Below are 532,345 nucleotides of genomic sequence, written 5' to 3' on the forward strand. Positions count from 1 at the left end.
AGTCTGATAATGACTGAGCTGAGGGAGATCCACGAGAGAAAACTACAGCCACACAGTACTACTCTAGTTACTGCTATAGACTGTAATAGATAGACAGCCACTATCTAGAATATTAAAGGATAAGTAGAGGGAATGTAGCTTTTTGAGGAAAATAATGAAAGAAAGGAAGAAAAAAAAAAGCTCTACTGGACCAACAGTATATGGACATAAACGTTATTTTACAGCTGAAAGGACCTCCATGTGCTACATGTACTTTAGAACATAATGGATACGAATGACATTATGCATTAAAAACTTAAATTACATTGTCTATAGTAAAAATGAGTAGGAAAAATCATTACAGAAGCAAAGTAGGTTGGATAATTGATGCAAAAAGCTCACTCTACAAGCTACAAGTCTTCTACTTGTTTTACTTTATTATCAAGTGTGCAAATATAAAGCTTTTCAACTTTTATCTATCATGGCCAGGATTTTTGCAAAAGTACAGGGATTCAACTAACTAATTACAATGAAGCCAACATTTCAACATACCCGTCAGCCTTTGGCAGATCTAGGTCTAGAGATTTTGTACTATAGAAATTAATAATAATAATAATAAATCTATGTTACTACGTTTAAATCTAGAAACTAAACATTGAATGCACCAGGCTGTAAAGATAGAATTTGTGGGCAGATTATCATCATAATACTGATTTCATACATCATTGCACAGACATTTACATTTTACATTTTAAAAAAGCTACTGGGAAAAGCTACTGTCACCATGTTACAAGGGGAAGTCTCAGACATGGTTCTAAATCAAAAATAGTTTTCAGCATCATTACAAGCTTTTTCAATTTACCCTTCATTTTCATTTAGCAAATAAGATGTGTTTGGTTACCTTAAAACATAAAATTTACATGTCTTATAACATAATGCAGTTTACGTTACTGTGTAATTTATGTGTTTGCATTGTATGTGCTTATACGTCTTTTGTTTAATTAAACAGCAGCAATTTCAATATGATTTGAATGCAGAAGTGTCAGTGTGACAGAAGGCTGGTCAGTAGTTAGTCAAATTAATCACAAAATACTTTTACTCACATTCAGAAACTGTGAACTAGTGAGGAGGGAGAATTCTAGATAGACCAAAATTACAGCATGTGCACGTTCTTTCCGACGGGTTATTGTTCCTTCATTCACCTGGATTTAGTGGTGAGAGCGTATGTGCATATCCATCTGTGTGCATAACAAAGCAAGCACCTGTTCCAAACATCGAGTAAGTGCACACTAATACATTTACAGCTCTCCACAGGGCCTGTGCTGAAAAGTTCACATTTATTGGAATTTTAAGCATTACTTAAAACAGATTGTTTTCACCTCTGCTTCAATGCTCTTTCCACCCTGTAGAAGACACATGGGTGAGATCTATTGTTAGCTTTAACATCTTTTTAAAAAAGTGAAAGAGTCAAATCCTGCCTACCCTGACTTAACGAAAGAATCTGAATCACTGCTGCTATAGAGGACAGGATCACACAGCTCCAGCCTTGTTGCATCCTGAATTTTAATTGCTACATTATTACTTAACCTGAAAATGCTAATATTTGGGGGCAGGGTGTTAAACTGCAAACAGCAGGAAGTGCAATGGAAAATTATTCAATGAGAAACATGGTTAATAACTTCTCTGACTTTTGCATGAACATAGTATTAAAATTTCTGTTAACATCAGGAATTTAAGAATGACCCCTCTGAGCAAATATGCTTAATCAGGGTCTGTCAGTATAATTTTATACCAATTGCCACTGTTTGTTGTTCACTCTGGTTTCAGGTACACACACATGTCATAGTCCCATGAAATCCCTTTATGAAAAAATAATTTCTTTCCTTACTCAGTCCTTGCTCTCTGCAGACACCCAGCTGAGAATGGCTCCAGCTTCTCTGGTGTGATCACGCAATCTCTGAGCAAACATGGTACATTAACATCTTTATTAATATTACTTTTCACTATGAGTAACAATTGCAGATGCCTTAAGGAGCATAATGCAGCTGTACAAACACATGTAAGAGGCACTGAAATGAAAAGGTCCGTGTCATGCATCTCCAATGACAAAGATAAGCAATAAAAAGGCAACTACTTTGATCAGCTTCTGGTCATCAAAAAGAACTGTGATTGGCTTAGGATACCCCTCCAAAATTTCAAACTCTCTTCCCACATGCTGGCTCCCATGCACTTTTTCCAATTGAAATGTAGAAAGCGATTAGCCTTTGGGAATGGTGTGAGTTCTGTCACCTTTAGTACCACTGTTGCTATCAAACAATATGTCTATGATTATTATGATTATTATATTATGAGTCTATGATTAACCTTCCATTCATACTAGAATATACCTGTGTGTAAAAAAACACACACATTCAGATTAAAACTATATGTATAATAACAGCTGAACAAAGTTAACTACTGCTATGTGAAAGAAAAATACACTCATTGCAAGATACACGAACGGAGACTTCTGGAAGCAGTCATACTATAAGTTACACTCTAATCAAAAAATTATACTGTTTCCTATTTCAAGTTTCCTGTCATGCGGTATAACTTGGGAGGACATTTTAAATTTGGCAGCCTTCAGTTTTGACATAAATATGCAACTAATAGACACAGAATTTTGTCACTGTCTGCAGCTTTTGAGTCCTTCCAGTTCAGGCAGGTGAAGTGCCCTGAAATACGATTTCCCTCTGCCACACTGATGGATTTTCATCAGATTTCATCTCCAAGAGCATTTACAAATAAATTTCAATTTCATTTCTCATCTTGAGAGACTATGGAAACAACATTTCTGGGTGGGGTTGTTTTCGTATCACAAAGACCAAACTAACAGCGGTTGTTTTGCCAGCTGGTGATTATTCTGCTTTGTTTGTTGTTCTAAATAAACATATAGCACTTCTCAAATATCAGCCTGAAATACAAGTTAAAAGCCTCCTCAAAATATTTATACTAAAGCAAATTCATACAGGCAATGAAGCCATTATGTAATAGGAGAGTCACAAAGACTTAAAATTAACAGAATTCAGATCTTGTTTATTAAAAAGAACCAATGCTGCATACAGAGGAATAGAAAAGAGATAAGTACATATAAAATAAAGAAGCTTTAAAGGAAACAGTGTGATTTACACCCAAAAGGGATCTAGGCAACAGAAGTAAAATCTGAAATACACAAAACCACAATTCGGCCCTCAGGTACCTCCAGGGGTTACCTGAAGTTCATACATAGCTACCTTTTTGATGTGGAATTTCTGCACATGCCACAAGGCAGCAGAATGTTTCCAGGCTGGGCAGAGTGGTGCATACCTTTACATGACTCAATCTTAGCCATTCTCTGGAGTGATGGAATTGTGTCCTTCTTATTGTGTCAACCCACAGGCAATCCAGACGGGCTGGTTATTTCAGGGCTGATAATGGGAAAACGTGCTGAGAAATGTAATGTGCTGGTACCATTGTTAGGACCCTTACCTCTTAAAAAATAAAAAGTAATTCAGTGGGTAGGGCACTTGTACAGTTCAGATCCCTCCTTTGTATGAGGATTTTGAAGCCTTGGACTCCCAGCCCCAAAAGAAGTGCTCTACCAGACTGCCTGGTGGTCTGATGAGAGCGCACTGGCAACTCACCTGGTAGAACTGGCTCCATTACTCTGCATGTTGTCATTTAGTATCAAGCCACGAACTCCCCAGCCTGAAAGGAGGAATTTCTAGTTAATTTGTTTCAATAAATTTGCCATTACTTTCTATGAAGTATAAAGTATGGTTTCAGACCTTCTCCTGCATTCTGTATTGAAAAGTGAACATTAATGTGTATGGATTCACCATCATTGGACACTTTTAATATTCAGCTGGACAGGGTGCTGGGCCATCTTGTCTAGACCGTGCTTTTGCCAAGAAAGTTTGGACCAGATGATCCTTGAGTCCCTTCCAACTTGGTATTCTATGATTCTATGTGTTATTCTGGCTTTCTGAATCTTCTGAAGAACAAGTACCTACTTTGAATGTTGTGGACCTTGTGGATTACTATAAAGCTCAGCGTTACCAAAAATAAGCCTAAATTAATGCAAATGAAACTCTACACTAGGAATGTTCCACTTGTATAGAAACAGTAGGGCTCTGTCATGAAAAATCCCACAGACGTCCTAAGCCTGAAGCAGCAGCAATTGGCACGGACATGATGGCGGTTGTACAATATGCACCTTCCAGTACTGGAATTAGCCTGGAGATTTATCTGTTATCCTTACCTGTAGATGGCAGAGCTATAGGGGGAGAAAGATGAAGAATAATCCTTACTCACAATGGAGAATTTTTTCTTCTTCCTCAGTTGTATAGGCCAGCTGTGGAATTCCTCCCTGATCTTAGGGATCAGCCACTCTTTCTTGTACCCTGACAAACATTCCGAGATCCCCCGGCCTCCCTCTGCTCCCACTGCCATCATGACACACACAAGGTTGCTGACAGGTTGCTTTCACTTCTATTCAGCTACAAATAATCTCTCTTCCATTTTCAAACCTGAACCCTAGCCCGCTGTAGCTTGTGGTGGCTGTGGTCAGCTTCATTCCCTTTCCGAAGCACACATGGTTTGCATTAAATAACAATGATGCTTAATACTGATTTCAGAAAAGTGCTACTTTTTTAGCTGATGGTGTCTGTTCCAAGGGCTTTAAGGTAATTCTTCTCTATAATTAGTGTAGTCCCTGAAATTATAGGTTACACACTGTAAACTACTCAGAAAATATGTTCTCCCACTATTAAGTTTAATCCTCAGAAAACAAATGTGTTCATGTAGCTGGTAAATCACTAACATGTTTAAGCCCCTCTTTGTAATGGGACAAATAAATAAAGGGCTAGTTATTGTTCTGCTGTTCTTCAATACACCTGACAAGCATTCTCTGTATCCCATAGAGAAAATCAAAAGAGATTTGACTTCGGAGATTCAGAGAGAGAGGTATGAAATATATAGAACGGGCAGTGTTATCCGTCAGTGACAATCATAAAGCTTCATGAATATGTAAGCCATTCAGTTTTAAGACTATTGAGGTTCATATTTGGTTTTGCATATTCACAGCCTGCAAGTTCCTAGCTGGGTACATTTTCATTCAAAAATTATTTTTCCAAATAAAAACCAAACACAATAAGTACTAAAAGGTTTCAGTTATTACCGATTAATTGAGTCTGACTCTCCTAAGGTCTCAGTGGAGTGCCTGGATTATTTGCATAATTAACTTTTGATATCCATATTGTTTAAGGATTTGCTGTGTAACTTGAACTCTATTAGAAAGTAAAACTGTTTTGTTAGGAGTGTGTATGAAATAAAATAACAAACAATAAAACGAAAGAATAAAATAATCCTATGGAATTTCATCAGCTGAGGAGTTATGAGTCTCGCACAAAGCAAGGTTAAGTATAATCTCTAATTTGTGGATACAGAAGCTGAACCAGAAGACAAGGAAACTTCCCCTCTCCAATTCCAGAGCAGGGGCAACTTGCATCTTTTGCAATTATGCAAAAACCTATAAATCTTCTCAGTTTCACTGACAGATGATACATCACATTAAGATACCACCATCCCAATTCAGAGAGCAAAAAAGCAAGCGTGCACAGCACCGACACCTTGAAACACAACTGCCAGCATGCTAATGAATGTTGCTTATTGAGTCAGTGGCAGAACTGCATGGAGAGACCTTATGCCACGACACCCATGGGAAGCCAGCTAATATGGAGTAGGTAATTCTGTGCTAGGTAGTTCTTATACAATCTGTTCTTTATAGTTCATGACTTAGAAAAGAAACAAACCAGCTGTACATGAAGCTAGCCTATAGACACTGTAGTTGTCATTTTCTTTTGCTCCTTCCCAAAATGTGTTTTAACCTGCAGGTCTTTCTTACAGACACAAACACACACACACATACACACAACCTCATATTGAGAACAAACTGTTACCAAGAACTATTCGAGCAGCACTTGTAGCCCTGAAACTTTAGGCAAGGACTTACATGTGTTCAGTTAATACATGGCAAACATTACTTCTAATATGACAGGAATTGTATATGCTGCATAAAATGAGCCACGTAAGTGCATATTCACAAGACCAAGTACCAGATGGTAAAACCAGATTGTCCTCTTCCTTCACATTTCCATAGCATCTAATATAGCAGAGCTTTGTCTCCAAGCAAGGTATTTAAGAGTGAATGGAATACAAATTAAGTAAATGATTAAACAAACACAAGGTAAATGCTAAATTTCAAGAAGGACTTTACAGAAGACTATATAAAAATAAATCCAAAAAAATCCAAATAAAATATTAAGCTCAATGTATTTTTCAATTGTTTTTCATGTTAATAAAAGCTAGTAAACGTCTTGAGCCAAAACAAAATAACAGAACAAGTAAAACCTCTCCTAGCTGTACACATAAATTTTACTAGAGAAGATTTTACAGCAGAATAAGTAGATATACCCCTGATGTACAATTAGTCCAACAGGCTTTAAAAACCTGCTGCTGAAATCCCAAGAGTTTGTAGTAAAATAGGTGATTTATGACTTCTGCTTTCCGACAGATGCTAAAAATTGATTTGTTCAGCACAAGTCTCATGGTGGAAAAAAAAATCAATTATCGATTTCAGTGAATGAAGCAGTTTGGTAAAGATTCATGAGCTTTATATATAATGATCTAAAAATCAAAGTTGTGTGAATGAGGATCCACTGCCTTAACTATCCTTCATACACTGAATGATGCCATTTGATACTTATTTAGTGGTTTTAATATTCTGGGAAAGAGTAGTTACTTCAAAGATTGCACTGCTGGGAACAATGCCATATAAATCAGCACAGCCCACTGCATTGTCATCCTGGGATGGACTGCACCAAGTTTAAGGGTGGAATTTTAGATCCCAGTGCCTCTATGCCGCTTCAGAGTGAAAAACGCATGTGGGTTGGCCAGTCACTTGGTCTGCCTTCCTTACACCACTGCCAGGTACTTTTGCTTTAGTAATATGGAAAACATGCGATTTCCCAATAGCAATGTGTGCAATACCACAGGCAATGCAATTTTGAATTATCCCCGTTTGTAAGTACCATGGTGCTCCAGGGTTGAAATAACCCATGAGAGTTCCCTTGAGTTGTCATTAACAGGGAAACCTCTGCCTCCACAGTGGTTTGCAGGCATGCAAGACAGTACCCTGCTCTGAAGGATCTTCTTATGTAAACTGTTCTCATTTGGAAATGTGAAATTTTTTGTGTCCAATAGCATCATATGAAAAAATATTTAAAAGAAAAATGTGGAATATAAGAATATAAATTCAGTGTAATTGCTTTTAGATATTCAGTGATCTCCAGGGTACTGATGAAGATAAGAGTGGCTCAAATGATGTTGTTAGTTTTTATTCTCACTGGCTCACAGACGTAGTGCCACACAGAGTGAAAGCCCGTTTCTACCCTGCTTATCACGTACAATCAGTAACCAGGTTTGGTCTCCAGCACCTTTTAGTTACAACTGCCAGGCAAAATCTCAAGGCATTGAGGCTGCACAGATGAAGTGCAAACTTTGCATCAAGACAGTGGAGTCAAGGGCCATAACTTGGACTTAATCACAATTCAGAGTAATTTAAGCCAGAAACTAAAACAGATTTTGAACAATCTGACTGACTTATCTGTTTCTAAAATGAATGCATTTGCCTGAAATACATTAAAACACACAGCAGGTCTCCAGATCTATATAAATTATTCATACAATAACGGATACACCACAGTCAACACACTATTTACACAGAAAAATCTTTGAGTCTTTCCAGATCTGAATCTTCCAGGCAAACAACTTCAGTTAATTTTGTCTGTAAAAGAGAAACAAGGTTTATCTTACTACTACTGCAAAGGAATCTCTCTGTAAAGACATTTCAGACCATCTTTCCTCTAACAGCTAAATATTTATATGCAATGTATCTTTCATGTAACTATTTAGAGGTTCTTCACAGGCAGAAATGAAGAAAACCATCTAAAAACTGTTCTTTGTGACTAAGGTTTGGGATGAGAAAGATGTGGAAGGGAAGAAAAACAAAAGACATCTCTAAAGTATCAAAATAGCCTGCAAGCATTCACTCTTTGTGGGTCTTTATCCACCTACAGTACCTGTTTCATACAAGATAACTGACTACTGCAATCCCTCGTTAAAGCCATCCCTTTAATTCAGGCTTTCTTTCTCCCATTTTTAGAACCCTTAGACAGGCTTGAGTGGCAGTCTAAGCAGATCATGTTCAATAGGTTCCGTCATTTGTAATATTTCCTCAATAAGTACTTGAGTTGCAACTGGTGTCATCCTTTCACGACCTTGCTTGGCAACAGAGAGATCTCCCCAGAACAGATTTCTTGTATTTCTTGTTTTGTTTTCTTCTACTTATAAAATGCAAAGCTCCATGCAGATTTCAATGGGTACAAAATTTCCTGCCTAAACTCAGAATGACCTTTCTACATGCTGATAATCACAGTCGGAATAAACTGGACACTGCCCATCATAACTTTTTTTTTTAAATTAGTCGTTACCTTTGAACTACAGTCCTATAATTAAAAAAAAAAAAATTCTCAATTTCTCATCCAAACCAGAAGTAATCCTTAAAAAATGTTGGTGTTTTTGTTTCATCCATTCACATCTTCTCTGGGGGAAGAACGGCTCAACAAGCAAATCAGAACAGAGTCTTGCTGTTTCTGTGTTACGAAAATGCTCTATGAATATATCATTATACATTGCCCTAGAAATACACTTGCAGAACAATCATGCTACTGTCGTAGCTTTTCAGAAGCCCACAGGTTATTAAAAAAGAGAATCTTATGAGTGAAGCTGTTTGGGTGCATATTTAACTGCCTATAAAATGCAATATTAAAAATCTGTCTGTTTTTTCTAACTGGTACCACCATTATGACCTTGGGCCACTTAGACTGTCTCTGTTTCCACATTATATTGTCCCTGAAATAATTCTAATATCATGGAAACATAAAAATTGAGTAACTGCTTTAATATCAGTAGATTTGGTGCTGCTTCTCTGGGTATGCACCTAAGTTTTAAGATGGAAATAGAGGGTGCTAGATTTTGATCCAAATACATACCTGAAATTCAGCATTGTTTTCCTCAGAATGGGAGTTCTAACTTTCTATTCTATGATGGACAAATAGCTTTTGTTGGTTTTATGAAATCAGATGTTATAAAAATACAGTCCTCTTTCATCAAGCACAGTTTCCTTACTGAGAGGCCAAAGGCACAACAACTTGTGTCCCCCTGCTGGGGGGCGGGTGTGTGTGTCACATGCATAATTATCATGCCTCTAATTATCTGGTTTGTATCTCCAATTACAGTCAGACTTGGCAGGTACAGCTCCACCACCCCACTGGAGCTCATTTACCCCAACATGCATAAGCAGGAACAAGCACACAGTCTTTCCATTTGTATCCCAGTTGCAGCACATCTGTTCTCAACAGTGCTAGATTCATGAAATTTAGTAGGAAATTTTATGAACAGCCTCATTGATAATGACTAAGCAAGGAATTTTGCAAGGAAGAACTATCACAGTCACCTGCAAGTGTATGTGTGGGGAGGAGATGATCTTGTATAAGTCCAAGGAATAGATATACCAAACATAAATGTATTTGATACTGTACATAATAGGATAAACTTGTGTAAAACTGCCCTTGATATTGCTCTGTTATTGCTATGATTTTCCAGGCAATAACACAAAGTGAAACAGATAATATTTCTTTTATATTATTACTTTTAGTGTTAAATTCAGTTTTTTTCTTCTATTTATCAAAGTAGTATACTCTTCTTTCAAATAGAATGAGTAAGATAAATAATTTAGTCAGAACCTTACTTAGAAAAAAAAAGTATCACATTGGGTTAGGTTCGTTTTACCTTTTCTATCTTAATCCTATCTTTTCCCCATGCGGTTTCCTACCATAACTTGTAAAGTTCAGAAATTTGAAATTCAGGCTGTTTTAGCCACCAAAAATTCAAACCTGTCAATCAGAAATTACTAATGATAGAAAACTCTATAAATATTATTGGAAGACTTTGAGCAGATACATTACCCAAAAGGTAATACTTATGGGAGATCTGACACTGCTCAATCAAGGGTTTGAAAACCTAATCTTTCATAAATGAAGTTTCATATAAATTAAAATAACTCCATATAAAAGTTGGCAAAGAATGGGTCAGTGCTACCTGCAGCAGCAGTGCACTGAAGGAGGTGTTGGAAGCTGTCCAGATTGCACAACAATCTGTCTCAGTCTGCAGTTTCCAACAAATGATTGTGAGCTGCTCTGGTGTGCAGACAAGGTGCCTTTCATACCTATCATCAAAATCTCCACAAAGTTTTAACTGGTGAGCAAAGAGAAAGTTTTATTCAAAAACAGGCTTGCTCAGGCTGGTCAGCTAAACAATTTTACCTTTTGTGCAGGCTCACTGCTTTATCAAAGCTCAGGAAGAAAATAATATAAAATTCAATGCCTACTTGATGCTCAAATTATTTAAATTTCAACATACAAAAGATAAGTTTTAAAATGAGAACTCCCTACATTTAACAAAGAATTAAGGATTGGTTCAAAGCTCCTAGAAACCTGAGGCTTGAATGACCAATCTCACAGGGAGTTAATTAGACACTGCAAAGGTAAATATAGACCCAGGATCTTACTATTCAAGGCAAGCATTCCAATTAGAAGAGTTTAATGTATTTAACTGCCAGCCCAGCAAGTTCAGAGTGGGGCTTTTTTTGTATCTACAGTAGATATTACGTAGGCAACATCAAAACCATTTGTAGGGGACAGATATGGGTCTACAAAAGCTCCCCACAGAGGTACCCCATTATGTGTATTTGAGCAGAGGCCACTCTACTAAAACATATTCCTCACTTTCTGCAGACATGCTGATGGATGGGCGTAAAAGGATGGAGAAATGCAGTGGTAGTAGATATTCATTGTTTCCACTGGATCCTTTAGTGGACAATACAGATCCCTTAAGGTTGTGCTGACAAAACCTACACAGCCAACGGTGGCACATAACATCTGTGGAGATTCAGAGTTTCTGCATAGGGCCCAATATCTGTGAGGTTTAGAGGCAAGTCCATTGAAGGGCAGCAGAAATTCAGTCTTCCCCCTGAGAGAGAAGCAAGGAAAAAGCTCCATGGGGGAGAGGGAATTACCATGGACTTTTCCTCTCCTGAGTTTGTATATTGCAATCTGAGAACAGTATTAATGACTTCCTTCCAGCTTATTGCTAAACTGAAAGCCTCAACATCCAGCTGGGATGGCCATTGTACAGATGGGGACACTGAAGTGCAGGAAATTAAAAGTCATGTTTCAAAAATGTCTCAAATTTCATTACTTGATTTTCAGAGGGTGTTTTTTTCTACAAATCTAGAGTGTACTTTAAGTAGTAATTAATAGAAGAAGCAGGTGTTCAATACTCTTGAACTCAGAAAAAGCAAATGGCTATTATTTTACATACCTGTAAAGTGTGGAGGACCTAAAAATGATGGTCACGTTTGAAACCAGGAACTTCACTCATTTGCCCAGAGACCAGTATTAAATTAATAAGTGAGAACGGTTTTGTTTGTTTCTCATATTTTCTGTATCTACAGCTGAAATGACTTTGTCAGTGGTGTAAATGGCAGAGAAGAATACAATAATGCAATTTCCTGGCTGCAAATGCATCATCCAGGTAGGACTGACAGAAATAATTGGTATCTTTTTTAGTTAAAGTTCATCGCCTGTTTCTGAAAGAGGCAGACAGACATTCACCAGGCTAAGTTAAAAGCTGACAGCCTTGCACTGTAAAATGATAACCATTTTCTAATCACTTCCAAACCATCCAGGCATTCCTTGTTCACATCAGAGCACAAAAGCTTTCCCACAGCTGGAAATGATCAGTATGGTTATCAGGCTCTACAGGTGACGTGACACAAATTCATTTTGTACAGCTTGTGATATATGCATTGCTGTCACAGTCAATATTTTGATATCTCCACAGACGAATACAGGGTTCTTTAAGTGCCAAGAGAAACACCAGCTATCTAAGGAACAGAACACCGAAAATCTGTAGGAGGTTTTACATTTGCAGCTGCAGACACACATTTCCGTCACAAGGGAAGCTGAAATGGTAATTCAGCAGCAGCTTTGCCTTGCTAACAGCCTTGCATCATCTGATTTATCTAAATTGGTGACCAGGGGCCTTAAATGACATAGAAGAATTTTGTTCCTCTCAAATGGAGAATTTTCTCGCCCTAACATATCCTCAGTTTTGCCATCCTATTTAAAATTATAGCAATGACATTCATTACACTGTTAAATGTTCGTAGACTGTCTTCTTCAATACCATAATCATTTCAATGGCATATTTTCATGGGCCAGATGGCATTCCGTATGCTTTTATTTCTCAGAGATAATATCTAGTCCAAACAAACAGCCCAAGATCTCCTTATTTCAGCTATCTCATACTAGCTTTCCAAAAAAAAAAAACAACTTATTTTCCTGAGCCCATTGCAAACATGCCACTCTATTACTGAATTGCATGAAGTTATTACGAATATTACATTTCCAAAGTTTCTAGCAAATGGAATTATTTTCCTTTGAATCTTTGTAAGCAAATTTTGAAACAGCAACTCAGCACTGAAACACAGAAACTGCTACTCGCAGTAGCAGAATGAGCAGTGTTTCTGTCACACTGTAAACCTTTATACTATCTAGTAATTGGAGATTGTTTGCGTGGGATTTGTTTCCCAAGTCAGCTAAAAAAAAAAAAAGAAAAAAGAAAAAAATATCCTGAGCATGATGCAGATGGGACAGAACACCCTGTTGGTCAGTTTTGTGTCACTGGTCCTGTCTGCTCCTCCCTGCAGGTGCAACTCCTCTATGCTTTGCCCCTTCTGACCCTCCAACGGGGCAAATAACTAAGTTATCTGACCTTGGTTGTTATAGCAATAAGTGTAAGCAAGAACCTCTCTGCATACCATTCCTTGGCATAAACTATAAACACAGGTCCTATCACTCTGAGAGTGAACAGTTTCTGCACAATATGCGATTAATTTCAGAGAACTTAGTTAGTAAGAAGGGGCTTAGATAAAAAGGTAAAATTACTGAACAGAAAATTGATTCTGTTTTACCTCAAACCAGGACAGAGAGTGAAGTTAGAAGGTAATTTAGTCACAAACATTTCCATTTTTCTATTCCCAGGACTATTCATATTTTCTCCTAGAGAATAATTCATGATCAGAATACTGCTGCAATCATGTATTTTACAATTAGATATTTCAATTGCATTGTATTAATTTAGACTGAGACTTTTTAAACTGTTTAGATGTAGCTCTAATATGCAAGGCTTAAGTGACTTGAGAAGCCTACATTTTCAGAAACATTCAGACCTTTTGTATTTATGGTTCGTACTGTGTCTGCCCTGAACCATGTAGACACTTCTTTGCTTATGCTCCAAGTCAAGTGGATGGAAAGCAGTGTTAGTCCACTCAGGATGAAATGCAGCTAATGCAGTTGCATTAGCAGGACATTGAGATAATCAACAGTGCCTTACATTAGCTTAGGAAGAACGTTACTCTAACGAGGCCAGCTGGCTTCTAGACCAGACTTGATTCACATCTGGCCAGTCCAGAGAAGGGCAGGAGTGAGCCACAAGTCTACACTCCTTTCCACAGGAAGTTTCAGAGTTCTGAATCGTGTAAGCCACATAATACCAAATGGAGTGCTTCTTTTTTACTCTGAACATGTACGTGAGAACAAGTGTTGGCCCCGCTGAGTTTCAGAAGACACATGACACTATTTCTGCTTCTAGATTGGAGCACTGCTGTAACTCTGTATATTCAAGTATATAAAGCTCTCAAATTGCGGTTGCATAATTTCATGTCAACTTATGGGTCCTGTCTTTTCAGTGGCAAGATATCGCTGTCAGTTTCAAGATCCCTGTGATATTGCAGCAGTGATTTGCAGCTGTGTGTAAAGTGGGATGCACAGTCTTATCCCTTCTTACAAGGACAAGGTAGTGGCTGATCAGAAACAAAACCAGCAAGTTAGACGGACTCTCAGTTAGCAGAGAAACTAAATGAATTATCTGTGTTGCTCTTCACTGCAGCGAACATCTGGAGGGTTCCTGTAACAGTTCAGTTCTTTGAAAAGGAAGAACATGAGAAATTGCGTCAGAATTAACGCACTGAAGAGGAAAAAAATGATAAAAAGGAAGGGGGGGAAAAATCACTAGGACCAGAAAATTTTCCTCTAAAAGAATAAAAAATTTGTTGAGCAACTTACCGTAAGGATTTCAATCTCTCTTCCTGTCAGAACAGCAGAGATAAGAAAGACCAGTGTTAAAGTACACAGAACACAATTTAAATTCTAGAAAGAGATGACAGGAGAGAGGTGTGTGGTAAAACATAAGGACAGCCATTCTGGTGCAGAGAAAGCTACAAACATAGTACTGAGAAGGTTTACAGGGAATGACTTGCCAATGCAAGCCAAAAGGCAAGTACCTTTCTTCGCACAGCACACAGTTAAACTACAGGCCAGTTTAAACAGGGCCAGGAACATTCTAGAGACATAACACCAAAAGGAATAATTACATACATTTATAGGAAATGGGTTGGTTAATTGCTGTTACAGATACTAGTCCATATACAACTGTTAGCTCAGGAAGACCAAATTGTTTTCCAGAAGCCTAACTAACCACAGGGAGCTTACAGTCTGAATAATACATTACTTGTGTTCCTGCCTCATATCGATAAGTTCCTTGTGTTGCCATCTGGGCCACACATATGCAATGAAAGCTTGCTGATAGCACATAATTACTTATGAATCAAACTAAATCTGCTTTTTGTAAAACTTCAGCTGCTATTTCTGGCAAAGGTATTACCAATATTTCTTTTCAATCTAAGTCTAGATATATAATTAGCAAGTCCTGCCCTCCACAGATCTTGAAACACAGCATTCCATGTAATGAAATCACTCTGGTCATCTCTCAATCAGTTGACATTGCCTTTACTGTCTCTAAGCTGAACTACAATGTCATAAATAGAACAAATGGTTTTAACATCAGCTAGAACTTTTTCCAGTGCAAGTTCAGAAATTGAGAAATCCTATTTAATAAACTTGAAAGAGAGTCTATATTAAATAGTTCATTGAATTCCCTCCTGAGTCTAAGATGAGACACACTGTTTCACTTTTAAAGGACTCAATTGCTTCACCTTTCCCTCATTTGCATGACTTCTGTGCTTAGCTAGGAACTTGAAACTTCAAATAAAAAAAATTTTTTAAATCTTGACTTTACACTTTTCCTCCTGAATAAAACCTCTCTTGTATAATCAGCCCAATTTTCAGAGGTTTATATATATATATATATATATCAGTTGTTTCTTTTTGGCTTTGTATCTCTGCATTATTTTCATTTAATGCTGTATCCAATGTACCTTGTAACTTCTTTCTTTAGAAAAAAAGTCTAAAAAAAAAAAAAAGATAATAAGAATTATAAAGTATCCGTCTCCTAAAACCTTTTTTATTCTTCCACATCCTATGCATATGTAATAGCAAAAACGTCTCCGCTAAGACTACTGCATTTAATCCTGCATTTCAAACTGAAAACACTGGCAAAAATCCTACTGGATGCCAGCAACCCACACATTCACAAACCTGAAAAAATGCATCAGATTTAAAAACAAGGGAAGCCAAACAGAATTGCAGTTTAATCATCAATAAAGCATACTAACATAAAAAGAAAGGTACAGAACAAAAGTTTAATACCTATGTTACAAGATTTATAATGCAAATGGCTGACAATAGACACTGAAGGAATCAATCAAATAGACGGGGGGTCACAGACATCAAGAACATGCTTTTAAAAGCGAATTCTGAAGAAAAGGAACTTGTAAGCAAGGCATATACTCAGTGCTTTATACAGCTCGTACAACCAAATATCAATTCATAAAAGGAAGACATGCTTCTAAATTCTTTGTGCTATGTTTAAAACAGACCACTAAATGATCTATTCATTCTACCTTACTGTGAACAAAAGAGATGTAATAAAAGATGTAAGGCAGCACTTGGAAAAATGTAACAGTTTCAAATCAACAGGCCCAGATGATTAGCTGAGAAGCTCTCTGAACTACTGACAATTTTTTAACAAACATAAAAATCTAAAGAAATTATCAAGTACAAACTGTTTCAAATGTTATTGCACTGTTGCAAGCGATAAAAGTGGTGGCTGGGGACCTGAACACTGGTCAGCCTTATGCAAAGCCTGGAAGAGTTAACTTGTAACTGGCAACACAGATTCAAATATCATCAATGCCAGTTAACAGTCAAAACATAATAATTGATGTTTTCCTAGCAAGTTGGTCCTGTGAAAACAATCTGTTCTCTTTTCAGAAAGGTGCACAGCAGCTTGATAAAGACAGCTGTGTCAGTGCAGTCCACTTGGGCTTCTCCAAGCTATTTGACTTGAAATGAAAAGCTTGCATTTGGAGGATTGAAAAGAATTTATTTCACATTTTTAAAACTTGCTTAAGAGATCTCCCACTGTATAGGTAAGAACAGACCACTAGAGTAGCTCACTTCATGACTTGCTAGCATAAAACCCAAGTGTAAATCCTATAGTGATTAAGGTGGCCAGCCTCCTTTCTTCGGACAGCCTCCATGCAGGGACATGTTTCCAGTCACTGCCCAAAATTCTATGGTGTTTTTAACAGAGATATGAGAAATAACCCAAAGTTTCCTATAGGACAGTGTGAAATGAAAATAATGCTTCTTCAATTGCTATACTGATTTCCATGGCAAAAATGCTTTCTGTGTCAACTCATCACTTCTTTTAATGCAGCAAAAACAACAGTCCCCTGACTGAGAAGTTTTTTTCCTGTTCTTTTTTTTTCTTCTGTGGGTATAAATCACACTTAACAACAAATACAACAGCACGGAATCTACTGTAATCCAATCTCTAATTTCAGCAGCCTGAGGCAAGGTCCTCAAATGCTCATCAGAAGATCTAAGGGAGTTGGGAATAATATTATCACAGCTGTTTTCATTTATCTCATTCCTGGAGAAATCCAGGTTGGCTTGTTCCTGCTCTAAGTGTAAATTAGAGCAATTGCAAAGCTGTTTCAGATCTGCACTAGCTTCACATCACTCTTTGAATGTCTTTTGCCAGCAAAACATAAAATGAATAAACTTCACAACATCTCCTCTTCCCATACCATGGAAGGCACTCAAAACCAAAACAAAATGCAATATATCAAGAAAATAAAAGAAGGTGGTATTGATCTGGCTGACCTAGCTCTGTACCTGCCACAGATTCCTCCCAAAGGGAAGAGACTCCTTCTGCCTATTTCCAGCAGTTATCCTGCTCTTTAGCACCACACAAGGGCTGGATCAAGAGCTGAGAGTTTGTCCAAAATACTGGAAGTGATCTATATGTAGACAGCAGATAAACATCCAGAGGTCCGTGCTCAGGTCAACATGTTGACCGTCTTTAAAATCAAAGAATGTGTTTTTTTCTGACTATATGGGAAATGTTATTTTTTAAAAAATACTAAAGAAGTGATTCTCATTCCTCAAAGGCCTTTGTCAGAAGATGGTACCACTACATCAAACACTAATGTCAAGTCCCATACATTAATAGACAATCATTCCAAGAGAAATCATCTTATAAAAAATGCTTGGAAATACACTACACAAAAATGTAGTAATGATAAAACACTAAAGGAAATTGCAGAAGCTACTTACACACCCAGGAAAATGACTCATTTTGCAGGAAAGGTGTGTTGTTTTGCTATTTAATTTGATATCCTCTCTCATTAACAAAGGCATCGCTGAATATCCATATTCATAGTAACACTCTGCCTGCTGTTGAATATGAAACACAGATCATTTTGCCTTTCTAGATAGACCTGTCTTTATAAACATCAACTTTCATCTATTTTATTGACCTACTTGTGTTATTCAAACACTGAGAGTAGAGAGTTTAATATTGCCATGCAATCTTCAGTGTCAGACTGCAAAAACTACGTTACTGTTATAGAACAGTCCAGGAACTCAGCTATAACGGAAAAATAACAACCCACCAGACTCAAGAAACAGACACATTCAGCATCAGCAGATGTTTAGGAATATTAACAACTTCTAAAAGCCAGCATCTGAACATAAGCAGCAAAAGATCCATCTACTCTTTTCAGGTACTTTAAATGTTATTTTAGATGCCTGTGATTTTTCTCCCCCCATATTTTCTTAGAGTCTTTTTGCATTATCACATTATACGTTAACATTTCAATAAAAATATGATAAAAACCCAGAAGGTCTGAACTTGATGGATGAGGATTCAAAGAAGGGTGAAAAAGAGAATGTAAATGAGCCTTTTTCTGCTAATCTGCTGCTGAACTACCAATTTAAAGAGGTATAGTTCAAATTCATGGAAAGAACTGAATTTTAATAAAACCAAGTATATGTCTCTGATACTTTAGAAAATATATTCTTTAATGGAAATGGGAAAAATAGGTATTTCCTGTGTAATGTACCTGTCCTAAATATACCATTCATTAATCCTTTCAACATGATAAGGACAAGTTGATGAGGTATTTATTCAAATGAGATTCAGACCACTTGTCTTTTTAAAAGTCAGTCTGTGTTTTGGTCCTCTTAGGAGCAAAATTTGTTCCCAGGCCACAAGTATGTTGGAAAAGATATTTCCTTCCAAAAATCTCTATCATTATTTTAACAGCTTTCAAATACACTGAATCCATCTCAGGCTTGCAGCCCAAGTTCTACAGCCTATTAATTTGAATACATTGAAATTGCAATGCTATAAATTTTAATGCTAAATGAAAAAAGTATGATCACCTGAGGAAGAAATTTTTAACACTGAGTGTGGTGAGACACTGGCCCAGGTTGCCCAGAGATGTGGTAGATGCCCCATCCCTGGAAACATTCAAGGCCAGGTTGGACAGGAATCTGAGCAACCTGATCTAGTTGAAGGTGTCCCTGCTTATGGCCGGGGGGTTGGACTAGCTGGCCTTTAAGGGTCACTTCCAGTGCAAACTATTCTATGATTCTGTGATTACATTAACGTTACCTGCTTTAGTATTCAGACTTTCTGCACTGTTTTGCTTTTTTTATAACACACTTTCAGTATGTAATTCAATGCTTTTCATTTTCTATTTATACCCAAGTAATTTCTATCAAATCATTCCCTCACACAAAAATCGTTGTAGTATAAAATCTGATACACGTATATTTAGTTTGAATAGGAAGTTATTTCCTGACATCAATAAAACTGATATCCTCAGATTATTGAAGATTATTGTAACATATTTACACAAAGAATAACAGTAATTTAAACATAGCATTGTTATTTTCTTCCGATCTCTCAAGATGTAAATGCGCAATTAACCTGCACTTTATTTTTTAATGAATATATATAGAATACTTCTGGGATGCAATCTGTTGGATAAGAGGGCATTTGGGGTCAAGCTGGAAGCTGTGCATTCGAAGCACCCTGCACAGAACTGCCAGGCACCAGAAAGTGCAATGGGAGGCCTGTATTTCTGCTGCAGCTGCCGTGGGCACAGAAGTGATGCACAGGAAACTGTCGATAAATCTGAGAGTTGACCATGCATGTCCAGCTTAATATTCACTGTATACATACTGTTAAAAGGAACATAAATATCTATTGACTCCTAATAAATTTTGCTATCCCTCAAATTTGGGTCTTCATACATACCCACAATTAAAATCCTTCAAATGCTTTAAATGGGACTCATATTGATTAAAATCTACCAAACTGAACAAAGCAGACCATGCAGAATATTACAAAAAAACAATACAAAGAGTTTTCATAAAGCTTGAGAAACTGAAGAAATCCAAGAACAATAAAATTAAGAGACAATGGTTGAACATGGATAGAATGAGATCTGAAACAGCATTACTAAAATTATATCAGTTTACAATTCATTTTGTTAAATGCAAATAATTTTAGAACTAAAACGGTATTTTTCTTCAAATTTTACGTTGCAGATTTCTTCAGGAGTCGGTACAAGTCTAAGCCTGAGGAAAATCAGTTAGCTAATTTTAAGTTAAAAACATTTAAAGCAGCAAATCCTGGGTCTAATTCATGTCAGAGTGGATAAATTCAAAGCTAGAGGCTCCAAATATCCCAGCATGGCTTTAGCTTTGACTGATTCTAAAAATGTTACACGTACATTAATATGAAAGGGATGTAGTCTGAAAACAGTGGGTCATTTTTACTGTTTGGACAGCTAAGATTCAAAGTACAATATGTGCCAAAAAAGCTCATCTTTAAGATAGATAGTTATTACTTTTAAAAAATGTTTAAGTCTTTAAAACTGGCAAGCAAGTTAAGTAAAAGGACAGACACACAACAGTACAACTAGGTGGTCAAAAACAAATCCGTGCCTCATACACCCATGGTATTATTTTACTTTCATTAAAACTAAATTAAAACCAAACTTTTTTCTCAGCCCAAACAATACTAGTACTCCTCAGCCTGTCTATTTTTGCAATAGTTTTTCCCAGAAGAAAATGGGAGGTATTTTTTTTCTAATAAGAAATAATATATTCTTTCACCACAAATTAATTCAGAATTGATTGATGGGAAAATTAAACCTTGGACAGAAAGCAATTGTGGATTTTTTTAAGCCAATAGGGAAATGCTCTACAAAATTATGGTGTGCAGAGACAGCTGTTGCTATGGAAACTGTTTTGCAACCTTAAATGTGATGGCAAGTACCAGGTGTCTGCTGTAATGAGACTTTAAGGTAATTATGACATGTAAATAAAGTTTGCTGCCAAAGTGATTTAGCAATAAGAATGGATTGAAACCAGGTATCATCTCCAGGCCTGAAGGACAAACCCGTCCCTGGATAACGTGCTGGGGAGAAGGTGCAGAGCGGCGGTAGCCAACGCACAGCTCATAAGCCACACAGGCCTTCAAAGAGGCCAAGTGCTGCTGAACAGCCCCTGCTCCCAGCCCCAGTGCCCAAGAGAAGGATCCAAGCTGGGTAGGAGTTAGAGCATGAGTCAGCAGAGAAGGACGCATCACTGGGAGGAACAAGATGCCGAACAGCCACCAGACTTCACCTTCGGTCACTTGCATTCTGCAGCACCCAGAAAAATTTATTTCGTTCTCTTCACCCACTGCAGTTTGGGGATCCTGCGTACATTGCTGGCTTGGGATCAGAGATTATGCCCTTTGGCACAAAGGTTCCCAGGGAAGTGGGGGAGAGGCTGAGGACCTGCGATCTGTTAAGATGCAGTTCTTGATACGCTGGTTTCTGCAGTATTGCATGGCTTCAAGCTGGGTGTGGTTGACACCAATTCTGGGAAGCCCGTACAGAGAATCCAAAAGCACTAGGTCCTTTGACAGCACTATGAGTTAGGGGATTTTCCTACAAGGGTTTATCCTAAAAAGAGCACATCTCATATGTCAGGACATAGGAATGCAGAAGTTTTGGTAACGAGCATGGTGATATTGGGGAAGTGGAAGAACGGAGACAGCGCTACGGCCTGGCTTTATAAGGCATGGAAAGTAAGACAACTTACATAGGGATAGTGGGTTCTTGGTTAAGGGAGGCATTCAAAGTGTAGTGGGGACATAAACGAATGAGTAGATTTTGGATACACGAAGACTGAGCAATCGAAGTCTACAGAGCCCTCTGTTTGGCTATGTTGAAGAAAGTGGTTCTCTGTCCCTGAGCTCAGACACTTAGGCAGAGAACTCACATGCCCTCTAGAAAGGGCATCTGTTCTCGCAGCAGATGTAGTGTGATGCTCACACAGCTAACTTACTTCTACCTTTTCCCACAGATACCCACAGGGCACCAGCCTTTCCAGTCTTGTGTGGTAGGTCTGCAAGCAGCTATCTGGCACATCAGGCATATGGGATCCACGAGCTGGGAAAGCCACAGATCTACACTGCAGCTAAAGCGGAGGGGAAGGACCAGTAAATAGGGCCCCACATTCAAAGGAGCCCAGCTGCAAGGACCATTTCCCAGACACAAGTATGCCTTTCCTTTCAGTACTGGCTCAACTTCTTTAGGATGCCAAGAAATAGTAACAGATAGTTTCCCTGTGTGCCCTGCCAGTATTATATATCAAAATTAACCTGCTGCTTTTCCAAGTTATTTTAGACTTCAATGCATTTATTTTTGCATGTAAATGATGGACTTCAATTTGCAAGGCTCCAGTTCTTAAAGCACATTTCAGTAACTGGCACTGTGGAAGTTACCCACATGAGCCTTGCTGAGTCAGAGCCCAAATGTGGTATTGTTGAGAAGCTAGTTGAATTTTCTCTAAATCAGGTAATTTTGGTAAATAAATCTTTACCTTTTCTTTGAAGAAGAGTCTAAAAAGTTCCTTTTCTGAAATTTAGCGGTGTTTCTATCAGACACTTTTGGGTTTCTTAGCTATTCAAACCAGTGCTCAGAAATTCTGAACAGGTACACGTTCACAGAGCCATCTCAGAGCCAGTTCTCTCACTTCAGGGGAAGAAAAGCGTTGCCTGTAACACAGACTTCATCTCTATCAAGGCATCCCACTTTGGGAAATCAGCACAATGGGAAGCTCAGTTCCATCTGCCTCCATACCCCTATGGCACAAACTGACCACTGTAACCAGCCTGGAGCCTACTTTTAGAGATGACTCCTCAGATACCAGCAGTTACAATCTCCTGGCTTTGCTCAGACATTTCTAAGCCAAGTCTCATAACATTAATGAACTGACATTGAAAGAGATCCTTTATAAAAAACAAACCCTTTTAAAACTTTAAAAAAAAAATATTATATTCTTCAATACAAAGTTTTCCAGCATTCCCACTTGCTACAGAGTCTCAAGTTGCTGCCTGCAGAAATTTGTTTCTCATTACAATCACATGAACTCCAAACCACACAAATGATTGCATTTACTGAAATGCATGTGACTGCTTCCAATCCGTTAGTGCATGTTTCGAAGAGAAGCCCTAGAAGTCATACCTTGTATTCCAGACACGACATCAAAGGAATTTGACTACGGCTTTACAACACAGTATCAGAAAGTCAAGTAAAGGTAACCTTGACAAAGAGCCAAAACTAAAAAAAGCAAAAGCACATTTGTATGTCCCTGTAGTGCTGGGAGGGAAGGAGAGGGAGAAAGAAGTGCAATGGAGCGTAGTAATTTATCTCAATTATTGTCTGCTTTTCCTAAATCAGTTTTGACAAGAATTACATTTCATAATATCAATTATTCTCTCAGCCTTGTTGGGTTTGGTTCTCTCTCCCCATATTAACAAGTTCATCGATGTCTCCCTAAACCACATTTCCTGCTACCACTGACAAAGAACAAACCCTGGTGGACCATCAACACCCACACATCATGTTCTCACAAAAGAGCAACAAGTGGTGTTTTTCCCATCGAGCACAGGAGTGCCCCACAGGGAAGGTGTTTTTTGCCTCGGGAAGTTCACAGGTGTGGGGAGCACCGGGTCCCATGCACAGCCAGGAGACCTTATCTGATTCACATGATTTTAACACTGCATAAACATACAGCAATAGAAAAAACAGGAATGGAGCAGAGATCATTTCTACCTAGGCAGTTTTCCTTAACGAGAAAAAAAAATGTTTTCAAATTGCTATTGTAAATTGTTAAAAATTTTATCTTACCTCAAATACATAGTGACCTTTCTTGAGATCTTTGCCCTTAGCAGGGTTACGGGACTCATAAGCTATTGCATATTTGATTGCTTCCATATACAAAGAAATAAAACATTTTATGTTTTCAATAAGTGACAGAATTCTAACCCAAAGAGAATTAGTCATGAATCAGGGAACACACCTTTTTAGTGTGATGCTGTCAGGAACGCAGCAATAAAGAAACTTTTGACTTCACACTGGGAGAAAAAAGAAAAGCTCTAAAATTCTATTGCAAAAAGAGAAATATATCCCAGCACACTGTATATTACAGCATCACCTTGAAGATACCTTTTGGTTTAACGCAGCTGTTAGGTTTGTTCTCCTCATTCTCTGTCTTTCGATTTCTCACCTTGTGAAGGTCCATCCTGAAGTAAAAATACCAACAGCAATGATCATTCCTCAAATTGCTTTACCTTTAATGTGACATTTTTCAAAAGAGAAAAGCTACAGCTTTGTCTTAGCCTTTCTATGCCTCAAATATTCAAGAATTGCCATGATCAGAACATCTTCAATGACAATTTCTTTTGTTTATTTGAATTTAGCCCCTACAGGGAAGAGACCTTTTCCTGCCAGTGGGTTTTTGATTTGTAGAGGCTACAACAGGAGAACAAAATACATAGCTTTATATCCAGCTACTGGTAGGAACGTTGATTTCTCCTTTTAACCCCATCAGTTATTGTGTTCCAATGAATGAGAGTGAAAATACCTTTCACTTATTTGACAGTTTTCCATTTGTTTTGTTATCTAGATCTTGATAATTCAATAGATCTCCAATGTTTGAGAAGAACAAAATATTGACACTGAAGAAAAATGAATTATGGCCATTCCTGCCTTTGTTTCAGTGCTTTTCAGAACCTGCTTAATATTTGATTTTCATAACCAGTGTCACACAATCTCAAAATATACTCTACTTTAAAGGAATTTAGTTATCCAATTAACTCACTTTGGGCGTTAAATGGCAGAGAAAGACAAGAGTTTTATTCAACGACAGAGACTGAGAAATTATTTTATAATGTTATTCAGTGCACCAGGAGTTTTATGACAGAATTATATTGATCAAAATTATTTATATGGTATAATTAAGTTCAGCAAGTCATCAAGAAGGCAGGTCATTATTGGTGCATGAGCCAATCCTGAAAGGGAAAGCAGAAAATTGGATAATACAGAACGACCATAATAAACTATGAGAGGGACAACTGAGTGAGCAAACCTGATAGCAAGTAGCATGTTAGAAGCACTAAAGTAAAAAAAGATCACAAAGCTGAAATGCATGAGGAAGATTAAAACTGTATCTACAGAAGGAATTTTATGACCCAATTTTTTTTCTCTTCACTACTGAAGTGGTAAGCATAAGACTACGACGGAAAGGTACCAGAATCTCTGGAAAGCATCCGGTGCTGTTCTACCCAACAAATTTATTTATAAGGGCAGACGTCATCAGCCAGAAGAAGAAATTTGGAGGCACACAAAGTATAATGTAAGGACAGAAATTTTCACACAGCAAAAAATAAACAAAGCAATGAATTGGATCTGTGTTGGACATAGCTAACGTGACACCAAAAACATTTTCCTTTATAAGTGGATAAAGAATGATACCATACAGTTCAGCAAAAGAAACAGCTTTGTTATTTAGAAGGCGTGTTTTGTATAGTTCATAGGCCATATTTCAACATTTTCTTAGTGTGAATTAGACACTCAAAGTTATCACAACACTATTAAATGGCGATGACAAATTTCTCAGTTGTTTGCAGTCATGCTTTCCTGCATCATTAGCTCTTATAAGCCCCTGAAAGATACTTTTGGAAAGATCACATTGTTCAATATCTCATCTTTCCCTTGCAACATTTCTGACACTTGGCTTTGAGACAATTCTCATATTTAACTAAATTCAGTGGAAGACATTTAGATTTGTACATCTCAACCCATATAAATTAAAAATATAAGTAGGAAAACATTGCAGCATTCTGTGTGTCCTCCAGCCTCTTATCCCTCTCCATTGCCTTTCTGCAATTCAGTGTTCTCTGCTATTGTTAAAAGTTCCCACATAGACTGCAGTTTTCCTCCTAAATATTCCAGCGTCACCTAACGTCCTAGACTTTCAATGGTTCATCAGATAGTGCTTGAATTAAATTTCATTTTAGTGCAGTTTATGTTTCTTAAAATGACTTGCTCCATGGAAACATATTTTTTTTTACCATTTCTGACACAGAAAGAAAAGCCAGTTGCAAGGAAAAACTTGCAAAGTACAAAAATCAAAATCCATTTGAAATCCATTTGGAAAGACAAAACTGCTTTTTGTACACAACCTGACACTGAAAATCTAATATCCAAATATGAAACATAGATAGCATCTATTTCAGTAGTACTGCACCCTTGACAACTTTGTAGAAAGTAAAATTACTGAAAAGAAAATTGGTTCTGTTTTACCTCAAACCAGGACAGCAGCACATTTCACAGCCTGCCCTTGTCATACTTCCTACAACACTATGTCACACTACTTGGACTTTCTGAGTTTTGTTATAGAAGAAAATGGTCCAAAAAACATATGCATATGCATCATGAATTTCTCTCACGTGGATTATGGTTCTCATTATTGTTATTCATGATTCCCAGACAGGAACTATTACAGCATTCGGCTATCAAGATGCGTGTAAAAATCCATGTCCATATTTGCCAATCACAGCAAAACAAACAGAAATTATACAGAATTGGTTTTGATGAATCAACAAATTGATAACATTTCATGCAGCAGAAAATTCTGGTTCAATGGTTATTGGCACAAAATTCCTGAACTAGGAAGCGGTAAAGCCAACTAAAGGTAATCTGGAAACTCCAGATAATACTTTCAATTATGTCTTTGAATTCTAGTTTGCTTATTGTAAGTTAATGCCAGTGGCATACATGAAATAAAAAGTGCCTTATATTAGCTGCTAATCTAACTCCATTGAAGCCAATTAGTTAAACTAGTCTGAATTTGCTCCAAGGCTTTACCACTTCAGCCTTGTCTTTTTAATAAATCAAACATTATTAAAGAGAGAATGCAATAAAGTTACAGTGGGGTTATTTGGGATATATTAAAAAGAAATTCATGTGATACTAACAGATGACAGCTCACAAGTTTGTTCTTTCACTTAAAAAATGCATAACAACCTCCAACCAATGAAAAAGAGTGAAAGAAAATTCAAGGAAGATCATCTGAATTTATAGATTTGCTAAGTTTATAAAATAGATTTTATGCACATAGTACTACAGAGACTGAAAATTCTTGGACTACTTTAATTAATTCACACAGAAAAAAAACACACGAGATTATGATTCTGAAAAATTTTAACGTATAACTGAAAATATATTACAGAATTTATTTTTTTTTTGTTCAGTCAGTTATATATGAAGATATAAACTAATCTATTCTTCTTCCATAAATTAAAGGGGGGGGGGGAAATCACCTGAAAAAAAACCACCACGAAAAAGCCACAAACATTCAAATAGGTAGAATCTGGTACAAGTATAGTTATCCCATACTGCTGGGTGCTGGGCAGAAAGAGCCCCCCCCTGCAACTATTTCATAAGCTTACCTTTAGCAAATTTGTAGGAATGGGGGAGTGTTCAAAGATTATTTTGCAGATTCTATGTATCAATAAAAAAACTCCTTATGTATGTGCCATATCACCAATGACACAAACTGGTATTTCAGTTCAATAGTTTGGTTTACTGACCCTTCAAACCTCTCACCCACAAAATGGGTAACTAACGAACAAATGTTTGTCTCTTCTCTGCTTCTTTTTCATCTCTCTGCTAGTAGTGTGATCACAGTCAGACAGCGAGGACACAAATGGAAACCCTAACTAATGGTCATGAAAAGATTATATGCCTTCAACTGTTATTTCTAAGTTTTAGTGAGATTTTCCAGTTAAGCTCTTATTACTGTTCTTAAACTCTAGGAGATCAATTGAAAAGCGAAAATTCAAACACGAGGTCTTTGACACAAATTGCTTGCAGGTAATTAGGATATCAAAAGTCCACAATAATGGCTACAGTACTATTCCTTTCAAAGAGTACCTGACAATGAATGTTTGATGGTACTCACAGCTCTAACAGAAAAGTTCAGTGTGAGGACTCTAATTCTTCTTTGAAGACTGCCATAGTTAGCACTATCATGGGGGCAGGCAAGGAGGGGAGAGCTTAAATAAGCATTTTGTTGCTATGAAAAGCAATGAGTTTGGTACCTCCCAAAGACAGACAAGCTCATTAGTCATAAGAGCTCAACAAAGCAATGCTATTTTAAATTCAGTGACTCTGAGCAATGGTCAAAACAATGTGGAATCACCACAATAACAAAGATGACCTGACTCAAGCACGCCTAGCCAACCTCTCGAGGTTCAGAACCTCTTCTAGCTCAACCACCTGGACTAGGTAATTGCTCTGCCAAGTGGCCCAGAGTTAGCCAAGGGCAGCAGCCTTTCCCGCAGAAGGGCTGTATTAGATTTCTGCAAGTCTGAGCATCTTCACCCAAGCTTTACTGATATTTGTAAATCAACTTTCTTTTCTTCTGAGAACAACTGGAAGTTGGATTTGCTTTGCTCATTAATGTATAACTTCTAGTAATGCCTTCAATGAAGATCTTTCATTTATAATCATTATAAGTTTCATGAGCCTAACCAAGAGCATAAAACTGAGATTTCTTCAGAGTCATTTTAACCTCCATATTTACATTAACAACTTTCATAGGGAGCATCGAGTTTTCAGTAGTTCTGCTCTGCAAGCAGGGTATGGACCTACAACATTTTCCTTTTACATCTCCAAAACATTTTCATGCATGAGCCAAAACTAATATTATTAAAAGTATAATAATGTCTTTATCTGAATACTTTCTATGCTTCCTGCAGCTATTTGCTCCACATACAGAAATGGTTTTCCCACCCCAACAATTCCACAAAGATCCACTTAATGCCATTCAGCAATGACTATCTCCCTGACCTTTCTTACCTGCATTAACTTCTGGTTTAATCTGAATTTTCATATGCTGAAACACCTAGGAGGTATGCGGTAGTGGCTATAAATAGCCATTTCCAATTATTCTTTCTCTGACCTTTCTGTCTCTCATTCTTGCCAGCGTTCCCTCTCAGGGCAGCCAAATGACAATTTTGTCAGTAGTTTTTTGGATGTACTCTCTTCTCTCATTTATACTCTCCTTTTTTTTCCTATGCAAAAAATCTCAGTAAACATTTCCAATTAAATTATACATCATCTTTTTGTTAATCAAGAACTCGTGCTCCACGTGCAGCTTCCAAATTGTATAGAACCTGAAGTTCATAGAGAAATTAGTGAAAATCACTATCCCTCCAGCTCTTGCAAGAGGATCTTGAGTGAGAAAAAGACTTGGAAGCCATAGCTTGCAATTAGAAGTGTACTACTTTAAAAAATCCAATACATATAAAACCTTGAAATAAACCAGAGTTTTCCGCTGCAAGCACTGCCTGATCTGTTTTCTGACCAGCATAATAAAAAGTAACAATGCAATATTCTTGAATAAGAGTTTAAAAACAGAGGAGTAAAGTTATTTGCAAATGTTTATACACAGAGCTATAAAGCATAACTCTTGCAAACTTAGCCATCAAAACACATTCCTACTATAAAAATAGTGACACACCGTCATCTTTTTTAGTGGAAAGCTTATTCAACATTTGAAGCACGAAAGAGACATCAATTTCAAACCACTTAACATGTTTGGAAAACTCTATGGAAGTAGAACTCAGAAATATGCACTGTAGATGATACTGGGTGGAGAGAACTGATGTGAGGATGAGGAAGCTTACAGATTTAGCTTGAAATAGTTGAGTGAAGATTTACTTCCTGATTCCCTCCTCCTTTTATGAATCCATTAATGCTGCACACACTAACAGCTGTTTAACATTCCTGTCCATCCAACCAAGGATGGCATCCACCCAACAGAGGTTTGTGTAAACCTGAGGTTTTAATCTTGTGGTCTGTGGACTCCTGGCAGGAGCTCTGCAGTATTTATAAAAGGCCTCCAATAGGTAACTAAGAACAGAAAGCCCATTAAACTTTTAGTACAAGAAACCAAACTTTCACTTTAAAACCTAAGTGGTCCACAAGCGGAAAAAGATTGGAGTTCACTGATACATCAGGCAAGACTCACAACGTGAGTCACAATTCATCAAATATAACATTACACTTTTTCCATTAATATCATGACAGTAGTCTGTGAGGAGATGACAGATCAGAATTGGCCTATAAAATTGTCCTGATTCTTTGTCAATATGTACTGAGCAGTTCAAATGACATCAACCACATCCTAACCTCTATTACCTTTATTTTAATTTGTATGTGCTCTGCAGGGTGAATACATGATGTAGTTACCATACTTGCCATGCTTCTTGGGGTGAAAAAAAGTTACAGAAATCAAGTAAGATCTATAATATTTTCTCTTAAAGCTCTGGACAAAACTGTAGCTGACAGCTTAATCTTGACAAAAGTTACTGCAAATGTTTGAGATGTTCTGTAGTTTAATTTTACATCTCCAAATCCCTGACCTAAGTAAAAATCTATACACTCCAAACTTCTTTAAAGATTGCTTCTAGCATTCTTCAAAGAGCAAGATTTTCCCCCTAGGACCATGCAAGCTGATAGATGATGACCTTTATTACGGTAAGAATGCACATCAAGTCTATTGGTAGAAGATACAACAGGAAACTCACATTTGGCTTCTCTTCTCAGCTGATCAACAAATACAGCAGGATGACAGTTTACAGACTCACAGTTACTCTAGAGAACGCCACAAGGATTGAAGCTTTCTGCAAAACTGTCTTAAGGCTACTGTATAATGAAGGCAACTCCTACATTTCTTCAGTTTTGCAAGACTTTTAAATTCACATGTTTATTGTACAGTTCTTTGAAATCTCTGATTTCAAGTCCTATAGTAGTGAAATAATCTGAATGGGACACATTCCACAAAACCAGAGGTGTTACAAGGGTTTATGCTAGTGATTCACAGAAAAGGTTCCTTTTATTGGGAGAGCAAACCCCCAATAAGACCTTGATGGGCAAAAAAAGCCCAACAAGACCTCAGGGAATACATACAAGAGATGACTGAGGAATAAAGCCTGAGGCCTTGACATTTTCTCATCATTAAGATTTCATAGAGCCATTTGTAAAAGTCAGGGACACCAGTCCTTGCATGCTGGCCCAGCTCCAATTTTTGTAATTACACCCCAACAGCTTAAATTCCCCTTTGACTTTGAAATATCTTCCTGTTCTTTGTAAAATTCCCTAACACTTTTTCTTTGCTTAGTATCTCTGCTTTTTGTGGAGGTTCAAACTTGTATACCTTGACTTCAAGATCGAAAAATCAAAGATTTATTGCTTTGTACCCCTCTCACTATTGCAAAGCCCACAAGTTCTGTTGATGTATAACCTGCTCTGGCTTCTTACTAAAGGATGGCCCATGGCGTGCTAGTGAAACCAAAGGTGCTCTCAGTCACGCTTAAATGATTTCCATTAAAGCAATGGGTTAAATTAATCCTGATAGTTCAGTCTGGGGAAGCAGGGCTCTAAATTGCTGATGAAAGAAGCCATAAGGAAAATAAAGGCTCTGAAATCTTTGAAGCTTTATTCCCTGAGCAGGAAGGCACAGGAAGGACTTGAGGAGTTGGGCTCCAAAGCAGAGGGACAAAGCTTCAATTCAGCCCCTGTCCGTGATGCTTCCAATGGACTTGTAGGGAAGAAAATGATCTATTAATAAATGTTAATAGATGAACTCAATTTACAAATAGGCTGTGAACTGCAAATACAGTAGTTACAGAGCAACTTTGTTCTTGTTTTTTTTCTTCAAACCTTATGTCTTCCTAACACTGTTTCGAGATTTGTACTTCCTCTGTCCATCCTTCCAGCCTCCTTACTGTTGCTTTAAAAATCCATGTACAGAGAACTTCGGAATCAAAATTCCAAACTCTTACAGACATAACGACAACAAAAATACATGCAAGTTTGGACATAATTATATTTATTGGACTTGTGGGTTTGTTTGGTTTTTAATACTAAATGTAACGAAGATAATATTTGCCATGCAAATTCCTCCAAGCAGAAGGAGAACTCCAGGAATTACTATGAAGTTCTGCTTTGCCCTTTGGCCCCACCACAGACAGGGCCTGGATAATCCCCGTATGCTGCTGGATTTCACTGTAAGATTTTGATTTGCAGATAGTGAATTTGGATTTGCTTAGATTTGATGCAAAACACTCTACTCCTGAAACGCTTCTGCTGAGATCTGGAAGTCACCTTGTCCACACAGCAATAACCCACTTTGCTATAACAACAGCCCTTACACTTATGAATATGAGATTTTCAGTTAATCTATAGCACCTCATTGAAGGAAATAAATGTTTTACAGACAAAAGTATGGTAAAAATATTAAACATCACACTCTACCGCTTTGCACAGTATTTCGCAGTATGTAGAGTCTCCTCTGCAGTCATCAGAACTACTCCCAGCACAAGAAAGAGTCTGAGCTTAAGGCGGTCCTACATGGCTGGCCAAGGTCATACAGCACATCTGTCACCCAAACAGGCAGAGAGCCCAAACCTCTTCCAATTCCTGCTTCCTATGCCTTAATTGTCAAACCATGCCTCCTCTGACTGACATTCAAAGTCTTCAGAGCTCTTTAGAATAGTGATACAGTAGATTAATTTCTAAAATATTTGGGATAATGTATACTCTAAAAGGATATGCATACAAAATATGAGTCATACCAAGAAGACAGAAAGGCCATTCATAGAGGGCACTGGAGTTAGAAGCAATAACATTGCTTAACACCAAGTACAGTTATTTCAATATGAGAGTGCCCTGTCAAGGCCATTTGACCAAAGAAAGCGAGCTCCAGCAGAACTGTACAGTATACGGCAGGGTTCTGTGCCACTCTACCCAAAAAGCCTGGGAAACACACACACACATTCACAGAAACAGTGTTCGCCAAACACAAGTCAGGAGTCTCTGCACAGTCGCACATTATTGTTAGCGTGTCCTTGCTGACTTACTATTTCCTCAGATGTATACAGTTACAAAAAGTTATAAAGAAAAATCCTTAAATAATTATTTTTTAGGCTCCTTAAATACAGACTTTGGGGCTATCTAATGCTAGAGACATACTGACTTGTTCCACTTGAAATGCCGGTCTGTATCTATTGCAGTCTGATGCTTTGGCTGGTGAGTAGAATGCTTCTGCCAGCTGCATCCACTGTTTGCATCTTAGCTTTTCACCTTTTAACTTCACTTCTTCCCCTGCACCAATAACCTCAAAGTTTTTCTATGACATTCAGTGCTGAAACAATCTTGGGATTTCTTGCAACTTCCTACCTGGGATAAATACATCTCACAGCCCCGCACCTTTGATGCTCTTAGACAGCAACATCACGTGAAGAACACTGTAGGAAGAATCATAACAGCCCAGACATCTGCTTCTGCTAACTGCAGGCAAGAGGGAAAGAGCTCATAAACAATGTGTGGCTGCTAAGCCAGAATTACTGTGTGAAGTTTTTTATTCCCATTGTTGAAAGATGGATTCTGGACATTCTCTCTGTGATTATTAACAGCTAAAGAGCAACGCCAAGAAACCTGTCAAAATAGCTGACTTAAACCCTTTTTGCAGAGCAAGTCATACTCCCCGTGTTGGTAGTGAGCACAAAGAAGGTTTCACATTTTTGACACCTAAAGTTGTTACACAGTAGAACACAAGGAACATTACTCAACATTTCTCTGTGGGCTGCCATATGGAAAGGGGTACAGCTGTTATCTTTCATTGCATTTCTAGTATCCACCTTCTTTAATAAGAGATTTGGGGGAGGGGGACGTCACAAAAAAGGAGCACCAGAGAGAATTAATTATCTGCCAGTATCCTCAGCTGTTCTGGGTCTGCTGCTCCTGTGAATTCCTGTCCTGTTCTCCCTGCTGACTCCACATGCTGAAGACAGTATCATCTGCCCCTTTCCCACACATCAGCACATAAAACTTTTTGCATATTTTAAGACAGTCTCACTCAAGGACTTTGTCACCAGAAGCTATTTTCTTCTGCAGCTTTACACAGGTGACAGGTTTCTTTCAATTAAAAGGTACAGTCTGCCTCAGTCATCAGTTTGTTTCTGCCTCTGACATGGCATTCTGCCACGCAAACCAGAATAAAAGACAATATTTCCATGGCATTCACCAGCAGTACTGACAGAGTGATGGGTAACTAAAAGAATATTGGTGTACTCTTGTTAATTTGACTTATAAACATAATTGCAACTAATCAATTACATAGTAAATTAGATACCTCTACAACCGAGCTCAGTGAAGGCCCCTTAATTATCTTTGGCATCTGCAGCAAACAGCTCTTGCCCTATGTGTTCCTCATTCCCGTCAGTGTAACTTTACATCCTTTTGGCTTTCATAAAACAAAAGTCATCATGTCAGCACCTCTGCGAACCTGTAAACAACAAAGCGAGCTGGCTCGCAGCACCAGGAGTTAAGAGCAAATCCTCCTGGAGACACGGTTAGCAGAGCTCACATCAGCCACGCAGCCAGCTCACCCTTGATTATAGCTGGTTTATTTCAGAAAATTGTCAATGGAGATAACTCTACCACACTTGTCAAAAGAAAGGGTATCTAAAAAAAAAAAAAGCAACATTCTTACGTAAGTATTGAAACTAAAATAAATGTACCTGTTTCAGCATTATTCAGAACACAAAAAGAATCCAAGGTTCATTAAATTAAAATTTAATTTTACTTCATTCTTTATACAGAATAGTATGGTTGATGGCTATGTTAAACATCATAATTCAATACATTAATTATTAATTAAATAAATTTGGAATAACAGTCTCAGACGGATAAAGGTCAGTAATTTAACAACTAAATTTGAGTGAAAATTAAGCAAAGCAATAAAATGCCATAGTTCAGACAAAAAGTATGACACTCTTGCACTGACGTGAGCTGTGCTCCCAGGGCTGCGCCAGACACTCTGCATTCTGAAAGCGTCATTACATAGTGATGCAGCTCGCTCACCTGCCGGGCAAAAATCCACCAGAAGGAATCTTGGGGGAAAATTCAGTCATGATGAATATACGTAGTTGCTAATTAATTTTTTTTTCTGTTGCATTCTTCTAGACCTTTGGAACATGGCCACTGGTTTCGAACAGTCTGCAGTATGCCACAGCATATAAAAGTATTAGAAGTTGAAGTAATTGTCCTTGGAAAATAGGGCTGTTTATATTACTTTAATTTTCTTTTTGAATATTTATAACTATGCCACTAGTGCACTGTAGTGTGGATGAACAATCTGTATTTCATATTGATCTTAGGGAACTCGGCAAAGGCTTTCTTTAATCTATAATTAAAAATTAAAACCTTTAGGGGAGCTATTCATCTGACATTCAGTTTTCTTCCTGCTGCCCTCTGCCAGTAATTAAGTTCTGCTAGTACTTTCAAATTTTATAAGGACTTGGTTTATGATAATTTTCTTCAAATTTATTGCCACAAAACAACAGAGGCTTATGTGACAACAACAACTTCCATTTCAAAAAACCCTGCACAGTAATACTGATAATGTATTAAAGTGTTTGTTATTACTAAGCTGTATACTATGAAAATCTGTACTGCATATCCATCTGTCTTTACACCACACCTGTTACAGGTAAAAGCTACAGTTTGCAGAAAGAACGTAGATTTCACCATTCTGAATTCCATTTTCTTATTTTAAAACTGCCTGGTTTTACTAAGTAAATTCAATCCACCTGGTGATAATAAGAAAGGTCTGATACCACAAAACAACACCTAGTTATCTCTTTGCAGTCAGAGACGTGCTGATCAAGTCTCAATATGTTTTGTGAAAAAGGACCCCTCCTGTGCTGCCCTAACGGCACTAATGCTGATCTTTGTATTAACCACAACACTTTTCACCCAAAGAGCTCAGAGCACTTCTCTAGGGCAAAGCATAATTATCCCAGTTTCCCAGGTGGGCCCAGCACTCCCACAACTAGCCCAAGATCCAGTTCTAAAGAACCAAATGTTTCTCTAGATTTTCACCAAACCTTTTCACATTAGCCTAGTTAACTGCAGAAACGCGACCGGCAAAACACCTCAGTAATGTCAAACAAGCTGCATATCGAACTCTCTTGCTGCCTAAAAAATACTTGACTTACATCTCTGCTGGTCAAATCAGAAATCATTAGTTTACAATAGAGAAATCGGGCACTTGGCACATTCCTTATTAGAATGGGAGCTCGGGAGGAAAACACGATAAGAACAGCTCTGCAGCAGTGCACCCCTGTGATTAGAATAGTGGCATGCAGTGCTTGACACTGCAGGTCTTGCTAGAAGGAAAAACTACAAAGCAGCTACCAGCCTTCCCCAAAGCTGCCATTACTTGTAACCATAGGACTTAAAAAATTAATAGTAAGATAGGATCTGAATAACCTCCTGCTGTGTTACACAGTTTCTCCAAAAGGTTCTCAATCACTAGCCTGCAAAATGCTCTAGGAGAGACAAAAACGATTTTAGTTAAACAGCCAGGGAAACACAAAGGATCATAGCAAAAGCAAGCAAATCACTGCGCTGCTGCATTTCAGTGAGCATTTAGAATTTCAGCCCACACTACTTTTTTTTTTTTGTCAGTACAGATAAAGAAACATTAAAGAGTTTAGATTTTAGCCAGATTTAGAGTGTCAAACCCTGGAGCTAAAATGTTCAATGTCATCCAGATTCTTCCCACTTTTGTAACACTTATTTGAATGCAAAACAAAGCTAAAGGCTCTAACAAGCACTCAAGCAAAATAAAGTAGGTATTTAGAAAAAGTCATCGGCATGCCTTTTCATGCCATACTAAGAGGTTAAACATGTGTCCATGGGTACCATAATTAGTCAAAACAAATTCTGACATTAAGGACATAAATTTATCTGTGGTCTTAACCAGAAGAACATGGAAGTTAATGTGTATTATCCAGGAGATAAGGCTGTAAGTGTAAAATGCGGGTGCATGGAGGTAAAATTGAAGTACCTGGTGAATCTGATGACAGCGTTACCCCCAACAGTTACTTTGCTTATCAGTTCCAATTTAAAAACACACAGCTGTGAAAATAACTATTTTGAAAGACATTTGAATTTCTTATGAAATGAAATGAGAACATGAAAACAAAACAGCCAAGTAATCTCAGCTCAAACCCAAATCCTGTAACATTGACAATGCCCTGAGGATCATAGCCATAGCTTGGAAAAAATCATGTATTTTCTGCAGAGACAGTGCTGCTCCGTTTCTATTCATACCCTTGCATATTTATGAAGACCAAGAAGTGAGGAATCTACTTTGTAGAAGAGGAACATCTAAACTGGGTGCTGGGCCTGTTTATTTTACCTGGGATAGGAGGGTTACAGGAAAACATTCCTGTAATCTGACAGTGTGTTCACTGACTATCCCAATTATAGTATTTAGACATATTTAACTTTCAAAAAAGAAAATGACATATGACAAAGCTCTGTTTCTATCGTTTTTCCCCATTGAGATCTCTTGCACTGTGCTACTTCTTATTTTTCTGAACTGAAGCAATAACACTGCCTTAGATCCTCCCACCCGTATATGCCAGAAGAACAAAATTAGAAAGGTGTTAGACATTTTGTCTGTTTGGAGTTCTTTACTGGAGGCTGCTTTTCTTCTGTATCATTCATTTTTCAAGAGTGAATTTCTAAATTGCTGGACATATTAAGAAATATCTTCTTCTCCTCTGATTGCCATATATAACAAGACCTAAACTGGCCAGTACTTCGGTATGGAAATGCTTCACCACTTCAAAGCCAAGAGGCACCAAAGGCTTCCAATCTGCAACACCAAGTTTCATTAAAAGGAAACATATGGAAAACTAGACCAAGGTAACCTTTTAAATCAAGAAAACACAGACCTGATGGGATGGATAGATTAAAATTAAATGACCTGAGAACAAACCTCTTTGTGCCTTCCTACCACGGCCTTGCACAGTGCTTCTTTCCACTGCTCTTCACTTTCTAATACAGCAATTTTCAGTTCTTCCTGATTTACAACAAACTCCTCAGGCCCATAAACAGCCCCTGTGGAGGTGTCCTCTCTCAGCCATAGGACTGGTTTTGGGCTGGTGTCCTGCTCCAGGTTTCCAGTGGGCCGTGCAAAACAGTCTCCCCTCCCTGCCAGCCCTGCTCACCCTAGCACAGGGTCACGACGGGGCTGACAGGTTGCCTTTCCCCTACCACCCAGATGAAGTGGTCTGAGTAGAACAAAGTACCACACCATAAATGCAGTTCTAACATCCCTTGCAGCTACAGAAAGATTATTTCTGGTTCTTTGGCCCTTTGTGAACTAGCACATTCCCATGTCATCCAGTGAAGGAGCCCTCTCCCTGCTAAGATGCCAGTAGAAATGCTAAACTAGCCCAGGGAAAAGACCAGACCTGCATGGCCATATGAAAACATGCCACAGTGAAAAAGAAAGAATGCAACACCCATTTCTGTACAGGCAGCACGTTCACAGAGGAATTAACACAAGCTGTATAAAAGGCATTATTGCATGGAAAGCAATAGAGCCCCCAGTCTCAATTACAACAAGCATCATTCTACCATGCCAATTTACAGTACATTTACTCATGAGAAATACATGTTTCCATAAGCAAAAATACTTTCATAGCACTGTATCTAATGCTGCTTTGTTTCACTGCACCTGACCAAGCAGCTCACATGGAGAAATTACACTGAAGCAGCAGATGAGAGTGTGTGTTCACCTTGTGAATGGGAGGGAAGTAAATCTCTGCAGGTTGTTTTTTTGTTTCTTCTAGAGAATTTCTACATTCTACTGCTTCAATGTCTCTTTGCATGACTCAATATCCTTGATCCCAAAGGGACATAAAGTTTGGCAACTTTATTTTCTGTTTCTTCCTTGTTTTCTATTAGCTGTTAGTGTGAAGATATTGGATTTTTTCTTTGATCCCTCAGAAGAAAATCAATCTTTCTGAAGAAAAACAAGCAGAGAATTGTCTACTGACAATCACTGTTCATTTGACTTTTTCCTATTATTTAGAAGGCAGTAAATGCCTCTTTCTACTGTAACACTACTTGTATTAACACCAAGTATTCTCCAAGGTTTTCCATTTTACTACTTAAGAAGATTCCCTTTTCTGTTAGTTCAGGCTCTGCAGCGGTCACACCATACATGAAAGCAAATATTGCAGGTTTTCTATCCAGTGATTAAGACATGACTAACTTATAAATCAAACCTCAGACAGACTAGAGCAGAAAATCTTTATCACAGAAAAGGCTTAAAAAACTTGAGAGCTGCACCTCATGTCCAAACTCAGCCATTTGCATATCCGCCGGAATGGAATCTGACCCAGGAACCTGCTGTGAGTAAGTGGCACAGGTGGTCTGTGCATGGGCAGTAAGTCCAACGTTTCTCATACATACTGTGTTTGCTAGCTGAGCCCATATGGATGAGCAGCCCACTTTGGCATGGCAGTGGGTTGTACAGCCTGTTGCAGTCTTTGGAGCACAAATTGTTGAGAAGTGAGCAGAGGAGACTCTCCCAACATCCTAGCCTTCTCCTGCTTTGTCCAAGCAAAGTTTTCAAATCTTATTTTTCTACCTGTTAGTTTTCTAGTAACAGTTAGTAAACATTGCCAAGTAAGTTAGAAAACAAAAAACTATTTTCATCTGGTTAATAACCCAAATTCCAGTTAGAAAACTTGGAAAATGGTCTGAAGTAAAGTAAACCATGACACAAAAAATAATTTGCACTGCAAAATTTGCAGAAACCAATATATTGGCAGTAAGTTTCCTCACATGAATATGCAAAGCTCTTATAAGGAGGGAGAGACAAAATCAACGACAAAGTCTATGAAGATTAGTTATATTCAATCATCATGGTATATATTGTTCTTTTTTTCCCCTGGGGTGAAACAGTAAAGGAGATTTAAAAATTCTGTTCATCTGCCTATATTAAAAGTGAACACCAAAAAAACCTTATCCCCCTCAAATACAATCCCCATTGGTAACCTCTCTGAAGAGCAGAAGGGAAGGCATTATAACTGACATGTCGACAATACTGTAAATGGCTTTTCATACTTCAGAGGTGACAAGGATGTAATCAAAATTCCATGCTTAAAAGGCAAGGCAAAGGGAGCAAGATAGCTGCTATAACTAGATCTGCTAAAAATAAATAAATAGATGAATAAATAGAAGCAACTTTTCTGAGAAATGAGATACAAGTCCCCACAGGGCAAGAGCGGCTTCATTAATGGTGGCAACAGTGTCACAGAGAGTAAGAGTAGATACCATTCCTCTTGGGTACTTGCAAAACAAAAATAAGATGGGCATTTTTAGGGACCTTTCAATGTGCACACTGCAGAAATTTCACAAGGTACTACTAGATTGCAGTTAAAAAAAAAAAAAAAATTAATTCCTTAAAATCTGCTCACTTAATTCAGGCATTTGCAGAGTGAAATCAGAAAATATGAGCTCAACAAAATGGACCAACAGACTAGTCTGTCTCCAGTCTAGTCTAGCTAAGAACTGAGTGAGAGTAGTTCTAGATTTTATAGTCAGGAAATGCTATGACTACCTCCGTTTCCTGGAGTGGATTCCCAGGGTCTCAGTGGAGGGGACCAGGTGCCCTTTGCTGAGGAGTCCATATCAGAGATCACGGTGCTGCCCCCTGAAGCGGCCTGCCCTGGCTCTCCACCAAGTGAGGTGACAAATCCAGTATGGCAGGGAAGGTGCTCTTTTTTTCAAAAGAAGTACTGTTCCTCAACACAGACAAAAATTTTCCATCAGAAAAATGCCAATCCAGAAAAATTCTGCAAGGACAAATCAGTTTAGTCAACTCTAATGACTGAAGCTTTCTGGCTTCCTGCCCACTAGCATGCAACCTTGCCATCCCATCTGTCCCAGCTCTTCATAGCATTTCCCATTTTCCTGCAATAAAACTGGCAGCCTGGAAGTGCCACCCAGAGCTGAGATTCCCAGGGCGTCATCCCTGCAAGGCTGCAAGGAGGGCAGGCATCAGGGGTCTCCGTCTATTATTATTATTGTTGTTGTTGTTGCTGTTGTTTTAATAGGAACATACATTCGGAAGTGCCAATGAAGACCATGCTGAGTATCCAGGTGTCTTCAGTAATGCTTCTATCTCCCATTAAATTAAAGCCCAGACTTCCAATATAAGCCATCAAGAGAAGGGGTCCTCTCAAGAATATCATTCATTTCCTCACTAGCACATGTTTACAACTAGAAGACATGTTTACAGCCTAATTAGCTACTGTCAGGACTTCATTAACCACAGTCAAAAGCAACCAGAGAAAATTAGAAGTGCTGATGTTTTGTATAGGGATTTCAAAGTATTTTCTTTCATGAAAAAGAGACTCTTTGCAGTAAGATGAGAAGGAGAAATACAACTGAGAGATGAGGAAGGGAGAGGAGAGGATTTAATTCAGAGAAAGAAATGAGAGCTTTTTTCCCATAAATAAAGATGTTTTATTATTGTCAACAAACTTAGGGCATGGTTTATTGCACATACAACGCACATGTTAACTTCAGTCTACTTTGAGTAAGATTTTGACTAGGAATAGGAAATTAAGAATCTCACTGTGCTTCCTGTAAGGGCAGGCAATCAGGATGCAATGCAACAGAAGAGAGTATTTAGGATGGCTGTGGCGGCTTATAGAACTCCTAAATCATTTCAAGGGGTGACTGTCTGATTAAAAGAAGAGTACTTTAAATGTGTAGCGAAAAAGATTTACAAATTAATTTACTATTACATAAGGTGCTGGCTTGACAGTGAGCCCCTGTTTCACTGGCTTTGTTGTTACTCAGTTCATCACAGGCACAGATATTTGCTTCCAGCCAGTTCTTCAGGCTCAGTAAATGCCTTTTTACACTGATGAGATACACTGACAGCTGATATTCTGGCTTCCTGTATATCCTGCAAAAAATCAAAACTGAGGAATATTTGAATACCTCCCTGCAAAATGTAAGCCCTAATAATATTCAGTTCCTGTTAAATTCCAGCAGGAAAAGCCTTTGAGAATCTATGATCTTTTGTTATAGAAAAGTGTACTTTGGAAGGAAGCTCTATAGGTCTAATTCACTTTCTTGCTTTAAGCAGGGTAAACATTAATGCTTCCTCCCCCCCCCCCCCCCCCCCCGATACTCTTTAAATCACATTGGCACATATAACTAGGATAAAGTCCCCAAAAATGTCAGAAACAGGGCAGGGGGAGAAGTCAAACAAAACATACTTAAAGATCAGCTATTCCAGCATGAACAACCATGCTTTCATGCAAATGAAATGATCCCAGTTTGCATAACTTGCCCTTTGAACACTAAATTTGTTCCCCACCCACAGAGCTTGTTTTCCCAAGAAGGATTTTTCCAGGAAAGGGGGGTCTTGCATTGGTATTCCTCCAGAAAAAAAATCTCACACCATTTTATCAACTGTTCTTCCTCCAGTAGGTAGGTAGGGAGGAAGATTAAAGCATGCTTTTATACCCAACATAATTAAATAACTATACTAACTGAGCAAGTTATATCTCGTTTATTTCTGAAGCTGCTAATGCTTATAGCACTTCAGTGATTGCACAAAAGGTATAAAGAGGACCTAAGGATATTCTAATGCAACTATTTATTTGCCTTGCTACAGACTTTCCACGACTTTGGGATATTGATTTATGTTGAAAGGGCTATTTTCATTGTAAGAACTGCAAACCCTTTGAGAGTAGCCAGGTTGTTTGTTCTGTGAATGAGATGCTGACAGGCTCACTGACATCAGCACCAAGATTTCTCCAGGAGCGAGAGCAGAGCCCAGATAATTTAATAAAGAGCAGCGCTATTATAATAGTGCAAGACAAACATTAATTTTAGTGATTTATAGAGCACCTATGCTGTCATCTTACCTCTCATGAAAAAGCCATCAATTAGCCGATAACAATTTCACGAAAATAACTCCTAGCTTAATTGCAAATACATGTTAAACATTCTCTGAATCCAGACACTTGAAGCTTTATGGCATAAATTTTCACATAGCTAGTTTTTCACCTGATGATGAGAAATCAGTTTACAAATCTTAGTATTTTCCCAATGCTTCTATAAGTTGAGTCTGATTATCATCTCAGAAACACGTGCTATGAATTCATCAAAAACATCAGAAGTAACAACAGAAAAGACTGAGGCCTAACACAGATCACTCAATTAAACACCAGTTTAGTGCAAGCGTTATTGCTTCAGCATAAAAGAAGGCTTTTCTCCTATTTTAGTATTAGGCTTCTCTCACTTGTAGTAGTTAAATATAATTTAAATTCTGCTTTTTAATAGCTATTAAATTATAACAAATAAGGAAAATAAAAATTACTGTGTTTCTCTGTACTTTATATCTGAATTTGAACTTAAGCCCTTCATCTTCATGTTATCCAGGTTGCAGAGCTTTATTTTTCATCTTCTCTCAGACAAGAAACAACCATGAATTTATAGTAATATAGGCTAAATATAAAATATTCGGTGCAAATACTTAATTCAATCCTAGCAGAAATGGAGGAAATCTCCATAAGCATTCCAACACTTTTTAAACTTTGTTTAGTCACAGTTCTTTGCAGTTGCATAATTGCAGAAGTACAAGAAGTGTCAGTAGAAGATGAAAAGCCAGTGTATGCTGTACAGACAGGGTACAACTTACAGCTTAGTTCAGCAGATATGTATATACATATGTAAAACTCCAAAAAGACTCAAACCAGTAAGTTCTGCAAAGAGATAGAGCTTTGCAGTCCTCTCTGTATTTTACCATCTGGGTTTTAGCTGTATCCTCTTAAAAAGTAAAAGGTTTTTTCCTTCCCCATCTGGAATCGCACAAGACCATTCCATAACAGGCATTTTAGACAAATGTCTCTCTCCTTACCCCAGTAAATTTAAAAAATAGAAATAAAAAATATTTAAAATGAGGCAAGTTATTTGTTGTATTTGTGTAGCCCGAATGAGATGCACAGTTGCCTGGGAAGAAGCAGGGTCCAGTGAAGCGCTCTGGAGGAAAGGCCAGGCAGGACCCAGGGAGAAGCAGAGTGATGTGTGGGGCAGGGGAAGGGGTCAGAGGCCCAAGCAAAAATACAGGAAGAAACAGGGAAGCAAGAGCTGCTCAGCGTAGAACTTCCCAGGGACTAACAGGAACTGAGCAGTTTGCTGGTACCGAAATTTGAGCTAGACAATACAAAGCTTTAGTACATAGACTCACCTGCAAGGACAGTGGGCTGGAGAACCATGTATAAGCTCTAACCCCTGCTCCACCTTCTCTAAGCTTTTTGGATATTTTTTTTTAAATATTAAATCTTTGAGTTTAATTCTAATAAAACATTTTAGAAGGGCATTGTTTAAAGCTTTCTGGGCACGTCACTTAGCAAACTGTCTAGGCAGGTCCACTTTAAAGCTCCGTCTGCCTTGGAGCCCCATCACACCAAAAAATAAATGAAGAAATTATCTCTTTTTATCATTTGAATTTATATCTGTTAGTAGATGTAAGCAAGGAACAAAAATTCCATCAATATGTCAATTTTTAATTGCTATTTGTTCCTCACAAAGTCCTTTCTTCTTGACCCTCACGCTCCCAAAATATAGCCCTTCTAGTGGAGCAGTTACAAACTGATGATAATAGTTTGCAGCCAGAAAAAGAGTTAGATGGAAGATGACAGTCAGACCAACAGGGTACACATAAAGGAATTGGCCTTGCTGCTGTAAGGTGGTATTGATGGAACTCAGAAAGCAAGGAAAATTACTGAAGGAGAACTCAGTGCTGCAGTAGGTCACAGAAAAGTATTGGATTTGTTTAAGTTAGCCTGGCCCAGAGCCACTCTGCTAATTGTTACTTGCTGTGAGCACCAACCCTTTCCCCTGTTACTGCTGTTTGGGAGTAAACGACCAGGGCTGTGTGAATTGCAGTGACAGCAGTTGCTCTGAGCATTCAGAAAATGACACTAAAATATTGACCGGGGATGTGTCACAAACACTGACTTTTCCCTGAACAAGTTTTTATATCAGCTTACAATTGTCAGCTCTGAATCTTTATGTTTAGACAAGAATAATGTCATACATTTAATATTAAAGAAATTATGGCTTGCTGGAACCTTTCATGCAAAATCACACCCCTGCCAAAACTGAGTTTCGTCTTCCTTAAAGCACAAATCATACCACAGTACATGGCATCAATGCAGTCTGCATTATTTATAACTGTCACTAGCTACATTTTAGCGCTACTAGAGACAGCCATAAACTTGAAAAATACTGTAGAGCATTGTTTCAAAATTTAAATTTGAAGTGTTTGGGGTGGGGAAAAAAGCTCTCTCTTGTCTGTCATTCAATTAATCCAAAACCAAAACATATATCATCATCTTTGATTCCATTTACTTGTATCTTCTGCTTCACCAGAAAAATAATTTTAAATTCCTAACTGGTTTTACTTGTTTGTGTTATTGAGCCCCACAAGATTGCTTAAAATCAGATTATTTGTAACTGAAGTAATTTGGCAAAATTGCAAACTAATAGGTGCAATTTGTATTGTGACTATGCATTAGGAACTCCCCGGAGTGCAGACTAAGTAAAGAGCATTTGTGATACGATACCTTTTCTGGAGTAGAAAAATTTTTTTCATTGAAGCTCAGAACAGCTGAGCTTCAGAATAAAGGACACCTCACCCAAAAAAAATTGCTATTTTTGAGCGAAAATATAAAAGTTCCTTGCCTTTGTAGCATAAAGTTTCCTTTTTTTCGCAAAGGGAGGAAGGATGAAGAAGGAGAGTTCTAGAAAGAGCTCAAGGTTTAAGACTTCAGCATCTAAAAAAATGTGAACAAACCTGTCACAACACATTGAAACTCTGGAACGACCAACAGAAACATTTTATAAACTAGTTTGTGTCTCTGTCTCCCCTCCTTAGCCAGACTGCTGGACTGCCATAAGCCATTTACATAGGAGCAGACTATAATACACTAACATAAAGTAAGTGCAAAGTACTTCAACATTGAGGATGTTTATCCAACCAGACTGATCTCACTTTTATGCATACACTGCCCAGCTGGAGAAAAAGCACCTAAGAAAAAATGAAGCATTAGTCAATATTTAGTTTCAATGCTCCATCACAAAAGACTGATTCACCGATTGCCTGCCTTCTAGGCAGTATAAAACATATCTGTCCACAGCTATTCAAAAGCTCGAGGAGACGTTATAATTACTGCACCATTGGCCAAATCCCCAGTTTTCACAAGCCAAATGAATTCCAGCACCAATTTGGGCTCTCTTCTGCCATTACTCATTACTTCAATGCATTTCAGTATAAGTGTAATGAAGTCACTATTTAGAGGTAACCAAAGGTTATAAGTAGGAATATGGCATAAAATTGAGAGAAAACTTCAGCTGAGCTGAAAATTGTCCCTAAAAATTGTTACACAGAGAGCAATTGCAGTTTACTGGGAAGTGAACAAAAAAGACTTATTTAGGTGTTCGGCATGCTGAATTTCTAAGCTTACAAGTACATAAATCAGACTTTGAACAAAGTGAAAAAGTGAAAAATCTGGTCTAGAGAGAAATGCCAGACTGTAGAAAACTAGTTGGTGTCTACTGAGAAATTAGAGATTATATGGTGTTAGCTTCTCTATTCTGATTATAAACTGAACTAAAAAAGCAGGTGCTGGAAAAAGTATTTAATGACTTTTCTTTGCTTAGAATTGAAAAAATAGAAGTACACCTGAGAAAATGTAAGGAACTTCTAAGAAGGTGCAGCACAGCCTCTGAAGTTGCTTTTAACGTCATAACAGAAACTCTGAAAAAAAAAAAATCTCAGGAGGTTATTTAGGCAGATCTCACTGTCCATAAAAGTCTGGTGTGTAATATTTGCCCTAGTCATTCCCCATGATTTTTTTTTTTATAAAATAATGATACAAGCTTCATTCTCTTCAGATCAGACCTATATGGTTTCAGCAAAGCTTTCCTCCTGGACCTGAAGCTCTATTGTATTCTTTAATATTTCCTGGAGATGGAAAGATTACCAAAGATGCATATAAGCAGTGTCAGTCTTCAATAATTTGGGGTTTAGTGTGGAAACCCAAGTGATTAATACATAGGCCTCAAACACCTTGAATCTTTTAAAATGCAGCCACAGAACGGAAGGGGAGAAAGAAGGTAAGCAAACAGCCTAATATTTTGTGTGTTTTGAAATGTTTTGATACAAGCAAGTAGAAGTCTTTTCCTACACCTTACCAAGTCACACTCAGTCTACAGTGAAAAGATTTCTTCTTAATAATATGAGCCGGCCTGCACCACAAAGTAACCAAAAAAACTTCAGTTAATTTTCGTTTGTTTAATGCAGAAGTGTAAAAGCAAACTGCAACCTTGAATGTATTCCTTTATATTATAGTATAGAGAAAATTACTAATTAGCTAACTATTAATATAGCTGTAATGAATAAAGTGCCAGCCATTTTGTCTTCTCCAAAAAGCTGGCATATCCCTAGCATAGGATTTGAGACAGCAGATATCAGTGAAGAAGCCCACTCTCGGTAGATGATTTCTTACTGTTTTTTCCATCCTCAAGGACCTCTTTATAAGGCTACTCGATGCAGCTCCCAAGATCACCATTGTAAATTCTTTTTTCAACGTGAATTTCAACATAAATTCTTTTCTTTCCAGTGAAAAGACTTACAAACATCCAGAAATGTAATCATATTCATGATAAACTACACACAGATTCTGTTTATCCTTATAGAAAATGTTTTGCCCAAGGGACAGTAAAAGCTAAGAGTTACATACGCCACCATAGATTAAATGATGTTAGACAACTGAGTCTTTCACAGACTCTGACACTGTCCAGCTGATTGGCCTTACAATTCACTATCCTTCAGAATAAAAGACATTGTACACTACGGAACACAGAAGGAAACTTCAGGATAATAGCATTAAGATTAGTACAAGAAAAAATTTGGAACTTGTGTTGAGAGGAAATAGAAAATTATTTGCAAAACTATCTGCTGCTTTTCATCTCCTATGTGTTTAAAAAAAGGAAAATTAAACAAGCCACCAAAGCCACAAGACTCCAAGACAGAGGTTTTTCTTTTCTACATTTTATGGATATGAAATCTCAAGGATGTCATATGCTAGAAAACAGAATGTAGAAACTTCTCCACAGTAAGTAAGAGGTGTCAGATGCACTAGCTGCTAGTCCTGCCTAGATTGTCACTGCTTTGTAAATGCAGCAGTAACAATCTGTGCTAGGCATTTGGAATAGAAGTCTGAGGAGAGATCAAGTTGGTCAGACATTTCTGCTGGATCTGGTTAGACCTTCAAAAAAGGAAAAAAGAAAAATTAAAAACCCAGAAGACCCTTATACTAACAGATGGAACTCAACTCGGAAGAGAAGACAAAGACAAGATTTGCAGAAAAGACTGCTCCTGCCCTGGGCAAGTGGTCTTTGTTTCCAGGCTTGCCATTTTAGCAGTTTCTGAGCTGCAGCAAACTCTGCCAAGTTCCCTTTGGTCCCCAGGCATTTCTGTCTGTCCTTGTCCTAGACCTGGCAGGCTGCTCCCTGCTCCTCCTTGAAGGTTCTTTGCACAAGGTGCAGATACCCAGCTCCCTTCTGTGCCTACTTCACCTGTTCTGCAGTCTCTAAAGCCACCTCTTCCCCAAGAGAAGGACCAACAAGCCTCCACAGCCTCAAAGGTTATCTTATGGCAGCTTCCAAAGAAATAAACAGAGGTGAGCAAAAAACAGATCAAAGACACAGGCCATTATAACAGAACTTTTTAAATAGTCATTTTCTGGTATTCTTTGTTGACACACACAGAAATGACTTAAAACTAGAATATTTTCTTCCTTTAATCCCCATTTACAACACATTGGTAATGTTTAAGTACTACTCCTTGAGGGTTTCATTTATGTATCTAGTCCAAGATATTCATGCATCATTGATCAGACTGTGTTTCAGTTTAGTCCCTAGAAGCAAGGCAGCCACAATGTAAATGGCTTAAAATAGTTTTATTTAACATTATTTGCGATCTTCAAACTGAAACACTTTCCTCAAAAAAATGAAAAGGAGTAAATGAAATGTCAGTTAGTGCAGTTATAACGAAATTTATTCAAGTGGCTTGGTTTCAAGACACATGACTAGAACAAAAATCCTTAATAAAATGCTTGTTTTAAAACAGTGACTGAAACTTCTGGAAAATTAAGGTCTTCTTGGTTCTGCTTTCCTCGTTGAAAAAGAAGTTCCAGTTCCTCTTAGTTTTGTCTCAATGATCGTACAAGACCCGACCCTGCCAGCATCAGCCTACACACAGTGTTTTATAAAGCACATTCCAAACCACAGAATCCATGGAAGGACTGAAAGGGAAACTGTCATTGTATCAACTTGAAATTATTCAGTAAAATAAATTGTGAATATTTTTGTTGAAACACTTTTAACTGAACTATATGAAAATATTGGATAAATAAAGTTTCTTTCCGTACTCTGCAGATACAATTATCAGTCAAAGCGTTTGGAGTTGACAGAACAAGCAAACTCATGATGAGCGAGTCAGAATTGTGCATTTAAAGATAAAGTTTTCTAATTTGTAATTATGGCCTCAGACAAGTCAAAAGGAGACAAACCTCAGGGAGATAAAACAATATTTAAAGCAACGTTGTAGCAAGCTCAGTATTTTTTCTGTTCCTAGAAGAAAATGTGATTCCTGGTTAGACACTCAGCTGGTTTAAGGGCAACCTGAGGAAAAGGCAAATAGAACACAGAAAATTAGTCTTAAAGAATTTGGTTGCTCTGCATTTCTTTATATGTCAGTTAGCAGAAAAGTAGTTGACAGACTACTGCATACACCTCTAATGTGGTGCTATGCTCTCAATATTCCCAGCAGGTTTTTATATAGTTTGCTATTTCAGAGAGTCATATTATATTGTCACTAGGTGAAATTTACTATATTAAAAGCCTTTTCAGTGAAATAATAATCACTGTTTGCTGAGACAGTCTCCCACATGAATCAGCATAGAAGAGACAAACATGTTCACCTTCCACTAATCTGCTTTAAATTGTCACATAGTCACTACATTAATCAATACACCCAAACAGACAATAACTGGTTTTTACTTTAACATATACATAACGATGGATGCACAGTAGCCCTGTTACTACTTATTAGGAGCACTATTTGCAGTACTACAGTTACAAATGTCAGCTGGTTCAGTAGAGAAGCCTATTTACAGAGTTTTATAACTACATGACAGAAATTGTCTTCAGGCTGCAACATAGCATAAAAAGTTTCAGATGTGGTTTTTAGGGCGTAATATAAAAAAATAAGAAATTTAAAGAAAAAAAAAGAGGAAGGAGAAATAATCTTGCTTCAGAATTCCCATATTGGATCCCATATCAGAAAGTGCATAGGAACAGCTCAGAATATTCAGACTTTATAGACTTCGATGTCTCAGACAAGATCAGCAATCCAGAGTATTTGTGATCATTACAGATCCTGTGGCATGTTTTATTATGGTTAAGAGGTGTTCATGACAGTGACATGCCCTAGTTCTGATCAAAGAGATTATATCCTGCTCATACAATCTTTCTGGACAGTTTCATTTGGACAGAGAGCTCATCTTTGCTGTAATCCAATCTCCAGTATTGTGGACTTTATTAATAAGCCACTGTGGTGCACTCCAGAGACAGCTGCTCTTTAGCAAGTTAGATTATTTTTATATGTGATTATTTTTAGAAAGACCTATGGCAAATGGCTCTGTCCTTTCCTGTTTCTACATTCAGATAAGAACACTGGGCACAGAGGCTAACCATACCACAGGGCAGCTGACTGCCATTCACCTGGGGTATGACCTCTGGGAAGAGGTGGGCAGGCAGAGACTTGTGCCGAGGTTTACAGCAGTCCTCAAGTGCTGCTAGAGCTGGGGCACTGGCATAGGCTATCTATATCCCTGTTAATTTGGTATAGGAAAGTTTAATTAGAAAATTTGCAAGAGCAGTTTTAGAAGAAATGCAAGTACTTTCTTTTCAAGTGAGTCTGATACTCTTAAAACTTTCCTATGTGTCTCCACTTCAACCACAGTGTGTATCCAGAATTCCCAGTTCAAGGTAAAGAATGTTCAAAAATAGAAGCACACCTGAACCTTGACTTGAGAGGGCCAAGACAAGCACAGAGCATCCAGTTAATTTAATCTTTAATATCTGTGCTGTCTTTGTCAGCCAGGATAGCAAACCACAGCAACTATCTGATAGATTAATTTTTTTCAACTCCCCACTCACCCTGCTACCAGGGTGACATGCTCTCCAGACTTTGCACAAGGCAAAACCAAATACGCATTATTGCCATTCAGCTCTCAGAGAATAATTACTTTCAGGCAGTAGTCAGTAGGGGCTTTCAAGAAAGGGCTATTGAAAGCTCTGGGTCGTCTTCCAAGTGATCTGAACAAATCTATCTTCTCCAAGTGCTTTAATATTGCCTTGCCTTCTACAGGAAGTGAATTAAATGTGCTCTTTTGAAGGGAAATATAAAGCTGTGCAGAGTTCTTAGTAACCATTCTGCAGAGCTGCTAATACCTTTCTCTCTCACAATACCTAGCAGAAACCTGGAAACGTAAGGCAGGCATCAAGGAGACAGGCTCCACAGGCAGGAACAAACAAATACAGGATTTTCTGCTTTTTCTTTGCTGTCATACCTGCTACTACTACAATGCCAAAAGGACATTTGGGTACTGCTAGGACTTCTAGCGTTCTCCATGATTTTACAGCTCAACCTGCTCTAACTTAATTCTACAGGTCAAGACAAACAGATAGATAAAAACATTTTGCATCACAGGCAAAAACTGATTTTTCAGTTTTTCAAGTTTGATTTTTGTAACAATTACAAAATTGTCTGAGAGGTCTAGCCATGCACTACTACGGAAACTACTAAAGTCACAATACAGGTCCCAGCAGGCATAGGAGAAGCGAACCGAACTACAGACTTGGTATCCAGTCTCGTTTAGTAAAAGCATTCAGATACAGGTGGCTCCTATACCTCTGCCACTCAATGATTACTATGTTTTCTAATACACCTTTCAGGTGCCAACTTGCAGGTCCAGTCAGAAAAGCAAACTCCCCTTCACCATAAGTGCCAGCCCAATGAACCTTAGAACACTCAAACAGGAGCTGTCCTTTGCCTAATAAATTTCCTTAACAGATGAATAATTCTACTTTATCAAGGAACAGGAATCCGTTCACCTGTTTAGAGTCCCCTTGACGGAAATGCATAAGGACAGTGGCATTTTTTAAATGCTGAGTTGCAGCAAGGTCTGATCACATGGCAAATATCAGCTTTTCTCCTGCATACAAGGAGGGGTTGTCAGATTGAGGCTAAGAAGCGAAGGATGAAAGTTTGGCCACAAGCCTAAAAGGTGAAGGTGAAGCTCTTCTCAGTCTGCTTTTTTTTTTTTTCTGTAGGGCGCTGCCTTTGGCAGATTTTACAGGTAGAAAAAAATGCTAAACTGCAGTGGAAATACTAGGTGGCCAGATATAAAGCCCCTGGAATACCTATCTTGCATTATCATACAATATCCCCCAATTACAGAACTAGAAAATAGAATGTTCAAAATATGAAAAACTAGAAGACCCAAAATAAAAATCAAGGTAGATTATCATCTGTATTTTTTAGCTGAGCACTTCACAAGCTGTAGAAGTCTTTGTCTTTGTTCACCGTTCTCTATAAAGCATCACTTTGTAACGAGGGCCAATGATCTGTTTTGTAGTTCAGCTCTCAAACCAAGAGAGAAATAATTTTAAAGAAACAAGGCCTTTTGTAAATAGTGCATGTGTAGGGACTAAAACCAGTTTGAGCATGCAATAATACCTAAACACATTGTGTATTTCAGACACAAATCTAAGCACTAGTGAAAATTAAACTAGAAAGCAAACTCTATTATAATTATCTGCAGAATAAAAACAAGGCAGACTGTTGCAATGCTGGGGCACCAGCTGGCTCAGAGAAACCCATGTTCTAAACAAAGATGTCAAGAAGGTTTGAAAAGATATGCAATAACATATAACAATGTGGTCTGCATTTAAAAATCACTAAAACTTAACTTAAATCCACTTTGCAAGCACAGAGTGGGACACCACATTTTGATCACTTTTTTATAACCATCAAAAATGCTTTGTCTGTATAAACAGACTTAAGCAGTTTTTAATCTCTGGAAGACCATGATCAACAGAAATTTCCATTTCCAATAACTTTCTACAGAAGAGTTGTATTGTAGTAGCCTCCTGATGGGGAAGGAGAGCTCATCTCTGAAAACTGAGCCCTACTTTCGATGAATGGAAGTGAATTTTGGGCACTTTGTATTAATGTTTTTCAGATCTCCTGTTCTGACACACAGCGGTTTCTGGATTTACCCTACTAAGTTACAACATTAATTTCCCAAGCACTTGCACTGAAATGTTCCCACAATCACTGGTGAAGAAAGGAAAGTGAGGGCGAGAATTGCATTGAAAACATGGCATGATATTTCTGGTTTATACCCTTTTGTCTCAAAGATATAAGAAAGAGAGATTGTCATCTTTATGTCCGATGTGTAACTCCATTTATCGCCACACGTACAAAAAAATATTTTCTGATTGTAATTTTACCAAAATGCAGAAACCTAGAAAATCCGACATCAGTCTTTCAAATTCATCTTAGACAATACAGTGCCCTCTGCAGGTTTTCTTCTTATATTACAACTGCAGGAAGTAGATGTCTTTGAGTATCTTCACAATAGGAAAATAAACTGAATTTTTATCCTAAAATTCTGTCTGCTAGTCTTTGAAATAACACTGTAAGTACTGTAAGCTGAAAGGAAGACATAAACTATATAGAACTAGTCTCTTTTAAAAGTAATAATAATGCTGTTAATTTATCTTAAAAACTTGGAATTAAATAGACAATAACATACAGTTTTAAATTATTTCCTACTTAGGTGATGGAATTAAATGAAAGCATACAAAATATGCCATTGCTACCTAAGCATGTATTCTCAAGAAGATTCTGCTAATAGTTTTTACAGGAATTCCGCTTGGTTTAATTGTTATTACTTTTAGCAAGAGCAAGTACCATTACAAACTCGATTAGCCCTTAGAAAGTCAGAAAGGAGATTAAATCCCATCATACCTATTTGTACAAAGCTTCTCCTTCCCTAGCACCTACATGCACACAAGCTAAACAGTTCAAGCCATAACCACTTTGTCCAGCAGTTAACGCTTAAATACACAGCCATAAACTCAGAGGTGGTAATCCATGAAGCAGTTCAGATACAGCATGAAAAAACTTGTTCCTTGGCCTACTTTTTCATATAATAGAAAAGACAGAGATATTAATTATTTTTCATTAGCTGCATTACAACAAAAAAAAAAGTATTCATGAGAAATTAATTCAGCATCTTCAAGGGATTTACAAAAGTGCATCAAATTCTACTCTGTGCAAAGGTAAAACTTACTGAATTTCAGTACTTACATTGAATTGAGCCATGTTGCGCTAATATATATCACAGTAAATTTTGCCAGCAGATTGATGACAGTGACGGGAGTGAGTTTCTTTCTGAATGTATAAAACCCAGACAGAAAAACAGAGGTTTTTATCTGAGGAAGCAAGGAAAAAGATTAATAATGTTGCCATTTTCTTTCCTTTGTACATATAATATGATTCAGTGTCATGAAAACCCCTTTTAAATATATTGCTGAGCAAGGGGAAATGTCATCACAATAAAAGTTAGTCTCCAGACTGCAGAAAGTATTTTTTTGGAGATAGCTATGCACTGCACCAGAAGCATGGCAAATAGATACATGGATTTTATACACGTGTGCATGTGTACGAAACAAACGTGTGATGGTCAGTTTGCTTTATGTAGCAATTCTTTTTAAGCTACCGAAAAGGAAATTTCTAGATATATACCCAAACCATTTCACTAAAATTTCACAACTCGGGCAGAGCACAGCAAACATCTGCTAGCTCATCAGATGTAACAACAAACAAAACAAAGACACCCTGACAAGCCACAGAGCAAAATGGCGTTAATAACCCAAGTGGCAGTGCTCCAATAGCAAACCTCATGAATCTGTTTATAACCTCCCAAGAACACCAGCAGATTCTGGCTTTGCAGACAAGATTAAAGGAAATATTGTCCTTATTAATATACAGCCTTTTGACAGTTTCAACATGAATAGGAGCAACATTCCATTAATATTTTATCCACCTAGATTTTTTTCCGAAGAGAAAACTTCTGATTTTTCTACCTTTTCACAAAATGCTTAATGCCCCCAGCAATCCTGGGTCTCTAGCAATCCATGGTTTCTCTCCCTTGCCTTTATTAATGCGATGGGAAGAACAAGCAAGAAATCTTAAAGGCAAGAGTCTGGCTAAGTAGTGTTATCCCAGCAGATCTCATCACCAGCTGGGTGCTGCAAAGTGCTCTGAGCGTAAGTCTAAAAGATGTCAGTGCCCCAAGACTCTGAGGCACACCAGAAGGTTATCACTGATCACTAGTAGGGAAGCTGCAATCTGACTATTCATTGTCTTTTAGGAGGACAGACAACCATGCAAGAGTGGGTTAAGAGAACTGTAACGCTTTTCTGACGGCTGTCCTCATACAGCCAGTGTCAGCATGAGAAGGATAAGTCATGTTCATGACTGCCATCTCCCCTAAGATTAAAGCAGAGGGGCAATAGCACTCTGCTGCAGAAATCCAGGAAAAAAAAAAAAAAAAGATTTGTGGAGAAAAAGCAGAATCAGCCTCATTGTCCCACTGGATAAAATTATGTCAGGAAGCGAGGAATGAGAAGCAAATCGCTAGCTCATGTGAGAGGATTCACCGGTCATGTGGTGTGTCCCCTTGAGAGGGGGCTGCAGCACAGACTGGCTCCTGGACTGCAGCGCTGAGAGGATTCAGCTCCAACAGCAAAGTAAACACAGGTTGCACGGAGTGACATGCCTGCAATGCTGCTGATGAGGAGCAGGCTTACGCGCTGCATTACAGTAGAAAAGTGAGTGATGTTTCACCCAAAACCTACTGGTAGAAAATGGCATGTTTTGATTTCAAATATTCATTAAACAGGAGGTTATCTGTTACATAAACGAAACGCTGACACAGTTCAGCCTTCCCCCTCTGTCGCCATTGCTGCTTCCTGGCAATGGGAGCCTTCACCAGGTTATTTCAGGGTAGTAGCCGTCGTCTGTGATTACAGTTTACTGTAGGGGTGATATCCTCCAGGGACTCTTGCCTTGTGACACGGAGTAAAATTAAAGAATTAAATGACTGCTCTGATGCTCAGGTTGATGTTTATAGGGAAGGCAGATTTTCCGGCTGCACTTCAAAGCAGGCTTTCATTATTTTGTTAGCACAGCATGTATTGAGCCATGTGGCCTCAGGTCCCTGGCTTTCACTTCATAATTTAATGTTAAAGAAAACCCAGTATCTTGCCCTCTAGCTTTCAAAATCTGGACACAGCGATCCAGATATACCTCAGGGAATTGTATGATTATGTTCCCACAAGTGTGTGTCTATAATTAGGAGCACAGCCTGTAATTTACCAAGTGAACCGCTCAAAGTCGATTTCTCCATTGCAGCCGACTAATATTCCCAGCCAAGTCCCTGGACACAGGAGGAAATCCAAAACGAGTGATCAGGCAGCAGCCAAAATATTACAACTAGTTAGGTTCCAAGTAGAGAAGTTCATCAGGAATTAGCCATGTGTTAGAAAACAGACCCAAATCCATTTGGAAGTGAAATGCATGCTTTCATTCCTGATAATCAGTGAAATACCCAGTATTCTGTTGGAACTGCAGATTTAGATATGTTTTTATACACATCCTTGATGATCTCTGCATTGTTACTCCAGCACGGATACGCCCAACCCCAGTGCAGCTGCTACACCTATGACGGAGATGTTAGTCTCCTGTGGCCCATACTCTGCAGCCAGGCCCTGGGTGAAGGCAGGTGAGCTGCAGAGAACCTCGGGCTGTTTGTCGCTGACTTTGAGGGCCTCTCCCAGCATTGCTCTTCTCCTCCTTTTTCCTCCTCACAACAGACAAGAGCTGAAGACTTTCTCAAAACAAGCAGGACCTGACAGAGGAACACAACAGCCAGCAATCACGCACCAATGTCACGCATTGAACAGAAACTCTTTTATCAGAGTAAGGCCAGTTTTCACAGGGGCGTCCTGACATACAAAAACCCCCACTTTTGTCTCCTTGAGAGCAAGATGAGCATTACCATTCCCATTTTACCAACAGGGAAAGAAAAGATGAGTTTCCACCAGCACAGAGCACCCAGCATGCCAGGAAAAGATCCCAAGACTGCTCTACAGTTGCTGAAATCCTCATGGGCAAGGTAACAAATGCTCCTGTCAATAATTCAATCTGGGCATCACACACACACACCCCCAATTCTGTTCAAAGCCTCCCAAGGGCTCTGCCTCTTTTGTTTTGTTTTGTTGTTTTGGTTTTTTTAAATTTATTTATAAGTTTTCTCCATTCTGCTTATCTTTTCCCCCCTCTCCCCTCCCTCAATGACTCTCAGCCAAATTCACACCAAATTTAAGCACACAGATTACATGGTTTTCCTCCAGAATTTTGGATGGGAAAAGTGCTCATTAGAAAAGCATTATGGCCTGTTGATAATGAGACACACATTTCTAACTCACATATCCAAGGTTTTTTTACTCTAGCGTTGCTGTGACTCAAGAAGCATCTGAAAGATTGAAAAGAAAAAATATTTCTCCTGGTTTTCACCTTGAAGTTTTGTGCAATCACAAGTATTTTCTATAAAGCCTATTTTACCTTTTACGTGACATACTTAGTTATTTTCAGAGATCCTTTCCCCCATCACAACAAACAACTTTTTAGGTTAAAAAAAAGAATATTTTGATTATGAAACAGCCACAAAGCCAGAAAATATGCAAAGTGCCTGGAAATAAAAGTCAATACTACACAGAATTTCGTAACTGATTTAAAACTATCTATTTCCTGATCCATTAGCTGTCCTCTGAATACACGCGAGTTCTCAGTGAAGTCATCAGGATACCACTAGAGCTCAGATGTTTGCCCAAATGGCCCCCACAAGAATGAAGCCACCAGGCTTTAATCCTCACCTAGTCATAACAACAAGGCTTCTTCAATGGATAGTCTGCAGTCTCACAGCTACAAGCATATTTTCACTTGGGTAAAAAGCTAATTTCAAAGTTTTTATACATATATACATGGTAAAGAGATACAGAAAATGCAACTGGCATAATTACAAATCAGAGTTTATCCAAGAGATGATTCTTGTCTAAGCAATACTCGTATTACAACAATCCCACCTACTTCAATGCCCTCATCTTCCTCTGTCATCCCCAGCCCACTCCAAATTATCCAACTAAATATGCCAGCATAGTTTACACTAAAAAGAGAGGAGAGAAGAGGACTCTTGTAGTAAGCCAGCTAATAAGTGAAACTGGTATCATGCTGGAAGGGAGCAAATATGGCAAGGTTGACTGAATAGAGTGAGGGAGATACCTAGAATGGGAAAGGCAGAGGTAGCCCTTCCCTTAAATTAGGAAGAGCAAAGGAAATTACGGTATAAGAGGAAAGGAGAGTATGAAGACTTTGATCTGGAAAGTGAAGAAATGCAGGTAGGGAGAGGGAGAAGCTTATTGCAATACGCTTGAGCACAGTGAGTTTTGGTGAGCAGCCTCTCCAAGGAGTAGGGATGCACAAACACCACGGTTATTAAAATCCAGCAAACTAATGACCACAAAGCAATACAGCAGCAAAGGATGTCAGTTGTGTCTTATTCACTAGTGAATATGGACATTATGGAACATTAGTTAAGCTCAATATTTACAGGAATAATGATGCTAAAATCTGCATTACTTTAAGGCAAAGCTGGATCTCACTTCTACAATCTCCCAAGTGAAGGAAAATCCAGGCTGAAGTCTGGAACTTATGAAATTTTTTGTGTGTATACGGAGATTTGCTGCCTCACATGTGCCCACTGAATCTGGATGTGGATAGGGACAGCCATAAAAAGCTGATCTCTGAAATTACAATTTTGGTAAGTTGAATCACAGTTTCTTCTCTGTGTCAAATGCAACAGGCAGTCAGACAGCAGCTGACATGCAAATACAAAAAGCAAATCACAACAACTCAGAAAAGCGAAACAAAATAAAAGACAGCTTGCTTGCATCTAAAGCTCTAAGGAGACATAAAATAGATAACTCACTCCCAGAATCCTGTCCTGCCATTCTGGGCTCTCATATGCCACAATTATTCATAACACTTCTGTGTCTCAAGGAGCCAAGAACTGAATGTCTCCAGGCACTCGGTACTTGAAATACAGGAATCCTACAAATGCCAGCATAAGCAACTGCTGCACTTTCCAACCAAAACCAGTGGACTCTTTTTCAGAGTCAATGTTTATGCTTTCCCTTGGGTACACTAAACACCAGATTTTGGAGCCTGACTTTGCAGTTGGATGCTGACGGCATCCACTGATAGGAAAGCAAAACCAAGTGCCCTCTTGAGAAGCACCGTTTTTGCAGTTATTGATGAAAATCTGTTTTGCCTTGGCACAAACTAATTTTTTGCATGTACTGTTCACCAGTAACCTTCTCTGAGCATAAATATGAGTGATTATTCACGCTAATGGCTTGTCCACAAAATGAGTCACACAATTCTAAAGTAAGTGTAACTATTTTTTTAACCAAGTTAATTATTTCAGTATAGAAGGTTAAAAAGAGTTGAGTTAAATTCCGATGCAATTTGATTTTAGAAGTCAGTTAGGAATATGCTAATACTAAACTGAAAATGAGAGTGTTGAACAAAGGAATTTCAACCAAATGAAATAAATCAAAGCAAGTTTATATACAGGTAGGCCTATAAAGGCCATACTTAGGGTAATAATTTACTCCAATTATTTTAACAAATGTAGTAATTTCACACTAACTATAGTTTTAGAGATGCTCTAGAGGGTCATGAAGCGTTTATATCCAAGTGTTATTTATCCTAACTGAAGCATGAAGGTCAGTAGAGTGACTCATGAGAAACTTATTTAAATATCTTTTTTCAGAAACTCATGATATTTTCACACATACAAAACTTTGTTTAATCTAAAAAAAATTATTTCCTTCTGTAGCTTTAATTACAAATTAAACCCAAGTTGTAAGCAAAGGCAAATCTATTTTTAAGGCTAAGATCACTTGCACACAGAAGAGTCACTAGCCTGTCTTCCCCAGGCAGCTGAACACAATTTATACTGTTTGTGAAAAGTTGTTTCATAAACCCTCAACTTTCAGTGTAATGTGTACCAATTAACATAGTCTCCTGACTTAATGAGAACAGCATTTAGAATTTAAACAAATCACTCTTTAGGGTGTTATCAGGGACAAAACTCTGCTGCAACACCAAAGAGAAAAAAGCAACAAAAACAGCTCAGCCAGTATGCAGGCTCCTAGCTCTTTGAATGAGAAGACAGCAACAAAATCCAGATTTGAATACATCTCAGATGAAAATACCTAGGTCTACATCAAGTCTTTACATGTAACTGAAAATTTTTTTTTTTCATTTAATTTTAAATGCCACAGATAATCTTCAAGGTTTTTCAACAGATTAAAAAGTAGGTACGTATCTCACCAGTCAGTGAAAAAGGGATAATAAAAATTGCACGTTCCCCTACCAAAATTAAAAACAGGCAAATAATTCCCTCTGCAGATTTCTGGTGTACTAACTAGCACGAAGGGATAGACATATATTAACTGCTAATGGCTTTGATACAACAATAACAACTTCAAAATTTACGTTTCACAAAATAGGAGAGCTTAAATCTTGAAGGGCCTAAGTCTTGCACCATAATGTTGTCTCTTGTGGTGACAACAGTCAGAATCTGATGTGACTCACATGTTTTATTCAGCTTCCAGTAGAAAATGGCTTTCATTCCTGTGTTATGCCTGTCACTTTAGCAGTTACATATACAGTCATTTTCACAAGATATTAGAAGTTATCAGAAATTCAAGGCAGCTTGAATTCCTGAATACCAGGTTAAAGGCAGGTAGCTTGCACTCTGGTATCCACTGAGCATGTAATAAACATCAGCAAGAAATTTGTGAGAGGAGAATAAACTCTTGATTTGACAAGGAAACAAGTGAGAAAATTAAAATCTGCAAGATAGATAGAGACTTCATTGAATGACTAAAACCAGGAGTGACACAAGTGAGGAGAGTTAGGTATTGGTACCATGGTGACAGTCTGCAGTAGCCTCGCATGCTGGATTCTATTGTTTGATCATGAGAAAACATAAGACTTTCCCATAGACAACTTACAGGGTATCTGTTTTTCTACCACTAATTCCAATAATGTCACCAGCAGGCTGCTTTATAGCAATCACAGCCAAACATCTCTCCTAGTCCAAACAGTTTTAGCTGCTGTGGCAATAGCATCTTAATGTTGCCTCTCTGTTAAGAATGGTCATAACAGTGACACATCCCCAGAGTTCAAAGGAGTACAAGTGCCTCTTGGCTTTAGCGAGTCATGGTTTGCAGTGTAACCAAACACCATCTGAAGATGAACTTTTACTCAGCTCTCTGTGTTATGTTATTGCTCAGCTGTTCAGCTAGATCACCTGTATTTTCAAATACATTCTGCACAATCATCAGATAATTCACATGATTTAAATAACTGACCTTCACACAGGCTCACAAAGCACCACAAATTCAGAAAATTGGAAGTGTTTCTATATTTTTTAATGATATGCTAATTTTGCAGTTCATCTTTAAGAAGGTGTTTAATTATTCTCCCTAGATTTCTTTATCACAAAGAAAAATCATTACACTAACAGTGTATCATCACTGATCATTACAACAATTAAAATTGTTGTTTCATGGTTACTTGTTGCTTCCTCTCTCTCTAGTATTACATTTATCCAGCCTGAGCTTAATGATGCTGAATAGTTTGCAAATGAAGTGCACAGGACTAAGGTGCTTCCTGATATCAACTCCAACAATTTGCTACCCTACCCACTTCAGATAAACACGTCTTAAACTAAGAGAGTTTCTCTTGAATTCCCCTTTTATTCCTACTGTAGATACATTGTCCAAGAGTTTTATTCTTCTGACACAGTTAGGAATTTTACCTCCAATCCAAATTTATTCACTGCCAGTTTATGCCTATTACTTTTGCCAACATTCATCTTGCAACTTTCCCTGGACTTTGTTTTTTAGGCATATTTATATAGTAACACATCCATCCTCAGGCTTTGCTTTCCTGAGCCAACCAAAGCTTCCTCACAGTATATATTCTGTGTTCTCTGATGAGCCTCACAACTCCTTCTGCACCTGCTCCAGCCTGCACCAAAAGGGCTGTACATATTTGCACTGTTAAGGGCTTACCAAGGTCTTGAGCAATGGCCCTCAGAGTCGCTTGCCCCCGGGGTGAGAGGAGAAGCAGCAGCAGTGCAATGCCAGCCTGCAGGATGCTTGGGCAGCACAAGAAAACCAGGCGAGTATCCCACAGCTGGGGCCTCACTAGCCCTGCAGTTCTACCACGGCACAGCCCCGCATTGACATTAGCAGGGCCCTGCTGGCACATGTGCTGTTAGAGCATCCCACCCGTACTAATGCATCCATCCAGTACCAGCTGGGCACCGAGCCAGCCTGCATCCAGCAGGGCTGACACCAGGCATAAAACTAAATCGCTCACATCTGACCAGTTCACTTATCTCAAACCTGCCACAGGAGCTGTGCAGCCAAATCCCAGAAACACAGGGCCACATCTGACAGACCCCGCCAGAGCCAAGCTACAGCCATGCAGTGCTAAGCCAGGTGTGACAGCGTGACCCCTGCAGTTGAGTTTATTCACCCACAAATAACAGAGGATCAGCTGTATGCCCCTCCAGAAACATCTCTGTATACATTTATGACTCCATCACACTGATGTCTTATACTCACCCTGGGCTGCTGCAGAAATCAAAACCACTCATGCTTTGTATTTCCTGTAGGACTTGGGTTCATTTCTTCATTGTCTTATCAACAGAAAAAAAAAATGGTGTGGGTTACAATAACAAATTCCTTTCTAATCAACTATTGTTTTTTCAAGGTGGTTGTTTCTGGACAGGAGTCAGCCCCACAGGGCAGTAGCCAGAAAGGGTTGAGGTGGGTGCCAGCAGACACATTTTCCACGTCCCTGCAACACTGGAAATGCAAGAGCAACACAGCTCAGCTGGAAGGAGACTTTCTCACTGCAATCCAATTCTGCTAGACCCTGAAAGTCTAATACAGTAATTTCAGTTATGTTCTTAAGCTGCATGCATCATCGTCTGCCATTTGCACTTTCACAAATATAGACAATACATTATACAAGCTGCAGTCTGCATGCCAGATTTTGAAATCCTTTAGCAGCTGTTTGAAGTGACAATAATGCCATAATGCATCAGGGTGTTGAAACAGTGGTGTGTACCTATATGTCCCTCTGGCAACACCCATCTGGTGTGACATTTGCCTGCTGCATCTTTCAGTCTAGGAGAAAAGCCATCCTCTCAGTCACATTGTGTTCAGTAAAAAGCTACGCTGCAGGAACTAAACCATCAGAGACAAAAGGAGAGACAGAAAGGAAGAAGCTGAGACTAGCTACATGCCTCACGTAGTTTCTGGCCTTAACAAAAGTCACAGTTAGAGTCTGCCACTCTGTAGGTACAGATCAGTAGAAGGTACCCTGGATAAAGGAAGGAGATAGCACTCCAGTGATGGAGGAGAGAAGACAATAAATAGAGGAAGAATGCAGAAAGGAAACAGGAGAACTGAGACTAGTACAAATAACAATGGGGGAAACAATGAGAGGGAAGAAAGCAACAGAAGAGCAGCAAAGAGAAGAACATAGAAGACAAGGATGGGGACTTGAAAGAAAAGCGACTTTATACACAAAGAGGGTGAGTCAGAAAAGATTCCTGATTTCATTTGCAGCCAGTTCATTTGCAGAATAATTGCTTACAAAGCAATTGAACTGGTTTTGGCAGCTGCGTAGCTTGAGATTGCAGGCCTCCCAGGTGGCAAAGGGAACAGGAAACTTTGCATGCTATTGAAACAAGCTGAGGGAGAACTGCAATAGGAGAACTGAGACTCCTTCATTCCACAGAGCTACATGTACTCTCCCTCATTCCTATGTGTAATGGGGAAGAGATCTTTTGCAGTAGTTGGAGAACCAGGCGACTTCTTTGTAGGAAGAAAGTTGTATTTTAAGAGGTCTCAAAACTCAGAAAACAAAGTTTGTTCTGCAAAGACTTTAAAAGATTGGTTATCATTTTAAAAGGAACAAAAGAGTAAGTCCTGTTACTGCATAGGTGCTGATCATGATTACATTTCTTTCAGTGGGTGCTCCAGCATAAGCAGCTCCTGCCACCATTTCCATTCTGGCTGCTGCTCATCCCTGTCCCAGGCTCCCTCTCCTGGTGTTTTGGGACAACGGTCAGTGGGAGTCCTGTTGAGAAACAGCCCCACAGAACAAACCTGCCCTAAAATCATCACTGCTATGAAAAGAAACAGACACATAACTCTGAATTCCGTTCAAACCCCAAAATCATTCAAGAACATTTTAAAAAACCTTACTATGAAAATTAAGAAGTTATTCCTTGATGTAGTGAGCAAAATGGCCTCATGGCTAAAACACAATTTTGTTCCTAGTTCTCCCAGTGAATCCTCTGTGCCCTTGTCACTCTCTTCTGTGCCTCAGTTCATCAGCAGCACATGACACGCTCTGCAAGAACCCAGTCAAGATTGTTTGAGACGTTCACACTCTAAATCATGACAGCCAGAGACAAGCACACCAAGCTTTCAAACAGAAGGAAAAATTCCATGAAGGAAAAAAATCCAACTGCCAAGCCGACAGACCAGAGAGGTTTTTCATTTTATTGGAGCAGGAAACCGAAAGTGTGATGAGGAAAGGGAGGGAAGAGAAAAAAAAGACGATTGAACACATTAGAAGTGCTGAGCATTCAGCCATGGCAGGGGCCACCCAACAGAGGAATAAGAGCTGCATGCCCTGCAAAAGCAGTGCACGTGTTTGGGAACGAGTTTGTCCAGATCAGGACCCCCAGTGCTCCCGTTGCAGTGCTGGCTGAGAAGAATTTGCTGGTGTCAGCTTAGATAACAGACATGCAGGTGAGACAGCAAGTTGGATTAAGATATAACAACAAGATGCAATAACTGAATGGTTGCCAATGTGGTAGATAACATGGGAAACGCTAAAAGTAATTTTCAAAACAGAGGCTGCTATTTTCCCTCAGAAGAATAACAAGCAATTTTTTCTCCAAATCACCAGCTGCTAATAGCATATATTATGAGCCAATTAACAGAAATAAAGCATTCTCTAAAATTCAGTTTACATCAGCTCGGGAACTACAACAAAATCATTACACGTCTAGAGATAATAGGACCTATCCTTTCTGGTGTCAATTAGTACAGTTCCCTTTGTTTCAAATCCAGTTTACACCAGTTCACTCTTGCGAGTGATACCACCAAACATGTTGTGCAACAATAACATTAGGCATGTGGTCCATCAAAGGACTGATGACAGGCACACTAATTAATGAAGGAGAGCCACTTGCTCTAATAACTGCTGAGAACCTGAACAACAACAGGGAGACACAGGGAACATTCATCTTGTAGAAGCCTACATGAGAAACGTGGAATGGTACGAGTCTATAGGCATAGACTGGAGACGGTGGAATTAAGTCTAGTGCATTTTTTCACTTCTGATGCTGTGTCTGTGCAGGGCTAGAGTGCAAAACCTCGGGGGGATATCCAGGAACTGATTTGTGAAGCGAGATGTAGGTGCCTCACTAGAGATTTCACCTGTCTGACTTTTTCTGTCACAAACAAGTTGAGTGCAGACGAGAGGCTGTCTCTTGGCATCAAGGCCAATCTTTCCATTTTTCCTACTGCTGGCATTTATCCTCTTGCTCTAATGAGATTTGCAAATGAGTAAAGGAATTCTAGTATAAAGTATCTTACCTTTAACCCAGGGAAAATCAAAACAAAAGCATATGACAGCATATGCATTTGCTTCAAGAGAGGTGCATCAATGCACAAAAGATGCAAACATCTTCCTAAATATATCACAATACCATGTTCTGCTCTGAAAACTCACTTTAAAACTGTATTTCAGCTATACATGAGAATAAGGCAATTTGTACATGAAACTGCCCGCAGAACTGCAGCTTTCAAACCCCTCTCCATGAAAATGTTCATTCCTCTCCCTTTATATTCTTCTGGTTGTGCTTTTAATTTTACTCTTCCTTCAACAAGATTATTGTCATCTTTTTCTAAGGCAAGATAAATGAGAAGGATTGAGCTGTCCTAGAGAAGGTCCACCAGCAATCACACTATCTTTTAAATCAAAATCACCAGTCAACCAATGTGTGTTTCTAATGAAATTGCACTTTTCTTTGATAAACCTCTTTCTATTATTTTTATCAAGTTTTTCCTCGCAGCTGATTTTGGCTGATATGCTTGTAATTGACAACTTGACACAAGTCAGTACCTTTTCTGAATATTAATCACATGGTCTACTCCCTAGTCCTTAGAAATGTAATGCTAAAAGCTAAAAATATTAATTTCCCCCCTCTCAAAACTCAGAGAGATGGTGCCAAAATTTTTAGGCCTGATTTGCAGCTGCAGCAATATTAAAACTAAAGGAGCTTTGCTAAGCCTTACCTTTAGGCAGGCAAATCACCCACCAATGTAGTCATGAGGAGGTAACACTGGATAGTTTTTGGCCAGCAGGATCAAGCTCCCAAAGATTAGTCACATTTTCCATGTTTACCATCAAGTTACATCAATATTTTCTCTCAAGACACAGGAGAAATTGCTTTCTTCTCTAGCTACTTGCATCCTTGGCAGGCGAGATCACTCCTTATGTGGGCAGAATTCCCAGGGTCAATGGAAGATTTTACAGAGCATATGAAACTAGGCATCACTAAAGACAAAATATCAATATGGGTATGAGTGGTATTTCTTTATTGCAGATTCCCACTTCCCATTTATCAGAGGAGTGGTTATCTCTTCTCATGCCCTGGCTGCAATATACTTTCAGCAGTGTATTGTAAACAACCAGCCAGGGCTTTTTTTAGCTGTGTAATTAGAAGCCATTGCTTCTCTGTTTAATTTCTCCTTCTGTAAGTATAGCTCCCAGTCATTACCAGATGGCTATTGTTACTCTTATTACTGACCCTGCTGTCTAGATACCTACTTTCACTTATTATCCACTCTTATTTTTCCAAATAAGGACCTTAATGAGAACAAGCATAGTCATTATCTCTACAATTGTGTATTAAATATTTCAACTTTAAAATTCAGATTGTAAGCAGTGAGAGAGCATATGTTCAGAAAATTTTTTTAAAAGACCTCCTTTATTACACTGTCAAATGATTCAATACTAATGATATTTTTGCAGTCACTAGAATGCTGATGTTTTATAACTTCTACCTTATTTACTGTATAAGGTTTATTTCCTTGGATTTACTCCAAAATAGCCTTTGGCTGTTCAACAAATTAAAAAGATGTTGTTAAAAAAAAGAAATGAATCCTGGCTTAGCTCTAGAAATGCGTTCACATCTTAAGCTTTTTTCTTAAAGGTTGTTATTCCCCTTGACTAATTATAATTAAAATTCTATACAAACCGTATTTTTCTTCTCCTACAAGCTCCTCTTAATTATAAAGATTTCCTGATCTTCTTTCTGTCACGGGGATGTATCAGATCCCAAACAAAAAAAAAAAAATGACCTCATTACTTTCAGTGTCCATGACTTCCATCCAAGCTGTCCCTGCTGTGTCAGCCAAAAGAAACGCATCATTTCTCCCCATCCACCAGCACCATTCATCAATGCCCTTTTTGCCACGCTTGCTTTGTTTGCCTATCCCTTTGGTAAACTTTGCACTTCAGCATTTTAACATCCAAAGGCAGCTCTGAAGAGCTTGGTACTGAGCAAAACTACCAGGGACCGTGGCAGGAGGGCAGGTAAAAGCAGCCCCCCAGGGCACCCTGGTGGTGCTGGCCCCTGCATTGGGATGGCCCTGAGAGGCCAGCCCAGTAGCTATACTTACCTGATGAACAGAGGCATCTGATCTTCCAGGGAAAAACCACTTTATGTAAGCAGATCATCTGCTTTTGTAGCAACTCACTACCAGTTGCGATTTAACCATGTGCCAGTATGAGCTGAAAGCTGTAATTCTGTGTGCATTCTCGAAGTTTGGGATACAAAGCTCAAGGATACATAGCAAGAATTAGTGAGGTTCATAGTGAGTGTACTCACAAACATAGGCAGGTTTTAGTGATATATAAAAGCATATCATTAATATGTTCGTAGACTAGATGAGTATACTGTGCCAGTAATATTAATATTGGATAGGGTGGGTATTGAATATTTTTCTTCAATTTTTAAATCAGATATTCCTGGTAAAAAGCATTTACCATATGCTGACCTTTCATATACAAGGGAACATAACTGTAACACATTAAAATAACCAAGTTACATTCCTTACAGGTTTTAGTCAGCAAACACTAACAAGCACCATTTTCTGCTTTGCACACAGCCTTTCCTCAGTATTGGCCTGGGGAACTTAAGAGATAATTGAATTTATTGTCCACCAGAGCCCACACTGAGAAGGTTCTGATTAGTTGTGCAAATGTCTACGCCCTTCTATCATCTTGTACAGGCCACTGTACAAGACAACGACATCTCTTGAAGACAGCTCATTTGAAACTTACTCACATTAGCAACACAGATGAAAGCGCAGACAAGACTATCAATGATACCTGGCATATTATCCCATGAAATTTATACTTCCCCACTTCTAGAAGTGCACTACTTATTTTGGCTATGATTCACAATTCATCAGAATTGCAAATTATTTCAAGACGCCCTTAAATTTTCTTCCCCCCCTCATTTAACCCAAATTGTTTATACTGTGCATCACCAGCTATAGAAATTCTCCTCTGTTTTCTCTCAACAGCAAAGGTATTTGCTAGCGTCACAGCAGAAGATGGCATGAATACTTATGAAAAGATTTATTAGCTTAAACGGGTACATTTATAGATTCATTTGTTTTTGTCAAAACAATTTGTACCATTCATTCTCATTCCTAACCTGGATGGCTCTTTGCTGACTCAGAAGCTTGCATTTGCAATGCCTTTCCAACTGGTACCATGCTGAAAATATCTCTGTCCTGCTGAGAATTAGCAAGTAAATTCCTATCTTTGTAACATTGCAAAGATACGCTCAGCTACACACTAAACAATTCAGTAATGATCTGGGAATTCAAAGCACATGAAGCCTGGCTCTGACAAGAGGGATGTAATCAATCAAGATTAGAGATCTGATGACTCAGCAAATTAAATTTCCATAAGGTTTTGATTTCATTGATTATGTTTACATCAACAGAAGAGAAAAATCTCAGAAGTCATACCGCAGATTAGTGTAGTCTAATGAAGAGCACAGCAGAGGGGAAATCAACTCAATAGCGTACCTTCTATTTCCCTTATTTCAACCAGTCATTCGATTAATCAGCAAGTCAACAGCAGTCTCAGTAAAAACCTCCAGGATGAAGTATTTTGCATTGACTGCACACACAGGAACTTCCATTGGGCAGGAAGCCCCACAGTGCAGAAGGCAACATGCGGGCAGCACACAGGCCCTTTACAGGTTGCTCTGACAAATGCAGGGCAACGATCATGGTTTGGGACCAGGCCCTATCCCCACACCATCAGCAGCTGTCTCAGCATGTGACAAACTAGGCTTCTCCCTCCTCCCTGGGGGCGGCCCGGGGCACGCAGCACCCCCCAGGCATGTAGAGAACACCTCCAGCCATCCCACAGCTCAGGCAGCAGAGAAAGTTAATTTACAGCTTCATTCAGTACCAGAGGTGGCAGAAAGGCAGAACTGAGATGAAAGGGAAACACAAACTCAGATTTTCTTGCCATTTTTTAAATTTCTGCCATCATGTCAGGGTATAAATGCAAGTTCTTCAGGAGAAGAAACCCCTGATTAAAAACAGTCCAGTTAGGGGAGCCAGGACTGAAATGAAAAACACTAGGACAGTTTAGGATTTGTGAAAGGCTCCAGCCCATAAAACTAATCTCTTGCTGTAATGTCAGCCCCAACCGAGGGCTGACAAAGCCATGCTTCAAAAGCCAGAAGCAGAGCAATTCGTCTTCTCCAGCCTTAGTGGATGGTGGTGGGGACGTACCACGTTCCTGCAATTTAAGACCCCCCTGCCCTGTCCCAGTCCTAGGCTCCTAACAACGGGCAGCATTAGCAGCGCTCTCAGAGGACACAGGCCCAGCATGACTGCTTGTAGGCAGCCTTGTTTCTTTGGGATGGCATCCCCTCCATCTCATATCCTAAATAAACTCTTTCTGTGCCCAGTGTGCCCACAGTAATTCAAAAGGAGCAATAAATCCCCCACAGCCCACCTCCAGACTAGTCTTTAATTATGCAGCCACAACCCCCGCAAACAGGCTCTGCTCTTTGATCTTCAGTTTAGTGCTGCCATAGATGTTCTTAATCCCTTTTTGTTTCCAAGTGCACTCGTAAAGGCACGGAAAAGAGAATAAAGCAGCACAAATTCCTGCTAAAGCTTGGGGGATTTTTGTCCCAACCAAATAGCAGACCTGCTTTGAGCTGCTGAGGTCTCTTCCTTTCTTCTCTGATGAAACAGAGATCACAGAATCACACAATGGTAGGGACTGGAAGGGACTGGTAGGGACCTCTGGAGATCATCTAGTCCAACCCCCCTGCCAGAGCAGGGTCAGATCCTCATGTGGAGACTGGCTGTGTGAGCACCCAGCAACGTGTTGGTGCAAAATGGTCTGAAGGTTGCGTGCATCCAACAGGCAGAGGTTACATACACCTAATCTCTTCATTTTCAGTTCCAAAGTGGCCTATCCTGAATACTAATCAATGGGAAATAGAAGAAGCAATTATTTATATGGACCTTCTCATTTATCAAAGCAAGCAGCTACAGGTTCAACACACTTTAGGTCAGAAGACAGATTACAGGGAGCTTTCAGCTTCTTCCAGCTACCAAACTTGTGATTAAACTAATTTTGTGCCCACTTCTCTCACACAGCTGAACACCCATCAATCACAGCCCTCCCCACCCGCCCCCCGCCCCAGGGAAATCCGCCTTCCTCAGCTTATCTCCAAAGAGCAGTTACGCATGCACAACATTAGCCACTTCTGGTAGACTACATGCTGTTAGCAGGCTGTTCGTGAGACACCACCACTATCCGAGCAATAATCACTCACTGTTCAGTCCCCCACCACTCCCATCCTGTCTGTATAATTAAAAATCTGTTACCTTCTCTCACTTGGCAAGCAATTGGTGGCTCTTTCACAATAGTGCTCAGCAGACATAGGGCTTTAACAGATGGCAAGACAATGACGCAGTTCAAAATCTAAATGTGATGCCACAAGATCAGACTTGTGCAGATTTGGTAACAAACAAAATTAAAAGCATGATAACTGTAGGATCAATAAGACATAGATGAAAAGTAAATTAAACGCATCTCTCATACAGTAGGGAGCGGGTATAATTTGTTGAAGGATAAAAATAACAAGCTTGCTTCTCTGGTATGTTGCAGTATCTGTAGAACCCCTTTATATGTTTGCCATTTCCCTAGTAATGACGCTGCAAAGCAATATTAACTAATAAAATAGCTCTTCATACTAAACACCCAGGCACTGAGAATTAAAAGATGTAGTACATATATTTCATTCAAGTAGTTATGCTGTCCATACCATCAGCTGTTTCTAGCAGAGGTAATGTACCATAACTAAAAATGAGGACTGAAACTGTTTTAAACATGCTCTGATTTTGCACCTTGCTGCTTTGCTGAAAGTGCAAGCATGTGTAAAAAGATTAAGTAATTGGATCTTCTGTTTTCATCTATCACTATCAATATTCAGAGAAGACAGGCTGAAACAAAGAGACTAGGGAACATCTGAGATCGAATCAGGATAACTCAAAAGAAATGCTCAAAAATGGATGTGAAAAACAATGTCAAGAATTTCTTCCCTTATTTATGAGTTTGTTAACTTTTAGTCAAAAGTGTTTAAAATACCAGTATCTCACAAACACTGTGCTCCTTCATATAAACATGCAGGAAATTATGCCTTTGGTTCTTGAATTTTTTGATAAACAACCAGTATACCACATGATGGATGAGCACCTAAACACGATATGAAAGATTCCCATAAAAACACTAAAAACACATTACATATTTCAGCACTTAAACCATGTATCGGTCTCCCTTCTGTCTGGAATTAGAAGCAAAGAGCACCACAGCAATTATTTCAGATCTAGCTTTTGGGGCCTAGTGTTTTATGCTGCTGTCTGTCACCATCTGAGAGTGGCATTAAATCACCCAGATCATGCAACAACAGTAAGAAAGTTATCATGTAGGATTTATTACCTATGCCTCCATAAAGACTGCTGGGCTGCCGATACGTGAGGTAACTGATTGAGACAGCAAATGTAGAGATAAAGACAAGTAGAGCACTGTGTCCTTGCCCCAGGGGAAAGCCACATCATGCCATTTTGGGTCATTTTAATTCATTCAGGAAGTTAATATGCTTCCTTGGAGCAAAAAATTCAGGTCAGAAATTGCGGGCTTGGGTTTTGCTTGAAAACTTTCTCTATGTAACTTTCAAAATGCACCTGAAGTATTGATTGTATGTTACTATTTCCCTAACATTATCAGAACAGCACCTATGGCCTAAGAAAGGATCAGACACTGCCATGCAAGGAGACAGAGGACAGGTATGGAGGGAACTGCTGGGGGAAGCTGTGAAGGACGATAGTGATGGCTGGAGCAAACAGCTGCAGGGCAGCAAGAAAGTACAAGATAAACTTCTTATTTATTGAAAGCTGTTGCTCTAGCTGTTACACAGCCTGCACAACAGCTGCTGTAGGGCCAGGGTCCCTCGAATAAGGGATGCCCTCAGATCCAGTTGTCTTCTTTCTAGCCTAAGACACAACACATCCAAGACAGACTGGATGTTATCATTGCGAAATATTTAGCTTTAATTTTACAGATAGAACAATAACAGCAGCAAGGAGCCCCTGGTGCACGGAAACCCTGAGGCTGTAGTGCTCAAGGTATCAAACCGTGCTTCCTCCTCTCTCCATGGCTCAGCCTCCACACAAGCCCAATGATTCCACACAAGATTACAACTGATCTTCAGGATCTTGAAATTAGTTTCTGAAAACTGGTAGTGCCCCTGAGGTACTTGGATTAACCAGGCTACTCTGGCTCTCACCTTGGGTCCATGCTCTCCAAAGGATTTCGCTGAGTTACATTACGTCTTCCCTGATCTCCCTGCCCACATGTGCTCTGTGCTTCCATTCCCTCCCCAGGAAAGCTAACCTTCTCCAAAGGATCCTTCTAGATTACTGTAAACTCAGTTAAACTGCAGGAGAACAAGTAATTGAAACAGATTCCGCACAGCATTCAAAAATCAATCTTTAATTACAAACTGGCAACCTCAAAAAGGTGAGAGACTGAGGTAGGTAAAATAGCTTCACCGAAAAGCCATAAAAATGGATTACAAAAGATTAGAGGAGTAAAAAATTGTTTAGGTCTGTTTTGACATAACTTCTTCCACTCTCCCATCACATAAAATCTAGGACAGTTGATGCTATAACTGTCTCAAGTTCATCAGGTATTGACTTACTTTTTGCAGCTCTTCATCCCTACATCCACCCACACTACCCAGTATTAAAATTTGTTCTGCAAACTCTGAATCCAAAGGACAAAAGCTTTTTCAGGGCATTATCCCCAATGTATCATAACAGTGTTTCACACCCCCTCTCCAGCAGAAGCTTCAGAATATTACAGAGGAAAAACTACAGCAAAAAAAAAAAAAAAATATGTATCAGACGAAAAAACGGAGTAGAGTCTTTTGTTAACTCCCAAATTCAACAAAGCACCTACATCATGTGCCTAACCAGGCAGGAAGAGGGACTTGAGCAGTTATTTCAAGTCTCTGCTGAAACAGATTTCTTCCTTTTCCCTTTCAGAACTTTAATTGATTTTTCTGAAGTTACATGAGCATCTTTAAATAAGTATTCAGCAGTAAAGATTCAGATCACAAGACAAGCTGAAATAGCATCAGTAAGCTCAAGCTTTTGATAATGTTTACCTCTATTTCATTTTCAAAGTACATAGAATGCCAAATTCTGCTTGCTTTTTATATGCAATTAATCCCACCAAAATCCTTTGGGACTACTTCTGAAAGTAAAACGAGCAGGATTTAGTTTATAATCCAACACCGACAGGAAGGGAAAATATGATACAGTGTTTTATCCCTAGCAAAGAACCCTGGCACTAAATCCTCATGAGTGAGTAGAGCTTTAGTGCATATTCTGCAGCTAATCTGGCAACGGGGCAATTTCCTGTTTGTAATTTATATTTTTGCCCAAATGACTGTGTAGAGACAGATGGTCACACCAAAAGAGTCCTTCCCTCAGGAATGCTTCACAAGATCGGTTTGGGGACTGCCAAAGCAAGATGTTTTGCCAGGCAGCCGAATCACCATACACTGAACACTTCCTTCAGGTGCTGGCTTCTGTATCAAATTCTTACCATCTTATAATGCTGAGAAGAAAAGAGCAAAAAGACTTTTCTGTGACTGGATAGGGCTTTGAATGCTAATGACTGGATGTTATGACTCATTTCAAGTTTTTATCATCCAAGAAAGGAAAGCTTTTCTGACTGTATTTTGCAGTCATCCTTAGGAGTATGCCCTAGGTCACTGATTATCTGGGATCCCATCATCAAGTTTTCAAGAAAGATACTTGTTTCCTTCGGGCTGCAATGGCTCAAACAGATCAAGTTTCTAAAACACAGGCCATATGAATTTGATTTCAGCCAAGGGCTTTATTCTCCCTCATAATTTTCCACTGTTTTCTGACATCAATTAACTGGGCCTTCTTTGTTTTGTTTTAAAGAAAAAATGTGGAATTTTAAGAATGATATATGAAAATACATGATATAGTTAGTATAGCTATTTGAATGCTGAATTTGCCTATCTCTGAATTTTCAATACGCCAGAAAGTTTTTGAACATCCACAACTTCAGCTTAAAAAAAACCTTCAGGGTTGTCAGGTAGCAAGAGTGATTTTTGGCTAGTGAGATGAAATCAAATGCTGCTGTGATCAAGAAGCTGAAGAGTTGCTTGTTTTGATTTTGGTTAACCCAAGTTTCAGAATTAAAACTGGATTTAGAATAGTGGAAATCTGTCTTTTATCTATCTGTTTTTCTTGTCTGCAGACTGAATAAGACATCACTTCTTTAAGGCATTCATACTTGGCTGAGATACATTCTTCATAAGCTTGAAAGCCAAGGGAAAAAAGCTTTAAATTACATTTCAAAGTACTGGATTACATTTCAGGCTATAAATCATAAAATCTGCAACCTCGGAATCACAAAATAGATGTGACTATATCTTCAGTGAATAGTTTAGGAATGTTTCAGCTCTTTTGTCCTGTCTCCCTAGTGGTAATAGAGATTTCAGTGCTCGATTTTGTTGTTTACTAGACGTACGCTGGTCTATTAGGATTTACAAATTACATAAGCAGAGACAGTTTCTGAAACAGGGCTTAAGGGAAAAATCATACAGAACACAAAGTGTTACTAGATATAAGAACTACTAGAATTTCCAATTATCTAACTTCAGCAGAAGAAGCGGAAACCAATAAGATGTCCCATGCCCTAGGCATTCACCTAGTAAAACAACAGTCAGCTTCTTGTTTGCATGGGAGCTTCTTTATCCCAGTCAGGTGTTTGGGTTCAGACCAACAGAGTCATTGCAGAATGGCACCAGGTCTGATTTCTGTTACACTGATTTGTATCAGGCACACACATTAGCAGTCCCATCTGACTTCCACAGCAACCAGTAGAGCTGTCTCATTATTGAACCTGGCCCTAGAGGCCCCAGTCAGTGACACAAACCTATTAAAAAAAAAGATGGAAAGGATGAATGAAAGGAAATGTGTTTTTTCCAGAGCTGGGAAAGTAAGATTGAAATGGCATAAAAAACATCCTGTAGGCTTTTAAGATAAAATTAAGATTAATTGCTGGGGTAAGTCCCACTTCAGTCCCTTTCTATGCATGGAAAAGTTGAAAGAGGGGGAATGTACTCCTTGGTATCAGGTAGATCATTTTAGACAGGACTCAGAAAAGCTGAGCAATTTAAAATTACTAAGGAAAGCAGAGCCAGGAATAAAATTCAGGTCGGATGACTTGTAGCTGTCTACTCACTGCTCAGCTATTCCATGTAATGTGTGGGAAGGGAAATGGCATACTGTGTTTAGGATGTCAGAATTTACTTCTAAGAAGGTAAATAATTCATAAAACTCCATAGCAGTGAATGCATCCCTGCATCTATGATCAGCTATGCTCAAGCATTTAAGAGAACAGCACCACTCACTTTCAAGTCACAGTTCTCATGAATGAAGAGCATTCAAGGTGATATTCTTGGCTTGTTAAGAGCAGCAGATGCCCATCTGCGGAGATCTGTTTTGACAGAATTTAATCCCTTTGCAGTTCTTTTTTGTGTGTCTGTTTATTTTTTCATAATGTTGTCTATCTCACTTCTCTTAAAAGCAAAATTCTAGCCATGATGTCTGATGCATGCAGGTAGCCATGGACCTGTCTGTTCACTAAAGAGTTAGAAAGAGAAAACATAGTGAATGACCTGGCAAAATCTTAATTATGAACAGTGAAAGTTATTTTCTTTCTGCAAAACATGCATGAAAAAGCTAGGAGTATCAGCTGAAAAAAGAAACAGAGAACAAAGGGGGAACAGCATAGACATCCAGGGCACACCCATATCTTGAATATTTCAAGAATTTCTCATCATTCCATCCCACAAACCAGGCAAGAAGAGTAAATGAAAAAAAGACCAGCAAAGATGCTCAGAGGAGTATGCCTTCTGACAGAACAGGATAACAGATTAGGGCCCTTTGTTTTAGAAAAAAAAGGTAACTGGAGGTTACCTATGGGGGGGGCTCAAAATTAGGTTTGATACAGTCACAGAAGACTGGTGCACCAGCAATTTCCAAAGAAATCCCTAAATTACTGTTTGAATTCGGGAAGATGAACTATGGAAAAGGTCACTCAGATACATGCTTTGTTATACTTCTCTGAAAGAATCTGTCACACTGGCCACCACTGGCCATACTAGGTTAAATGGACTTTAGATATGAACCAGCATGGGAGTTCCTCTATTTTCAGTCTTAAGGCTTTAAAGGTTTCCAAAATTGGGCTCAATATGACTGTCATGAAAAGTCAAAAATTATTAACAAATCTTGGACAAAGAGATGAAACCCATGCTATTAAGGCAGATTTAAATGACTGCCAAAAAAATCTACACAGTCTGGGAGGTATAGTTCAGCAAGAGTTGGCATATCCTTAGAAAATAGGAAGAGTATGGGTTAGATGTCCCTCATATGACCAGGTTCATGTAGATCATTACATATGATACAATAAGAAAATAAATTGAACTGAGTGAAGTGCAGACCATGATAATCACTGGAAAAGCTTGCAGTATTGCTGCCTGCAGACAGTATTTTTCTATCAACAGGGGAAGTGGATAAATTTGTTATTAGAGGCCTATAGGTTTTCACCCTGCTCAAGCACCTTTAGTTTGGTCTAAGATTACCTCCCATGTTCACAGCTGCATTTTTAAGCAGAATCTGAAGTCTATATATCTGTGTAGAAAGCCTTCAACAGCCAGCAAAAGCTATTTTTTGGAGAGCCATCTCCTTCCATTTTGAAACAAATGAATCTACATCAGCTGTGAAAAGTGAAGAACGCTTTCCATCACCTTTGTATCACAGCTTTCTGACACCACCAGTGACAAAATCTGGCACACAATCTCCTCCCAAGTCAACACCAGACATGGAGGTAAACATCTATGGAGAAAAAGCACAAGTTCTTTCAAAACAGCATCACAGAATTCCCCAGATAATCCTGGGGATCCTCTATATGAGGCATCCCAAGCAGTAGCAAGGCCACACCCTAAAGAAATCTGGATTAGAGCTTGCTTTGTGCATAGATAATTCTAAATTCAGTCCTAACTCAAGGATAAATACTATGTATTTCTAAATATCACACATGAATTAGGATCACATTATGATATTTGTATCTTCTATTTCAAAAGAAAGATCTTCCCCAGAGATTATTCACAAACTGTGTAGATCTAATCAAATTAACCTTGAATGACTTTCCATCTGTACCCAGGCACAACAAACCAAACAGAGAAGGTGGGAGCTGCCCAGGGGGCCAGCCTGGCTGGTTCCTTCTGACTTCCAAACCCACCATTAGAAGAAAAAGCGGTCTTCACAGCTGCGTCTGAAGACTGCTGGGTTCAGGTCTGCCACCCTTATGAATCAAGCTAAACCTGCATGGCCTGTACTCCTCTCTCCCTGAGTTTTGTGTCAGGGAGCACGTAAAGCACAAATACATGGGGATTTGAAGTACAATCTGAACTTGCTCAATGCTGGGAATGGCAGGCAATGGTCATTGTACGAGAGAAAAGCGTTTGGTCTTTCCACCGCTCACGTAACCCAGCACTGCTTTTTAGAGTCAGTTTCTGCAATGAGTCTAGAAGAATGAAAACGTTACCATTGGCAACATCTTGCCTAAACAGAGATACTGCAACCAGTGCTAGCTTTAACACCAGAGAGAATTCCTGACAGCTGTTTTTTTTTTTGCCAAGTACTAAGAAATCTCTCAAATTCTCCACTCAGGAATCACTTCAGACAAAGTGGATTACCAAAGCAATTCTCTCAATCAGCAAGTTTAGTGCACAGTGGCGTTTTACAGAAAACAGCTTACATACATAACTGCAAACAAGAATTTATTTTCAATTATGCAGACACCCCTGCCTTGATTCCAGGTGATAACCTGTGGATGCACAAAATTATTCCCTTATAACACAACACATTTATTTCCATTCAGGAATCAGTTCCCTGTACTGAAACAATGTCAGTAATAAATCACACTGCTTGTAGAGCTAGAGCTGATATCCCTTTACTCAGTACATACCGTTACTGCCATATATATATATGTGTGTGTGTGTGTATAAGATAAAATGTCCCCTGAGCACTTTGAAGATGAAGCAACAGCAGTTTAAGAAACAAGAGTGACTTTACCAAACTAAACATAATATGAAAAACGTAAGGGGGAAGGCAGGGGGCGAGAACACCAAACAACCAAAACCAGCAAAGAATGTCTTCTAGCTCAGCTACCTCCACAAATCTTTATTTCTCTCTGTTCCTACCCGGTCTCAAGTAATATTGCTTGTTCAAAACACTACAGCCACAATCAGGTCAATTAGGTCACAATTAGGAAAAAAAATTCCTTGTATTTAGCAAACAACACCAAAGACTAATTATTACTGATAAAATAAAAAAGAAACCCTAGGCATTTCTCTGCATAGGGCCTTTTGAAATTGAGACCTAAAAATAGACAGACAGACAACAAGCAGACTTAAACAATTTTATCAGCAGTTGATTTATTTCAGTTTTCTGCTCTCCCTGGTCGCAGTTCAGTGCAGCCCATAAATAAGTTAGGCTGGCGAAGGAGATTGAATTTTTGAGGCCAGAACAGTAATTGAGGAATTGAACAGCCTGGAGGTTGAAATACTGTCTCCTGGGACATAGGCCTTTGGACCTATTAGCAGCTGTCTATATTGCTTTTCCAGCCATTGACACATATGGCCATGTCAACATATTGAATTGATTTATGTTTCTTTGTGTCACAAAAGGACCGATCTCATACATGTACTGGGCTCTGTTGTGCTGTTACTCTTAAGAGTAAGCACATCTCAAGTCAGTTAGCTGCATAAACTACAACACAGCCAAAATGTTCCTGCAAACTATAAGTTTCCAGGCACCATCAAGTTTATCTCAGGAACTGTTTTTCAGTATTTAAAAGGCATCCAACCAAATGAGGTTAGGAAAAAAGGTTGAACAAAGTTTTAAGCTGTAAGCTTTTACAGTATAGTTAGAGGGAAAAAATGGTATTTCAAAAACGTGTTTACTATATCTAACACCTTTTGTTTCTCAGCTAGTTTGCAAAATTACCATTATCCGCTGAATCTCAAAGATTTTTCCCTTGCCAAGTACTAAAAAGTCATATCTTTCAAAAATATGGGAAGGCCTGATTTCCTGTGAAGAAAATCTGCACCAGTTCAGCACAACTCGATTACAGAGAAAGCAGTAATTTTCACTTTTTCCACACCCTATTTGTCAGCACTTGCAAAGGAAAGACTGAAAGGGAAGCCTGAGATGTTTTTGCTTTTTTTCTTAAAAACAAACAAACAAGCACAACAATCACCCATCACTTCATTTTTTTCCAGTCGTTCTCTCAGGATCAAAATTCCACAAGAAAAACGAGAGACTCCACAGACAACCGAAGCAACAAGCAATGGATTGCAAAACCAACCCATAACCAAAGGCAAAAAAGGAAGTTATCTCCAGGTCTTACTTCATATGAAAATGCGGAAACAGCCTCAGCAAAAGCGCCTGAGCTCTCCAGGGCCTTTTTTTACCTCAGAAAGGCGCCCTTGTTTCCAAGATGGCGCCACCATGGGTGGGCCGCAGGCTTCCCCGGCCTGCCAGGAACAGATCTCCACACAGCACCCCAAGCAGTGGTGTTTCAGATAGTTACGATGACAATCGCATACTGAAAAAGGATGAAACTTGATAAAAGATCTAGCAGGTGTCTCTGGGGGCTCAGGGCAGTGCTGTAACCTTCACCGGGCCGCAGGCCTGCTCCAGGCTGCGCAGCACAGGAGGTGAGGCAGCAGCCACAACGTGTTAGCAGCAGGTTAGCCTTCTGAAAACAAAGCCAGCGCTTAACTGGAAATCATTAAAGTGATGGATTAAAAAGGAAAAGGGGAAATATAAGAAAAAGTCACCTCATAAATTACTATTAAAAATCCACATTTCCACCTTTTGCAGTCAGTCTGTAAAAAAAATAAAAACATACATCTGGTTTTGTTTTGTAAGAAAAGATGATGGCAACTGAAACCAAATGTCATTTCTTAAAAAAACAGTATCACATTTGTTCTGATCAAGCCCCTCATACTTTGTTTTGAAGAAAAGCTCCCAATCGTGAAGTACAAACACAAAATGTCAAGAGTTTGTTGGATCTAGTAAATGCCAAGCAAGACAGACTGTATACTGGAATTAAGCACTACCAGTTATTCATAAGTATTTTTCTGATTAAATATTGAATCTAATGGACACATCATCATCAGTCTTGTAACAGTCTGTACTCACAGCACCTTGAGCTCTGCTCCTACTAGATCTCACCACAGACAGGATCAGTGATTTGTCCGTACAACATGAGATCTCTAATGAATAACGATGTGCTGCTCATTAAATACGGTCTCTCCAACTTGCTATTGAAGGGGGAACTGATGGCAGGTCCTGCCTCTCCAGACGGCTGGCTGCTGCTCAGCCCCATAGGCAGGAGGAGGACGAGGGCTCCCCATCTGCTCAGTTGGACATTTTCTCTCCCAGTCTTGTAAACAAAACCCAAAATCTAAAGGAATTTTCAGTCAGATTAGTCTTAGTTGCAAATTTTCATCCTAAGCAAGCAAAGAAATTAACCGCTTTTCACCAAAATATCTTTGAATAAGAACAATTCCTATTAGAAATGTGGTTGGACAGCCAGCACCCAAAAAAAAAAAAAAAAAAGAAAAAGAAAAACCCCACTCCTCCGCAGCTCCTCAGGAAGGTCTCTGCACACAGAGACAGGAAGGATGGAGGATCACCAGCCTTGTGGTGCTCTTCAGCTGCAGTTGTTCCCTCCTCGCCATGTGCTGTCTCAGCAGCATCCTTCTCCAGCTGACACAGACAAGAGAATAGGACACCATGGCAATTAAATTAAAAAATAAAAATTAAAAAAAACCATCACTAGGGCACCTTCAGAACGGGTGTTGTAAGCATGTTACTTATGCAAATTTTTAAACTTAACTGCCTCCTACATACTCACAAGGTATACACAGCAGGGCAGGCAACAAGTCTCTGCTTCTCAGGGAAATAACGTGCCTGCACAATGATGGACAACTTCAGTATTAACTTCAAATTGCCCTTGCTTGCAATTATACTATTACACAGGCTGTAACGAGGTACACAGGTTAAGCAACTCATACAACTGGCAGGATGTTCAGCATTTATGGTTGTAGTGTACTCCCCAAATGGCTCTTCTCAGCTGCTCCAAAATGAGTGCTTCACTTACAGACCTTCATAGGAAAGTGTTAAAAATCCCATAGAGATGCTTTTATAGAGAACGCAACCAAGTTAAGGACTGCAGTTCATTTAAAGATGTGGACAGAAAAACTACAGATACTATGCAATATAAATTATTTAATACTAAAAAGCCTCATATGAACTAAAAGATTGTATATAAATACTGCACAGCATCCAGTGGGATTCATCGCCTTTCTCTGCTTTGCACAGATTTCCTTTACTATTTTTGGAGAAAATTAGAACTTGGCACTCACTGAACATCGTATCTTTAAAACTCAGTAAAAAAAAAAAAAATAATCTGTAATAAGATTTTTAAATAAAGCATCCCACTTCAAGGATTAAGGACATCAAATACTATGGTAAAATGGGACATGCAAGAAACGTATTTCTTGAGCTGAAATAACTGAGTTAACTTGTACAGTCACATGAACATAGAATTAACAGTCTGTGAAGGTCTCCCTTCACTATGTCCAAGGACTATACTGCAGCATCTTAGTGATTTCACCCCACTGACATGTTTTCTGACATGGCCAACTTACCGTAGGCTTTTGAGATGTTATTTATATTACAGCTTACAGGGGAGATACTAATACTGTACATCTAAAATACTTATCAGCTATCACCTTATCAGCAAATTTGAAATTATAGCAAAATTTTAATTTCATGAAAATATGAAGGAATTACATATTTGTATTACTAGAATTCAGTTATTTTTATCTCACTACATTGAAGTTTTCTAAACATCTAAACATAATTCATAAATCAAGAGATGAAAAACTGAGTACAATGCCTGTTTATTTCACACACTCCCCAGTGCCCCCTTTCGTATGTTCAAATATGACTCTTTTCTGAACTACACAATACACATGTAGGTGGTAGGCAGAAGGAAGGTCTCCAATGCTTGATACAGCATATATTCAAGTTTGGAACAGAACTACAAATTACAATTTTTTCAGGATAACTAGCACTGACGAGAAAGTAAATACTATTTTAAATGCCTTCGAAAGGCTTCTCTGATCGCACTGTTGTAGGTAAACTGCTGTCAGTTTAAGGAAGCAGAGTATTCATCTCAGTGCTGATGACACACTGAATAAAGATAAATCCCACCAGAGTATGCAAAATGTCTACGTTTTAACTGGACCTTCTTTTCTGTCAAAATAATCCTAAGTGTTAGGTAGAAACAGTGAAAAGTGATTTATTGAGAATCTCAATCAGCAAGATTACATGTCAGATTTGAATTTCGGTAGGTCAGGACGATGGCAGGTCCATCTTCAGACTAGATATTATCACCACTACTATTTTCCAAACAGCAGAAATTCCAATGTTAGCTTTGCCAGGCTTAGGTGTCATCCGCAATGTAATCCTGGGGAAGTCGACTTAAAAAGGAGATAAACACTATATGTATTCATAACAAACAAAAAAATTTTGCCAATGACAAGAGTGAAAAAGAGTCTGGACTACACTGGACTGACAAAAAATAATACATCCTGCTCCACCTTATAACCATTAAGATAGAATTTTATCTGCTTTTACTACTATGTAAGAACAACAGACAAAACAGGAAAAGCTCAGGGCCAACATCTTTTATTCCTTGAATTATCAGGGAAAAGTTATCCAGAAAGAAAGTGTAACTTTCCAAGGAGTACACAGTACCTCAAACAATATGCCTTACCCTCAATCCTGCCGACAAGGTTTTGTCAAATTACATAATTGTAAATACCGCCCAAACCAGTATCCATCTTATTATTTTTTATAAAACCAAAAATTATTCAAACTGTAAATGACCACTATTCATTAAAATATATTTTTCTTCAACTGTAAGCACAGTTCTGAATGATGTCAGGTGAGGCAGTAAGGAACTGTTAACTGCTGAAGAGATATAAATAGAAAATAAAAGCATTTTAAGAGTCTTCTTCCATAGCCACATCCTCTTGTAACTTCTGCACCATTTTGTCCTCCAGCTGTTTCGGTGTGCCTTCAGAGTAAAGAAAGAATTAATTTAAAGATGTCTCTCTAAACCCAAATAACTGTTTCTCTTTGAACAATACACATGTCTATTCTAGGTGAAACAGCCTAAACATATTGCTTAAAGAGTTTTTTAGGGTAAACCCGTCAAGTTTACAAGTATTTATTGCTAACCTCCACCACCACCTAAAACTACTTAAGAATTGTTTTAACAGAAAAAACGATGCTGTTTTCGTACAAAATCTAAAATGTAGTCAACATATGCTTTCATCTAGTATGATGCACTTTGATGTATCTGGCAATACCTAGCAGAACCTTGCAAAGGACTATAAAAATCCATTACTTTTAACAGATCAGTGGCCCTCTCACATTAGTTTTTATGTAAAGATTTAAGCCCTCCTGAATGCTGAGCTGGATGGCAATAGCGTTAACTCCCAATAATGCTCCCAAAAACCAAACAAAACAAAACAAAAAAATCCAGGATTGACATTTGATTCTGCTCTCTTTAAGGCCAGGCAGGAACTGCAAAACATTGGAGAAGCTGTTGTTTGACTAACAACAGATGTAGTATGTTCCTATTGTGCATCATTCATTTAATGTAAGCAAAGCCAAACAAAAGAAATGAACACTCAGGTTTAATCTTTTGAATTCAGATCCTTTTTCATTTTCTTCCCTCAACAAACAAGGAGGAGATTAAACCAAAGTTTAAATATATATTGACAAAACCTTGTTTCACATATAAACAATCTTAGACTACAGTTAAGGCAAACTGGAAGAAAAAACATAGAACAGAATTCTAGTTAACATCTAATAATATGTCACATCTACATCCCCAGAGACAAAATCACTGGTAATTTTTAAGAAACAATAACTAATGGAAACGTTTTTAACTTCTTGACATTACTCTACTCCATTACCTGTATTTTAAAAAATAAATCATCTTTACAATCCATTTTTATCTACATCATCTAACACAGAGTTTAGAAACTGGAAAATTATTTAGCAGAAACAGGTTTCTCCAACTGAAAAACTAAGTTCACTAACAAACCATATACATTATATCTGAACTAGGCACAGATTTTAGTGAAAATTTGTTAAATTATCATATTTTTAAAATTGTTAGGCTTACACTGAAGAAGTAGTATTTTCATAGAAATTTCATTATACACAGTGAACTACAAAAAAAAACCCTCTACTCCCACAATTACCTAAAAAATTCAAAAAGTAGAGTTTGACTACTATATTTTACATCAATCAGTGGTAGAGTCTGTTGAGTTCAAATAATCAGTTCAAAGGGAAGACTTAGATAAACGTATTGGTTAACAAACGTGCAGTTCAGAGAGTAGTTACTGAGTGCAGTTTAAAATACTCAGGGAAAAGGAAGGATGAATGCAGGACTAGATAAATAAAAGGTGTGTTTGATTCAGAACAAAGACACCGATTACGTTCAGTGGCAAGAGCTATTCTCCAAATTCAACAAATTAATTGTAAGAAAAATGCACAGGATTATTGACCTGTAGAATTAGCCATAGCAAAATCATCAATATTAATCATAAAGTTGTATACACAAGTTAACCTAAACAAACCAGGTAAAGCAAGTTCTTACCTGCTGCATGTGGGGCACGAAGAAGGTGGATATTCTGTTTGACTTCTTTGATGTCTTCTGCCTTCTGCAACTCTTTGCTCTTCTTTAATCTGGGGGGGAATTAAATTTAATTACCTTCAAAGAGGACATGTATGTTTTCATTTTAATGCATGAAACACATCTTTAGCTATAGGTATGTAAACTGTAAGTAACTATAAGGAAATAAAGATAAAAGTATTTGAAAACCAAAAAGGAAAAAAAACATATACTGGATGCAAAACCAGGAAAAAAAGCCAGCACTACCATCAACTCTTACCAGAAATTTGTTTAAATCTAAGACTCGATATTACAAACAAGGAAATATAACTATTATCATCATGCGTCCCAAAGCTACATTTCACTGGACAGCCAATAAAGCACAATAGTTTGGTAGCGCAGCAGAGCCCACTGAAAGCATTTCATTCATCCCATTGTTTGGATGACTGCGTATGTACAAAGGAAATAACCATTTAAAACTTTTCATCATCATTTCTCTGGAAAGACTGACTAATACAGATTTGTGAGAGCTCCCATAACACAAATACTTCTCCTCACCTGTTCATAATAAACCTGGCTTGGCGTTTTTGCTTTATTTCCTCCACTCTCTTCATTGCATCAACTGAAATAAAGCAGAAGTTGTTTTAGATGTGCTTACATACCTATGGTTGAAAATACATGCCATTTTGCAGAGCAACTCCACCAGTATCCCATAATAGCTCTGTATCACAGGCCACTCTCATACTATATACTATATAGAGGAAGTTATTCCTTCTTCAAAGAGAAGAGTAGAGGAATATTCCGTGTACCAACTATGATGAACTGTAATTTAAAACTTGTTTATGCTTCTACTTTCATGCCTACACATATTTTCTACAATTAAACATCACAACTAAAGACCCTTACTCGAAATCAGATGCAAGTTATCACCTTCTCCTTTGTGGTGTTCATTTACAAGTAACTCTTCCATTTTATAGCAATTGATTTATTAAACTGAAATGGAATGAGCATGAACAAAGAAGCAACTGCATCACTATAAAAGGCTTACACGGGGAGCCTCTTATAAAGCTGGATAACACTAAGGTTTTTTGGACATAATAATAAAAATTTCTAACCAGTTTCTGAAAAGAAATAAAATCAAGTGAAACTCCACACCTGTTCACAACTCAAAGCCCCTCCACACGTAAGAATCTGGTCATGATTCCAGTAATTTCAAACACAATCACTACAAAGTATCAGAATTACAAGAAATCTTCTGAAAACGTTTGTGTAGAATAAAAGGTCACACCCCATAGTTCATCTTTTGTTTTTTCCAAAATGACTCACCAGTCTTGTTCCACAACTCTCTCTGGTATTTCACTGGTTCATTTCTACGTTTTTCAAACTCAAATGAATTATCCTATATTCAGAAAAAGTAAATATAGATTACATACAAAAGATTATTTAGATCAATGCATTCTTTCTATAGCACTCACTCATATAACTTTATATTTTACATGACCTTTTTCCCCTTTCAGAAGCTCAGTTCCTATACTTTAACAACCTTCAGAGGTTACTAAACTAGAAGGAAATAACAGTAGAGTGTTTGACCTCAAAGTGTCAGAAGCCACAGTGATTTGTCTGAAGAGAACTATTTACCGAAACATCTCCCTCGGCTATTTTCTTTTTAGCAAGACAAAAGGAACAGAGAAGACCAACGTGGAGTACAAAATACAGAGTAGACTAGACAGGTGGAAGGCAAAACTGAAAACATGTAGTCTCAAAAGCATTTAATGCAGGTCAAATAAGCTCTGCTCAACAGCCTGTAATTTTGAAGAGGTTCTAAAAATAAACACCGTTTCACTTTAAGAATACTGAAATAATATAAAACCATTTGAAATTGTGAAATATTTCAAATTATGACATTGTGGCGTTTGGGGCAGCTGGAGGTTTTTCTTTTTGTTGGTTCCCCCTCCTTCCCCCAAAAGTTTAAGATAGAAAAACAGTTTCCTGATTTATTTTTTGCTAGGCATACTTAGCTTTATACCAACTTTTATCTGAGGACTTCTCCCTGCCCACAGGTTCTTTCTTGTAGTGGTAAAGCAGAGTTATTAGACCAGCTGAGCTAAAGACAACTGCAATGACAGCAACTGCACAGAATAGCAAGAAATGGCACAACAGCAACTGCACAGAATAGCAAGAAATGGCACATACACACCCACAAGCCACGCTCCATCGTCAAACAGTAGTTAGTTTTCACCATGGGATAGCAACACGCAAAATATCCAAAATACAAGCTGTAGAGCACACCATATGCTATCATCTACATGTGATTCTTATTCTTAAAAACAAAAAATTACCTAAAATTCATTTTTAGACAAGTGTGACACAGCATCACATCAATTCACTACAGTTTATCCTAAACTGAGTCAGCTTTTACCTATTTATAATATACAGCATTGTTTTGTATCATGAGAACACACCACAAACAGCAAAAAGAAGTCTCATAAGAGTACAGATGTTCAAAGTGCCGCACTCTTCTAACCTACACGCACACAGATAAACTAGAGCTGCCCCATACTGGCCAACAGAACTTTTCAGTTCCAAACGTGAGGGGACAGAGTGACTGACTCCTCAGTCATTCTGAGTAACAGAATAAGACAGTCCTTCAGAAACACCTTGTGAACAACACCCTGGAAAGATTCTGTCCTTCTTAATTTTTTTGTTAATTAAAAAAAAAAAATTGAAACGCATGAAAACAAGTAAATGTATTTAACCTCTATCCAATGTACATGTTTAAAGCAGCAAGAACTATCACCTTCTTACAAACTACAGTATTTCTCATTGTTACAAGCCTACTTACACACTCTCTCCAAAGCTGGCTTATGACGGAATGGATACCAACCAAGCTATAACAAACCACTATGCTTATATATTGTTTTAATTCTTGGCACATATAGACATATCTCAAAATTGGAGCATATTGTCACCTATTTAGAAATGTATAAACGAATTTTAAATTAAGAACTTAGCTTCTTTTCAAAAAGGTAATTCAACTTAGCCAGAAACAACTCAGAATCATAGAATCACAGAACGTGTTGGGCTGGAAGGGACCTTTAAAGGTCATCTAGTTCAACCCCCCTGCAGGAAGAGGGACATCTTCAACTCGATCAGGTTGCTCAGAGCCTCATCAAGCCTGGCCTTGAATGTCTCCAGGGATGGGGCCTCCACCACCTCTCTGGGCAACCTGTGCCAGTGTCTCACCACCCTCAGTGTAAAGAACTTCTTCCTAATGTCTAATCTAAACCTACCCTGCTTCAGTTTAAAACCATGGCCCCTCGTCCTATTGCCCTTGCAAACTTGAAAGCAAGAGAAGATGGTAATTAATCATGGCTTCTCAAAATCACATTAAAAAATAAAATAAAACCACATTATTCTCCTTGGAAGATCCACCGAAAGCAGCAAATCACCATGTCAAGATACTTAACTAAATTGTTAGTATTTTGTCAAAAAACAGGCAGTTAAGTCACAGTAATTCTTGAATTATTTAAGGACTGTCCCACCAAACATGAGTATTTAGTATTTTTACTACTGAAGTAACTTTGTCTTTAAATCGTTTCTAACTATTTTAAGATCTCATATGATGTTTCTGAAACATTCCTATGTACGCAAGGACTTTTCCTACACATTGTATGGTTTAAGGAGATTTCAAAGGATAACTATCTTATGTGTCTACATAGAGACTTCTTGGGGTACCCGGTAACCCTGATTATCTGATAGTGCAGAAATACAATTACCAAATGTACAGAGAGTAAGAGATTCAGAGATGGGAAAAAAAATAATGCCTTGGACTTGGGAACAGCCAACCTGACACACTGGCTTCCACACTAGAGCTGAAACGGAAGTTCCAAGTTACAGCCAAGCTAAATGAATAGCCCACTCTCAAGAAACCTCTCACACCCTCTTCCACAGTCCCTCTTTTCTCCACTTACTCCATCCCTCATGCTCATCTAATTAAATGGTAACGCATTGAGCTAGCTAACCTAACCTGTTTGCAACTACAAGAGGGTAGATTTCTGCCATTTTAGCGAGCTAATGTAAAGTGTGAACCAGTTCAGCTTCTTACCACTGTCAATTCTTTGCCAGCTGCTTTCCGGAATGCTTTGGTCCATCTCATCTTTCTGGGATTTCGCTTCTTTTTGAAGTTTCTGTGGCATTTTGATTTGCAGAATCTAAATATCTTAAAGGAGAAGGAGGGAGGAGAATAAGCTTACAGTCAAAGCATATTATTCCTGCCCCATTGCAAGCATGATATCAAACACTGAAGTTTCTCTAACAACACTGCTCATTGAAAAAAACATTACTCTTTCAAATTTCAATATTTTTAGCTCAAATACAGCTATTATCAAACAGACTTCCAAGTACTGCTCTTGTTTTTTCATTCTAAAAATCATTTTCACAGCTGTCAGGGACATGCCCAAATGCTTATAATCAAGATGATTATAAATAAAATATACCAAAGTTGTGAGAATTATGATCTGCAAAAATAACTATAAAACCAAACCTGTACCGTGAATAAACAATTCTCTATACCTGTCAGCACTTTTCAGATAGAGTGCCATCCTGACAACAACAATAGCCCCACACCTCTCACATAACATTTTTCAATACACACATGAAGTCTCCCTTCTGGAATGTAGCTTTAAGCATTAAAGATTACCCTGCAACAGCAGTCCTAAGCACATTAGTTAAGTCCTGGACTGAATTTACTGAAAGCTGTTAAAGCGTATGCCAAAGACATTCCAACTGACATTTCCCACCTCCCTTCCATTCTCCTACACACTCTACAGATCACTAGACTCATTTTAGGCACCTGCCATCGCTAGCCATGGAAGCACCTTATGTTCATCCAGGTGATGCTTTCAGGCCCATTAAAGATGCATAAAAGAAACGTCACTATCCATACTTAAATTTCCCTTTTATTAGTACTGAAATTATTTAACTAACAGACAAGCTAAAGAACAACCCCCTATCCCAAACTGTCCCAAATCCAATACACATTTTCCAGTCAAAAAGAATATGCTGCAAGATGGCAGTACGATGGGGGGCACAGACAACACCACATAATCATATCCCTATTTACAGTTCTTAATCCTCTCTAAATTTCTGCATCACTTTGAGCTACCCTTCTGTCTAGTATCCATAGCAGAGATGAAACTTTACTTAAGAAAACTCAAAATTACATTTGTTATCCATGAGTTTTTCAAAACCCTATTTTTCTTCAACCATATTCTCCTTCCCATCTAACAGTCACTTCTAAAGAAAATGAACAGAAAAGATAAAACTTCTAATAAAAGTAATCATCTTCAAACAGTATTTTTTTTTAATGTTGTTCTATCACGTGTTTTCACCCTAACTCAGCCAAATAACCTGCCATTGTGTTTTTTTTAAAAAAAAAAAAAAACAGACACCTTGTGGCCATTTTCTAGTAAACGGAACCATGTCAATCTACATCTACCTCCAAATTCCGAAAAGCTGTGACTCAGATAAGCAATACAGATGACCCAGTATTTATTTTGATGTCTGAGCACAGGAAGGAAGCTGTTTGCGTAAGCTTCATTTCACACAGGGGTCTCCAATGCCCCATGGGAGCGATAAGGAGTACAGCAGGGGCTGGGAAACTATACACAACATTTTATGTACAAAACCGTCACCACAATGTAAAGCCCAAAGTGCTATGCATGTCCTGTTATGACAGCCTCAATTGGGTAAGTCACATCAGATATCTGCATGACTTACAACTTCTAGTAGACTACCATGAGACAGACATAAAGCATTAACTTTAGTACGCAGCTTCTAGTGTCTGTGATCTACATTGTTCAAAGCTTCAGTATCACCTACTATTATTCTGAAGCCTCTATTTCCCCCAAATCAGAAAATTAAAGGATGAAAGTTTTGTATTGCTCTGCGAAGCATATAATCTCCTACTAAAAACTGTAAACAAATAATTCAGCCCACACTCTTCCCGACACCCACAAGAGTTGCCAAATTACAGTACGGCCCCACCAAACTGCTCCCACACAGCGAATAAATCGTGACGGTGGATGTCGCCCCCCAGCACCACCTCACAGCGCGACTGCGGGCCCCGGCGGGGCGGGGCAAACGCTGCCTGCCGCCCCCCTGCTGCCCCAATTCAAAGTACACCCCCCTCAAGAACCCCACACGCCGGTATGGGGTTGGCAGAGCCGTAGGGAGCCGCACCCCGGCCCGGGACAGCGGCACCAGACCGCGGGGGTGGGGAAACTGGGGCCTTGGCAGCGTCTGTCAGCCGACACAACCGGTGGGGGGTGAGCGCAGGGCGGGTACCTTGTGCCCCCCCCCTCCCGGCGCAGGCCCGGCGAGGCCGAGCGCTCCCCGCCGTACAGCCAGGCCGCGAGGGGGAGCGGGCCCTGGCGCGGGCGCCGAGAGTCGCCCAGCCGGGCCGTCCCGGCGGCGGGCAGTACCTTGCAGTCGTTGCGCACGAACATGACGCCGTGGCCCGGGTAGATGGGCCCCGAGCAGAAGTAGCACTTCTCGATCCGCATGGCCCCGCCGCGCCGCGGGCCCCGTCGGAAGGACGCGCTCAGCTGACCGGAAGCGGCGCGGCGCCGCCCGCCGGAGGGGGAGCAGCGCCTCCTGCCGGCCGGGGTGGGGTGGGTGCAACGCGCCGCAGGCACATGCGCAGACGCTGGCCGTCCGCCCCCGCCCCCCAGCGGCCCGGTGGGGGCGGACGGGGCTTGGTTTGTGGTGTCGACGCGGCCGTTACGGACGGCGGCGGCTGCAGGGCTGTCTGACAAGCTGCAACTGCCCCGACCCAGGCACCGGGCTGGAAACAACCAAGTGCCGGCTCCAGGTTCCCGGCCCAGCCAGCCTGACAGGAGTTACCGGGGGTGACGGAGCCACAGCCGTAAGGCGGGCCAGAACAACCGGCGGCTGCTTCCTCAGCAGGCACCGGCACAACCCCCAGAGTCGCCAGGACCTTCCCCTCACAGCCCTGTCGAGCCAGCAGCATACCGGTGTTGGGAAACCCGGGCTGCATCCCCAGCGGTGTGGCCAGCAGGGCGAGGGAGGGGATTCTCCCCCCTGCTCCGCTCTGGTGAGACCCCCCTGCGGTGCTGCCTCCAGCTCTGGGGCCACCAACATGAGAAGGACATGGACCTGTTGGAGCAAGTTGGGTCCAGAGGAGGCCACAAAGATGATCAGAGGCTGGAGCCCCTCTGCTGTGAGGACAGGCTGAGAGAGTTGGGGGTGTTCAGCCTGGAGAAGAGAAGGCTCCGGGGAGACCTTAGAGCCCCTTCCAGTACCAAAAGGGGCTACAGGAAAGATGGGGAGGGACTTATTAGCAGGGCCTCTTGCAGTAGAACAAGGGGTAATGGTTTTAAACTGAAAGAGGGGAGATTTATATTAGACAGAAGGAAAAAAATCTCTTTACAATGAGGGTGGTGAGACATTGGCCAGGTTGCCCAGAGAGGTGGCCGATGCCCCATTCCTGGAAACATTCAAGGCCAGGTTGGACAGGGCACCGAGCAACCTGATCTAGTTGAAGATGTCCCTGCTCATGGCCGGGGGGTTGGACTAGATGGCCTTTAAATGTCCCTTCCAACCCCAATATTCTACGATTCTAAAACTCACTCTGGCAATGGGTGTTTGGCAATGTGGCAGGAGAGCCCAGCCCCTGGGCCCCGAACAAGAGGGCACCAAGAGGTGCAACATGCCAGTGCGATAGCTCTTCACGAGCTACTCGCTGGAAAATGGCACTTCCAATTCTATCAGGGGTTGTGGAAGCCTCTCCTCACACCCAGAATGAAGAGCTTTGCAACATGAGACCAGTAATGCTCCTCTGTCACACACTGTAGGCATCTGAGCAACCTACCCTGCAAAGAAACCAACAGCCCAAAATAAAGCAATACCCCCAGGAGTCCTGTAAATAGGATCACATAAAACCTACCTAAAAAACAAAGAGCTTTTCCTGAGCGTGGCTGAGGAGACCAAACACAACTGCTGTTTCTGATGCGGTCTCTGCCAGACCAAATGGGAAATAGGAAAGACAGGTCCTGTTGGACATAAACCCCTTTACAGCACAATACAGGATTTGATGCTTCACCTCACCAAAAGGAGCATGCTTCAGACCACATTCCCTCCTTCCCTCCCAAGGAAAGCAATTCTGGAAGAATGTGTAATTTTTTTAATTCAGGGATTTTGGTTTGGTTTTAACTCTGAGTAGTAGCGTAGCATAAGCTTTTCAAATTGGTCTCCATTTCTTTGGCAGGCTTTAACGATTGTGAAATACAAGGAGGACCATGAGACTTATTATACGTCTTAGCAAGACCTCTTAATAAAAAGAAAACAGATCAGTTCTATATAAAATGTGGAAGAGATTACTGCTCCAAAAATAAGAAACTGGGCCACAAGACCACTACATGAACAATGCTGAGACTATAGTTTGTATGGAATTTCTCATGGCTGTGCTTTCTTTGAAGCTATAAGAAAGCTCCATTTATTGGCTGATTCGAGCCACAATTTCTAAATCATTACACAAACAGGTTACTGGTGGGAAAAAGGGAGAGAAGAGTATCTACAAAAGCAGTAATATGCCAAAACCCACAAACATTCACTCACCAGATATACACATCAGCCACACACATGCTACCTGTAATCCGTTATATTAAGAGTGTGGTCCATCCTTTGATTTCACCAGAGAGAATCCTGTTGAAAGCCGAGAGATACTCATGCTCACAAAAGTACTTTTTAAAAAGACAACCCATACACAGAAACGAACTATTAGACAAAACTGCATCTTCAAAAGCAAGCAGACTTTTTCCCAAATGACTCTACATCCCTGAAACATACATTCGTATCTTAGTATAGAAATTAAATACAAATTAAAAGATTTTGTGATCAGCTTGTGTTTGATCCCCTCTGGCTTCACACTATAAATGCAAAATTCTGTTCTAAGTGTGAAAAATGAATGCAGCTGAAATGGTTCAGTATTAACGTAAGGATAGAGACAGTAACCCAAAGAAAGGAAAAGGAGTAATAGGTTTTTAAAACAACAGTTGATTTACTCTAGCATTCAGGCAAATCACTTTCTGCGCCATTTCCATGTTTGTAGCATCCAGATCGTCTACAGGGGAATTAATTTTTAAAGCAAAATTTGAAGTACTGTCTAAAACCGATGTCTCAGCACACATTACCCTAAGGAACCTATTACTCCTGCTGTTCCCCCTCCTACAGAGATACCTGTTTATGGTGAAAGGACATAAACACCAGGCCCTGTACCTTCCTAAATTGTTTGGAATTGGAGAGGGTCTTCTTTCATCAATCTTAGGATGCCATCCCAGAGTCTGAAATCTTCCTCACCACGTAAGGCTTTACCACCACAATTCCTCCTTCTCCATTTAAAAGAAGTTAACTATCTGAATATTTGGTGAAAAATCTGTGTGTTGAATTGCATGTGCCTTTAGGGCAGTTTTTGCTTTCAGGTTTCTAGAAGAACAAAAAAGGCAGTCAGCTTGGGGCTATATTAAGAAAGACGGAAGATAAAAATTGCTTTAGCACAGTAGAGTCAATAACCTTATCAGCACAGAACTTGCCTCCAATCTTCGAAAATCAGACCTCAGCCACATCCTATTGCAGGAGACACAGGCTAGAGCATATGACTGGTGACTATACTCACCCCCAGCCCCAAGGAAGAAGAGCCCCCAAGCGGCTCAGAGACAGAGAGCAAGACAGGACCGTACGGGATATTGGTTAGCCTCATGCTGCACGCCGGAGGGAAGGCTCTGTGGCTGTGACAGAAGACGGCAACCCAGCTGATAGGAGGAAACAGCAGACACACACACAAAGCAATTTTATGAGGGAAGCTATGAAGACACCAAGTTTACAGCTAGAGGCAAAACCAAATAGTAAACTGTCGGAGGATGTCGGAGTGGGAGACGGACCCGGAGTAACGATGGAATCTCAATATGAGTATGATCGTTCTCCCTTTATTTAAATTTCACAGAGAATATATAGACAGACAATAAGAACAAGCGATAGCAACAGATACGTGATTGGTTACAACTTGTGTTTAGGTGATTAAGGCAATTATTCCATTGGTACACGTCCTGTGTCCACCCCTGGCTATGAAGCACAACTTTCTTTCTCTGTTCACAGATGTGGTTCCTCTTATCTTGTTTACCGACTTGTTACTTCTGCTCCTTGAGGAATCTCAAGGATAGTTCATGGTCACATTCCTGCTTGTAGTTAAACAGGCTTCTCCTCAAGGCTCATGTGAAAGGCTGGATTGTTCATCGCAATCAGATCATGTCCCTTCGAACTCAGCCATTCCTCCACAAATCCCCCTTCTTGTTTTTGAACAATCCAGGCTTGGTTTACTACCTTTACTATAGCTCTCTTAACACACGAAAAGATTATACAGAAACACAAACCTATGACTACAAGAAATAGTACAATACGCAAACCTTCGACAAGCAATCCTAACAGCCATGGCGGCATCCTTCCAAACAAATTAGTTAGCCATTCATCTAGAAAGTTATGACTTTGATGAATCTTGTTTGCATGTTCTTTTAGCCACTGCAACTGTTTGTGAATTGATTCGCTATGATCAGACAGATTCATACAGCACATACCTTCAAAATCTTCGCAACCATGCCCTTGGGCTAATAACAAAAAATCAATCGCTGCTCTATTTTGCAAAATTGCATGGCGCATGCTATTTTGATCTTCCAGCAACTTTTCGATAATCTCCGTGGTGACATTCGCCTGTTTTACAGCCCAACAAGCCAATCGTCCTACGGCCCTTAAAGCCCTGCCTGCCGCTGCTCCAGGCACGAACAATGATAAAAACACTCTTTCAGTGGCGCTAAGTAAAGTTATTTCATCATTGCAATTTGGTGTGAGACCCATAACATTGCTCTTTAGGCGTCTGGAATGGGAATTCTTGGTGACGTTCTTCCACCAAATCATATTTGGGGCTAATAATGTTAGTTTACCAAAATAACATGGACCACCCACCACGTTTTTCGGAATTCCCTGCCATGCTCGGTCACCACATATTAAGAACACATCTGGTGGCAGAGCTTTTGGGGTGCCATTGTTCCAGAGAGGCATTGGTCGTTTCATTTCAGCCCCATAGGCTCCCAAGCCATCGTTGCTTGTATCATTTGTACCGCAGAAGGAATTTCGATTTTGATAGTCATAATAAGGTGCCTTAGACGTAACATTTGTCCATCCTGTCCAATCTAATGTTCGAAAGGCATTCAAACCCTTGACGCCAGGTCCTCCAAAAAATATACAAGTTTGAGTCCAATTTTTTGAGGTGTTGCCAATTCTCATAGACCCTAACAAATCCAACTCTTGGGGGTCCCAAGGCAACGTAACATTCAGGCCGTCAATGAGCTTGGCGCTACACTGACTAACGCTTGAGGAGGTACTACAATTATTGATACTATAGGAGCAAAATTCCTCTACCTTAAAGCCGGGTATTCCTACCAAGCATGTTCTAAAAGGCTCTGTAGCAGAAGCAAGTGATAAGCAAAAGGCTTGCTGCCCTGTTCTGTTTGCCCAGGTAACCCACATGTTTTTTCTGGGTTCAATCCCATAGAGCGCTAATACCGTCGGGGTCATCATTCCTAGGATCAGGATCTTGAGCATCTTGGTTGTCAGGTGGATCCTGTTGAGTCAGAGCAGGTTTTACGGACCGACTGGGCACCCACACTGGACCGTGATCTGTGGAAACACACATATAACCTCGACCATTAAAGATAACTGGGACAGGTCCCAACCAGACTCCAGAAACTGGATCTCTATACACTACTTTAAGTTGCGGGATTATTGTTGCACTGTTAAATTTTAGATTCTGGTGATGGACTACCACTGGTGGCTCTTCCCTATCACCCATGAGACAGAGAAAGTTCAATGTAAAGAGCACGCGATGTAACCTTTGTTGGGCATCCGTTTCCATTCCCTTTTGTCTATCTAGATAGTCTTTCAATACCTGGTGCGTACGTTCCACTAACCCTTGTCCTGTAGGTGAGTGCGGGATTCCCGTTGTATCCTCGACCCCCCATCTCTGCAAGAACGCCCTAACCTTTTGGCTAACATAAGCAGGTCCGTTGTCGGTTTTAATGCGCTCAGGTACACCCAGTACTGCAAAGCAGGCAAGCAAATGTTTACATATGTGATGCGCCTTTTCCCCAGGTAATGCAGTTGCCCAAACCATCTTTGAAAAAGTATCAATGGTTACGTGCACATACCTCAAACGACCAAATTCTGATATATGCGTAACATCCATCTGCCATAACTCTAAGGCTTTCAACCCTTTTGGGTTCACTCCTACCCCTATCCCTGAACCATGGTTCCCACATTTTGGACAAGCTTGAATGATGCCTCGAGCCTCATTGTTGGTTAAATTAAACTGTCTTTTTAACCCTTTGGCATTCTGATGAAAATTCTCATGACTCTGCCTAGCCTGCTGGAATTTATCCATTGGGGGCACATGGCAAGCGGAACTAACCAGGCTATCAGCAAGTTGGTTGCCCTGGCCTAATCCTAAATTCAATTGATGGCTACGAATGTGTACAACACAACAGGCAGCTGTTCGTTGGTCAAGAACAGATCTCATCTGGATAAATAAACTCCCCAGTCGATGATTGGCGGTTTCTCTGAGTAGAGCGTCTTCCAAGCGTGGCACTACTCCAGCCACGTATAAAGAGTCTGTTACCACATTCAAGGGAACGTTCAACCAGTTATTTAAGGCCCAAACTACCGCAGCTAGTTCCAATGTTTGAAGGGAATCTTGGGTGTCTCCGTTAATGATATGCTGACACCACTGACCCTTTTCCTGCCAAACACAGGCTGCACGCCGTAAACGTCTACCTGCATCAGTATATACAGTGATACCATCGGACAGTGGACCTCCCTGTACTTTAGGTTTTTCTATCCACTGATTTCTTTTTAAAATTTGCCATAGCTTTCCCTGGGGCTGTTGTGAATGAACTCTCCCGCTATATCCTAGCAAGGCCTCTTGTATGGCAATGTCATTGCGCAGCCACCATTCTAAGTGTCCGGCGTTGACAGGTATGCTAATGTCCTCTGGTTCTTTACCACTGATTTCTATAATTCGGGATCGACCCTTCCGTATCAGTTCCCCTATTGCTTCAGTTCTCGTTTGAATACTCGTCTTTGGTTGTACCCCTAAAAATACCCATTCCAAAATATGGAACATATCCTCTTTTGATCTCTTTCCCTCACATTTGTCAGTGGCATCACCTTCAGGGGTGGCGGGAGAATTCATATCCTCCTTTCTGTTTTGCCACTGACAAATGACGGCATATGGTGACTCTTTGGTATTACATATGAGTAAGGATATAGCCAACAGTAAAAGGCGCCGAGATGACCATGTCGATTGCAGCTTTTGCGCGATACGTTGTAGTGCTGCTTGTTGCACCGATGTTAAAATGACGTTATCCGCTGGATGATTGCCTCTCAGCAGCTCTGTCAAGGGGGCAATATCGGTGTTTGAGATGCCTACGCAGCTCCGCACCCATTGAACGTCTCCTAGCAGTGTTTGGACATCAGTTAAGGTGCGCAACTGGGTAGCTATTTCCGTCTTCTGAGGTCGAATTTTAGAGTCTATGATAGACCAGCCAAGATACTTCCAAGGAGCCGTACGCTGCACCTTTTCAGGAGCAATAACAAGTCCTTTCTTCGATAATATGTCGGTGAGCTGCCATAAGGACTCATCAGTAAAGGGCTCTTTTTGGCAACAGAGAATGTCATCCATATAATGATAAATGATTGTTTCTGGCCACTGGCTCCGCAGTGGCTGCAACGCCCATGCCACATAAAGTTGACATAGGGTAGGTGAATTCTTCATCCCTTGTGGCAACACAACCCATTCATAACGATCTACAGGTGACGCTTTGTTAACTGTTGGTACTGAGAAGGCAAATCGCTGTGTGTCTTGAGGATGCAGAGGAATGGTGAAGAAACAGTCTTTTAAATCTACTATCAAAATGTGCCAGCCACTTGGTAGCATGCTTGGGGATGGCATCCCAGGCTGTAATGCACCCATAGTCTGCATTTGCGCATTAACTTTGCGCAGGTCATGTAGAAGTCTCCATTTTCCACTCTTCTTTGGGATTACAAAAATGGGTGTATTCCAAGGACTAACCGAGGGTTTAATATGACCAGCTGCAAGCTGCTCAGCAATTAGTTGTCTGGCTATTTGCAGTCGCTCTTCTGTCATGGGCCACTGGTCAACCCACACGGGTGTATCGGAAATCCAAGTCAGCGGTGGGTTGGGCGACTGCTCACCAGTGCCCGTGATGGAAAATGGTTCGTTGTCAACACTGCTCCAATCTGACTTAATACATCACGACCGATCAAGGCATTCAGCGTTCCTGGCAACGGTAGTACATAAACTTTCAGGCTTACTTGTTGGCCTTCTGGGAATTTCAACTTTATTGGCTGTTTGCTGATCCAGGGTGTGGAATGCCCTCCAATGCCATTAATAGATGATGTTGGCAGTTCTACAGACCAACCTACTGGCCATATCTCTCGGCTTATGATTGTAACATCGGCTCCGGTATCTAACATGGCAAGAATCTTCTTAGCTTGTCCATTTTGTGAGATGGTTATCTCTATCTCGGGACGTTGGCTCATCTGTGTGGTAAAGCAAACAGCAGGTCCCGTAGATCCAAAACCTCGATCACCACGATACGGTTCTGATTCTGAAGTATAGCCTAATGGATTATCAATGGCAATTATTTGAGCAATTCGGCTACCTTTAGGAATGAACAAGGGAGGACAAACAGTATAAACCATAACATAAATGCGACCTGTATAGTCAGCGTCGATTACGCCAGGCAATACAATCAGTCCTTTTATTCCTGCTGATGATCGACCCAGTAACAGCCCCCCAATAGCACTGGTCTGGTGAAATAAGGGCCCCACTGCGTTACTGGGAACTTTTTGAACTTTAGAGTCGATAAGAGTAATATCTACTGTAGTTTCCACGTCGATCCCCATACTCCCTCGGGTTGCTGGTTGGTGTTGTTGAAGAAAACCTTTTTTTCGCTCTGAGGGTTTATTTGTGTCTGCACGCGGCCACTCTCCGCGCTCGTTTTCCAGTTTCCCGTACAAGCTCTTGTGGCATGAGTGGTCTTTTGACACTTATCGCACCATACGACTTTGCGGCAATGACGTTTAACGTGACCGGACTCCCCACAACGGTAACAGTTCTCGCGGAAGGGCCCACCAGATGACTTCAATGATTTCTTTTGTACAACTGCGGCCAAAGGCTGCACAATTTCTCGGACAGCTCCTTGCACAACAGCGGCGACTGTAGAACTCTGCCGCTGAGCTTCAGCTCTTTCTACTCTCATCAACATTTCTTCAACACCTGCTCCTTTAGGCAGACTAGCTAAAATCTGCCTGGTCGTCTTATTGGCATTGTCAAAGGCCAATATTTTAAACATTTGTTGTTTATTATTATCATCTAAATCGGGATGATTCATTACAGCGTCCCACAGCCGGTCGACAAAATGGCTATATTTTTCAGTAGCTCCTTGCATCATCATACTGAATGATGGACTGGCAGATCCGGGTAGGCCAAGAAAGGCTTCCAGAGCTAGTTGCGCAGATCGCTGCAACAGGTTTGCCGGGAACGTCAATTGTACATCCAAATTACCATATGGTCCAGCTCCTGTAAACATATCGGCTGTTACTCCTCTCAGAGGGTCACCTTCTCCCTGCTGACGAGCAGCTTCATTCATAGCTCGCTGTTGCCAGGATGACTCCCACAGCAGGAATTGTGTTGGAGTAAGTAACAGTCTCATTAGATTACGACAATCACATGGACACATCAGGTCAGCTGAAAAAATCCAGCTAACGATCTGTCGGGTAGCTTCAGATTTTACTCCATAGGTTGAAATGGTGGTACGTGCTTGCTGCAGGATTTTCCAATCATGTGGTTCCCACTTTCCTGTGCCATTAGCATGCACAACAGGACAGGCAAGCGGTGGAGCACCGCCCAAGCTAGCAGCTGCTCCCCATTGTCCCTCTAGTATAGCGTCTCTAATGATACCACTCCATCGCGTGGTTCTTGGAGGTACCGTAGGGTTCATTAACCAGGAAGGTCTATTATCTGTTGGTTTAATAGTTGTTTCTAACTTCTCAAGCCGCTGTAGCACGGAATGTAACAGTCCATCTGTGGCATCGGGTGCTGATGTCTTACTCCTGCCGGCAGGTGGAGTTGGCGGCCTAGACGATTCAGTGGACGAGGGTAACGGTGGATACAAGGGGGCCGGAGTTGCCGGGGGGGGCGACCGGAGAGGCGGCGCCGCAGGCGGAGTTGTTGAAATTGACAGGGGCGGTGCTGCAGGCGGAGGTCTGCTCGTCGCTCCTCCCAGATCGATGAGGTCAGACGTAGCTTTTACCTCCTCCCCTACTGGAATTTTTGTTGGCGGCACTTCCGCATGATGGTTATTGTCTGACTCTGGCTGCGCCGCAGCCACTTCCTCTTTCCCCGTACTTTGCAAAGGTTCAGGCAACAAGTCCCTCCCTCTCTCAGTCGAACCTGGAATTTCTCTCGCTCGAATCTCCGCCACAGATTGACAGACTGTCCCAGTCATTCCTTTAACAGCGGGCAGACTGAGAAGCCGCGCAATAGGTCCAGGCTTACTTGTAGGTGATGTAACAGCAGCTCCGGTACTTAACATTTGAGCCGCTGCACAAGCTACTTCTCGCTCCGCTTTCATGGCTTTCAAAGTCTCTAACACTGTATTCCACAGTCCACGGACGGCTTTTATTTCTTTTTCATCTTTTTCATCTCCCTCAATTATCTTATACCACATTGTCCCTCCAAATTCCTGCCATTCCAAGACCGAAAACAACATATGTGTGTCAGAAAAGTGACCCCATCTTTGTCCCAATTTAATCAGTTTGAGCAACAGTTTCGCTGGTGTTTCAATCCCTCTCTTAGAGAGGATCCCAGCGAGTAGCGTGGCCGCAGCTTCTGTTTCCATAGCTGCGCCTGGGAGGTGAGGAGCGACCTCACGCCGTTGTCTGCTCCCGCTGATGCGCCCAAGCAGCACGTCTCCCAGCCGAAGTTTCCCACTCCCCTCCTCTAGCTGCTTACCGCAGTCTCGGAGAACTCAGTCGCGCTGAACCATCCTCTGCTACCAGATGTCGGAGGATGTCGGAGTGGGAGACGGACCCGGAGTAACGATGGAATCTCAATATGAGTATGATCGTTCTCCCTTTATTTAAATTTCACAGAGAATATATAGACAGACAATAAGAACAAGCGATAGCAACAGATACGTGATTGGTTACAACTTGTGTTTAGGTGATTAAGGCAATTATTCCATTGGTACACGTCCTGTGTCCACCCCTGGCTATGAAGCACAACTTTCTTTCTCTGTTCACAGATGTGGTTCCTCTTATCTTGTTTACCGACTTGTTACTTCTGCTCCTTGAGGAATCTCAAGGATAGTTCATGGTCACATTCCTGCTTGTAGTTAAACAGGCTTCTCCTCAAGGCTCATGTGAAAGGCTGGATTGTTCATCGCAATCAGATCATGTCCCTTCGAACTCAGCCATTCCTCCACAGTAAACAAGTTCGCTTAGGTCTAGGGCTGCTGTGGTTTGGCATATGCAATTGCAGTCCTTTTTCAGTTTGATTACTTTGAGTTTCCTGCCCATGTGACTTTTTTTCCCCCCATGGGCTGTATTTATTTCACTGAAGACAGCTTTTTCCTGGCAGAGTACTGTATTGTGAAGTCTTTGGTGGCTTCTACAATTTAAACACTGTGGATTACAGACTGTCACCGACGCCTCCAGCAGACAGATGGGATGTGAGAGTGATGCAGTGATAATACAAGCATTTACAACTGGATTTCCCGCCCCCCCTCCTTTTTTCATATCAAGACGCTAATCTCCTCTTCAAGTACAAGCCATTATGTTGTGGATTTGAAATGCTTATTCCTGATCTATAAGGCAATATAGATTGAAGGTTGTGGGATCCAGAATCCAGATTAATAATCAAAAAAGAATATGTACTTCTACTCTATTAACAGTTATTCACAGACAGAATTAGGTATCCAACTGAAAAACAGCCTCACTGGAAGGAGATTTTGCAGCAAACTGAGCGGCTCGTTTGATTTTTGACACAGATTACCACAGCAAGAATTGCTTCATCAAACATCTATCTCAACTCAATACCTTAAACTCATAACAAATCTCTCGTCTGCAAATATTTATGTACTTGGACAAGATTCCTAACAGAAGAACTGTCATATACAGTTCATATAAACTGTCATATACAGTCATATAAAAGAACTGACAACTGTCAGGCATGTGCAATTGTAGGATCAGGTTCATAGAGTGTCTAATCATGTCGTTTGGAAGACACTTCTGGAGGTCATCTAGGCCAAAGTCTTGCTCAAAGCAGGACAAATTACACCAGGTGGCTCAGGGCCACATCCAGTTTTTAGTGTCTTCAAGGATGGAGATTCCCTAACCTCCCTCAGCTGGTGTTACGATTTCTGACTACTTGTATGGTGACAATTTTTTCGTAATGTCTAGTCAGACTTTTCTATAGACCAGATTTTCTCTGTTGCCTCTTCCCTATCCCTGAGCGCTCTGAGAAGGGTCTGGCTCCATCTTCTGTATACTCACTCTCCCATTAAATAGTTCAAGACAGCAGAAAAGTCTCCCTTAGCTTTCTCTTCTTAAAGCTAAGCAAACCCACTTCTCTCTCCTCCTACCCCTTGTGCTTCAGCCCCCTGATCTTGGTGGCATCTGCTGGACTCAGTCCAGTGTGTCAATGTCTTTCTTCTACCGGGGTGTCCAAAACAGGACACAGAACTCCAGATGCGGTCTTATAATTACTGAACATAAGGGAAGACTGACTTTCTCAACCTGCTGGCTTCATTTTGCTAATGCAGCCTCAAACGCAGTTGGCCGCCTTTGCCACAAGAGCACACCTTGGCTCCTGGTCAACCTGCAGAATGCCCATCCCCGTTTCTGCGAAATGTTTTTTCAGCCAGTACTAGTGCATGGGGTTATTCCAACCCAGATGGAATATCCAGTCACTTGCCCCTGTTAAACTTAATGAGGTTTAGTTCGGCTCATTTATCTTGCCTGTCAAGGAACCTCTGAGTAGCAGCTGTGCCTTCCAGCATATCATAACCTACCTGGTAATCTACACTGCTCTTGATGGAAGCAGCTACTCTGAAAAATCAGGCTCCTTACCTTTGTAGAAGCAGTAGATTTTACAAAATGTATTGCTTTATTCCCTTTGCTCTGGACATGCTACGTGCTCACATTGGCAGTTTTCTGAATGTCTTATAAATGCAGAAGTGTTGCCTCTATTTTCTTCTTTGGGTTTGAGCTCCTTCTGGCATCACCGAGGACGCATCAGCCCCCCATCTGACTGGTTTGGTCAGTGCCAGAGGGGAACATAAAGAAGTACCTAGGCCACAGAAGAGAACTTAGGTGCATTTGAACTAAAAAACCTGTAACACATAGGGACAGCACAGAAGGACACAGACTGATACTGAAATGAGACAACAGGAAATGTTACAATCCAGTTCAACAAAAGCTGACAAGGTTCAGATCAGGAATGTTTAACTATTTTATATTAATAAGAACTCCTGGAACAAAGCATCATAATGGAAATCCTTTCCAAAACTTTGTTCCATTACAGATGAACACCTTCATCTGATACCGGATGAAAACAATTTTTTGTGAAATAACAGTTTCTCATCACAAGATAATTCTTCTTTGTTTGTTTGTTTTTTAAAACCAGTGCTAGACTAGTAAGAATAGTGTAATTCACTGTCAAGAAGCATTTACCATGTTTTCTCATGAGAGCTAAAAAGGGACCAAAGTTTTGTCACAGAATAATTCAAACAAATAAATCTTATGGCACGTTTCAAAGGCTGACATCAAAGCAATTTTATGTAGACTCTCTTTATACAGTAAATAGTCACATATAATATGCATGACAAAAAATATGACAGTTTCAGTATTTAACATTTAATATCCAATCTAAACATAAGTATTCATAAAGAAACATTTTTACACCATTTCAGTAGTCACTTAGCTCAGTAGTTGGTTGCAATAATCCTTACTGTTTTCAGCAACTGGATGGAGCTACAAGCACAAAAACTCCCATTAAAGTTAATGCATGACAGAGTTCCACCGTAACCCTCTGAAAAGCAAAGAGCTACATTAAAAGAAATTGAGACACTGAAGTACACTGAAATGCATTGTGTCCTACAGTAGAGTTTCATACTCTACTGGTCAGAAACCTGATGGTAACTTCAAAAGGCACTCTGAGTTAAACTACAGTAACGCTGGTCCACAAGCATTTTAGAACCTTGGTATTGTATAGTAGAAAAAACCCCTCTATTCAATATAAATTGCTTTAATTTCTGTCCTAGCCCCAAAGCAGTCAAATTATATTGCACTTGTAAAAAAAATCTGTGTAGGCTGTGATAAGAATCTAATATTTACATGTTGTGTTTGTTAAAGAACTATGCATTACTTTGTAAAATATTTTAAGAACCAAGTTTTAACACTTATTCTTGTATTATAAATATAACCAGAGGCTACATCGTTATTTTTTTATTAGCTCCTATTCTAGAAACATTTTTGGTCCTTCAAAAATTTGTTATGCTGCAATTCACGTTCACAACTGATATCAATGTTTGCCTGAAACTTCAGTAGATAGAATATTTAAATAAATAAATACATTCCTAAAGAAGTAATAGCTTTGGAGTTTTGTAAACAAACTGCTGTGGAAAAAGTCTGTAACAAGACTCAATTTGGCATGTTATGACTTTAATTGGCAATACTTTACAGTTATACAACCTCTGCCAGGCTAGAAAACAGTTTGGTAGGCACATCTCATAAATCAGTCTGGAAAAAAGGCCCCAAAAATACTGATTGTTCCTTAGGTTGTATGAATAAATAAAAATGATCAAAGAGTAACATGATCCACTAAAATATTTATGTGATCTGCAGGGGGACAAAAAGAAAAGCAACTCAATATTCTTTTTAAAATACAACCTAAAGGAAATGAACAAGCCATAAATGAATATATGACAACCAAGATGTACAGGACACAAAGGCTGGCAGAATAAAATGAGCATTAGAAATTTATAGAAATACTGATCTAAATAGAATTGGTATCTTAGCTGCATCTCACCAGAAAACAATCATCATTCATTATTCAGTCCAAATGTGAAGAAACATTCTAAATCTGTGTTTGGTAAAACAAAATTCAGTGCAAAGCACTAGCTCTGATGAAATTTTTGCTGACATCTAGGTTGCCCTACATTCCTGTTAAAACATGAGTGGTAACATAAAAGAAACATAACAACAGATGTACAGTTATGCCATTTTCATATAAATATATGCAGATGCATGTTCTAGAAATTCCAATGATGTCAGGTCTCATAGGCTGTGATAGATATATTTTATATAGTACAGTTGTAGTTTACATGTTCAATTTCATGACATACCCAAAGTGCTCTACATATGCTCTAGACCCCCGTGCTTCTCTGTAGTTTATTCTCTATAGAATAGCTTTCTTTTGGTTTTCATCACTAAAATCTTGTGGTTTGCGAGCAAGGAAAAGCTACTCACAGGTTTTTGTGGAAAACACAGGATTTGCTCTTTAAGTTTGTTATTGATTGATGAAATGATTAAATGTTTCTGTTCAAGAACTATGTTGGTAAGCTTGCTGTTAGTAGAAACTAAGAGCTGTCACAACATATAATCTAAATGCCTAGTCTGTGTAGTTAACAGCCTTCAAAGGGCATTTGAAAGTCCTATGCTTTCTCATTGCCCATACAGAGAGATGTTTCTAAATTTGGTAATGAAAATTCCTCTCCCTCCATTCCCTCCAAAGTAGAGAATTAGAGGAATATCCAGATCTACACCAAATTAAACCTCCATCCTATCACTAAGAAACTGCACACCTTGCAAGTAAAGGTCAAAGTTGTTTGAGAGGAAAAAATCAAAAATGAATATCAAGAATTAATATATCTTATTAAATAACTACACAATGTGATCTGTCCATAAGTTAAACAGTTAAGCTGCAACTGTACCATAGCATATACATTCACCTAAATTGTAACTGAGTTAACATCCGCATTTGCCTTTTTCTTGCTCCTCATTTAGTTGTTCTGTAGAGCTGTGCCCATTGGAGCGCACTACTCCTTCTGGGATCCAGGATTTATCCACACACCGTTCCATGCGCTTCATAATGAGGTCAAGCAGGGTTTCAATGGCTTTGCTTACATTATTCCCATTAGCTGCACTGGTTTCAAAATACGGTATTCTGTAGAGGACAAAAACCACAAACTCACATCACACAGTTTATATTTGGAGGAGAAAAAACAATACATGACTACTGCCACATACTTAGAAATTCCACAAATGCTGTTACTGCCACTCCATAGCAGTGGTCTGACTAAGTGGTCAGTGGTCTGAAACGCAAAAGAAATTAATGAAATGGCTGACTCTGTAGGTAGGGCAGAAGGATAAGGTTTAATTTACATCATGGAGTCCACAATTTACAGAGGCACTGGCCAGTATGAGTTCCCAAAGTTATACTCCTGAGGTCTGTTTTTTTCAGCTCTGTTCCCCAAAAAAGACACAATTGTTTTATACAGCCTTGTATGTGTAGAGTTTCTCCTTGCTGATTTCTATGTACATTAGCTAGGGAGCCACTGCAAGAGAGAGAATGCTAGTATGGACCTTCCCCTGCAGGCAAGGCGGTAAAGACTCCTAATATAGTACTCTTATCATTACAAAAGATGACTGTTTCTTCTGTGGACACCTCAACTATAAACTCTCTTACATATTTACATGTAAATATTACATATTTTAAAAATAATAATAATAATAATAAAAAAAAATCAATGCTCAGACCACCTATGTCTTTGTCAACAAAAGGTTCTGGGCACCTTGGTATTGAGAATACAAAGCTAGTTTTCATTATGGTTGTGGGTCAGGATGTTTCAGTGGCATGTCTGTAGGCTTTGACCTTCTGCGCTGAGTGCTTCCCCACAGGGTGGTGCTGGAGCAGCTACATTAATGTTACTCTCCAAGAAACTGATATAGTCACTTCATAATTTTAAGTATTTCTCACTTAACTTGCAAGATTCAATGAGTGGTCAAAAATATCTTACTGTCTCAGTGTGTAGGTCTCCTGCAATCATTTTCAAAATACATCACTTACCAGTGTAAGCCCTTTCCACAGAAGGAGCATATCCACTGTCTCACATTTTTGTTACCAGAAGACTGTTCGCTGCAGGATTTATCTTGCTCCCCTCACGAGTAAGTGACTGCTAGCAGCTATCCGTTCTCATCTCTACAGGGCAGAGAACTCTGTAACCGCCTACAGATCAGATGTGATCTACCACTTTGACTTTTAGCTCCCTATTCCTAAATTAAGTTGGCATTTTCAGCCACAAAGATAAACATTTCATAAATTATTTCCAGAATTCACATGCAAAGAGATCTCTTTCAAATCTTTAAGAAATGGCCACATGCCATCTGCTGCTGTTTAAAAGTTTTTACTTCTTCACAGGGAGCTGGTTAAAGTACCATAAACACTTGCTGTTGTCTGTGTGACATGGATTTCAAACAAGCATTTTCACAGGAGAAGGAAAAAGTAAGAAGGTAATATTGCACTAAACCCATTTGTCTCTAATAGACAGATTGCTTCTGATTTGCCTCCAGTGATTCTTTAAGGTCAAGCAAAGCTAATTTGTGACTACGTGATAGGAAATAGCATGGCATAACAGACTAGACCTGCAGAACAAGGCACTTAGCACTGAGAACCCGGCGTTCACACTATGCATGTTTTGTGGGCTTTACTTTGGACCAGCTCTAATCTATTTCTTCCTACTGAATGCAGATTACTGGTTGGAGCACATCATCTAGTTTAGCTTTCAACTGAGAAGGAATCCAGTTCACATGCTAGAAAGCTGCTCCACTGTAAGAATCAAACCACAATAAATGGATCAGAAGTTTTACTCAAACGTGCACATCTGATCCACGCTGAAATGCAAGTGTAATCCAGAGATGAGGTCCACGGAAGAGTTACGGGGGAATATGAGTACTATGGGATTAATTAGTATCCGATAGGAACAAAGATTTCACGCAGTTCCTTTAGGGACACATGACCTGTGCCTGTAGGGAAGGAGAAGGGCAAGGCTATCCTGTCTTCCTGCTGGTCTGACTCGGTGTTCAGACTCCCCAGGAGTCTGCGAGTGCAGATGCCTGCAGGAAAACGTGGCTGACCCCTTTGAGGCTAAGTCACTAAGAATTCACCTAGGGTGAAGCACCAAAAAAAGTGCTTAAGCAGTTGAGGGAATATTGAATGGGGAGGGGGCAGAGAACTGGGGAACTATGGTGTAGAGCAGAACTGCTCTTTTGTGGGAACCCAGCACTCTGTAAGCAGATTCTCCCCATGCTGGTGAATGGGTGCTGAGGCTCTCAAAGAAACTGAGGCTGCATGTTTCCACAGCCATGCCAGAGACAACGGCTACCCTACAACAAACTTTGGTAAAACAACTTAGCTTGTAAATTAGGATATCATTGCTTTGTATTATTTTTGTTTTCCCTAAAATCTGATGTGACATCACGTCACCAAATGCTCTTTTGGATTTCACTTGGTAAGAGACCTGGCTTTTCTGTGCCCCATAGAAAGCCTCAGCACAGGCAAGAGCAAAGAATTAGACCCCCATCATTCACCTGCCTCTCCAGCTAAATTCTATCTCTTTTCCAGAAGGTTTACTTTGTTTACTGCCAAGGAAAGAAGATTAAACACTCTCCAGTGCAAGATTATTGAAATACTAAGTATGAATTTTTAGGCAATGCAGAAAACATTAATCTCTGACAGAAAAAAAAAAAGATATCATACCGGCCAGTTAAGCGTTCTAAAATGCTTATTCTCACAGTAACCTTTCAGTATACAGAAAAGGCATTACAGAAAACATTTCATTTGGCTTTAAACACAGCAATAACTGGAAGGAAGTTACTTACCCATATTTTTCTGCAAGTTCCTTAGCCTCTTCTTCTTTCACCACTCTTTGGTCTTCCAGATCACTCTTGTTTCCACATAACACAATGTCAGGGTTTTCACAATATGCGTGCATTTGTAGCTGACCTAACAGCAACAACATGAATAGGGGTCACAACTCACTGTCACGCATAAAGCTCACTAAGAACACTACCACATTTCAGGGGATACAAAGTCCTTCAGGAAGACGACTCTTTGAAAGAGAAAACAACTGTGTTCTCTGCTCTCTCACAGGACTTCTGCTATTGCACTGAGGACCCAGAGAACAGGCGGACATCCACTATCATGTACCCAGTGAAAAAGGCAGGGAACAAGCCAGGGGAGCAGAAGCCTGACATAGTTAGCAGAGAAGCTGTGTTTTTGTAGTGTGAGGAGTCACGCTCACCAAGCACCTTCAGTGAGCTCCCAGGAAAGGATATACTTCCCTCTCCTGACTGATGATGCAGTTTGGGAACTCCTTCGCCCAGATACACCAGCCTAGTAATATTTGCCTTCCATTAAGTTTTGCTGACAAAGCTTCAGGTGAGTTTTGCATACACCCTCCACACACTTAAATTACTGACTATCACCAGAGCCAGGGTTATGATGTTCTCTCAGCTTTCTTTTATAAAAGTTAAGATTCAAGTTCAGTAAGCAAAGCTGAATTTCAGGTAGGCACTAGAAGCCACTACTAGCAGCTATTACAATTATGAATAAAACATTAACTCTCATTTACTGAGAAAGCTATAAAAAACAGTATTTTCAGTTCTATTTCTCAGTGAGACTCCATACTTACACACATAGCCCCCTCCCCGCCCATGCAAAGAAAGAAAGAAAAAAGAAAAAAAATAAATGCATGCCATACTTATCCAGTTCCTGACATTCAGAAAGCTTTGCTCATTTGTCAGATCAAAGAGCAGAAGAAATCCCATGGCATCTCTGAAGAAAGCCGTTGTCAAGCTACGGAACCTAGACCAGCAAAGTGAAATTAGTTGGCTCATCTGACAAGTTACTTTGAAAATATAATTGCATAGTCATAAACGGAGGTTAACTTAAGACTGAATTAACTAGGATGAAATGCTCTTCATAATTGTTTTGCTGATGTAGGGACTGCATAACATTACTATGGTCTAATCAAGGCCTAAGGAAGTCAAGGAAACATTTCACTAAAGCGTGAGAGCTTTAAACAAAGTCTTCTACTATAAAGCACGACTTGATCCAAGATTCAGAAATTAAAATAAGAATGAAATTCAGACTTTAAACCCTATACATATCAGCTCTTGATTTTAAGACTATCAACCACTATTTTTTGATAGACAAACAGAAAAGGATCCTTTGAGGTGATTTCGCCTGTCTGACTTTCCCAAGACCTCAACATAGTTACATAAATTTAAGGAAAACTGGAAAAATAAAAGCTTTAAAAGCATCTATATGCATTGGCCATGAAAAAGTAAACTGAAAGTTTCCAAAAGACAAAAAGCAACAATTACAGTTTTAATGTTCTACAGTCATAAATTACCGTTGCAATTTAATGGGGATTCATAGGAAACTTTCCATCACTGTTAAAATTAAAGTAAGTATGCTTTCCTACCTTGAGTCAAACAATCAAAATGTAATAATTAATAAAGAGAATTCACATACTCAGTTCCACTGGCATCTAGTTTGATGACAACTGCCTTACTTGCTAGGTGGGGGGTGGAACATACCTTTCCTGCCCTGCAGTATCCCAGAGCTGAAGATGTATCCTCTGTCCTCTGCCACCAACGCCATCTGGCCCATTGGGTCTGTACACCTGTAAAATGTAAATTTGCAAGACTGAGTGTTAGCAGCCCAGCCTCTATAGAACACAAAATAACTAACATTTAAAGTCATTAAATGCAGTAAAGCTGCAAAGATTCCAACTACAACTCAATCCCTCTGCTTTATAAAACAAAAGTAATTTGGGTTGCATTTTAAGTTTGCATCCAATTGAATACTTAAAAATAAGGGTAAAAGTTAAATTGGAAAAACCACACCCAATAGACTATGGACTCCAAACAGATACTTAGAGCGGCCATTAAGTTTCATTAGATAAGCTTAATATTTTGATTTTCTATTTTTTGCTATTATCTTGTATCACGTTCAAATTAAAATATAAGAAAGCAACAATGGATCATGCAATCTGGCAATATATTTGTACCACTAACAGAACCTCATTAGTAAACAGAATATACTCATAAAGATAATGACATCTCTTCTTAGCTGCCAAAAGATTGCTGAAAAAAGCTTATCATATCATAGCTTAAAATGCAGAAATGAGATGACAGTAACAGAAGCTGAAGAGTTTACTCAGCACGAAAACAGAAATAAGGGCATCTGTTAGCTTTGGAAGGATCAGATAAAAAGATCCTTGTTTAGAACACTTCATTTTAGGTCATCTTCTTTACTTTCAACTGTTGTTGTACCTAAGATTACCAAAGTTACAAACATACCTTTAGAGACACATAAACTTGCTGCATTTGTGGATTATATGATTCAGGTTATGAAATTTAAATCTTATCCTGAATTATCAAATGTGCTGATCAAGTAAACCCACCATGTCTGCTGTCCCACAAAAGGAATACTAACTCATTCAAGAGACCAGTTTCGCGTTTCACTAAGGGATTTACTCCTTGCACTACTGTGGTGCATGTCATCCATCAAAACCCAGTCTGCACAATGCCCATGACACCATCCAGATACACTCGTCAGCGCTTGCTGAGCAGTAAGAAGTGGTGGCTTAGAATCAGCTCTTACTTTAACTTTGGGGCAACGCATGACAACAACAACAACAAAAACAATCAAGTAAAATGAGACCATTTCCTTGTCACGAGATTAAGTACACAGTAGCTATTGATTGCATGCCTACACATAAGGATCAGCAGGTCAGATTTTTAAAAAATAGATTCTAGCCATCACCAAGACAGATACCATTTTAAAGCAGGACACTGTTTGTGAAAACTCACCACTCTCTTTTCCCGAAAATCAATGCCCACCGTTGTGATAAATTTGGAATTAAATTTGCCATCCGTATATTGGTAAAGAAGACTGGTCTTTCCTACTCCAGAATCACCGAGTGCTAGAAATTTTATGAGGTAATCATAGTCCCCATCAGACATAGTGAGAATTCAGGTGACACCTTAAAAAGCAAAGCAAAAAGGATTAGTCAGTCAACAACTGTGCCAAGGCTTCTTTTGACAAATGTTTAAAATACAAATCACTGTTTGAACTACAACGCATACAGCAGTGGGACCAGTTCTGTACTCTTTTACACTGGTTTCACCTTAAACTCTCAATTATGCCAATTATCAATATCAAATTCAGCCGTGACTGAAAAAGCATGTAGTTAATTTTATTACATTCCTCTGACTAGAAAGAGAAGGCAACACAATTTTAGCTTCTTCAGGAAAGACTGAAAATCAAGGTCAAAGTATTCAAGACATCTGGAACATGAACTGCAAAACTGTTTTTAATCTGCATGGAAGCTGGCAAAAGCTATTTAAACGTACCGGCAATGCAATTCTGACCTCTCATTCACTGTGACACTATAAACATATGCAAAAAAAAAATTTTTCCAGACTGTCCACTGTATTTAAATAAAAGCGACCATCATTTTCTATTTATAGCTATTTCCCAGTCTTGAAAAAGTTTTTTCATACAAGGAGGAAAAATAACCAAGCAAGATGTTATTGTTGCATTTGTTGGGGTTTTTTTTGCTTTATTTAGAGGACCAATTTTCAAAGTTTTTCAAGTTTCCATCATGCTGCTAGTGAATCATTTGAACTAAATCCTGATCTTGAATTGCCATTAAACAACACACACGTACACACGGCCTGTACACATTTAAGAAATTTCTATCCTTTTCGTGCCTTTGTGTGATCACATCCTATAGTGTGATCAAAGTGCAGCAACAGCTAGAATGTAAAACAAAAATCACTGGCAAATTTCACGTATACTAGAAAAGACTGATGTAAGCACACTAGTACTTTCCTGTTGAGCAGCTACTGAGCCTCTCTTCCCCCAAAACAAACAGTAGAGAGCTGCCTTTTGTTGTGTGCAAAAACATGAACATGAAAAGATAAGCCTATAATAACCATTCTAAAAGCAACACAAAACTGGCATTGAATTGCCTCTTATGAAGGAGGGAAATAGATACCAAAATACAAAACATAAAATAGATGATGAAATAAAATACAAAAAAGAGTAAAATCTGCTGTTTCAACTGTAAATAAGCATTTTTGGAACTATCTGTACCTTGAATTAAATAAAATCATTCATTTCAAGTCAAACACTGCAGTAGTTTGCACCAATGGCAAAACACCAATTCATTTCTCGAACATCAACTCACAGCTTGAGGTTTGGAACAAACTCTGTATCTCAAGTATGTGGGTGTCCATCATCACCATTAAGCTAAAACCATAACTATCTTTAAAACTTCAACTTCATGTTAGTACTGCTCTTGGTTACAAGGCAGAGCTGTGATTAGTCAACTTAGTTATGACTGAACCTACCATGATCAAACGCAGACAACAGTCAGATTTACACCCAGATACTCCACAACTGAAGAGTCAGGAAAGCATCTGACACTTTTTTGCCATTTCCAGTTTTGAAGTGCCCCTTTTCCCCAGCCAAGGCATATTTTACGTTATGCCCTCAATGACAGTAAAACCTTGCAGGAAAGGGGGTTTAGGTGACTCACACACACTACCATGCCACAGCCAGCTAATTCACTTTCCACTGTTGTGTTTTAATACAAAGTTTTGCAACAGAGTAAAAGATTGAAATAAAAAAAAAAAACCCTAAGTAATAGTTATCAGTGAGCTTTTTACATAAATACACCACAATTGCAGGCCTGCATCCACCAGACAGGTCGGAAAGTGTGGCATATTCAAGTGAGCAGGTTGAACAGGCCATCACACACTGATGTAAGAACATTTTTAGAAGAAATTAAGAGCCCTGATCCATTAGACACATGCATACCAGCAAAAGGGGTTTTTACATTTTTGTTTCATTTTTTTAAATCATTCCCCTTGTCGGGGAAGAAAAAAAAAAAGTAAAATCAGATTGCCTACCTTGTAGCTCTACAAAGTCTTTTCATTGAAATGCACTAGAAGAAAGGGAAAAATATTTTAAAAAGCAAACAAGGAGGTTTTTACTAAAGACTGGATTTGATTTAGACTTCCATCTCGTACATGGTGTTTCTTCGCCTTCAGATGTTCTCCAAGGGCAAAGGGCTGTGTAAGCTCCCCCTCTACTCAAGTACATGTTCTTTCAGCTTCAATACCCCTAAATTAATTGTTGCTTAAAAAGGCTTACATGCAAATCATAGAGCCAGTATATTAGACAAGACAAGCTAGCTTCATGTCTTTCACTATGCTATCCCACCTGTATTTGCCTTGTCTTGTTGCTATTTTGTTAGCTAGCTATAGATATACAGAACGTACTTTTAATAACAGATACAAATGATAGTGCCACATAATCACTGCTAATTTATATTGTAAGAAAGCTAATTTATATTGTAAGAAAGCTAATTTATCGTGCGTCCTTGTGCAAGACCTTACTGAGGAAGAAAGGGCACTACAGCTCTTACTTGGAGCTGTAAGAAACGTTAGGGTTCAGCTGCACCCTTCCACTGGACAGAGCTGGGTGAAAGCTCTGGTTAAAACAGAAAGGTCAAGGTTAGACCTTGGGGAAGTAAAACCTAAAGGTATTCCTGTTGTCATATCTGATTCGTAGAGTGTCTGTTTGGACAAACACACCACGTTACTTGGGACCACTTAAACCTCAGTTCTCCATATGGCTGGTAGAAGCCCTTCACAGGAAGGGCGTAAAAATGCCTTATAAAGGGTTTCCTTGAGAAGGAAATTTTCTCCTTAAGCTTTTGAAATGCACACACCTTTCACTGCACCCCATAATGTCAATCTATTATTCAGATATCTCCAGGGAGTGGTTCTTGTGAAACCCTGCACAGTTAACCTATCCTTGGAGACATGCAAAGAGCTATTTCCATAGCAGTTTCATGCCTTGTCCTCCTCCCTGTACAAATATTTAAGAAGAGATCTCCACCCTCTACTTCCGAGACCTGCAGTCCTGGTGCCCAGACACATCCAGCTCCACACAACAGAAATAAGAATATATTGACAGCAAAGTACATTCATAGCAAAAACTGCTGTGGAGTTTTTAAAAGTCATGGCCCTGTTACTGAAAACCCATCCAATTTTTTCCTTACAGTTTTACTTTTTTTAATATTAGGCTTTATAGCTTCACACCTTCCAGTCTTTCCTTCCACATTTCTATACCTCGTATATCAGGAGAGTGGAAGGCGGAAAGGGAACAAGCAGAGAAAACTGATGATACAATTAGGATGCATCAGGTCACCAAAAGAAAGAAAAAATTAATTCATTTTAGCATGATTGTTCTCAAATCTTGCTTCTACGAGTCCTTAGCTGAAAATATTCACTGATGGACGCAGCTTTAGGCTCCACATCAAGCCCCCCAGGGTTTTGTCTTTCGTAAACCCTTCCCTAAATCCCCTTCAGCTCTGTCTTCAAACTTTGCCTAGCATGCAGATGGACAGGGACTACCAACAAGTGCTGGGAAAACTACAGTGGCCTTTTCCATTGCTGACGGGACCCCCACAGCCATCACTTAAGCTGTGCCTGTACGGCTGCCGCTCTGGAGCCTCCACATACTCACACGTCCAGATGGTGGCTCGCCAAGAAGGGATGCTCTGCAAAGCAAGTGCTGCTCTTGTTCAGTGGATTTCCTAGTCCAAGTTACTTTCACATTAACAGGTATCAACATTAGCAGGCTTGTATTTTTTCCTCCAGGACACAAATATCACAACCCTATTGTGTGATAAAACATTCAAGACTATGGCAGTGTTGCTCCTGTATAAATTAAGGAAATTGGCTTGGCATGCAGGATTTCCCCTGTGCAGGATGGGGACAGGGAATATGCTTTCTGAACTGGCATTCCACAAAACATGCAACTCCTGTGCCGCTACAGAGCTGATGGAGGGGAGAAGGAAAAAGGAAGAAGGCACAAAGAGATGAATAAATGAAAACACAAGCTGAAAAAAAAAAAAAGATAAACCACCGATTTGCAAATAAACCTGCACACACACACACACATGCACAGTGTAAAATTCAGGAAATCTGAACATGCTCTTAATCAGACAGTCCTCAAGCACATCAATTGAAAGTAAAGTATACCACTTACCCCAACCTCTGCTAAAGGAATAGTTAGGGCACACTGGAGATAGTACTTCCAGTAGGAGTATTTTCTAGCACCACCTCCTTAGCACACAGCCAAGAGGCTTACGTGTCACCTGTTTGCATTCATGTTGATGGGTGCTCAGAGATAAAGAGGTGTGCCTCGTGTCTCCATGTCTACAGAGGGTGCTGCCTGACAGCATGGCTGGGAAGCAATTACACAGTTCAAATGTCCCACTTATTCCTAGAGGCAAACAGCATTTCAGAAGAGATTTGTGCACGAACCACCTAGGAGCAGATCTAAAGTACCTGCTACATCACCCGCATACCTAAATACAATGACACTGTTCCTAACAAGTGTTTTCATATAAAAATGTATTAAATGATGAAGTACATGGATCACAGCTGTTCAGTTCTGTTCATAGCTGTACATCCTTCTCTCTTCGGTGCGAGGAAGATACAGCAAACTGCTGTTTTCTTTCTTTCTCTCTTGTACAGACTCAAGGACACTGCACTGCCCCACGGGTACTATGGTAAAAGCCATCTTTACCATAGATTCTAAAGAAGACAAAAAATATTCTTTGGCAAAGACTGGAACAGAAGGTATTACATCTGACATGGCTTCAGACCACACCTGCAACACCACCTCATTTCACAGAGAAGTAATAAATATTTAACAGAGGAAGCTTTTTGGGGGTGGGGGAGTCCTCCCCATACTACACCACCTAGACAGCCCTCCCAAGGGCAAAAAAGCCACTATTCTGTATGAAACTACTCAAATAAATCCATTTGTTTGACTCAGCCCACTCTTCCTTCCCCCTCATACCAAGTGAAATGACTCTCTCTACAACTCAGACATCACCCCAGCATCCCGGAACTGCAGTGTAGCCAGACTTAACACCAGTGACTAACATGGTAGAATATATCACACAACTATAAAGAGACGCACAAATTCGAATTTGCCAAAACACAGGTATTAGACTAATAATTAATTCCTATTTTAAGATACCACAGGATTTCATCACATATTGTCCTTTTGGGGATGGAGAGCAGACACTCAAGGGTTACAGTTAACTTTTAGCAATGTCCACCTTTTGCAAACATCACTGAGCTTTCAGGTAGATCTTACAGACAAAAAAAGAGAGGACTTGTGTCTTGGCCTTGCCTTCTTTGCTCGGGAAAACCAGACCCCACTGGAACAGTGGGACATTCACTAGGTTGTGTCCTAGAAGTAGGAGCCAAACTGCAGTGAAGTCTGCATATTCCCCCTGCAATGGAGATCCAGCCCCCAATGGACAGGAGGAGCGCAGGGAAGGGGTTGCATGCCTTGGCAACATCACAGCAAGAGCAGTGTGTGATAGGCGAAAGAGCTGGAGTCTGCTTAACAAGGTTCCACTGTATTCACATATAGTCGAGCCATATTTGTAAATACACTATGAAAAAGTCAATGCTATTAGCGTTCAAAAATGCTTTGCAAATGAAGGTTTCCCCAAATACGGCTTTATTCTTAAAAAGCAGTTGAGGCTGCATGCTTATTATTAAAGAGTTGATGTGGCCACTGGGAAAAGAGGAGTCCAAATCCCACACAGACAGGAAAGGAAGATACTGCAGGTCTCTCTAGGAACGATGTGTAAATACATGTACATGGTGATAATGCATTTGTACATGTTTGGTCATTCTGCAAGTGCAAGTAAATTCATGCTACAAAAGCTTCTCACCTGGGCGCTACGCAGACTTGAACAACTTCAATAGCTGTTTTATACATTACCTGATCTGTTAACAGCAGAAGCACTGAGAAAGTGATCTGGACCTCAAAGGAATAAATTCACTAATCCTGCTATACCAGCACTCCCATCACACTACAGCAAAGCAATAACCACATTCTTGCCTAGCGTGGGTGAAGCGTAGCGAACGGCCTCACCCTGCTCTAAGGCTTCAGTAGCACCTTAATGCTTGCAGAACTAGTCACCATCAGACATTAGCAGCTCTGTCGAAACAAGGGACAGAGAGTTAAACAATGCTCCTGCTTAGTCAACACTTTATTAGAAGTGCCTTTGGCTAAAAGCTGCCAGATACGTACAAATTTAATATAAACAAATTATGGCAACAATTTTTCATACCTCAAGTAACTGCTATGCTGGGGGAAGACAGTTAATAAATATGCACTTTACTGAAACATTCTGAGCTGCACTATTTTTTTCTTAGGAAAATATATGACCTGGCTTGCTTTAATTTGGGCCAAAATGACACTTTCTGTGACTTCTGGGACTTTTCTGTAACATAAATAACAAGAAGGAAAACACCCCCTCCTCTCACAAATGAGAGGAAGAGATTCAGTTGATCCAAGCATTTATCTTTTGATTACTCTCAATTGCTTTACTTGACGTTTTACGGTTATGACCTTTTTAGTTTCAACTATAGAGGAATCCTAAGGAATTGTAGGATCAATGTCTAAGGATTGTCTCTTTCTTGGAAGGATGTAAGTCATTTTAAGGGTGCTCAGGATACATACAGGAGTCTGCAAAAATACATGCAAAAAATATTCTGAGGCTTTAGCTTCCAAATGCTGATGTCACTTCTATCTCAGCTGAAGGTGCTGTAGGACACTTTGTCAGCTGTCAGAATTGTTAGAACCGCAGACTTTTGCGAAGCAACAAAAATTGACAGGCACACAAGCACTCTGAGAATGAGTTATCATGGAAGATGCCAGGCATAAAATCGTGATCCTAACCAGAAAGGGAGCACAAAAGGTCTGCAGATGCGGTGAGAACCTTGCACAACAGGCTGGGCAAGGGAACAGCAGATTCTGGGTTTTGTTTCCAGAAAGCCAGGGGAAACTGGGAACAGAGAAGCCAGGAAAGGAAACAACAGTTAGTTTTGCAACTACATCTGCATTTCAGCATAACCAAACCAACAAAAAGGAGACTGAATTTCAAAGAATAGCTCAGTTACATAAAGGAATGAAAGGCAGCATGGACCTGGGAAAAAAAGCAAAAATAAAACCAGGAATGTTACAAGTGATAATCCAACATCGCCCATACAAAAGGATCTCTGAGCAGTTTCAACGTTTCTCCAAAAAGAACAGCACCATCTCTGTTCCCTCATCAGTTTCTAACACTTCCATGCTTCATGGTAGGAAAATACTGTAGATAAATAAATATTTGCAACGTTATCTGATGAAAACAGTTCAACTCTCTCAGAGGGCCTGTCTTCCTCCTGGGAACAAGAGCTTTTGCCTCCCAAGTTACCTCTTGAACTCTCATCAGAAGTTGCTTTCAAGTTGTAGCAGTGAAGCAAAAATCTGTACTATGTGAATAGACTCCAGAGTAGACTGGGAAAAATAAAGCAAAGAAACTTTTACTTATTTTTTTTTTAAACACAGTTCCATGCTACTTACTCCTTAACCATTCAACTGTTCCTCTAACAAATACATTAAAGCCACAGTGCCTTACAAGTTAATGCGCCGTGCTTCTTCACTAACTTATAAACAGGAAATTCAGAGCTGTGCCCAGCATCCTTCCTTGATGTGACAATTCTGACCGCTTTGGGACCCAGCTCACAGCTTACCCACAGCCGAACTTCAACATTTGTAACGCATTGTAACACTGTACTTGTTCTTGACAATATCAAGGAGTTGTGAATGACAATCTTACACAGATTGACACAGTTTCCACCTCTTTCAGTCAACACAGGAGGTACCAGGATTTCACCCACAAAGCTGGTCGTATTCACAGGAAGGAAATATGCAGCAGCTTGCCCACCCACTCGTTCAGCAACACTTCCAACTCCAGAAGGGCAAGTACACTTCTATTTCTACCCTCACAAATAGCCACTGAAAGATAAAGGAGGAGATAGTAAGAATCACACAGGATCGTTAAGAACTGAGCATTTCTTTAAGGATTGGTTTGGTTTTCCTGGAGATAACAAAAATCTTCAGCAGTGAGAATACGCAGACACGAAGAAAAAGAATAAAAGGAATAAGGTAAAAAAAAAAATCTAAAAACTGACAAAGGAAGCAATTTCATATGTGCAGTTAGAGTATAAATGAAGAAACATCTCAGGGAAAACATGTGCATGTACTCATGCTGAAGAAAGTGTTCTATTTTATGCTCTGCCTATGTGGGCGATTCAGTAGGCTGGATTACACATTAGTCTGGCCAGGGTCTTTGTTTAAGCCCATTAAAGCATGCACTGTAAACAGCCAGAGGAAAATATTTGCAGCTTCTTTAAAAATATGTTTTGGGTTTTTTTCTTCTCCAGGGCAGGAAAGTTCTCAACTGCCTTCCACCTTGTTTTGTAGGACAGATACCTGGAATATCAATGATGATTCTCCAAAAGGTCACACTGCCAAGCTTATGAAGGATACAAGACACATGCTGCGTTGGAGGGAAATAATCTGGCAAAAAATAAATTACCATGATTAGGTCAATTAAAAGTCTACAGAGAAGGTCAGGCAACAGACAACCTGATTATGATACAAATGGGACTATAAAACTACATCATTCATCTATTGATGTGGGCAAGCGTACAAAGGCGGTGAGGCAGGAGAGAATTTCAGTGCAGAATTTAATACACCTTTTCATCCTTTGGATTGGGAAATACCTGCTTCTCTCGTTTTTCAATGGAGGTAAACTCTGTTCCTTGCTAACTCTAGTCCTTGATTGGAAGATGCAACAAAAGTTACTCTTTTTTTTTTCCAGCTGCATCCATTCTTTAGCATTACTTTTTTTCTATAATATTCTGATCTGTCATTTTTGGTGCAAGTTACTTGATTTAGTTCAACAATAAATATCAGGGGGACACAGTATATATAGCATTTCCTACATTTTGTTCTGGCTATTTATTCCTTAGGAAGTTAAAAGTTTTCTCGTTACTTAGTTGACATTGAAGTATCCAAAGATTTTTATGTCCATCAGAAGCTAGTCTGTCTAGACCTGCCAAATGGAAAGAGCTAACCACAAGGCATCGTGGCCTTTTGCAGCAGGACTGATGTGTCAGATCACACTTCCATCCACCAGCGAAAATGTACTGTTCCTCAGAAAATTTAGTCATTATCGAAGTTATTGACTGAACAACTAATCAACATCCATTTCTAATGAGCTAGAAAACCTCTATGAATATCAGGCATGACATTAGGATTAATATGTTATTTGTGGAAATATTTCATCAGAAGGGTTTCTTAAATGGATCTAACACAAAGGGCAAAATAAATTTATAGCTATCTATGGGAAAGCAAGGGAAACTGTCAGATGAGAAAAACCTTGTCCAGTAAAGAGAAAAGGTTATTCCTTCTATTCCTTAATCTCAAATCCAATGTGCTTAGACTTCAAATACAAGGGACAGTCCGAGATGCGAAGCAGGGAAGTGGTGCACATGGACAGAGATGGAAGGACATATCTAGATTGATAAAACTGAGGCTCCCAGCTAGCATTCACTTCTAAACTTTTAAAAATAAAGTCTTGACAGAAGCATCCTTGCAGGTGTTGAGCTCACTGGGCCTACTCCAGATCATGCTGGCAACCACTGCAAAGTGGAGACAGGCAGAGCACTGCAGGCTGGCAGCATGATGCTTCAAAGAAATTGAGAGATGGGTCAGTCATGAATAATCTACTCTTAAGAGGTCTCAAAAAGGATCTGAGCCTTTGATTTCAGAGTCTGTAATAGCTACAGTCTGAGAGAGAGATTTTCATCCAGTACTGGGCAGGATTTTCTAGTAAACGTGTCTGGAAATAGTAAGCATAGGTGATGCTTCCGTATCTCATAAATGCTATGAAAAGGTTAGAAATAACTTGCTGAGACTACTCTGGGCACAATTTAACTTGTCTGTTATATAATAAAACACCACTTCTGCCTGAAATAGGCCACAACCTGTTCTCTTCTGGAAGTTACTAACGTGCAACAGCAAAGCAGAAATCTTGATCCGTGACAGCGAGATACAGATGTTTTGGAGCAACCTTGCAGCTCAAAAGTATTACTCAAACTCCTCTAACAAAGCAAAGCTAAAACTATAGGTTGGTGTTTTTTTCCCCACAAGAATTGAGAAATATGCCCATACTTTCAACAAGTCACCAAATCTTCCACTTGAACAGCTCTAGAACTGCAGCATGTATTAACATTGTCCAAACTTTCTATTGAGGCTCTGCAGTCTGACAAAATAGTCAGACAGTGCTTTGGCAAAACGTTTGCTTCAATTTGTATCCTAGCACAGCTTCTTTTCTAGAGTCTCAGGGCAGGGATAATTCAAAAGAAGCACCGATTAAGCGGGCTGAACTGCACAACACAAAGCTCCCATTCAAGAAAGCCTGGTGTTTTTCAACCTGAGTTGCCAACACTGTTTCTCTTACTGCTCTGATCAGAACCCCATATTACAGCATGAATTATATTTAAATTTTAATATACAGCAAAGACTGCTCCGATAAACAGCACAGAAAACTAGAGTTCCTCATACTAATTCTTGCCATGAAGGTATGCATGAGCCCTGCAAGGAAAGCAAGAAGAATCACACAAGTCTAACGCCACAGTTTGCCCATGCTATTCATTTGAGTTGTTCCCAGATTGAGGGAGGGCCCCAAGGTGGCTGTAGAGTAACATCCCTGGCTGAAACCTGGCAGCTGTTGCCAGCTTTTCATGCTGTAGATGCCTTCCTGCGGAATTCTTTCTTAACATTTCGTGCACACATACAGTGTCCTCAATTTTCACTTTAACTGACCTACAGTAATAGGAAATTTCCTACCTCTCTCCCCAGAAGTCTTCAGTTAAAATTATTATTTTAAAAGTTTCTGCTACAGCTAATAAGTGGCACAGCAGCAGTGAGCTTACAGAACCACCACCTCTATAACCCAAGAAGAAATATACAAAGTTATTCTAAGAAAATAAATTGCCAGTCAGACTGCTCTAATTGATCCAAGCAGTGCTAGTTCCCTGTAGAAAACTTCATTAAGGAAACCCATACGTATTTTTCATACCACAGTGGATTCAGACTGTGCTTTCTTGACTTAACACTAGGCATAAAACTTTGCATACTTATGAAGAATCCGAAAATCTCAGGCAAACTGACAAATGAACTTCATGTAACAATTTGCAATTTTTTACATTCTACATTATGATTGAGAAAGGCATCAAACCTCTGAAATGAAAAATGGGATATAAAGGGTAAGTAGATATGAAAGAATCTATTCAGATGCGCACTTTTGTGCACAAGTCACAACAAACTGGGAGTATGCAATGGTGCCATCCAACAAGAGTTTCTATTTGAAAAGACTCATTAAAAGTAGGTGCTGCTATATCATTCTTTATTAAAAGGCTGACTTTGGCTTGCAGTGTTTTGTTTGATTTTAAACCAGTGCATGTGATTTCCCATAGGAGGAAATGAAAATTGAGTAATGAGATTCCAGTAAAAACAAATTCAATATGTGAAAAAAGGAAATCTCGGTTAGCGCTGATCCCTACAGCTGCAGTGCCTATAGTGGAGCTACACGAACATACATCAGCCCCTTCACTCCCAGAGAATTCCCACCGCACCAAGATCCCAGTTCTGCTTCTGTTTATAGCCACAGTTGCACCATAATGCATCAAACTGTATTTTTGTAAAGAAACTTTATCCCTATGACACAGCGTTTAAACAAAATTCAGAAGCAGGAGCTATATTATTTCCTAGTTATGAAGTCAAACCTTTTAGACCAAAGAAAAGTTACTCTCCATTTTTTTCCTTAAAAAGTTATTTCAACTTCCCTTTGACTAGAGCTTATTTCCCTCATTCCACTGGGAAATGGTCCAGGTCTTTTTCCATTAACTGCTTTTAAGATTATTCTTTTTTAGTTCATTCTTTAAATTTTGTATAGTTTCAGAATTTTTCTTGGTCTTCTTTTTTCAATTTTTTTTTTAAAGCAAAAAAAAATTGCAATTTCTCTTTGATGCCATTCTTAGTGACATGTTTAAAGAATTTCAGCTGAATTAGATTTTTAGTTTGTCTTTACCAGGCTTAATTACTAGGGGTGTTTTGTTCAAGATAGCGTTGTAAACAAAAGACATGCTGGAAAAAAGCAAATATATTGAAACCCACTGGGAGTACGGTGAGGGAACAGGGGGCAGCACCACATGCTAGAATATTTTTTTTTATGTTTTGGCTTATACAGCAATTTAACTCTCAAATAACTTAGGCTATTAGAAATCACTACCCTAAGACGTGCTAGGAATTGTTTCTGTAACACACATCCCAAATGCACATGTAATGCAGCAGTTGAAAAGCATTATATAATAGTAAACTACAATGAAGCTACTATGACAATCAATCCATCCAGCACAGGAAAAAAAATCACTAAGTCAGCCAACAGTGTTTACAACATTTACAACAACAACGTTATTTTATATAAGCTTTTTCATACACTGAGGATGTCTATAAGGAAACTGCAAGACACCATATTTATTTAAATACATTTATGAATTTGTAACTTCTTTCTCATAAATGTAAGTCAAAGGATGATGATCAGGACTAGAAAAATCATCTTAAGATGCTCTATGCTAGAAATCAATTAAAACCCTGGGAAAGTCTTGTGACCTTCCCACAGAAGTGGAGGAGAATACTGTTTTCTGTTCTCTGAACTTCTCCTCGGTTATTTACAGTCTACAAAAACTGGAGTTTTGGTCCATGATTAGAAAAATGCTGGCAAACACATGGGCTAGAAAGGATGCCTGATTACGAATTCATGCTTGGGATGGCAAGGAATGACCTAGTCAGATGGGCACATACATTTTGAGTTTCTTCCAGAGAAGATACAAAACACGGTAATAACATCCCACCCCCCAGATTGCCTTTACCATAATTAATTTTAAGACTGAAACCATTACTATATGATTGAACAAGGAATGAGAACTAGATGAGCTCTCGTGGTTCCTTGCAGTCCAATTGCTTTTGCTAATTAAAAATAACAGACTGTGCAACACACCACTTTTATTCCTTTTATCATCAATACATTTAGTATACATGAGAACAAACACGTGGGTGCGCAACTCAGTTAAAAAAACCACCATTCTAAAGGACTGTTTTATTAAGTATAATTTATCTTTATATGTTAATGAGAACACGGGAATAAATAGATGGGGAAAAAGTTCAAGCAGTACCACATTTAAAAATACTGAGTTACTTTGTTCTGTATTATGAAACGTTATTTGTGCGGTACACTTTACTATCAAAGGTCTAATTCCACCTAACTGTAGAACAAGTTTGACTTAACACTGAAAGAAATATAGTCTGATGACTTGGAAAGGGCATATATGGTTACTGAATCCAGGCACTGGGCACTGCAATCATTTGTTTTAATCTTATTGATAAACTTACCCAGGCTTGTCTTTAAATCTGACCAATGTCTTTGTGAAAAGCAATGACCAAAGACATACCAAAAAGCTGCAGTTTTGTCATTTCAACCCAAAGCCTGTTTTATGTAAGCCAGTATACTTCCCAGTTTTAAGTTTACTTTCTCCTCTAGAACATGAGGGTGCAGCAATGCTGAACTGTCTCTCAAAATCAAAATATTTCAGGCAGTTTGTCAACAGTACAGCAACATTATTTCAAAGCTCTTAACAGAGGAACAGTTGGCACGCAACAACTGTCAGCTCAAGGAAAACAATGTAATAAATCTTATAAAAATAAATAAAACAAGAGAAAGTGTTTACATACCTATGCTTAACAGCTGCAAATGGATCTGTAGTTTTCCAAGGGTCCTTCAGTGACGATTTTCCTGACAGAGTTCAGATCTCTTGAATACCATAGTCATACAAAAAGAGCCGTTTCTCATCTGTAGGTAGTGTCAGCAGAGAAAGAAAATAAAAACAAATATAGCGTAGTTCAGAATAGCAGCTCTAAAATTCACACTGACGTGCCAAGCTGCCAGCCCCACACAACCACCCTACCCACCTAATTACATTCAGCTGCTTGTCATGTGGCTTCGCTCACCGATCAAGTGATCTCTTTTCCTTCTTTTAAAACTAAGCAATGCAGTTAACCAGATCTCCCTAAACCAGGTAACAAACATTGAGCCTTTGCGTAAACTACTGACCCTCCTCCTTCTTGTCACAGGGAGAGGAAGTTGCAGTATGTTTCATCACAAAAAAATAAAATAAAATACAGCAAACGCAGTAGCCTGCTATAATGAAACACGCTGAGCATCAAAAGCTCCCAAAACCTAATGGAGAATTTCAGTTGTGAGCCTAGTTTTATTTTATGCCTTTACAGACGGCAGAAAAAGTTACCGATAACAAAATTGGCACAGACACGAGTGAGACCACGTGAGGAAGAGCTGGAAGGATTTGGGAGGGGAGCGGCAGTAGTACCACGGGGCTTTGTGGGCATCCATGTCCAGCCCCTTCTGCTGAACTGCTTCTCATGGCAACAAGCTCCAACAGAAGACCAGCATTAAGATGTTGCCAGAAACTTTCTGAACCACTGCAGCTAAATCTGCAAGCCCCCGCCCAGTCCTAAGAGATGCATACAGACATTTTAAACATTTAAATAATTTCAAGGAAATAAAGTTACTGATTTAACGTGTAAACCAACTCTTCCTCAACGATGAGTCCGTTCATCAGAACCTGTTAACACAGGCACGCAAGAGGCAAGATTCACGTGCCCAGCCAGGTTACGGCACTGGTGTCTGCACCAAGGCACTTGCTGGATGGAGGTCCCTGCGCTGGGTCCAAGGGATGACAGAGGAACCACACAGCCGCCTGCAGTCACCACGAGGCCTCGTCCCCTCTCACAAACACCCCTGACATTACAAATGCTAACAGTAGAGGACTGAAAGGTGTGGACAATGCGAGGTTTGCACTCGCCGTGTAAGATTTAAGAGATGTGAGCTTTTACAGAAGATGGCTTGCCTTGCACAACCCTTTCTTGTCTCGGTTTCTTTCCTCACAGTGTTTCAAGAGCAGAGAAGTAAGAAAGGAAATTGGGAAGGTTTCTACGACTACTCTACAGCCTTATCATTTAAGAAGTGCTGCAGACAGCCTGCTACCACATTTAACGTATCCTTAATGCATTCGTCTACCAGTAACAACAACTCTGCAAGCTCCTTAATTCACTTGTTTCAGTGCTCAACTATCTCGCCTTCTTTCCTGTGAATAAAAGCAATTTTTATTGCCCTTTCCCCAGTAAACGTCCAAGTTCTATTATACAGAGCTGGCAAAGAACTATCTGTGGTGGAACAATTTTTCATGCCCTGCCTTAGCATTTTTCCAGATTTAACTATAACCCATTTCTTTGACATTTTGTTACAGGTTATAATTTTTAAAACTCTACCCATTCTTGGCTCATTCCAATCTTCTATAAATTCCACCACAGTTTCCAAAGAATAAAGAAGTCCCTTTTTTGCTCCCACATGCAATAAAAAAGTTTTGGTTCAATTTTCAGCAACGTGAACATTTTTAATCTTTAACCGTTTCCCTGATCGATACCGGCCCATTTGCTTGCTGTGAAGAAACATTCAGACCACAAATACCCAAGAATTTCTGGTAACTGCTCCTGAGTGCAGAAGGAGGAACAGGATAAGAAGTGTTGACAGACAAAGCAACAACCCTTCTGCCGTGTTGCAAACAGCCCTGCATGATGGCTACACACACTAAACACAAACTGCCTGTCTGGATGTCTCAACCCGCAATGTAAATGGAGTTCAAACTCTCCCACGCAGTAAGATTTTTGCCATCTTTAAGGGGAAAAACAATTCATAAATAATTCCCAGACTTCAGCTTTTGATTTCAGGATGAAATGAGGCTGCTTAACTTTCCTCTTACCAAGTTGGTGTGAGGAATACCAACTAGCTTTCCCTTCCCCCTTCCAGGAAAGGGTTTTATCCAAAACAGTAAGACCTTGCTAGGAAGGTACAGCTGAAATAAAGCTTATTTCCTGAGGGTGAAGTTATGTTGATTTCAAACTGCAGAGTTAGTACCAAAACAGAGGGGCCTCAGTTTACAAACTGGGAGGAATCAATGTTTGGTTACTTAAAGTCTCTGTTTTTAAACAAACACATTTGCGGCATCTCAGCAAAGGCTGCACAAACAGCTGAGCCAACCCTACTGCGGTGGCAGGAAGCGCACGCAAACAGTACGGCAGCAGCTGGAACAGGAACCACTGCAGCCAGCCCAAGGTACACCTTCCTCTCACTGCTACCCGAATCTTAGGGGGTTATAAGAGCTTGGACATTTTCTAAGCTTATGTAGGGGATCAAAATTACACCAGTAAAGTTCTGAAACTGTGAAACGTAGTTTTTGAAGCTACAGCTCTACAAAGGAATGGCCACCTATTTAGTTACTAAATCTTCCCTCTGTTTTTATGAGCAAGTTTTATGAACAGGTTGTATGGGCATGACCCGAATGCATGGAATTTATGGCCTTCTTGTAAAACTGATCTAGGAGGAATTTTGAGGAGAGTCCAACACAGTGTACAGTGTGTAACATTATTTATCACAAGCATCAGCATATTTGCCTTCATACATTCCATGCTCTTGAGAAAAGCTGCAAGTGTCCACACTGCCCTGTAGCAGGTGTTTCCCCTAGAGGAAAATGCTGGATTGTTACCTGTCTGACCATGGTTCTTGCGGGAATTAAGACATCTGGCACTGGAGACAGAAATAGGGGAAGAGGAGGATCTTGCAACAGTCCATTTCAGATAATGCTACAGAACAGCTCATCTCTCTTTTCAAAGCCAAAAGCTGTGCCTAACATCAGTGTCAACTGCCTCCACTCTCCCCATGCCCTACCTACCCAATTCTGTTGGAGGTTGCTTCTTCAGCACTCTGACCAGTTAATGGCTTTTTCCAACACACCCTTAAAGCTCACCATGCCCTTACAAACAGCCATAGTATTTACATGTGCATTCGACAGATGGCCTGCAAGGCTATGGAATGAAAACCAGCCAGCAGGCAGACAAGGGTAATGTTATTTCTTAGCATCCACAAATCTTACCTGTGCCACAAAATTTCTACTGGCAATCAAAGAGGAAACTTAAAAAATGCAAGAGGGGGAAAAGCAGCCACTGGGACACACTGCCTATGAACTGATTCACTTATATGCTGGCAAACTTCAAGAAAAGCCAGAAAATGTGCTATACAGCAATTATTTCACAGTGAGAGAAATACCCTACAAAATACAAAAAGAAGAGGTGAGAAAAAAGTAAATAGGCAAAATATGAACATATTAATTGGTAGAGGCAGATTCCTACAACTGTAAGACTGAATTAATAGTTGTTTCCTTGAAAGAGATTCATCTTCTCATGAAAAGACACTCTGGAAAAAATTAGAGGGGCTGATGAGATGTGCTGCAAAGGAAAATTGACCAGCTGTCATATGAATGAGCTTGCTACTTACTGCCGCAGCAGTCCATAAATGCAGTAACATGCCAATACTTCAAGACAAAACTAAAAAGACCTAGAAGGAGGAGACGAAATCCTTTATATTGATTTTTTTCTTCTTTCCTCTCACTAATATCCTTCCAAGAAAAACAGAAAGAAAAGGCAACCCACGCTCAGAAGATCAGCTTTCACACCACAAATGTGATAGCTGAACTTTGCCAGCATCAAATCATGGAATACCCCTTCAGTGATTAAAATGAAAGTAGGTCAGGCAGGCTTTCCTGCTACCCAAAAGGCACATCTGCTAAGTATTTAGTAATACTCTAGATTAAAGTAAAACTTTCATGTTTTGTTCTTTCAACTATAAGCTCAACTAGAAACCAGGCAGTTTCTAGTAATGGTGACAGAGCTTTCTTTTAGCATTGGAAGAGATAAAGTATTGGTATGTTTAAGGTCAGTAGCATTTTACACAGAAAAGAGCTTCTTAAAAATAGTCCCCTCCAAGACAGGCTCCAGACAAAGAACTTCCAAGAGTTACCAGGGTCTCTTCAAGAATAAGAAAAAGTTAACATCAAAATAATCAACAAATTAAAAGCATCAATTTTGTCTTCATGGAACATCATACTGCCAAATACAGGAATCCTTCCCAGTAATTGGGCCCTCAACATCAGCATTTTGACAAACTTTAGACCAAACTCTGTCATCTTTTTCACAGTAAAAACATCAAAAGATTGCTTCCTGAAAAAAAAAAATTGCTTATATTTGAAGAACCTGTTAGTATCTCAGAGAAGACTAGTAAAATTATCCCAAACAAGTGGATCTAATTGATTTGTCAATTCTGTTGAACTACAAGTTTACTGCCACCACAACACTATATTAATGTCAGTGTAGGCACAGTTTACACTAAAGCAAAGCCAAAAGCGTAGGTGCTTGCTCCAGACCTGAAGAAAAGGGAGAAAAAAAAAAAAAAAAATTCCTAAATCAGATTCTCTCTCTCTTATTACGGTTGTGAAATATTAGAAAGAAAATAAAAAAAAATACATTGTCCATGTACAAGGTGTTAAGCATCAAGAAATGCTAAATAAAAATTTCTGTATTTAAAATGGTAATAAAATGTGTTAGTGTAAGAATAAACATGATTATTCATTTTGACTGAAAGGAACAAATTTGATCCTTTTGCGTGTAGGAAAAGATATTTTGGCAACATTCACACTATTCAAAATACATCATCTGTACTCAAAAGAGGAATATCTAACCTAAAGATGCATGAATTACTCAACATGCTACGGCTCTTCTGTGAGATGTATGTTGGTTCCACGTTTTGTAAAACTGATGAAGTGGGTGCCTGAGTGCATGAAAAGAGTAACCTAGGACAGTAATGCATAGGGATACAGGTGTCCCTGCGTTTTGGCAAGAAGCTGTAAAAACACACTAATAATCTGATGTCACTGTCTGAAGAGTCACAAATCTCATTTTAGATCAATGATCTTTATCTACATATTAAAAGGGTTGATAACTAAGTGTATTTTTTTAATTAAAAAAATGTAGTAGCTTTACAGGAAGCTGTTGTACTGATGTAAAGGAAACGTGTGCTACAGCTTCCTTAGAAAGCGTTTTCAGTGTTTTACAATCTTGCAAAATTAATACATTTTTGAAAGTTGCTTTCATATTTTTATACATGCTTAAGCTTAATTGATATGCATTTCTTCTTTGCATGACCTGATACACAATGTCATTGCCAAGTAAAACACACTGCTTTTTGTAACTGATCTCAGCAGAGTTACAATTTGGACGCAGCTGGGCTTTCTTTCCAGCACAAGACGACCCTGTTCACATCTTTTGTAAATCTACTTAATAGGACAAGTGGTCCTTCATTCTCCCCATAAGCTGACAACAGTGTCTTTTCCATTTGAGATTTGCTCTCAGGAGGAAAAACTGAAAGGGTAGTTATTTGCACTATTTGACAGATAGAGAATTGTGCCTCTTCTCAGCTACAGCAAAGTATTCCTTTTGTCCTATATTACTGTTTGATCTTCCACGCAATGAAGCATATGAAACCTAACTAAACACCTGTGATGCCTATTATTCTCCTCTACCATTTCTTAAACCATGAACATCATTAACATTAGAGCTCCTTCATTTCCACAATTATTCTGTGACTCCCTTTGTATGACTAAACTGACTGGCTGATCTTATTGCCTGCAGAACGTGCAAGAGGAATGAGTGGGCTTGTAGAGGTAGTGGTTCTGGAGGACATTACCAAAATCGGTCTTTCAGTTCCATTGGCCCTATTCCACTCCCTGTGCAACTCCCAGTTACAAAAAATGTTACTGCTCCCACTCCTCATGATCCCTCAGGATGCTAGGCTGAAGAAAAATTTCCTAAGGCTCAACACACCACACTGGCGATTGCAAATGCTATAAGGGCTTCTTGGAGCAAAGCTCCAAATTTGCAATGCAAAAAACAAAGCTGAAATGAGGACTTGCCTCTTAGCCTGGCTTCCTAAGGAACCAAAGAGAGAGGGGCAGAGACACAGAATTTCTCTCATTTCTGCCTTCTCCCCCAACATTTGAATCTGTTGATCAGTTTTAGCACTCCTTCACAGAGGGGAAGACCCCACAAAGATGTGAAGTTTCCTATACACTTTGTGAAAAATCGGCAGTGGGATAAAGGAAAGGGTCAGATGCACACCTACACTGAAAGCCAGCAGTTACAGGTTTTCAGGTCTAAATAGGACACCCACTAGCTGGCCAAATTGCTCCAGACTAGCCGCAGCACGTACTGTCACAATCATTCAATTTTACATTTACTTTCAATTTGGACTTAAAGACATTTTCTGTTTAAAAGCAAATTAAATTTAAACACATCTGTTATTAAAAAGTTAATAGAATAAAACCTAGTTGAATTTCACTGTATTAGCAGCTCGATTTTGGGGGGGGGGAGGTTGTGTTTTGTTTTGTTTTTAAACCTACTAGAAATCATGATTCTACTGTTGCAACATGTTCTTTTCATAGGTCTTCCAAAGCCTACTCTTCAGCTTCTACTGACACACAGCAGGATCTCAGCCCCTGTCCTGTGCATTGGGTACTATATCCAAAATGACAATTCTAGAAAACTATCAAATAAATATTTATAGTCACCTCTTTTACTTCACAGATAAAGAACATTTATAAAAATACCACTTTAACAGTTCCAACTTAGAGCTACTTTTGTCTGAACTAAAATTATGAGTTTTGCTATCAAATTCAGAAGAAATACAATCAAATTCAGACAGTACTGTCTTCAAACTTGGATGACACCATCTCTGTACAGATATGTTTATCCTGACACCATTCTAATGCAAGAAAGAATATGGAAAAATTAAGTATAGCCAGACAGTTCATGCCCCAGCAGAAAAGACCTGCCAAGTTGAATCATTGTTAGAGGAGAAAGTCAGCAGAGCATGTGCTGTTACGTGCACAGGATCTTAAAACTGCTGGATGAGAAACACTCTGTTGCAAATGGATGATACTAGCAGGGCTAGAACCTAACCCGATACCTGTATTTTGGGTTACATTCAGTCACGCATAAAGTTTGGTTTGGAACCAAACAAGGAAGGGGAGGGGAATTATGATTAACATTTGCAATTAAAAAAACAAAACACCACCAAAAAAATCCTTTTTTGCTATAATCCACATTCTGAATGTTAGCTAGGCTTCAAAGTAGACTGGGAAAGCACCACCCATTGGCAATAACTATAACAGCGATTCATCTCTCATGCAAACCTCACATAAAACAGTTTCACGGCACCAGCAACTCCCACGACTGCTAGCTTTGAGTGATATCCTGAAGTTTTCAAAATGCATCATGGTCCATGCTAGTCACGCAATTATCAGCAGGGATTTCCAGGAGGAATGTAATCTCCCTCAGCAACTACTAGTATAAAATATTATACTTGCAAGACTGGCAGGGACATACAAGAAAACCAGAAAACGTCCATTTTTTAATCATAGAAATGAATCAACTTTTCTTTTCCTCCTACCTAACATACATGCTTTATTAGTCCTTATCACTAATAAATGCCTTCAGTCTAGTACTGATAGTTCCCTGAAATATTCCCGTTCCCCAGGGATGTTAGTGGAAAGAATTGTTTTCTTCCTTTTCAGTTCACAGAGCAACAAGAACCAAATGAAATATCCAACAGTTACGAAAATAATGAGATGGGCCCTCAGAGTGAAACTTGGTCGACTTTAGCCAGCACGTGCTGTTGACTCTTATGGTTGTATAGCAGCTACCATGGCAGCACTGTCATTTTGAAGTGTTTAATTAGAAATGGGAGGACACCTTTAAAACAGTAGTACTTCTGCAAGAGAACCTTCATCACCTTCTAATGACATATAGAATCATAGAATGGTTTGGGTTGGAAGGGATCTTAAAGATCATCTAGTTCCAATCCCCTGCCATGCGCAGGGACACCTCCCACTAGACCAGGCTGCTCAAAGCCTGCATATGCTGCCTTATGGGTTAATATGCTTAACAGAAGTACTGTAAAGATCGTGTATCAATTGTTTTCAGGGTTTTTTTTTTTATTCTGCTGTTTCTAATTCAAACCTGAAAGAGGCTTATATATCTGAAAGCTCACATACCCTTTTCAACAACATAAGTTGGTCTAATAAAAGGCATTACTTCTGCCATGGAGCTCTCACCTTACCCGAACGGAAAAAAAAAAAAGGAATCCTGAGTAATACCGAACTATTTTGCTATCTATTTCTTTATCCTTTTATCACCTTTTCAACTGAAATGGCCAGCTGCAAAACTGCAATCATAAACTCCAAAGTTAATCTGGAATCTGCTACTTGATTTTTGTAGCAGTTGTCCTTTACCCATCCAGTGTTTTATTTGCATACAAAATATTTCAGCTAGGTATATTCCTTACAGTCCTTTCATTCACGTAACTCTTTTTGCACAAAGAATCACTGCAGAAGCGTAGAGTGATTTTCAAAATACTATTTGCAAGTGCCCATAAATTTAACTTTTAATTTCAAAACACTGCTCATATATCTACCAACTTCGTTTTTCCACTGCAAACCATAAATTTCTAGAAAAGCTGTACTCCTCCTACTAAGCTTGTATCTTCATTGCTGCTTCCTGCCCCTTTCCTATCTTACTACCAGTCTTCACACTGTGTTCCAGAAGTGCTGCCTTCTAATATGGTTTAGTCTTACACATTTCTCATCAGTAAAAGAATCAGACAGAAAGAAAGAGAACAGCTATGGGAAATGGATTTGCAAACTCAGGAAAATAGCACTGCATTGGTTTACGCTTTGATACTATCTTCAGAGTGGTAAAAGCAAGGACATTTGCTTTTTTTCCCCCTGCGGTATTTTAAAATACAGAAGAACTTGTCAGGTCAGCTCCAAAGTGCTGGCCAGTATGTGAAAAGGATTCCAACACCTGGTATTATGCAAAACTGCTATACACATATCAGAGTATTTTCAACCCCTTGAAGCCACAGCAACATCAGAGGAAAAAGCTGTGCTGGTTATATGTCATATTTTAATCTATATGCCATAACTTAATCTTCAAAGCTTATTAGCTTGGAAAATAAATGACAGACATTGAGACTACGCACTACAATAATCAAAAGTAAATTCTGTTGTATTATGTATGAAAACAAAACAATACAAGGATGTTCCAGGAAAGAAATTAGGGGCTAGGACTTCTCATTCACTATGGTTTTACCGTCACTAGAGATAAAAGGGTATGATCTCAGCTGATTTAATGTGGTTCAAGTTAGTCCTGCCTCCCAACAGTGATGCTGTTTTCAGACGAAGACCAAAAAAAGAAATGGGGAAAAGAAATCTCATAACCAGATGCTATTCCCAGAGGAAGATTGGTTGGGAATATATTTGTATAAATGGGGGGGGGGAGTGTAGCTGCTATAAAAAGCTGCCTTTTAGATAAGTTCTCTTAAACTATGCTGCACTTAAACAACTTTTCAGCCATTATTTGAAGTCAGTTCTGTAAACACGATTGTGTCTCCAGCATAAGTGGTATCTGCAAGAGAAGAGGAGCAAAAGCAAGTCCTTGTGCACTTGACATGCCCAGCCCAGCAAATGCTTAGCTATAAATATGTAAGTAACCCTTTGAAATTACTGAAGAACAAACTTAACTATCTGCAGGATCAGATCACATGTGCAGTGGAATACAATAACACAGCTTTAATACAGAAGAGAGCACTTTGTTATAATTATCTGCTGAGACATTAATGGCAAAAAGGAGTTGTCATTCCTTATATTCCATCTCTAGTGCCAATTTTGCCTGTTTCTAAATTAAATTCTTGCTAGCCCTCTGCTAACCATGACAGACTGTTATTAGTAATGGTGTTGACCTGCAAGTCCAGGGTTATGCTGAAAACCAGCAAGACTAATCAATGGTCATTATGCCCGCACAGCAGATACCTGGTGGTAACAGAACAACCAAGAATCCAAAGAAGACACACAAGGATTATTGCTCATAATACTTGTTTCTGTAAATGCTAAAAGCTAGTTAAAAATTCTTTTATCTCACCAATCTTCTCTTTGAAAGAAAAGGAAATGTGTAGTCAAGTGATAAAATAATGTGTTCCCATGTTTAATGATAGTGATAAAAACAAAATTACAATCTGGCTATAGATATCTGGTTGCAGATGAGAAATTTTATTAACTGGAAAAATAAAATACATTAAGTTGTAGCACATTCCCCCCACCCAGCACTCCTTTGTGCAAGAGATTAAGTAGACGTAAAATTAGAACCCTGAACTAGAAACACAGGAACATGCTGTTCTTTTTCCATCTTTTTAATCATGCTTTTCAGACATCCATTTAACATCAAAGTACTATTCCTACAGTTACGTATCAACATTTGAAATGCATATTGTATTATATGCTTTTCCCTGGCTGGAAAATAACTGGGACAGTCACAGAAGTAGTGTAAGTCTATGAAAAGAAAAAAGGGCTGAGCAGACAAGTCTATGTAAGAATAAGTTTCCAAGAAAAGGCAGGCAGAATAGACTTTAGAAACTGATTCGTGCTGCTAATGCATTTTATGTGTGGAAATCAATAAAGGTTTTGTAGAGTTTCAATAAAAATGGTAAGCATAGAGAAACATCACTTTGCAGAACTCCAAACATGCATATGTGTTATCCTGATGAAAAACTCATACGCAGTAATCATTAAGGAAAGTGTTTCAGGAGTCATAGGATCAGAAAGCTCAAAATACACCTGATGCATCTCTAAGGAGAGATAAAAAATAAAGTTGGGTGGTTTTCACTGTTCTAGGCATGTCCTTTGAACTTTGCTAGCACTGTAAAAAAATACCACTTATATATGAATATAATCTAGTTACTTACAGAGCTAGAAAAACCAAGACGTTTTTCTGATGGATTTAGCTTTCTTTAGATCCAAGATCATCAAAGCGTTAGTTTAGCCCAAGCATTACAAATCAGGCTGAAGAGACCTCCTGAACCCTCTCAGCAAGCAGACTGTCAGACAAACCTGCAGTGTTCAGAAAGGAGCAACAGATCTGTTCATACTCAAATACATGATTTAAGTACTGGCTAAACAGATAAAACACACTTACAGTGCTCCCTCAACAATTTACCATTTTAAAGGCTTTTTTTAAAATCGAAAAAAAAAAAACAAAAAACACCCAGACATGCAATCCACTTTTCAGTTTTGCAAAAGAAACGCATGCGCGGAGCGGTGGGAAACTTGCAGGTCCGACAGCTGCTACATGTCAAGGCCCGAGAGGGACTATTTGTGTGCTCGTGTTCAGGGCAGCAGCGCCGGGAGAGAGGTGCCAGCAGCCCGGGACGCTGCCCCGCTCTGCAGCACAGGGAAATCACCTCTGCCCTCCCCACCCCCCAGTATTCCCAGTTCCCTGCCCAAACCACTCGCCCCGAGATGATTTAACTCCTTCCGCAGCGGAGGCGTTGCTCTGAAGCCCCCCCGTGCATCCAACCGCCCCCCACCCCGGCTCGCCGCCCCCCTACCTGCTCGCCTCCCCCCGCCACCGGGGCTCCCGCAGCGCCGCGTCCCTCCGCGCCTGCCTTTTTTTGGGCTGCAAACGTGCCTTTTCCGTCAAGGCAACATCACTTCCCGTAAGGGCCGAGGTAGGGGCGGGAGCGGCGCTGCCTCCTGCCGCTCGCTGTGCTCATTTGGAAGGGCGGTTTTAATTAAAGAGGCCGGCTCTTCGGTCGTCCTCCTCCTCGCTCCCCTGGAAGCTCATACATCGTTTTAATAAAAATTCGCGAGAGGCAAAACAGGTTTTGAAGGGACAATACGTCGTGCCAGGTAATGCGGGTTCAGCGAGGCATCTCTGCCGCCTGCTGGCTGCCCCCCTCCCGGGAGGGAAGCACATGGTGCTCTCTCAAAAATAAACCCGCTTTAAAATGTCTCCAGAATTCAGCAAGCTTAGCGGCATCAATAACCCCTTCCCTCTGCATCAGTTCAGGCATCCTCTTTCCTGAGACTTTTCAAAATTAACTGCCACCTTTGTGGACAAACTTCCAGTAATTACGCTTAGAAAAGTGCCTACTAGACTTCAGTTATACCTTTTCAAAATAGCCTTTTAATGGTCTTGTAAACAGAGGAAGCTGCTGGAGTCCCCCACAGCAGTTGCGGTTGCTCTCATTTCACCCTTGTGGCATTTCCTCGTGCCCAAACCAGATTTATCACGCTCAGCTGCAGCTCCCCATCCAGCTTCTGCTGCTGTCCTCTCCTCTCAGCTCCTCTGGGGTCTGTCCACTGCCTCCAGCCAGCGCATCGTTCCTGGCTTTAAATAAAAGCACATCCGGGGAAAGGCTTTCTTCCCTCATGCTGTCCAAACAAGATCTTGTGTTAAAACTAAAACCTGAAAGAAGTTCCTCCCCAGATCTGCAGGTTTTGGCTTCTTTCTAGAATTACTAAAGTCGTGAAGTATCTACTGCTGTAGTTTCCCTGAAGCTCGGATTCTGTTCTCTTTTGTCAGATATTGCAAGATTAATACAGCTACACGCTGAAGCACTTCTCCAAGTACAACCTGACTTTCAGGCAACCTTATCTCTTAAATTGTCACTCCAGGCTCATTCTGTGGTCCGCGTGTGTATGCACGTACAGGTATGAGTGTAAGCCAAGGACACCAAAGCTGGGTGCAGTTCCCTCCTCAGCCATCAGTACAACTGCATTCCCCAACAGAACTGAAGTATTAAGAACTGAAACCGTGACAAGTAGATAAAAACAATATTTATCGCTTGGAGGATCAGATCAGAGGCAAGCAAAAAAAAAAAAAAAAAACAAAACAGAAAACACCATGAAGTGTAACCGTGCAACAGCGCCTTTCTTTTTCCAGTTCCCCACTGGTTATTTAAACTCAGACGCGAAGACAACCCTTTAAACATTCAGGATTTTATACGAATGTCAACGTTCACGCCGGGACAGGCCGGTACCGGTCACACCAGGTCCGCAGGTACACCTCCAGCCGGCGGGGTGCTGCGAGGCCGGGCTGGGCTGCCGAGGCGGCTGCTGGGGATGGCCACGGCTGGCGCCCGCCGCCGGAGGGACGTTCCCCGGCAGGCGACGAACGCTGAGATGCTTGGGCGCCATTTTCTCTGCCGGGGGGGGCGCACAGGTCCGGGCTGCCAGGCGGTACCGGGGAACGGCGCGGCTCACACGACTCCCTCACGGCCTCTTCGCCGGCACGGCGTCCGCCGGCGGCCCCGCCGCGCCGTCGGGGGGCTGCGGGGGCGGCTGGAAGACGGGCCGGTAGATGTAGAGGCCGCTGGCCACGCCGAGCGCCACAGCCAGGGCCACCTGAGGCAGAGGCAGCCGCCCCCACATGGCGGCAGGCGGCGCTACCGCACCCGCGAACACGAGCGTGAGGCGCCGCGGCCGCTCCGCGCTCTTCGGACGCGCCTTCACTCCCCGACGGGGAGAGGGGAGAAGGGGAACGGAAATCCCGGCGCTCCCCGCACCGGCAGCGCTTCGCCCCACGGCCCCGGCGCCCCTCACCTGAAGGACGGGAGACCACCGAGCGGAGATTTCCCCCGTTTGCTAGAGTGACCGGAAGGAAGTGGCGGCGGTGTCCCCGCCCCTGCGGATGGAGGCGGCCGGCGGGCTGCTGGCGCGGGTCCGGGCGCGGAGGCCGGCGGCGGTGCGGCTCCGCAAGCGGCGGTCGGTGCTGTACAGCGACCCTGGGCAGCGGGGCGACGGTAAGCGGGGCGGGACGGGGCGGGGGGACGGCGGCCCTCGGAGGGGTCCTCGATGGACAGCCTTCCCTTCCGCAGGGGCGGCCGGCGGGCCGGCGGCGCTGCTGGCGCTGACGGTGGGGCTGCGGACGCTCAACTGCTTCCTCGTCCAGACCAGCTTCGTCCCGGACGAGTACTGGCAGTCGCTAGAGGTGGCGCATCGCATGGTCTTCAAATATCCTCTCGGCCGTGGCTTGCGGCGGGCCCGGGGGGGGTGGGAACACGGCCCCGCTTCGTACCGCGGCCACCGAGGGGTCGCGGGCGGGGGTCGCGATCCGCGGCAGCAGGGCGCTGGCTTGGCCAGTCACAGAAATACCCCCCACCCCACCCTCGGCTTTTGGACACAAGGGTAAAGGTCTGAGAATGACACGGCTTAAATGAAACTTCCTGTTTCGGTTGCTCATGATCGATCCTTAATATTAATAATTATGGCTACCTGACTTGGGAATGGGCAAGCGGCTTAAGGGGCTACTCGTACCCACTGATCTTTGCAAGCATCTACAAAGCTTTACAGCTGCTGGCTAAGGATGATGTCCAGCTGCTGGTGAGTATGATCAAAAGAACGCATCTGCTTCTTAAATTCAATTTCAAAGCATTGTATTTAAAATCAGTATATTTTTATCACTGTCCAGGTAAAATACAAAGCCTTGAATCTGGCAATTAGGGATATACGAGCACGGAGACCTCTCTGAAGTGTATCGCACGGGTGCGGAACTTATTCATGGATCTCCTGTCACAGTACTGATGCCTGTGACTGCAGCCATTCTTGGCCTCTGTCAGTCTCCTTGAGTTTCATACTGATATTGTTTGACACTACATCATAATTGCTCAGTGGTTCAGTTTTCCAAAGTGTTTAATAATATATATTTGTATTAAACTCAGTAACAGCAGCCCCTTTTGACTTCTGTTAGGGGTGAATGGCAATAAATTCTGTTTTCAATTTCTGAACATCTTCAGCTGAACTTTCGAGTTTGTTTTGGCAGAAATATTAGTCCTACCAAAGGACCTTACTCTTTTTATTAGAAAAATCATAAAAAGCTATAGAAAATACTCAGTAATTCACTCACTATTTTCATGTCTGAACAGGCACTCATTAATGCAGTAGTCCTCTCGTCCAACTTGGAATTTAGCAGGTTTGTTGCAAGTAAAATTTTCTCTCTGCTTACCTAGATATGGGTCCCTAGACTTGCACAGGCAGTGCTGGCAGCTTTTGCCGATGTGAAGCTTTACTCATTAGTGCAACACCTTGAAAATGCAGAAACAGCAAAGTATGTGGTGAGTGTCAGCCTTTTAAAAAAATTTTGTGTGTGTTAATAAACACTGTTGCAGTGTAAACAACAGCAAAATGATAGTAAGTCATACCTTGAAGAATATCACCATTTAAAACTAGAGAATTCGTTCTAATGTTTCTCCCTGTGCATCCTGTTGTTCATAATTATTTTCAGTACTTCTGCCAGCTGTGTTCCTGGTTCACATGGTATTCCTGTACCAGAACTCTAACAAACACCATGGAAACTCTTCTTACCATTTTTGCTCTCTCCTACTATCCGATAAAAGGTTCCAAGAAGGGGAGCAGGTGAGAAACTTTCTACTAACAGTACTGATAATTTTTGGCTTGGGATAACACCAACCTACCGATAGCGTTTAAAATCCTAACTTTTACCGTAAAATAGCAGGCAACCAAAAATACCTCATTCACATAGCAAGAGCTCCAGATGCTGAAAGGAACAGCATTGTAGTATTTCCTCTAATATTTATCTGAAGCCGTGATATAACTGATACATAAAATTACTTATCTTCAGTTCCCTTGCACAAACTATCACTTTATGGGAAACTTTAATTTAAATTTTAAAGGACTGGAATCTGTGGTAACTTGGGAAAAGATAACAAAAGCTTGTTTGGGTTCGGACATAGGTCAACTTGTGGTTACAACTTTCTTTGCCAGCTATCTATTTTAAATATGCACTTCTAGTTAGCAACTCCATTGCTAAAAAAAAGCAATCATATAGTTGGCAACCGTCCAAGCAAAACAGAGTATCTGCACTGAGAGGATGAAAGTTAACCACACTATGAAAAACTTTTGGTCAGAGACATGACAGTATTTAAATAGTTGAAATGTCACTGTCTGCAAAAGAATTGACCAAACTTTTAGATAAACTTCTGTTTTTCTTATGTTCCCCTCATTCTAGTTGCAAATATTTAGCTTTGATAGCATTTGCAATTGTTATCCGTCCTACCGCTGTTATCCCATGGATACCTTTGGTCTTCAGTCATTTTTTGCAAGAACAGAGGAAAGCAGACCTTATCCTACACAACTGCATTCCAGTTGGGTAAGTTCTTACTGAATTTAAACTATGACTGTGCGTAGCTATATTTTAAGATTGATTTTACCACAGCAAAGGCAGACAACCCAGAAAAGCTGATTTGATGTGAAAAACAAGGAAAAAATAAAGTCTTTTTGCAAAAGTTTAAAGAAGGGGCATGCTTCCGTTAAATTTATGTATATACTGCAGAAAAACACCAGGAGAGGTTTCATGAGGATGAGAACATGAACAGCATTCCCACTTCATCTGGGATTGTGCCAAGGATACCAGGTGATGGTAACTGGCCACTTTAAAATGGCCATGAGTGTGGATAATGTCAAAAAAAGATCAAGAATAATTATTCAAGGAGTTTTGACAGCTATTTGGAGAAACATATAATCTGATACAAAAGTAATTCAGGCAATATCAGTGCAACCAACTTTCCATTTTTGCAGATTGGTCACAGTAGGAACCTCTTTAATAATTGACCGTGTGTTTTTTGGTAAGGTAAGTTGCTTTAAACTTCACTTAAAGAAAAAGGTTAATTTTTAGCATTTTAACATGGACAGATGTTTCTAACTTCTGTTAGTTCTGTGACTGTGTCTGGCCTATGATCTCTAATTATATCCTCATCCATAAACCCTTAAACACTGACTTCTCGGTTATTTTCAATGGCAGACTGTTACTTAAAATCAGTATGCTCAACTCTCAATAAATCAATAGTTATCAACTAGCCACAAAAGTTACAAACTTCTGTTTAATTGCTAAATATAGGAAATCTGCGACAAGTCTTAGTAGAAAAAAAAAAATAAGTACGAATGAAGATGCTGTATCATTTAAGGCCAGTGATGACTCTGTAATTCAACTTAGCTGTTGGTTTTCACTTTGGATTTGTATTTAACTTTTTCTCTTCCCCTCCCCTAAATTTCCCAGTGGGTACTGGTTCAGCTGAACTTCTTGAAATTCAACGTGCTGCAGAATTTGGGAACATTTTACGGATCTCATCCTTGGCACTGGTACTTCACTCAGGGACTACCAGTCATCTTGGGTACCCATCTGCCTTTCTTTATTTATGGCTGTGTGCTGGCACCGAAAAGGTATCGCATCTTTCTAATGACAGTGATTTGGACAGTGTTGGTATACAGGTAATTTCTCTTAAGTGTACCTACTATATTTCTCTGGTTGTGTTCTTTTCAGAATTCACGTCCTCTCTAGAACAAAAAAGTATAGTATTCAGGTTAAGTGAGAGAAAAACTTTAAGCTATTCAAATACTCCCAAGAAATGCAGTCAATTATACAATAGTTTCTAGAATTTTATGTAATACTACTTCTTTTATCATTACCACACATGTATTTTTAGAATTGATTAGATACTTAAAGAATAAAAATTCAGCATGAAATTCAATGGGAAATGAAAAAAACCCCAAACACTCAACCACCTAAGAGGTGTTTAAGGAACAACAGAACTAGTTAGAAAAATGTGTTTACTGGATGCCTGTTAATGACAATACCATTTCATTTGGTTCTTTAATACATCCCCAGTAAGATGAGAGAGGTTCTTCAGCTTCTAAAACTTAATCCATTCACAGGTCTACACAGAGCTCTTAACTTTTATCATAGAACTGTATGTCTGATTTTAAGTTGAGAAGTAGAAGACACGGTAAGCTGTTTCTAAGGCATCAGAATTAACTGTAGATTAAACGAGACACGCTGTCAGGCAAGAAAAGGTACAGCAAATTAATAAATACTAAGTAATAAATGATAATGCACTACAGTAGTGATAAAATGCATCAGAACAGCAGTGAGGCCACAAATGTCATCTCTTCTTTCAGTCCAACTCAAAACTGGATGTAGCTCTGCTGGTTTTAGGCCTTAGTCTTGTATGAATCTGTTTGATTCCCATGACACAAGTCTTACAATAATCCCCAAGAAAGACCCAAAAATTAGGATGGGAAATTGTGTAAAGTTGAATTAGCACAGGCGAATGTTACTTTGTTAGATACAAATGTGTATTTGAATCTTAGCTTACCGTACAGACTTTTTCTTGCGTATTATTACAGAAAGCAAATTGTTGAAGTACAACCTAAGCGATATTTAGTAGTCATAGAATCAGACCACTTAATTACTATAGCAGCCAGGTACTTTTATTAGTGCTTGGGTTAACTGACCAAATAATCTTAATTTGAGTGTACTCGTTACATTTATAAAGTGACAATTTGCATTTTTACTCTAAACTGCTTAAATGCCAAAAGCTTTTTAGTACATGCATGTGCTTTTCTTCCAGTCCTCCATGCTCTAAAACATACTTTGTCAACAGAACTGAAGCATTTAACTTTCTCGCTCTAGCATTCTATGTGTTTTATTACAGCACACTGAGCCATAAAGAATTCAGGTTCATCTATCCAGTACTACCATTTTGCATGTTTTTTTGTGGTAAGCATTGGTTTCAAATGTCTTGCAACCTTCCCTGTGTATGATTTTTACCTAAAGAGAGACTGTTAATAGTCAACGTAGGTATTTGACAAAGGATTCTTAGAACTAACCTAACCTTTTCTTACAGCTAGGGAAAAAAAAAAAAAAAAGATGAGGAACAGCAAATGACTGAAGCAAATATGGAGAATCCTTAGCATAGGTAAAAGTACTTCCTGCAAAAAAAAAAAAAAAAAAAACCAAACACACAAAAACCTGCCTCAGTGACTCCTAACTTTTTTGCAATGCCACCCTTACAGTGCATTTTGTTCCTTGGCTCCTTTGTAGTATTTTTCCACCTGCTTCTCTCAAACACGCCTGACAAATGCCCTTGAGTATGCGACAAAAAAAATTAAAGTATTCAAAACCTAAAATGATCCTTTTCTAGGTTGACGTGTGTTAGCAGATGATGCTAGTTTTCTGTCTGCTCTTGACCAATCACCGGCTCGAGGCTACTTCCCACAGAAGTTCTAGAGCAGTTAATATGATAACTTTTTCCTTCAGGCATACTAAGGTGAATTTCTTAAAACAGGAATAAGGTCCCTAAAGTAATGTGGTTAACTTATAATTAAAGAAAATCTGTCCACAATTTAAACTGTAAAGCGTATTACTTTTGCTAAAAAGATTTTTCCGATACTTGAACAGAAACTTCTAAAGTATTAATTTATCTTTTTTCCCCTGTTTTGTTTTGTATTTTTTTCTTTTAAGCAAAGAAGAGAGCCTAATAAGGAAGCACTTTATATTTTACAAAACTAGGTATTAACTACACTAGTGTATCTATAGGAAAAGTAAAATGACGTAAAGTCTAGTACACCAAAAAGTTACAAAGGAAAAATAAAACTTCTGGATCATGAAGCTGTATAGCTTTACTTTCAAAACAGATGAATCAATGAAAAATGTAATTTTCTTTAACCTGTTTTGCGAGTCTAAACAAAAGGAGATGTTATCTCAATAATTTTGCTCTCTACTGAGATCAAATATGTCGTATGCCTTGGCTTAGTTCAATGTTCAGTTCAATAGCAGATTTAAGATGAACCAGTTCTACCTTGCATGGAGAAAAATTCCAATCAGACCGTTATTTTCTGTTAATATCCCTCTTAACTGTCACGTCTGTAAGGGAATGAGGTCATCTTAATTTATCAAGAGCTAATTATCATTGTTCGGATACTTAAGTAAAAAAACAATGACAAAAGTTATTTCTGAGAACTCAGTGTTTACAAAGAGGTCTTTAAATTGCTCAAAACATTATACATAAAAGCAGAAAAAAACCCACATCAATTTCAAAGTAATTTCCAAGCACTCTTAAAGATAAGAGCATCTCACAAAAGCAGTAAAAAAAAGGCCTATAATAGAATGTTTCTGCTCATGTTTAAACCACAGACTAATTAGTGGACTTCGTTTTCATCCACAATAAAGATCTGCAATTTGTCAGAACAAACCAACTGAAGACTACTTTAACTTACTCGTTACTCACTTCTGAAACAGGCCTATTTAACTTGTTTCTTGGGAGTCAGCAGAGGCAGTCACAGAGCTAGGCTGCATAGAATATGTATCTCCTAATACTGACGAGCACACGACTTAAGGGTTTCCAGACTGGTTGCAACGTGAAGCTGTCTTCTGTGCCAGGTTCATTTTAAGTTGTGGTTGTGAGAAACAGATTTACACAGCTATCTCCCACCAGGAGAAACGCCTCTTCCTATTATTAGCTCCTTCAGGAAAAGCAAGGATGGGAGATGGGAAAAGATGGAGGAGTAAACTTTTCCAGGGACAGCAGCTCAAAAATGATTAACAATAAGGGAATACTGTAGCTTTCAGCATGTTGGAGAAAAAGAATACCAAAGCCATATCGCAGCACATGTAGTTACCATTTATTCTGGCTCTACTTGGACATGCGTGAATCAGAACACATCCGTAAGTCACCACATATCATTCATCCAAACTACTGAATAGAGACTATTTTTTCTCCCACAAGAGATTAAAATCAAGCTCTAAAGAGGCAAAACATTGGCTTTGAAATTGAACTTCCGTACTTCAAAAGACAGGTATGGGCTTAACATTTACACTGTTAAATCCAAGAATTACTAAGGGCAAAGTCTAACCTTTGAACTTCCATTTAAAGAGTAAAGACTGAAAGAAAGCTGTATTAAAATACCTCAAAGCAAGGTATTGTTATCAATCAAGTAATGGTTTCCTAGTAAGCTACAGTACTTTCAGAAATACTGTGTAGAACTGTTAGTATTTGTTTATCTCCAAAACTTACTCAAATATTTCTCTAGGATATTCTTTGAAACACCTGAAATCATGGAGGAAATCTGCAGCAAGTTTCCTGCTTTTATCAAACTTAGTCCCAGCCCTGTATACAGGCTTGATTCACCAGCGAGGCTCTCTTGATGTTATGAGTCACGTACAGCAACTCTGTAGTAACTCTTACCAGTCACAAGCTTTTGTCTTCTTCATGATGCCATGCCACTCTACTCCGTTTTACAGGTATTAAAATAGTTAACTACATTAAGTACATAGTGTACCACATTAAAATCTGTACACTTAAGCAGAAATTAAGATTTTTTTTCCCTAAGCTTAATAAATTGAGATGGATAGATGTATACAGAAGGAGTTTTGATTTTTTTCAGACAGCTAATACAGAATGAATAGGGGAAATATGCCAAATGCTTATACCACAGAATAAAATTCAGCATCTGAGCTTTATTCAGTTTTTGTAAGATAGCTTTGTATGAGGGTACGCGCCAAGTCTTATGACCTCTGAAAGTAATTCATACTGCCTCATGGTAACTTCTGTAGCAAAACTAGAACTAATTGTTACAGTAAAAATGTCTCAATTTTACCTTTACTTCTGCTGCTAGAGAGTAAAGAAATGTAATTACAACATACAATGACTGAAGTCACTGTTCCAAAAAGTTTGCAATAGATCCTGGTAAGTAAACAAAACATTAAAGCAGATATAAACAGTGAAGATGATACGGAAAAGTTCCTTTTTAAGAAACTGATGTTATACAGATGGTATTAAGATAAATCTGCTTTCTGTGAACTGCTAACAACATAGTCACAGCAGTTTGTAGCGGAATCCGCTTTTTCTACTTTTGCTTTCTTATGAAGTACACAGGGGAAGAAAATATGACTCGGGGGGGGGGGGGCGGAAATAAAGTAATTATTCAATCTTGGTTTTGACTGAGGTATCTTTAAGGGATGAGTCATTTCAAATCTTAGATATTGGTCAGTTTATCCTGAAGTGTTTGTTTTGTTTTTCTCCCTAGTCATGTTCACTGTCCTCTAAAAATGAGATTCCTTCAGTGTCCCCCAGACCTAACTGGAAATGAGAGCTATATTGATGAAGCAGATGTGTTTTACTCTAACCCACTCAGCTGGCTTAATAAGGAGTTTCACAATGATACGTTATTACCCAGTCACTTGATCTTCTTCAGTGTGCTAGAACAGGTATGGTAACTGAAAGATGAAACAAACTAGTTTTGAGGTCAAGTTCCAAAATAAATGAAGGGAGAGTTATAGTTAAGATTTTTTCAAATTGTTGTCCACAACTTTTTAAAACACAGCTTACATGAAAATTGAATCTTCTAGTCCATAATATAGTATAGATACCATTCCAGTGATATATACTTAACTTTCACGTGTGCCCTCTCTTCTGTGTGAATTCTGTATGCCATAAAGTAATGTTTTATGGAATTCTCCTCACACCATATTGAAACAAAGTGCATTCTGTTCCCAGAACCATACACTTAAGTTAGCAACAACAACAAGCAAAAATGCCTGCAGCCAGAGTACCTTTTCCCCTCAATTCTTCTATGAAGTCTCCATGTACTCAAACAACAGTCTCTGGGGAATATCCACTCCAGACAGGATCAAACAGGATAGGTACCTCTTTTTCTAGCAGTCTTTCCTAAAATAAATGATAAAACTTCCAGGGAAAAGTTGAATTGATGGTTTTCAGAAGACTTTGGAACACTGTTCTGATGCTCCCAACTACACTTTCTGACTGTGGAAACTAATGTATGTTCATTTACAGGAAATATCATCATTTCTAGCTTTAAGGGGCTATGAGAAAACAGCCACTGTCTTTCACACTCATGTACCTCAAGGGCGAGTTGGAAGCCACATCTACGTCTACAGGAAAAAAACCTGAAATGAATCATACCTGAAGATCAGTTTCTAGACTTAAGACCTAATGAGATCAGTTTTGCATAGCAGTACTATGCTTAGAAGGTCTTGTACTGCAGACAGGAGAGAGTAGCGAGTCTGAAACCGGGTAAGTCAAATGGGGAAGTCTGATCAGGCAGCCACTGGCTGTCTGGAAACACCTAAACCTCTTCCTGAAGGCAACTTCAGTAGCAATGTGACAGGGTGGGGGTGTTGACCTACCTTACAAACACTAGAAAATATCAGGAAGACCAAAGTTACCACATGACTACGTAAACAATAACAAATTACAACAAGACTGGACCATTTTTATAGAAGTGTACAGCTATGCTAGGTTTGTGTTATAAAATAAAGACTTTTACCCACAACGTCTCTTTATTTTTCTTCTACAATATGCAGATATGCAAGACATTTCAAGTGCTTAAATCAGCAAGCTGATTAGAATGCAGCACAGCAAATTGTTCACAATTCAACAGGCTCTTGAACGCCCCGCCCCCCCAAGACAAGAAGCAAGTGTAAGATTACAAAACACTAGCAAATACATTACCATAATGTAGACCTATTTTTTGAAGGATGAGATGAAGTTAGTATATCAAACATTGGAGTTAATTATTGGTACATTATGCATGACTCAAGCTTGAACTACACTAATGGAATGCAATTAAGCATATTTTTCATACGCGAGTCATTGCATGCCTAGCTTCTGCAACAATACTGCTGGCACCCAAACTACCATCACTTCCAAAGAACAGTTAAAGCAACAGTACAGAATATGCAAATTAGAAAGCTTGACTTCTGCCTTTTAACAAAAATGTAAAAATCAAATTAGAGAAAAAACTTGCATCTTGCTGCTTTGTTGAAAAACAATTAGTTTCCGGAGATGTGAACTATTAATTCTAATCTTATTTTTACCATAAATTACTCAATATTTTGGATCAAAGGGTAACTGCCCCAACTCTATTTCAAGATTTGCCATGTGTCTTCCATTAGTGCGACCATGTTTATGCCATTTACCTTCTCTTTTATTACGGTGGTGGTACTTCTGAGCTTGTTTTTCGTGTCTGGAATTTTCAGTTTGTGTAAAAGAAGGCCTTTTAGGTCGACTGCAAGGAGCAAACAAAAGCTTATTACTACTCTTATGACAGCATCTCTAAAAGCGTTTTGAAACACAATTACATTGTCAAGAACAATTTTTAACATGCTGAGGTTGACTGAAAAGAAATAATTAGTATTAAGAAGTAGTCCTTTCTCTTGCAAGCAAAATGGGGCTGGGGTTTATTTGTATCTTTAAATCATCAGTAAGCTGGTATATTTGAAATCCTTTCTAAAAATAAAAACACTCTGCAGCTGGTTGCCCAAAGTTCTTTTCAGAATAAAGCTAGGTAAACAGCTGTTTGATTATCCCTGCTGTTATGCTTGAGGGAGGTCTTAATCTCTTTTTCAGTTATTCTATTAAATTCTGTCCTATAAAAATAGTGAAAACTTTACAGATCCTTAGGAAAGCATCCTTTGGGTATAAACATAGGCACTTCAGCAGTTTTCATGTACAGTACGTACATTTATACAGAGAGAGGGGCACTGACAAATCACTGTTGCTCACCTGTGGCAGTTTTTGATGCAAACAGTCCCATTATACTACATGCTGTTATCATATGACTAGCATCTCTAGCCTTCTGCTAGGCTAAGTTAAGGCTATTTCCATCCTCAATATCATACAAACTTCTGTATAATACTAAGTGAATTTGAAATTCTGTTTTTCTGCAAACTGAATTAAAGTATACAAAAAAGAAGTTATTTAAATTAATTAAAAATTAAAGTTAATTTAAATAATTAGTAAGAAATACTTAGACTATAAATAAAAACATAAACACTTATGTGTTTGCCAAAACTACACATTAAAAAGGCTACTTGGTAGCTGATAATAGGAGTGTCATCCTCATGGTTCAACTTTTAATAAAGTACTACCTCATATAATGTTTAGTAACCCCAAAGTAGTTCTCAGACTTCCTGCTGCAATAAAACGCATGAAATAATAAACAACACAAGTCCAAAAGAGAAACCTGACTGAAGAACTGCACCTTGATCTAAATAATATGCTTTGCACTGAACACCAGCACGGGGAAATGCTCTGTTATGTCTACAAGGACAACTTCTTGTGTATTATAAACTAGCTAATATATCACATTTATTCTCACCTGATCAGAATAAATACTAGTACAAGAGACTACATAGTCAATTTTGTAATAGCAATGATATTAAAAGCCACAAAAAATATATACAGAAGTGTTCCAGAAAGAGCAAGTTCCACCACAGTATACTAAGGCTCCTTGCTTAATTTTCTTTCACCAAAGTCTAGACAGTAGAAACAGTCCACCATATCCAGCTCCCTTGGGCCAGCCAGGCAGCATACCTCAACCGCTCTGTAGAAGCCCTGAGAATACCAGTAGATACAGGAAAGTAACGTAGGAAAACAAATCACGCCAAGGACCTTTGTAAGGAAGTCTGAACAAAACATAGTCAGGGTCAGGATCTGAACTAAAGCCTGCCATTTGAGTACCTCTGCTGTGGGGCACACAGACTAGCTCATACTAAGCTACAAGAGAGTACTGAAGTTCCTGAAAAGCCAGCAGGGAACATACCTGCCAGAACAGGACGTTTGAGACTGTTCAAATATATCCAAAAACATCCCTTCTCATTCAGGGAAGGACAACAAGGAAGTCCTATGAAGTGCTTCTGAGCTAGTTATTCATTCCATCAGATAGGCAATCACAGCTGTTCAGTCTAAAGTAATCCTACTTGCAGCTACACAGATTTCTAAAGAGCTCAGTAGAAATATTAGATTGTGCTATGTACAGTGGATCTGCAGTGCCTGCCAAACTAACATCACACACAAACAACATTTATATATAAGGTACTACAGATCCACTTCATATAACACAATTTAGTATTTCCATTGAGTCCTTCAGAAAGTCTTGTAGCATGGATATACATATATACACACATGCTAGAAGACCACCTATTAGAACAAGGACACTATTGTCTTTACAAAGACTACTTCATTGTGTTAACAAGTTCAGGAAACATGGAAACAAACCTGGGTCCATACTGGGGTAAATTATCATAATGAAAGTAGTATCTGTAGATGTATTGGTCCAAATCCTCAAAAACCTTTTCATTATTGTTTTGGTATTCCTTCATATCTTCCAGGTAATCCTTGACATCATTAACAAAATCAGTGAACAGCATCTGGTCATGTATAAATACCCCGTTATGAAAAAACTTATTGATGAAACTTTCTAGTTCTCTCCAGTGATGAAAGTTATGTACAACTTGTTGCAAATACTTTTTCATTAGCCGATTAAATTCATCCACCCTGATAGGATCCGATACTCTGTTAAAGAGACTAATGAATTCTTGATGAGCACATTCAAAAATACCAGAGCAGCCCTTTAGGACAAACTGATGTTTTCTATTACACAAAGGATCATTGAGGCATTTCTGTGAATCTGTATCTTTTTCAAATGTTGTAAATTGCTGCTTTCTTCCATCTCTGAATTCTTTTGGCATGTTGGGTCCCCTGTAATGCGTGTGCTTCAGATTCTCATAAGAGTTAGGTTCTCGGTAAAAAGTTCGAGCTTTCTTGTTTGCCTCGTGTCTTTTATCACTCAACTTCTTCTTTTCATCAAAGATGTTCTTTGTGGTATCTTTGAAGTGTCTGAATGTAGACTTTACAGAATCAGAGAATTTTTTCAGATTTTCTTTCACTGCTTCTTTAGCCTGCTTTATCTTTTCTTTATGGTGTCTTACAAACTCCTTTGTGGAATTTTTCATAGCATCAAATGTTTCTTTAACTGAACCAAAAAATGATTCCTTTGATTTCTTTTTAGTCTTATTTTGCCCTTTACCACTTTTCTTCTGTCCCTTTTCATTCATTTCTTGTTTTTTAGTTTGGTCTTTCGCTTCAACATACAGCTTCTCCCATAAGTCAGAGCGCTGTTGCTCAAAGTTTAGCTTTTTTTCTAGTTCTACTAGTCTTCCTCGCAGGATTTCTATTTCTTGATTTTCTCTTAATGTATCATCATCAGCACTGTCAGGTGTTTGACGAGAGCTTAACTGTTCCAGTTCCTTTTTTAGAGCTTCTGTAACATGACGTTCTTTGTCTAGTTCTCTCCTTAACATCTGTGCCTCTGCAAAGAGTGTTTCCTTTTGCCTAAGAAAGTTGTGGTTTCTTTGCTTTTCCTCTTCCAAATGTTCCCTTAGTTTCTGATTTTCCATTACAATAGACTCAGTGCTAGTACCTTTGTCTTCTAAGTTTCTGATTTGTTGTCTTAGCTTTCTTAATTCCTCCTGAAGTGAGGCCAAAGCTTTTTCTTCCTTCTCTAGAGATTCTCTTAAGTGCTGATTTTCTGCAGCGAGACTTTTTTTTTGAGATTCAAAGGATTTCTTCTCCACCTCAGTAGAGGTCAAACATGTGGCAAGATCTCCCTTCAGTGACTGATGTAAACAAAAAGAAAACAAGCAAAAATACTTCCATGAGAATTGTAACAATTTCAGCTAGAAAGATAAAAGACGACACTAGCCCAGACAGAGTTTACTTATCATTTTGGATGCAGTGAAACATGTTGCAGCAAGATGCAAAAATAGAGCTAGTTTGTTTATCTCGGATGTACACACAAACACTTTCTTGGCAACAAAGACCACGTGAGAGGCCCCCCCCCGTTTTCAACCAGACGTCATCACCCCTCACTTATATTGGTTTCACTAGTTGAAGGACAGCAAACTGGGTACGTGAATTGATCTATCTTAAAAGAAAATGAAAACGTGTGTGTTTGCTGCTGATTTATGTTCAGCAAACTGGGTTTAGACATTGCAAACCCAAGTACATTGGCAGAAGCAAGGGCATTCAACAATCGGGGCAGAAATTCAGGAACTTATTCTGAACCAAATTTGCTGCTGAAAATACATGTTCATGTAACTATATCCTAACACAAAAGGACTGCCGCAGTCTCTTGGCATCCTTGACAAACTCTAGAACCAAACATGTTGAATAATGTATAAATGCTGCTATCAGCAACATAAAAGAAAACTTTAAAAAAAAAAAAAAGGACGTGCACACACAAAGCACTCCCTAGTCTTCTCTCTGAATGATCCAACAGTAAAAAACTAAAAGCACAGGTGAAGTATTTAAAAAAATTTATAAACACTGACAATTTAGAAAGCAAATTCACAAAACCTGTAGGTTCAACCTGCAATAGTTTTTTTCCAGCATGTCATTAATGACAACCTGGCATTATGTCATAGGGAAATAAACAGTCTCTGTGTCCAGATAACTCCTAGACTATATACATTAAAAACAGTATGTTTAAAAACATTCTAATAACGAATTTGATCAAAATACGAAATCTTTGTCAAGAGTTCAGGAGAAGAAAAATTACATTCTCAGAAAGAACTTCCTAAAGAAAAAAATGTAATGGATTTGTGTGATAGATCAATTTCACTTTGTGTAAATTGCACACATAATGACAGAATAACCCAACGACTTCCAGCTAAACTCATGCCTACCCCCACTTTATGATGCATGTTTTCTCCTTGCTCTTGTTGGCACTGGTAAAGGTCATCTTTCATATCCTTTAATTCACGTGTCTTTGTCACCAGCTGCTGACGTTTCTGGACCTGTATTGTACCTAGAAAGATAAAAACTTTCTTTTGATAGGCTGACTTACATTAAGTAGTTAGAGAAGCAGACAAACTAAACATCTCTATTTTCTCTGCAAATTCAAAAGCATTCTTAGTATGCAATTTCTGCCCGGTACTTACTAGTAACTGTTTAGCTGCAACAAAATAAAGATTATAAAACCAGACTGTTACATACTGATTTTGTTTCTTCCAATGATAAACTATTTCTCAAGAAGACCCCAAAATTCGCTGTCTTTTATTTGATGATAACAAATGAAGGAATTTTGGAACACTACGTAGAAGTAAATTAGATACAAAACAATGGAAGTTATGCAGGAAAGGGTATGTGTGATTTTTTTTTTTTTTTTTTTTTTTTAGTAACATGCAAACCAGTCAGGATAAAAGGGAAACCATTAGTCCATGCATTATCAATTTCAGAACTACAACTTCTACTGTTAAGTCAGGTTATGTGAATAAGAGGATCTTAACACAGTATTTAAATTTCCATGCAGAAATACAATTATTACACACTGCTCACAAAGCAGCAGGCGTTTGCAGGCCCTATCTTGTCATTCTTATCCATGAGTAAAGACTGAAGAGTACGCAAATATCCTTTCAATTGTCAGAGAAAGGCACTAGTTTTCTAGTTTTCTGAAAAAGTATCTTCATAATACTGGCCACCAATTTTTCCGCTTTACTGGTACTATACACGTTCTGTAAATCCTAACACTAATGTAATTTTTAGAGCTTTGCTTTTAAAATTATCTTGAATTGACTCTGCAGCAAGTGTCAACAGCAAGTATTAAGTATTTCTTTCCAAACCAATGCAGCATAGGCAGATTTCTATTCCTGTATCTAAAGGGGGGGGTATATTATTAAACAGAAGAAATTCTAGAAATACTATTATACTGAAGAATTTTTTGCGCTCTCTTGATTTCTATTTAACACGTTGTCAAGTATGAACTTCAAAACAGACAACACTATTAAACCAAGCTGAACCTCAATAGTTGAATTCAGCTAAGGGAAAGCAACGTTTTTACAGCAATGATTTTAAGTTTGAAGGGTCCTAATAAACACTCATTGGAAGCACAGATCCTTGCGTAAGTGAATTTAAGTATACTGACTGTAAGTTTCTTTTTCATATTTATGTTTTATAGATACTTTTAAAGAAGTCCATTGACACTAAAAATCTGAAGACTGCCTCTGAAAAATCATCGGTTAGTGTAAAGGGTTCATGTTAAGAGGAACCCGAATTACAGAAAAACACTCAAACTCTATTTCTCTGTTTATCAAGAATTATAATTTAGATACGGTAAGGAAAAATGACATTTAGCAACACAGAAAGGGTAGCAAAGACACTGAAAATGCACGTAATGAGGTACCATTCCTCCGTAATTGGTTTGGATTTCCAACTGGTACTCTAAGTCACAGTATACTTCAAATTCTTTAAGCAATCTATCCAAATCTCTAGCATTACAGCAATATCCCCTTTTGTACATTCTGGTTAAAGAAAAAAATTAAATATCTGAATGTCCATAAGGAGACACTCTTCTGGCATGAGTTTCCTAACTTTAGCTTTTCCAGTTACCTATTTTCCTGGAAAGCTTCCCTCTTTCAGATCTCCCTCCTAGAACATCACAAAGCCAACTAACTCAGTTTAATACTGATTAGGATACAGTTCTTGATTAAAACCTAATCCTAGTTGCCTTCTACATCTTCAAACGTCTTAAAGGGATCCTGGAGCTCTAGCTAAAGGGAAACACTATCCTGATACTAACACACACACACCAACCCCCACCCCCAAAAAATTAATTTCATAAAAAGTAACCCTTTCCAATCCTCTTATACAGCAATTAGCCTAGCATTAAAAGACTGCTGTGGAAAACGTTTATTCCAGGCTGAATCACAAAGATGCAAAGCAGTCTTCTAGGGAGCTGGATTTTTCTTTGCAAGTTTGTGTTTTTTAAAAAAAAAAAAAAACAAACCAAACAAAAACCGGGAAGATGGAAAGCAGGGTTTGATTTCCTTTCTAGTGGTAGAAAGATTAGTTATCACATGACCATGAAGAACTTTCACTCGAAGAAGAACTTTCACTCGAAGAAGCAAAAACTAAAGCCAGGCAGAATTTCCTTCTTTCTGCTGAGGATGCTGTCAGCACTGTCATCAGTGATGACAATTTTTATTTAGAAGTACAAATTCAATGAATGAACAAGGCAAAGCGAATTCCTAAATAAAGATATGACCTTGAGTACATTTCCAAGATCTATTTCTCACCCATAGATCTCAAAGTTCTTTAAAAGGATAGTATTTATCCTTAACCCCAATTTAAACATAGCAAAATGATTAACAGAAGTGAAACCTCAAGTAACCACCACAAAGCACTATCAAAGATTGGTCTAGCCATTGTGCTCCTCTCTGCTTCTAGCATATCAATATACATCAATCAGTTTTTACACCAGCTACTACTAGCTGCAACTGCTAAATAAGAAGTATTTTACATGACTGGATTAGTCATACCTATAATACCACTTACACTAGTAATTCTTCAGACTTCATTTTATTAATTTTTTTTCATGTAAGTATGCATACATACACAGATGTGTGTGTATACATGAACACGCACAATTTTAAAAGGAAATCTGAATGCAAGCACAGCATCCACAATACATCACTCATGACTCTTACCTTCAGGTTTACCTAAGGACAAAAGAAATCAGGGTCGAGTGAAAATTAGTATAAATCTCAAAATTTAGACCCGAACAATTACTCAAAATCAAATCCAATTAGTATCATATTCCCAGTCTCAAATTGCATCACTTCATAAGAAGGCACATTTTCATATAAAACTAAAACTACTCAGGAAAAACTACTATTAAAAATAAATGCCCTCTATCATTTTCATCGTAACACATGTATCTTAGAGGATCAGAACTGCACCATGTAGATTTAGATCTGTAATTAGTTCTGCTCTTTTGTTAAATGTAGTAACAATCTGTGTAACGCTTAACTTAAGGCGTCGCACTGAACACAGAAAAATTGCTGCTATCCTCAGTTCCCTAAACCACTCTCGAATTGCAAGGACAAGTACAACATTTTTTTCTCCAAAGAAGAGAGAAAAATATTGATACTATGAACTCCTGTAAAAAACATATGCCTTGCTCTTACATTTACCAGGTAAGTACATACGGGACAAAAGCCTGCAATAGCTCTGTGAATGCTGTTAGGAACAATAAGCACTACCACAAATTTATTTCAAAAGAATAGATGTGAAAAATGAAGGGTACGCACTGCATTATGAGAACAACAAGAAAGTTCTATCTGGAAAGGAACCAAACATTGATTTCTTTTTATTTACCTTAATCTTAAAGTAGTTAAGTACAATTGCACCGCTGAAGGGCCTCCCTATATTATCCATACATTAGCAGTTGCTTTTTCTCATTTTTAGGTTTAGATTGTTAGCAGAGAATACAAAAGAAAAACAAATCAGAGTCACAATAAAAGAGTATTTGTTATGCAAGATGGTGATTCTATGTATTTTGTTTTCTATAAACTCACCATAGAAGTGTCCAAAGCCCATGCTGATTGCAATCACCAAAGCCAGTATGATGCATCTGTTAAGGCCGCTACCGAACTGGCGTTTGTGCTGCTCTTCTCTGGGAGGTTCAGGCTGCGGTTCAGCAGGTGACGCACCCTCAGCCTCGGAGCTGGAGATCAGCCTCTTCTTAGCTCGACGTTTTCGTACTGCGGGACTGGACTGATTGCTAGTTTCATCGCTACTTGATTCATCATTGCTAGCCTGAGACGAAAAAACTGAAAACCAACACAGAACAGTCTTTAAAATGCACTAATTGTTGCTTTAAAATTTGACTTGAGTACCAAAATCTATCATGTTTATGCAAAATGTATTTGTCATTTATCTTAGAGAACATTAATAAGACAAAATAAAATTTTTTAGTGTGATAGTTTATGCTGGATATTATGCAAGGATCGCTTGATCTCCAAAGTCAAAAATTCATTTTTTAAAAGGAAAAGATAATCAAGAAATGAGCAAAAAAAGGTCTATGGCACTTCCCCATACCTTATCATTCACTGATTAGAAAGTATTTCTTTCAGACAATCCCGCCTCAAAGCACCTACATGTACCACCTCTGCAAATTATTGTGGAGTAGAAAGGTTAAAATTCAGTTTTCCTTCTCTTACAGATATTGAGATTGAACTATTTAATAACAAAAGAGCAACAGAAAGACTTGCTAAAATAAAGCCTCCTGAAAGACAGACACGATTTTATTATATCTTCTCCAAAAACTTCATTCTGTGATCTACATGCAGCTGCAGACAATATTCCATTAGGGTTCCATTAATGTAGTTATTATAAATACCCCAAAAAAGCTTTGTATTGCAAAATTATTTAAATACGTAATTTTGTTTACTTTTAATATCTACCGCATACCACCTATTAACACCTTTACCCACCTTTCTAAAAAGCCATTTTCAACCACTACCGCACTGGAAAAGAACCACTCGGGTGCTTCTGTGTTTGTCCTGCCCTAACACTCTGAATCCAAAATGCTTCTGTTACCTGAATGATGTTTTAGAAGATTGAATCGGCCAGGATTTGAGATAAGAACAAATTCTAACCATAAAAAGTATCCTTTATAACATTTTTGTAAAATGGTATTTATGATACCATTTGTATGTTCATGTTCCTATGGCCCAAAAGCCATATATTCTACTTGGGACAATAACAAGAGAGCTGTAATTGCTTGTTGCTATTAGTGGTACCAATGCTTGCTGCACATACTGTAAACTAATTTATATAATCCAGTACTGTAATCCAGTACAGTAATGATTACTTAATCCCCGTCCTTCGAAAGCATCATTTTCAAGGGTAAGGCAAATATCAAGGGGAAGCAGCAGCAGGTTTTAAAAAAAGCTTTCAAAATTTATGTTCATGTACCTAATTCACATGCCTGAAATAGATTCCATGTGATGAATGAAGCCTCCAGCACATGACAAAGTGCTCCTGCTCAGATAGTTCTAAATTTGACGCCTGCAATTACACAATGCCAATGCCCCTTCTAGAAATATGGTTGGTCATTCTCATATCACAGATCATCACTCAAATGTAAAAATATAAATACAGAGTTACTGTCCTTGAATATTCACAACTGAAAATCATTTGTTTGAGCAGAGCCATGCACACATCACTGAATAGAAAAGAACGCCAAGCAGTGCCAGCCATTACCTATACAAAGCATTACCAGTTAAAATTCTTCACTGAAAATAAATTCCAACTTCATAGAAGTAATTGCATCAACCCCAGAAAAGGTTACTAATTGGTATCTGGAATACATGTCTAATTTCTGACTCCACGGACAAGCAACAGGCCAGATAGTGAAAGATAACTTCCCCTCTTACTAAAAAAAAAAAAAAATAATTCCATTTTAGCCAATTAGTCAGACCAGACTGACCAAGTAGACATTGCAATAAAGACAAATACTTAAACAGCTACTTGACATGCAGATTCTTAAATGAATTTATATAGCTTGGCAGAAAAGAACAGTATTTTATAATCAGTCACTTAAGCAGATGCATTCTTCTCCAATCCTGGACAATAAAGACAAGCATTCAGAAATTAGTCGGGAGAGAAGTAGTATTATTAAAATGCAGAGGTCAGACATTATAAAGGATTATACAGGACACACCTAGTAAGACAGGTGTTATTATTGCTTATTTGATTTTTTAGGGTTTTTTCAACAACCAAAGAAGCTTACACATATGGAATATAAAAATCATTAAGGAACAAGTTACTTCTAGCCAAATAAGAAATTCTTTGATATACATTGGACAGCAAAGTATAGAAAAGGAAAAAAGAAACAAACAATCAGAAAGCAAAGAGAAAATGCTGTAAGACGCTTAGAACCATGCATAAGCACTTACTAGCAAGTTGTCAACAGCATTACAGTTTTGGACAAAAATGACATTGCCTTACAGCTGCTCTAAGAATTCAGCACAAAGCTGTACTCTAAAATTCACAGGATGAAATGAATGAAACAAAATGTGACCACAGTAGCAGCACAAAATTCTAGCTTCTGCTATGATTTTGAAGTGTCAGATATACACGAGGAACTAGATGAAGCAACCATGTCAGTTAAGAATGTGATTTTCTTTGATGCTTCTGCACAGACACATCTCAAGCCTAGATGCAGTTTATTTCAGTATACGAGCTCTTCTGCTAGTTAACTTCATTTGTGAAGCAGTATCAAATCATTTCTGTTTGTATGGTGAAGACAGACTAAACAGCAAGTAAAAGTGGCAGAAAGTCCTTGCAGAACACTTCAGTATCTACATCAGGAAAATCTGAAACTCGTCCTTTTCCAACACAATAGAAAACTCAACAAGAAGTGGATGTCAAAGACTTCCATTGCCAAAAAGTGGCATGAAAATTTTGACTACTAAAGCTTTGGCATTTCAAATAAATGTAAAAGTACTCCAGACATTTTCTGTAGCTCTTGGTCAATCAAATGCACAGCAATAAAGATCATGCTGAAATCCGCTTAAGTTAGAAGGAAGAAATTCTTTTTACCAGACACACATATATTTGGAATCCAACCAGAACCATTAATTTAAATGGTCAAGCATACATATTAAGATGTACTCCAAAGCTTACTGAAGCCCATTCCAAATTTACATGCAAGTTAAACATTTTTCAAAAAAGCAAATAAAACACTGTCTGCTTAGTCAAATTCTTCAGTGAGGAGTGGCTTTCAGCATCCTTTTGGAATATCAGTAGTACACGATCAAGTCAGATTGCTACTGATAATTTTAAGAACACTCCATGCAAGCCATAAGCAATCAGCTTTACACAAGCTGATCGAATTTAATCACACCACCTTGGAAAGGAGGACTGCGAGACACATGCTCTTTCACCTCATTTCCCCATCCCCTTACACAATCAGGAATCTTCCTCAGCTTCTCCAGCCAACTGACTTTTGTGTACAAAAACATGGGGGGAAAAAAAAAAACAAACAATTTTAGCACTTAGACCTAAAAGAAAAAAAGTCAACGAAATTTTAAATTAAAAATTAAGTCAAGTCATCAGGAGACTTAAAGGTGGCAATAGCTTTGTTACAAATCATCACTGCTCATAATTAGATGATAAGCTGTCGTTTTCCAATTCCAATGGATACTATACACATACATGAACCTTTAACGATGATGTATTCTACTTCTAAGATAAAACAGCATTTTAAGAAAAATCCTGCTCTTCCAATAAACTTACTTTGAAAGGTAAAAGTCAGTCACACAGAAGTGTTACAGAGAATAAAGAGAACAGAAAAAATTACAAATAACCAGCCAAACAGAATTAAAAAGGAAGACTAGAGAAGAGTAACACAACAGTAAGTTTTTTCGTTTGGGTTTGTTGGGTTTTTGTTTGCTTTAAATTGGACAAATATTCACGTCCTTCCTCCTGAATATCATGCATTGCATTTCTGCCAAGTACTGGGAGTATCTTAAAAAAATAAATATATATATTCTACATAGCTATAAAGGTAAGCAAAGTTTTTGTAGTCATCCTGCTATTAGTCCTCACAGCTCCAAAAATCAATTCTCTCCCAGTTGCTAGTTAGTTATGCCAACTCTATAAAAGCCAAAAAAAATGCCAAGAGAAAACCTACAATTATTCTATGAACTAAAAGTCATTTTAATTCTCAAAAATATGCTAGAAATTTACTTTCTATTCAAAATAGTTCAAACTTAACGGGAGAGAATGCCTTCAAATAAAAAGACAGCAGACATACATTTAGACAAAGTTTCAGAGTTAGGGCAACTAGAGATGTCCTAGAGACTGCAAACAGTTGGAACTGTACTCAACAAGACCAATTTTTTCACCCTCTGCAGCCAAAGAAGGTTCCCTAAGCAAAGATTATTTCCCCCACCCCAGTGACATTTTTGCACACCATTGCTTAGTAATTTATCGCTCTTACCAGTTTCCAGATGGGAAAACGCATATTGACTGCTAGAGGAGGAGCCCATGTTAAAATCCTCTGAATTTTGAGCTTCTTCACCATCAGCTGGAGCTTCCTCCTGACTTTGAGTTTCTTCTGGTTTTGGAGCTTCAAGCGTAACAATATCAGAATCATCACTAATCGTTCCAATGCAGGACCCATCATCAGGGATTTTTTCTTTCTTTCCCTAGGGAAATCGGCAATGTTAAAATTATTCAGATACATACAATATAAAGTAACTTTTAAAAATAGCAAGAATTCTTAATGCTTTAAAGAAAGGAAAAATCGGTATCTTTATTTTAATGCCTTCAAAACATTATTTGACATTGGCAGATGGGGTTTACAGAAGCTTCTGAAAAACATAACATAATTTACCTCTGGAACTGTCTGAGTTTCCTCAAAAGCAGAGAGAGTGTTATCTACCACTGGTATCTCTCCATCATTGCTGCACTGAGCTATATAAATAAAAAGAGGAAAAAACAAACAGACATGGGATTAAAACCAGTTAACTCCACATATTATGCCCACTCCCATATATTAAAATATGTGTAATTGTGACAAATTTCTATTATCTACTCATATCAGGGAAGATTTTCTAAAAATACACTAAGTCTCATTTTTAATATCCCTACGTAATTAAAATAAGTGGAAGGATTTTCATTATATTAATATGCACCAGACGTTACACTTCCAACGCTAACACAGTGCCACAATGTTATTTTTAGGTGTAAAAGCATTAACGGTTTCTTCCAAAGTACTCTTATTTGATCTAGGACAGTATTAAGGAATGTTTATATAGTAATTTTCTTTTATCAGTAGCACTTCTATAAAACACTTTCTAGCAACACCAGTGTATACTATTCTATAACACATCTAAAATATTGACAAAATGAAAAACATTCTACTAATTTCATTTAAAGAAAATATCCTTTTATGAAGTTGATAACTTAATATCTTCCATAACACTGATGAAGCAGGTACTTTGACAGAGGCCTACAAAGTATACAAACTCTATTAAAAATACGAATTTTGTGCCCATGATACAACAGACACTTACCTATTTTATGGAACTACTCCTCTTTTAATATCTTACCTTGCAAATCAACTGGTTGCTCCTCTTCTTGCAAAGAAACATATTCTTCTGAAACAAACTCATGGTTATCATTTGTGCTTCCATTTTCTGAAGTCACCGTCTCTATGTCAGAACCCTGGAGTTCAAGAGTTTTAAATGAACATTACAGTTATTGGGGTTTCCGTCAATAAAGCAGAAGGAAAGGGTTACAAATAAAACAGGACTTTAACAATAAAAACAGAAGAGAAGAATAATAACCTTTAAAACTGAAGAAGATTTTAAGCAACGAAAAGCAAGAGAAATACAAAGTAATTAACTACAGGGAAACAACTTCTATTGTGTAATACTTATGGTCATGATTGAAAAAAGGCAGAGGAAGACAATTTTAGGGAAAAAAAGGGCAATTTAGGCATCAATTAACAACTATGCTAAGTATTTTAAATAATTATTTTTATTAGCTTTATTAGACCTATTTATTTAACAGAATTTAGAGAGACAGAGGAGGTTGTCAAATTAATTTTGCATATGGAATCTAACTCTACATACATGCCCATGTATTGTATGTAAACATACCACCCACCCACCCCCAAAAATGGAACTTCAAGAGTACCACCATCAACTCTAATAAGTACTAGTACCAGGAAAAAAATATGTATCACTCTACTCCATCCCAATTCCTCTCAGGAAATCTGAATGGCTGTTTTAATAGTACATCTCTGACACCAGGAAAACAAATATTTATACAGTCTATAAATTGGATTTCTGTTTTTAATCCAGAAAGGAGCCTTAGTTATTAGTCAGCTGCCAGTCAGCAACAACCTCAGAGCAAAACAGGAACTGAAGATAAACAGGGCTCAGAACCTGCAGGGCACTAAAGGCAAGCGATATGGTTGACAACTCCAAATATTGAATTTTCATATTGTAATTTTTGTTTAAAAAAACTGATCCAACTCCAGTAAGGTTATTAGAAAACTATAAACATGCAAAAGGTAACTGAAAAATACTAAGTCACCCTGATCCATAAATAACTTGAGCTGTTTTTGTAAACAGAGATAGTTATTTTTGCAACAGCAGGTGTGAAATTACAGTAGTAGTAATACTCCAGATCAGTTTCCCTAGCTGTCTCATTTCAGGACTCAAGCAAACATGTATGTTTTTGTTTTTAAGAGAAGGCTGTACTTCAGGAAGGTTAGATACCTCAAGAAGAGTTGCTTAAGATACATTCTATAATCACATCACAAAGTTATATTCCCTTTCAAAATGCTTTAAAAATTAACTGTTTTAGTACTTTAACAAATACTGTGTATTTTTTTTCTTTTGACTAAAAAAGTGTCACAATTTTGAACTCAAATGTTCTACAGAAATTTGCCACTCAATTATAAGTAACTTACTAAAATCTGAGTGAAATCTCAGGAAAGAAAATACAAAATTATTCGCTGTTTTTGACTTGGTTGGGTTTTATAGACTATGTGACAATTTTTCTCTGGTGTAATAGAACCATTACTTTTGTTTCCTAAGTTGTGAAGAAAAAAAAAAAGAATAACAGAAATTTAGTTTGAGCAGGCTCCACAAGACAAAGAGCAGGAATATCATTTTAAAACAGATAAAAATTGTAGCTAAAACCCCAAGAAACTGGGCTAGCTGAGTACAAGGTAAGCCACCCTTTTTTAAACACGTGCATTCTGGTGTGGATGTATGAACTCTCTAATTCACTTAATCTGTTGCTAGACCTCCACCAGCCTTCCACTTCATCAACAACAAAGAGGTTGAGAAAGGATACTGTCTCCTCACTACACTCCTTTTCCTACACTCCTACACAAAATTAGTAAATCCATTCTTACAAGTAGTCCAACGATACACAGCATCACTTCTCTGTTCAAAGCAGACAATGAATTCAGCATACACAGCTGTCAGCTCTCTGCAATCACAATCTAGACAATTACCATTTCTTGCCCCTCCTAACTTGGTGCCTTTGTAAATGGTAAAACAAATCCAGAAACTGATTCTTTTGTGTCCTCATCAATACAGGTCGCAATAATACCTGAGAGAATATTACAGTATGCCAAATTTGTCTAATCCTTGGCTCTATCCCTTTCCTAAATATCTAAATAATTTCCCTGAAGTACACAGTGGTCCACATGCCAGCCCTTCCCTGGATAACAAGTGCATGAAGGGTATTTAGCCATCCCATTCATTCTACCCTCTTCATGCTCAGGTTCAAAGCTGTCTTGTCAGGAGAACATAAATAACAGGGGTGCTTAAAAAACAGTATTTTCCCCACCCCGAACCAAACAATCTTGTTTCTTTTAATGAGGGAGGAATAACCGTGAACAAAAAACCTCTACACCACAGAAATCTGTTCTGCGCCACAGAAATCTGTCCTGCTAGCCAAATCCCTGCCTTCCTATAATCTTGTATTATGTTAATTTATTTAGACTGCATAATACATTTTCAGTTACAGTGTAGAATAAGCACCCCAAGTATGAAAGTAAGCCTGCAATTCACAGCTGAGTGACCCAACTGTTGTAGGCAACTCCTAAATTCTTTTACATTTATTAGATATCTCTAAAGTCTGATAGCCTGTGCACTCCTGTACACCACTTCTGAAACCGAACTGAGCTTTCAAAACTTGAGTACGATCACAAGCTTGTAATGGCTTGCCTTTTGAATTACCTACATTTTCATTATAATCGGCAAATAGGGGAGCATGCAGTGAAGCAGAAACAGCTGATCACTACCCATGATATCTTCCCATTATTTCCTATTTTCCTCCTAGATTTCAAGTACTATTCCTTGAAATGTTTTGGGGCAGGCAACAAGAAGATACAGGCAAACAATACATATCATTCCAGGGAAACAGCTAACCCATTTACTCTGAGGATTCTGGCTCAGAAGCGCGCTCAGTTTCCAAGACAATGCTAAATACTTAAAAGACAAAACAAACAAAAGAAACCTCACCCCATACTGGACCCACACATCAGCCAAGATCTGAAGAGATACAAAAAATCCTCAGGACTAAAGTAGAAAGGTATACTGGAGGTTCACACTAAAAGGTAGGGCCCCTCAGAGCTTCTAAGCAACTCAGGCCTGCCCTGTTCACTACTAGGGAAAAGTAAGATAAAAACATTAATCTTATCTAACTTCAAGTGTCTACACCTGAGCAAACTGTTGAAGGGACCTTCATGAAGGATACAGTCAGCAGAATTAAAAACACCAAGTCATTTGATCAAAAATAAATGTTGACCTTCGCACAAGAATTACTGCTCTTTAGACTCAATTGATTGTATTGATTTAATCTGTACAAAGCAAACTTAGGCAGCGACATCAGATTCAGACACCTACCCTGTAGACACCTAGGCAACAACAAATCCCATCCCAACAGACCTTTAATCGCTTCACTTTTTTTTTTTCTTTTGTCTCAAGTTTTATTCTACTTGCAATTAAAAATTACTTTTGTTTTAGTAAAGCCATTGTCACTTTATATAACTAACCAAACATCAGAAGATAGGAAACAAACACACAAATTAAACCAGGACTACACAGACATAACAGTGACTTTACAAAGAGCTATACCCCAAGACTTGACCAAAGAAAGAGAATTCTAGCATTTCATCCCAAAGAAAAGTACGCCTAGTAAATGAAGCTATAGCAGAGTTCAGGAGATGGACAGAAACACAACTGAAACCATACAAATTTGATAAGAGCTCCACACATCAACTGAATAGATTTTAAAAAACAGTAAGGGTTTTGAACCACGAACAGTCTTTTGCCTGTTAGCTCTTTCCACCTGCTGCCACACAATCTACCATCACAACTTCCTTATACAATAATTAGATTGCTTTTGTACACGTCCTTAAGCAGGATACCCCTTCAGTGACAGTTTGCCTCATGGACAAAAAGCCATTCTCTTAGTTGCTGCCATTAGCTCAGTCTTGCACTGCCATATGAATTCCTCCTCCACAAGGTGCCAACATCCAGATTATTTTATGTATTTTATACCTCACGCTCTCCTGCCTGAACAACAAGGCCAAGGAAACCCAGAATTTCAGTATGAATTGCAAAGAACTTGTGCTAAAAGCTGCTGCAAGTCCCTGTAAAACACAAAAGAAAGTAACTTCAAAACTCAGTCCTTCCTACAGAAGAAACTCTTACCACTCCCCCAAGGTTCTTCCAGGCTGTTTTCAAGACCCTCGAAGCCTAAGTATGGCAAGGTTCACCAATCACCATTTTAAGCTCCAAGCAGGCTATTCTTCTCATTCCTGACCTTAGAGCACAGATGTAAAGAGAGCTGCCCTGTCCTCCCATCACTTTCATTTCCCAATAAACCTAATAAAATCTTGTCACTCCTTTACTCACTGTAGCTTCATAGTAAGAAAGACAGAAAGTAAGGACAGAGGGCCGCTCCTAACCAGCAACTGTTGAGGCTAGGATCAGCCAGTGTAGTAGAAGAAAACACCTGGAGAACTCATGGCATCATTTCCTTCTGCATGAGATATTTTTCCTGCCCATTATTCCCAACCTTTTTTTTTTTGCCCGGGGGGGGGGGGGGGGTGGGGTGGGGGTAGGGATAGAAGGGAATTTGAAAGAAAAACTAAAAATATATTAGCAACAACAGACAAGTTACATAGAACATCAATGTTTTCAGGAAAGATGGAACAAAGGAGAACATCTCACTAAAATGCTAGCAATTCCTCAAAGTAAAAACTTTGAAGAAAAAAAATATTCTTTTAAATAAAATTTATATCAGCTATAGTAAAGGATACACATTTGTAAACAGTAGATTTATGCTTTCTTATTTATAAATCTCTCCTATATTCTCTGTTGAGATGCAATATCCACATAAAACATGAACTACAAAGTTGAAATTATATTTTACTCTATGTGGCTAGTCTTAAACTGACAGAACTTGATTAATTTGAGATCAGGTACCTCATGATTGATGACAGTCCAGCCACAAGACGAATCACTGTCACTGGAGTTTTCAGACATTTTCAAAGCACACTGCAAGTAAAAGTAGATTATTTTAACATGCAAGATATGTAATTTTACTGCTCACTTGAAAAAAACAAAGAAAACAGAAGAATCCAAATCATGATGTTACAGAACACTACACTAACTCACAAACTGTTATTCTGGAACTGAAAAAAAAATATAGAAGAGAAGTTTAGAGAGAAAATATATTATTTTGTGCATATTTCCTATTATCTTTTTATACTTGGAGCAAATATGGCTTTGCTGGGTACATACCTATTTTAGCCAGTCAAAAAGCTCTTAGACTAGCTAAGAACACACACACACACAGAGCTAGCCAATAAATCAATAATTACACTCAAACAATGATGCTACAGACAAAATGAAAGACATATTTCAGTAGGTAGTCATTTGTGAATTGTCACATGCACAAGAACTAACAGATCATTCAAGAAAAACACCTTTTCTGGAGAGGACACAAATTAGGATCTTTTGGAACTAACTCTCTTCAACTACTGGGCAAAACAATGATTCATGTTTCTTTCACTCCTTTCAAGTACTCTTAAAAATACTGATTGTGAAGAAAATTGAGAGAGTACCTGGAGAGTACAAAAACAGAACGAAAAAAACCCAAAGTACAAATTTTACTTGTTACAATACAACCGGATGATTTTGGTAGTTATTTTCAGAAGAGAACTGCCTGGCTGCAGCTGCCTGTTTATTTTTTCTCCTGTACCAGGAATACACAGTATTCATTATTGTTACACATCCAGGTTATTTTTTAAAGTTCTTCACTAACAAAAGACTTTTAAAATAAATTTAGTATTTCTTGTTCCTTAAAATAAAAATATATCAAGTTGTTAATACAATTGACTACAGATTTACCTCAGGGGGAAAAAACTTCCCCAAAATAGAACAATTTCCAATCAATTGTGTGTTACGTTATACATCCAATGTAATAAAACAGCAAAAGAAAGCATAGTTCAATAGAGCTGTCAATATAACTGTTGTTTTATAGAAAAGCAGAGAGTTCGGAGAACTTCAGACATCTGCTTTATTTCCCATACCTAGTTATTTCCAGTAGGAACACAGAGAAAAGCACCTATTTGTTTAAATTGTTTTACTCCCTACTTTATTATCAATCCTGTCTTTACTCCCAGTTTGTTAACACAGAACATATACACAAACCTTGAATTAGAATATCTAAATATGCCAGTGTGGCCTAGAATTTTGCACAACAAAATATGAAACTTCCAATTCCATTTAGTCGTCTTAAAAAATAGAGTAAACATTTGTCTCATATCTCTGCATTATGGTAGTTATCATACGTTTCTCTAATGTAACACTTTTCCCTCATCAACTGCAATTAATATATTTGGGGTTCCTCTGTAAAAAAGGCAATGGTGACCATCACAAGCACAGTTTATAACGCAAAAATATTGACTAACAATCAATGTAGGTATCAAACTTACAAACAAATCAGATTTCCATTTATTATAAAACCCTACTTTGAGTATGGTTGTCATTTTCCTTTAAATCTTTTTCTTCCTTCATTAATGCTTTTCCTGGAATCTCAGGTAGGGAACATCATGGTGGGGGTGGGTTTGTTTTGGGTGGGCTTTTTGTTTGGTGTTTTTTTGGTTTGTTTGTTTTTCATTTTTTGGTTGGTTTGTTTATCATGCTGTATTCAATCATCAAATCTTTTTTTAAAATCATGGGTTTTTTTAAATCATACTTCTTCAATCATCAAAAATAACAAATGCCCAAATGGCAAAGACTGTGTTCAAGAGTTCTCACGAGACAATAACATCTGCTTGCTGCCATTGAATTATTTTAAATTTGACCAGGCATTCAGCAGCAACATTCCTTCCAGGGGAAGGTAACTACCAGCACCAGAACTCACTACCTATCAGAAACATCACTGGCTACGTTGCAAAAACTGTACCAGTGATCTGAAATTATCTTTTAAGAATTCTCCCCAGTACAAAAGCACTTCCATTTAATTATTTTACATTTCAGTGAATAGAGCGATCATAAGAGTACCAAATTTATTGCCATTGAAAACCATGCCTCCTTTGTAACCACAAAAAATACAGCTTGAGGCAAATATAGTACAGGCAGCCACCCAGTCCTTACTAGCGAGTCTGATCTCCACTAGGGAAGAAATTCAGGCTGTGGTTTCATAATATGGCAATTCCAGTTTTAGTGCCTCTCAGTGCTAGATGAAAAACAATGAAGTCACACAATGCAAATACTTTAATAAGCCAAAAAACCCCTTCTGTTGATACAAGTGCATTTACAAATTTGGAAAGAGCAGGTTTTAACAGTAGACTCTGTGCTGAACATTTTAACGTGTGCCTTCCTCTAGCTAACTCAGCATTTCATCATCTATCCCATTCTCCCCCTCCAGCCAGATCACAGACTGACAGGTAATTGAGCACGGCATAAAACCAATTCTACTGAATACACAACCATGGCCTCAGGCTCCAAGAAGCATTAATCACCTGTCTTCCCTTCCCAAATAAAAGCTTTGGGACCTAACTATGTGAGTATTGGCATAATCAAAAAATATCTAAAGAGCAAACAGAGGAACACATAGACAAACAATCATTATTTTCTGTTACTTGCTGGCCTCACTTATCTTGTATTCAACCAGAATATTATATTAAAACTGCATATTTAACTGCATACAGGTGATCAATCTCCAAACTAGAAAAGTTTTTAATAACCAGAAAAAGATTGCAATAAAAAAGAACAATGACAGAATTGTTGGGATTTACAGGTGGAACTGTTAAATTTATCAAAGATGAAAGACAGATAGCATGGCATCAGACTGAAGGGTATCTCTAGGGTGCCTATGTTCCTACAAGCACGTTCAGCACACATACACATGTGAAACAGTTATCAAAAGTAAAGCATTTCATTAATTATTATTAGTTAGCTCTAAAAGAGCAAAACAGCCTAAAAAGTTTAAATAAAAAATACCCAGGTGCAATGTTCCTAAACTTCAACCATTGGCTAGAACTAATTTCTGTAAAAACTTATTTCTGTAAAAGATTAACATAACTCACATAGTCATAACCACATCTGAGATCAAATACAGTCCCTTAAGTAAACTGAAATATGGAAGACTAATCTGAGCCCGATGGCCAAACTGACCTACTCACAAAATCTTCACCAGCTTGCATTCTCCACCACCAAATGACAGAGACCCACTAAGAACCAGGAGGTTTTTCCTACCCGCCCAAGGGTGCTGGATATGGTTGGCACTGCCTTCCTGAATGCAAGCTACTACAAAAACAAGTCACTTGGGGCAGGAATTCAACAGATATGACGCCTGCAAACTTCCTAGCGAATCAAGATGATACTAATGGGGTTTTTTTTGACCAATAACAGCAGGGATAACTGAAGGATACAGTAGAGTATTCCACACCTCCTATATGTCAGGCCAAGCCAGAAGGAAAGCTTGGAAAAAAAGAAAAACACCCCTCAGAGACAGCTTCACTGGTTTGGCTTCTCACTAAATACCTTCATTGCCACTAGGTTTCAAAAGAAAGTTACAGTTCAAGTTCTTCTATGCTCCAGTCAAAACTGCAAAGCTGACTCTAGGCCCATAAATGTCCTATGTTCACAGTGATATTGCCTTTTGCTAAGTTTCTATCTAGATAAAATAAATATCCATTATATTCAGAGTTCAACCTCTATGTATTTTTGTTGGGGGCGGGGGGGAGGGGGCAGGGAATGAGAAATGTGAACTACTTTCCTAAGCCTAGTGAAATGCAAACCAGAAGCATAAGATGTATAAGTTTACAGCCATATGTATTGTTGACAACATAATACATATCACATCCTATTTATCCACTGTGAAGCAGAATACCAGTCTCAGAGAAAATAACTATTCCAATCTAAACAAGTTCTTCTGTCTGCAAAGAGGATCTCCTAGACTAAAAGAACCTCAATAAGCATTGACAAATGAAAAGATGAATAACAAGGCACTGACAGGAATTGGCATTCTTTAGAGTTTGCTATGCTGTCATTCCAAGCAAAAACTCACAGTTCTGTTCTACAGTAGCTTCTTTGCTGCACAGCAGAAATAAAAACATGTTAGAGCAGTATCATACCTCAGGGGTTTTGTGCAAGTTTATTATTTCTACACAGCGGTGTAATTTCTTCCCCGAAGTAGCGTTCTTCTTGGTGAATATACTTAGCAACCCACACAGACTATTTGCCTGCCATGACTTCCAGCCAGGCCCGGGCAGCAGACGCCAGCCCACCCCAGGCCCGGGCGCTGCCCGCCCAGCCCCAGCCGCTGCCCTCACGGTCGCACCTGCAGCGAAGCGCGGGCCGGGCCGCTACAGCCACAATAACACCATTTATGAAAGAGAACACCTTGCATCAGCCGGGGAGACCGAGGCATATGATGAAAGAGGAGGAAGTTGCCAAAGGCCAGCGCCCGCGGCCGGGCCGGCCCGGCGGGGACCGCGGCCCGCGGAGCCCGCTCGGCCGCCTCAGAGAGGCCCGGCGGCCGCCGCCGCGCCCCGCTCACTGGCTCCCTGCCCCGACCCCAGCGCCCCCGGGCTTCCCCCCGGCTCCAGGCAGCCCCTCCGCGGCCCGGGACGCCGCTCTCCCCAGGGGGCTGCGTACCAAGGCCGGGCCGGGAGGCGGCAGCCGCCACCGCCCCGCAGGTCGCTCCCGCCGCTTTACCTGAGCTCGGCCCCAGCGGGGCCCGGCACGGACGAGGGGCCGCCACCGCCGCCGGTGACGCCGTCAAAAACAACACCGACCCGCCAGGGCCGCGGCTGCGCACTGCGGCGGCGCCCCGCCGCACCCTGGGCACTGTAGTTCGCGCCCCGCGGCCGCCGGCCGCCCCGCGCGCCTGGGGAACTACAGCGTCCAGCATGCACCGCGGCGGGCGGCACGCCCCGCCCCGCCGGGCCCCCGCTGCCATAGCAACGCTGCGCCGCCGAGCGCCGGGCCGGGCCTGCCTGTGGGCTAGAAAGACTTGATCCTTCGAGTGGATGACGGAGAATTAACTAATTTGGAAAGTTTCCCAACAGCGGAGGCTTGAAACTGCTCCAGGAGCAGCTGTCCGTCCCGAGGGCAGCCCGCGACCGGGGTAAGGCAGCTCCCGCCCCCCATCAACGGGCCCCGCCGAGCAAGGCCCTGGGGTCTCAGCACAGCAGGGCTGCGGTACCGGTGCAAAAAATAAACGGGAAACGACAACAGGCCTCGTTAATAAACACAGCAAAGGGAAAGTCTGAATCTCTAAGTCAGCTAGCAACTTCAGTGTTTTGTTCATCTTTTAAGTGATTGAGAAATAGAGAAAAAAGATTTCATTGCGCCTCTGAAGAGCAGGGCTTGAGTGGCTCGCTCAGCAAAACTAAGGGAGGTACCTGATTCAGTGCCGTCTTACCCCACATGTCAATACCGCGTTAGAGCACTTTGCATGAATGTACTACCAAGTATCAGTCATCTTAATTCACTCCCCACAGAGGGAAAAAAAAAAACCCACCAAAACAAACGCATGTATGTGAACATGAGCGAGGAAATAGAGTCATTTGGAGGTTTGTTTAGGGCTCTGTTTTAGCATACATATTTCTGTATATTAGAAAAGGAAATGTCAAAACCAAAACAAAGCACCCACAAAGCCTCGCTATGTTCTTACTCTCATTCATGTTTTTATTATACATACTAATTATTTCTGCAACACATTTTAAGGTATTTTCTGTGTTCAAGATTATCGCTAATGCAGAAATTGATGCAAATTCCAGTTTTTACTATAGTTCATAATCAACATGAGTCCATTGATCACTGTCCACAGTTTACTAAATAAGGTCAAAAGTCTGCAGTGTTAAGTTCCTCACTCTCCACCGTGCATGTATTTCAATACATGTCTTGAGCAACATTTGCCCTGACCACAAACATTTAACAAATGTGAAATGCTTTGCCCTGTTATTTGAAAAGCTGAATTAAAATCTGTCTCCTCAGCAGGGAAAGAAGATGACTTCTGATGAGAAACTGCCATCAAGTCCAAACACAAAGCAAAACCAACCTCCTCCTCCGCCTCTCTGCACAAATCCTGGCAATCTGGTGTTTTCCTGTATGCTGGACCCGAAAACACTCATGACCAATGGTTCTTTGACAAAGCCTCAGGTTTTACTGTTTAAAACAACTTCGAGGGAATATGGTGCTATTCCACCTATCTCACAGATGGTACCTCGTACTTATCACCCAATAGATCAAACCTTTTCAAAACACTTACTCACTTGTGGGTCATTTCAAGGTAGTTATTTAAACACTGCCATTGACAGAAGTAGGGTATATGACTACCCCAATTTACAGCATACTCTGTAAAAATGCATCTCCATCTTTATGTCATAGACTTAGACTAGCTTTAAGAAAACCAATCCGTTATTTCAGTCATTCTGGGAATAACTCAATATCTGTTTTATTTTGGTTTTGCTGGGTTGAATAAGATCTATCAAAAAAGATGTAGCTGATTTAATGATACACTTTTCTCAACCATACTTAAACCCATAAAAATAAAACTTTTGAAACTGGTAACATAAACGTGGAACTCCAATTTTACAGAAAGAGTTACGTGCAAGAGACATAGACCTGAAGGTCTATTTGTTTTAATTTAAGTATTTTCTGGTTTTAAAACCTAAAGCCATTCTGCACATTCCTACATCTTAGGACACTAATACCAACACAATGCATGACTTTGATACGATGTACACACACTCGCTTCCCGAACCTTTAAAGAAGTCACTGTTTCTATTTCATAGCAGTAGAAAAAGGTGCATGTCTACATCAAAAATAGCCTTGAGTAGCTGTAACAAATCACTACAATACAAACAGCCTATACAGATGTATGTAGATTGTTCTAATAGGCTCTGGACGCAAAACAGAAAATTAGGAACTTTGAACCAGCATCTGCTTCTTTGCATTTTCTTTTTCTCATTGCCACTGCCTCTCCTCCTTAGCCCCCACTTCCTCTCAGCAAAAAGCCACATTTTGGCAAGCATACCATTACACTCAACTAAGGCACTAAAGCTCCTGCACTGCCCTCCTTCCAACTGCTAGAAATAAAATATTCTCACCCCCTTCCATTGCAATGCAATGCAATACAAAAGAAGAACGGCAGCTACCCCAGACATTTCTGACTCACCTCAGCACTCCTCTCAAGGCTCTAAGTAAAGTGACTGGAATCAACACCTGCCACCTTCTTCCTGTTACAAGAGTATAAAATTTACAAAGAATAACATATATCTGCATAATAAATATTTTCTTCTAAAGACAGAAATCAGTCATAAATGGTACTCAGGAAACAGGCTGACGTGGAAAATTCAGAAGTCTGCTAAAACTGCTACTGAAGGGAGTGTAGTTGAAATGGTCACAATTTCCATAGAATGCCTAACAAAACACAACCACTTCAAGTCCAGTGTTTCAGGTTGTCATGGCAATACAAATGCTAACATTTCTATACAGACAATACAATTCTATAATACATTCTTCCTCTATCCAAAACAACAGGTGCAGGACTTCAAAGCACAGTGTCATACTTCATGTCCTTTTTCAACATTTGTAGCCTCACCAGGATGGTCCCTCTTTTACGAATCTTTAATCACACCAGTACTCCTGAGATACTGGCCAATGTCAACAGAGTACAAATTAAAATGCTAGCTCAAGAAAAGTACATATGCTCCTAAAAATAACAATGTTTTTGATTTAGAATATGCTTTACAGATACACTGAGATTACTAATTCTAGTAGGATGGAAGAAGTAAGTCTTTTTCATTGATAGGACAATTTATCACAGGATTAATTTACCACTACATTACACTACAACACTACAGGTTTATATTTTTTCCAATTACCTTGTTTAATCAGCCCAAACAAATGTTTCAAAATAGTCTGAAAATATTCAATGTACATTGCTTAATGTTAAAAAGAATGTTCTGCACTACATAAAATCTACCTCTATCCTTCCAGGTGGAGGTTTTCCAAATTAAATGCCTGAATCTAATCTAAATTCTCTATCTTAGTTTCAGATGTGCCAAACACTATGAATAAGAAAAGAGAAAAGCATATAACCATAACCATAGCACACATATCTGTTTCAGCTTTCATGGAGAACAGAAAGACAAGTTAACAGGTGTTGACTATATGGAGCTACTGAAGTTGTCTGAAAACCCTTTGTCAAGATTCAGTAGATATTTCCAGACAGATACTTCATTTAGTTATGAGTAACTTTAAATCAAGTACCAAAAGCATGTTTTAATATTCGGCCCACCAATATTTCAAAGCCATGAAAGCAAAATCATGACAACTTTGTATCAAAATTATATCAAATATATCTAGTCTTATTTGTTATAATACTATAATTTCCAAAAATAGTAATTCACTTACACAACCTTTTACCAATTCTGTAGGTGTTCTGAGTGAAACAGAAAAATGTCTAGTTAACAACATATTGAAGAGAACTAAGATTCCTTCTGGTGCCCTCAAAAGGCACCCCTGTCAAAAAGATCCTTAAAGTTCCTTTTTTTTTTTTTTTTTTTAAATTAAGAATCTTGTGTTGTTCCTTGAATTAGCTGTCGAATCTTCTCAGCATCTTTTTCTATATTTTCATTTTTGGGATCAATCTTGAGAGCTGCTTCATAATCCTGGAGACCTAATATAGATACATCGATAAGAATGTCAATCAATAATGTAAGAGCATCCTCTTTAGCAACTACCCGGCAATAACAGTTCCCTAACCATATGCATGAAGTATTGATCTTGAGTTTTGTTACTGAGCAAGATAGAATCAGAATTACATTAGGTTTAACTTTTGTCAGTGAATAAATTTGTATTTTGTCAATATTACTTTACAAAACATTTTAGCAGAAACACTCTACTACATAAACATTTTCAGGTACTGAAACATGAAAACAGGGCCTCTTCATTCACATATATATATGTGCACACACGCATGTTCAGAAGTGTTCTTCAGAAGAGAGAAAAATTGAATAACAGATTGAAAGTGTGTGAAAACAAGAAAAAAAAAGACATGAACTGTGAATACTAGAGCTTGGGGAGAAAAAAGCAAACCACGAGTACAGAAAGTAAAATAAAATCTTCTTTAATTGTCTTTTTTATACAGGTTCCAAGTGCAAATGAAGCTGTAAGGGTAAGACAAAGCAAGCCATAGGCAGAAAAAGGTAACCAATGGGAAAAGCTTAGTATTTCAACACTGACATTTTGAATATTCCTCACTTTCTATTATCAACTTTCACTTGTAAATTTGCCTTACAAACCTAAACTGATGCTCTTAGAGAACTCACTAGAGACATTTAATTCAGGTATTTTCACACAAATCACACATACTTGATGAAACATTTTGCTCACCAATACAGGTTTCATACATCACTTTACAGAGATGTGGTACTAAGCACTTCATGAGCAAATATTTTAGAAATATTTCAGGTTATTTTAAGTTAATTTGTTCTATAATTGGAACCACTGCAAATATAATCTCAAAACCAATAAAACATTGCTTCATGAACAGCAAAACTACTGCAACCTAGTTTCATATCGGTCTGTATCCTACATTTGAATGCTTCCCAATGCAAATATGTCATCTCTGACCTCTCGTTCGTTCCTTACTAATACCTTCCATGGCCACCATGCTGCTATGGTCACTAGTTGGCCGTTACGCACAGACAGACCAACTACCCAACAGACCAAACAGAGGATACACAACTCACTAAAGCCTTTTTCCTCAATGGAAAAAATAATTTGTATTCCTTGAATTAGGAGTACAATCTATTTTCTTAAAAGTTGTAAAGATTTTTCAAGTGGAATTGCAATTAGCCAGTAATTAAAAAAAGAATAATAATTAAGGAATGTGGTATAAAGGTTCATAACAAAGAGACACAGATTGCATTGGCCTCCTTTAACATCTCTCCTGAAAAAATAAAGGTGTGAGCCATCTCATTCAGCTGAACAGAATTACTTCCATGTCACTATAAATCCACGTGCACGCTTTCACAAAATCAAGGTCTCACCTTCAGTATATAATTCCAGCTGACAAAACGCTGTTCCACGTCTCACATATGCTTTTACTCGAGCATTCTCATTATCAGGAACAGGTGGTGTCAGCAGTTCTAGTGCCTTTACAAATGAAAATACCCAAAATATTTAGAGGTAGATTTTCCATAATTTTGGTGTTTTTCTCATTTACACACATTTCTCTCACCTAATTACTATTATTATACAGTAATATTATATTCAAATAGAAATAGAAAATAACTATTCAAATTTAACTATGTGGATTGTGATTTTAGTCATTAAGATTTGTATTTGTCACCCCACAGTTCACTAAATACAGTTTCATTGCCATAACTAAAAACTGACAAATAACATGTTAAATGTTTATTACAGTCAAATAATGTATTCTATTTTCATACATGATATTACATACCATGCTACAAAAAAAAAAAAAAAATAGCAGCCCTAAAAAAGTACGTGTTGTAGCAGCAGGTACTAAAAAAAAAAGTTTCAAGCCTCAAGTACTTATTAGTTCAAAAAATAGTAATTCTGGGACAACTTTTTACAAATTATTTACGTGTCTTTTGAGATCACCCCTCATGGCACAAATAATGGCTGCGAAAACATTGAGTTGATACAGTCCTTTAAAAACGTCTGGTCCGCTGCTTTTTTTTTTTTTAAGTATCTTCCTCATTACCACCACCTTTTTTTCTTCTTCCCACCAAATGAAGAACACCACAACATAATACAAAAGATGTCAGTGCATATTTTCCTTTTTTTTCCTGCTCAAAGTTGTCTTTTTTTCCAAGTGTATATATTGCTACACTATTTTACCTGTAAAGAAACATGTACTGCCCATTTGGCCTAAACGTGTGGAAGCATGGTTTGGAGGTTTTTTGGTTGTTGTTTTGTTTAAAATTTCTGAAAGTTCATTGATCAATCCCTAGCAAGTTTTAATATTTCACCATGGCTTCATTATATTAGTTTTGAATTTATTAATTTTGAATTTAAAAAGTTTGAATCGCACGAGTAAGTGTTTACAGATCCGCATGAAACAGAAGCATCACAGTAATAAATCACAATCACGTACAAGATGACAGTTTGAGAACCTATGTATTTATACCTTAGAGGAATCTTCAATAACTTTATGTAAATTTCTCAGTTTAAGGTGGCAAGCAGCACGATTCAGATACAGTAGGGGAAGCTTATTGTTTAGCCGCACTGCGAGGTTATATGCATTTACAGCCGCAAGATAGTTTCCTGTTGCAAACATTTTGCTAAGTATGAAACAAAAAGTGAAATACGCACTTTAAACAAGGTGATACATCACAAAATAACTAACTACTTATTATTAACAATTAATTTAAAAAAAAATTGAAGTATTAGTGACTTCTCCTTGGAAATGGCCACTTATAGCCTATACTGAGAGAACATAGCTGAAGTTCAGTCAAACTTGATGCTGACAATAAAGCATATAGACACACGACTTAACAAAAATAGTCACTGCTTAAATGTAATGAAGAACAGTAAGATGTGGGCATATCTTTGCAGACACAGGACTAATTTTGAAAACTACGTATCTGATTACAATCCCCTAATCAAACCTTTCTCTATAACACAGCTACAGAAACATACCAATATTTTTATCAAATTCCTAACATTTGTTTTAGATGGATGTTTAACCTCTCAAGAAAAAGTACAAATGAAAGGAAATCCATTTGTGTCTAGGATAAATAGAAAATATCAAAGCTAAACAATAGACACACACTATATAACTAATATTTCATTTTAAATACATCTTCAAATGGAATCTAACTTACTTTCCTTTGTCCTTTAACCAATCTGGATTCTTCTCCTCTTCTTTTAAATCTTCCAGCTCAGCCAAATCATCACTTATTGTTCTTCGAGCTTCTGCTTGTTTACGTAGCCACTGTAAACATACAATGTGCAAAGATTATTTCTGAAGGAAAATTCAAATCCAAAAAAAGGATTTTGTTTTCACCTCTTCACTCAGTTCTATCAAAAGAATTCTGTTTGCCACATATTTTGGGCAGGGAGAAATATTTAATAATGTCAGATATGAAAAACTTCCAAGTTTCCCCAAATATTTTATTACTATGTGAGAAGTAAGGTTACTGCATCACTAATACATTTTTGTTTGTGTGTTTGTTTTGGAACTTCCAAAATGACTCTTTGTGCTCATTTAATAGAGCTCAAACAAGATAACTGTGAGCTTCTTTTTAAGAAGGCAGAACTTAAAGAATCTCAGAGTAAAGACATTTCAAATTTTGTACTTCAAGGAATTCAATTAATATTGCTGCTTCCCCCCGCCCCCCCTCCAAAAAAAGGTACATGCTATTTATTAATCTGCATAATCACATGCTTGGTGAAAACAATTTTTATATAAAAGTGTTTCTTTAAATCTTCACTTAAATAAGACTTTCTTCCTTAGAAGATAAGGATATTGCACAGGTAGCATTTCTTGGCACAGGTAACATTTTTGCCAACTTACTGAATAAACGGTAAAAAATTGACCACCTTGTAAGACAGTAGAAGCAACCAGAGCGCAATCCTTACCTCCTCCTCTTCTGCGACACGAGATTCTCGTAGAGCTGTAGGAAAAACTCGTGATGTAAAGTTGATTTTAATTGTAGTAGTAGATCGAGGAGCTGGGAGCTGTTCTTCTTTCAAATTTTCTGAAAACATACTATAGGAACCACGACCTATGAAGAGAATTGGAGTACTGGAAATGAAAAATGAAGCAAAAGGGATTTTTCTGTTTTTCTATCAAAGTCCAAAGAACACCTAATTTAGAAATTATGCACATTAGAACTAAACCTCTAATAGGTTTAGACTTGTTCTTTTGAAGGGAAGGTTTAAAAAAATGTTTGTTCTGGCTGTATCGTGCCATTTATTTACCGGCTACATTATCTGTCAGAAATTAACTTAAACTTCTCTTACATCACTATCTTTGCCACTTCTGTGATTCTCTGACAGGGCAACTGCAGAAGCTAGAACTAAACTTACCAAAATAAACAAGGAAAACAAAAATGAAATATTTTCTGTTGTTTTAGTTCCCTGAATTGGCTCTCTCTGGCGCCAAGACATGGGATAGAGAGGGTGAAAGGAGATTGCGTATTTCAACAAAAACCGGCAGTTAGGTAACTTAGGGAAACGTGAACTCCACTCTCAAAGTCTGCATCACGCTGTCAGAAAGGCTTGCTGTTTTACTTCTGAAGCTTAGAACAAAATCTGTCTTTGTATTTCCAAAGACTTAAACAAGAGCTAAGAACTCACATGCTTTAGGCTCAATAAATTGCCTGAAAATAAAGACTCTAAAATAACTGCAAGCTAAAAGAATAAGTTCAGTATGGTGGACACAAAGATAAACGAAGAACAGAAATATCTAGGAATAAAGTTATACCCACACTTTAAAGAATAATAAAATACACTCCAATAATACAACCTTTAGTAGCTTTGATTCTGGTCTCAGAAGTTCCTTCATTAGGAATCCTAGTTTTGTTAATTTTTTCCTGTTTCTTCTCCTTTAATTGCACTACTTCTTGATGTAGTTCCCCTTCTTTTTGTACCCTCTTTTGTTTCTCAGCAGCATCTTGCTGTTTTTTCCATAACTCCAACTCCTCAGTGACTTTCTGCCGCTCCTTTTCTTTCAGATCTTCAATTCTTTTTCTTTCTGCTTCTTCTAGCTGTTTAATGATAAACCTATGAGATATGTAACAACTGATAATAGTAAGACGACTAAGTTACCATTATTTTCCCAGTTTCATATCCCAAGCATAGCATCATCATTGATGTGATTGTACGAGCAGAGTTATGAAAGATGCTTAAAAATGATTGAGAGAGTAAAGATTTCTGGTTAGCTTTTAAAAGTCATATCTTTTCACTATTTTCTACCACTACTACAGTATGATCCAGAAACATTCAGAAATAAGTTTTACTTGTAAACAATGAAAATCTTGCCCATATTCCAATGCAGACCTCTGGAATATACATAAATGTAAAATATATGGCTTAATTTTAATACACTTTTTCTTACTTCTCCTCTTTGAGATTATTACATAGGCAAAATGGATGCAATGTTGCTACTAAGAAAGTCACCAACTGCAGTTCATTTTGGTCCAAATCACATATGCAATCTTAAAATTTCATTGTATACTTTTTAAAATCCTTTTAAACACAAATGAAGTGACCAGACTTTTATATGCATAAAAATTTCGAAGAAAATAATTTCTCTCAAAATACACATAAAATGCAGAATGACAAAGATACATAAACACAAAAAGCAATGAACAGCAAGTCTGATATAACAACGAACAAAAAAGATTTTTCTAAAAATCAGTCTTTTTGACAGTGCCAAATGACTAGACACTTGTACTGATGCAAAAGCCACAAGAGATTATGGTTTTGTCACATTATTGTAGTCTTCTTTCAACTGACAAAAATACGAGCCCCTCACCAATTATTTTTATTATTTTAGTATTACTAGTGGAAAATTCTAAATATTTTTTTCTGTATCATTTTCCTATTTGGTAATAGGTATGTTTTAACTACAAAGAAATAACAAAGTTCACCACTGTAATAAAAATCAGTACTTTTCATATTTTTTAAGGTATATTTAACCAAGCAGCTGCCAGATTAGTTGGTAATTGTTTACATGTATATGTCTTGCAGAGTTCCTTCTAAGCTTACCTTCATTGTGGCTTCCAAAGCATATTTTTTGTGTTCCTGTTTTGTAACTTTTTTTGCCTCTGTCTCCTCTTTTGCCTTTTCATGTGCTTTTAGAACAGCATTCTCTCTTAGATACTGCAGTTTCTCCTTGTTAGCTTGAAAAACAAACAAAAATATTTTAGTAATCTAGGCGTGAAGTTCTACTGTTATGTGTCACATTCATAAAAACAGGATTTCTTTTGCTACTTTGTCTGGGAAAATGCAACATGGTTCAAATTTCAGAAAGTAGTCTCTATCAAGCCCATGTCTAAAAAAAGAGAAAATTAAGATTTGCTAACACACAAAATGTAAGTTTTACAAGAAACATCGTTTTGTGTTCTGTGCCCTAGAGCCAGTAGATGTTCTTTGCCGTTTTCATATACTTTCTGTTCTTAACAATGAACAACAGGTTAAACTTATCAGATATCTGGCAGCAGAAGTTTCGCATTGCTTATTATAGTTTGTAAAGTTTTGGCTCAGTTTGGGTTTCTTACACACAACCTGCTTTTCACAGTAGAGAACTTACCAGTTGCTAGAGTTAGGGAATCCCACATGGCCACCTCTTTTTTATACAAAGTGAAGAAAATGATTCCATTTCCGATCTTTGCTGTGCTATTTGTGTCATCAATAGGAGCATATAAAATGGCTTCAAATAAAAAGGGAGGGATGCTTACCTATAAAAATATAATTAATGTGTACTAATATTTACAATTTTTAATTAAATTTCACATATTCAAAATACTTAGTACCAGCATACAGTAAACCCCAAGAAACACATGTTGTTGACAAAACTAATTTGCTTAATATGCAGCATGGAGGTTCTATATGCTATTAGACCAGATAAAAGAGATTTCAAAAGTTGGTTCTTCAGCACTGCAACAGAAGCCATGGACCTCAAATTTAGAATTATTAGTCATAATATAAGCAGCTGTGTATAATTCAGGCCATTTATGAGAGAAACAGCAGATGACACCTATTGAGTTAGCAAGAGAATTAGTATGGAGGAGAATGAACGCTGGTAAAGCCATTATCTCTGGTGGGATAGGTATTTACCAGCCTGCAGCATACAAAGGGAGGTTACAGATTAAATATTAAAAAAGATTATAAACTTGACAGCATTGCTGCCATGGTGTATTAAGCCTGCGCTTTTTAACAGAGCTATAAAGCAAGGCCAAGCCACAGCCCACGGGTACAACGCGTCCCAAGGTGGCGACACGGCAGGACAGCAGCCCCCTGAGAGGAGTGCGGCCGCCCCACCTTCAGGTACCGGTCGGTGCAGAAGATGTTGGCGGGGGTGACCCGAAGGCCGCGCACGGGCAGCGAGAGGTAGACGGCGGAGGCGGTCTGCCGCCAGCGGTGCTCCCGCAGCCACACCGGCATGGCGGCGCCTGTCGCTACGGGCGCGCCGCCGTTGCTAGGGGCAGAACTTCCGGTGCTCTCCAAGAGCACTTCCGGGGACAGCGCGGAGAGACCCGGACGTGCTGTCAGGCCCCGGTGAGATGTTTTTTGTTAGTGACACCTCAGCAGAGCGGGGAGGAATGCGGCTCTCCCGATCCAAATGCATTTCCATAAAGAGACAAACTGCTGCCTGAGAACGTCTGGTAAAAGCTATTAAAAGCTGAGGGCTGATTTAGCAATACACTGAAACTTCCCCGTGTCCGCCGAAGCACCGGTTGCCTCACAGGATTGCCGCCGCCGAGAACTGGGTGGCGGTGTGCACGTTGCTGCTCAGCTTCCCTCAAACGCACAGTAACTCTACCTGCCGAAACGATGGCTACTGTGTGAAAAGCAGCGGCTGCTGGGGTGCTTGAGAGCCGAGCCAAACACATCTGGATAAACATCCCATTATGCCCGAGTCCCTCAAAAGAAAAACAGTTGTTAGAACTATTTGGAAAAAAACCAGAACCACAAGTCCAGTTTTCCTCCTTTTCTTTCTTTTAAAATATGACCAAGGAAAACTGAGCTAAGATTTCTGATGTGTATCACTGAAGATACGATTTTTATGTTCTGTTATCTATATTCCAAAGCAATGTTCAAATGGTAGTGGTTACTATTAAGTAGTATGTATACATATAACTATATATCACAGACGTTTAAAACTTTTTCAGAGCAAGAAATCCATCATAATTGATGTGAATCCTGGGTTATTCTCCACCCTTACCCTCATCAGTATCAACTGGATGAATGCTTGCATGGACTGGAATCCCAGAACTGAATTAAATTCCTTACTCCCAAGAGCATTCAAAAGTAGAAGAGGAAACAGATTTAGCTGAAAGTCAAAATGCTTTAGGTATTTTTGGCACAGCTGACTTTTTTTGTTTTGGTTTGGTTTTTTTCTTTTAAACCTTACACAATACATATTTTCAGACTTACGGCAGGATCTGCACTATGACATAAGGAGTCTTGCTGTCAGCTGCAGAAGATGAGACTTGTGTGATTTATAGTTCTGAACCCAGACTTACACGTGACATCTCCATAAACAGACTGCTATCGGTCTAAGAAACTGTAAGAGAAAGTAAGTAAGTAAATAAAAGCTGAGGAAAGATTCTTCCTGTGAGAACAAAACTCCTGTTTGTTTTAAACCTGTCTCGTGTTACCTTTATTTAATCTCTCTTAGTTGTCTGTATTGCAAGACAAACTTCAGGCAAGTGCAGACAGACCTTTCTCCACTCTGAGGGATGCTCTTTTTACCTAGAAACACTTTTAGCTTGCTTACTTTTCTTTTACATAGCTTTATCTGCCTTGCTGACTCTGAAGCTTTCCCAGTTCTAGTACATTGAAAATGGAGAGGCCAAAACTGCACACAGGAGTCAAAATCCTATTTACCCGCTTCCTAGATGAAGTAATGGAAGAGTTGGGGGTTGGAGGGGATAGTGTTTTGTTTTGTTTTAAATCAGGGTGTTCCAATAGCAGCACTGGCTAGAATGATTATAATGTAATAGTAACTCAATCTCCTACCAGTCCAGAGTGGGGCTGTAGTCATCCAGAACGCATCCTTCAGTTTGGAGAGTTCATTTATGGACAATAAAAGTCTTAGATCTGTTGAGTGCTGGTCTTCTGCCTTGGCATCCAGGTGTAATTTTTAGTTTAATCACAGAGAATATACTGAAACAAAGCAGCTTATTATCTACTCCTGCCAGAAAGGACATACTATGTATACACACTTTACAAGACAGGACATAGTCATGGCTACCTGTATTTGGTGTTCTCAAGCTACACAAAATAGCTCCAATACATTAACAAAAAAGTCTATTTACTTAAAAGCTAGATCTCCAATGCAAAGCTATGTATTTTGCTTGTAGAAAACACAGTAAACGTCACTAACACATTTCTAAGTCAAAATAGCAGATTTACCTGCGGAAAGACACAAAAGGGACTGAGCAAGGTCTTGGATCAACCTTAAAAATCCAATATTGATGTGTATCTGCAGAAACACCACCTCTGTCATACACATTCCGTATTGCTAGCTTACTTGGACAAATAAGTGAGCTCTCACTGTGACACTTTTGTAAAATAAACCAAAGGAGAGGGCCATCCAGGATCTTTCTTCTGTTGGCATTAACTTATCAGTTACAAGTGCAAGAAACTTTGTAGTGAGAGGATATAAAATTGTCCCTGGAAAACTTTATTCTTAAATTCCCATCTCTTGTGCTATGAAGGATGGAGATTTATATTCCAGTCCAATGTTAATAATATTACTAATACTCTGGACCTTCCAGCTGCCGTTATATACATACATACATCTCTTCCAGGTGTTATTTCACTTCTAACAGCTTCAGAGGTTTTAATATATGGGGGGGAAAAAGCCTTTAAATAGTTTACATGTTCTTATCTTTAATTTAATAAATAATCTTTTTTTCTCCAGTCCTTTCTAAATTCTCTCTAATTTCTTTCATCCCTCCATATTTTGCAAGAAGAGCAGGAACATGTTATGAGATGCTATTTACTCCAACAAACTGTTTTGCATGTGTGGCTTGGGACCACCCCTATCAGTTGCTTTTAAAAAATCACTAGTAAGGTACTGATGTGGTACGTGTTAGTTCTGGCATTTCAACAAACAGGAATGGCTTAGAAACAATTTTATAAATTAGAGTAAATAATTCTTTGCATAATCTCTTCCCAAGTGCAGAAAGCTCTAAAAAAAACTCTCTTCAGCCAGGTGGTGCCTGAGCCTTCCCTCCCATCCTGTAAGAAAGAAATGGGGTTTATGGTGCAAGACCTCTTCTAATCTGCTTTGAAGTTACTTCAGATTAATGCCTTTACAGAACAGTGGTCCTCTCCAAAAAAGGCAAGAGCTGTCTTTTCTGATCAGTATGACCTCATACTGTTTCTCACAGGATTATGACTAATCCAAATGCATTCCCACAGGCAAAACATCAGAAGAGTTAATCTAGGCATTACATCAATCTTCATAAAATCAACAGGCAACTTCCCCGCAAAAATTGTCTTTATTTTAAAAGAAACTGAAACCAGACAACAGAAAGCAAAAAAGTTACATACAGTGCTGGACAAAATCTACCATATACATTTTCCAAGAACGCTTGAATCAGACTCTAATATATGTCCTTCTAAAAGGTAGAATATCACATCATTATTAACAAAAAAATGTCAATAATCTTAATCAGCTTATATTTTGCATTGTTTGGATGGCAGTAGATTGGTAACTTGCCTTTTTCAACTTATCTTTAACAATGAAAGAACACGGACCAAAAATTTCCAAGTCAGAAGGCCCTAAAGCACAGTGTCTGCCCTAAAGGCCATATACAAAAGCTTGGAGGACATACTGTCTTTTAAGTAAAAATCCCTCAACAACTCCATATTATTTCACATTTCAGAAAAAAAAAATTCAAGAAAAGCAACAAAAAGAAGAAATATATTAAGAGCTTGCCCTCCTTAAGTTATATGGTAGTTCAGATTTAGACCATCCTTTAGGAGATGAGGTGAGTGTCTAGGAATAGACACAACAGCGCTCTCTCTCCTGACTCCAATCCCAAACTGTCTCCAGTACAGCAATTCCTGAATTAGAGTGCACAAACCTCTGAGTAAAAAGGTGGGGTTGTATCAAAAATTATTTTGAGACAGACCATTTGTTTGAACTCGAAAAGGAAATTCAATCATGTATGGCAAACAATACAAATATAGGTATTCACTATGGTGTTGGGACAAGCTGTTTCTGAACCAGGAAACTAAGGGCAACATTGAATACTTCAAGCTATAGGCAGCACCTCTAAGGGGCTGAACACCATTCAGAATTAATTACCTCAGAACTGATGACACACAACACTAGGGCACTAAAGGGACCCTTTATTTCCATATAAAGCATAAGCCAACAAGAATCAGAGGAGTTCCATACAAAGAAGTGAATGTGCATGACTCAAGATGTAGTGTAGGATAGTTATATTGCCTTAAGAGTTCTGCTAAGTACACTTAATTTTCCAATTTTAAGGAAGAGTCTATTCTAATATAGAAAGCTTCAGACAAAACTCAGTAATTGCAGAATAACTTTAAAATACATCCAGTTCTACATCCGCCTGCATATATCTAATCACATCCAATAGATAAAAAAATTACATGTTTTGTAAACCAAATAAAGAGTGTTAGAATAGAATTTTCACACCCAGGAGCTTATTACCAAATGTTCACACATTTGTCAGTGGGTAATATAAAGAAATTCATACTAACAGTTATGGCAACAAGATGACAATGCACCTAAGTGCTGCGTGTTCTGAAAGGTAATCAGTTGTAATTACCATGAATTGCTACCATCTATCATACCTCATTCTATGCAAGATACCACTCCAGCTACCAATCCATAAACAATAATGTTTCACATACTTCATAGAGTAGCTTAAAACACATCGTGATATGAAATAATTTGTATTACATAGTAATTTAATCCCTGGCCACAGGGTTAATGTTGGACAAAGTCTGGAAACTTTCTTCCAATTTGAATTACATACATTAACTTTGCCACACACCACAGCACTAATGCATGTATTACTTCAGACATGCTCTAATTTAAAATCGAAACAAAAAGGTTGTTGCAAAAATACATGTCACCAATGTGGAACACATTCAAGATTGTATAAAAAGTACTGAACTGATATCCCAAAACAGGTATATTTAAGCAGTACATAAGGAAAGGTTAGTTTTAATATGAAACAGTCATTTAAGTCACATACAACATGATAAGAAGCATGACTTCCTTTTTAAAAAATGTTACACCAATACTTTTACTGCCAGGCAATGTTTATTTATAGAATGAAAGGGATATATCTAATGCAGATGTGTTATCGTATTAAGTTGGAATAAAGACAAATGTTTAAAAGGTGCTATATTTGAACACCATTGATTTTGTAAAAATCTCAAACCATAAAAAGCATTTCACTTGCAAGTATCACAGCCCCAAACTGCAAACACTTTGAAACATTCTCTACTGTGTGCACGCAGTTCCACTGACTGCATTAATTCTCACGTGCTTGAAGTTAAGCCTGAACAATGCAATTACAAAACTCGTTCTTAGATGAAAAACTTCAGAGGCCACAAATTATATTCTTCTTTGAGCCACCCTCAAAGTTATATTTCTGTTTTAAACAGAGCAAACTTTATTACTTTTATCTAGTCTCTTTCACCCGAAGATCTCAAATAACTAGGCCTCTAAACACCCTCAGGAAGTAAGCATTAGTCCAATCTTCTGGAAGAACAGATGGAGGCACAAACAGTTAACCTGCTTGTCTCAAGTTGTAGAAGGGATCAGTAAAACAGCCAGAAACAGGATTTTTGATACATACCCTCTAGCCTATTTGCACCACTGTCACTTACCCTGCCACCTATGAAACAAGTATTTTAAAGGGGCAAAACCCCCTAAGTATCAAGGGCAGTTCAATCCAGTTTATACCTATTTATTTCAGCCTAAAGGAAAAAAAACCAAACAAACCTCAAAACATTTTGGGCAATATAGGCTGTATTTCTGATCATGACAAGGAGGAGCTATTTAAAAAGGACACAAAAATGTGAAGGTTTGTAAGATTTACAAAATCTTTGCAATATTTTTGGTGTGCAGCACCAGTACAGTCTAAATCACTAGTAATGAAAGAAGCACATGATAGTTTAATACAAATTGTTTCATGTAGAGTATTACAAAAAAACTCACCTATTCTAATCAACCCTCCCTCCCACCCACCCTTCTATAACTAATTTCTAATTCTAACCAGCTGACATTTTCCTAGCACCTTACTAACAAAACATGACTGCTGTTTTTCCTGTGCATACTTGAACTACTACTAGTCAATACATGCAGAGAAAAACAAAGTATAATCCTCTTTCTAGATGAAGAGTCCAGGTATGCCAAGAGCGTATCAGTAGGGCAAGCATATTGGCTGGATGACTTTCGGAGATCCTAATCAGTCATATCTCTATGATCCATGTGGTAACAAGTTTGGTTTTGTTGTTCATTTGTTTTTATTTCATATAATTGGCATTTGCTAATGCCTTGAATTTGTAGGCTAATAAACACAGAAAATTTACTGGGTTACAAACCCAACATAGTACCAGTTTAGAAAAACTGAAATAAATTGTTAGAATAACTTTCACAGATATACAATTTAAGGCCTTATAAAGTGATACCCCAGTTGATTTTAAGTTTGTAAGAACACTATATTTAAATTCTAATGTCTTGGTAGCTAACATAGAAAACACTTGCCTAACTTAATGTAGAGTTGAGGAAGAGATTAAGAAAAACATGGCTATTTTAAATACAATGTCTGTTCCAGAAGGTTAAAACATTAATTGGACTTCTGAGAACAAATGCCCCAAACATCTTCTCACAACAGGAATGAGGGGTGGGAGTGGGAAAGGTACTGTGAATAGCACACTTGGGTAACAATATCATCATTGGAGCTTTTGTTGATTTTTCACTGAGCAAAATTTTTTTATTTCATTGATATTGCTGTAAGTCGGAATCAGCTCCACTACCTTCACAGTGCAAATTGTTGCAGAGATTACACTGATTCCCAGAGGAACAAATCTATCTAAACAAGGTTTGGTTTAATTTCTACTTTAGATAACAAAAGCAAATTCTTAACAGTTAGTCAGTCATTAGGAAAACTACCGAAGAATAAATCTCTCTAACAGAGGTTGTTGCTTGGTTGTTTTTTTGTTTGTTTTTAAATATCATACCTCTAAAAAAAAGAAAAAGATTAAGTTTAGTCTCTGTACTAAATAAAGCAAATAGTGATGAAAACAGAAGCCCTGGATCTGCCTTACACTTTCTTTACATCCCGATACAGGAAATCCTCAAGGTAAGAACTGTGTCATTTATACTTTAGACATTTCCTTTGTCCTGGTAAGAGGCAAGACAAAAAAGGAGAACAATACTGCACTTCTCCAGTAAAAGAGTATACAAAACTTTTCACTTTTAAAATAAAACAAGGACAGTTATGTAGATCTGCACAATGTCTTCCAGGAAAGTACCACCGTAAACCCTGTTTAAAATCACACACAATGATGAACTAGCAACAGGCCTTGCTTTTCACTCGTTACCATAGCTTACCATAAAAACTACCTCTTTATATAGATGACTGTAGTCTATATAAGCTCCTTCATCACTCATCAACACAGGCCCAAACAATTTATCACATTAAGGAACGTGACTAGTACCTGTAATGCCTGACATACGATTTAATTGCTGATTGTTTAAAAAATAAGTTTCCAGTACAGTGGTGAGCATTACAAGCAGAGTCTGTTACTAGAGTGCCACCTTTTTGTTAAGTTAAAACAACGCTTCTCTCTACAGAAACACTCATTTTCAGTTGCATATGCAACTTTATCACGCTGCTAAGGCTTAAGTCTTCAAGGCTGGATGTTTCCCCACATTAAAGAAAAAAGGGGGGGGGTATTTTTGAGATCAGGAATAAGATCAAATTACCCATATTAAAATAGAATTCTTAGCATCACACATGAAGCTCTAGTGCCATTCATACTTGTCAGTTGGATATCAAGTTTAGCAAAGAAGCTAAATTCCAATTACTTGCTCCTGATGTGAGCTAAACTCACCTGATGTGAAAGCTGTATTTTCCTTCACCCTAGATTTCCCACCCCCTCACTGCAAGGCTGTCTGAGACAGCGGTGGGAATTCAGTTTTAAGACTTTGCTGGCCAAATTGTCTTGCAACTCAGAGCCTGTGCTGAGCACAGTCCGTCACCTGCACCCTCCTTCATGTCAAGTGGACTGTGAAAGCTCAGGATGACTGAGCAGGCTCTAGCTCTAAGCCCTAGAAGATGGGTAGGACTTTCCCTGCACTAGTTCATTCACAATTCCCAGGCAGCACTGAGGCGGCAGACCAGAACCATCAACGAGAAAGGATGAGAGAGGGGTGCATGACTGAACAGCCATGACAGATGCAGAGACCTGTTTCCTAATGTATGTGCTTACGGTAAATTAAAGTTACATACGCAACCCCAGTTTTGGTATTCTCTAGATTTAAAGCACTGGACTTCATAAACTTGATGTGTTCTTTCTCCAATGTAATCATATTTTGTAATTATTTCCAAATCCTGCAAGACCTAGCAAGAGACTTCAGCAAGTAAGTATTTGCTGAGAAGTCAAAACAGATCATTGCCTTCTCAAGGAAATATAAATGTGTAAGAGTTAGCGGGTTTTGTTGTCTTACTAAGCATGAAGTCATCAATTTTTTAATAGTGTGTTAATGCTTTACTTCAAAAATAGGAAAAAGCACACATGAAATTCTCCATATTTACCCTAAAATAAAAACTGTTAGTACTGCACATTCCTCCATGTCATCTCCACTACATTCAAAGAAAAAATAGCAAGAACATAAGTAATGGACATTCACCCCAAAAAAATAAAATGTAATGAGTACTTGCAAATACAGTACCATAAACCCAAGCACTAAATGCTAGTGTTATTTACTAACAAATTAACACTAGCAAATTAGGGGCTATTCATACAGGCACATTTTTGCCTTCAGTAAAATTGTCAACGCACATCCTCCTCCTGATCAGTTGTCAGTGATGTTTTACAGTTCAATCAGAAATGAAAAATAGTCCATCCTGTAAAACATTTGCACACATAAAACGAAGAGTACAAAAGCTGAGATGGAAGTTTATGAATGAAAACAGATTAGCGAAAAAAGGACGACAGCAATCAAACACAACTGATTGTCTGCAGAAAGTGAAGTACCCAATTTGCAACCAAATCTTCATAGCAAGTATTTCAACCACTACCACCAATTCACGTTGTTAGCCGTCCGTATTCAATGGAGGTGGTCCTGCAGTCTCTCTTGTACGCATTAACTGGACATCTTTGTCAGCCATGCAAGTATCACAGCCCCATACCGCCGACGCCTCTGCTGTAAGAAGGCCATAAGCTGACTCAGTCATGCCTGTACAGATCCGATGAAACCATTTTTGACAAGAGGCTTCACACAGGATGGCATCCTGGTCATCGTTAACTTCATGTGTACAAATTCCACACGGATAGACGGGTTCAGAGGACGAGTGACCATGACGACTGGGATGAAGGGCTGTTTTGCTGCTCTTTTCAGAGTTGCATCCTTCAGCAGTACCTCGAGGCTGGCGGGACTTACTCTGAGTCCCATTTGAATGGCCAGAATTAGTGTTATCAGCACTATTAGAATGGCTATTATCCTGATTTACCACATTGTTTCGGGTAACATTTTTTAGGTCACTGTTACCTTGACTCACAATGTCCTCTGTCCTGTGATGATGCTGATGAGCAGCAGTGTTCTGGCTGGATGCTTTGCTTGCACCTTGACTAAAGTCTTGCTTTTGTGCTGATGATTTTGTCTGGTTGTATGCATTTGGTGGAGGAACAAAAGAATGGTTTGACTCTAGCTGAGAATTTGGGAAATTTGGATTGTTTCCAGGACCAAAGTTAGATGGCACATCAGGGTGAGGTATCTGACCAGAATGGCCAAAGTTCTCACCAGGATTTGGTCTGAAATGCTGACCAGGCATATTGACATTTTGATTTATCTGACCACTACCGTAAGGTGGTTGATTCCCAAAACCTGGGTTATCATGTGGCCCGAAGCTGAAAGAGTGGGGTCGGCTAAAACCCATTCCCACAGGGTTTTGAGGAAGGGGATGTGGTTGGTTTCTGAGGGAGTAAGAACCACCATATGGCGAGGACACTCTGGGCAGCATGTGAGGTGGCATTCTGAAAGTGTTATAGCCTCCAAAGCCAGGATAACCAGGATTACTAAAATATGGATTTCCTGAAGGAAGTGGTTTATAAGACACAGTATTATAGTTGTCATCAAATGGATTTGCAGCTACAAGGTGGTCAGAGCTTGGATTCGGCGGTGGAGCATATTCAGATGGGGGAGGAAATGATGATCCCTAAAAATATTTTAAATACAACATTTAAATTAGTTTTAGTACTTCCCCGCAAGACAGACCAACCTCAAAGGTCCTAGATTAACAGCACTACTGCTAAAAGAACTGTTCAGCTGTTGTGTAAGGCTCACCCACTGTACCCTGCCAGGCTGTCTGAAATTTCAGTACAGAGGCAAGAGAGGAGTTTGGGCTCCAGACAACACAGTGATTTATAGTGATCTCAGTGTTTTTAAAATTGTGCAGTTGCACAACCATGCTTCTGAATATACTACTTGCCGTGTGACTTCTAGTTCTTAATCTTTTACATAAGAAAAACAAAAACACAGAAAGCCATGTGTCACTTAAACACATGCACAAAATATTTCCAAACATTGAAGAGCAGATTTGAAGCATTTCCTTAGTATCATTTTGGGTTCATTTTAATGAATATACATCTCTTAAGACACCCCACTTCTATGACAATATACAAACCTAATGTAGCTCTAACCCTAGAAAAAGGTATATAGAATATAGGAGTTTGCATATAGGAATTTTCTATAGTCTGTGTACCAAACAGAGGTGTCCCTTATGAGCATTCAGTGATTGTGGACAGTCTGCAAAGCATAGTCAGTATGTATAAAATACAAGGATTTCTGGTTACAGAGCATAACCAAGTGTTTAATCGAGCCCAGAGGCTGTTTAAATGTCATCAGAGTAGCTACAGAATGAAATTCAATTGTAGACTAGCCTGTGGGGAACATCTAGCTGGTTCACCCTCACACTAACCATGCTCACAGAAAGCTTTTCCTCCTAAATACCAATAAACTAAGACTGAACATTTATTTATTTTTTTCCCAAAAAATTTTTGCTGTGCTGCAAATTTTGAACCTGGTAAGAAAAGAGAGGAAACTAATCTGCATGCCCTCTACAGTTATCACCATTCCAGAACACAAGGAAAGCTCCACCCAGAAAGAGGTCTGAAACCCTTCAATTAACCGAGTATTTCTCACCATGACTACTTTAAAACAAAACAAAAACTAAGAGAACAGATCCACATCTCAATGGAATCTGGATAGGCCTAACAGAAAGTGGTTGTTTGACCTACATAAATAAAATTACTCTCACTGGGCAGTACCGAATTAACAGATAGTCTCATTCAAAGCTGAATGAACACACAAAGGAAAATTCTGCACTACAAATATCTAATTGCTTTAGATGTTTTGTATTCAGGCTTCCTTTTTCTGGAAACAGAAACTGTACAGAAATGCCAAATTGTAGGGATTCACTGGAAAGGAGCCGAACCTGCCTCACAGCTTTTGCTTGAAAATCACTTGGGGAATATGCCAAGAGTTTGGTCAAGGCATTAACAAACCGTACTGACCCATTAGCCCACAAACCTACACATCTAGGAATAAAAGTACGAAGAAAAGTAGTCTCATGGCAACTACTCATGCTGTACAGATTTCTACCAATGGCTAAAAAGTCATTAAAAGAAAGTCTGTCTCAGAATTAAATCCATATGGTAAAATACAAGTGGTTGCAGTCTCACTGTACTCCTCTCTTTATAGGTCTTTGGCATCCTACAGAGATTAAAATAACTTCAGTGAGAATAGCTAGTATTATGAAGATTTCACCTTCACAGTACAACTGAAGTTATTTTTTGTATGTAACTGCTATTTGTGAGAACAGACTGATATTCTGAACAATGCGACATAGTCATACCAGCAAACAACATCTGAGTGCACTATTTATTAGAAATCAAAAGAACCAAAGGGAATTTACCTGTGTGTTTGCTTTGCGCTTTTTCTTATCGGGGCTTCCAAGTTGTACTCCTGGTCCTCCTAACCCATCCAATCCACTGTCACCACCTACAAAATTTCAATCAGGGCAATACTGCATTAGTTTTCTTACAGAATGGATTTAAGTTTGCCTCCGTCTGTCATAGCAACCGGTATCTATTACAAATACTGAACTTGCACTAATTCTGCTGCCTTACATTGCAAGTCCTAGCAAATATCTGGAGGTAAAAGTTAACGTACCTCATATACAGCTATCTTACTCTATTACCACTTTAATGTCCAATTCCTGCTCATTGCAGTTGGAATAAACATTTCCATTTATTTTATGTTTATCTGTCCCTCGGTTCTTAACATCTCCACTTCACCAGTTAGAAGTATTTCTTGTTTGCATAATGCATAAAACTTTCAAAAGAAGTGCTTAAAACTATGCTTAAGATCCACCTCTTATTTCCCTTACGCAGACATAGCATTTATCAAACTCACTGTACCAATATACAACAGTATGTTACAATACACTATAAAAAAAAAGCAAACGGTAGTAGATGCATGAATAAAAACCACTGAAAACATGCCATGCTGTTTAGACAGATCTCCAGTTTATGAGATCTAAATTTCACTAAATGCAAGACTTGATGAGACAAAGAGACACCTGCCAAAAATGAGAGGGGCTCTAAGTGAACCTGCCTTACTCTGCAGAAACCGCACAGAATAATTGAGCACGGCTGCTCTGGCACAAGAAGAAGTAAAGAATGCTCATTTTATTGGTCATTCGATCAGGCTTAACTCTGAGCAGTACAAAGAGATATCTGTGCTTCACCTGGGATTCCTCTTCATCTTTCATAGCAGTAGGAGAAGCTCTCAAAGTAATATAAATTGTGGCTTTCATTTTTAAAACTCTAGTTAGACCATAGACAAACAAAAAACAACAACAAAAAAAGATTCTAGCACATTCCTTATTATCCCAGTCGGTCTGCCTTCATGGGGGCTAAAGTAGATTTCCCATCACATGGGAATGCAAAGAAAACCCTGAGCCGAAGTATGAAAATCAGATGATATGAAAGCAATACATGTTAATATACTAACATTACATTAAGAAACTATATATTAATTCATTCTTTTTCCCAGGTCCATTAAGATAATAGTTTATTTGCTCTTAAAATAAATTATATATATACACAGTAACCATACAGAACATTAGAAAGTGGGCAATCCAACTTAAAAAATTTACTGTTCTTTGTTTAAAACTCATATTCAGAATACAAGTCAAACTTTATCAAGATGCAAGCATACAGCTGAACACACAGGTTTGTTTTTATTACCAAAGGCAACCTGAAGATAACTGTGAATTACCAGTAGTATTATGCAAAGACGCATAATGTATGACATTACACCGCTCGCTCTATGTTAGACAAGTATTCCCAGCAGACAGCTAAGCCAGCTTTAGGACTATTCAGTAAAGTAACACAAAATCTCTTCTCACAGGGAAGTAGAAGACCTACTGTATACAGGCTGAAATATCCAACAGTTATTTCACATACTCCCGATCAAAGGAGGCCTGACAAATTCTCACACCTAGCACTTCCTTTCTCCCCCACTCCTTTTTGAGGTTTCAGGGAATTTACTGGTTCTACCTCAAGTAAGAATCCAGTTCTGCCTCTGCTTTAATACGTGCCTTTTGGCTTAGGCTGTCACTGTTGAAATTTTATTTCATTTTTTATTATACGTAAGGAAGATAATGTGGACATCCCAAATTAACACCTATCAAATTTTAAGTCTGAATTTTAAAGACTAGGGCATGAAGTCACAATCATGTTATCAAAATAAACTCATGCTTGAGCATAGCGTAACACAGTATAACCCACCATCAGAGTAACTAGGGATTACTCTTCAAAAAAAAAAAAAGTCCTTTTTTGCCTTGATTTAGAATACAAAACCCCGTGCTTACTTACTGCACTATGAAGCACTGCCACTACATTAACTGTAGATACTAAATAATCACAGCATAAAATTTTACATAAAGAATGCCACATCTCCCTTAAATTCCAACTCTACAAATCATCTTCTTGATAAACTATTTGCTCAAAACTGTCCCTGCACTTTCCATTAGCTTCTTCTCCAGCATTCCTATAAGTTTTTCATAAATTCAGTGGGAGATTGTACTGTGAACACCATTCCTCACAACTGCATAAAATACACTCCTGTTCATGTCCTTTACTCTTACTACATAAATGACATTAACCACCAATAGCAAAATATTACAAATATCCAGGTTTGTTTTAATAAATACAACAACTAGCAGCTGAGATATTAATAAATTGGCGATCAACAAGAATACTGAGGATCATATGCAAGTGCTGTTTTACAGGAGCATAAATTAAAACTTTATAAAATTATGTATAAATTCCCTCTCTGGGATATCATTCTTCAAAAGCAGAAGCATATGAATATTAGAATTTCAGTGACAAGTTCCACCAATTTCCACATGAATGAATTACATGGGTGAAGCCATTCATATGCCATTCATACGGTTTGCAGAACTGAGTCCTACGTCTGGAAAGGTACAAAGCTTTTGTATTTTCAGTTCTCACTGTGTGAGGCCAATGATTTAATTTAGCCCTACGAATTTATATTTTCCCTGTGGATTTTATAATGATTTAATTTATACATTAAAGGAAATAGAATGTTAGTCCTAGCATACCTCCAAAAAGAGAATGAATAAGGGTCATTTTCATGCAGCCAAAATAAACTTTGCAGAAAGTCACTTTCGGTACCTACCACACAGACTTGCATTAAAAGGTGTACCAAGCATTTTGGAATGTTGCACTAAGAGTACAAAAAATTATTTCATTGTCTGAGACTAGTTTTCCAGGAAAAAATACAATCCTTTTGACTGGGATATTGTATATGTAACGGATCTAGAGAAATAAATACATATCTGCTAACTATTACCTTTGTTTATTAACAGATAAAATGTATTTCAGCCATTTACTTTTGGGAAAAGAAGAAATAAATAATTCCCCTATTCTTTTTTACTTCATACATACACAAAATAGACATTTTCAGTGTTAGTCAGGAGGACTGCAACTTGGAGTTCCATTTACACATTAAGAGTTGATGGCTTCGCGTGCCTTTTATGCCATACTGAACACACTGCAAATCCACTATGGAGCATTTTCATATTCACTGACAAATCTCTGTCTAGGTTTTTACAGGATGGATGCCAGAGTCTTTTTAAACAGTGCTTTATCTCGGTGAGAACGTTTTCCCAAGAATCATAAATGGCCGAATAAACTTTTCATTATAGACAAAACTGAAAAGAGTCTAAGTTCAACCAGATTTGGTAAGCCTATTCTGCGGCCCTGATACTGTAAACAGTTTTGATATTAAGCCGTAAATGTATGGAACTCGGTGGGTAACTCAGGCATGTGAAACTGTATGTGCTTAAATATTTGCAGAATCAGGGATTGAGAGTAAAGGAGTCTAATGAATCCCAGTCTCCTTTGTAACACTGCTGCATATTTTCATTCTCTCATTCTCAAGGTTGCAATCCAGCTGTTACTAGAGCAGTTTTAGAAAAGCAAACTGTAAATTAATGACAACGTCGATAGCAAAATCCACACCTTTCCCCACTTACCCAACCATAAAAAAGCTTAAAATATCAAAAGCAATAGAATTCCAGGGGCAAAACAGGAGGCAAGGAACAGAGAAACAATAAATTGCAGATCCTATCATTTTGCCATGATTTTCACCAACTCAGTCACCCTACTGTCTTTCGTTATTTCATTCAGAAATGCATTTCTGGTTTTAAAGACTATAAGGACACCACTACCATTACGCAGACTGATGTGCTACTGCTATTAAAGTCAGTTGCCCAGACGAAGTCAGAAGAGAAACCGTATTTCTACCTTCTCCTTACACATCTCAAAGAAATGCATACTTCAAACCTCACTAGAGGCATACATCAGTGCTGCTATTAAAGAATAGTATTTTGATAAATTTTTCATTTCCCGAAAAGAGAAAAAAGCAAACCCCCAACTAGAATCAAGCCCAAGAAGCAGACTCGGGGTAGAGAAGCGAACACTCAAGTGTAATTTATGGGCTCTGCATCGACACTAACTCGGACATGTGGCACCGCCGCCGTATTCCCTTGCACCAGCAGTACGCACACTGCATACTAATGTCCAGCACATCCAGAAAAACACAGGGGACCCCGCCGCGCTCCCGCACGCCTCCACTGGCGGGGCACAGCTGCGGGCACTGCCAGCCCCCCTCCCGCTTTGCTATCTCAAGGCCCGGAGGCTGCGGGGGAACCCGCGGGGCCGGACCGGGCCCCACCGTGCAAACTTAGCGCGGCTCCCGCTCCGCCACCGCCGGCAGCCGCAGGGAGGGACCGCGGGCGGCCCAGCCCGGAGCCCGGCGGGCAGCGGTGGTGGGGCCGGGCCAGCGGGCGCATCCCAGCTCCCCTCAAGGGAGTTAGGCCCTAAGCTGCGGCCATCCCCCCGGGCCCCCCCCGTACCTCGGGATCTCTTCAGCGCGATGGGGTCCTTCTCCTGTTCCGCTGACATTACAGACAGCAGCGCATGGCTCCCCGGGCTGCAGGAATCGGGGCTCTTTGATGCTGCTGCTGCTGCCGCCGCCGCCGGCCCGCACCCCGCCCCCTCCGCCCCCGCCTCCTCCTCCGCCGCCCCCGCCCGCCGCAGCCGTAGCTGCCGCCGCCGCCCCAGCAGCGGAGCTGCCAGACTTTGCAAAGTTTGGGCGCGGGAAGGCTTCGCGGCGGCCCGCGGCAGGGGCCGGGCGAGGCGGGCCCCGGCGAGCGGAGGGCCACTGCCCGGGGGGTGCGTGGAGCGCCGAGCCGCGCCGGGCAGGGTCCCCGCGGGCTGCGGGAGCCCGCCTCGCTCGGCGCCCACCGCCGGGGCTGCCAGGCCCCGCCGCCCCGCACAGCGCCCTCCCCGGCCACTGGCGCCGCTCACCGCGCCGGGACACAGCCGCCGTTGCTGGCCGGCCGCTGGCCCCGCAGCTCCGGCGGCGGCGGGGCTCCCCGCGCTCCCGCCATAAGCGCGGCCTTTCCCCGGGGGAACAAAGACGCGGCGGGGCTGGGGCGGGCTCCGCCGCGGGCCAGCGGCCGGCGGGACGCTCTGGGCGAGGCGCCGGCCCCGGGGCGGGCTCGGCTGCTGAGGGGCCGGCGCGCGGCCGCGGGGACCGTTAGTGCGCGCGAGGGCGGGGGCCGGGGCGCGAGCGGTCGCTGCCCGCCCTGACTGGAAGAGACAGGGACGGGCGAGGGACGGGGCCACCACGCCGGGCTCCTTCTGGCCACTTCTCAGCCACGGTCGCCCACGGGTAATGGCTTCTCGGGTTTCGGTCTGGGCTGCGCACCCCGGGTTTTTAATGGCTTTGCTGTTCACCTCTCCGCTAACGCGTTCTTCTCCCCTCCAGGCCGCAGCCCCAGTTCCTCCCCGTCCAGGCGGGCATTGAGCTGAAGCCCCGGGCTGCAGCGGCTCCCTCCAGGTAGGTCCATGCCAGGTGGAGGACCCTCTCCGAGGAGGGCTCCTGCCACACTGGTATTGCTCCCCAGCCTGAGGAGACACAACCTGCTGGGCCCAACTGGTGGCCCTCACGGTGTGGGTGAACCCTTCCGAACGCTTGAAAAACACAAGTTGATAGGTAGATCACTGCTCTGTCACTGCCATTTTGTGGAAACATACATTCTGCCACAGTTTCCCATCTTCTAAAGTGGCTGCATTTCAGAGGTGTTACCTACAGAGTCTTCATCCTTGATCAAATCTGTTAACTGTATTCTACATAACTATCTTTTGAATAAGGATTTATCCTCCCTTAACTGGAACAAAGATGTCCAGCTGTAAAGTCCGGGTTTTGCTCACACCCTTTACTTCACAATACCTAGCAGCACTATTTCTTTACATACCTTCTTGTTAGATGGATAGTTGGTACTTTACTAGTATTTGGAACACTTTTTCTGAGGCGGGGAAAAAAAGTGATGTTTATGTAAAGCTTAAGGTATCGGTATCACTATGGTTTTGCTTTTACATTTTGCATGGCTAACTAAATAAAACGAGAAAGTCATTCAGATTTTTTATGTTGATTTCTGGCCTTCCCTAGACATAGTTTTTATTTGTCCACAGCCTCTTACTTTGCAGCAATCCCAGAATGCATTTACAGCGAATTGCCAGTGTTCTCGTGGGATCTGGTGGTTAATTTTGTGTAATCTTGGTGAAGAGAAGTGAGCTTGTTATTAGCAAGGTGGGTGTGAGCTAGTCTATATTTGGAGGAAGATGTGTCTTATCTGTGAAGAGATTTGCATTTTCTGTGATGGAGCTTGCTGTAGGCCTAGATGATTCTCCCAGGACTGCACGAGCTTTTGTGCAAGGCTGCCTTGTAATAGCATGTAGACTGTAATTACGGATGCACAGATTGATGTCACTAAGTCTATAAAGGTTCCTAGGGCAAGATTGTCTGCATCAGAAGTGTGAGCAGGGAATTCAGATTTAACCCAGTGCTCCAGTTACAAAAAAACTATGTTTTGCTCTTCATCCAAATTCAGCTTGAACTTACTCTCAGGTCTTTTGTGAGTAGTCTGTGAGAATCCTGTTGGACGGACTTTACGCTTTTAAACTTACATTGGAAAGGGCTGACATGATGTCTGAAGAGAATTCATTCACTTGCTCAGGTGCCTACACCAGCATCTCAAATATTCCCAAAAAGTCTATGGAAGTTCTTGTTATCACACACCATTCACCACCTGATAGCCTGGCTGCTCACTGGTTGTCCTTAAAATTATTCCAATATTTCTTCCTCTCAAAAGTTGGCATTCATAAGAAAGTTTAGGGGCACCTAGCAGCAACCTTTCAACACCTAAGTGGAGGCTACCGAGACGAGAGAGACAGGCTCTTTACTAAAGTACGTAACAGGAAAATGAGACTCAGTGGTCATAATTTGAAACGGGGTTCCAGCTGGCTGTGGGAGTTGGGCGTGGTGGGTGGTGGACTTGATTTGAAGCTAAGCAAGTATTGAGACAAGAAACTAAAGAAATTGTAGAATCTCCATCCTGGGAGGTTTTCAAGACCCAAGAAGGTCTTGAAAGTAGCCCAGAGTATCCTGGCCCAAGTTCAGCATTAACTTTGCTTTGTGCAGGAAAAGTCAAGACTTCCCAAGGTCCCTTCAAACTGTAATGATTCTGTGATTCTGAAATAATTTTCTTTTTAACAATAACCAACCAGACAGGAAGCCCTTGCTCCCTGCCAGAGTACTCAGTTGTGAACAAATACTATTTAAGTTAAATAATTTATAACTCACCCTGACTGTTGAAAAGGGTGGCTTTGGTGACATAATAGTAACTTCAATCATCAGGCCCAAAAATGTTTACTCAGTATACAAGAGCTGCTTTTGGTAACTTCTAGGTTCCTTTCCTTCTGAATTCAAGTTAAAAAGAAGGCTCCTAAAAGAGCCTTTCTGTACAAACTACTAGTATATAAAGGAAGTTCTTTTACTAATTGTTGTCGTAGTATCTGAACATTCAACACTGCATTACATTATCAGGAGAGAAATATCAATGAGATGTGGATCCACAACAGAGCGTTAACATGTAGATGTGAAAAGATGCAGTAAAACCCATTATCCACCGCATATCTCAGGAGCAGAGTAGCGTAGAGTCCATTTTGGCTACATATGAATGTATGCAAATGTGCTAATGGAAAAAATGTGAACACCTTGGAGAAATTTACTGACAGTTAAGGAATTCAAAAAAGGAAAAAGTGAATGATTTGTTCTATTTGTTTTTATGGGGGCCAAGATTTCATCCCAGATGGATAAAATTAGGAAAGAAAAAAGAAAGCACGACATTAGAAGGGAAAAAGGGGAAAATACAAAAGTTTTCCTCTCGTGTAAGCCATAGATTTTCTAAAATAAAGTACAGTCAGCTCTAACCTGCAGTTACTGTAGTTTATCCACTCATCACAGAAGATTTCACACACAGTGAGACAGAAATGGACCCCTGCGCAATGGACGTGAAGCTGGGAGTCCAGCAGGCTGCCTGGGCAGTGTCAAGGTACGGCACACGCACGGCAAGATCCGTCAGCACCTGCACAGAGTTTCTGGCGTGTGGACACAGAAGCCAAGCAGCCAGTAGTCTCTCTGCCACCTGGACAGAAAGTGTTCAGCTGGAGAAAAGGGACACGGCTAAGGAAATTTGGATTGTGATAGCCTTAGCTCGTAACAGTCTTCCAGCATCAGTAAATTTGATTCCCCCACCTGCTATGAGGGAAACAAATAAAATCAATAATTAATTTTTCTAAAAGACCCTTTTTCATGTTATACAAATTAAAGTGCTAGTTATACAAACTTGTACATGTTTCACAATACTATTGTGATCAGTAGGACTATTTATCAAGGCTGGAGGGAGTTTCTTGTCAGCCCTGAGACAACTATAAAAATCTGTTTTTGCTGTTACGCAGGAGTTAACACCTCTTCTTCCAGACTCATTTGTTCTCCTCCTCCACATCTCCCTTTTTCAGGATAGTAAAACTGAACATGTGCGTGTTTATAAGTTACAGAGAGATGTGCTTTTTATGCCTTTTTAGTCTAGCTGGTTACACAGTTGGTATTGCTCTGGAAAAATGTGTTAACCAGGTCCCTTCTGGGTCTATCAGATGTAGAGCATCTCTCTGCCAGTCTCAGGGAGTGTAACTGAAACAGTTTGAGCACAAGTCATAGAAGCTATTTTAGTGCAAATTGCTCGCCTACTGGTGAATGCTACATCTGTTATGGTGATGTAAACCAGGTCTCACAAGCCCACGTCTGTTTCATTTCTGCTTTTAATCAACAAAAATTAAGACTGTCTAAACTTCCGCATTAACCATTCATCCGCATAATATAAAGTACAAACCAAAATCTAATCAATTGTCTGTTCATGTTTCAACTTTATTCTGAAATTAATACAAAACTGTTCATAGGGAACAAGCGCAGAACAGATTGCTTTAAGGGTTAGTCCATGAAAGAATGTCAGATTTTTTCTGTAGTGCATTGTGTTAGTTTTCTTCCTTGATACATCTTGGAAGTCAAGTAAAAATCCTGAGAATGATCATACTTTTGTGCAATCGCATAGCAAGTAATTGGCTGATTTTTGCAAGACAAGTTATTAGTGGACCAATCAAAAAATGTCTCAGAAATGTGTGCAAAGGACACTCTAGTGCAATATCCATAGTGGAATAAAAATTTTAAAGTTCAAAGTAAGCTCTTGGACAGTTCTGAAACTTAGCAAGACTAATTGAGTTCTTTTTTTGAGTGCACACTTACCTTTTCAACTTACAGTTAAAATATAGCCATGCTCAAGTATTTCAGGAAACAATCTTCGATGCACTCAGATACTCTTGCCAACACATATAACTTATAAAGTTAAAAGCTTATAAAGTTAAAACCTATAAAGGTTATAAAGTTAAAACCTACGAATTACCGATGTTTTTTAACTATAAAATTTTATAGCCAGTATGTAAAAAGTAGTAAGTATAGAACCTAAACATTTAATCAATGTCTGTCTTCATGTTTTATCTGGGAACTTTCATCTAGGAAGTTTCATTATTGTGTTTATTTATATGCCAAAGTACAAAACTTTTGACAAGAAATCCAGTGTGTCTGTATATGTGTGTGTATATATATAAATACATATATATGCGTTAAACACCCCTCACATTTGATCTTCAAGTTACCAAGGAACCTAAGAATACTTTCCCCTTTACCTCTATGATATGTAGAAAGGAACTTTCAGTTTGACACATTAACATTATCAATATAATAAATTTTAAAAAGGGGCAAATACACGTTTAACAAACCTTTGTGGGCTCCTCTGCAAAATGGACTACTACCTACTCAAAGAAGTGGTCGCCTGTTGAGCAATGAATAGTGAAATGGGGACACTCTGTGGGGGAAAGAAAGAAATGCAATTTCTTGCGCTTCTGGATTATCATCTTTAATCCTTTACATTTTCCTGTTTATCATGATTTGATGAAAAGAGAGGCAAGCATTTAATTCCTGCACTTACTCAGTTCTCTCAAGAGTCTTTTCTAGTTTTCTGCAAAGGCCACGCTGATCTTTGCAATAATTGGTTATGAATCTGCTCTTGGATCCAGACTGTGTCAATGACTTTGCTGAGAGTCAAAATGATAAAGTTTGTTGCTGTAGAAACCCGAGGAAGCCATGTTCCGGGCTGTCCTATGCATCAGTGTATTTGTAAGGAAGTAATTAAATTTAGGCAAAGACTCTTCTGGAGTTTGGATTGCAGAATTACCAAAGTGAAACCTTTGCCATAAAACTGAAGGAGCGGTGATGCTAACAAGAGGTAGTGGAGCCTCTTGCAGAAAAAGCTCTCCAGGCTTCGCAGGGTAGTGCAGGTGTGCTCCCATTGCGGCCCCGTGCCACAGCACCAGCCCCAACAGGCACGGAGCTTCCTGAGCCATCCCTTCCTGGGTACGCTGCCTCTTTTCTTTTACACACCACCCACAACTTCTTTACAAAATTTTGCAAGTCATAGTCACTTGAGAAGATCTATATATTATAGAAACTTACACATACAAAAAATGCATTTGTTTTGGTTTATGGTCTGCTTTTGATGATTTTGAAGAGTGCAGTTCACAGGGCGCTGCCCCTGGGATGGATCAGACCCGTTGAACATTGCTGACTGAAGTCCTTGGATTTCAACCACTAGGACTGCTTGTCCAGTCGGTTAAGCCCAGATGGAAACCGCAGCTCAGAGTATCAGGCAGTCACTGGGAGAACAACAGAGCCTCCCTCAGTACCTCTGACTGTCTGGGATTATGTGACAGCACTATATGCAGCTTCTGGCCATACCACCGTTGCTCTAACCCGAGTTACAGATGGGTAAATAACAGCTTTCTGCACTGAGGAAGAGGATCACTACCTCTTCCTCAGGTAGAGGAAGAGCACACGAAGGAATAGATTTAATCCATGCATTTGTGATTCACTGTCTTCAATGAAAACTGGCATGCATTAGTAGCGAGACAAAATACGGATGCTCAGCTCATGGCTACAAACCTCCAGATTTAGAGGCCAGCTGGTTTTGATATTTCTATACTAGTTTGTCTTTGGAGGACCCTGTACTGGGGCTTATGGGGTAGATCTGATCTCTCTAGGAAGGACATGGATAGCCAAGAATGGGCACAGATTTTATCAAGAACATGTCTGTCAAGAGGAACAATTAATTTTATAGCCACTTCAGTCAAATGATATCACTTGCCTTTCCCTCCATCCAGATCAGTAGTTGAGTTCTTCAACTACAATTTTGTTTCTTTGAAATTAAGAGCAGGATGCTCAGAAGCCAGCTTTATAATAAACACCAAATGGGACCAAAATCTTAGTATAACAATATCATTAACGTTTGTATTGGGTGTAGGTGGCTTGGTGTCGGTAGCAGGGGGGCTTGCAGGGGTAGCCTCTGTGAGTACAGACCAGGAGCAATAAATTAATCTTGCCCAAATCAAGTCTGTTTTGCCTGTGATGGAAATGGGTAAGCGATCTCGCTGTCTTTATCTTGACCCTTGAGCTTTTCCATTTTATTTTCTCCCCATTCTGTTGAGGGGGGTGCGGGAGAGAGCAGCTTGGTGGGCACCTGGCAGCCAGCTACAGGTAACCGGCTATAGTGTTACAGACCTTCGTACAGTAAGACCTCATGTATTTGCAGTAATTACCAAGCATCTCCACAATTAGCAAGTAATAAGGAAATATAGTTGATAGACAATCAAGGGGACTGCTACATGACAGTACGTGCTATGTCTTTTTCTTTTTTTGGCAACTATAACTTAGTCTTAATTTTTAAGGAAAATATTTACTGTAATGCGGTAACAAAACCTCTATTTTGAACAAGAAACTATGTCTGAGTAATAGGAGATCTCCAGGGAAGCAGGAGCCAACTAGCATCTGAATTTGGGGGTTTGTAGATGATGAAAGGAAAATGCAGCTAAAGCAGCACAAAAAAAAATCAAAATGAAAGAAAACATACCACAAACATACCATTGTTAGAAAATGCAGTAAAACACCACCACTATGAAGTCTCAGAATTCTGCCATCTTTAAGAAGAGATAACAAATCAAACTTACTTACCTCTTTTGTTTATTGTGCAACAAAAGTAGGGAAGAACACAAGAACAGATAACTAAATATGCCTAAGTACACTCTGACCTAGTTACATAGATGCTGCACTCACCCATCAACATCTGAGAGCAGCTTCCCTAATCCCCAGGCTAAAATTCATATGAAATCCAGGATTTCAAGAAAAGAATGTGGAACTAATTACTTAAAATATATGCACTATCTGTCCGCAAACACCAAACTGGATTAAATTGCTTGACATGTATTCTGCCTAGTGAGTACGATTCACAATCTGAAATTTACAGACAGACATTTTAGGGTGCTATACATCGGTTCCTACGGGAATCCTGTCATTTAGTTATCTGCAACTGCAGGGCTGGGCTCTAAGTTTTGGCCCAGCTGAGCTACAGAAGAGAAACATCATCACAAACCCTTAAACCCTTGCTGAACGCAAAATCAAGTTGTGGAGTGCTGCTATTAAAAGGCTGTTCCCAGTCAACCCTACTGAACGGCAACCTCATCACTCAGACCAAGACTTCTAAATCATAGGATATGGTGCAAGCCAGGACACTCTGCTGGCTGCCAGCACGCTTCTGCCATCTCCAGCCAGTGCTCAAAGGCTAATCATGGAGGTAGTCCAGGTGGGGTAAACCTCCGAGTCTTTACAATGGCAGAAGCGGACTCTTGGGTTTTGACTGTGCTCCGAGGCTGTGCTACAGTGGCTTCTAATATGCAGACATTCTTCACTGATTTCATCTTGCCATGTGCAGATCTGCGATCTACAGCTAGAAGTGCAGTAAATAAAAAATAAGCGTGTGCTTTCCTCTTTAATATAGTAATTTTTCTGTAAAGTGTTGTAAAAGCCAGTATCAGAATTCTTTCCTGTTATGAACTGGAGGTTGTCTTGCTTTTGATATTGCAGAAGAATTTTAATTGAAATACTTAGAACTCAGGCTTGGACTTAACTTATCCTTTGAAGTTGGAAATCTTGATCTCAAGGGATTCATTCTGCCTTGACTGTGGGTTTTGTGTAAAGCAAAGCCAGATTGTTTTATTTGGTAGAGACTGAGCAAGCTGTTACTGACTTTTAAATATTCAGGATCTATTCCAAAGCATGATGGCTGCTAACATGAATGATATTTTTTTAATGGATTTTTTTTTTTTAATTTTACAGTCTGTGCCGTAAACTATCTTACGTCCAGCTTCAGTTGCCTAATATAAAAACCTAATATAGGGAACGCTGTGAGCAAGTAGGTCAGTGGCATTGTTTTAAGCTAAAATGACTGTAAACTGCAAAAAGTGAGGAGGCAGCAAATATTAAGCTCTGGCACTCATGCCCTGGTGATAGCTTTCAGCAAAGCAGGGGGGTTAATTTCCTAGACCTGCACACCGAAATGCAAATTCTTAAAGGCTGTAGTGCAAGCAACACTCTTCCTGCTTTCATGTGGTGCAGTCGCCTGGCAGCCTAGGCAAAAATCTGCTGCTTTACTCAAGAAAATCTTCTTTTTTCCCAGTTTATTGCCATGCAGCTAAAAAGGCAATTCAAAACCATTCTATTAACGTGACCTCTGGGGAGTCCCCAGTCAATTTCCAGCTAAAACAGAATCCAGTGTTTTGGGCACTGATTTAAAACTTCACATGGAGCAGTATAATAGGAAACACATCTTCAGTCACCCACAGAAATTCACGTTCATCCTTCAAAACTGCAGATGATTGCAGTATTTAGCATTCCCTGGACCCACCTGAAATTTTGGTCAACTTCCAGTGACGCTTGCACCATCTCTCCAGAGAAACCCTGAGGAACTTGGACCACTTTGCAGCACTGCCGGAAAACCATCTCAGCTGGTTCTTGAAGGCCAAACGGGGATTCATGCCTGACAGTAAGGGCAGAAATCTCTCCGTAGAGCAGCTGGCCCCCAAATGTTTGCCAGCGCCCCGACCTCTGTTGCCAGCCAAGGGAGATCCTACAGCTAGGTTCTGAGTTATTTGTATTTTCTGTATATCTTAATGATGCGTTCCTGTGTAAATAGGATTTAAATTATGGGATTTAAATAAAGCTTACACTCCACTTTCAGGTAGAAACAGCATGGTATCTTTGTAAAATCTGAGCTTGTTCACCTGGGGCATGCAGGTATGCGCAGATAAGAGGGTTCAAATCCCACCCTCTTCATTGTGTGGGGAGAAAAAGGTGAAGCCAAGTCTTAATACATTAATTATGGAAAGAGTAGGACACTGCAATATGCGCAGCAACAGCATGAGCACCTACAGCTTCTCTCTTGCTGACAGAGGATACGCTTTACTGTGCAGCACCCATCTGGAGACCGTGATTGCAGATGAAGGAAAAAGGGGAGATAGACTGGGCTGCACAGTGCCGACATAAGATATGGCATAGGTTAATCCTGCTGATAACAAATGCTTATGCATCCCCAACCCGAAAACCCAACTGGATTTACTTGTAAATATTCAGAGAAATAACAAGGAATAAATGAAAGTAGATGTCTTTTTTTGCCACGTAACAAAATGCAAAATCTGGCTTTAGGTGCAAAAGAGATTCCAAATCTGCAGTCACCAGAGCTCCAGATTTAGTGGAGAACTGGGCTGGTTTTCTAGTTTAGACCTTAGGGCAGCCAGTTTCATTAAGGCATGGTGCTCTGCACAGTATTAGCAGCCAAATACAGGCACAGACTCTGCTTCTTAGCAGAGATGCCAGTTCTACCCACTGAGTGAAAGGATGAGGACAGGGAGAGGAATTAACCCATAAAGAGCTGCTGCTCACCTGTTGTAGTGCAAGGGCTGTTTCACGTACCAAAATCCTGGTGTGGTGCACAACTGCAGGTCCTTTTCCTTCCCTGCTCCCTGCTTTCCCATTTGCTGGGGGCTGAGCAACCTGCAAAGTATTCCAAGGTATTGGTCTTTTTATCCCAAAAACAGAGAAGCAAAGATAGTAGATTGTTGTCACTGGTAAACTAAACAAAGAAAGAGCAATGCTGTCATTTTAATTACTGCGGCCATTCAATGTAAGTGGCCCACAGAGCTCACCTGTCGGAAGCTCAGACGTTCAGGTGGCTGGCAGGCTGCAGGCAGGTAGCACAGCATCAGGTCACAATCCAGGGCTATTTTAAAGATTTCCTTGAAAGATGGGGCTTTACTACTTATTTATTGCTATTAAGGATGAGGATTCTGGACTATAAACTGTACCTGTACTCACCAGCAGTAATGTAATCAGGAAATCACGTTGGTTCCTGTTCTTGCCTAGAGAAAGAACAGCATCTCTGGTGGAACTCATTGGTAAAGCTTTCGTATCACTTGGCAGTCCAAGACTCATTGCTCCCTACCTTTTAGAAATTCTTTGTTATCTTTTTAAATTTATTTACTATATTTAAGATTTTTTTTTTTTTTACAATTACATTGTTAAAATACTTTATTTTTTTCAGCGTTGGTCTAATTTGCTCAATTACTTCTGAATAACAATATTTCAGTGTTCCTATATTTGAATATAAGGAATAAAGAATTTTGGATTAGAGTTTGTTTTATAAGTAGTCACCACAGCTGGTGCTCTAATACTCCCAGGGATAAGTGTCATATGAGCTACCCAACTAGGCAGAACTGTTCTATAAGCAGACTCTGCAGGTAAGAACATCTGTGATTCATAAAGAAGGATGATGAGGCTTTTTGGATTTCCTTTGTCTTCTGAAAATTCAATAGGAAAGCAAGCCATCACGGTTCTGCTGGAGAATCCAGGCAGCCCGACTCAGCAGCACGACACACTGCCAGAGCAGAAAGGCTCTGCCTCCCAGGGGCACCCGTAAGTGACAAGGGCGCGTGCCTCTTAGAGAGGGTCAAAGTAAGAGTAAAAATTAATGTATTCAGAAGCAGTCATTTCCTGGACATAGAAGAAAGGTAGTGAACTTTTATTTCAAATCTTCAGTTCCCAATGCTGTGATTTCAAAGCTTTGAAATATCAGTGAAATACCTTTTCTTTCCCGTTAAGTATATTCAGTGCCAGTGAAAAGTTCCAGTCTTTTAAGGAACAATATAGATGAAAAACTGAAGTCAAACCTACCGAAGTGTTGCATGAGTTCTGATTCCAATCCTGTTTTGGTTTTATTGTCCCTAGAGACCCTGTAAATAACTGCAGTAATTACTGTGATTTAATTTCCAGTAGTGTAAGATTTGCACGGGCACCACTACACTAAATTCAACCCTGTACCTAACTCCAAACCGCCTGGCCAGTTTTTCAATTGCTTTCAAGTGGCAATCAGTAATCAACCTGCTAGCGATAGAAACCTTTTCATCCCTATAGAACAGAATTTCCTCACTAATTTAACTAGACTTTCGTTTAGATCATAGTCCTTTGTAAAAATAGCAGGTTCCCTTTTGACCAACAGCAACTGCATTTTCATAGTCTTGTCATACATTGAAATACGAGGTTCAAGCAGTTAGCAGGTGTAAAAATGCTGGGAAAAACTTGGTTGTGCCGCTTTGCTGGCAGCTTTCCAGACTTCTGAGAACAACTGTGCTGAGAAGCACATCTTCCACGCCCAGTGAAAGTAAACCCGAACAGAGATCTTGCACAGGTGTTTGACAGTAGTGGGACACAGAGAGAGTTTTTAGGTGGGAAATAACTCCAGGTACATAAATGATACATGAATACATGTTTGGGAAGGTTCTGTGAATTTCAGTGATAAGGCATGTGCAGTTTACTCTCTACCTCTTTTTATGGCTACACCCTAGCCGCTCAGCCTAAAATGAGGCACTGTATTTGTATCTTCCTTGTTTTGAGTCACTCATCAGAGACACTGAAAATAAAATATTTATCAAGTAGCACTTTTACTAAGGAAAACTTTTATTTCAACTGTGCAATCAATCAGTATTTAGACAGCAGTTTCATAAAGATTTGGCATTTAAACTTCTATTACTTTTTGGCATGACCTTGGGGTAGTATATCAACAACCCTGCAGGGGAAAAATGAACCAACACACTAGGTAACATTTACTAGAATGCTAGAAAAACAAATCCACATTATTAAACAAAATAGTTTTTAAAAGACATTAAAAAGTTACATTCAAATCAGGGCAAACATTAGCTTCCCTCATGCAATGGAATTCACAGAGCTGATCCCCTGAGACAAATATAAAATTAATACAATTCAGCTCCATCCTCCATTAGCCAGTCGGCCACTGCTGCCCTTAGAAGAAAATGGCACATGGAGTGAAAGGATCCAGAACACCACAATATGAGATACATACCTGGCTCCTACACTGGCAATTCATTCACAACTTTAAAAAAAAAAAAAAACCAAACAAAAAACAAAAAACCACAAACCCAAAAGCCAAACAATCAAAAAGCAACATTTGTATAAGTCAGTTTTTCATATACAGTCAGTCTTTACTGAAAACACACCAGGCAGACGCAATGCGGGTATATGCAACCATGAAAACTTCCAGAGGGAGCACAGCTCACAATGGAACCCCAGGGCCCAACACGGCAAAACCTTAAGCATGTGTTCACGTCCCTCCTGAGCCAATCGGGACCAGTCTCCGTGTAAATCTAGAAGAATTCCAAAGAAATAAACTTACTTATATTTGAGCCAAATTGAATTTGTGTTTTCCATACGGGCCTCTAAGAGCAGAAAGCTATATGGGTTTGGACTTGTATTGAAGAACGGTATTTTTTGAAACACATGTTCCAAAATATACAGTTACATAAATAATATATTTTTAATTTACGTTATTACAAAAAGGTGCTAAATATTTCCTGCAAATTCCTCTGTTTTAGAAATTGCTTACTATTAGCAGAGCTGCAGTTGCAACAACTAGTAAGCACGTAAGAATCCTTCAACTACTAGGTGTCATTCTGCTTTCCATTTTATCAGAATAGCTTCAGTAAATTGATTTCTGTGAAATACCACCAGAGTTAAAACACATGCAGCTCTTTTTGCAGTTGGTGTGAGTGAGATTTTTGGCTAAACATGGAATGCCCTACAAAACCTATCAACATTCCCCGTGTTTGGAAATGGACTTTTCTCTGCGTGAACTTCGTTCTGTAACAAATAAAATGAGCAAGAGCCCTTGGTCTGAGGGCTTACAAGCAGGGTCAGAGTAACGTTACTGAGACCGAGCAGCCCATGGTAATGGTGCTTGTGTACGCTCAGGTTGCAGCAAATGGTAAGTCATGCAAATTGACTTAGTTTGCAATGAAAAACAGGTAAACTGACTTGAAATACTCAGTATTTACGACAGGCTAAGACTGGATGCATGGAGAGTTACAGTGGACCTCTGATGCGTGGTAACTTCTTATCTTACAAAAATCCATTTGCCAATGGGAGTTTTAACCATGTAAGAGTTCTGTCCTTTAAAAATAATACTGTGAAGATTTAAAAAGCAGACAGACAAACAGAAAGCTGATTTTGTCTGTCCAGACCATGCAAACTGTAATAAAAATTAATTCTCCCATTGACTTAAAAAGAAACACGATGAGGACCCTGATTCGAATAAGGCAAACAAGCTCAAGGGACTAGAACCAAAGAGGGAATGAACTACGAAGAAAAATAAAAAACAGGTAAAGAAATCTCTCAATATTCTTTTCTGTTAAAATCTCAGAAGTTATACAGAAAATGCACAGCTAATATAGGAAATTATTAAAAGTGATACGTAGATTGTCCAAGTTTCTCTTACAAAAGCAGGGCTATTAAAAAAAATAATAACCAACTGATAGGCCCTGTTCTACACAGCATGCACATTCCCAGTTCTCCTAAATAACTCCTTAAAGATGAGAATACTTCTTTATACGTTAAATATGAAGAAAGTACACAAGTGTAACTGTGGGCAGATTGCACGTTTGGGCTTGGTCCTGCAGAACAGGCATTGCTGTTGCAATTGAAGGGCAGGGTCCTCATGTGGAAACACAATTAGCTCGGTAAGCCAGTTTCAAGATTTCCTCTCTAAGTTTTGGTGCTTTTCAAGTCACATCAACTGTAACATTTTTGCTTGCATTTTAAAGTACAAAGGTTGCATATACACTCATTACACCAGCCATGGCTCCTTAGTTCTTAATACACTTAAACAAAATCAATTCACATAGTGTAACACTAAATTCCACATTTATGTTCATCTTCCAGAACATACTTAGTAAAATTCATAATTAAAAAATGATATTTTTTTTCTCCAGGACCCAGTTTCTACAGATGTAGCCAAGAAAAAAGAATACTGGAAAACCCGAAACCACTCTGCCTGCTGTGTCCTGCCAGCTCTTTCTAGGCAAATGGAATGAACCAAGTTTACATATGAAAAAATGATTTCCTTAGCCACAGGTATAAACCTTTAAGAAAATTAGTATCTGTAATATCATATCTAAAATTATACGTGTTGGCCTCAAGGACATGAAGCATTTAAACTTTGAGCCCAATTTTACACTGTTACAATGATGAAGGATCGATTCTGCTATTGAGTTCAATCAAGAAAGTATCAATTTCTACACAATTTTTCTGGAGATTCCTTTGTTTACATTGGTGGAGTTTTCAATCATAAGACAAATTTTCTCTCACAAAATCGTATGATATATTAGTCGTAGGCCATGAATTTTGAGGAGAATGTATTTTTTGTTCTGTAGTATTCGTGACTATGTGACAAAGTAAAGGGAAGCACATGAATGTTGACTGGGTTCTGGAGAAACATATTATATTTGGTTAACATAAAAATAAAGAAAAAGACAGAATAATTAATGTCTAACTAAGCTTGCCTATATGCTGAGGTAACCTTAAATATCTTTGGTTTTCTTTATTTGCTGATAAAAAGTACCATAATAAAACATTAATTGATGACTAGAGTTGTGGATGCACTGCTCTCTAATACACTGAATATTTTCAACTCTTTGGCTATTGAAGTTAGAGCATCTATATTAGATTGACAAATTTTATATGATGATTTTATTTTTTCTCTCAAATTACTCATGGGTTTAAAATACAGAGTGGGTCTCTGGAAGAAAAAGTTTAGGATTTAAAGTATTTACCTGTAATGAGGGTCATAAAATTACATCCGATCATCGGTACTTACAGCAAACAAGTCTTTGGAGAAGCAGTTACCATCTGCATATCAGCGCTTTCTGAATGAAGCTAACAAAAGAGGCTACTCTGAAAGATGAAGCGTGAAACTTCATGCTACAGTTACACATTCTTAATCTAGTTTTGATTAATTCACACTTTACCTAACTAGAAACAGTACTCTGCTGTACACTAAACATTCTGCCTGACAAGACCAAAAATAAATCTTTGGTGAAAAGGTTTTCTTTTTCTTCAGCAAGTAGATAAAAAACTGTTCAAAAATATTTTTTTTTAATACTGTATTGTTAATCAACTACATGCTGGAGAAAAAAATTACACTTGGAAGTCTTTGGAGGTATCTGCTGGTATTATTATAACTTTCTTTAAAGGCTCTTGTAACAACAAGGTAGTTAAAATTGGAGAAGCATACGACTCATCTATGCCATCAACTACTACAATCAAGAAGCCCTAATGTTTTTTGTTAGTAACTCCATACAATAAAATGTATTCAGCTCTTCAAACCTATAGCTTTTAACTAGTTCAATTATTTCTTGACAATATGTGGCTTCCTTCTCTTCTACAGAAAAGTCTTTGGTACGAGATTGTTTTTAAAGCGTTTGAATCCACACTGTATGGAAAGGTGAATGTGTAGTGCCTGGTTCAGAACTAGCAAACAGTTACAAGGTAAAGAACTACAGTCACTAGGGGCTGATCCATCAACACAGAGAAGACAGAACAGTAGGGCTTACTGACCACCTCTGACCACCTTCTGATACACGAGGAACAACACAACAGTCAGCCTGGCCTACCTGTGGGGTGACGTCTTGGCCCACTAAAGTCAACGGGAGTTCTGACAGACTTAAATAGAGCCAGGAGTTCCTATGGTTGCTTTCTCACAACATTACATTTTAAACATTTTTTTAAAAGTAAAAACATATGCCTACTTTTTTTTCTTTTCTTTTTTTTTTTTTTTTTTTTTTAAAGTAAAACAGGGAAAGAGGAGGAGTGGAGAAGAGGACTGGATATAGATACAGGCAAGTTTATAACATTGGATGATTCCAACCTCCTCCCTCTCTCTCCCTCTCTCCTATTAAAAAACAAAACATGATACCCTGTCAGTTTGCTCCACGTTTCCGTGAGGCAGCTCAAAAGTAACAAACTGTTCCCTGAGTACAGGAAAAAACAACAACAAAAAACCCAAAAACCCACTAGAATAACTTTTAAAGGAGGTAGTATAAAACAGGAATTGCATGGGTTCAAGGCAGTAGCAATACTCACCTCTTTCAACAGACTCTTCAACTAAAGCTCTGGCTTTTTTATTTCTGATGGTAGCCTAATCAGAGTTTTAAATTGGCATGTGGATAAAGTCACTCCCTGAGCTAAAATTCCTGGCTAACAGCACACTAGGCGAAGGCAAGGAGCAGGGTTGCAGCCTCACAACAGCTCTGAGACGTACTACGATGCCAGCAGTGCTTATCAGCACTCAAAGCTGGGTAAAAATGCACGGTAAACTCATGATACAGTTTACCTAAAACATCTAAGAAGCATTTAAGGCATCTTTCTGTACTCCAAAGCAACTTTATGAATACTAAAAAGGCATAAGGCAAATCAGAAATTTTATAATATATAATGCAAGGCACCATTGCTAAGAAGTACTGCGATACTGGAATACTCGGCGTTATTATCTATTCCATGACTCTCAGGCAGAGCCAAACCGTTTGGAAATACTGAATACTTCTTCATTTTGCCATGCTTTTTAGCATTAACTGTCAATAAAGGGGCAACATTTGTCACTGTGGGGAACCCAACACATCCCAGAGCCATAAAGATATAGCATACATCCTGCCAGCAATTGCTGGCACAAGTTTCTGGGGAAAGGCACTGTCCTAGGCTTACTGGGGTTATGAGAAATGAAGAGGTACAAAAGATTTCCTGTGGCTGTATACGTGGAAGCACCAACTCGTTTTCCCAGTTTTTAACATCCTCTGTGTCAATCACATTAAATCATTACATTTTATACTCTGAGGTTGCCTTCTTTCTAAAGACAGAGCTTCAGCTAAACAATCTTGTTCACCTACCTATACAACTCCCTGATCACTGAGCGCACACATGCGCGCGCACACACACACACACATTCCACACACAACTGAAAAAAAAAAAAAACCAAAATAGAACAATACTACTAGGAAGTATCATCAGTTCCATAGCTGAGACCAACTAGAACACAAATGAGGTAAAGCGGTCGTCATTCAGAGTTCACCTCTCGGCAAACTGAGGTAGATAGTCAGCAAAAGGGCCAACAGCCTTCCCTTTGCTCCAGTGACATATTTTTAACTTTAGTCAGAAATCTTCACTGTCCTTTCACATTTGTTGACCACTGAACATTCAAAATGAGTGAGTTTTAAAAAACAAACAAAACAAAACACAAAAAAACCCCAACATTCAACAGAAATATGGGATCACCTGCTAGGTTAGTCAGGCTTTCCACAATAAAACTTTGGCTCCCTGTTCATTGTCCTTCGAACAGACATACACTGCAAGAATGTCTGGCGTGGCTCTAAGGATGTCAGTTTTGCACCGCAGGGTGTATTTGAAGAGGTGAGGTAGGAGTCTGGTCAGTGGCGAACGGCAGAGGGGACTCTGTGCAGTTACTTATGGCAGGGCTCATCGTGTTCGTACCCAAGTCACTGCTTACAAAAGGACTGGTAGTGGGAGGCGTGGCGCTCGTCACAGAGGGGAGGTGTATCTCATCATTGGACTCGTGAGAAAATCTTCCAGAGTCACCAGTCTCGTGGCTTCCTTCGCTGTTGGCCGAATGCTCCGTATCGGCGACAATACTGAACGGCACCTGGCAATTAGACTGCTGGCCGGGGGAGCTGGGGGAGTCATCCTCACTGATCAGCACAGTGGTGCCTGGCTGGTACAGACACACCGCCTGGACAAATCTTCTCTGAGGCTACATAAAAAGCAGAAAGAATAAGGTTGTTCAGCCTCTGAAAAGCCGAGCCGTAATTTGAATTTTTGCTGCATTTCCTATCTCCTATTCTGCCAGAGTGCCTCTAACAGCATTGGCTCGGAACAATCTGGGCTTTCCTACAGGAGGTTAAAAAGAATCAATCTCAAGTCTTGCTAATACTTTTCTCTTCCATAATAGATGAAATAATCCCTTCTAGCTAAGCATGGCTAATCAAGAACGATTTCACTGGAGAGACTTGAATGGTATTTTAAAAACATACTTAGTAAAGCTCTCTCCCATCCCTTCATGCATATTCTTTAAGCATTACTTCTTGGGTGGTAGCAAATATTTTGCTTATAGAAGCATCAGAAATATGCAGCTGCTTCTGGAAATATTTTAGAATACACATTTACAACATGGATATCAAGACTTCCTATTCCTTAAACATACAAGAGCACAATACAAGTTACAATTCAGCAAACATTAGTTAGATGCCCTGTAGGTGTGAATTTGCATGATAACGTTCGGGATCTGGTTTAACACTTCAGTTTTAAAGTGTTTTTCTCATCCAAATAGCAAATGTGTCCAGAGCAACAATTTCACAAGCCAGACAGTTCTACTCAGATTCTCAGTTTCTTCAGTACTTTGGGTAAAATCATTTAATTCCTGTCTTTTGGTTTCTCTTCAGAAAACAAAGTTTTACCTGTCAGGGTAGGAGGGGATTCTTTATATTTTTATGTTATTTTTATTTATAAATACATATTTAATTTATATTCATACCAAGTCTCTGCAGAGGTAGTACTGTAGATGCTATGCATAGACCCAGTACGCAGAAATCCTTTTGCCCACAGATAAAAGGGCACAGGCAGGAAAGCAATCCATTAACTGTAAACACAATATCTGATAACTTGGGACAGAAAATGAAACTTCCGGAAGACTTTACAACAAGGTAGAACACCATCAACCTTAACACAGCCGAAACTATCCAATTAAAACTTAGAACACTGATTATGCTTTTCCATAAATAAAAAACTGCACATCTTCCTTTGCAAACACAGGGTATTACAGTAAAGCTTGCGCATCTCTGCCCATTAGACCAATTACCTCCTCAGTCTTCACCTTCTTAGTATCTTGGAAGAACAGCCACCTTTTCTTGCAGTTAGTCTTTGTGACAGGTCCATAGCTGTTAATAATCAGATCAGATCCCCCCTACAATACAGGGAGACACACAGACATTTATTTTAACAAACTAAGTTTCTAAGGTACTTGAATATATTTTTCTATTCCTACCTATTGTCTCCATATTGAAAAGGAAAACAAAGTCTTAGCACTCAGTCACGTTTTTGTGGTCTGGTATTCATCTATTGCTTAAGACAAGTCAAGACAGATCTACTAACTCTGGCAAGCCCACAGGCCAGACCCAACAGCTATAATACTGCAAACACACAACAAAATATTCCAGCCACTGCTCTTACTCTACTGCTTTGAATGCGACCATTTGTAGACACAGTGTCTGTGCCTGTACGGGGAGCCATTTCCATTTCCCAGCTCTATATATCCTCAGGGGGCAGCTTTATTCAAGTTCATAGTGTGTACAGAACAAGCCTTAAGTCAGTATGTCTGCATGTGAAACTAAGGCCAGTGTGGTTTGGTCACACTGGACTCCTGGACTGTAAGATTCTACATACCCGCTGATACATCCTGCCATCTAGATTAGTTTATAATCTGACCAAACATGAGTTTATAAAACGTAACATTGTCTTACCAGTAAATATACAGAAAAATAATATTTTCTTTAATACTTGCTCAGTGTCATGCTTGACTAGATCATGGACAGGTACCTACTGAACTAGGTGGTGACAAGGACTCTCTCACCTACCTCCCTGGACTAGCAGAGGCCACCTAGCAGCCCGAAGTCTATGGAGCTTTTATCCTTTGATGCTGTGCCAGAGCCAGACTCTGCAATCTGCAGAGTACAGCATAAGACAAGTGTACTGAATCAGATCTCTAGCTGAACTTTAAGATGAGTCTTGAAAATTTGACCCTGGATTGCCAAACTTGTGCTCATCCCATTAAAAAAACCTGCTGTGGATTTGTAGTGTATGTATTTTACTTTTGATAAGGGCTGAGATGAATGAATGAGCAATGAATTCTTCAGAAAGATTTCTGGTTTGGGAGTGAGTAAAGCTCACAGTACCTTAGCATCGATGAAGCTGCTTCCCACTATCATTGGCAATAAGGATTCTTCATTCTCTGCAATTCCTTCAATACTCTTCTCCACCTCATTAGCACTGGCTAATGAGATGCTGGTATGTGACAGCTGGTCAGTGCTTTGCTGCACAGGTTTAGGAGCAGATGTTTTCCTACACAATGTTAAGCAGGAATAAAATTGACCCACAGGAAGAAAATACAAAAAAAAAAAAAATCAAGGATAAACTTTAAAGCTATTATTAATCAAGTAATATTGGTATATTCTTGGCATTTACATTTTGTCATATGATACTCCTAACTCTCATGGAATTTAAGTGTTATTGCTTGTGATAAAAATAACTGCTTCCAGTTAATCCTACACAGTAGGCTACAAGCTTATGTGCAGACAGGAATTGTCATGATTAGTAATATTACTTGGAGGAAGTAACCACTAATGATATTAAGACTTTTCTACCATGCTACGCAGAGACTGTCTCCCAATCCGTATTTTTTCCTGCATGTATGCTAAAACGCCCTTGTTACTCAAAATGTACTTTCAGATAGTTTTTAATTTATTATTTCAAGTAAGTTATATTTGTTCTGAACCCAAAGTTATGGGCAGAGTCACTGGGCCAGTTTATGGCCCACGGCAGCTGATGACAGGATGGACAGGTGCTGGCTTGCACCACTGCAAAGAAACTGCATCATGGAACTGCTTTATGTCAGAGTTCCTCTTGTCCAGCAACACCAGAGGGTTAAAGCCTGGCAAACCAGGTCTGGGCAGGCTGGAGGGTTAAGCAGGAGGAGCAGATGATGTAAAGCAGCATGCTTATCTGACTCAAAAGGGGTTTTTTTTATTTGGAAACGTGCCTCATACTTAGTTGCCAAAGCACCACTGACTCACTCTGTGGGTTCTTCCTTCTTTTCATTGGAGAAGGGACTCAGGTAGAATAGGAAGAGCCAACAAAGTGCTTTGTTTCCACTGCTGTTAGGAATAGGTGAAGAGACAGAGTACTTCAGAGAACTTAGTAGTCTTGGAAAAGAAGGCATCTCCCAAGAACTGAGAGAGACCTCAGCCTTCAAGAACAAGAACGTACCTGGCTTTACTGCGATAAATTAAGATCAGGATGCAGATAAGGATGCAGGTCAAGGCTATGCAAACCCCAACAACAATGCCAGTCATTGATTTCTGGTCCAGATGGTAATAGTCAGAATAAGCTATAGCAAAAAAGAACATAGAAAGGCTCAGTAAATAAGAAGAGTTACCCCCTGCTACCTGTCAGGAAATTAATAGGGTCACAGTCACAACCACAGAGACAAATGCTTCCTTTTAATGAGACTTCCAGACCTTCTCTGTCATACATTTTGACGCTTTTGAAAATAAAACTTGTAGACCAAACAGAGCAGTGTATGCAGCCCTGGTGTGGGAGGGGAAGAAGGGACTGCCCCACACCGCAGCCTCTGCAGTGACCTACAACGCGGAGCAGAGGAGCTCTCTCCAACCCCTTCCTTACAGGGCACTAGTAGACAACAAAGGGAAAAGGCCTGGAGAATTCCAAGCACCGTGACCTAGGAGGGTTCGCTTTGGTTTATGCTTTGACATCATACGTCTATTAACCTAATCCTGAGGGCATGACCCTATTTGCTTATTCAGACCTAAAATATAACTAAATTCCAGGAAGCGAGAAAACCTAAGCAAGAAAAATCCCTGTGTTTTAATCACAATTCAGTGTGTAGCAACAAGGAAAGGTTAAAAGGTTCATGTACCTGAATAATTACTAGCTCTTGTCTCCCCAAATAGCTTTAAAATCTGTACCAAGTCACCAAGAGAAATCCTTTTCTATGTCAGACAACGACAATGTGTTCTTCCATTCTTATATGGAGAAACCACTGATGTTACCTCAATGTCCACAAGGTAACACATAGTTTTCCCCAAAGAGCTGCAGGTGGGGCTGACTTCTTTGGTGAAAATATATGCTGGTATATCACTGCCGGACAGGTTGATTCGGTTGCTGGAACACCAGGAACCAGAAAATTTCAACAGATTTATTTGAGATGCCATCTCATCTCTGCTGGGCTGTCTGGCTACCCAGTGCCAGATAAAGGACTTAAAGGAAGTTCCTTAAAACAGTGGCTGCAAAGTTGATATCGATGTAAAATTCAAACCAGTTATGTATTCTCATTTGAAAGGCAAACTTCCATCTTCTGAGTAAAAGAAACCAGTTCTGAGTTGAACTGAGGTAAAAATTCCAAAATGATTTCATTTAGAAGAAAATGCTACACTGTTAGGACTGCCTCACATAAAACAGAAAGCTAAACAAGCTGAAACAAACAGGGATCTTTTTCCCTGGTACTTGTGACAGCAGTAACCAAAACATTGCTACTGACTTGCGGAACCTCCTGAATCCAAGCGTTTAGGTCTCTGATTAGACTCTGATGTCTCCTTTGGCAGGACAGCAAGTTCTACGGCATTTGAGAAGGGTCCTTCTCCCACTTCATTGGATGCTGCTATTTTGACCAAGTAGACATTTCCTGCTACAAGGTTTTCCAGCAAAGCCATGGTCATTGCTCCTATGAAAAGATTTGATAAACAGTTCCAGTTAGACAAAATCTATGGGAACAGACTGAGATTTAGACATTGGGACGTACACTTTCTTTCCAATACCACCTCCAAATCTCATTTGAGGACCGTGATCACTTTTATACGTTCTATCTTGCATACGCAGGGTACAGAACGAACACTGAGGTTGCCTTCTTGTCCCTTCTGTCCTTTCTCTCCATACTGCTTCAACACAGCACGCTGTGAAGTGCCAGTATAGTTCAAAACCAAGAGTCAAGTATTGGCTGCAATACACAGCATACTAAGCCTAAATCTAGTGCTAGCTGCATTTCAGTGTGATAGCGTTTATGTTGTGATTGTATCTGTGAGGAGATGCTCCAAGCATTAACCAGACTTCCAGGCAGAGAAAGTAGGACGTTAGACCTCTCATTTACTAATCTATATGCCTCTCCTAGATCCACTGTACCATGAATGTGAATGAAAATTGTCATAACAAAATAATTCAGGATCAGCGTATTAAATTTCAGGTCTAGTTGGTAAAATATACACAACAGATTTGGAAGAGTACATTATGCCATGCTTTAAAAATAAAATTAAACCCATTTAGGCCTGCGTAGGCTTCCTTGATTACTGTGCATCTAAGCTGTGCTCCTAAAAATATTACAGAAAATGTCTTTCTCACATGCTAAGGATTCATTTCCTAAAGTCCCTGAAGGCAGGAATAACAGATTAAGAACATAAACAGGATTCACTTGCATCGACCTTAGACAGGCAGAACTCCTATCAAAGTCAATGAGAGCTTTGCCTGTCCAGGGACTGCAGACTGCTGCTTAAAATTCAATTCCTTTCTACAATGCCTGTGTTTCTTCCTACCAGAGAAATATATTGCTTTTCTTTCCCTAAATAGTGGCAGTTACAGGACCAAATCTATCACTTGTTCTCTTTCACATATTCCATTTACTTTCTCAGACTTAAGGCTAAATTTCAACCTTTCAAATCAGTTTCAGTAGTCAGAATTTATAGTATCATGGGAGCGTATAAAATATAAGGTTGATGTGTTGACAGAAAAGATTATACATTTGGCAAAAGGGAAGCTACTTCAAAAGCTATTTCAGCTCTTCCATAAAAAACACCCATTAGCTGAAAGCATTTGAAGTAAAATGTGAGGTATCTGTAACCAAAGGAGCTGTAATATTTAGCACCAGCAAGGGCGAAAGGTCACGTTTCAGTATTACAGGCTCTTTCCCACCAGCTCCTTTCAAATCTGCTGCATTGCTAAAGCAAGTAAGCACTTTGTGCTGATTTACTGCACACCAAGTGTGTAAAGGCTGTAACTTGTGATCCACTTGAAGAGAGCTGGGGAAAAGGGGGGAGGTGGAAGATAACTCACATCACAAATCAGCCACAAACTGCAGTTATATTTTCTAATTCTGACATGGCTAACACGAGCTCAGGCAAATTAGGGTTTTGTTTTTTCAAGTTGGTGGGTTGGTGGAAATTTTCATGCATAAAATAAAGCCCATGCTTTTATAACCCACTTTTATAAGTGGTAGGGTTGGTTGGTGGTTTTTTGTTTCAGTTTAGTGAGTTTTTAAATTTTTTTATTTGGGGGGTTTTTTGGAGGTATGGGAAAGGAATGGGGTTAAGATTTCACAATTCTTCAGCAGAACAAGTTTAGTGTCAAGACAAAACAATGCTATTTATTGCATAGGGTTTGCTGATCTTATCAGAATAAATGCATTCAACAAAACAAACCCTGCTTCTACCTATGAAAGGACTGTCACAGGACTATCACAGTATTTGCCCAATTTTACCTCTACATACTCATTTTCTTTCACAGGCCTTTTCATCTGTACTTTAACTAAGAGCATTACAGGTTGTCCTGACGTATCAAGATGCCCAAATTCCATGCCATGCCTCAAACCCTAATATATCTGTCAAAATACAAAATTAGTGACTCTAATGTTGATGGACATAGTAATACACTGAGATTTATAGCTCTCCATTTGCTCATTCCCTCCAACACTTTCAGGAACACATGAAAATGTTTACTGCTATTGCCATCCCCTCATCCAAAATACCTGTGGTAAAATACTATTTGGGGTACTGTTCGGTTTCACAGTCATGGCTGAGCTGAAGTACGTACCTGAAAGCAATTCAGCCACTTTGCTGCACGCAAAAAATACAGCCTATCATCACCAGAATGACAAGATTTATTCTTCAAATATAGGCTGTGAATTTAAATCTGCTGGGTTTTTAGTGAGTAAAAATTAATATTAAATTTTTCCTTTAATATTACAATTTACATCACCATTTCTTGGAAAAATTTAATGGGACAACTTTATATCAGTGTTTCTTTGAACAATTTTAATAGCGAGAAACCATGGGCTCAATCTTCCCCTCTGATTGACCTCAGTGATATTTCAGAGACTAGTTATTTTTCACAAATTTAGCTTAAGATTAATAATAACTTCACTGTTATTCTTCACAGCTGACCATTCTATTTGAGGCCAGCCCAAGAAACACCATTCTGTGCCAGCAAAGACAAAGCGGCCCTGCCACCTCTCAAAATGGCTGTTGGTCCTTCCTCCCGTCTTCAGGAGCCGCACAAAGGACAACCCCAGCCTTTGAACTAAACCAGTTCTCTCTCACTGATGGCGAAACAAATTGTCCGCTGCGAGCGCACTCATTAAGTTTTATGAATTTTCTCCACAGAAAACTTAAAGCCTTACTCTCTGCTGACAACTAAGCTTTCAGCCATGAAACAACACAGAGCAACAAAATACTAACTTTTCCTGGGCAATCCTCTTAAATAAGCTACTCAAGCACGTGACTTGACTCTGTAACACGGAGCTTCCCTCTCTGGTTGAATACATTATTAGAATATTACCTATTCTGAACTGCCTCTGTCTGTTTTGAATACCAACTGAACCGTAAATGCCTTTTTCTTTTTTTTCTGGCTATAGTAGAGATCTGTTCTTGATTTCTTGATGCAGCTCTTCATATTGTAGCATTATTTTGGAAAATGCCTATTAAAATTTAGGCTATATTTACATCTAATCACAAAGCTGTGAGCGCAGTCCATATCACCATACCTGAGCTACTGTTAGATTAGCTAGCTGGGGCTCAGCAGTACAATAGAGTCAGAGAGTTAAATTGAATTTGCAGAGCAATTTACTGGGAGTAGGAGAAAGTTCATTAAGCAAACTGAGCTAACTGGGTTGGCAGTGATCAAAAGAAACATATAAACCCGGACAGCCACATTTATAAACTTATTTCTGGAGAGCAAGACATCTCTGAGACTTCAGATTTGAAAGAATGCATTTACAAAATGAAACCATCACAATCATGGTTACAACGGAACTATGATGGATATAATTGGATTTATGAGACATTTTGGTTCACATGCACACACTGAGCTCCAAAGCAACACAGACAGCTCCTCCCCCCTCACCTTCTGAGTATTAATTGGGTTTTAATATGTTTTTATCACAACCATGGGAATAATTCTAAACGAATTATAACTTTTATGTGAACATTTATACAAATTTCTTTCTTATTGTAGACCAAGGGAGCTGAAAGTAACCAAGCATCTCATAAGTAGCATCATTTTTTGCCCAGTTCATAGGTTTATGATTTTAGTTTACCTTCTCTATGCAACACTTGCCATTCCCCGGCAATCCAAGACTTCCTGGATGCATAGAGGATAGTGTATCGTGTAACAACTGTTTCAGGACCGTCGGGTGGCTTCCAGGAAACCAAAGCAGTATCATCCTCTATCAAAGTCACCTTCACTCCTACTGGAGGGCCAGATGGTGCTGTGAGAACAGTAACACAATGCTATTAGGCTAACCTAATTTACATGCAATTATATTGCTCAGAAAGAAACTGATGTGCAGACCTAATGGCTACTGCTACATCCCAGATAAACAACATATAAACAAAGACATACTCACTGCTCCTCAAGAGAAACTTCCCTGTTAACTCTCATCTGGTTAATAGCTTAAATCTTGTAAAAGCAAATCCCAAATTTTTCCTTCAAGTCCAGAAGGAAAAAGTTACTGACAAAACAATCACATCATCACCCTGTGAACAGGTACGTCCCAAACATTGCAATGCTGAGAACGTCAAACTCACGTTTTTGATTTTCACTGACCAAGCTGACAGAAAAGCAAACCAGCAGCTCGGGCAGTAGATGTGTAATATTTTTACAGTTGCCAAAACTTCTGCTTTTTAAAATATGTTTTCATGATGCCTATGAATCAGCCATGTCTCTTCAATACATATTTTAAATTTTTTATTCGTTATTCTCATTCAGTGGTCGCTAATGGTGTAAGTATATCATGTTTTATATAAAAATCCTTGCTGATTTTAGGTAGATTTCAAAAGATAATTTCCCAGTTCCAAACCATGGATTTTCCTGATAGCATTTTTCTCTCTCTCAGCGAGAAGTGCAGTATCTGTATCTCAGAGGAAAGTATTTCTCTCTCCTACAGACAGCTTAAAATTAATAAGCAATTTTTCAGGCCATTTGGTTCCCAGAGCTTTCTTTTTAGAACCACATGGTCCTCTCCTAGAGCCTTACCTTCTGGAAGGGTAGTATGGTAGACTACTGGACTCCAGGGACTGGAGAGCTGGTCCACGTGCAGCCGAACTGCAAATTCATACATGGTTTTTGGCTCAAGACCTTGAACTAACATGTGAGTCTCTGACCTGTACAGATGAAGGAATAGAATAAATTTAATAGCAGCAGCTGACTTGAAGATCCCAAACTCAAATGATATCTTGTAGCCACTGTGTGTAGATTCTCACTGTCAGATCAACACAAACCAGTTCAAGTCCAGACGTGTGGTCCACCTGCATTGTCTACCTGAAAATCTAATTGTACTAACCCTGGAGCTCTCTGGAGGATATTATGTCTGCTGTCAGTTGACTTGAGCTCAAGTTTTTATCAAGGATGTTTGGACAGCTGATGCACAAGCAAGTCCAAGAACATTACGGCCCACGTCACCAACAGGTATCCCAAACTCAGCTCTTTCCACATTCATCCATAGGACACTATGCTTCAAGCTGGAGTAACGCTTAAACTACAACCAGCACCACAGCCGAACAGGCACACGCTGCTGTCTCCACCAGCTCTTCCTGGATCTGCTTCTCAATTCACACAACAGACATGGGCTATGTGCCCAATTTCCCCTTCCACTTACGGCCTCTATCACCTTGTGTTTAGAGGATGTCTGTAGAACATGAATATTCCCTATTTATCTTGTAGTCATATTTCATAATTTATTAATTGTAAAATTGATTATATTAATTGTAATATTGCAATTCACTACTTGATGACAAAGTCAATTGTAGACATTCTGCTTTATTTTGATTCGGGGGGCAGGGGAAATCTTTCATATACACCAGGGTTAATTCCAGGTGATAATACTTGAGATTAAATCTCAGTTTAAAATAGTGTTACTCCACAGATATTGCTTTATTAACTCTTATTTAGTATTTTAATCTTCCATACTGCAAAGGCAGTCACCAATATTTGCAATCGTTTCATCCTATCACAAAAAGCAGCATTCATTGCTATGCTCCATATTGCACACTAAGAATTTTACACGGTGATTATACTGTGTCTAATTGTTAAGTCAGGAGTTACACAGCAGGGAATGTGTTCTTTGAAGAGAAAATCATCAACATTAGGATAGTGACTATCTTTTAAGAGAGCATTTTTCTTATTTAGAAGGCGTAAGTAAACACAAGTATTGAGGGAGACGCCCACATATGGATTCCATCAACAGCACCGTGGCCCCCAGCAAAGGCAGTCACAATGGAGCAAAGTCTTCTGCTCCCATACCACCTGGGCAGCGAGCCGCACACCAAGCCCAGGCAGAATTTCTTCCCCATCCTGCCATTCTGTGGCTCATGCATTGCTTCTCTGAAAAGCAAGCTGTAATTCCTACTCAGCTTCCTCCTGGCAGGGTGCCACACAGCCATGAATGTGGCATTCCCCACAATAACACGCTCAACCCCTCAAAAGTCAAAAATTCTTTTTCCAGTCTTAAAATTAGACACTGCGCTAAGTCCCGTCTTTGCCCAGACAAGCTACCTAAAATAAGTAATCTCTTTTATTTGGCTGAATACAACCTTAAAATTAAATTCAACTTAGACAGCTAAAAATCCATTAAAAATTCAAGAGCTCGTCCAGGGACCCAACACAAGGATCACAGGTAGAGAATTAAGCTGTTCTACCAACACATCTTAAATAACCCAAGAAACAGAACTAGCAGCCACCGGGCAAAACACACAGTCCTCTAAGGGAGATAAAAGTTGTTACAGTAAAAGGCAATTAAGAGGGGGCAGGAAGAGTAGAAACTGAGTGGGAAGGATCTGGAAACAGGAAACTAAGACTCATTAGTAGCGCTGCACTTACGTTTGAAGGTAGAGAACCAGAGAAGCATTCTGCAGCCCCACCGGGTTGCAGCGGATTGTGTAGTTAATGACTTGCGCGGATGTAAAGGCAGGCTTTCCCCAGTGCAGGTAGATAGAAGATGAGGTGTTAGCTTTGGCATAGAGGTGGTGAGGAGGTGGTGGCGGTGGCACCATGCGATCGCGGACAGCTGTTAAGAACAAAAAAGGAGCATGAATTATTTAATGAACTGTATACAGATACTGGTAAGATTAAGAGACAGGTCTGAGCCCACAGGTTTAGATTCCAGTCTGCCCCTACCCAGCACTGCCTGGTATTCAGATCCAGGAATCTGGTTCAAGCTATTAAACCAATACACGTCACATATTCTGTAGTCCCACTTGTTTAGTCAAAAACAAAGTCAAAACTATAAACAGGGACAAGAGACAGAGATAAATCTCTCATAAGATACATGATACACCACTGAGTTAGATGACGAAGACAATCCAATAGGGGAGGAAAAGGCGTTTGGTAGCTATCTTGTTTCCTCGGCTGCAGTTCATGAACACAGGAGACTGTCTCGGTTGCAGGATGACCAGGATAGCATTTGTTGCAGATACCATCTTTCTGGTTCTCTGTTTTACACTGACTTAATTGATTATTTATAGGTTAAAAACACAGAGCTGCTGGGACCTTGAAACAGCTCAGCTCTTAATAAATTCTTCATGCATCTACAACACTTACAGACACATCCTGGAGTGCTGACTGTTTGGTCTGCCTGATAACCTTCTTCCATGCTGTTATATGCCAGCAGCCTTACATGATACTTTCTTCTAGGATCTGCACAAAGAGAAAACAAATAATTAGACTCAAGAAAAAAATACAAGGATTTTCAGACTTCTACAGATTGTGAGATAACTGAATTCTCCTGCAAGTTTTGCTCAAAATTTGTCTGCTACAATCAGCAGACTGATGAACAGGCTGGATGCCTGGAAGCTGTCTTTTCTCCAGCTCTGTGAATTTCCCTGAATCTCTGCCCAGACTGCACTAGAATCAGTCACATAACTCCCAGTCTTGCTTCCGTTAGCCTGAAATTGAAGTTTGAAACAGTAAATAGTGGGAGTAGGATAAATATCACATTTCTATCCATAACAAAGTCACACCTTCACAGCTACAGAGCTAGAATTTAATAGTATTATTCAGCACATTGAAAGCACTTTCAGTCTGCAATAAAGACTTGTTAAAACAAACAGCACAGGGTCCACAGAAAGCAACATTTATTTCTGGATAAGCAGGCTGTAATGAAGCAGGGTAATCAAAACAAAGCAGGAAAGACAGGACCCAGCAAAGAAATGGGAAATGTTTTGGTTCCAGGTTCCCAGAGGAGATACACCGTGAAACAACAGATTGTTAACAATGCCTTTGACTCACAACTTCTGCTTCCAAATGTTTTCTTGAAAGCTGGTTCTGGTATTTTTAAGGGTCACTGTTCCTAGCTTGAAGGGTCTCCCTGTTTCCCTTTCTCCGGCCACATCTTTGGGTACCCATATTGCAGTTTGCTGCTTCTCTCAGTTCTGTTAATGACATGCTGGCCTTCACCCCGGTGAAAAGTTACTACAGAGGAATGAGTCAGAAAGGGGCCTCGAGCCTTCAGTGAGTGGAGGTGGCGTGGGGTACCCGCAGGTGGCTGGGCATGCAAACCCGCAGGATGGCCGCACTGCTGCTCCCCAGCCTGCTCCCCTGCCACGCTGGCTGCAACAAATCCCTCCGCACAATGATGATTTGCAAGGTGGTGGCACTTGCTACTAGTACATAAAAGCTCTTCTGGGTCCAGCTAAACTTCACCCCAGTACTGACGCAGATATTAGGTTCATGACAACAGAAGAGGAAAATGTCCTATTTCTTTCTATTAAGATTTTGAGGAGGTCTAGACAGATGTTATATAACAGTGCTGATCTTGTTTATTTCTTTATTCCGTGCCCTAAAATACCATAATACACTCTCTCTCAAAATAAACTCTCCGCTTTCTCATTTTAGCTGAGATTTGACACGGCCTTTCATGACAAAACAGGAACGCAAACCCCGACGTTTCTTCACCACAAACCGGACTGTTGTTCGCATCAGCCCGTTAGCTCCCTCTGCAGCCTCCGCGCCAGCAAGACAGTCCTAACAGCTCCCTTGGATGCCTCTCTGAAGACGGCACAGCAATTTCATACTAACGCATTTTGTAAAATCTTTTCATCTTTATTTTGAAATAGACAATCTTTTTGTGCTGTTGTTACCAACATCAGCTTTAAATGAGATATAGCTATATAGAGTTTGCCTCTCTATGTATGTTTCTTTTTAAAAGACTATTTTACCAAAATCTAAATATAGGTGTAAAGGAAAAGGGGCTCTTAAATTTGGATTAAAGTATTGCTTTGATGTGTTTAATACTAATGGTAGAATAGGAGAGAGGAGCCGATTTCCATTTTTCAAATAGATTTTAATATCACAAGTAGACAATATAAATAACAAAATGTCAAAAAATGAGGGCTTTTAAAACTAGAGTAGAATTCTCATTTGCTTTGAAGTGGGTTTTTTTTCCACTTTACAATATCACTTTAACAGATGACATCAGCTGTTCCTCACTAAGAAATTACAATCAGAGAAAAGGAGATGGACAGAAACACACAGAATAACCTTAGGCATGTAATAAAAGAAAATATGGAAATTTAATATCGAAAATTCAGAAAGATAGTAAGATATTATATATAAATCATTGCAATCTCTTAAAAAATTGTAAAAAACAAGACATATAAAGGGAAGGTGCATTTAAAAACACTGAGGCCAACAAAAAGATGTGATTTGAGTACACCAAAATGAAGTTACGGTGACTTATTGAGGTGAAAGCATGCATCTCAGAAAAGCAGAAATATGTACTTTCCCAGGCTTCTTAACCTGCGGTAGGAATACATATATTTAGCTCATAACTGAAATATTCAAAAACAAAGCCAAAATTTAAAAAAGAGGCCATCAAGACATATTTAGGATTATGCTTTGGAGGTTGTTATAATAATCAATTCTCCCCATCCATTTGTAGAAAAAACTTGACTTCGGGTAGTTAAATACTACCCTTGAACAGATTCCACAGAAACAGGCGGCATCCAGCCGGCCAAGTGTCACAGTCTATCTTTTCCTTTACAAGTTCCTGCAGAAGAGACCCCTGCTGCATTTCCGCAAGACACAGGATGACAGACACGACGATTTATCATCCTGCCGAGCACCTTCAAAAACCCTGTGCCCTTTGAAAGTGGTCACCCAGAACTGATCATCTTCACTGTGAAATGAAGAATAGCTAAGGTCTAGTGCCCTGCTGAGCTGAATGAGGAGCCTGTGAGGTCTGTTTATCCTCATTGCCTTTTTTTTTTTTTTTTTAAAAAACCTGAATTCCTCATTAACACTTGATTGGGGAGGAGAGGAAGAATAACGGCATGCGTAAGAAAGGCATCCCACAAAAAAATTCAAATGTCTTTGAGAAAAACACATTTTTTTAATCTTATTTTTAAGTGTCTTTAATGCTCTACATTTAGAAAAAGCACAATGTTTAATACTATTCAACTTACTCTTCTGTAATGCAAGAAGTTTCAAAAAGAACTATCTTTACATAGAACCACCTGTTTAAAAATAAAGTCTCTCACTAGTTTCTACCATCTAAAAACAAGGTTATTTCCACTTTAGGACATCATGGTTCAATTGGTAGCAAGACTAGTTCAATCCAAAAGCCACGTCAGAATCAAGCCATCACACATTATTGCTTCTGTGGTTGGAAAACCCTCTGCTGGTATCTGTAATTGAAACAGAGCCTGAGAGCAGCTGCATTATGTACTGTCCTAGAAAAGGCAAAACGTTATAGTAATCTAAAAAGGAGAATATAAAAGAATTTTAAAGACAATGTACCAAGCAGCAAAAGAAATTGATATGAAACTTCCTTCGTGGGTTATGTTATTTGAAGACCAACTCAAAGTGCCTGCTGTGATGCTCTTCCATGCTGGTCATAGCTTCACTGTATGCAACACAAGATAACCGACAGCCAAAGATCTGCCTCCACTTTCAACAGATACTTGCACACTATTTGTTTTATGAAGTGGTGGAAAATATTTGGGTTTTTTTTGAAGTAGCCTACATTTAGGATATTTTTAACAATTGTTAGTTTTGTTTAGAGGTTTATGATATGATTTACTCCTCAATTGCAATCCCAATACAAACTTGGCATAAACACTTTCATCTAGCAGTTCATCAGCTGGATCAAACATTCAAAGCCAGACCTATCCTTAGAGAGAAAACAAACTTCGGGAGCTTTCTTATCTTTAACCAGCATAGATATCCTGAATAGTTTACACATAAATCATTGATAAAAGATTGGGGATAGCATGGCCACCTGGGGGGTTGCCTGTCTCAGATTCAGTGTATGCCAGCCATGCACACTCTATAGCAACAGGAGGCTTGAGAGGCTCAGAAATCAGGGAAGCGAGTATTGAGGCCATCAGTCACGCTCACAACAGACCCCAGAGTAACACATCTCTCCACAGAAGAGCACGGCTATTCAGAAATGAATCAGGTGCAGTGATTTACTCAATCCATTCAACACATACATTCAGTTTAAGTAAAAACAACGACAAAACTCACATCAGGATTTCACCTCTGCATTTTCAAAATTTCTCTAAACAGCCTGATAACACTGAGTCATTTTAATTAATTCTCTTGCAATTGCCAGCATTTGTGTAGTGGCTGAAGGCTTGTTCCCAGACCTAAGGTGAACAGGAACAATTTTGTAGCCTATTTGCCAACTTGCTGAATTTTTTTAGTTAATTTGTTTCTGCCGAATGAGGTTTGTTTTAGTTTGGTTTTTTTTAGTGCTGCTGGCATTAGGTTGTTGTAAAATTAAGTGTAACGGCACCTACAGCTTTTTAATAGGTATTTTTATTGTTGTTACTTAAGTCAGCTGGTAGACACAAGCACTACACTGTTTGTACAAATCAAGGGGCCACAGTGATGTTGATATAAACATGGTAGACCTAATTAATAATTTTGTTGCAAGACTGCCTCTGGAATACACAGAGACTGTCTTTTAAAAGATACTATAGGCTGGATATGATAAACTGGCATAGCTTCACACAGTACAATGGATCTGCCTCGCACACCCTTTTTATATAACCAAAACCTGTCAGTATTAAAAACACATGAATAATAGTTCAACCAGAGGCACAAATTTCACCTCTGGTAATAGTATTCCTATAAAATAAGAGTAGGAAAAAGCTAAATATGCCTTATCTTGATTAATTTCAAATTATCAACATAGATACCGTCCCAAAAATCACTGGTTTACAGTTTATGTAGGATCAGCCTCATTTTCCTATGGCAGTTTTTGTAGGTAGGTCACTGCTCCCTGGTGATACGCCTCTGGAATCCCATATCCTGTCATTCTCTCTCCCATAAAAATCTGCAGTAAGCCCTGTGGATTCAACCCTGATAGGTCTTTCAGCAGCAAGACACATGGGAGAATCTTTTCTTTGGTTTGTGAGTCTATGAATAGGTTCTACACCTTACAGGAGAACTATGGCAAAGCTAAATACTGCAAGTACGAGCAAAAAAAAACCAACAGGGATTGTAACTTGGAAAAAACATAAACATTACAGCAGCTGAAGCTTGGTAAGAGTTCAGAGGACAATGATTTACTTGAGTATTTTACTGTCTTGCCACATCCCCGAGATATAATCTCAGAGATTATATTCAGTTTCTCAGGCAGCAGATAGGAAGCTCACAGCAGTTACTGGTATTACTGCTGTAAAAACAGATTCTTCAAGAAAAATGTTACAGTGCACTCAGATGTTCCAACCCTGTTTTTGTGACAAGTCACTTCATTTCCCAGCATGGTGGGAGAACCACAGCTGCTTATCTGTCTGGATGCGAGAAACTGAATGAAACTGCAAAAATATCTCATGAAGAATTGAGACTTGATTTATTAGCAGTTCTACTGCTCTACAGTTCATTGGAACATCCATGTTTTATTGCATCAGCTCAGAGTTATTCAGTATTCTTTACTACTGCCATCAGCCTTGCTTCTACGTAAATCTTCCATTTCTCTTTCAGTAAGGGGAGAAGTTGCTACTGCAAAGCAGCTGTCAGTCAGAAATACTCGTATTTGGATTTTCCCATTTTCTTTTCCAAAACTTATTTTTTTACTATGTTCAAATGATATCTATTTATTATTTAAACTTGGATTAAACATACAGAGCCCAGTTTTCAAAGCTCAGCAAAATATAAATGGTCTAGTAAATACATACACAATGGTAGGCAAAAGCAACTACAGAGTTGGTATCTTCTCATGCCAGAACTAGTTTTAGTGTATGTTGGTGTATTCCATGGAATTCCGTTAAAAGTTACTGTCTCAAACTTAGTTCTTCAGTTCTTCTAAAACATCAAGACAAATACACAAAAATATTTAGAACAATCTGGCATTGTTCCACAATAGCATAAACGATGCTTCTGTTGACCCTTACTGGCCTCTGAAAACCTAGATTTTGCTGGGATAACTGCTGTAGCAGCTCATTATTTGGAGGAAGCAGGGGAAAAAAAGAAAAAAAAAAAAAAGTTCCTCTATTTTGAAGACATTTCCCCAGTGATAAAAGTGACATGGGGAGAGGAAGGCACATCTCTCCAACAAACGTGGGTTAGTTCCATCTGGTAGAGTTATACCTCATTACTGCCAGATGGTGTCCTCATGCACTTCCAAAGAACACAGCTGGAAAAACTAGTGGCTTCAAAGATTAAATGCCTGTATTAGCAGTTAAACAACTAAAACCAAAAATGTGCTTCTAATCACTTTGCAGCTGGTGAAGTACTTTTTAATGCAACTACCTCATTCTTAAATGACCAAGATTGCACAGACTGAACTTTTAGGAAAAGTTACAAAGAACAATAATTTCACTTCTGTATTCACGATGGAACAAAAATTCCATTCTCAATACATTCTATTACATCATTAAAAGCCTCTAAACTTACAGCAGCATGACACTAACAACACAGCCAATGAAAAATCCCAATCCATACATAATTCCATCCTCCCTTCTCAAAAGAATACATAAAAATGTATATGTCCTGATTACATTTTAACACTATCTGCATATCAGTTTTCTGCAAAAGACCGAACTGCTTTTATCCCATTCAGATTTTGACGTGATTCTTCTATTCCAGGTAAATTTATAGCATTAAAGATAAGTATAAAAGCTGTAAGAGCAGGTTCCACAACCACATTGCACACACGAGACATGCTCTGGGTAACTCTTCATTCAGCGGAAGCTTATATTGAATACAAAATGTAGAGTCCTAAATCAAGAGTGTTACATAGCTCTATTTGCTGATATCAACACAGCCAAAATTTTGGCTTTCTGGCAAATGCTTCATAGAAAGTATCTGTTTACAGGCTACTTAGCCAAGGTTACAAGAGAGTGTAATATTGCAACCCCTAAAAGCCCTGTCATTGTTTCTTTCAGCTGCTGCATGTTTGTGAAGCTACGAAGGCCTTGAAAGGAGCCAGAGCAGAGCCAACAGGTCAGGGCTAGATAAAATTAAGAAAGAATCCGAGGTCAGACCATGAAAGAACTTTTTTTTTTTTTCCAAGCCTCCAGAACAGTGAGCCCACCTCCAGCAGCCTTTCATTCAGTCCTGATAAGAAGAGACAGCACTCCACAATCTGGATTTCAGACTTTTTAAGTCCTCTTTGGGGAGAGGAAAAGATAAGGAAGCCCAAAGAAAATGGATGTTTTACTATCATTTACTGTTGACTCATTAAGTCTGGATACTGACCATACTTTCATACCACTTCTGAACATCCTCATTCTCAGCACTTTCAAAGGAAAATATTGGTAGAAATAAAAGTATTGGGGGGCATGTTCTTGTTTCTAAAAGAATTAGGACTGCATGGAATTTCTAGAGAAAAAACAAAAAAAGTTCAGTGGCTTGATGTTCTGAGTCAAGTTAGCAACTAGAAACCTAGAAACAACCTCTTAAGCTACATCCAATATGGCAATTCTAACAGCTGGGGAAGGGGATAAAGAAATATATTTCAGTTTTATTCTAGCTTACACACAAAATTTTAAATAATACTTTTTTCCTTTCAATTAAAGATATCAAAACCACACTACACTCATAAGGCTGAAAAAATGGTTGTTGCGAGGACAAAACTTCTGTGGCCAAATGTCCATTTTTAATGTAATCTTTTGTGCTGCTGGATTTTCTGTGTAAGCTACGGGTCCATTGTTGGGTAGTGGTCCGGCTGGATAGCTCATTGGCCAGGTTTGCCAGGGTGACTGCACTGCCCCCAAGCCCGTCCCTCCAACACAATAAACTCCAGATAATTATTCAAAGAAGAGGCCAGCAGCATGGGCTGCTCTGACATGGGGTCATGGCCTTTGACATCGAATCTGGGGCTAGCCAAAGTCTGCTCCAAGCAACAGAGGTCCAGGGGAATTATTAAGGGGGAAGGGTGGGAAAGGAAGAGCACTGAGAAATACTATCCTTAAAAAATGTACTTTTGAAGCAAAGTAATGTAAATACAGCAGAAACTTATTAGGAAAATAAGCAAATACATTTCAAACACACTAGACGAAAGGGATGGAGAGAAGCGCATCAAGCCAAACAGTAACATAAAGCCGGGAAGTAGAAGGATGGTACAGATTCAGGTCTGTTCCTCTCGAAAGCAGGTATTCCCTCTCAGATTTTCAGTACTGGATTTTATTTCTCTTCTCTAAAAAATCCCCTTTTACCTTACTTGAGTACATATGATTAAGCAAATAAACACAGGTTAGCAATCCTGTTCTATTATAGATTTTAAAATCTTGTCAAGGCTCTGGGTATGTAATTTCTAAGCATTATTACTAGCTTCAGATAATACTGTTTAATTACTTCTATATTTAAAGGAGTTGGAATTTCAATTGATCGCACATTTTAAATAACTACTTTTTAATATCAGATTAGAATAGCTTGAGAGGTGAGAAATCACCAACGTTTTACATCTCATGGTTTCTTTTTCAATTTAAAGGTAACTTTAAACAGTTAGATGGAACAAAGACTGTCTGTGATACTCATGTTTTCCTTTGCAAACCAAATAACTGAAGTAGAAACTGAGCAATTTGTTCTTTGTACAACATTGCAAAAGTTTATTTTGGTAGAAACTAGAACATATGACATATGTGAATTGATCCAGTTAAACGGTCTGGCTTTCCACGGCTTTGGACGGCTCTAGCTTATTTGTCTAAATCTGAAAAGGGTCTGTATCCCTTTTGTAGCTTTGCGCTATCCCCTTCCAGGGCCCCAGGACAAACAACACCTCACACCCCCTTGCAGTAAAAACATCACCTCTCCTACTGCCCACCATCAGCATAGCAGCTTTATACAAAAAACAGGGGGGCTGGGGGGGGAGGGCTAGCTGGGCAGGGTGAATCCCAGCATACAGCATTTTGGCCTTTGGGAGACTACAGAAACAAGAGAACTATCTTTTCTTTTTAATCTTTTTAAAAGAAGTAAAGCAAATCTGAAGGATTTTAAGTTTGCTTGATTTCCTTATGGGGATAGAACACTACCACTATGCCTGCAACGTTTTCCATCAGTCCCTATGTTTCTCTTGCGCTTTAGAGAACTGTTAAATTGCACAAGGAAAAAGCTCTCTTCCAATATTATTCTAACAACACACTCTACATCTAGCAGACACCCTTATGTTAACTAGCCTGGCTCACCGTTTTCAAAGTGAGCCCTCAAAAGCTAACTTGAAAGCAATACCAGAGGCCTGGACAAACACCTAATTTTGATCTTTTGTGCTCGTCTTTTCTTCTGAGAGACCTTTTCTTTTGTTGCTGCCCAGTGGAAAGCACATAGCTCATTGGTCCTGCTTTGAAAGATGAGAGCACTGCCCCTCAGTCCACCCCTCCGAGCACAATCACTTTAATGGAATTATGTAGAGAGGCCATCTCTGGAAGAAGAAAGGGAGGGCGAGGGGGGAGGGAAAGAGTGTCCGAAGGAGCCGGCAGAGCCTTAATTACCCCCAGTTACTAACACAGATATGTCCACCGAGAATTCACGCAGTGGTCCAAATGGGATGTGCCGTCCCGTACAACAGGTTCCCTTACATATAGCAACTGACCCATGCAGAAGTGACACAACAGTTACTGAAATCAAACATTACAGTAGAGGGTCGGGGGGAAAAAAAACAAAAACAAAAACACACACCGACACAAATGCTGCTACAATCACGCCTCAAAACAGGAGTGTACTACAAAAAGTTCTTTTCCATAAGATAGATGAGATTGAAAAGACGATCTCCCCAGGGAAGACCAACGTTTTTGGAAGTTTAGAGAATTTGCCTGAGTTTCATGCTTAGAGGAATGCTTCCAGAAAATGCATTGAAACACGATGCAATAAGCACTCTACCAAGTTTGGTTTAACATCTGTTTAGATACCAGGCTCTATCACACATACGCACTGCCTGCCCGACATCCAGCATCACCTTACAAACAACACATTTTTACACAATGACAAAGGCAATCTGTTCGCAGCGCCCAAACTTTCCCCTGAAGCTATGAAATAAATTTTCTTTCAGAATCAACATTTTCTGCTGGTCTGTCATGGACTCCCCATGCCATTTTGACCCTTTTGTGCAGCAAAATGAAAACACTATCTATCATTACTTGCACCACAGTGACTTTCTAGGAGGTGCACGGTTTCATTGCAAAAACATCTGTGGTCTGGTGACTCTTCTCAGATCTCAAGCTTTAGGAGTTGTGCTGTTGCAAGCGTGACTGCAAGATGCACAGGTTTCAGGTAGGCAACTAACAATCAGCCTGGCTCTCTCCTCCGTGAGAGGGCAACAAGAAACTGCACTAGAACACGTTCAAATTGCTAGACGTAAAACAAGTCAGTTATGACAGGAAAACAAACAAAATATATGCAAGTAGAAACCACCACTGTATTTTTCTTAAGGCAAATATTGGCTGCATAGCCAATACCCAGCTGAATCTATAATTAGGGCCCTAACTTCAGTGGGATATTCTGTTATTGCAGGTGTCAGGGGCCATGTGTGCTCCCGCTCACACAGCACTCCCTTTTCGTTGTCAGACAGCAGGCTGTGGTGGCGCACCTACTAGACAGATAGATACCTAATCTACACGCCATGTCCAGGGGCTTGCCAGCATGCCCAGTTGTGTGAGTGCTGAACTATTATTATACAAGACACTTTGCAAATGTAAATAAAGCAACTGCTTAATGAAGCTCAAAATTTGACACTCCTTTGTTGAATACAGGGTGGAGGAGCGAGTTCACCTAGAAGGCTGACAAGTTTTATAGTGAATTTGCTAAACTGACGCACTTGTCATAGACTGCCAGGTAGTCTGATACACATTTACTGCTTCTACTATGACAACTCTCATACTTCATCTGCTGAAGTTCAATCCAGATGCATTAAAAAGGCTTAAAATAAAAGGCTGGCATCAAGCTTCCTTTGTACACTATTTTTAATGCAAAGCATTCATTGAAAACTCAGCATATAATGCTAAACATATTCCAATTACCAACGTTAATAAATGAGGAAGCAGGAAAGGCAGCTAATAGCACTTGCAAAAGAGTTCATCTCAAGTACCATAGCTCAGCAGGTAATTTCACCTGAAGCGTGGTGGCATGAGGACACAGGTCTCCATTTCCTCAGCCACAAAATACATTGCAGTATCTCTCTCCATACATGAACACGTCCATTACTTCTCCGTTACTATCTTCTTAGATGCCTCATTCTCTATAGCCTCTCTGACTGGTTGCATATCTTTGACATTTAGCCAGGGTATTCATTTTAATTACATTTAGCTTATGCTGAACAACCTCCCTAGTGGTTTGGCACAGCAATGTTATTTTTAGCCTTTACATTTTCATACAGCACATCCTGGATTTCTAAAACATGCCCTGGAGAAAATTTCCATTTGTGATGATAATAAAAGCATCCAGGACCCTACAACGTCCTTGGCTCTAATAGGCACTGCTGTCATATTCAATGGCACACTGGCATGAGTTATTCATAACTAATTTTGTGGTAGCAATTTGCACAAAAAAAGTTTATTAAAAGAAGCCAGTAGGTGACAGCTTGTTACCAGGCGATGAAGCCTGATACACTACATACTTATATTCCTTCTTGAATGCTTTCAGTAAGCTTAAATTTGGTACAAATACCCATCTAGAAGGCCAAGAGAATTTGCTTCTCTGTAAAAATTACACCACCTTTTCATCTCCAAACTGATTCCACCTAAAACCGTATTTCAATGGCATCTCTTTCTGGGCCAGGACTCTGCTCTTCTAAGATAATTCACCAGAAGGATTACTCAATCTATATTAGTAGCAGCAGCTGTGCAAGTTAATGCTGTTGTTGCTTTTAGTTAAATAGACGTTAACTGTTTATTTGAAAACTATTTAATTAAGACCAAATTTCTGGACAGTATTCTTGACAGGCCTTGCAGGTGGTGTAAAGGGGTTAACGTGCGCATTCTAAATTTGGACCTAATATTCTCAGGAGCTCAAATCCTTTACTCAGAATAATTCTTTGAACTGGATTCCAGGTCCTAATACCCTTCTACAAAAATGTTGTTTAATGTCCATACAAAGACACATCTAAACAAGAAGAGTAGCTTGAAAGATTTCAGGCTTCATGAAACTTCTGAAAAGCTTTTGCTCTTCTAGCTAACAACACAGCACCTACTATTTCCTTTACACTTTCTGATGTTTTGTAAAAAGTGCATTTTGCCCCCGCTTGGAGACGGATTACAACATGTTTTTAATGTAAATACTACTTACTACAGGTAAATACTACTGTACTTTAAAGGATGCTTAGAATAACACAGAAAGCAATAACAACATGGAAAAGTAAATTACAACTTTGCAGAATCTGGAATAGAATTTCACACATTGTGTCCCTTTTTCCAAGAATACGCATCTAAAGTATCTTAAAGTATCTTCCATAATTATATACATGGGAATTTGGTCAGGCTGAAATTTTTCCTTCAAAATGTCTTTAACTTTTTTTTTTTTTAAATAAAATCACTTCTCATGGGAACCAATGCTGCTGTTGTCAAAATGTTTGACCACAGACCAGTTGTAATTTAAATCTTTTGCTATACCTGCTGTATTTTTTAATTAGTTGTGAAGAACAAGCACTGAAGACATATCAAACATTGCATCAACAAACTGAAAGGTACAGAGTAAAAGACTAGGAGACTACTTGTAATCAAGGTCATTTTTGTTATCTTTCCTAATGCACTGAAGATTTAAATCCAAGCTATATTGCTATCTTGATTGAAAAAGAGAAAATTATCTTGATGTAATTCCTCTGCATATGAAGTTTATACAACACTTAGAAAATGGAAAGCAGTCTGACTGATTGATTACTTAAGTAAAATAAACATACAGCTACTTAACTCTTAGCTAGCTATCTTCCTTTGTACAATTAAAAGGGTTTCCCATCATTAATTCAGTTTTACAAATGCTACGTTGAGCCTGCAGTTTGATGAGCATTTTAACCCAGCATTAGCAACACTGCTGCTGAAAGAAGCCAGCCTGCTTCCCCTCACCCTTCAGCCACTCGCTCCTACCACAACCTTTGTTTGCCAAGTTATTTTGCATTCAGGCCAGCTTCCCACCCTGTCCTTGTGCAACCACACAAGTGTTAATGCAAGCACAGAGAGGAGCAGCACAAATTAGCACAGACAGGTACACAAGGAAAGCAGGGTGCTTTCTTCCAAAAGTGCCAGCTTTTGCTACTTTATCATGCTCTGAGTTGTACTTTGATGAACTCCAAGAACTAAGCAACATCCCGAGGCAGCAGAACGAGCCACTGGCAGAACCACCTCGCTACTCCCAGCTGTGGCCAGCTGGTTAGGACACAACACAGCCACCATGGGTCTGTTTCATCTTACGCAGCCTGGTGAAATCACAACCCTCAAACCTGTCCACGCAAGAACTCCAATGATAGAATAGCTGTGTTATGAATTTATTAATAAAAGAAGTTTCCTCAAGGGGGAGCTGTTATCTAATAGACTGAATGCAAAGCTGGAAATCTGGAAATTTACAGATCAGTTCTGTCACTGATTTTGGGGATACCATATCGCACTCTGTTTAATCCACCAGTACCTGAGTAACTGTATGAAAATGACCCTTCTCTTCCTTGTGTTTCAGGTACCCAGTTTGTAAGATGGGGCAGTGAACACTCATCCACCTGTGAAACTCACTGGAATGTGACTACAAAGTCCTGGAAGAACACAACATGTGTCATTAGCAGAAATAACAAAGAAAAGTAGAAATACGAATAACTGCCCGAAGTGGGTTTTTGTCACACCACACCAGGCAACGTGCTTCAGCTGCCTTGCACAGGGGCACAAGGGACAACACAGGCTCTGGGGTCCCACATGGGAGACAACTCTGGCTTCAACAAGAGGGAAGACGACCCTTCAGAGGCAGATCTTCCAACAGAGAGGCTCAAGCAAAAGAGGGAGGTGTAGGCACTGCTGGGCCAGCCGGAGTACCCTGCACTCGTGCCTGCACTCTGAATCATGCTAAGCAATTCACTTGTCTGTCCTACAACTAAACCTCCTTTGGTGCTTTTCTTCAGGTATTTTATTGGGTTGATTGGGAGCATGATCTGGCTGTCATTTCTGAAGGAGAGGGATGATTATCACTGCATATATGACAGGGCTTTTCCAATCACAGCCCATGCATACCTGTCTACTCTGCTTGGATAACATACAAAGACTTAATACATTCAAGCCATGCCTGAGCAAAGTTTACAGCACAAATAACTGGTAGGGAGTGGTACAGCTATGGGTTTTCCAAGGCAAGCGTCTGTCACTGAGGCAACAAGGATTGATGGGAAACTATGAGAAATGAGATAAAGGCAGGTGAGAAGCAGTAGGAAGGTGGCCAAAAGACACGAATAGAGAAGGAGGCTAGGTTAGGCCAACATTAACAATTATCATGAAAATAAAAATTAATACAAAGGACTAATACAGTGAGGGGTATGCTTCTGATGGAGAAGTGCTGGACTAGACAAAGAGGATCATGAAGCCAGAAGACATCCTATTTTTCTCCCAACAGTTTCTATATACACATGCAAATATAGACACAGATACAGAGCTAGGCAACAGGCTGTGAGCACATTCCTCCTTGCGTCTTAAATAGACAAAGGAGAAAGTGGGGAATTGATGGGTAAATGGACACAAGGCACAACACTGCAACACCTACCCATCTGCCTCTCTTCCCCTATATACACCGTCCTACCCTCCTGCTTCTACAAATCTCCAGCTCAACTGCCTTAAAAGAAGCCCTGGGATCTGATATGCTGACCACATTTTCAAGATGTGTCTGCATACAATATTTTATGTCTCCTCCTTTGTCTGAATATACAAATGTCAGTTGTACAAAGAGCCACAGCATGCGCAGCTGGACGCACACAAGAGGCAGAAAACTCAAGTCTTTAACTGATCTACCAAACAGAATCAAGAATGTATTTCCCTGTCCCAGCTTCTATAAACATGTGCAGTAAGAAGTATCTTTGTTTTGTAATGATAACCAGCTTGTCTCAGGGTACAATATTCAGTTGTGATAATGGTAAAAACACTGTGGAAGTGAGTATAAATACAGAAATAGGCTTTTTATGCAAAACTTATTTCTACTAAACTTTTTTCCCATATGCAAAAATCGCAAGTTTGGAAGAGAAGTTTCACAGCAAGAGCTGCTTCTTCCAACACAAGATTGTTTTTGCCCCCGCTTCCTGCACACCCCCCCTTCATTTGCCACAAAAGTGTGACTCCAGGCAGCCTGAAAAAAAAAAAACCAAAACCATTACCTTTTCCAAAATTGCATCTTTTCCCAAAATAGAAAAATGCTTCTGATAGCAATAATGCCTTCATGGCAAATATATAACCAAGGTGTTATTCAAGGCAGGAAAGCTACCAGAAAACATATTAGCTTAGCTTCAGAAGTACATTTTCTTATCACTAACAGAGAATTTGCAAAGAGCCCCTGCTATTATCTTTCCCATACAACTATCACAAGTGGTAACATGACCCAAAAAAAAGTTAATGAAAAAAACCTCAGGAGAAATTAAGTTAATATTTTGATCACAACATCTAGCTTGTTGTTAAACAAAGGAAGAAAATAATTTTTAAAAAAATGGGAAAAAATTAAGAAATCTAACTAGCCCTGTACAGCAAATGTTTTCTTCTGTCCACTCTGAAGTCTCTTTCATGTGCTAATGGTGGCATTTTTTTAAACTCTTCCCCTTTGACTTACTCAGACCTTTAAGGACCTCACACATCTAATGGTTCCTCACATTCACCAAGAACAATCAAGAGAGGTCTGGGGGTTGACATGCAGTATGATTAATGGACAATGTTGATTTAATTTCCTATAACAGGAGTTTTCTCTAAGCTTTCTCCAAGGAGCAGTTTTTTGCAATCCAGGACTTAAGTATTTTACTAATGAAGTCCAATAAATAGCAAATTAAATAATGCTGTCTCCCAGAGACAAATCCTCCCATTTCAGGAAAAAAAAAGAAAGAAAGAAAAAAAACCACACCAGCAAAACCAACCACCGTATTTAAAGTTCTGTTCAAATCTAAAAAAGGTTGTATAGCAGGAATGTACATAGTTGTTGGGGGCTTTTTTGTTTGGTTTATTTTGTTGTTTTGTTTAAGAAACTTGAGCAATTATCTGGTCATTCCTGCCACTGTCAACTGCTTGCTCTTTTTTCTCTTTAAAGCGAGTACACATTTAACTTAATTTCCACTTCCAAGACATTAGTCTGTCTTTATTGGTCCCTTTTACATTATAGCTATAAAAATGCATACTCATTGTAATACTTACAAACATTTCAAAAGCAACTTTGAGGGTTTTTATTTAAAATAATTTACAACTTTCTTGATGTAAAAAGTGATCAATATGTCCTTTTCACAAAGCAAATTTTAACCTTCAGCTCCAACAAACGAACAATGAAATACTATTTGCATACATCCTAACTGTTACTCAATCAACATGACACAATTTCCCAACTGAATTCCCACACAGGTTTAGCTTTAAATGGTGGAATTTCTACCCTGAGAACGCAGGCAGCAGAGAGCATTTCCTGCAAGATTCTAATCGCTTTCCCACCACTGAAAATTTTACCTTTAAATACTTTGAAGATGACATATTTTGCTTTATTATAGTTATCTTGCCAGAGTGCAAAAAATCTCCCCCTCCTATTCCAAGGCTTTGCGGCACTCTTGATTCCAGTTCTTCAGCTTGTGACACAATTAGTCTGATGTCCTGAGAGAAAAAACTGCATCTGATTCAGTTATGGTGACAGTTGATAAAGAGACAGAAAGTCTCAAAAACAGGCAGCAACCCTCCATGCTAGTGGAGTTGGCCCATGCAACATTATCTCTCCTGTTCCCATAGTAAAGCCTGCATCTTTACATTTTTACCTTTAAAATTGCTACAAGGCGTTGTCCCGTGAAATAATGAAACTTCCCTCATCCTGACGGCTCCCGCTATCTCTTTAGAGAGCCAGGCTTAACTGGTCTTAGCACTCTATTTTGTTTTTTGAAGTACAGTACATTCAGTCTTTATTCTGCACTTGGGTATCTCCTCCCTCACCATGTCCTTCCCCTTTACAGAGTCACTAGCTTGGGAAGTTAAAATTAATTACTGCAAAAGTCAAGACATGTTTAAATAAGGATCTCAGGACTATTCTCCCAGATAAACGGGTTCAAACTGGAACAGTTCAGAGAACACATTCAAGAAGGTTACATAAAAATATATTAGGCAATCCTTCCAACACGCAACCCACCTGTTTCTGAAAGATCTTAACTATCTAAGAGAGCAAGAATGCATCTTTCTGACCCAAGATTAGGTGCTTAGCATGTAGAAAATTTAATAATTTTCCATGAGTTTTAGGGCCATTTTAAGACTCTGCAGTTAATTCAAAGAAAGCCTAGAGATTCCTCTTACTAAGTGTCTGTCATATGCAACATTTTAATCAGCACCAAAACTAGTTATGCTGCTAATGCAGATGTAACAGATTTCAGTATTCCAGCGCCTACGAAAGTTGATTACTGGCTAAATCAGTAAACTATTGAGAGGCTTGATGGCGTAACTTAAAATTGACAAATGCATTAAACATTAATTAAAGCTTTCCATTACAAATGAACTCTGTGAAAATGACATTTACTTTCAAAAAACGAGAACATGCACAGAAGTAACTGAGATAAGAATTAAAAAAAAATTGATAAATCCAATTTCTCTAATAGAAACAAACTTAAATGCCGTCAGAAATAATACATGACAAAGTAATCTTTTCTCTTTTTTAAGAGCACAAAGTAAAGTGAAAATATGTAATTATGACACAAATCTGCTATAGTGCACAGAGCAAGAGCAATAATGGCCAAACTACACAGGAAGGAAGGCACTACATTTTTACAGATGTGGCACTTGAACTGCATAATAAGCATGCAGCATTAGCAGCTGATAGTTAACTGGCCTCTCCTCAGCAAATCTGCTCAGAACAAGCTGATATTTATCTAGGATTCCCACTCAGTCGTGTGTAAGAGTGCTTAAATAAAGCTGAGCCAAAGACACAGTTGTAATGGATGCCATGCCACTAAGCTCTAACAAAGGGCCACATAGTTAAACACGAGCTTCAGTTTTGCTCAGTAAAAATTCAATTTACAACCTGAGTGAATCAATTTTTCATCTGAACAGAGCAGTTTAGTATTTTTCTTCCATAAGGAAGGCATGAACCAAGTAGGCAAGTCTGCAAATCAGTTTGTCTGGTCACCTCACATCAGTATATTTGCACTGTGCAACCTCCTGATATTCCCTGCTCGCTTGTTCTAGTACATATCAAGCTGCACAGGGACCAACAAGTAGATAATCAGAAACACTGCACAAGACAGAGGTTTGATTCCTTCCCTGCCTCTGCCACTCAACCTAGTTCTTGTACAAGCAAGAACACGGAATCTAAAAGGAGCTCTCCGCTACAAACATATCTAGAGAAATTACTAGCACTGACGTACATTGGAAACAAAACATGAGGTGACTGTTTGTAAATGCCAACAACAAAATAGAAAAAAACCCAGTCTGATCTCTATTTACACTTACAGCCTGTTAAATGCAATATGGTTCCTTCTATAAAAGAAGTAAAAGCTTATCAAAGCAGTATTTGCTTTGATATTTTGCAGGTAAAAAAAAGTTACAGGGTAATAAAGCCCCCTCCCCTTCACTCTTTTAATCTGTAAGGGTTTCTCCCCCTCCCCTTTTAAACCCTGAAAGAAAAAAAAAAACAAGGAAAAAAATGATATGCAGATATGCCATGTCTGCATCTGGAAGACAGGCTCATTTAGAGTGGTGACAGGTCTGCCTTTCATGATTATGAAGTAAGGAATGTGTGTCTTGTTTACTGACGTGTAGGGGAAGTGCACTATCATACCAGGACTAGGCAAGAGCTCGGGTTTGTTAAGTACAAATATACATAAACCCCCATGTCAGTGTAAGAGAAAGAGGCCACAGTTAGCTGAGGAAGAGGTTGCTTTTAAACATGCCCAGTCTGCTTCTAGGGCTTTTGCTTTTATTCCTGTGCAATATGACCAATTCCTCCTCCCCTCTCTCAGCAAATCCCTTATGTTTTAGCTGATAAGTAGTAGTAGCAAGCCTGTTACACACAATCAGGAGAATTGACAGATAAGAGGTTTAGTTTAAGGATGTAATCAGCGTGAGTAAACACTAGACTGACCCAGCTGTAAACAGTGAAAATAAATGACAATATTTGTCCTGGTCACCTACTGAGCTATTAGACACTTTTCAGTATGTAACAATGTAAATATAATTGCTACAGTATATATAGCATACAGTGCTATCATCTGCTTCTCCAAGCAAGAAAACTGAGCTTTTAGTTGATCTTTGTTAAGAACTAAAGTAATTTTTGATCTTTCTTTTTTTTTTTAAACAGAGATGTAGCTTGTTTAAATCAACATTTCATTAACTGTGAATGTCTAATCTAAAATACCTCAACCAGAAATAGAATATGTATGTAATACTAGATGATATTTTATGGAATGCCATTTGAAAACCATTAACTATGAAATTAAAAAAAAAAAAAATAAATTGAGTGTTGAGGGAAGAGACCTGTGTTTCTTTCACATCATTTTATGAAACTGGAGGAATGCCTGGCTCCTTGATTTTTTATGGGAATCCCAAGCTAAATTTCCATGGTAACTTATAACCAAAAAGCAATATCAAGTCCCACATACACCGTTTTGGATATCCCAGAATGTTCAGATACAAATATGTAAGACTACATTTTGATACCAACAAAACCTGGGATAAAACTGAAATTATAGCCCTAGCTATCAGAAATAATTACGTTAACAGATGTAATGCTCTTCCAGTATTCCTTCTCAGTATTACAGCATCTGCAGTTCTTAATGAGAAAGATGATCAAAGCTGTCAAAGATGTCATTAAATTTTTTTAAATTTATGTTTTTCTAGCACATCCACTTGCAATATGGTGCAAATGAAACCGCTATGTCATATCTGACCATCATATCAACTGCTTTACGAACCTTTATAAGAATTTTCACAGAATTATTACAAGAGACACTTAGGTGACATGCATCAGGCAGTTTAATTGGAGAAATTCTTTGCATTGACTCTTCTTACACACCTTTATTTAATTTCTATAGACTGTAGAATCACCTTGTCATCTTTGCTGCCCTGGACTAAAGCTTAGCTGTAATCATGGCTGTAATGCGATATAAATAGATCCAGGGGAAATTAAACAACTGAAGGCCAAGTCTCTGGGGGAATGCTAAGTGTAGTAGGTAGTTGGCTACTTCTTCAGCACAAGCCCCCTTTTCAGAGAGCAGTGCCATGCAGGGTCACAAAATGTGCCTTTGTGTCATTTAGACTTTGACAAATTCTTCACTTGGAAATTTGGTCCCAATCGGGGGTTGGGGGAGCGAAGAAATGCACTTTCCTTTATTTCTCCTCTCTGCAACTGGAAAGAGGTAGGACACAGAAGAACTTTGAGGCAGGGAAGTTTTTCTGATTAAGACCAAACTTTTTGAAGTAAATTGCACAAAGGAGTCTGACAGAATCTAATTGTTTTTCCAGAAGAACTAGATTGGAGGAGGGGAAAATGCCACCGGCTAATGTAAAATTGGAGTACCAGGAGAAACAGCACGGGGTTGTGATGCCCCTCATGCCAAGCAGCTTACATGACCCCAGTCCACATAGAAGCGGCTTTCCCAGAGAGAGAGCCTGCAGTCTCACCAAACCTCAGAGGAATCACCAACCAATTTTTTTATTTTTTTTATTTTTTTTTTTTAAAGCAGATATACTCCATTTCATGGCCATCAAATCACTTGGTAGTTTCTCCCCCGTGCCCTGCAGCCTGCAAGCATGCCAAGCCCTGGGGAGCCAGCAGTGCTCCCGGGGGCTGCAGCTCCCAGCGCAGGACACTCCACTCCACAGGCTCTCCTGGGGAGGGGCCTTCGGCAGGGAAAGGACAAGGTATGTGGGCTCCCATGCTCAAGGCATTTTCACCAAAGCTAACAGACCAGTTTTTCCATCCCCTAAGGTGTCTGCCTGAAAACGGTTATTTACTGCGATATCATCTTGTATGCAAGAGAAACAAAAGAGCACCTAAGGTGCACGCATCCCTGCCAGAACCCGCTTGCCTCAAGGTTTCTTTTGCATTTAGTGAGATGCTATGTTATAGCCTTGTCACCAAAGTGCAACTTTCTGAAATCCTCACTGTAACTACCAGCACTCAAGGTGTACAGCTCCCAGACAGCAACTACAGAAGGATGAATTCGCAAAGTGAATTCTTGCTTTCGTCCCTCCCTCCCAGTATAGAAGGGATTAATGGCACAAGAACATACTGCATTCCCCCACCACCAGTGGCATTCATTTAAGTAGTAAAAATACTGCTTTTACTAGCATGATAAGAATTGAAAAATAAAAAAAAGTTCAGAGAGGGAAACTTCCAGGCAGCTTGAAGAACAGTGTTCTTGTGTTACAGCATCAGAATTGACCACGCTTTCTTGAGTTTGTTAACCAAGAAGCTGAATTTTATTTTATTCTCCCTAGATATCAGTTCCAGGATGAGATTTCTATGAGCATTACAACCTAGTTATGAAGAGCTCTTGGCTCCAATAAACCAGATAAGCTTAAAATGGGTTCTTCTGAGTCACTGTCCATCTTGTATAGGTTCCACCTTCTGACTGGTCATATAGCTGCAAACACAACAAGCTGTGACCGGCAAACAGTCCACCCAGCACAGCAGTGAGCACCAACAACGCTGAGGCAGAGATGCATATGCATATGCTTAAAATACTTTTTGAAAAAAGTAATTTGAAGACATTTAAAGGGGGAGATGAACTTCTCTGGACACTCCCTTTGTTTTAACTTTCAAGCTCTGCCAATCCCTCTCCTGTTGCACAGTGAGAAGGTTCCCAAACTCTTCCACCAAAAAAACTCACTTCAACTTCTGAACACACATATTCTGAAACATTACAGAAACAGAACCTGTACCAGCAGACTCACCAAGTCTCACAATGAAAGACTTTCTGTTAGGGAAAACTTTCTACAGCAGGAGGAAGCAAACGAGGAATTAAAAATAGAGGCAAAAATGCATGGTATGCACCCAAGGGTCTGCTCCTGTGGCAAATTCAAGTGATAATGGAATTTTACACTGGACTAGGAAATGGCCTGCTATTGAAAAATAAATGCCAAGACCTTTAACACAAACAAATGTCTATGTGAAACTGTGGATATTTATTTTGAGAATGGCAGCCCTGACTCTGATCAGATCATTTAGTTCTATTTACATGGTGACTATCATGCTAAATAATCCAGTTTAAAAATACACAGAAGTAACTGGGTAAACCTACACTGGAGTAAGAGGTCAGTTCTCAAAAAAAAAGGTAGGAACCACGAAAAGATTAAAATAGCATAATACTCATATTGCTATATTTCATGTTCAATCATTGTAACTTATTTTACACTAGCATTGCTGATTCTGCTTTACCTATCATACTTGTCCCTCCATCAAGAGTCCTGTAGACACTTACAAATGATTTACAGTAGTTATATCAATGCTATCAACAATCAATGCAATCAACAGTGCTTATGATATCAATGCTAATGTTCTCTTTGATTAGAGAATATTATGAATTCTGATTTGGTAATGTGGTTCAACTGACACAGAGTAAGTGAACCGTCTTCTTTAAATACACATATTTTGCACAATTGGCAGTTGTACCAACACCTGTAGAAAGTTCCACGGAGAGACATATTGACATGCTCCAAATGTCACTAGAAGTCTATCTGCAGTTTATTAACTATGTGAGAGAATGGGAAATGGTAGAGCAGCCTTAGGTCACGACAAACTAAGACATGAAGATGGAGTGTTTGGAAGCCACATAACTTCAGTGACAACAGATAATGCATGAGAAACTACTTCATCTTTGCCACTGGGAAGCACCTAATACTATTAGCATATTCTTCCAAATCAGGAATAACCTCTTCTTTTAACCATGTTATCCAACATACATGAAACCAAAAATCTTAAAACACACCTTTCCCCTTCAGGTTTCACACTTGCAGTATTCTGCTAATCTCTGTAGCTCATAATGAAGACATTTATTTTAAAGAGGCTGTCAATAAATCAGTAGTTTAGTGTCCTCAGGAGAGGCAAATGGATGACAGAACATAAGTCCTCAAAGCCTCTGTCCAGTTCATGAAGATTCAGTTTACCATGGTCAAAAAACCTAGAGCAGTGGCTTGCCTTACTTTATCTCGAATTCTACCAGGTAGGGCCACTTCTTAGTAAGTAATATATTAAATTTGAAATGCATAAATAAAATAACCTTGTCCAAATGATTTAGATTATTCACAAGAAATAAAGAGAAATACAAATTAGTCCCCTTCTTAATGTGAGAGTGTTGCTACAGTCTTTGTGGGTTTGTATGTTGCATATAATTTTACGTGCTCTATTCTCCACATGTGCAGCTGCCACAGGCAAAAGGTTTGTTGAGTACTGTTTTCTAAGAAATAATTTAGCATGCACAAGTATTTCAAACAGAAGCTTCTCCATGGGCAAATACAGTAGTCAGACAGGCACTGTCACTATGAGAAGTCTATGTGAACTTCCTAGGCTTCAACATCTTAGCAGTGGAAAATCATGACTTAATCAAGTTTCCTGTGCCAAGTCAGTCTTTTGTACCTGTAGCAATGAATCCTTTTTCTGTAAATGTTACAAAGCAAACAAAAGTAACAAACCAGCAAGGAAACTTACACAGGAAAACTTCCCATAGTCGATATGCACTTCAAATAGCTCAAAAAATCCCATTAAAAATTAAAAAAAGAAAAAAAAAAAAGATTACTTCTACTGAAGTTATTTGAAAAAAAATACTCTTCAGTTGATCTAACCCATGGCAGCATAAATTACACATATATGGAAAATATAAATTATGGCAATCAGATTATATGGAATGTATCATGTTTTGGTAACTATATTGAGATACTTAGAATTATGATAAGGAATAAAAACTCAGCACATCACATGCACCATGACTGAATGGTTAACTCAAGCACATGAATTCTTCCATGCCCACACTTCTTGTAATTCAGTTAACAATGTGACCGTGTGGAAGTTGTAATTTCCCAAACTCACTTTGCTTTTGTTTTCCCCTCTGTCTACATGCTTACTGGAAAGAAAAACCAATAAAAACACACAGTTAATATACATTCTAACATAATTCTTGAAAATAATATTTTAATCTGAGGAGGATTAGTGTACTGAGAAAATCTGTATGATGTGGATCACACAGTTAATAAATTCGCATGTGTCTGAAATGACTGCTCCGTAACTGCATGACGAGAAGACAAAAAAAAAAATGCATGTATGTCCTAGGACACAGAGACACCACATCCTTTCAACCCACTGTTCTTTTGTCTCACAGCTCTGTTAAACAGTCAGCTGCTGCCAGATGCTCTGGCTAGAAATGGTCACAGATGGTCAGTTGTCCAGTTAAGAGACCAGAATACTCTCCTCTAAATCTCCCCTAAAATAGCATCTCAACTGTATGCAGCAGATGAGAATACCTGAGCATGGTCAAGAGGCCATTCGACCTACTTACGACTGCAGGTCAATTTTGATAATTTAGTCAAGATTAATTCTCTACACTACCCCTAAGTAAACTATCTCAACATACTTCAAACATTAAGTGTCAAGTCCTATATTACTTTTACTGATTACATTACAGATCGCATCTTTTTATGAAATAAATACTCAGTTTTATATATGTAAACAGAAGCACCTTCTACCTAGGGATAATACCAACACTTCTGTGCTAATACACATCACAAGAGCTACAGGAGGAAACAGAGTCAGATGATCAATGGAAAGACTTCAATGTGACTCAGCAAGCTCTGTGCCCTAATCTTTGTGATCAGTCCTGCAAATATTTACCAGTACTTCTTAAAAATATTAACAGGAGAACAACATGCACAAGGGCAGCTTGCTACTGTGGTGAGCAAGCAGCGCTTGTTGTGCAGTATAGCTGTCACAAAGGCTACAAATAACAGACAAATAGGCTAGAAATACCAGAGAAAAGTCTTTTTTATTTTAATCTTTCACTGTTACTAGATCAGACATGAATACACAAAAGCTGAAAAAAATTAGTATTAAATGGAACGTTAAAAAGCTATGTCTAGCATTTACTAGCAGTATTTACTAACTATAAGTTCTGTACTTACTTGTGATAAGTAGTTGAGTGTCCTTCCAACTTACACAAGATTTATAAGATCTGGTTATCTAAGAGTTGTACAACACATATTTTGGGAGAGGATTATTCCATCAGCAGCTTAACTGAAGCTTGCAAAGTTTATTGCTGGGAAACTAGATGGTCAGACCTAACATTGTTGCCTTACAGGTCTAATGATTTATGGTCTCCAAGATGTCCTTGACTTCACTGTCCTCCAGAACAGTTAAGAAATATTTTATATACTCACCTAAACCACTGACAGTATACTCGAGATCACTGGCACCCAACAGAATTGGCCCATTCTCCTGCTGGCCTTCTTCCTTGTAGTACAGTTTGTACCCCTGAATAGCTGCAGTGTCCTCAGAGTCCTGCTGCCACTGTACTGTAATGGTTGTACAGTTCATCGGCTCCAAACGCAGCTCAGGAGACTTTGGTGCTGGTTTTAGAGAAACATATATAATATTCTTATATTCCAGAAACAACTAATTTTCACGCAAAAATTTGGATGCCCATCAGTCCAAAGTTCACTCAAGACTTTGATTCTAGCTCATCTAGCTCATCAAGAAACAATTGTTTCTTTATTATGATGTCTGACTCCCTATAAGCTAATCTAACAACTTAGTTTAGGATAAATCAGAATAGAAACATTTTTTAATTCTTCATCTTAATCAATTAATCAAATTTATAAGGTAGTTATTTTCAAAGAAAAATGAAAACACTCCGAAGAGAGTTATAAAATTACCTCCTGTTTTAAAGTGAGCCAGAGCAAATGTGATTAAGAATAACATCACAGTTCATCCAGTGCTAATAATTTGCTATAGTAGTCAAAACTCAATGACATCCAAAGTGGATGGATGTGTGTTACAGCTAAGAAAAAAAGCTAGAAATTCAAATCTACATTTTTTTCAAGCCATTCATGCAAAGTTGAATGCTCTTCTGCGTGACATTACTAAATAGTAATCTAATCCAAAATTCAGTTACAACAACTTAAATTAAGACTTCAAATATAATGTCAAATTGCATATTCAAAACATATGTGCATTTTGTTTGTAATACAGACATTCATGCATCAACTCAGATCTTTTACACTGAACAACAATGGGGTTTGCGTTTGTTGAATTTTTTTACTCTATTTATATAGAACAGGATAAAAACTGTATTATCATTGAAAATAAGTCTACAAGCTAAAACATTTGAGCAGCTCACAAACAGGAATTAAAGTTTCTTGCCACCATGTCAAATATGTGAACATCAACATGTAGAAACAATCAAAGAGTGACACCAAAATAATATATCAGCTTTTCCTTTTCTTGTCACATATAAGGCCTTTCATAAAACAGATTAGTTCCTCTTCAACTTTTGATCCTGAAACTATGTATTAACTGCATTTAATTTATTAAAGGAATCAGAAGGTTTTGCAAATTATGCACAGAGTCATGGTTAGAAAACTGTTTCCTAGATCACCAGAACAAGAACATGTAATGGGAAAACCTACTTCACATCCTTGCACTACCTGTCAGAAAAATTCGTAGTCTTCAGAGGAAGCCTGCAATTGACTCCTGCAATTACCTTTCACACTTGTAGCTTTGGGAGTCCGGTGGGAAGTCCACAAAGATGCCTCTCCCCAGCCAATCCTTGTTGCAGCAGTGATACGAACCAAGTAGACACTGTCAGGCCTCAGGCCTTCGAGGAGATATTCATCTGAAGTCCCTGGAAGCTCCAAGACTTGGACTTTGGTCTCTGTGCTGAGGCGGAAAGACAGACGGTACAGGACCACCTGACCTCTCCTGTATTTTGCGGGAATTGGCAGCCAAGAGATGAGAATATCCGTAGGACTCCTGCTTGTCAAACTAATTTCAGGAGCTCTTAAGGGAACTAAAAGGAAAAGGCAAAGCTTTTGAGCTCAGGAAAGAGAGAGATGGAAAATTCTCATCTGACACTGTAGCCTGTGATGAGGTGCTAGTAACATAAATAATCCAAGTTTTATAGATTCTTGTTTATTTTATCTTATTATCCTTATTATTATCCTTAAGTTATTATTATCCTTAGGATAACTTGACACTGCTCATACTTCTCACCTTCTGCGTGCAGTATAGCCTTAGCAAGCTCCTTTCTGTAAGGCCCTCAACATTTTCTTCTCTTATTACTGCCAGCAGTAATCAAAGGCAATCAGCACCTTAGTGTTCTGACAAACTGACTGTCAAGGTTAGATGCAGCAGCTTAAACCAAGAGCCTAGACAACAACCTGTACTCTTGAAGACTCAGTGTATGTTCTCTTCCACCAATCATGTAACGAGGGTAGTAACTCCTGGCAAAGAGACAGGCAGACAACTGGAACTGGCAATGTTCCACACTGCCAACGCTTAACCCTGTCAGAATTTATTAACCAGTTCTAATGAACTATACTAAACAGTTTGTTGTTGCCTTGATGTTCAGATAGTTAAATCACTGCACAGAAATAAGTCAGTGGAGTCTTTTATGAAATTCTGATTCTACTAACAAGCACATAGATTTTTTTAAAAAGTTACTTTTTTGTTATAGCAAATTTTTTCCAAATTTTCCTTCAAAACTTGCAAAAGATGCAGTGGGTGTGTGGTTTGATTCGTGTTTCAGATGCACAAGAGAGAGTCATAGAGACTGAATCCTAGGCTATCATCAAATTCTTACTACTGAGGAAGTTCTTAAAGATTTAGAACAGTTATTTACATGATTTAATGAAATGTCTTTCAACTTAGAAAGACACCGTGTAACATACGATGTTGCCCTGTCAGAATGTTATTTTATCCTCATTCCTTTAATTAGCTGGCTCAATCTTACATTGCACGTTATCAGAAGTCTCACCGATGTCAACAGAAGTTTGGGATCCTCAAGAGCTGCTAGCACTGGATTGCACATTTCTATTCAGTGCAAATTAAAACGTTCACCTAAATCAGTAGTATTTGTCTTACCATCTTCAAGGGTGTGCTGAGTCACATGATCTGACATCTGACTGGCTCCCAGGGGCATATAAGCTACAATATAGAAGGTGTAGTTGCTGGCTGGTTCCAAGTCATCAATAATGTAATGGGTTGTATCATTTCCAATGACCACTTGGTACTCTTCGTTGTTTAAACCTGGCATAAAACAAGGGTTAGACAAACAAAAAATTCTGACAATCCCTAAACATCACAGTATGTTGGCTTTAAGATCTTACAAAGTTATTTCACGTTCTTCCCCAGCCTACCTCTATTTTTTCAACCCTAGTAAGTAAAAGCTCTTTTATGCACAGGAGTAACTGTGTCTTGCTCTGGTGTAGATTATGGTGTTTCAGGATTTTCCTGAATAAGGGATGCTGAATGCAATTCTAAACCCTATTTAGAATTAGTCACAACAAACTGTGCCCAATGTACAGTAACACAACAGACAAGCTCTAATAGCCTTATCATTCATACCAAGCTTCTAAATCTATTTGTTTAGAGTCAGGGAGGTTTTTTCAAAACCTATTTACAGAGCTTTTCTATAGCAGACTGCAAGGAATGCGAGGGCTCCACTCCATCAAAAACAAAACAAACACCACCACCCCCCCAAAGAAACAAACAGAAAGAATTTATTCAGCAAAAGGATCTCATTTTAGCCCTGCAAATTCTATTACATTTGATTGACACGTTTTTTTCTTTAATTTGGAGAAAGGCCAATAAGAACAGACCAGAATGAGCTTCAAAAATGTTTGGCTCCTTAGTGAGTTGTTAAAAAAAAAAAAAAGGGGGGGGGGAATTCTCAGCAATTCACATTAAAATATGCATAGCAATGCATGCAGCAGTCCTTGTCTTTGTTGGGCTTTATTCCTATAGAGGAAGGCTATAAAGTGGAATAAGTGTGGTGAAAGCTGCTGTGTTAACGAACAATTCACACCAAGTGCATGTCAACTTAATCAAAACTCTGTAAGAGCCACCTCCTCCTCCTCTTCACAACTGAATTTATAAACAAAACGAAAGGCAAATTCCACCATTAAGTTTTCCCACATTTATGAATTAACTTGATAGCATTTTAATTAGACAAGATTACGAGCATCTCACAACAGACTAGTTAATGGCTTGTTAATTAGGAATCGCAAGGCACGATTTCTGACCTGCTAAACAAGATCCTTGAGCTCAAATTAAAAGGACTTGTTCTCTCATTGAATGGATTGCTAGGCCTCATGCAGAGGCCCTAATGAAACAGCCATAATAGAGAACAAGGCTTGCCTTCCACCACAATCAGTGTTCCCTTTGTGCCTTTTCTAAATCACTAACAAGGAATTAACACACTCCAACATGCACGCTCATCAGACCCTTATTCTTCTTGCTACTATGACCCTGATTTGAATGTAAAATATTCTGCTTAAAGAAACAAAAAACAAAAACACAAAAACCCACCTGTTAGTTTCTTCAACTAACTTGATTAAAACACTAACTTTTTTTTTTTTTTAAATAGGGAAGAGGACCTGAGCCTGTTTTTACAAGCGAAACATCAGAATACTCGAGTTGTGAAATTAAATGATGAGTGATGGTATCTTTTGTATTCAAAGCACCTACCACATTGTGAAGTCTACAGAAAAAAACTCTACAGAACTGCATATTATTAGTGTATTATCCAGTTTTCCTTTCCGTTTAAAGTTTATGGAATCATAAGCATCAGTACAACTTAGGAGACTTAGCAAGCACTGTTCTTCTTTTGCAATAAAATGTTCTTTACTCACACTGAAAAATGTGGTTCCTAACTTAAAAAAAAAAAAAAAAAAGAGTAACATATGGACACAAATGTATAAAGTTACACATGAGAAGCTTTGAGCAAGCAAGATATACTCTGATTAAGTCAGATACATCTAGGATAATTTTTAATCTTCATGGGTCTGAAACAGGATGTGAGGGTGGACCAGGGAAAGACAGGCTGAAAGGAATAATGAAAGAAATTAATACAAACTATTTACATTAATACATAATTATCGAGAATTCTTACAGAGTAAATAAGGTGTTGACAAGGTGAACAGTCTATGTTAGCACCTCTATGGCCTGGTATGGTGTGAAAGTCATCAAAAGATTTTCCTTAATATTTAATTTGCATTTCTTTAAATATAGTTGCTTCTAAATTTACATCAGAGAGGTGGCTGATGGGATACTTTCTGATAAAGGCATTTTCTAGGTTTTTAATAATGCCTCTGATATGTGGTCAACATCCTCAGGAAGGTTTACAGGCTATCACTTGAAAGCAATTCTTTTTACAGAAATGCAGCCCACTAGCCTTTTAAGCTCAACATTTTTTCTACAAAACAAGACAAAAGTGTTTTTATGTCCTGAAGCAGATCTTCTGGTACTACCCAATCATGTTACCAAAATAAAAAATACATGGAAATCACCTACATTTTGATTCCCACCACTGTTATTACTCCTCTTAATACAGCCCTCTCCACGCTACCTGTGTGTATTTCTTTACTAATGTGAAAGGATGCACAACAGCACTATATTAAATAAAGTAAATATCACAAGACAGTTTGGAAAGATGAAAAAAATGGGTATTTGAGAAAGCAAGTTCAAATAAATCAGAGTTTTTTTGGTTGGTTGGTTGGTTTGGTCTTTTGTTTGGAGTTTGTTTTGGTTTTTAAACCAAGACAAGCTACGACCACATTTCACAAGATATAACCTTTGGATAAGTAAGCAAATGAAGCAGGGACTGCATAATGATTTTGCAGAAAAGACATTTCAGAAGATACCTCCTTTCACTACTGTGCAAGAGTATTTCCTGCACAAACACACACTTCCCTAAGGACAGTTTTCTTTGAAGTTATTCAGTCTCTGCTCTCCACGCTGGCACCGGGCACACAATTACCCAGATAACTTATCTAGTGTGACTTTATTCATATTAGCTTTAAGAGGGGGTTGTGAGCACAATACCTCAGTGACTGAAAGTGTGGGGGGTAATTTCCCGCACCTCTTGTCTGCATTATCTTTTAAAACTCCTTCCTTCCTTCCTTCAGACAAAATTCTCTTGTGTCCTGAAATATCCCACTTGCAAAGGCAGCTATTCCTGCATCAGTATTAGAGTAATTAAGCTGTTCTTCCTGTCCTCTGCTTAGCAGATGGCAGACTGGTATTCCGCACAGAGCTGAGCATCTGCAGTCCTGTCCTTGAATAAACCACTTACTGAATAGAAATGGAAAAAGAAACCACCCCTAGAAAACAGAGCTGCATCACAGCTTAGTTTAAGCCATGCACCTAACAAATTTTCAAGTCACTTGGCAATCACTTCTCCTGCTTATGAAAAATGTCTGTTTCCTATCACCTTACAAATTACCTTAACTTAAAGCAATTACACAGTACTAAGGGGTTTTAAGATGTCTAGTTACTCATTTTTATTCTAACTATCCATTCCCTTTTATACAGAAATTGATATATCATTTCAGAGACAAGGATAAACCATTCATGGCTATTTCAGTATATTTTAGAGTTCGAGTATACATTTCTCATTATAGGAGACCAAGGGTTGAAAGGAGAGCAGATTTTCCCATTCAGCCAATATTCATTCTAAGATAAGATAATTAAGTCAATAAAGTATCAATTATTCTACTCAAAAATATATGAACGCCAGTAAAGTCACTAGAATTTGGGCATCTAGACAAAAGAGCTGTCTGCGGTGAAAAGTTCAACTCTGTAAGCCTTCAGGATTCTGTATGCTCTGTCCTTCCCTGACAAGCACACACAGAGAAGAGAGTAGGTAGAAGCTCCTGCTGAGGACAGAGGGAAATCCATATAGTAGTATGGAGGCCCCAGGTTTTAAAGCCCATTCCTAGCTTCAAAATCTGCTCACTGGAGCGATCAGACAAGGGCGAGCTGGAAGAACACTCAGTGCCACAAATGAGATGGTGTGGCAAAAGTATTTTTCTCCAGGCATGCCTATTGATTACAATATCCATTTATATGCTGGTATGCTCTGATGCAGCCCTGGTTATGAACCATTCAAATTTGACAGTCTTTGCAAGGATATTCAAGTTCTTACCACACACAAGTACTTAAACAGCATTTAAATCAAGCTGCTTACCTTCTGCTTTCATATAATGCACGGAGTATGCAATCACTTTGTCTGAATTATACAGTGGCCTCTCCCACGCTAGCAGGATCGCTGAGCTTGACATCGTTTCAGCATGGACATTGTAAGGTGCACTGGGTCTGTCTTCTGACATAACTACAGTAAGCCTGGCCCTGGAGAGAATAGATCCCTGGCTATTCTCAGCCATGCACTGATAAATGGCATCGTCTTCAGGAATGATCTGGTTAATCACCAATTTACTGAATCCAAAAGGAAGAAAAAGGAGGAAAAAAGCTCACATCATGGGTAAACTCAGCTGTACATAATTCAGAAACAGTTAAGTTTGCCTCTGCTTCATGAGTTTTGTATAATTGACTTGCATGCCACAAACTCTTCTATTAGAAATGGATGTGCAGCTGTGAAATTTAGCAACTTGAAGTGTTTTTCAAAATCTGCCATGTTTATGTTTTTGCCTGCAAAGGCAGGCACAGTGAAAAGAAGCCTGAAAATCTATTTCCCGCCTGCAGAAAGCACAATCTTAGGACTGTCATACCTTAACCAACTCATATCAAAGAGCTGCTCACTATACAGAAGTAGTTAACTGGAGCCTCAAACAGCTAGCAAGGTTCTGGTCTCTGCTACACTACTGTAAATCTAGAGCAACGCTGTGGAGAAATCACCTCAGTTTCCCCCCCAGGTAAGGCAGTGATCACAAAAGCTTTGCTGGGGATTTTAGGTATTGATTAATCTGCATTCCTTCTGCTAAGGAAATATCATAACTACATTTAATGTCTGATTTCATGTTTACTTGAGTTTTATCTTGCTTGGCTACATTTAGTTACTGGAATTTTATCCTTTGGTAGGTAGCACAGCTCTCATACAGCAATTGTAATCTTACCTGTTGTACATTTTTATTCTACCATTGGAGTGTATTCTCCTTCCATTTTTTAACCATGAAATTTTGGGGGCAGGATTTCCATCTGCCTGACAAGCAAAACGAGCAGTACCAGCTCTAGGCCTTGTTAAACTTTCCGGCCATTCCACAAATGAAGGTGGAGCTACAGGTAAGTAACAAGGGAAAAAAAAATAAAATAAAAATCAAGCCCCCACAAATGCAAGGACAGTCAGAATAATAATGAATTTTCCACACACCAATCTCTCTCCTCAGGCCACTCAAATACACATACACCCATGCAGAAAGCACATTCCATGTAAACAAAGCACGTTTGTTTAAAGACACATACTATCTGCACAGATAGCAACATTTCTACACATTTTTGTTATGCATTTATTAATACAAAAAAATCAAACTCCAGCCTACGACATACTGCTCACAAAGCATGCATGTATATTACATATTTCTACTTGGTTATGGGATTATTTTTTTTTCCTGTGTTGAAAGCTTGTCTTCCCAGAGCAAACATTGCACCTGGGTATCTCCAAGCGCAAATGAACTGCTAGTTTATAACTCAAACGTTGAGTATCTGACACTTCTCATCTAAGTCAACAGACAGAAGAAGGCAGCCACTGTGATCTGTTTCATCTCTGCAGTCTCCCTACAGCCCTTGGTGTGCTACGTTTGAGATAAAAAAATTCAGCACAGTACATAGTACAGCTCGAGACGGACACAAGTTAAAACACACAGTGGAAGTCAAAGCAGGCTCACCGAGCACAGTGAGAGTTGCCATTGCGACTGTGAAGTTTCGTGTGCCTGGAATGGTGGCTCGACAGACATACACGCCTGCATGTTGCACCTTTACGTCAGAGATCATGAGGTTCCCATTTCCAAGGACACGGGTATTGAAGACATCAATGGACTTATGGTCTATTTGAGAGAGTGGGAGAAGTGTGGTTATAAGGCTGTTCAATGCACCTAAATAACTTACCTAAATAGGGTTGCTTAGGCAGTAATGGCATAGATTAGATTTTAAAAGTCAAAAAACGCAAAGGATAATCACAGAAGAGCTTTCAGAGGTTTCCATTTTGCATTTGCTTTGCACTTTACTCTAGTTATCTGACCATTCAGATGGCTGGGTCTCACCACTTGGTAAGTGGTTTGTATCTAAAATTTACCGTCACAGCTAAAAAACCTAATGCCGTTTTTCCAGTTAGCCTCCCCACTTGCCTTGCACTACAATTCGGTTCATCGCTACCAACATCCACAACATCTTTACAAACAGAGATCATCTGTCTCCTTCTGAATGATGCTGGGGACAAAATTAGTACATCTGATTACCACATATTTTATTTTATTTTCAAAGCAAATGCTCTGTGACTGTTAGGTAGCTTTTTTCTTACTTATTTGTCTATAAGAGCCATTGAATAAACCAAGAAACATATGTTTATTTCTCCCACTTTTAGAAATAAAAATGTAAAATTTTTCATGCTTCTACAGGCACAGTCCTGACTTTCATATTTAGGTACACGTCAGAATAAAAACAGAGGTAGTTTTCATGGAAAAATGGGATGCGCTGATGGATGTTATTATTCTTACTGCATTCCCTCTCTTCTCCCCTTCTAGGCAGACTATTGGGGGTTTGACTATACCTATCCATAGTCCAAAGGGCTCACTAACACAAGGTCCAAATCACATTCATATACTGCTTCTAAGAAGAGGGGGAGAAACATTTACAGGAATATTTCACTGGATGCAACCACTCCAACCTGCACTAACTCACCATTGATTCTACTCCGAGTCACAGATCCCTGGAGGTCACCACCTTACCCAACGCTTTGCCCAGATGGTGCTGGGGGCAGTGCAGGATTGACAGCAGAATTGGGGAGCCTAAAGCCTCAGAAAACCTCACAACTTCTTAACAGCAGTATGGAAGTATGCAGCTAAGAGTGCTTCACTTATCCTACCCTAACCTACTAATCATTACCTACTACATGAAGCCTCAGAACAGCAACCTAATTGCTGAAATCCTTTCTTTCCAGTTTCACTTCCTCTCCACAGGCTGAAGGTCACATGCTGTAATTTTAAGACCTACCTAACCGGCTCCATGAGATGATTGGCTTTGGATTCCCTGTGGCTACACACTCCAGTATGACAGTTTGATGAAGAGATGCCGTAATGTTTTGAGGACCAGCTATTATAGATGGCTTGTGAAAAGGCTTCAAGTCTGAGGCTTTGAAGGGGAGGAAAAAAAAATAATCAAAGAAAGTGATAACAATTAAACAAAACCTTAATTAAATAGGAAATAAAACATGACTTTTTTTAAGGGTGCTTACAATTAAATTTACACCAAAGCCCTATTTCAGTAATTGTGGAAACTTACACTGGACATATTTTAGCCACAAGATACAAGCAAGCAAAATTATTATTTGGGCAAGTGATTCGGAGGACTGTTACAGCTCTTCAACACACGTAAGTGTTTTTGCTATAATGTAAAAAAGACTATAATGCCATTGAAAAAAATCTCACATGTACCTGGAATAACACTCAGCACTGCCTCAGTGCTTTTACGTCTATTGGCTATTGTTGTGGCAACACAGCGATAATTCCCAGCATCCGTCTGTTCAACACCATAGATCTGAAGAACTCCTGTAGGTAGAGCAGTTATCCTGTCACAGAAACAAAAAAAGAAATGTGGATAAACATTCAGCCAATGAACACCATCATGGAATTAATTACTTGATTTACAAACAACCTACACTGACTTGGGAACAGAAGGCTGGTGACTCAAAAACATTCTCTATATATGACTCACCTCCCCACATTTCTGAACTAGTGGCAAGATTCCCCCAGCACCACGATGAGAGCAGAGGAATTTACTTTCAACAAGCAGACCTTTCTCACCCTCAGAAGCAACAATCCTAACCTTCTTTAGCCAGCTACTACGTTCATACTATTCAGGTTGGCTGATTTTTGGCAGCAATTTCTGATATACTGGCATAACTGGTATACGGTTCCCAGAAACCCATCTATGCTTTCAATTTTTACGTTTCGCTTTTTGCCTTCCTTTGCATGCTAGGTATCTTAGACATGTTCAACAAAAAGTTACATGTCGAGAAGGATGGGAGTAGGTTCAACAAATACAATCTGGACAGGGAAAGAACCTAGCAGGGAGCAGGCTGTACGCTTCAAGGTTATCAATTCAAGATAAGTCCCCCTGTGCAAAATTTCCCTAGCATGAAGTGTTTAAACTCAATTTTCTGTACATATAATTCTTTATTGGCCCTCTAAAGAAAAACAGGTTCAGCATCAATTCTTCTGTGAAAGCAAACTCTCTAGTTCAAACCACTCCCACAGCCCAAGTCCATCTATTCTGTATCCCTCAGCAAATGCCATTCCTGAAGAGGGCTTTCATACAAAATTCTCCAATGACAATTCATCGGTCAATGATTACTGTGTAGACAATAGCGAGTGATTCTGGTCTGCACTCGTAACACCTGTTTAAAATTCATTAACAATATAACTATTACTAGCTATTTTAATAGTTGACATACAATACACATGGAACCTTTTTTATTTAATGGCATTGCAAGTATTCAGATTTTCTTCTTGTAGCAGGCTCAAAATTATCACAGGAAATAAATGACATGCTAAGATGCGTAACTATACATACCTGTCCATGACTAAAGGTAAAGTTGTTCGATTCACTTCCCATGTCACAGTAGCAGGAGGGTTTGCTGTTATTTTACAGGCAAATCGAGCTACTCCACCTTCTTGCACCTCAGTCGAAAGTGGCTGGACTTCAAATGCAGAAATCGCTAAAAATAAGAGAACATTGAATTTAAAGGGCTAAAGAGAGGAAAAATTCCTCTCTAAACCAAACTCCAGATCATAGATCAACTTGCAAAAATACCCAGAAATACTTCTAATAGCAGTCTTTTCCACATGCAAAGAAAGATAGGTCTAATTACCCTGTCAGCTTTGCTCAATAGCATGGTTTCATTGGTTGAAGATTTACTTAAAATAACTTTGGTTTAACCTAATTTGGTACAAAAATGTTTCAATGACAATGAAGATGACACTCTCAAACAGAATTAAGCATAGAAATTGACTGGCATGCTGCTGGAAAGCACATCAATTATTAAACTACTGAAGTTCATGTCAGTTCAACTCTTTTGCGACTGACCACCCCACTATACATAAAAAAAAAAAAATAAAAAAAATCTGACTGCGCTAGAGAATTTCCAAAACAACATTTGGTCCCTGACAGTCATATTTTAGTCCTTTAATAATACTCACTGTAGTAAAAGCATTTATATAATTGTACAAGTTCATGTTTGATAAGAGAAAGAAATCAAAACCAAAGATCTCAAAATAAGTTTAATCATGTAAGAACACTTTCATCCCAACAGTCCAAGCAGTCACTGAGAGGATGTCTGATGCATAAAGCACCAATATAATTTCAAGCATTTACAACTTAAGGAGTTCACAAAACTGAGCCAATTGAAGTGGCAGATCAATAAATACCTTCCAGATAACAGACACCTAAGAAATTGATCAGTAGTTGGATTTCTTTGCTCAGAAAATAAAAGCCAAAGGGAAAGGAATACAAGCCCCTCTAATTAATTGCTCCATTTACTGCTACTTACAACATAATTAACAGAAAGAACAACTCTTCAGAGGCAACTCTTTTTGGATAACTTGCAACTCAAATAATTCCACACACATTCCCACCCCCATAACTGCGCAGGGAACAACCTCTGCATAAACTCAATGGTACTGATTTGTTTTTTAAAAAAATCAGATTTCAAATAAATTTCTACTCATGTATAAGTTATATAGAAACATAAATCTTGTATAAATTATATAGAAAACAGCTTTGTGAACAGACCTCTCCAAGACTGTGATTAACAAGACAACCGAACCACCTTGTACAGCAAAATCACCTGAAAGCAGTTGTGGCCACATGATGCAAACACCATGGCTGTTGGAAACTAGGTCTGGCACCTCAAATGTGATTCATATGCCCAGTACACAAGCAGAGATGCTGCTAGCATCCATTTTTACGACCAGTCCGGTGCTTTTGGCAGCGGGTCCCCACAGCCCCAGCACACTCTGCAGCCTGCTCCCTACCCACCTTCACTGCAGACAGAGCTAGCCTCTCTCACCAGCAGAATTTAACACCGTTCCCTACGTTCCACTTTTTGTTCTTTGTTTCATTTATGAGCAGTACCAGGTCCAAGATAAAACAAAAAAACCCCACAACTTGCATAAAAATGTTACAACACAAGTCTTACATTTAAAGCCTGTTGAGGGAAGACAGGAAAATAGTTCTCTCCTTAAACAGATTTTCTTTTGCTTGCTAAGGAATCATCAGAAGAAAAAAGAGACTTAATAGTTCTTTGCCTACCTACAGAAGTTCAGCTTCACAGAACAGACAGACTCAGTGCAAGTCAAATCACCTACACATACAGCAGGTTGTTCCTGAAACTCTGAAACTTTCTGGATTTGCTTTCTGATTAATTTCATGTAGTCCAACTCTCCCGTAGTTTTCCACCACAGAAGAGAGTGGTGAAAAAAAAGAGAAAAAAAAAAAAAGGCATCCAGGCTTGTCTTACTTCCTCCCATCCCTCCTTCTCCGTTCTAACTCCTTCCTACACAGAAAACATGTGTTCACCTGGAGTCAGAATACTATTTCCCTAGTGCTGTTCCTAACAGATTTTCTAACAGAAAACGTAGTGCTTTGCATTCTTCATTTATTTACTGAAAGTACAATGTAGCAAACCAGGCAAGCCTCCTTAGCTTTAAAATAAAAGCTCTAGGAATGTAATGAAGGCATAGACAATAAGAACAACACAAATCAACGTAACTCGAGTTTCAGACCATCATGTAGCACGGCTGCACCACACAGCCAGCGGTATAAGAAAGGACCATTTTAACACGGCAGAAAGCCAGCCTTATCGAAGCAAAGCTCTCGCACACCTTTTAGAAGTTTCATCTCCATAGAAACTATAAAAATCACACCCAGAATTTTCTTATATCAGCACGATTATTTAAAGGGACAGATTGAGACAACAGAAACACAATATTCAGTTTTCATTTATGTATATAAAAAGAATTATTTCCATGCATCCGGTACATTACAGCTGAAGATTAAAGACAGAAGTGATACTCTCAAGAACGACAAAAGAAACTGAGGAACATTAGTATTTTACAGAACACAAAATGCCATCATGATAGCAAGCAAGAACAGATTCAGCTATACTAGTTAGAAAATCCAATGCAAGTTGTTAATTGAAGCTGATATTTAAAGAATATTTTTTCCTCCTGAGCAGGAACGACGCATTTCCTCAGAAAATCAATCTTTAAAGACAGCAAAAGTCAGAACTCCAGAGAACTGCGCAAAATCTTCAGAAAAACTCATTAATGTCACTAAATGTGGTTTTAGAAACAAAAAATCCCCACTTATCTCTCATCTAAATTTATACACTGTTTATCAGTTTATCTCAGTACTTGCCCCTTCTGTATCTTGTTTCTTTACGCAAATCTCTGGTTTCTTCTTAATTCTGACTTTATTTGTTCCAGTAAAATCTGTTTTTACAAGTCTATTGCTGTCTCGTGAAACCTGACCTCTTTGTAACAGGCTTGTTTTCATGGCAAGCGTTGATACCAACTCAGAACCCCAAGAAAAAGTCATTAAAGCAGTGCTGTTAAGAGGCCAGAGCTCTATAAAATGGATAAGAAACAAAGTCTCGAGAGACATACGTTGTTCCCGAAAACAACCCTGCAAAATGCAATAAATGTAAGTGCCTTTTTATTTGTTTCCCCCTCTTCTCCAGTCTATTTAATCATTTTGTTCCCAGATTTATAGCCAAAAGAAAACAATTAATGTTGCTCCAAGAACCTGATGCTCCCACCCTTTTTAACTTGCAAGATACCAAATGCCGCTTACAGAAGAAGAAAACAATAGCTAGAAACTGTATTTACTTTTATAAACTCCTGCAATTTATGTGATGGGAACATGTGTTTGTATAGTTACTTTTGAGTATGAATATCTTTGATGGTATAAAACACAGTTTTGTCCAATAAAGTTACCTATGCAGAGAGAAATCAGAGTTCAGTTCTGGTATCCAGGCAAATATCCATAGACTCAAAATCCAAATGATTACTTGCTGTCATACACTGATTAAATATTAGAGAAACACTGCTGGTGTCTCCTTCACCACACACAGATTGAATACTATTCTGCCTGCATGAAAAAAATAATTTGTGTACCTAAACAGGTTTACATAGCCTTAACTATTAAGGTACGAAAAAGTAAACCGTAAGAAGCTCATCCCTCACACCTTTTTGTTCAAATACAGCAGCAGTCCTTCACTCACTTAAATTAAAAGAAAAAAAAAAAAAGAGAGAGAAACAAACAAACAAGAAAGAAACACAACACACACCCACTCCATTCACTCCTGAAATGAAGTCCTGAAGCTTATTCAAACACAAGTCCAGGTGACTTTTTCCCTTAAATGCTGCACTTTCTACTCGCACACTTTGTGGCATTAAGTGATTTTCTGAACGAGCTTTCTTAAGGAGCAAAAGAAATTCCAACAACCTACACGTTCATCATTGCTAAAGCTTGCGGGTTTCACCACAGCTGACACTAGCCCCAGACTGGACTGCAACTGTGTAATAAAGAAACTGAAAGAATGGGAGATAAAGCCCCTCAACTGAAATTACTCTCTGAACTGAAACAGTAGCACAGAATTGGGTTTCATGTAACCAGAATGCAGCAAATAGCCAGAAACTCTCCAGCACATGACACCGACCACTTCAGTGTTTCTCAAGAGACAACGGCCACTCAGAAAGATGAACTGCTCAGGTGGAAAGAACAAAAGTGCATAATGCCATTTGCAGAACTTATGTGTTAATGCTATTGAGAATTACACAATAGCCCTAACCCTTCAAATGAAACCAAGAATCTTTTTCTTTCTTTTTTTTTTTTTTTTTTAAATTCTCAGTTGAAGAGGTTTCATTTGAGAAAAATAAACTTGCATGTTAAAGAAAAGCTATGGCTTTTTCCAAAGAAATGCATTTCAGAACAGCACATGATAAATTTAATAATGAATTTTCTCCTTTTGATCTAGTTTTCGTGATGCTCTCTGTCTCTGAAGCAGGGTTTAAAAATTCAACAAGAGCTGGAGCTGCCGTCAAGTGATCTAATGGGTGGATGTTTGCTGATTTTCCCAGGAGATGCTAGTAAAAATTAAATAAAATATTTGGGAGCTCGTGTTCTACTTAGTAGACACAGTTCAGAGGTGAATGTCACACAAATGAAGCAATATGGGTAAAGTTTCTCATAACTGTAAGTGAAAAGGGATTACTGTGAAAGGGCATTCTGTATGTGCTACCACAAGCACAGTGTTATCTTACATTCAGCCTTAAAATTTTAACAAAGTGTTGTTTGACCTAGAATTATTATTTTTAAGATGTGAGGCATAAGAATGAGAGATTCCAGGAGAAAAGAGATCCTGACCAGTAAGAAAAGATTAAGACCTGGGACCTGATTAGCCCTGGGAAAGAAAACTGAAGAGAGAAGTGACAGTCTTACAAATATACAAAGAAGATATTAGAGAGGACAGGGAGCGATGCCTCTCATTAATCAGTAAGAAGACAAAAAGCAGGAAGAGGCTTTAGCTCTAGAAGGGGAAGTTCAGGTGAGGTTGCTAAAGGGAAATGTATTAGCAAGGACCAGGCAAGTTAAGGGAGGTGATACAACCGCCAGCAAGAGGGGAGCCTGGGCTGTCACCTACCTGTCCTGGGGCAGTGACACTGGTCCTGCCACTTTCCTCATACCAAATGCTACAGTAAAGATCCTTTCAGAAAGAAAATAATTTTGTCCTTCCGAAACATCCAGAATCTACTAATGCTTTTGTTCCCCCCGCCCCCAAGCAAAAAGACAATTCAGAGTAGATTTGTATGAAGAGGCTCTTCAGTTTTCCAGCCTTCCGCCTTCCCCTTCCACCTTCTCTTTCATTCTTCTTTGCTCTTCAGAGCTTTATCAATATGTTTTACATCGATAGGCCCTAAAATCTGTGGAGATAAGATAATGAAGCTAGTACATAAACAAAAGGGTATCTAACACAGAGGCAGTGCCAGCAGCACCCCTTGGTATTGTGTCAGTCAGACACCAATCCCCTGAGGAGTGCCACCCTCGGCCTTACCTGGGACCACTACTCCCGGACAATGGTCTGTACACTTACTATTCAACAGCTGATGCATTTCAATAGCTTGATCTGTATCCTTCCACACCTCCATTCTTTTCAAGCTAAGTGAGTCAATAAACTTATTTCACGGAAAAAAGTGACAAGATGATCAACAGGTACAGGAGGGAGTCTCTGATGCCTCAACAGCTCTTCAACCACCTTCGAAAGAGGAGGACAGCCCTACTGATTTTTAAAAACAAAACATCATCCTACTTTTTTGAATGATGTATTCATGATTTGAAAATAAGTTGAACTGAAGATAAGCGTTACAGCAACACAAACCTAAACGGTTCAGTCCAAAACAAACCTGACTATCTTTAATCCATATAGGCTGCAGTCTACAAGAGAGTATTGCTTTTTTAGAGGGACATGTGTGCAAAGAGAACAAATTCAAAGTACATGGGGAAATCCAAATCTTTCAAAGTAAAATATTATTGGCTTTTTTTTTAAATTATGAAGCAGGTTATAACCTGTTGTGCTTCAATTTAAAATTAATAATTTTAATTAAAAAAAATCATAAAGCCAATTTTGGCATACAACATACAATGACCATAGAATCATAGTATTACAGTATGGTTTGGGTTAGAAGGGACCTTGAAGATCATCTAGTGCCAACCCCCTGCCCTGGGCAGGGACACCTCCCACTAGACCAGGCTGCTCCAAGCCCCATCCAGCCTGGCCTTGAACATCTCCAGGGATGGGGCATCCACAGCTTCTCTGGGCAACCCGTTCCAGTGCCTCACCACCCTCACAGTGAAACATTTCTTCCTAATATCAAATCTAAATCTCCCCTCTTCCAGTTTGAGGCCATTACCCCTCATCCTATCACCGCATGCCCTTGTAAAAAGCCCCTCTCCAGTTCCCTTATAGTCATCCTTCAGATAATGTAAAGCTGCTGTAAGGTCTCCCCAGAGCCTTCTCTTCTCCAGGCTGAACAACCCCAACTCTCTCAGCCTGTCCTCACAGCAGAGGGGCTCCAGCCCTCTGATCATCTTCACGGCCCTCCTCTGGCCCCGCTCCAACAGGTCCATGTCCTTCTCATGTTGGTGGCCCCAGAGCTGGAGGCAGCACTGCAGGTGGGGTCTCCCCAGAGCAGAGGGGCAGAATCCCCTCCCTCACCCTGCTGGCCACACTGCCAGGGATGCAGCCCAGGATGCTGTTGGCTTTCCGCACTGCGAGGGCACATTGCTGGCTCGTGTTGATCTTCTCATCCACCAACACCGCCAAGTCCCTCTCCTTAGGGCTGCTCTCAATCCATCCTCCGCCTAGCCTGTATTTGTGCTTGGGATTCCCCTGACCCACGTGCAGGACCTTGCACTTGGCCTTGTTGAACTTCATGAGGTTTGCACACGATAGGTTTAGGGTTCCATACTTTAGTACGGAACCCTAGATACACAAGGAGAATCTCTCCAGATACCTGCAAAGTCTCATAAAACAGGATCTCTAGGACGCAGGTAGATGACAGCTCTTGAGGCATTTAAAAAGCCCTGTGTTTAGTAAGCTGCTAAGGAAGCAGTTTATACATCAATTCATGCAGAAGCACATAGTCTGTAAATGTCATCTCAGAGGACATGTATTTTACACAAGGGGTTAGGAACTTGCTGCTTCTAGGTCATTCAAGGTCTGATTTAAACGGTAACTTATATTACAGACACGAGAAAAACATCTCCTTTGCATCACTATTTAAAGGCAATATAATATCCTCACAATTAAGTCACCAAATTACCGAGAATCTTCCAATTGACTCTGAACATCTTCAGTTACCACTAAATATGAATATAAAATAGCAGATATGCTCATATAAAGTATGAGCATCAGAGAACACTACATTCTAGCAGGGACTGCTTTAAGGTTCTTGATCTAACCTGTCCTTACAATGTCATGATGCACTCAAAAAGATTTCAGTAACCGTTAGGCTGCTAGAGCAAGACAGAACATGTAGACCAGTATAATTTCCTTGTAGTCTCCTGTCTGAATCTCTTTATTGTCTCTTTTTTCCTACTTAAATTGTGAATTTCTTGGCACATGGACTACAATTTTTCTACATTTGCTCAATTACAAGCAAATGCTGTCTTCTGCGTGTATTCCATTCACAACAATCTTAAATCCATTAACAAGGAAGTTGGATTTTTCCTTCTTTCCTTCCTTCAGGTTCTCTCCCCCCCCAAGTTTCTCTTCATTAATGCATGTATTATTCAGCAGGATTACCATACTGAACATAGGCACTACAGTTGATGAAAGAGATTACAATGCTCAGCTTTTCCTTACAGATTCCTGTTGACTTCATTTGGTCCAAATTATATCTGTTTTCAGCAAAACACCATGGACAATTCAGGTAACCACATCACTGGTACTGCCTGCTCTGCAAAAACTCAGAACCTGCAGTGTTGTAAGTCAGTGGGGACATGAGTAGGACCAAGACTGCAAGAGAAAATTTGCAAAGTGTCAGCCTGATTTTACCCAGCCAATAAATTTCCTCTGTTGAAAGAAAATAAAATTTAAAAAAATAGAAAAAGAGAAGAATAAAGTGAAAGAAGTATTATAACTATGTTGAAGTTAACTATGTTGAAGTCCCTGTTCGGATTACTGTAGTTAATTGGACCCACTTACACAGAAAAAGTACTTACTCTGCAAGTAAGTGCAAGTCCATCCGAAATTTTAAGTCATTCTGGAAAGCAATCAGACAACAATCTACTGTTGTCACAGTAGAGGCATTGCTACAGCTGCAGCAGCAGGAGACAAGATCAAGAGGAAATTGAATTTTCCTGATATACTGTGACCAGATGAAGACAGCAGCACCATACTAAAGAACATGTCTTCATATAATTATGAACTAAACATTTGAGGAACAAACCATCTGACATCCTCTTCATTGAGCTGGATGAAATCCAATGTAATTGGAAGAAAACCAAAGACAAAGTATTAAAAAAAACCAAAACACGCACATACGCACAACAGAGGAAGAGACTACTTGTTGGATTTTGCACCTTGCAAAGCACACTCCTTTAATTGGTCCTTCTCTAACTCCGAGGATCAGACTTGATTTTATCTTATCTTGCTTTTCTTTGAAATGCAACAGTGTGTGTTAACTTGGGACCCAACCATTAGTCCTCCAGTCTTGACCACTCCAGGCATCAGAAAGACTTGCTTCTGAACTATGGACCTCTGGTAGCTCAGCTCATAAATGCAAGCATCTACAAAGACTTTTGATTCCTTCAGTTTCACTCATCGTACAGATATTTTCCTCCTCTTAATGGCTATTATTTAAGGTGAACAACTGAGTTTGAGACAGAACTGAGTTCCATCTGTAAGAGGAAGTGGTATCATCCAGAACACATTTGGCTCTTTCAGGCACAAAGGAGAATTGTCAGTTCATGGTGACTGTTTTTATAAAAGACTAAAGAAGAAGAGATTGTAATTCAAACAACATACTGGTAAATGGCATTCTTGTAAATTACCAGAGATTTGACTCTTCTGATAAATTGGAAGTGTGGCTTTTTCCCTAAAGCCAGCTGTTACTTTTAATTTCTGCCATTGGCTGCTGACATCACTGTCAAGATGTTAAGAACTCATAATGAAAATTCTGGATAACACTATATCAGGTGCTTAACTTTTTACACTAGGATTTTAAAATTGTAATTTTTTTCTCTGTATTAATCCCTGGCAGTAAATGCTACCACACATTGACATACTAATGTGCTGAGATAGCTTAACAAAAAGCAACCGATAGCAATAACAACCAACCAATCGTCTTCTCCTCCCCAAAATCTAAAACCAGGGAGGGGACTGTAGTGTCCATACTCTCATCCTATGCCTCTCCTCAAATTCATTAATTCATAAATTAGGGCTCTCAAGATGGTTGTTCTTCTCGCTTGCATGCTCAGAAACACCTGTAGTATGAAAAGAAGGAGAATAACAACCAGCCCTGTTCCAACTACTCACACACTCTGCACATGCTGCATCGCAGGGGTGAAGGGCAGAATATTGCCCATTATCCTTATCTAATACACAAGGAAGTCTCGTTTACAGGTTGAATCTCCAACATCAGTATCCAGAGATTTTAAAGTCCTTGAACTAACCTGAGCCCAACCACACTTCCAGTCCCAGAAAGGCAGCATGGACCTATAACTCCAGCTGCCTTTCTTAGTATTTCAAACAAGCTTTTCCAGACAATTTCACTTCCAAAGATAACATACATTATTAAAAGATTATTGAACCAGTTCATTACAATTTTTAAATCCGTACAGGTGTATATATTTATATAAAAAAATATATAGTGTAACTGGTACAGTTAGAGAAACCACAGTCTTTTGGCCATCCCACTTCACCTCACTGATACCTTGGGTATAGCTTTGCTAGAATGGCACCTTGTACCCTCTAACGCCAAATTAAACTAAATCCTTGTAATGTGCAACAATGAGATTCCTGCTATTAATCCCTGGATTTTAATGAGGTACTAACACTAAACTGTTAGACATGACTTTAAAATCAGTATTCGCTTGAATTGCTGGAAACATGGTCATCCCTGTTTAAGGGTATTCATTTTACCTTTCTGTTTTGTTTTCCAGCTTCATATTTTAGCTTTAATTTCTTCCTCTCCTTTGTTCTATCAAGCTGGTTAGTTAAGAACTCACTCTTAGAAAGAAGACAGGATATAGACCTAAAATTACATTACAGAAATATGCTAGTTTGCCATTAGCGAGTATGGCATTTAATTTCCCAACATGAAAAATAAAATAATTTTCCTGGAAAACCTAGCGGTTGAAGACCAAACATGACAAAAGAAAAAAAGTACCTAAATCAGATATTACATAACAGAAAATAAGTATTTTAAGGCAGAAAGAAAAAAGAAAATATGAGAGACACGGAAACAAGCAAACAGTAGCATTACATAAATAAAAGGACTCCTCAAACCACAGTATCCTGTCAGTTTAAAAGCCCTTATAGTCAGGTGTACATTTTTTACTACTAACATTGCTACAAAGCAAGGCTTGGCACCTAAGTTAGTATTTCTACATACAGAAATATTTCTGTACTTTTCAGATTCTTTGTTAATACCTTTCTCCAGAAACATCTGAGCATGCAGCTCAACAGCTAGCAGAGTATTTTCACAAGACAAAAAGCTCATGGATCTGCAGAAGAACTACTGTGCTGGCAGGATGAAAATTCAACAGAAAAATCTAACTGTGCATCTAGCCCTAAATCTATACTGTCAATACCACAGAAAAATCAGGTTTTCCTCATGAGTAGTTTTGAAAAACGCCTCTATAATCACTCCAAGTGGCAGGGAAATGTCCTTAAAAGAAGGAAATAGTGTAAATAGTGGTCCCTCTTTTTAATAAACTCTCTCTACATTGTTCAGGAACATGTAGAACAAAATCCCACAGCCTGCTGTGTATACTGGAAATATCAGCAAGCAGGATAACATTTAGCCTATCACCATGCTATTTGTGAAACAGATTACACTGTGTATTTTAACAGATATTTCTTGAGTTAAACGTATTTCTAGGATAAACCTAAAACACCAATTTTCTCTTCCTAAAGTGAAAACAAAATTATAAAGAAATGTTCCTCTGTGACTTTAGCAATATTAAGAAATTCTTAGATCGTTATAGTATGAACACCATAGCAGCAAGTTTTGAAGACGATACTTCAGAATTGTATTGAAAAAGGAGCCTAGTCTCAGGCGATTACCTTGGAGCATTACAATTAAATAATAGGGAGGTTAAATGAGACTGAAACTGCTGCATTGATTTGACATCATCCATAATTGATATGGGACACCTATTAATCTGTCTATCCCAAAGATTTTAGAATCTCCTAGCAGGCATTTTAACATTTTAAAGAAGGTGGATTGGAATTACAGCTTGTTCAGAACACAATCATATTCTACAGTGATCATTATTATTCTGATGCTTTGGAAAACCCTGCAGAGTGAGAAACTACAGAGCTGCATTTTTAGGAGCCACTAGAGCTTAGCACTAAAACTTGAGTTCCTCTTCCCTTTCTACCATTTTTTTTTCCTATGCCAAAGAATAGATTTTATCAAAATGAGATGACATTTTGGGAGGTACTGGCATAGCTTATTGGCATCCATGCACTTCATGTTCACAAATGCAGAGAGTTTGAGAGCAGGCGTTTAAGACTGCTGATACATATTTCTTCATTTTTTCCAGCCTGTTGACCAGTAAGAGCCTCACCCTTGATTTCAATAGGCTTTGAGTCAGGGCCTTACCTCAGAGAGATAAGAGACCCTTTATTAAGAAAATACTGTGCCTCCTGCCTCCTCAGTTCTCTAGATGGTGTACGTATTACTCCAGAACTCTGACGTGTATTGCTTTGTTGGGATCAGAAGGAGGGAAGAAGGAAGGCTGGAAGGCAAGGGAGTTGTTCTGTTTTCTTTTACTACTTGTTACAAAGATCTTTTTTTTTCTTAAATAAATAAATGCAAAATATGCCAATACTCAACTAAAAACACAAGCCTAAACAATAAACAAAAGTAAAAAGGTAATATTGCAAAAAACTAACAAGATTAGAAACCCCATTTTACAGTGTGAAAGACATTTAAGCACAAAGAATGAGCTGGGTTTGGCCATGAAATTTCACATTCCCTATAGACAACACTGATCCTTCACACCATGTGCTCCCCATGTTTCAGTTCACAGAATAGTATTGGCAGGTTGTAGGCAAGGATCAAATCTTTCTGAGGCATTAGTCTGCAAGACCCTTTCAAAAAATCACATTTTGAGTTTTGGAGGGACCAGATACTGCTCTTCACATAGGGGTAATTACAGAAAGCTTTCACTGATAAATACCAAGGAGACCCCAGATGAGGTAATGAGTGAGGATTTGGGCCATCTGCCCTTTCTGCTGTTCTTAATTCATTACCTCTGCTCTGGTCTGGACAAATCTTCTCCAGGGCCCTGATTGCCAAGCTACCAGGTGAGCTCCTTTGCAGAGCTTACTGCAGTTTTGCCTCCAACAAACCACCAGTCAATTACACCTGGGAAACAGTCTGCTCTGCTACAACTTATGGTCACCTTATTGCAAAAACATCTACTCTAGCCTACCATATACTTAGTTACACCATTAAAACTAAACAAAGAGAAGGACGTACAATAGAGAAAGGAATGAAAAAAGGGAGAAACAACAGTAAGTTTTAATTTTTCCTTTCCTCTCTCATATTTTTGCCAACCTGCTGACAGATATCTAGAAGTGTAATTTTTAGATGATGTTTTCCAAACTAAGATGCAGATCACTAGGAATTACTCTCCAATCTCTGATAAGAAGGGAGAAAAGGAAATAAATCATTAGCTTCATATATAAAACCCACATTTTTAAAATACAACACAAAACTATTTCTTTGTGCATTAAAATCTTTGCACAGCAATGTCCATGATTGCCTCCCCTACCAAAAGAGAAAAAAAAAAAAGAAAAAAGAGAAAAAAAAAGAAAAAAGAGAAAAAAAAAGAAAAAAGAGAAGAAAAAAAAGAAAAAAGAGAAGAAAAAAAAGAAAAAAGAGAAGAAAAAAAAGAAAAAAGAGAAAAAAAAAAGAAAAAAGAGAAAAAAAAAAGAAAAAAGAGAAAAAAAAAAGAAAAAAGAGAAAAAAAAAAGAAAAAAGAGGTAGCATTTGCCCAGTCACAAACAAGCCACTACTTTTCTGGTACTGAAGAATGCTATAAAGGCAATGAAATGGAGAAGCAAAGAGGTCAACAGCCTGAGCACCCTTGAACAAAAGTTCCCTTGGAGATGTCAGCTGCAATCTCATTTGTTTCCTCTAACACTTTCAGGTCCCTCTGCTCCTTTCTTTAAAGCTCCTAATTCAGTGGCTGACAAATGATCACTTTAAAAAACGCTGTACAGGAATAACCAAGCCTGAATATGTCCACCAAAGATCACTAAGCTCTCCACCGTTTGGGTTGGGACTAGATTCTGTAAAAGTGTTTCTGGCCACACACAGACAGACACACACACACACAGAGACAGTTTTCACCAGCAGCTTCTCAAAATTAAGACTAGTCTGAGGTTTCATATGCAGTGTTTTCTCTTTCTGAAAACTTGGAAGTCAAGTAGACTATTTTGGGCGAGGTTTTTATTTTATTCTTTCTTATTATTTAGGTTTCTAATTTATTCTTTCTTTCCTACAGTATCCTCTTATTCCTTCTTTCTCACAGTATCCTCAGAAAGTAGAAAAGTATATTGGCTTCTCTACATACAGAATGGAAGCTATTGTGAGAGAGTTTCTGATAGATCCCAATGCAGAAAGTCAAGAGGAAAGGAGGACTCAAACGGATGCATATTGAAGACAGCTGACAGGAAAGGAGAAGAAACCTGACAAGATAAGGAAAAATTACTCCGCCCAGGAAGAACAGAGAATAGTCTTTTCCTTGTATGTCCTGACTTTCCCAAGTTTGTTTTTGTTTTCATTAAAAACAAAACAAAACTTTCTTCCCCTCTTGCAAGAGCTCTTCAGAAGTACAAGGTCTGGAGACAGGGTCTCAAAGACCAAGTATCATCTTTGGCAGCTCCAGAGGAAAAAAGAATGTGGTTCTGGGACAGCCTCCCTTTGGCGAGGCAGTTTTGGAAATGCAGCCCCTTCCTACACACATGGACACCACTGAAGGCAGAAGCAAGCCCTACCACTGCCATTGCCTCAGAAGCTTTCAGCCCTGTACATGTTCGTTTTCTTGGGCACAGGATACATCAAATTGCACATTAGACTCTCAACATTTAAACATGTCGTTGGCTGTCTAAGCTCTCCTTCTTGGGTAAAACTGTGAATTCAAAATTATTATAATAAACATCACAATACACCAGGAGTTCTATGATACTGATCCATTTTTTCAAGGAAAAAAGCAATCACTTCATCTCAGGATATATTGTATTTTATGAAATATGCTCTTTCCTTTTGCTAAATAGGCAACATACATTCACTGTAAATTTTGGAAAGTGTTATAGCAACAGAAAGAGTTTATAATTAGCATCACTGCTGTATGTTAAGAAAAAAACATTAAAACAGTTAAAGAAAACAGGCTCCTCAGAAGTAGATAATCACCCTTCAAAAAGTTCTCTTAAATGCAGAAACACGCACGCAGGAACAGAAAAATACAATTTGACAGGGTGATTAGACTGTACAGTTTCCTCTTCATTTTTTCAGACCACTGGAACAGACACACAGCTTGTTATTCATGACATATTAACATAACTGTGACAATAAATGGGATCCTAGACAGCACCAATGTGCTAGAGAAAATATCAGGAGGATCCTAACTGACAAACTACCAACCCACGAGCACCTTATTTTACTCTTTGTTCTCTGGCCCATCAGGTGCTCTTAGAGCAACACTGAGAGGATGGCCCAGGAGAATTGCAATGCAGGGGCATGCATCAAAATTCCCAATCACTGGAGGAAGAAAGTACAGGATAATACACCCAAATCTTTCTATTTTACCTTGGTCAAAGCAGCTAATGATATTGCAACAACAGCACTTGCTACCTCTTGCAGCTATGTGTAAGCTATTCACATAACCACACATACTGTCTTATTAGACCTCAGCCATTTAATAAGTGGCAAAAAATATATCATTACCATCCTTCCCAATGAAACCAAGCATACATATCACCTCAGGAGTTATCACTAGCACTGTTTCAAAGGAAATAAAAGATTGAGGCTTAGAAATGTATGATTCTATACATTCAACAGCTTATTAATGGTGTAACTGACATACCCTACTGAAGCATGTGAACAAGCATGATAGATTTGATCTTTTCACTTTTGAAGGCATCCCAGCTGGGGTTTTCCCTTCTCAGTCTATCTAGCATCCAGGCAACAGTGTGTGGCCACAGAAGTGCACAATAAATGCTAATGCACTTATCAAGGAATTCCCCTCTGCTCTTCTGCAGACAAGAAATGTAGAAAATAGTACAGAAAAGGCACACAGGAAGCCACATTAACCAGCTTCAAAGCTGTTCTACTTGTGTGGCTGCCTGCATTCAGGAGAAAGAACACACCACTTTCTCCTTTGCAAGGACTGCTTTCCTTCAGCAGTTTGCCAAGTGATTGCCTTCTAGTATCTATGCTTAATCCTACAGATGCCTTTCTTTGGAGTTGCTGCCATTCTGTGAAGAATTAGTTCTGCTTAATAGCCCAACTGTTGCATGGGGAATATCCAGCACAGTTTTGCACTTTACAACATGAAGAGAAGGATCAGAACACAAGCAGGATTGTGCAATAAAAAATGTATCCCTTCACAACTATGCTAATTTGGCATCCACAAAAAACCACACCCAAGCAAAACAAAAGAAAAAAAACACCAAAGAAAAACAGAAATAGAAAAGTAAAGATTGACTGCTACAGTTCTAAGGTTCCTTAAAGAACAACCCCAAAAAGAACAATGACAATTTAATAATCACTCAGTGCAACACAGAGAAGACAATTTCAGCACTGTGCAACAAGAGCCTCCAGCACTGAAGCGCTAAAGCTGCCCCATTCCAATCAATGAATTTCACTGCAGATGCCAGCTGAAGGGTAAAACCTCTATTTATCAGTCAGGTACCTTTAAAAATAAATAAATGCTATTCCTGGTAAAATAAAACAAGACCCTAAGTAGAATGCAATACCCGCTCTTCACCTCACCCTGCCCAGCTCATCAATCAGAGGAAGCACCGCAGAGCGCATCCCAGGACAGGAGTGGGGCCCCACACATTCCTCTGCTGCGCCGCCCACCACTGTGCCTTTCCTCACATCTGGGGGGAGGTGGAAGAAGAGGTTTCATTTCATACAGTGGCAAACCGGCTCCATCCACATACGAATGACCGTAAGCTGATATGGTGGTGCTGTAAGTCTTCAAACTGTCAGAAATGCTATCCTTGAGAGATACGAGCACTCTCCATCTTTTGCTTACAGTGTTTCAGAATCAGCATCCTAGGATGAAAGACACAATTTCACTGCAAAAAAACTGCGGAGAGGCGCTGGGAATTCAAGCCCTTCAGCCCCCTCTCCAAATGTCAACATTGCAGCATTCCCATGGGGAAAAGAAAGAAGAGATGCCTCCACTCTCAAGGGCCAAACGCCTGCAGCTCATTTCCCTGTCACCAAATGCCCCCCTGCTGCATTACACAGCCCAGAGATCTCTCCCCAATAACAGTCTTTCTACACAGCATAGTTACTAACAGCAAAATTCTGAATGAGCAGCAGGGAGAAAAACAGAAACAAACTTCACACACAAACAAGTCACAAAAGGCATTGTCGGTACTGCTTATTTACTGAAGTTACATAAATCCTCTATCAGATGTTTATCTCTTGCAATTTTCACATAAAACAAATCAGAAGTGTGGCTTCCAGATAAAAATCGTAATTGCCTTCAATGTCATAGAAATCCTTATATTTTTCCCAAGGTGTATTTCTCTGACTCCCTTAAGTGTCTGGAAATTTATTCTGATTGCACCATAAAAACTCTCATATCAAAGGCAAACAGAAGAAACCAAAACATTTTGCCTTTAGAGTCAGTCACCTTGCTATGGCTGTTGACTGCTTGGGTGGGAAGCAATAGCTGGATTTCCAGTTTGCCCAGTCTTAACGCAAGCAATGTTCTACTAAGTAGGTAATACCCTTGGTTATTAGATTGATTACTTACATTCTCTAATGCACAATGACAACCCATTTTCCTTTTCCATGATTTTCAAAAGGTCATTATTTATTGCCAATTCAAGGCCATGAATCGAAGCCACCAGGAAGTTGCCGAGGGAAGTGTTATCTGGAGCACAGAGAAGCCGGTACCCTCACCTCAGACATCATGCTCCAGCCTGAAACAAGGAAGCTTCGAGAAATGAGACTGAGCCCCAGGAAATGCAACTGCAGACATGAAAAGAATACCACCAGGCTTCCATGAAAGGAGCCTATTCAACAGGTGGTGTACTTATCCCAGATTTCTGACACATACATAGAAGTACATAACAGAGAAGAGTAAAGCAAGGTTAGATTATCTCAGACTTCCTTCCTCTCTTGTGCTCTTAAGATAGTTAAGCCGCTCATTTATCTCAACAAATACAAAATTCTCCCTTTTCCCTCAAAAAGAGGGAGAGAAAAGAATACAACAGACCGAGCCTTACTGTATTTTCTTCTAAATTATGCACGTGTACTTCCATCAGCAGAGGCGTAACATCTTGGCCTGAAGCCAATCAGAAATCCCTCATAATGCATTCAATAAGCCAAATCAAAACAATACATAGCTTATGAGAGTAGGGTAAAGAAACTTGAAGGTCATATTTCATCTGCTGCAGCTCATCATGTTCATTGAAATGGAGGCAGAAGGTTAACTGGCGGGATCTGCTCTTTAATGCCTGTTATTTCCAGCAGAAGGAGCTAAGCAACGACGTTCTTTTCTCAGAACTTCATGGAGAGAATCACAAAAAAAATCGTAATGCTAAGGGAAACAGCCCAGCTGAAGGGAAGATGGACAGAAGAGCCTGGAAACACGATGAAGAGGGAACACACCTCCCTAGTGCAACTCAAAGTTGGGGTTTTGACGCATTAATTATAAAATTGAAAACACGATTCAAGTTTCATAAAGCATGGAAACACCCTCCTGTTCTTTTAAAAATAGGGATTCTAAACCTTCAGACAAATGGACAGATAGCACTCTTGCACATTTGAAAAATGCTGGGTTTGTACAACAAAGTTGTGTATCAGGTGAAAATGGGGACTGGATAGAAAATACTAGGTTCTACCCTCAGCTTTACAGCTGCCTGAGTCATCTGTAGGAAAGTAATTTATTAGTTTGATCCTGTAGAATTTATTCTCTTCTCTGTTTTCTCTGCATCCAAAACAGAGGTAACACACTAATCTTTTACTTACTCTAGGCTTTTATGGATTGCTTAACACCATATATGAGAGCTAATAGGAGCATTAATATTCATATATCATACACATTAAAACTAAGAGTGAGATTAACAGAAATTAATATTCTTAGCCGTCTGTCATACCAACTAATCACAAAAATCTATGGATTTGTTGGCAAAAAAATGGCGGGGTGTGTGTGAATGATAGAAGTGGGGGTGGAACAACAAAAAAAAAAAAAAACAAAACAAACCAGCCCTATTGCACTGATGGAATTGAAACGATCTGTCCCTCTTCATGAGCACCACACTGCGTTGATAAACTAAATCTCTCTTTGATTGAAGGCCGAATTAAAACGGAGCAATGCAGGAACTCTTCTGACCCAAAAGTAATCCACTCAATCATATAATGCATCCCTTTCCTTTTAGTAAAATGAATAGCCCTCCATAGAACCTTTTTCTTCCTTGACAAGTCCTTGACAGAAGAATGTGAATCTGGACAGTTAAATGAATCAATCACCAGCTGCTAGTCTAGGGCCAAGATGGTGAGCTGAGAGGCCTGCCAGAGTTCACTGACCACTGGTCAAAGCAGGACAAAGGCTTCGCCTCTATGAATAGCCCGCTTCTGGGATCCAAAGGTCACTTAGCTGCCTAGGAAACGGTCCCCTTTGGTTATTTAAAGTTCTCAGGCTATTCTGCCGCAGATATTATTGTTTCAGGTGGTCACCATCTTTCCTCTTCACAAGTTTGTGAAAGGCCAAGCAACCGTTATTTAGGTAAACGCAAGACAATGGCAAACACAGCAGCAACTAAACAGTGAGGAAAGGAACACTTAAAAATAGGTACAAATAACGCTTTACGTTTCCTTGTAATTCCATCTTCTGAACATGCCTGTGAGAAAGAACATCCTCCGAGAAAGAAGGCCGCAGTACACAAAGGGACAGATCCCCAACAGGATCCAGGTGCGTACCTTGCACTGAAGGTGTGAGGTGCTGAATACTTCACTGCCTTGAGATTCTTTACATAAATGTGCCAGGAAAAATAACACGGAGAGAGTATCAGGGCTTTTCTCTAGTCATGACTGGTGGGCTGTATTTCCAGAAACCTGTCCTGTGGTTCAAGGCAAGATCTGTAGCCTAACAAGTAGGTGGTACTCTAGGCTATGTGCTGGAGTAAATACTTGAGAAAAGAGACCAGATGAAGGAGGAGGTGAAACCTACTGATGCTAACTCCTCCACAGCACTGGAGCCCGTGGCCTTCCCTGACACCTTTGTAATACCACGCACCACAAAAAAGGTCTTCTCCCGCACACCAGCAATAAACCAAATTTCCTCTCACTCAGGTCACAGAGAGAGTAAATATTGCACTGACAAACACCAGAGAGTGTACAGGTGAGCACTCACCTAAGCCCTGTCCACACACAAGCTTAAACTGTAGTCCAAAGTAGAAATTAAACATGGGTTTTGTTAGAACTGTGCTAAAATTTTTCCTAGATCAGATCACACTCTGATAAATAATACTACCAACAGGTTTATAAACGTTGCTGCAGACCTGTACCTAGTCAGTAATCTGAATATTATTATTATCAAGTTAAAGGTATTGCTAAATACATGCTTAGACACTAGCCCATGTTTTAGTTAAACGAAAAAGCTCTGATAAACTCACTTTAACTTGTCTCAGAAGTTGTCCCAGTGCCCCCTGCTAGAAGTCTTTTTTTTCCTGACACCCTGCCTATATAAAACTCTGAACACTTTCAAGTATATATTTATTTCATTTTTTCCTGCATTACATACATCATTAGATAAATGAAGCTAACCTCTATACTTTCCCACTAACACAGCATTCAGTATATCTGCCTCTTACACACACACGAGATGAAAATTTCCAAACCGAAATGCTCAAAAGTTAGGAAACTGAAGAAATGAAGCTGCTTATGTAACTGATTTGCTCTGTTTATATACATGCTTTAGGAAACAATCCAACTGCACAATCACACTTCCCCTACTATTCACAGCACCAAATGAATGGTGCTCACATAATGAGCATCTATTCAATATTTTGTTTTCTCTTCTCTGTTCAGTGTGTGGCCTCATTCCTTATTTATTACACTCTATTAAGCACTGCCCTGAAGACAGAGTTATTAACTTCCCTATGGCCTTTTCTGCAAGGCTCTGCACTACAGTCCTTCACAAATGTTAATGTATCTACTCTCACAACACCTTGAGATGACGTTCTATTATTACTTTAATTTTACTTTTGTGTATGGAGAAACAGTTGGACAGTGGCCCAAAATATTCACTAAATGTAGGTGTCTAAAATAAGACACTGATCCTTCACAGCACTCTGTGTGTTGCAACCACAGCTCCCCAACTTGTTGCAGCTCCAATTGATCAAACCTCAGAACCTCATATCAAACACTGAGACCTTAGGAAACAATCACAGACTTCCCATGAAAAGTAGGGACATGCTGACTTGTATCACGTATTGTAGAAGCTTCTGGCTGAAGCAGTGATGCAATTTAAAATCTGCCAAAACTCCTCTGAGTGGGAGGTTGTTCTTTGTCTTTCTGAAGTTCCCAAGGGAAGTCCAAGACTCCTGGGTCCACATTCCATGTCCTGAAAGATCAGCTGCTCCAACGGGCACAGTCTCTTGAGACAGTCTTTGTCAGTCCCTCCGTCCTCTCCCATTCCCGACTTGTGCCCACGGCAATCTCCAAACAGAGCCAACCCCAGGCCTCACTCCACAAGCTTTTCCTTAGTACTAGCCGCTTCCCACCAATGCATTTCTCTTCCCCTTCCTGACCTCTAGACACATGAGACCACTCACACCTCCACCTCACCCACTTCCCCTCCCAAACTTCCTCTCCAGGTAATTAGACCATTGTTTTCACTCACTTTAGCTTTCGATGCCAGCTGGTTTCTACAGGCTGTGTTAGATCACACTTCAGCTCCTCATTAATTCAGAACAGGAAAAAAAGGCAAGTCCACAGCTGCCTAGGACTGCTTAGACGGAAAGCCCAGCTCAGCATTCACAAGCAATATGCTCAGCACAAACAGCATCTTCTGTGTCTCTAGCTAGTCAAGCCTAATAAGTATGTCCTGAACATGTACCAAAAATAAAAAAAAAAGTTAGAGATTTTTCCTCAAAACTTACAGGACAACCAAATTTGCAAATATATTCATAGCAACAGCAAAATCTACCTCCAGACACAAAGACCCCCTTCCCCAACAAATCCCACATCTCTGTAACCTAAGTAGACATTCCCATGCTATCCTAGTGAAACACAAAAACACAGAAAAAGCAGTTCCATCTTAGATTTGTTCTAGGGAACAGGATAAACAGTGCTGCAGAAGTATACTGTATAAAAAGAAATAATAAAAATTAAAAGCAGAGATGGATACTGACATGACAAATTTCTGTCCAAAAGGTTAACATGTCAGAAACTTAGTAACTACAGTCCTGCAATATAAATATTTGGTAGATTTAACAGCAGAGTTCCACCAGCCCTCTTAGAATAAGATCATCATTTGCACAAAACAACAGAGCAGAAGAAAAGACTACCACTGGTATGTTTTGCAAGAGTAAAAGCATCAACTTACTACGTAAAAATAAAGTTTGTCAGCCAATTCTCTTTCTTGGGGTGGGTGATGGGAAGACTTTTTACATCTTTTCAGAGAATCCGGGTGGGTTTTTTTCCCATGGATACAACTCTAGGCTCTGCTATTCCTTCAGAAACAGTCCTGCTAGGAGGACTATGGCCAGGCCCTGATAACAATTCAAACCTATTTCACCTTACCTAGCACAAACATTTTGATGATTTTAAATCAAAATAACACCTGAGTGAAGTTACCTTCACGCTGCTGTTTCTTGAGATGGTCAGAGCTTATCTATCAGTTAGTAGCTGCTAAAAAGTGAAGATAAACTCTTCCCAGATAGTCCCATATCCCCACTACTCTTGCCTACTTGCCTCCAGCCAGCTCCAGCACTTGTCAGGTAACACAGAAAGCCAGTTCAAATCCTCACAGCTAACTGCCTTAGTTAGATAACTATCTAGCTTAAAAAAAAAAAAAAAAAGTATTTCTTCTACCAAGTTATCAATCAGATGAGCACCACAGACTGCACACGGGATACAGCATTAACTGCATCCTGTTCTACATTTCCAAAATTCCAGAACTAGTGTCAGCCACTTCATGTTTAAAGCGTGATTTATTGTTCTCTTTTTGCAAACTAGTGGACTGATTAAACTTCTTTATATTCCATTGCAGTTTCTTTTTTAGTAGCTTCATGTTTATGTCATCAGTGGACTTTCATATCTAGTACACACCAAAAATCCCACAGGCTACTATTAATGAAGGGCATTAAAGAAAATGTCAAGATTACAAACATTCATCTAAACACAAAGCACATATTTTGAATGTGGTTCTTTCTCTCAGTAGGATCTACTTGCAGTATCACCTCTGGTGCACAAAGTGTATATGCCTTTGACACAGCTCTAAAAGGAAAGAAATATTGTTTCTAAACTGAAGCGTAATAAAATTCTTCATGAAAAATGTTTATTATATTCTTAAAATTGACCATTTTCAATAAAATCTCTGACCATAAAAGAGCCTAATATACTACCATGTATCTTATAACAATACCTATTAGCAGATTAGATATGTCGCCCTTCATGCAGAGAAATAGTTTCCTGCAGTTATTTTATGATAGATAAGTATAGGGGGTTTTCTAGTGTGTATATTTTTTATTATTATTGTTTATTTATCTTAAATAAAGTCATGCAAAAACAGTAATTATACTGGGGGGGGGAGAATAAAGCACTGTGTGGATTTCAGGGATTCACCATCTCAAAGCTTTTATTCTTCCACAGTGAAGGAAAGTTATGACCTTTGACATGTGGCCATGGTGCCAAAGAAACTGCTCATAAATGTGTGTCAGTAAAGAAGCAGAAATCAATAAATTCATTTAATCCAGTGAACTATTATGTAGTGAGACACAATATATTTTAAAGAGCCAACTGCTCTACTCTTTCTCTCAAAAGACAAAAATTTTATGTAATGGATTTTTGGATATTCAGTTTTTGGAAGTTTGTTGTTTTATATATATATATTTTTTTTTTTTTTTTATTTTTTTTTTTTTTACAATCTGAACATTATCTTTGACCCATTAATAAACATTTTAGTCAGTTATGCCACAATTTGTTAGTACATTCATTTCTGTTTGATAGATCCCTGATACAGTTGGATTCAGGTAGCACAACAGGAACACCAGCAGGTGGGCAGATATCCTATTAACAACCTCTGCCATTATTAGGGATAGCTATCCACAGGCATCAAACACAGGCAGGTGTTAAAAGTGCGTATTTTTTTTCCACACTGGGTGCTCAAAAGCAGAACGAATGACATATCATTCATCATTCCAAACACAGTAATTTTAAAAGACCAAATGAAGCACTGCTCTACAACGTATATTATAAAGGCTTTCAACAAAGTATTTGGTCATTTACCACATATTTTATGTGAATCAGCAACATCAGGTAAAGATGATGACCATTAAAAACAAGTACTAAATGCCCCGTGCTGGGAATGTCACAAAAGTCCCATCAACACTTCCAAGAATTCCATAGTTAATTTCTTGTACACTGTATCAGTGCTTATCTCTTCTAGTGTTTAGTAAATCCAGGAATTCCAAACACTAGAAAAAAAAAAAATGCTAGAAATAAAGTTCATACTCTTAAAAGTAAAAAAAAAAAAAAAAAGAAGAAGAAAAAAGATAAGAATTTACAACTGCGAAGAAAAAATAAAAAAAAAAAGAAATTCTACTAATGAGAAACAAAAACAAAACAAGAAAATCCCCATACCGAATTACGTCTCCACTTCTTAAATAAATGAAAACCAATTTTGAGAGCACAGGCTGATGCATCTCAATACCAACTCACATGTATCAGTTCCATGAGCCACTGTGCACAGAGCATTGTGGATTTGTATTATGATCATTTTTACAATAATTCGGTCATGTGACAAAATTGAGCTGCCTTCCTGGCACAGACTGGCTGAACAAATAAAAGCAGTATCCACTTTCAACCTCTATTGAAGATCAATGATAAATCTGGTTGCAAACTGTGGGCCACAGGGTTGTTTGCATAAATAAGCATTAAAAGCAAGATGAAAAAAAGAGCTGGTCATATGCTCGCTTACACTTTTGGGGAGGGGGAAGGAAGTTTCACCCTTGTAATTTGGGACACGCTATGTACAGAGTTTCTCTCTCCTCAGGCAAAATGACAGAGTCGTGCCAGAACTCCCAGAGAATATTTCCAGTTAACATCAATTTGCCGGATGTCACAGACAAGTTTAATGAACAAAATGATAAATGTCTGTCAATGGCTTCATAAAGTCAATGAATTCTCGTTACAAAGAACATACATAATGCACAGCTCTGCCTGAGGCACATGTTACAGTTATTAGAGGTTTACTAGAGATCTTGATGTGGACAGTGAAATGGTAATTTAGCAATTTACACTAGTTAATTTGCTGATAAGTTACCTTAACAATTATTAATATGTTGAAGATTGAACAAGCAGGAGTAGCATAAAAAAAATATTTAAGACTCTTCTGCATGTTCAAAGTCCTTAAGATTAATTTTAAAGTTTCTTTGAATAGCTAATGGCTTATTTGATAACTTCCAGTTGTAACAAGTTGTAAAACAAAAAACAATACTGTGTAACACTGAGCTGTTTTTATTGTACATTGTAACGGCTATCAAAACAGCTTTTTCTTAATCATAATTATTATCTAATTTTGAAGTGACAGCCAGACCACTTGAGACAAGATATTACACTTCTGTCAAATCATTTTTACCTCATCTAAATTTGGGGTCAAAACTGACCTCAAAGTATCTTATGACACTTCCCTCCTCTGCCACAGCTGTGAAAATAAGCTCCACTGGAAAACAGTACCTCCTTCCAGTCACCAGACAGGAATAAGAAACAGAGAGTCACCAGAAGCAGTTTTGCAAATCCAAAACAATGATATAGCATATAAGTCACAATTCATATAGAGAAAAAGGAAGAAAAAAAAAAAGTCTACATGCAGTAAAACCAGCCTGCACCTGACATGAGAAAGAGAAAAGAGTAGGAACATGGGAGAGGACACAAATAATGAGAATTTTGAATATTAGAACAGATCAGCAAAGAAATGAAAAGCTTTTCTATTTGACACTTTTTCCTCTCCATTTTAAAGTGTAAGGAAACGAGTGTCTCTCAATACAGCTTAAAAGAACTGACAATCCCACTTTGTAAACAGGCCGATAGATGACTTTTATGATTTTAGTGGGATAAGAGAAGACTGACCGTTGCTACTTGCATGAAAAACTCATGCTGCAAAGGTTTAGGAGATATAGAAGAGTAAGTTATTTTTCTAATCCTATTTTATCTTGTTTTGTCTTCAATTTGAAATGGCTCAAAGGAGAGAAAAAAAAAATCAAAACTCAAAACCCTCTTGACTGGAAGATTCAGGAAGATCTTCCATTTAATACAAGATTTTAAAAGTGTGTTGTATATCTATGAGGGTGTCCAAAGATAAGGTAGTACACATGTGGTAAAATTACACTGATCAATTAAAAATCCAACATTTTTTCTATTTTTATAAATCCAGCAATTTGCTAGTGATACCATTAAGACATGAGGGTTTTGCACAAGAAATTCTGATCTACTAAAATGAGAACAAACAATGCAATCAATCAACGTGAACAGGATTAGTATCTCGAGACGCTAAAAATCAAATCTGAAGATACAGAGTTGCTTTCTGTTCACAGAATCCCCTCCAGTTTCCAACATTCATGCATCACTATACACAAGATATACATCACAAGCTGTAAAGACTTAGTTTAACTGCCCCCTAGCTATGTATTAAAAGAGCACCAGATGACATGTTTAATGCTTGTAATAACTTTTATGTACCCCTTACTCCTGGTCAGTCAGGTGATTATTTCTTTCAAAACTGTCTCTCATAGGCAAACCATTTCAAAATGGAACTACCGCACCTCAGAGCTAAAGAGCAGACTTCTATTACACATACTTCCAAGATAAGGCACATCGTTGCTATTATTAAATTCAAAGTCATAATTTTAGCATGTTCTGAGGCTAGAGGACTAGAATGACATACGTTTTGCTGCTTTGCCATCAATAAACCACTCAGTGTGGCCTGTAGCTAGAGACAAACTCTTTTCTCCTTTCTAAAATGCTGTATTCATCCCACCTAAAGCTGTGATTCAGAAAAGCCTGCCAATTTTGGACAGAACTATAAAACCTGCACAGAATGGAATCTGTTGCCCATCCCAACATCTACTTAAACATGGGCACGGCAAAGACTTTCCACATCTGAATACATATTTACTGAATTGCAATGTTTTGAGACAAACCCCATCCTACCACCAGTGCCTTTATATTGGCCAGTACGTAGGAAGTATTCTTCCTAAGATTCTATAAGATGGGAAAGGATATCAAAGACTGTCTCTGCAGTTAGGTTTGTGCTTTTCACAACAGATTTCTGCCATAATTCAGAAACAACAATCTTACTGCTTGCTGTCCAGGAACATTTTACCTGGGGTCTTATGGCAGGCGCTGCTTTCAAACACAGTTCTTGTCAAAGGCTGGAGATATAATTTGCTCAGTAGTATTCTACCATTGAAAAAATTGGTAAAATAGAAGTCAAAGTGTAACTGTAAGGTCTTGAGAGGAAAGTGTTGATCATTATTGTCTATGGAAGGGACTGATGAGATTTTGATTTTTATTTTATTTTTAATACTGACTTAACTGAGCAGATGGATCAGCTGTATTTTCTCTTGTAGCAATATACCTTTAAAATGGTCATTGAGAGAACAGTTTAGTGTCTACTGAGATATCCACACTGCAGGTTTTTTTGCACATTTGTAAACATTTTTGCACATTTTTGTAAAAGCGAAGCCCTACTCTTTGAATTTTTCAGTTTTCCAATTTTTTTTGGTTTTGCTTCTTTTTGGTTTAATTTGGGGGGTGGGGAGGAGGAGGTTTGTTTGGTTTTTTGGGTTTATGTTATACCAGGGAAAATTACATGACCTGGCTGTTTCTTGCACACTCATTAGTTTAAGCTAATGCCCAGATTTAGTGACAGGAAGAAATATACCAAGTGAAAGCATTAAAGTTGCATTTCTTTTCAACTTTCCTTTAATTTCTCAAGATCACCTGAGATATTTTCATCAAACAAAAGCCCTACAACCACAGAGATCTAGGATATGGGTGGCACCCTTGTGCTCTCATGCTCTTGTCCTGTATAACAGTCTTAGACAGTAAGGACAGGTTTCTAGGAGGAGCCGGGACAGCGTGTATCATATGTTCTGTGAGCCTCGCAAGCCTCCACGCCCACGTCTGCAGAAAACTCTACTTCATGAGGTTTCTACCTGTTTTCTAGTTTTATAATAAAAGTTCTTGTCTGTTCTCAGTTTTGATAGAACTTTGTAATCAATACATTTCCATTTATTTCATATTCCAGAAGTCATTTCCTTGCTGAAAACTTGGCCTACACGCAGAAACAACTTCCTCAGATCACTTTCAAATAGTTTATGGGAATAAGTGTGTAAGTCAGAAAAGGAAATCAGTTTATACAGGTATAAGCCCAAGAACCACGATTACAGAAGATTAAATAACTGCACTCCTTGCTGACTTTCTCTCTCCCCAGTAGTTAAGTCCCCAGTAACCCTTCCAGAGATTAAGTAGTATCTTTGAACATTGCAACTTTTGCCTCAAATTAATGATTAAATTCTGATGAAAGCTTTGGATATAAAGCTTGTTGTCAGCATTTCTATGTCTTTTATAATATTTTCATTTTCAGTATTTCATTTCTCACATTGCATTCTACTGCTCCAACATCCAATGAGAAGGTACTCACTGAATACTATCACAGTTGCTCCAATGAAGTGTTCAGGCTACAGACAAACATAACTTCCTCAAGCTTAACTGCTGAAAAATTTACAGTTTTCCCATCAGCCAAACTCGGGCAATACACTGACCACAGCGGGAGTTTTAAAAGCTGTTTAGTGTAACAGTGGCACAGAAAGACTTAGTAACCCTGAAATCTTTACCCCATAAAATACAAAGATCGCACATTCTGTCATTTGTGGGTTATGATAATACGAATCTAAGTGAACTTCATGAGCACACAGCAGACCTACGTGCATCTGGGGGGAACGTTACCCAGATCGTATTCCCCTAAACTGCAGATGCACTAATGTGTCAGACAACTCCTACCAGAAGCCCAACAGAGACAGGCAATTGAGAAACAACCACTTTGGAACAGGGCCTCGAGTTGATAACTGTATTATCCAGATGCCACTTAGTTTATTTTGCCTTCATGAACGTTGATGTTAAAAACAAAAAAACTACCACTTACCTAAGGAGATCAAATACTATTTAATTGAAATAAACCTAACCAGAATTACTGTTGAGTTATGAAACAAAGTAAAGCAGTAGAGAAAAAACTGTCTAGTACTGCTTATTTACTTTTTCCTCTAATACATTAGGAAGGCCATCTCCCTCCAAAACTTTTACATACAGAAAAAACAACACAGAAGATGAGGTTACAATAATTTCATAAAGCAAGTCATAGACAAAGCCTCCACACTCCAGTGGTTTCACAACCGTCTCCTTCCTATGTCTGCTGTTTATCTCTATCTATTAAAAAAGTAACAATTCCATCCATCCAAACAAAAAATGCTTCCACTATAGATGTAGGTTTTGGAAGGCTGCCAGATGGATTTTTAACTCCCCTACAAAGATCATCTAGTGTGATTTTTTTTTTCTCCTCTAACTCAATTGCTGACACAATCAACTTTAAAACGTAGACACTGCTTAAAATGCTGCTGCTTAAAAGCTATATAGAGGTTGACCCTCCTAACTAACGTTGACCATACAACCCACACTTACTCAACAAAACGTGGAGACTTGACATTGTTGATTACTTTTTCACTTAGGTGGTGATTACCAGTTATAAAGACTGGAAGTAATCAATCCCAATTTAACAGCTGGGCCTATTGATGAAACAAAAAAAACAATGCAAAACTAAACAAAAGATTATGTCCACAATTTTGGAGATAAGATATGGAAAAATACAAAATCCTGAGGAAAACACACAAAAACTGAGCACAGATTTGTCCAACAATGGAAATGACCATATTTCTGTAGGAAAATGCTTAGTAACTTTTAAATTCTTCCTCCAAGATTCTCTTTTGTCATTGTCTTAAATTGTTCTGCACACCATCAATAGCCACAGCTGTTAAATTGTGAAGACGTGACAACAAGTCTCCAGGCAAACAACTGCTCAGAGTGAGATCCTTTTCTTTAGGATAATCAGAGCTGGCTGACAAAAGGGGGCCTTACTGAATGCCCTTTCAACAATTTCTACACCAAGAAATGCAGAGAGAGAGGGAGGGGGAAGAAAGGGAGCAGTGGGGGGGAGCACCACACTGCAAGAACAGAACAGCATCCTTTGCTGCCCTACATTGCTTTGCAAATTGAAAAGAAATTTCAATAGTTTAGTGCACATACCACACGTAGAACTTGCACCAGGTAAGAAACGATTGCTTCTAGTCACAGCTCTGAACAGCTTCTAGCATGGTACCATGTTTTCCTTCAACATTTCTCACGTAGGTGAAGGTTTTATTAGCTACAGAGTACACTGCCAATAAGACTGAGCATTCCTTTAAAAAAGAAACTGGTAAAAACTTTATACATTATAAAGTTACAGTGATAAAAACCAGTAAAAGCCATAACAGCTTTGGCTCTACTAGCTAGGAAGAAAAGCAAGGGCATGAAATGCCTCGGTTTGGCATTATGCTTGACACAAATTTGAAACTGAGGTGTTGAGGAAACCCATAAAAAGCTCACTTCTCTAGTAAAGTGGCAGTGGAAACAAACACTGCTCATGGGCCCTAAGTAAAGGTTCATACATTTTTTTGTCCTGGCAACAATATAAAAGCCCATCCCTTAGTCTGTGGAAGAGCTCTTACAAGTGCAAACTAGTCATTGCTGAAAGAATAGGAAATGCCCTAGTGCCAAAAAAAAGGTAACTAGTGGTTATGTCTTAAAAGGATGTTGACAGTTTCTTCTGTAAAGGTGTTCTGGAAGTTCAGGTCAACTGAGGAGTTATTGGGTATGTCTGGAGGAGTTGCAGAGGAAAAACCCCCAAGAAAAACAGTTAAGAAGGAAAATATTTCCCAGTTTTCTTATTTCTTCAGTGCACCTCAGTTAAAGAACAAAAAATGTTACTGCCCTCCTTCACTGTTGACAACTGACATTGCCAACTGAGACATTAAAAGTCGTCCTCCTGCCCTAAATGCTGGAATTTAAATGCACCGTGTGCACTCTCAGCTTAGAAATGGATTCTCCTCTCAGGACATTCAAATCAACTAATCAAAGCAACAGCAATAAGGCAGCACTTGTAAAAACCTAAAACAGGAGCTTCCTCAAACTGTCTGTACCACACTAGTTCTACAGCATTAAGACTTCGTTATCTCTTTTAACACAAGACCATTGTCTACAACAGCCCACTTGCCATTTCACTTCCACCTCAGTCAAAAAACACTTCTGCTTTCCTTCTCAGAATTTGTTCCTCTCTCCATTACTATTTAAAATAATTAAACATACCTTTGAGCTCTATATGCATTTGGAAGATACCTGAAATGTCAGATTCCATACAAAATGACAACTCTATTGTTAGACCACAGCTATTAATCCCTTCAGTTAAGGCAAATACTAAATTTAATTAAAAAAAAAAAATCAGTAGCAGAAGGGCATAATTTTTGCCTACACGCATGTTCCATGAAGGCCATAGTTTGATGAACACGTATTTTTGCAACAGTCTAAGTTTCAGTAGTCTTCCTCTGTCCCCACTAAGCCTTCCCACCTCCACAACATTCCTCTCAGTTACACTAGCGCAATCACTGTGAGTGGCTCCATGACAAACCACTTCAGGGAACTCATTTGGGTTAAACACCATCTTTTGTTTTAATTCTATTATTTTGACCCAGATCAGTTCCCTGTTCAGTTAGCCACACTTGCAGCTGCGCCCACACAAGGAAGAGCACAATGCAAAAGTGGGAACAAACAGCTGGAACTGCTAAGAAAACATGATTGTCACAGTACAGAATAAGGCTCAGCTGGATACACTCTTAAGTGCAAATATTTAAAAGCAGAGCAAAAGATGTTATTAGGATATCAAAACATAAATATTGCCAATTACTGGCAAACAGTGGGACTAGAAGTCACATCACTGCCACAGCAGGTAAGCCAAATTACAGTCTCCACAAAGTATAGCTTACTACATGTAAAAGGCTCAGTGTTTCACAAACTGCAGTGCAGCATACACTCAGCTTCCCTCCAGGAGCGTGTTCCCAGAAACCTTCTGCTTGCATAACCTTTCACTCCTGTGAAACGTAGAAACCCATACACAAGGTATTGGGCTCACGTTTCCTGTGATTCACAAACATTAAAATCAATTCAGCCAAGTTACAAGAGGAGAAAGGGTTATCTAGGAATGCTCCTACCCAGCTGTATATATCCCATCCAACCATCTTAAGACTTCAATTTCCACTTTTTGTGAAAAGAAAATAAACAATGAGCATCCTGTCCAATCACTGCCCAAAGCCCACATTACTAGCTTCAGAACATGATACACCTTCTCCATTTTTTTCATACTATCTTATTGGAAGTCTAGCTTTATTTTTAGACAGAATCTTAGTTAACCGTGGTTAAATGGTCATCATTTAAAAATGCAGGAATACAAAAATCTCAGCTTGTTTGTCTGATCCAAAGTTGTACCAAAAGTGCTTAGACTTTCTCTACAGTCTACATTCCTTTTATATTCCGTTAAAAGAGACCTCTCAGCAGCACTAGCAGCAGCAAGTTGAATTTTGAGTAAGTCACACTCTTCACTATTAGCATTTTACCCCCACGTGTTGCCTCACAAAGAACCCCACAGGAACCTCCTCCTCTCCCCCCCACATCAATTAGCCTACTTTGGAAGCAACTACAAGCATGTAGTGAAACTAATATTTATTTTTACCTAAGCAATACCTCAGCCCCACAGTTTCCTTTAAAAAAGTAGGGGGATCTCGCCAAAAAAAAGCCCTAAATTAGTCAAATTCTTTTGTGCATGGATGAACAACAGGAAAGCAAAGCCTTGGGGCCTCTGGGGAGGAACCCTGTCCCTGCAGACCTACTCTGATGTGCTCGGGAGATAAGGCTCCATAGTGACACTTAAGGAAAGGCCTGCTCACATTTGAATTTCTGCATTCCTCAAGAACAATTCATGGCAATCACTAACTTTGCAGAGGAGCTACATGAAAGCTTTGGCCAATGAATGAGGGTCATCTGCTCTTTATCACAAGGGTAAACCTCATCCTGGCCAGTTTCTAACCTTTTAACCCTGTGAATTCTTAATTTGCACATGAATAATGGAATTCTTGCCAAGAGTGCAACCTTCAGCTTCCAGTTCCTAACTTTAGAAACCAAGACCTGATCTCCTTGTGTGTTCAGATCTTAAACTCTTGGACAGATTAAAGTTTTTGATTTCCAAATGCAACACTAAACATTACAACTCTGAAGCAAAAGATAAGCTTACTGGCAAAAGCTCTGACCAGGCAAAGTAAAAGAACATCCTCGCACCCTGCTGCTACCAGAGACTGAAGAGAGCATTTGCTTTTTTCCTCCAAAGAAAGAATGCCCATTTAATGCCTATTCTCTACCTGTTTAATATGTATAGTTCCGTCTGTACCCTGATCACAAGGTAATTTGCCTTCGCAGAAAGGGATAACTGCTTCTAAACGAAATTATAAGCCTACAAAATCCGCCACACAACTTTAATTTATTTCACTTAAAACGTCTGCAAAGTTCAATCAACTCACGATAGTAGGCAGAAACACTGTAAAAACGAGATATAAAACTAATTTTGCACATGTTTTATGGGCTTCAAAACATAACAATACAAACTACTGCCTTATTTCACAGCTTTACAGCAAAGATGACATTCTGAAACCCGTCAGATTGGAATATGACTAAAAAGAAGAGACTGCTACATAGGATAACTTCATGTTTGGCCACTAGTTAACCACTTAATCACTAAGTCAACAACACCTACTGTGATCATTACGGATCCACTATCTCTTCCAGTTTTCTCCAACAGCCATAGGAAACCTTTCAAGTATTCAAAGAAGAAAAAGAAACCTTTTGTCACAGTCTTACAAGGGAGGGGAGAAGAAAAAAAAAAAGAAAAGAAAAAAAAAGGGATGCAAAACAAGAGTCTTACTCCACAGAATGCAATCTATTGGTTCACAACTCTTCCTTGGTGAAAATCTTTCATTATCAAAAAAACCCAAAATTAAATTAAACCATCTTTCTGGTGAAATAACGTGCATGCAAGAAACAAACATTTATAAAAGTTCAGTACTGCCTGAGTAAAACTAGATACTACAAGTGTTTTACTATGCCGCAGTACTATAGTGCTTCATACTATTCCAGAAGTTCTCCGATATTGAGCACAGAGCTCATTCTGCAACAACTCAGACTTAAAGTGGCCCTGAATTTTCCAGTCCTACACACAGAATCCATCAGACACTGTTTATTAACATAACCACAAAATCCTATCCTCTTAAGAAAGGTTTTCTTCAGTCTGTTTATTTAATGGTGATGACACTCTGAAACCTAATGATGTGAATTCAAATATCAACAATATTAATACTTCTTTTTTCATCATTTCATCAAAAGTATCCAACAACTGCTTGGTCTATTTATCCTGTATATGAGTAAGATGCAATGATACAAAGTAAAAAGTAGCCAGATTTTTGAAATCAAGAGATCACAGATCGGCCTTTTACAGCATGTGAAAAACTCATCACTTACTTGGAGCCACCTGCTTCCAGGCTGGTTTTCAACTGCCCAAGGCTCTAGCTCACTGAACAAGGTATTTCACACCTTCCTGGGGCATCTTATGGACAGTATTTATTATCAGTTCAGAAGCACACAGAAAAAAACTAACAAATGTTAACATTCAGACATTTTTTAATATAAGCTAACGTACCAGTTGCATTAACTAGTTTCAGACTGAATTTGGTAAAACTTGCAATTTACAACTAACATCAAGCTTCCATGGAGGTACCAGTGCCACAGTTTTGTGCAACTTCCTACTAAGAACAGGGTTGAAGAGGTCAAAGGAAGCCTTTTCCGATTAGATTAAGTTCATCGGTTAAGTCCTATTATAGGGGGAACATGAGAAGACTACATAAACTGTGTACTTTCTTTGAAATGACTCCATGTACTTTTAGAAAGCAAAAGAGATAGTGTTGTAGAAGCAGCCTACTGGAAAAGCACCACCCTGGCATGGAAAAAGGCATGGCATTCAGTTCCTAACACACATCTCTTGCTCAATACGTTTAAAGATGCTAGGAAAACGGAGGGCACCACACACTCGAGGTCAGATTGTTAAAGCCATAAAGGCACTTACACACAGCTATTTCCTTCACTGCTCGTCCAATAGTAGGGAGTCACCCTAGAAACGTGTCACTCTCTCCCTAGTGGAACCACATAACAGGCCTTCATGGCTGGTTCCAGAGGACCCTGAAGCAGTTCCAAAAAGGACAGCACCCGCATCTGCTTGGCTGAATACACGTGTCAGAAAAGCCAGGGCTTGGTAATTTAAGCCTCATGGATCCCCAGAAAACATTTCGCCTCCCAAAGACAGCCATCTCTATTATCGTTCTGCCCTGCCCCAAGACAGCACAACACAACATCAAGCAATTGAACAAGGAATAATAACTTTTTTATCGGATTTATAGATAACCCTTCTAAGGCTGCCCGAACAGCACTTGAGAAACAAGACCCAGGACCTTTGGAGCAGGTTGCCAGCACGTCTCTGCATCACCACATGCTCTGGAGACCAGTGATCCACAAGCCAGCCACACAAGGCACCGCTGCCCAAAAGGTCTCATAGGTGGCCGTGCCACTCCTGCCACATCAGGGACTCGAAAAGGGGCCACCACGAGTTTTGCTCATAATCTTTGCACATTTAAAAAGAAACAAGGTTCTACAGAGTCGACTCTCCTTTTGCAGTTTGTCTTTTCAGGTACACAATCAAAGCGGTGGGCTGTTGCACGCTGTTCAGGGAATTGCTGTCACAAACTCAGGAGCAGGTTAATAAAGAAGAGCTGGAACTTACTTGCTAGCGTGAGGTGACTTTTTTGACTGAGAATGGCCCCATATTTGTTCAGAGCTAAGCACTGGTAAAATCCTTCATCAGATAGCTCTCCTTTCTTTCCTTCCACCTCACTGATGTACAACGAGCCATTGGATAAAGTGTAGATCCGTTCATTTTCAGATACTTTGCCTCCGTTTTTCAGCCACGTAATAGTTATAGGAGCTTCACCACGGGCCTGGCAGTCTAAGACCACCGGATCCTTCCTTGAGACAGTAACATCCTGAGGCTCTTTCACAAAAAACAGTTCACTAAAGCACCACACTCCTAAGAGAGAGAAAACAAGATTTTGCCTGTAAGTGACCAAGTGTGAGCTGCGAACCACCGTGCTGAACCCACACCACCAGGTAAAACTGTCCTCATTACTGGCTCCGAGGTCCCCCGGCCCTGCAAACTCAGAAAACTCTAGGAAAACTGTGGTACCGGCTACAGGTAGAGTAAACCCAGCGGGCTGTAAAACACCCAGGCGTTTGCCTCCTAGTTTTCAAACGTATTGTGCCAAGGAGCTGGAGGGCCGGGGCCTTCGACCCCCGCCCGGCCGTAACGGGGGCTCCGCACGGGGGGCGGCGGGGGCTGCCACACAGGTGCGACCCTCACGGCTGCCGGGGCGCGCCCGCGCCGCTCGCTAATTTTACGAGCCTGCCGAGGGAGCCGGAGCGGGGCGAGTCGTAAAAGGCTAATTTTACAAGAAATCGTTAGCGAAACCGAACCGGCCCGCCGCGGGGGCGCCGCCCGTCCCCTCAGAGCCCCCCGCTAACGGCCCGTTAACGGCCGCGCCGCAAGGCCCCGCCGCCCGCCGGCGCCCCCTGCCGGCGGGGCGGGCCGCCCCTCCCGTCGCGGCGCCAACAAAGCGCGGCGCCGGTTCCCGCTCCCGGTGCCGCCGGTGCCGGGTAAATACAACCACGTGCGGCGGAGCGGAGCAGAGCGGGGCCGGGGCCAGACTCACCTGGCAGCGGGAGCAGCAACGCCGGCAGCAGCGCCCGCAGGCGGAGCGGCGCCATTTAGCGGGAGGCGGCTGGCATGCCCCGCCGGCCGCCGCAGAGAGAGACCGGTCAGCGGGCGAGGGGAGGAGACAAGAGACGGACGGAGCGGCCCCGGCGCGCCCGTCCCGGCCCTACTCTCCGCATCTCGTCTCCATTGGCCTTTGGGGAGGAGAGGGGCGAGGGGCAGGGCCGGGCGGGGGGCGGAGGGAGGGAGGCCGCTGGACGGGGCGGGCCGCCGCGGCGGACAATACCCCGGGGTGGGGGGCGGCGGGACCCGCCGGCCCCCGCGCACTAGGGGCGAGGGGCGTCCGGCGCCATCTGGGCCGGGGGGGCCGGCCCGGACCCGACTCCCCCCCGGGACAGCCCCGAGCCGGCGCGGCTGCGGTATTTGTCGGGCAGGGGCTGCCGGCCATGCCTCCCCCCAGGGCGAAGGTGCCCCCCGACACCGCAAACGGCAGCCCTCTCCGCGCCGGCGGGGCGAGCGTCTGCAAAACGTGCTCTTGGCCAGACCCGGCTTCACCAAGGAGCTGTGCCAACTCGAGAGATGCCCACCCGGGGCGGGGGGGGGGGGTGAGTCAGCCCCAGCCCCACGCAGCAGAGGCTGCAGGTGCAGTGATGTCCAGGTTTGGCAGAGCATCCTCCCACCGCGCCGGTGAAAGTGGCTTTGCCAGACTAGTTTTTTGAATGGGAGGATGGGAAGCGGTCAGAAATGGAGTGCCATTTTGTCAATGGTTCTCACTGACCCCTTCATGCAGCGCTGGTAAAACCACTTCCAGATGGCCGTGCGGGGCAGTGCTCTGCTGCTGGGGATGAGCTGCCCTTTGCTTGTCTCCACCACAAAGCAGCCAGAAGTTTACATCTGCCTCGAGTCCAAAACGTAGGTTGACGAAGTGCAGCCTAAACAGCAAACGCAGGACTTGAGAATCATGCTACCAACACCCTGCGGACCATTTGTATAGGAGATATCATCAAATCAAATGCTGCCGCTATCATTTAACCTTTCAGCTTCACCAGTGATTTTACACCATGCTTGCAGCCAGTGATTGCTAAGCTCTTTTTTGTCTGTTCAGAGTTCTGGTTTCTAAAGTTACCATGTAGGAAGGCATCTTCTTACTCAGCAGATTTGCCCCCTGTTTGCATTCATTGTGAGAGCTGCTGACTTCAGTGACAGGCAAGTTTTTATTGCTTTTTGTTCCTGCCAGAACTGCAAAGCTCACAGAGCCGGGCGCTGGCAGCCAAACTTGGTCCCTTCTGCTGCATCATCACCGGGACTGGCTACAGCCTCAGTCAGTGACTCCTCTGAAAGCCTTCGGAAGAAAATCAGAGCTATCTAAACACAACGTAAGCCATAGTTTGACCTATATCACCTTCCTTCCTTGTCAGAAATACACGAGCAGAAGAATTCAGCTTGCTCTGATCTTAGCACGAGTTTTCAGGAAAGGTAATTAGGAAAGATTTGCTTTGCATGCAAATCAGTTACCCAAAAGGCATCCAGGCAGTTTCACAGTCACTTTGCAGAGCAGAACTGCACGTGCATCGCTTTGGTGTCCAAATAGGAGCAATTACAGCAACAGCATCCACTAGACCCAGTATTTTGAATTTTCCTCAGTGTTTGACTTTATCCAGTCACGAAAGTGTGAACTATGAAAAGAAAAAAGTATCACTTACAAACTATTTTGTTTGTATTGTTTTTGAGTATTAACGATTAAACATTCATTCTTTCTTGTGGCAAACTCACGACTTCCATATGCAGCTCACACTGGTACCATACTCTCTCCTGCTAAACTCTGGTTGAATTTGAAGATTTCCTAGATGACCTCAGCACACCTAATAAGGCAAACACACCAACAGGGAACACATTACCCAGTAACATTTCTATGCCGTGTGCTTAGGTCAGTTGGTGGAGAGGCTGAAACTGTCCCTGATTAGACGTAACGTTATGTCCCTGCAGCCCTTTGCAGACATGAGCGGGTGGCTGTGCCGGCTGTATTGCCCAGCGCTGGACGCTATCCCACCCGTCCCAGGAGGGACACTTCCTTTCCCAATTCACCAGCCCTTTTTGAAGCAGGAGTTGGTTCTAGTGGACCAGGGGACAAAAAAAAGGTGACGGATAGAGAGCAAGCTGTAGTCCTACTTGTGGGCTGGTTTCCATTAGCTGTGTCGTCTGTGCTCACTGCTGTATTCTGCTGTGGTGGGGAAACCGCTTTACCGTCTCCCTGGACTACGCTGTGCCAGCAGGAGGGTTTGACTCATGAGATCAAATGCAATATTTGTCTTAAATGGCTTAAATGGCTTAACAAAGAAAAGCGCTTCCCTTGTGCCTGGGTACAGGCAGCTGCAAACACCAATATTTCCATTTCCACATTTCTGTTGAGCAAAATAAATAATAAATTCAGTACTAGAATTAAGCAGTCCTATAGCTAGATGAGCATAAACTCTCCTTAATTTGTCAGAAGTCATTATTTTAAGGCATATTCCAGTAATTAATTGGATTAGAGATAGTGCAGACTTGGGATAAAATATCTAAATTCATATTTCACTGCAAAGCTGATAAACCCATTGAACAACAGTTTAAAGGCACTGCCAGCCATAACTTTGTCAAATACACCATGTTAGTAAATATGGAGCCAATAAACACAATTATCTACTTGGCTAACCATCTCGCAGTAGCATTATCTTGAGAAAGCCAGAATGGCAGTCCAGGATGAGTATAAGATATTGCCAGCCAACATAAACAAATCTATGCATACTTTGCTGCAGGGCAGCAATTTTTCTTCTGTCACCAACAAAGACTTTTTTTGCTTGACTCGATCTGTATTTTTGGCACATGTGGGAAACCATGCAAACTTCTCCAGTTTTTGTGGTTCTTTTTGGACCCATATAAACCCTTTTCTATGCTTTGTCTTAGATTTTGGGGTCCACAAGCAAGCTGCACACATCTTTCAAAGAAATAATCACTTGTATTCCTTCAGCAGTCAGCTCCTCAATGCCTTAAAACCCAAGTCAGTAGTAAGACCTGTCTTTGAAGTGCTACCAACAGCTGGAATAACAGCATGCTGCCCAGGTTGCTGTCTGTAAATAACCTGATTTACCTTATGCTGCATTTCAGCCTCAGCCCTGGCAAGCCCAGTTTATGTTTCCTGAATTGAAAGATTTTAAAAATCAGACTGACATGAACAGATCTAGCTTAGAGCTTTGCTCCACTGCTCTTCTCTCTGTGTGTGTGTGTGTGTGTATGAGGGCAGCTGTCAAGACATCCAGGACTGCTAAACCTGGCTGGGGCCATAAAATCCGGAATTTTGGCTCCATGATGAACCAGCAAGGAGAGAGAGGGACTTTCCAATGGTGAATGAAGTCTCATGACTGTGGTGTTTATACACTTCGTCTGCAGTGTTAGCAACACCTGTAGAAAGGAAACTAATAGGCAGGACTCTTCCCTGGGAGAGAATGTAGCAGCCTCAGGAAAAGGTAAGAAGCTGAAAATTCACCTGTAACTGGGCTGCAAGCTCAGGGTGGAGAATGTGGTTTCTTTCCAGGTCAGAATAAGATTTTTCTGGTGTTAGACCATTTCCATTTCTTTCAGTTTAAACCAGAAATAGCTCAGTTTGGTCTGCGGTTGGTTTTGCACTGAGCAGTTCAGCTCTACCTGAGAAAAAGAATAGCATCACGTTAGCTCTCTCATCCCTGTGGTCTGGGAAGAGCTGTCACAGCAGCACGGTTGGTGTTTGGCTCGGCCACAAACTGCCCAAGCTGGTTGCCCACATGCTGCCGCATCCTACCTGACCTGACAAGCCCAGAGATGGGAAAGTGGCTTTGCTCACACCATCCATTCCCCTGGTTTGGCTTTGCACAGCTCTGCTCTAACACCGTAACGTCGTGGAACAGAAAAGGATGGGGATGAGCACCCATGGATGGGAAAGAGGAGAGGTGGGGAGAGAGCTGCTTATAGCAGTTTTAGTGTCCCCATTGCCACATATATGCAATCACAACACTGCCCTCAATTAGCTGCAGCCTATAAGAGGCAGCAGTAAGATCCCAGAGCTCAAATCTGTTTTCAAACCAATATATAATCACCATCCCGGTCCTACCGCTGCTCCCAGCTCCACAGGCTCAACCCTTCCCTGCTACCAGTGCCAGGTCCCAGCTCATCCTCCACCTCTGCCAGCAGGCCACCGCAGGAGCTGCCGAGTGTCACCGCTGGCGCGAGGAAAGCTGTAGCTACAGGCACCCAGGGTGGAGGAGAGGGTACAATCACCATGGGCAGCTTAGCACAGCTGCAGCGGTATTGGAGCTGCGGTCATTTTTCAGGGCAGGCTGAGAGCAGTGGTAATTGCCAGAGCCCTATTAACTGCAGGGGAATTACAGCAATTTGCACCGGCTCAGCTCTGCCATCAGCCAGTGGAGTCCTCAAAACCCAGCTAAGCGCTGCCACGTCGCTGCACTCCCGGCAGGGTGTCATTAACCCTTCTTCTCAGGGAAGCCCCTTTTTTCTTTACAGTTCTTGCTCTGAGTGTTTTTGATCTGGTGTCACTGTAGGCATGTTTAGACACTTTCTTGTTTCTCATGCCAAACTCCCGACCCAATTACAACTGTATTCACAGATTTACAATATGTTAAGCTAACTCTATTAAGAACCACCATACAAATGTTTACTTTCAGCACATTTGGTCACTTAGTGGATTCTTGCTTCATTTTGAACCTGTGTACAGTCACCATCTCCGTTGCCCTCTCAAAGGAGATTCACTCCTTCCATGAGCAGATGGGCAAACACACCTTGGGCTGAGCCCTTGGGATGCTAATAAACTTTCTCTCCAGGGAGCCTTCCTGTACAGGAAAAGCACGCCTCCTTGACAAAAGGATTTTAACACAGATCTCATCTGGTTATAAACCAACAAACACCAAAGTGGGAGTACAATTATTTGCCACACTAGCATTTTTTTTTAATTTTTATTTTTTTCCCTCCACACTAGTGTTCCACTGGACCAAATTGGTGGGTGCACCTTGGCTGGGTTGTTTCACAATGCCCCAGAGGCAGCCGCTAGATATCTACCCCCACCCCTGAAGGCTGATCACACTAGAATGAAGAGGGACTCTGCCATGAATTTCAATAGGAGAAAGATCCTCCCCTGGTGCTGAAGGTAACCTCAGGCAGCTTGGAGGAGTAACCTCACAGGGATCTCGTAAAGTGTGTTTCCTCACTCTCCCATGCTTGCTTACTGCCACTGGAAGGCATGAAAAATACCCAAGCATTTTTGGTCAGTCACTCTGCTGTTTCCTAGATGCAAGCCATTGGGTACTCTTGGTACTTCTAACAAACCACACAGCTACTGCTACAGAAAAAGAGAGTACATACACACCCGAGGGCATACCTGATCCCAGATCCATTATTCCCCTTACACACAGTGTAGGGCTCTTATGGTGTGGAGTTTGGGTTTACTGCAGCTCCATGCTTTCTCTTCTGGCCTTTGTGCCACAGCTGATGCTCCTCTGCCTGCAGTTAGCTCCTATGGACACCTAACCTGCCATAAAACTCTTCCTTTTTTTTCAGTAGAGCTTGTTTTCTCCTGGTTTATCGCCCTAACCTGGCTCTTCGTGGCGTTAGATGAACGGTGAAACACCAAGGATTGTAACATGCAGCCGAAGATATGTCAATGGCATGGGACAGCAGCTGCCCCGACTCACCCAACCGCCATGAATGTCTCCCAGGCCAGGGCAGCCTGCACGCCTCTACCGTGCCACCTGGGGCTCTTGCACACAAGGTGCTGAGCACCATTTATTTCCTCTGACCTCAGGGATGCTCAGCACTCCTGGGAGGTAAGCCCTCGGTGCTCAGCTGGCTTGGGACCAAAGCCACAGCAGACGGGCAGCCGCAGCTGGAATCCGTGCACTGAAACACATGGAATAACTTCATTAAGGGTTTATGCATACGTGGAAATCACAGGGAGGAGCAGGAACGGCCAGCAGGTGGAGAAGAGCTGCCCCATAAACTGTATTTGCAATGTATATATTTTTCAATTAACTCAGTACAGTCCTCTCTATCAACCCTTTACCCAATAATAAAACAAAACAAAATCCTGGAAATGCTGCAGTGCTGTGCTCTGACGTTATCTTCCATAAATCAAAGCGTTAATACACTGGGTCGATACAATAAGTATCAGACCAAGAATAACTGAACAGAAAGAAAATATCTCCTAGGTTACCACTTTCTATGTTTGAATCTACAAAGGAATCTCTCAAACCTTCCAGACAGAGGCAGCTTTTTGTTAGTGTCTTTCTTGCTTATCATGACAACCCACTGTTCTGCAGCTATTTGTTTAGCAACAGGCATGAAATATGGTCTCCTTTCATCCCTGTATATGTTACCTTCATTCTGCTGTTACAACAGGAAATACGCAAATCATTTCTGCCTCTTTTCCTCTATATGTTTACAATCAGGAAACAATTACTGGAAATAAAATAAATAAAAAACAAGGCAAGTCAGAGGCTGACTAGCAGTTGGACATACTGCTGAATATACCATGCTAAGATACCTATTTATTTTTGCTGTGAAAGATGGCAGCCCTTCCCTTTGTCTTTGCATTCTCAGCTTGTTAACAATGCGGTCTCTCCTCTTATCTACAATTTATCCCAAGGAACTATTAAAAAGAAGGATTGGAGGAGGCTTCCTGCTGCTCTTGTCCCATTTCATCTCACAGAGACATAAGGAATTGCTGGTCAGGGAGAGGCCACTTGGCCAAAGCAGCCTGTGCCCCATAGGTTTATCTCCCCACTGCCAGCGCAGCTCCCTCCAGTGCGCTGCCCTGTCACGGGAGAGCGATCGCCTCTCAGGAGTGTGAAGATAAACAGATTTGAAGCCTTCAAGGCATGTTCCCAGCACCTCCTCCCCCTCACATGCACACAGGCTTGTCCTGCAAACGCCCCCCCGTGCACAACACAGCCACAGCTTTGGGGATGAATACCGAGATGTTTGAAGGGACACATGAAGCTGTGACTTACACCACAACGGCTTTACCAAGAATTCAGGCTGAACCGCTAAAGGCAACACCCCGGTGCAAGGAGTGAGCCAAGAGGGGGGTGAACCAAGGGGAGCCAAAAGCTGGGCAGCACAGGGGCGATTTCTTTTGATGCCGAAATTACTGCCTCCATCAGCTGCAGTTGCTGGGATTTTATCATCTCAGCTGGTCTGCGGGAGTCACTTGAGAACCCATGGGGATTTCTCATTTTTTAGAGGCTCTCAAAGAGCTGTCTGCCCAGTGCTGGGCAGGAGCTGAAGGCAGAAGGCATGGCTGGATCACAGTGCCCTGGGATGGAGGGGAAACGGAGCAGCGCACCCCAATTCCTCTTTCCCCTGCATCGTTACTAACCTGGCTCAGGTCTCCATCTGACCCCTGCCCAGGCACAGCAGGGCAGGAAGGGATCAGAGGCTCTGCTGGAAGCACATCCACAGGCACCCTCCATTGGTTTGATGCCTGGAGAAGAGAAGGCTCTGGAGAGACATTGCAGCAGTCTTTCAGTACCTAAAGGGGGCCTACAGAAAAGGTGAAGAGGGACTCTTTTATCAGGGAGTGTAGTGATAGGACGAGGGGTAACGGTTTTAAACTGAAAGAGGGGAGATTTAGATTAGATATCAGGAAGAAATTCTTTACTGTGAGGGTGGCGAGACACTGGCCCAGGTTGTCCAGAGAAGCTGTGGATGTCCCATCCCTGGAGGTGTTCAAGGTCAGGGTGGACGGGGCTTTGAGCAGCCTGGTCTAGTGGGAGGTGTCCCTGCCCAGGGCAGGGGGTTGGAACTAGATCATCTTTAAGGTCCCTTCCAACCCAAACCTTTCTGTGATTCTATGATGGAATTCAGCACTTTGTAACTTGCAGTGCCTACATTGGGTTGGCGTAAGAGCTTTCACGGCCAAGCAAGGAATCAGATCAGAGAACTGATCCTAGTGGAAATAACTTGGGGGGGAGAAATACAAGTTGTGGGTTTTTTTGCTGGAATCAAGTCCCTGGCTGAGTTTAGTATCAGGCATACACAGATGTGCCTACATAGTGCATCAGGAGAGCAACCAGCAGTTAAGGCTGCTGGTAGTATAACTGGGTTTCAGCTGTGCTGCTATCCACTATCTAATCATTACCCCGGGGTTACGTTTGCTAAATGCTAAATAACATTTTGCTGTCATTTATGTTCAGATACCTCTAGAAGGTCACAGTGGCCAAATGCTGGCACATGACATGACTTGTATTGGGCAAATAATACACGTATGGAATACACACTTGTCAAAATGTTCACCATAAGTAACTAGGAACAAAAGGGGGTGGGGTGTTTTACGGCAAGTTAGTGAGTTAAATTGGCCTAATGTGCTCAGTTGAGGACCAAGCCAGTGCAAGTCACTGAAAGGAAATACCATCTGGAGCAGCTGGGGCCACAGGGGCATCCAGTTCATCATCAGCAAGCTATGGCAGCATTGAAAGCACGATGCCTTAGCCTAACTAGAGAAAAGAAAACCTTCAACATGCAGAGAGCAGTCCAAATCCTCTGCCAAGTATTAAAACTCGGTAGTTTTAAAGCCGGTAGGCTTCCAGAGGGGCAGAGATGGACCAATGCCCTTTCCAAGGCATCCTGAGCGAGCTGCGGCCCCCTCCCTGTTAACGCCTCCTGTGTGGGATACCCCGAGCCTCATCCCACAGCTCAGCTCCCTGTCACGTCCTATCCCAGCGGCAGCTGCAGCCCTGGATCAACCGATTTAGCTGTTCAGCCTTCAAGTTAGATACAGTGTGATTAGGATTAATTTCTTCCTACAGTGAGCAATCAACTGATCCAGCCTGTTTGCACCTTAAGAGTCAATTAAATACCTTTTCCAATACAAAAAAGTATCTACATAACTGAAACGTTCTTTGCTTTCCTAATTCAGGATTATGTAAGTGTGCAAGAAATTTCAACTTAACCTCTTTTTTATCTTTAAAAAAATGTAGATGTTTATATAAGTGAAAATTTGATCTTAGAATGGTTTACAGTCAGACTTTGAATTCTGCGTGGAGAATAGTAAAAAGGAATTATTTTGAAAAAAGGCGTAATTCTTAGCTACATGTTAATAGAGCTCAACTATATTATTTTTGCCTTGGATGAAGCAGCACATCTCATGTTTTGACAGCTAACTTTTAATTACACTAAGAGAAGACCAGTTGTAACATTCTGATAAAGCACAGAGAACCATTTTTTACTAACCTGTGAAGTAATTACTCGGTGAGTCTTCAGCACAGGATATACATGATTAATACCTTTTGCACAGGATGCCTATAATTATTGGACTGAAACCCAACATATGAATGAACAGCTTCTCAGTCCCCTGGTTTTTGATCCATTTCTGTAAGCCTACATAGAAAGGAAGGCATTTATTTAAAACCCTGCATTAGAGCAAGCAATAGTGCATGACCAACTAATTAGGAATAAATCTATTAAGGATGGACAATGTATTGGTGGGCAGCAATTCGTAGAATGGGTGGGACTCATAACTCCACCAAACACTTTCTGCAACTGAATTTATTATGTCTCATAACTAGAAAATAATATGTTATAGCTATTCAAAGTAAAGAAAATATATTCACAGAAACCACAGCTTCAGCTAGAGAATAATTTCGAAGCTCTTCTATACAGAAACCACACAGAAACTCTACTACCTGGGCAAAGGAAGAAAGCAGATTTTCAGGGGAAAAAGGGATGGCATGGCGTGGTGAGGGTAACCTCTATTAAAGTGGCATAGTTTGTCATATCTGACAACCCACTGAAGAAAGTTATCACTGGTTAAGGGCCTGACCCTGCATTCCTTAAGTAGACAAAAATCCCTTTGAAGTCAATGAAGCATCCTGCTCAGATAACTATATCAGGATTTGGCAATTAATGAAAACTTTTAATTTCTTAAGCAGATTATAGAAGGTTTTCCCTGAAAAATAACGATTGTATGTTACTCACAGCAACTCCTCGGCAGTTTGCATCCAGCAGCTCTTGCAGCACAGTAACTGTTTCTCACTAACTGGGAATTGCCAAAAGTCAGAACCACATTGTTTTCTATTTGCATTGATCTGCCTTAAGTGTTCTTCTCTAGCTGATGCCTAGTTGAAGGTTTTGACAGCTTTGCACTCAAAAGGTCAGTAAGCAGTCCTCAGGGCAATTTGATTTAAACCTTTAGCATTTTGCATACTCCCAAGCAGCAGTGCATAGTAGGACATGTGTGTTCACAGCCTCCGAAAGGTCATACTTCCCAGCCCTCAAAACAAAACCCCAGTCAGAAATATTTCAGCTTGTAGAAAATATCCGAAAAGCTACCAGACAATTACGAAAACATTTTCCATTAAATTAAACTCAAAAGGTCTTAAGAAAAACAAATTGTGATGTATGGTTTTAGACCGTGGTGTATTTCAACAGAAAGTTTTACATCCCGTCACATTTAGGAAGGCTGCCTTATCTGTCTTTCCTCAAGAGGCGTGCTCACTTACTTAATGTCTGTTCAGGTTTTCCAAGCCGCTTTGCCTCCCCCTCCCCGAAATCCCAAGCCTCTCTCTGGGATGAAAACCTGAAACCTACAATGCAGAATTTGTTTGAAGTCTCATTAAGCAAGAAACCTCAAATTAAGGACAGCTCAGCAAAACAAAACGTTTTTCTACAGTCACGTGGATGTAAACCAAGCATTACATGGAAGTTCTCCCTCATTATCCCCTTTGCGAGCCGTTTGTATTCTGATTAGCGTGCTAATGATATATGTTCCACATAGAAAAAGCAATTAAGTCTCCACTTCAAAGAAAAATGATTTACTATAAGAGTACCAAAGCTTGTGCTTGCAACTCCTACTGATTTTGTGATGCCGCAGAGCAATATGGCAGCTGTTTAATGCTTAATTCCCATTCATAGCAATGGAAGACGGTAGGCATTGGTTGCCTTTTAACCACAGATGTTTCAATAAGGTGCTTCTGTGGCACACCAGAAATACGGATTCTTGATGGTAGTGGCGGTCTAACAGCAGGTAAATAACTAACTGTCTAACTGCAGCTCCTCTCCGTTCACATCATAAGAACTGTGCTTTGATTCCTTTAAAGGAATCGCTCATTAAAGAGGGGTGATATTAAAATAAACAAACTGCCCTGAAAAAGGAGAAGCTCGTACAAAGAAAATCATTTGATAAGACCCTACGTGAAGAACCCAAACACCACGACAAACTAATTAATGAGAAACAGAACGGAAAACACAAATGAACAGACAGCATGAAGAACGACAGACAGAAGAGCCTGGTCTCCTAACGATCAACATTCTTTTTGACCACACAAGAAACAGGTAAAATCAAAACAGTATTTAAAACTATACATAGTCAGTTTTAATTACTTCATGTGTGTTTCAGCATTTTATCATCGTAATTATGTAACTCCCACTCTGGGGAAGTGTTAAGTGTCATGCATTTGCTAAGTAACATTGAAGTCATATGGAAAAAAGTACACAAGAAAAAAAGGAAATCTGTGCTGATCCAGGACACATTTCACAGTATGCCAGAGGCATCTACAGATTTCAAGGAGACACACGCAGATTTTTGTAAAGACACTGTCAATTAGTGAAATAGCACCAAATTGTGCTATGGATTTACAGAACAAATCAAATGCCAAGGTATTAGGTAGGTTGCAAAGTAAAGTTTACGTACGAAACAATGAGGTTAGAGAGGAATAAACAGGGTCAAGACGGAAAACGAGCAGCCTACACTCATACATTTTGCCCAGGTTTGAGGCGTAAATACTCAACGCTGTCTCTAATAAAAAATAATTTGTTTAATATGCTACAGATGTGGCTTCGTAATTAAAAAGAATTTATTTAAGTCATGTGTCCTTCAGGCAGCATAAGTGAAGCCTCAGTGGCACTTAAAAGAAATTATTGTTTTCACTTCATACTAACCCCCAGCTCTGCCTCATGATGCAACAAGAATGCTGAAGAATCACCATTACCACCTTGAGAAGTGAAAGCTTTGAATCAAATAACACCCAGCCTAAAAGTCTGCCAGTCGAGAAAAAGGAATTTTGAAGAAAAAACCATAGCCTACACTGCCCCAGACATCCAAGTTATTGTCGAGTGCTTCTTGTTCATACCTAAAGTCTCATCTCCGTAACACCAAACTGCAAAGCATTTCTCCATACGTGACCGCCTTGGGAGTAAAGGAGAAATTTTAGAGAAAGATAATTCCAGACCAAAACCCTTTGAGTCAACGCAAATCAAATTATTGACATTGATTGGAAAAAAAAAAAAAAAACTAAGAAAACCTCTCCCACAGCAGCCTAAGTAGACCTTCGGATTATAAACAGTTTATGCTGCAAGCCTTCATTGAGGTTAATCTATATACTTTACCATTTTTAGGTTAAAGAAATTCAATTATTTGACAGCATCATATTTATTTATTGAGAAACACCATTCGCTGTAGGACGGTAATAATCAATACACAAATAAAGGTCACCACCATCCTTACTAAACATGAAACAAAAATGGTTTAACTTGGTCAGAAAAGTTAAGCCCCTGAAAAATGTCCAGAAAAAGAGGTTTTTGCACTGTCCCGGGATGATCTAACCCCTCCTTGCCAACAGTTTAATCGCACCCCGCTGCCTCCCGGCCAGGGTAGGGCCCGGCTCCCCTCAGGCTGCCGGCTCGCGGCGGGTCCGAAGCGGGAGGGTTTTGGGGCGGGAAGCGGCTAATCCACTGCCTGCGCGCACCCCGGCGCGGCAGCGCCACCTGGCGGCCGTCCCCGGCACCGCCGCGGAGAGGCGCCAAGCAGCGGCTGGAATTTAAAAAAAAAAAAAAAAATTAAATGCAGGGCAGATTGTATTTTTCAGGTTCTATAAAAGCCGGTTTGAATCAACGTTTACAGGCAGAAGGCAGGGTACCGAGGGCAGGGGACTGTTGTGCTCACAGCTCTCAGCCTCGGCACAGCCCAGAAAACTACTACCGAAACCACCCATGAATTTTCCATGCTGTGTTTTTAAAGCTGAGAAAAGTGAAACTGTTCCTGTTGCAGCCATCTTCTCCCTTGCTTTGTGGTCCAGTCCCTGCTCTAGAATTGGCATCTTGCTCAAGTCTCCCCTTAAAAGATCGTTTCTTAACGGAATGGCTTTTAAGCAGACCTGCACAAAATCTCTTACCAAAAGTCAACACTATATACTCTTTTGTTCAGCAGATGGGTAGATTTAGCTCTTACCTACCTGGGAAATTTTTCTGCCTTACACCTCGCCTGGGTGTTAAGCATAATGAAATTACAGCGTAGAAGAGATGGTGGTTAGCACTCAGGGAACCAGTTGCTACTCTCGTCTGTAATGCCGCAGTACTTATGGTGAAAAAAATAGGTAAGTAGTTGTAGCAGCATCTTTGGAGTTGTCCCCCAAAATCGGATAGGGAACATGGAGGTACAATGTGCAGAAAATGAGTGTAAAGGGACAGGCAGCAGATCCAGGAGAGCATCTCCCTGGTTAGCCAAGCCCACACCCCCAATTAGCTGTTCATGACTCCTCCAGCACTTCCCAGATTGGATCCCCTCACATCACCCTTCCCACAGATGCCAGATTTGCAACTTCAGAATTCCTTGCGACACTTCACTGACCTCTCTGCCTACTTCCTCATGACAAGTCTTCCCCAGGATGTTTCCCATTCTGGTGTCTCCTCTGACCCAGATCCACAAAGCTTTGTACCAGCCTGTCACCCCTTCCCCACGTCTCCCACATCCACGTGGCTCCAGCCAGACGAGCCATCTCTTGCTCCTCCTGGTCTTTCCCTGGCTGCCTGTGAGTATGTTCAGGCACATAAGGTAGGCCCCCTTCAGCCTGGGGCATCCTGCGCAAGGCCTGCCGTGCTCCCATAGCCCTGCCCCAGTACTTACCACCATTGACCTCTCTTCTTTCGCTTAACCAAGAGCTGTTATCACCATTCCACAACAAGCCTAGTTTAAAGCCTACAGAAGGGACTCTCTGCACTCTTATCACCCACCACTTCTTGGTGTGAACACTTGGTTCAGGCCCATCTGGCTCTGAAACCCTTCCCGTAACACAACTTTTTCCTTTCTCTATCTATTACAGCACCATAGCATTTTTGTAAATTCATACCCAAGGGTGGAACAGCAGCCTTTCTTCTGATGCCAGAAGTCACAAGCTTCCAGCTTCACCCATCTTGGGAATCTCCACCTACTACCTGCCCAAACAGGGTCTCCAGCTGCTCCTTCTTACTCCCAGTGTATGGTTTGGGTTTTTGGCTCTACAAGGTCTCTGCGAAGACCCTTATGACCTCTTGCTGTCCATCCGTCCCAATGCTACAAGTCTGCTCACTTCTCCTGTAGCTCTTTTATGAGGCAAAACTCAGTGCCTTGCCCACAGCAGAGCTCCCACAGGCAAGGCCAGCCCTGCCCCGGCTCCAGGTACTCCCTGCAGCCCAAGACCCAGCAGCAACAGCAGCACCCTCCAGGAGCTTACACCCATGCACCAGGGCTGCTTCCCCAGCTGGCACTGGGGATGAAGCCCCACGGCACATCCCCATCACTGCTGGGCAGTCCACGCTGCCTGGAGCGGAGTTTCAGGGCCTGTTTCACACCCCTGCCACACTCACCACTGAAGTCTGCTGGCTGCGTGCCTGCCCACCAGCAGAGAAGGGTGTTCCTACAGCAGAAGAGAGGAGCCTGACCCCCCCTCAGCAGCAGTCAGCTGGCGTTTCCGTGGGGCCTCCACCTTTGCCTGTCTGCCGTGTGTAGTGTTTCTAGGCTGGCTATACAATGAAGGCTCACAGAGACCTAGAGCTTTTATAAAAACATGGTATTAATTTTTCAAAGACTGCATGTCTTGGCAGCAGAACACTTGGAAACAGCGCTGCTGCACCTCAACACCTACCCAAAAGTAGCAGCATACTGTGACGGAACTGCTGCCCCAGTCTACCTTGGAGTACTAAAATTACTGAATTCTTGCTATTTCAAGACTACCAATTTGCACTTCAAAGAACTGAGTCACAACTTATTAGAATAAACTTTTATTTACTGCTTTCAGGATCCTTATTTTATACTTCAAAGTACGCAACAAAACCTGCTACATTCAAATCTATACAGATTTACTGATATATCATTCATGTTTTACAAAACTGCATATAGATTTGGGAAATTTGTATAAGTTACCTTTATTTACATGTCTTATTCTCAGCCCTAATGACCTAGTCAAAGAATAAAACAAAGTGGGATTTTAAATATCCCTTAAGACCCATTACATTTGTTACATAATTTACATATCTTGAGATGTGCTACACTTCCTTCTTGCATATTTATAAAGACTGTGACTAAACAGAAGTTTGCTGGCCAAAGCTAGGTACTGTCATTTCCTCAGGTCGTATTTGTAATAAAGTGTTAAAATTAGAGCAAGTCAGGTATAGAAACCATTTTTTTCCTTTAGAACCAACTTTGATAATCATTTTAAACAGCACTTGCTCAAAAAAAGTGTTAACATTAATAAAAAAAATACCCACATTTACAAAAGAAATCAAACTAATATTTATATGACAAGTTGATCTACAATAAATTGCACATTGTTGGTTATGACTTTGGTTATACTGTCTTAACAAATTTGGTTTCTAGAATAACAGTGGAGAAAAAAAATATAAAAACGCAGCTATAGAAACTAGCATAACCTGTAAACATCTTACAGAACCAAATTCTGCACCTGGTTACATGTGCATAACCTCCATGCAGTTCAGAGAAGTTTGCACATATCAGACTGCTGAATTTGGCCCAGAAAACCCTGTAAACATGTTCTTTATTGTTATGTAGTGCAATACTGCAAGAATGGATAATAAAGGCCTCTAACTAACCAGTAACTAATACTGAGTGATATCCATACAAATTTCACTTTAAGATTAATTTGTTGCAAAAGGCTGAATTGAAAATATTATCCATCGTTGAACTACAAATTTATCCAAAAAGTGATGAACACTCAATAAACCAACAACAGTATATAAATTCAGGCAAAAAAATGGATATAATTTCTCAATGCAATTCAGAATTATGCTGCTTATCTGTTTTATATAAAAATCCTGGTTTTGTTACACGGTTTTAACAAAAGCAAGTTAGACAAAGAAATCTAACAAATAAAATGTCACCAAGTCAATGTTCTGCAAACTCATGGGTGATAATGCAAACAAATGCTTTCCAATGTCTCACCTAATACGCTGAATCATAAGGTGCTTTGGGCATATCTGTCGCAAACAGCCTGAAGCAGCACAGATTACGATATTGCATTACATGAAGTTTGGTGGTTTTGGATTTTTTTATTTATTTTAAAAACAGTCTAACAATTTCAGTTGTTCCTCTTCAAGCAGCAATTCAAATTTACACCCTCTGCAAAGATTTCTTCACAGTTTTACTTCAGTAGTTTACTGCAGGACAGTCTCTCAAATACTGTAAAAGAGGCAACTGCTTAAAAACATTTTAGTTTTTGAATTACTTGGCACTGGCCCATCCAATGTGTATATTGTAGTTATTAGCAAAGTACAGAAAACTGTGGAAATGGCAAAATACATTTTCAAAATTTAGTGAGTTTTTAATACTTACTTAACTTTACAAGTCATACTATGAAGAATCAATAGCCATGTGACTAAATACAATGGTAGTCCCTGGAAAATTCAAATTTGTTTGTAAACCCTTAAAATGAAATTGCAGCACTGGACCAATACAATTTATGTCTGTGTCTTAATCAACCCCATCAAAACCCTGAGTATTTTCAATCGCTAGAAGAAGTTTATCCCATAAATCTTCAAACGAGTCATACGGAGGCAAATCCAAGCGATTAAAACTGAAAAACAGATGAAAACTCTTAAGTTTTTTATCATGCTTACTAAAGCTTATAATTTACTAAATTAAATACGCACCAGGTATGAGCTCTTGGCAGTTTTTCAGGGGTACCCCACTGTTCAACTGTAAACAACTGTGGTCCATTTGAACCTGCGGAGAAGAATACATCAATTTTCACCCCATTATGATGTTCTTTTCTAGTTAGAAATTCAAGTTATGAAATATTTTGGGGGGTTGTAATCCAATTCTGACATTAGTAGCAGCTATTTATATGAATCAAATACAATCTATACTCAATAATGGTCAATAATCCCAATTCACTTGTATTTTTAAATTCTTTCTTGCTATATCTTAATTTCGAGGGACTTTTACACCTTAAGCTCAGAAGTCCATACGCATAGTAGCTGGCAGAAAATTTTATGCAGAAGACAGTTTTATACTGTATAAGTTTTGCGTGTAAAAATTTAGACACCTTTATCACAATGTGCCAAGTTATATAACCTGGCAGAAAGTATTCTATGTCCACCTTTACCTACGCAACAACAGAGTCAAGTTAACAGAGAAGTTTTTAAAACGCAGTGACCATATGTGTACTCCAAGGATGTACATATGCACCTGAGAGAACTTTTTTGGCTAGCAAGTGCAGCTCCAGCTACGCCTGTGCCTTCAGCAACTGTCTTACAGCATGTCGTAACTGAAAGTTTCTCAGAACGCCCAACTCTCGCCAAGTGGATGCAGAGGGCATTTTGTAATCATTTCCTTAAGCTGTTGAAAGCATTTGTGTATGTCTGGAGAAGACTGTGTAGTTTAAAAAAGCAAAACCAAAACACAGCAGCAAAACCCACTGTTTTGTCAGAGAACAGGATTATCTCTGATGGTGGGCATCCTCTGATTATTGTACAAGATGATCATCAATAGTTACAGAACTGTATTCTTAAATGGAAGATGTGAAACATGTTTCAGATTAAAGTTGAGCAGCAGTAAAGAGCACAGGCTGATCTATGAATACAGCTGAGATAGAAGGTCTGTGTAGAGTACCTTTAGACCTATGACATGAATTGGGTTTTATAGTGCTGACAGACACCTTCCCTTTTTTATGCTCCTTCAAAATGTTTGGTTGTTTTTAACTATATAATTTATAATTGTCAATTCAAAAAGTTTTCATTTGTGGTTTTATGAAGACATGAAAAAAAAGAAATGTATACATACTCATAGAAGAATGAAATGATATTGTGATAACATGTAAAAATGGATTTGGAAAAAGATGTTAGCCAACTTATATATAGAAAAAAACCCCAACCGACAAAAAACCCAAGACAATTCATCCCAAAGATGAAAACAGTACAAGAAGAGGAGAAAACCCTTTCTCAACTACTAGCATTCAGAAAAAGAGAGGAAATACCAATCAATGCACAGAAACTATACTTCATACAAGTCTAGTGAATGAACTTGACACAGGAGAGCAGACACCAAGCACTTCATCCTAAAATATTATCAGTGAGACACATATATCAGTAGTTGTGGAAACACTTCCAGCTCCTCCTCTTCACTTTCTTCTTCGGGTTACATGCTTCTTCAATGCAGAAGGATGTCTAGAAGAGGTAACTAGTAAGAATGCCTGGAATAAGGATGAAGCGGAGAAGCAGCTCTGACTGATGGTGCATTCTACCACATGACATTAAGATAAAACTCCCTTTTAATAGCTAGGTAAGAAAATCTTCATTTTAGCTATCCAACTAATTAAATAGAGGCTAACAAGGCAGGATGAGAAGAAGACAAGAAGAAAGGCAAGTCTGTTCAGTGTTGTAGTTCTCAAAATTGGGTAGATTTGCCCCAGACACCAAGCACACCCTTTTTAGGAGCAGAAATGCCTTTCCGGGCCACAAGAGGGAGAACTCTGGCTAGAAAGCCAGCTCTAGGACTGCAGCCCGGAGGTGGGAAGGGAACGATCACAGAGGCAGCCCGGCAGCAGCAAAAAGCCACGTACCAATACGAAGCACTGAAGAACCACCTACAGTTCTCAAATACGAGCAGGTCCTAGAAGCCCGATTGTGATTGTTACTGGGGTTTAATGAGGATGGCACGGTGGCCAGAGTAAAACAGAAATAACTGTAACAGAAAGCAAAAAAACCACTGTGAAACACAACTGCTCACTGAATTTTTCATTAATGAGTGAACAGAACTGCAGAAACTGGGACTTGGATAGAAGACTGCCCAAGGATATCCTAATCCTGGGGGCAGAAGGGAGCCAAGAGCTTCAACAGTTTCTTCCCCTATATCATTCCTTAATTCTATCTCTGGTAGTGTTTTTAGACAAATAAACAAAAATCCAGAGACAGCAGAATTCTCATCAGGTTCCACTGCATTGAGCATGTGCTGTAACTCCAACAGTACCAAAGTTCAGGTGCAACAGCAGATACATGTCTCAAGTCCGTTGAGGACACTGTCCTTCCCATTGGAACTCACAACTCATTCACTGATGCAACAGAAAAAATAAACTGAGTTATTGACGATGAAAAAGAAGAGAGGGAGAAATGGGGACACATGGTGGGTGGTATTTGTTCACAATTCTAGTGTTTTATAAACAAATTACTGTCTTGTTTACAAAGAAGGAAATGTTTATTCAAATAGACAAGTTAGGCTATTCAGTCACTTGCATAGGATCTCAAGCACTTTTAGCCTTCATAAAGTCATCAAGCAGAAAACATAATAGCTGATGGCAGCTGAAAACAGACTTCCCATAAGCAAAACACCCCCATCCTTTGTGGGCTGTTCTATCCGCTTGCCCACGGTCTTTCCACAGTGGGTTTTATGGCTTTGGTATTAAAGTCTGCTCCCCACTGCAGTCTGCTTGTTTCAGTCTCTGCATTGTAGGTTCACTTTTCTTCTGGCATTATGTTTAACTTGCGTCATTTCAGCGGTCCTCTTTAGAGTATATCCTTACAAACAATTGTATCTGTACAACTGTGGCTTGTAAGCAGATAAAAGCAGTTGGGGAACTTACAAGAATCTGAAGTTAACTGCAGATGCCAGCATGTCTTTGTAATCAGACCTTGGATAACTGAGAATTTTCTTCAAGCTCAATCACATGTTGAACAGGGATTTTTGCAGCGCTTTAGAACTTTAACATCCACATTCATTTGAGAAGTCTTATACATTTAAGACTTCCAAAACCAGAACTGAAGTCCAGTATTTATAGAACATGGGAAACACATGTGATCTAAGTGACACTCTTCTCTAACTTTGCTTCTTATAACTGCCAGTATATACTAATTTTAAAGTAAAATTTGAAAAATAATGTGCCTGTGTTTGAAATCAAGTATCATGACAACATCAATATCATGTTCTCTGTTACTTAATTGTGAACATAGTCATAAGTACTCACCATACAGCTCAGCAAACCCATTCATAGGTACACGTGATGTGCCAGTAACAAACTGAAGTAATCTTATTCTCTTTTCAGAGTCCATCATTAGGACCGCCTATGTATGATAAGGATTACAATTAAAGATTTATTTTTAAATTAAGGTTTTAAGCTAGCAGAGTTATGCAACATAGTTTGTATCTCTAAATCATTGTCCTTTATGTATATATGCCTTTTTTTTTTAGTGACACACATAGTCTACTTCTCTGCCTATTGCTAAAAGCTATGAAGTCAACAATTTTTTAATGGCACTGTAACAAGAGTACGGTTACTGGCTTAGCAGGCTGTTAAAATACTTCCCTTGAAGATTTGGCCGCTGCTTTCTTTGAAGTTTCCTGATGTTATGTACTAGCAGCCAAATTCCTGTAATTTATTAAACAGAAGAGTTTAACACCTCTTTAGTGTAACCATGCCAGAAAAACCTACACAGAAATATTTTTAACCCCAGTCAGACATGGATTTTTTTTTTGTAAAAGCAAGTATCAGTAGTGTATTTACATTCTGATCATGCATCTCACCTTTAGTTTTCTTACTGTCTTCCTCAGGAGTTCTAATGGTCAAATATTTACCCACCTATTGATGAATCACGATAAACTAGCATAGCTGAAAGGCACCAGCTTTTGAACAGATTTAAGTAAAAAAGTAGTAGAACTTCACAATACCTTCCAGAACCACTGTATTACTTGATGGTTTATGTTGTAGCCATTTTTGTATTTCGTATGTAGTTTCCAATCAGCCACATCCACATCTCCCAGTCCACACATTAATAACTATACAGAAAAAAACCAAAACAAAACAAGAGACCACCAAAGTTTAAGTCAGTAACATTAAGTTTCAACATAATTTTTTTTTTGCCCCATGATACACTTACCTCTAGCTCATTTTCATCAAAAATTTTGATCAGATCCTGTGGTATTAATTCAAAAAAGCCCTAAAGATGAAGGAAGTTTTTTAAAATCAAGTCAACATTATTTAAGCACTTTTGTTCACTGCGAATGATATTTATATGCTTTAGTAAACAGAAGCAAAGCAATACATCAAATACAGAAGTTTGGATGCCAGCAGCCCCCAGTTTGGTTATAGTACTTTTAATTCTAATTTATCTCACGTCGTTATTGTGCTACACTGAATGGTGAATATACGTCTGAATATCATATATATAATATCATTTATAAAATACGGATAGACCAGCTAGATTAATTTCATTCTATTAGTTTGATTTAATTTTCATTTCTGCAGAGTTCATTAAATAGTTTGCACTACAGCTAAAGCTGTCAGCCAGGATTGAGAAATAAGCAAATTTTTCAACGTGAATTAAACACCTCAGTAAAATTAGACCAAAAAATTTGAAATAATTCAAAGCTTACACTACAAACAGTTACCACTGCCTTTTCTATACCTGTAACAACATTATCTGTGGGTCTTCAGGATGTCCAAAAAAAAGCTTGTCTTAAGATTAGATGCAACAAATTCTTAGAAGAATTTCTTTTGTAATTAAAACTATACCTCTTTAAAGGCTGCCATTTGTTTCTGTACTCTGCTCACAAATCTCCACTGAATTACAAGACTGTAAAAAACCAAAACAAAAACATTTAAAATTAAAGCCATTTAAATACAAAGCAACACCACCCTCCCTTTGTTAACGTAACTATCAAACAGCCCCTATTACTAGAGGAGCAATCCAGTGAGATACGTTGCACATAGTGACCGCTACTTACTGGATGTAGTCTCTCTTGTTCTTGTTGGTGACAACTATTTCTGATCCACCGCTTTTCAGTTCATGTTGATGGGTCTAAATGCAATATGTATAATGGGTCTTAAATGACATACGTTTGTAATGTAATTCATATTTTAATATTAGGTAATTTAGTTAACTCTCGAAGACTGCAGAATTTGCAAACTATAAGAAATGGAACAAGTTTCACAGGTCACCTGAATAAACAGAATTTGGTTGATTGTTTTAAAAAAATGTATTATTCAAGGATGCCAGACTGTAATGGGGCAATCTTCTTTCTTCTGACCTGCTACAATAAACCACCAAAGTTTGCACACAAGTTCTCAGTAATGTGGACTTCACTAACTGCATATTCAGTGACTCAGCCTTTTTTCCAAATCTCAAGGAAAAACACAGACCACTTTCAGCAATGGTCCCAGTAAATAAATGAATCAATATGCATATCTGTTACATAATGATTTATACTACGAGAATCTTCGTGGACAAATACCTCATTTTCAGTTCATTACGGATGTACGTTTTCACACTCCTGCTGAGGATCACTTTAGTTACACAAGACCACAAAGGCTATTATCCTACTTAGATCTAGTTTGCACCTGTAATTTGGAATTTTTATTCAAAACCTGTGGTATTTCTACATGATTTATCTTGGATAGCTTTCTACACCACAACGAACTTGTCTATTCCACAGTTTTCTAGCACATCTTAAAGAAAAAGCCCTATTACTATCTCACGGTGAAATTTATGATTCCAGCCATTTCAAAAAGAGCTCATCCTTTCCAGACAATCACATAAACCCACCCTCTGCTCCAGATTAAGGAATGGAACTATGGATATCTTAAGTCTCAGTTGCACTCACAGCAACAGCTACATTTCAATACAAGTATGATTTAAGGAAAAAAAGCACCTTATTTCCAAGTCCTTTATGGTATCACGCCAGGCTAACAGAGCACTGCACGTGCCAGCTAAAAGAAGCAGTTGAGTGAACAAACCAACATTACTGTGAAAGAAGGGTTTTCCTTAATACCATACAGATAAAGTCAGCTAATTTCACAGGTCAAATGTTTTCTTTCATGTTTTGTCTATTCTACTTTATATAAACATACTAACCTGACCAAAAAGTTCTTCATCAACTATAAATCTGAGGTCCAGTTCTGTTGGATCATTTTCAAGAATCCATCTCAGAGAATTATAATATTCACTATCCTAAGAAAGAGAATTACATAGAGTAAATACAAAATAGCATAGCCACCTTTTAAACTACAAGAGGCTCCATTACAGGCCAGTGAATGCTGCTACCTAGGATAATCCTGTGTTGGATAACAGACACTCTGCAATTGTACAAAGCTACAAAGACCTTTAAAGACATTTGAAACCTGAAGACTCAGCAATCTCAGGACTAAAAATCTCGCACGTAGCAAAATGGTGGTAAGATGTCACAGCATTATCTGAAGTAAGGTATTTTGGACTCTGTCTCTCATCCTGTATTTATTTTCCCTCTATTGTTAGGCATTACTACAAAGAGCCTCAGGAAATAAAAATTAAAATAAAGCCAACTGCATCAAAAGCAGCACGGCCAGCACGTCGAGGGAGGTGATTCTGCCCCTCTGCTTCACTCTGGTGAGACCCCTACCCCTGCAGCTGGAGCTGTGTCCAGAGGAGGCCACGAAGATGATCAGAGGCTGGAGCCCCTCTGCTGTGAGGACAGGCTGACAGAGATGGGGGTGTTCGGCCTGGAGAAGAGAAGGCTCTGGGGAGACCTTCGAGCCCCTTCCAGTACCTAAAGGGGCTACAGGAAAGATGGGGAAGGACTCTTTATCAGGGAGTGGAGGGCTAGGATGGGGGGTAACAGTTTTAAACTGTAAGAGAGTAGATTTAGATTGGATATTAGGAATGAATTCTTCACTGTGAGGGTGGTGAGACACTGGAACAGGTTGCCCAGAGAAGCTGTGGATGCCCCATCCCTGGAGGTGTTCAAGGCCGGGCTGGATGGGGCTTTGAATAACCTGGTCTAGTGGGAGGTGTCTCTACCTATGGCAAGGGGGTTGGAACTAGATTATCTTTAAGGTCCTTTCCAACCCAAACCATTCTGTGATTCTATAGTACTGAAAAAAAGAATTAAAAAAGTCAGGACACATCTATAAATCTGTTACTCAGGAAGGAGTAACTCAGATAGGAACTATATTCTGAATTCTTACAGGACGGCAAAATAAGTAATAGATTAAAGAGACTGAATAAAAATCACTCTGCTCACAACTACTCTAGATAAGAATCATTATCAGGGAAACAAACAAACAAACAAGAAAACTGCAAGAACCATGTTTTCCTCTAAAAACGTTACATTGTATCACTCATTAATATTTTCAGTCTCTGAAAATATAAGAACACATTTCTTTTTAATAATCAAAGACACAAACTTAGAAAACAGGTTGAGACAGGGATCCCAGAGATGTTTAAATTTAAGAACCTTAGATGCCTAAAAATATTTTAAGAAACATCAGAGAAAGTTTAGAGTCAAGTTTTCAATACAGCTTAATTGACTTAAACCAGTCTAGGTGTCTCTGATTTTCATTGGAAGTTTTAATTCCTATCCAACTTATAGACTTATAAAAGATGTAGCCTAAAATTTCTTTGAATCATGCACTTTCAACCTTCACAATGTCATTGAAAATATATTAAAAAATTATTATGAAAATGAAATCCTAACATACATGATAAAGCAAATTACATACCACAGACTCCATATCATGAAGTGTTATTGGCTTTTGGAGCATCATCTTGTAAAAAGGACGAATAAAAAAGGCTTTAAAGAAGAACAAATAAATTGAATAGTATGTAACTTAAAATTCAGAATATGCACAATATTAATCTAAATATCATATTACATAAAATAAATACTAACCATCCAAAAGTTTGCCATGGTAAACAGCCATTCCAGCTACACGACCTATAAACTTGAAATAAGAGAGATGATCTTCATTGCAAAGTCCAGAGTTTGGATTGATCTGCAGAGTATAGTTATCTCTGAAGTTGAGGGAGGGAGCAGGGAAGAGAAAGAAAAACAAAATGTTGTACTATTGGAACAGTCCCACATTTGAAGATATGAAAGACATAACTGGTTAAATTGGGTATTACTTTTTATGAAGTTGAAAAAGTAATCATATTTGGATTGATAAATCACTAATCTAAATTAAACAACACTCAATAGAAGATTCTATTAGCATAGCAGAAATAACAGTTTTGAAATACCATGAACTACCTTGATAAGTCAGAGACATGCCAAAGTGAAGGCCTTAACTCCTATTAACTTTAAAGTAGTCAGAACAACATTGTCCACATTATTTGTTAAATACTGACTCTTCTGTAAGTAGTAGATGGTTGCAAGCGTAGCATATGCTTGTCTATGCAACGATGACATGGCTTATGTTAGGCTGCTGAAAAAAAGATACAGGTACTGCCTCCACATTATTTTTCTGTCAAACAAAGAACTAGATGCAGAATTTTGCAGTTACTGACAATTAAACCCTCCTATAGAGCTTAGGAGGGAGAGAGGAAAAAAAAAAAAGTAATTCCGTTTTTAAAGTCAGTATGAGAAATACAATTGATTTGCTTTCCCTAACTAGTCTTCATGTCTTCCAGACCTGTATTACTTACGTAGCGGAATATTCGAACAATCCATAATAAGGATTAAACATTTCTTTAGAGAGAAGGAAGAACCATTCCCTGGCCACTCCTCCATAGTCTAAACCTTTTTCACCATCAAATTCAATCCAAAGTCTTGCTTTAAGGAAGTCTGCTCTCTTTACAGCTATAATTCTTCTATAAGAATCTTCAAGGATTGTTGTACGATGAATTTTCATTTCAAATCTATTTGGAATATCACCCTAAAAAAAAGAAAAACCAAAAAATGATAGAACAATCGAACAAAACGCAGCATCTTTTACTCTTGCAGAGTACACAAATTCTGTAACCAAAGAATGGCACACAAATCCTTTTCTTAAACAATTTGGAAACATAACACAATATGACTGACAAAAGGCTCTGTTTACATACAATTCAACTAGCATGGACAGTTTCAGATACTAAGTTCTATTTCATACCAAGAAAAGCGAGTTAAAATAAGTTCTTACTAGTAACAGCATATGCTCAGTTGTTCTGCATGCAGCAAGGCATGGAATCTTTTTTACCACTGAAAATCCATCACACTATAAGCTCAATTTAAAAAAGCTCAGATTTTATAAATAAAATTATTTTGGAACAATTTTACCTGACTTATTTCACCTTCTAGTTCAATATTCTAACTATAAGGCTAGGTGTCCCATTCTCTTACTCAAGACATGCACAACAAACAAGTATTCCTACAATAGGTAAAATAAAAATCAGTCCACTTGAAATTTGAAATCACGTGAACAAATCACAAGGTTTATATTTATTATCATATAGGAAAGTATTTAAATAAAAAATATCCAAGGAGCTTATATTTACTGCTGAGCTTTCAGGGTAAACCCCTAATAAATCAGCAATAAGACTTTGCTGAATCATTAAATCGCTGCATGAGAACAGAGTATTTTTCTTGATTTCACTGTTTTCAGCCAGTTTATTTCGGCAATTACTTCAGGCAAAACTGAGAAATTCAGTGAAAGTGGGAACAGGAAATTTCAACTTGTGTTGCTCTATGACTAGATTAGGATGATGCAATGAAACTTAATATTTCAAAGAATAGTCACACACTGAGTAGAAATAATGAATTTTTGAATGCAGATATATTTAATCCAATCAAATTGAAGAGCACACATTCAGATATGCTTCCTTTTTATTTTCTTATACTCCTTAAATAATCTATCCTAAGTGTCCCAGATTAAAAAAAAATTGAATGCTGCATTTAAATGTAATTCCTATTTATATGCAGCAACAGCTTGATACAAACTACAAACAAAAAATTATTTGTCATTTTCCAAGTTACAAAATACTATACAACATTACATCTCTAATTTATGTGGTGGCTGAATATCTATAGGTCTTTTTCATTATTTCAGGAAGCAGTAAATAACCCTATGGTTAAAAAAAAAAAAAAAAAGATATATTTTCCTGGTTTTAGTTGCAAATCAACTTTTCAGAAAAAAGTTCAAGCAACAATAAAATCAATTACTAAACCCAAACTCAGTTGATTAAAATAGTATTCAGTAATTAATTCTCAATATAAATCAATCCATTACCCTGTAATTCAGGTATCTGTGAATACTTAAAAGGTAACAGTAATGTATGCTTTAAAATCTACACATGTATTTAATTCTTAAAATACTACAATTATATTGTGTGGTTGAGCTGTTTATCACTTCTCCGATTAGGATAATGACATTTGAATGAATGCCTAGGAACACAAAAAATGAGGTGCATATGTAATTGTGTGCAATTTACACATCAGCTCAAAATGCATAGGTTTCCAAAAGGCTAGAGACAGACTTGCTAGGCAAAAGATGAAGTACGAGTCTAAACTCAAAGGCTATTATTATATATATCTCCCAAGAATACCAAATTTGATTGCAGTTGTGCAAAGACTCATTGTTATCTGGATATCCAGATGCTATTTACAGTCTTTTATGCTATGCGTTATAAATATCTCTGGCACTGTCACTTCGACTTGCAAATGAGATTCATAAACTTCAGATTTTAAGGCTATAACAATGTATTACAGTCATCCAGCCTGATCAAGATGACAGTACAGATTTCTATCTGAACAGTCTAAAATGTATTCTGAGAACTTCTATTTCCATATTCTGAGTTCCAAAAACTATTATATGCTATATTAGTGACTTCCAAACTACTTCCAGGTTCACAACTTTTCTAACCTTTTAGAATTTCTGCTTGTTCAATTAGATTGCTTGCAGTGTCACCACTGTATAAAGTTACAAACCCTACTGTTAGGTAATTGTTAATTGCTAATGGTTACCAATTTGCTGCTTCACAAATGTTTTTTGTGATCAGACAGTAAATTTAACTTCCCTAAGCACATTACAAAGTTCAATTTCCTTTCACTGTAACCTAACCTTTCCTTTGCTTAGGGGTGTAAGTTTCTTAACCTTCTGCTGGATTCCTACTGATTACTAACCTGTTTCTTCAATTTCTTTCTGAAGAACTCATACTTCCGCTTATAGTCCCTGGAGTAAGGCACAGCCTTTGAAAAAAAAAAAAAGTGCTTGAGATACTCTTAACAATTGATGTAATGTAAACTAGTCTATATTTGTGAAAAACAGACAATGCATTTAAGTTCTGAAAAGACAGGAACACATGTTTTACTAAGTATCATGGGAGACTTTCATTTATAAATATACAGACAGTTCAAAACATCTGAAATAAAAAGTACTTATTTGTTCAGATCATTTGTTCTGATCAGTTCCACAGAATTTATCCTGTACTTCACTATTAGCTGATGTGACTAAGATCACTGACTGGCCCAGATCAAAGTGACCAAATGCCTTTGGTGACTTACATAACACATAGTCTTTCCTTGCTGTATCATGAGAGACCTGGCTACAAACACCTCCATTTTCCATGGACAGAGAAGGTTGTTTACATATGTGGGCTATTAATAAACACAGATATCAGCTGAACACTAAAACCCATCTATAATTATAATGTGTACCGTCTTTGCAATTAGTCCTAGTAATTTTGCACTTCAGATTTAAGTATCAAGGCTAGATAATTATTTTTCAAAGCCATTTTTTTTCCTCCCGTTCATTTATTTTTCCAAGTTCACTTCGTGAATTGAGCTAGTTTTATTTTGGACACCGTGGATAAAAAAATAAAAGCTTCTTACATGCTTCAAATGTCCCCCCAGTCTATAAGGAAAAGTTCTTACTACTATGGGAACTGACTTTTCTTTCTGGTATTTAAAGACTTTCCACAGAAAGCTTTCTAAACAGTCTTTAAAAAGAAATACAAATGCCTTGTTCAAACACCCTGAAAGTTTCATCTTCTAGACTGAGTATAAATGATGAGAATTTGCTTGGATTCTATTAACAATATTCTTGAAAATATATGTAAGGCTACATAAGGAAAGCTTACTGGTCCAGTTATTGCCACATTCTGCAGTCGAGGATCCTCCCATTGTGTTTTCTTTGTATCTGCAAGACATTTCTTAATTAGTTCCATTGATTTATATAATGTTCAGAAATAAAATGATGAGTTGGGGGAGAATACAAAATTGTACGTACTGTGGTTTATGAAGAATATTCTTCCATCTGTGTGAGTTCTCTCTTCCCACCCTGGCTGTAAGAAGGAGACACTTTTATTATAAATTTCTGAATGTATAGTTTGCATAGAAGTCAACATGATCTGCATGTGGGGGCAGTCCCCCGCTCCACCTACTCTCAGCTGGAATTCAAATACTACTGAAATTCAAAATAGAGAAGTTTGTTTTCTCACATGCAAGTTTTGATAGTGCTAATTTCAGTATTTAAATTGTATCTGCAAAACAAGTATAAAACTGTTTACTTACTGGTAATGGCCCCAGGTCTACTGGATCTAGGGAAGTCTTTCTCCTTGGATGAGCGGAATTTTTCAGTCTTGGATCTTCCTTTGAAAACAAAACAAGCAGCATGTTAAAATCCTTTGGTTGTTTTGCTTTTAATTTTTTTCCTCTTTATCAATGATTGTGTAAAGAATATGCCTAGTACCAACAGATAATTGTTGCATATTCTGCTGTCAGGTAGTTCCTTGGGGATTCTCAACCCCCCAATAGTTTACAATCATTTTCTAATGACCTCTTACTTTATTTTTATATACATATACACACACATATACATATACACACATATAAAAAAATCCCTCATTCAACTCAGTTTTAGTGTAATTGAGTTGCATTAATCCTTCCACACAACTTCTGTCACACCTTATCTTTCTTGTGGTTGATTATTTTTGTTGTTTGGTTGGTTGGGGTTTATTTACAGGATAGGGGGAAGGTGTTTGTGTTAAATGAAGTCTTTCCATAATCCTGGAGAAATGAATATTCATTTGGTATCAATTTAATGCATTTCTCTGTCCTATTTCACCTGACAGTAGTACTGACCTACTCTTTAAACGCTTACATCCATCTATTAGCACTGCCTAGCGGTATGCAGTGCCACTCGGTAGAACGGTAGCTGTACAACTCCCTCATCCATATTGCAGCTGCACCTGGCCTGCTTCTTAACAATTCACAAACGTTCATTGTGCACTGTATCATGCGATGAATTCAAGGTAATGGACTTCCTGTTGACAGTAAGTTTACAAAACTGATTTCTGTTAACAGCGCATATAAGCTATCACAGTTTTACAGTTACAACAGAAGTGTCATTTAGGAGATGCTTTACATCTGTGAAACAGATTCCTATATACAGCAATATTTTCCTCCTTCCAAGCTAAACTTTCAAGTGCCAATACAGTTTATTAAAATTCATAATGTTCCACTCATGTAAGATATTTTAAATGACTTTGCATTTTTATTACATACGTTCCTTAACAGACGTGACACAGCTATCTTGGCACTAAAGAAATCTAAGGAAGCTTGCTGAAAGCAGCAAAGCTTTGACTTGAGAGGATCTGGAATTTCAGTCCATGAGAGCAGTTTTCCATTACCCATGTTGTAGTTTTGGTATTGTGGTCAATAAAGAATGGTCTCCCATTGGGTGCATGTCGGACTTCCCAGCCTTTAGGAAGAAATCCTTGCTCCATTTCAGGCTGCTGCTGAGAAGACTGTTGTGATGAATCACTTGATGTTGCTTGTGGTTGTCTTCCTACAGAAATACTTTGTGCAGCTGACAACGGACCTGGTTCCACAGCAATCTGCAGTAAATGACAAACAGAAATAATTTTAAAAAATTAAATCAGAGCCCTGTAGAGCAATATATTTTCGTTTAATATCAACAACATTGACTAACAATCACTGATTATGCTACCAAGGTTAAAAGAGGTCTTTCAGGCTTCTCTATCAGCTACCACTCTCCAGAAGGCTCTCTTGCTACACTAATAGTGAGTTGCCATAAATATTACTGTTCCTAACTGCATTGCATTCTCTCAGATCTTTTACGTAGTGCTTTACTAGTTTATGCCTGTCACATGTTCTATTTCAAAGGGGTCTCTAGACTTCTATTATGTGAGATGTTTAAAACGTTAAATGGCTAAAACTATAGTTAGAAAACAAACAGTACCTGTACAACTGGCTTTATCCAGGTAGTGGTTCTAGAATTGTGATCTATATAATATGACCTCCCTTTTTCATCTTGTCGTTCTTCCCAGCCTGGGGGTAATCCAGATGAAGTAGGCAGTAACTAAATATTAGTGATAACAGAAGAAAAACAATTAAGAAAACTATGAAACTGACTGTGAAAAGGCTTTCCCTTGTCAACCTAAAACAACAAAACTATATTCCAGAAGGTTCATGATTTTTGCAAACTGGATAAAATAGAAAAGCAGTATTTAAATCCTTACTGAATAGTATGAAGTGACACAAACTACATTCCCTCCCCCCTTCAAATTCACACTCCTCATCTAAGAGGATTCATTTATAAACCTGGTTCAGGCATGGCTGATCCAGCCTCGTGCTTATGGCTATGAGCTCATTTTAAGTTTGCAGCATCACCATGAAAACATAACGTAAGGATGGCGGTACAGCTCTTAATCATAAAGCAAACAATTTGAAAAATAGAACTCACAGCCTCATGGGAGGACTACTTTCTGCGGGCTCTATCCATGCACTAAGCTAATGTTAAACCAAAACCACAAAGTTGGAACACAAAGGCTTTACAACTGAACTCCAGTCTTACTAGACTCATAATTCCAATTTTGTCAGGAAAGCTGCCAGAAGGCAGCTATATCTCATCCAAAGTGTCAGCATATAATACATAGTAAAACAAGTTTTACACAAAGAAAATCCTTCAACTTCTCTGCTACACAAGCCTGTGTTTTTTGGAAAAGGACATACCACTGGATGTGCAGGCTGCTCTTCAACTCTGTATGTTTGCAGGCTACCTCTTCTGCTGGAATGGTTCTTGAAGTAGAGAAGAAGAATGACATATTAGCTATTATTGCAGCTTTAAGGATGGCAGCAGACAGTCAAGAATGGTTATCACACTTCACACTATTACAGTTTTCATCTTGAACAAAGTGTCTTATTTGTTTTGAAACGTTGGTTTAATATACTATTTTGGGATACCATTTTAACACTGCTAGAACTGTTAAGTCTATTATAACCTTAAAACAGAATAACACAGAGGCTTGTGAAAGTTCTGAAAACCCTAACAATGGATGTTTTGGCACTTAAAACATTAAGAGTTAATTGCAACCAGTTACATTACAATTGACTTTACAGTACAGAACTTACTGCATTGTCTTGTCAGTAGACTAAAGCCTGTGATATATCAGAGCTAACACAACTTTTCACAGAGATTAAGTTAATAATGACAAGATATGAGAGTCTGAGACATCCAGTTTGAGAGGAGTAATTCAATCCCTGGACTTTGCATAAGCATCCACCTTTCCACCTAGAACTCTATTTAGATCTCATCTGCTACAATTAAGCAATTATATTTCATCTTGTTCCAGAACTTCACAGATTATTTGAAGGATTTTTGCCTATACACGTACCCTTTTAGAATACTTTAAAGAAAAAGCATGATTACGTTTTTCCATTTTCTTTTTTGGGGATGATGGAGGTGAAGGGAGGCAAGACTGTCATCCCACCTGGCTCTTAAAAAAATAATTTTAAGACCTGCCTCTTCCTTTGTTTAGGCCACCCAAGAAAGCTGAAATAACAGTTTTCTTGCTATCCATAGGATTCTGAATAGAGATCAAGTAAAGTCTTGTTAGTCTCACTTTGCTGTTTCCAGCAACACTGGTGATGCCTTTGTACAAACTTAGAAAAAACATGGTCAATTCCAACTGTGCATTTGAAATGGCATTCTCAGCATCACGAAAGCTAATGATTTTATTTAAATACTGAAGTCTTACAGACTAGATGGTCTGGGTCACCTCTACAGGCTTTCCTCAATGGACAGTGGATTTCTGAAGTCACATATCAGGTTAAAAGGCTGTTTGTGGAGCTCGGGTTTCACAAGACAGCTGAGCTTATTTAATTGCTTGCTACCACCAAAAACACAAGTCTCACTCCTGGCTATGTACTCCTGCTGCTTTCCCTTTGCTAGCGTAGTATTTGTTGGACAACCTAGGGTGCTGTTGCAGCTTGCTAAAACAGTAAAACACAGACTTGAGGGGAAAACAAAGTAGTTTTCTGCTGGGTTAGCAAGCTGAACAGACTCACTGAGAGGTCAGACAAGTTTCATAACTGGTACAAGGGCTGTGGAACTATGCAAGAGACGTGCCTTTTTCACTGCTCTGGAGTCACCAGGTTTACTCAGTCCAATCATAAAAATTTATCCCAATATTCACAATGAAAAATGAGTTATCTTAAAACTTGTCCTAGTGGAAAAAGTAACCAATATAGCACAACTCCCTTAGAAATAAGCTTTCAGGATACAGACCGCTTCCTTCATCTGTAGTTTTCAGCAGTACTCAAGTATGACATTAGAATATAGGGTAGATCTACAGACTGAAAAATAGTTAACGCAAGTCTGTTTTGATCTCAGACAGAAATTCATATAAGCAAAGTGTGGTAGAATGAAATGTTTGCTTAGATGGGGCTCTATCGTGAAGAGATTACTCTTAAATACTCTGGATTCAAGATGAAATTAAAAATATTGTTAATGTGAAGTATTTACGGATATGAATTTAATTCTATCATAACAACATTTTGTGCAAAATATTATAGATGTTTCTGCATGTTAGAACAATGAGAAAAACAATTTACAGTGTAGGCTGCTGACTGGCCAGTAGCTGAACTTCCAGAGGTAGTAAGTCTAGTACTCAATTCTTCTGCAAGATGAGTCTGTATATCACAATTACTCTGTGAGAGAGGTATTTGAAGGTTCTGATTGCTATACATTGTAGCCTCATCTTCAGTTATAATTTCCCAGCTCTGTAAAAAGAAAATAAGGAAAAACATTTTGAAAAAGTAGTTCCAAATTACAAATAGTTAAGACAAGCTTTTTAACTGGATTAAAAAGTTACTTGTGTTTCAGACGCATATAGAGATTGTTTTTACCTCAGGGGAATCTCTGTTGTCTAGATTTTCTGTATCCTCCGATATCTGTCGCCGATGAGTGAACACATGCTGGGCCTCCAACTGCACACTACCAATATCTGCAACAGCGACATTGTCCCTGTTGGGGGCAGGAGGGTGGGAAGTCAGCATACAGTAGCCATGTTTTATCTTTTAACAGCAAGCTAGGCTAACAGCAAAAACATACATTATAGTCAATTTGGCAGAAGAAAAAGAAACAGTCTTGAGCTATAAAAATGAATGTAAACTGTTTAAAAAGAATAAGCATTCATGACAAGTGAAGTGTAAGTTAAACTAAAGAACCAGACAGCATTCCAGGTATTGTTTTTGTAAGTCACATACTAAGGGAAAAAATAAAAATCTGAAAAAACCCAAGGTAAATAATTTAATGCAGTCCCTGTCAGGAAGGACAAACCAGGCTTAGAGCTGGAAAGTGATTTCCTTTCCATTACCATAGTTATTATCTCTTACAACTGCAACCAGTTTCTGTTTGAACACGTGCTTCCAGAAAACAGGAAGAGTTCTGAGTGGTTAAATTGACCATTAGCCAGTGACAATTATACACGGGCTTGAAGGCTAAGCTATGGAAAGATATCTCCTAATTCTCAAGCTGTTCACTTTTGAGTTCTCCTTGCTTTCAATGTAACTAGAGTGAATTTTCAGGCGAAAGACATACTGAGCAGTTGGTCTTTTCCACTGTGTTCTTCTGAATTCATGATTGACATAGTAGGTCCTTCCAAGGATGTCTTGCCTTTCTTCCCAGCCTGATGGCAGCGGAGGAGATTCCTGCTGCTGCTGTTGGGGCTGGCTAGCAGCATCTGGTTGGTCCAATATAATCCACCCAGGCTATGAGATATAATATTAACTACCTTTAATATTACCAAAGTTGAAAAAGTATCTCAGTTTATTAAACAACCCCCCCTTTTAAAGTGCAGTTCTACAACATCAGTAAGATTGGCTCTGGATTTTATTGTGTATATTTCTCAAGAAATGATGGGACAAATTATGCATACAGAAATATTACTTTTAACTCAGGTTCCAGAAAAATAAACGGCATTCAGAGAATAGATTAAAAAAAGTAAGTCAATTTCATTTCATACATATGCTGCAAATGTACTAGTCAGATGAGCATACCATTTTGTAACAAAGTTTAATTACGGCAAAGGTGGTAATGCTGAATGGAGTCGTTTAAGACTTGAAAGGAAAACCATTGATCTAAACTGGATATGCTTACAAAACATTAGAGTATCTCTATAAATTGGAGAGAGCTGACATTGTAAAACCAGCAAGATGTCAGTGTCTGACTGGCTGGGGTGAAACAACATTAAACAGCAGTAAAAATACTGGGCAAGGATACTTCCATAAACTCTAAAACAAGAAAAGTTACATAGACATATGGCAAGTTGGTACCAGAAGAAAAACAAAAGCCTAATGTATGTTTTCTTTTTTAGATATACTGACAAAGCCACTCCTTTAGTTAGAAAAACTGCTCCAGAATTTTTATGTGGACTTACAACTTTTATGTAAGATACAAACAATCGTTTTTAACTTTTTTTTTTTCTAAAACACTACTTATAGCTTAGTGATTCCTAACACTCAGTTTTACTCTAAGTACCCTTAAAAGCTGAAGACATTTGCTAGGTTTTTCAGCAATAAATACATCTTTTCCCACCTCCAATTCTTCAGCCTGTTCTGTGGATTCTTCTTCAGACCCATTGCTTTTAGGTAAGTAAGTCATTTTTAACCTAAGGTGGCCTTTAACTCTGGATTTATGGCTGTGGAAGAGAAAAATAAAATGTTCGTATTGTGCATTTGTGAAATCATTACCTGGAAATAAAATAGCTGAAAAAGCACAGCTAGAGGATTATTCTTAAGTTTCTCAACACAAACTTGGCTTTTAAAGTTTAAATTCATGAAGTTCTTTAATACTACTGATTTTTTAGACCTCTGAATATACCGTGATACTATGTACCACAACTGGAAACCTTTCTTTCCAACCCAGTCTTCTGAAAGCTTCCCTAGTATCCAATGCATAACAATAAAGAGCAAGAAAATAAGAATACTGACTATTTAATTCATACAATTATAAAAATTTGACCGTGTGCAGACAATCTATCAAGCATTATTTCAACCTACAGGACTACTTTTCCTAAAACTTTAAGTTACAGCAAGCTCATAGACTTCAGCATCTGTGTCTCTATATTTAGCTTAATGCATCATTAGAAGCCTGAAAACAGAATTTCCTCATATTGATTTTATTTAATATTTTCACTTGGTGAAGAAATCTGCTCAATTATCTCATCTCTTTGACTATTGTTATAAAAAAAAAAAAAGAAAAAAAGAGTCCTGAAAATATCACTAGTGAGTCAAGTGACTGCACATCATCTTATTAAAATAAAGAGGGGAAAAAAAACCAAACCCCCACATCACTAAGGTCTAATGCTTTGCTTTGTTCTTTCTTTTTTTTTTTTTGCCATGCAGAAAAAATGAATTAGATTTCCTGATATCCAGGAAAACATTTCATGTTGGATTATAAACGTGTTCATTCAGATCGTGTTTTGGTTTCAGAAAAGCCCACATCCTTTTGAAAGGGGAAGCAACTTACTATCCTACTTTCCAATACAACAGGTAAAGTAAATCATTTCAGAGTATTAACATGTTAATAATTCTTACTCAGCTTGAGGTATTAGGAAGGTAGTAACATTATTATTAATATTCCTGTCTAAGTAAATACAAATATGAGGAAAATTTAGGAACATGCATTAGCAATGCTAAAGCATCTAAAAGTTAGAGTAATATTTCAAGGCAGAAGAATGCCCAGACCTGTGGCAGTATCTCTTACTACAAAGCATTGCCAAATTCATGTTGTAGCCACAACAAGACGAGGTCAGATCCTTGACTAACAAGCAACAATTGAAATTAATTTTTGTCAAGACAATAAATATTATTGTTCATTTATAGGATAAGAAATGTTAAATTCAGAAAAAAGAGGAGATCAAAATGAAAGTTGACAGTCATTCACTCTGTTAAAACCACTGATCTGCTAAAAATCAAGAAGTGTAAAATACTTAAAAAATACTCCTGTTACCAACGTTGCTGAGAAAGATCTATAGACCCCACATGTTCTATGTTATTTCTAAATTGGAACCTATTATCTGAAAAATGTTGACATGCATTTTATGTATTTTATTGCTCACAAAAGTTGCTAAAAACTGCTCAGATTTAGGTTAAGAATCTACATTTTAAAAACAAACATAAAACGCCTAACACTACTATCAGTGTCAAAATGCTACCTATCATTTAAAAATTCCTTGTTTCTTTTAACGCAGGCATTCCTAAATGTTAAGCAGCTTTCCAGTTTAAGTTTTGTCATGTTTATAACTAAGGTCATATGAAACAGGCAAACAAGAGAGACAGGAAGGCAGGAAACCATTTCAAGTTGCAAAGGGATGAGTTACAGAATAACATTGGTCACTGGTTTCACTGTTCAGCAAACCAGTAAATTGTTCAGATGAAGTTATTATGTGAATTTTATGATGGTGTGAAGAAAAATGGTTTACTCTTACCAAATAATCTATAAGTATTTAAACAAACGTTGACTTTTTAGTAGAACCACAAATACTTTACTCCATTGGTGCTCCAATTTCTTTCACAAAAGCATAAAAATTTAGACAATATTTACATACATACAAGTAATTACCTAACAGCATTGTTTAGATACGAAAGTTAGAATTTTTATGTGGTATTTACTAACCTTCTTGGGTGAAGGACAAAATCCTTAAATGTATATGGTCTCTCCATACTTGGATTTTCTGTCTGGAATAAGACAAGTTTTTTCAAGAAAAATCTATATCAAACACTTGAAGTTAAAGAAAATTATCAGAAATTTACAGTGAGTTTCTTTAAAGGCCATACAACATTGTAAAATTTAAATTATAGGTTTTGGTACAGTAATAGCAATACCAGCTTTAATCTTAGTAATATGGCTAATTCCCTGGTTCAAGAAAAAAATTACCTTTCAGTGTATACATATATTACAGTTTCTAAAGCACAGAAAAAACCAAACACACCTGTTTAGCCTGAAATCAAGAAATAGATTCTCAATTTTCACATTTAAAATGTCTACCATAACTCTTTTTCCTCCCTCAGTATTTTTCAAGGTTGTTTGGGGTTTTTTGTGGGGTTTTGTTTTGCTTTTTCACAGAACATACATAAAAAGCCATTTCTAGCTTTAGGACTTGGGGATAAATAATCACAGAAGAATCCATTCTGAGGACATCTCTGTTCTGATTCACAGAAGTGACACTGCTCAACAGAAAAAGGCACAGAGGTAAAGAGACATCATTTTGTAAATATACATCCCAGGTATGGGTAGAGAAGTATATGTGAGGGATCATTAAAGAAAAAGATACTCATTTTTCTGGTTAACACCAATATTTATAATCCATCTGAAGTTCTACAATTCTTACCGAAACATTTGATTTTTACAATATCATATGTTCAGGACCATTTGTAAATCTTTTTTGTACAATGGTACATGATGCAATCCTCGAACTAATTCCATAATGCTATTTTCAAAAAGTATCTAATATGTGTCAACATTTGATTGGAAAGAAACAAAAAACTTCCAGAATCTAAAGGTTTGACATTAAGTTAGAGATTTTAGAATTTTATTTGGAACTGTTGAGCTTTGTTATGAAAAACAAGATTAAGCTGACTAAATTTTACTGAATGTGATAACTATTAAACAGAATCAATCACGGAATCACGGAATGATTTTTTCTGAGAAACCAAATCTCAGAAAGAAAAAGGCCTTAGATTCAGTGCTAGATTACACTTGGATTAATACATTTCAGTTTTGGAAAGAGCAAATTCATATCTGCCAACTATCTTACCTTGCAGATGATTTGCCCTTTTCACATGTCCCTGATTACCAGCTCTTTTGAGCTATGAACAGTCTGCATTTGCACAGTATCGTGGAAAACCAAAACCGCATGTAATAAATAATTCATAAATGGATTTTATTTATCCAAGATATATTTACTTATGTAAAAGGAAGACTTTCAAGAAAATCCATGTATATTTGGGCCAATAAAGTACAATGGATTTAGATGGCAAGACCAAGTAATTAAGAACAAGGAACCAAGACGACAGAAACAAAGAGGAGACAGGGAAAAGTCAATATTTGAGGAAGGTAAGAAAATAGCCATGAAAATACTCAAGTGAGGCTCTATAAATTAGTTCACGCTAAAAAAAAAAAGAAAAAAGAAAATGCACCAATATCTCCAAAAGACTCCAGATATTGCTGTCCAGCTTATTAGTGGGAAATGCAAACACAGACAGAGTCTTCTCCAGCAGGACATTACAGCCCGTCTTTCCAACTCAGCTGACGGAGGGAGAGCAGTTAGTGGGATCTCACATCCCAGGTGCAGTGGGAAATGGGACATATCTGTAACTACTCCTGACATGGTTCTTACCAGAGTGAAAGAACCACTGCTCTGTTTTGCCACAGTTGTTATTCTGTCTTTAAAACTGTTGCTGATAAATCTGTTAGTATTTGCTAATATTTTGAGACCTCAGAAGAAAATTAAGAGGCTTACTTATTTCATTGTTCTTGGTGATCTTTCTTTAAAAACTAACAATGCGCTTTGCAATAGGAATATAAAACCAGAAACTAAAATAAAAAAATAAATGTACAAAGCAACACTAGCTCTATTTCCCACTTACCTTCTTTTTTATCAGTTTATGGGAATAAGGCATATTAAAAGTAAATGTGTAGACTTTAAAGAAAATATTTTAAGAAATATGACAATAATTACAATCTCTTCTTGTCTTTAGGACTGTTTCAAACCTTGCATTTTTATTCTTTAAAAAGCTAAAAACCCTCCTAACTCTTGCAGCAATCAGTGTAGCAATCAAATAAAGTAATCTACATTTTTTATTTTTTGGTAAATGTCAGCACCAAAAAACCCACCCTAATAAATCCACACAAGACGACCAAACAAAGAACCCACAGAGCAGGAGAATTTAATCACTTATAGTATCAGTACAGTTAACTTTGATAATTAACACAGTCCCGTACAGGCTAATTTTTCCCTTTCACAGTCTTAAAACAAAAAAAAAAAAAAAAACAAAAAATACAAACCGGTAACTGATAAAGAGGAATATCCACTTGCCCAAGAAAATCATCTCGAGTCTACAGAAAATAAAAACAAACAAAAACACACAGGAAGTTTAAAGTTGCAAAGTGTTTTAAAAACATTGTTCCAAAGCCCTGATAGCACAGTTATGCTTTCTAAGAATTTGAAGACACTCTTAAATTATAGACAATAGAACTTGTTCTGCACAGAACGAGCTCTGATTGACCCAACACTCAGAGCCTTGGAAAGTTCCTTCTTCCTCAAAATAGAGGAGGTTTGAGGGACCGGGACGGAGATTTAGATTGTTTTGTAAATCGTACAGACTAATGCTAATCAAACAGGAGAGAGCTGTTCAGCATCAGGACTGAGATTGTCGGCATCTCCAGTAGAAACATTGTCCTAAAGGGCAAAGAGTAAAGACACTGTTTCCCTTAGCTGTTTCAGTAAAGTAATTGTCTTGCTACGTGCTTGAGCAACTAAACATTTATCATGGGTTAACACAGAACTAAAGACCTTCCTCCTAGGAGCACTTAACAATTTCTATAAGCCTAGGCAGCTGTTTAAACCAGGCATATATAAACATTTTTTTCTTTTCAAAATAATACAATTATCATAAAAAATAAGACAAAGCAAAAATAAGTTTCATCTGTGATAAATGCTTCAGAAGTTCCAGCAATTCCAGCAGTCCCAAGCCTGGCAGCCGAAGCTTCAAGTTTGGCATCTTCCCTACCCCACGTTTCTGTTGACATCTGAAAACACACTAAAATTCATTGTATCTATGAAAAATTACCATTTGCCTACATACACTGAGGAGTTTAGTTTTAACAACTAAAATCTGAAAGATTCCGCCCTGACTTGGATGTCTGGACTGTCCGACTATGACCAGACTATGAATGCAGCAGCTTTGCAGCCCGGTTCTCTCCGGCCTACGCCACAGTACCACAGTACCAAAGGAGGGACTGACAATACATGGTATCACTGCACAGTTTATTTTCGATCATTGATTTTTGCCTGCCAAAGAAATTAAGATTTTAGTGATTTACATGGGTAATTTCAGTATTTGCCAATAATCACCACCAACAGTCAAAGAAATTTACTTGACTTCTTACTGGATTACTGGAACATATGCCGAGTTGTTTCAAGTTCATTTGTAATCTGAAAGCCTTTGCGAACCTCCACAAAAGCAGGAAAATGTATTATATGGGTCATTTAACATGAAGACATATCGCTGCCTGTGTGCTAAGATCAAGAAGGCATGAAATTTTTAAAAGCTATGTATAAGCCTATAGCATTTTTCAAAATCTACACTGTAACAAGACTATGGTTTTTTGCATAGACAGAGTAAGGAACTGTGAAAGTCTTCAACTGTGTAGCCTGTGCAACCTCTGGATTTCTAGTCTTCTTGATTTTTCCAGTTAACAAAAGATTTGGTGCGTATTCTTTCTTACATCTGTTGGTGTACCACAAGCTGCTATTCAAACTCATCACCCAAGGATTTTGATGGCCTTCTTCCGTAAAATTTCTCACTATGAAGCTCTGCATCTCACTGACTTCTATTCCCTTTGCTTCAGGGCAAAGCCGTGTGTTTCATCTTTCTTCTAACACAACTGTATTTTTAATTTTCAATGACAATGCTTTACAGTACTGAAACTCCAGTCCAATTCTACTAATTTGTTGTGCCATTGACAGCATTCTTCATTCAAACAGCTATGACATTAAAGGCTATAGGTATTTCTTGAAGCAGTTCTTTCTCCCTTAATAATTCTGGTACCTTTTTTTCTTTAGCTCTGTTGTCCTAAGTTTGTCTATTTAATCTTTAAATCATACATGTATATGGAGAAACAGTGCCTCACATTGGTATAAGCTCTAATTTTTATACCTCCAAAAGGCACAACTAGACTGCAGAGCTTGTCATAGATAATAACATGATAGAAATCTAGAAATACATAACTTTAAATTGAATTTGTAGTGTGTATGTCTTATATTAAGATTTGAAGGGGGGTAATAGTGGAAATAAAAACAACAACCACCTTTTTAGTTCACAAACTTGTTTGGGATAGAAAGCTACAACAGGTTTTCATACCTGAAGAGTCAGAAGCTTCTCTGAACTACTGAAGGAAAACTTTCTGTATTATTATAGACCACAAGCTTCTGGAAAAATATAGCTATCATTTTTGCCTATGAGGTTCTTCTTAAAATGGCACAGCACATACCTTAGACATGTTAAAAGGCTTAGTATTTGTAAAGTTCTTGGCAATCCTCAAGTGGAACATGCCTTTCAAATAAATTGCTGGAATGTGGGACAAAAGTCTGCTGTATTTTAGAAAACCTCAGAACATTGTGTTTGTTACCAGCATTATTTTAGTATGGGCTCCTGTTATTCACTTTATTATTCTGCTGTCTCTCCTGCTATTTTTAGCAGAGCTAGCCTCGATAACCAACCTTTAACAGTACTTTCTCCTCCAGCCAGAGAGTAAAATCCTCCAGTGGAGATTTTTGTTGACCTCCAAACAACTAATACATAGATCAGATAGCAGGAATGCTCTTCAGCAATGTGCCTCCCTATGACAAGCTGACTAACTGCCTTCAAAGAAGTGCCAAAGAAGCTTTGAAGCAGACATCGCACACATTAACAATTAGATGCCAGTGGAGTTGAAACTGTTTGAGTCTCTGTTTCGTGAGAGCAGGCATCCCAGTTTTTTCAAGACAGACAAGTGGGTCAGTTGTTCTTGTCAACTTCTGATTTCTTAACAGCCAGAGAACTCAAACTTTCTGCTTGACAAATCCTAAGTGTATAAACCTCATTTAATGATATAGTACACTAACAAAGAGGCCTTTTATTTTACTGATTCATTAGTTTCGTCTATAGAAAGTTATTAAAAACATGTGAGGACTGACAGCTGTTGTATACAATACATTTAAAGAACTCCAGTGCAATGCCAAAGCAAGTGCTCAGAGGAAAAGCACTGAAACTAATCCAGTCCAAAACTCATTTTCCTCTATTTTATGATATATACTTAATAAGCCTTAACAGTTAAGATTTAGGATTTTTTCCCGCAATTCCCATCAGAAACTGGATAGATTTTAAACTGACATTCTTATCTGAGTCACACACCTAAGAGCAGTTCTGAAAACATTACCCGTAATTTATCAGGTTTAAAGACAGTTAACTGAACTTAATGTGTTTCTTAATTGCTGGATTCATCACAGTGCCTTTTGAAACAGCTCTTTTATAAGACCAGGGTGTTGAAATAACAGGTATTTTCTCTACCAACTTTTGTGACTAATTTTTGTTGCTGTTAGTGCATGAATTAGAACTTAAGTATATTACCAGTCTATTTCTGACTAAACAGACAGCTAGTTGTGCATTAGTTGGTCTTCACACAGAAATCTACAGCTGTATGGCAAAATGAGAAAGCATGCAGCTTTTATTGGAGGGAATATAAAGTATCAATTCAAATTGAAAAAAAACAAACAGGGATCTGGACTATCGCTGCTTAAGAAAACAAGAGCTCAATAGATCCCTTATAAAACCAACATTCTCCTTGCTTAAACACCCAAACATCAACACTAGTTACAAGCTTGATGAAAAAAAAAAAAAAAAAACCTTTCATGAGCTACACTAGCAATTTCAAGTATTTTTCTTTTCATGCTGTGCTGAGTATATTATTTGGTTCTCTCGAACTCTAAATCCAGAAAAGTGAGCTTATTTTCTTCCACAAAATACTGCCAGCATATGCTATTCATCATAGGAAAATAAGAGTTTTGAAAAAGCAAAATTCAATTATCATGTTAAGATCTTACCAAATTCATGGACTCTAAAAGTAACATTTTCTCTATCTTGCAAAACAATAAATACTTGTTGCACTCAATTCATTAAAGTCCCGGTCTCCTGTATTTTTAAGGGGCAGAGGTAGATAGTGAGGAGGGTTTTTTTAATGACATGTAGGAATTTCTTTTTAGTTGGCATCTATGATCAACTATCTATGATACTGAGATATAAGAACCTATCAGCATTTTCAAAATAGAGAAAACAGGTACTGTCAGAGCAACAGTTATTATGCAACATGTTTCTGCAGGACCTTCAGCCCTGCTGGCTGCTTCAACAGCAAGGTCTCAGCATAGCATGCCTCAGCAGTTTTACCATCTGTTCAATAGACAGCATTTAGAAATTACACTGAAGTTATTTTCACTAATTCTCTCTTGCTTCTAAAGATATTATCAGAGAACCGCTTCTGTAAAAAGACCAGAGCAAAAGTGTCATCTGTTTCTCCATTCACAGCTCACATTTTTTTATATAGAACCAGTATCTTATAGCTTTCTTGAAAATTCATATTTAGTCTACAGTAATTTTACAACAACATTTGTGTATTACTCCACTCAGTGTTTGCTACTTTGAGAGCCTGTGCTTAAAAGTTCATTACCAAAGCAATTAAAGATAGCTTTTTTTTTTTGCACTTTCACATAGGTCACAGGAAGACAAGTCATCTAATATAATCGAAGCATACTTAAGCACAACATAAACAGAGAACAAGTCAAAAGTTTGTAATGCATATATTTTATTCATCAGGAATTTCAGTTCCTTTAGTTTTATGGACAGATGTGCCAAATAAGCTACCATATAAAAAGCACGAATATTACATTTTAGGAAAAATCAAGAGCCAATCCATATGTGGCCTCCTGTGTCAAAGCAGCCAACACTCAAAAAAAATTCAGAAAACAGTACCAAACATTTAATTAGGTACTACTTTGACAAGCCATTCCTGACATCAGGTCATTTAACTTCACAGTAGCATAAAAACATAAATCTTTTGCATCTATTTGTGAAAGCTTTTGTGCCAAACCTTAAGACTTTCAATAAAGTTTGAAAAACAAACTCTTGTACTAACAATTCCGGGTGCACTTTTACCTTCACCAATTAATACTACAAAGCTTAAAAGACTCAAAAATTGTAAACCCTATGAAATTGCAAACTACATGTGCAATTTGCTCCCGGAAATGAGTAAAGATAAACCAGGTACAACAGATGTTAACCACAATATCTAATTAATACACTCAGCAAAAGGGCTCAATACACAGTCAACTTTTTGTTATCCAGAGTAAGAGGGAACAAAAGACAAACAATTTGCCTCCAAAAGGCAGACAGGCAACTGGTGCATCTTTGCATCACAGTTTCACTGGGAAGTTCATTAGGCCCAATACAGTGCAACACAAATGCACAAAATCAGGTTGAGCCAGGAAGCTTCTTTTTTCCAGCCCTAAATATAGTATTGAACAGTCGGACCAGGCCGTACAAGTAACTGAGCCCTTCTAAGATATTTCTGTGACTGCGGACCTACAGCAGGGGTGGATGCAGCCTGAATGGCCTCAGTCGACTCCAAAGTTAGTCCAACAGTTTTCAAAAGCATTCTTGGGTCTACTGTTCTCAGCTACTGTTGATCCCAATTCAACATCAACGCTAACTGAGGAATTCCCTGTGCCTTTGCCCCTGCGCACAGCTATCGGCCACTGCCAGCCACGCTGCGGTTTTCCATGCCCTTCTGCACTCCGCATTAGCCCTCGGCCACTGCTGATCTCAACAGCAGCCCCAGGCCCTACCTATTGACCTCTCCCAGCTCCAAGCCCAAACCTACTGCTGCCAGTCCTATGTGCAGACAGGTAACCTGGCTACAGCAGAACTTACTGGTTTGTTTTAAACTGTGCTATGCTCAAGTTATAAACCCTACCTGTCCAAAACCAGTCTGCGAAAACTGGCCTTGGATGCCTCAATCTCTATGTCACAAGGCAACTACAACACAAATAATCCACCCACAACTACTTTTACAACAAAAGTAGTATTGCAATTTATTTTAGATAAGCTCATCAACATTTCTTACTAAAGTTACATTATACTTCCCACGGGTTTTATTTGCCTGTAATTTGCCAGATGTTAACGACTTCAGATTTACTCTTTATAAGCTACATATTTGTCGCAAATCGAACTTACTAGAAATAATGATAACTAAATCTACTGGCTAAGGTAGGAACTCTATTAAAAAATAAGTAATGTTCATAAAAAATTCTATAAGCTTTTTTTTTTTTTTCAAAAATCCCTTGTGCTTTCATGTTACTGAACAAAGTCTTCTCCCTTACGCTAGGAAAATCACAGATGCCAGAGAAATCATCTACATCTAAAAGAATCTAGTTCTATGTTTCTTCCCACATTCCTCTTACTGAGTAGCTGGAGTGTCCCATTTGCATTTTAATATGCCTTAACTTCAATGACTCCAATTCAAGTTTGTATGTAATTTCTGCCAGGAACTTGCCAATATCCTTCTTAAATTCTGTTTGCTTATGTTCCAGTTGATACAGCTGAAAGCAGACCAAGGTCTCAAACAGTAATTGCATCTATATGTAGTCTTTTCAGTTTACCATAAACTGCCACAACAGGAAAAAAGAGATGTATTCCCTTGAAACAGAGATGATTATAGATCCACAAACTAACACTGAAATGAGCTACAAACATTTTGCTGGCTGCACTCCCAAATCAGCATGTTCTGTTCGTCACAGAGAGCGAGGAAGAAAGTTCACTTGAAACAGAGACACTTAACAGAAATGCAGGGCAGTCCCCTACAGGCAAGGGTGAAAGTCAGTTGTAAGCAAATGACTCGCCTGAAAAGGCCAGTCAGTTTTGCTTACTTGCTCCATCTGTGGAAATCATCCACTTCTGGAAGATGAGAAAACATGTATTGGAACACAGAAGAATACTCAGCCCAGGGTGAGGGGAGAACTTCAAAGAGCATTTCTACCACTTGATCTGGGTGGCTGCAAGGGCTGAGCAGGCACCAAAGAGCCCAGCAGACAGATTAACACTCTGTGTAGCCTTGTATCCCTCCCCTATAATGGCCAAGAGCAGGTGCTTAAGGAAATAAAAGCAGCAGTTAAGAATAGTACTTCCTCCATTTCTAATATCGCCCAGTTTCTGATAAATAAGTGGTCATGAACTTTTTGATCCTGATGTTAAAATACATATTGAGAATGTAATACCCTTTGATGGCCCTTTCTTCAACTTATCTAACCTCCTCGTGAAATCCATTTCTACTTTTGGTATGTACAACATCTTGCAACAGTGAGCTCAGCAACACATAAGAGAACATATTTGGTTTATAAGAGTGAATTCTCTGTTTAAACTCACCTCCCCTGAACTATAGTTCTATAAAACCCCCTTTATACCACTTCCCCCCCCCCCCCCCCGAAGTCCTTGGTCTACTTAGTGTCTCCTCACATAAAACTTATCCCAATCTTGTGACCCTTCTTGGTATTTTTCTAGTTCCATTACACATGCTTCCTGAAAAAAGATGACCAAAAATATGCATGCCATGCACATATGTGGGTTTGTACAACTCCATAATGGTGTTTTTAATTTTGTTAGTTTATTCCTTTCCTAATAAATCCTAACCTTCTATTTGCCTTTCAACTGTCAACAAGATTTGAGCTGACATTTTCAGCAAGTTGCTCACCATAACATAAACTATTTCCTGACCAGTATGGGACACCACGCATGCATCAGTAGCTGTTTTTCCTGTGTGCAGTACTTGGCATTTATCTACACTGATTTCCAAATTGTCCAGTTTACTGTCTAGTCACTAACTACCATGAGATTTTCTGCAACTTCAGAGATGACAATTTAATTCTCACTTTTATTTCTTCTCTTTTCATTAGTTGTCATCAATGAGGAAGCTTCTTTCTGCACTTTTGCCTTAAAAGTATTTTTCAGAACTTTACTAAGGGTTCTTGTCAAATATTTTGAAAAGCTCAGTATCCTGCATTAACCAGCTCACCCATCTTTGCATGTCATTGCTTAGTTTGATTTGTAAAACAAAACTTTCTTTCATGAAAGCAGTGCTCAATCTCCCTCCTTGTAAACACAAAACATGTTATATGTTTACTAATTCTGTTCAACATACTCTTTCTTCCAGACTGGCCTGCTACAGTAGCCTGTAGTTCCCTTTTTGGTCATTTTAAAATACCAGCATACTACTTACCATCTTCCTTCAGTAAAGGAATCTAATAGGTCAAGAAATTATTCATTATAGTTAGTATTTCAACAATTTTATAGCTGAGCTTCTTGACAATTCTTGGGAGAATACCTGCAAGTACTATTAGTTTTGTTAAGGACTTCTGTCTTATGCTATAATGCTTACAAAGACCATGATTTCTACATCACCATAACAGTTTCCAATGTTTAACCCAAAGTGTTGATCTAATTCCTCTCAGAAAGCAAAAAGAACATACCATTAAAAAAAAAAATTATAGCATTGATCACGGTCTCATATCCGAAAGCCTGCCAGTTACTTGGCTAGTCAGGAGTAAAGGGAGGAATGTCTCTATCTTGCCTTGGGAAGAAGTTTTACTTCAACACATTCTTAAATGTATACTAAGCCTTAACAGACAGCATAACTGTAACTTGTGGCTATATTAAAGAAGCCACACTATCAATGCTTCCCACTCTCCCATGGTAGATTAAAAGGACAATAAGCTGTTTCAGGAGCTCTGCTTTGCATGGTTTTGCAGTTTTAGTTCCCCCTTTTGTTGGCATGAGAAACCTACCCAAACTCACTTCAGCTGCAGACTATAAACAGAATGAGGTCAATCATAATTTGTGCAGAGCACAATCAAGTAAAACTCCTCCTTAGTATGTACATGTAGTGTTTGCTGGTGACTACGAAATACTAGAGATTTGATATACAGGGTTATTCAAGTATTCTGCTACAGCCCAGACACTCTTCCTTACAGCATGATCATATTCTGAAAGTTACATATGGTTTACTATTGCCGAACACAACTTGCTAAAGCTGACAAAGAAACATTTTAGGGACGGAGCTGATACCAAATAATATCAATTGATTCCTTCCTTTGCTAATGCTTCCACCTAGTAACAGTTCACAGCTAGTCTTGGCTGTAAGGTTTCTCACATCCTTTGCATATAATCTTTTTTTACCCCTGAAGAAGATTGCTCCTCAAAAGCTAAAGGCATGAGGAACAACGGAGAAGCTGTAACAAAACTCTGAATTTAAGCAAGATGGAAAATAGAAAAAAATCAGTACAAATTATCAAAGCGCTACAGGTCATTGTTATATAAAGGAAGACAGTAGAAGATCACCTACAACTAATTATAAATTGTTAATTGTTGTGATGAAGCTTCCACTGTCTTCCCTTTAATGCTTTGACGTATACTTCAACTTCTAAAATTTGTCTCAGACAACGTAAATTGTATTGGGTGATTTAAGTCTAATTTAGTTGTCATCACGATTCCTCAGAAACACACCACCATCCTTTCAACCCCAATTCTCCTTGACTGAACTGATACATCATAAGAGAGCAATAGACAGTCCTGTAACATGATCCTTCAAGATATGCCATACTGAACAATATGAAAATTATTAGGCGATAAGATTATTGTAGCACAATAGCATAAGGAGATGTCAATTTGTGCTTTGCCTTGTATTGCCTCTATAATCTTTTGCTTCACCTGCCTCTTTTCCACCTCACTTCCTTGCACAGATTTGGGAAACCGATACCCATGCGTGCAAGCCCCTTTGCTTAACATGCAAAGATGGAAATGGCTGGAGATAAGCACAGTTGTCTTCCTCTTCTCTTGGCACTTCTCCCTGGTTGGACCATTATCTTCTGTGAAGGAGTTTTGCTAAGAAAGAAGCTCTAAACTTAAAGAGGATGCGAGAGAGAAGACAATCTCAGACTGTGCAGTACTAACTTGTGGTGCAGCATTTATTAAAAAAAAAAATCAAGATTTTCCAGGCACAGGTTCTGTTCCACCCAGCAAGTTCATATCTGACATCCTCACAGACAGGCCCCTCAAATTACTGTTTGTCCAAAATATAAATTTACTACCAAAGGATTCAAATAGCATCTCCTTTTACAATTACGAATGGCAGACTAACAGAACTTGGTGAAAAAAGCCTGAGAGTTCCAACTAAAAGTTTGCTTCACATGAACCTGACAGTAGAAAAACATTTCCGTTATTTTACACCACCTCTGGAGTTTCCACTTCAAAATGTGTTTCATTCACTCAAGACAAAATTTGAGTAAAATTACTTGTAAACAAAAGGACAATAACACAATGACTCCCTTAATTGTATAAGTAATTATTTTAAAGGTATACAGTTGCTGAAATGGATTTGCGAGTACATTTAGAATATTCATATTATCTAATTGTCAGTGACGCTGATGGGGAAGGAATGGCTGATGTCAACAGGGATGTCAGCATAATATTACACTCATGGAAGAGATTAACACAGCTTTTCTTTTTTTTTTTTTTTAAGTTTATATATGGTCTACAAGAAGTGGAACTGTAGTCACTGCTTCTGCCTTCCTCTGTACCTCTTAAAGTTTACATATGTAAGACAACATGTAAACTGTTCCCTTACTTACTCCTACCCTCCAAATTCACAGCTGTGATGTCACAGTGCTTTAGTTGCACTTATTTTTACCCTAAGCAAGAGATAGATGCATTGAAAAAACATTAAAAACAGAAATACAAAGTCAAGGACAACCATGGACTACCTCTTCCTCCTGCTTTGCATAAATGAAATTCCATTATCTACCGCAGAACCTATTCAATGTTTCCAGCAGTGGTATGTGGGCCATCACCATTCGTCATTTTTCAACTTAATTAAAAATAATCCAAGGCCAGTTGTCACAGAAATGGTGTTTTGATTTTTTTTTTTTTTTAAAGTCAGCCTTTAACAAGCTGTTGATTATAGAAAGCAGGAAATCTGATACGAGGTGGCTGAAGGCTAGTAGCTAGGCACGTAAGAAAAGAATGCATAGACCTTTCGCTGCTTCAGACTCTGGAGTCTCTGACCAAAGCACTGATTTGATTTCATGACTGCTCTGTACAGATAGCTGACATTACTAAATGCTACTCCAGTATCAACTTGTTAAATTTGAACCCAGACTCAGCATATCAATATACTAGGCCAGACTAACTGGAGTCAAGAGAAATATTTTGGGAGTTGTTTATTTTTAAATGAGTCACAATACACCATGATAATTAACTGGACTATATAATTAAATGATTGCCTTAGAATCTATTATATTTGTCACAAAGACCGTTATAGCAAATACAATAGTATTTATCTATTTTATTCCAGTAAATTGCTGAACTGCTATAAAGTCAACTATAGTTTTTGCTTGGTTTGGTAGGGGAAGCTTTAAAGTTTTCTTCATAACAAAGACTGAAAGGGCCATTTCAGGACTGAAAGGCTCCTGTGCCTGTTGTTGCATAAAGGAATCTGAAACAAGCAGACTGCTATAAAACCTTTAGTGTCCAGTTTTCTGCTGTTGGAGATCTTTTTAATTTGTATAGAAATGGTATTTGCAAATACATTAAAAGTACAAGAAAACTACATTTAGATATTTGGGACTCAGACCTTTTTTTTTTTCCTATTATTTTTCATTTTTAAAATTGTCTCTCGCCTTCTAGTCAGAAGATAAACTCTTACGAATACAGGAAGCTTAAAACATGCTGCCACATTAACACAGTAAAAGTGCACAACTACCAAAGAAGCGTGCTATCAAGTGCTTTAAAAAGTTAAGTCTCCTTAGGTTTTTTGTCAATCCACTGTAAACACCACTCCCAGTAACTGAAACAAACTACTGTCACTCCAGTGTCCTACAAGGTTTTCTGGAAATGTTTGCCAACAATCTAATCCTGAACCTGGATTCTATCTAAATTGAATTTATTAAAATTCACTCAGTATTAAAATATAAAATATCTTACAGAGCAACTGCCATTAAACACAGAGGCTAGCAGTGCAAGTTGAAAAGAAATGTACTTGAAGTGCATGACTCAACATTTTGGAGTTTTCCTTTTTATAATACACTTTTTAAAAATAACTAGATCCAGACTACTTAAAATATGTCATAATCTGTTTGTGCTTATTGTGGAATTTACCATCAACTTTACAGTTTGATTTTGGGATGAGAAATCACCAAGTAATATGCATCTTGATTACCTGGGATCCACTGTAAGTTTTGTAATGAAGCTTAAACATAGATCACAGTTTTATAAGGAAAGTGCATTTTTCTTCAAACTCTTTTGAACCAAAAAGCAATACAAAACTCCAAAGAAGTCAAAAAGCGTACAATCACCAGGCACTACTCTTAAGGGCAACAACAGATTGAAAATTACAGTCTAATACCTCCGAAGTAATTATATTACTAGCTTAGAAAGAGACTGACATAACTATAGATCTTTGGCATAAAGCCTTTTGCTTGAACAAGCATGTTAGTTATATGGTAGTAGTGTCAATTCATAGAGAATGAGATCTTTAAACAATTTTGGTAAACATTAATTGCTGCACCTCTATCAGCATTCACAATTAAAACTAATATATAATATTCAGATCATTCAAGTCTTCACAATGTTATTTAAACAAGTCTTAAAATGCACATTTCATGTGGCTTATGCTTTACTAACAATATAAAATGCCTTAAGAGTTAATATGAGCAAACACACTTCTGCAGTTTAGTTGGATGTGAGTTTCATTACCAAAAAAATACATTTAATATAAGCCTTCTAGACCCAAGTACTATAATTTGAACAGCAATGTTGTTGGGAGAGGTATTAAGTTACAGTGTACTGCTCGGGCTGAAGTAGTGGTTGGAAGGAAAAAAAAAGAAAAGAAAAAAAAGGAGAGGAAACTGAAAATTCCTGTGGTTCAGGGTGTATACAGAAACAAATGGCATTTACAGTTTCTCTGCTCAAATATTACTTATCTTTAATTCTACATACAGCAAACTGTTCTGTAAAATAAAGCCTGTATGAAGTAAACCTAAAAGACTCTACAGCAATCCACTCATTTTTATCCATTTTATATGCAGTTTTAGTAATTACTATTAATTTACTGAGAAGTAAAGTTATGTATTTAAAACTACAAAACTTCAACTGAAGTTTAAATAATTCCCAAGTCTAGATAACTAGACAAGAAAATCCCCTTGAGTTCATGTAAACAGGAAATTATTGTTTACAATACATTAAATACAGGTATTTCACTGCAAGACCTATTCACCTTTGCTGCTATATGTACCATACTTTAAGAAACAAATCTAAAACCCAAATGTTGCAGATAATGTGACAGTTTGACACCATTAGGAAATTCTATAATCACTGCGTTTCAGTCTTGATTGTAAGTGTTATTATTTTCCAGTTAAATTTCAGCTGTAAAATACTGTCAGACTGTTCTATAAACCAGAACACTCACCTTATGGGGCCTCCACAAAGAAGTGCTAGACATTTCCCTTTTGGAGGTTCCATATCGTTTCTTAACACCAGTTGGTTTTCCTTCATTTCCAGGTTTGAACTGTATATGCAACTGAGACGTCCTTGCACTATGACACTTGTATTTAAGGCTGGATAAACAGCAAGAAACTTTTTGACGTGATCCTTCCAACGAAATACTTCTTTGCAAAACATGGTTGGCTTTGCTCATCTGTGCATTCGGTCTTTCTAGTTCATTTATGTTAACCTGATATTCTGAATCTATTTTTGAGGGTAAACATGCAGATGTGCTACGTGCCAGTTTTAAATGAGGGTATTTTGCACTGGAGTTCAGATTTAACTCTGGACTGCAACAGCCATTAACCATTTCACTGCTCGATGCAAGTGCTCTTTGAGTGAGATGAACTGAAATACATGAGAAGCCATCGGATACTTCTTCACAAGTTGCCTGCTCGGAACTATCCAAAATTTTACTTTTGTCCTGTAATGATGTGTTCAAGTAAAGCGGTCGAATGTCTCTAACTTCGCCAGAGGAGCAAACTGTCTTAGACAGTCGAAGTCCATTGACTGCTGTTGAAAGGAATCCCTTGGAAATGGTTTGATCTTCTTTTTGTGCCAGCTCACTTGGAGAAATAATTAGTTTATGGGATGTTTGATAGGCACCTCTACATGGCAGTTGACCTGAGCTTACTGGTGAAGCTGGAGGAGTACTGGAAGGACTCCTAGGGAAAATAACCAGTGATGAACAACGTCGCAGTGGAATTTTAGTTTTCTTCCTCACCGACAAAGCATCTTGGTCAAAAGTAGTATTACTTCTACACAGAGTTTCCTGAGACGAGTGGCTCCTGTAGGGATTACATTTGTTTGCAGTGCTCCTATATGAAGAATCACCATGTACACTACTACAGAAAGTACCATCACTTGTCGAAAGAGTGCCACTACCACTGTCACTGATGACACTGTTACTATATGAACCTCCATCACTTGTGGTACTTGCACATGATCCATAGTCACTGCCAGCACTGCTGAACGATCCACTGTCACTGGCTGCAATACTGCTAAGACTGCCATTGCACGGAGCAGTATTGCTTAGAAGGCTATCATTAGGTCGATGATCAACCACAATTCTAGCGCCACAATTTCCTTCATTCCCAATACCAATGAATGAAGTGTCTTCACCAGTAGCTACAGCGTCACCGGACCGAAAACATCCACTATACTTTCTAGACTGTAGGGAAATGTGCAGTGAGGTTGTCTTTTTTATTTGCAATGAAGCAATAGCTGGATTTTCCTCTTGATTACTTCCTTGTTGCATTACAGGTGCATAAACAACTTGTCTAGGAGTCAGTTTCATCTGTGTAACATTAGGTGCAGAATTTTGCAATTTCTTGAAGTACATACAATTGTTACTGTCCAAAACATCTTCAGAGGTTTCCAATAATGGATCAGTGTTGCTTCTTTGGGCAGCAAAATGCAATCTTAACTGTCGTGCCATTTGTTATCATTTCCACGCATGTTAGCAAATGAAAACCACAACAATCTTTCAGCAGAAAGGCTACAGGCTGCTGCACAGAACCTAGAGCTAGTACATCACAACAGTAAAAGGCCATAAAAGTTGCAGTCTTTGTCCTGATTTCTACAAGATACTAGTGTTAAAAAAAAAAAAACAAACGAACAACTGTACCTCTTGAAATAAGTCAGGCATTCGTTGAACTGCAGCTTCTGGACCGTCTTTGATTGCTTGCAGTCAGAAAGCACTCATTTACAAAGCACTTACATTCCAACGACCTCAGCTGCAACACACTGACAAAAACTACTGACCTTGCTTCAATTATATCCTCTGTAATTTGCATAAATGAATACAATAATAAACTTCTAGTACTTCCAAGTTTAAAACAGCAACTCCTACTGCAGCTGCACTAGCTGAGTCAATGTGTCCGTACTTTCCTCAGCAGCGTATGACTACTAATATTTTTACCCATAGGTTTAGAATTACAGGAAGTTGGTAGGAATGAAGTCCCATATAATTGAGTATCAAGTCTAGGATTGAATTTCCAAATAGTAACCATGCTAGCAAACTGCTGAGGTCTGAATTATGCATAAGCCAGTGAAATAAGCCTCCTCCCCCTTAAAAAAAAAAAAAAGTCTTTCTGCACTATTTAAATAAAACTTGAAAGAAAGCTGACATTATCTTGCAATCTACACGCTGTTCAGCAATCACACTTTCTAAAGACTTGCACATAGTAGAAACCTTTCCTGCCAATTAATTAATAATTTTCAGTGAGGTGCAACTGAATTAGAATCACAAAAAGTTATTCCGATTAATAATTTGGCATTTGTTTTCAGCCTAACATGTTAACCTTTTATTTTATATTTTAACCTTTCCAAATCACAGCTGTTAAAGATAGATAGAAAGAAAAAAAACTATTCTTACAAACTGAACCACCTCACCTTGTTTGCTGGAAGCCCACAATAACCAGACAGTCATTAGAGTTCAATATGGCATGCAAATATATGACCAGCTATGCAAACTTTAGAACACTGAACTAAGTATGCACAGAGATAAATATGATTACCATGCACAATTACAGAAGAAAGCTATTCTGTATAACTATATACAAACTGTCTCATACATTTATAGCTATATACTAATTACTTTTATTTATTAAATAAAATTATCAGCATGTCAAGAAGTTAATACACTGTCGACTCTTACAAGAGTAATGGGATTGAGAATTCCTACAAAATGTTTCACTGGCTCATATAGTCTGAAAAGGTCCTTTGCTGGCACCTAGTGGGACTTTTGAAAAAAGACAAACTTGAATCTTGCTCTTAAGTGGGTTCTTTGTTGTTTTTTTATTTTTTAAAAAACAAACATTTGGCTATGAATGTACTTTTGAATACAGAAGCCATATACGATGCAGTACTAAATGCTACCACACTAACATGAAATTACTCAGTGCTGCTGAAAAAGCGCAAACAGAAGAGAACACTAGGCCATTTATACTTTTATAGGTCATACTACTAAATTTTTTTTCTGCTCTATATTTATTTAACCTTTACTGTATTTTAAGCTAGAAGGCAGTAAAATTAACATTTATACCTCTTTCCCAAAAAAGAGCCAAGAATCAAATTCACAGTACTCTGTTTGCAAGCAACAAATTTGTTTTCTAATTATACTCCAGGGCTTACGTAACCTGTTACCTGAATTCCATGATTAGAATGCAGCAACAAATGAATACTAGCTTATTCATAAAAAGCCAACAAATACAATAGTTCATTTATTTCATTATGCTTTACCAACTGGACTTCTTCTAATGTTCTGTGTTGGAGGGGGCTGGGATGGGGGGACAAGAGGAAAGGCAAATACCATAAAAGATTCTTTTGGTCAGTTTCAAAAAGTTAAATTTGAACTTCAAGCAATATATTTAAGAAAAAAAAAAAAAACAAACACACACCACCAAAAGCCACCACCAAACAAACAACCTAACAAGAAAAAACCCACCCTAAGATACAAGTGAAGAGTAAAAAAAGGCATTTCTTAAAGCTCCTTTTTTCCCCACCAATGACAAATTTATTAGTAGCGCAGTTTGTAACATGTTAGTGTCATACACAACAAATTGCAACCACTTTATTAGAGATACTGCTTTTAGTAAAAGAAAGCAATGCTTTCTCCCCCAACAGATGATCTGAAACATTTTTCCAATTTTACTAAAGAAACCTCTAAGAAAATGATAAACTGACATAAAATGGTAACTCAGGCTTACGATTTAAATGAAATTTCTCAACATGTCACTCTTCCTTAGCTATAACTGTATGGGTACAGCCAGAGAACGACAGCTTCCTTAGTCAACATAAAAATTTTTAAAATGCAAAATTCTATCTTGCTGAATTACAGTTGACATAAATGAAAAATAATACTTTTTAAATAGTACCAGTACCTCCATTCAACTCTTAACATCATTGACGTTTTCAGTATCAACAACAGATTTGGCACTTCATTTGAAATAAACCTAATTACCATAACTTATTGTAAGACAGGAAGAGATAGCAAGAAGTCGTCTAGTCCCTTCACTGGTCCATCTCACAAGTGATCTCATTGTCCTTCTTAACAGATTTTTCTAATGCATTTTTAAAGACAACCATAATTGTGGACTCCACAAATTGCTCAAGCCCTTTATTCTACTAATGGTTTAAAACAAGTCAGCAGAACAAACTTAGATTTAGTGTTCCCTTACCAAATCCAAGACAGGCGAACTTTGAAAAGTTTTAAAGCTATTACAGAAAGATTTTAAAACTCCAGTTGTTGGCAATATGCAGATTGATACAGCAGGGCTTTGAATTTAAGCCTAACATTGAAGAAGATAAGATTTGAGACTGGTTCCCAAGAAAGTAACGTTTCTTAAAAACAAAACACAAAGATTTTAGGCTTCAATTTCTCCCCAAATGTTACAAGGAATAAAAGCACCTGAGATAAATTTTTATAAAGAGGAAATTACCCATTAGGAGTAGTGTCTCACAAATGTAAGAGAACTTCAGTTTTATCAGCCTGCTCACATGTAGAGTTTAAACAGTCATCCAATAGGTAGAAGAAAGAAAGGCTGATTAACACTGAAGCCCACTAAAATAATGGAAGATGAAACACCTTCTGATCATAGCTGCATATGCTACTGAGTGCAACACACCTATGGTTTCTGACATGTGAAGATGTCAGAAGTGGGGGAGCTTGTCAATGGTAAACAACAATCACAGCTAAGGTAACAATTTGACTTATTTAAAAAGCTCAAGATATCTGGGATAGAAACTTCATGTTTCTGAAAGCAAGCTAAAGAAAAATAGTGAGACAGCCCTTTCCATTCACTGAATGAGGAGGTGGAAAAGATGAAAAATATTTGGGTTATTACAGAGCTATACAGTGACCGATAAGGTTTTGACTCTTTGATCTTTAAATATAATCATACATAGGAAACAAATCATTATTTCCAAGTTGATGCCAATAAAACATTTTATTGGTTCCTCTCCCAGAAGCAAACGTAAGTCAAACAACTTATCTGCTCTAGATTAGAGAAAGAACGCTAAAAAATTCTCTTGGTGGAAACCACAAAAAAAGCATTGGCCTTCTCCGCCCAAAAATCAGGAAACTGACTTTCTAATCACACCTCCTGGCCTCCAGGGGGTGGCAGTAATGTTCAAATGACTAATGGACAATGTAGTTCAGCCTCATGAAGAATACACTGTAGCCCACGACATCATGTTGAGATAAACATCTAAGCATCCTGAAAAATCATATTTAACCTGCCACGTAAGCCACAAGTGCTGGTGATTCCCTCTAAAATTGCCTTTAAAAAAAAAATAAAAGAGACACCATATTTGAAATACTTGAGACAGGTAATACTACCAATCAAGAAGTATATGGTTTGGGGACTCTGTAATGCCTATAACCAAGAAACAAGCCACCTCTTTCTTAGATCTAGTTGTTCTAGACAGTTTATACTTATATTTACATATATTTTCACTCTTCCCGATTTTAGCAGAGCAGCACCTCCATAAAAGATACAATCAATTACTGAATATATGCAGAAAGTATTAGGAAAAAATAGTATGTTTTTCATAGCCAAAACACTATTCAAGCACAAAAAGCACACTTTATAACTACTATCATAATGAAACTGTGTTTGGTGTACAAATTAAGAGCACTCAGTCCCTCCTGTTAGTTTCAGACTATTGCAGACAGAAAAGGTATATGTTCCATTGAGAAGGAACATCAGAAGCAGTCTTAGGATGCAAGTGTCATGATTGTACGGCTGCCAGCCTTACTCATTTGTAATGAAACATACAGACAGAAAGACAGGTAAGCAGACATCATCACACGTTAAATAAGAGCATGGTCAGAGGACGAGTTCTGATTTCACTGAGAAAATAAATGCACAAGCTATCCATATCTTACTTATGACCTGCCATTCAGAGAGTGACACTTATCTACAAGATCATAATCCACTGTCCCACTTGTTAAGTTTTCCAAGGAAAATGCACACATGCTTTCTTTCATGCTACTCCTCACACCCTGAAAAAGCTTCTCACACCATGTACTGAGATACCTACATTGTCAATGCTACTTTATTTGGGTGAAAAATAAACATTCAATGCAGAGCTTTTAATATCACCAAAGAACTTGGCTATATCATTTGAAAAGCATCATAAAAGAAGGACGCTTTTTTGAGTTAAAGCTCATTAGAAGTTAAGAATAATAATATAACTGCTTCAAAGCATCACAAAGGGTGGCAATGTCAGGTAAGTAAATGAACTGGGTCTGCCTTTAGCTTTAGGTTTTATTATAGAAGTTAAGGTTGTTTGGTGCATGTTTTTTATCCATGTTGAATCCAGATGAACGTACTTTCATTCGAGTCTTTATTATGTTGCAATACCAACAAAAAAGGACCTACCAAACGGTTTTCGTCAAATACTTCAAAAAGCAGTCTGTGTTTCTGAGGATTAACCTAGGAAAAAGAAATACATTAATAGTTAAAATACATGCAGAATTCCAGCATTTGCCTTCAGCAAAAACTCTGTGTTCATGCAGGAGGAAAGAAATACATAAGACCTAAATTAAACAGCAAATCTGCACCTTGCTACCATTTCACTATGCAACACGTTTCTATCAGAACTAATGAGCCAAGACTGGTGCTATCCCAAACCGTTTTCAAATCCGTGTTCATGTTTTTAAACGTTCATGGAATAGGGAAGATAACATCAAGACTGAAAATTTAACTCTGGCACAAATAAAAATGTTAACAAATATATTTCTAAGGAAAGCAGTTTGTTAGGTTTTTTGAACATTAATTAGAGATGTATTTCTGATTTTAAGCTGAATTAGTGAGAAAACATTTTTACTAATGTGTTCATATCCAACATAGGCAGTAAGGCTGTAAAAAACACTTACTCTAAATAGGAGTTCTTCATTCCACTTTGGATTTAAGGACTATATGGGGGAAAAGGGAGAGGGGAAAAAAAAAAAAAGAAGATAGCATTGGTTACAGTAGCAATTCTACATTGGTATCTTTTTTAATGTTTTACATCTATTTTATCCCATGTAATAATCCACTTAAAGTACAAAAGTTAACTTTGCTATTGCAGTTAAAAATCATAGGAGTCTTATACTGTTTAACACAGTGCAGAATGGAGACAATTTATGCAAGCATTCTCAGATTTTGGCTAACGCCATGGATACAGAGAAGGGCCCATTATACAGTCCAAATCAGTTAGTTTATGGTATGTCTTCAGTGATAATCACTGCCTTCTCAAGTCACTATCCAAATTGCTTACACACAAACATATGTTAATCCTGAAATTATGAACTCTTAGCAAATGCCAAATCTCTCAACAATGTAACCTAGACAGGCCATTCACAGTGGAGCCAAACACAATATAGCCTGCTCAACTAAACACATCTTTCAATTATGGCCATTTTTAAAAATATTAGAGATACTTTGAACTCTCACCATAGCTAAACAATTATCAACATGAAGGGAAAATGCATGAGCAATTTCATAACATAGATCACAGCCACTACCTGAGAACAATGATTTGGAAGATCTCTCACCTATACAGTTTTTCATTTTTAGTTGATCTAACATAACTTACCAGTCTAACACTGACTTTTACCCACAGATGAAATGAGCAGTATCATGATTTAGGTGAACTGTGCAATTTGATGTTGAAACACAACAAATTACGTTTGTGTTTCAAACACAAAAAAGATAAAAGTTATGCAGCAAGAAAGAGAAAAATCTTATATCATTAAAGATCTCAGAAAATTAGAATACTACAGTATTTCTATGAATGATGTAGTTTTGAATCAATACCTTCTATTCCTTAGTGTTTCTCTGCCTTTCACTAAAATTATTGAAGGGAAAACACCAAAATAATGCCATGAACAGAAAAACAGAGTGGGTCATGGAACATTCCTTTCCCCATGTCCGTTCACTCAAGTGACATATTAATTCTCATATTTCCTGTAGTATTAACTTTTCCTCTAGTCTGAGCAAAAAAACCAAAACCATCACACCCACAAAGATAAGAAGGCTAACCTTTTTAATTGTTTTTGTCTGAACACTGGTAAGGACTCCATTCACTGGATCATACACTGTCACTTTCACATATGGGTCACTGGGAGGGGTAAAGAAAAAGATAAGCACGCTACTATATATCCTTTTTTGTCAGCATTATTAGCAGTTGAGTTTTAAAAGACTTACATTAATAGAAGTTATGAAACTAGGAGTTACAATTACTTTATGAACACCACACACATTCATACTTAATCATTTTCTAAATAGTTTCAGAGATAAAACTAAGCTGAACATTGTTATTGATTATGACCATACTAGCCATGCCATTTTATATTCTATGTATCACTACAATTTGGTTCTCTCTCCCCTTCACAGTTCTTATTTCATGAGAACAGATTTAATAAATCCTCATGCATTTCATCAAGATGCACACGAAAAAAATCACCTGTGACTGAAAAAGCTTGGTTGAATCTCTTGTTTTTAACAGTTTAAAACACCTGGAAATGGAGGTACTTCCTTGAGCATGCAACATATTCTATCAGTTTCAGAGAGTTTGAGTTTAACCTGAATTTTTCTGTAAATGAAGGTGTCCTAATAAGGTTGCTTAAAATGGCCTACTGCCTCAGATATTTTTTTTTTTCCTTTCCTGTGGTACAATAAATACCAGATTGTATGAATATCTACTTTTCATGAACAGAGTTCATGTTGAGCATTCAATTGCTCAAACAGACTAGTAAAAAAAGTGACCAAGACTGTCTGCCATACAGCAAAAGAGCATACCGTTTTCACATATTTAAGTTATGATGAGAAAAGCTGCCCTATTTTTGTTGAAAGTAAAAAGAACTGCACATGAAAAAAAAAAAAAAAGAAGAGAGACTGTCTGTCTTTAGGGAAAATATGAATATCACAAGAGAGATTTTTCTAAAGCTAAACTGACATCACACTTAACAATTTTGCTAGTGCTAAAATAACAGCATTCCTGTAAATACGCCAAAGCAGCTGACAGCAGAACTAGTACTAAAACCATCAGTACTTTTCTAGACCCTCATACAGAGGGCCAGTACAAACTACATGCTGCCACTTGCCAATTCTACAAGATCCTACAAAGCGTTTCAATTACAAAGCCTGATCTTTCCTGTGGTAAATGTTAAGCCACTTTATTTCTTCCCTTATTCAGATTGTTAACTTTTACATCTGTACATACCCAGAGCCTGCAGCCACTGGCATGGGTTTACCACATCTATAGAACTGGTGGATGCCGTTCCTCTGCATATAATTTGAGTTGAAATAGTCTTGTTGCTACCATTGTTTAGTGTTTTGTGTTGTGTTCATTCCAAGTCTTTAAAGCTCAGATGAGACAACTTTGATTATAACTCAGCTATTGTTACTTTAGCTGCAGTCTACCTGAAGTAAAATATATACACGCATCAATCCTCCATGGCAGAACTATTCTACCACACAGAGAATTAAGTCTTCCCACATGTTATTTTGCCAACACAAAAGACCTGTCCACGTGACCCTTGGGCAAGAAAACAGATATCTTCATGTTTATATAGTCTGATCATTTTAACTTTACCAGTTAAAACAGTTCTGATTTTTTTGGAAAGAGACACAGCGGGATTTTCTAAAATCTAAACAGCTGTGGAAAGAAAATAAAGAACAAGCTGTCCCATAATACATTAATGACATATATTCTTACCTGGCTCCTAAGATATCCTTCTTGGCCAGGCCAATTCCAGCTATAACCTTCACCCTGACAATTCGCGCATTCTCCTAAAATATAAAATAACATATCCAAGACACATTCAGATTTATTTTTCAGCTCTATTTTTAATTTATAAAGCTCAAAGCAATTATTGGCATAATTTTGAATTCACATTGAAAACCATAGACTAGGTAACACAAGTTACTTTGATAGAAACAGCCCTAAGTTTCAGTAGCAAATTTATTCTACCTTTACCCCTTTTAAAGTTTTATCACCATCATATCCACATGAGGGTAGACACAGAATCCAAAAAATTGGATAAGTCGACACAGTAGAGTTCGGGGTTTTTGAAATTAATTTTATTTTGTTTCTCTGCATTCTAAAGGAGTGGGATTTTGTTTTGAGCTAGGGTGCTTAATCCCACAGAACCAAGCATACAACGGTTCCTGCCAGCCTTCTTTCCCAAATGACAAATTGTTCTGGCAGTGACCATCACCATTTTCCCAAGCGAGCCTTGCAATACACCTGTATCAGATTGGATGCAGTATGCATGTACTGCATAGCACACACATGAAGATCTTCTTCTAGGGCAATAGTAAGAGCAAGCTGCTATCACCACCATTTGTACAGCCCAGTGACTTGCACTGCTCCCAACTGCGTGCAGGAAGGAGTACGTGGATGCAGATTCTGCGAGCAGCTCCCATGTTTCTCAGCAGGCAATTCTTAGCTGTCTTTTCAACAGAGTAGGCAAGGACCTTTGTGAGAACATGCTCTGAACAGCCTAACAATTTTTGGTGCACATGGGTATGACCTCTTAGGACACAGGGAACAGGGTGCAATTTACATCTCACTAGCCATTCAAGCAAGTTGCATTAAACATTCAGACAAATGCATATGGACCGAGCAAACTTTTACCTAATGGTATCTCAGCATTCATCAGAGGGTGGGAAATAGAGTCTGACCATAAATTTATTTCCTAGAGGCAATAAAAAGGTATCAAATTCATCAGAACAGATTAATAAAGCAGTAAAGAACTCAAAAAAGGCAAGAATACAGGATTCTTGCATCTATTTTTATTTCACAGCACAGGCAGGCCATACTGAAAATACTGGAACTTCTGAAATGATGTGTCAGCAGGGTATGAGATTTTTTTGAAAACCAAAAACTATTTCAGTTACATATTATTCAAATTACAGCTTCACAGGAGTGACATAAGTGATTGCACTCCTCCTGTTAATTAATGTAGATGCGCAAAGTCTTACATGGCTCATCTGATAAGCTACTGAATTCAAGAGGGGGGAAAAAAATTCCAACAGCTGTGACCATGTCAGATGAAGAGGACAAATGAACACTGTTTCCCTGGAAAGCAAAACGCTTTGCAGATGAAGGACTGTTTGTAGGCAACGGCTAGTCAGAGACCCTTGTGAGGAAAGCTGATCCAATCTAAGTGATTGAAGAGTTAAACAGATACCACAGCAATGGGTGAAGCAGCAGATGTTGTCCCTGGAGCCTTCCTGAATTCCACATTTGATTGAAAGTGCTTTCAAAAAGAGACATGTAGGAAGTACTCGAAGTTTGCTTTTTCATTGGTCTTATACATAACCACAGGGCTGACCAACTGGACAGGTTCGTAAAGCTAACAGAGAATTGCATGCTAATACTGAGATGGAGATTACTGGCTAAGAAGGTAAAACTGAAAACAAACCACTAAATAAAGTAAGCAAGTTTCTCCCGCCCTCTATAGTTAGAGGTGATTGCCAGGGGACCAAGATGAACATCTACAATATCCAATTACTGGCAAAACAGTCAATTGGCCAAGACAATTCCAGCCAAATTACAAGTCTATCTTCTACCTTCACCCCAAAGAAAACTGTCTCCTACTAGGAAATCTAATAGTTCAGAAAAGAACCACTAGTAGGTGTCCTAAACTTTCAAAATTCTTAGTCATGATCAGGTTTTAGGCATATAATGTTACCAATATGTTTTGTGACAGCAATAGAACTGATCAGATTTAAATAAAAATAAGTATAAAACTATGTTGGCATCAAATTAAGAAGAGACATTTGTTATATATCACAAATACCCTAAAATATCCACTCTTGTCTTACATTCCAAAATAGCATCCAATTTATCTTCTATCAATCACTTGGCTTCAGTGACATCTAACATCAGTAAGACTACTCAAGCTGAAGAGTCCCACGTGTGCATTTCCACTCTCACCAAGCACTTCTGGACTTCAGTCCGCACACCACTGCCCTCTCCCAACGTGAGAGGGGTCCTCAGACACAGCCCATGGGACCCAACTGACAGAATCCAGCTCGAGAAACAATCTCACCTTTTCCTCAGAAATAGGCCAAGAGCAGACGCTGGTGTAGGATACGTTGCCCTAGAAGACAAATACCTTTCTTGCATCTGTGTTTAGTTGCTTAGATCACGAGCTTTTTTCAGTTATTCAAGCATGAGAAAAGTAAAGACAATTAGAGAACACTTTTGGGTACGGGCATCTCAGAGTCAGGCTTAACAGGGCATCAATGTAGTCCACGTGGGGGAGATCCCAGAAATAGGATCCATACTCCTCAGATTTTAAAGTTGGCTTAATCATGCAATTTGTTTACTTGTATCATAATACAGATCTGAAACTATCTGAATGCTATTTTATAAAAAGATAAGATGCTTTGTACGTGACCTCAGAAAACTAGAAGCTGCAAACCTGATGCTGGTATGCTGTAGGTTGATTTAAACACGCCTTGCTGAGAGAGAGAGTATTATTTTTTTGGGGTTGGTACCAAAATAGAACAGCTACAGGATTCCAGGATTGTTTGAAACTAATTTCATGCAACCAAATATTATGCAATGTAAGCTCCATATGGAGTCAAAGCATCAGATAATTGATTCTGGCATCCACAGGGAACAGGTTCAAAACCAAAATTTCATGGTTTCAAAGGCAATTTCGAAGCTTTTCTTCTTCATTCACCTTGCTCAGGAGATCCTCATTTGCCCCCTTCATTGCCACACACACAAGAAATGATGGATCAGTAACTGCTTCTGTAGATCCACAGGCAACTGCAGCCTAAGAGTGTTTTTGTGGTCTGAGACACACACAGGCTACAGCCTGTACCTCTTCTGTATTGACTGTAGCCACTCTCAAGCTCTCCTTGCTACTCTTTTCCACCACTGCAGTGCTTCCAGTGGTTCTGGTGGCCCAGTAAGGGATAGGCACCTAGTCAGTAACCAGGAACACACCAGCTACACCTAGCAGCACTGCAGCTTGTCTAGGAAACTTCTCTCAGACCAATTTATCTCCCTAAGAGTCTCTTCCTGGCCATAAATGCCTACCCACGCTTTTGCAGTCCTGACATTAACTTGAAGGGGTCAGTCTGAATTTATTCTGTCTGTACATCTGAAGAGATAGAGCATTCATTGCTGCTTTGAATGCACAAGGAGTCTTACAAGTTCAACGCCCTAGCACCCAGCTGCTCTGTAACACAGACATGCACTTCTGAGAGACATGCACACATGACAGCACATCAAAGGCAGCAGCTCTGGGCACAGAGTTGTACAAGGAGTGTTTATATAGATGGAGCAAGGATGTAAAACATAAAATGGCAGTATCTGCTGGACTACTAGACAGCTTTTTTTGAGGAAGCCCAATATAAAAATGTCTGAGTAGTCATAACAGAGAGCACACTTTGTAGTAAACAATTGCTCTAGGCGATAACATCCTGTTATTCTTTTGTTCCAGCTAGATAGGTCAAGAATCAACTACCACTAAATCAAGCCAAGAAAAGAGTATCAAAGGATATTACAATGATAGAACAGTACAGCAGCATCACCTTTTAAGATGCTGGTAATATCAAGAATTATATACTAAGGCTTTCTTAAGCTTCATACCATGTCTGCATATAGTGCACAGATAAAAGAGGTACAGAAAATTCAGATTTGGATATGTGCAGATAAGACAGGCTGAAATAAACACACCAACAGTTTGTAAGTTCAAAACTGAAACCAGCAAATAGCCCAGACCAGTGAAAGAGCACAAAAAGGAAGTGATGTTCAGTGAGCTGAACATGTTCTAAATTCCATGAAGAGCAATCCTTCCCATCCCATACGCTGAGGTCCAGAAAGTCAGTGGCGGGGGGAAGATATTATCAACTACTATAGAGCGTTCTGCAATGCACATCTACACAGACTCCTGACCTCATTAAGGAACAGCTATAAACAGCAAGAAAAGTCAGGACACTTGCATGGGTAGAAGTGCACTAAAGCCAAATCCCCATTAAAGAATAAATACTAGCGTAAAAGATACACACCACGAATTTATAGTTTCTTTTATAGCATGCTTCTTAAATCTGTGAGACACCTTACTCAAGGTATCCAGCTTTACCCTACTAGTGGTTTGTATTTCAAGCACAAATCGTTGATCAAAAACAGACATCATCATTTAGAAGGCTCTGAAACCTAGGAGAAGCTCAGAAACAATGCCGAAGGATTACTTACAGCTAAATTGACCACATATTCCAGTTCAACAGATAGATAGCCTCCTGCATCTGCCAATTTTAGTATAGAAACACAGCAGTGTTAAAAAACACGTATCTTAGCAAGTTTCCTAGTCTGTATCTCCCATCCAAGACCACTTATTTCAAATTGCATTAAAAGTTTGGTTTGGGTTTGTTTTTTTTTTTTGCCTGGATATCATTAGTGACCATGAAAGTTATGTTTGAGTGTTTCACAACAAAAACATATTCCTTAATGGCATTTACTGGAGCAATACGCAGTCTTTGCATCTCAAGGAAACCTCTCAAGAGTCCAAATAATTAAGGATTTGGTTCTTCCATTACCTACACTGAGGTTAGCACAGAAATTTTTCCCTTAAGCGGTCCAGAAAACATTGACATTCTTTACCTGTCTAACATTAAAAACAACATTTAAGAACAAACTTTCCTCATATATTATAGAAGAAGAGGTACTAAGAATTTTAAATAAAATTCTTTAGATCTTAAACAAAAACCTCCAACACATAATTACAAGATCAGGCTAGCTATGAGCACTTATCTATGCTATATTCAGCTTGGGCGATTCCAGCAGGAGATAGATACGAAGTTGACAGTATGATGAATCTACCCAATTAAGTAATTGTTAAAACTTACCATCTCATTTGAAAGAAAGCATTTCCCACAGAATGGTGAGCCTTAGCTGAAGGAAAGTAGTTCCTGCAATATTCAGACCTTGCAAGTGAAGCAGACATATATGTTAGGTGACCTCTAAACGATAGTAAGTTTTGTTAGCATCACCAGTTCATTTCACCAGGAGGCAGAAAGTGGAAGGAGACTTTCGCATCTTGACCATTCCTTCACAGCCCAGAGGGCACCCTCTTCCCCCTCTATGGCAACCAACAGAGCTGAAACATTTTGTTTTGGAAGAACTTCTTTCAAAGCAAGCAAAGGAAGTTTTAGATTCAGGAAGATTCCTATTATAGAGCTACATTAATCAATCTTATAAACATAATGAAAGTCATTAACTTCCACCTGAATGTTTACAGTTCAGTCCTACTAACTCACTAAAAGAACTTAAACATTAATTGTACTATAGCAGTGTTTTGTATTCATAAATAAGGAAGTCTCATCCTTCAAGAAATGCTGGCTGTTGCTACAGATCGTATTTAACACCTCTGTTCAATTGCAAATTGATTCAAGATGACAAGAATTTTACTTTAAAAAAAAAATGAAACAAAACAAACAAAAAACAACTCTCAAACCGAAAAAAAACCCAGCCAAACCACTCTTCAACACCATATCCACAACAGTCACAGTCAGAGTTTGTTTGTTCAGTGTCAATGAAAGGCTTTAAAGAAAACAAAACAAATTCAGGTACATAAGATAGCTTCTGGAAACCATCAGATTTACACAAATTATATTGCTGTTCAAACAAACAAAAAAGACCAAGCAAACAAACCCAAAACAAAAAACCTCCCAAACCCCCAAATAAGCAAGTATCACCATTTCTACAAGGGCCTGAACTATTCCAGATACACTGGATTCCAGATCATGCCTTGCAATGGGAAAGTCCTTCACAGCCTAGAATAAATTCAGAGCATTTCTGAAGCACAGAGGTACGCATGTCTATTTTTTTTCCTATTTGAGTACCCCATGTAAGGACAGTCTCAGATGGAGCAGACATCTAGCACAGAGGTGCTGGGGAGGCCATAGGGTTTGAATACGAACAGAAGCACTGGGCTGCCTCAAGCTGGGGCACAAACAAGCCAAACAAAAATCACCGTTTTCGTCAGAAGCAATCCAGAGGAAGACTAGTCCATGCCAGTCTCCGAAGTAATGTCTGAAAGACTTCTGGCCATCAGAATCATCTCCAAAATACAGCAATATGAGAAAGGTTGGGGGTAAGGTGTGCAAAAATAGAGAAGATAACCCATGTACACAAGACATTCAGTTCACCAGCAGCAACCTAAATAACCACAAACAACCTGCTCCAGTAGTATATCCTAAAGGAATATAAAAATATATCTAAACTTTGCAGAATGAAATACCATATGCTTACGAGAAATCTTATGTGACATGCAGAAAACAACAACATTTGTTCTACACAGGACAGCTCTGAAGTGACTGAGAAACCTGAAATGGCAAATCACAGAATTTTTCAGAGTTGGACGGGACGTCTAGAGATCATCTGGTCCAACTCCTCTGCTAAAGCAGGATTGCCTAGAGCACATTACTCAGGACTGCATCCAGGCGGGTCTTGAAAGTCTCCAGAGAAGGGGACTCCACAACCTCCCTGGGCAGCCTGTTCCAGTGCTCTGTCACCCTCACCATAAAGAAGTTTTTTCTCATATTTGTTTGGAACTTCCTATGTTCCAGCTTGTGCCCATTACCCCTCGTCCTGTTACTGGGAACCACTGAAAAGAGTCTGGCTCCACCTGCCTTAAGTCCACCCTTTAGATACTTGTAAACGTTCATAAGGTCTCTCCTCAGCCTTCCCTTCTCCAGGCTAGAGAGTCCCAGCTCTTTCAGCCTTTCCTCATAAGGGAGGTGCTCCAGTCCCATAATCATCTTGGTTGCCCTACGCTGGACTCTCTCCAGCAGTTCCCTGTCTCTCTTGAACTGGGGAGCCCAGAGCTGGACACAGTATTCCAGTTGTGGCCTCACCAGTGCAGAGTAGAGGGGGAGAATGACCTCCCTTGACCTGCTGGCCACAGTCTTCCCTATGCAGCCCAGAATTCTGTTGGCCTTTTTGGCAACAAGGGCACATTGCTGACTCATGGATAATTTACTGTCTACCAAGACCCCCAGAGCCTTTTCTTCAGAGCTGCTTTCCAGCAGGTCCACCCCTAACCTATACTGGCGCCTGACATTCTTCCTCCCCAGGTGCAGGACCCTACACTTGTCCTTGTTGAACCTCATTAGGTTCTGCTCTGCCCAGCTCTCCAGCCTGTCCAGGTCACGCTGGATGGCAGCATGGCCCTCGGGGGTGTCAGCCACCCCAACCAGTTTGGTATCATCAGCAAACTTGCTGAGGATACACTCTGTCCCCTCGTCCAGGTCATTGATGAATACGTTAAACAGTATTGACCCCTGGGGGACACCACTGGTTACAGGCCTCCAACTCGACCCTGCTCCATTAATCACAACCCTCTGTGTCCTGTCACACAGCCAGCTCTCAATCCACCTCACTGTCTGCTCGTCCAGTCCGCACTTCCTCAGTTTCCTAAGGAGGATGTTATGAGAGAGAGTGTCAAAAGCCTTGCTGAAGTCAAGGTAGATGACATCTGCTGCTCTGCCCTCATCTAGACAACCAGTTATAACATCACAGAAGGCTATGAGATTGGTCAAGCATGATTTACCCTTGGTAAATCCATGTTGACCGCTTCCAATAACCTCCTGCTCTTGAACATGCTTGGATATGACATCCAGAACAAGTCGCTCCATTACCTTCCCAGAGACAGAGGTGAGACTAACCGGTCTGTAGTTCCCTGGGTCCTCCTTCTTGCCCTTTTTGAAGACTGGAGTGATATTGGCCTTCCTCCAGTCCTCAGGCACCTGTCCTGTCCTCCATGACCTTTCAAAGATGATGGAGAGTGTCCAAGCAATAACATCTGCCAGTCCTCTCAGCACTCACGGGTGCATCTCATCAGGGCCCATGGACTTATGGATGTCCAGACTGGCCAAGTGGTCTCTAACCTGATCTTCCTCTACTGGGGAATACTCCTCCTCTCTCCAGATCTTCCCCCTTGCCTCTGCCTTTCCCCTTGCATGCAAGTGGGAAGTGTATTTTTGCCTGTGAGAAGTTCCCACTACCTACTCTGATCCCTGAAACAGATCAAACGTAATAGACACAGCAGATTAAAAAAGCTAGCTAACTTAGGTTATTTAGGCAATATAAAAAGGGCTAAGCAAAATAAGAAAGTCCTTAATTCAGGCTGGGAGTGTAAGAACTCTGACATACACAATTTTTTAAATTAAATTGGATATGAAATACAAGTATATAAACAAGCAGTGTCATTTTACTAGATGCCATTTCAAAGCCCTATAGTGCAAGCAGGTATTTTGATAGAAAACAGAAATAAATACATTGCCATTCTAGACAGTTCTTTAACAATTATATTTTTAACCCAACAAACCACTGAAAAATGTAATTTCTTCTGTAACTGAATAAATAACAGAGCATTAGCTGAAATATCAATGAATCTTCCTTCAGTCTTTGAAAGACCATTCCACAATTCCTGTTAGAAAATTCTGTATTTAGAATTGCAGTTAACTGTCACAAAATCACAGTAACTGGAAGTGAATAGCTCAGTGTCAGAAAACACCCGATCCAAGAGTTTAATCTACAGAAATCCACGTCTTAGCAACCTGAAAGCTTTGTATTAGAAAGTCCCTCAGCCAAAACCCCTGTAGCTATGGACACCCCACCTCAACAAGCACATTTAAGTGCACCAGCAAAGTTACCACTCCTATGACAAAGAAAAGCAGCAGCGGTTGTATCAGTTTGCTCCTGCAGATCTGAACCAACACTTGAAACTATATTCCAAGGCAGATATATCCCAAGTATGCGACAACAGGCACGGTTACTCACTTCACAGGTCAAGACAAAGTCTGCAGCAGTTAATGCTCCCAACTGATTTTTTTTTTAGCAGCCTGAGGCAAAGAGCACTGTGTGAAAAAGTCTGACCTGGAAGTGGGAAGTATACTTTAAGGTATTTCTTTTCTCTTTTAAAAAGTTAATGAGAGGATTAGAAGTAATTTTTACAAATACTATTAGAGCTATTTATTTTTCTACCTTGAGACTGGCTGTAGCAAGAGGTATAACCTGTTCATTTGCCTTTTTTCTATATACTATCCTGCAATGTAAAATATTTCACAATAAAAACATTCACAGCATTCCATTTTAGTCTAATATTGTTCCTAGATTATATTCATTTTAGCCTATTATTGCACATTCATCCTATCAGAACTTTTGATAGGATCACAAACTATTTCTTTCTCAGCAACAGACACCTTACTAAGTAAACAAAATTGGTATTGCTCACAAATTACTATTTCGTATTTTCTCCTGTCTTCATTTTTCAGCGTGTGACCCCAGAGCTCATTTTTCACACACTGCTAACATCCTGCTCTGAATACAGAATTATTAGTTTTCTCCACTGACTTTTCTAGGGTTCATTATTTCAATATCCAACTAAGTGGTAAGAAGTCCTACAGGTGACAGAATGATACTATATCCATTATAGAGAAGAAAAACTGAACCAGAGAAATTAAGGACAACTGAATCTGGTAGATTCAGGCACTGAAATTCAGATACCTAAATACAGCATATACAATAACCCACTGTATACACAATAACCTCGGCTACAGCTTCCTTTACATCCCAGCTTCTTCATCATTTTGTTTGGGTCAGCAACATCATACTAGCAATCCTTTATTAAGTCCAAGTGATTAATACACCATTAATCAAGAAAGCTGGAATAAATGCATAACTTGGGGAGGGGATTGGAGAGGAGGAGGAAAATCCACACTCTAATACTGCATTCAACTGCCTCAACAATCAGACCAACTTCTCACCTTCCTTCCTTATTTTTCCTTATTTTATTTACCATTTATTTACAAATATTATATTTACCATATAATCATATGCAATAGCTGCAACAAGTAAAGAGGTTTTGCAGATAACATCCACTTTCTTTTACCAGACAATTTTGATTCATATCCCAAGCAAATCCATCTTGCAGAATGGGTCACATAACAGCCCCGGGGAAGCATCAATGTGCAGACATAAACTATGAAAAGCCTGCAAAACAATGGCAGGGGAGGCTTTTACAGAAAACTCTTTGATGCTACTTCCAATATGATTTGGGTTTCTGACTTTGCGTTTTTGTTGTGATTCTGTGCATGCAATCTTCCAGATTTAAACTCCAGGAAGACAAAAAAAAGAAAATCTAGAGAGGCAGAACTCTAGTTTCTATTCTAGCACTCTAGGTAAAAGCAGTTTTCCCATAACCCTAAAATCATTCATTTTGTCATTTGTCACGCATGAAAACTATTAAGAAAACTGAGCAAGTTCTTTACATGTGAATCAATAAGCACCAACTGAATATCAAAGTCCTGGTCATAAACAAACTGTATTTTCCACATCTGTAACTTGAAAAAGTTTGGCTAAACTTTTGAATTAAGGAAAAAGTTGTATCTGATAGATTTGTTACATACTCAAACTTTCTCCCCCTTCCCCCAGCAGATCCAAAGGAACATGTTCAAAAGGATTGAGGAAAGATCAGAATTGTTCGATTTTGACCAGATTTCAAAAAATTTTCCCCATAGTAAGGGAGGCTAAGAAACAACTAAACTGACTGTTTAATAACGTTAAAATAGAGAGCCTGAGGCATGGAATGTTTTAGTCCAACTGGATAGCCTCACAAAGCTACTAGCAACTGAAAATAGGATCTTGCAATGGGAAGGGCTATGCAACCCTTGCAGCATGCTGTGCTAATCTTCTAATAGAACTCCTATGCAATTCAAATACTAAGATGAAGGAAAAAAATAAAATCATTTGAGAGCTTTATAGTTACTTCTCCAGAAGTAAAGCAGAACTCGGCAAAGAGAGCCATGCTAGCAGACTAGGAATAATATCTCACAGTTTTAATGAAGTAAGTTCCTGCAAAGGACGCAACAAGTGTGCACTAACACAGAGATCATCACTGCCTGGACACAAAAAGAGCTGATCAAAGACAGGCTTGATAAAATATCCTGTTGGCTCAAAGACAACATTACTGACACTTCACACAGGTCACCGAACAGCTTTCAGATGGATACAGCTTTTAGTCTTCCTGTACCTGCAACCAAAAAAGAGTCACCTCCTTCCTTCTTGATAAAGTTAACTATTCCATCAATATTCTGCCGCAGTTTCGATGCAAAAGCCCTCCCCACCTGTCTGCCACTGAAGCGCAGGGACAGGTACTCCAGCACCAGCCACCTTCCAAAGATCCCCGCGCTCAGGAATTACGACCTCACAACAGAAGCCGCTTTCTGTTTAAACCCACGAGTTTATTGCAAAAAAACACTAAGGCACACACAAGATCTCACGCTCTCGGCATTGCAGGGAAGAGCACCGCCGCTCAGGCCTCGAACTACCCTTAGCACAATTTTAATTCACGCACCGCTCCGGTGCTTCGAACACCGTCTGTGACAAAGCCCGAAACAAAGACTTTATTCTTCAACCCGGGGGGCGGGAGCTGGGGGGAAGCAGCCCCGCTTCGCCCACCCAGCTCCCTCATGAGGAAGTTACCCAACGCACCCGAATTCCTCCGTCTGCAGGGGGAGGCTCGCTTTCAAAAACCAGCCTAGAGACAGAAATGCCGGTGCTAGGCGACACGGCAGCCGCCGGCTTACCGTCCGGGGCCGGCGCGGCAGCCGGTGCTGAGGGGAGCGGGCAGGGGCCCGCCGAACCCCCCCCTCACCTCAGCCCCGCTCCCCCACCCCGCCAGACAGCGGCGGGCCCGCAGGAAACCCCCCACCTTGAGGGGAGACCCGCCCGGGAAGCCGCCCGCCCTCGCGGCGGAAGGGAAGCGGGGAGCGCGAAGCGGAAGAGTGGTCGCAGGCCTCACCTCCTCGCCCGGCAGCCCGAACACCTCAGCAGGAGAGGCCGCCATGGCCGAACGGCGCGCACTCCCCGCCACCGTGTTTACCCGCCGCCACCGCCCCGCCGCGCGCCCCGCCCATAGCCCCGCCCAAAGCCCCGCGGGAGCGCGCCCCACCTCCTCCCGCCCCCCTCCGCCTCGTCTGATTGGCGCAGAAGCCCGCGCCACCGCCCACCCGGGGAGGTGGCGGCGCCTCCCGATTGGCTCTCGCTCCGCGCCCCGCCCGGAGACACGCGCCGCGCGGGCAGCCTGAGGCGAAGGGGGGTGCGGGGCCGCCTCTCTCAGCTCCAACGCGCCTCAGCGCGGCCCGAGGCTCCGGCCGGCTTGCCGCCTATCCGGGGTGGGTCCCTCCTCCCCGGCCCGAGGGACACCCCCTCAGCGAGGAGTGAGGGTCATGGGCGGAATAAAAGCGTTTTTCTAACATTTTCCCGGTGGTTTACATCATCGGGGTCTTTTCCACGTCTCTGAGGGCCAGGCGCAAGCTGTGGGAGCTCTGGCCTAAACCCAAGGGAACCTGGTGGAATTGCAAAAATTTGGGGGGAACTGAGGGGAAAAAATAATCCTTGCAGTGTGCAGAAAGGATCTCCTTGCCGGCCGGGAGGAGGTAGTGTCGCCTTCCAGGGTACTGGGAGGAGGAAGGAAGTCCTCGCTTTGTGAGGAGCTGACCTGGTGTAACACCCCAGTAGGGAGAATGCCAGAGGAGAGAAGATAAACTGTAAAAGCCTTGTCTGAAATCAAAGTAACAGAGTTGTAAAGACTTCCCATCTCTCGAAAGAAAAATCTAAAAACTCTGCCTCCCCCCCCCCATTCAAACTTACAGGTGGTACAGCAACATGTTAGTAAGGGAGCGTCTCAACACTTTGGCTGAAAGCTTGAGATCATTCCCAAATTGCCTTTCAGTGATGCTTCCCAGATATCACCCACCCTCCTGTTGAAGGACCTAGTTCCATGATGGTTTTGTAAATGGCTTCAATTCACATGACTTTCAACAGCTGCTCATGAATCACTTGGGAGTCCCTCCCTGGCTACCAGCCTTCCCAGCCAGCAGAGGACAACTGGAAGAGCTGTGCTAAAAAAAACCCTATAAATAGAGTGATTTAGTCTGCGCTTTGTAGCCATAAGCCTTTCTGAAAGCAAGCCTGAGCCAAACTCCTCTCCAGGCACTGCACAGCCCGCGAGTGCAGAGAACATACCTTCATTTTAGGATGAACGCATGGAAAATCATGTGTGTCGCTAACAACAAACAAATGTAGCAGCACATGTACTGGCAGGGAACCAGTGTCTTTCACCATCTTTCAGCTCATCCAGCCTAGCCCCTCACAACTTGGGTGACCTACTTCTCTCATCATCCGATGAGAACCTCTGCCCTTTTCAAAGCAAACACAGACCCAGGCTCAGCTTTTTGGACTGTTCCCCAAGCAGATCACAAAACACCCAGGTAACTAACACCTCCATGGCAGGGCTCAGGCAAGCCTGTGCCCGTTATCACACACTCTTGCGCTCTCCTCCCAGGGTTAGCAGGAGGTTCCAAGGAAAGGCAACCTCAACAGCAACATCAGTTTTTGCATGTTCCAAAATCAATTGTAGGATATTATGAAAAATTGGTGAGTGTCTGGGAAACAGACAAAGTGGCATCCGGGCAAGCGTCTCTATAGTTATGATCATCTATGAATATGAACAGATAGATTTACATGGGGAAAAAATGTGTTTTATTAGACCAACTGATACATTTTGGAAAAAAGACCCAGACAAGCTTTTGGGTAATTCAAAAGAAAGAGCCCCCTTCTACTTCTGGATCGAGCCTCTGGATACCCAACGTTTCTCTCCAGTTCCCTTCACTCGGTCCCCTTCACTCAGCCTTGCTTCTCCCAGCACAAGTTTAGAGGCTTGTCCAAATTTAAGTGGGAGGTTCCTGGGTGACGGCCAAGGAAGGAAAACCTGCCTAAGTTACAGCAGGCATGATTTCCACATCCAGTTACTTTGTGAAGCACTTGTTTCTGGGATTGTGCCTAACATTGACTGGTAAATCGTTCTTACAGCTTGCCAGAAATAGCATGTGGGTTTATGGCTGTTGAGCATGAGTACCTGGTTTTGCGGTGCTGCCTCTTACACTCTGCTAGAGCGTACAAACCATGCAAGACAGAAAGCATCAGACCCCAAAAAGCTTATGGTTTTTTTCAAAATTATATTGGTTAGTCTAATAAAAGATACTGGTTTATTTCTCCCTATAAATCTCCTACTGCAACATTACTGTTAATTGCCTGAACTCTGCTTGACTGTTTTTCCACAGTCTCAGTCTCAGCTTTTCTGTACACTAGAAGGCTATGAGAAGAAGCACTCTTAAGCATCCTGAAGTCCCGTTTAACAAAGGTTTTGTTTATGAGTATTTTATTAGCACATTAGTTATTGGGCTTTTTTGTAAGACATCAAAACTCAAACATTAAATTCTGAGTAATGTGTCGTTTCAATAACTTTGAAATTTGAAATAATGCCCTTTTGAAATTTACAACAGTAAACTCACTTTGTTATATTATATTTTTTAAGTAGCAAAGTGTAACGCAGCCCCAAAGAAGATCTCACTGATTCATTTTTGGTGTGGAAAGACCACTTATTTTCCAGAACAGGAGTTAAAACACAGTCAAATCCCAAATTTGTAAGTAGATGACCTGCTATCAACAAGGCTTGTATTTCTGGGTTTGTTACCTAGAGGCACCCATGTGCTAAGATAAGGTCTATGTGCATTTTCAGTGGGTTCAATAGTTATCTTCAATATTCCAGCAAGGCATCTAGCAGTTCACTCAAAATAGAAGAATTTTAAATTAAAGTATTCTTTTACTTAAAAACAAGGGAAAATTAACCACAATCTGTTAACAAACATTCAGTTCTTATGTAAGATACATATCTCCAGCATTTAATATTTTATTGTCTTATGCAATTACAGACTAATAGTGGAAGAGAGCTCTTCTGAGAGCTCTTCCTCTTTCTGCAAATAATTGATTTTCAGTTGCAGAGAATAACCTGCATTTGGATCATCTGAGTGCAACAGAACACTTTAACTGTGTATCAAGGCCATTAAAAACGTATTAATATTTTATGTCATTATTCCATCCCAATAGTGAGTTCTCATCTGGTAACAAAGAAGTTTGAATTCTCTTGCCATCTAAATTAACCTTCAGTGCCACAAAAGATCAAAAAATTACAAACTTTAAAAATATTTTCTGTCTCTCAGATGATGGCGTTCAGCCTGATAGACCCAATTTGTGGTCTGAATTTTATATACATTTACAATACTTGGTTTGTGTCTTTCTTTATTGTAAATGTTTTTATAAGCTGAAGAGAATCCATACACTCTAACACGGAACTGATTTGAAAAAAACAAAGCACTGTTTGTTTTTAAAGGAGGAAATAATGTGGGAAAAGGAGATTTGTTTCACAATTCCAAAGGGTTATCATAATCAAATAATCTTTAGCTTAAGAATATATATTAATTATAGTCATGGTTAACTTACAAAATCTGGGACATCAAATGACATTGAAGGATGTTTGATCTTATTAAATATAGGCTACATTTTTGCTACAGAGGATTTTAAATCAAATTGGATAAATTATCTTCACTGCTCTTCCTTTAAACTGAAGGAATCATAAGTCATTTTAACTACAATTAAACAAAAAATCCGGATGCGAGTGACACACACAGATTTTTGTCCTATTGTCTTTTGTTCTACTGAGTCACACAATAGAAAATGTTATGATGAACCACTCACAATGTCATAGTGTCAGGTACATGGAAAACTACACACAAGAGGGAACTAATAGAAAAAATGTATATTGCTAGTGAGTCATTGCTATGACTAAGAGAAGTAAATACCTATTGATAGCCTAGTAATCTCAATTTCTCTACTACCATGGCAATGACTCACTAATGAGACTAATGTCAGAAATATAGTTTAAGAGCCCAAGACTGAACACTCTTCTTGGCTCTACAGTTACGTGCAAATACATGCTAGATCCTGGTGCTTAATACTAGAATTCACAGAATCATAGAATTGTTTGCGTTGCAAGGGACCTTAAAGGTCACCTAGTCCAACCCCCCCTGCCCTGGGCAGGGACACCTCCCACTAGACCAGGTCACTCAAAGCCCCATCCAGCCTGGCCTTGAACACCTCCAGGGATGGGGCATCCACAGCTTCTGTGGGCAACCTGTTCCTGTGCCTCACCACCCTCAGAGTAAAGAATTTCGTCCTAATATCTAATCTAAATCTCCCCCCTTTCAGTTTAAAACCATTAACCTTCGTCGTAACTCTACTTTCCTGTAGGCCTCCTTTAAGTACTTTTTCAAATTTCAAACACAACAAAGCAAGATGCAAAATTGATACAAAGATGAAAGCTCAAATTGTGTAAGCAAGAACTTCAGTCTTGTAAAAGTCATCCCAGACTGACTGTTTTCTCTGCATTGCTTTGCAACTTGACTGCCATTAACTCACGCTCAGGTTTTCACCAGCCCCTCACTGCTCCTTTTTATTCTCAGTTCTCCAAAGTCACTGGTTCTGTTTTCCTCAACTTTTCTTCTTTCCCTTAAAAGCAACATATCTTCTGTTTGGACACGTGTTGCTTTCTGTGTTGCCTGCTGCCAAGCCACTGCCTCCAGCTGTCTTAAACCCTACAGCCCTACTTGTCCCTGCTGGATGACAGCAAGGTGTGTCTGTCAACCAGGGACAGACCAAATGTGAAACAGAAATTCTCCACTCAAGTAGCTCCTTTTCAGGGCAGCCTGCAGACAAAATTTACACTGCTCCCAAAGCGTGGGTCTGTGTTCTCAAGGCACTAACCATACCTGCCCTGGACCCGCTCCCTCCACCCAACTCTTGCAGAGATCCCCTGTCCCCCAGGAAAGTTGCTGAGATCTCCAGCTCTCACATGGGGAAGGCTGAGAAGGGAAAGATGTAAGAAATGTTTTTCCTAATTTCTGTGACTAGTATAACAGTTTACAAGCGATTTCTTTTGGAAAGCTCTCTGGCTTGATGAGCAAACCTGCATAGTAAGAAGAGCAACTGCGGTGGAGGTGGAAAGTCACACTCATTTTGTGCATATGCATTTGAATGAAGTGGTAAACACTTGTCTGAATCACCACCACTCAGATGTCATCTTTCTCTCCTTATTTTCAGCTTGAGGGGGAGGAGAGCTGCCAGAACAGAAACCCGGAGGTGCTGAGCTCCAGTCAACTGCTGTCACACCGTTCCCAGCTTAATTCACCACCAGTGATCCCACGGTTAACACAGTCATTGTGGATATTTCTGCTAACAGTTCAACCCATTGCAATGTTACAGAAGTAAGATCTTCCTATAGATGATGTATTTGGGCTTTTCTTCTTTAAATACCTTAAGGCTCCATTCTCCATATATGTAAGAAGTACTACGTGCTATATGCTCTTTGCCAGTATCTAAACCACTGCTAAGAGCAGAGGAAGCTACTGCAGCACTCATGCACTCCCGCCTTTACTCCTCTCGTTTTCACACAAGATGCTCTTTGTATTGTTTCTCCCTTATTCCATTAGGAAAATGGGAATAGTAAGTAATTGCTATTTTAAGTTGGGTTTAATTACTTCTGAGATTTTTTTAGCATTCAATTATTTTAGAGTACACAGATTTTAATGTGTTGTTCTTGGTCCACTGATTGGCTTCCAATGAACTTGAAAGTGTTTCCAGTGGGAATTAATTACCCAAAAGGCGAAACTAGTTGTAATAGTGCACCATCCAAGAAGTGTCCACGCACCTTCAAGTCTGGCTGGCATAGAAAGTAATCCCACAAGAAAGTTCTCCTAAACCCCACAATGTCTGATAAGGATATAGGGCTTTGTGCATGCTGTAAAAGGATACCTATTAGTGAGAAGACTATTACCTCTGCCAAACAAAGGGAAATGCAAATATCCTCCTGTATTACATAGCTGCCTTTTGTAAATGTTACTTACAAAAAAAAAGTGCGACTTCAGATAATTCCTAAAGCAGCAAAATAATTCTAAAGTTATGTGCAGTATAACAGGTCTTCAGCAATTCCTTATTAGTAAGCACTGAGGTCTCCTGTTTTGTTCTTGCAGAGACAGCCATTTTAGGCCCCAGCATTAGTTTTGCTTTCCACAAGTAATTCTCGTCAGAGTAGATTTTAGTTATGCCATTGGCACAAGAACCTCTGAGTGGGGCCTCTTGGACATGGGCATTTCGTCTCCCCTCTCATCTATACATACGTAGTAGGAGGGATCGTTCTGATTTTCAAAGCAGTTTGAAATAGAATCAAATAGCATTTGTTCCAGTCAGAAATAACCATTGCTAATACACAGCTTTTTAAACAGCACATTTCAAAATGTCTCTTCTTGTCTCAGAGCAAGAAGAAACTGGGCTTATTCTCTCTGGGAACTGATTATTACAGCCCTTGGAACAAGTGTCCTGTTGAAATAGTGGTAGATACAGAGCAGACAAATTGAACACTCAAGGATATTTTTGATAGGGAAAGGAGACGAGCGAGTCCTAATCAGTTAGTTTACAATGTGATACAGTTATACAGCTGTGTTTTCCCCTCCATACTGAAAACAAAAGAAGGATATTTGAGAAGAGCCCAATAGCTCTCTAAAATAAGCGTGTTGAGAAGCACAGATCTGCAGTGATGGGTAGGTCAGCTACCCGAGGAAGGCTGCAGGGACAGTCACTTCTCTTGATTGCTAGTAGCCACCCTCCTCCACATGGCGCTCAGCAAACCTGAGGCTACAGATGGACTCAGCCCCAGCGGCAGCTTGGTAGCGCCCTGTTCAATTCAGTCTTCATAAAAATCCACTAGCACCAAGTTAATAACTGGACACAAGGCTATTGACTCCTCAACAGAGATATATTTTCAGATTCCTATGCATCTCCTTTTTCCTATCTTTAAGATCCATGAAGGCTTTAAACACAAGCTTAGATTATTTGATAGAATTTCTGTACTACTCTCAAAACATTTCTACCAAAAGTGGCTACTTGCATGCATAGGTAGGTTAGAATGGAACCTTCCCACAAGCTCCTGAGACTCATTTCCATCCTTGGCCCAATTTTCAAGTACAATTTTAACATTTGTGTCAAAAACACCCCACATTACAACAGAGTATGCACCAGATCAGTAGCATATTGCTAACATTATTTGAAACATCAGGTTGAGATCCACCGAAAATTTGATCCTAATGGGCATCATCTAAGTGCCAATGATGCATAACTTATCATAATCCATATATTATCCATATCCAGTTTATTAAAAGGAAGCTGACAACAGAGGAAAGATGAGCCACAGGGACAAAAATGGACTTTTTTAATGATTGCAGAGTTGAAGCATTACCAGATATAGAAAATGGGTAGGCAGGCTCAGGAAGAACAGACTCAGGAGGAGCCACGACAAAGCCATTGGAGAATAGATATGCAAATGTTCCAAGGCAAGACACCTTGAGTATTTACATCACTAGTAGAGTCTCTCCTACTTATGCAAAGCACATAGCAGGAATGTTACGGTCTATCAGGAACTAAAACCACTTGGTTATATATGCTACATTATATGAAGGTGGTCTTCTATTTTGGGTATTTAAACACTGCGATCTGCAGAATGAAATTGATGTCTTTTTTAGCACTGTATGTTTTCTAAGTAAATTTCTCCATGTCCTCAGTTCACTTTTGATTTAATTGATCTGGCCTTGCTTAATTTGTATTTTACCTTTTTTTCTTTTTTTAACAAGTTGAGCAGGAAAGGCAAAAAGAGACTAGAAGATTTGCAATTTTATTAGGTAAGTTAATTATGCAGTAGGAGGTGCTGGTTTATTATGATAGCAGTAAAAGAGGTGCTCAAATTCTGTGAAGGGTTGCTTAAAATGCCATTTGCTAGAGCTAGCACTATAAAGAAAGAGAGGACAGGACAGGCAGTTTTACAACCTTTCAGATCTCTGAGCTATGATGCAGCACTGAACAGGCCTGCAGTCCACACGCAAATCCTGCCCGTGGAAAGGTCACCACATTTTGGTCATTTGAGCTATTATAGGATTTTCTTATAAGAAAACAACGCTGTTCCTAACTTCTCCTGTCAAGCAGAAAGGATGCTCTCATGAGAACTTCTTGCTGCACTTTCAGATAAAGGCAGGGACGCGCAGGTGGTGTAATTGCCGGCACAGAGTGGGAGCTGCCTCCAGGCTCCTCTGTTACAGCTACCTGGCTAAGTGTTCCCTGCAGCCAGGGGATAAGCACAGGACAACACAGGGACAGCACAGCGCAGCACAGGCCTGGGCATACTCCGCTTAACTGTTCCGTGGATCACTAACTCCTTGATGTGTAACGGTCTTCTGCTCTGGATGATTACAGGTAACTATTGGAAACGCTACACAGATGAAAAGTTTTACATGAACCACAAAGTTTGCAAGTTTTATTGCAGTCCCTTATAAGCATTATTCAGAGACATCTTAAGCTTCCAGACAGGTCACTGCTCATTTCTTAAATTTGGAATAGCTTTCTAGTTATTCCACAATCTGTAAGCCTCACTATACATGTTTCTTGCATTTCCTCTCCTTATCCAAGCTTAACTCCCCTTTGTAGGAGGGCAGCAAGATCTGAGCATTGGTTATCTCTGACTTATGCACCAGAGGAGGCCTAGAAAATTAAGTTTGCTGTCAAATGAATTTGATGATTATCAAATATTATGCTTAAACTTTACCTGAGTAAGAGCAGCCATGCTACAGAGTCACATCCAGTTAGGTTTTACTCAACCCTCCAGCCTTGATGCACGCACTGACAAAGAGCGGTTGGAAGGAAGCTTCAGAGGTCACCTAGTCCATCTACCCCAGCTCTAGTGCAGTGAACTCAGATCGGGCTTCTAGATCTTGGGTCCAGGGGAGCAGCTTTCACAGGGGCAATTTATTTTGGGACCTCATAATAATCCAGGGCTTCTTTTTCTGGAGAAGATGATGGTATCAATTGCCAGAGACACTGTATAGACTACACGAACCACCGTCTAATTTGACACAGCAATCCTTATGACCCTAGAGGGGGAATTCTGTTTACCAGAAAACCTGCTGCATTCACACATACAGATTTATATTTCTGGAGATGTAAAAATATTTCTAAGTAGTTGTTCAGAATTTACTCTCGATGTCTTTATTAAACATATAAACATCTAGTCTTTTTGAAACCTACATAGTTCGTAACTTCAGCGTTTTGAGGTAGTTATTTTGATCATGCATTTAGTTCTGACATTTCCACCTTTATAAGTGTTTCCTGTTAGTCCATTTCCATTCACAGTCACAGATTTGTTTGCTCTTATCGCACTTTTTATTAACCATTAAGGCCAATTCTTTCCAGTCTACAGCTGAGAGGTTCTGATTAAAACCTATGATTACTTCAGATGAACTATCGATTTCTAAAATAGCCTTTTATATCTCCTACAATATATTCCATGTCATTCCTCGCGAATCTTTAATTGCCATTTTTTTATGGCTGTGGAACATGAAGAAATCATGTCCATGAATTGTTCAGAGAAAACAGTTGAGAACTCTTTTCAGAGCACACTAATTTAGAATCCAGTGAGATATATTAATAGCATTCCCTCCAATGTCACGTTAAAATTAATCTTTCTGATGCTCTTTCATTCATGTTGTCTCATTTATGTCTCCCTGATGACTCTTTTTCTTTCTTGATGAACCTAAGGGATTTTGATCAAATTGCCACCTGCCAACTCACCTCAGCACCTCTCTAGCCTGGGACAGAGACTGCTAACCAGTGCTCTCTTTTTGCATGAAAACCTGAATATTTATTCTCACCCTCATTTTCTCATAGACAGTTTCTGCTCTGTGGCAATACTTTTCCATTGCATTCACATAAACTGTGCTGGGAACGCTGCTGGGTTTACATACAATTTTACAGCCCAAATAAAGGGCTCCATAGGTTTTCCCCTTTATGACAGCAAGTCAAGCTGTACCATAACACTATCATGTAGGAGTGCTTTGCTAGTATTGAAAAGCAAAACCAGCCAAGCACTGCCACTGTGGACGGCTATACCAGCAATGGGATGTTGTACGTCACAACAGCAAGAGCCACCACCCAGGCACAAAACGAACTTTTCAACCAGCACCCACACCAGGAGGAAAGCGGCACAGAGGAGCTGAACGTGACCAACAACTCTAACCAGCACAACTATCATCACCATGTTCTGAAGTACAGCTTGGCCAGAATATTATTTTAATGTGCGATGGCAAATTTGAACTGTCAGGTTCAACTGTAAGTTGCAGCTGTTTTTATCCCCCAAACATAATAGCATCACCACAGAAGTAGCTTCCACTTAGAAGAGATACCTACAGAAATGGAATATAAAGACAAGTGAATGTCAGAAGCACATTACCACCATTACTCTGAGAGAGTGACCAAGGCTGCCTCATGCTCAGCTTTACGTGTTATGACTGGGCTCAGCAACTGCAGCAAGTTGGTACGACTGGGCAGCTGTGATCTGTCTTCACACAAAAAGCTCTGTATTTCAGGTCAACCTTAACACACATTTTCCATATAAAGAAAAAACTCCAGAAGTCATTTTAATATAAAATGCTTTTATTGTTTTTGAAAACATTTAAAAAACAATTTTTGAGCACTTTCAATAAAAAAAATAACTGAAATGCTACTGCAATATTCAACTACTGTAGTTTCAGCAGTACAACAGACAACAAAACACTGGGGAAGAGGGGAGAAACTGGATTTCCTGCACTAAATGAAAACGTGGAACAGGGGTTTTTCTCTCCTTACGGTGCAGTAAATAAAGCACAGTATAGTACAAGACTATTATATGAACCTCAGATGCACTGCACAAGAAACGCTTTCCTTCTTTTCAGTTCAGAAGTCAGTGCTTATTGCAATTATTTGCAAATTATTTACTTCATGAATTCTTATCATGATAAAATGATGCAAAAATGTTTTTCAACACCAGAACAATAAAAAATAATCCAAGAAAGGAACATATTCAACAATAACTAAGCTGAATTAGTTAACATAAAAAAGTAAGTAACTTGTGAATAACTATGCTCACCTGGTTAACACTGAACCAGTTTCAATACAGCAAAAGAATAAAAAAAATAAAAGTGGTTACAGGAATATATCTAGTACTGTACAAGATTAAGTCATTAACACTCATGCACGTTTTGTGATCATGTATTAACATGGTGAAGCAAACTAAACTTAATTTTTCCTGCTGTAATATTCTCATGTAAGAGAATAAGAAATAGAAATATCTCATTGAGATCAATGCACATTGCTACATAAGACAATTTCACCTGTCACTTTTAATGACATTTTGCCTTTTAATAATGAAACACATTAAAAAGGGTTTTTTTTTGTTTTGCCTTTTTTTTTTTTTTTAATCTGTGGGCCGTATTTGTTGCATTTATCCTAAGGAATGTGCCTGCCACAGGTTCAACAGAATTTTAGTGCAATATATGAACCCAGGAAGTTTGCTGGACTAACCAACCAACCAAATTTAAAGTGTTTGCTGCAATACTGTACACAGGGTACAAATTCACTAGTTTGAATACTTAAGCAAAAACTGCTATCAAAATAATTTCTCACGTTAGTAGGAAGCCAATAATGTAAACAAGGGGTCAGAACTGTCTCAAATTCTTAGTTTTGGAGTATCTGACGCAGACAGGCTTCCATTTGTTAAAATCACAGAATTTTCCTTTGGGTATTGCATACTTTGGTGTGCAGTAGTGCTCTGTCTCAATGTATCGTAAAGAACTAACTAGCACTAAGTACAGGGACCTAACATTATTAATTATAACACCAACACACAAACACCTCTAAAATAATACATACCAATGTACAAAGCTGTGCCTGTGCCTTGGATTTTACTTGAAACAATCCTTATTGAATTTAGCACTTCTTAAATTAAACAGATATTTGCTTTAAATCCACTGATTATAGAATATTTCTGATAATTAAGTCACATGTTAGGCCCAATGTAATGCTTGTATTTAAAAATCATTTTAAACGCACTTTTAAAAACCTTTGGTGACGGCTGCATAATTTCGAACGCACCAGCTTTAAATCTACTCTTGCTTTTCTGAGAAACGTTCTTAAAAAAACCTAGTAGAGTTAGACAAAAACTTATTTCCCCCAAGGCCACCTCAGTCTTAGTGTTAGTGACCTGGAGGCGAGGCCGGCACGTCTGCGGCTTCTCCCCGCAGCGCCGGCGCTCGCACCCTGCCCTGTGCCTCTCCATTGGAAGGTAGCTTTCACCTATTCACAGTAGTGCTGGCACTTCACACAGGGTCGGGGTCCGAAAAGAGAGGTGCCGAGTGTCTCTCGGACCCAGTGAAGTCAAGAAGGTAAGAGGATGTTCAGCACATCTCTGGCGAAAGGCCATGGGCAGGTACAGAACTCAAGCCCTAAGTTTAGTCTACGAGAAAAATGGTTCAAGCCTTACTGACAGACTCCTGGCAAGACAACATGCAGAAGGCAACCATGCAGTTTTCAGTCTCCTCCCCATTTCCTTAACAAAACTTAAAAGGGTCACTTGGTCTTAAACGAAGCAAACCACACCATCGCACATCCATGTGCTTCAAGGAGGGATCTGAACTCTCCAAGTTTGTTCCTGACGAAGCGGCAAAACTTCTGATGCAAGCACAGTGAGATCAGGCCCCCATAAGGTGCTATAGCTTGGCACAACTGTTTGTCCCTGCAGAAGAGGCCACAGAACGGTGATGAACGGGAGCAAGAGCAAGAGAAGCCGTGGTACCCCAGCACCTCACGTGCCAATGCAGCAGCACAAGTTGAATCAGCGCCGCCAAAAAAATTGACCAGTACTGGGATCTCAAGTCATTAGCGAAAACTGAAGAAACAGAGGACCCCCAAGACACTTAGTAAATCCAGGGGGGCACAATAAACCTCCCCCTTCATAAATGCATGACTGCTCATTCAAAGAAATAATGCAAGAGAGGAAAACGTTTTCCACTCTGTTTTCTAAGTGTCAATTCACAGAAGAAATAATTGATTTTACGCTAAGCTTAAGGGGTGGTATTGTAGCATCCTCAGCGCATCACTTCTGTAAAAGCTCACCTCTGCAAGTCCTCTTTCTAGCATCAGGCCCGTGGCCGGTTAAGTACCTCTCTCTTTTGACCATGAGAGAGATCCATGCCATGCTGATAAAACAAAAGGTCTTTTTCGGTTCAAGTGAACCAGCAAGGCAAAAGTGTAAATCTCATTTTCCAAAGGGGCAGCTAAGGACTTCTGAAAAAAAATAAAAATTAGATTCACCAGTCCTGTCAAATCACTTATGAAAATGGAATTCAGACTCCTAAAACAGTAAGTACTTTTAAAAGAAGTTTTACCAAAAGTAAGATCACATGTCTTACTGTGTATCTGTAAAGTGCCTGGCAGTATTATGGCTCTGTATGAAATATTTTTAGATCAACCACATTTTCTAATATTTTAGTCATCTTTTGTTTGAGTGAAAGAGAGTGAGCAAGAAAGACAGAAAGGCTCAACCTACTGAAATACAGAGAAAAGAACATCTTCCTACACCCTCCACTAGCTTAGGAAAGAGCAAACTTAAAAAATTAATCTTTAAAAATAGTATTTTAATGAGCTCCGGCAGCTCTTTTATTTAAAAAAAAGAGGGAAAATATCACGTTCCTTCTCTGGCATTGATAAATAATTAATCAGTACCTATCACTTTAAAATAGGGTGTTAGGCCTAGATTAAATCTCAGTGCTCAAAATCTTTTTGCATGAATTTTACCTAATATAAAAACATCGAAGTGAGAACTAAAATATCAAGTATGTCATGAATATTAATGGGTAAAATAACTACATAGATTTATTTCTCTTAAATAAAAAATTTAGTGCATCTTTCTTTTTCCGTGATCATTCCTGTCAGTTTTTCCTATCTCTGCATTTTGCTAGAGATGGCAATGGCACCAGCGCTACGGAGATTTCCCATCGTTCACCACTGAGCAGTGCTCAAGATCAGGCACCTGCATGTCACCTGGTTCACTCGTACCCTACTCCCCACCGCCTGCCTATCTGCAGGCACCCTGCGTTTCCGACCTGAACGACAAAGGTCAGTAAGGATCATCCACTACGAAGTAACAAGCAATACAAAGTACGGAAAGCCTACCAACGAGCTCGACTTAAAACCCTCCCAAAGCCTCAACCATAGCTGTCACTGCTGGCTGGCTATTAACCACTACAATAAGAAACGTTGAATGGGAAACACTATAAATTTCAAATTTTAATACTGGCTCTTTGATAGCCCATCACCTTCAGAGATTTGTTTAGAATTGGTAAGACTGCCTTTTCCCTGCTGAAGAATGAGCAACGGTACAGCAAACTTTTTTAAAAATGCCACAATACATAGCAAGTGTTTCTGCTGCGGGAGGCACTTCCATTAAGACAAATACAATACGTCTGTCTTTTAGATACAGTGTGCTACATACATATTATAAAACAAGATTAACCCAACATTTCAACAGCAGGATGATCCTTACTCTCCATCCACTCAAAACCTGGTGTAGTCATTGAGTTAATGGATTCATTGCAGATTTGTTGAAACAAGGGGTCATTTTTTAATTCCTCCAGTGTAGCATCATCGTCTTGTCCCTGCTGACGACCTGGATCAAACAGTAGATTTGTGTCTAAAGTGTTCAGATCGTTAATGCTGCCTGAGAGCTCGGAAGACAACCTGATATCGCTGGAAAAGACAGATGCAACATTATTGAGATCTGATGCCACCTGATTCACCAGCTGCTGGTTTGTTGGCAGACTGTCCTCCCCTAAAAGGTCTTTTACAGTGCTGCTAAAATCTAATTGCTGCTCTCCGATGTCTGATTGTGCTTGGTTATCTCCAGAAGAAAAACTGATCTGATCGGTGCTGCTATTTTTTGTGAGGTAATTTGGTGTTTGGAATTCATAAACTGAAGTGCTGGAATTGATCATATTTTGTGGGTTGGCACTAGGAAAAGCGGCGGATGTCTCTAAAATCTGAGTGAGATTCATCCTGGCTGTGTAATTTGAGGGCATGTTGTTCATCCCCAAACCTCTCACTGCATCATCGCTATCAGAATCAAGTTTGTTTAACAACACATTGGTTATTTTTTTAGTGTTTGTTTGTTTCTGAAGAGATGGGAAGGCTGTCTGCATCATCACAGTCAACGGGACCGACTGGCTTCTTTGCGCTATGTTATTGGCACTGGTGTCTGCATGGATATTAGCAAATACGTTGTGAACTTCGGGAGTCACCGGACTTCCAAAAGGTGTCAGGTTAGAACGTGGTATATTTGAAACAGGGTAAACAGTGCTTCCACTGAGATTACGCTGGCGATGGACAGCAGGGCTCACGCTCCGGCATCTCAGACTGTTGTTGAGAGAAGAACTGGTTCCTTTGTTGTCCAAAGGAGCAGGAACAGCAAAGCCCTCTTGCTTGGTGGTGCTACTGACAGGGGCTGCCTGGTGCTGCACAGGTGAAACAGGAGTCACCCGACCGAAGTGAGTATCATGGTGGCGTGGCTGAGATTGGTACGACTGGCCAGGAACGGCAAAAGCGTGAGGTTTCCTGAAGCGGTCTTCCACCAGCTCCTGATAGCTCGTAAGGATGCCGTGGTTTGCAACTGAGGAATTGCTAACCCCACTGTAGCCGTTATTCATCCACTCAAGCTTGGTTTTGTCAGGATGGGTAGCCATAGGCCGCTGCATTGGCTTCACTGGACTACTTGATATAATGCTGGCATCGTGGTAAGCCATACTGGAGCTGATGGGAGTGAATGCAAATGGGTTTCGGCATTCCACAGGACTTGGAGGGACGCTGCTACTGCAGTTTGAATGGGGTGTGCCGATGGGCGTATGGCGGCTGCTTCCTAGAGCACTGTCTACGGGAGTTGTCTGAGCCAGCCTCGAACAAGGGCTCTCTCGGGACATGTTCTGAGATCCAGCGATCATTTCGGAGGTGGGTGTTGGAGTCGGGGTGGGGGTGGGCGTCGGGGTGGGGGTGGGGGTAGGAGTGTGAATCGGAGTGCTGTTGTTATGGATCGAATGGTAAAAGTGCGTGCTGCTTGGATGAGATGACACAGGAGCTCCTTGAGCTGCGGTCTGACTCTGAAGTGCCATTCCTAGACAACCGCCATAAGGATGAGAATTATTCATGGACATTTGCTCCTCCATGAGCACCAGCTCCTCCACAATGCTGTCCTGGGTAAGGTCATCATCAAAGGAAAAGAAGTTTTCGTTTGACTGAGGGACTGTATGTTCAAACTCTTTCAGCTCAGACTGCAGAGCTAACTGATTTGAGGGCTGTGCTTGTATTTGAGCCAAGGAGGAGTCCTGGATCTGGCTCTGTAACTGCTGGTTGTATGCATCCTGCTGTATACCTTCGCAGTGCACTGGTTCCCACGCTGATTCCTGTAAGTCACTAGAGCCAGAGTGCCCTGCGATAGTCATAACACTGATATCTGGCTGCTGTTCACAATTCACAGATGCAAAGTCGGAGGTTTTGGTGATATGGTGCCACGTATTTGGGTTAAAGCTGCCATCAGATTTTGAATCGTTTTCTATGATAAACATGTTTCCTTCCAATTTTACTTTTATATCTGGAGATGATGCTGATGCAAGCTGCTGTCCTAAAGTAGAATCACTGGTATTTAAATTGGTGCTCAAAGAAAGGTCTGTTGCTAAGTTTGCTGCAGCTGTAGAAGGTACAGGTATCTTTGCAGGTACCTTGCTGGGAACTTGAGAAAGTGTTGCTGTATTGTCACTGTTAGCTAACGATCCAACGTTCGGAGACTTCTTAACACTGTTTGCTTTTTGACCCTCCACAGCATTACCAGCTGAAAGCTGCTCCACCAGTGGTTTCTTTACAGGTGGTACCTGGGAATCCTGAAGTGTAGAAGGTTGTCGCTTTCTTGGACTTTTAGTGCACGTTTTGTCTTTAATTGTAGACTCACCAGTAGGAGGTGAACCAATGCTGGTGCTGGACAAGTTCTGACTGGCAACTGAGAGCTTTAGAGTGCTTTGATTATTGCCTGCTGAAGAAACTGGTGTGATCTCATTAGATTGTATTTTGTATTTGGTCCCTGCTTCTTCAGCTCCCTGATCACAGCCCTTAACTGGTTTTGCCTCTGTGACATCATCAGCTGAAACCTTCAAGGTTGCAACTTCAAAATTAATTAGTTGAGCAGGAGGCAGGTCAGGGGTTGCCTTGACGGATTTAGATACATCAGAGCTCTCTTGGCCCTGTACTGAGTTCTCATCCAGCAATGCTTCTGGTTCCATTTTGATCTTGACTGCAGATGTGGCTACAACAGTGCTAGGCTTGGATCCTGGAGACTGAAGTGACACAACAGATCCATTTTTGATCTGTGGACCAGTCCTCCCTTCTTCCGCTGCTCCTGCACTACTGCTAACTGAAGACGTCTGCTTGACGGGCACACTACTGCTGCTTGGGGCAAGAGATATTGCTGTCATTTTAACCACATTTAAGGAATTCACATGTGGAGCTGGCACAACAGTCTTGATTGGGCTACTGGTAAAGAGCACCGTTGTGGGAGAGCGGATGGTGAGAGCACTGGTATTTGCTGGCTTCGGTAAGATCTGTGGGTAGCGATGCCGGGCAGAGCGGTCACCAACTGGGCTGGCGGGAACGTTCTGGGGAGTCTTTGGTGACTGCTTGACTGATTGCATGTGCTGAGTGACCACCTGAACGTTGAGTGGCAGGACCTTGCTATCAGACGATCCCATAGGACTTGGAGACGTCACCAACTGCCTGGTCCTTGGCACCTGCAGAGAGAGAAACAGAAAGGTGTGGCGATGAAGCAAGAAAGTCCCCAAAGCCCAGAGACCATCTCATCCTCGAGCATTTCAAAGGTGAAGGACAACACAGCTCAATACACCAAAGCTAGGGAATGTCAGTTTGAAACAAAACAAGCTCTTCAACTACATACAAGACAATTTCTATTTGTCTGCCTAAGGACTGGTAGACAGATATTTAAGGTATGAAGCACTGGTCTACACACTAGTCTGCTCTTCTGCTAATGAAATGGTCATTCTCACAGAATCCTTTACCACGTGGAACAGACATACAAAGGTTAAAGAGGAGAGGATGTGTTCAAAACACTGCTCATTGTTAAGGTTTCAAAAGCGAGTTAAATACAAAGGCACTACCAGGCAGAAAAAATGGCTTACCCATTGAAATCAACACCACAGCTAACATCTTAAAAACAAATAACCTTCCCTCCCCCCCAGCCCAGTTTTGTATGGCTGAAAGACAAAGATGTTCCATACTACAGACATTCATGCAAAAATAAAACTGTTGCTGCTATCACTAAACGCGCCGGGCCAATGAAAGGCAATTCAGATTCCATATTAGGGGCTCAGCGACCCACATCCCGGTGTCAGCTCCCTCATCTGGTTAAACCTCATCTCAAGGGCAATTATTTGCACATATAACCTTAATTATTGCTAGCTGAAATCCCACTGTCAAGGACTTCAAAGACAAACTTGGCCTGTGCTATGTGATCAGAATTCCGCTGCCTCTGCATCGATCCCATAACTCATGTGGTATAACACAGTCACTGGGATAGAAAAGCATCAAGGGACCCAAACCTTTGAACGGAAACCATTTTTCTATCCCACTGACACCACTGCTTAGTTACTGGCAGTTTACAACCCTTTCATAACGTTGTTTCTCTAGAGAATTGCTGGAGAACATTACCGGTATCGGGCTGGGGACAGCTGCCACAACAATGCCAATAGGCGGAGGAGACAGAATTGCAGGACTTCCATTAGATATACTGGTCACACCGTTGGTTGCGGTGCCTTCTGTTTTCTTTGCTGGAGACTCTCCTGGCAAAGGAGACTGCAGTTTCTGTTCTTGCTGCTTCTTCTGGATCTTACGCTGCAGCTGCTGCTTGGCATCAACAGGAGATGGAAGAGTTTTCACTTGCGGTTGAAAGGAATTACTTTCAGCAGTGGGTATAAAAGCTGAGGGCTGGGGGATCCCTTTTATTCCTGAATGCAAAAGTAGAAGAATGAATTACAATCACACATACCCCATCTGCTGTAGTGTCACTTCTGTATCTAACCACACAGAATACATGGTAGGCATCTCCACAACCATCGTGGGAACGCCTCCTCCATGAGGTGCTCAAATGCCCTTCATGCTCAAATCTATTAGTTTATTTCAATTCTATTCAGCATTGCAGTTTATTTCCACATTTGTGGCAAACCCCCTATCTGTTAGACAAGCTGGGCATTAGCAGCTAAAATACTATGTACGGGCATCTCGTTCCTAGGAATTCCAAATTGCAGCTCCTGTGTCAGCAAAATTTAAAAACTAATGCATTTCATTTAACTGACAGTAGAGGGCAGCGGATATGTTTTAGACGAACCTTTAAAATTCATCATCTACTGTGGGGTTTTGTTTTGTTATCAACGTCTAAGGCAGCTTTAAAAATGAAAAATCTTTCCAGAAAGCTGTGACTCTGTGTCACAGAGGAGCAGCTCGGAGCAGATGATATCATCGAATGGCCGAGGCATCAAACACAATGCATCAGAGTGGATCACAACCTGTGTGTGATCAGGGATAATGGTGAAAGACGAGCAAGAGAAGTGTCCAGGGAAAAAAGAAAAAAAGAAGGAGGAAAAGGTGAAAAAATTATGGAAATTGGAATGGGAAAACATCTTTTCTGGAGACAATGCCTTTGCTGATCACAAGCAAGCAAGTGGTGCTTCCAGGGAGAACAACAGGGAGTTAGTCTCATCTGCGCAGCTGGTACAAGTTTTCCTTACAAAATCACATCACATTTATGATCTTTTGTTTACTAACAGTCAAGAGGATTAGCATTAGCGTGTCTCTCAGTGACCGACTAACCCTGTTGAACTGCCCCTCTAAAAATGCTTTAACACCGTTTCATTTACACTTTGCAGGTGTCACAGTTTTTAAAATAACTCTTAATTATAAATGACACTATTTTGGGGCAAGTATTTGGTTTTAGATACCCAGTACATGCTTAGGAACTGTGATCTGGGAGCCCACCCTCTCAGCAGCAGCCTGTGTGTACCATGAGAGCTTGAACATGCAACATTGCCTCCACTTTCACAATTCTTTCTCACAGAGCAGCGAGATGCCCAAATGTATCGCAACTACTGGAAAACAAGTCATCTATGTGGGCTGAATACTGAAGGCAAGTAACACTTATCAGAAAAAAACTCAAAAATTTTTCTTTGAGGGTAGAAGTTTGCTTTTTGCTCAGTTATCACACAGAGACACTGTAGTTCCTTGTGATAAAGGGGAATGGGAATATTTTATTTGCCATTCTAGAAAGAACCTCTCCTGAAATGACTATCCAAGCCACAGAGGCATGCACTGGAAATAACTGCCCTTTTCCTTGGAGGAAACCATCTTCTCTTGAAGGAAGTAAGGGGGAGAAGCTACATGGGTTGAAGAGCTGTACATAACACCTAGCGTCCCTTCTAGCAGCACAGCAAGCAGAACCAATGAAGCCAAGCAACGTCAGCTAAACAAGTAGTATACAGGCAGCAAAACCTGCTACTGCCACCCATCAGTTCCAAGTTGCAATAAAGGAAAGGAGAGAGCTGGAAGGAGAAAACACGATCTGGAAGGGGATCACCCCAACCTGCAGCCCTGACCACCAGCTTCCATTTGAAATCGCCTGTCTCAAGTCAAGAGATGTGCCTTGATCCAAACACATTTTGCTTGACAGGCCTGGGGAGAACTTCGCAGAGGGAAGTCTGGGGGGCATGTTGTGCACCTGCACTTCTCTCCACATCCTTCATTTTTGGAATTTATTCATCCACAGCCACAAACACACCACACTTCAAATGATTAAGTGACTGATTTTGATCATGAAGGAGAAAACAATGAACACGAAAGATGTACAACCAACCACATCGAATGTAAGCTTTCCCAGAGACCGAATTGAACAGAAATTCATCTGACGTAGAAAAAAACAAAATAACTCTTCCCTTCACCTCAAATGAAGAGCTGAAATCAAGTGCTGGAATCTCAGTCACACAACTGCCCCCAGAGAAGGCTCTGCTGTCCCTCTTGATGCCCCTCAAGCCCGTATTTCTAATGTGATCAATAACAGCAGCAGCTGATGTGCTTGTACTACCTGACACTGATCAAACATCTCAGGAAAATTTGCATCTGACATATCAGAAATGCCTGTAAGAAAATCTGCTCTTGAGAGAAAATTAAGACAGACAATTGTTTCCAAATTAGGACAAGTCATCAGACGGAAACACAGCTACACCAGCAGTTTGTCTACAAACCAGCACTATACTGGCACCAAACTCCTAATCCAGCAAAGTACATAAATCCAGCACAATTACTCGCATGCCCTGAAGTGCTTTAAAAGACCAGGGTCTTCATCAGAGGAATGGGAGAATCACAAACTAAACCTGAGACCACTGCTTATTTTTCTATTTCTTTACCCAGACTACCAACAAGAAAAGTAATTTGCAGCAATGTGGACTAAAAATCATGTAAACGCATGCTCAACGCTCAGAGTCAGTGTTTGAAGTTTGCCCTCAAGAGAAATGCTTCCTCAAACCAAGATGTTATTACTCTTTAAAAAAAAAGATGCCCTATTTCATTGATTCAGCATTAAGTTATCTCATTACCTGCTGGTGCTCCTGCCATTACTGTTAAAGCTGCCATCGACTTGGTACCGATACAGTGACTTTTTACAAGGAAACGAGCCAATTCCAAGACTGTATCAAAAGGCTGGCTCAGCACTTTCTGGGCCCATTCACAAACAAGCCGGCAGGCTGCAGAGATGGCTTCCTCATCAGCACTTTGCAGCTGCCCAGAGGGCTCTGCCCCATCCAACTAAAACAAACAAACAAAGGAGGAAAGGTTACTTTAATAATTAAGGGTCATTAAGGCATGAAAACAAAAGCAGAGAGCAAAGGGTGATCAGAAACGCGCAAAAAGATGAGTAAGTATGTTCACAGTTTTTCATGAAATTGGGAAAATGAGATCATAACATCAGTATCATTCAAAATGAAATGTCTAAACATTAATCTACTATTTGTTTCCCAAGAAAAAGAAGAAAATAGCAGAGAGAATCCTAATATCTGGACCACCAACAATTGATGCTCCCTGCATGCAAAGTCTTGCCAACTCAGCAGCCGCTGTTACCCCGGAACTGCTTCTTCCACTGGGGTTCCTCTTGCCTAGCACTGACTTTTTTTTAAAAAAAACCAAACATTAAAACCAAAACAGAATCAGAGTTAAAAGGACACCGCTTGTGGGTGGCAACACTGTGAACGTCTGCTTCACCTCCTAAATTGTTTTTTTTTAATAGTACTGCAATTTGTTCTGAACTTTATAGAAAAATATCAAAGAATGATTCAGAATATAAGTATTGTAAATAAAAACCTTAAAAAAAAAATACACAGCTCTTCACTTTGCTTTGAAAACTTCAGACAGAAAAACAACACAATAAATGTTAATTTTCAGAAATATATATAAATAAGCAAGTATATATCATACCCCATCTCCAGTTTTATGAAAGTCGAGGTTGGGCAGCGTTGGCATATGCACAAAAGCCTTCTTCCTCAGTCCACTGTAGCAATATGTGAACAAGAATTAAGGTGTAAATCATCTCTGCTTGCTAGTTGGGGCATAGGAGGGAAGGGCAGTAATTCCTCTGATACCCCTCATAAGCTTCGTAAGTCAACAACAGAGCTAAGAATTGCTGTCATTAACACAGTCCTCACAGCCAGCCAGAATCAACAGCCTACACACGGCTGCATTCTTGGCCTTCTCCATCTATGCAGAGGAGCAAGTGATGCTGGGTGTGATGAATTTTCTTTGATGACTTAGAAGAACCACCAAACCACGCCAAGTAGTTTCAATTAACTACTCAATATTGAAATCATTAACATAAATTTGGACTAAACTCCCTTCCTAAACCAGGCCTAAAACCAGATGAAGAATGCATGTGCAAAAATTAATCACAATTAAAAAAAATGTGTTCCCAAGTTTAGGTTTTACTTTATTGTGAGTTTTTTGCCAATTTTTGCTAAATTTCCTGACATTTCCTTCTCCTAAGGGACTTCCACAAACTGAAGAAGTTTCCCATGACAAAGTGACTGGTGAGGCCATTTCTTCCTAAGACTTCACACCATTTTTGTGGCTCTCTCTCCACCCATGATAATTCTTCTTCTGCAAAAATATGGACACAAATACCCAGATTTGTTTTTACATTGATCTCATCAAATCAGTACACAAAAACATAGCCCACCACTGCTCTTACTCACTTGTTTATAGGTCTAAAAATCAAATCATCCCTTTTTCCTCTCCACAGCGTTACCCTGGGAGTTCACATACAGTGTCTCTTCTCTGTGACACACAAACCCTTTTCAGGATCACTAAATGTTTCACATTCTGTAAATACGTCTGTGTTTCTCTTTCCTAGGCCACGGAGTTTGCATTTGCTTGCATTAACCTGGATGGAGCATAATTACAGTAAAATAAATGTAAGGAGGTTAGGTATTCAGCTAAGTGTGAGATAAGGTCACATTTTAATCATTCTGAATTAGGAAACAGAACTGAAAGAGATCCCCTGGGTCAAGCTACAATTACATTATAAGATTTCTTCCTTAAAACTTCTCTAGCTCTATCCAGAACATGACTACTAACTTTTGGTCTCCACTGATAGACAATCCAACGCTGTATTTTATGAAACAATGTAACCAACACATAACTTCTCCATTTACTGCTACACACAAGATTTTCTTCCCTCTATGGAAGACAAACAATTCTGGGATGCCTACCAGCATGTAGCCCTCTGCAGGTGCAAGCTTCAGGTGCAACCTTGGCAAAGGCCAGTATTACAGCGCATCTGTATCATTACTGCCCATTCTTTCGACTGGTTTTTAATTAGAGCCTACAAGCACCTTGATGCCTTTTGGCCTTTTAATGCTCTCCCTCCCTTGCCTACTGCAGCGGCTTAGCCCGCCCAGCACAGGAGCAAGCGTCGCCCTGGGGGATGCAGCAGGTATTACGTTACTTCACGATGGTTTGCAAGGATTCTCAAGGGAAGGTGTAACTGTCAATTTGGAAAGGACAAAATTCTTGCTGATGAAAAAACTATTTACTTTGAAAATCACTAACCGTTCTTGTTTTTTAATGGAACAACTCAGTGTGCTAAAGACTAGACAAACTGCAGCTCAGCCTCGGAAACGCCTGAGAAAAATTCACATCCTTGTTGCCTTTAGACTTGATTATTGCATTTCTTTCCTAGCAGAGCTTCCTGCCCCCTGCACTGAAGCAGCAGAACCACCAGCGGTTTGCCATCTTTGGCTTTACAACTGACTTTCAAATTACTGGTGTGCATAATATAGAAGCAAGAAATGTTCTAGTATTTCTGAGCTGCACTACCAATAAAATATTAGTTACTGCATATATATAAGGCAAGTTCCTTTATTCCAGTATCTCCCTTTGCACTAAATGATAAAGCTTCTTTGATTCCTTGCTGCTGTGAGCATCAGAACCCAAATTTACGTACTTGTTTCCAAAGTTTTATCTTGCAACCTAACACTACTGCAATTAATAATTTTTAAAGAACGTTGGGAAAGTGTCTATATTTTTTTTTAACATTACTTCTACAGTTAGCTGGTAGTTAAGCCATAATAACAGATGTTCTCCAGGCAAGTGCAGAAGTTGTTACTGAGAAGCGTTCTAGCAAAGGATATTTTGATTTGCCTCTTGTGCCGAGACGACGGGCCTTCATATTCGGAAAGACATTTTTCATGATCTTTCCAAAGTCAGCAGCACTTAATGGGTGGTAGCCAAGATTGTCACAATAGCTCCTGCAACAGAGAGAAAGAAAGCGTGAATGGAATCAAAGTTAATACAAGAGGCCAGCCTGCATGCTAGACTCCATCAAAGGTTTTCAAAAGAAAACACTTATACCCATCCATATTTAGAACCACATTTAACATTAATGAAGCTATCCACAACGAATTGAATGCATTAAAAATGTATAAACAGAGCTATTAATACCATAGTTTTTGCCTTGTTCTCTGCTGAGTTCAAAGACAAGTCATGTGGAGACATAACAAGTAGTGGCATTATCTAGAGCACCGTTAAGGTTTACTCCACAACTTAGTTTGAAGCATATGGTTCAATTCACTTAGTTGAGGACATAATAAAAGCAGAGACGTTGGTCTAGCCAGAAGTACAGCTTGAGTGTGGAAAGGCCTGAACTCCTGCAGGAATATTCAAAAAGTATGAAAGTACAAAAGAGGTTCGTCAGCGTCCAGAGAAAGATTCTGCCCACACAATCTCAATTTAATAGAGTTTAACAGAACTTAATTTAACAAAATATATCTTCCCAGAGAACCAGCTTCACCTTTACAGGTGTACCATAAACACGTACTGAGGACCAACCACTGTACTGTTACAGCTGCTTTATTATATTATATTATATTCATTAACAGTCCTAAATTACCAGAGATTTCAACTGCCTCTGCAAATGTAGATCTTTGTGCGACTGAGTATACAACCTGACAATACAGGGGAACGAAGCCACAAAAGGTAATTATTTTGCTAAGTTTACTTATTCCAGTAAAATGGGGACTGTTATCTGTCTTCAGTTCTCAAAAACCGCAGAAGGAATTTTGTTTCAACATCTATTCAGATGTTTCAACATCTGAGATATTTAAAAAAATATCTCCTTGAGGCAGAGAACAAGAATCGTTGCTTTCACTGCAAAATGTGAATGTTCTGGAAAATCACAAACATGTGAAAGCAGAGGAGAAAACCAGGAACCGCTCTGGAAGGTTTACATACATGGCAAGTGCTTACGGCTGCACAAAGACACGAATGCGCAAAAGCCCAGATGTTAACGTAACATGCTAAAGCCCAAAACATACCCATACTGTTAAAATACTCTCATTCAGACTTCCTACAGTCACAGAGTCGGCACCAGACAGCAATGACCGCCGTTCCCTACCAGCAACACACAAAACCACCCTGCCTCTGAAAAGGAGAGGTGACTGTACACGATCCTGTGTGGGTATCGGCAGGGAAACGATAACTTCACACACCACGTTACCTGCTACTCTAATCAGGTACACACAAATCTCTGCTCATCGAGGAAGAAAGAAAGAAAAAGCAGCACTCCTGAAACAGATGTTTAATTCCCAGCATCACCCAGTAAAACCAGTAATAATTAGCAAAGGCATTGGTATCCAAGCAGGCCAGTCAAAATGCCTTCTCTGAAAACTGTAGCTCTATAGAAAACAGTATGTATTTCTTGAGATACTTCCACTGCATTTATTTTCTCTGTAAAAATACTAGCTATCACAGAGCAGTATCTGCTGCTTTTGCCTTGGCTGTATGTAGGTATCCTCCACTTGAAAAGCACCACCACAAATGTAAGGATTTTGACGACGATAAACAGCAAGGCTTATGCTATTTGGTTCTGACGCTTCCCTGCAGAGCTCGGCTATGCCCAGCTACCAGCTCCCCCCAGCTACCGGCCCACCTCGGCCAAACCAGGAGATGAGGCCTACAACCTGGGATACACTCAGCCATTAGTCTACTTTCTGTGTGGAACGCCCAGAAGGATTTTATCCAATTTATATACCAACATATTTCATTTCAATGCATGTCAGTCACAGAATTTAGATTCTGGACATGTGCCTATGAAGTTAAATCAAAGGAATACTTTCTCCGGCCTCCCTGCACCCTCTTAGGAATCAGACATTGCTTTACGTGTAACAGGTAGATCTCTGTGTGCCTTTTTTTCCCCTTGTATCTTGCCAGGCTCCAATGGATTTTAACTTTACCCTGAAAATTCCTAAAAGGTGGGTCTTTGTTGCGTACTGATGCTGATTTACAGGACTGAATTTCTCTACCACAGTCAGCAGTATCTTTGACTGAAACTCAACGTCAGCAAAACAAAATTAAAAAACCCAACAGGATTAGGGACCTACCAATCAATCAACTTTAAAGTTAAAATTACTCCCTCTCTAAGAGAAAATAAATAAATAAAAAGGGGAAAAAAATCAGTTCCTCAAGTCTAGCACATCTGTTTCAAGACAATTACTTGCTAGCAGCAAAACATACAGTTACACGGTCCTCTCGTATCCATCCTGGCAGCTCCTGCAAGCTTGTGATTTCTGAGCTATTATTATTATCATCATGTAATTTCAGTCTTCAGACAGATCATCCCATGTGGCCCCTCCTCCTCCTGGCTCAGCTGAGAACCCTCCATGTCCATCTGTGGTCTCTCATTGACTTGACAACACATACCAGGAGTCTCTTCCCTGAAGCTCTTCTCTGTTCCTTGCACTCTTGGCACGTCGCTGAGCCCAGGAGCTGTTTTGCTTATTTGAAGGGTGGGTGGGAGACAGGAACGACAATGGACACGCGGTTGCTTATGTTCCTTTGTACAGAGCTCCCCCATGCGAGAAGGAGAAAAAGCCTTTTTTTTGGGGGGGAGGGTAAGATCTTTGAATTAAATGTACTCAAGACATAAAATATACCGGGAGCGCACCTGAATTATACTACAGAAGAGATTAACCAAAAAGCCAATGAAGACAGCCAGGCCATGCAGCCCAGCTTACATAGCTTCCTGGGCAGAAAAAACATTATGAATAGCAAATGACAAAGAATCTACTGCATGAAATGAAACAAAGACCTTGGCTTATCCAATCCAGCAAAACCACTGGCCTCTAAAAATGAGCTGGAGTGAAGAACCTTAGGAAGAGGTAGGCTCTCATTAAGCTCATGAACAATGCTGGCACAGAAATGAGTCCTAAAAATCAAGTAGGATGCAAACCAGATGTCTGAAAACCATCAGAGAAATGAAATTAAAGGTCAGACTTCCAAGAGCAGCAGCAGAGGTGGGAAACAACTGCTTTAGATGGAGTTTGATGGGCTTTTAAAAGGAATATGGAGGTAGTTGCTTATGACGGAGGACTAAACTTTACAACACAATGGGTCCCGTCCTATTCCTATCAGTGAATTTTATGTAAAAACATTGGTTAAGTGCTATCAAACAAGATTAGCATGTATCTTGTGTCTTTTATTTGTTTAACAGACAAGACATGGTATTCCTATACCTACTACCCTCTTCTGTGGTAGCTTCTGAATACTCTTCTTCTAATTCGTTGGTTAATATTCTTAACACTTAGTGCACATAATCTATGTGTCAGGTGGCATCAAGGTGCCAGTAAAGCAGGGATTAATGATTTACAGACTAAAGGAAAGAGATATGGAATGACTCAAAGACCTCCTACTCCATATTAAGTGTATCAAGTGAATCTTCAGGGCACCAAACTTAAATATGAATGACTTACTTTGCTTGCGTCACTGCAGTAGAAGCAAGATAAGAGGACCCAAGTGCTTACTGAAGGCTCAACAAATCATTTTGTGGGCAGATAGGGATTTTGTCTGCGTAAGTACTGCAGGACTGCACTTAGACTCAAAATCCTAATTCTCTAAACTCAGCTAAACCTACACTTAGCTGCCTCCAGAAGGGCATTTACTAATGGGGAGAAGACGCCCAAGTAAAACTGACTTACAAGAAAACATTGAAAGGATTTGATGGCAAGCAGCATCCATTCTCTGCAGGCTAAATAACATGTTAGGCAGCTCTCCATGAGTTCCCACAATATTTTCCAGACTGTATTCCCCCACAGCTCCCAGAGGATGCTGGCAGGAGAACCGTGCGTGCCCGACAGAAGCACAGCTTCTTGCAGCCCAACCTATTCTGTCAGCACAAGCAGCATCACAGCACCAACAAGAGACGAACTAGCTCTCATCTACCTCCTTTCTGAAATTCAATTGCAAGCCCTCAATGTTCCCAAATGCTACTGCCTTATATTATGATGCATTTTTCATTTATTTTATCCTTTTCAAAAGGGAGATGAATCCAATCACTTTTATCTGGTTAGAGATACGAATTCACAATTAAATAGAAGAGTAAGAAAAGAGAGTCACTGTGTTGAATAAGCTCAGCGAGAAGAGGCTACTGAAACGTGGAGGAGCTGGAAACACTATCAACACTTGCTAATGGTGGACCCGTGTGGAGCGCAAGCTTCTGTCTTTCCCTCTTCGTAGGAAGAAAACAAGAAACCAAACCCAAACATGAAAGGTGATGCAGAAGCCCACTAGTTTTGCAAGATTTATTTTGACCAAAATTTACAGCAGGAATTGAGATGCTGGTATGATGCGGCACACTCTGAAGCCTTGTAACTCTGATTTATACATGCAGAGTGCATAAGCTTGCTCACGGTGAGCTCATGCAACATCTATCTTTGCACATAGAGGAGAGAAATGCTAACTTGCCAATATGACAGAAGTGAGTTTTGAGAGGTCTTAACACTCTTAGGTAAAGAAAAATGACTTACCAAAACTAACTCTCTTGTCTATTTATATGTCTGTTCCCCACCTCCCACTCCAAGACTACTTTTCCTTTGGTGTGCAAGAATAACTCATGAAAATATTCAAAGAAACGGAATGTTTTAAAAACAGAACAGATGCTTTCAAAGGAGAACAGATTCCAAACATTTGATATTTTCCTGAATATTTGCTTACCACCCTTATTTTGTTAGGAAAAAAAAATACAATACACAAATACTTGATGCAGCTACATACAAAAGCCATCCAAATTTCACACTCCACAATCTGTAGATGATGATTTTTCCGGGCATCTGCAGCTTGGCACAGCATGGAAGCCAAGCAGATTTGTTGCTGAAGCAGGCCATAAATTATTTAATAAGAAATATATTTAAGAATAACGCTTCCATCTCTCTCCCGCACAGCAGCTGCCGCTGTTGCCGTGTCTGCGCGAGCGGCTGCTGCTCGGGGATTGGCCACCCCGGCACGTCTGTGCCATTGGCTATATTTCCAGGCTGCGTCACCGCTCCAGTCGATGGCGAGATTTCAGAAATAGGTGTGTGCATGTTTATCAACCCCAGGCAAGCGAATGCCATCATGTTTCAGCTCAGTCAGAGTAAAAAAAAAAACAACTTGACCAGAGAGAGTTAATTAAAAAGGAGGTATTCGCAGAAGGCAACCCTGCAATAACAATTACTAAGGGTTGAATCCTGTAGGCACTTAGGAGGTGAAGGGATTCAGCACACTGCAAATCACTGTAACCGTTCAGATTACGGAAATATTCATAATAGATCATAAATCTGTTATTCATCTTCAGGCAACTGGGCTGAGGATGATTTCCCCCCGCCCCCCCGTGGGGAATGTTCTGTAAATGAATTCAAATCCAACTTCCGTCAGACGTCTCCCTCTCCCTTGCTTCTAATCGCTTTCTCCTTACATGGTAGCTTTGAGACTTGACAACACAGCCTCACAGTGGCCTTGGTTACTGGTTTCATACATATTCAGATATATTGCACCTCTCCAGAAATCAGGTTTGCTGCAGGAAGGTCCAATATTCATGCATTATTCTGGAAAGAAAGGTGTGATGGACTACATCTTATATGCAAAACAGATGCATTTCCAGGAGGAACCCCTCATCCTTGTTCAGGCAGTCGTATACGTATGTATATACAAGCCACTAAAATGTACTGTAAGGTACTAAACTTGTGCTTTTTACCGGTGCCACTCTGTCCACAAAACAAAAACAATATTCATACGGATATTTGCTTGTTAAGAAATACTTGTACCTTTCCTTCAGCATATGTAATTTAAACATCACAGCCTTATCGTCAGTGGCAGAAATAATGAATACAGTTTGCCTTACTGCAGAGCTAGCACGTTCTCAGGGACAGCAGTACACACAGCCTTGTTCTGCTACAGGCACTGGTACCTGTAGAGCCAGGGTCACAGAACTACCTACGCTCGCTAAAGCCCTGTGTATGGATGCAGTTCGGGAGCACTCACTTGTATTCATCATAAACCTCCTGCTTGGGAAGGGATGTCTCAGGGTGCTCTTCCAAGGTGTTCCGTATCCACGAGAAGGCGTGCATCTGCTGGGCACGGCTGGACGACATGGAGATCTGATCGCTAGTGAAAGAAGAAGCAGTGCCAATGAAGACTTCACTCCATAGCTCCTCCTCAGCTACAAGACTTAATAACTGTCTACACAAGTGGAGAGACGCCAGAGACAACAAGGGCCAGTACCTCAGACACTTAGCTATTCCTTGAGGTGTGGGCAGCAGTTATCTCCCCCTTTCATCCACAATTTAACATTCCACACTCCAGTTCTTGGCTGATACACAGCCGTGAGTAGACAGTGATGGCTGAGAGTTCACCTACTTCCCCTCTTAAATTTATTGTTCCTTACTGACCACCTCTAAGCTTTTGCCCACTCAGTTTGCCAGCTGCCCTTTGGAAACACCCAGCTTTCCCAGCAGATGCTCAGAGCGGTTCCTGTAGGCACCTGCCTGCCTATAACCATCCTACTGGGAACATATGCTCATTTTGGGATCTGCAGGTTGGTTTTCTAGACCATCCTTTAGTCAAACAAATGTTACTAGAATACCACTAGTTCCTTCTTTCCCCCCCCAACCACATTTGTGTTGCTATATTATCACTTCCTACATAAAAAGTGAAGGAATGATCACACTTAGGCTGCAAAACACTTTCTCTGATGACTCTTGCATTTTAGGAGGTTTATATTTACAAGCTATTCATGCACTAAAGATTCCAAAGTTAAAAAAACCAAATGACCATCTTCAGGAAAAGAAGAGACCTTAATGTTTTATAAAGGCTCCTTCTGCTACAGAACACGTCACGTGAATGGCTCCTCGGCAGATAAGGGCCACAGAAAAAGTTTTCAGTATTAGCTACTCACTTTTACACACTCCCACACGTACCTTTTGTCTCCATTGTTGGGACCCGAAGGCAGCTGAAGGTAGAGGTAGAGTTTCTCTAGGTCTGTAAACTTCTCAACTTCTTGCTAGATAACAAAGGTGTTTTGGTTAAAAAAAAAAAAAAAAAAAAAAAAAAAGGAAAAAGGGTGGCAGGGGAAGAAAAAGCAAACAATAGAGTTGAGCTTGACAGCTAAAAACTGTCATCCAACAGCGTACTCCTAAATAACATCATTTTAAACCAGACAATATTTACTTATGTGAAAGAATGTGACTGTGCACACTCTGGGACTAGAAACATGATTTTCTATTTTATTTGCACACCATCACACACTAGAAAGCACTGGTCACCATTACAAAATCCACACGCCACAAAAGCAGAATCTGGAAAAATGTCAGTAACAGATCAGTTCCGTAACCAGACATGTAATATGAACGCTTCGTCTTCTCAGAGCACACATGAAGCACCTCCAACAACACAGCCTCAAAACACACCTATGCCGTAACAACATGGGATGTCAGACCTGATCTGTGACCTACTACGTACTAATAGTTAAGCGTCACAGACTTCAATGAAGACATTTTAAAAATCTATTACATATGTATTTTTTTTTCCTTTGGAAATCAGAGTCATTGAACAGGTAGTGAAGACAAGCCATTCAGTTAATATGAATCTCAGCGATGCTGGACTCTTCCTCCAGAGGATACCAGCTGAGCATCAGACACAAGGGGGAGTTTTACCTGGCATATGCAAACGATGATTGCTACCTAGGAACTAGCTTTTGGTCCTCTGAAACCAGCTGCATGGACTCAGAAATCCTAGGAAGATCGGTTGTGGTAAGGTGCTCAGCACTGCTCAGCAGCAGCACGAGTAAAGCCATGCAGCAAGGAGCAGATGGGTTTTCCTTCAGAAAGATGTTGCAGAAGCAATGTGTGAGGTGGTGCACCATCAGCACAGCATGAAAGACTCTTGTGATCCCTTTTTAAGTCAGAATACAGCTTTTGGATTACAGTTAATTCTCTTCCTGCACTGGTGTCTTACCGCCAACGTAACCTTTTCCAAAAGGAAGAGAAAAGAAGAGAGTGGGACTAAGAGGTCCTGGCTGTTTAGTTCAGCAATGAGCAGAATAGAGAGTGGGGAAACTAAACACCAAAACTTCACTTCAAACTGGGGCCCCCATCATGTCCACATCCACCTCGCTTCAGTTGGCACACAATTAACAGCACCACTAGAGAGCTGAGCTCCCAGTTTCCCTCCACTGGGGACAACATGGGGTCCCTCCCTGACCCCAGACCCTGGGGGACACATGCCCAGAGTGACATGCCGTCCCAGGAAGGGCACTGGGGCTTGCAAAACCCACCGCAAAACTGCTCCACAGAACCGGGCCACCAGCGACGCGACAGGTGCTCTCAGAGCCAAGAGAAACACTTCCAGCAGCAGCCAGGTAACAGACACTGGATTTGTTGCTTTTATAAGCTGCAGCAAACCACAACATTTGGGTTTTGGTTTTTTTTTTTTTTTCCCTTCTGACAAACTTCTGAAATTTGCTGACACCGAGTTCTGCGTGGCTCTACAGCAGCTTACACAGCAGTGGTGCTCAGACCACCAAATATCCAGGGAGGTATTTCTTAGTGGGTGCATTTTGTCAAGTTCTCTGTTCTTCCTGTCCTGCATAAATCATAGCGTTCGGACTGGTGGGTTTTCTTTTAACAAACCCATTATTGAAAAGATCAACACTCTTCAAAGAAAGAATTTACAGAAAACTAAGCATTTATTTATGAAAAGATAGAAATTTAACAACTGCAAGAAAATTTGCTCTTGTTTATTAGACCTCCTCCTCTCTGAGGAACTGAGCTGCTTTTTGTTTTAAAGGGCAAATGCCAAGGCAGCACACCAAAGGACGCGGTTCAGGTGAGATCACCTTGCATGGCAAGCGCTAATCCATGCGGCAAAAGCATCCCAGGCAAAACAAAAAACCCCCGATGACTCCAACACTGAGGTGGAAGACAACCTCTCGCTTCAAATCTAATGTGTCAGAGTGCAATGCAAAGAACGAGGTTTTAGAAGAAACATTGAACCTTTTAACAAAAAAACACTGAAACCATCTCAGTGCCCACTGCAGTCGGAGCAACTTCTGCTGGGTCCTGGCAGAAGGACAGGGCTGCACAGAAGGGCCCTGCCTGAGCCCTGGAGGCTCTGCAAGTCCCATCCGTCAAACCCCCTAATTAAAAAAAAAACAAAAAACAAGAAACCACAACAACAAACAACCCCAACAACATATGTGTAAAGAAAAAATTCATCTGGGATTGTTAGCAGAGCCCTTTCCGAAGGATGCAAGTGAGCCAGCGGCTCTCTCACCAACAAAACTGAGGATTACAGCTTTCTCCCACCCTCAGCAGCAGCAGCTGGACGGTGATGTCCTCCCGCTGTTTGCACTCAAACTCTGGTCCTCTCCGCACTTTCTGCGCAACTCCTCTGGCTTCCAGGGAAGGCTGCGGGGAAGCCCCGGGGAGGCAGGACCTCCTCAAAGCAGGAGAGTTAGCAGGCAGCCAGGAGTCACAGGCAGTTCACAGAGGTAATCCTACCTGGGTGATAATTAGATAAATCTAAGCTTATTAGATGAGACTGAATCTATTTAGAGAAAATCACCTCAAAACTAAAGAACTGGCAGCCAAGGGATGGAGTGTGACAGTCAGTGCAAGGAGATTTAGGAAACATCATGTTTTGTTTAGTTTAAAGATTTGTTATACTTTATGTTTTGTTTAGGCTGTTTTCTCTAAACGTTTCTAAAACTCTCAAAACTTGTTTTACAACCTCCGTAAGTACCATCTCTTCTTCAACCTCAGCTGACATCCACCAGTTCTCAGTGCTAAAGGTCTGGTGAGTTCAGTAGTAACTCTGTTACCGCAACTGTTCGAAGTATCAAAACTTTCAAATTTCTTAATGCAACCAGAAAAGAATTTGGGAAAGTAGAGGAACACTCCAGCTGACCTACTGACTACCGACCCAGAAGAAAAAGACTCATTTCATCCTGAGTTTTTCTTTGTGCTAAGTTGGATGTGTATGGAAATGAGCAAAAAGAAACAAGAACACAAAATATACTACAAATTTTCTCCACCCCCCAAATAGGTCAATAGTGTGGAAAATATAGGTCAATAGAGTGGAAAAGAGCAGCAGCATCAAAAGGAAGACTGCGATGCTGGCATCATCTTGGACAAACTCCCCTTCGCATAGCCCGTTAAAGCTTACGCTACAGTAGTTTTAAAACCCGCACAGAATGTAAAATGTCTGGGGAATCCTTTTCCACTACTTAAAAGGATTCAAGTAAAAATTTTGCTTGAAGTTTCCTGACCTTGATTGACTGGTTCTATCAAATCAGACGAAGGCTGTCTAATTCTCCAAAGGCTATTTATAAACCATATTTCTTGAACCTGCATTAAAAAAACGCGTAAGCGTGCTAAACTGCTTGCAGGGCTGAGGTGTAAAGCCATCACAAAGCACCACCTCTGCTACTCTTGCTCTTCACACGTTGTATTTATCTCCTGTAATTAGAACCACATTAAATAAAGGAAGATTCAGTGAAGATGGCGAGCAAGCAGTGTTCATACTTATTTTCAGAACTTGGCTTCAATTTAGCCAAAAATCTATCAAGAACTCAACATATCTGAGCGACCTTATATTCTGAGACAGCAAAACTGAGGACAAAGAATTAGAAACCTGAAGTCCCAGCTAAGCAAAGACTTTCAGTAACATATAAAGGAGGAGAAATCTCTTAGATTTTTGTTTTGACAGTTACCAAATATAGATGGTTCACTGAAGAAATGCACAAAATATGTAGCAACCAAAATAAACCAGAGACCCATTCATATCTGTGTTATTAGTGGCCACATAGATCTGCTCCAAATGAATCTCTCCTTTTGCTGCCTAAGACAGACACAGAAGAAGGACCTCTTAGAGACAGAAGCAACTTTCTTTTTCATTCTAACAGGCGTTTCGATTGAGCAAACAAACAGCTGTAAAATAAACCAGGATGGCCGAAATGTTGTGGTTTGGTTTTTTTTTTTTAAATGAAATTAGCAGGTTTTGACATCTGGTTCCATTCTGAGAGACACTAAGTAGACACTGAAACTTTCCACAGCACAAAGAGACAGAGATCAGTTCGACACAAAATGTGGTTAAGGACTTAATCTGTCTTATAGGAAACATGAGTTTATTCATGTTCCTGCTTGAACCAGAGAACGTAGAGATTTGAACCTGAGTCTCCAGAACCACAGAACACGGTCTTAAGGTTGCCCGACCTTGCTGGATCGGTGCTCTCTATCTGGTTTTCCCTGACTGCTGACCTATGTTCAGGTCACAAACGTTAGCAAAGTTTCATCCGAAAATTGTCAAAAGGGATTACTATGGGGAAACTCCAGGGAATATGATTTTTTCCAAATTGCTTTAGAGAAGAAAACATTTCACCAGCCAAATTTTAAATAAGACAGAGGAAGAATATGCTGAGGAACAATTAGCAGAGCTACAACTTCTGTAATGAACACAGTGGAAAAGCGGCATTCAAATTTGAACAATTTCCTATTTCCACGGTGAAGGCAGAATTACAGGTTATTTCTGTCCTTGAGTTCTGGTGAAGAGGAGCTGAAGGCCGGGGGCACTGCTGCAAGCCTTTTGCAAGACTACTATTTTAGAGAGCATAGACTGATCTTAATATTTCTTTCCACATTTTGAGTATTTATAGGTAACTATACTCTAATCAAAGTAAAAAAGGCTATGCCAATGGCAATGTAACTGGCATGGTGGTTCTAAAACTTGTCATACTTCAGCAGAACAAACATCTATTATTTAACATCCAGACTAAGAATAGCAAAGTAGTCAAGCAATCATCGTGCCACTCTGTGAACCGAGAAACAAGAAACAAAGGTTAAATAATTTGCTCAAGGTCAGACGGTTTGTTGGAAATAGGATCAAGACAGAAAATAGCTAATACTTGAAACAGAACCTATCATTCTAAAAAGCTGCTAATAAATACATTTGATGTGCTTTATCTCAACAGAAGCAGAAACATATTTCAGGTGCTAAATATTCCAAACAAGCCCTAAAAACACACAACAGCTTTGTCCTGACAGTGTCCAAGCACAGCTGCCAAAGCTTCGCAGAGCTTCTGCCCGCCTCCTGTTGGGCCACAGAGACAAGTGACAAGCCACCACCTTCTCCGCGGCAGGACCAAGGCACGCTGCTCCCCACGCTGGAACTGCTCCAGCCCTTGCCAGCTTTGGTTTTCACGGCCATCGATCCGGCACTCTCTCGCCAGCATTGACCTCTTTTTCGGAGGACTGGGGAAAAGAAACCTTAACCTTCTTGCTGAGCGATTATATGGAGCCTACCATTTTAAAAATCAGGTTCAAGAGTTCACTTAGTATGTGGCAACAAATAGAACAAGTGAAGTCATAAGAGAATCTACTGCTAGACATGTTTACTACAGTTAAAAAGATGTTATAATGAATTTTTAATGGCTGTTTACACCACAATTCTTGCTAATTATCTTTTTTGGATTGCACAGCATACAATGATTTTCTTATGATCTTCTAGAAACTGACAGTGTGTCAGAAAGTAAGTGGTGCAGTATAACAAGTAAAAGGCAGATAACTTTGGTCTCTTGTATAAGTAATTACAGTCCCAGTGCCCTTATACCAGCTGTTTTCCATAGTCCCCTGCTGCTTGCTACCTCCCCAACAAAGACTCTTGCCATCACCTCTGTTTCTTCTTCCTGTTTCTCTCTTTCTTGCTACCCTGTGTTGAAGTAGGCAGCCTATGTGCCAAAGACCGTTTGTGTGCAGCTCTGCCTGATGCTACCAAACACAAACAGCAACAAGCATAGCCTGATTTCTCTCCACTGGTGTTTTTTCTTTTAAGATTGCTAGCAAGCTGATCAAGTTTAAATGCTTTAAGGTATCATCAGCACCTCCCAATATAGCTGAAAGCTAATCCCAGATCTCCTCCCTACAGTACGAAGGGAGACAAGGGACAGACGTTGTCCCTTTATGCTTCATGAGACTGATTCGAAGGCCCTGCAAAGGTTTCCATCTGAACCAAACATGTGAGAATGTGCCCTGAACGGAAATGTTCTGACCTGCCCATCGGCTTGGAGTCGGGCTCTCTGCAGGCAGCTGGACCCCCATCACAGGGCTGCTCTGACAAACCCGTACACATTCCACCAGAGAGGCAACCTGCTCACCTACCTCCTGCAGGACAAAACTGGACAGGCCTGCAAGGAAGCTCCAAACAAGTTATTTAGAGCTATATAGTCACAGCCTTTTAGTTTAACATACTTTTAGATTGTGCCTTGCCACCCACAGCTTTCCAAAAGCAAGTAAAAACGGAGAAACCATTTTGCCAGAATTCAGTTTAATTTTTATTTCCTAAAACTATTCTGACCTTGGATGTTTCTCTTTTTGAACTACCTGAACAGCATTAGATCTACCTTTGCTAACCTAGAGTGGCCTTTCCACTGTTGACAGGGCGCCTCTGAACTCATCAGCAGGACAGACAAGGAGGCATCTGGAACAGAAAACGAGACCATCAGGACACTGCTGCTCTGTTCCAAGTCAAGCCACGGAGACTACTTTGCGTCCAAGAGCACTAGTCAGAAAAATAGCTTGTCTGCCCGATGGGTGAGACCTACACAAATGAACGGGCTCGTACAAACTGACAATCCCCACCTCGGCACCCTAGTGCCACAAATCTGCAGAATTTAATGCAAGGATAGTCCTAGTGTAATTCTATTTTCTTAAAATGGATTTCCAAGAAGCAGATGACCGGTTAACCTCCTACTTATTTACTTCCTCTCCGATGCTACTTAGGAACACCTACCCCACTTCCCATTTTTCACCACAGAAAAACCTGGTGTTAAAAGAGTTTTATAGGTGCAATTTGCCCTTTTGCCACCGAAGGCTCACATACAAAAAAAATTAAGACCATAAGACACCTGCTTTGTGTCCACAAATGTCAATGAGGAATAAAGTGGACAAAAATGACGTTTTGCATTGCTATTTTAGTTGGATGCATCCTAGAATTTTTAGGCATGGGCCTAAATTGGGTCCAAAGTCTGTTTGCAATACAATACAGCTTACTTTAAACCTCTTACCACAACAAATTAAGAGAACATTTTAAGGAAAGAGAATTGAGTGCCATCTGAATTAGCCTTTGAAAATGTGACTTTAAGGAGTATTCTTATTTAGCTCAGCCATACAGCTGAACAGATTCTGTTTGATGGTATCCAGATGGTTGTCTGTGTCATCTTTCTATCTTATCCGCTGGTACTTCTGGATGAAATGCCTAAGGTAGAAAGTCAGAATAAGGAGACCCTTCCAGTCCTAAGATTTATGAACTCAGACTCTGATTTAAAGAAACTCACAACCTGCTCACTATTAAAAACAAACAAATAAACCCCCCTTCTGAGTTAGTGCTAGGTATTTGCTTCCCAGAAGTAATCTCTTATCACTGTCTAGATCCTGTTATGTTAAATGCACAAAGGAAGATGATGTTTATGAATTTCAAGGTTTTTCCTTCTTCAAAAAAATGGTATTATCTCTCTGTCCTAAATAGCACAGCAAAGCTAACAGGACCTGCAGCGTTGCACATTTCTGGGAAGGTACCTGAGATGGTGTGCAAGTTTTGAGGTTAGCAAGATTTTAGAAGAAAAAAAAAAACCAACAACAACAAACCAGAAATCTGATAATTATGACACCTGCAAGCTTTTCACAGTCCAGGACATTAGTCTCCCAGGTTTTGTGCAAACATGCAGTTCAATCTAGTTCCTTCCTTAGAACGTCGTACCAGCCATGAATTAACTGTTTCAAGGAAACGACAACAGCAGCAATAACCGTTGTCGTTAAAGGCCTAAAGAGCAATGGAACTTGAAGGCACAATTAGCTTCTTGCATACTCTGATCTGGGCAATACATAATCTTGCGTTTACTAAAATCAGGCTTACAAGAGCAGTAAGTCACCTTTCTGCGCTGTATCTCTACTGACAGTTCTACAAGTGGCAATCACAGCCGCTTGCTGCCAGCAATGAGAGGTCAATACTTCCACAGAAAACAAATACCAAACCCACATCATGTATTTTTTTGGCAATAGGAACTAATTTTGATCACATTTAGTGGCAGTACCTTAAAGCGCTGCTACAGAAAACCTTCATAATAGCTGTCAGTCTCCAGAGCCATCTATTTTGGTCTTGCAGTTTATTAAATATTAAAAAGCAGTCTGGAGTTGTACTTACCAAAATGCAGTCCACTTTAGATTGTACAGTTTTGCTAGACATGAGGGAAGAAAGAGAGAACAGAAATCTTGAATTAATCTAAACAGCAATGACAAAAATATTACATATTAGAACTTCTATCACTGTATTACAGGCTTAATCACCTGCTGTGAAATATCCTGCTAGTCTATGGAAGAAAACTCATCCCGCTTTTTTTTTTTTTTTTTCAGAAAGTCACCCCAAACTTAACTGTTTGTTAGAATTCTTGCTGTTTTGCTCTTTTATATGAGAGTTGTATATTTTTTTTAATGAAATATCATTGCAACTGGGAGCTATTATCCCAAGTTGCAAAGCAGCCAGGATGGATGTCACTACTTTTATTGTAAGCTCTTCCACAATTCAGATGCATTTTTCTTGTTCATCTCTAAACATCATTAACACCCCCCTCTCCCCGCGCTTCTGTAAACCCCACTACTTCAAGGCATTTATTTCTAGCTTTCCAAAGAGCTGCTACAAACAGACAATTGGTATCCCACTGGCAACTTAGGAGTTTTCCACGTTAGTCCCACTACCTCCCAGCTGGCTTATTAAGAAGACATTGGGTGGGGACTGAATGCCATAAACGACACCAGTACATGTGCCAAGGAGTGCAAATGGTACGGAACTTATTATACTTCATATAAACACACCCATAAGCAGCTTTTGTGTTTCTTAAGGGTGCTGTAGTTCATGTGCTTGGTCTTACTGCATTAGTTAAAGGCATTTTATCATTGGTTTGACGAGGAGCAGGAGCTTTAACATGCAAAAAACAACCATATCTACTGCTGGACACCTACTGAACAAGCACTGAAGAACTGTTTTCGGAGTTCAGGGAGAGATCCTTTTCCTAGTAGGATAACACATAATTCCATCTCCCGTTAACACAACAAATCTCATTTCCAGGTATTTTACTTTTGTGCAGGTGCTACCACATACAAAGAAAGACCAAGTAAGGTATCTGATGGATATACTAAAATCATAAATAAGAAACCAGCAAAACAAACAGCTCTAGTGTCTGGTGGTGGTAGGAACCAAAGCTACTGAACCAGCATCTACTGTTGTATCAGATGCTGAAGGAGGCAGGAGCTTGATTGTCCTCCTCATTACAACACCTCGTTTTGAAACCGGACAGTCTAAAATCTGTAGGAGCTGCTAATACTGATTCCCCTTCCCATACAAGAACTGCATATGTTATAGTGACAGAATACAACAGAATATTTCAACAGGTAAGAACATATGATAACTCAACTGAAGCAGACACATCAGCTGACATCCACGTCAGCTGACTTTGTGTAGAAGACAATCAGACAGGTGGACACTCGGGAACACCAAGGAGGGAGTAAAGCAGAGCTGTTGAGGATTTGTGAGAACAAGGAACGCTGACGATGGTAAAATGTGAGCTTTTTCCTTGCCTTGGGGAAGACGCTCACATCTACCATAGCAACTGAAGAAGGGAACCCAAATGTCACCTCACTCTTCAAAAACGGTCTTACTAGAAAAGTCAAAGGACACAAAGCATGGAAACCTGCTGCGAAGGTTTACCACTGCGTCTGGCCCAAAGCTGACCACCGCATGCTGGTCCAAGTCCCGCTGACACAGACGGCTGCTGCAGCAACACTCCCTTCACCCTGCACCCCACCTGGCCCCGCTGCTTCCTGCCCCTCGCAGGGTCTCACAATCCCGGTGCGGCTACAGATCCACAGCCTCTCCAGCAAAGCAGTGCTCATGGCAGCAGGCAACAGGGCTCAGGCACATGTACCCGTTTTTGTACCTTTTTCTATGGCTTCACGTGACAGCTTAATGCAGAGAAGGAGCACGGTGGACACGGGGATGCAGGGGACAGGCAGATCAAACCTAGCCCAAGTACAGCCTCTACTCTACAGACCTGCCGAGGACATTGTCCACTAGGCTTCTCAGGAGAACACGCTTCAGCCAGCACTATTTCCCATCCAGATAGGTTCTGCCAAACTGCACACAAGCATGCCCATTTGCATTAATATTTTCTTCTTGCAAAGAGAAACAGGCAAGTTGCCATGAGGCAGGTGGGCAGGAGATCCCTAGAGCTGTCCTTTTACCTCCAAATATCAGTCTGAGTCAGTAAATGTAAATTCTCAAGTTTAGTTCAGCTCTTCCAGTTTGTGACCTCTGCTCCTACGGCACCGACCACAGTGTCGAGAAGCCGCAGCAGAAGAGCAATAATAAGGCCAGCAAATACAGTTTCTCCCTGTTTCCCTTTCATCAACTGGTGGCACAAATAGGATAGTCAAGTTCATGTCCTCCAATCTGCAAGCAGATGTTGTGACATTTTAAAAGGCAAAGGTCCTAAAGCTTCAGCATGATGTCTATTTTAACAGCAATTTTTTTCATCCGCTGCCCCACGCTCCCTAGTATACCGGGAGGACATCATTAAAATTTGCTAGTGGTAAAGGGACGCTTCTTTCCTCCTAACCAGAGCACAGGTTAATGTGATTCTATGAAGCCTGCACCTAATGACATAAATGCTTCTTATCTACTGTCCAGTGGAGTTGATCCACGTCAAAGTCAAGCAACGGCAACACCGAGGAACCAGCCCTTTGACTGGGAAGGTGCTGCGACAGTGACCTTCTCACGGTCCCGCGCACTACACAGAAAAGCTCCGTCTGGTGACACTGCAGGAAACATCTCCATCGAATCAGGAGACAAAAGGACGTGTGACAAGGGTGGCAAAGGAATGGCCATCCCAGTTACAATGTGTTTGCCACTTCTGTTTATTTCACCCCACTTCTTCCTTCACTAACAGGACAGATGTGTTTTGAAAGTTGAAGTTTTGTCAATTTCGTTTACAAATAAATAAGTCGGCTTCTGTCTCTGTCAAATGCATCCCTTACCTAATTATTATTGCAATTACAGTAATACAACCAGAGATCCCAAGAGCAAGGCTGAATCGAGTCCTACAAAGAGCCGTTCTAATGTTTGGAGGCTGCTACCCACACACTTTGCTACACATCTAGGAACTGCTGCGGGAGAGCAGCGGGAGCCACGGATGTCCTTGCTAATGAAAATAACCGTCTGAATCTATTAGGGACCTGAGACCATTGGAAAACTAAACTTAGAAACCACACCGTGAGCCACGAACCAGTGCTGCTCCTCCTGGAGAGCTGCTCCTGGGGGCCCAAGGAGCATGAAACTATATATCAAAACTTTGGAAAAAAAACCAAACAATAAAAAAATAATAAATCAGTGACACTATCACAAGCAACAATGAAACTTTTGCTCGGTGGATACCGCCGTGCAGACTGTTTGTAAGTTCAGGTACACTGAGTGACTCAAGAGGGATGTAGTCCTGTTCTACTGTCTACAGCAGCGCTCCTCAAATGCTGGCCCAAACACCAGTCTGGATCAACCTGCTCGCCTCCGAAGAACTACCACCAACCACTCAAAAACAAGAGCCCAGCTTCCGCTATTTAGTAAAAGAGCAGAGAAAAGGGTGTTTCTCAGCCTGCGGTTTAGAGAAGCGTGGTAGGGTGGCTCCCTGCCATGAAGGAGACCCCCAGCCCTACGTCCTCCCAGGGAACACACTGCTTTGGGTCTGCAGGGGAAAGCCTTACTGGAAAGCCTCCAGCCTCTCTTAACAGCATCAGCTTTTGACTTACCCTTTAGGCCCAAGAACTTTGAGAGCATCTTGAAGGTAACTTTCAAAGACTGCAGTAATTTAGTCTCCTAGACGCTGAAGCCACGTTGACCAACTCCTGAAAGTATCTTGGGGAAGATGGGAAGGGGGGAAATCAGACTAAAGCATTTCCTCAAACTGCTCTTCTATCTTATGCCAAAGTATGCATGTCTGCTTTCCCTGACCTATTTATGTATTTCTACTCAAAACAGACCCGTTTTAACGGCCCTGACTTGGCACGGGCAGAACAAGGAGTGTGTTCTCTCCCCAGGTGTGCAGCTGGGTTTACTTCGCACTGGGGGAGAGTTGGAGGGGAAAAAGCAGGGGGAGAAGGCAAGGAGATGTAATTTTTTTTTTTTTAAGTGGCATAAAACCAGACTCTGCCAACCTTTCTCTAACTAAGCAATGCTTTACTTTCAGGAATAGGTAGCTGAACTATGCTGAGCAATATAGGACTATCATATTACAAGAGGTGGCAGAATTCAGTTGCTCCGAGCACACCGAGCATTTCCTTCATGCTGCAAATAGTGGAAGCCATATAACCACAAGGGAGACGAGAAGCCTTACGCCTGTGAGACCAGAAAGAGGAAGGTGGTTGGGAGGGGTAAAAGAAAGCCCTCAAACTTATTAGCTACTGCCTAGTTAACTCTAAGCCTTCTCAAAGCCTGCACAGCCACTGAAACCAACCCTTATCAGCTTTCCAACTGCGGACCACTCACTCCCCATGAACGCCAGCAGCGTGACCAATACTGGGGAGCACGTGCACAGCAAACACGCTGCATGAACACCACGCGCCGCAGCACAGCTCCCGTCCTGGAACATGCTGGCGAAGAGGCTCCCGGCCGTGTCCCCGGCAGGAGCAGGACAGCAGCACCTCCAGGACTCCAAGACTCCAGGACCACCTCCCAGCTCCAAAAGTCACAGGGGATGCGGCTCTCGTCACTCCGGCACCAGCAGTGGACCCCATCCTCAAGGGGAGGAAGGCGTCGGTAACAGCAACAAGTCCAGCTCACCAAAATTCAGGGGACAAGCAGAGCCACGATTTATTGTGCAAAATACCATGATGGTTTGACCAGGCCACCAAAGCCAGGAAGCCCAGAGTGATGTTTTCATGTGAAGTTTCACCCCATCAGTGAAGTTGCAGCAGATACTCTGTATCCTCTTCAGCCCAAAACTGCAAATGTTTGCATAAACTAGAACACACTCCCGAAAAACAGCCTCCGTAGCTGTGTTTCGTGTGCTTGGTAGATTTTGGACAGCCTAGGGAAAACATTATTTCTGCCAAAGCCTAATGCAATTTATGAAAAGGACGCACTTTCCACCACTGCTAACAGCCGTGCCATACACCATGGAGACAGGATAAAACTCCTGACCCCTCAGCAAGGGCTCCCTGTTTCCAAGACCCAGGCACTCCGTTACATTATTACCCTATATAGAGGATGCAGTAAGAAAAGTTGCAACTAGAAAGGAAAACCCCAGTGTGTAGTTAGGTATCATCAGCAGTGTTAACTAGTTACCATCTCAGAGAGTAAGCCACCTACTCTCTCCGGCAATTACAAGAGAGAGGAGGTTTATAAAGTTCTAAAATAAGCTTTCTTTAGAGGAGGGGAAAAAACCAAACCAAACCAAACAACCTGTAAGTTTCACTTCTTGAGCATCCAGCAGCAGCTCTGGCGGAGCAGCCGGCCCAGGGGCTGTTCAGAACCCCCCCAGCCCTACACCGTGCGGCCACACACTGCTGCCCCAGGATTTTCACTCAGCTATCCGAAAGCAAGCTTTCCCTCTGAGAAGGGTACTCCAGAGAGCAGTGAGAGCTGTCTGACAAGGAAGAATTATTTTGGCCACACGGCCTTTTAAAAATTACCCAGCTCTGAAAAGCCCCCGTCTCCCACTGCATCAGTTGTTCCCCCGTACCATCTCCAAGGGTTGATGTCAGACCACTTCACTGCAGGGTCCACGGGTAGTCCCGAAAGGCTGCTCCTATGGGGAGCAAAACCACGTGAGCAGCATTTGCCAGGCCCGTGTCCCCGGGCACAGGGGGTATTCTGGTGTTGGCAGCAGCCAGGAGCTCCTTCTCCCGAGCAGCGTCCTGCTGCCTCTTCGCCTCCTGCAAAAACCCCATCAGCTCCCGAGGAAAGCCAGTTACACCCTGCTACTGAATACCGACAGCGACAGCTTTGGCAAAGTCACCTTTCTGAAAGCCACGTTAGAGAGGGTCATTATCAAACTGACCACACGTCCTTTCCGAAAGATTCGGTATCTATTCCACAACTCTGACGACATTTTAAAAAAATATCTGTTTACTCTGTATGCTGTGCAGAACCACTCAATAGCAGGATTAGCAACCCTATTACAGTAAGTGGTACTATCAGAAAGGTACTATTATCACATCCTTACCACGACAAGCGCTGCGTCCCAGCGGTGCCTGCAGGATTCAGCCCTTAATTCTTAATCTTACTGAATTAATGCTTCTCTTTCTCAGACTAACAGCTCTAAATATATCTTTATATAACCTTCCATTCAGAAGCACAAAGAAATGTTAAACTGGAGCCAAGGATCATCTAAGGAGAAAATTATGAAACAGCCGCCTATGTGTGCTGCTACTCAATTAACATCTTAACATATGCCATGTTACATTGTCTGGCTTGGCTCATGTTGATAAAGAAGTAAAATGGCTGTAAAAGCATTTCAATTAAATATTTAGAAAGCAGAGCTGCAAAAGGTTGAAACATGTTTGAATTAGTGAAATGACGACTATATATACTGCTCAGCTACTGGAGCGAGAGCTTTTGCTAGAGGAGGTTACTGAGACAGGAAAGCACCCCCAAGCCGGGCAGGTCCCCGAGTCACCCAGGGCTCGCTGCCACTCGCCCTCCCCCCCCTCCCCGCCATGCAGGACCCAAAAATCGGGTGGCTTCTGATGCCACCTAGGGGCTCCCTCCCTGCCTGCACTTCTCTCTCCCCCGGGGATAATTCAATGTCACGCCTTACAGACAAGGTGCTTGAACCTAGCACAAACACAAGCAAACAGAAGCAAAACATTTAAGACGAGGCAAATAAATCTTCCAGTATTCAAATGCAGATATATTCTTATTCCAGATAAAAGCTACAGGGACCATAACTGCACCTTGGAAGCACGTGAAGTATTGTTATTTCCCTAAAGCATGAAAATAGCCAGAGTTGTGTCCACTGGGAACGTAGAAAAGTGTCCAACTCTCAGGCATCAAAAAGTAAACGAAGCAAGTATTCACCAATTTGTAAATATTGGCTCTTTCAGCTTGACTTTCAGGCAGACTCCTCCTCAATCCAAGTCAGCAAAATCAGGAAGCAACAAGCCCAGCACGCCGATAAAACAGTGCGACAGGGGCGAGCTGCAACCATTTCATCTTCCCTGTAACTTAATCCACATCCTTCCACTCGCCCGGGAGAATAAGCCAGACCACTTTTCCATCAGACAGGAGAAGGAGCAACGCGGCATCACAGTGCTGAAAAAAGCAGCAGTTCAGCATGCCACGGCATTTTAAGTCAGTGCAGGTTAAAATTGGTCAAACGCATGACTTCAACACTTGTTACTAAAATAAATGCAATTAAAATATTTCATATAGGATAAAAATTTAATCCCTTCACCATTTCTGACACTATGATGATTTTATGAGTATTAAATAATGCCAACTATACAAACAGCTGAACAACGAAGGAAGATAAGGCTGCCCAAGTCTCAAACGTAGCCCATCATAATGAACTGCCAAGAAATAATTAGCCGGCAGACATCAGAATACCTACGTCTGAAATTTAGGTCTACACACGTCTCTTAGCTCTCTGAAGAAATCTAGCTGTATTCAACGCTAAAGGCTTGTTCCACAATTCTTAAAATAACTGGGAAGAACTTGCAACAACCACACACCGCCAGGTGCTCTATTCCAGCAACAAGACGATCATTTAAGTTCCTGGGGGTTTTCTACATTTATTTAAACACAGTATTTTGCCACAAGATACTTTAATTAACTCTAAAGAGAGAGCTTTTACACAGCTCTCACCCCGGTTCTTTCAGCATTGCTCTGAATTAAAATCAGTGCATATTGCTATATTCAGGCAGGACTCTTGATTCCAAGGATGCGATGCCCTCTGTACATTATGTGGGAAGATAATATGACTTCAGAGGAGCTGCATCCTGTACTTATTACTAACAATCTACATGGGGCACTGCAGGGCGGTCTTCTAAGATCAGTCTGCAAGGATCAACTGCCTAGAAAGGCTAAATACAAAAAGCACAGGGCGATCTCAAAAAAGCTACATGAAAAAAGACTGCTTGAGTAGGAACTTAATCTAAAGTATATCCCACTAAAAGCAGAAAGAATGGGTAGTCGCCAGATAGGCAGCTTTGTGGCTAAATGGCAAATCATCCATCACCACGGCTCATGAATTTCACAATGAACACTTCTGTTTCTAAAACTAATTATGAAAAGACAAATCGATCTTTGGTTGCTTCTGAATTCAGTCTATAGATAGCTAAAAGATCTGCTGTGGTATTTTCAGCCATGGTCAGCAGAAGCCTAATCACAACATTATTACTTAATGCTAGTATTTCTAAGGGGTCTGAACTGGAGATGCTATAAAGCCTGATGAGATTTTTCTCAAGCCTTTGTCCCACATGGCTCTAAGGAAGGATGCCTAGTGAAACTAAAGGGGCAACTCAAAAAAAAAAAAAAACAAACCCAAACCAAAAAACAGGGGAAAAAAAAGCACACCTCCAAAACACACGTGCCCGTTTTTTTCACTTCCACGCCTGCAGAGGCAACAGGAGGAGGAGGAGGAAGGCAGCGCCTCGCTGGGCATGGCAGCCTGCCCCAGGGCACAGACCTGGTCCTGCGCTGCCTTTCCCTCCAGAAACGGTGGCTACAGACGGCTGGCAGCAAGGTGAAACAATACCCACGCTCAGGAGAAAATAGCAACGGTTCTACACTCTGCTTACGGTTAATACACACCCATAAACGTACAAATCTGCATAGGGCTATGTTTATTACATAGTTACACAAAGCTCAGCAGAATCCAATGCAAAAGCTTCCAATGTTAGCAGCTCTACAGCAGTGCTCTCTGACCATACCCATTTCCCAACGCTGGTGCAGGTGCCCAGATGGCAGATGCCAGCCTGCTGATAAAAGACATGTTTCTTCTTCTTTATTTCTCATTATTCCCTTCAACATTTCTATGACCCACAGCTACCTTGGTTGCTTCCCGTTAACAAACAGCTTTGCTACTGCTCTTCATGACCCTATTTGTTGGGTACCCAGGGAGGTATCATCTGGTTAGCAGTGCCGCAACCCAGTCCTACCCAAGCTCTTTTGTGGCTTTACCCTGAGCGAGTGCTGGCATGTGGAGCAGATCAGACCCTCCTGCACTGCCAAGCCCAGCGCTGAGCCCCACTCACCACTCAAGTCCCACCAAGATGAGCCAGTACTCGAACACCCCAGGCAGCCATCCCCTCTCCAGAACCTGCAGGGTCAACAGCCGCAGGTGTCCCGCTGGCAGCCTGGAGAGGGGCCCCAGCCGTCACACCATGCTGCCATCTCAGTGCTACCTGGGGCCGGACACACACTAGGAAGTGGGGAACATTTTGCAGGTGCAGTGGGGCTGGTTAGCCCTTCACAGACGGTGCACTGGGGAGGATCATCTCAGCCCACAGGCCTTCCCCAACACATGCTTTGTCCCTCCTCCATGCCGCAGACATCCACCTCTCCCCTCCACACTGCACAGCTCACCCAGAGGCATCAGACTGTCTTTCTTGCAAACAAATCCAGCTTTTATCCAGCCCCCTCCTCCTGATGCTGCTTGCAATACCTTATTACCTCCGCTTCTGCCCCCATCTCTGGACATCTGCATTCTTCCTCCTTGTCACTCCCTTTCCTCCCATGGCTGTCCACCACACAGCTCCTCTGCACCCTTTTTTCCACTGAAGGAGGAACCTGTACGCGAGTGCTGACCTTGGTAACTCACAGGAATGCAATCCTTGCAACCTCTTAGGTTTCCCTGTGCTGAGTAATGCCCAGACTATCTACAAGCAGTCTCCAAGCATCTGCCTACTAAAAGGGTCGCTTCTTTCATGCTAGATGGGCATGGCTTCACTGCCACAGGAAAGGCAACTTCTCCCCCTGACCTGTGCCACGCTGCTCACTGGCACATCCCATAACCCTACTCCCATCCACAACTTTTTTGTAGACGTGAAGATTTAAAGCTGAGTGTATGCAGGATGAACGTGGCACTGCTGCCTGATGATGACAGCCATACAACCTCCCATCTCAAAAAATTCCTCCTTCTTCAGCTGCCGCACGTTCCTTTAGGCCTCCATCCTTCAGCCTTGTACCTGCACCCTGTGGCATTTATCACTCACCTGCCAGCTTCAACCCACTCCGGGCATGAAACTGACTGGTCTCCACAGTTAAAAAGCTGCAAGCAGCCAGAAGTCTCTTGCCTACGTCAAAGGTCAGTTCACTGAATACTAAAGCAATATAAACCTTAAGTTTTCCACTCTCTGTTCCTGGGGGTAAAAAAAATAATCCTAATGGCACCTTTTAAAATTATCTTAATCCCAAAACCAGAATCGTCAGAAAAGTTACAAACACACGCTACTCCAATTCTCAAGGATTTAGTTTGGAAAGTTTGACTTCCCCTAGCCTGCAACCCAGCTGAACTTTAGTTTGCTTGCAGACTCAACAGCTTGTCTAAACCTGTAAGCTGTGCTTGCTTAAAATTAAAGCAGCACAAAACGTAATTAAGTTCCACCCGTGTAAGTTCATACCTGCATGCATCTATTTCAGTTTGCACCTACAAAGCTGAGCTGGAACACAGCTGCCTTCCCTCCTAGGTGGTAGCTTCACTGCATCAAACGAGCATCTCGCATGAGCCTGCACAGCGGGACCGGTTGCTCCAACCCACCATGAGGTTTACCAGCTCTCGGGCTCAGGCACCCTCAGGCCTGTACGGTTTCACGGTGGCCAGGACAGACAACTCCCCTGCCAGAGCTGCATAAAAGACAAGCATAAGGCAGAGGAGCACCACTCCCTCCATCACCTTCCCTCCACCCACTGCCTCCTTCAGGGCTGGGCTGCCTCTGCAGCTGTGACCAATGAAGCAGCAAGTCCAGCTGAGCCTTTCTTTCCTCTAAAACCTCATTTATGAATGGAAATTATGAACAGCAGGCATCTGACCAGTACTTAATGCCCCACAACCTTAGGGTTCAGTGCTCCATCTCCTTGGAGCAGAGTCCAACATATACAGGCAGACTGTGCTACACTGGGCTCCGACACCCCATCCTACTTCTGTAAGCAACTGGGTGGGGATGGGACCCAAAACACTGAGAACTTGGCCATTTTCTTCTCAAGTAACACACCTGCTTTGCAGGCATGATGTTGCCTATATGCATTTTGATATCTATTCTAAAACTTTTCATATTGTCACGGTTTTCTTTTAAAAACTGCCCTGCCCTGGTAGAAAGTACTGAAGCCACAGCCTCACAGGTCACTGAGTTTAGCACTCCATTAGCACGATTTGCAGAACACCTGCCTGGATTCATTATTCATAATATGTCCATTTCAAACATCACAGGAATTGCAAAGTTACACCACTACTTACTCAGTAAAATAGTCAGAAACAGAAAAGGCTGTCCTTGATTAAATCTAGAACGGATTTCAGAAAAACTGTATCAAGCTTCTGACTTTCTAAAAATCATAGCACCAGAGAATGATATTTAAGATGGCTGTAGACAGAAAGCAACCAAAGCCATATTCACTGAGATAACCGCACTGTTGAAATTCACCTGTAGGCTGCAGCATGTAACTGGCTAACATCTTTCAGCATCTAGCAATTTACTGAGCTATGCTTGTAGAAGAGTCTCGCACCAGTGTTACCCACAGGTACCTGTCTGATGGGTCTCTGCAGAAGATGACATTGTCTGAGAGCGCTACAGAATCGATCGGCCTGGATTTTCATTCCTGTGAACCACACCATGCGTAAACATGCCAGTGGGAGAGCAGACGCCTGCATTAAGGGAATGAAAATGTCTTTTCCTGATTATTAACACAGTTTGAGCTCAATTTTCAAGGTGAAGTATATGCTGCTTTGCCACTCCCTCATGAGTGGCTAAATTAATAGTCAAGCCAAACTTGCAGCTCACCTGTCTGAGTTTGATGAATTTTTGGAAGGACCATCTCTTCCAGAAGAATACAAGTTACTCGAGCTATCTCCTGATCCTATGCTGGGCCTAACTTGCCCCAAAGCTACTGGCATTTTAAGTATTCAGTGGTAACTAAGAACTTTTCTGAAGTGACAAGAATCCCTGTGAAGTGATAAATAACAATTAGTTATTCTTAGTTCTGCATTGCAAACACTTACCCATTATAAATATTTTCACCCTTAACATCTGGAGCAATATATTGATGGACAACATCCCAGGACATAGACATGTGCCTTAGTGCTCACCACCAAGAGGCCTTCCACACACTGAAGCACCCGACACACAATCTAACTTTCATTTTCCAATTAAGCTGAGTTTCACTGCCTTGAACGTACAAACCATGACAGTACACGAACCTCACGTTCTCGATCCCTCCAAGAGAAGTAAGCTTCTGGCAAGTGAAAGATGCACATATCCACACAGATATGTGCAATGAAAGCTAAACGGGGACTGCTTAAACTTATTGGTGCTAAACAAAACAATTACCTTGTTTTTCATTTTATTCTCAGCCTGAGAGATCAATAGTATTACCATCTTTTTATCTGTTATTAACCAGGGAAACCGACTATCCATGGTATATATTCAAGCATGTGTCTACAGGGTAATCGGACACCTACCTTCTACTTGGAAGTAATCAATAAGAGATAGGTGTCTGAGTATCTTCATGGATCAGGGACTTAGTTTTATAGGTTACCAAATCTTCAGGGACAGCATTTTAGCATTTTTTGCATGAAAAAATGATAATTTACAAGATTAATTTTTAACTGAAATTTCACTATAAACTGCATTTAGACAAACTTTTATCCTATGTAATTAAACACACAAATCAGCATTTCAAAACTGCTGTAAAAAGAAAAAAAAAATTGTGTTTTTTCTTATGTCTTCGGCACATTTGTTGATTACTTGGGATTTTTTTTGTACTCAGTACGCTATCTCTAGCTAATAAATACAACTGAAGGTTTCTGTTCAAAATATCCCTTTCCACATTTTTAGAACTGGATCTGTCAATCCCACTTCATTCACTTGTTGCACGGAAGAAGCAAGTACACTTTTCTTTCAGCTGCCAATTCATTTCTCAACTTTTTACAAGTTAATCATTGAACTATACCACTGGAATCAAGCACAATGAAGAAAAGGCAGGAGGAGCCAAAAGCTCTTCAGGACACTGCAGGTCCAGGTGTGCAGCTTGCCATTACTGCCAGTGAGTAATCTGACTGTCTTTTAAATATCAACTAATTTATTTAGTTTACATGACTGCTAATAGCAACCGTAGGCCCTAACACAGCTTGTCATTTAAAATGTTGACAGGCCTAATAAATAAAAAAATATTTTAAAAAAAATCAAACTGTAAAGAAAATAGGCAAACTTTTTATGTACCCTTAATGAAAGGAATACCAGACTTTGTCAGAGCCGCCTCACCCGCAGCTACGAAATTCCGTACAATCAGCACAAGGCTCACGGAGCAATCATTCACTTTTCCTTGAGAAACACAGCAAGAAGCACAAAGCATCTGACCATAACGTGGGAGACAGCAGCTGCAGTCAGACGATGCTGCTCACTTCGGCAGGGCACCCGTCCCGCCAGGGCACAGCAGGGACACCGATGGCATCTGCCGCCTGCGTGCTCTTCCAGAGAAGCTACTGCCTGCGTCCCGCCAGCACCGGTCCTGCCAGAGGACGTCCAGCCCTGACGTAGACGCCTTGAGTCCCAGTTTCAGGTTGCCTCCAGACACAGCACTCCCACGGCATCCAGCACCACCTCACCCAGTTCTTCCCCCGGCTTAATAAGCATCCGAGCCTCTCGAGTACTCTTCTCCGCTGAATTCGCAATAAAACTAGCATGTGGTTCTGGAGGAGGGAGCTGTCACTATTTTTCAAAGGAGATTAAAAAAGGACTTAAAATTCCATCCACAAAAAATATCAAATCTTTCCCATTTACAGGCCTTCAGCCAGTTACCACTTGTGGTACTGAGTAACTGTCTTTTAAGCCTGTATTTTAATATGGTAACTGTTCTGAAGAGGAAGGGAGAAAGCACACAGGAGCGTTTTCACTGAAGTCACAAAGACTATTCCAAGTATTTCCAGGTGACTTCTAAAGAAGGGCAAGAAGCCGCCGAGGAAAATGCAGCAGAACAAATTGCCCGTCCTGCCATCCAGCACACCTCGCTCACAAGCTAATTCTCGTTTGTCCGAGGGATGCTCGAGGCAGACACTTCCAGGCAACATCATACTACAAGAAAATTCCAATGGTCTGTTCATATTGCTGACAGCTTTAAAAATAATTTAATTCACTGCTTTATAGGCAACCAAAGTAATGAACTGTAATTCCTGCTGTCCAGTGCAATCCAACTTTTTCCTCTGGCAGGAGTCCCAACAACCTTATAATGGCACTTAGGAATCTCTGACTAAGAAATACGGATTGCCTCCATGCCCGTGAGACCATCCATCAAAAAGGACAGCCATAAATCACGGACCTTGACATTTAACCACAAATTTCCTCTCAGGGGGAGACACGAAGATGCCTCATTTAATAAACGAGTTCTTCCCAGGAACAAGATTTTCTTCCCAAACTTGAAGTACCTGACGACCGGTAAGCGATACCATCCCCAGCCAGCTCCAGGGAAAAGCAAGGCAGGACCCGTCGCTCCAGAGGAGCACAGGTACGCCCCGAGAATCCTACATCCGTAGGCACATCCCCAACCTCCGCAACTGCACCATGCGGTGTGTTTATGGGTTATAGCTAGAAAAAGGTAACAGCTCAGGTAGCCTGAGCAATATATGAAGACTAGACCACTGGCTGGGCGAGGCAGAAGAGCATGGCGGGTCTGCCACCCACGGGGAGGACCCTCCGCCAGCTCCCACCCACAGAGACCATCCCCATCCCCAGTCCCGCCTGCAGCAACACGCGGCCTCCCCAGCCTTTGACTGGCACAATGTCACTGCAGTAACCACAAGCAATTAAAAACAAGCAACAGAGAAAATATTCGGGAAGTTTTGAGTGGTTTTTTTCCACTGTCTTAATGATTAAACATTCAACAACAGAAAACACTTGGCAGCTTACTGAAAGCCTGTTGATGGCACAGCAGCCGATAACGAGCATCCTACTTGATGACAGATAATCCTTTTTCCATTAAATCAAGAAAGCATTAAAATTGAGATACTGGCTAACTCCATTTACAAGAAAACAAAAACCCTCAAAATTCCCAAAGATCTGAGGGAACAGAACAAAACACCCAACGCTTTCAGAATTTTTAGGTGTATTTAGGGGATTTTTCTCACTGGCTTGAAATGTACCAAGTTTTGCTGGCCTTCTGGTTGGGCTCTTCCTGGGTGACAGAGCACACTGCATTTTCATCTATCCAATTTACCTTTTGAATCGCCTGCTGATAACTTTCCAAACGTACAGTCCAGCGTTCTACCTGGACTGCTCCAGAGGCAAGCCAGAAAGCTACCTCCACCTCCTCATCTTTGCCGTTTAAAAATAAGGAGTTCCTTATTTACATATGAGGCTTTGTAATATTAGATATTAGAAAGGCTTGAACCAAAAATCCAAATTTGGATCCTGATCTGAATTTTGCAGCTCTGGCCCTTCTCCAAATACTTCTGTTTGGCAAGCGGCAGAGTGGAGTAACAAGAGAAGGCAACATACATAAGTTATGGGATCTGTATAAAAACATTAAGCTCAAGCCCTGCTCTCAAAACTACACACATGCACCAAAAAAAAAAACAAAACCCAAAACCAAAACTAACAAAACCACCCCAAGCCCCAATTAATTAGAAGATTAATCAGTGCTTCAGTATAAATCTGATCACCCAAACCTGAGCAGTACTGTCATCTCATCCAGTTACAGGGTTTTTTCTGATTAATTTATATGGCATCCAGAAAATTTTAGGAAGGGTTTCTAAGTGTGCTTTTCAGACAGAGATTTGGATTCCTCCTCGCCAATGGCGTACAGACATGTGCAAATCAAACGGAGCTGCCCAAATGGGGAGGTACCCAGCTAGGGAGGCCCGGGATGACAATCCTGCAGTTCTGCACTTATTAAGAACTCGTTAGAAATGCTGCTCTGAATCACAATGTCACACCGTCTGACTTGCTTCACTGAAGGGAACTCCTGCAGTGGAAAGCAAAATGTTTATGAAACAAGGGATCGCATATGTTTGATGCTGTGAAGTCAACAATTTAATGCACTCCTATGCATTACAAATGAACAGCAGTAATACTTAGCCAAATCTTTTATTACTCTAATATTGTTTTTTCCCCCCATATACTTTATTAGATCCTATTGTTTCAAGAAACAAAGACAAACAAAACACGAGAGCAAGAGTGAAAAATCCACTCTTCCTAAAAGCAGATTTACAAAGATCTTTTTTTCTGCAAAGCTATTCCGTCCAACTCTGAGCCAGGATATTCAATAAAACCTCAACTCCATTCTCAAAAGGTTACATAAAGGTCAGCATTCATTTTATTCAGGTTTATTTTCTAACCTTGTAAAAATGCCTGCAGACCAAATTGGCTTCCACACCTGCTGACCTAGAAACTCCACCACCGTGGTGGCCGTGCCCCGTTTTGGAAAGTTGCTTCTCCTCCCACACCAATCTGGCAGGGACGGCGGCAGCATGGAGAAGGCTTTCCCAACAGCAAGGGGAAGTATTTCTGCAGAAAATAGTAAATGCTTTTTTAAGACGCTTTGGTGAGGAGGAATTCTTCCACGGGGAGTTTCCCCCCAAAAGGAGGGTTTCCTCCACACAGGAACGCGTGGTAATAAATAAAGGGTGTACCTGGACCTTGTTCAAGGGAATGGAAGATCTCCAAAACAACCCACGGAGAGGATGGAGCAGCCATCCTCCAGGAAAAGAAGTCGAGTCAAAAAAGCGACAAATGGTGTAGGATTTATTTCACCCAATTCAAGAGATCCGCACCACAGATGGGTACACCCTGGCACACAGTTTAAAATTTGTTTACAATCAAAGAGAAATAGGCACATAAAGCGATCAGATGGATTGTTTTATGGAAACGCCTTCCCCCGGAGATGGTCCTCACCTCAGAAGTGCATTTTTCTCCACAACGGCTACAAGGGAACTACCTTGACCAACTCACGCAGAAACAGATGGAGTCAAACGCAACAAATTCCACTTTCTGTTCCTATCCATTTGGGGAAGCAGAGTGTGAAGGAGAATGACATGCTGCTAAATGCTTTGCCCAAGGAAGGCTGACCTTCCCTGAAATCACCAAGAACTACTCTAAAATACGGTCCACAGCTCATTTTTTCCTGTGTATTTGACTGCTTATACACCGCATCAGGAAATACATTCAGGATTCACCATCATCTGTAAACAATGGAACCATAAAGCCAGGGAAAACTGGGTTAGCAATGAGAAATTTTTGCAGTTTCATACAGCAAGTCTTAGCTGCGGGGCTCAAAGTACTTTTTTGAAGGAGGTATAAACACACTTCTGATGTTACATAGATTTAGTGAAATCAGTGCAGCCTGTACACCTGTCAATGATAATTATTAGCTCTTCCTCACAATGGTTAGAAACCTTTTATTGAGGAATTCTAAGTTTTGTTTCCCACCTCCAACAATGAATTAACCGGGACGAAGGAGGGAATGGCGGCTGGTGCATTTTGGGCTGGGGGTACAGAATAACCACAATGAGTCTGTAATCAGTTACAGGAAATTTTAAGTTCTCCACTCAGGTTTGACAGATCATTTAACAAAATACAGAGGGTTGATTTGGGGATTTTTTTTTTTTTTTGCTCTTATTCCCTGCCTCCTTCCCCCAAGTTACACAAAACTGAAAAATTGTAAATGCAGATGGACTGGTCTACAGATTAACTCAACCTGACTCAAGAAATACGTGTTTTTAAAAAAAAAAAAAAACAAAACAAAACATAAAGGGTGTTATGGGAATTTCAAGTGCAGAAGAAAACTACCAAAAAGGTGTTTGCACCTGCATTTGCAAAGAGCCTGAAACGCATACCCCTTGAGCTTCCCGCTGCATTGCCAGGTGCTTTATTAAAAATATCAAGACTGTCAATCATTTTTTCTGCTGACGTAACCACACAAATAAGTAGCAATTCCTACTATGAAAAATCTCAATGGCATTTTCCAAATTGCAGAACATTTGCTCTGCCAACAGCTAAGCAACGATCCGCGCTTGCTGACAATGCCTAATGAGGAGTGATGGATGAGTTGCAGGAGGGAGCAGGGATGATGTAAGTTGTAAGAAAGAATGGAGCCTTCCAAAGATGAGAAAATACTGGTGTTACGATCAGCTAAGCTGGTTTTCTAGCATGATACCAAGAGCCCAAAACTAACAAGGGCACAATTCACCTCCTACTCCCCTTTCAACATGAGACAAACTGGGCCTTAGGACATATAATTTTGGCACTGCCCAGCCTAGCTCATGTGGTTTTCCAATACAATTTCTAGCTAGAAGAGCTATTTGAGGACAAAAATCATGGATCTGAAACCCACACCCACGTCCAACTGAAATGGCTGCAAAAGCAATGCTTTGTATTTGCCACTCCACACCGCCGGTCCTCAGCTTGGTTTACACACGAGATACTGGAGAGGGGGAGGAGAGAAATTAATCTCTCCAGCAGAATTATTACATTCAAATCCTAACAGATGCCTTTAGGCCAAAACGAGCCAAGATGCAGGCAAGGTGAAAGAAGCTGGGGCCAACCCGTGCACAGATGCAAGCACCAGATTACTATTTACAACAGTAAACAAGCACTCATTGAAGAATCATCGCCAGTTATTCGCAACAGTGAACAAGAAAACAAACCCGTCCGTTCCTTCAATGTTCGCAGCTATGGACTGGATTTCAGATTAATACAGGGAGCGGAGGGATTAAATTGCCTAAAACTGTTGGTCTTTTTCATCCACGCCAGCAAGAGCAGACCCTCAGTCAACACCTTCCTCCCTTGGTCATCTCCGCATCTCAATCCTCGTGCCACGCTCCTTTTACACACTCACATCCCTGGCTCTCTCCAGCTACGGGATATTCTTTGGCAACTTAATGTAATATTGTGTAGACTCTCATACACCACCATATGTTTGGGTACAGAAGCATCACCCACAAATAACACGCATTTGGTAATACAGTACCCTCACGCGAAGAAAACAAGTGAAACCCCATTAGTCTATATGCTCAGACAGCTGACTAGGGAGGTTTTCCCGCCTCCGGCTCTAACGTCTGGACAAAAAGCTATTAATAAATACGAAAGCTTTAATGAATCTAAAGGGAAATAAAACCAGGCAGATTACGGCCCAGTGTCCAGCGAAGACCAGGGCACTTTACAAACCCACCCAACCCGACACTAATCAGCCAGGCTGGGCTCCCAAAGACGTGCTCTCCCCGTCTAGACTCCTAATCCGGCAATGGGAAAAGACATCCAATATTATTTCTGCCCCTTTCAGCGACACCGTAAGAACACATCCAGCTGCCTCAGCAACGCACATCCACAACACGACACAAAAACGGATGCCACTTCACTGGATGTGTTCAAGTGGGGCAGAAAGGAAAAAAAAAATACATTTAGATAGCGATGAACTTATTTATTGTAACCAAACCACAGTTAAATATCTGTATGTGATGCTGTAATGCAAATAAATACTTCCTGATTTGTTTTTAATCACTGCTAAATAAATTCCTTTATCTTCCCCTCCTCACGCCGAACTAGTGGTCACTTTATATGCAAAAACACAACAAAAAAACCCCCAAAACCAGACTGGAGTCCTAGCAAGCATATTTTTAAGTCTTCAGTACATACACTGACCGTGCCTGCAATTTTAACCAGCAGGACTTAACCTATTGTTTCATTTTAAGGGACTCCACATGTTCACAATTACTTGAGCTACTTTTGTCAAACTACATTTTAATTTAATAAACAGAATAAATTAAGTATGAGTTGAGATAATGAATAACTCATTGTCCCGCTCAAGGCCTACATCACACACTATATTTATATTTGTCTGTACAGTGGAAGGACAAGCACAGACTTGTTTGTGACCCTCAAGTCCAGTATTTCAGTAGCTGCTATATTTTGCTATACTACTATTTTCATTGAGAATACAATTTGAAGACCGAAACCCTTTTTTTGTTAAAAAACAAACACACACAACCAACTAAAAACATCCATCCACTATGCACAAATGTGTAGGAGAAAAGAGGTAGGGAGAAAACAATATGGAAGAGTACTGATCTAGATGGGTTAAGTCCTTCGGGAAGCAAAGGAGGGACTGAAGGTGCCAACCTGCCAGCACACACGGAAGAGGGGAGGAAGAGGAGGGAAGGCAGAGAAGAGGAAGGTCTCTTCTGCACATTACACCTAGTTAACAGCAGAGCAGTGCCATTTGCACAAGCTGCCTTCCACCAGCTCTCCCGCTGTTTACCCATCACCCTCTGAACAGCAGAGCGGATCTGAGACCACAACTCCAGAAGGAGACTTTCCAGAGTTTCCCCCCGAGTGCGGCGTGCACGACTCCCCAGGCAATGCTCCTCACCCTTGCTGCCCAAAACCAACCACCCCATCTCCACGAAGATGCAAATTAACGTGAAACTCCAGCCTCAAACGATGACCACTTGTTCCCAACACAGAATTTCTAGTAATCCCTAACACGAGATTTGAAGATATCAAAGAAAAGGGTTTCTTATAAATGATAATCTTATCTTCAAATACTGCATTTTGACAGCCTAACCCCCAGGGAAAGGATACTGCCTGGAAGCAGCAGGGAATTCCCAGCTGGGTGCAGGAAGCGGGTAGCCAGGAGGACCACTCGCGCAGAGGTGAGGAACGTGGGTGAAAGCACCAGGAGACAGGGCTGCGAGGTGCTGGCAAAACCTCTGCTGGTCACAGGCTCCTGGCACCCGTCAAGCCACCTACAACAGGCAAAACCCCGCATTCCTTTGTACCAAACCTGGGCTCGGGCCACTCATCAGGTTTACCTGAATCAAATAAGCAGCTTTCATTTAAAAGGCTAACATATGCGCTCTTTTTCCTTGAAAAGAAAAGCCATAATAAAAGCAGAGGGTTTACTTAGTAGCCATTTTGTCTTCAACTTGGACATGATACCTAATCTGAATGCAATGTAAACATGCTCTCGGAGGCTCATTTCCAAACAGCACGTTCATGGAAAGAGAAGAAAATATAAAAAGGCCATCACTAAATACCATAATAAATTAAGAGGGTGTGAAGATTCCGTGATGTAAACAGACAGGAAATTCTGCAGTTTGTATTCCTTCTCTAGGTCACATTGCAGAGAAAACCAAAACAAAAGGTGGCAAGCGTGAATTAAGGACAATGAATTATTATTTACTGCCTAAATTAAAAAAAGAAAAACCAACCAACAACTAAACAATAAATGCAATTTCAGTATGCCATACAATAAAAGAATCTGAAGGTTAAATTATATTTAGATTCTCTTTCTTTCCCAGCTACATCAATTCCAATCATAAAATCTAACTATAGTATGAGGTAATATGCAAGCGAGATCAGTATGTTTTTATTAGGATGAGGACATGTATATAAATACATACATGGTGGGCATATATAAAGGAAAACATTATATACCAGTAACCTATATTTACAACTCCCAACTTCCACAATACTTTATCAGCCCCCTCAGCCAAAAGCAGCTTTTACAAACATACACAAAATAGAAATGCTGCAGGTGACAGCCTCTTGCAGATTTTCTTTTTTAATAAACAGAATATTTTATTTGCAGAGCAAGCCCAAATTTACCTATTTCACCCAAACGCATAAAAATAAATATTCTTAAGCAACATGTTGGTTTACTGTGAATTTTAATTTTTAGGGACAAACCCCCTGGATTCCTGTGCAGAACTTGCGGACCGCGGTCACAAGTTTGAGGCGGAATGGCGCTCGGAGGCTGAGAGGGGGCAGGTTTACAGGGGGGCTGGGAAATCGCGCCCCGACTGCGGCGCTCCGCATTCCGCGCTGCGCCAACGCTTCCGCGCCGGGGCTCGGCAAAAACACGCGTAAAAAATCCGCGGGCCGCGTAAGATGCCCGCTAATTAAAATGCCTTCAGCAGGTGAGACCAGACCCATCCGTAATCACCATTATCGCCGCGCACCAGCGGGCAGCGCCGCTAACACCCCCCCATACACACACACGCACCCCCGGCACACCTGCCCACCGCCACGCGTGTTTTCCGCGCGGCTCCGCGCTTCCCGGCACAAAGGGGCCGCGCCCGCGCACCCCCCTTCCCCCCCCGCGCCTCATCCCCGGGGCACGGCCCGGCCCGGCCCTTACCAGATGGAGCTGCGGATCTTGTGCTGCAGCGCGTTGGCCTCGCCGCCCTGCAGCCCCGGCACCAGGGCCGGCAGGGCCCCGCCGGGCGCCGGGGTGCCGGCCAGCCGCCGCGGCGGCTGCCCCTCCGCCTGCTGCTCCTCGGCCATGGGGGACGCTGGCCGCCACTAGGCCTCTGCCGCAGCCCTCGAGTGAGTCGCCTTCCCCCGCTGCCCGGGGGACATCACGGGCGGGGAGAAGCCCAGCCGCCTCCCGCCGCTACGCCGCAGGATGGCCGGCCCGGCCCGCGGCACGGCGCATGGCGACCGCGCAGGGTCGCTCCGCGCTTCCCCCCCCCCTCCCCGCCTCGCAGCACCTGGCCCGGCCCTCCCCAGCCGCCGCCGCCGCCGCTGTTCCTCGCCGTGCCCGCGCGGCCGCCGAGTGCGCAGGCTCGGCGCTGCCCGAGCAGACGGGCCGCCCCGCGCCGCCGCCGCCGCCGCCGGGGAGGGGGCCGGGGGCGCGGCCGCCGGCGGGCGGCCGGAGCCGGAGCGGGGTGGGGACGGCCCCTCCGGTAGCCGGGGGGTGTGTGGTGTGTGCGTATGTGCGGGGGGCTTCTCCCGCAGCGGCCCCGTTCTGCGGGGAAGGCCCCCGCTGCGAAAAGAACGCTCCCGTGCGTGTATTTATAGATATGTATTTGTATATTTATGTATTAAAAAAATACACATAGATGTGGCTGATTGCTGTGGGGTGCAGCAAGCGCGTCGCCGGAGACACACGAAGCCCGCTCCTGCGGCAGCGTGACATCAGCCGGCCGCACCGCCGCCTCTCAGGGTGCACCGTCCCTGCCACCCAGCTCAAAATGCTCCTTTATTAAAAAAAAAAAAAATCAAATCCCGCGCAGCTCACACCTCCCTGGGGAAGCCAGCCATCGACCCTGGGCCAGCCCTCGCCAGCCAGCTCCCGTGTCCCCCAGACGTAAATCGTGGGACCGTGAGTCCCACAGGCCTTTTCCCCCAGCTTTCTGCTTGAGCTGCCCCTCTTTTTCCAATCACTCCAATTCTGGATGGGAATTCACAATTTTCGCCCTCAGGCAGCCCACGGCAGGGGGACGGACGCCCAGGTGCCCTTTCTGAAGGTGGTATGCGAGAAGAAAGAAGTGATCACAGAAAATGTGGGCCTAAAGAGGACTAATGATGTAAATACACACGTGGAGATAGGGCATTGCTAAATTTAGGCGATGAGTATTTGTAAATTACTATGTCACCAACCAAAGCGAGACTTCTCAAAAATAAATCTTTGCTTATGTTTTCCACTGCTCCAAAAATCAGAACATTTATGGCTATGACAATGATGGTGATTTTCTTCTCCTTGTAAAACCTCTCATCAGAACCACAAAAACTAAGCTCTCTTGTTCCTGCCTCTTATTAAAAGCTTTTTTTTTTTAAAACTTTAATTGGAAATTTCTGAAGGGCATCCAAAAAAAATAAGAGAAAAATTCAAGTAAAATCTGTAATCAGAGGTAAACAGAAAAGTAATCAATTTAAAATCCCTAACCGCCATGCTTTTTACAGGAAAACTACATCAATATGCGTGTAAACTGGCACAGGGAGACAAAGGTGATATTTTCAAGTTTTGCGGCAATTTCCATCTCATACCAATTGGATGGACACAGCCAGGGTTGCCTCCCTTGAGATCTTTTGGTGGATCCTGTGAAATCTGACCGGCCAGAGCTTAACCCACAGGGATCCCAGCCCCAAAAACGTTCCGGTCAACACGTACCTGTCAGTCCCAGATGGAAATCGATGGACCTACACATCAGAATAAAGTTCAACAGATGTGCATCGTGTTTGCAGGATCGTAGACTATTCCAATAAACTGGAAAAATATGCATCATTTCAGTGTTGCTTTCAGTCTAAACCAGCAGTTGGAAGACAAGTTTACTATTTAGTTCCTCATGAATTTAGTTCCCGGCCATGCCAAATGGTAATCACACTTATTTACAGCTGCATGGGCATCATATGACCCAAAACAATAAATTAGTCACCTCTCCCCTGCAAAATCTGCTGCAACGGGCATAGTCTGGCACCCCGGGGCCACCGCCGCCGCTCTGTAATTACACTGGGTGTTTTAGGGCAAAATGTGGTTAAATTGGCACAGAGATTAAATAAGTGGGCTAGACTCCCACCACGTTGCATTTTTGTGCTGGAAGTGGTCAGTGGGCTTGGCCTCAAAAGCTATGTCAGTACTGCCATATCTCACTATCAAGTCACCTTTTTTTAAAAAAACCAAACCATATTTTTTTCCTGCTTTTTTTTGGTATGAAGCCTTTCAACTGTTAGCCGGTTTCTGTTGCCAGGTTTGAGTAGTAGGCCCCAAATGAGATTGAACAGGGGCCCAAAATAGGATTGGGGTGCCATTTTGTGTAAAGAATCAATCATAGAATCATAGAATGGTTTGGGTTGGAAGGGACCTTAAAGATCATCTAGTTCCCCCCCGCTGCCCTGGGCAGGGACACCTCACGCTAGACCAGGCTGCTCAAGGCCCCGTCCAGCCTGGCCTTGGAAGAGATTTCCTCCTCAGGCCCAGCAGTAAAGAGGAATTTAACATTTTTGCCCAGCGTGATATTTGAAAGCGCTGGGGCTGTGTTGTGTGTAGCTGCAGCAGAGGCCCACGCTCTGCTCCCCAAGAGCCTTTTTCATATGAATTCTCCCTGTAATTCTCACCCAGTAATTCTCCCTGGATGCTTCCTTTGTGTTCCGTCAGTGCGACCCAGCTCAGGGCTTGGCGCGGGTTCGTTACCTGCCTGTTTTAACACCCAGCAAGGGATTTTTCCCTTTATTTGGTAGATAGGCCCATAAACAGAGTGACTCCTACAGAACCAGCTGAACTTGCCTTGTGTTTCTTAGGGTCTCTGCACCCGTGCAAAATAGGTGAAAGGAAAAATGGTGGTGTCTTATACCCAGTTTTCCATGATTACGTACAACTAAAGCAAAGAACAAATAGATCCAGAATAACTGTGTATACAAAGAGCTTGTGCTGTCAGAATTAACTTGAAGACACTGAGGGGACTGACTTAACGGCTACAAGATGAACCTGAACTGAGATGGACGGATGGGAGACCTCCAGGGGATGTCCACCCAGGACCACTGCGGCCATCTGCTGGAGCCTTGCACCTAATGGCTCCAAACACCTTTGTTTGACACGGAGATGGAGCTCCTGGACAGCACTGTGTAAAAAACACACAAAAAGTAATACAAATGAGTTAAAAGTCCCATCACTGTAAAGGAAAGCATGTGTGAAAGTTTAAGCATGTCAGGAACGTGACCAGTCTTTGCAGGAGCGGGATCTTTCCAGTTCTTTCCCATTTTCTACATGTCCATTTTTATGGCAGAGCACAGGAGCCGAGCTCAGAGCAGGTGGGCTAGGGGCTGCCTTTCCTCCTCTCCACTTCTGCAGACAGACTTTGCTCCTCTAGAAACCAATGCTGCTGTATTAGCGTTGAAATTCCTGTCTTTTCTAACTCAGAAAGCACTGGACTGCGGCACTGGACAGATATATTCTTTAGAGGATGATCTTCAAATGAGAATGAAGGAGCTGTTTTGGGGAAAGAAAGAGCCGGCTGTCTGCACGTAGACAATCTCCACTGTGTGGTCCTGTGACAGGCTTTTGCTTGGTCATTTTGACAGGTTAATTCCAAAAGCTGTGTTTATTTTTCCTCCATTTCTGGAGCTTAGGGTCTAACGCAAGCCCTCTCTGTGGGGAAGAAGTTGTGCTTAAATACTGCCTAACCTATTTTCCAGGATTTTCTCTACTGTACTTTAGCGTGGCTTTGTTTTTGTTTTTCCTCCCTGTTATGAGCTGTCTCTGGCAGTCGGGGAATGGGGCGTCTGATGCTTTCAAGGAGGAGTGCCTCACTGGCACTGAGGGGAAGGTGCTTCTCCCGCTCCCCCGTCGATAGAGAGGGATCCCCCACCTCTCGTCTAGCACAGGGCCAGGGACTAACCTGAGCTAGGAGGCAGATAAATAATGAAATCTCGCTATCTTTATCCTCAAGACAAACATAAAACATATTCTGTAAGGATAATTGACTTTAAAGGCTTGCTAAAAAAAGACACTTTCCAAAAGCTTTAACCTCTGGTTCAGTGAACTCCATTTTGAAGCCTTTTTGCAACACTCCTTCCCAAGGAATGTCTGTCTCCATGTATCCTGAGCTATGCCCAAGACTTCTCCCTCTGCTTCTCTTCGGTTTGTTACTCCATTCATGTGTAGCACCTGTAAAATGAAAGTGCAATAACCAGTAATTCATCTAGCCAATTTTAATGGATACTTTGGCTTTTACGGTTTCAATTATTTAAAAAAAAAATAGCCAGTTTACCTAGGAAACCTTCAAACTCTTATCATACCTACTGGCAGGAGAAACTGGGCTGTGTTCAAACCTGGCAGTGAAAAGGGGGCTATTTTAATTATAACGAAAGCCTGCTTGATAAGGAGTTTTGCCAAGCTTTTTGGGTCTTGCAGCATGTTTGGAGCAGGTGCAAGCGTTGTGTGGTGGGCAGTATCGCAACCTGGCAAATAACCGGAAACATTAAAAAAAAAAGGGCAGGGAAGTCTGAGGTAGGCCCCATGATCACGGGTTCTTCTCCAGCAAAGAAAGAGTATTAGCCACCACTCTGACTAGCTATGGAAACAGTTTTCTTGGCAACCACAGCTCCCATTCCCTGCTTTGCCATCTATTTAGTCATTTATACCCCTGCAAGGCAGTTTTAAGGCACTAATGAAATGGCTATGCAGCCATGCAGTTGTGGATGGTCATCAGGTGCAAGACAGTGATAGCCCGGGCTCACAAAAGCCTGGCTGTAGCTTGCCATGGTCAGTCAGACAAGGAGTAGAGCGTTTTGCTGGGGTAATACACAGACCATTTGCATTTTGTAAGTCATGATAACCAGATTAAATTCCCAAGGTCCATCCAGGTTCTTTGATGATACGGATAGTTTGAAACTTTTAATTTCTGTAGGCTGCCTCCTCTGTATGGTACAATAAATCTTTGTCTCAATGTAATGTCACAGGGGCTCAGCTGCCGGGCTTGAAAAAGTTATGAGTGTGGTGTTCATATATACTGCATACTTCTCTTCAAGCTGGAAGAAGTCAATAAGGAAGAAAAAGGCACCAACTATTGCAACCTAAGAAAACTAATTAGAAAGGGACAGTGGGTGGTGAAAGTGGTGATTCAGACTGTCTTGTGCAAGGTTGATGAGTAGGAAGGAAGAAATAGCGAAGTATGATACTTGACTGAATGAGCTTTTAAACAGAGACATCCTTCCATTTTCAGTGTTGTTGAATATTTGATGGTCCTGCAAGTAGAAGTTAAGGGAAAAATGTTTTCAGTCAAACCCTTATGCAGGTGCCTGATGTTGTCAGTTGTCTCTTGTGCTGATTCAGAGGCTCAGTTTTAGGGAGATTCTGACAGAATTGAGGCCAAGGAGAGAGAAATATATGCAAGTTTCATGTAACAAAGCAATCAACACTTCAGTGTTTCCTTGATTTTTTTTTTCCTTTTGAGATCCAGTAGTAAACTGGAAACGCGCAAACATTCAAAACTAAATGTTGTCTACCTGCAGAATGGCTTGCAGGGGGGCCAAGGAGGGGGCCAGCTGCAGATTGCAGGGAGCTTGCCACCTGCACAAAATCATGACCCAGGAAAGCCTCACAGGGTAACACAGTGGCTCCAGGTAAGCGATAGCAGAGGGTGGTAGAGCACCACACCCTCGAATGCAGAGCCATGTGGCACAGGGACCATGAATTTCAGCTACATTGGTCCACGCTCTGGATCCCAGAGAAGTGGTTGAATCACCATCCCTGAAGGTATTTAAAAGACGGGTAGACGTGGTGCCGAGGGACACGGTTTAGTCGTGGTTTTGGCAGCGTTAGGTTAATGGTTGGACTCGATCCGAAAGTTCCCTTCCAACCTAGACGATTCTATGTCCTTAACCTTACTGCTGCCTGAAGGAATCGTGGAGGATTTCTGGGTCCTACGGCCTCCTGAGAAATTTGTTTGCATTTTCTCCTGTATGCAAATTGGCAAGGTAGTGATCCAGCGATACACAAGTGCTTGCGATTATGGCATTGCCCTTTGAATCCCCGTCTTGCAAGCAGGCAGCGTCTTGAAAGATCAAACACCAGCCTGAGGACACGTTAAAGATTTCTGTTCTCAGAGAAGTTGCCCCCCAGAAATGAGGGGGAAGGAAAATGCTACCCGCACATTGTTCCTGTAGGGCGGGCCGGTCAATCCACACAACAGTACGATGCCTTGGCCTCCCATTTTGTCTTTCTTCTTTCAGCTCTCTATCCCCAACAAGACAGCAAAGATCAGAGCAATCACATCTCATCACTACTGGTTTACGACCGTCTGGTTTAACACTTGAGTTCTTCTTGGTCAAAACTCCAGCCCTCCACCTGCTCGTCTTCTGGCCAGCAGCTCCACCACCCCTGAGCACCACATCAGGACCCTCTCATCCACGAAGGCTTTTGCCCTCGGGGCTGCTTCACGGACTCTCCACAACCTTTCCTCCAGCAGCCACTGCCCCTCCAGCGCCAGCGGCTGCCGAAGGCAGTGCTGCCCAAGCCCGGGACTGGTGCTATCGGTGCCTCGTCAGGACGCAGCAGGAAACGTCTGGCCTCCACTCCTCCACCATCTGCTAGAACCAGGCCTCCTCTGGCAGGAGTCCAAGGCAAAGTAAATAGAGTTTCACAGCCAGATTTCAAACAACAAAATAACTGAGAAATATGGCTCACTGCTCCTGGTTTTCAAATTCAAAACATGAAAGTCCCTAGAAGCAAAAAATCCTTGGTGGATCCTAAGACCATTTGGTTGCCAAATGGGCACATTGCAGCTAATGCTAGGGAGAAAGTGCAATGATGTAGCAATTTTAGTTAGCTACACCTAATTAATTTAATTTACGCATTTGCTAATTTTTAAGATGAATTCTTTCTCAAGATCAGCGATGGAGAAAAATTAAATTGTCAAACTGGAGACTTCAGCTTGCAATATTTGTTTGAGAAACCATACAGAGACAGAAGAATTCTGAATCTTACTACTGTATGATATTTTTCATGGTATAGGAGACAGAGAAGGACTCAATGAAGTGTGAACAATTTTTTAAAAGAACAGATTGCCATGTCTTTTAAAATAGGTCAAGTTTTTGGCCTAGTTTCCTTTAGAGTGTCCCTTAAAGCAATGGGGTTTGAATATCCCAAGATAGCGCCATTGCTTTTTTGGTTTTAGCTACATCTATGTGTGGCTCCAGTTGTAAGGCAAAAATGTTCCAGCATAAGACTACAATGGCAGAGACCGTGTGTCTCAAGCAGTATTTCTGAACAAGTTACACTGAACAGCAAAATCTCAGCAGTGGCCGCATTTCATCCTTATGTGTAATGTTATTCTGAAACAAGTGACTGAGAAAAAACGAACTATAACATAGGTGATGGCCAGTGAAGCCAACACCCACAAACCCAAATCTGGTCAAGCTTGACCTATTAACTCTCCAGATTTCAGGAGGGTTAGCACTATTGTTTGCTTTCTGTCTTTAAATTGATTACATCAATTTATTAACTTGATTTAAGTAGAAAGTAGAATTACAATCATATTTAGATTGAGGATACACAAGATAGTACTTTTAAGAAGAAATCAAGGCCACCTGTGTTGAAAGGAGATAAAATACAATGGTCAGTTGTCAAACCAAAAAGAATCTGTATGTGTACGTTTAGATTCTAAAAAAGGATGTTCAAGATATTTAAAGAGGGAGGAAATTCTGCATGCAATATTAATTAATATAGAATAAATACCATCTGTCTTCTATGTGTGGAGCAGTCTGGTACATATATTTGTGGATGCATCTTTGCTCTACGAACATAACTTAGGTATAATATACATGTATTTATGATGTTACATAAACTTAATTATTCAACATAACACACATACCAGTAATTGCGGTTGGCCTTAGTGCAGCTATATGGAGTGAGGCAGGACACGAGGAGGATTTCCTCCGTCACAGAGCCCTGGAAAAAGGCCCAGTAGAAATCAAGAGTGGTTGTGCTTGGGGAATATGAGGAGAGGACTTGTCACTCTACCTACTCTCCCCGGAGGCTGAGGTGGGAGCTCAGCACATCCTTATTAAGATGCAGGTTCTTCTCCCCACTAAGCTGATCCATAAGGGATAGTGGCCTTCGGGCACAATCCATCTAAAATGCACCTTGTTGTGGTGAAACTCTGGATTGACCTAATGCACAGCCAGTAATAAACATTAGTTGGCTCCCAGTGTTGTACAGTAATAAACATACTGAAGAGCTTGTCAGTGCATGCTTCAGGAAAGAAGTACAATCTGGAACAACAGGGTCTACACATACGCTTGGAATATAAATCTTTTGCAGGCTGTGGACTTCATTATGAAAACTGTTCATGATTCCAGTTAAGCTGTGAGTGAAGGCAACGCAAAGGCTTGTCTGGTATTCATCCTGCTATAATGTGGGAAGATAAATCAGCCATTAATAACGGAGATAGTTTTAAGAATACCTTTCCTTTTAATGATCAACATTATTTTGCACTAAGATCTGTAGTTGTAACCACCATCACGGACTGGAACCTTTGTTTTGTACCGGATCCTACTCTGCATCCTTTGCCGAAGAACCAACGTGAGCTGTTACACACATGGCTTTGCGTGCACAGTTGTGACATAAAAAGGCTCAAGAAGGGGAAAGAGGATCTTTCATTTCACAAAGTGCAGGAGAAGTCATCTAGAGAGCTCCCGAGGATACTGATTTGTGAACAACTCTTTTTCATATATTACTCCCACTACTTCCTGCGAGACAAGAATATTATGCACACAGATCCGGTTTGAGTTTTCACACTGGCAGTTCCTCCCAGTACTGCTCGTATATCAAAATTGCTTTCACTTCATAATAGGTCATAAATTCTTCCAATGATAGTTCTAAGAATATTATCTTTGTCTGCTACACTCTAAATAATTAACAAAGATGTCAGGCAGATTTGTGCTGCATTTTATAAGTAGAAGGAAAATGTTAGTATCTCCGCCATCATCCCACTTCCAATAGCTGGCAAAGTCTTATCCTGTAAAGAATCCTACTGAAAGGTCTTCTTCAGCATGAATATGCGATTGCATAATTACTCAGTAAGGACCGGTGGACTAAATCTCATTCATTTATAATCTGAATCAGGTTGGGAAAAAAAAGTCATATCTATTTGCACTGAATAGGTTTCAGCTTCACAGGGAGTCTTCCTGACCAGCATAGCTCTCAGTGGAGCTTGGACATTATTTTTCCTTATCAGGGTGAAATGTAAGAAATGAACGACTGTTTATTTACAATACTATACATAGGTCCAGATTCTTAATGCCTTCATCTCCGTTCGCAAGGAAGTTCACACTGTGTGGTCCTGAAGTCAGTAGTACATTCTGATTTCAGATGGAAAACAGAAGCTCTGAGTGGGATACCTGTTATATGGAACGTACAGGATAATCGCATTGCGTGCTAAAGTAAGGCAACTGGCTCAGCTGCCTGAAGGATGGGATTTTATTCAGTTGGGCTGAAGCAATCTTCTGTGGGGCCGGAGCCAAGAACATTGAAAAGAAAATGTTGTTCATAATCTATCTGGTTGAAATCTTATACTTATTTTGTTGCGGTCCCAAAATTAGGCTATCAGGAAAGGTACCACTGAGATTGGGATGAAGCCAGAGAGTTGTTGAGGGAACCTGGTCCATGGGCAGATAACAACCTGTGAACGGGGGTGGGAGGGAAAGGCTGAGTAGCAGTTCCCATGTCAGATGAGCGTGGCAGTGAATGAGTCAGCGGTGGTCATTAGAGTCTTCTCAGTACCCACAGGGATCTTTGTGGTCTTAACCAACATGTTTGGGTTGGATTGTCAACCTAGCAGAAAACCCAATAGCAAATCAGTTTAGGTAGGAGAAGAATCGCATCCTTTATCAAGGTGCTTTATCAATGTCTTAATTAGTTGAACAGTTACAGTATCTCTACTCTTACAAATCACTACTGTATGCAGCCAAGAAACAGCCGTTCCCATACTATCAGGCTTCTAACACTTCTCTAACAATTCAAAAGAAGAACAGACTAAGGTATAAACTTCAGTAGGAGAGAGCACTTCATGTCATCTGCTATTTTTAAGTGAACCTAAGAGATGACTGATGTATTTAAATAGCTTTTTATTAAATATTATGTGTGAAATTATGGAAATTTAGATAAAAGATGCCATTTTACAACTGATATCACCTGGGGATAGGAAGAAAGCATGGGGATTATAGTTGATAAAATCCTGGACTTCACTGTTCGGGCTGGTGCTCAGAGTTTTTCAGCCGTTTTAACCTGAATAACCTCTGGTGGAGCAGCTCAGTTTACAAACCAGTGCACTTTGCAGCTGGATGTTTTATACCACCATGAGAAGTGTAAAATAAATAAATCAGTAGGTCACCTTCTTAACTTGATTTTCCTGAGGCAGATGATTTCCTTTCCTTCACGAAGCAAGGAACAGATCTCTCTCAACATCAGGAAGAAAGGAAGTGCAGGCAGCTTTCCCTCTGCTCTTCATTTTCACTTTAACCCTTAGAATGAGTTGATCACATTTTGTTCACTAAAATTTCCCACATCGGGGGGATGGCGCATTTGCTTGTTTGTTTGCTTCTTTTCTTAATTTCTCCCCTTTCAGTTTTTAAAAAGACCGGGCCCCAAATTCTAGCAGATCCCAAGCTCAAAAATCTGACTTCCTAACCCCAGTTTACGAATATTGCTATTTACACAATGCTGTAAGGGCCAATTAGCCAAGCGCGACACCAACCCAGGAGTAAACCTTTTCTCAGACAGAAGCTGTGTTCTGTCCGCATTCAGGAGGTAGGAGAAGTAATGTTGAGTCCTTTTATTAACATAGCAGGCACCCAACTTAGAGCTGTGCCTATTTAGGCTTCTAAAAACAGTTTGCACTGAACATGCCCTCTGGCTTCCTGGCAGGGCTACTCCCATACCAGTAACTTGATATACGCCCTCATGGTCACCATAACACCAGCCAAGCACAGGGAAATAAGAGCATCTTTAGAAAATACCTCAGTGGGTTAAAAAAACATCAGGGCACAGCTACCAAAGCTGTGGCTGAGGTTCTTGCCTCTGCCATGAAGAGAGGGGGCTCGGTACCTTCTGGCTGTTTGCTACTCCAAGAGGAAAAGGACGATTGTGCAGATGGCAACTTCTTGCACAGAAAAATCTGTGTTCAGAATTGCAGCAATTGACTAGTTTGACTTTGAGTTGCTTTATCCCTCCAGCACTGAGGCAGGGAAGGGGGCAGAAAGGTATCAGCTCTGCTAATGGCACACAGAACAATTAACTAAATGCTACAGGCGGAGATTCTGCCCTCATTGCACTGGTGCAGTTTATAGCAGAGAATACAGTGGCACAACCATGTTAGAGGACAAACACTGCCATGGCAGAGATGTAGAACCTTATTACTAGTAATCTGTCAAAAAGGAAACAATATGCTGCACAAATGCCTGGTAGGTGGTTAGAAAAGCTTATGTTTTTAACCTTATCCACAGAGTATTTAATTTCAAATTACAAATGCAGACATAGAACACACTTTTAAACATACCAGACTTGCCCCGTGGTAAGATATTTTCAGTTTTTTTATTCTGAATTTCTGGATTTCTTGAATAGAAAACTCTACGATCACAGCACACAGTTGCCTCTTGTAAAAAAACCCAACAAACTACTCTGCTTTTCAAATTTCCTCCCTTCCCTTCTGAAAGCATGGACAAATTAACAAAGAACAATCATAGCTTAGTCATAAAAATAGTCTGTCAATATTTTCATGGTGCTCTTTCATTTTGTGGTCTTACTTTGTGGGTTTGATACCTCAACAAAGCCCAGAATGCATCATCAACCCCTGGATCTAATAACGTGGGAAGATGATATTTTGAGATACATTTGCATTAGCAAGTGAAAATCCAAAAGGCGTGAGGAAAAGTGTCATCAGCATGATTCAAAATAATTGCTGAATAAGAGGTCAGGATATAATAGGATAAAAAAAAAAACCCGAAGAAAAATAAAAAAGAGGCAACCAGACTCCAACTATGTAGCTGAGCAGTAATGTGCAGCAATAAGAAGGCTATTTGCAACTTCCTCAGATGCTGGCTGTAAAACTTTAAATTGATTTATATCTTTGTTCAAATAAAGACGCAGCTAAGGCATAGTTATGTCAGGTCCGTTGTAAAGTCTTATGCTCATTTGTGGTTTTTTGATACTACTTTTCAGGGGTCTAAGGAAATCTTTTTGAGAAAAAAGAGAATTGGGGCTTGAAAACTCCCAACTCCAACAGCTGGTGCCCCAGGCACCGTCTGGAAGAAAGAGCAGTTTGAGAGCTAGCGCATTGCTTTTCCATCTCACTGCCATTACAGCTTCATCGTTCTGACTTACTGGGGAACCAACTTGGATGTTGATAGATATTTCCGTATAAGTAAAATTTCTCGCGCCAGAAGTGGGGGCTTTTAGTGCAGGCCCACCACTCTAGCAGGGGCATTGGAACGGGGTGTGTGAATGCTCTGACTCTGTTTCTTTTTCGTTGCAAGTACATAAGTGCTGCTGCTCCTGAAACCCAGCTGCTATAGTATTGCACAGAATAACTCAGAGCGATTATGAAACCAAAAGTACCGCCACATAGACGCAGCATATTTCTTTCAGAAGATTTCTACCCAGAAGCATGATAGTTAGCTATAAAAGTCTCTCTCATTCATGCTGCCTTTTTTTTTTTCCTTCTTCTTCATCTTTCTGGCAAGCCTGCAGTTTGGGGACTAAGCAAATAAATTTTATAGCTGGAGCAGCTTTATCACAACTGATTATATGAGCATCCTCCCTCTTTCTTCACATTGAAAATATCTCTTAAATTTTTTACAGTTATTGGGGCTGGCAATATTGCAGAGTCAGAGAAGGTATCTGGAATAGACGTGAGGGAGGTGCTTTCAGGTGCAGCATACTGGAATTCTCTGGTGTCTGAATCCACCAGTTCAGGGAGCAAAAATATGACACGATGCATCCCACAAATGGTTCCAAACAGTTTGTTTTCCAAACATGTCCAAGTGGATTGCTTATTTTGAATTGCTTAGGCACTTATGGACGACATAATCTTAACATCAAATTATTGCCAAGTGTGCACAAACCTCTTCCCAGAAGATCTGGCCCGGGGGTGAATAATGTACTTTCTGCATTTGCAACACAATTACTAGGCAGAGCACAGTGCATGCACTGCCCTGCTCTGCAGCTTGCCTCAATCCAGACACTCTTCACCCAAGCTACTCGGGTGAAAGCAGCAGCTTTACAATTTCCCCCACAGTACCCTTCCCTCCTAAAAATCTCCCACATACGCATTCTTACTCCTGCAGCTCCACCAGTGCTAGCAAGCGTGGGAGGGCTGGCACTTTTGGTACAAGAATATTTGGATCCTCTCTACAGTGCCTGCTCTGCTCCCTTGAATACATTTGCAATTAATCAGAAGAACATATGACAAAGGCTGGTCTGCTGTGAAGGGTGCTCGGTGCACTTGGACTTGATATCACCTCATTTTGTGCGGATAATGATGCTCACTATCCCCCTGGACTCCCTCTTTTCCTCAGAACTGCTGAGCAAGGAAGACTAGAAGTTTTGTCTGAGGAAACTGAAAACAATAAAAGCTCTGATCTACTTATGAAAAGTGCCGTATGAGAGCCTGGCTCTATATTGTTATATTGGCTAATATACTGCAGTAAAACATTATTAAAATTGAAGCAGTTGAGGTCATTTTCAAATAGATGATGTGTGGAGATGAGCATTCTTCAGATTATCCTTGTTATTGCTTTCATATATGTTACATCAATTTTCATATAAACATTGTATGATCTTATACAGTATGTAGTCAAATAGCTGGAATCCATTAAAACCATGCTCCAGCTGTGCAATCGCTGTCCTCACAAAGACACATTTTTACATGTGGTTAATGCCAGGAAGAATCCGCAGCTTCAATTATGAGAATATCAAAATATGTTGTTTATTGCAGAAAAAAGCATTTGCAGCAATTTAAAATATCTAGTCAACACCGCACTGCTAAATCTAGATAATAGAAATCCTGGAGAAATTTGAGCTAAATCTGTCTGGATTATAGCTGTGGGATTATCTGAATGCTGAATTACTGTATGTTTTACTCACAGACATGAGCACAGACAGTATAGGAAGATGGATGACTATGCAGATCGCAATAAAACCCATCCCCGAGAGACTTCTTCTTACACTAGGTAAACAACCCCTCTCGATTTATGAAGCATTCTGGATTGAATTAATGCTGTCATTTACTTTGCTGTTGCTGTGTAGAGGAATATGGCTTAACTTGAACAGCTCCTTTAGCACCAGAGAAATAACAAAGGTTTTCTCTGTGCATCCGTCACAGCACACAGAGTGCAGGAATATTAATTGGCTGCCGTGTTTGTATGACTGAATTAAAGAAAATACAACTGTAGTTTAGTGTGTAATCAGAAAACCAAATTATATGCAATATTGAAAGAAAAGATTAACCCTGGCCATCTTGTTAAACCTTCCCTTCCCCCCCTGTTGTTTACAGACCAGTGTTTCTGGCTTTCTAAGGACATACAGTGAATGAACCTGGATTGACCTGACACATAGCATCTCTCAAACTTTCCTCTTGAATGATTCACAGATGTGTGAGCTGCGACCAAAAAAAGCAAAGGGGAAAAATGCAGGGTACTGTACAGGCTGGGTACATTTGAAAAAGGTGATACTGTCCACATGTGCCTGGCCTGAGTCCCTCCTTCCAAGTGCACAACTTGACAACTGCAAGTGAAATTACCTTCAGTTATGTTAATGCGGGAATTATTCTAATTCCTATTATTCTGCTCATGTATTAGTTTTTATTGGCCTCCGATGCTTTTTTGATGTTTTGGGTGGCAAGACTGTGTGCACACGCACCATGCAGCCAGGGGAAGCCACAGGGAGGGCTGTCCCGGGGAAGACGGCTAGGCAGCAATTGCTCCCTGCGATCATCTACCAGCTGAGGTGGGCACGGCCACTTTAATTTCCTTCTTTCTCATTGAAATAATGTATGTAGCTCCGTAAACAGATTAAATACAATTTTGGATCCTGGGAAACTGTCAATGTAATCCTTTAGTCAAAGTACAAACAAACAAAAGAATTGGCCTGAGTCAGAGAGTTCAGCTGCATCCAGATTTTAAGATACATATTTTTCAGCAGAAAACAAATTCAGAAAGGACACCAAACCCTTGCTTTTTTACTGAGAAAGAGGGACTATTATGAATAGATGCCATGGAAAATTGGGCATGATAGCTGTTATTCTCAAATTGTGCGCATGTGCTAACAGATTCACAGTGTCAGCACTCTGTGGTGTTTGAGATAACGAAATGCAGGTTCCATTCTTCAGTTTTTCTCCCTCAACCAAAGAAGCAGTTTCTCACCATTTCTGCTACTATTTTGGCTGCTTTTGTGATGAATGCCTGAGTACTAGTTGACCTAGAACACAAAAGCTTGGTTGTTGCATGAACTACCTGTAGACTTGCGCTCTCATGGAGCTGAACCAGAGGCAGTAACAATGAAATATTTTAAGAGTAAAAGGTTAAAGCCACCTAGACGCAGATATCACAGCATGAGTGTAAAGCTGAGTTAATGAGCTCAAGCCCACCCTGTGTCAATAACTGTAATGCACATCGGAAAGACTCCAGATCACATAGCATCAGTCCCAGAGGTGGTCTCTGCATCATGGCCTCTACCACAAAAATAACATGCAGAACAGAAAAACTTGAAAAATAAGTAAAGCAAGTGAAGAAGTACGGGTTGGAAAGGGCTAACGTGAACACTTTTTTTAAAAATCGAGCTAAACTCATGTATAAAAGTAAATTCTAAAAGAACTTGGAAAGATATGGTTTCATACCATGTTACTAATTTAAAGGACAAGTACTTTGGGGGATTGAAAAATAAGGAAAAGATTTAAAGGAAAAGATTTAAAGCAAAAGAAGAAATCTTATTAATCTCAAACAGTACAGCATAGCCATTGATCAAACAGTAAAATAGGGTGCTTTGTATTACTTGCAGGAAAGCTAGATATGCTTCTCTCATCTCTTATATATTCATTATGATATTCGTTCTACTGTAGCCCAGACATAATTTAAACTATTTCCTCTGCCAGGAGAAACTAAACTTTGAAGACAAATATTAACTCAACTAGCATCTCTTTCTGGAAAAATACGTATGTTTTGATTAGCACGAGCAGTATTTCTGAACAATTTCAATCAATTTCCATTCAAAAGGAGATGAAACAAATTTAGAAACCTGACTCAGCAGTGTAGTTAGATAACAGCTCACATGCTTAGCACTATATGTGAGCTTAACCACTTTCCTGAAACAGAGTTCCAATGTTAGAAAAAATCTCTAACAAAACTCGGATCTTTGTCAGACGAGATCCACAAAAATATTATGCATGCTGGGAATAATATGTTTTCAGTTTCTTCAGCATAGCCCCCTCAGATCAACAACTGCCATTGTCACATAAGTAACTTTGTAAAACTTCACTGACACAAACCTGGACACTGCTCTATAGAACACTGAATGCTCAGACACATGACTGGTCAGCACGTACCTAACAGTTGTTCAACGTGGCCCAGAAAAGAGGTAGTTTGTTTTCATTTCCTATGGGACAGCTGACCACGTAAGGCAAAACACAATTATACATGGCATGGAATAACATTATGTGCAGCTTTATGGTTAATGTCAACACCGTTGGAAAAGCGGCATGGAAAATAAACCACAACCTTAGTGGAGGTGGTTTCTCTGCTACAGGCCAGCACTTAGTCATGGTGCCAGAGTAGCACAGGGAAAGGATGCGTGATTGCTGTTTACACTGTTCTGACTTCAAAGGCAAAAAGGAACTTACTTTTCACTGCCATTACCTGTTTTTTTTCCTCTTTCACAAACAATATGTTACAAAGTTTTTTTCCAGTCCTTAATTTCCCATTGTGTGCTGATTAAGTGATTTCTTCTGTTCGTCTTTCCATGTGCTTGATTTGAAAGACAGTCATCAGACAAACTTCCACTAACTCTGCTCACTGCTCTGTCACAACTGATGTGCTAGACTCTTAACAGCTCTCTCTGCTCTCCCAGTTTGACTTTGGAGACCCTTTCTGTAGATCATTCATCAAGGCTAAATGAGCTCTGAGAGCCCTCTCTGGGGATCTCTTTTCCTTTTCCTCGGTTTGTGTGATCTCTAGCATCATCTCCCAAATCAGCCACAGAAAGTTCCTTCTCTGCTTTCCCCTGCACATGGGTCAGACAGTATTTTACTGTACCTCAGGCCAGTGAATGGAGCAGAAGAACATGTGAGTTATTCAGGCCTACAGAAAATTCGTTATACAACAAGAGAACAGAAAACAGGAATGCTGTGAGCCAAGCCCTGAGAGTTTGCTACTTTCTCAGAAATCCGTAGTCCCCTGCTAAGAATTAGCTTATTAGAAAATGTTATGATTTTATTGTATTCAGTATCTACTTAATGTGATTTCAAACTGAAACTATTCCTCTTCTAATTGAACTAGTTCACCTTCTAATATTTAAAATAAGGAGAAAGATTGACTTCAGTAACTTTACATGACGAGCATCACACATTACTTTTAACAAGATAGTCCTTAAGAAAATAGTCTCAGTATGTTTGTTACCACTGAATGCATTAAAACTCGCATCAGAGATAATGACTTCCTCTATAAACAACACCTTTACAGTGAGTACAGCAGCTTTGCATGTTGCACAGTATCACTTGTGTGGGGTTTTTAGCGCACTTTTGGACTTTGAGTTTGCACTAAGATTATCATCTGCAATATAGCTGTTATTTCAGCCTGGTTAAGAAATGATAGGCAGGTGATCCTCACTGAAGTGAAGTCACCATCCTGGAGGTATGATATATGTTTATGATGATCTCAGTAGAATTTTATTATTTTAAGCTTTAATTCTACTTAAGTACCCTATAAGACTCAATATTCACTGAAAAGAAGTGCTAAAGAATCATGTTTATAACCAGAGCTGTATAATATGCTGATTAAAAAAAATATTAAATGTGACTTTACACTTAACACTGAAGTGTAATTTCTTAATTTACTGATACCAGCAATAATTTTACAACTAATATTTTTACTATTCAAGCTACCTGTTTACAGTGAGAATTCAACTTTTCTTTGATAGCAAATGTTTGCTTTCATCTCTACATTCCACTTTCTGCTTCTTATGCAGTGGCACAATCTTGCAAAATCTCAGTTGCCAACACTGAAGAAGAATTTCCAAATCTAAGTAAACAATGTAGCTCTTCCAATAGATCTTTTGCTTTTGATCAGGTTTTAGGGAAAAGAACCCACAACCCAGTCTTTGAACTCAAATGCCTTCGGAGTGCTCTTTTTACTCGGGACAGCCAAAGGCATAAAAGCTGAGTCATTCAAAATTAACATCAGCCAGTTTTTCTTCTCTCCTACCTAGGTAAACCAAAGGTTCAGAGCATTCAAACACAGACATTCATTTAATAATGCTAATAAATAAGTTGACAGTAAATTTTAAGGGGATGTACAGCCTTTTACCTGTCACTACATTGCTTGTATATCTGTCCTATAATACCCAAAGAACACACAACACATAAATTAAAGCAGGGATTCAACTTTGTTTGGGAAAGAGGATGGTAAGGAGTGACGGGACAGAAGCAAGGGCATTTTCCCACTTTGTTTGCATATGCAACTAATACATTTTTTATTTATGGATCTGTTTTTGTCAGGGATTTGAAGTGTTATGTGGTTTGGGGTTTTTTTTCAGAAGGCCTTCTCAGTTATCTGTTAACTGTTATGGGTTGAGGCATGAATCCTGGAAAAACCTTAGCTGCTCTAAGGAAAAAAAAAATAAAATAATGTGGTGACCATGCAAAAGAAACCTTTAAATCTCTGTCAGGGATTTTAGCTCAGTATTCAGTCCAGGGTTATTTTTGCCATAGGTAGTTTCTTCAAAAGACAGATGTTTCCCTGATTGTCCCACAGTAGTTATGTCCAAATCTTAGCTCTGCATTCCCTCTCACAAAGCAATTCCCATCAGAGAAGCTCTGCTTTAGTTTAAGCTAAACTGGACATTAATACTGAGGCTGGCTTCTGTGAGGATACCTTGGCAAAGTTTATGAACACTCTCAATATCTGTGCCTTTCAAAAGGCTCAGTCCAGTTTGAGTTCATGCACAGAAAACAAAAGCCCCTGTGCTTTTCCTGGTCCTACTTGGATCTTGAATCCAAGGGACTCCTTAGCGTGCAGCGGGGCATCTGCAGCAAGAGCTGAGCTCAAAGGCAACTGGGGGGGCTCAGCATGCCTAAAAATTAGGCCTTGTACTCTTAAAAGCTATCAAATATTCTGTTGTTAAAACAACATCTCTTTTTTTCGTGTGGCAGAACAACAAAAAGAAAAACCCTATGAATTTCTGCTGGCTCTGCAATAACAACAATTGCTGTCGGCATTTGTTTATGAAAACAGGCAAAAGATAACAAACCAACAATCGCCCCCCAGCTGACAACGAGCTACACAGCTTTCACTACAGCTAGTGAAAAAGTTTGTACCTCCCCTAAGTTCAAGTAATTTTCCAATGCAGTTTAAAGCACTAACAAGTCAAATGCGTTCATATTGAGGGTTTACACAGCAGTGTGTACGTTGACTTTTAATCTATTTTATTACATTGGAACAAGTTTTCTAACAGAGAGTAGGCATGAGCAGGGAAGCCAAGGGCTGAACGGACAATACAGACTGAATTAGCACTTCTTTTATCAAGCAACTTAGAATGAGCAAATGCCCAAACATGTGTTATACTAGTTTAAGGCTAGCATTGGATGCCAACATTGACACATTTAAAACATTAGAACTTGTTTGTACTTGTTACTAATATTAATTTGCTTGGTGATGCCACACCATATTCACTGAATATTTTAGAACCATTATGTCTTACTCTGCACAGAATGAAAAATGAATAAAAATATGCAAGTTGATAGTAAAGGCCAGATCTGTTTTGGTGTTGTCAACACAGCAAAGTAATTTTGAAAGACCTTATCTGCATTCACCCTTGATGTGCACGCTCAAATATACAATGTGGCAAGCCCCGTGAAAGTAACAGTACAAAAAAGTGTTTTCTAAATTAATTTTATGCTACATAGCAGAACATGAAGAGGAATTGGATACAAGTGATGAACACCTATGCAAATAAAATATTAATGAAAAGAGCAGAGGAGCATTTGGCTCTTTCAGGCTCTAGGGTTTTTTGGTACTAAATACATGATTGGATTTCTCACTGACAACCGCATGGACAGGAACAATAAATGCAGGCCAGTAACGAAGGCTGTGACGAATAGGAATAGCATGGGCAGATTTGTGCTTGCTCCTGTTATAACTGCAGGGCTCTGCATCCAGGTGACAAGATCGTTTATTTTTCAAAATCTGCCCTCACTCTTGAAAAGTGAGTGATTTCTTCTTAAAAGCAGCTTGTTACCTCTCTTAAATTTAAGGGAGATGGGGTTGTTTTGTTTAGACAGAGATCTAACATGTAAAGTGACAGTCTTTAGGAGTCTCAGTGATCAAACAGAGAGAAAAATATTTACACCAATTTTACCTCTAGTTTGCAATAAGTAAAACGAAAGTTGGGGAGGAGGAGTCACTGATTTGTTTCAATTTATGTAGCCTTTGTTTGAACTAGGATGAGGAAATACTCCCATTTAGGAAAAAACTGTATACTTTCAGAACAGAGGAATGAACATTTGACAAAACTATCCGGTAGTAGGGCCTAAGGGACCAATTTTGGTCTACAGATGACATGCAAAATTCTTTCTTTTTTTTTTTTTTTTTTTTTTTTAATGTAACTTCACCCATGACAGTATTTCAGGTAAGAAATGGTGTAAGAATTCTAGTTTCAGTAAAATGAATTATTACATTGTTGCTTTGGGAACAAGCCAGGAAAACAGCATTTGTCTATGTTCCAGCAGCCCTTTAAGGATACCCTCCATTAGAAAATGTTGTGTCTTACACAGCAGGAGGAGTTTCCATCATCAGTGAAGGATACTTCCCGTTGACATTGCCATGTTCTGAAATCCGCTGAACCACTGTACTGGAGGACCATGTGCTTTTTTTTATTAATTTTCAATGCGGCACACTGTTGCATTGATAAACTAACTTCTCTGCTACTACCAGCTACTACCACAACAACAAATCATACAATTGTCATAACAACCTGGTAATATTACAGTGGCCACTTTGAAGAGCGGTCTGAAGAGTATTTGCCAAACCTTTTGATCCCTACTAATCAGAACAGAAGTGCCCAAAATCCAGAGATTAAAGGATTAGGCCTCAAGAAAGACTTGTGGTATTTCAAGAAATTGTGACTGATGCTCACCACTTATTTTTTACAGTGCTGATGAGATTTAGTGTTTAAGGTCCTTTCCTGTTCAGACATAAAAGCTGCTGTAATCAGAGTATTACTAGGGAAAACTACTCTGGTTGGGGATTCAATATGTTTAAATTGTTGAGCCAAGGTTATTGTTTGGATTAGGTTAGGAAGGATGACACTGAAATAAGTAAACCCCAATAGTGCAGCGAAACAGACAAGAACAAAGAAAAATGTTTGTATTTTTAAATAGCAACCTGGATACCCTAAGTATGCTGGTTATAGCTATATAAAAAAATAACTTAGACCAGCCTAGAAACGAGGTATTGTATATGTCTACGTAGCTACTAGAAACAGAATAAACATTTCCATTCCACTGAAATCCATACGAAAGCAAAACTAGAAACACTGGAGGTGGAAGAGACTTAATAGGTCAACTTGCCCATCCCCCAGCCCTGTTGTCCCTCAAAATCTGCGTGCTGGGTTCCCACACGCCTCCCTGACTTCTGCACACTGAACTTCACACGAGCAACCAACATCCATCAGGGTCATTCTGCTAGAAAACAAAAGGTATCAGGCTGTACTGATGGTAAACCAGCTCAGGATATTTGTCAGTAAGGTCTAAAGTCTTTTTGCAGCCTTCATATATCCAAACATCTAGCAGCTTTTTCATAAGAAATACACGGTTATTAATAATACTCAGTCTTCTTTGTATTTTAGGGACCCATTAGAGGTATAAGAGAAAATATCAGCACAAAAATACGTTCCAATATACAATCATGCCATTTCAAACACCATTGGATTATTATTACTGATTAGGGGGAAAAATCCAACAGCTGTCTGGGGAATTCCCTCAGTGTCTGGATTATTGATTTAATAGCTATGCATTGTCTAGATCCTACCACTCCACTAATGTTTGAAAATGCTGTACATGAGTTTACATTAATTTATTCCTATTATTGCACAAAAATTACGTATTTTAGTCTGATTTTTAGATGAATTCAAGATTAGCTATTACTTCCATCTTTCCAATAGGAATATGAAATAGCAATTGTATCTTTTTAAGTAAAAACTAAATGAGTATTTAGATCTTAAAAAAAATAATCCAAGTTTTCAGAAAGCTGCTAAGTATTAAATTTCACCTACAATTCATTCCAAAATTCTGCTCTTCCCTCTCTCCCCTCCAGGAAACTGGAACTAGAAAAAGGAAGCAGAAATTTAAGGTAGGGAAACCATTCAAGTGTGAAGAGGCTGTAATGTTACAGTTGCTTAGGTTACAGTGATATGCTTTGGGTATGTTTGACATCCTCTCTGGTACATTTAGAATAAATAAGTAAACAAACAAACAACTGCCTGCTAGCTTTAAATTCTTTGCCTTCATCTGGGAGTGCTGCAGTCAGCCTGTCTCCAGTTTACTTCCTTACGAGCGGGTTCAGCCTGCGCAGGCTGTGGTTTTTGTTCTGCGCGAGGCTCCCTGTGCCTGCCCTGCTTGTGAAGCACACTGATAAGAGGCATGGTGGGAATGGCAGCTTATGTCACCTGGCCCAGGAGATATGGCAGCGCTGTGTGGCACACTGCTGCAGCAGAAGCAGCAGCCCTGGTGGTAACACAGATCTTCTTCGAGTGTGTATTGAATTGCTTTGGATTCTCCTGCCGAAAAACATGGATGTTGACTGAGAAAAGCACCAGCATTCAGACCCGAGAGTGTAAATGTGGTGTGGTAAGCAGTCTCTCCATGAGTGCTTAACCCAGAGCAGGGTAATCTAAGCAGTACAGACTGTCCTGGTCAAATAAACAGGCGTACAAGGAAGAATGACACACTGTGTTACATTGCCTCAGTGAAGCACCCCTGTTTCCTAGATGGAGGGTACAGCAGGCAGCAGTAAGACCTGTAAAAGACTTTTCCTTATAGAAGTGGAATCAGCAGAGGTAATATTTTACTACAGGCCTCTCTCATATATATAAGTTTAACTGAATTTAGCTCTATCACATACCAAAGACAATATATAACCCTTAACATGATTCTTGGTCTAAAAATGGTAAGCCTTTTCCATATATATGATACTGTTTATTTGTTTAGCATGGGCCAAGGACAAAAACTTGAGCAAGGGTAGCAGCTACTGTCTCTTTGCCCCGACACATTTGCAATTATTTTTATGGAAGAAATTATTGTCCTAAACCGCCATTGTGCCTCTGTTTCTGACAAGTAATGTGACATACAGTGAAATTCTGTCCCTTCCTACAATGTTGGCTGTTGATAGTACTCAAAGTCTCTACTAAATGTCACAACTTCTATGAGAAGCACAGAAAACTCTGTATAATGTCTCTTTAAGCCAAGAAGAAGACATTATGAACAAAAAATGTGTCTAAAAGGGTAAAGATAATAGCTGAATACATAAATCTCAGGCTTCTATATTTCTGCTGTGAGAGGAAAGAGAAATCACAAGATTTGTGCCTGCAGAAGGAAGAAGGGCTATACATGACCATTAAATAATGCATGTTCTTTGGTTTAATCAAAGGTAAACATCCTCAGCGGTCTTCTGCAATAAACTATTCTAACACCATACCAGCTATGCACACCTTTCTGTCCTGAACCACTCCTACCAGTTATATTGATTGAGCTCTTTTGTTCTGTGATCTACCTCCTCCTTCGCTGGAAGAGCAGCAATGGCAATGCAGTAAACCACTTAATTTGGAATCTATATATTTCTGTTAGAGGCATTTAATTCTGGGATCTTATAATCCTCCAAAAACAAAGAAAAATTGAAACACTTGGAAAATACAGAACGATGATGTACAGCTCTAATCATGGAGGTCCCAAGGAATAGGTCCCAAGTACAGCTCATTATGATCACAAACATCAATCTGTTTTAATTCTGCATCTAATCTGATGCACACTTCATTTCAAAATGACAAAAGCATTTTGATTTTACAGTCATGGTGTTTGAGTCAACTTTGAAAAAATTATTAAATGGAGAATGAGAATCTGCTAACAAATGTTGGCTAAATCTTATACCATACCAATGCCATGCTTTCAAATACCTTTTTTTCTTTTTTTCCAGATAAATGAGATAAATTTTCTTAGCTCCTTATGTATCTCGCTATTGGTTGTTGTCTCTAAAATAAGCCTATTCTCTACCCAGTTACCAACTATGTATTAGAGAATTAACCACAACTGTTAAGGTCAAATCAGGTCAACTTTAAAGTGATAAAACCTTAATGGAGTAAGGGATCAAGAATATAACAAAATCTCTTATTTCTGTTTTCTACATCACTGGAGAAATAGTTTAAAGTTCACTAAAAAATTTGTATCTAAACATACTAATCTCTTCATAATATTTCAAATATAGGTAGCTGCATTCTAAATCTAGTTGATACAATATTTCAATAAGATAAATCATATTAAATCAATCACATGGTGGATCTTAGAAAAATTGTGCTAATCTGCAATCCTAATATATATGTATGTTATTATTCCCAGAGGACTCTAAAAAAAAAAAACAAAACAACCTTGTGTTACTGTGTTTGTTAACATATTTAATCATTTATGATATAATAAATTACCCCTCTTTTGTTTATTAAGACTTATCTAAAAGCTGGCTAGAAAACCAGTGGCTCTAATCTCTCTAATTTCAACCAGCAATTTTGTTGCCTCAGCATCTAACTAGCAGAGATCCTCTAGCTAATACTTTTTGCATTTTTAAGGTGCTATGATCTTAGCGCTATATCAGATGAGAACTTTAAAAACAGTAAGACTATTACTAAGGCAATATTTTAGTTCTGCAAAAAGAAATGGTACTCTCCTTCGGAAAAAAAAAATATTTGTTGCTATTTTGAAAGAGCATGTTTCTCTTTGTACCTTTGATCCTGCCAACTTCGTTTCCCTTCTCTAGCTTCTCTGTTTCTTTTAAAATCCCACAGAACCTCACTAGACCTCACTAGGAAGGTTTCTAAAACCTTGCCTTGGTTGTGATGCTTTAAACTCTCATGGAATCTACAACTTATTTCTTAACAAAATCTGTCTTTCCCCCTGTGGAGGTTTGCTTTCTACTATTGACCTTGCCCTTTCTTGTTTCTCCAAATCAGAAGAAGCATAACCAATGGAGTTAAATTCTGCATATCTTTTTTGAAAGGCCACCATTAACTTCTTGCTATTATTAGTAGTAAAAAAAAAAAAAAAAATTTGTAACGGACTGACTTCTTGGATGACAATTTTTTCAAAAGCCCCATAACTTTTTTCATAGGCTCGCTCTTTTCCCACTTTGTGTCAATACACTTGTATCAACATTACTGTTAAGCACTTCATTTTCTATATCGATATTTCTATTTTTTGCCTTCCACTAATCACATTTGTCCCGTCTTTCATTTCACCTCCATTTATCCCATTACACTGCATGTCTCAGTGCTCAAAGTTAATCTCCTCCAAGCATTTCTTCTGTTTTGCAACTAATAATTCTGCAGAAATCCTTCAACTACGCACAGACCTTCTACTTCCAGTCAGCTAAGCCCTTCTGATTTCCCCTGTGCGAGTCCCTTCATTAAAATCATATACAGTTCATGTAACTCAGGGTACAGAACTGTATTATGCTTGCTCTATAGATACCCGGTTGCCTATATTATATGGGCGCAGGACGGCGGGCTCGTGGGTGACTGGGGAGGAGAGACCCAGCAAAAAAAAATCAAACACTGCAGGGGCAAGGCACAAAAATAATGGAGATTCACACGCGTGGCAGAGGACAAGGCTGAAAACAGACATCCACCACAGAAAACTGGGAACAGAAAATGCAGAGCGACAACAGCACAAAAGAGCAGTAAACAGGGTGGAACAGTTGCCGTAACGCTGCAAACGCAGGAGTTTAACACACTGAAATGAAGGGACGGTGGTGGGACAAGATTTAGCAAGGCCAGAAGGGTTGTAATAAATACTACGATAACAGCAGTAATGCACCTCGGACCTTATCACTTCCCCCTCACCTGAGCCCATGGCGGCCCAGCGCCATGCCAGGAGCCTGCTGATCCCGGCCCTCGGGTCAGGGGTCCTGACCCCGTGCCCTCAAAGGCTGTCACAGGGCTCCTGACATGGTGGCACCAAACCGCGCGAGCAAAAGGGAGACGAAGGGTTTCATCTTCCCTCCGCCCGGCACCAAGGGCTGAAAGGCGGCTGCCCCCGCCCCTGCCCTCCGTACCCGGCGGCGCCAGGAGGCCTGGCCGGGGAGGACGGCAAGCCGCGGCGGCGGCCGCCCCTCGGCCGGGGAGGGGACAGAGGCAGAGCCGCCACCCCCGCGGCGGCGGCCGGTTGCCCCGGCGAAGGCGACGCCAGGCAGCAGCCTCTGCGCCAACAAAATGGCGGCGAGCGGCAGGGTCCGGCGGGGCGGGGGTCTGCCCGGGGTACGGCGAGCGGGGGCGGCGGGACGAGGCTGCGGGTGGCCGCGCCGTGCTCGTCCCGCAAACTATCTCCTCCTCCTCGCTGCAGGTGCGGAGAACGCCCGGCGGGCACCCCCGACCCCCCGCCGCCGTGGGGACCGGCCTGGTGAGCGGCGAGTTGCTGGCCAAGGAGGCGGAGTACAAGTAAGGAGGAGGCCGCGGGCGGCGGCGGGGCCCCGGCACCTCAGCCCTGTCCCGCAGGCTCTCCTCACGGAGGTTACAGTTAATCCCCTCTATCTCAGTCCCTCAACTCGTTCCCCCAAAGCGTACAAATTAGAGTCCCAAGAGCAATGTTTTAACCTTCTGCCGCCGCGGTACGGCCGTTTTCCTGGGCTGTTTTACACCCCCTCAGGGAGGCCTGGGCGCTGCTCTAGGCCTCACCTCGGCCCCACAGCGTCGGACAGTCGGGTTTTCTCCATTTAAAACACTGACATTACTTTCTCATTATGAATATATACGTGCTTAAGCCTGTTAAAAAAAAAAAAAAAGCTTAAAAGCTCTTAAGCTTGGTACAAATGCAGTGAAAGCACGTTTAAAAGCTCTCGCTCTGTTACCTGTGGATGGTGAGGATGTACAAGGAGCCATGCCTCAGAAACTCAGTCACACCGCACAAAAAGCTATGAAGTGAAGCATGCAGGAACACAAGCTTATTTTAACCTGTACATGTGTTTAGCAACACATTTTAATTCTGTGATCGAGTAATGTAATCGTACATGCCTGCTTGCCCAACCCCTGCTGCTAAGTATACCTAAGGTAGGGACTGTGTTAAAAATGGAAAGCACTGAGGAAATATACGTAAAATGCATATTAAACAATGACATGGACAAAAGCAAGGACACCCTTACCTCTCAGAATTATAGTCTAAACCTTACTGTTTAATGGATATAGGTGTTCTATTACTGTTGATTTGACAGAAGCCCAGGGAGTTGTTGAAACGTAACTTTGTTAATACTCTGAAGTATATTGCAGTGTTCCTGTGTAGGAGTTATTAAAATTTCACTTCGTTCAGGCAGAGATACTGTCATGCTTACATTTATTTATTTTAAATCTTTCAAAAAACTCAGTAGCAAGCACTCTTACTCTTTCAGGCGACTGAATGCAGAACTAGAAGCAAAAACAGCGAAACTAGTGCGTCAGGCTGAAGAAATAATGGTGAGTAGGTAATGCAGACTGTCACGTAAATTAGCCATGATTCACATGCACGCAGGGTCAAGTTTCAAAAGAAATTATTTAGACCATGACAACTAAAAGTAAAAGTATTTTTGTTTCAAACGCAATCTAAGCTTTTAATTATTTTTTTTTCAAAATGGTAAAGTTCTGCTAAAGACACATCTAAAAATAGTGTTTATATAATTTCATCAGGTAGGTAGATGTTCACATAGAGGTTCACATAGATCCACAGAGCATTGTGCAGATAAAACCGCATTAAAAAAACTTGGTTATGATGTTTAAGAAAAGTATCGGTAGGTGGTTTTATGTCTTAAATACTAAAAAAAAAAAAAAAAAAAAAAAGTACTTGAAAACCAGATACTGTTGGAATAACATCCTAGTAAAGTAGGATCTACATTGTTTAAGCTGAAAGAAATACAAAGAATAAGCAACATAAATAGAAAATATGTAGTTAGCAAGAAGGAAGCTTTCTTAAAACAGAAAAATTTCCCATTTATCATCAGTATTATCTTTTAACATTGCTGTGGTGGTGTACCAGGTAGAGTCAAGTTTTTATATGAAAATTGGACAAATATTAAAAAAAGGAACAGCGGAGGTATGGTTTATACCCAAAACAGTTTGGAGAAGGTGTTCTGCATATTAGATATATTCACTGTAAGTGCACTCGCTCAAATAAATAATGCTTAAAATACAAAATATTAAGTCTTTCAGAAAGCTATACTTGTGTGCACTTTTCCCACTGTTGAAACTTCATTTTTATGTCCTGTGAAAACATATTCTTCTCTTGAGCTGTGATAAGCTGAGGCTAACTGCTTGGCATTTGAACAGAAGCAGATGAAGCGTCCAAAATAGCATCTAGTCTCTTTCCTTTAAAAAAAAGCAACAACAAAATGACTGTTTTTTTTCCCCTTCTCTAAATACGGCAGAAGATCAAATATTCTTAGGACACTTAATATACCACATGGTACTGCCAGATTGCACAGATATACGTTTAACAACAAAAGAAAAACAGTCTAACTTAAATAAAAACAAAAACAGAAACAAAAAATAACCCCAAAAAACAGAACACCAAACAGGACAACTGCATTTTGTTCTGGATTATGCTTTCTAACTGTAACTTAGCAACATAGAAGCTATCTGAACATTCAGACTGAATTGTTCTCTAAAGTACATACAACATATCAGTGTGCAATTATGGTTGTATTGCATGAATAACGATTTCTTTTTAAGGCTTATTGTGCAATATGGAAAATTGAAAATTTGTTCCACCTGCTATGCATTTGCTACTCCTGTGTTTCAGAGCAAAAGGAGGGAGGATAAGAGCATCTCCAATGATGTTAATTTGGGCAAAAGTTTTACAGGCAAAAGGCAGTTACGTGTTGTGGAGCAGAAATAAATGTTGGGAGAGAGCAATGGCATTTTAATTTTTAGCCATCTTTTCCCATGTTTGAGAAGTTCTTTTCCACAGCAGGCTGTAGTTTCCATTCTTTTTCATAGTAGACAATAGTTGTGATCTGTGATTTACGAATATGTAATTCATCTTTAATGGATTATATTCCCCCAAAATTGACTGCTTTTATTTTTTTTTTTAAATCAAGAACGGCCAACAGGAGATACTATCTAGACCAGTTTCAGTACAGTCGAAGTCACGTGAAGACGGCAGACAGAGGTATATGCTTTACAACTGCTGCATATAATTTGTGGGGTATCTTTCACACTGATCTTGTACACCCTGACTTGTGCCCTAGTCAGGCTGCTATTTTATCTATCTTTACAGCATACTGGATTTGTGAAGTCTAAATTTTTTCCTATTATTTGAAATTGATACTGAGTGAGTGTTGTTCCTTGTTATTTCAAGGAAGTCTTAATTTTGCTGAAATACTCTATCTGGGATGCTAAGTAGTGCTGACATCTGTAAAAAAGCAAGGCAAGGTAACAGGTTTCTTTGCAGTACAAAACAGTAGACGCTCAGCAGTAGATGGTTTTTAACCAGTTCAGCTGACAAAGGGAAGAAGTAGATACTAGTTCACATTTAACTTGGCCTAAATATTCCTGGGACAGGAAGTGCTTGATAAAAAAAAACAAACACAAAAACCTAAAACAGACAAACATTCAGATGCCACCCTCTTGAACTTGGATATCATTACACTCCTGAGGCCAGCATACCTTTGGCCTGTATGAACATATGTACAACTGTGGATTTTGGCCTGTGTATTTGAACCCATTAGCTCTAGAGTGGATACATAGCCATATTGACTTAGCTGTTCAGGGGTGTTATTATTTATTTAGTTGTTCAAGGGTTTGTGTATTGATAGTACAGGAAGTGGGTGAATTTAAGATAAATAAACTTTATCAAGAGATCTGATCTGGTAGGTTCCTAAATTTATGATGCCACTAATCTGGATAACAAAGATACAGGGCCAGACTCCAAGGTGCTTCAAATGTTAAACTGCAGCTGCGAAACTGTTTTGAAATAGTATATATGAAAGGCTGCTAGAGGTGACAAATAATTAGTGCAGAGGAAAAGTGAAAACAAAAAGTGAGGCGTTTTATGTATGTAAAAGGGTTTTTCAGTACGCAAAAAGGTGTGACAGCAAGTCTGTGATAGAAGCCTGACTATACCAGCAGAAGTTTGCTACTACAGTTAAAATTATTCCTGAGCTATTGTAAAGCCATATCTGTCAGTTGAGGGGCTGGGGAGACGGATGGAACTCCATGTGTTATCAGTATTATCATGCTTTGCAAAAAAATTCTGGATCTTGCTTTAGTTGTATGTTTTGTTAGATTGATTTTGAACAGTAGGTAGAAGGTTTTTTAAGAACTTCAAACTGGAGTTGAGTTACAGGGGTGTTTTATGAAGTAATGTGATTGGAGGATTCACAAAGGGAGTTAACAGCTTTGATGGTATACATTTGAAATAAATGGGAGTGCAGCAGGAGTTAAAACAAAATATTGTCAATTAGGATGTCAGAGTAGCAGCTGATCTGCCCACTACCTACATAAACTAAAATACCTTAAAACAATCACAGTCTGTTTTCTGGTAAAAATTTATGTGAGAGAAGAGCTGAAATCCCATGCTGTAGTGAAAAAAAATTAGAAATGTGGGCTAGGAATTATGTATACTGATTATCCATGAGTGAACATTGAGGCCATTCAATTAGATTAGTTCCGAGTATTTAATATTTAATTAAAAAATTTTTTTCTTTCAAAATTGTGCAAGCAGATGATAGGCCACAAGTCTAAAGGAAGCACTTGAGATATTTTTGAAACCAGTTCTATTGATTCCTTTTAGGAGAATGAAAACTAAAGCAACTGGAAAGGGGGAGAAATTGAAGCAAAGAAAGAGGTAGTATCAGGGGAAAAAAAGACCGGTTAAGAGGAAAAAAAAAGAGTAATCAAAGTTAAAAAAAAAAAAAGGCAGCAAATATTTAAGTCACTCTCCAAGTCAGTGTATGTTTTAAAATAAGTTACTCTGGAGTTTTTATAGCATAATTTTTTAGAGGAACTTGAATTGCATAGAGACAAAGCAGCTCCAGTGACACCGCATTGAAATCAGCTTTTGTTTACACTTTCACTCTACAGAGCATTGCCAGGCTCATGGCGATGGGAACTGTACGCGCATGGGCAAGCACGCTATAGGCTTTGAATAGGATTAGCAAACACAAAGGGTTTGCTCATGCACATGCATCTCCTGTTTACATGCAGAGATGGAATTGTTAAACATTAGCTTCTGTTGCAGTGTTGCCACAATCCTCTAGCTACTTATTTGTATACCTTTTCAGGATTTACACATTGATTTCACTTACCAAACAACTACAGAACTGTATTATGAGGTTTTCAAAAATGGGTTATCATGTATGGGGAAGAGGAAAGAAACCATTAGGGTTAAACAAGTTTGAGGAATTTAGTGAAAAACGAGGGTTTTGTTTGTTTGTTTAAAAAGAAGGCCCTGAGACAACAGATATAGTAAGAACAAGTTAGTCTATTGATGGAAAGAACATTGTTGTTTTCTTTAGTATAGACAATGTTGTATTTTCGTATTTTCCAGAATAACATATAGCTGCTATTTCTGTGGCAGCAAATCCTCACCTTCTGTATGCTCCTAAAGCTAGCCAATAGGAAGGAAGCATGAGGAAAATAGGGTAAATAGACAAAAAAAACTAATCATCCTATTCTTGAAGTCTGTTGCCAACCACACAGACGATTTCTCCAGGTTTTTTTTGGATTAATAAAATCTGCAGCTTTGTGCAGATAATTCTTGTTGATGAATGGATGTCTGCGAAATTTTTAAAGACAAAATCTAAACGTTTGCTCAAATCAGCTGGGCAAAAAAAATTGAGGTGACTTGATGTGCCTGAAATTTGAATTTTATTCCAAAGCTTTTATAAGACAGCATTTTAATTGAAGCAAAAAATTATAACCGGTAGTTAAAAAGTGGCCATTCAGTACAATATCACAGATTCACATAACTCATTCTAAAATCAAAAAAGTGCTTTGTGACATAAGTGTGACATATATGTGTCAAGATATGTGTGACATATATGTGACAAGAAACTTAACCTGAATAGTACGCAACATGCTAAAACTTTCTGCTTGTTTCCAGCAGATTTTAAAATAATCAATTAACCTGAAGTTCAGTTAGTAAGAAGTATGGTTTTCAGCCAAATAGGCAGATAAGAAAGCTGCTTTTTTATTTCTGTTTTTTTCATCTGTAAAATGGGTACAGTATTTGCAACGTGTATTTCAGAGAAAATTATGTGAGGCTTAATTTATAAATTGCTCCCACCTCATATTCACTCGATAGTTGCTGTCAGTTGACTTGACAACAGTCAATCTGAGCATACAATTGCACTCCCTCTTAGGCCGTAGAGGACACTGGTTTATATCTTTGTATTAATTCAGGGATTTGTATGTCAGGTAGGCATATTAACCACTGAGCTGTTGGTGATCTTTGGTAATGGATTGTCAGTCTCTCTCGTTGAGCCTGATAACACTGCAGACCGGCTAAGTACTCCCTGGTACGGGGAATCATTGATCTAATAAGCCAGTAGGTGCAGCAATATACTGAATTTAAAGAGATGATTCTGGTACGTAAGTAAACTATTAGATACCCTAGACTCACCAGATGATTTAGCTAGCAAATGAGGTGTAATGGAAAGACAGAGAAAGAGACTGAATTTATGATTGAACTTAGTTTATGTTCCTGCCTTAGCTATATTGTTTATTCTAGACATACCAAATGTTATTCTCCTGATTCTGACGGGGCGGGGTGTGTGTGTGTTGAGTTTTTATTGTAAAATGTTTATTTTGTTATACATGTTCTGTGAATTTTTATTTTAAATTTTTTTTTTCTGCAGAGATCCACTCTGTCCTGAAGTTTCATCTCTTATACACTCATATGCCAAGGTATCAAAGTCAAAACTATCCTGATTAATTTATCTTCTAGTATAATTTCTACGTATTACTTCTGGCTTTGAGGCAGTGCTACACTGAGGATTTACATGGGTGGGAAGCCAAAAGGAAGTGATGTTCAAAGCAGTGCTACAGGGGCAGTGTTACTAGGGTTTCTCAGTGCCACTGGTGGTTAAGTGGACATAGATCACGTTTAATTTTTGTGTTCTAAGATTCCTCACGTGTAAAGCATTGACAGAATTGTTCAGTCTTTTGAACATCAAATTAAGAACTCTAAGTGCAAAATATTAGAACATAGTTAATTTCTTCCTTCCTCCCATTCCCTCCCCCACCAGTGTAATACTAAAGGCAGTTCTGCTGTCTTCTAGATGTAATAATAAATAAGTAGTCAAAATATTTAGTACAGGAAGGGAAATATAACGGGAAAAGGAGATTGAGACTAGGAACAAACTCACTGGTCCCTAATTACAATTACATTGAATCTTTTAGGAGGTCAGTTAAAGCTTCCAATATCCTGTCTTCAGTTATTTATCAGAATACAATAGAAAAAAACCTAACTTTTTCAAGAATATTTATTTGGGTGAAAAAGTAACAAAAATATTATTAGATTTTTCTCCTTCAGGAATTTATAAGATTAAAATAATGCATAAAAATGGCCTGGTTTTGAAGGTACAATAAGCATTTTTCAAAGAAATGCACTCTGTTGGCAGTCCAGTTGATAATACCTTGACAATAGCTGAGAGCCTTGCTTATGCATGAATTTATTATGATATGTGTGCAAAAACTCCCACAAGCAAATGACTATTGGATGTATTATAATTTGAGCATATGGACATAAAAGTTGCAAGATAAAGACAAGTGCAAGTAAAACTGAAAAATTGTGCTTTTGAGAGTTTGAAAATTACAGTTTGAAAAGTATCCTTAAGTCTGAGTATATGAAAAAGACCAAAACCCGCAAAAGACGCTAGAAATAAGTAATTCCTAACCAATTTAAAAAAGAAAATCACTACTTTCTGAAAAAAATTTGTAGCTAGCAAACAAGAAGAAATGTGCTTCCATGCCAATGGCTCAGAACAGACCGTACTCTGGAAGTAAGGGAAGAAGAACAACTTCAAGGTATGTTACACACATCTGTCTGTTTGTAGTAAAATATTTTAGTTGCTGTTTTTGTCTGTCAGGTTATTTTTATTCATGTCTGCTTCTACATTTATATATATTTGTATAAATAAATATATCAAACTCTCAGTCCTCCTCAGTCAGCTCCACCATATAGCTATCTCTGCTTACTTGCACGGAGCACCACAAGTGACTAGCGCACGTATGTGATTAATATTACAACAGTGAAACCGTTGCTTCCTGGTCAAGCACTTCTCAAGGCTGACAGTTAAACTCTGTTAACTTCTTCAGTGAAAGGATGGCTAATGAGTGTACATGTGGGAAATACACCATCTGAGGCAACCTGAGAGAGCACGCTTGGGTGGCGCAGACTGATTTGTCATCAGGCTTGTGATGGGAAACATGAGGCCCTCGAGGGTCTCCCCTGTTTTGGTGAATCTTGGACTCACAAGACAAAAGTCAGTAATAGTACCACAGCTTTCAGGGGTTTCAAGCTGAAAAGCTTCAGCTCTGTAGATAGCAAATTCAAGGTTGTACAAGCAAGAAATGGAGCTCTGGACAAAAGAAAAGAGTGAAGAAATGCATAAAATCCTGGGAGCAAATCAAAACTGCCACAAGATATGCAAAAATGTCAGAATAGAATGAATATTGTCTGCAAGGTGGCAGAACATGGAATTTACACAGGCCGAGGTTGTCTTTCAGGACTTGGGAGTCTCTTGTGGACTCTTTGGGCGTCCCTTGGGCAGTTCAGGGGAGGCTGTCGTGCTGGCACCACATCATGAGATTTAGAAGTGCAATTGTGCAGATACAGGACCTGCAGGGTGAACCCAATGTTGTGAGAGAAAGGTAGCAGCTGGGAGGAGTTTGGAGGCTGCATTGGGATGAGGGTATATTGGAATAAGAACTTAGGAGCTTCAGATACTGTGGGAACTAATGTCATCTTTTTATAAAAGAAAGCTGAGGAGATACCCTATGCAGCGGATGTGTCCCATACCTTGTGTTTTGTTTGGGTTTTATGAACACTTTGGGGTGCAACTTCTAGGTTCAATGAAGTTTCCTAGGTCAGGCATAAAGATAAAGAAATTGTGGTCATAAGGTAGGAGTACAGCTAGAGAGGACAGAGCTCTAGATGTTAACATGCAGGGGGAAAAAATAGCAGAATTAAGGCAGAGGATAGTAGCTAAAGCCAAGAGAACATTCCCCTGTTTTTTTCTTTTACTCTGATTTAGTTATGAAGTTGTTGGATGAGAAGACCATGCCAAAATCTTCTCATTAGAAAATGGTACTGTTTCGCTGCCTCCTACGTTATAATAGGTGAAATCCTGTAATTTTTAAATATACAATACAGTAAAGGTATCCTCCTTTAAAAAAAATGAGAAATTGTCATCAATGCACCTTTCATACAAATGTGAGCAATGAAGTTGCATTAGGTAAATAATTCTGTATACTCTTAAAACCAGCAAATATGCTATATTTTTGTATTTTTTTTTAATTACAAATTTAAAATCTAGGGTTTGCTTTTTTTTTTCAGTTCAAAAATAAGAAACCCAGAAGTACAAAGTACTGATGATGTTGCAGGACTGGAAGATTGCATAGATTTTTCTTTAGCAAAAACAATAAGCAAAATTGAAGAAAAACTAGAGAAAGGAGGCTTACTGGACTGTCTAGATAATGATGATATTATTCCAAGCATTGGAAATGAAATGGGAGCAGGTAAGTCGCTGCCCATGGCTAAATATTTTTATTCTTACTTTCTGACTGTTAGAAATTGGTTCCCCTGGGGGGAAAAAGTGAGAGTTTCTGTAGAAGTTTCAGGGAAAGTTCTAAAGCCCTTAAGTTAAAGGGAAAAGGAAAAGAAGGTTTTTCTTCTTTATATAGTCCTGGAGGAAGATCAGGTCACATACAACTAGTCATAGGAAAAAGTGAATTTTATCTTGATTTCCACCTTTGTAGGAAGACGTTTGGATGGTTATGTGTGTTGAATATGTGCATGACATTTGATTCATTTCACTGGGAAACAGAAATACACGACGCTAAGTTTCTATTTCCAAAAAGATGAACTTCAGTCCTTTGCACAGATTCTGCCTTTAGAGGAAAAAGCCTTTCCTCAGATCAATGGTATGGATCTCAGTAAGTGGTTTAAATGAAGTAGTGTTTTAGCAACAGTGCTTGAATGAGAATCCTCCGGACACTTTCCCACTCCAAATGGCGAGTTTATGTTTGTCCTAGAAATAGAGTAGGAAAAGGGATTGCAACATTTGCCAGTGAAGCTGAAGGCATGATGCACATCTGTCTTTTTGGCTAAAGCAAGCACAGAGATTCACAGCAGTACTACAGAATGCCCAAACCTCTGCTTTTAATCTAACAGCTTGATGGTGACGAGCATGTGAACACAGAAATAGCTTGATTTCTAGCCTCATGTAATTCTGTGCAAGTCTTTTGTTAATAAGTCTCTCAAAACAGATATTCAGATACCTTTTTTTATAGTTCTTGTTCCTGAACTAATAAGAAATTGCTTTGGACCACATGGGAAGCTTACACCAAATAAATTCGGGATAACTCAAGAAGAGTTATTACTGGTGTCTAGTGATGAGGCCTTGTGGACCAAGGGCATGTATTTGAGTATTAAGAATTGTTTCTGCAATTCTAATGATGAAGTGAAATGAAAATACTCTGGATTGATTTTTGGTTTTTAAATTTGATATTGACTATTTAGAACAGTCTGAATGCCTCTGTAATATGCGAAATTGCAGAGCAGGCTAGCAGCATCAAACTCCAAGAGCAGTTACAGTTTTCACAAGAAAGTGGATGTGGATGCTAAATAGGCCCTGTTAGAGAGTGGGCTGATCCCTTAGGGGGAATCTCCTGGTACGGGATTCCTCAGACTTATGTGCTTGTGCTAGACTTTTTAGGGCAATGTGCTGATAAGGTTCCATACCATTGTGCTTTCCCTGAGCCTCTTGCAGCGCTCTTCCTGAAATTAAATTCCATGTCATTATTTCGTGATCACAGGTTATTATAGTGCAGCCATTTTTCTGCCAACACAGTAGCTTACACATTATTTTTCTCAGGGGCGGTTTTTGTGAGTTATAACTCAACTCTGTGGTAACAAGCAATGATAGAAACACAGAGACATGTAGAAAGATGAAGGTAAAGTTCTATTTTTATCTAATATACCCACATACATACGAACAAAATACCTGAATGTGTTGTTGCGCTTCATGTTAATCTTCAGATTATCTCAGGAGTTCAGGACACCTATTCTTCTTGTAGGGTATCAGAGTCCCCCAAACAACGTTTTCTTGTTTACCATTCCCTAAACTGTTAGTTACTTTATAACTTAGGACCATCTTATTAAGTGATACCCCTCCCACTTATCATGAGGTGATTAAAATTGACCAATTAGGAAGTTAATTGTTTAATTACCTTTACCTCTTGTGAGAACTCTAATTTTGGATCATAGCCACCTCCCAAGGTTGATCTGGTTCTGGTTGTGCTCTTGGATTTTCAACGAGGTATACTACTAACTGATTTTAATGACACAGAGCTATCTAAGAAGAGAAGTTGTCTGTGGCCTAATAACTGAGTAAAAGAGGAAAGAAAATGTTAAAAAGAAAAAAACGGTTTTTGCAGGTAGTGTTATAGTCCTAGAGTGATCTGTCACGGAGCTTACATTGTTCAATATACAGAAAAATAATCTGGAAAAAAGGAATGATAGCAGGTAAAGAAATTTGTATATGAGACAATGATTTTAGTTAAAACTGACATTGAGGTGTTGTAGAAGAATCTCACAGTACTGAGTGAGGTGACAGGCGTTAAAGAGTGCGAAGTAATGCTGATAGAAAAAACGCCAATTACACCTACTTCTGAGTTGGACTTTGTTTAGTTATTACTAATTAAGATGTCTCCAAAAGCATAAACTTGCTTGTTCACAGTGGAAATGGCAAATTAATTGTTAGGAATGCTTCAGAAGATAGCAAAAACCAAAATATTGTTTTCTATTATTCATTATGCTTTTATGCAATCGATGCTACCCCATCTTGAGCATGAGACAGTTCTGCACACCCCATCTCAAAACCAGGATATAGAATTAGGAAAGTGTCATGGGTTAGATACAGGACAGAGTATATAGTAGCAATTAGAAGCATGGAACAACTTGAATTTGAATCTTCAATTTGAAAACAAAATATTTGAGGGCAATATGAAAGATTCTGTAATGCAAAAAGTAATGGTAAAGGGAAAGCTCCATTTTTGTAATGCAAACTCTAGTAAATGCCACATTAAATTGGATTTAAAGCAAGCTGTACAAAGTGTTTCTTTCACATAATGCATAATTAAACTAGCCAACTCATTGCCACAGGATATTGTGAATGCCAAACTACAATACGTTTTATGAGGAAAATCAAACAACGTTAACAGTAGAGAAGTACATGAAAAGGTATTAAACTTGATGGCTCCAATATGGTCTCCATCTCAGGGTAGCCACTAGTTACCAGAAGCTCACAAGGATGTAACAGAAGGAAAAAAGTCAGTCTGTAATCTTTTTATTTTGTGATGTTTTCCTAAATCCTACTCATTATTGGCCTCTGCAGAGTTACAAGTTAAGCCACAGTTGACAGTTGATAAGGGAAGGTGGCTGAAATTAAAAGACTTCCTATTACAGCAAATGAACACACGCATACATCCATCCCTTCACATTCAGGTCCAGATGCTCCTCCTTCACTTTATTCTTTTCCCCTTGTACTTACTGTGAATGTTTTTTTCCTATGTTGCTCAACATGATCCTCGTACTGTTTCCATGCTTTGTGCCTGTGAAGTTTAGGTGTAGTTCCTTGTGAATGATCTGGGGAAACGGTGGGGAATAGGGAGTAAAAGAACATATTATTCCCAGACAGCTTGTTTTTTTATGACAGTAGTACATTTCTTAGCTGTCCAAGAGCAAGAAAGTACTTCATTTGGAAAAAACCTGATTAAATTAAATTAATTTTAAACTATTAATTGAATAATGTTAGCAGTGTACTTTAAAAAAGCATAGACTACTGTGTGGGAGGGTTATTTACCTATTAGGAGGGTTTTACAGTTTACATTTAGTTCCTTATTGTGAGCAGTTTAAAACTACTTTGGGTGTAACTACACAAATTGCAGCTACAGACTGACTGCAATGTAGACATACCCTACAAAAGTATCCAATAACTTTCAATTTTGAGAATTATGGCTCTTTTACATTTTAAAGATGTCAGGTTCAGTTGTTAAAAGGAAAAATCAATACAAAGCTTTGCCTAAGAATAAGAAACTTGCAACATTTCTTTAGAAATCTGAGGTTTTTATTTGCCTATTCTCTTTACTAAACAATGTAGTGTGTTTTTAAAAACAAAAAGATGAAAGTGAGTTCTTACATCAGTCTTGCTTTTTTTCTGCATTGAGTAATGAGTACTTGTGGATATTAAATGTAACTTTTTATGTTCACAGAAGCTCAAATCAGATTTCTTAAGGTAAAGTTACGTGTTACGCAGGAAGAGCTGGATAGCGTAGTGTGTGAATGCAGGAAAAAGGTAAGAGCTGAGTTTTCTTATCTGTAGAAATGGAGTAGCTTCCCCTTTAACAAATAATCACAACACAATTGCCTCAACCTCTCCTTTTCAAGTATTAAGAACTAAGGTTCTGTTTTTTAAAATTTCCTAAGAATTTAGAGGCAAGGATAGTAATTTCTGTATAAATATGGTCTTGGTCTAAAAGCTTGTGAGATGTACTTAATGAAAAAGAATGTGAGGCAGGAAAGAACCACTGGGAACGAAGATGTGCCCCAGCTGTAGGGACACGGTGGTGCTGCAGAGTGCCCTGGCCATCACTGCTGGGAAGGAGAGCATTACCAGAGCCTGGGAAAAGGGAGGAGGGTACAGTAGCAGCCAGATACAGAGTTTGGTGTAGGGAGCAAAGATGAGCGATGCCTACAACTGGGTGATGGAGGAGTGGGATGTTAGGGCAGAATAAGAAATAAAAATGCTTGAGAAATTTAGTCAGGTGCTTTGGGCATCCTGGGTGGAAAAAAAAGTGTGGAAACAGCTAGTCTGTGATCCACTTTAAGTGCAATATTGTAATCGAAACAGAAATTAGTTGTTCTCAAGATTACACTTGATGGGGAGGACTGTAGATTTTGTGCAGATCAGACTGCAGTTAAGGCATTGTTAAGCTATACTTGTATTTTACTGTTAGTGTACTACAAGTGAATTTTATGATCTGCACTGTCTGCACTGTCTTGCAATATGTTTTCCGGTGATGCTCAAACATCTCTTGAACTGTAAAACCTTAAATAGTTTGTGTCTGTCTGCCAGAGGGATCACCTCTTTTTCATGCATTTGTAATCAAGCAAGGCTTTTAAACTACCTTTCCATTTTACACAATTAGATTACTCTTAGTTGCGGTCTCTCAACTTCAGAATGCTTTTTTACACCTGTTCCCCAGGCCCAAATGTGATTATGACATTCAGAACATATAGCAAACCACCTATATGTTTTCTCTCAAGCTTTTAATTTAGAGTTAAGGAGCAGGATAATATTAAATAAGTTTTTTGAGATAGGTACTGGAGAAAATCTTTAGAAGGAATTAGACTTCAATATTTTATATCTGTGTTTTATTTCATTTTTATCAATGCAGGTGCTTCTGCATTTCAATACTTATATGCTGTGATCAGAAGAAAGTTGTTACATATAGATTTTAAAGACATTTTCAAATAAAACAGAATTTTGTCAGTAGCTATTGAACTTCATCATTCCATGCCAAAAATACTACAGAATTCAGTTACTGTAGCAGATGACAGAAGACAACCTTGTACCTATTCTTGTTCTGCTCCCATAGCACTCTGTATGTAAACGCATAATTTTGTATACTAGTTTCTCTGGTGTGAAAATAACTTCATTACATTCAGAAGGCCACAAAAATTTCATATTGGCAAAGCTTTGAGATACATTCTGGGTTTTGTTCCAATTCACAGTCCAGTTATTATAAGGAAGCAGTAAATCTGTTTTAAATATAAAGAAATGGGAGTTTCTGAGGTGCTTGCGGTCACATGAAACTTTGGGTAAAGCACCTACATTTCCCAGGTTAAAGCATGTATTCCTAGGGGCTGAGAGGGCAGGAGTGAAAGACCTGTTTTCATAGAATCTTCATTTTCTGTATGGGCCTTGATTTCTTTTTCTTAAAGAAATTAAGGGCATAATGTATCTCTGAAATAACCTACATTAGTATTCACTTACAATGTTTAAAAGGTTATAAAAGAAAAATGCCTTGAAATTATAATGCTTCATGTAAGATGTAATTGCCAGTAGGTCATGAAGCTAATACAGGATTCATTTGATGTTAAGAGAATCTTGAATTTGAATACTTGATTTATCCTGGATCATTAGAGCTTGCTTTTAAGTCAAAACCAGATAATCTCCTAAAACATAATGGATTGATTTATCAGTAATTATATTCTCTTCTATTTCCCAGAATTTTTCTTAATTTAGCTATTCTCACAAAAATGTCACAAAATGTCTATGAGAAATTAAATGTTTTACATACTGCTACAAGACAGTTCTAAGCAGAAGACCATAGAAAATTAAATGAGAAAAGTGTTACTGTTTTTTGAAGTATTGTCCTGGCAAATTGGTGTTTTGTTTTCTTTGTCTTAGTTGTTTTCTTTCTTAAAATTGTTGTGAAATCCATCGTGAAGGATCTAAATGTTTAGAAATAACATAATTTTTTAAAGTTGTTATCTCCCTATCTGCAATATGTATATTTTACTGCCGTTTATTTACAAAACATTACTATTGCATTATCCTACTGCTTCCTTGCAATAATTGAGCTGGGTTTTTTTGCTGATTACTGTCAAACAGGATGATGAAAATCAGAATTTAAAATCTCGACTTAAAGATATGGAAGAAGAAAACACCAGACTGCAACGAACAATCAGTATGCAACGTTCTCAGACTGAAAAGTACAAAATGTTGTCACAAGAAGCAAAAAAAAAAAGCGAAGTGTTACAACAAGAGGTCATTGCGCTAGAAAAGGTATTGCAGATATTAGTCTTACATATCTCGCAAAAGGGAAAAAGTGCATCAAATGACCATCTGTACCCTAGTTTGATAGATTCGTATCCAATGATCCCATTAGCTTTCTAATCTCTGAAAATAGTTTGAGAAATTGTATTTTTAAAGGAAGAAAGAATATATTTTGCTAATTGCTTTTCTTCTGCTTCTGTAATCATATATTTCTGTGGTTTAAAATTAAACTCTTATGTAAAAGACCCACAGTAGGTAAAACAACCTTTTCAGAAACTGCTGTCAAATTCACAAAGGAATCTTGAAAAATACAGGGATTTTTTGTTTGTTTAAATTAGAATTGTTAAAAATTACTTCTGATTATAGGAGTTTTAGTGTGAACTGTAGAACCCATTGAACATTTTATAAAAAAACACCTGCAGTATCTTCTGGAGGTAGAGGAAAGGATGCGTCTCGGTTCTTGAAAGTGGACTGTTTGAAAACCAGCCACTCCAATTTGGATGAATCAAAATCAACCCGGCTCCCGCTGTAGGCCATATACGCAAAATTGTGTACATGCCTAGTTGTAGCAGATGGCCTGCATACACAGCTTTGTTTGTTTGGAACCTTATCTAAGAGCAGCATGTGTTTTTCTTTACTCAGAGCTAGAGAGGTTGACTTCAAAATCATGTAATACATATAGTACTGTGTACTACATGTCATATAACCAGGAGATTGTTTCGCTTAAAAATTCAGGGAAAACAGAACACAACTCAGCCTGACAAAGTCTCATTATACTTCCATTAAATCATACTGTGCATTTGTATAGGCATGCTTTCATCTTAACATTATGTAGTTCTCGCATTTTAAAACAAAAATGTTCTAAATTTGTGCGTTCTTTTTGTGCAGATACTTGGAGGTTTTAAGTTCCCTTAAATAAGTCCCCTGATTGTTGATTCTGTTAGGAAGAATATTCAGTAGCAGTACTCATACTGCTCATGGCTCACAGTAAATAGGACTGAGACTTACAAAGTCATTTAGTCTATTCTACAAAACCAAGACAGGATAGATTATATCCAAACCATCCTGGACATAAGTTTAACCTGTACTTAAAGCCTTCTGTGATGGCAGTTTCCATAATTTCCTTAGGCAGTCTATGCTGGTTCTTGGACAGTCACAGCTAGAAAGTTTATCTCAGTATTTAGGAGATGTCCATTGTGATTAAAAGTTTATTCACTTCTGCTCTACAGGTACCATATCCAAAATATGGTCACTTTCCTCACTTGTCTTTGCTCTGGATCTGCCATCCTCAGCTGCTTGAATTATTCCTAATAGGTTGTGTTTTCTAGAATTTCTCAAGGTTACTGATCAGACATAATCATGACAAATAGTGGTAGTTCTTTACAATACTGAGAAGGCAAAAAAGGCAGGTAAATGTAATGAATAGTTCTCTGCTAATTCAGAAGTCATTTTACATATTTTTTCTGGTATTAAAAATTACCTAACTGCCAAAGATATGCATTTAAAAATAATTTTTCAGTAATTGCTTACATCTCCTATGGATTTAGCAGTCTGCAAACTGTTTTATTCTTCAGGTATGAAGTATTCTTCAACATTATATAACTAACGTAGTTGTAGATTAATTCTAGGCATATCTTTAAAAAAATTTCCTGTAAACACAGGCCTGAATTTGTACTGCTGTGCTGCCAAACTCTCAAGACTTGTACTTTCAGTGTAGAAAAGGTTTTCTGTATAGTTGAGGTAGCACAAATGTAACCTCTGATTTTTTGGCTTTTACTGCTTTTGTTGATATTTCTGTTGCAACATAAATGGTAGAAGACTAAAGTTGTGATACATGCTTTCCCAAGCTTCCTTAGATTTTCAACAATTTACACAATTTCATTAATCCCCCAGCTACTTTTTTTTTTTGGTATGTGCCTAGGCAAAGATGCTCACCTAGTTTTCACAATTTACCTGAAACGTGGTAATTAGTTTGTTATTTTTACATTTCATTCTTTTGGTGTTTGGTCTCTGTGAACGTTTCTGCTGGAACACTCACATCAGGCAGCAGCTGAATTCTGATGCTCCCCAAAACTTCTATCCTTTTCTTTCCAGCATTCCTCTTTAGTTCATATAATAAATGGTATCAGGGCTCCTGTCCTTTTTCACCACCTGTCTATATGAACATTCCTTCCTCCATGTTCTCTCTCACTGGTTAATTCAGTCTAGCTATAATGCTGGCTAAAGGTCAGGGAAACACCAAAGCTGTGTTCTTATTCCTTTTAAGGCTTTGTGCAGGGGTTTTCTAATTTGCCTTGAGGAAGGGCTTGATGTTAAGCAAACATTATCTCACAAATGTTTTTGGGGGTGGACAGGTGTTGCTGGGCTTTCTAAAGATAGAGAGGCTGTGTATGCTTGCTCGTGTGAGGAAAGCAAGCCAGCTGGGAGGGTTACTCCTAGATGAGCTCCCTGGTATCACACCCCCTGCCGATATTGAAGTGCCTCAGCTGAGCCAGAACAGTGGAGAAAATCCAGAGATGGAAATGGGATGCAGTTTTAGAACATAGTAGGTTTTTTCCCCCCTTAGAGAAACATTATATGGGAAAATTAATCCAGCTTTTACTTAAAGTATTGAAGAACTGGCAGAAACCTTGCCTACTTACAAAATAAAATACTTATTTCAGGTATTTTTTAAGATGAAAAACTTGAAGTTGAATATATTTAACAATATACCCTCACTGGATGACTTGCAAAAACATCCTTGCTAAGGTATTATGTGTGACAATGTATGTCCAAAAGCCCTAAAAAAATTATTAGAATTCTTTCATTAAATGATATCATTAACTGCTGTGTAATTTGCATTGCATGCAGACTTGTTTTTTTCTATCATTAAATGCTTGAAAGGCTAGATTTTCATATTAATGCAGAATAAAATACTTAGCACGAAAGATTTAGCTGACCCTATTCACAGCTCCATCATCGTGACACCAGATGACACACAGGTTCCAGGGAGGGGCTCCGCTGCCCCACCAGCCAGGCTCTTACCCAGCTTTTTTTAAAGAATCAATCAGATGGACAGGTCAGCAACAAAATAAAAACATTGAAGCAATACCTATTTTTGTGAAGTCTGAGAGTAGGCACATTCACCAATAAAATTCTGGAGGAATCTGTTTTCCTCATCCATTTTGGAGAAGATTCAAAGCTTCACAGAAATACCTGTTCCAACCATAACATCTTTGCTGCCTACACTAGTCAATTAGTAAGTATTTCTTGGACGAGTGATGTGGAAATTAGAAGTAACCACCACAAGAGCTGGTACGGAACTGAGGAAATAGAACACTTACTGAGAAATAAGGCAGCCTGAGGGTAAAAGGTTAACAACAAGCCCCTTCTCTATGCTGATTTAGTTAAAAGAATCTTTCTGTGCCCTAAAAATTTTATAGTCCTTTAAAGAGTAGTCTATTTCTTTTTCACAAATGACAAGATGTGCTCTTTCTGCCAGAATTGTTTATTTCTTCTACTTTGTCTTTTATCTGTATTCCCTGATCTTTAGTCTCATTATTCTGCTCCTCATCTTGGTCTCTTTTTCTCATTTCCCCACTCACAGTGCTATGAAATACTATCACCAGAGATAAGAGGGAACTGGTTTGATCGTTGCCATAAACACTTACTTGATGAGCTATTTTCTGCTAGATGAAATAGTTACTACCCTCGGCCATCTTCAGTAAGCTGTTTTAACATTTTATTGGTAATGGCATGTAGTAATCTCTGGGGAAAAGAGGTAAAAGGAACCGGTGGGAAGAAGCAGCTGGGAATACTAACCACCCTTCCAAACTCTGCCACCGAGTGGACATACTGACATTTTTTTTTCTCTTCTCTTCTCTGCTGAGCATCTGCAGATGCTTAGGTTTTTCAGGCATCTGAGGCTTTTCACGCAATCCTGTGGTCTGACATGGTGACATCCACAATTATTCTGAGAGAAGTTTAAAACAAAGATGAGAAAAATCCCTTTTCAAGATTTCAAAGGAGAAGGGAATATTTTAACAGTGGAATTAATGGTCTTTGAGGCAGATTCTATCTGCAGGCCAAAGTAGTCCTCAGACTCTTAAGTTTTCAAGGGTGAGACCTGCTGTAAATGTGTTGTCTATATGGGATTCATTAAAATACCATTATTCACAATGTCTGTTTTTGTCCTTTGCTTCTTAAATAGGACTTGGAGAATCTAAAGCGTGTACAAAAGCAGGCCACAACCAGTCAGAGTGCAATAGAGGTTCGCTTAAACAGGGCCCTGGAAGAAACAGAAAGGTATAAAGTGGAGCTGAATAAACTGAAGCAAAGTACCAAGGTACGGTGGCTTTGGGAAATGAGTTCCAGCCTGTAATTGCTCAGGAATGCTAGAATGAGACAAAAGGTTCGATCAGTTTGGAAGTGTTGTGTATCTTACAGACAGTCCCAAAATTAACTTAACTTATCAAGCCCTTCGGTGACTTGCTCTATCTCGGATGACACCACTGCAGCTCAGGCAGGAGGAAGAAAGGTACAGAATGAAGCTTTTCTGATTTTCCCCATTTGTGTGAAAGTTAGGCGTGTTAAGAAAAAGGGAGAAACACACATACACACCTAATAGGTACACAGGCAAACCATGAGTTTTTCTTTTCATTTTTTAAGTTTTGTTGTGGGAATATTTTGATTAATCCCATTTCTTTTCTGAAATGTCACGTGTGGCTACTGTTTGTCATTTTGTTCTGTAATGCCTAGTACCATTGGTTAAAGCACCACTTTTACAGATAATGCATTTCTCCTTTTCTTCCCATGGTAGGATGTAGCTAACCAAGAACTCAAAACAATTGAAGAATTAAAAACAGAAAACAAGAAACTGCAGAAACAAAAAGGAGAGCTAATGACAGGTTTTAAAAAGCAGTTGAAGTTAATTGATATTTTAAAGAGACAAAAGGTAAGGACCAGAGTACTGTTACATTTCAGTTAACAACCTCCAGCTAAACCGTGTGTTGTCAAGTAAGGGCATCATGTAAACCAGAGCCCCAAGGCTGGGAAGTGTCAATGCAAGTGAGCAGCAGCCTCATGTTTATTAGTGCATATTGCTTACATTTTGCTGTATAGCAAAGGCTGATCTTCTTTTGAATTGACTCCATTCCTAACTTCGAATGTAGCCTGTCACGGTGAAGGATTGCTACTGACAAGCTTTAGGACGAGAATATCTATTTGTCCAAAAACAAATACTGTTGAGGTAGTAACAGCAACTCCCTTTGGTGCTGTATCAGTTGAATCACTTTTAGCACGTGAAATATTTTTTTAGTTTCCGTCCCCCAGCATATTACTTGCCATATCAGCAGCTGTAACAGCATGTCCTCTCAGGAGTCAGCCACTACATTTGAGACCTACCTTCTTCCTGAATTCTCAGACTGTTTCCTTCTCTATTAACACCGTGCCTTTTTGTTTCTATTCTGAGGTGTTCTACACATGTACAGTTCTGCCCAGGTGCAATCTCCTTGTGTGTCAGAAAAAAAAAAGAAGGAAAAAGAAAAGAAAAAAAAGAGAGAGTACTTATCCTAGGTGTGAATTTGCTAGACTGAAGGAGGGGAGTTGATCTCCATTCTTTTGTAATTCCTGAAATACCACACATACTTTGAATCACACACAATGTAGTAACATCTGCATGGCTGCCTGGGTGTTCCATCCACACTGCACTTGCAGCTAAACTTATTTTGAAAGTCATTTGATTCTACATTCATTTCCTATCTCCCTCAGGGCATGAAAGGGAGGGCGGGGGCTACTGCCTTTCAGTTTCTTTAGCAGCTGAAGCTGAAATTGAATAGGGGATAGGTAGTAAATACTTACTGACAATTCATGCTGAACAATTAGTGATTCAGCTTTCCTAGAAAGGTGTTGTAGTGAAAAGTGGATTAATACTTCAGATAGAATATAGCTAAAAATGTATTTAACTGTCCTATTTGATAAAGCTGTAGTGATGTCCCAAAAAGGAGGGACGTGGAAAGAGAAACCTCAGACACTGCAGAATGGGTAAATACCTTACATTTTGCAAAATACAGTTTCAGTATAGACCTGTCAAATGAGCTTTGATGGTACAAACTGAAAGAACCTGTGAGTTTACGTGGAAGCAAATGAAAACGAGAGGATTGTATTCTAAGGGATGTTGCCCAAATCAAACAATTTTCCACTTACTGATGCATTTAGGTCTTATAGTTCCATCACACCTTTCACTTACCAAATACTTGGGATTGCATGCATTGTATCAGTTTTCTTTCTGAGGCTGCACAAGACATGTATGGAGCGATGGGCTTCACAATTGTCTAGGTAGGAGCTTAGTGGTTCACCTCTAATTGCTTACTCCGCTGAATCTAATGGGATTCATTCTGGGATGGAGTTTACATGCTTCTTTTTTGCGCTGTCAAACCAAAGCTGTAAGAGAGCAAAAGCAAGCAGTGTGTGGTGACTTGTTGAGCAGAAGCAGCTTAGAAGGGCCAGTCTTTGAGATAAGAAAACAGAACATTTCATTTGCCCTTTGAGTGCTGCAGTGATCACCAGACATTTTGTAAACACTCTTGAGGCTGTTGAGCCCCCCCGGAGGCAGCATAGTTCTGTATGAAGTGGCAACTTCATGTAACAAAATACACATACTTAGCCTAAGAACTGGGAATTGCGATATGGAAATACACCCTTGAATCTGGAATACCTCTCCAACACAGGACAAAGGAGGATCGGTAATTGGAGGAAGAGGATTTCCAGTGGAAGAGGATTTTTTCTGGCAGTAACAGGATGCAGAGGAGATCTTGGGGATTCATCTAACAGAAACAGGGCTAGCTTAGCCTTTGGCTGGCATTTCTAGCTCTTCAAGTTTATTTTGAGACTGAAAAAAATACAGCATTTACTCAAAATATACCCTGTATGTGAGGTTGCTTATGGTCCTCTGGAACAGGAATTCACTGATACGGGTGCCAAAGAGCAGTATTTCTGTTGGGCTGTCACCCAAAACCATAGTCTCAGATAAACTTCACAAAACTTCATTAAATATATTTTAGAAAAATTATTAATACTGTATCAGAACTGCAGATAGTAGAGGCAAGCCACTTACCTTTTCTTATACAAAATGTTATTTACTCACAAAAGGAGGATGTTCTTTCAGAAGAGACTATGACCGGAAGGACCTGAAAGAGAACGGTGCTAACACTGCCTTTTAGAGCTTCCGGCAGAAGGCCCAGGGGAAGGGCAGCTAAACCTCACATGTGCTCAATACATTGATTACATACATGTTTATACGTGATTACATACATGTAATCACCTGAAGAACTCCATGGCTTATTCACACAAGCCTTTTGTTGAATGAATGAGGAAGACCTCATTTGGGCCATTTGTGTAGTATTTATGTGGCAGATTCAGATGCACGTAGCAGGTGCAGCTAGTCTGAAGGTGAGGATATGCTACCCCGTGAAGAACGATAGAGGAGAAAAATCCCCAAAAGGTATTAAATATCAGTAGTAGGATGAGTTGCAGCTGGCAGCAAATAGTTGCTGGTGTTCAGTTGGTCTCTTCAGACCATACTCTGCTTGCCTTGAGAGAGAATTTAATAGAAAATATTCATTTTAAAAGGGATTAAGTCTGAGCTTTACAGAGCTGGAGGGTGTTAAACTGCCTGTGGGAGCTGCAATACACTTTGTTGTCCTTTTGAACTGACAATATGTCTATAGATAAATAAAAAACAGATTCCTTGTAGACACAAGTAGTTTGCTGTTCTTCAAAATGTAACCATTTCATTAAAATTTTTAGTAAAAACTATTTAGCTGGGACACATTCCTTTCCACTTTGAATGATGACAGGTAAAGAGATTATACCCCGGTGTCGGGATAAGGACGTGTGGCAGCACTGTGACCTCTGCTGGGACACCAGCTGGAACCCAGGGAGCTTCAGGGCTTTCCAGCTGCTGCGCCTTTTTGCTTGGTAGTGCTCTGCAAATACGCTGACCATTTAGTACTTGTTTTCTCATCAAACCTTGATGACCCTGATGACAGTTTTCCAAACAACTGCATTATTTGAAGAGAAAACACCCTTGTTACATGTTTAAAAGTTCTGTTTGTTCCTTTCAGTGTTCCATTTAAAGTAATGTGCTATATCCTATGTAGTAGAAATACAAATTCAGATTACTCTACAATTTTTAAACATATACACAGGTACAAGTGTGGGGGTGTGTGTCTGTATGTATGTGCCATAATGGACGGTAGATATGTGGTGTGACACATGGCAACACATGCTACCGGTGGTCAGCTCCAGGTTCTCATGTAGTATAGTTACTCTTTGTGTTATGCTGATAGTTAATTTTTAACAGTGTTATACTATTTTGTTAAAATCTTCATTAAACATTAAATCACACATATTAGAGGTGCTAGCACACTGAATCTTAATGATGTATTTGGTATGTAATAGCTTTAAAGTTAAGCTGTATATTGATCAGCTTGAAAGAATGTATACCGCTTCACTTCTACCCGTTCTTTAGAGGTCACAAGAGTTGTCAGATTTTCAGTAATTTCCATGCCTCATTAAAACTGAGATATTTTTAAAGCAATGCAAGGAACTAAGAAAAGCTATTGGTCCTGTTTTACTAGAGCTGAAGTTGCAATGTTTAGCGTAAATTTCTCATGTTATCTCTAAACTGTAAGTTTTTGCAGAAAAATATAAATAGCAGCTTCAGCTTAAACAGGTGAACATCCATCAAAACCATAGTACGAAAAACCAGACTGATAGATTGGAAGCCCCTTTCAGCTATCCCAATTATATAGGACTTTGAATTGCTAATTCACGTTATTTTACCTTCTGCTCCTAATTTATTATTCTTTTCCTTTTTTAAGATGCACATTGAAGCTGCTAAGATGCTTTCTTTTACTGAAGAGGAATTCATGAAAGCTCTTGAGTGGGGAAATTATTGATTCCATAAAAAGACAACTTCTGCTTGAAATACAAGTCAGATGTTACATTATTTTGGCACTGTATATGAATGCTTGTTAATAATAATAGTTGATAACTGTATATGCCAATGAACTGATTTTGTTGGTTTTGCTTGTGTTTAAATTGTTTAACTTTTATAAGCCTGATAGCTTATGTTGTGATATCATATGACATACAAATCTTTACTGAAGTTTCAGGCCAAACTGTCCTTCTGTAATGAGCAGAGAAGCACAGACTGTGCAAGGAATATTCCAATAAGTGAACTTTGGTATCAGTTTACTCTGTTCCAGCATTTAAAACTATACCTTATCTAAAGTAATATTCAGTCCACAGAAGTCAGGGTTTAGTCTCAGAAAGTTCCTCATTGCAACAGAAATAAATTAACCAGTGATCCAGCTGAGAAGAAAATGTCATGTCCTTTTTAAAACACGTGGTTGGAAAATTGGCCTTCTCTGTTCTCTGTAACAGATCTCCCCTCAACGCTGACTGGTCTGGCATCTAATTTAAGCACCAATAGCTCTTTCATAGAAAAGTTCATAACTTGTTTTAGCTTTTACATCTGACACCTTTGGCTGGCAAATACATACAGGAGACTTGCCCCTCACTATCCAGATCGGCTCCGCAACCTAATACAGTTGTATTGTTTTAAATTGCTACTTTATTTAGTCAAGGTGAAAATACTAAATCTTTCCCTGGTCATTAGCTGCTGCTTCGGGATACAGTCAAGGAGGGAGGGCTCCATATTCATAGGTGCTCTACAAGCATTACATCCTTCAACATTTCATTATGTCTTTATAATTAAAGTTTGAGTGTAGATGAGCTGAGCAGAACACCGATGAACAGGAGCGATAAAAGCCTGTGCTGCTTGCCTGAACCTTTGTCAAACCTCGGCTGTTCCAATGGATTCATCCCTCAGTCATTGAATAGGAACATAGCACATAAATAGTAAGTTTCTACACTGAAACAAAGGTACAAACGGTGATTCTGACCTCAAAATGGAAAAAAAGTCTCTGCTTAGATCCTCCTAGCAAAGTAACGTGAACTAACAGTGAAACAAGTAACTCAAACATACCCTTTTGAGATGAGACAAACTACAGTTAGATTAGTATTTTTATAGTGTAATGCCAGGGCAGATGAGCCTTTCAGTTAAAACTAGAAACAGTGCATTAAGCGAATCTTGTAGTCCATACTGAAATAAACACGTGAATTTACACTAGCTTAGGTTTCTGCAGAATTGCTGCAGAAAACATTTCTAACATTGCTGCATCACTGACTGAGAATAATTGAGAAATCCGTGACAGTTTATTGATGAAAAAAGCAAGTACAACACACAAGTGAATAAAACTAGCTGCTCATCAGTTTGCAGCTCCAGTGTTAAAGTGGAGATGTTTTATGATACTAAAAAGGAGTTACTCCCTGTTAACAGCAAATGGAAGTTTTCATTAGAAATCAGATGACACCTAGTGGCAAACCAGGAGACAAGATGGGGGAAGCTTCAGCTCTCTTCTGAAAATGCATTGCCTCTTCTCTTCTGGTAAGCCAACCGAAATTCCTCTCCGAGCATGTTAATGTCATCTTCATCTTTGATAATGCCCTGCAATAAGGGGAAACACACACATGTCAGAAGGCAAACCAAAGTAGAGCAATTATGGATGTCTGAAATTTTCTATGGAAGTGAATGTAACAGCTTGTATCCGTGGTACCGGTGTTACCTTTAAAACAAACAGCCCTGAAAAAGGTCACAAAACTTCTGACAGAGGAGTTTCAAATTGGTGGTTTTGTTCTTCATGCAGATGACGAGAAGCCCGCAAAGATTCTGACATGAGCATTATACAAAAGGCAACATTTATCTGCCTTCCCTTCCTAATAAAAGTGATGACAGTCAGCACAGCACAGGTGCACGTTTAGTTAAAATCGAGCAACTGCACTGAAGAGAGGCATCAGCCGGGGCAGGGCTCTGTCTCCACCTTCAGTTCTGTTGAAATGAGCTCATACAAAAATAATTATTTTTGGAAATCAGCTGATACTGAACAACTTAATCAGAAACTGTGTTTTGGGGAAGGGAAGCAGGGGAACACAGAAATTTAAATCTCTAACTACTTCTAAATTAATTTTAGGGCTAAAAATGTGTATGACCCACAGAACATAACTTGCAGCATTTAGAAAATAAAATAAAATTACAAATTGCATTTATCTTGGAGACTTTAGAATTAGGTAGCACGTTTCTATTTAAGCATTTTGAGTGAAATAACACGACATATGCCCACGCGATTCAGACACAGAGTTGAAGCAGAGAAAAGAACAAAGTAGAACATCGATACCATGGAAGAGGTGTGAGCCTTGGACACTCTGAAGTAGCCAAGACTTCCTACAACAGTAAAGTCAAACCAGAAAACTATGTCACAGTATTGCCAATTTGAGTTATCCTTTAATAAAATCTACATTAGAAAATAACTCATGCACTCCAAATTTTACAAATTCATGCACCCAATTAGCATATTAATATTTGAATAAAAATTATACCCTGCTACATTTACAGTGTTTTCCAGGATTGCAGAAAAGAATTTCTTTAAATAGTTGGATAATTCCTTCCCAACAGTAAATGCATTTGTACATCCTTAAAGCAGCTCTCCGTTCATTTGTGTACCATCAGGTGACCTTTCCAGTTTTGAAATGCAATACAAAAATAATTTGTAGTTTATTCCTATTATAATAATTGCTTCCATCTTTTTAACTTTTAAAAACACCAGGATGAACAGATTGAGCTTTGAAATGCTTCTGTAAGCACTGCACTTTATTGTACTGCAACAGAGACGCGGCCTCATTTCCATGGTAACAGAAGACTTAGAAGGCAGGCAACACTCTTAAGAAATTTCTCCCAAAACCCCAACAGAGAAATTTGGTGGAAATGGGGTTTAAGATATGGTGGAGCCCTTTCCAGCTAAAAAAGCACTGCTTTAGAACTTACAGTCCATATCCCAAAAACTGGATGCGCAAAGCACTGTGGAATCTTTCAGCAAGTTCTGTACTTATATCAATACGTCAAGATTGCGGTAGAGCCCAAAGCCCCTCATAAAAAAGGTATTCTTGTAGATTGCTTCCCAACTCAAAAAGAAAAAAAGAAAAAAGGAGAAGGTGAGCACAGAAGAGCTGACGCAATAAAGGCACTCGCTAACTGCAGGAATTTACACAGTTCTGCAAATTCACCTTAAATTATCCAAAAGAAAACTGATTTAGGGAACAAACATTTAAAGCATTTAAAATACAATTCACTTACTCGAGGAAGATAACCCAGTAATTTCGACGCATGCTCTTTCAGGAGTTTCTGTCTCTCTTCTTCAACAATTGCACGGATGTTTTCTTGTCTTCTCTCCTCTAACTGTCTTTCTTCAAGTTCACGCTCCTACAAGAAACAAACAAGTTTCCATAACCATTCAGTTTCAGCTCTGGGAACATTTGTTTTCACCAATATCCACCATAGTACAAACAGTAAAGTTTTTTAGCAGACTAAATTTTGAACTTCCACTTAATTAACTCCTGGTCACAGGAAATTCATTTGAAAAGGATGGAGAAGTGTATGTAAAAAAACCCACAACGCGCTGTTTAAACACTACACATTTGGGAACTAGAAAAAAATCTCAGACAAAAGAGAAGACTGAATGGCAAGACATAGGGCTAGTCTGTTAGGCAGGTGTTCAGTCTCGTACTAGAAGCCCTTTTAAAGGTGGTTAAGTGAAGTTCCGGTTCCTTCCTGGCTGTCAGACAACTTAGTCTACTCCTGCCCTACTGTTCTAACCCAGGGAAAGGAGAACAGGCAGGTATTCTCAGGCTGATAGCTAGAAATTGCAATTCACATTACACACGCGATTTATACCCTATAAACAGGTCAAAAAACTGCAGTATAGGATTCCACGACTTGTTTTCAGTTTATGCCTCTGCTTCCTCAGATGATAATTTGAGAGACTTAATCTAAAAATCAAGGCTGGGACTTCCCCTTCTCAGTCATCATCATCAGTGCTGAACTGGACAAGGGTTGTGTCGCTGATCCCACCACTCTTGAAGAGAGCTTTGCAGGCAGACAGTGCTCTAGGGACGTTGCTGAGTCCAGCCTCCTGAGCTACAAAAAAAGTTAGCTCTAAAAAGACTTTTTCCTTGTTGGCAAACCAGAACAAAGGCCTGCTTCCCCCAGCACGTTTCTCTGCAATTCCCCTGTAACAGCAGCCTTGTCACTTAGGACAGCAGAAGCATCCTCATATTGAAACAATTTGGCTCAAACCAAAGGCAAAAGTGAGAATTCTTACTTTATCGGCAATAAACTGTTTCTGACGGTCTTCAATAAGTTTTTCCACAGCCCTTCTGTGTTCAAGCTGTTTCATTCTTCGTTTCTGAGCATTCATCTGCTCAATGTGATCATCCTCTGCAAACTTGGCCAACATCTGTTGTCTGAAGGCTTCTTCCTCTTCTCGCATGGCTTGTCGCAGTATGTTCTTTAAAGCAAACTGCTCTTCATATGTTTGCCTTAAGTTGAGGCGTTGCCTTATTCTCTTTTCAATTTCTGCCTATGAAGGAAATTCAACAAAATGCTCTATCACTGAACATACTTTGGAAAATTTTGATCATCACCAGCCAACCTGCACCATTTATCTTGGAATCAATTCACTGTAGCTGTTACCTTCTAGCATAAGGAACTGGAGCAAATGCTCCAGTCCATGAACAACCCTGCCAGAACTGTTAGAGGGAAAGGAGTAGAAATGGGAGTTACTTGGCCTCTGAAGAGCGTCCTCAGATGCAGAAGGAATTGCACGTGGGACACACTCTCACCAACTCTTTTTTCAGCATCACAACTCCAGTGACACTTTCCAAAGACTGAAGGAGCGCTGCTCCATCACAAAGACATCAGGAGAAGCAAAAGGACAGAGGAAGAGTATGGAAAATGCTGCCCCCACATGCAATTTATTACTTATTGTCTATTAGTATTGTCTTAACAGCTTATGCGCAGCTGCACATAACAGACAGACGACACATGAAAAACCTGGTATCTGACAAGTACCAAAATACCCACGTATGTACCTGCAGGAGAAGTCCAGGGACAGTGAAATATTCCCCCACCCAAAGGTCCTACTTCAGATACCGGCCACCACTTACCATCTCCTTCTTCCTTTCTGTCTCCGCTTGCTCTTCCAGATACAGCTCCTGGCGGATTTGTTCCAGTTCTTCACGCTTCTGTTGTTCTCTTTCCAAATTTTGGGCAATCTGTTACAAGAAGGAAGGATTTCTAAACGAAAGACGAGAACGTACAATGATTTTTTCTACAATCTCAATTTTTGATACCATGCTTTGAACTCTTTGTTTTTTCTCCTCAGTGTCTCGAACTTTAGCCATCCAGTCTTCTTCTCTTTGTCGCTGAATGTTGGCAAACTCCATAATTTTCCTATTTTCTTCTTCCATCTCTTCCTGTTTCTTTCTCCTCCAGTTAGCTTGTTCTTTTTTAAATTCCTCGATATATGCCTGAGTTGCTCTCATTTTATCTAACTTCAGTTGTCTTTCCCTATAGAAGATGGAAAAAAATGTTTGAATATTTAACATACTGCAGAGTAACATTAAACAGACGATATGCCCACCATTAACAATATATTCCAGAGACTAAGATTTAAATGACTCTCCTTACCCATTCAGCTGGAAAATAGGTGTCTAAATTGAAAATACATATTAATGAATTGCCCCCAAAAGGGAATCTCATGTCTAACACCTTTCTTCAGGAGGACAGACTGTACACAGAGGTACTCCTGCTACTCCATTTGATACACGCTCCATTGAAATAGGAAGAAGGAAACCCGGTAGCCCAATGGCATGAGGATCTCCTAAACATTTTGTTTCACTAAACTCTTCCCTCCCCCCCCGCGCTGCCCTCAGAACCTCCTTTCCTATCCCTGGACACAAGACAGGCAACAACACGTCCCACAGAGGGGCAGGGACACGAGGCGAGGCGGAAACGTGTGAAAGACAGGCATTTCCAGCACGATGGGCCCAATGCAAGCGCTCCCTGAAATACGCTGGATCCCATATTTGGGGGATGAGGACACAAGACTGACTGGAATGACAAGAACATTCAGACATTTAAACAGCAAAATGCAAGTCAGTCTCTTATTAGTAAAATGTGACCAAGGAAAATAAAATGGGCCTTAGTCTGCAAAATAAATGCTTACAAATTAGTTTGCTATACAGAATTATATGAGTTGTTTTGTTTTAAATTAATAAATAATAAAAATCAAAATAACTAACATTTGATCTTCCGCATAGATCTTTCTTACAATTTCATCGATCATGAGTTTCTCGCTTAGAAACTCTTCGTAAGCATCCTGCTTCTTCCTCTCTTGCTCCTCAAGCTGTTTCTCCAGTTCTTGCTGATACATTATTTTCTCCTTGTTTCGCCTCAGTTTGGCAGAACTTTCCTCTTTTATTAGCCTTTCGTACTCTTCCTTCATCTTTTGGGCTATTTCAGCCTCACGTTTCTATAAGGGGAAAAAAAGCAATGCAGGATTTCTTTTTATTCCCACTAATACAACTTGTAGTGAAAAAATACATAGTATAAAAGGAATTATATACTGCACTACAAAAATGGAATGTTTTTCACCTCAATCTATAAATATAGCGACTTAACATGCTTAATAGCTTAACTCAGTAGGTAGAACCCTTGGAGAGAACACTCATTAGCTGAACAACTTGAGGAGGAAGCTGTGTATTGGATGCAGACACAGGAGCCAAATGAGCTCACACCAACTAATGACGGGAACGTGGTTTAACTGTGTCAAACATCCTCAAAGGTGTTGTCTTTATAGCAATTTGCGTAAACTGAATTTTGTATAAGACATTAATATAATCAGAATCACCTACCTGGTCGCCGATATTATTCTACGCATAAATAAAAGTTCACAATTCTTTCTAAAGTTATCCAGATACATGTTGAATAATAGTAAGAACATTTCCAACAATCTGCTTCTGAGGTAAGGATTCACCACAAGAAGCACAATATGTACAAAGTGTATCACAGTTTTAACTTGGATAAATACTACATAACTGGTAAAATAAAAAACCATCTTCATTCATACAGCTAAATTCATTACCACTTTGACTGCAATGGCAAAGTAAGCCTTTTTCTTATGGCTGGTTATTACCGACTAGTTAGTCCTTCATAACACAAAACATATTTTCAATTAACACTGAATGCCTAAACCTAACAGTATTTTAGATAAGAAGGCCAGCTTCAATGGAAAAATTTTCAGCACAACCCCCAGGGAGATTTACAGCGTTCAGGTGCTGGCATGCGCTGTGAAGCTAATTACCATTTTCTCATACTGTATAGCTTCTTTTTCAGCAATCTGGGCAGCTCGCTCTTTATTCATATAAGCTGATTTTAGCTTTTTTTCTAACTCTCGAAGTTCAAGACTGGGAAAAAAAAGAAGACATTTATCCTATTACAAGGAAGTAAGTACCTATAGGAAAAAAATTAAAGTTTCCATCAATATTTAAACCCACAATTAAGAAAAAGTATTTTTCAGGGAAACCCCCAATTTTAGATTAAAAAAATATTGCTCTAGTAAAAAAGCAGAAAAAGAAAACAAAACCTGTTTAAAACCAAGAGTTATCTATATTTGTACATATACTGTCAATAGTTTTGCATGCTTTACATCTAGCTATACGATGTATACGTATGCTTATAGATATGTGTATGTAGATATGTGTACAGCTATATATAAGCATATATTCAAAATGAGAATTTCGTGAATCAGTGTTTTACTGACAAAATTTACCTAAAATTAACTTTTTATCAAACCTTGATATAAAAACAAATAACTCTTCCTTCCATGTAAGATTCATTCCTGCTTCTGCTACAAAGTCTGTGCTGTCTGTGCTTACCCTACACCCCCCACCAGCCTCCTGCACTGGTCCCCCCGAGCACAGCATTCTCCCAAGCGTTTCACAAAATCTACCTTTTCCTATGTTTTTTTTTCCAGTTAGGATCTTCTCTGCTGCACAAATTCAAAAAAGTTAAAGCTTGTTCTAAAAAATAAATTACGCATCTGCTTTTAGGATGCTAAAGCTTCCTCTCCATTGCCTGAAAACACCTCGCGCTACAGCCTCACTGCCTCTGAGGGTCTGTCGCAAACCTGATCCGGAAAAATAACGACCGAGCAGGAGGCAGACAACCGAATACTTTTATAAATACACGTTTCAGCGTCGGGGCTGGCTTACAGCCAGTTAAACAAAGCGGAATTCGGGAAGCGTTACCTGTTCTCTCTCACTTGTTGCCTCATCTTCTCCTGGGTCAGCCTCTGGCGGCTCAGCCTGCCCAGCTCTGCCGCCAGCGCCTCCTCCCGCTCCCGCCGCGCCGCTCTGACCCTTCGCTCCTCTTCCTCCTGCTCACAGCGAGACCCTTCCCGCACCGCGCACCCTCGGACGCGGGCAAAGCGCAAGGCCGCGGGGCCAGCGGGCCATTTGTAAAGGAGGAAGCTTGGGAAAGGTGAAGCCCGGCGGCGCCGGCTCCCTCCGCTCCGACCGCCCGCGCAGCCCCGCCGCCGCCCTTACCCGCAGCACGGCCTCCTCCAGCCGCCGCTCCTGTTCCAGCGCGGCGCGCAGCCGCCCGGCCCGCAGCCGCCCGCCGCGCTCCTCCGCCGCCGCCGCCAGCTCCGTGGACGCCTGCGGGGACGGGAGAGAGGCGCTGCCGCCGGGGCCCGCCGCCGCCGGGGCCCGCTCCCCGGCCCGGGCCCCGCTCCCCTCCTCACCATGCCGGAGCCGCGGCGCCGCGCTACCATGGCAACGAGCGGGGCGGGCAGGCGGAAGGGGAGGGGAACTGCTTTTAACTTCCGGGAAGCCCGCCGCGCTGATTGGCCGAGCGGGCCGTGTGATGTCATGCCTTCCCCTACGTCACAGCGGGGGTGAGCGCCATTTTGCGGAGAGCGGCGCCGTGGCTGATGGCAGGGACACGCGTAGTCAGCAAAATAGCTTCAGAACGCATCAGTTCCAGAGCGTTCCTCCGGTTGCGACTTTAACTTACTGCACTTGGCTCGTCCGCAATCGCAAGACCCGGGTGGCAGCAATTGATGAGGAATTTCTCTCCTTGATGACCCCAAGGGAGGGCGTCGGCCCGGCTGCAAAAGGCAACCCCGGCTCCAGGGGTGCTGCGGGCGGGCTGCGCTCCGGGCTGGCGTCCACTTCCCCAAGCGCTGCCCACCCGCTTTCACCACTTTTCTCACCTTTATTTTCGTTTCTGCATAGTTGAAACTGAGGACGTTTAAGCTTATTTGAAGCGGTATTTAAAATTCATTAACATCACCTACTTTATAAAATCAATTAAAATGAATAAGGCTTAAGAGAACACCCCTTAGAATTCAGTACAAAGAAGTCCGCATGTTTCTGTTGTTTTTATTGCTCCTGTGCTAGATGTGTCAGTATCTATATATCCCATCTATCCATACATTATGGGATGAGAATACTCATTATTTTAAATAAGTTCCCACTCTTTTATAAAAATCTCTCAAATTAGTGGACTCCTTTCTGAAGCTTTGATTATTCTTTACACTTTTCATGAGAAAAAGTGTTTTCCCACAATGCTTGGGGGGTGAGAAGCAAAGCACAGGAGACGCTGTCTGTAACTGCACCGATACAAGCAGAGAGAGATGAGACAGAAAAAGATCATAAATTTTCCCTACTTCTTTCCAAGTGGTGTAACCACTACAGCTCTCAAAAAAAAAAATTAAAAAAAAAATTCAACAGTAGGCAAGGAAACATGTAAATGTCAAAAACTTTATCCTCTCCCCCCACGTGATTCCAAGGTGTTGGTTTAGGAAGAAGGAAGCTTTTAACGACACTGTCAGAGCACTGACGCTGCTCGAGGATTGGAGGTGGCTTTGGGGAGCTAAAGGTGCAAAAGATAGTTTTGCTGCCCCTTCTTAGGAAACAGCTGTGTGCCTCACTGGAAATAAATGGAATTTTCTTTCTTACCAAAGAAAATGACAAAACCAGGTTCTCTCACCTCACTTCTGGAAATAACAGCGAATAACCTTCCACTGTAAAATTTCATCTTTGCTCACATGATGGTCTCAATTTGGAGCAGCAGCACTCTAAAACGAGAACAGACGCATCCTACCTTCAGTCAGCCTCCAGGACAGCAAGGCATTCAGACGGAAATGTGGGAGTAAAAATGCTTAAAAACCCCACACATGTATCAGAGACCAACAAGTCCATTGCACAAAGTTCTTTTTAAAATTAAGAGGTGGCTTGTATTTGCATGTAAATAGTATTTGCGAGCAGCGTATCTCTCACAGAAGGGACAGAGCACAGAACTAATATCCAGTTAGATCCCACAGGGAAAATATTTGGAGGTTTCCAGTCCGCGGTGCCTCATTGTTCTTGTATTTCCCATACATTCCGGATTTGCTACAGTGTGTTTAAAATGCAAAGAAGAAAAAAAATGCAAACAGAGATATTTTTTTTTTATCCTCAATACCTTATGGCAGTCTGCACTCAGAAAACTCTCACCTTTAATGCCCTGATTGGTTTCCGCAGCATAAATTAAGGCACAGGGACAGTTCGGTGAACATTCTGTGTGTGCAGATTTCCAAAGAAAGGCAAGTAAGCTTTCAGCGTAGAGAACCCCACGTAGAGAACAGGGAGGGGAAAATACCCCAGGAACTCCACAGAAACACCCAATATACCCTTGCCCTGCTCTTTCCATTAAATGGAATAATTAAAGACGTGCCCCATTAAAGTGGCACTGACCGCACCTCCCGCTTTGGACACCCACAAACTGCTGGGGGTGCAGGCACATGGGCAGCGCAGCGGCACCTGGGCAAGCGTGCGCCCTGTGCCCTCCCCATGCATCCCGTGCTCCTCACCACGGTCATCGCAGCTGGACGATCCGCCTCCTTCTTCCGTGGGGGAAGCATTGGCTTTTTCCCACTCCTCCTGGTCACAGACGGTCGCTGCGCCATGGAGGGGCCTCCCTCATACAGTCTTATTTGAGAAGAAATCAAGCACCGTGTTGAAAACAGACCTACCTCTTCCTCACGTCAAAAAGCAGATCTCCTTGGTGGCACCAACTGATTTCGCGGTTAAAGAATTAAGAATTTTACGCTGGCAGAACAGAGTTCAGCCCAGGCAGAATTGCTCAGCTCATCTGAAGGAATAGAATAAAAATGTACTGTTAATGAACCAGCTGGGTCAGACCCCTTAAAAGTCAAGTGTTTCTATTTAAGTTTTCTTTCCGTAATAGAATTTATGAGGTTTTTAGAATGACAGATAACGAAATATCTACTTTGCTATAGTTTGGAAAGGAATGAGTCCCAGCTGCATCTTTGCTATCAAACTCCCGTTTCACACGGCATTTCTCCGTGCAGCAGCCTGGTTACAGCTCACTGCTCAGTGACCCGCTTCCCATTCCTTTCTCCTAACAGCTTTAAACACTCCCAGGGCCTGGAAAGCCGCGGGTAACCGGCAGCCCGCTGCACAAATGGAGAGTTAAACTCCGCAGTCCTTTCTCAGGGTTAACACTGCACATTAATAAACGATTCCCTTCTCAGTCTCAATATCCCCACCTACTCCTCAGCTCCCGGCAGCAGACATGAAGACTGCTGAGGAATGAAAATTTTGCTAATGATAAAAATGATGAAATGGAGTATTAAATGGAAAATGAGCGTTCCCTTTATTTTAGCAGTTTAAATTGCAGGCGATGCAGGAGCACACAGCAGCAAAGGTCATTAAATGCAAACGGTGAAGCCATTTTGCAGGTTTACCTCTTTTCTAGGGCGTTTTACTAGATGATCATAACACGAGACAGTGACAAATGCGTTCCAGCTGAGATAAGATATGTGGGTCATGCTGACTTTGCAACATTATAAACGGCTACTGGGGATAACACAGCTTCTCTGTGAGGTAATTTACCTTCTTTGGATGAAAAGATAAATGTGAATTAACAGGGAAGAGTCTGAAACATCTGAGCTGTGCTATTGATCTACTAAAGACCTAGATAAGTCACAGAGAAACTAATGCTTGCTTTGCTTGAGATTAGTGATGGATGGGATAGCAGATTTAGCAGCTAAGGGGCTATCACTGTCAAGAAAATCTTAGCGCTTTTTTTTTTTTTTTTTTTTAAGATTATCCTGCAGTAGTAGGGAAAACATGTCCCATGGCAGCGGTAGGCAGAAGTGATCTTTTACTTATGACATTATGGACTGTAAACAAAAATATTACGAGGAACAAAAATACTCAGTGCTTCAAATGTGTTCAACAAAAATACAACTGTTCCCGATGAGAAGAATGTGGTTTTAATAAATATTTAGCTGTAGTATTGAGTTTTCAAAAAAATAAAGAGAATAAATGGAGTGTCTTAGGCCAGAAAGGATGTCTGTGCAATGGACATGAACAGAAATTAGTCTTTTAGGGGCACCACGTTATTTGCTTTGGTTTGGAGCTTCCATCTCTGCTCAGTCCTACCCGTCAGGAGCAAAAGCTGTGAGCTGCGCATCTGAAGGCTGACGTGACTCAAACTATTAGAATGAATTTACCACGACAGCATCGCATAGCATGCGTTTCTGGGTAAACTCAAAGTTCTTAACATTTCCTGTTAATATTTATTACTGATTTATTCAAGTTTATAAAGCACTCGCCCACTCTTCTGAGGAGACACACTGTTTTTACCAACTGAACACATAAATTCCAAAGACAGATGAATTTTACTCCACAGTGACATTACACTCCAGTCTTTCTAACAGAGGGCATTTCTGCTGGTTGGACGTGAAGTAATTGTTGTTCTAGTTAAAAGGGCAGGATAACACCAAAACAGGCTCGTTAGGTAGTTTGTAGAGAGGATCTTTAAAAATAAAAATTGTAGTGTAGTGCAACTGCACTAGATTCTGCTTCCGTGCAGGCAGAAGGATCAGACAGTCCCTTCCAGGCTTATGTGTTGACAAAATCATTTTTCATCCCACAGTCCCTTACCTCCACACAATCCTTGTCATTTCTTCGTTTCCACATCAGAAATGCCAGAAAACATAAGTGCTTCTTGAAACACACAGCCCAAACTCACTTGACACTGTAAAATAAAAGTAGGGAATTAGGACACTAGTTCATCCCTCGTTTCCAAGTCTCTCCCCATCCAGCATTCAGCCTTTCGGGATTTGTTCAGGGTCAAGATGGGAAGACTGCCTTATGCTCTCTGACTCTTTCTTTCATATTTTCTTTGGGAGCTTCTGTTTCTCCGCAGTTTCTGTTCCATTCCTATTCCTCCAACCAATACCCAGTTTGTGCGCATCTCTCCCATCGATCAACATTATTTACGTTGTTTAGTAGTTTGTAAGTGTCCTATATATTCTATAGTTTCTCATTATTTCCCTACTTTAATCTATATTGCAGTTCAACTGCTTCTTATAAGGTAACCTGAAAACAGGCAGCAGTTACACCATCAGCATCAGCCAGGATTTGTACAACATCCAACCTCCGCTCAGTGAGCTGGGAAATGAGCTTTTATAGCACACGGCAAAGTCTGAGCTTTCTTGCCAACTGGCTGCCTGGCTAGTAGAGCTGTTTGGGTTATGGAACAGGGCATTTCTCCTGTGCATTTGGCACAAATTCGCTAGCACTCAGTGATTAAAAAACAATTAGAGAGCCATGTCGACCATGCTCTTTTTAATCCAACTAGCAAACACTGGGGAGAGTACGAGTTGCAATTACCAGGCTTTCTGCTTCACCTGTAATCATTTTTTTAAGCAAATGTTCCAGGCAGAGCAAATATAGTTCTATTTAAAGAATGTTGTAAAACCACTGCTATAACGACACTTCAGGTTTGTGCAGCCAGAGGTTTATCCACTTACCTATCCTAAGCAAACCCCTGTCCCCTGTGAAAAAGAATAGAGATTGTAAGTTCAAGCAAAAGGACTGAGTTCTTTCTTAAGAAAAGGAACAGTGATGATTTTTAGTTGAGAATCTAAATGTTTATGGTATGAAAGTTCTCTTTGTAAAAGCTTTTCAGAAAAGCAATATCTAGTTTAATCAGATTTTTACATGTGAGCTCTGATTTAATTATTTGTCCAAAAGCGTCCCTCAAGATAACAAGTTCCATTTGTAGCTTTTAATTTGGGAGCAGAAAGATTAAACACCAGACCTACAATTTTTCCTACTCTGTCCTGTTCCTGTCTTTCCCATGCAGGGTTTGAGGAGGCATTTGAGTAACCAGCCTGCAACGAGCCCATCTGCCGAAGTGCCCAACTGAATGGGGCAAAGGGAGTGTCGCGGAGGGAAAGCAGTCATTACCCCCAGCCCAGCCATCATCATCGCCTCAGCTGATCTGGTCCATCATTTAAGCACTTGGCCAGGTCACAGTTTCAGTATTTTGTATGCAATGCCATCAGAACGTACACCTCTGGAAGGAAAATTCATAATTTCCAAGGCCAAATGAGATATTGAGAAAAAACTGTTCATTACTAAGCATTACTCTTCTTCGTATAGCAGCACCAATAGAAATGTATACACCAAGTAAAAGGGTAAGATGGCATGTGCTTCCTGGGCCGCCCGCTCCCTTGGAAGCGCCAAGTCCAGGTGTTAGTATATATCTAGCTTGAGTGCAAAAGAGAGCACCCAGAAACATGCTTAGAAAACCCCTTGGAAGACCCCTTCGCAGACACCTTTCATTCCTGCAAGATACCACCAAACACAATTAATTCCAAAGAGTTCAGTTTAACATTTGTGAATAATTAAAAAAACTGAGGAGTTCCAAAGGGGAGCTTAGCAAAGAGCAGAAAACTAAGAAGAAAGATGCCGTTTGCAAACAACAGAGTATTAAACAAACTAATCCGTAACCATAACCTTAAGCCAACCAACGGAAAGGGCAACTGAAGGGCAGTAACAGAAAACAAACATCAGTCCCAGAAAGGGCTGTGAGCAATGTGAAAATAATTCTGCTGCCTGTGTCCATCTCTTGCAGTGGCATCATCCTGCCTGTCAGCCTCGGCAGAGCCCCGTGACGAGCTCCGGGCTGGCGAAGGCTCTGCTTCCCTGCCCTGCGTGGGCATGTGTCTGGAGGAGTCCTGGGGCGTTTTCGGTAAAATCCCTGATGTTTTATTCAACTGCCTTTAGAGAGAAGAGCACACAGTGGTTAATGATACATTTCACTGCTGATAAAAAGGCAATTTTGTGCTCCAAAAAAAATTCACCAGCAAAGTGGGGCGTTGCCTCTGTATTGCTGTGGACCAGACGAAGCCCACAGGTTTGTCTGCGTGGGATTCCCAGTCTCCCACCTCTCAGCACAACTTGTTTGCTGGGACACTGCATGCCAGATCTGTCGAAAGGGCACACTGACGCAGGGGGCTCGCAGCAGTGCCAGCGGCTGCGGAATGGGCTCCAGAGGCTTTCTTGGGTGGCTGCAGCTCGGTGCCCACGCTCCCTGCCGCGCACCGTGCTGATCTGCACACCGTGGATCCGCCGCCCAAAAGATGGGCTCACCCAGCCCCGAAAGCTGTGCATTTACTCTGCCACACCACAGCTGGACTCTTACTAGTCCCTTCCCTCAATCAAAGGCTTTCGCTCGGAGCAGCACCCAGATGGTAACTCAGCTGTGCGGGAACCTTTGGCAACTTCTCCCCAAAGCGCTGTGTGCTCTTGCCCACGCCTGCCGCTCGGCAGCAGCAAGGGGAACCAAAGCCCTAAGCAGATGACAAGCAGGCAGTTCACTCATCTGACCTCCCTCGTATTGTCGTTAATTATATTCCCGTATATTTTCTTCTTAACTCTGACCTCCTGGGCATCCTGCAGAAAGCTGGAAGTGCCCACCCTGCAGGCTGCGAGCGCGGGAGCTGCCCGCAGAGGGGCAGGACCGGCGCAATCTTACCCAAATGGCTTTGCCACATGTCCGTCCCTGTGTCTGCTTTAAAAAGTGCTCGTGTTATGCCAAGCTCATTCTTAGGACTGAGATGATCGCAGAGTTGGTACAGCAGCACCAGCTGATTTGGGTCTCCGAGCTACTGCAGGAAAGAAGGGCCTTTCTCTGTGTCTCCATAGAGAAGCAGACCTAATGACACCGAAACCATTATTTTGCTTGGAAGGAGATCGGAGGATGAGCGAGAAAGTCCTCTTGTTTCACCACGCAAATGTCAGGTCAGCGTATAGAACTGTAAAAAGACAAAAGACAAGATTATAAAAAGACTTCCACCAGTAAGCAACATTAGCTTCCCATTTGATATCTTCAGACAAATTGCTTGCTTGAAATCAGAAAACAATGTACACACATGTACTGTAATGAGTTACTATTACAGAGTTTGGTTGTGCACAATAAGCAAACGTAGTTTTGAAATCCACAGTTGCACTAAAATTATATTTCTACAATTTAGAAATCAAACCTAATCTAATTTGCTACAGCTGGACACCACCTGCAGAGTACTGTTTAAGTACTCTGAACGTTACGCACTTATCTTTTAAATATTGATAATGCCATTTTTCATTTATATGACATGAAGTCCCACAGGGAATAATTATGCTAATAAACCTTAATGATTCTTGCAAATAAATGATCAAACAAAATTGCTACTGTTGATTTATATTAATGGGTGCCTTTAGGAGGAGATTTGTCAGGATGTGCTGCTTCTTGAATCCCAATTCATCTTATTTAGCAGAAGAATGTACATAGTTTGTAAAACAGATTAAGTGTTTAAAATATAATGTGTTCATGGAGTTTCTGCAGTTCATAACTTTCAAGCGTTATTATCTTGCTTTATGGCAAGTCTGCATTAAATGGCTTCTCTGTAGACTACTTTCTGCAGTCCCTTCTTTCTCCTCCTTTTGTCGTTCGTGGCTAAATAAATCCTCCTTTTGAAGCTCTTTAACTTAACCTTCTGTTACTCATGTAAGAATCGGTGATCATTTTGCTGTCCTAATAGATGAACGCTGTCGAACAACTTTGCTTTCCCTGCAATGAGTCTAGAAAGATTTTTCGTGCTTTAATAAGGCCACATCACCTGAAGCTGGTGACCTGCAGAATTTTATAGGATATATTAAGGTAAGCAGTTTCTACTTTCCTTCTGCTGTTGGATATGCTGGAAATTCCCACTCTCCATCCATCTATGCTTTTGAAATTTTAACCAAGTTCATTTGGAAAACATTTTACGTGGGCTTGCCTTTAGATAACACGTAGGTTTGAAAGCTGTACCGATGTGCTGCTTTTACTCCTGATTATAGGACAGGTCGTATTTCAAAAGTGTCACGGGAAAAGAAGCTAAGGAAATAACAGGAAAAGGAACTTCATGAATTTAAACTTCAGTGGAGCTAGAAGAAAAGAATAAGCAGATGTTTTGTCTATTCCGCAAAACACACATTCAAGTGCAAGGTGGTGGTGGGTGAGGGTTAGAGCCCGGCAGGGGAAGCAGCCGTGTGCTTCCTCTGCAATGCTCAGTGTCTGGCGGTGAGTGTCGTACAAGTAGGTTTGATTCTTTGCTTGAACAACTTTGTTAAATTGATCGACTCCAGCAGGATAACAGCAGAACAAAGGCGCAGGATGTTTTTGCCTTTGAGGCAAATAATATGGTTAAGTAATCAGTCATTTGCTGAAACTACCACCCATCCAGAGATTTTTTCAAGATTTTTTTTCCCTTTTTACTTCCTCCTGCTTGTCCAAACATTCAGTTTCAAAGAAGAGCTAAATAGCCTGCTCTGCAAACATTTGCTTTCTCTCATAATGTAACCAGCTCCCATGAAACATGACATTGCATCCACAACAGGTTGGTATTTCAAAGAGTTGACGTGAATGGATTTTACTAGTGGCTGGATAACACAATCATGAAATCCAGCTGAAACACGGCACTAATTCACTCCATGCACAAGGAAACCAATAACTGCAGCACAGGGATGAAGGTCTCTAATAACGCTCTAGAATGAACTGGTGGTTTGAATTATTTCTTCAAAGAGGAACATTCTTCAAAAGCCTGTCAGGTACGGCTTTTCCTTTCAAACTGGGGGCTAATCTTGCAGAGCCTGAAAGCAATGGTAGTTCCTCCTGCTCTGATTCAGAGCACCGATCCAGCACCTGAAGGGGGAGGTTGCCAGTCCTGCATTTCTGTTAAACAACGAGAAACTTACGGTCTCCTTCTGTTCATCCCTCGCATGTGGGTTCTCTAATAGCACTCCAAGCAACTAGTGGGGGAACATTTTCAAATATGTAATTACCTCCTGTATGTGAGAACAGCAGAGAGACTTTGAGCAATTAGTAGGATGGGGCACAGGGTGAGGATGAGGTGTGCCTGAATTCTGCCTTTGTAATTTGCTGCACAGCATTCAGAACATCATTTTATTTTACTGCCTTCTTGCATGCCTGCAACAATGCTTGTCAGACAGGAGGAGCATCGTACGGATTAGTGTTTTTATACCTGTACTGCATCTGAATGCGCACATCGCTACCTATTAAAGGCTGTCACTGGGCTATGAGGACTCTCGCTTCCCCAGATGCACGATTGCCATTTTCATCAGCCTCTCTGCTGATTGCAAAGCGTAAGGCAGTACTGGTCTCATGCTCTGACTGATACAAGCTTTCCAGGAACAGGCGATGGCCCATTTTCCCAGGCGGTCCCTAGGGCAGGTTGGGCTCTCGGGGCTGCCTGGAGCAGAAGGAAGCACCACGCTCCCAGTCACAAAGTGCTGGGCTCAAAGTCTGGAGCCTTAGTCCTGTCTCTGGCTCTCTGTGCCTCAGCTTTTCCAACAACAAAACGGGAGCCAGCCCACGTACACTTCAGCGTACGAAACACACAGCACTCGCATACGTGCGTATGTAACTTTGCACACAACTGAAGGCCCAGTATTGACTTCTAACACCGAGGTAGTGCTGGCGCGACATGGTGAGGAGTGACCAGGACCTGTGAGTAAAAAGCCTTGATTGTGACTTGAAATCAAAGGGATTCTGCCCCTAGGTTAAACAGAGTCACGATCTCACTCCCTGTTTTATGCAAGTCACTTATTGCTTTAAAAAAAATTAACACCCCCAATATTACTTTTTTTTTCTGTATCTTATAAATGTTTCCTGTCCCCATATCTATTCACACATGTACTACAGAGACACAACTGTTGGTTAAGAAGCTCATTTTAATATTTTCAGAGGGATTATCTCTACCCTCTTTCTTGTCTCCGTTACCTGTTTGGCATTTTCTTACCATCCCACAGGCACTCGCTTGCCAATGTGATTTTTCGGATACTCCTAGTTCGAGGCCTCAATTTTTCTCTTGTTGCGAGTCATTTTTCAGGCCTTGCCTCCCTTCATTTCCATGTGAGGACTATTACTTCTCTTCCTCTCTGTGGGGCGACTTCTCTGTGGGTGGGTTTGGAATGACATCTCTCATCAGGCTTCTCCAGGATCCAAGAGCTCTGTTGGGACCTGGCTTCTGCAGACGGAATAAGCAAAAAGTGTGAGTAACACCGTGTTTGTGTTAAACGAGACTCCTCTCTGCTTGGTTTTGTTTGGCCACAGGTGCTTGAGCCCAGATAATTTTTTGAATGATCACTTATAGGCTCAAAAAAGCATGTGCTGTCTAGCAGAGTAAATTGCCTGAATCAGTCTGTCTCTTAAGTGTTGCCATTTCTATTACAGATGGGTTTTTTTTTCTCCACCTTGGAATGGGGTTAAAACTCTCTCTACCAGTCGCACAGGGAAAGCAGTCACTCCTGAACTGGCTCGTCTCTTCCTTCCAGGCTGTTTTAAAATGTGGTGGTCAGTTGAATCCCTCTGCTCCCTGACCGACCTCACATGATTTCTAGGTGCTTCTTGTTATTTATTTGAAGTGCAGTCACTTCTTATTCTCACACCATCTGGCCAGACCTGTCTGCTTTTATACACTGTAGATGTTCTAACTTCAGACACTTGATCCTTAACAGTTCATGCAGTTCAGTTAAAATTAATATATAATTTACTTACATTTAGATAATGAAATATTCAGTTACGCTTTGTTTTTATGCACGTAAACTGAGATTCCAAATGGATGTCACTATCCATTTGCTAGGAATTCATACACGTTCCTTAGTGCTTATACAGTGGATTGATTCTATTTTAATACTTGCCCATTTTTATCCTGTGTCTCCTAAATAATTCATGTTTATTGATTACTACTTACAAGTACCACTGCATTTTGACACCAGACTCTTCACTGGCAGCTGCATAAAACAAAATTACTGTTTTCTAGAATGCAAGATTCACTTTCTAAATATTTTCCTCTCTTAAAAACTGACTTGAAAGGAACAATTCATTCTTAGCTACTCGTTATCTAATGTGTCAGTTTCCTGAAGGACTATGCATTTTTATTTTATATCTAGTTGTGGGGGAGGGTAAAGAGGCAAGCCCCTTTTCTTCTTATGAATTTCAATATTTGAAAAACCGATTCTCTTTGCCTTCCAGGCAGCTTGTCAGCAAATACCCACCTTGGTTGGCTCCCAAGCTGGATTAGCAAATCATGGGAAAGCAGCCTGTTACTCTGCCCACAGCCAGGGATGAGGATGGCTTCCAACCAGTCCAGACCTAAGGTGTAGAAGGGACTCCTCCTGCACAAGTCCTTCTCTGGACACCTTGAGCTTGAGGACACAAGCTTGAGTCCTTGTAGCAGCTTGTCCCCAACTGAAAGCAAGAAAACAATCCAACACCACTATTCCAAATGTGCTTTCAAAGAGGGATGTGAAAGTTGAGGCTATAAAGTGAGATGTATCTTAAATAATATATAATCTTAAATACCCAGTAGTCTTACATACAGAAGATCCATCTTCCATGCCCTCAAAAAATGCTAAAAATTTATAATTCAGCAATAAAATAGGCAGCATTTACAAGCAAACGATAGAATAATAATGCTAAACTTAAGCTTACCCATGTCATACTGTAAAGGCAAAACCCTTGTAATGAACTCATAATGAGGTATGGTAGAAACATTAAAAACCAACAAGAATAACAATACCAATACAAAATAAATACCAAACCACACATTTTTGTCATCTCTACCTACATCCCAAAGATGTTTACTGTGAATTCTTTTTAGGCTATATAGATTTCATTTTAAAAAAGTTTTGAACTCATTCTAGTTGGTAATCTTCTAAGTGTAAGTAGATGCGGTGATTAAGATGCTTAAACATAAAGCCATGAAATAACATGACATTCATGACATGCATCCAAGCTTTTCTGTAGGTCTCTTTCAGGTATTATTTTTATTGTTGATACCCTGGAAATAGCGACGTTTTTAAAATAGGTCAAGTAAGTTTTAACCTTAATAAATTAAAGAATTAACATATTTATAGCATGCCATAATGTTGCTGAGGTGGAGAAGCCAACTCTCACCCCCCTCTTCAGGACTGACAGGGGAAAGGGGGGGTATCTCCAGCCCGCCAGCGTTGCAGAAGGTTTAGTACCTCTTGCAGGAGTCGGGTGGAGCAGACACATTTTTGCTGTGCTTTACCCAGGTGGCAAAAGCCACACTAGAAGTACAAACATTGATTTACCAAGGGACAGAAAGGGAAAATGAGCTTTTACACCTGTTTGCATCAGACTGTGTCCAGCCCTGGGAGACGACCTCAGCCTAGGGAGGGCTACTTCCATGGGTACAAACCAGAGCCTGCAGTAGTGCACTCGCAGCAGAATGACATTTCTAGACACCACACTCGCGGCCACAATTGTGCATGATGACCTGGCACCAGACTTCATCACAACCCACTTTTCCAACAGTGAGATACCGCGCCTTTACAGGCACTTGTCATTCACAGCTCTGAGAGCAGAAGGCTGCACTGATTGCAGCTGCCTGAACTTAGCGCTGCCTAGGCCTGCCTGAAGACGACCAAAGTGAGTATTTTCCTACATAGTTTATTTTTAAAAGATGGCTTTTGAAGTACACTGTTGGAAGACACTAAAATACACTATAGGCCTTGGCTTATTTTAAGAGGTTGCTATACTCTGTTCTTCCTTTAACTCCAAAGTATCAGAAGCGCCTTGTTTCCCTGGACGGGGTTCTGTGTGACTCACCATTTCTGTAACTTCAGCCTCACATTCATAAATCCACCGAGGCTACTGAATATTTATTTTTTTTTTTCCCCTGGAAGATTTGCATTTAAATAAACAACAACAAAAGAAAGAGTTGAAAAGAGTCTTCCAGAACTCCCTTTCCCCCAAGTTACCTCTTTCAACCTTTGTCCCATCATCGCAGTCATTGTCAACCAAATCTTCCCAGGCAGAGAAAGAATATATTACTGCTGCAAAAATCAAGATGCAGTTTGGGAACAATAACTGCATGCGATTACATGAGTTTACAACATGCATACTGTTATTATACTTTTAGCTTTTTATTACTATTATGGAAAAGTCTACAATATTTGCTTAGTCCTTCATTAAAACTAATGTTGAATTTGCTGTTTATTACTTTTATGTTATTTTATTTGATTTCTTTTCCTAGAAGATGCTCTAGCAGAAAATGTGAATTTATTCTCCTTTAATTCATTTAAAATTAGCTTCTCTCAGCATAATCTTTTTCTGTCCTCTCCCTGGGCCACAGCCACTCTTCACACAAGAGTCTTCTGGCAGCATTCCCGCCCCGTTTTGGTACCAATGCCACCAATGAGGACCTGCCACCCTCTGTGGTGCTAACAGAACTGAGATGTTCCTGTTGGACTGGCTCCAACAAGGGTGAAAATCTGAGCTTTTGCATGTTAGTTCCTGCAAGCAACAAAAAAAGAAGCCCCAAGATCTCATCTACCTACTCTTCACATAGGTTCTCCCTTTCCCACAGGCGCCCCTGCAACACCTCATCACCCACAGAGCAGTGAATGAGCTCAAGACCAGACAAATGGAGACTTTTGCTGCTAATGGAAACGGCTGCTCAGGACACAAACAGTTGTGGGGAAAAGCTATGGATCAGTTTTCCCTTCATCCCCACTCACTAATGCAGAGAAAGGGAAGATGAAAATATACCGAAGGAAGAAAAAACAATTTTTTTTTTTTTTTTTTTTTTTTTAAAGAAATCAACAGCAACCTCAGGAGTTCAAAGCTGCTTCTGAGGGTCTGCAAGAGAAGAGAGCCAACCTCTGCTAAATGTCTCCTAACCTCAGAAACAACTGAGCTCGTCCTCCTCTCCCTAGTTTTTCCAGAACTCCATGAAGAAGCCAACAGGAGCAATCCAAGCTCCTCTCTGCCCTCCCCAGGTAGTGCCTGAGGAAACCTGCACCAGGGAACCACCAGATGATGAATCAGAGGCATTTGGGTGTGTGATACCTCATACTAAGTCACACTTGTAAACAGATGGTTTCAAGGGCAGGTTTTCCATTTGTAAGGGAATTTTTGGCATTGCTGTTACCATGATATGTTTAGAGGGTCAAGGACAGCACAGCAGTGACTTACAATGCCCCAGCTAGAGGGGACGGGACATCTGTAAGAACAAGAAATTCCCTCCCTTTGCTGGAGATTTGCTGGTCATTACGCTGGTCCGACAAACATAGCTGCAGCTGCTAAACTCCACTGCAAGAATACTAAATGCTTTTTAGTACCGCTTTTTCATGCTAGCAATTGCTGTTGTTACAGAAAGGCATTACAAAACCTCCACAGAGAAAGGCTGTCTCCACACAATTCCCCAGCGGGCACCATGAGAAAGTTCAGCAACTTCCAGACCATCAACACTGCGTCCGTTCTGGTGGCAAGTGCTAATGCGGAGAAGTTTTCCCTTTATGCATTTACTAGAACTAATCCGTACCTTTTTAAGCCCAGAGTAATTTCCTGTCCTGAGGAAAAAGTATCTTCTCATTCTAAATCCGCTTTAACAATCATGCCTAACTCATTCCACTGAGACTGTTCAGAGGGAAGAGACTAATCTATTTAGCTTCACGGAGGGTTTCTCTCTGACACGTGCTCTCCTAATAGACCATTTATCAGGATGAAGGGTGCTCCCCAGAGAGTGCAGACAGCAGGACAGGCCTAGCCTGAGTGACAGTCTGTCCAGCAGAGATTGACTTTAATGAAGCACAGAATAAACAGGAAGATTAAGAGAGTGCAAAAATCAGTGACAAGTTTTGAGTTCACCTGGGCAGCTTACTGCGCAGCACAGATCTGTCATTGAGTTATAAATGTTATGTATCTGTTTGGTTGCTAAGGATCACCTATAACACACAGAAATCCTGCACACATCACAAGGGAAAGCTTTCCCCTTGATTCTGACCCTTGAGAGAGGGTACCTGCGTGAAACCCAAACCCACTCACAAGTTGTAGTTGGACAGGACTCTGGCAGACGTCTGGTCTGAATCCCCTGCTCAGAGCTGAGCCAGTTTCCAGCACGTTGCTCTGAATTTCAGGGCTCTAGGATTTTCTAAGTAATTCCTTTTCAGACGACAGCCTTTTGTAGATATTCATCACGGAGATTCTTTCTCTGCCACAGAAATCTGGCGACAGCGTGGATATATTGTATGGGATCCATCTTAGCAAAGTTCAGACTGTAGCATCTCCAGCTGAGTCTGAGCTCCTGTTACCGCCCATGGATAGAAGCAGGTATGCCCATTATAAACATCTACCTCAGGGCGAGATCACCTCAGCATCTTTCTCCACTGGCTGTTCATGGAAAAAGATGGAGTCAGACACTGACAAGTTGGACAATGACTTTCACAAACATCAGGCACATACCCCTGAGGCGTAGCCAAATCTCCTTCATTCTGACAAATCTGACTCTTACTTCAGACATCTCCCCAACATCTTCGTACTTATTTCTTTTACTGGACTCCAAGAGAAGTTGATAAAATGGAGGCTGAGACTGAGGCTAGGAACGGAGAGAAGTTTTTCACCTAGGGATAATGAGCTACAAATGTGGAAAGGAACCTTACTCCTACGACACCTCACAGCTAGAGAAGTGCCTACAGTGTAGGCCTACAGCTTACAGTGTAGGCATCTACTACCAGCAAGTAAGACTCACGTCAAATCATGTTGTCTCTGGATGATCTGCTGAATTTAAATAGATCATTTTGGTAAAGCAAAGAAACCAGTCATTATTCTTTCTGCAGATGCTAGTATTGAAGAGAACACAGAATACTGGCAGGATACTTTATTCCCAGGAAAGTGAATGGGCGTTTTAGCTCTAGTTTCCAAAGCAGCAGAATTAAGTCAGTGTTAACTGCTTTCAAATAGTTTTAGTCATGCAGGACAAACAAACTCTTTACCAAAACAAAGAGCAGAAGTTTCCAAACAGAAAAACAACTACAACACACACTCTTGCTGCAAAATATGAGGAACATCTGTAGTTTTTGACAAAGTGGCTACATAAAATGAGCTTTAGAGATACTGTTCTAGATTTCACACTGTCCAGCTTATTTCCCTGTAAAATTTCTGCTTTGTCTACACCAGGATTCACATACGACATGCAACCCAACAGACAATGGCTGCTCCACTGTATCGACTCTTGTGGGTCTTTTTCTTTAAAGGAGCATATATTAGGTCTTCCTGTGAGTACAAGAATTGAAGTTATTGTGAAACACGCAATGCAAAAAGTGTAATCTTAGATGTTTTAGGATCCCGATCTGCCCATGTTGCAATTATACACTGTCAACAGATGATGGCACCAAAATTCAATCTGTAAGCAAATGCTACTAGATAACTGACAGATTGCTTGGACAAACACATTAAAACAAATGTACTGAAATTTATCTAATTTAAACTGTATAAAATAGAGATAAACTAAAAAAGGCTGGAATGCGCCTTTTAAAATAAACTATCACCTTTCCCCTGTTGAAGTCTCAGACTTCAATCCTTAACCAATAAACAAAGATTTTGCCATTTCAAAGCATGCACAGCAAAATGAGAGGCAGAGGCAGAGTCTTACTTCTGATGGATATTGTGGATAGATATTAATGTTACTGGAGTCATCGTACTTCCCCAGGCTTTGTAATCTTGCCCTATGTACAGCAGTAAGCATTCTCTTAAAAGCACAGGCTAACTACAGGACCAGATGCACAATCAAGAATGTGAAGCTCAAGAATGTATCATCAGCAGGCAAGCTGTACTTCCAAATCCATAAATAATTTGTCTGCAAGAAGTCACAAATGTACTACTCCTCCACAGATATTTTCAGGAGTTTCTGATTTCAACCTTTGTCAATTGCTCTGGTTTAAACACCATCAGTTTTGGCTAGCACTTGAAAAACCATCTGGTATATAAATATTCATCAATTACTGTATGAGAAATATAGTCTCCTTTCACTGCTTCTCAGGTAAACATCGTGTACAGATTTAAAACAGCAGGAGTGGTAGATATGATTTAAGATTTGGTAACCTGATTAGTAATAGTATTTCTAATGCAGATACACCTTAAAGCAGGAAGGAGGAAGGTGTTAAATAATTTAAAAGAAAGTACAATAAACGAACACTTAGGTGGTTAACAATTCACTGTTCTTTAGTCCTTGCAGAGGTTTAATGGAAGCTATGTTGCTTAATCTATGAAAAGTGTTTTCTATTTGCCATATGTCAGCAGAACCGTCATTAAAACTGTAATTTATGATTGGAATGAGCCTCAAAAATATCATGCCCCAACATAATGTCCTGGAACCAATGGTCAGGTCAGCATTTTGGTCGTGGTATTATGCGCTGATACGCCTCGAGCAAGACAGAGAGAGCCTTCAATTCTGAAATGCCAAAACCCCAACAAATGTACTTGTTAGGAGTGTAATTAGTAGGTTGAATTCTACAGTCCAGAATAATGCTAGTGGCTAAACAATTTTGAAAGGGTAGGATATTTCACAGAAGGTATTTGAAACTAAAAAATATTCTAAAGCCTAACTATGGAATATAGAAAGTAAAACATTTCTGACACCTAACACATTCGCATGGGGCTATTGCCAAAATGACTGCATTGAAATTTGAAGGCTTAAAACCGCATCTTCTGTGTTCAGAGATCACTGTGAAAGCAATTTCTACAAGCTGTCCATTTATTCCTTCTAGCTCACTCATTTACTGATAGGATTGTCATTTTTTGACAGACAGTAATGAAGGTATTAGTAGCTGTTTCACCCTGCTTTGTACATTTTATATGCCTTTCCTCATTAAAGAATATTTTGACACATTATAACAAGACAACAACATTCTTTATGCTTGATGCACAGGTAACATCTTTATGCTAGTATGCGTCTGTTAAAAAAGAGCAAAGATTTTTATTATTAGAAACTATACACTCTCTTTGCTTTTAAAGTATGACAGGAAAAGGCTTTATATGAGACATCAAAATCTTCCTATTCAAATATACAAATATAATAGAGTTTTACAGCACTGAAAATAAAAACAAGATTCAAAACATACCTTACTTCTTCATACAAAGTATGTTGTAGAATTTTTTTTTTTTTTGTAAGACTGAAGTTATCTGTAGTGTTCCAAAAGAAATCTTCAGTTCTATCTGATTGATGCTTCTCCCTGTGTATTTTGAGTATTAAACCTTGGTCACTGTCTCAGGAAAGGCCTTGTAAATGAAAACATTGGAATGGAAATTAAGGAAATACATTGTTTCTTGCCCTACGAAAAGTACCTTATACGCTCTGCTTAATCTGATTTTCATTGAGGGATAATTTTAGAAAGCTGCGTATTCTCCATATTTCTGACTTTGATTCATTAAAACACTTCCTTTCTCCAACCTTCTAATGCAAACTTTTTCCGGGATTTTTTGTTAACTAGGTAACAAAAGAAATATGGCATATTTTTACCATATATACCAAAACTATAAATCTGGGTTGGGCTTCTTTATGCAGCTGTAGCAGAAGTGAAAAATGACCATAAGGGTTGGAGTTAAAAGGCCAAAGTCGCACAGTTAAAACAGCAGCATGTTATTTCTAGTTCCCTAAGTAGCTAAAATCAAAAGTCAGGGCAGACTAATTTTGATCAAATGAAATATTTTACATCTTTGCATTACCGTTTGCCCTCACAAGACCACTAGACCAATTACTAAATTCCCACAGTCCAACCCCCATCCTTGTCAACAGCTACAAGGACCAAGGCTTCATCTAAGCGCTTAAGTATCGCTTTATCCCCCAAAGCCACCCCTGACTGACGAGCGAAGAGCCTGCCAGCCTCATGTACAGGCTGTAAAACAAATCCGATACCCAGAGTCCTCTCGCCAGCCGGCCTTTCTTTCACCGAAGTGGGCAACACTGCTGGTACGAGAAGAGTGTTTGCAGAGATGTAGATAACACTGACTCATCTAGATTAAGTTATTCTTTCACTCCCTGCTCACTGAGGAAGGGAATTAAGAAAGATACATGCAAGCCTGACTTCCTAGTAGAATTTAATTTGACCGGCATTGCTGCATGCATCTTCTGCAGATTAGATTCTTAATGACTACATCTCAGCTAATCTCATGCTTTTAATTCGTGTGCTAGATCTATTCTGTGAAGATCCCTGTTGGGACCACAGTACAGTACAGGGAGGTGTCGCAAGGAAAAGAGTTGTGGCAGCAGAAAACTTTGTATGGTTTAAAAAGCTCTGTCTCCCAGTGCTCAGCCACGCTCCCTCAGCTTTACCGACCACAGTACCCAAGCTATTTTTGGGTTAATTCAAGTGCAAATACCAGGCTGGCATCCTGCATTGCCTGCACTGTAGGTGAACCAAGGCAGAGAAGACTGGTTCAATAGGAGTCTCAATCAGACATCAGGTTAAAACACAGAATAACACGTCCCATTAACACATCATTCGCAGAACAAAGGCCCTGGAAATGAATAATCCCCGAAGCAAAGAATATCTGGCTAACCCCTCCCAGGAAAATTAGCAAAGCCATGATTCCAGCTAATATAAATCCGAAGAGGTGGACTGGAGGGGCAGGGAGGGAGTCTGTGACTGGTAGTAAACCACCAGAAGTATAAATGGAATGAGTTCCTCCGCTCCTGGAAGATCACTCAATGATGTGGAGATAGGGAAGATGAAAATCTCCGGAGGATCTTCTAAAAGCCACACTCTACTGGCCACATAATAAAAATTTTCTTTTATTTTAAAGAAAGGCATGAGGATTATAGTACTGTATTTGTCTTTGGCCAGCTTTATATTCAAAACCAAAATCCCATGTTCTGTTCTTCTGGGACAAATGTGTGTGCGTGTGTGTACCTGTGCATTTTAGTAATTTATATAAAAAGTTAATCCAGCGGTGTGATGAGAAATGCACATTACATTTAAATGAGCAGAGGGAATAACAAAGAAAACAGATGAATCCCATTACAGGCGTCTGTGAGGAAGAGAATACGGATGCGAAGCTCCAGTTTGAGAATTTTAACAGCTGTCAACATTAAAACACCCCAGTGGGAATTGGAAGAGTAAAGCCTTTAACAAATCTTGCAGGTTACTGATGTTTGGCCTGTGCATCCACAGAGAGTTGAAATTAATGGAGCAAGGTTTAAACTCAGCCAATGAGTTTAGAATAATTTTGTGTTCAGGATAATTTTGTGTTCTGGTGAATGTCGTCTTCATCATGCAGAATGAATTTCTGTCTTTTACTAAGAGAAATCTAGTAAATATAGAATTTTTAACCCTCTGAATGTTCAGACCAATACACGCAACCAGACAACTAAGAGTACTGTCTCACTCTTAGATGTAGCACAAGTAAGATTTAAATTGTAAGCTATTTGAAGAAGCTATAGAAACTGGCAGCTTGCTCTTCACTTGCTTTTAGTTACAGCACTAGAAGGGTGAGCTAGGTTCAATAACAGAGCATACAACAAAGTTCAATCAACTTAATTTCTGTTAATTACAAAAAAACAGAGACCCCTCCCCTTCAGAAACAGATATTTGCCTTGTTTATAGAAATTCTCCCCACTACTATGAAAGCAGCAGTCTTTTTGCTATGATTATTAGAACCCAAACTGTGACTGCAGCAGTAGGGTGGGCCCGAAGTCACTCCCAGTGGAGGGGTGGGAGAGGGAGCCTGGCAGGCGCATTCTGCTCCTGCTACAAAGCACTCACGCACAGGGAAGCCTCGAATAACAGTTAACTACCTCTTACCTCAGTAACCCGTCTTCTAAATCCAGTCTTCTACCTGTGAAAGACACACACAGCTTTGGTTCAATCAATTTATAAAATTAAGCAAAACATTCTGCACAGAAAGTTTACAAAACACCACCCATATATACATACATTATCTGTCATAGCCTGCTCCTATATGTCATGGTTTGAGCCCTATATTATAGGGACATTAGAAAAAATAGTATAGTGTAGTCTGCAGTTGCCTTTGGATTGGCCTAAGGGCTTAGTTATTAAATACCTGTGTTCATATAACTAGTCTTTACTCAAAGCTTAGGGCGAGCAGGGACTTCCTTGCACTCCCCAACAAAAAGAGCAAGGTTGATGTAAAGAATCATACAGTGTATACCTAGGCATCACTACCTCTATAAAGATATCAAAATTAATAGAAACCCCATAGGAACAGCAGCCTACCACAGCCTTGTCTATTGTCTATATTCATTTCTACCCTTCAGCAGATCATAATCCCAGGCCAGTAAAAATGAGCAGTTCTACTGCCACCCGCAGTATCCAGTGTCCTCCCAGTATCACCCTTGCAACTGCTATTGCACAAAGAGAAATCAAATACTGGAAAAATAACAAAACAGAGGATATTAAAAGAAGCAAAAGAAGTCTGTAAGAGATGTAGCTTATTTAGCATGTTCTCTACAAACAGCAGTGACGCACAAAACCAATGATGGTCAGAGATGCTTACCCAGTGGCCTGCAAACACCACAGATTTGGCTTTCAAGATTCAGAGATGTTTGGATTTTAATGCCTGCTTAACTTACTTCAGTATTGGAATCTTTATCATGATTCCCAAAACTTCTACAAGTAATGGACAATTCAGACCGGGAGTTTCCATCTGCTCTGGTAACAAAGAATTAGTTAAAAAAAAATAAAAATCTTCTTTCTAGTCATCTGGTGAAAGAGGATTTTGATATTCTGCTCTTCTCCCAAACACTGATCTCCCCAGGTAATTTTAAATCAGTAAAGCAAATAATGACAGGTTCCTAGAAGACACAATGCTTATTTATAATTTGGCAAACCAGTAGCATACAAACTTAAAAAAAAAAAGAGCTCCTTTTATGCTTACTTGTCTTTAAAATTATAGAAATAAAAATCAGAATTAAAAAAAAAATCATTTTAAAACCAGAGATGTTACAGTGTTTGTGAAAGAGGGAATAGGCAGCTTTAGCTTTCCATGCCAAAGGTGGGAAACTACTCCACTCAAAGTCAAGCCTGTTAATTGTTATTTTGAAGGTTATTCATACCAACTGCAAATGGCAGGCCATTTTCAATCATTTGCAGTACATGGGATGGCCAAAACACATCCAAAAGCAGATTAAGAAACTGAATATTTACGTCATACAAATGAAGGGTAACTTGCACACACGCACAAAATCTCATATTTAAATCCAGCAACATCAGTGTTGTAAAACTGTGTTTAAAATTCAGTATGTTTAAAATACGATAGAGCTTTGCTAAAATAATATGTTCTTCCAGTTGTCAACCATCTAAGCGAGCAAGAAAGACTGGGTCCAAGAGATACTGTTTTCCTGGAGACTGCCTCCTTTTGCAATGAAATCTAAACTAGGGTCAAAACCAGTTTTTTAGCTGACTACAACCCAACACAATGCATTTGGCTGAGCCTGCAGACAATCCAAAACCGTGCCTCCAGGGACTGTTAACCCTTTGCTAGTAAATTTTACCTTTAAATGAATTTATTGCAGACTGAGGAAAGCAGAAAAGAAAGCAGCTGGACTGAAGATTTAAAGTGAACAGAGCCCTGCTCTGGCTTCTTAAACAAGTCAAACCTGTGTAGTGGCTGGAGCGCAGGGAGCACGCGACTCATCTCAAAGCTGCCTGAAGGTTTTGTGAAGACTGGCTACATCTTGCAGCATGAACTCATCAACTGCCATGGGGAAATCTGCTTAAGTACAGGCTGCAGGGTATGGTTTGCAGTATGTGCTTTTTAGAATGCTGCTGGAGAAACGAGGCAGTTATGAGCATACTTGAAAGAGAAAGGACCTGACTGTAATTAGGGAATAAGTGTGCATTAGAGGCTTTTAAAATTTAATTTGGATACCAAATTACATCTCAGTTCTCTTTCCTTAACAAACAACAACAACAAAAGCTTCCGACCTAAAATAAGCTTCTTTAAAACTGAGTACAGCAGCTATTACTCAGCCTTTATATTGTACTATCACCCTGAAAACACCACCCAGTGAGGTTTTGTTGTATTTGTCCTACAAATATATGATACTGTCCTGGCCCCAAAGAGCTTGCAGTTTATATGTTATAAAGTCTAATTATAGTATGAACGTAAACCAGAAACCCTCATACAAGTGGCAAAATTCTGAAAAATCAAGATAATTACAACCCTAGCTCATCCTGATTTGTGAGGCTATTTTTAGAACATTGTAGGCTGATGCGCTCTGAGCTTTTTTATATTTGCATTAAGTCCTCTGTGATTCCTCCTCTGAAATGTGTGCATATGCTGAGTCCATGTGAGATGCTACCACTGGCGCTTGTCATAAGAATTAAATCCCTCTCAAGCTTGTTTACAGCTCAGCACTTGTCATACTGCTCCCCTGAGCTTCACGGATGGTTGGGTTTTTTTCTTTCTCTTTGGCTCTGTGAAAGATTTAATTTCTTTTTTGTTTATGTGTGTACTTACACTTGCAGGTGCAGAAAAGAAAAAAATTGCTGTACCCAGATGTTTTGAAGCTGCAGTCGCATACATACAGCTGAAATTAAGGAGAAAAACTGTAGCAGATAAAACCAGCTTTCTCATACAGTATTCTACAGCGTATTTAATAAACCTATCAGGTTTCATTGATAAGACGACTCCTGAATTCAATTTTAGGAAAACCAGAATATTTTACAGTTGCTGTCTCTGCTCTTTTGCAAAGGTGTTGTTTTTTTTTTGAAGTCCGAAGGTGGTCCCGTTACTCCTATTTCCAATTTCGCTAATACCGTCTTGTAGTGGTTCCAGACTCAATCATCAATAGAGTTACTGCATACCAAGCTGTCTTAACCTCATTACTGAATTAGGTGAGCCTCAGAGAGTTTTATTCAGATTTTCACCCATACTTTGAAAAATATATTGTATTGTTAAAAAAAAATTTACCCCCTTCTTCTGTAGTAATAGGAGAAATCGTTGCCTGGATTGCCTGTAGAGACTCTAGTTCTCATATCTCAAGTCACATCCAGTTAAGCATGTCTCCATTTCACAACTGCAGCTGGTTAGCCTTGCAATTCATTTACCCCATCGCATACTCTAGCACTCCGTAAAAGGGTGCAAAGATTAATGAGCTATGGTTTCATAGGCAACTACCGTAGCTATCCATCTACAAACACAGTAATGCCTTGTCTGCTTCACCTTAACAGCATGTGCCGACAGAGCCTTTCCGCAATCAGCAGAAGGGCTGCTCGTTTCTTTGTTCAAGCTCAGCACATGTACTAAGAACCGTTCCTTAGATATGCATGTTCCTAGTCAATTAAGTTTATTTGCACAACTACATACAGAACAAAATAGTTCTTTTTTTAACTTTTTTTGATCAACTTTTACATTTTAACTTTTCTGTCACTTAGAATCTGTAACACAGAACTTGCTGATTATGAGAATGGTAAAAATACTGACACAGACCCCACCGGAATTTTAATGGACACTCTTGTGAAACTTAAATGGATGAATCTGCTTTTCTTTTAGCTGTTTTCAGCTTCAGTAAATTCCTCTAGAGCTTCCACTGGGCACCATGTGGAAGAGCCTGATCGGTGGCTCTGTGACATGACCTCTACAATCAGTGTTCCGCCTGCTGTTGCAGTGGGGAAGACAAACTTCCTTTTTTTATGTCTCCATCTTGGTTAGTTTTCCTCTGGATTTACAGTTATCACCAATGTAAATAACAACAACAATAACAACAATAATAATAGTAATAATAATAAAAATGTTTCTCCAGGGAGGTTCTTTATGTTCCTGATCTTAGAACTGATCCGGCATAGTATTCAAAAGTTTAGGGTATTAGAGAGGCACCATGAAATTGGTGAATATTAGATCTATAAATACATAGAACTATTTCTTCTGTTGAAATACTTTGTTTTTCTATTTCAGCATTACTACCTTTACTATGCCCAGCTAAAATATACACTGCCAAACTGACGGCAGAGCAGTAAAGACATGTTTGTGTAAAAAAAAACCACAGGAGAGAAAGTCTATTTCCTATGCTAGGAGAAAGAACACGATGATAGTTAAACTGAAACTGTTTTTACAGCTTCCCCAAAATGCGAAGTGTTGCACAAATAAAAAAGAAGACAGTACTGACTTTGTATGGTGTCCAGCAAGCATAAAGGTTTCCTACTCTGTGCATATTCTTTTCAGCAGATAAAAGAGACCTTAGCAGATAATATGGGTGAGGTGCAGAAAGCACTTTTTGCCTCCCTCAAACCAGATATGGCAGTGAAATATATTTAGAGTTTGGACTGAGGGAACTTTGTCAATTATGGACTTTTATCTAATTGTCTACATTATACTCAAGAATATCAGTTTACAGTCAGGTGAAAAGTCTTTGTGCTGGGAAGCAACTGGTAACAGACAGTTTGGTCAGATGCTGCACAGAACCTCATGTTTCTCGATAGAGACCTCTACTCTCATTAACTAAAAGACTAAAAGCAGAAGCGTTTTGCCTGTACATGTTCTATATTCCACTCACAGTGAAGTTCCCATTTGCTGCTGCTTCTTATCGATCTTTTAGGCATCTTGACAATCCAGTGACACTCTTCATTTGCTGCTTTGTATTTTCTCTGGAGATTCTGTCCAGCAGAATTCCTACCAGCTTTAGCATCACCTATAAAGAAGAGAGTATGGCTGTTATTGCAGGGAGTCAGAAGTTCAGGGTGGATATATTTTGCCCTCTCTAATTAGGGGTAAGCAAGAGACTGACCTTGAAAACATTTTTTCATAGTTCCCTCCCCCTGCTCCCCCCAATTTATTTTATGCAGGGTCACATGCAAAATGATAAAAGAGATGATAAAGAAAGTCTCATAAAATTGCAAGTGGATTGTAAGATCTCTCAAACAATACATTTTAAGTCGATGGAAAGAACCAACGTATTTGTAAGGACTGCGTAAACACATCAAATAAAGAATACATTAATATAAAACATTTGTGATGTGAGAAGAAAACAGATACATTTTTATTACTGCCAAAATACAAATGGCAATAAGAGGTAATGGCATGTTAAAAGTTTTCAAGATACCACTGCTAAACAGCAGTTCCCTAGTGCAGTTAAATCACTCTGTGAAAGCTCACAGCCCATTTACATGCAGAATTCCTTTTTTTTTTTCCATTTCATTTCAACTATGAATAAACTTTCCGGTATATAATAATGTCTATGGATCAACTGTACTAGGAAGGGCCAGTTTTAGCCTGATGGAAGCGCACAAGCCTAGCAACAGTCTGAGAGGCACAGCTGTCCTGGACAGGAACAATGCTGCCCTGAGCCCTCGGGGAGCCCTGCTTCCTTAGCACGAACCTACTTTTATGGAGAGTGGAGATGAAATCCCATTTCCCTCCACTGAGTAGAGTAGCTCACCTAGTCAGAAGCGTGCTTGGATTAGCAAGATGCTCTAATTCAAGTATAATGGCAATTTTATAACAATCTGTTTAGACAACTTTGTGCTCAAGAGAGTATAAGGATTGTTGCTAACACTCTACCATCTTTTTAACACGATAAAAAAATAACACCCACTTTGTTCTTTATTACTCTGTTCATATACATCAGGGAAAATAAAACCAAGTTGTGTTTTCATTATAGTTGCACATAAAGAAGCGCGCGTGTGTGTGTACAAGGAAAAACAAGGGGAAAGCAGTAACAGTCCAACGTAGTTAAGACATCACCTGACTTCCTACACTGCCACCACTTATCCTCTATCAAGTTCAATTTTTCTAAAGGTTTCCTTTCAGGTTGAATTCTTCCTAATTACTCACACTACTGGGATTCACTTTGAGTCCCTCCATTCTGTCCCAGGTTTACTTAGTAATAAGTTTTCATATACAAATAATTAAAAATTAAAGTGTGAGTGCTGAACATCTTCCTGGGTAGCAGACTAGTTTTCTACTTTCTAAAATCCTACACAATAACATTTGAATTTTCAGAATTTATACTGAAAATGAGTCTTCTGTAACTATAATAGGTTGCCCCTATTGCAACATGCATGCTTGGATGAACTAAGTATGTTGCATTTGCATAGATCTAAAAGCATACATACACATGCACGTGAATTATAGAAGTTGTATTATAACATTTAAGCCTTTACACTAAAGGACGTATAGGTAATATTCAAAAAAGGCTTCTACCTTCAGTGGCAGCAGTTAATTGAAATATACACAACTAA

The 532,345-nt window shown here is 39.8% G+C and overlaps 13 protein-coding genes and 3 long non-coding RNA genes across 45 annotated transcripts; 4 read left to right on the top strand and 12 right to left on the bottom strand.

Moving 5' to 3' along the window:
- Nucleotides 1–3,353: 3,353 nt before the first annotated feature.
- Nucleotides 3,354–92,303, bottom strand: RSL24D1 (ribosomal L24 domain containing 1). 6 transcript variants are annotated; one of them, XM_054214668.1, is made up of 10 exons: nucleotides 92,153–92,303; nucleotides 89,776–89,889; nucleotides 86,997–87,069; nucleotides 86,229–86,292; nucleotides 85,656–85,744; nucleotides 80,377–80,510; nucleotides 54,252–54,376; nucleotides 24,002–24,078; nucleotides 3,642–3,705; nucleotides 3,354–3,425 (listed from the first exon to the last, which is right to left on the bottom strand). In XM_054214668.1, exons 1-10 carry the CDS (start codon nucleotides 92,231–92,233, stop codon nucleotides 3,386–3,388), a joined length of 861 nt encoding a protein of 286 aa, XP_054070643.1. In that variant the 5' UTR covers nucleotides 92,234–92,303; the 3' UTR covers nucleotides 3,354–3,385. The 6 variants fall into 6 exon arrangements, with proteins under 6 accessions (XP_054070643.1, XP_054070647.1, XP_054070646.1 ...); XM_054214671.1 differs by lacking the exons at nucleotides 3,354–3,425; nucleotides 3,642–3,705; nucleotides 24,002–24,078 and adding an exon at nucleotides 48,849–49,492 and having other exon boundaries at nucleotides 54,252–54,335; XM_054214669.1 differs by lacking the exons at nucleotides 3,354–3,425; nucleotides 3,642–3,705; nucleotides 24,002–24,078 and adding an exon at nucleotides 48,849–49,492.
- A 13,893-nt stretch (nucleotides 92,304–106,196) lies between these two features.
- On the bottom strand, nucleotides 106,197–113,912 carry RAB27A (RAB27A, member RAS oncogene family). The gene is made up of 5 exons (XM_054214981.1): nucleotides 113,760–113,912; nucleotides 112,482–112,567; nucleotides 111,641–111,744; nucleotides 110,760–110,883; nucleotides 106,197–108,045 (listed from the first exon to the last, which is right to left on the bottom strand). Exons 1-5 carry the CDS (start codon nucleotides 113,910–113,912, stop codon nucleotides 107,847–107,849), a joined length of 666 nt encoding a protein of 221 aa, XP_054070956.1. The 3' UTR covers nucleotides 106,197–107,846.
- Nucleotides 113,913–127,683: 13,771 nt separating this feature from the next.
- CCPG1 (cell cycle progression 1) lies at nucleotides 127,684–175,078 on the bottom strand. 11 transcript variants are annotated; one of them, XR_008468529.1, is made up of 14 exons: nucleotides 174,961–175,078; nucleotides 170,215–170,286; nucleotides 165,307–165,421; nucleotides 164,589–164,668; nucleotides 164,193–164,400; nucleotides 163,098–163,193; nucleotides 159,760–160,014; nucleotides 158,890–158,901; nucleotides 156,091–156,212; nucleotides 153,623–155,022; nucleotides 151,543–151,631; nucleotides 150,157–150,271; nucleotides 145,059–145,100; nucleotides 142,167–142,831 (listed from the first exon to the last, which is right to left on the bottom strand). XR_008468529.1 is itself a non-coding variant. In XM_054214977.1 (13 exons), exons 2-12 carry the CDS (start codon nucleotides 170,272–170,274, stop codon nucleotides 145,090–145,092), a joined length of 2,448 nt encoding a protein of 815 aa, XP_054070952.1. In that variant the 5' UTR covers nucleotides 170,275–170,286; nucleotides 174,961–175,078; the 3' UTR covers nucleotides 142,167–142,831; nucleotides 145,059–145,089. The 11 variants fall into 11 exon arrangements, 10 of the variants coding, with proteins under 10 accessions (XP_054070949.1, XP_054070952.1, XP_054070950.1 ...); XM_054214977.1 differs by lacking the exon at nucleotides 150,157–150,271; XM_054214974.1 differs by lacking the exons at nucleotides 142,167–142,831; nucleotides 145,059–145,100; nucleotides 150,157–150,271 and adding an exon at nucleotides 127,684–127,801.
- Nucleotides 140,571–141,179, bottom strand: LOC128915109 (protein PIGBOS1-like). The gene has a single exon (XM_054214982.1). The coding sequence runs from the start codon at nucleotides 141,177–141,179 to the stop codon at nucleotides 141,021–141,023; it is 159 nt and encodes a 52-aa protein (XP_054070957.1). The 3' UTR covers nucleotides 140,571–141,020.
- PIGB (phosphatidylinositol glycan anchor biosynthesis class B) lies at nucleotides 141,431–151,384 on the top strand. The gene is given in 13 exon segments (XM_054214980.1): nucleotides 141,431–141,550; nucleotides 141,626–141,759; nucleotides 142,011–142,130; nucleotides 142,757–142,861; nucleotides 143,032–143,162; nucleotides 143,776–143,916; nucleotides 144,345–144,396; nucleotides 144,823–145,034; nucleotides 146,258–146,322; nucleotides 148,635–148,845; nucleotides 149,631–149,811; nucleotides 150,398–150,511; nucleotides 150,513–151,384. Coding segments are annotated over 13 exon segments (1,596 nt in total). The 5' UTR covers nucleotides 141,431–141,438; the 3' UTR covers nucleotides 150,531–151,384.
- Nucleotides 175,079–175,235: 157 nt separating the features above from the next.
- Nucleotides 175,236–176,610, top strand: PIERCE2 (piercer of microtubule wall 2). Of its 2 annotated transcripts, none has more exons than XM_054215212.1 (2): nucleotides 175,236–175,372; nucleotides 176,248–176,610. In XM_054215212.1, exon 2 carries the CDS (start codon nucleotides 176,257–176,259, stop codon nucleotides 176,608–176,610), a length of 354 nt encoding a protein of 117 aa, XP_054071187.1. In that variant the 5' UTR covers nucleotides 175,236–175,372; nucleotides 176,248–176,256. The 2 variants fall into 2 exon arrangements, with proteins under 2 accessions (XP_054071187.1, XP_054071186.1); XM_054215211.1 differs by having other exon boundaries at nucleotides 175,302–175,372; nucleotides 176,245–176,610.
- A 145-nt stretch (nucleotides 176,611–176,755) lies between these two features.
- On the bottom strand, nucleotides 176,756–188,118 carry DNAAF4 (dynein axonemal assembly factor 4). Of its 3 annotated transcripts, XM_054215209.1 has the most exons (11): nucleotides 187,978–188,118; nucleotides 187,393–187,522; nucleotides 186,779–186,878; nucleotides 185,546–185,665; nucleotides 185,002–185,135; nucleotides 183,758–183,998; nucleotides 182,869–183,014; nucleotides 182,112–182,221; nucleotides 181,415–181,568; nucleotides 180,309–180,414; nucleotides 176,756–178,933 (listed from the first exon to the last, which is right to left on the bottom strand). In XM_054215209.1, the coding sequence occupies exons 3-11, from the start codon at nucleotides 186,858–186,860 to the stop codon at nucleotides 178,824–178,826; spliced, it is 1,203 nt and encodes a 400-aa protein (XP_054071184.1). In that variant the 5' UTR covers nucleotides 186,861–186,878; nucleotides 187,393–187,522; nucleotides 187,978–188,118; the 3' UTR covers nucleotides 176,756–178,823. The 3 variants fall into 3 exon arrangements, with proteins under 3 accessions (XP_054071184.1, XP_054071185.1, XP_054071183.1); XM_054215210.1 differs by lacking the exons at nucleotides 187,393–187,522; nucleotides 187,978–188,118 and having other exon boundaries at nucleotides 186,779–186,886; XM_054215208.1 differs by lacking the exons at nucleotides 186,779–186,878; nucleotides 187,393–187,522; nucleotides 187,978–188,118 and adding an exon at nucleotides 186,277–186,664 and having other exon boundaries at nucleotides 185,546–185,693.
- A 4,089-nt stretch (nucleotides 188,119–192,207) lies between these two features.
- On the bottom strand, nucleotides 192,208–202,821 carry PYGO1 (pygopus family PHD finger 1). Its single transcript, XM_054215347.1, has 3 exons — nucleotides 202,692–202,821; nucleotides 198,159–198,244; nucleotides 192,208–196,400 (listed from the first exon to the last, which is right to left on the bottom strand). The coding sequence occupies exons 1-3, from the start codon at nucleotides 202,738–202,740 to the stop codon at nucleotides 195,279–195,281; spliced, it is 1,257 nt and encodes a 418-aa protein (XP_054071322.1). The 5' UTR covers nucleotides 202,741–202,821; the 3' UTR covers nucleotides 192,208–195,278.
- Nucleotides 202,822–203,088: 267 nt separating this feature from the next.
- LOC128915044 (uncharacterized) lies at nucleotides 203,089–249,379 on the top strand. Of its 3 annotated transcripts, XR_008468496.1 has the most exons (7): nucleotides 203,089–203,512; nucleotides 203,609–203,680; nucleotides 217,459–217,600; nucleotides 234,476–234,665; nucleotides 235,626–235,818; nucleotides 239,974–240,031; nucleotides 246,683–249,379. It is a non-coding gene; the product is annotated as an uncharacterized LOC128915044 (long non-coding RNA). The 3 variants fall into 3 exon arrangements; XR_008468497.1 differs by lacking the exon at nucleotides 239,974–240,031; XR_008468495.1 differs by lacking the exons at nucleotides 234,476–234,665; nucleotides 235,626–235,818; nucleotides 239,974–240,031; nucleotides 246,683–249,379 and having other exon boundaries at nucleotides 203,102–203,512; nucleotides 217,459–218,007.
- Nucleotides 218,261–306,633, bottom strand: PRTG (protogenin). The gene is given in 20 exon segments (XM_054214838.1): nucleotides 218,261–221,285; nucleotides 222,390–222,494; nucleotides 223,483–223,648; nucleotides 224,573–224,693; nucleotides 225,864–226,046; nucleotides 229,683–229,853; nucleotides 230,621–230,748; nucleotides 232,463–232,649; nucleotides 233,183–233,278; nucleotides 258,556–258,744; nucleotides 259,878–260,183; nucleotides 261,257–261,421; nucleotides 265,362–265,609; nucleotides 266,248–266,407; nucleotides 267,016–267,174; nucleotides 268,340–268,477; nucleotides 268,780–268,913; nucleotides 269,918–270,062; nucleotides 305,576–305,878; nucleotides 306,558–306,633. Coding segments are annotated over 20 exon segments (3,570 nt in total). The 3' UTR covers nucleotides 218,261–220,895.
- Nucleotides 306,634–321,597: 14,964 nt separating this feature from the next.
- NEDD4 (NEDD4 E3 ubiquitin protein ligase) lies at nucleotides 321,598–372,284 on the bottom strand. 4 transcript variants are annotated; one of them, XM_054214281.1, is made up of 29 exons: nucleotides 372,262–372,284; nucleotides 369,921–369,994; nucleotides 368,243–368,321; nucleotides 367,096–367,134; nucleotides 366,599–366,652; nucleotides 346,879–346,929; nucleotides 344,488–344,549; nucleotides 342,406–342,508; nucleotides 341,410–341,579; nucleotides 340,716–340,833; nucleotides 340,422–340,589; nucleotides 338,541–338,606; nucleotides 337,768–337,887; nucleotides 337,196–337,402; nucleotides 336,078–336,155; nucleotides 335,794–335,848; nucleotides 335,645–335,703; nucleotides 334,689–334,754; nucleotides 332,234–332,463; nucleotides 331,482–331,603; nucleotides 331,312–331,382; nucleotides 329,690–329,785; nucleotides 328,563–328,636; nucleotides 328,351–328,411; nucleotides 327,716–327,775; nucleotides 327,507–327,614; nucleotides 326,806–326,902; nucleotides 323,498–323,570; nucleotides 321,598–323,421 (listed from the first exon to the last, which is right to left on the bottom strand). In XM_054214281.1, exons 7-29 carry the CDS (start codon nucleotides 344,532–344,534, stop codon nucleotides 323,319–323,321), a joined length of 2,352 nt encoding a protein of 783 aa, XP_054070256.1. In that variant the 5' UTR covers nucleotides 344,535–344,549; nucleotides 346,879–346,929; nucleotides 366,599–366,652; nucleotides 367,096–367,134; nucleotides 368,243–368,321; nucleotides 369,921–369,994; nucleotides 372,262–372,284; the 3' UTR covers nucleotides 321,598–323,318. The 4 variants fall into 4 exon arrangements, with proteins under 4 accessions (XP_054070256.1, XP_054070253.1, XP_054070254.1 ...); XM_054214278.1 differs by lacking the exons at nucleotides 366,599–366,652; nucleotides 367,096–367,134; nucleotides 368,243–368,321; nucleotides 369,921–369,994; nucleotides 372,262–372,284 and adding an exon at nucleotides 360,139–366,590; XM_054214279.1 differs by lacking the exons at nucleotides 321,598–323,421; nucleotides 323,498–323,570; nucleotides 366,599–366,652; ... (2 more) ...; nucleotides 369,921–369,994; nucleotides 372,262–372,284 and adding an exon at nucleotides 360,139–366,590 and having other exon boundaries at nucleotides 326,901–327,207.
- A 20,355-nt stretch (nucleotides 372,285–392,639) lies between these two features.
- Nucleotides 392,640–444,689, bottom strand: RFX7 (regulatory factor X7). 3 transcript variants are annotated; one of them, XM_054214134.1, is made up of 9 exons: nucleotides 444,366–444,689; nucleotides 422,184–422,217; nucleotides 413,909–413,991; nucleotides 412,974–413,096; nucleotides 406,810–406,930; nucleotides 404,607–404,687; nucleotides 403,733–403,940; nucleotides 400,800–401,095; nucleotides 392,640–399,865 (listed from the first exon to the last, which is right to left on the bottom strand). In XM_054214134.1, exons 1-9 carry the CDS (start codon nucleotides 444,509–444,511, stop codon nucleotides 396,551–396,553), a joined length of 4,407 nt encoding a protein of 1,468 aa, XP_054070109.1. In that variant the 5' UTR covers nucleotides 444,512–444,689; the 3' UTR covers nucleotides 392,640–396,550. The 3 variants fall into 3 exon arrangements, with proteins under 3 accessions (XP_054070109.1, XP_054070111.1, XP_054070112.1); XM_054214136.1 differs by lacking the exon at nucleotides 444,366–444,689 and adding an exon at nucleotides 425,834–426,220; XM_054214137.1 differs by lacking the exon at nucleotides 422,184–422,217 and having other exon boundaries at nucleotides 444,366–444,381.
- A 26,341-nt stretch (nucleotides 444,690–471,030) lies between these two features.
- Nucleotides 471,031–496,036, top strand: TEX9 (testis expressed 9). 4 transcript variants are annotated; one of them, XM_054213360.1, is made up of 12 exons: nucleotides 471,031–471,224; nucleotides 471,310–471,404; nucleotides 472,349–472,412; nucleotides 474,029–474,099; nucleotides 477,788–477,836; nucleotides 478,873–478,958; nucleotides 480,490–480,671; nucleotides 484,428–484,510; nucleotides 486,833–487,006; nucleotides 491,187–491,321; nucleotides 491,796–491,930; nucleotides 495,859–496,036. In XM_054213360.1, exons 1-12 carry the CDS (start codon nucleotides 471,180–471,182, stop codon nucleotides 495,934–495,936), a joined length of 1,197 nt encoding a protein of 398 aa, XP_054069335.1. In that variant the 5' UTR covers nucleotides 471,031–471,179; the 3' UTR covers nucleotides 495,937–496,036. The 4 variants fall into 4 exon arrangements, with proteins under 4 accessions (XP_054069335.1, XP_054069333.1, XP_054069331.1 ...); XM_054213358.1 differs by lacking the exon at nucleotides 486,833–487,006 and having other exon boundaries at nucleotides 471,058–471,224; XM_054213356.1 differs by lacking the exon at nucleotides 491,796–491,930 and having other exon boundaries at nucleotides 471,059–471,224.
- A 1,202-nt stretch (nucleotides 496,037–497,238) lies between these two features.
- Nucleotides 497,239–504,756, bottom strand: MNS1 (meiosis specific nuclear structural 1). Its single transcript, XM_054213355.1, has 10 exons — nucleotides 504,739–504,756; nucleotides 504,542–504,652; nucleotides 504,245–504,372; nucleotides 503,299–503,401; nucleotides 502,238–502,467; nucleotides 501,287–501,503; nucleotides 501,101–501,208; nucleotides 500,257–500,514; nucleotides 499,233–499,358; nucleotides 497,239–497,549 (listed from the first exon to the last, which is right to left on the bottom strand). The coding sequence occupies exons 1-10, from the start codon at nucleotides 504,739–504,741 to the stop codon at nucleotides 497,451–497,453; spliced, it is 1,383 nt and encodes a 460-aa protein (XP_054069330.1). The 5' UTR covers nucleotides 504,742–504,756; the 3' UTR covers nucleotides 497,239–497,450.
- A 369-nt stretch (nucleotides 504,757–505,125) lies between these two features.
- LOC128914440 (uncharacterized) lies at nucleotides 505,126–509,329 on the bottom strand. Of its 2 annotated transcripts, none has more exons than XR_008468301.1 (3): nucleotides 508,952–509,329; nucleotides 507,013–507,131; nucleotides 505,126–506,076 (listed from the first exon to the last, which is right to left on the bottom strand). It is a non-coding gene; the product is annotated as an uncharacterized LOC128914440 (long non-coding RNA). The 2 variants fall into 2 exon arrangements; XR_008468300.1 differs by lacking the exon at nucleotides 508,952–509,329 and adding an exon at nucleotides 507,748–507,994.
- A 502-nt stretch (nucleotides 509,330–509,831) lies between these two features.
- Nucleotides 509,832–523,483, bottom strand: LOC128914441 (uncharacterized). Its single transcript, XR_008468302.1, has 4 exons — nucleotides 523,271–523,483; nucleotides 516,398–516,590; nucleotides 515,140–515,367; nucleotides 509,832–512,115 (listed from the first exon to the last, which is right to left on the bottom strand). It is a non-coding gene; the product is annotated as an uncharacterized LOC128914441 (long non-coding RNA).
- Between the last annotated feature and the right edge of the window lie 8,862 nt (nucleotides 523,484–532,345).

This window comes from Rissa tridactyla, chromosome 9, assembly GCF_028500815.1.
Source record: "Rissa tridactyla isolate bRisTri1 chromosome 9, bRisTri1.patW.cur.20221130, whole genome shotgun sequence".
Classification (NCBI taxonomy): Eukaryota; Metazoa; Chordata; class Aves; order Charadriiformes; family Laridae; genus Rissa; species Rissa tridactyla.

What these genes read in the sequence shown, in the direction of transcription:
- DNAAF4 (XM_054215208.1), bottom strand. Translation starts at nt 186,399, where the DNA reads ATGCCGGTGTGGCTGCGGGAGCACCGCTGGCGGCAGACCGCCTCCGCC. An exon ending in CAGAATCAAAGCTACTAAAG is followed by an intron (nt 183,015 to 183,757) that starts GTTGTATTATTG and finishes TTCTCTTCATAG; the next exon opens with GTCGTGGTTCCTATAGTATG. An exon ending in TTATTGAAGATTCCTCTAAG is followed by an intron (nt 180,415 to 181,414) that starts GTATAAATACAT and finishes TCATTTGTAAAG; the next exon opens with GCACTAGAACTGCTGACACC.
- PIERCE2 (XM_054215212.1), top strand. Translation starts at nt 176,257, where the DNA reads ATGACTTCTGATGAGAAACTGCCATCAAGTCCAAACACAAAGCAAAAC.
- RAB27A (XM_054214981.1), bottom strand. Translation starts at nt 113,912, where the DNA reads ATGTCTGATGGGGACTATGATTACCTCATAAAATTTCTAGCACTCGGT. An exon ending in ATTTTCGGGAAAAGAGAGTG is followed by an intron (nt 112,568 to 113,759) that starts GTGAGTTTTCAC and finishes TACATTTTACAG; the next exon opens with GTGTACAGACCCAATGGGCC. An exon ending in GAATGTCAGGAACTGGATAA is followed by an intron (nt 110,884 to 111,640) that starts GTATGGCATGCA and finishes TGTTGCTGTTAG; the next exon opens with GTCAGCTACAAATGCACGCA.
- PYGO1 (XM_054215347.1), bottom strand. Translation starts at nt 202,740, where the DNA reads ATGTCAGCGGAACAGGAGAAGGACCCCATCGCGCTGAAGAGATCCCGA. An exon ending in CGCGCTGAAGAGATCCCGAG is followed by an intron (nt 198,245 to 202,691) that starts GTACGGGGGGGG and finishes GAAATTTTGTAG; the next exon opens with GTGGTGACAGTGGATTGGAT. An exon ending in AGCGCAAAGCAAACACACAG is followed by an intron (nt 196,401 to 198,158) that starts GTAAATTCCCTT and finishes AAATATTTTTAG; the next exon opens with GGATCATCATTTCCTCCCCC.
- MNS1 (XM_054213355.1), bottom strand. An exon ending in TGGAGGAGGCCGTGCTGCGG is followed by an intron (nt 504,373 to 504,541) that starts GTAAGGGCGGCG and finishes CGCTGTGAGCAG; the next exon opens with GAGGAAGAGGAGCGAAGGGT. An exon ending in TACTGGGTTATCTTCCTCGA is followed by an intron (nt 497,550 to 499,232) that starts GTAAGTGAATTG and finishes CCCTTATTGCAG; the next exon opens with GGCATTATCAAAGATGAAGA.
- RFX7 (XM_054214134.1), bottom strand. Translation starts at nt 444,511, where the DNA reads ATGGCCGAGGAGCAGCAGGCGGAGGGGCAGCCGCCGCGGCGGCTGGCC. An exon ending in CCCAACAATGGAGACAAAAG is followed by an intron (nt 413,097 to 413,908) that starts GTACGTGTGGGA and finishes TTCTTTCACTAG; the next exon opens with CGATCAGATCTCCATGTCGT. An exon ending in AATGGCAGGAGCACCAGCAG is followed by an intron (nt 401,096 to 403,732) that starts GTAATGAGATAA and finishes TTTTGCATTCAG; the next exon opens with GAATAAAAGGGATCCCCCAG.
- CCPG1 (XM_054214969.1), bottom strand. Translation starts at nt 170,274, where the DNA reads ATGTCTGAAAACTCCAGTGACAGTGATTCGTCTTGTGGCTGGACTGTC. An exon ending in TCGCAGTCCTCCTTTCCAAG is followed by an intron (nt 160,015 to 163,097) that starts GTGGTGTGATTA and finishes GTTGGTTTTCAG; the next exon opens with TTTTTTCGTCTCAGGCTAGC. An exon ending in ACATGCATCATAAAGTGGGG is followed by an intron (nt 155,023 to 156,090) that starts GTAGGCATGAGT and finishes TGTTTACATCAG; the next exon opens with TCACTGAAGGGAGATCTTGC.
- LOC128915109 (XM_054214982.1), bottom strand. Translation starts at nt 141,179, where the DNA reads ATGTGGGGGCGGCTGCCTCTGCCTCAGGTGGCCCTGGCTGTGGCGCTC.
- TEX9 (XM_054213360.1), top strand. Translation starts at nt 471,180, where the DNA reads ATGGCGGCGAGCGGCAGGGTCCGGCGGGGCGGGGGTCTGCCCGGG. An exon ending in AACTGAAGCAAAGTACCAAG is followed by an intron (nt 491,322 to 491,795) that starts GTACGGTGGCTT and finishes TTCCCATGGTAG; the next exon opens with GATGTAGCTAACCAAGAACT. An exon ending in ATATTTTAAAGAGACAAAAG is followed by an intron (nt 491,931 to 495,858) that starts GTAAGGACCAGA and finishes TCCTTTTTTAAG; the next exon opens with ATGCACATTGAAGCTGCTAA.
- RSL24D1 (XM_054214668.1), bottom strand. Translation starts at nt 92,233, where the DNA reads ATGCGGATCGAGAAGTGCTACTTCTGCTCGGGGCCCATCTACCCGGGC. An exon ending in AGAGTTGTGGAACAAGACTG is followed by an intron (nt 86,293 to 86,996) that starts GTGAGTCATTTT and finishes GCTTTATTTCAG; the next exon opens with TTGATGCAATGAAGAGAGTG. An exon ending in TCGTGCCCCACATGCAGCAG is followed by an intron (nt 80,511 to 85,655) that starts GTAAGAACTTGC and finishes ATCCTTTTTCAG; the next exon opens with TATGCGATTGTCATCGTAAC.
- NEDD4 (XM_054214278.1), bottom strand. Translation starts at nt 361,650, where the DNA reads ATGGCACGACAGTTAAGATTGCATTTTGCTGCCCAAAGAAGCAACACT. An exon ending in GCCAGTCAGCAGCCTACACT is followed by an intron (nt 338,607 to 340,421) that starts GTAAATTGTTTT and finishes CTCTACTTCAAG; the next exon opens with AACCATTCCAGCAGAAGAGG. An exon ending in TAGACCTGGGGCCATTACCA is followed by an intron (nt 335,849 to 336,077) that starts GTAAGTAAACAG and finishes TCCTTCTTACAG; the next exon opens with CCAGGGTGGGAAGAGAGAAC.